This window comes from Dama dama, chromosome 15 (genome assembly GCF_033118175.1).
Source record: "Dama dama isolate Ldn47 chromosome 15, ASM3311817v1, whole genome shotgun sequence".
In the NCBI taxonomy this organism is placed as follows: Eukaryota; Metazoa; Chordata; class Mammalia; order Artiodactyla; family Cervidae; genus Dama; species Dama dama.
In genome coordinates, this window is record NC_083695.1 from 22,651,625 (window position 1) to 23,228,340 (window position 576,716).

The following is a 576,716-nucleotide window of genomic DNA, read 5'->3' on the forward strand; positions in this document are numbered from 1 at the left end:
AAGTTTTAAAAAAATTTAAATCTTCAAGAAGCAGATTAATCAACTTACCCTCTGTTCCATACCATAGTGTAGCGTTAGTCACTTCGTCGTGTCCAACTCTTTGTGACCCCATGGACTGTAGCCCGCCAGGCTCCTCTGTCCATGGAATTCTCCAGGCAAGAATACTGGAGTGGGTTGCCATTTCCTTCTCCCATTCCATACCATGCTCAGTTTTAAAACTACAGGTCGTTTCCACTTAAAGGCAGTTTTCCCCCTTTGCTTATGACACAGTTGGAAATGGGGGAATGATTTGACAGTTCCTTTTATATCAAGGAATGACAAAGCAAGAAGATGAGTCCTTATACCTAATTAGTACAGGAAAGAGTGTTATCCACTTATGTGCTAACTGTGCCAGCAAACTGCCTTTCTCTGAAGTTTAGCCATTGTTTTTATTACTTAACTTTTATCTTATGTGTAGGAAAAGAGATTGGTTCTTCAGAGTTAGACATATTTTTATACTTTCTCACTACTCTTGTATAAACAGAGCAGGACCCTGTTTATACAGGACCCTGTTTGTACCTACTGGGTACAGATCCTTTCCATGTTTCTTGTTTGCAGGAAATAGGTTCATTCAGCCTCCTCAACCTTCCCTGGGTTCCAAAGGGCACATTCTAACAGGCCGATAAACAGGAAAGGGAGGGAATGTAGGAAAAAAGGAGAAGTCAAGAAACAATAGAGCAGTCCTGGGGCAGGCTCCTGGTTCCAGCCAAAAATGACTTCTCTCGTGTCTAAGAAAGTGAAGCCTGGTTCACTTTCTCCTGGGACCACCCCTGCCCCTGCAAGCCACATGGCATGGCCAGAAAAACAAAAATAAAAACAAGAAAGCTCTGCCTGTGGATTTTACCACCTTGTAGGGGTCTTAATGGGCTTCCTAGGTGGTGCTAGTGGTAAAAAAAAAAAAAAAAAAAAAACAAACCACCTGCCAATGCAAGAGACACAAGAGACACAGGTTCAATCTGTGGGTCTGGAAGATCTCCTGGAGGAGGGAACTGGCAACCCACTTGAGTGTTCTTGCCTAGAGAATCCCATGTATAGAGGAGCTTGGCAGGCTATGGTCCACAGGGTTGCAAAGAGTTGGACATGACTGAAGTGACTTAGCAAGCATTCAGGGGTCTTAATAGTTTTCCTGGCCTTATAATAAATTACCACAAACTTAGTGGCTTAAAGCAACACACATTTATTACCTCACAAATTCCATGGATCAGGAATTCAGAAATGCTTTGATGGGTCCTCTGCTCAAGATCTCACAAGGCTGCGTTCAACCTATAGGCCAAGGTGGTGTCCTCCCCCAAGCTCACAAGGTTTTTGTGTTTTTTTTTTTTTTTTTTTTTTGCCATGGGGTTGTAGGATCTTAGCTACCAGACCAGGGACAGAACCTGTGCCCTCCACAGTGAAAGCCTGGAGTCCTAACTACTGGACCACCAGGTTAATTCCCAAGCTCAGAAGGCTTTTGAAAGGGTTTAAGTGGCAGAATTCATGGTGCCTCTATCACAACAGTTTCCTTTACAGCATAAATCACATTTTTTAAACCAGTGAATTCCTGAACAGAAAGAACTCACTGTGGTGGTCTGACACATAATTGTTGAATGAATGGTATATGGTTATGGTATATATGGTATAGGGTTACTTGAGACCCATATTATTTTCTTATTGATTTGTTAGCAACTTGAGGGCACAACCCTGAATCGTTTGTCTTCCTCCAACAGAGGCTAAGCCAGTGCGTGCTCTGGTGATTAAGTGGCTAAGTCGTGTCCGACTCTTTGCGACCCCATGGACTGCATGTACCCCACGAGGCTCCTCTGTCCATGGGACTATCCAGGCAGGAATACTGCGGTGGGTTGCTGTGCCTTCCTGCAGGAGATCTTCACGACCCAGGGAGCAAAGCCGTGTTTGTCCCTGGTCTGGTGGCTCCTGCCATGCAGGCAAATACTTTACCGCTGAGCCACCATTGCTCAAATCTCATTTCTGCGGGGGGGAAAAAAAATCAGGTGCAACAACAAAGCCCGGAGCCTGAGAGCAAGGGAGGATCTGGCAATACTGAGTGAATTTGTGAGAAGTTACGCTGGAAGGACGTAGGAGAGAGCGATAGCAGAAGTCGGCCACTTAAAATCCTACACAGCTATACCTCTGCAGGCGACGTATGAGTCTTCAAGCCGAAGCTAAGCTTCTCGCGAGAGGAAAGACGGACTGCGAGAAAGTCTGTCCATGCCCCGCCTTCCTTGAGCCCCACCCACTCCCTGTCCTCACTCCCACCTTGAACCAGCTGCGTGTGACGTCGTGACGCGTGCGTGGCCGTGGCGTAGGAGGCGGGCCCGCGACGCGGCGCCGGAGGAGGAAGTGGTGGGGTTGTTTCTCCTCCTGCGCCCGCTGCTGGCTCTGGGGGCGCGGAGTGGGGCCACAGTCGCCGCCGCTGCGTTCGCGCTCTCCAGCTGTTCCCCTCCATGTGCCCGGGCTCCGTCGCTCCCCTTCCTCAGGCCGCCGCTTACCCCGGGGTCTATGGAAGTAATGGAAGGACCCCTCAACCTGGTGAGTGGCCCACAGAGGGTTGCGTCGGCTCTCGGGCACCTTTGCCTCAGGACCCCGTCTCGGCGTGCAGCTGACTGGAGGCCGGGAAGCTGGTTTGGCGCGGGGGATCCTAAAATCTGGGGGGTGCAGACAGGCTCGGCCCTACAGAGGCTGCAGCCAAGCAACCGTAGATGGCCCCTCGGGGATCCCTGGGAAGCTCCTGCCTCCTGTTCCCGCCGCCTTCACGCGCCCCCTGCCCCAGGGCTCTGGGCGAGGGGCTCCCACCAACGGGGGCTGCTACCTCTCCAGACCGGAGGAAATGCCTCCAAGCGCCACGTAACCACCTCTTTGCAGCCTGGAGAGACACTAAGCCAGCTGGGGCAGAAATGGTGTGTAATACTGGTTCTAACTTCTGACACAGGGTCTGAAGTCTGAGCGTCCCCACTGTCGAGAAATCATAACCTCTCACCTCCGTTTCCCTTCACCCATTCCTCATCTGTGTTCACATGCGTAAACTGAGACTTTCCTTTCTCAACTAAATTAGAGAAAGTTGGGGGGAAAGACAGGGCTGTGGCTGTTTTTAGCTCAGTTTCATCTCTAGGTATCATGAAAATATGGTAGATGTTTACCTTTCTCAGAAAAAGCATTGATAACTCATAATTGTTTTTAGGCACCTCAGGTGTAGCGATTTTAAAACAAGAAACACGAGTTCTTTTCTGCCTGGCCACTGTATCTTTTGGTTTTCCAGAGAGGTTGTCTATTTTGGATACAAAAGTGGGATTACTTAAAGTTGTAGACAGACAAGGTAACTTTTCAGTTCAACTATGATAGTGGGTTTGGGAAAAAGAACGTATGGAAAATTATTTGTTTCTCACGTTGGAACCCTGAGAACACGTGTGGGAGAGCTCTGGGCTGGAATCAAACCATTCTGTAGAGAAGCAGTACAGCCTTGTGGATTAAGAGTATAGATTCTGGACCTAAACTGCTTGGATTTGAATTCTGACTTTGTCGCTTAATAACTATATGACCTTGGGCAAATTAGTTGATCTCACTCTTTGTGGTTTGTTATCAGGATTAAGAGAGTAAATAGACGTGAGGAGCCTAGAACAGTACCTGGTATGTAATGAAGTGTAAGAGTGAGTTATTACAATAATCAGACCAAAACTCTTAATTTAGAAGTCTCACTTGGACTTGGTGAGCTTAAAAAGTTTAAGATTCTAGGACCTAAAGCTATGGTTACCAGATGGCTGGTGCCAGGTTAACTGCTATGAGAAGTGCTTTCCAGTTTTATTGTTGAGCCCTGCCCCCATTGGTAAGAGTTGTTTACACTTAAAAAGAACCAGACTAGATTTATGATTTTTTTTTTTTTTCTTAAAACCAGGGAAATGTCTTGCACTTTTCTTGGTTTTAAGGTGACATATACTTGGCAGTGAAATATAATGGATGGCTCAGTACTGAAACTTGACAGGAACATTATTAGAAATAACCAGCAGTTCACAAAGTGCTTCAGAGTTCAAGTGTCCTTGCAAAATGACCATTGGTTCAGTTCCAGTTAACTTCACTTTATTTGACTGCTTGCTTCAGCATAACCCCAGCCAGCTGCCCCACTAGTGTGTGGTAGCTTATGAAAAGACTGGAACTGGGTGACAGTTTAGATGGAGCAGCAGAATCACCAGTTAGGAAAAATTAGTTGACTTGGTAGTGGTATTACCTGTTTATAGAAGAGAATTTTGAATAGTCTTACTAAGGAGTCTAGCATAAATCCATAATCCAGCCATACAATTTATGTGGACAAGTATCAGAAATTTGGCATCTTGAATTCTTAAGCCATTTGAGATTTGAAAGATTTAAGTTTTAGATCTAGTGTTTAATGGAAGAGAACAATAGAACAGAAATTAACATTTACTTGAATCATTTTAACTGTGCTAAGTATCAGTGTCTGGCTTCTGAATTTGTTGTCACTCAATTTTAAAAGACACTTTTTTCACTTTCTGTTGTACTATATCCTTGTAGCTTATATGTTTTATGTGTAGTTTGTACCCCTTAGTTCCCTATCCTGTCTTGCCCTATCCTCCTTCCTTCTCCCTACAGGTAAGCACTAGTTTGTTTTCTGTATCCAAGTCTGGTTTTTTTTTTTTTTTGTTACTGAATATATTCATACATTCATTTTTTTCCTTTAGATTTCACATGTAAGTGATGTCTTACAGTATTTGTCTTTCTCTACCTGACTTATTTCATTTATATCCTCCAAGTCCATCCATGTTGTTGCAAATGGCAACATCTCATTCTTTTTTATGGCGGAGTAGTGTTCCATTATTTGTGTGTGTGGTGTGTATGTGTTGCTATACATATCTGTATATACATATATGTCACACCCTTTTCTGTTCATCTGTTGATGGCTATGTTGGTGGCTTCTGTATCTCGGCATCTGTAAATAATGCTGCTGTGAACATTGGGTTGAATGTATCTTTTCAAATTAGTATTTTCATTAGGAGACTGAATTTTTTTAAAGACAGTCACATTCTTTTATGCCAGCCAATATTCATTCTAGTATCCAGCAGACTCAACATGAGAAATACTTCTCAATGCTATAATTTTGAGTGCCTTTGAGCATCCCATTAGTCTATACAGGCTTTTTCAAATGACATCATAGTATATTCCAAGTTGATTGGATAAGGACTTATTACAGTACCTAGGTTTATAATTATGTGTCCTCAGAGTATCCTTGAAATTAAGTAAGAATTGCTTCCCAAGCTTTACAGATAAATAAGCCTAGACAAATTAAGTAGGTTAGTGACTCAAATACATTATGGAGCTACCTTATGTTGATATCATGACTTCTTTCTAGTAATTATTCTGTCTTAATGTACTTAAAATATTCATTTTAATATGGTCCTTATCTATATTGAATTACAGATTCTTTATCAGTATTGAGTGGCTTTGCTCTAGTGCATGGTGCTAAGTCGCTTTAGTCGTGTCCGACGCTATGGACCACTGAGCTCCCCTGTCCCTGGGATTCTCTAGGCAGGAAGAATACTGGAGTAGGTTGCCATGCCCTTCTCTGTGGGAATTTCCCAACTCAGGGATCAGTCCCACATCTTCATGTCTCCTGCATTGGCAAGCAGGTTCTTTACCACTGGCGCCACCTGGTAAGCCCTCCTCTGCTCTAGTATTTCTTTTATGTTAGATTTGCAGTATGAGTTTATAGGCGTGTTTCCTCACAGTGATTTCTAAGATATGGAAGAGACCAGCTTGAAATAGTCATTTTAATATATAGTATGAATACTGTGTTCTAATTTTCTGGTTTTTGAAGTTGGTCAAAAGGAAAATAGGATGAATTGTATTTACCTTGTTGGGGGGAATAACTAGTCTTTGGGCTCTGAATAAGTTTTTTTTTTTTTTTTCTTTCATCAGTTTTCAGTATGGAAAATTGTAACTTATAAAATTACTTAGTGTATATTTAGGCATTTCTTTCCTTACATTTAATTTTGGTGGTGATGCAAGTGCTGGTAGCAAATGTCAAAACTTATGTGAGATAATTTCTAGTTCTTTGATTTGTTTGCGGTCTATTTGGGAATGATGTCAGACTTTAATTTACATATGGCTGTGTTGCTCATGCTTTGCTTACCTACTCTGCAAACTCTAAGGACAGCGTCCATGTGACTGTGTGACCACAATTGTATTCTTTGTGTTTTGCCCTTTTAAGAGTGCTGAGAATATGTTTGTTGAAAAGCTGAACTGCTCTTTAGAGTGCTCACTAAATAAAGGTATCAGGTATGGTCCAAAGGATGGCCTTGTATGTATGGGGTCTTTGTAACTACTCCGTGTTAATTATATTGACAATAAAAATAAAATCTTGCCCTGAAAAATATCAAGGAAAATTTCATCTTGTCACAGGCTAGGCTAAGCTTAGTGGAAGCGCTCTGAAGGATGCAGTAGAGCACTAAGACTTACCCAGTAATTACAGAGGCCTGGGGTTGGCAGCAGGCACTTACAAATATTATTATTTTGTTTTCTCAGTAGCTGTTTGAGATATTTCCCATTTTACAGATGAAATCTTGGAACTGCAGAGTAAGTGGTGATAGTTGGATTTGAAAGCAAGATTCTAAATAAGGTATCTCATCTTTGTATTAGATCATGTTTGCCCATTTGTTTTAACTGTGATCCGCAATAAGAAATTTTTACTTAATGACAGTACACACATACCTAAGTGTATATTACTTCGGAGCTTGGTTCCTTATGGATGTGTCTCTTGGAATTGTGCAAAATGCAGGGACATTCATATATTTAACCCAAAATAAGACAAAAATGTAAAAAACTGAAACATAGAATGCTGTGTGTGTGTATATAGTATTGTATATGATACGCTCTTGCGCTAGTCTCAGTTGTGTCCGACTCTGCAACCCCATGGACTGTAGCCCTCCAGGCTCCTCTGTCAGTGGCAAGAGTACTGGAGTGGGTTGCCATGCCCTCCTTCAGGGGATCCTCCTAGCCCAGGGATCGAACCCAGGTCTTCTGCATTGCAGGTGGATTCTTTTATTGTCTGAGCTACCAGGGAAGTCCAAGAATACTGAAGTGGGTAGCCTATCCCCTTTTCCAGGGAATCTTCCTGACCCAGGAATTGAACTGAGGTCTCCTGTGTTGCAGGCGGATTCTTTACCAGCTGAGTTTGTATAGTGTTACATACGATGCAGTCTAATATTTACTATTAGAGTTTTTAAAATGCTGGTTGAGACCCACAGATTGATTTCAGGACCCACTGTTGGCTTTCATCCTGTAATTTGTCTTCACAGCAGATGATGGCAGTTCTTAAAAGGGGGGTGGGTGTGGGGGGGCAAGGTAAACTGAAATCTTGAGGAAGGAAAGAGGTGCGGCAGACTGCCTGTGGGAGAAATTGACTTAAAATCAAAAAGGTCTTCCTGGACCTCTCTAACAGTTGAGCAGTTATCCTAAGTACAGTTCATTGTAGTAGTTACACAGTCGGTGTAGTACTTAGGGGATGCTACTTGCCTTTAGAAGACTCATAGTAAGTTGATTTGGAAATGGAGAGTGAATGACTTTTCTCCTCTGCTCTCCATTCAGGACACTACCGCAAGGTTCAAGAGTACATTAGATTTTTCTCTGCCAGTTTATTGTGTTTGGCAATGATATTCCTTTTCATCTTTACATACAGCTTTCCCCAAGGACACAAATAAATAAATGGAAGTTTAATAGAAAGTGATACTTTTTTTTTCCTTTGGGAAAGAACACTGTATGAACCTGTAGTTTTGAGGCAGTTAGCATGTAGTTCTTGGTGAGGGCGGTCACTTGGTAATCTAGCTGTAGTTAGGATTTTTGTTGGTCACAGGTGATAAAAATCCATTTCAAATTAGCTTAAATCAAAAGGGATAATTTATTGAAATCAAAAGGTAGGTGTAAAGCACTTTCCTGGAGGTCCAGGTGTTAAGACTCTGAGCTTCCACTGTACAGTGCACGGATTCAGTACCTGGTTGGGGAACTAAAATCCTGCATGCCATACAGCATGCCTCCCCTCTCCCCTTCCAAAAAAAAAGAAACCTGCAAAAGAAAGGTGCAGGAAGGGCAAGACTACAATGTAGGTGAGTCTAAGAACTTATGGGACCAGGGACTCTTAAGATAATCAGGTTTTCCTACTCTGCCTCATCAGACTTTATTGCTTTTCTTCTCTCTCCAGATTCTAAATCTACATTTTCCACCTGGCTAGTTATAACCAATTAAAACTTTCTTGACATACCCTCTGGTCCTAAGTTTGAAAATATGCTGGAACGGTTTCTTTAGATGTCTAGGGGACAAGGTAATTTATAAATACAGCAAGTTCCATGGGGATCATATTGATTGTATACGAAGAACAGTTCACAGGGTGGGGGTCATGTAGAAAGTGTTGGCTGTTTCTGAGGAGAGTTCAGCAAGGGAGGAATTTGTACAGGGCGGATGGAATAAGGGGGCTTCCCAGGTGGCTCAGTGGTACAGAACCTGCCTGCCAGTGCAGGAGCTGTCGGAGATGTGAGTTTGATCCCTGAGTTGGGAAGATCCCCTGGAGCAGGAAATAGCAACCCACTCTAATATTCTTGTCGGGATAATCCCATGGACAGAGGAACCTGGTGGGCTAGAGTCCATGGGGTCGCAAAAGCATTGGACACGACCAAGTACACATGCATGTAGTAGGATGTTACTACATCTAAAGCTGTTTTACTTTTTATAAAGGCTTTAGAACATTTTGTAGTATTGTGCTTTCATTTTTACTCAGAAGCGAGTAGGAAACTGCTGGTTAAAATGTCCTCAAGATTGGATAGATGAAATAGTGAATGAAGTAAATGTACCACTGACTGGTTTTCTAGTGCTCAATATAGGTGTATATACATATGTATAGTTATTTATTTTAGATTTTGATGCAAAGTTTTATTTTAGTAATTTTCTGTGAAATATATTAATGCTTGCTTGGCATTTCAGAATCTTTGATTTTGTCACCAATCCTCAACATAACCTCTCTCGTCCTTCCATCTGACTAACTGTTCATTGACCGATCAAACATATGAGCAGTCACTGTCTTACCAGGTAATCTGGACATCAAAGATTTGACAAAGTCCCTGTTCTCACAGAACTTTTATCCCATTCTGTAGTTTTCATCTGTTATGTTCTCTTTCTCTGTTTTCTTTAGCATCTTAAGCATAGTTAGAGTTCCTTCCTATTCCAATACCTGGGTAATCTCTGGTTCTGTTTCTCTTCTGTCTTTTGTTAGTGCCATTTTCCTGCTTGATGCACTGCTAACTTTATTGTATATTACACATTATGGATGATGTGTTATGGAGATTCTGAATTTGTTATTTTCCTCCAAGGAATGTTGTTAATAGCTTGTTCTTCTGGCTGACAATTAAAATGCTAGTGGATCATCTTGATTCAGTCCAGGCTTGATTTTAGGCTAAACATGGTGGGTCTGTTTCAGTTTTACCCATGATGCCTAGAGTGTAGTCCTTACTGACAGGGCTGGACTTTTGAGGTCTCAACGCAGAGTCCCAAGTGTTCACCAAAGGTAATACTTTCTCTAGACCCAAACTGCAACCTGGCTCCCCAACACCATTTGGCTTCTGAATTCTTTGCTAAGAATTTCTGCTCAGCTTCCTGAAATTATGTCCTGTTCATGTACAGCTTAGATGTTAGCCAAGAATCTGAGAGAATATTTGATGCATACTTTTAGGGTGTCTTCATTGCACTTACTTCTAATCCTGGACTCCTCAAAATCTAGCTTTTCCTTCCGGTTTCCATCTCCTTAATCCTTCAAGCTTGGCTTCAACAGTAGTTGAACTGAGAACTTACAGATGTGCAAGCTAGGTTTAGAAAAGGCAGAGGAACCAGAAATCAAATTGCCAACATTGGTTGGATCACAGAAAAAGCAAGGGAATCCCAGAAAACATCTACTTCTGCTTCATTGATTATTCTAAAGCCTTTGACTATGTGGGTCACAATGAATTGTGGAAAAGATGGGAATACCAGACCACCTTACCTGTCTCCTGAGAAATCTGTATGCAGGTCAAGAAGAAACAGTTAGAACTGGACCCGGAACAACCAACTGGTTCCAAATTGGGAAGGGAGTACGTCAAGGCTGTATATTGTCACCCCGCTTATTTGAATTATATGCAGAGTACATCATGAGAAATGCTGGGCTGGTTGAAGCACAAGCTGGAATCAAGATTGCTGGGAGAAATATCAATAACCTCAGATTTGCAGTGACACCACCCTTATGGCAGAAAGCAAAGAGGAACTAAAGAGCCTGTTGATGAAGGTGAAAGAGTGAAAAAGCTGGCTTAAAACTCAACATTCAAAAAACGAAGATCATGGCATCCGGTCCCATCACTTGATGGCAAATAGATGGGGAAAAGTGGAAACAGTGTCGGATTTCATTTTCTTGGGCTCCAAAATCACTGCAGATGGTGACTGCAGCCATGAAATTAAAAGACTTTTAATCTTTTCCTTGGAAGAAAAGCTGTGAAAAATCTAGACAGCATATTAAAAAGCAGAGATATCACTTTGCCAACAAAGGTCCGGATAGTCAAAGCTATGGTTTTACCAATAGTCACGTATGGATGTGAGACCATATTATAGAAGGCTGAGTACCAAGGAATTGATGGCTTCAAATTGTGGTGCTTGAGAAAACTCTTGAGAGTCCCTTGGACAGCAAGGAGATCAAAATCCTAAAGGAAATCAACCCTGAATATTCACTGGAAGGACTGGTGCTGAGGCTGAAGCTCCACTACTTTGGCCACCCGATGTGAAGAGCCTACTCATTGGAAAAGACCCTGATGCTGGGAGAGATCAAGGGCAACAAAGGAGGAGATGGTTGGATGGTATCACCGACTCAATGGACATGAGTTTGAGCAAACTCGTGGAGATAGTGAAGGACAGGGAAGCCTGGCATGCTGCTCTTCAAGGGGTCACACAGAGTTGGACACAGCTGGGCGACTGAACTTTGGCCAGTGAGATACTGCCTTCTTGGGCTTTATTTTCCTGTACTCTGTTTTGGAAAATGCACTCAGCATGCCAAGGGGAATGCAGGTTTCACCTTGTGCATTTCCCATTTCTTGAAAATGTATCCTTCTGTTACCTTTTTTCCTCCCCCATCTGTAAACTGTTGTTTCTTTATACTTCACCCAATTTTGTAGTTGCTTACAGTTGGAGGGTAAACCAATGCCAGCTATGCCATCATATCTGGATCAGAGGTACAGATTTCCATGAGAATTTCCACAGGATTCTCAAAATTAAATCAGTGTGTTGTAAACCCTGAGTGCCAGAAAGTACTTTAATATGAGATTGTGGTATCACAAAAGCTAATACTCCCAATATTCAGTGACAGGATATCACATCTATTTCCAAATAAAGTTTGAGGCAGCTTACAAAAGACAGATACCATACTATTAAAATATTAGTTACCTTAAGTGAATACTTAAGTGAAAGTCGCTGTTGTTTCCGAGTCTGTGACCCCATGGACTGTAGAGTCCATGGAATTCTCCAGGACTCTGGAGTGGGTAGCCTTTCCCTTCTCCGGGAGATCTTCCCAACCCAGGGATTGAACCCACATCTCCTGCATTGCAGGCGGATTCTTTACCAGTTGAGCCACAGTTACCTACTGAGATAAGTTATCCTGAAATTTAGCAGCTTAAAACAACACAGATTTGTTTCCCCACAGTTTCTGTGTGTCGGGGATAAAGGCATGACTTAGCTGGGTTCTTTGCTTCAGGGTCTTTTAAAAGGCTAGAGTCAAAGTGAGGGTCAGCTAGGGGTGCAGTACCGTTTGAGGGCTCTCCTGAGGCAGGAGCCGCTTCCAACTTCACTCACAGGGTTGATGTCAAGATTTCATTCCTTGAGGGGTTTGGGGTTGAAGACTTCAGCTCCTTGCTGGCTGTTGGCAGGCGACCTCATACTCTGCCATGTGAGTGTTTCCTTAGGGCAGCTTGGCTGTGTTAAAGTAAGCAAGGGAGAGAGAGTGCTACCAAGATGCAAGTGACAGTCTTTTGTTATCTAACCATGGAAGTGACCCTCCATCACCTTGGTTGTATTCTATTTCTTAGTTGTAAATCTCTAGGTCCAACCCACATTTGAGGAGGAAAGATTATATAAGGTTGTGAATTCCAGGAGGGAGGAGTCATTGGGAGCCATATAAGCTGCTTACCACAATTGCTGATAGAAAAGCAAAGAAAATAAGAACTGAAGCAACAGAGAGTATCAAGAAAGTATAATCCTTTGGGGCTACATCAAACTAAAAAACCTATGCACAGCAGCAAAATGAAAAGGCAACCTACCAAATGGGAGAAAATATTTTCAAATTATGTATGATAAGGAGTTAGTATCCAAAATAGAAAAAAAAAAATCTGATTAAACAACAGGCAAATATGAATAGACATTTTTCCAAAGAAGACATGCAGATGGCCAACAGGTACACGAAAAGATGCTCAGCATCACTAATGAGGGAAACGCAAGTAAACCAAAGCCGCAACGAGATATAGTCTCTCACCTGCTAGAATGATCGTGGTTTAGTTGCCAAGTTGTGTCTTGACTCTTGCTACCCCATGGACTACCAGGCTTCTCTGTCCAGGGAATTCTCTAGGCCAGAATACTGGAGTAGGTAGCCGTTCCCTTCTCCAGTGGAGCTTCCCAAACCAGGGATTGAACCCAGGTCTTACGCATTGCAAGATTTTTTACTCTCTGAGCCATAGGGGACATCCTCCCTGTTAGAATGGCGACTCTTTAAAAGATATGAAGTAACAAGTGTTGGCCAGAATTGGAGAAAAGGGAACCCGTGTGCACTGTTGGTGGGAATGTATTCATACATTGGTGCAGCTACTGTGGGAAAAGGTCCCTTGAAAAATTATAAGTAGAATTACCATACTATCTTGCAGTTCCACTTCTGGGTATTTTTCTGGGAAAAAAAAAAAAAGAAAACAAAAAATGTCTAATGAGATTCTCTGCGTGTGGTTTCAGTTCAGTCGCTCAGTCGTGTCTGACTCTTTGCGACCCCATGGACTGCAGCACGCCAGGCTTCCCTGTCCATCACCAACTCCCAGAGCTTGCTCAAACTCATGTGCATTGAGTCGGTGATGCCATCCAACCATCTTATCCTTTGTCATCCCCTTCTCCCACCTTCAATCTTTCCCAGCATCAGGGGCTTACCAAGGGGTCAGTTCTTCGCATTAGTGGCCAAAGTATTGGAGTTTCAGCTTCAGCGACAGTCCTTCCAGTGAATATTTAAGATGGACTGGTTGGAGTTCCTTGCAGTCCAAGGGCCTCTCAAGAGTCTTCTCCAACACCACAGTTCAAAAGCGTCAATTCTTTGGCCCTCAGCTTTCTTTGTAGTCCAACTCTCACATCCATACATGACTACTGGAAAAACCATACCTTTGACTAGACGGACCTTTGTTGGCAAAGTAATGTGTCTACTTTTTAATATGTTGTCTAGGTTGGTCATAGCTTTTCTTCCAAAGAGCAGGGGTCTTTTAATTTCATGTCTGCAGTCACCATCTGCAGTGATTTTGGAGCCCCCAAAATAAAGTCTGTCACTGTTTTCCCCATCTATTTGCCATGAATTGATGGGACCAGATGCCATGATCTTACTTTTCCAAATGTGGAGTTTTAAGCCAACTTTTTCACTCTCCTCTTTCACTTTCATCAAGAGGCTCTAGTTCTTCTTTGCTTTCTGCCATAAGGGTGGTGTCATTTGCATATCTGCAGTTATTGATATTTCTCCCAGCAATCTTGATTCCTGCTTGTGCTTTATCTAGCCAGGCATTTCTCATGATGTACTCTGCATATAAGTTAAATAAACAGGGTGACAATATACAGCCTTGATGTACTCCTTTCTCAATTTGGAACCAGTCTGTTCCATGGTCCAGTTCTAACTGCTGCTTCTTGACCTGCATACAGATTTCTCAGGAGGCCAGTCAGGTGGTCTGGTATTCCCATCTCTTTCAGAATTTTCCACAGTTTATTGTGATCCACACAGTCAAAGGCTTTGGCATAGTCAATAAAACAGAAGTAGATGTTTTTCTGGAATTCTCTTGCTTTTCCGATGATCCAGTGGATGTTGGCAGTTTGATCTCTGGTTACTATGCCTTTTCTAAATCCACCTTGAACATCTGAAAGTTCACAGTTCACGTACTGTTGAAGCCTGGCTTGGAGAATTTTGAGCATTACTTTGCTAGCGTATGAGATGAGTGCAATTGTGTGGTAGTTTGAGCATTCTTTGGCACTGCCTTTCTTTGGGATTGGAATGAAAACTGACCTTTTCCAGTCCTGTGGCCACTGCTGAGTTTTCCAAATTTGCTGGCATTTTTGAGTGCAGCACTCTAACAGCATCATCTTTTAGGATTTGAAATAGCTCAACTGGAATTCCATCACCTCCACTAGATTTGTTCATACTGATGCTTCCTAAGGCCCACTTGCCTTCAAATTCTAGGATGTCTGGCTCTAGGTGAGTGATCACACCCTTGTGGATATCTGGGTCATTATGATCTTTTTTGTGTATTTCTTCTGTGTATTCTTGCCACCTCTTCTTAATATTTTCTGCTTTTGTTAGGTCCATACCATTTCTGTCCTTTGTTGTGCCCATCTTTGCATGAAATGTTCCCTTGGTATCTCTGATTTTCTTGAAGAGAAAATTGCTGTGGTTTAATCAGATTTTTTGCTTTTTATTTTTATATTGTATGAATTCTTTGTTATTTTGGATACTAACCCCTCATCAGATATATGAGTTGCAAATATTTCCTCCCATTTGGTAGGTTGCCTTTTCATTTTGATTTCCTCTACCATGCATCAGCTTTTTAGTTTGATGTAGTCCCACTCTTGGCTTTTGTTGCTTTTGCTGTCAGTTAATAAAGAATTATGTCAGAGAGCTTTCTGCCTATTTTTTCTTTGAGGAGTTTTATGGTTTCAGGTCTTATGTTCTTTAATCCATTTCGAGTTAACTTTTGTGTGTTGTGTAAGGTAGTGGTCCAGTTGCATTCTTTAGCACATGGCTATCCTGTTTTCCCAACATCATTTATTGAAGAAACTGTCCTTTCCCTGTTGTATATTCTTGGCTCGTTTGACATTTGTTAATTGAACATTTATTCATTGATTTATTTCTAGGCCATCCTGTTCCACTGATCTTTGTGTCTTTTTATACTATCATACTGTTTTGACTAATATAGCTTTGTAGGGCTTCCCTGCTGGCTCAGACGGTAAAGAATCTGCCCTTAATGTGGGAGACCTGGGTTCAATCCCTGGATTGGGAAGATCCCCTGGAGGAGGGCATGGCAACCCACTCCAGTGTTCTTGCCTGGAGAATCCCCATGGACAGAGGAATCTGGTGGGCTACAGCCCATGAGGTTGCAAACAGTTGGACACAACTGAGTACACACATAGCTTTGTAAGATAGTTTGAAATCAAAGAGCCTGATTCCTTCAGCTTTGTTCTTTGTATTGCTTTGGGTATTTGGGAGTTTTTGTATTTCTGTGCAACTGTTAGGATTGTTCGATTTCTGTGAAAAGAACCATTGGAATTTTGACAGGTTGCACTGAATCTGTGTATTGTAGCATGGACACTTTAACTATTCTTTAAATCCATTTCATCAGTGGCCTAATAGTTTTTGTGTACAGGTCTTTACCTCTTTGGTTAAATTTACTACTAAGTACTTATCACTTTTGATGCAGTTGTAAATGGGATTGTTTTCTTAATTTCTCTTATAATTTTTTAGTGTATAGAAATGCAACAGAATTATGTGTATTGGTTTTGTAAAATATTTGACTGTGCCGGGTCTTAGTTGTGGTACTTGAGATTTTGGATCTTCAGTTAGGGCATGCAGGATCTTTTAGTTGTGGCATGCGGAATCTTAGTTGCTGCATGAGAACTCTTAGTCATGGCATGTGGGATCTGGTTCCCTGACCAGGGCTCCATCCTGGGCCCCCTGCATTGGGAGTGTGGAGTGTGGAGTTAGCCACTGGACCACCAGGGAAGTTCCTGTATATTGATTTTTTATCTTACAACTTTGTACTACATTCATTGATTCTAAGTTTTTGGGTGGAATCTTTGGAGTTTTCAGTATATAATATCTTGTTATCTGTAAATAGTGAACAGTTTTACTTCTTTCTTCCTGATTTGGATGTCTTTCTCTCATCTAATTGCTGTGGCTAGGAGGGACTTCCAATACTATGCTGACTAAAAGCAGCTAGAGTGGACATCTTTGTCTTGTTCCTGACCATAGAGGAAAAGCTTTGAGCTTTTCAGTGTTGAGTATTATGTTAGCTGTGGGCCTGTCATATATGGTTTTTATAATGTTGAGATATATTTCCTCTATATTCATTTTGTTAAGAGTTTTTATCGTGAGTGGGTATTGATTTTTGTCAGATGCTTTTTATCTTGTTGAAATGCTCATATCATGTTTAGTCTTCCTTTTATTAAGGTGTCATCACATTGATTTTGGGGTAAATTTGATTTGTTGAACTGTCCTTGTATCCCTGGAATAAATCCCACTTGATTTGCTAGTATTTTGCCAAGGATTTTTGTATCTGTTCATCAGGGATATTGACCTCTGGCTTTTTTTTTTTTTTTTTTTTCTTATAGTGTCCGTGTCTGTTTTGGTATCAGGGTAATGCTGGCCTTGTAAGATCAGTATGGAAGTATTCCTTACTCTTCTATTTTTCTGGAAGAGGTTGAGAAGGATTGGTATTAATTCTTGTTTGAATTTTTGGTAGAATTCACCAGTGAGGGCATCTGGTCCTGGAGTTTTTTTGTGTGAGGTTTGTGGTTACCTCATTTTACTGTGCTTCACTTTATTGCGCTTGCAGATGTTGCTGATTTTTTTTTTTTTTTTAAATAAGTTGAAGGTTTGTGGCTACCCTGTGTCTTACTGGCATTGTTATTCCAAATGTATTATATTTAAATTAAGGAAATCTACATTTTTTTTTAAGACATAATGCTATCGCACAGGTAGTGTAAACATAACTTTCACATGCATTGGGAAACTAAAGAGTTTGTGTGACTTGTTTTACTCCGGCATTCACTTTATTGCAGTAGCCTGGAACTGAACTTGAAATATCTTAGAGGTATGCCTGTTATTGGTCTGTTCAGGTTTTCTGTTTTTTTCAAAGTTTTTGTTCTAGGGATTCATTCATTTTTTCTAGGTTGCCCAGTTTGTTGGCATATATTGATAATTGTTCATAATAGTCTCTTATGATCCTTTGTATTTCTGTGGGGGTGGGGGAGTTGGCCACATTATATGGCTTGTGGGATCTTAGTTCCCCAACTAGGAATTGAATCCAGGCCGCAACAGTGAAAGCGGTGAGTCCTAACCACTGGACCACCAGGAAATTCCCTCATTTTAAAATTTTATTTGAATCTTCTCTTTTTTTCTTTGTAGAGAATTGTTGTTCAGGCGTGGCCAACTCTTTGTGACCCCATGGACAGCAGCACGCCAGGTTTCCCTGTCCTCCACCATCTCCCAGAGTTTGCTCAAACTCATGTCCATTGAGTCAGTGATGCCATCCAACCATCTCATCCTCTGTCGTCCCCCTCTCCTGCCTTCAGTCTTTCCCAGCATCAGGGCCTTTTCCAATGAGTCGGCTCTTCACATCAGTATACTTGTTGAGTATAGCTATAGATTTGTCAATTTTGTTAATCTTTTCAAAGAACTAGCTCTTGGTTTTACTGATCCTGTCTGTTGCTTTTTTAAAAATCTCTGTTTTGTGTATTTCTGCTCTAATCTTTGTTATTTCCTTTCTTCTACTAACCTTGGGCATCATTTTTTTTTCTAGTTCCTTGAGGTGTAAAGTTAGATTATTGGAGACTTTTCTGGTTCTGCAAGGTAGGCTTTTATCCATATGAACTTCCCTCTTAGAATTGCTTTTGCTGCATCTCATAAGTTTTGGTATATTTTATTTCCATTTTCATTTGTTTCAAAATATTTTTTATTTCTCTTTTGATTTCTCCTTTGACCTATTCGTTGTTCAGTGGCATGCTGTTTAATCTCCGCATAGTTACAATTTTTCCAGTTTTCTTCTTATAATTTATTTCTTCTTGTAATTAGTTTCCGTGGTGGCTAGAAAAGATGCCTTGATATGATTTCAGTCTTTTTAGGTTTATTAAGACTTATTTTGTGGTCTAACACTATTATCTATCCTGGAGGATGTTCTTTGAGTACTTGAAGAATGTATTTTGTTGCTTTCGGATAGAATCTTCTGTATATAATGAAACAGATATAAATAAATGACCATATAATCTTTGCTTTAAGAAGGATCTTTAAAGATTGTTTTAAAAATAAGAACTACAGAAAGTAAGTTTTGTACAGTATCTTTAGTTGAAAGAGAATGCAGTTTAGTCTCTTCCACCACGTTATACATTTTATGGTGGTAGATAGCTCTGATGCTTTTAAATTCTTTTTAAAGATAATATTTATTCGACTGTGTTGGGTCTTAGTTGTGGCACACAGGCTCTTCGTCGGCATGCATGGACTCTTTGTGGCAGCATGCCGGCTTCTCTCTAGCTGTAGCATGTGGGCTTGGGGCCTGCAGTGTGGGCTCCCTAGTTGTGATGTGTAGGCTCTAGAGTGTAGGGTCAGTAGTTGCAGTGGGTGGGCTTAGTTACCCCACCACATGTGGAATCTTGGTTCCCTGACCAGGGATGGAACTGATGTCCCCTGCATTGGAAGGCAGGTTTTAAACCACTGGACCACCAGGCAAGTCCCTGTTACTGTCTTTTAACTTGTTTAATTTTCACAACATTCTCATCCTTTTTTTTTTTTTAAAATTAATTAATTAATTTTACTTTACAACACTGTATTGGTTTTGCCATACATTGACTTGAATCCGCCATGGATGTACATGTGTTCCCCATCCTGAACCCCCCTCCCACCTCCCTCCCCATCCCATCCCTCTGGGTCATCCCAGTGCATCAGCCCCGAGCACCCTGTCTCATGCATTGAACCTGGACTGGTGATTCGTTTCACATATGATAATTTACATGTTTCAGTGTCATTCTTCCATATCATCTTGCCCTCACCGTCTCCCACAGAGTCCAAAAGACTGTTCAGTACATCCATGTCTCTCTTGCTGTCTCTCATACAGGGTTGTCATTACCATCTTTCTAAGTTCCATATATATGTGTTAGTATACTATATTGGTGTTTTTCTTTCTGACTTACTTCACTCTGTATAATAGGCTCCAGTTTTATCCACCTCATTAGAACTGATTCAAATGTATTCTTTTTAATGGCTGGGTAATATTCCATTGTGTATATGTACCACAGCTTTCTTATCCATTTGTCTGCTGATGGACATCTAGGTTGCTTCCATGTCCTGGCTGTTATAAACAAACAGTGCTGCGATGAACATTGGGGTACACGTGTCTCTTTCAGTTCTGGTTTCCTCAGTGTGTAAGCCCAGCAGCGGGATTGCTGGGTCATATGGCAGTTCTATTTCCAGTTTTTTAAGGAATCTCCGCACTGTTCTCCATAGTGGCTCTACTAGTTTGCATTCCCACCAACAGTGTAAGAGGGTTCCCCTTTCTCCACACCCTCTCCAGCATTTATTGCATGTAGACTCTTGGATAGCAGCCATTCTGACTGGCGTGAAGTGGTACCTCATTGTGGTTTTGATTTGCATTTCTCTGATAATGAGTGATGTTGGGCATCTTTTCATGTGTTTGTTAGTCATCTGTATGTCTTCTTTGGAGAAATGTCTGTTTAGTTCTTTGGCCCACTTTTTGATTGGGTCATTTATTTTCCTGGAATTGAGCTGCAGGAGTTGCTTGTATATATTTGAGAGTAATTCTTTGTCTGTTTCTTCATTTGCTATTATTTTCTCCCATTCTGAAGGCTGTCTTTTCACCTTGCTTATAGTTTCCTTTGTTGTGCAGAAGCTTTTAATTTTAATTAGGTCCCATTTGTTTATTTTTGCTTTTATTTCCAATATTCTGGGAGGTGGGTTGTAGAGGATCCTGCTGTGATTTATGTGGGAGAGTGTTTTGCTTATGTTTTCCTCTAGGAGTTTAATAGTTTCTGGTCTTAGGTTTAGATCTTTAATCCATTTTGAGTTTATTTTTGTGTGTGGTGTTAGAAAGTGTTCTAGTTTCATTCTTTTACAAGTGGTTGATCAGTTTTCCCAGCACCATTTGTTAAAGAGATTGTCTTTTTTCCATTGTATATTCTTGCCTTCTTTGTCAAAGATAAGATGTCCATAGGTGCGTGGATTTATCTCTGGGCTTTCTATTTTGTTCCATTGATCTATATTTCTGTCTTTGTGCCAGTACTATACTGTCTTGATGACTGTGGCTTTGTAGTAGAGCCTGAAGTCAGGCAGGTTGATTCCTCCAGTTCCAGTCTTCTTTCTCAAGATTACTTTGGCTATTTGAGGTTTTTTGTATTTCCATACAAATTGTGAAATTATTTGTTCTAGTTCTGTGAAAAATACCGTTGGTAGCTTGATAGGGATTGCATTGAATCTATAGATTGCTTTTGGTAGTATACTCATTTTCACTGTACTGATTCTTCCAATCCATGAATGTGGTATATTTCTCCATCTATTTGTGTCCTCTTTGATTTCTTTCATCAGTGTTTTATAGTTTTCTATATATAGGTCTTTTGTTTCTTTAGGTAGATTTATTCCTAAGTATTTTATTCTTTTTGTTGCAATGGCGAATGGAATTGTTTCCTTAATTTCTCTTTCTGTTTTCTCATTTTAGTGTATAGGAATGCAAGGGATTTCTGTGTGTTAATTTTATATCCTGCAACTTTACTATATTCACTGATTAGCTCTAGTAATTTTCTGGTGGAGTCTTTAGGGTTTTATATGTAGAGGATCATGTCATCTGCAAACAGTGAGCGTTTTACTTCTTCTTTTATTTCTTTTTCTGCTCTGTTGTGGCCAAAACTTCCAAAACTATATTGAATAGTAGTGGTGAGAGTGGGCACCCTTGTCTTGTTCCTGATTTCAGGGAAAATGCTTTCAATTTTTCATGACTGAGGATAATGTCTGCTGAGGGTTTGTCATATACAGCTTTTATTATGTTGAGGTATGTTCCTTCTATTCCTGCTTTCTGGAGGGTTTTTATCATAAATGGATGTTGAATTTTGTCAAAGGCTTTCTCTGCATCTATTGAGATAATCATATGGTTTTTATTTTTCAATTTGTTAATGTGATGTATTATGATTTGTGAATATTGAAGAATCCTTGCATCCCTGGGATAAAGCCCACTTGGTCATTATGTATGATCTTTTTTTTTTTTTTTTTTATTAGTTGGAGGCTAATTACTTCACAGTATGATCTTTTTAATATGTTGTTGGATTCTGTTTGCTAGAATTTTGTTAAGGATTTTTGTATCTATGTTCATCAGTGATATTGGCCTATAGTTTTCTTTTTTTGTGGCATCTTTGTCAGGTTTTGGTATTAAGGTGAAAAACATTCTCATCTTAAAGATCAGAAAACTTGGGCAGGAAGTTAAGAAAGCCAAGTTCCGGTATCTAATAAGTGCTCAAGCTGAGATTTGAAAACTTCAACAGTCAGCATTTGCTGGGTGTCTAACAAGACTTGGTGTAGGACCTGTATTTTAATAGGGAATTTGATTGCTCATGTGCCAGATAACGAGAGCAGGTATGTGTTTTAAAATGAGATGTAACTCCTGAATTGGCAGAGTGATCAGAGATTGGATTTTACATGGAGACATTTTAGGGGAGTTGGAAGAGCCATGAGGTCCTGGTCTCACCACTTGGAAACTCTTGGTTTCTTTGATTTTGAAATGAAAAAAAAAAAAAAAGTTTATTTCATAACATAGACAGAAATAAACTCAAAATGGCTTAAAGACTTAACATGACAACATTAAACTCCTAGAAAAGAACATTGGCAAAACATTCTCTGACATAAATCATGGCAGTGTTTTCCTAGGGTAGTCTCCCAAGGCAATAGAAATAAAAGCAGAAATAAACAAATGGGACCTAATCAAACTGACAAGCTTTTGCATTGCAAAAGAAGCCATAAACAAAAAATCAGTCTACAGAATGGGAGAAAATATTTGCAAGCTATGTGACTGACAAGGGCTTAATTTTCAAAATATTCTAACAGCTCATGACAAAAAAACAAACAACTCAATTAAAAATGGGCAGAACACCCAAATAGACATTTCTTTAAAGAAGATATACAGATGGCCAGTAGGCACATGAAAAGATGTTCAACATCACTAATAGAGAAATTCAAATCAAAGCTACAGTGAGATACCACCTCACATCAGTCAGAGTGACCATCATTTAAAAAAATTCTAGAAATTAAAGATGCTGGAGAGAAACAAGGGAAACAAGGGAATTCTACACTGTTGGTGGGAATGTAAGTTGGTACAGCTGCTGTGAAGAACAGTGTTGGGGGTTCCTTAAAATAAAAATAGCTATACATATGATCCAGCAGTCTCACTCCTGTGCATATATCCAGACTCAACTCCAATTTAAAAAGATACATTCACATCTATTTTCATAGCAGCACTATTACAATACCCCACACATGGTTCATGGACAGGTGAATGGATATAGGTGTTGTGTCATATGTACACATGGAATATTACTCAGCCACAAAAAATGAAATAATGCCATTTGAGGCAACATGGATGGGCCTGGAGGTTATCATAACAAGTAATAAGTCAGAGAAAGACAAATATGAGGTCACTTATATGTGGTATTTAAAATATGACACAAATGAACTTTTCTGTGAAACATAAACAGTCTCACAGAAAACTTATGGTTAGCAAAGGGGAAATGGGGTGGGGCAGCTTGGAATTAGCAGACATAGACTATAGTATATAAAGAAGATAACCAACAAGGACCAACTGTATAACACAGGGAACTATATCCAATATCCTGTAATAAACCATAATGAAAAAGGGTATGAGAAAGAAAAAATATTCTCTTATTGTGAAACTTATAGTAGTTTAACTAGGGAGCTTGATAAATATGGTCCAAGGTAGAAAGGGATTGATGTCATTGGACAGAAACTAAAGACACAGCGTTAGAATGAGGTAACCCCAGAGAGCATCTCATCCCTGCTTCTCAAGTGTGTCTGGGAACCTGTGGGTCTAGCTTTACCAGTGGAATCTGAGGTCCTACTGAAGAAGAGTCTACATGTATTCTGCAGGGGATTCAGATTCAGTTAAAACTTGAGAAGCACAGATGTGGTCTAACTCCATCATTTTACAAGTGAGGAAGCAGACCCTGAAGGCCCAGGTAATTTGGCTGGTTTAGTGGGAGAGTGAGGACTTGTGCCCGTGCCCCAGGTTCTTTGTGGGCTTTGCCGACACTGTGCCATCCTAGTTAGAAGGTACTTTTGGATTTCAGAGAACTCTGTCTCTTCTGGAGGACTTCTTTCACAGCCTAGAGAGGTATAGGAATGTGCTGATTCTTTCATTTCTCCCCTCTACCTAGAACCTGAGTGTCACTTGCTTCAGCTGTACTCAGAATACACTTCTTGGGGAAATCATGTTGGTCGTAACTTTGTTTTCTTTCCACAGATCTCTCATTTCTGGACACTATCTAATATTCCTGTGTTCAGAACATGTTTGTTTCCTTCAGGCCAAGACTCCATGGTTGAAACTACTTTCAGCCCATAGTCATTTCCTGTTACCCACCCACCCACCCACCTTTTTTAGGAATGAATTGAAACTTAGAGAAAAAGTTTGTTTACTGTTTGAAGAGTAAGAAGCCTCTGAAACAATTGGAAGAATAATCTTGTTTCTAAGAGTGTTACTTCTTCCTTACTAAAATAGAAACAGGAGAAATGTGAACAGCATGCCTTTGCTAGAAGTGCATATGTAAATAGCATGCGTGCATTGCTAGAAGTGTACTGTTCCCTGCTTTTGTCTTCACCTGTTTTCCACTGAGCATGATTTGTAAGCATGCTCAGAACATTTCTGATCTCAGCTACAAGAGTGATCCTCTGACATGGTTTTATGAGGCATCAGTGGCACATTTTTTGAAAAGCATTCAAGACGAATCATTTTATACCTGACACAGATTTGATTTTTGCTGTTAAACACACTAAGGTAAAGTACAGAGAACATACAGTTTTCCACCTCTGATTTTTTTAATTAAAAAAGTTTTTGACCACACCATGTGGCTTATGGGATCTCAGTTCCCTGACCAGGGATTGAACCTGGGCCATGGCAGTGAAAGCACTGATTCCTAACCATTAGACCATCGGGGATCTCCCAAATTTGCCGTCTATAATTTTTAAATGTACAGTTCAGTAGTGTTAAGAATATTCACATTTTTGTGCAGCAGATGTCCAGAACTTTTTCATCTTGTGAAAATGAAACTCTACACCCACTGAATGAGAATGTCCCATCTTTCTCTCCCCTGGTTTCTGGCAACCACCATTCTACTTTCAGGTTTTATGAATTTGACTACTTTAGATATGTCTTTGGGCTTCCCAGATACCTCAGTGGTAAAGAATCAGCCTGCCGACACAGGAGATGAGGGTTCAATCCCTGGGCTGGAGGATCCCTGGAGAAGGGAATGGCAACCCACTTCAGTATTCTTGCCTGGAGAATTCCATGGACAGAGGAGTCTGGTGGGCTGCAGTCTATGGGGTCACAGAGAGTCACGACATGACTGAAAGACTGAGCGCAGATACCTCATGAGTGGGGTCATACAGTATTTTTTTTTTTTTTTAAGTGGCTCATTTTATATTTCATTACTAGCTTAAAGTCCTTAAAGTTCATCCATGTTACAGCATGTGTCGGTTTTCTCTGTCTTCAGGCTAATTTTACACTGTACATATATACCATGTTTTGTTCATTTTTCTATTGATGCTTAGGTTACTTCCTCTTTTTGACTACTGTGAATAATGCTGTTATGAACATAAGTGTATAGTGCTTTTTTCACTTTGAGGAGCTTTGTTAAATTATCTGTGAGTTTGTTAGTGAGGAAAACATTAGCCTAGTTGGAAGACTTCCATTTCTTTTTCCTTGCCTGCTAATTATATAAGATATGTGACCACTGTGAGTCTAGGGAGCTCCTTTTGTAAGAGATGAAACACATTTCACAGAATTGTAATAATTCTTAAATGTAACACAGATGTAAGGAGACAAATGACTACTTAGTTAGTCCATGTGCATTTAGTACTTCTGCGTTAGTTGTTCAGGTGAGTTGTACCTGAAAAAATATCCACCATAACATTAAATATTGGTATAATTAATTCCTCAACTATATAATGAATTTTTTATCTTTAAAATGTAAATAGTAACTTTAATGTTGAAAAGGAAGAATGAGTTAAAAAACAAGAAAGTATACAATTTGAGTAACAATCTGATTTTAACTCTTGGTTAATCTCTGACGAATGTGAGCACCTTGAAGGAGTTAGTGCCTGGTATTAACCTTGATAGTTTATTAGTAGAGTTGAAAGAAGTTACCAGTCCTTTCAGATACTACACATTAGATTTCCCCAGTTTCAGATAGAGTTGTAATGGTTTGGCATATGTGGCAACAAACAGCATTACTGTCTTAAAAGTTTTCGTTTTTTTTTTTTTTTTTTCAAGTAAAGAACTCAGGAATGTTTGTCTTCTAGGCCCATCAACAGAGCAGACGAGCAGATCGTTTGTTAGCTGCAGGGAAATACGAAGAGGCTATTTCTTGTCACAAAAAGGCTGCAGGTGAGTATTCTTTTTAAGTAGTACTGAGTCTGAAACTGCTGGGCAGTTTCTTTTTTCCAGTATCTCTCAACACAGTATTTAGAATGAAAGTCACAAGAGTAATGATGTGTTATTGCCCTGCGTATATACCACACTGACACTGCTGACCCACTAGAACACAGCTTAGAATATTTTTCAAGTGAGTGTGTTAGATTTTCCAGCTCCTCTTAGCCTGGTCTCTCTAAATCATGGAAATTGGATATGCCTTATTGGTAAAGGATTCCTAGACACAACTTTCTGAGCCGGAAGATCCCCAGAGACAGAAGTGATTGCCATTAAGTGTCTGTCGGTTCCTGTTAGTTGTTATAGAGGAGTTTGGATTTCAAATATTTAGCCATTTTGGGTTCTGGAATTAATAACTAATTTAATTCCAGCCAATTAATTTTCACTGAGTTTCTGTTTCCTAAGGTGCTGATAATGGAAAACCCATTGAAACCCTTTCCTGTGGTCTTTCTTTAGCTTCCCTTCTGAAAGTTTCATCTATACATTCATGCCTATAGTATCATGCCGCTGATGACATTTAGAATTACTGGATTCCTTTCAAACACCTTATTTTATCCCAGTCATAAAAGTTAGTGGTGTATGTTGAACTCAGAAATAGCTCTCTAGGGTCTGTTTTGTACAGACTGGTTTCTGTTGGCTGAGTAACAAACCTAAAAGCTTAGGAGTGGGATTGGTACATCCAAAATCGGTGTGGCCACCATTCTTTGAGCAGGCCCTACAGTCTTCCTGCTAGAGAAAGGCACTTCCTTTCCCTGAGGCCAGTACCGTAGTCAGCGTCCTTCTTTTTCCTGGCAGAATCTTCTTCTCCTCTGTTGCCTTACTGCTGAAATATAGATAGCACAGTGGAGACTGGCTTAGAAAAGTCCTTCTGTGTCAGTGATTTTTGCCTACAAGTCAGTAATTTTAAGAGAAAATTTCAAGTCTTACTGTTGAAGAGTTAGTTTTGCCACTGAAGTCTACCCTTCAGCTGTAGGGCTGAGCACATTATATGTATCCCATAAATCTTTGTGGTTTTTAATTTATTATTATCACTACTTGGCCATGCCTCACAGCATGGATTGTGTGTTGATTGGTAAAATATTCTCTTTTTTTTCCCCCAGAGAAGGAAGGATTTATTACTTGCAGCAAGAAAGGAGAACACTTGCTTTCCCAAAGCAGTGTCTCTGAGTGGTAGGATATTCTGAGTATATAAAAGGTATAAAAGTTGTTTTTTTTTAAAGATTTATTTATTAATTTTATTTTTGGCTGTGCTAGGTCTTTGTTGCAGTGCCCCAGCTTCTCGTGGTGGTGGCTTCTCCTGCCGCGGAGCGCAGGGTCGAGGGCACATGGGCGTCAGTAGTTGCATGCACAGCCTGGGCTCAGTCCTTGTGGCCTGCAGGCTTAGGTGCTCAGCAGCATGTGGGATCTTCCCTTCCTGCTTGGGAGGGAAGTTTCTTTCATTCCTAGTCTATATTCCTGTCTTCATTGGAAGACTTAAAATTAATGTTGGGCTTTAAACACCTCTCCCCCTTTCTCTTTATCTAAATTCTGTGACTTTCTCAGGGGTAGAAAAGATAAAGGCAGTCTGTTGGATTCCATTAGCTCTAACTTCGGAGGTACAACTTGAAGTGTGATTACTTAATCCCACCCAGCCGATTTGATTTGGAGTTTAGACTTGTTTGAAAATAGCCTTGTGTTGTGTTTCAGAGTAGAGTTGTGAATGTAATGCTAGTTTGAGAGTTAATGTGGATGGAATGAACTCTGTTTTCTAAATTGCCTTTAACATCTAGGCTTGAACAGAGCTGTTTTGGGAGGTGTGGATGTAAATATATCCTGAGAGTAAGCAACTTAGTGTTTAGAAATCATGTTAGAGACACAACAGGGGAAGGGGAATGTTGGGAACAAAAGCCTGAAGTGAGAGAATTCACCAGCAGAAGAACGGGCCTCAGCTGAAGAGAGGAGGGAGACCCTGAGACTCCAGTGCCAAGGACTCACATCCTCTGTGCTTGGTAGTTCTGATAGTGCTTTGTGAATGTGTAGAAATACAGAGGTTGCTTGATCAGCTGAGATACCAAACTCAGAAAGAAAAAGCCATCTAAATCTGACAGGGGGTAGGGAGGAGGAGGGAAGGAGGTGTACTTATTTTTACCACCCTATATTGAAAAAAAAAAGTTAAGGAAGCTATAAACTACCAAGAATTCCCCACTGTTAGAGGACTCTTGCTTTAGATCCTTGATTGGCAGCTGTAACTGGGTTGCTGTAATTCTCCCTTGGCAGTCTTATGCAGTCCAGTCTCTAAGTGGATTTCTTCTCTTTTACAGACAGCAAAAAGGGCAAAAGCTTAAATGGGAAGTTAGTAACAGCCATTAACAATGTTTAGAACTCAAAGTGTACTTTTCGGAAGGTGAACAGACTTGAGGATGTGTGTTTATATGTACTTGAAAATAGATCTTGACCTGAACCTTCTCTGAGACTGTGGTGTCACAGAAATGATTCGGAGCACATCAGTCTTTGTTGTTCAGAGTCAGTGCTGTGCTGTGTGTGCAGAGTCAGTGCTGTGTGTGCAGAGTCAGTGCTGTGTGTGTGCACAGTCAGTGTTGTGTGTGTGCAGAGTCAGTGCTGTGTGTGCAGAGTCAGTGCTGTGTGTGTGCACAGTCAGTGCTGTGTGTGCACAGTCAGTGCTGTGTGTGTGCACAGTCAGTGCTGTGTGTGCAGAGTCAGTGCTGTGTGTGTGCACAGTCAGTGCTGTGTGTGCAGAGTCAGTGCTGTGTGTGCACAGTCAGTGCTGTGTGTGTGCACAGTCAGTGCTGTGTGTGTGCACAGTCAGTGTTGTGTGTGCAGAGTCAGTGTTGTGTGTGCAGAGTCAGTGCTGTGTGTGCAGAGTCAGTGCTCTGTGTGTGCACAGTCAGTGCTGTGTGTGCACAGTCAGTGCTGTGTGTGTGCAGTCAGTGTTGTGTGTGCAGAGTCAGTGCTGTGTGTGTGCACAGTCAGTGCTGTGTGTGTGCACAGTCAGTGTTGTGTGTGCACATTCAGTGCTGTGTGTGTGCACAGTCAGTGCTGTGTGTGTGCACAGTCAGTGCTGTGTGTGCACAGTCAGTGCTGTGTGTGTGCACAGTCAGTGCTGTGTGTGTGCACAGTCAGTGTTGTGTGTGCAGAGTCAGTGTGTGTGTGCAGAGTCAGTGCTGTGTGTGTGCACAGTCAGTGCTGTGTGTGCACAGTCAGTGCTGTGTGTGTGCACAGTCAGTGCTGTGTGTGTGCACAGTCAGTTTGTGTGCACAGTCAGTGTTGTGTGTGCAGAGTCAGTGCTGTGTGTGTAGAGTCAGTGCTGTGTGTGTTCACAGTCAGTGCTGTGTGTGCAGAGTCAGTGCTGTGTGTGTGCAGAGTCAGTGCTGTGTGTGTGCAGAGTCAGTGTTGTGTGTGCAGAGTCAGTGCTGTGTGTGCAGAGTCAGTGCTGTGTGTGTGCACAGTCAGTGCTGTGTGTGCACAGTCAGTGCTGTGTGTGTGCACAGTCAGTGCTGTGTGTGCAGAGTCAGTGCTGTGTGTGTGCAGAGTCAGTGCTGTGTGTGTGCAGAGTCAGTGCTGTGTGTGCGCACAGTCAGTGCTGTGTGTGCACACAGTCAGTGCTGTGTGTGCAGAGTCAGTGCTGTGTGTGTGCACAGTCAGTGCTATGTGTGCACAGTCAGTGCTGTGTGTGCAGAGTCAGTGTTGTGTGTGTGCACAGTCAGTGCTGTGTGTGCAGAGTCAGTGCTGTGTGTGTGCACAGTCAGTGTTGTGTGTGCAGAGTCAGTGTTGTGTGCACAGTCAGTGCTGTGTGTGCACAGTCAGTGCTGTGTGTGTGCACAGTCAGTGCTGTGTGTGCACAGTGTTGTGTGTGTGCACAGTCAGTGTTGTGTGTGCAGAGTCAGTGCTGTGTGTGTGCAGATAGGCTTTACAATCTGCTGTGCGGATAGGCTGTGGCAGCTCAACAGATCCGTGATAGAATAGTAGTAGATGTTATTAAAAAGGAATAGATTCTTCAGATATTCTTAATTCCTTTTCCTCATCATTTGCTTAGTATTTAGTTTAAATGTTAGCCTCGTATCATGATTGAAGGAAGGAGTTTAACCACATTGTTAGATTTTCTGAGACAAGTATTCTCTACTGACATTTCTGTCATGTTGGCACTTGTTCCTCTTGTGGCTGTGGAGCAAATTCATTACCATGTAACAGGTTAAACACCACCACCACAATGTTGTCATTATTCTCCAATTAAATTAATTTTTTAAATAAATTTTTTTTCTTTTAAAGTAACTTTTAAAGGCTCAGATTTTAAAATGACATTGGGTAAATCTTTTAAATGACAGTGGACTCTTGTTGAGTTCTCTGCTTTTTGGGAACTCAGTGTCCTTGGGTGTCTTCTGTCATGTTATAGTTTCAGGATTCTACAAAGGGAGGTATTCCATTTGGGTTAAGCATAGTTTTGTGAAACTTGCATTTGTTAAGAAACTGAATGTAAAGCAAACCATAGTTCATACAGGGAGACAGATGTATGCAGAGGGAATGGGAGGGATGGCTAAGGAAATTCATCCACACCATCACAGTAAGAAATAGAATGTCTCAACAGACTTAAACATGAAGAAAAGGAAAAGAAATGGTCTGTATGCAGTTATACAGACTTAATATAGGAGTAAAAGAAAGTTGACGAAAAAAAATTTAATATGGGTGGAGCAAAGGCTGTATAACCAACTCTGTTTTCTGATGGAGAGGGAGCACCCAGTTAGTCTGTCTGAAAGACTGTGATAGAACCTGGCAGACAACAGTTCCAAGTCACGAACTTAGAAAATCATTAAAATATTTGGATTAAGAGCAGACAGAAAGCAGTGCCTGTAGTGTCAGCAAAAAGGCAAGAAGGAGCTTAATGTCTGAGAGATGCCAAAAAGTTTATAGTGAGGAAGAGATAAAAAATGAGGATTAATTGGACACAACCTGTAACTAATACTAATTGTTATTTTTACTGTTGCTAATAACACTTGTTATTTATACCCCATCTTGTTCCAGACAAGCTATAAAAGGGCTTACAGAGGAATACAACAAAATATAAAATCCATAGAAAGATAAAATGGGAAAGGGCTGGGAGTATAGTTCACAAATGCATCACGAGTTCTTGAAGGGAAACATGGCTCCGTGCTTTCCAGCAGTTAGCTCATTTTCATAAATTTCATAATACTGCCTGCAACTGCTTATTATAAATGTCAGTGAGTTCTTCAGACTTTTAACTACCAAATTCATAGTAGGCTGATGATATAACTTAGAAACAATTCAATAAAATGGTTTTGTAGGAGGCCAAAATGATAAGTCTAGGTATTCATGTGTGTAAAAAGTAATTGATAGTCACTATCTTGATATTTCTGTGAGCATAATAGGATTTTGATAGGTTTTTGTATAATTTTAATCTTCCCTAATTCTGTTTTTCTGATTATGTCATGTTTACTTCCTTTACTGTGAAATCTACAGTGATTTAAAAGAGCCAGCTCCTCCAGGTGAAGTATGGGATATCTCCATTTGATTACTACTGATCCCCTTTTTGGGGAAGTTAAGAATCCTTTTTTAAAAAATCCTTTTCAGGAATAGGATAACTGTGTAGCCGAATTGCTTCTAAGACCAGTTCTCTTTGTCATAGGAAGAGTATATCTTACTTTAATCTTTTAATAACAAAATGATGACATATATTAATGTGCCTTTTTTTTTTTTTTAAATCAGCATATCTTTCTGAAGCCATGAAGCTAACACAGTCTGAGCAGGTAAGACACTTTTAATATTTCCAACAAGGGTTAGAAAGGTTTTCTTGTGGAGACTTGAATCATGTATAAAATAAAGTTCTTGAAGGGAAATGAGTTCTTGAAGGGAAAAATGGCTCCTCCCAAAACACTGCAGTCAAAAATACATAAAATGGGGAAGAGATTAGTTTTTCAAAAAGGAAATTAAAACTAAATGAATTGACATACACATACTACTATGTATAAAATAGATAATCAGCAAAGACCTACTTCACAGCACAGGGACCTTTATGCAACACTCTATAATGACCTGTATGGGAAAAGAATCTAGAAGAGTAGATATATGTGTATCTGTAACTGATTCACTTTACTGTACACCCAAGACTAGTACAACTTTGTAAATCAACTATACTCCAATATAAAATAAAGATTAAAACTGAACTGCTGCTGATGGCATGCAGAAACTGCCTGTCCTTTTCTTCCTAGGGTTTTCTCATAGACCATAGATTGCCATGTGTGTCCTTTAGAGACCCCTCCTAATGCCTTTTCTGCTATTTAGCTCACAGTAAGCAAGCCAGCCTGGCCAAGGGGAAACCAGTTGGCCTTTCCTTTGCTTGTCAAAGATAATTTAAATCCAAACCTGTCTTTTCCTGAACTCCTAAGCGGTTCTGGCACTTTTATTTCATCAGTGGCTTTACATTGTCTTCTGTGTTTGGGGGGGGCCTGTGTAGGGTTTTAAAATGCCTTTATACAAAGCTAAATCTTCAACCAAAGGTGATTTCCTGATAATAAAAGTGGCAGATATGTAGGAGTTATTTGGTAAATCTTTAATTGACTTGAGAAGATCTGAGGGGATCTCAGTGACAGGGGAAAAAAATGCCAATTCTGTAGAAGTTGTGTTCCATTCTGTGTACTTCCTTTTGACTGTCCAGAACTGCTTGTGTAATATAGACGTGCATCGAACCCTTGCTGATAGAAAGACTTTAGCTAGTTGTAGAATAGAAGTCCAAACAGGAAATTTTCTGATTTTAAGCTGAGTACAAATAGCATTGCAGAGGGCTAAGGCACATTCAAAAAAGGTACGATTCAGTGTGTTGATTTGGAGTTGGAATAGGACTTACTCTGACTCCTTGAACAGTGTTTTGTTTATGAATAAAGATGGTAGCTTACCTAGAAAGACTGTTTATTATTTTGGAAAATGTTTGGCGTTCTATGGAGTTGCAAACATAGTATAAATTTAAAAGATTCAAGTGATACGGGCTTATTCAGAAAGGAAGATGCTAGAATAGCGTTTACTGGATATTACTAAAGAGACTAAGAAAATGTTAAATTGTCCCTTTCTTTCTGCGTAATAGGCTCACTTATCACTGGAACTACAAAGGGATAGCCACATGAAACAGCTCCTCCTCATCCAGGAGAGATGGAAGAGGGCAAAGCGGGAGGAGAGACTGAAAGCCCAGCAGGGCACAGACAAGGATGCGGCTGCCCAGCTTCAGGCGTCTCACAGACCCTCCGCTGAGGATGCAGACAGCCAGAGCCCCCTGCTCTCTCAGAAGTACAGCCCTTCCACAGAGAAACACTTGCCTGAAATTCACGGGGTCTTCGACAGGGATCCAGACACACTACTATTTTTACTTCAGCAAAAGCGGGAGCCAACAGAGCCGTGCATTGGAAGCAAAGCCCCAAAAGATGATAAAACAATTATAGAGGAGCAGGCCACCAAAATTGCAGATTTGAAGAGGCATGTGGAATTCCTTGTGGCTGAGAATGAAAGATTACGGAGAGAGAACAAACAGCTAAAGGCTGAAAAGGCCAGACTTCTAAAAGGCCCAGTAGAAAAGGAGCTTGATGTAGATGCGGATTTTGTGGAAAAGTCAGAGTTATGGAGCTTGCCACCACATTCAGAAACTGCAACAGCCTCTTCAACCTGGCAGAAGTTTGCCTCAAACACTGGGAAAGCCAAGGATATTCCAATACCCAATCTTCCTCCCTTGGATTTCCCATCTCCAGAACTTCCCCTCATGGAGTTCTCCGAGGATATTCTGAAAGGATTTATGAATAATTAAAATGGAAGGCCATAGAAGAGGTAAAGAGAGGAAATAATATGGTAATACAGATAATCCAGCAAAAATAAAAAAGGGAAAACCACGTGCAAGGGTAGTCCCGGAGATGCTGCACCTGGCATACTGCAGAGAAGAGGCATTGACAGGACTTGGCAACAGTCACTGTGAAACATGTCGCGTGTCTGATTTACTGACTCAAGTTAATGATTCCAGACTTGGCAGATACTAAACTGTTGGAGGTTCACTTTCTCCTGATACAAACCAAATGGCTACCTGGAATAATTTTTTTCAAGCAACAATTATTTTTCTTATCTTCAGGGTTAAAATGTACAAAAGTATGTTATGTGTAATTAATCTATAATGCCATAAATGATAATGCAAAACCTAAATAATATGGTTGCCTGAGGGGCTGCCTTGTATTTGAAACATGCTTTCTATCATGCGTTGACTGTATGCATCTTGTTATGCACATTTCCTTTGTCTAATAAGGTGTGTAAAGCACACCTTTCTAGAAGAAACTGTGCCACACTTTGCACTACTCGTAACATAATGATAACCTCAAGACTATCAGGAGAAATATTTAAATTTCCATTTATGAAGAAAGGAACCAAATTATTAGTTATGCTTTTTTTTTAAATTACCAGTTTACATAATTAATCAGGGTGCATTTTAAGTTCTAACGTTGTTTATTGTGTAATGCGTCATTTGAAAATATCAAGGAAATATCCTTTTGTTTTTAATGATGCACGAGTGGAAGTAATGCTAGTCGGCAGTATTTGATTGTAATAAATCAATAAAGTAATTGTATTTTATACCTTTGTTAAAAGCAGGTTTTGTTCAGCTTCTGTGTTGGAAATTTTGAACATGAATTTGAAGACATTCTGTCAAAACAATTACTTCGATACATTAGAGATTTTCTTCATGTTTTGTAGTCAGCTACCTCTACAGCTACGGTGGAAGAGAACAAGGAAGTCGCTGAGGCCTCTATGTACCCAGCCTTCGTGGGCTGGCACACAGGGACAGTGTTCAGGCTGGAGGCAGCCGTGCCCCAGTTCAGAGCAAGGGTAGCGAAGCACTGCTTGGATCCTCTCCTCTCTGCAGAGTCCAGTGATGTTCCAGGAGTGGGAAGAAGAGGAAGGTGTAAGTGAAACATGAAGGTATAAGCCACTGGGTGTGTTTAAAGCATACACTTGGTTTATCTTGGGGGAGAGGCAAAAATATGGATGAACAGCCTCTCCTGAGGGGATGGGGACCACTGGGCTGAGGGGATACGGTTGGGTTCACATGTCTAGTGATGAAACCAGCAGAAGGACGATGAGATGAAGTAACCATGCAGAAGTTCCTTTTCTCCCGTGTCTCATCTTGGTGCAGATGAAACCAAAAATAAACTTAGCTTCTTAAAATAGGATAAGAGTTCTATTCTCTGTTGATTGTCCATCTCAGTGTTGTAGTATCCTAGACTCACAATACTTTGCTTGCCTAACCTTTCTCATAAAAGTTGAGATTTAAAAGATTGTGCCAATAATGACACTGCTATTAGCCTGTCTATTCACTTTTAAAATGAAATGTTCTGACATGAACACTTCTTAAGACACCCTCCCTTTCTTCCCCTACCATCTCCCTCCTCTACCCCCGCCCCATTACTTTCAGCAGTTTGACTTATTCCACAGGACCCTGTTCTGTGCATTTCCACTAACATACATGTTAAATGGACTAACTTTACTTTTCCATTGTCTTTGAAGCATTTATTCACACTTTTTAGTACTCCTGTTTCATCTTGTTTTTAGGTTTTGTATTTGAGTCTATCAGTAGAGTGTATTGGGTTGGCCAAAAGGTTTATTTGGTTTTTTCCATCAGCTGGTTCTGGTAGCACTTACTTGTCGTTAACATCACTCAGAACAGTTTTATTAGATTGTATTGTGACAACTGTACATCAGTGTGCATTTAAAAAAAGTTATCAAAATTGGTGAATTTTGTGTAGCATTTTTAATATTGAGAATGGAAGAAACTATTTTTGACATGTTATGCTTTATTATTTCAAGAGAGGTAAAAATGCAACTGAAATGCAAAAAAAGATTTGTGCAGTGTATGGAGGTGTTCTGACTGATGGAATGTGTCAAAAGAGGTTTGTGAAGTTAGCAATTCTCACTGAACGATGTTCCACAGTCGGGTAGACCAGTTGGAAGTTGATAGCGATCAAATTGACACATTGAGAACAATCACCATTATACCATACAAGAGAGAGCCAACATATTTCAAAATAGCCAACTCAACTATGAAAATCAGTTGCACCAGTTTGATTATGTTATTCCCTTTGATGTTTCAGTTCTACATAAGTTAAGCAAAAAAAAAAACCTTGACCGTACTTCTGCACATGATTCTCTACTTAAATGTAATGAAAACACTCATTTTTAGAACAGAAATGGGCAATGTGACAGGCGATGAAAAGTGGATGCTGTACCATGAGGTAGAACAGAAGAGATCATGGGGCAAGCGAAATGAACCACCACCAACCACACTTAATTCAGGCCAGTCTTCATCTAAAGAAGGTGGTGATGTAGATATGGTGGGATTGGAAGGGAGTCCTCTATTATGAGCTCTGGAAAACCAAACAATTCCAACAAGCATACTGCTCCCAGTTAGACCAAGGGAAAGTAGCACTCAACAAATAGTGTCTGGAATTAGTCAACAGACAGTGCATCATCTGCCATCAGGATAGTGCAAGATCACGTTTCTTTGATGATCAGGCAAAACTTGACTGGGAAGTTCTGATTTATCCACTGTACTCACCAGACATTGCACCTTCGGATTTCCATGTATTTGTGTCTTTACAGAATTCTCTTAATGGAAAAAAAATGTCAATTCCTTGGAAGACTGTTAAGGTACCTGGAATTTACTTTGCTTAAAAGGATAAAGTTTTGGGAAGATGGGATTATGAAGTTGCCTGAAAATTGGCAGAACATAGTGGAACAAAATGGTGATTAACATTGTTCAATAAAGTTCTTGGTGAAAACAAGAAATGTGTCTTTTATTTTTACTTAAAAACCAAAGGAATTTTTTGGCCAACCCAGTATGTGCCTTTTGACCAGATGACTTGGTACGTTTGCAGCAACCTAACAGTGTCTCCATGGAGTGAGTGAAAGTTGCTCAGTGGTGTCGACTCTTTGCTACCCCATGGACTATAGAGTCCATGGAATTCTCCAGGCCAGAATACTGGAGTGGGTAGCCTTTCCCTTCGCCAGGGGATCTTCCTGACTCAGGAATCGAACCAGGGTCTCGTGCATTGCAGGCAGATTCTTTACCAACTGACCTATCAGAGTGGATGCTTAAAACACTATTCCCCAGGCACATGGCCAATCTCCTAGCCGGGGTTTGTAGGTGCTCTCTTCTCTCTGTGCAGCTTAAGGCCCTGAAAGGGATTTAAGGAAAGCTTCCTTCCACTAAATGAAACTGAATTATGCACGTACTGGAAGTGGAGTAGACTCTTGTCCTTCCTTACTCAGTGGTGGCCTCTTGCTTTTGAACCCAGATAACTATCTGGGCATTAGAAGGCAGTCCTATGTTCTTACTCTCAGCTTTTCACAGAATGTCAACAAAAACATTTCTTTCAGAAGGTTAGTATATAGTTACAGTCTTAGTATAATGTCATGGTAACCACAGGTAAGTCCATACTGAATTCAGAAACCATGCTAACGAGGAAGTAAGATACTTTCAAAATCATTCTTGAAGCCATTGTCTATCCCTGGTGTTTTAACACAAGGTAATTGAAATAATGAAAATATTTTATCTCTAGATAAGTTAATTCAAAACATTAAAACACTATCTTTCTGCTTTTAACACTGTATAGGTACTTTTTAAAGAACTGTAGTTTTTTTTTTTTTTTTTCATTTATTTTTATTAGTTGGGGGCTAATTACTTTACAATACTGTAGTGGTTTTTGCCATACGTTGACATGAATCAGCCATGGATTTACGTATGTTCCCCATCCTGAACCCCCCCCCACTTCCCTCCCCATTTTACAGTATTAGTTTCAGATGAACATACAGTGATTTGTTATTTTTATAAATTTTACTCCATTTAAAATTAAAATATCAGCTGTATTCCCTGTTCAGTATATCCTTGCAGCTTATTTATTTTATTCATAGTACTTTGTACCTCTTAACCCCTTATCCCAGTCTTGGCCTTCCCCCCTTATGTGTCCCCAGTGGTAACCCAGTAAGTTATTTGTTTTCTATTATCTGTGTGTTTTTGTTATATTTAATCATCTTTTAAGGTGATAACATACAGGATTTGTCTTTTTGATGTATTTCACTAAGCATAATACCCTACTGGTCCATCCGTGTTAATGCAAATGGCAGAATTTTTATTCTTTCTTATGGCCAAGTAATATTACATTTTACAGCCACACTGACAGGTGTGAGGTCATATCTCATTGTGGTTTTGATTTGCATTTGTCTGACTAGCAATGTTGAGCATCTTTTCATGTGTCTGTTGGCCATCTGTCTTCTTTGGAAAAATGTCTTTAAATTTACTATCCACATTTAATTAATGAGCTGTTTATATAGTTCAGATACTAACCTATATTAGTCATAACACAAGTATTTTCTCCTATTCAGTAGGTTGTCTTTTTGTGTCAGTGGTTTCCTTTGTTGGATGAGAACTTTTAAATCTGATCTCCCTTAAGAGCTTGTCTTTTCTCCATTGTGTATTCTCCTTTATTGTAGATTAGTTGGCCGTATATGTGTGAGTTGGTTTCTGGGCTATTTTGTTGCATTGATCTTTGTTTTTGTGCAGTATTCTATCTCAATTACTGTAGTTTTGTAGTGTAGTTCAGAAGTCAGGGAGCATGATACCTTTGGCTTTGTTCTTTATTCCTAAGATTGCTTTGTCTGGAACCTTTTTATTTTTTTATGTGATGTTAAAATTTTTAGGATCTTTAAGACCTATTTTCTAAAAGAAATTGAGGCCCTGAAGGTAGGAGTTATGTAAACTTGTCTACCAGATTGGCAGCAGAGCCAAGAGAGGCCTAGACTAGCAGTCCTGGGCTACTTCCGCTGGGCCACGCTCGGGTTGTCTAATTTTCTTACCATGGCCCAGCGGCCTGGTCTTTCAGGTTCCTCTCAGGTGCGTCCTCTCCCACTCACCCCAGCTACCGTTTTCCCAGCTACTTTTCCCCAAGAAGTTGGAGACCACCCGTTGAAAGCTGAGCTTGTCCTTAAAATCACTTGTAGAAATCGTAATGTCCATTTTCTGTGGTTTTTATCTTTGAGGAGCTGTGATTGAAGTTTTGTTGTTTTAAAAGATGCACACACACCAGAGTGAGGCAGTCTGCCACAGGGTGTATTTGCAACCTCTTTGAAAAGACGTGACCTGTGATGACAGTAACAGCTATTATTATTTACCGAATCATTCTAGACAGGGATCTTTACCGTATTTTGTCATAATCCTAGTGTAGCCTAATTGAAGATCTCTGCCAGAACGAGTGGCAAGACTGTTTCAGGATTTGTCTATCTTGTCCCAGCTGGAAGCCTGTCCTAAGTCACCGCTGCCCAACGGTGCCATCTAGTGGATGGTGAGAAACCCTTGGAGTTCGTGGTGGGTTGCAGATGAAATCATTAGTTGGTGTCTAGTAAATCATTCTGTCAAGAGTGGTTTTGTATTTATGAATAAGCACAAAAAGTTACAGGGGTGCAATATGAATACAGGCACCAGATATTTAATGAATACCACCGTCCACTAGTACTATAAAATTATTTATATTGCCTTCATCAAAGTAGTGATGTGGTCAGAAGATGGGGAAATGGCTTCCTAGGTAAAGAACAAAGGCATGCAGTGAGAAATGAGGAGGAGGAACTGAGTAATCTTGGTCAGAATGAGGTCATAGCAAGACACGTGAGAAAATACTGGGCAGCTCATATGGATTGTCCTTGCCCATTTCCTAGGAGTGAGGGGGCCAGGCTTCCTGGTCTTGAGGAATGGAAAATACTTGGGTTGGTTATGTTTTCAAGGCTAGGATTTGCTCAGTAGCCAAAAGGGTCCTGGTAAGCTGGGGCCAGTTTGTATGGTCCTTTGTGTGGTAGACGTTAAACTGGGGGGAGAAAAGGGGTAGTGTCTTCTCAGTATGGCAGAAGGTTGAGAGGTGGAGGACTCAAGATACAAATGAGATTGTCTTTAAGGTTAACAAGTCCAGGGAGAAAAAGGATACAGTAAAGTTTAGATACGTAGTGACCTCATCAGGGGTTTCCAGAAGTAAATGACAGTTTTGAGAAAGAGGTTAGGAAAGGGAGGCTATAGAGGTTTGAGGAGCCAGATGACTTTCAGGCCTATCTTCCTGGAAGTTGCTTCTCCAAATAAGTCTTGGTACTGAGAGTATTACAAAGTCCCAGGACCTCTGTTGCTACCAGCAGGTTTTTTATTGGCTTCAGATCATATTATTTCCCTGTTCTTATGAGAAAATGCCTGTGTTCAGGGAAGGGCCCAGGTATTTGAATGCTAATCACTGAGCTTCAGGGTGAATAAAAACTAAAAGCTGTGTGGAGGCAGTAACAGGGTCACAGACCAACTTTATTTAAATAACCAATACTCTGAGTCTTGTAAATTCTAGAAGGACATTTGCTTTGGTCTTTCAGGTTGAATAATAGTACTTGAATTTTTAAAAATTTTAAAGCGTTAAGACTCATTTGGTGCAAAACTGGCAAAAGAATGAATAGGATCACAGTTCAAGACAGGGAATTAGACTTTGGTGTAATTTTTCAGCCCAGCTGAAAAAATAGCATTGCCTTTCCATGGTTGTATTCAGTTGCATCTGACTCTTTGCTACCCTTTGGACTACAGCCCACCAGGCTCCTCTGTCCATGGGGATTCTCCAGGCAAGAAAACTGGAGTGGGTTCCATGCTCTGCAGGGGATTTTCCAGACCTAGGAATTGAACCAGTCTCCTGCATTGCAGGTAGACTCTCTGCCCACTGAGCCATCAGGGAACATAGCTCAGTAATAATAAACAGTAAATCTATTTGTGGGATTATAAAGCTACTAGAAATATTTAGGATTACATACTGGTTTTTCCCAACTAACACAATACCAGTTTTTATAGAACACATAATCTATGCTCTGTTAAAGCAGAATAATACAAACAAAAAAGACTTGTGGCAAATAAACCAATAGTGGTCATCCCCTGTTACCCTCAATCCTTTATACTGGTTGGTACTCGAGTATCTTGATAAATCAGGAAAACACAGATGATGCAACTTTGAACTCCTGTGGTTTTCAAAAGTAATTTCAGGATGACTTCGTGTTCATCCCTGTCTTACCTTTTTTTTTGCTATCCAAAGCCTATATTTTTTTTTTATTAGTTGGAGGCTAATTACCTCACAACATTTCAGTGGGTTTTGTCATACATTGATATGAATCAGCCATAGATTTACATGTATTCCCCATTCCGATCCCCCCTCCCACCTCCCTCTCCACCCGATTCCTCTGGGTCTTCCCAGTGCACCAGGCCCGAGCACTTGTCTCATGCATCCCACCTGGGCTGGTGATCTGTTTCACCATAGATAGTATACATGCTGTTCTTTCAAAACATCCCACCCTCACCTTCTCCCACAGAGTTCAAAAGTCTGTTCTGTATTTCTCTTTTTCTGTTTTGCATATAGGGTTATTGTTACCATCTTTCTAAATTCCATATATATGTGTTAGTATGCTGTAATGTTCTTTATCTTTCTGGCTTACTTAAGCCAGAAGTCAGTCATCCCTGTCTTACCTTTTAATAAACCCTTTTCCCCAGAGTTTAGACAGTAATGGAACTGCTACTTGGTTGAAAAGATGTGATTGGAACACGGAGACCAAAATGTGGACTCCCCCACTTAAGTGCCATACGTGAAAGTGGGGTATGGTGGGTCCTGTGTAGTGCCTCAGAGATCCACTAACCAGGAGGGATCCCCAACTCTACACTGTGATTTCTGGAGCTTGTACTTTTTTTTTAGAACACATAACCATATGTCACCAGGCTCAATTTAAGTGGGCTTACCATTGCAACTTTAATTTCTCCTCAGGGAGGGTGTGTGACAGGGTGACTAAGTTACATGATAACCAATTAACTAATTTTAAATTAACCAATTAACTAATTTTAAATTAACTAGTTAATTTTAAATTAACTAATTTTAAAATATTAGTCCTATAATTTGTTTCTAAAATTCTATGGCTTCACTGGATTTTGAAAGCTTTGATTCAAATAATCTTTTGTACAGTCACTTCAGCTGCTTCAAAAATGTAGATTTACCCAAGCATGATTAATATATAGGGAACAATTTGAACATAATGTTTGCTTCAGTGGGAATTCTGACTGCAGGAAAAACCATCCTGAAGTGTGGCACCTGAACTATCACTGTGGTCTTGAGCCACACCCATCTACATTTGGCGCTAAAACGTTTCCTCTAGTTCTGATGCCCACTTCCAAAGCAAGCCTCCGGTCTTCAAGGTAAAGTGCCATACTTGCAGTGTTAATCTATTTCGTAAACATTTAACACACGTAAAACCAGTACTGCCTGTTAAAAATGTAGTTCTGATAAATGTTGTGAATGTTATGCCCACATTCTATTTCCCCCCCCTTTAAGTCCCATAGTTTTTATCCAACTTTTTGCACAGTGCTATGATTTTTAGGAATTGGTTATAATGGGATTCTTTCTGTCTCCTTTAGTAAAAGGTTATAAGGTGGAAAGGCTGTAGGCTGGATTTTTCCCTTTCTATCTGGAAAAAGTTTGCTAACAAAGTTTTGTTCAACATTTGTTTCTTAAATGTTACATTTATTAGAAAATTTTGGTGAAAAATTCCCATATATGCCATATACGGTTACTAATTTCCAAAGGAACTGCTGGACATCTTAGGCTGGCTAAAGTTTCAGCTGATTAAGAAAAGCACCTCAAGTGATCAGTGTCTCCAGGTGTTTGACAGGAAAATAATTTGCTCTGAACCACAGAATAGGGCAGAAGAGACTGCACTCCCTTGCCTGTGATACACCCTGGAAGGTGTCTATTGAACTCTGTCCTCCATGGGGATTTGTGATATTCACCTCTTTAAACGGTACTCCTAGAAGCAGCTCCAGCCCTCTGCTCCTTTAGATGAGTTTACTGATTCTATAAGTCATTGTTCAAAGTATGTTCGACATCTCAGCTAACATGCCTAGGGAAAGGGGCTAGAAGGCAAGTTAGTATGTCCCTTAAACAATTAGTATGCTTCACTGCCAGGCTTGATCAGGTTCAGCTTTTGCGTAGGGGTGTGTAGTAGTGGCTCGAGCAACAGCAAGAGAAGCAAAAACCTTTTGGAAGAAACTCACCAAAGACTGGGCTCCTGGCTGCCTTTAGGGGGCCAGCAGGGTAGTCTACTCCAGAATTACTATCTTGGGCTTGAAATTAACATCTAAATTAAATCTGATGGAATGTATGAAAATATTAAGCAAAAGATACCATTTAAGGTGTTGAGGCACTTTTTGAAAAATGGTGTTAAAATATAATAAACTTACAAAAGCTGTCGTCATCAGCTCCTTGATTCCCACCTTTAAACCCCTGGCCCCGCAGTCACCATCCACACCATTAACCGTGTAACTGCTCACACCCTGGCTGAGACTCCACTGGGGCAGAGGGTGACACGGCCTAAATGGTGGGCATGAGCAACAGAAGAAAAACGAGCAACTCATCTCGAGGTCATAACTTAGGCTACTGTTTTTCTGTTTGAAATGATGTGCTTCCAGCGGAGAAAAGGTCATGCCTTCAACGTCCTGCAGGTGTCAGTGGAGGGCTGCATTTGTTCAGTAAAACTCAAAAGGTTGGGCTGATGAGCTTCAAGCAACCAACTAATAGTCGTCAGCTATTAAAGCCAAGACTCCAAATTAATGCAGCTACCAAGGCCGCATAACAAGTAACAGAACTCATGTTTAATCCAGGTTGAGCGACTTCAGGCTCTTCCCTGCCTGCGTCCTTGTCTCCTCACACCCTAACTCTGTATTAGCAAGTATCTCTGCAGTGAAAAACACTTGAAATTGTATGATCACAAAATCGCATAATTATGACTTATAAAATGTATGAGTTCCTCTGTGAAATAAAATTTGTTCACAAATAACATGTTGGGAATTTTCTGTATTCATCAGCTGGGCCACAGGACAAGAAACTCAAGGCACTTACCTGTGGTGGCCTAAAAAAAGCTTACAAGAGGGCAGTGTTCCGGGAGAGGACACTGTACAAGAAAATGCTGGTGAGTCACCTTGATGATGATGAAGCCCCCAGAACACACATAGCAAGAGGAAGAACGCTTACACAAGCCCATTTTTGATAAAGTCCTTTTAATGGAAAATGTAAAACCCCTCTCAACTTTACAAAGCCATATGTAACACTTGCACTTTAACAAATAAAAGCAAGCCAATGTTTTAAAAAAATACATCATTAAATGTATATATGTATATATTTACATAGCATATTAAGTTTAATATTTAGCTTTAAAAGTTCACATAAATTTTACCAAAATGAGACAATTTTAAATAAATTACACCTTTTGAAAATGTTTAATTGTACAGTCAATAGCTTCAACAAAATATTGAAGTGTCTGTAGTATCTACTTTATATACTTTATATTTTACAAATTTTACAATTATTTGGCAGTAATTTTCTGATTATGACATGTATGCTGTGCGATTCAGCAATTTCCCAAATGCAGGCAATAGCTGGTGTTTGTGTCCTATCCTCACAGTAACTGTCTCAATGTAGTGAAAAATATCAGTTATTTTAGTAAACTGTACAAGGTCACATTTACACTTGATCAACAATATAGCATAGAATTTTGTATTTTTTTTCCAAAAATAAATACATCATTTTAAATCTGGCATTTTCACAAACATCATATACACTATAATACAAAAACAGCTATGAACTGCTGCTTTTAAAATTTAGCTTGTTTTAATATTGAATCACAGGAGCTGTGACTTACGCTATACTGCTGTGGTGTCAGTAACAAGTCATTACTACATAGAGAATTTCTTGGCACTGATGGTTTTATGAAACTTAAGTCAGTGTACATACATACTAAGAGTAAGTAATTCCAGTTCAATGGTCTAAAAACATTAAACTGGACCACATCTAATTTTCTTCCATAGCCTCTACTTCATCTTCATGTATCTTCAAAGCTCTCACCATTTCCTTGACTGCATGATACAAGATATTTTTAACCTGAAAGAGATGTTGTATTTCTGATCACTTCAGCAGGAGATAAATTAACAAATGAAAACTGTGTCAGGAGTTTTAAAACAAACTTAAGCCAAAGTTAAAATGAGTCACACAATTAAATACTGGTTTGGTTGGTACCGTACTGTGACAAACCAGGCAATGACAGCCTAAGCTGTTATGCATGTATCATAATTCTGAATATAAAAAGCCTGCAGAACAGGAAGTAGTTAGAAAACTCATCTCTTACCTGTAGTTTATCATCATAATTGATTTCTTCCTTCAAAAGTCTCAGTTCTTGTGTTAAATGAAATGACTGTACGAGATGTTCTGGAGACACAAAGTCTTCAGTTACCTGAATACAGCTGTGAAAATTCTGTACCTATTCCCCAAATAGAATAAAACAGAAGTTTTAGGAGGTGGGAATAAAGAGATGCAAAGCGGTTGTCTTAACAAGAGACAATTCACCAAAGAACTTATTTTCTCCAAAACATCAAATGCATTTCAAAGTGAACACCACACTTTATGAGAAAGTTTATCACTGAAAAGTTTCATGTAATGTGACTTCATGTAAATGGAATATTTTTAAATGATGCAAGAAAAAGAACTTTTCCAGGAATCCTTCAGAGAGGCTGATAATTGGATCCTAATTATCAATTTTGTCCAGGTAGATTTTCGGGTGTTAATTAAGAACAACAAAAACAAACCACTGTATGGAAGGTATGTTTTCCCCCATCAGTGCAGTCAATCTGATGTCTGATTGACTTTCAGCATTTGGTCGTTTCACTGTTAAGTTTCATTTCCTTTAATCTACTCTCTAGTGTAAAACTTAAGTTTGATTATTTGTGAGGAACTGTGATGAAAACTAGTTCCAGAAAGATCTTCTGACTACACAGTTTCAGAAGTCTCCTAGGATTTTTTTTGTGCCTTTCTTTCAAATCAACCAATTAAAGATATCCTTCAGTTTCTTGTGTTATCAATACAACCGTTTTTCCACTAGTTCTTTTTCTCTTGACTAAATGGTTTCACAAGAAGCCAGTCAATATCATCTGTTATTTGTTCAGCATGTACAAACTGATTCTGCACTTTACAATTTCTTTAGAACTGCTTTCTATCAATACTCAGGATAATGACAGAGAAAGGATCAAGCCTATCCAATCTGGATTATTTCTATGCTATAACTCCAGTGATGTTAAAAGATATCATAAAATTCCTGGGAAAGGAGAAATAACTGAAAAACTAAGCATTTACATTTATTCTCATTTTTAAAAATATGAAAATAAATTTAATTGAGAGAACTGTGAAGGGGGAGATGGTAAGTGGGAAATAGAGACTGTGGAAAAAATCTGATGATAAGAGTGATGAAATTCCGAAGGGCATAATGACCAGCTGAACAGCTGCAGATGTCTGTATTCTTTAACTCAAGCACTGTGCCTCTACTGATATAGCACATATATATTAAACATTTTCTTCATGTAATCATTAGGTTGTTGGCCCCTCTGGAGGATGCACATAGTGGGTGCCTCACATTGTAGCATCGCTGTACAGTCCCAGTGGGTCTTCATTATGTGTCTGTAGAACAGATGCTCTATTTCACAGAGCACGGAACTATGGACAAGAGATTCAGCGCCTGTTCCAAGATAAATCAGCCAATAAATGGCAAGTCAATAGGAACCCAGTTCCCGTGATCTCTTGTGTAGCAGAGATGCTTTACAATCCTGCATTAACTCAGTCATGCCAACATACACAGTCTCCAAATGCCCTGTCCCACCTTACATTCAGCTGAACAAGCTGTGGGGAGTATAGTCAGTCTTTCTGAAGTTCCAGCCTTTAACTTTTAGCATGTGCATCTTTTTTTAAAAAAATAACTTTCTCTTCATCAATATTCTAATTTTGTTCATACATCATTTGCCACCCCCACCCCCTTCCACCTTTTTCATAGTCCTTTAGCCCTTTGAGCATATTTAAGATACCTGACTTGAAGTCTATGTCAAGTAAGTCTGATGTTGGGCCTTCCTCAGAACAGTTTCTGTGGAGGTATTTTTCCCCTGTGAAGGGGCCATCCTTTACTGTTTCTGTGTATCCTCTGTGACTTCTGGTTGAAAACTGGGTATCTAACATTATAATGCAGTAGCTACAATCAGATTCTATCCCCTCCGGAGAGTGCTGCTATTGACTGACGTGGGTTGTAGTCATCCATTTGTTTTGTGATCTTTCCAAACTACTTTTGCAAAGACTGTTGTTTTTGGGTCTGATCATTGATGTCTGTGTTAGGTTATCTAAGGTGTTAGAGATTTCCTTAAAGACCAGAAACCAGAAACCCTTTTCTTCATTAAGCAGGCCCCTGGCCAATGTTAAGTGTTTTGTTTTTTTTCAATGTTAAGTTTTGAATTAGATTCTAGAACTCTGAAAAAATTGATTCTGTCGGTCTTCGCCAATTTATGGTTGTTTGAAAAGCACTCTTAGATGATGACTGTTTCCTGATGACCTCAAATTGATATATAGATTGCTTAAAGACTTTAGGGTTAGTTCGAAGAGGCAAGGTTTAGTTTTAAAGCAGAACATATTTAGGGCTTCCCTTGTGGCTCAGCTGGTAAAACAGAACATATTTGAACTTCCCATTCCACTTACCCCTGTCTGGGCCATCCTGTGAGTCATTTTACATTTCACTTCCTTGGTAGATTGTCTTAATTCATACTTGCCTTCAAGGATCAGTTGTAATCATAAGTAGGTAATGTTTAGAAAATGTAACTTGTTTTCATGGTAGGAAGGTTATCTTAACACTGATTTTTGCCTAAGTCCTTTTAGTCATAAGAAGGCAGATAATTTACAAATTAAGAATATTATTAACTTACTGTGAATGACCAAACACAAATCAATTAAGCAAGTAAGGAAAACATTACCAGTAAAGATTCTGTGTTAATTTAGAAAACAAAAACAAAAAAAAACTGTTGTTGTTTAGAACTAAAAGCTACGCTAAACCTCAGGATACTAGAGCTGAGACAAAGTAAATCCTGGCGGTCATGATCCATCTGCTTTGTCCAAGGATATACAAACACAGGGTTTCACAGACTCAGCCATGTTTGCCAACAGAAGATCTTTAAGCCTGCAATTCTAGAGTAGTTCTTAGAATATAAGGAGGGCTGCTATGACACTTTCCCTCAGCTTGCCAAGATATACATCTGAATGCCCCTGCTGAGTCACCTGCGTCCCTCCCTCCCCTAGCCCCATGTCTTGCGAAGTGTTCACTGCTGACAAAGACAAGTGCATTGATTCTTCCCTAGCACTGCTGGACTGTCAATTCATGTGCTCTCATTTGGTTTAAAGTTTTCTGATAGATGCCTTGGGTTTGCCAAGTCTTTCTATTTGTGCGGTTCTTAAAGCATGGTTCCCGGACAGTAACATCAGAGTCACCTGGGAACTTGTTAGAAATGTAGAATTTCAGGTGCTTCCTCAGACCCACTCTGGGCTTAAGGTCTAGCGTTACGTGTTACAGCAAGCGCTCCAGAATTCTGGTGTATGCTTAGTGTGAGAAGCATGGACTTAAGCTCTGGGATTATTTTTAAGGGCTATCTGTGGTTTGGTGGAAGTGTTGAAGCCATCAGTGAAAAGTTTTCATGACTTAGTTCTAAGGACTAAGTAAGTTGTAAATAATTATGCATCTTAAGTCCAGGTTGCACTGTGAATGGAGTTTGTACTTCCTTTTAGTTCTCTGTAAAAACCACATTACCACCACTTGTGAGTCACGGCCAACACCCTTTCAACAGAGTGCAAATAACTGCACTGTCATTATCACACCATGGAAAGGAAGGAAGGTAGAAATGCTTGCAATTTTATGCCAAAATATGCAGTAGATAAGTTTTTATTTTGGAACACTCAACAATTTAGTGGCAGAGCTCAAAATAGAATTTGCCAGTTTAGGTCACAGATGCTGCTTCAGTCTATTTAAGCACAGCATCTTAAGTAGGAGTGTGTGTGTATATACAGATCAGATACAAGTATGCAGAGATGCTAAAGCACAGTGACTTCTGAACTTTAAACAGTTTGCCCACTATTTTGAGGGAAAAAAAGACTATTCTCTTCCCTCTCTCCCCCTCAAGAAAGTACAAGCAGTAGAGAGATATTCACACCCCTGGACTCTTGGTGGTCCTCCGCTAACAGTGAACGCCTCAGGGTAGGGGAACCGAGGGGAGAGGTGAAAAAAGACTTATTTTCACCGTCAACCCTTGTGTACTGTCTGAATTTTTAAAAATCGGATGGATGTATTACATTTTCAAAAGAAAAAAGATTTAAAAATAGCTGGGCTTCCCCAGCTCAGTTGGTAAAGAATCCACCTGTGATGCAGGAGACCCCAGTTCGATTCCTGGGTTGGGAAGATCCGCTGGAGAAGGGATAGGCTACCCACTCCAGTATTCTTGGGCTTCCCTGTGGCTCAGCTGGTAAACAATCTGCCTGCAATGTGGGAGACCTGGGTTTGAAAGATCCCCGGGAGAAGGGAAAGGCTACTCACTCCAGTATTCTGGTCTGGAGAATTCCATGGACTAAGTCCATGGGGTTGCAAAGAGTTGGACACGGCTGAGCAACTTTCACTTTTTCCTAAACAGCACTGAACTGAACCTCCATGTGAAAAAACAACCTCAGTTCACAAGCACTATGTACAAATAGTAACTAAAACGTAGATAACAGACCTAAATGTAAGACTAACAACTATAAAACTTCTAGAAGAAAATTTAAGAGAAAGTTTTTTTTGATCTTGACCTAGCCAAAAATTCTGCAGATACAATAAAAGTATAAATAAAGAAAAAAGGTGATCAATTGAACTTCATCAAATTTTAAGAACTTTTGCTCTTTGGAAGACACTATTAAGAAAATGGAAGGATAAGCAAGCCACAGATTGGGAGAAGATATGTAAAAAATAAAAAGCACGTATCAGATATAGGATTCTTAAGTAGAATAGGTAGATACCCCCGACACAGTAAGGAAAAAGAACCCAATTACAAAAATGTATATATAAATGCACTGCAAACACTTCTACTCTTTCGATTACATTTTCACTCTCTTAATAGTGCTTTTTAATGAACAGAAACTCTTAATTTTAATATATTCCAGTTTATGCATTTTGAAAAAAACTGGACAAATATCTAAACACACATTTACCAAAACAGATTTACAGATGGCAAGTAAGCACATAAAAAGATGTTCAACTTATTTAGATATTAAGAAAATGTTGTAAAGCCATAATGAGATAACAATGCATACATTCAGATGCTTAAAAACAAAACTGCCGGTAAATAGAGGAAATGGAACTCACATGTACTGCTTTGGGGAATGGGAAATGGTATAACCACCAGATTTGCAGTATCTTATCAAGTAAATCGTACACTTATCCTGTGACCAGGTTGGTATTTACCCAACTGAAACGAAAATCTATGTTCATACAAAAACCCTCATGTGAATGTGGCTTACAGTGCCTCTGTTACTAGTCCAAACTGAAAATAACACAAATGTTTAATTGGTGAACAGATTACAAAACCAAGTGACACATTTAAGCAATGAAAAACCACCCAGTAATAAAAAGAAGCAACTATTATACAACAACATGGATGAAACTCCAATGCATTATATTGACTAAGAAAAGTCACACTTAAAGGCTACATATTATGATTCCAATCATATGACATTCTTATAAAGGCAGGGCTACAGGGAAAGAAAATAGCTAAGTGGTTACAGGAATGTCAAGTAGGAGAAGAGTGACTAAAAGTCGGGGAGAGATAAGTGGAACATGATAGAAAGTCCAGAGATAAACCCACACACCTATGGTCACCTAATCTATGACAAAGGCAAGAATACATAATGGAGAAAAGACAGTCTCTTCAATGAGTGGTACTGGGAAAACTGGACAGTTATATGAATATAACTGGACAGTTAAACGAATGAAACCATAACCCTCCCTAACACCACACACAAAAATAAACACAAAATGGATTAAAGACCTAAATGTAAGGCTGGATACTATAAAACTCTTAGAGGAAAACACAGGCAGACCACTCTCTGACATAAATCACAGCAAGATCTTCTATTTACCTCCTACAGTGATGAAAATAAAAATAAATGGGATCTCATTAAACTTAAAAGGAAATTATCAACAAAAAGAGAACCCTGAGGACTGGAGAAGATATTTGCAAACAAAGCGACTGACAAGGGACTGATTTCCAAAGTACAACAGCTCATGCGGCTCAATAACGAAAAAAAAAAAAAAAAACATCCAGTCGCAAAATGGGGACATGACCTAAACAGACATTTCTCCAGAGACATACAGATGGCCAAAAGGCATATGAAAAAATGCTCAACATCACTAATCACTAGAGAAATGCAATCAAAACTACAATGAGGTACCACCTCACACTGGTCAGGATGGCCACCATCAAAAAATCTACAAGCAAAGGCTGGAGAGGATGTGGAGAAAAGGAACACTCCTATACGGCTGATGGGAATGTAAACTGGGGCAGTATGGACGTTTCCTAAAAAACTGAAAATAGAACTATGATGTGACCCAGCAATCCCACTCCTGTGCACATATCCGAAGAAAACCGTGATTTGAAAAGACACATGCACCCCAGTGTTCAGCGCAGCACAATTTACAACAGCCAGGACGCGGAGACAGCCTACATGTCCACTGACAGAGGAGTGGGTAAAGACGCAGCACACGGGTAAAGCCATAAAAAGAACAAAATCATATGCAGTGACACGGGTGGGCCTAGACATTATCACACTGGGTGAAGTTAAGAGAAACACAAACATTGTTGTCACTTATATGTGGAATCTAAGAAAATGGTACAAATAAACTTATATACAAAAAAGAAATAGAGTCGCAGAAGTAGAAAACTTATGGTTACCAGGGCGAAAGAGAGGGGGTAAACTGGGAAACTATATATACACACTACTACATATGAAACAAGACAGAAGCATCTATTGTACAGCATAGGAAACTCTACTCAATACTCCATAATGACCCCCATGAGAAAAGAATGTAAAAAAGAGTGGCTCTATGTATAACTGATTCACTTTGCTGTTTACCCGAAACTAACATTATAAATCAACCACATTCCAATAAAAAACTTTTAAAAAGTTGGGGAGGACGTAGGAGGAGGGATTTTTTGAAGCGATGGCAATGTTCTTTATTACCTAATTACACATTTGTGAAAATTCACAGAACTGTATAGTAAAAAAGAGTACATATACTATAAATAAATTATACCTTTAAAAAATGCACTGTCCAGTTGGACTTTGAAGAAAATGAATTTTGGATAAACTGAGTATGTGAATAAGGATTTTCAAGGGAACCTGTTTTGTGTTATCAAATAATTACTTGTAGTTGCAAAAATATAGACTGTACTATTCTCTTAAACAGACTGCTCCTTTCCTGAAAGGAACATTTTACATTTGGATAAAGACTAGCTATTTTCTGGGCTTCCCTGATGGCTCAGATGGTAAATAATCCACCTGCAATGCAACAGATGTGGGTTCAATCCCTGAGTTGGGAACATCTCCTAGAGAAAGGAAATGGCTACCCACTCCAGTATTCTGGCCTGGAGAATTCCACTGACAGAGGAGCTTGGCAGGCTACAGTCCATGGGGTCACAAAAAGTTAGACATGACTGAGAGACTTTCACTTTACTATTTTCTGGTAAGACGTTAGAAGGCCAAGAATGATATGTGGGGTGCATCCCAATTAAACATGAATCATAAATGACACATCTTTGAAATTATTGTATTAAGTCCACGGGAAAATAAAACAATTTAACATCCTAGAGAAAAAACGTATAAGTGTAATTTTTTCTCTAGGATGTCATTATAGAGAAAAAGATATAATGACGACTATATTTTACGACCATAAATGCTATTCGAGATTTAAGAATGATAAATCTAACCCTAAACTTGACATCTTAAAATCTTATCACTTAAGGAGTATTTGTGGCTATTATAACAGTGTCATAAATATTATGCAGGCAGTCATTGTGTATTGGTATATAAAATGTAGGAAGCTTTCCTTGGTCAAAAGACACACATCAGATACATCTCAATACATGGTAGGAAACCAACTCTGAGACAAGCCAGCCTTCTGCTCCCGGGCTGCCTCTGCACTCGTGTTACCATGAGGCTGAACTGCTCTCTGGGAGCTTCAGTCTAGTTATAGAAACTCAGTGTATGCTTTTAATACAAACCTTTCACGTCACTGTCTATTCTATGCCATTCTTCCGGGTGCCACACGGTCAAGCCCCAGAAACAAAAATTAGGTGTTTAAAGTTTTGTGAAATCAATAGCTATAAAAATTATGTACCCTCTTTCTTTGGACATGCTACTGTTATGATAACAAACTAAAGGAAGGAAGCCATGTTAGCAAAAAATAGGAAGGAAGCATAGTGAAAGCCTGAATTATGGAATGGTCTATCCAATAATTCATTCTATTCATATTTGGTGCCTTAGAAAATGTATCATCTCTAAGACCTGATATTCTCCCCTTCTGCTGTTAACTATTGAGAACTGAATATATATAGTAACTCTCCCTTTTTCCCTAAAAAGTCTTTAAAATTAGACTTCAGTCCACTAAATCAGAAACAACACAACAATGGAAATCTGGTTCATATTAGTACAATTTACAGTCTCAGAGCATTTAATTATATCAGATCTCACCAAGCACTGAAACGCTGTTTTCTTAACAAAGGCATACTAGTGCAGGTCATTCTTCTTGTGTCTTCTCTGATTTACATTTAACTCAGGACAACTTCTGGTTCAGTAACAGTGTGCTACAAGTAGCTTTACGTACCTGATGAAGTGCTCCTGCTGGTAGGACAATGGCATCACCAAGGAACTGAACAAGAGTGCAGGTTTTGACCCCATACTCCTCAAGCAGTCTTTGGCGAAGCTTTCTGTTTACATACCAGCTCTGGTCACGTATTGGATCATGTTCTGGTAGAACTTCGAGGCCTTGTTCTTTTGAAATCTGAAATATGGATTAAAATTAAAATATACACCCCAATTAAGTAAAGGAAACGGTAAATCCTATTCAGCTAAGCTTCAGTTTTCTTTACCGTAAGTCTTTTGTTCTCAGAATCTTCTGGAATGACAATTAAGCTTAAGTTAAAGAAAATCATGTTCTACAACTGGAAAAGCAAAAGGATATGAAACTGTTGAGGAGTGATGTAATGTTAAAAAAGTAAATTATACTGAAGTTTTCTCTTCTTTTAAAATAGTAATAATGATCATTTTTTCCCAGTTTTTTTGGCTACACCACAAAGTTTGCAGGGATCTTAGTTCTCTGACCAGGGGAACTGGACTCATGCCCCCTGCAGTGGAAGCACAGAGTCCTAACCACTGAACCGGCAGGGACTTCATTGACAATGAGGTTTTCATCCATTTGGTTCCTTCCAGTAATTTTAAGAGTATAGCACAAAGATGGGGGAAGGTTAGTTTTGTAGCTTTCTTCCAAAAGCCAAGCCATTTGTATATATGAACTTCACAGATATTTTTTGATGCTATTCTTTTTTTAAGGTAGGTACAAAGATAAATACCTTATATTGCTAACCTTCTAACCCGTGAGAAATCAATTTCAAGGAACCTTTTGACTAACAAGTGAAATCTTCTGCTTTAAAAAGCATAATTTATAATAAATTAAAAGACTGGTAGGTGGTTCTGGGATAAGATAATAGTTACAGGGCCATAGCTCCTTCACTTTTACACGGACCAAAGACAAACCTTAAGTTCATTCAGAAAGAATACGAAAAACAGCCATTATAGTCCCTTAAAAGAAATCCTTATCATTACAAAATTCAGAAAATATTGAGACAATGGTTTGAACTAATTTCAGATCAACATGTCACTTTTTAACAAGTAAATTAAATTTACAGTTACTCAAAATGTCAACCTATTCAAATATCACAGAGCAACCAGATATGACAGAGTAGAATTACTCCTTAGGTCAACAGCCAAAAATATCAATAACATTAAAAAAAAATCTTTCTTCACATGTTTCTATGACATATTAAATTTTATATTCTATAATTCCAATCACTACTTTTCACCAAGGGTAACATGTGACTCATTAACAGGTTCTTTACGGGGATAAAGAATACTAGTAACTGAGAAGAAACTGCCATTCTAATTCCTCAAGAGAAAGGAGCTTTTGATTTTCAATAACAAAAAATTCCATCCTCCTAAGTAAAAATTAATCATCTTATACTGCTGAATGCCAATGAGGTTACATTAAAAATTAAGTCTTTGTTCAAGGTGAAGAGATAAAACTATGTATAGAACCTAAAATTATACCTTCTGAAGAAATTCCCGTATCTTGTCAACATCTTTCCCAGCATAAATATGCCACAGAGCACCAGGTATTTCACTTGAGTCCTTCAACCGTTTTCTTAAAATGTCATCCAAATCTTCTTCCTCAAATTTCTTGAGTATTCCTAAAACGCAGAATATTTTCATACTGGTAAATAAAGACTACAGAGAAGCATACTGCCTGACTAGACCAGACTCTTAAAGAGGAGATAAACCCAGTTAAACGTGAAAACTGTGATAACTACAAGAGCAGAGAACACTGACCTGGGTACCTGGGGACAGTAACTTTCCCCAGTTCATTTCTTTTCTGTAAACCAAGGAACAGGAGATAAAAACTCAAGGACCTTTACTCAAACTTAACCAACTTTTTTCTTCTTGTCCCAAACTATGGTCATAACAATGTTTTATACTCATAGCATTTCATAACTTTCAAAGGACTTTCCTGACCACTCTTAGGCAAGGATCATAATCTCTATTTTACAGCTGAGCAAAAAGGTTCAGTGAGGAGAAGGGATTTGTTCATTACCATGACTAATGAATGGCAGAGCAAATTTACTATTTACTATTTACTCATTTACTATTATTGATTAATCTATTATCAAATGCTAATACTTCAGGTGCTATGATTGAGGAGGGATGAGACCATTCTGCTAATATGTTGACAAATTAAAAACTGTTCATATATATATATATAAAATGTATAAACAAATGTTAGCTGAAGTTATCTGTAAGTATAGAAATGTCATCATTTTCAAACCGCTGATTTCACTACGATAAACATTTTAAAGAAATGTTTTAACAGAAAAGGAAATCTATTGCTTAACACAAAGAATATATCAAATGTTTACTAATTTATGATAGTGAAATATTTTTTAAAGTTGGCTGCAAAGATTTTTTGAAGTCAAACATTAGATGTTTACAATATACCAAACACTGCCCTAGAATGTTGGGGATTAGTTAAGACTTCCTGGAATAAAAGAGGCTATTAATAAGTGTAGGTAAACAAGAATATCACAAGTGCAATCATACAAGTTAAAAGGATGCACAAAGACTAGTTCAGTCCTCAAATTTTTTTTCTTAGTTTTTATTTTTGGCCTCACTGTATAGCAGACACGTGAGACCTTAGTTCCCCAACTAGAAAGCAAACCAATGTCCCCTGCATTTGAAGCATGAAGTCTTAACCACTGGACCACCAGGGAAGTCCCCTATCAATTGTTATCTTTAAACGAAAAAGAAAAAGAAAATTGTTACTGCTCTGTGAATTTTTAAAGGCTATACTACAAAGAATACATCACGTTTCCTACTTTATGAGAGTGAAATCACAAGGACAAAGATGACTGTTGGGAGCAAAGAAGGTTTACACTTTGATGAAGACCTCGATCTGATCTACGTTTTGAGGAATTTGAATGAATAAAGGAATTTGCTAGGGAGACAAGGAAGTTGGGGATCCATCGTAGGTGGAGGAGAAAGCATGTGCTTTAAGTAGGTACCAAAACATTCCTTTTTATGGTGACCAACTACAAAAACCGGCAAATTTTAAAAAAAAGTCCAAAAATTATGAACTTTTCTCAAAAGATCAAATATTATGATATGAAAAAGAGGGATGGGAGATGAATTAGGAAGAAAGATGAAAAAATTCTAGCATTTAAGGACATGAAAGAAAAGCAGGGGAGAAAAGCAGATTGTATAACCTACAATAACCTCTGTATCGCAGACTAAGTGCTACAGGGGATAATTTGAACGAAGTACAATGAGGTGCAAATGATTTACCTTAGTATCTTCAAAGGACTGGTCCCAGGACCCTCCACCCCCACCCATGGCAGATACCAAGTTCCACAGATGTTCAAATTGGTTAAGTGTTTTTACCCTCCCTCACCCTGTGTACTTTTAGACCATGTATAATACCTAATATAGTATAAATGCTATGTAAATAATTATAAATACAATATGAAAAACATGCAAACAGTTGCTGGACACAGCAAATTCCTTTTTCATTTTTTGGGTGGCAGAAGTAGCAACTTTTGGAGTACACCATATTTTTATTTTTTAATTGGGGTACATTGTTGTGTTAGCCAAATTCAAGTCTTGCTTTTTGAAACTTACTAGAATTTTCTCTTTCCTCAATTATTTTCTATCCTTGGTTGGCTGAATCCACACATGTGGAACCCGCAGATTCAAGGGGTAACTCTAACTCTATGGCACTACAGGCTTTGAGAAGGTGCGTAACCTGGTACCAAAGGACACACGTTTCTGTGCTGGAGCTCAGACTGCAACTCGAGCGTGCTCGACTTTCAAACCCTTGGGAGTGGGGGAGGCAGTTTTTACTGATTGTACCAGTTACATTAGCTGAGAAACTATGAGTTTCTATAGTTTTGGAGGGACTTAGCTTGTGTATTATGCATGTGTGTACTCAGTTGCTAAGTTGTGTCCCACTCTTTTTAACTCCATGGACTGTGGCCCATCAGGCTCCTCTCTCCATGGGATTCTCCAGGCAACAATACTAGAGTGGGTTGCCATTTCTTTCTCCAGGGGATCTTCCCGACCCAGGGACTGAACCCGAGTCTTCTGCACTGGCACGCAGATTCTTTCTGCTGAGCCACCTCGTGTATTACAGAAGCTATTAAATATACATGATCAGAGTGAACACTGTAATAAACCTCCGGGTCCTGGGCACCTAGCCACTAAGCTGCAGATACATTCCGGGTTCCAGAAAAAATTGTTGAACTAAGTAGCGGCTGGAAATCACGTATAGAATTTCACAGGAAGTGCACATAAACCAAAATGAGAATAAAGTCTATAATTCTAGGAAGGTCTGTGATTCCATTATACTAAGAATGAAAGGTGTAGTGTTACTGAAGCCACAGTCAGTATTTGAAGAAGAGACAGTGATTAACAGTATCATTTATTACAGATGGTTTAAATAATAAAAAGACCAGAAAGAAACCACTGTACTGAATGATGACTGTCAGTGAGGGCCATAGCAACAGTAATCTCAGCAGGGCGGCAGCAGGTAGGGGCCAACCTGAGCTGAAACATGAAAGGGAGGTGATAGACACAGCGAAGAATGCATCATGAGGGCAGGGGGGATAGGACAGTGGCCGAGAAGACAAGGTTCGAAGAAAGTTTTGTGAGAAAGGTGGAAAAGTCTAAAGTTTGCTCCTACTTTCAGAAAAGAAGCCAGTGTAAAAAGAAAAGTTTAAGGACCAATGTCTATAATGAAGGGGATAATAGATGGGTAGATGGAACAAGGTTTCAAAAAGACACCCAGAGGGCAGGATCTAAAATCTATACACTGGATAGAAAATTATTTCTACTTAGGAAAAAGGCCCTTTCTCTTTGGTACCAGAAGGGAAAAAAGCATGCTTGAGATACAAGCATGTCTTCATCATCTTCAGAACAAAGACCTAGTTTCATTTCTTTACTAAATGTTTTTAAGTGAGCTTACCATTTTATTTTCATACACTCAATAATAATATGAAAGGAGTAAATAAAAAATATTCACTTTTAAGACTTCCCTGGTGGTCCGGTGGTTGAGAGCCCACCTCAATGCAGGGGGCCACAGGTTTGAGCCCTGCCCCAGGAAGATTCCATCTGCTACAGGGCAGCTAAGCCCACGCACAACTCCCGAGCCTGAGCTTAGAGTGTGCTTCACAAGAGACGCGTCATCACGAGAAGCCTGTGCGCCACGACTACAGAACAGCCTGACAGCAGCAAAGACCCAGCACAGCCAAAAATAAATCAAATTCTTTTTTTGGTGGTGGTGGTACAGTCGCTGAGTCATATCCGACTCTTGCGACTCCATGGACTGTAGCCTGACAGTCTCCTCTGCCCAGGGGATTTTCCAGGCAAGAGTACTGGAGTAGGTTGCCATTTCCTTCTCCAGAGGATCTTCCTAATCTAGGGATCAAACCCACGTCTCCAGCATTGCAGGCAGATTCTTTACCAACTAACTGAGCCACCAGGGAAGTTCTAAAAGTGAATTTAACTCGCTTTTAAAACTGAAAATCCTTTGTGTAAAAGAAAAAAAAAAAAGCCAGGTAAATTAATCATACCTCAAAATGAGTATTAAATATCCCTAAATACACTGCAATTTTGGGGGGAATCTTTGATGTTAACTCAGAGGCTGACATTCTGGATAGTACTACTGGGTCTGGTTATTCAACTGTTTTTCCAAAACACCACTATTCTTAAAGTTTCTTTACCTGCTTTTGAGAGAATGCCATTTCCTTTTGCTATGCCAACATAGACTAGAATATTTACAACATCAGAAACTTCAACATGTAGATTCGTTGTTCCTATATCATGATCTTTAGCAGCAGCTACACCTGTGTATAAAATAAAATTTTATTCAACATAATACTTTATATACCCTAGATATTCCTTCCAAAATCAACTCTATGAGGAGAGTCTGTTATAATTTGAGTTTTAGTCTCCTTATTCTAACACCTACCCACAAAATATCAAATATCCATGAAGTATACCATAAGAGTCAAGTTAACAGAAAATGTAACTATATTTTTACACTATTGGCTATTAATACCTAATATACCACCGGTCTGCTTCAAAAAATATTTCAAGAATTATTAACGGAACAGATTTAGTAGAATCTAAAAATGATTAGACAATTTATCTTTGGTCAGAAATTATTTAAAATTCCACATACTCCAAGCTGATAGAAATGCAAATATATACTTACCATAAGCACTGCACAACCTGGGTCCTAGATCAGGGCGTACAAAAAATCCCGGTAAATGAGAGGCCAGGTTGAATCGTCCTTCTGGATTACAATATTCTGGCAATGGCAGGCTTTTTAAAAGATCTTCATATCTGAATAACAACATTGACTTCTTTTGAATAAAGATTTACATTCTTAAGTATTTTCAAATATATAATGTTCAAGTTGTTAAACTTTCCATAAGGCCTCTAACAGTTAAAACTTTTCTTGGCTTCATTCAAAGTTTAAACGAATGCATGATATACAGATAAGCAAAGAACAGAAGTGATACTGACTAAAACTGCAATTCTGCTTCCCTAAACACAGCCAACTGAGAGCACCGAGAGAAGGGAGGTCCCAAGCAGGGCCTCCTGTCCTTTGACAGAGCACTCTCTTCTCCTCTGCACTAGCAAAGACATTCACAGTCCCCTGCTGAGACCACAGAGATTCAGTTCTGTAATTTTTTTTCTTACTTCCTTTTAATTGAGGAAGATACTATTTAAATCTCACATTTGTAGTTTATTATCTCACTCCTTGGATAACCTCAGCTCAACCTCAAAAGTCAAGAGTCAAAATAGCCAAGTATAAAAAAATATACCTTGCTGGCATCATAGTCTTGAAGTCTTCTCCTGAAGGGCAATCTTTCAGTTTTAAAACAACTGTTTCTCCACTTTTTGTTTTTTGCCGTTCTATAAGAATGCAATTGATTATTAAAAAGATAATTTTTGTCTTTCTATTCTTATTAATGTTTGAAGAGGAAAGAAAAAACATAAAATGAATGAATACCTCTATTGTCATACAGTAGGTACTTAAAAGAATGCTTTTATTTATGTATTCATATAGTGTAAAGATGTTTATTCCTTATGTAGATATTTGCAACATCACTAAAAAATTCTTTAAAAAAGTATCTCTTTAAAACTGTTACTAGGGTTAAAATTATAATCTTACATTTTTAATTTTTCAAAATGTTTTACACAAGGTATTTAATCCAAGTTTCAAAAGTTTTTGGGGTTGGTTGCCAAAAATATTCCCCAGGAATATTAATATACTGAATATGACATAAACAGAATGACTTTTTTCAGTGGGGGCAGTCACTGTACCCCCTGATTTGTGTAATCTTAGTTCACCCACCAGGGACTGAACCTGGGCCATAGCAGTGAAAGCCTGAGTCCTAACCACTGGCTCACCAGGCTATCTCTAAATGACTTCTTTATCATCAAAGGAAATGAGGGGCAGAGACAGGAAGAGCACCCAGTCTCTTGATTCCAAGTACTTGTTTCCTTTTACTAGAAAACAAAGTAATACAAATGTTTCAAAGATTTAAACGATGTTAAGTCATATTTCCAATTTATCATTTTGGGAAGATAGGTTTAAGAAAACAGTAAAACAAACAACAACAAAAAACCCAACATACTTGAAACTTCCTCAAAACCATCCCAGAATTCCTTAACATTGGCATTTGAAATAATGCTGTCTTTGCAGTTGAGGAGATCAGCTTGGTGGTCTCCAAAATCAAGACTAATTGAATCCGCCTTCCACAAGCTAATGTTCATTTTCTTATGCACGCCAGAAACCACTGCAGGCTTATAAACGATAGATAAATAAAAGTTAAAAGATATACATGGACACTTCTAAAATTTGATTTTATACACAACATATAGAAAACAGTTAACATGTTGAATTTATGGACTAATTAATGACAAATTGTGAGAATTAAAGCAGCTTTTAAAAATAGTTCCTGACCTGGAAAGATGTTCACAATACATTTTCAAAGAGAAAACGTGATAAGAGAATGCCATGTACTGGCCGAGTACATTGTCATTTTTGAAAACAATAATTGTAGTATGTAGTATTTTTCAGGAAAGAGTCTGAAAGGCTACATTAAAATTTTCATTTTTAAGCTAAATGTTTTAATGTTTTCTTTACAGATTCATTTCTATAGACAAAACACAACCTTGTACATATGTAATATATGTAGTAAGATTTCTAAATAAAATATATAGTCTTTGGATTAAAACAAATTATATCCATTCTGATTTTATATCACTTAGAACACACACATATTCTTTACCTCTACAGAGATCATGACAAATAAAAATATTAACAACCAAGTACAACAATAAATTTAAAATCTATGACTGATTCCCTGAAAGTCAATTGGTTCTTTGAAATCACATGAATTCCAATTTCCTCCACTCTCTCTAACCCAAACACCAACTATTGAAGATTTGAGGTTTTAAAACTCCAATGCCAATGTCAAAAAAAGACCTCTAAGGCAATCTGATGCATTATTCTTAGGTTTCTTCTTTTTAAATCCCCACCCGCCCCCCCCAAAAAAAGAAAACAGAAAGTTGTGACTTAAGGAGTCTCTTGTAAAAGATACTGTTTTACATGCTCTTAAAACACATAAAATAAGTCTGAGGAGCCATAAGTGCAGAATAACCTCAAGCTAGGGTTGTTACCACAAAAGATATGTCAAAAACATAAAACAAACACTACACTAAGAAGTTAACAAAAAAAAAAAGAAGTTAACAACTTGGGGAACTGCAACATTAAAATTCCTTTCAATGGCTAATAATATATCCAACTATTAAAACAGGTCGGCTATTAGATAATTAACTATGGCTGATAATTCACATATTAATTTCCAGACCTTAGTATGTCTATTCAGTAATACTTCTATCCAGCCTTGTAACATTCCTTATTACAGTAACCAGCAGGCTTGGGAAAAGTAAAATTTTAAAAATACATTAGAATATTCTCAAGCAGAATTCTTAGGCTACTATCATCATCATCTTCCTGAAATACTGAAAGCCTTTGTAATTTGACCCCTTGCCTCTAGTCTTATTCCCTTTCAGTTCAACTTCTAATCTGCTTTGCTGTGTTATTTTATGTTGATCTGTACTACACATGAAATACAGCCAATATTTTATAACAATCACAAATGGAGTATAACCTTTAAAAAAATGTGAATCACTGTATTGTATACCTATGACATATAATATCAACTATACTCCAATTTTTAAAAAGTCAACCCGATTACTTTGATTCTTCAATTAAAACTGTCATCTATAGGATAAAGTTCAACTCTTTAGCATGATATAAAGGTCCCTCATAATTATAACTAAACACCTCATTTCCGCATCATTACCCCACAAGACTCTTTTGTCAGGTAATCAAAGCTACTGAACAGTTCCTCTAACATCTGATCCTTTTTATTTCTAACCTCCCATCCATCTAGAAAATCCCTGAGACAACATCAATCTAGACTACCAGCCCTTCTGAATTAGTACTCTAGCTTAGCCATTCACTCGTTTAGGTTTCCATAGTGCCTGAAACAAAATTCTTAGCACATTTAACATATTTATAAAAGTATTTATTTATGAGGCTGTTTAAGCCTACACAAGCTTAAGTTGTCTAAATTGCAACCTAGCAATGGCATAAGGGATTCAAGGCAGAGCCAACCAAAAAAATATGTATTAAATACTGCTTATAGGTAATGCATGGGTGTGTATTTTTTCTGGGGTGAGCGACCAAGCTATCATCAGATTTTGCAAAGGACTAGTGACCTAAAAAGATTAAGAATCATTGTACTAAAATGGTTCTTACTCATTTTTACATAACTTATTCATTTTTATATTCTTATTGGCCAGCACAAAGACTATATTTTACTAGGTGGCCAATAACTATCTACTGAATGAAAAAAATGAAGTAAAATAGCAATGATGTGTTCCAGAATGCAAGGAAAAAACTGAACATGACACTAAGTCATACAAATTCCTAATTTATGCACTAATGTAGCAAATTACCACCCCAAATGGGTATCAAACATTATTATGTCAAAACCGGTCAAACAATCATTTTTATCTGAGCAGAATTAAATAATGGAGTTTCTCATTTAAGATTTGATGAACTAACTTAAAAATAAATGTCCTACGGTCAAAGGCAAAAACATCTACACTTATCAGTTCAAGAAAAATGCTCTCAGTATGAACACTGTAATAGCAGATATGAATCTGTTAAGTGGACTAAAATACAAATGTAAAGAAAGGAAGGCGATACCAAACTTTGTAAATATGTGACTTTATTAGAAGTCTGCTCACTAGCAGACTGAAACTGTAACATCAAATATTCAGCACTTCCCTATTAATTCATAAAAATCTGGCCAAAAAATAAAAATTCAGAAATAATCATTCTGATAACATTTTTGATATCTTCCAACCCAAATGTGTCAAGATTATCTTTCCCTTTTCTCTTTAGTCCTAAGGAGAAAACCATTTTCCTATTCAACCAGCTTCAGTTCCACTCAGAGAATACTAAATCAGCTTAAAATACTCACTTGTCCATATTTCCAACACTCTTTGAAAAGCTTCCAATTATTAATATTTTTATAATCCTTAAGCCACAGAATATGCTTCTCACAGATCCAAGAATGTGGTATGTCACTGTACGATCTATTGTTTGCATCCGTGGCAGATTTTCTGCTTTCTTTGGGCTCTTCTTTGAACTCTGATTTTACATTTATCTTAGAGGCTTTATTTGGTGGAATTTTGTTTTCAACAACTGAAGCAATTATGTCATCAAGAATGTTTGGCATAGTCCTTCCACTTTTACCACTCTAATAAGAAAAAAATAAATATTTTAAGCAGAAACGATTACATTTGGAAACCTCTGCTTTAATTTTCCATTAACATGGCAAACACCACCACAAACAATATATCTGGCTTCAAGAATCCAGTCAGTGGGTTTGGATCTCTAGTGCCTACACTGCTCCTGACAATGGGAAGCAGAAGTTGGGTGGTCTCCATGTGAAAAACTGTGGGATCTGCAGAAACCTGAAGTATGGTCTTTCTTGCTTTTACGTTTTAGGATCAGGGTAGAGGGAATAGAGATTAGGAAGACTCGCCCAACTTTTAAAAGCTGCTAAAAATTTGTCTCTACCTGTGCAATTATTCTGTTTGTATTTTCTTTCTGGTGAAAAAGCAAAAATTGATGTCTATATATTTTAAGTAAGAAAACTTGCATTCACATCCATCCCTCCCCCTCACCTCCAACTAGACACATGGTTTCCAAATTTTGAAGGAGTATCTTAGGGCGGTTTTGGAATCAAAATGTCCCTCCCTCAACTCTTTTCACCTGGAAAAGAAAATCTCTGGATTTTAAGTTATCAGAATTATAATGCAAATAGGAACATGCACAGCAATTTGGTATATTTGATTCCATCTGCATCTATTTATTGTGTAGTTCACAGCAAAGACCCCGAATCTAAATTTAAGGCCCATATGAAATACAAAAATCTAGCTTCTCACTCACAGGGGTTCCCATTGAATAAACTGGTGCAAAGGCAATGCCAGCATCTGTAGAACCCACACGTAGCTTGCCAGCAGTTGTGGTCAGCAAATCTCGTAATGTTGAACCTTGTTCATTATTCTGGGATACAGGAGGTGATGTTCTGCTATTTGGAGAATCAGGGTCATCTTGTTCTCTCTCTTCTTTAATTTGCTTTTCAAGGGCAAATTCTTTGTTTTCTAAAATGAAACATTTAAAAAAATGCAAATAAAATTAAACATGCTATTGAAGTACAGACAAAGGGATTCTACATTTTACAGCAAGAGATGAAACACTAGTGATTTAAGCACCTGGGCACACACCAGAGGATGGGTTAGATCCTTTAGGAGTCAAATAGTTTGAATATGAGAAGGCCTTCCTCAATATTTTAGACATGAAAGTGAGTTTGCACCTGTCACAAATGAAAAATGCTATAGCTAAGACAGGGACAAAGTGTAGATAAGTTACAAATCTATTGCCCTGGTGGCTTTATTAATGTGCTCATCTACAGATGATTCTGTACCTAGCTTTGATATGATCATGGAAGTTGAGTTCCTAGTAAGAAAAATGTTTTACTGACCCTAAGCCACAATGCAAGCAAAAGGCAAAACTAAAGTGTTCTAAGTGGACAGTAGTACATTAATGTATAATAGTACACCATTGATCACAAATCTTCTATCAGATGATAAATTAGATTTACCTTTTTTTTCCTCTCTGGCCTTCTGCTCTGCAAGATCTGCTAACCAGTGCAGGGGTGACTGGGATTCTGGAGGAGCTAACTTGCTGTCTGTGCTCACATCACTCCCCGGACTGCTGCTGCCATTACTTTCAGGCTTCTGAGGGGCACTTTGCTGCTGAGACTCAGGCATGCACAGAGAAATTTTATTACTGTGATTAAGAACATTCTGTAAAACCTACAAAGGTAGAACAGTTGAATTTTAAAAATACTATCTCTTCAATTATTCAGAGTTAAAAGTAGAGGTTACATTTATACAGTAACATGGGAAACATAATTTATAAAACGTTAAGTTCTAAAGTGGATTTCAAATATCAAAGTTGATTCTTTTAACCATGCAGTTTACTTGAATAGAGAATTTTCACTCACTTGAGACACACCATTCATAGGAGAAAAATTTCCAACTTGTATATTCTGTTTGTTAGTACAATGACAATGGGATTTAATACCATATTTTTCTCTAAGAGTGTGCATCGCATCCAAAAGATCTGTCAAAACTACAAAATATAATGGTTAATTAAAAGGTTATCATTAGTTGTTAAGATTATAAAAATTTTTTGTTTTTCTTGTGTCTTTTCACATTTCTTCCATTTTTCCTTCATCCCTTCTATCTATTTCAGGTTAGATCATTCAACCAAATTCATGTTCTCTGTTCTTTCCTCCTTTACCTCTATAATCAAATATCAGTATGCTCAAAAAAAAAAAAAAAAAAAAAAAAAGGCAGAATAACCTGTAATAAATAAATCTCATATACTCTTTTTCATTACATTCTAGTTCCCCTCAACCCCACTTTCTCAGCCAAGCTGCACAGCTTGCAAGATCTTAGTTCCCCACCTAGGGATCAAACTCGAGCTCCCATGCAATGGAAGCATGGAGCCCTAACCACTGGACAACCAGAGAACTCCTAGTTTTCTCCATCTAAAATAGTTCCTCTATGGCTTTCTGCATCACTGGGTTTGGGCTTATCCTCCTAACTATTACACAGAGGATTCTAAGAACAGAAAAAGAACATTCAAGATTAGATAAACCTTATTTCTTCATTCTACTACTACTACCTACTTCTAAGTAATCTGGAACAATGAAAAGCTGTTACACTAAGTCACTAATGTATATTTATACTTACCAGAACCAGGTATAATTTGAGTTGGCATCAAATGTTTGTGATCATGAGGCTGTCCCTTCACACACTTCATCCAAGCATACAATTCTTTATCTGTAAGATTATAACATGTGTACTTTTATATCAACCATGGTTTTATAATTATAAAATTGATGGTATATATAAAGAGCTTAACAATTATATAAAATGTCAATGGTAAGCTTCATACATTTGCTTCTTAAAAGAAAAAAAAAATCAAACAAACATTTCCACTATTCTGAGAATTCTATAGAAACAAGATACAAAACATATGAAATGTTACTAGCCTTTTCTAAAATGACTGTTCTTTAGTCTCATTAATGTATTAGTCACCTCAATCTTTCCTGTAGCTAATTTTTTACTCTTAGCTATTTGTGGCAAACAGGCTTTAGGCCTGATCTTGGTACCTTAGACTTCTGAGTTTGAAGCTACTGCCAACTCATTTTTTTTAATGCGTCAAAGACATAAACTGTCAGAAGACATGTAAAAAGCTTCAACTTGATAGACAGTATTTAATAGCTATTACTGCAACAAGGCTCTGTACCTGGAGTAGTCAGTGTTATTCACACATAGCATGAGGCATATCATACACAGGAAAAAGTTTAGTACCTTGATCTCAAGATCTTCTTCTATAAAACTAATGATATAGATAACTACTCATGATATGGCTGTAAGGGCTTCAATAAATGTTAAAAAGCTCATTAAATTCAACATAAAAAAATCTAGAACTATTTCACAAAAAGTTTTAGAAGAAATAAAAATTCAAATCCAGACAAAAACTGATTTTAAAAGTGTTGACTTTCCTACAAAACCTATGTAGTGACTTGTAAATGTTCCCTACTTATGTTTTAGATACTTAGGTTAGTTACCACTATATAGCTATAACCTAGTCAGTGTGAGCTTACTGCAATATTTATCAGTGAAATAAGGAGATATATAAATAAAACAAATATATATTCATATATTTATAAGACATAATAAAACTCAAGGCATATAGATTACACTTTAAAAATCTATGGTTGACTGACAGACTATACTTTCAAAATTAATAGTACTATGGTATCTGACAGCAACACAACTTAGGTTTATTATATATATACACACCTTATCTCGTTTAAGAAAGGAGTCATGCTTACATATGCATACAATATAAAAAATACATTAATTTCTTCTTAATTTGGCAAAGGGACAATGAAAGTAACATGGGACCAGTAAAAAGGAATGGAGTTTTATAACGCTGCAGCTAGTTCTTCTCTCAACTGAAAATATCCAAATAGACTCTTAAGGTTCTGAAGATACTTAACTGCCTAAAATGCATTCCTTATTATAGCTATACATAAGCATAAGATACATATCACAGAAACAACTAGCTGGGGAGCTCTCCCACTTGCTCAGGGTGCTTTGGTAAGTGCTGGGTATATAAGAAAAAGGCTTTAGTAGTCCTATCACTGGAAAAGCCACTAATGGCTAAATCGCAGTTCATCTATCTGACACACCACTTTGAAAAAGAGCTGCCTGCAATGAAAATGACATTCACCGCTTTTAGACACTGAATAGTCTACCACGAAATGTGATTTTACTTCTAATACTTGCACAATTTGAATCCTCTCATTAAGACTAGACCCCCAAAACCTTCAGGTTACTAATATTTAAGTAGCTACTTCCTTAATTGCCTTGGATACACTTTTTCTAAAACACTTCTACAGCAGGAGAAAAAGGTAAAGTTAGTTACTTTCTTTTCAAACTTTCTAATATCTTCCAGCAGGAAGAACACTGATTTTGTGCCATTTTGTTTTTCTAGAATTTTTAAAAAATAATTTAACATATAATACTTTTTCATTTTCTAACTAGGGATAAACAGTGCTAGTGGCAGCATATTCTTAAACATTATGATTTAAGCTTTATGGACCAATTTTTGGAAAAATCAATTCACTCTAGCAAGTATTCAATTGTGACTTCGTTGCTTGACTATGTAATTAATAGGTCTTCTAAGGGAGTTCAGGCTCTGAAACAGTGGACTCTGAAGGCAACAAAGCCTAACCTAATTTGGGCTACATTAAGAAAACCTCTACCTCAGAGAGTGGATCTACTAATCAGACTAAAAAGGTGTAGATAGTTTTATTTTAGAAAATCTGGCTGTTACAAGCTGTGGTTAACTTTTTTTAAAAAATAAACTTCACAAAATTTCCTATTATATTCTTAATTAAGGAAGGCAGGGAAAAAAGCCTCTAATACATCTAATTTTCCAGATCAGTGGTCCTAAAGAAAACTATCTTAATAAAAAAATTTCAATTTAGATGAAGCTATAACTAACTAACCTCTAGAACTCTTTCTTTCCTTTGCCTTGTAACAATCTAAGCAGACCACAAATCCACATTTTTGGCAGACCCAGTGAATGTTAAACAATGTTGCTTCACATGCATCACACATCTCCCGGACTCCTCTCACTGCTCTTTTCCAGGCAATTTTGGCTGAAATACAGAGAAATAAAAGTTTAAAGGCAAACATGCTCTTTTCCATACAATTTTCACTGAAATGCACAAGACTTTAAACCTAGGATTTCAAAGGATTTATTAATGGTCAGGAGCAGATTTCTTGATGTAATTAGTAATTCTCTTCAGAAGACTTACATCTAATGGAGGGTTTCTCAATCTTGGCACCCTTGACATTTGCATGAATAATTCTCTTTTGTGGGGGACTAAGAGATCTTCCCTGGGCTTCCCTCGTGGCTCAGAGGTTAAAGCATCTGCCTGAAATGCAGGAGACCCAGGTTCAATCCCTGGGTCGGGAAGATCCCCTGGAGAAGGAAATGGCAAGCCACTCCAGTATTCTTGCCTGGAGAATCCCATGGACGGAGGAGCCTGGTGGGCCACCGTCCACGGGGTCGCAAAGAGTCGGACATGACTGAGCTACTTAACTTTCACTTTCAAGAGATCTCTTCAAGGCTATGGTTTTTCCAGTAGTCATTCATGGATGTGAGAGTTGGGACTATAAAGAAAGCTGAGCACCAAAGAACTGATGTTTCTGAACTGTGGTGTTGGAGAAGACTATTGAGAGTCCCTTGGACTGCAAGGAGAGCCAACCAATCCATCCTAAAGGAGATCAGTCCTGGGTGTTCATTGGAAGGACTGATGTTGAAGCTGAAGCTCCAATACTTTGGCCACCTGATGCGAAGAGCTGAGTCATTGGAAAAGACCCTGATGCTGGGAAAGATTGATGGCAGGAGAAAGGGACGACAGAGGATGATGAGATGGTTGGATGGTATCATCAACTCAATGGACATGGGTTTGGGTGGACTCTGGGAGTTGGTGATGGACAGGGAGGCCTGGTGTGCTGTGGTTCATGGGGTCGCAAAGAGTCGGACATGACTGAGCGACTGAACTGAACTGAACCTGTGCAGAGTAGGATGTTGAGTAGCATCTATGGCTTCCATCTATTAAGATGCTAATTCTCTACACCCCCAACACCTTTCAGTTAGCAAGGAAAGGCACCTTTTATTTCATTCAGTTTGGCACCTTTCAGATGCCAAATGTCCCTGGGGGACGAACTGCTGACTTGAGGGACGCGAAAGAAAAGAAGCTGATGTTTAGGGCACCTAGTATGTTGGATGCTTTCCTTAGTAAATATTACTTCATAAACAAATCTATGAGGCAGTTATCATTCCCATTTCACATTCATACAGTTAAACAAGGAAGAAAGTTGAGATCCAAAAATAAATTTTTCTAACTGCAAAATCTGTGATGAATAAAAAGCTTAAATAACTGGGATGGAGTATGTCTTTATATGGCAAATGCTGAAATTTCCCTGGCAAATGCTGAAATTTCCCAATCTCACATTCAAAGAGTCTTTATCGTGCTAAATTATTACCAAAATGTTATTGTAATTTCACAAGCTGCTAATCATTCAATTCAACCTCAATGGAAAATACATTAACTGAATACATTTAGGTGTATTTACACATACAAAAGTGTCATTATCAAAATAAAAGTAAACAAGCATAGGCAAGGTAAGATTAAGGGCTTCTCCCATAGGTAAAACATACCCTGAAGAGACATTCTTTAAAAGAAATGTGCATAGTTGCATGTTCTAAGTATTTAACTTTCTTACCATCCTTTTTCACCCAGGACAAAGCTGTTTTTTCAGATGTTACCAACTGACAGAACTTATCACCTATTATATCCAAGATATATTTTGACGTTTCTATGTCTAGTTCATCATCTTCATAATTTTCATGTGTCCATAAACTCATAGCTTCATCATCATACTGGTCAGGAGAAGAGAAACCATCTATTCTAACCACTCCGTTTTTACTAAATGACAATCTGAAACATTAAAACATAAAAGCATTATCTAACAAGACACAAGTCTATGCTTAAAAAGTTATACAGTTTAATTTACAATTAAAAATCATGAAAATAGTGTGGTTCTTTACATACACAAACTTTATTAACAAAATTTAACCAACTTCTGACTCCCATAGTGCTATACAAATGGCAGTAAGTGGTATCAATTTCAGGTTGTTTCAAGAAATAATAAGATCTTCCCTATCACTTAAGTTAACTAGTTAACTCTAATCAAATGAAACTATCCAAGTGGTTCATGATGACAAGACTTAAAATGCTGGCCAAAAGCTGCCTTGAGCAATGCAGTTACTTTATACATAATCTAAAGCAGCAACCTCTATAGTTCAAAGTGCTCTAAATCACCTTAGGACTGAGATTTTCTTAAATGCTAAATTAAAAAGTACATTTTCTTCATTAATTAAAATGACACTTCATTAAAGTGATTTGGAGGAACAAGACTGAAACAGTGTGACAGGAAACCCACGGGTGTGCTTACTTCCTTCTCTGAGCTTCTGCCCTCCAATCTCTGTAACCCACTCAGTTCGGGTCCCGTTTAGGGTAAACAGAAGGCAAAACTGCCATTTTCCTACAGGCTGATGGTTATTTTTCAGTTATTTTTGTTCTCACTCAACTCTCAAAGAGAGGATATCAGTAGTACATTACAAATCATTCTGTATTTTTCAAATGGACAATACCAGCAACATTCCTTTAACACTTTTTCTTATCCTTTTATTACCTTTCCCTCTCTTTCTTAAAAAAGTAACTTTCTCCTTTCATTACAATTCATATTATTTCAGCTTGTGTTATGTTTATCTTTCCTTAAAACTTTCCCAAAGGTTTTTTTTTGGCCATTTATTTATTTTTGGCTGTGCTGGGTGCTCCATGCTGCAAGGACTTCTCTCTAGTTGTGACAAGTGGGGGCTACTCTTTATTTGTGGTGCGTGGGCTTCTTACTGTGGTGGCTTCTCTCGTTGTGAAGCATGGGCTCTGGGACTCCTGGGCTCCACAGCACAGGTTCGACAGCTGTGGTGAACCAGCTTAGTTGCTCTGTGGCATGTGGGATCTTCCCAGGTTGGGGATCACACCAGTGTCTCCTGTGCTGGCAGGGAGATTCTTTACCACTGAGCCACCAGGTTCAGCGGTGCCCTCTGTACCCTTTACAAAGGTTTTCTTATCTCTTCAAACCCACTCTCCTGATTTCTTTTCCATCCTCTCTGAACTTCCATGTGGACTACCTTCTATAACAATTCTTTGAAGTTGTTTGTCCTTTGGGGACTGCTGTCTAGAAAAACCAAGAAGAAATATTCTCTTCACACCAACACATATTTTTGGGATCTCCACTGGGCCACAGTACCTCTGTTTGCCAGAGCAAAGTGCTTCTTAACTTCTTAGGAAGATGATGATGATGATTTGGAAAAATAATAGCACATAACATCAGAGGAGCACTTCATACAAGCTAGGGACTATGCTAAGGACTTTGTGTACTTTATCTCATTCCACTTTCATGAAATCTCTGAGGCAGGTGCCACTATCATTCTTATCATGCAGATGAGACAGGCTTAGCTATAATCCCACTACAGTTAATAAAGTCATATAGGAACTAAGGGATGAAGCTGGAACTGAAATCCAGGAATGACTGATTCTGGAATCTGAGACATCAACTAGTCTCTACTGGCGGGATTATCCAGCTGTTCATTAAACTCTTACAAATTTATAAACTTTTGGTATTAAAGTGTTATTCAGTAATACTAGTATTACAGTAGAATATAAGTTAGAAACTACTAAGTTGTTTTTATATTTACTGCAACCTGTGAAATGCGACATGCTACTAACAAATCTTTCTAGTCATTTTATAATGCTTATAGTACACAGATTTATAGACTATGTTATTGTGGCTAATGCAAATATACATGTGACATTATTTTGTTTTATACAAATAAACTGCTGTTTCCTATCATTTAGAAAAAAAATACTAACATTTTCTCCTTAAGGAAGAATAAATCTCTCAGAAGAGGAAGGCCCTATGAACACTAGCAGTAAGAATATGAGTTTAGTCTAACATTTAACTATTCTTAAATTGGCACACAAGACTAAATTTAGTAACTTTTTACAATGCTTTTATAATGCTTCAGAAACACAGGCTCAAAGCCTCATTCCCATCTCCAAAAGACCCTCAGAATGATAGTATAACTTCCAATATCTATTAACATATTTCCCCCCCATCATGAATTTTCAACTTACCTTCTAAAGTAGTAAAATCTACAGAATACTGGTGAGTGAGTTGGCTCTTCTCCCTTCTTACTCCGAATCAGTCTACATTCTCGGCACTTTTGCAAATTAGGCCCTATCTCACAGCAGGAGTCATCCTGTAAAAAGGATTCCCCAGTTTGCTTCAGCTTCTTGACTTTCCGCCAATCTTTCAACACTGAACGAGGGATGCCAGCTGTAAGACCAGTAGGAGAGTATCAGCAAGGCTGCACCTTTTTACAGAGGTCAGCTCCTTAAGGTGATATTCAAGTCAGTTAAAAAGATCACTTGCAATGAAGGCAAAAAAAAAAAAATCACATCAATTATACAATTATGACCATATATTAAGACTGTAGAAAAGAGATTACAGTTCTGGGTACTCATTACAACTAAAAAATCCATAGCAGCATTTTTATTATTCTACTAATCGAATGAACTCTTAACGTCAGTATGATTGAAATGCAGAGCTAAGTGAAATTTCCAACCGATTGAAATCTTCCTAGGTTCAATATTTGTATCCATTTAGTAGGAAATATGAGAATCGTTAATTTTCAATGGTAACCTAGAGCTAAAAATATAGTTCTACACATAAATTTGGTGTATGTAGGAAGAGTCTCTTTCAAGATGCACATGAAGAACCTAAAGACCAAAAAGTTAATACTTCTTAGAAACTATAGGATAGTTTCAATATATTTATATAGTTTTGAAATACTTAATCTGATTCTGCAAGGTAAGTGTGAACCAAGACAAATGTTGATTTTATCACAATATATTTGTGGGAAGAGGGCTAAGACTCTTCTACTAATATCTCTCCCTTATTATAATGCCCTCCATTTGATATCAATATATTGATAGAAGCAGTATCTTTTAGAAAAACAAAAGGGTTTGAAGGATGTGAAAGAAAAAAACCAGTATTAAACTGGCTTATTTAAAAAAAAAAACTGTTTTTATTGATGGTATAAAGAAAAGAAGTCATCAAAGAAGTCTAAAGAAAAACAAAACTCAAATGCACTATACCGTGTAATATTTAGAGGGAAAAAACTATTTACTGTACTCTGCATCATTGCTCGATCACATTTATTAACTTGAACTTAACGGTTGTTGTAACACTGGCTCAAGTAATCAGTCATCTATAGAGCAGCAAGAACTCATAACATCAGATCTAAATTAAATGCAGCCTATTCAATTTTTAAAAATATATTCACTTAAAAGCTTTACGTTCTGGGACAAGCAAATATTTGTTGACTCCTATAAGCACACTCATACTACCCATATTAATCCAGTTATATGCTAGACTTGAGATTTACAGTTTGTCACTTCTGTCATGGTGAAAGAATAAACTGTACTTCCTACTATCGTGTTTACTACTCATGCCCACTTTGTGGATCAGAGGCAGTTCAAGTGTTCTCCTGAGGTAATATACTTTTTGCAGAAGCATATATAGCACAACTGTTGTCCTGAGTGCTCACTACCACCTGTTGATAGCATGCACAGTATAATTACAGCAAGATCACATACATCTTAACATAGCAAGTGCGGGGTTTAAACTCCAGGGTGGCCCATTTCAAACAGGCTCCAGTATCAAGCCCTTTTATGGCTGCTCCTGGTTCTTTACAATTACACGTTCTGTCACTAACAAAAGGCAAGGAGCCATTTGGCTTAATCCACTAGAGAAACACCCATGTGGGCACACACATACCACTTATGGAATAAAAAATGTTTCCAGAAGCCTTGTGTAAAAGGCTTGTTATTTCTTCCACTGTGTATAAGACAGATTTCTTTGATGAACTATATAAAAAAATTTAGAGCTTCTAGAAGTCAGAATGAACAACAGAATAGTACACTGCTGATACTTTTTATTTGTTACACTACTTACAATCATTTCTTTACTGCTGCTAAGTCGCTTCAGTCGTGTCTGACTCTGTGCGACCCCATAGACGGCAGCCCACCAGGCTCCCCCGTCCCTGGGATTCTCTGGGCAAGAACGCTGGAGTGGGTTGCCATTTCCTTCTCCAACGCATGCATGCATGCTAAGTCGGCTCAGTTGTGTCCCACTCTGTGCGACCCTATGGACAAGAGCCCACCTGGCTCCTCTGTCCATGGGATTCTCTAGGCAAGAATACTGGAGAGGGTTGCCATTTCCTTCTCTGCACTTATTTATACTTTCTTATATCAGAATAAACTAAGTGAAATCTTTCTACTTAAACTGAAAAAGGACTATTAACCAATATACTTTTACATTCCAGACAATGGAACAGTTCGAAGTATGGATAACCATACTACTGTGAACAATTTTAAATATAGTATTGTAAGAAAGAGGGAGACATTCATTTCAAAGCAACTCTCAATTCTGTGACAGAAGTGAACACTTAAACCATTTTTTAAAGTAAATGAGTAAATTATTAAGATAGGAAGTCCCAGGTCAGATAGAGGCTGTTTTTGATATTATATATTTTGCTTCTAGCCTAGGCCAAATGTGACTGTGCTGAAATCCGTTTATATATTTTACTGTAATATTATTTGAATAGTAAATAAAATAAAACTCCATTTTCAATTCTATGTATATAATTTATTGGTGCCATCTAAAATCTAAAAGTTTGAGACTGAGACACTTGGTCAACAACAAAAAAATCTAACTCAATGGATATTTATTCTTCCTTTATACCAGATTCAACCTTAGTTTTCTGATTTTCAGCAAATCCTTAAAGCAACTGCTCTAGCAACAGAAAACTAAGGGGGAAGAAAATAAGAAAAATACACACTAACCTTTAATCTGTGATACCTGCCATTATCCACAAAATATTTTTTGAGGTATAGAAATGAACTCGGGTAACAGTTAAACCACTGTTTTTGTGTATCACAGGACTTAACTTACATTTAAATTTGACAGGTAATTTCAGTACACAAAATAAAATTATGTAAAAAATTAGTCAAGGAAAAGCAGACAACTTAATTATCAGAAACAAAAGGCAGCAAATATGAAGATACTTCAAAATAGCAGATAAAGCTAATTCTATTCTACCTGGCTTTAGAATGTACTAAAAAAAAACCACATTATGATATGTTTCTTTGTGTAATGATTATATATGTATAATAATCCATGCAATCATATTACACTCTCTATGTACAGACCTCACTCTTTTTTCAGTCGACTATGATTGATGACAACCCCAATGAACACCAAAAGGACAAAGACTTAATCCATGAGGGAGATAACTGACTCAGGTTTAGAATTTATAAGCTCCCAATTTAAAGAACTTTTCTAGAAAGCCCTGAACAAAATCAAATCAACTCTGCCCATAATTAACAGTCACTTAATATTATTAATTAATAGTCACTTAATATTATTTTGGACTTGGGAATAAATGGGACTTAAAGTATTCTGTGTTATGCTAAATGTTATTTACTATGTAGGGGAGATTTAACTAAGCCTTACAACTTGGAGGGGGAAGTGCTGATTCCAGTCTGTCTTAAAACTTACTTGGAAACATGTATAGTCACTGTTTTCAAATGAAAACAGAATATATACTTCATTAAAAGTTAATTTTATAAATTTAAGTTTATAACAATATTGTAAGCATTAAAAGCTGGAAGATTCCCATCTCTGTTTTCTGAAAGTTTAACTACAGTATTTGAATACTCAACACCAAAAGAAATGTTTTGTGAAACAAAAGAGAAATCACACCTATTGACCACACTAAGCCTCTTGAATTCATTAGGGAAGTAAGGAGAACACAGTAGACAGAAAAAGCAACAGGGTAAACATTCCAATTCTCAAATAAATGGCATGTATCCTGTGCCCTTTTTGTCAATCTCCCTCTCTTTCTTTCTTCTTCTATTGGCATTTCAGTCTGTCAGCCTTTTGTCTCCAGTTGATTTCCTTCATTCTTTCACTTCTGACTGTCCTTTTCTATGATTCCATCCTCCTGCTTTTCTCTCCTTTACTTTGCCTCTGGTTTCCACATAGGCATGTGGGAAAGACCTCATTCAGAGAAAAGGCCCAAGTAAGAGCCTTTAAGCATCCAAATGTTTTATGAAAGTACTTCTGGAATGTCCACATTGTCACAGATATTTCATATACTGCATGTGGATGAATACACAGATAGTGGAACTATGAACCTCTTTCTGCATTGTGCAACATACCTAAAAAAATAAGCAAACTGAGAAAAACTACTTCTAGAGTTAAAAACATATAGACATTTTATAGTGGCAAGTATGATTTATTCTCTCTTGTAGCCACAAACACATTTTGAAACTTTTACTAATTATGGAAATTCTTCTTGAATACAGAAATGAACACACAAAACCACAAAACCCCTGCTTTTTCTTTAACTTTTACCCATTGTTACGGACTACCTGAATGAGTAACATTAGTAGTTAAATGGAAGGTAATTTTCATTAGGTTTTCAATTTTGTCTCCAGATGACAGAAGGGTGAGATATGGGTCATAGCCACACTATTCTGTAATTCTCTTCTAAAAGTGAGACTTTTTTTTTTTCATTTATTTTTATTAGTTGGAGGCTAATTACTTTACAATATTGTAGTGGTTTTTGTCACTGACATGAATCAGCCATAGATTTAAAGGAAGTTTCTGTGAAAAGGAATACTTTTTTCAACTATTATCTTGTTATAGGCAAATATCTAATACAGTCCTATCTTAGAGATGGTGTGGGTTCAGTTTCAGGCCACCACCAAAAAGTACACAAATTTTCCTCTTTCCCAGTGCATATAAAAGTTACATTTACACTATAATGCAGTCTAGAGTGTGCAACAGCATTATGTCTAAAAAATAATACACATACCTTAATTTAAAAATAGTTTACTGCTTAAAAAAAAAAAAGGCCAACCATCACCTCAGCCTTCAGTGATTTATAATCTTTTTACAATAGTAACTTCAAAGACCACTTTTTCAGATCACTAAAACAAGTATAATAACAATGGAAAAGTGTGAGTTACCAAAATATGACAGACATGAAGTGAGCAAATATTGGGAAAATGGTGCCAACACCCTCCTGACACAGAGTTACCACAAACCTTCAAGTTGTTTAAAAAAAAAAAAAAAAGGCAGTATCTGCAAAGCAGAGTAAAAACAAGGTATGCGTGTATTACAAATCCAGTTTTAGTGCATAGAAATGGTCAAAATTCTGAACAACTACTAAAGTACACAATGGGTTTTGCCAACACGAGTGCTACGTAAAAACATATTTCTACAAGCCTCTTGAGAAAAGAAATAGACCTCCTCTCATTTCCTCTTACCAGTACTTCTGAAATGTAGAAATGAAGTCCGTGAGCACATTACACTAGGGCAAGTGAATGAAATCGAAGATGCCTTTAAGCTCTCTAATTCTTAGAGAACAGTGCAAGAACATGTAGCCCATTTTACTTGAGATAAAAAGTAATTAATTTACTTACCACTATTATTGTTGCTTTGCAACTTCAATTTACTTTTTTCTTTGGCACTCCTGCTGAGAATCCCATTGGGTTTTAAATCTTCTTCCATTTCACCTTTTCTCTTTTGAAGATCATTTTGCTTTTTTTTGTAAGTTGGTTTAGGTTGCCTTTTAGTCCTTTGCTCTGATTTGCTTTCACTTTCATCTGAGTCTCCACTTTCTGAGCCAGATTCATAAGTTCGTTTGGCTTTTCTTCTATTTACTTTATCATCTTTTACATATTTATCAACTATGATCTTACTATCTACACTATTTTGTAGATCATTAGATGTAGAGGCTATTAAATTGACAGAACATGGCTTAATAATTTCTGATACAGAACTCCCTGAATTTTCCATTTTATTAGTATTTTTATCTTCTTCTGAATGTCTCGTAAGCCAGGCTTTTTTCAGTTTAGTATGGTAGTTTGGTTGACTTGTCTGGGACGCTTGCCCATTTCCTACAGAGTCTGCTTTGTTTATTGTACTACAGACTACAGTGCTATCTAAGAGATGGGAGGCTGAAGATGTCTGATTTTTCGCAGCATTAGGCTCAGTCTCACTGACATTACTACTTTTATACTGAGCTGCAGCCAACGCTGCCTTGTGCTTCTTTAAATGAATAAAATCAGTTGTGCCTGAAAACCCGGAGCTGGACTGCACAGCACTTCCTGTCTTACTGCTGGCTGGTGTAACTGGAGCTGCGATGCTGACCGTGCATTCTTGTGTGTGAGCCACTGAATGACTGATGCTTTTTGAAGAGGTACATTCTAAGGATTTAGAGGCCAAAATGGTATTTGATAATGAGTAAATTATTTCTGACCCACCCCAGCTGGAAACACTGGGGGCAGTGGCGGCAGATGTGAACGCATCCGTTTTGGTATTACACACTGTATTCACAGCAGACATGACTGAACTGGGCACAGTGCCCTGTGAGACAGCCTGAAAGTTTTTTTCGGATTTTATGTGAGCACTGTCTGAATTCACACTTGGCAGAATGATTCTTCCACTCTCTCCAGCTTCTGCTGGTTTGAGGCAATCTGTCTGATTTGCCCCAAGTGAAGATCTTTCACTAACTCGATCTTTGGAAGCTAACTGCATTGCTGGCACACTATCAAGTTTCGTACTAGAAGGTGGACGTACAATGACAGATGCCATAGCAGCCTGTGACTTTCCGCTGCTTTTCTCTACATGCCATTCAGCTTTCTCTTTGCTGAGGTTATTATTAGATTTCCACATTTCTGTCAAACTCTGTTCAGTAGAACTCTTAAAACTTGCCTGAGTATCTTTTGGCTCAGGAATCAGTGTTGGAGGCTTTTGTGATTCTTGAACTTTCCCACCAGCATTTACAGGCATCACTGGAGTTAACGTTGGAGGGGAAAGGCTACTATAGCTGCTTTCCTTTCTTTCCAGGCTATGATGGATCGGTGGGTGAAATACCGGTGCTCTATGTAAAGCAGGCATACTCCGGAGTGTATTTGTAGACGAAACTGTCAAATGAGTAGGACTCCTACAGTCATTTCTGAAAGTTGTTACTGAGTGAGAAGCAATTTGATGGGAAAGATGTTCTGGTACCTTGCCTACTAAACCTTCACTTTCTGGCTGATGTTTTATCAAAGGTGGAGGCTTTGAAAGAGATGATATAAATGAAGTCAGAGTTTGAGGATTAGCTGCTGTTGCAAGGGTATTACTCTGTTTTTCAGTGTAAATATTTGAAATCTCTTTGGATGGGTATGACCTTGGTGGTTCATTGACTACACTATTAGACAATGTAGTGAAATAGTTACTTTGAGGCAAACTCTGAGGCACTGAGTGCTTCATTTTATAAAGATCTGATTCTATATCCTTGTCTTGTTTGATGACATGGCTCTTAGGGCTAGCAGATGACGATGCTACCCTGGAATAGTTATCTCTATCACACTCAAGACCCTTGATTTTAGTCGTAAAGGGAGCAACATCAATACTTTCTTGAAGAATGCGACGGTGTTCCTCCTTATATTTGTTTAATCTCTCTCCAGTTTCCTGCGGTGGTCTCTGTAATTGATTCAATACAGGATCCACAAAATGCCTATGCAAGTGACCATCTTTTCCAGTCTGTGACCTATTTAGATCCAGGTCATTTTTGGCTGATGTGGATGCAACAGAACGCAATGGTTCAATAAAAGCTTTCCTCTCCAATTCTCTGTAAAGAAAATACACGAAGGTTTCTGTAAACACTTTTTCTTGTATGATACAAATATAGCTTCTATGCATTACTATTGTATCGTAAGAGTGAAACATGACTTTGCAAGTGCTGTAATATTAAGAAAATTAGAAGGGATATCAAACCAGAATAATAATAATAATTAAGCCTAGTTTTAAGACATTTGTTAAAAACACCTATTTATAAACAATTAAGAAAAACTATAAAAGATATGTTTTAAGCACTGGCGAACTTACTCTTTATGGTGATCTACTAAACATTTTGTCAATGGTGGACTGGAATGTGCTGTGATTTTAAGAGGCCGATGAGGTTCTGCACTGGAAGGTCTGACAGGAATGTGACTAAGTAATCCAATACCATCTGCTGAGGTCACAGGGGTAGGTTGATGTAACCAAGGACTGGGAGAATTCTATTAAAAAAAAAAAAGAAAATCCTTCAGTTACTAGAAAAAGCTAAACACAATATCAAAGTAGGACTTTATATTTATGAAGTATGTGACTTTCAGTAAATATATTTTATGAGAAATATTGAGACAACTACCATAGTTATATGGATTTTTCCATATGATGAAGAAAGTTAATCAGCATGAAAACAGTTTTGTCTAGGGGATTCCCTGGTGGTCCAGTGGTTATCTGTGCTTCCACTGCAGGGGGGAATGGGTCTGATTCTTGGTTGGGGAACTAATATCTCACATGCCAGGAGGTGCCGGCAAAAAAATTTATTTCCAGAAATTTGTTATTATTTACTGATTGCAGATCTTGAAGCCACTGCCTTTACCTTACAAATGACGTACGGAAAACCTAGCTTTTATGATTTCCTAATGTTATAACACCAAAAGACTATATTGCTACTAGTAGAAAAAGAAAACATGTTGCTGAAATACATTTCACCAGATTTCATCAGGTTTATTTGCCAATTTTTACTGTCAAAAGTAGTTTTTCCAATGTCATAATTCATTTAGATTGGGCACAAAAATTATATTTTCAAGGCCCATTTATACTCCATTTCACTTTAAGCATGAAACCTGGAGGTGTGGAGGTACAATACAACAAAGTTCATTTTTAATAGTAACATGCTGCCTTTCTCATAGTGAGTATCTGGTGACACTGATGTCTATGTTGAGACTTACAACTATCTAATCACATGCTTCAAGACTGTTTCTAACTATGACTCACTAAAACTCTTCCAGAACATGCTTTGTTGAGTTATACTGTATTGAATCTGATATCGGGAAAATATAATCCTTTGGCTTTAACAAAGTGAATAAATTTGACATCTCAAAATGAGAATGTGAAAACAATATATCACACCAAAGATATGCTGCTATAAAATTTCTTAGACTAAAAATATACACCATAAACCTCACATAAGAAGAAAAAAAAAGTAAATATATATATATACACACACACACACACACACACACACAGACATTGCTGCTGCTGCTGAGTCGCTTCAGTTGTGTCTGACTCTGTGCGACCCCATAGACGGCAGCCCTCCAGGCTCCCCCGTCCCTGGGATTCTCCAGGCAAGAACACTGGATGGGTTGCCATTTCCTTCTCCAATGCATGAAAGTGAAAAGTGAAAGTGAAGTCGCTCAGTTGTGTCTGACTCTCTGCGACCCCATGGACTGCAGCCTACCAGGCTCCTCCATCCATGGGATTTCCCAGGCAAGAGTACCGGAGTGGGGTGCCATTGCCTTCTCTGATATACACATTAAGATCATTCAAATATATGTGTAAAAGGTTTCAATTTTACAAGATCCAGAAATCTGAAGTTATACAGATTACAAGAGTTATTGGTATATACCTATATATACATAAAACAGAATACTGCACAGCTTAAAAAAGGAAATCCTATTACATGCTACAAGGATGAACTCTGACAACACTATGCTACAGGAAATACTGTATGAGTTCACTACATGAAGTATATAAAACAGACAATCATAGAAACAGAAAGTAGAGGTGGGTGTTAAGAACTAGGGGGAAAGGGAATTAATGTTTCATGGGCAGAATTTCAGTTTCGCAAGATGAAAAAGTTCCAGAGATCTATTGTATAGCAATGGGAATATACTTAACACTACTAAACCGTACACTTTAAAATGGTTAAATAAATTTAATGTGTGGCTTTTATCACAATAAAAATAACTTTAAAAAAATGTGTTTTAGAAGATTTTAGAGGATACTTAAAGTGCATCCTGGTCCACGTAAAGGATTAAATTGTCTCCTGGAGTTGAGCAGTGATCCCCAATCTCCCATTTTTTAGAATGTCGTTGGTAATGCCCTCAACAACCATTTCTTAGCATGAAAATTAATTTGGTTACCAAAACCACACAGCCCATGAAGGAATAAAAGCCCTGCACCACCATCTTCAGGAATACTCTGTCAGGCAGAGAGAATATCAGTCCCATCTTCACTCCCAAATATCAGGAATCTCCAACATTAGTGGCCTTAAGAGAACAAGGGGCTTAGGCATAGCTTGTAGTATACATCAGTGACATATCAGCTGGGAAATATAACAATTTTTCTTTTAAGAATTACTTGGTTATACATAGCAAAAGTGTTATAATTTTATATAAATTTTATATCCAGAAGTTTCACTTCGAGGAATTTACCTGAGCAAAAATACCTATGGGTATATACCATAATTAATTATGAAGACACTCATTTTTCATAATAGGAATTTTAGAAACAACTTAAGTTTACTTCTTTCAATTGGCTTAAAAAAAAAAAAAAAAAAAAAACAGGATTTTCTGAGATTTCAGCTTTACAGTTCCAAAGTTACTAAACATCAAAACTTCCATAACCATTACAAAAATAATTGTTTAAAAAATTCTAGCATGGGTTTCTCTGATGACTCAGTGGTAAAGAATTCACCTGCCAATGCAGGAGACAGGGGTTTGATCCCTGGTCCAGGAAGACCCCACCTGCTAAGGAGCAATTAAGCCCATGCACAACTACTGGGCTTCCCTGGTGGCTCAGCTGGTAAAGAATCAGCCTGCAATGTGGGAGACCTGGGTTCAATCTCTAGGTGGGGAAGATCCCCTGGAGAAGGGAAAGGCTACCCACTCCAGTATTCTGGCCTGGCGAATTCCATGGACTGAATAGTTGGACAAGACTGAGTGACTTTTATTTTCACCACAACTATTGAGCCTGTGCTGTAAAGTCTGGGAGCCACAACTCCTGAAGCCTGAGCACCCTTAAAGCCTGTGCTTCACAACAAGAGAAGCCACTGGAATGAGAAGCCTGCACACCACAACTACGAAGTAGCCCCTGCTCTCCACAAAAGTCCACGAAGCAACGAAGAGCCAGCACAGCCATAAATAAATAAGTATATGTATATAAAATTCTAGCACATTTTTGTAGTAAGAAATCTAAAAACAATTAATGGGATACTGAAAAAAGCACCTGTATATCTGTTGATTAATAAAAATGAGACATATGGTAAACCACAGCTTAACTTACCCTCCTTAAAGAAGGTTCAGCATTAACCGCATTTTCTGGGTGAACCCACTTAGAATGCAGACCAAGTCCTGAGTATGCATGTGTTCCATTTGGATATTGCCAAATAATTGGATAAAGTCCAAGCTGATTATATGAAGCAGATGGATGGGCTTGTCCAAGAAGATGAGGTGACTGGTGCTGTAACAGCTGCTGCTGTTGCTGGTGTGCTAATGCTAAGTGGCTCAAGCTGCTGGCATGAGCAGTCTCTAGTCGTGGGTGGCCACCAAGTAAGGAGGCAGTAGGCACTCCGGGTAACACAGTAGGAAGTAAGTGAGGGTGATGAACAGAATGGTGTGGACCACTAGTCAGAGGATGAGTATTAATGGTAGGTAATGGAGTTTGACTGGATGATCCAGCCAGTAAGTGGGGTGCAGGAGTTAAGGCAGGATGATGGGTACCCGGATTTAAACATGTTCTATGGGACGAAGAATGAAGAGGAAAAGGATGCTGGCCTAAGAAAGGTGAAATGTGGTTAGCTCCTGTATCTGACCCAATAAGTGCAGGATCTCTGTAAACTGTAAAATGTTCATTTTTATCAATGATTAGAGGGCTTTTTGTAGTTTCTAATGTACTGCCTCTAGTAGGAACCGGGTGAAAACTGCATCTTGATAACTCATGTTCTATCTTATTTGCTGGTCTTCTTTCACCAGCAGCTTGGCTGTTTGCATAAGTGGCTTTAGACTTTACAGAATCAGGGGAATGGTTGACTTTAGGCTTAACAACTTCAGGTGAGGGATTGGATTTTGTCTTGTGAGCATCTACGGAAATATTAAGTTTAGATTTTATAGTTTCTGGGGGTGGACTTCGCTTGTGCAGCTTATCTTCCGTGACAGAAACGGCACTTAGAGAAGGTAAGTAAGAGACATACTGATTTTTCTCTTTTTCCATACTCATGTTTTCATTTCCTGAAGCATTCCTTACATTTGATTGGGTTAAATCTACTTTAACTACATCACTGACCCAGTTCTGGTCAGAATCTTGGTTTCCTGTTTCCAAGTATTTTGTATTTGCCACTGAATGTTTTGAATCACTAACATTAGGATCCGTTTTCTGAAGTGTCTGAAGGCCAAAGGTACTACTTGAGGTCTCCTGAGCCACCTTTTCTGTGGTAGTGTCATTTGTAATATCAATAACACATTTTGGAGTGGGCGGTCTGGATACAAACTTCTCCTTTGGTAATAATTCCACTGTGTGTGTCTTCTCTGTATTATGTTCCTGAAGAAGTAAATCACTAGAATTATGATCACAAAGTGTGGCCTGTTCTGATGAATGGATAATCATCTTTTCTTGACGCTGAAAGTCAACAGACTTCTGTTTCTCTGTTTCTTCATGTTTTTTATCTTCCTGTATTTGATCCCAGGGATGCTGGCTATCTATTAGTGTCTCTTCTCCTGCCTTCTCATTATTCTGAGATTTTCCTTCTTCTCCGTTTATCTTTGAAGTGTTTTTATTTTTCAACTCATTCTCTGGCTTCTGCTCTGAGGAATTATTTATTATTCTCTTATTTGAATTTTCTGAGTCACTACTCTCAGAAAAGTCTGAAACATTATCGGTTCGCAGTCTTTTCATATTTAGTTTCTTTTCATCCTCCTCAGCTTTCCTTCTTTTGTTCATCACCTGTTTTTTACCTTTAGGATTTTCTAGGAGATTAAAAAAAAAAAGAACAGTTTTACCTTTCATGTCAATATTAAATAAGCATATTTTAAATGAATTTTTGTTTTATCTTTTCCCATGCCCTTAAAAGTTGGTGGGTCCTACCTCCTCGTGCTATATAATCATATTTTTCCTCCTTCATCTTCTCTTCATCTGGTATACTGCTATCTGAGCCCTTCCTCTTATTTGGACGAATATTTCTTTGTTGCTGGTGTGAATTCTGTTTTGGTACAGCAGTTTGGGAGTTCATTGCTGGTCTGGGACTATTTGCTTGGGCACGTGTATAATGACCCTAAAAATAATTGATAATGACTATTTACTACCTGTTCCTAAGTAATTTAAGGGAAAATATTTTACAATTATCCATCACTAACAACATACATACGTGAACAGTGTTGCTATTTTGACTGGCACGAGACCTTCGCCGTGATGTAATGCCAATATTTTCACCTTTTAACAAAGAGTGAACAACATCATCTAGAAAGGTCATTTGAACCATAGAAGGATCGACATTCTGTGGTTCTAGTACCTAATTCATGACACAAAACAAGAACAAAATTAAATCCAATCAGCTAGCCAATATAATGATAGGTACAGTTTCTTTACTGAGTAAAGATGTTTAGAAATCAGTTTGAGATACCTAATTTGTAAGACACAGTCAGACTACAATAAATCATCTTTAATCATTAAAGATAAAATTATCTCCCAAATGTTATGAAGGTAACTGCTTCATGTTCTAACCAAAACTTAAAAAGCAAACACATCTATTGCAGGTATACCTAGAAAAACAAGGATTAGAGTTATTCAAGAATATATTGCCAAGTCATAATATGTATTTCAAAAATAAAAAGTAATTTTCAGAAAACAGCTGTAAAATAAAACAGGAAGGTAAAGCATGATGGGAATTCCCTGGTACGTCAATGGTTAGGACTCCTTGCTTTTACTGCTAGCCTAGGTTCAACCCCTGGTCGGAGAACTAGATCCTGCAAGCTGCACAGAGTGGCCAAAAGAGAAAATAGAGCATGGGAAGCAGAAAAGGACAAAAACTGTATAAATGAATAGTAATCTTGAAAAATCAGGTTAAAGAAAGAACTATTTTAAAAACTGAAGGCAATTTTGTGCTTCAGTGAGGTCAAACTTTGTTAGCTTTTAAGGAAATAAATTATACAATTTATTTAGCATTGTGATGAAAATTTTAACCAAAGCATCTGCGTTGTTTAGAGGGAGTTATTATTTATTCAGATACCCTCCACAACCCATTCAAGCAGGAATATGCAAATATCTATTTTCTGGGGGGTAAATATAGTACAGCTTTAAAAGACTTGAAATTAAGAATTTAATTTCAGACTGTTGCTTAAAACTCCTATGAAATTCATATCCATAACATTCTCCACATTCACTATAAAACTTAAGAGGAGTAAAACAACTCTGAAATTGAATGTAAAAAGAACTTTAGAGTACATTTAAGTTTTCATTTGTGAAAAGAAACCATTTGGGAAATATCTTTTATTACTGGAGAGACAGAAAAGCTAAGACTTTAAGAAAGTTTTACCTGACTTAAGGATAAACCAAAAAATAGACTGAACAATTAAGAGAGTCTGATGCCTCCATTTCAGGGACTGATTTTCTCAGTGCTGAAATAAGTTTGGCATCACTATCTTGTTGTAACTTCAAGTGAACTCTATGTAACATCATATAAATGTGAACTTCTTAGGATTATATGACTGCAAAAAACCTAGAGATGGAAAATAGTATCAATCTGTTGATCCACCGGCGTGGGGGGGGAATGGAGTATGTGAATTGCAAACAGTTTCTTTTCCAAAACTGGACTATTTACCTGATCATTCATAACGATCATGGTGCGAGTGAAGAGATCATGATGAGTAATTATGCCAGTAAACCACTGGGTGGCAGAGTCTTGTCTATATACTCTCACTCTGTATCCATTCAAGGAATAAGGACCTTAAAAAAAAAACAAAAAACCACACATACATCATACACGACTTCATGGATGAAATGAAAAGGTAATGTGGAACTTGATGTATGAACCTTTTAGTTGCTAAAACTTTTACCATAAGCAATTACAAATTTTGATTCCTGCAACAGTTTGGAAAACCTGCCAAAGTCTTAAAACATGCAGAAACTGTTAACTGAATTTATAAATATGACAGTAAAATGCCATAATGGTGTACTTCTGGATTAAATTCACGTTGTAAGACAACAATATCTATATGTATATATAAGTATCTTTCAGAAAATAGGCAATGATTACATAATAAAAGAAATATGCATATATCTGTATATATTTAAATATGTCAACAGAATGGAGGTAAAAAAATGTCTTCAATTCACAGGTATTAAAATGATATCAAATATTTGAAAGTTTAAAAAGAATTGTGAGGGATGGAAACTAGTACATTTTATTAATGATAGTATTATACATTAACAATTTGCAAAATGCTTTCACAATTTACAAATGCTCATTTAATCTTCTCCAACTCTGAGGTATTTTCCTGTTTATAAACATTAAGAAAGTGAGGTTGATAGGTTAAATAAATTTTTAAGTGAAAGAGCTAGGATTGAATTTATTTTTCCGATTCCTAGGTTGATGCCTTTTCTTCTAGAGTTAAGACATTTAGCACATCAATGAATGGTTTAATGTTTTCCAGTTTTTAAAAAACTATGCCAGCAACAGTCTAAATATATCAAATTAACAGATCTGTAGAAAGTATTCCATATTACTTGTAAATTAAACATATTCATACCTATAATCAGTTATACAAACTATAGCCTTAGAATTTCTAACTATGGAAGAAATAGACTCCAAATTAATTTTTCTGAATGGAACATTGTAAAAGCTTACAGAAAAACTCCAAATACACCAATTTTCAACTCCCATCCATCAGGACACTACCTTAACGGTCTTGTTCTACCACCAAATGCAATCTAGAGTCAGCCTCAAATAATTCTGTTTAGGATGGAATGGACTACTGCCTGAATCATTTCATCTCTAAGAATATGACAAGGAAAAAGGGTTACTTAAAAAAATAGTAGCCTGGTGTCTTCAATAAAGTGCAAAGAAAGAAAGGAAGAAAAATAAAGAGGTCATATCAACCAGTCAATTTGTGGACATTTTTTGGGTCCCAGATTAAAAATAAGTAAAAAGTAAAAATCAAGTCTGTGAAAAATCAATGAAGACATTTATGAGGCAAATGAAAACTTGAACCCGAGCAATCATTATTTGAGGAACTATTAATTTTCAGCATAATAATAGTATGGTGTCTGTTTAAAAACAGAAGACAGTAATGTCTTAAAATTGATGGTAATAAATAACAGATGGGGCAGAATCTATCAAGATTTCATTTTACAGTCGTTGGGGCTGAGAGAATATTTCAGTGAACTTTTATGTGCCTATTTCTATATATGTTTCACATCCTCCATATTAAAATTTTTAAAAATATTTAGCCTAACAAGAATGTAGTTAAGTAGATGATTTGCTATTAACAAAAACATTCAAAGAAAGGAAGCCACAACTTTTGAGATTATTAGTGCTTAAATTAAATGGCATGGAAGCTGAGGCTGAGATAAACATGGGAATTTAACAAGATTACCTTTTAAAAACATTCAACCAAATACTGATACTGCATGTCGCACTGGTCCAGTTTCAGTTCAATTTCACAAAAAGCTTATGTTTTTAATACATGGTTTTACTGACAGGAAAAGAAATCATTTAGAATCATAAAATCTCAACTGAAGACAAGCTTATATCTTACTAAAAAAAGGAAACAAAACTAAGACTGGTATTGTGGTCATTGCTGAGGAAGGCAAACTGAAATAAGCCACTTTTATCAGGTATCAACAGCATTCTTCAAAGGAAATCAACTGTGGCTTTGGGCAACCCTCCACAGAAAACAATGCTTCCTTCTCCAGGAAGGACACACCTAAAGCATTCTGTAATATGGAAATTTTCCTATCAACAAAACACCTGTGTGGTCGTAATTTTATTACAGGCATTTAGCTCAAATTAGTAAACTAGTGAAGTTATCAAGTTCCTATTGAAATTATTCTGATTTTGCTATTACTTTGTGGCCTGTATATAATTGAAAATATTAGACTGGGTCTTCTATTTATACTGTATGTAACTAAACAACCAAAAGCAAACGAGAAATTGCCCAGTTCAAAAAACAAAAATATTAACGCATAACTCAAAACAGTTACCTTGCATAAAAATCTCCTGAACCTTTTGTTCCTTTACCCAGACTTTCACTTCTTCCTGAAGTTGCGGGTTGTCCCTGAGAACTGGGTTTAGGCTGTCTATGTCGTCCTAGAATTACAGATTAAGAGAAAGGTCCATGGTTACGCTGTCCTAACATTAATGTTACCAACCTTCCCTCCTGTATGTTCTAAGGACTGAAGAAAATTCCTTTATCTAAATGTATGCAAAAATGCAAATTCATAAGTTATAGTTCATTAGCAATAACATAACAACAGAGCCTAAGAAATAAATCCATGGTAAGATTTGATCTTTGACAAGAACGTATTAAGGAAAAACCTGAAATCTACTGATGTGTTCTCTAACTGCAAGCCTTATATAAGTCACCTTTTTAAGGGTTTCACTGTTAGAAGCAATATACAAACCAAATAGCTTCAGGTCATGTAACGTTGGTAGCAAACAAATCAAGTTGAATATTTGGGGAGCAATACATACATACATAGATGAGCTGTCCTCTCCCCACTATACCTAAAACATTAGTTTTAAACAAGTCATTGTTTGACAAGACAAGCCACTGTCTTGATTTAAACACCATCAAATTCAGTTCTACTCAAACTCATTTGACCAGTAACTTCACTGATAAAAGTTTTATTTTTTCAAGCCTAAAACATTAGTTTTAAACAAGTCATTATTTGACAAGACAAGCCACTGTCCTGATCTAAACACCATCAAAGTCAGTTCTACTCAAACTCATCTGACCAGTAATTTCACTGATAAAAGTTTTATTTTTTCAAGCCAGTGTCAAAGCATCCAGGCAATTTAAATTACGTTATTGATGATATTATCCTCATAACAGGGTGGATCTAGACACAGAAACAACCGGTTCTCTCTCCTTGGAGATGTGAATCACACAGTCACATGGTTTCCCACAATCTGTTGGTCCCCCGATGGACTCTTTGACATTCTGTTCTCTCTCAAAGCACCTCTGCTGCTCCTGCATTTGAGATCAGCGGCAGGAGCCCTAGAGTAGAGCTGGGAAGAACAACAAAGCAGCACTGTCAATTTGGCGGCCCTTTTAAAAGTGGACTAGCAGATCATGGAAACCAGCGAACAGAAAGGAGCTACAAGAAGAAACTTTTATCTGGTGAATAAAAATAATTTGGCAAGTTGGAAATGCCAAAAAAGGGCTGAAGAGTACAAAGAATCCCTAATCAAGCAGGTCATATTTCATTCTTTAAAGTTTATCCAAATAAAGCAATTTTCTTCTTACTTCATCACTGCTTTAAGGACCACTCTGCATTTCTGGAATAATATTGTGGTAAACACTGATATTTTGTTTATACCTAGTGAACACCAACAAACAAAACTAATAGACTTTTAAACTTATCACCTATGCTCTCCTTGGAAAATATACAAAAATGTTGCTTCACAGCAGAAGCAAATACTGGAGTGGAAAGATGTTACACAAAAAAGTAGGTAAAATCTGTCATAGGAGCAACTGGGGAAGCCCAGACCATGACCTGTCTTCCTTTCTGTAAAGAAACTTCCTAACACTCCCTTTTCTCCATTCCACTTTAATAATACACTGCACATTGAGTGAATCTCATTACTTGAGTAACAGAAAATACCATGGGGAGTTTAGACTCTAACCCTCTTGATGCACCCGAGGTGACAGTGAAGTCCATGACAGACAAAAGACAGGAAACTTTCTGTTTCCCAAGGAAAACAATTACCATTTCCAGACAGTTCCGACAGATACCAAGTTATTTCTCACTTTATCTTCCATACACAGATCCAAACTTAACTCCTTGGAGTCAAACACAAGCCTAATCATTTTCCTACATGATGGTCCTTCAGACGTTGAGTTATGGTTTTATGTTTCCAGAGCTTGAAGTCTGCTCTAGTTTCAACACCTATCTTTATCATGATTGTTCTTCTTACTCTTATTCTAGACACTTAACTAGCATGAAGACGATGAGCACATAGAAAATTCACACAATTACATGGGTATCACAGCTGACTTATATGAAATTTACTTTTAGTGTACTGCTGCCAAGCCTTTATATTTTGGGGAGGGGAATAGTATAAACTGCTATTAAAGCAGCACTGCCAATACTTTGTGGACAAGTACAGGCAGGATTTATAAAATCAGTTTCCTATACAGAAATTTTTATAATTAAAACTACTGACATCTAAGTTTTGCTCAATATTTATTTATGTTTTATTTATTCAACAGGTTAGGCTTCCCTGGTGGCTCAGCTGTAAAGAATCCACCTGACAATGCAGAAAACTCAGGTTGGATCCCCTGGAAAAGGAAATAGCAACTCACTGCAGTATTCTTGCCTGGCAAATCCCTTGTACAGAGGAGCCTGGTGGGCTACAGTCCATGGGGTTGCAAAAGCATCGGACACAACTTAGTGACTAAACCTTTTTTTCCCCCCAATTCAACAGACTGAAAAAAAGAGCTATGTTTCCAAAATCATTAGACAGCAGTTATCATCTTAATAATGACCCATTCATTTCTAGGGAAAACAAAGTGTACTATTAAAAGTTGATAGTAAAAAAAAAAAAAAAATTGATAGTATCAGTCTACTTACTCTAATAACCTTATATAAGTTCAAATTTCTATGTATCAATTTCATCGTTTTAAGTGGGGTTACTAATATCTCTTTTCATATTAACGAGTATGTTTTTATAATAATTTAAAAAATTTTCAGAAAACAGTCTTAACACATTCATTCTAATTTAACCAGGTACTGACATGCCATTTACATATTTATGAGTTAATTATGAAATTAAAACCCATGAAAATTACCCCAATACAGCGCCTGACTATGACAGTCATATTGTTGCTGAAATCTTGCTCTACATATAGTGCTTTATAAGTTAGAGACATTTTTATTGTTCTTAAAATTCTTATAAGCCTGGTTTCAGTTTTGATCCTCAGATGCACATGATTACCTTTTTTTTAGCCTTCTGTCTTGTCACCAACCATTCCCACTTGATGGGAATGTATCTGGAGAAAAGGCCACATGATCTTTCTGAGTCCATTCAATGCCTAAGGACACCCTGCTTCCTTTACTTGCATCCCACAGACTATTTCCCTTCTCCTATTCACTGCAGCAACTCTCTCCGGAGTTGATGAGACGTTTATCTCCCTACGTACCCTACCTATCCTGAATGGTCTGTCATTGTCTTTGCCTTTGAAATCCTTTCCCTTCCTCTCTTTAAATAATAATGGGGCTAGATTATACCCAAAGCTCACCACCTGATGTGAAGAACTCACTCACTGGAAAACACCCCGTGCTGGGAAAGATTGAAGGCAGGAGGAGAAGGGGACAAGAGAGGATGCGATGGTTGGATGGCATCACCAACTCGACAGGAGTCTGAGCAAGGTCCAGGAGCTGGTGATGGACAGGGAAGCCTGGCGTGCTGCAGCCCATGGGGCAAAGAGTTGGACACGACTGAGTGACTGGACTGAACTGAATGTAAGCTCCTTCCGAGCAGGGACAGTGTTTCCTGTATGTTCTCTCTTGTGCTTGGTGCACTGTAAATGCTCAATAAATAATGACGATGGAAGGCAGTCAGTCTTGATGCCAAGAGTGAGAAACTGAAATCTTCCCCCACCCCAGAAAGAGGTATTTCTGTAGAACTGTAATCATCATTACCATTTTAAAGAGGCTCACAAAAGAATAAAAGATCAAATCTTGTTAAGTTTTAGCAGGTTGCCAAATGAAGTTTCTCCCCCCATTTATTGACGTAATGTTGTGAAAGTGTAAAAAGAAAAAATGAGATACAAGGCGATAATGCAGACTCACAGAGAAGGGCATCATAATCATAAATTACTAATAAATATTCACTATCTTTGACAGAATGCAACTAACAAATTCAGCTGTGCCTTGAGCTTTTCATTAACTGCAATTACCCCCCTCAACAATTTCATATTATATAACTACAATAATATTCATTAATCTCCTCTCCCCAGACAGTGAAGGAATAGCACTCTCTGTGAATATTCTCCATAAACTCCATCCAATGTATTAATTACACAAGTTACAACCTCCAGCAAATGACTAATGGGAAAAAAGAAAATCAGTGCAGCAAGATCTGCTGTACTAGAAATTTATATAGGAAATATGGGAAAGTTCTAAACAATGCCTTAAGTGAAGTTCTGGACTATATTGCTCAGTTGTGTGCTGTTACTTTCCTCCTTTTGAAAAGACAGAGGTTAGCTTTAATCGAGTATTAGTGACATCTTAACATAATTAATAAAAAAGAAAAATAGCTAACAAGATTGTGCATTTACTATGGCAGATACTATGGATGCTTTCCAAACCTATGAATTTTTGTAGAGCTGAGATTATTATACCCCTTTACGTGTTATACACAGAGAGGTCCATGGTTATAGTCAGGATGTAACGGAGAGAGCTAGCACTTGAATGTAGTTCTGACTCTAAACCCCAGCCTCTTCACTTATTCTCTTTTCTCATGAACTAGTGTTAACGAAAAGGCAAAACTAATCATCTATTTACTGTCACTGCCATTCAAAATCTGACACATTTCTTTCATTTTATGGAAGAGGTGAAAGATAATATCTTAAGTCAGATGGGTCAAAAGCAAAGAATTCAACATTAGGTGGAAGTTATCTTTCTATACAACCTTATATTGGCCATGTGAATTTCTGCATATAGAAACAGTCTAACACTCATCAAACAGAAAAGACTTAGGATGTTAAATTCATGCCATCTTATAACAAAAAAGGATAAAAGAAAGAGAAGACAATCATTTTGGCAATGTGACATAATCATGATCTACAAATTCTCAAATGCTGTATTTTTGGGTAAACATTACCCTCAATTACTATGAGATGATCGAAACACAGATGTATTCCTCATGAATACAGAAGAATATGATGAAATTAAAAAGCACCATTCCTCAAAATATAAAAGCTAAAATCAGGTTGGAATCTGTACTCTGACAGTAAGACTACTGCATTAAACTAATTTTTGTGCAATTCTCTACTTCATCCCAGTTCAAAGGGAAACAATAAAAATTTTACTAATGTGAAAACTAAGATCATAGCACTAAAATATTCATATATGCCTGACTAGGTTTAAAAACAGCAATAACATGACAGTGCTTAAAGTATATATAACACATTTTCTAAGATAATAAAGAAATAGTCTGTCATACCATAACAGTGCTCCTTACTATTTCAACAAATATTTTCTTTAATGTTACACATCCTCTAGATTTAAATACTGACCAAAGAGCCAGCAGAGGCATGAAATAGGTAACAGTATACCAGTTGTTAGTTTCTATCAATATGACTGAGTTGACTGGCTTAACAATTTTAAGAGATTTGCTCTAAAGTCTTAACTGATGACTTTCACTTTAGGATACAAGAAATATAGGGACAAATTCTCAGAAAAGTATAGTCTCCCAAGACTGAACCCGGAAGAAACAGAAAATATAAACACACCAATCACAAGCACTGAAATTGAAACTGTGATTAAAAATCTCCCAATAAACAAAAGTCCTCCCAAGAAACAAAAGTCCAGGACCTGATAGCTTCACTAGCAAATTTTTATCTAACATTTAGAGAAGAGTTAACACCTATCCTTCTGAAACTCTTCCAAAAAATTGCAGAGGAAGGAAAACTTCCTCATTTTATGAGGCTCCCATTGCCCTGATACCAAAACCAGAGAAAGATACCACACAAAAAAGAAAACTACAGGCCAATATCACTGATGAACATAGATGCAAAAATCCTCAACAAAATACTGGCAAATTGTATCCAACAATACATTAAAAAGCTCATACACCATTGATCTACTGGGATTCATCCCAGGGATGCAAGGACTTCTCAATATCTGCAAATCAATCACTGTGATACACCATATCTACAAACTGAAAAATAAGAAATATAAAACTGGACCAACTTCTCTCCCTTTGGACAATTTTCGATGGAGAATGACCTAAGGCCTGCTTTCAAACTTATACTGAGTGTTCCTTAGTAACAGAATTTTTTTCCTCCTGCAATAAAGTCCTTGACCTTTGTGATGACATCTTAAATCCAATTATATTACATAAATTCCCCTATAAAAATCATACTTGACTGTATTTTATAAGAGTAATCATAAAAGAAACTGTATCTTGAATGTCAGATTGGGTGATTGAACATGCTTTGCAACATCACTTTGCCACAGTCATAATTTAAATTCATGCTTCAGCAAAACTACAAATGCCTGTCCTTAGATCCCTGAGGTTGCTAGCCAACAGTGAATAACATGAATGATAGGTTCATATAGGTCAAGAGTGACATCAACTGCTATTATTGCCAGTTCCTGTATAACTTATAAAAGAACCCAATTTGTTAATAAGGCTCTACTCAAATTGGAAACCTATTAAGTCTGAGAGTTACTACAGAGGTCTTCAAAAAGCACAACTGTCTAACCATCTGCAATTTAATTAAATGCAGCTACCACTGAGGGCTTCCATATATTTTCCTGATCTAAACAAAGAGTTGGCGAACTTTTCCCCTAAAGGGCCAAGAGTAAATACATTACACTTTGCAGATTATACCATCCCTGTCTCAATGACTCAACTCTGCTACTATAGGGCCCAAAGCAGCCAAAGAATACCATAAACAATATATAACTGAATGGGCATGGCTGCATTTCAACAAGGTTTATTTACTGGCATTATATGAAATCAGAATTTCACAGATTGATCAGTGTTGTGACATTCTTTTGAGTATTTTTTCCAACTATTTAAAAATGTGAAAGGCCTTATAAAAAACAGGAAGGAGGTTTGATTTGACCTGCGGTCACTTTGCCTACCCATGATTTAAAAGAACACATAAACCAAAATTAAAAACTTCTCATCAAGGCAATGCAGTTCAATGGCAAATAGACTGCAAGCTGTTTCCATAAATGTCTGCATATTCATATGCATAGAAAAACAAATACCAAAATCTTTTCATTATTAAAGAAAGAATATTTTAAGATAAGTCATTTTTTAAAGGCTTTCACAAGTAAAACAATTTCCTGGGTACATTCCTGCACCATGTTTAGCTCTCTGAAAATAATAATGTACTTGATTTCAGTGTAGAAATGTTAACCGTTTTGAAAGATAAGATTCAATTCTTTGGGTCAATGAGAATTATATACAGAGGTCAGTACTATGCACTTCTCTGGACTCCAGAGTAGGGTAAAAATAGGAACATATATTGAAAAAGAAGAAATTTTCCAAAATTTACCCTATGGTTCATATATCTTAAGACTGAAAAATGAGTGTTTTCTCCATAAGATAATTTAATATAATCTCATTTATACTGTCTCCTAAGGAAAACAGATATTCATTCAAAACAAACAAACAAACAAACAAAAAACAGGGGAGAGGAAGATCCAAACAGGGAGACAAAGAAATCTTAATTTCTTTGCTTCTCTACTTCCTCCAAGGGCTGACCATGTGACAACTCTGAGAAGAAAGCGATTAGGGTTAAGAGGAAGAAAACATATCACCACACCCTGTCACAAAATTGTCTCAAAATACTACTGGGAGAAATGACCAACATATTTCAAATACTTTACACCTGATATTTTCTATTACATAAGGTGAGTGATATGTTGTTTCTAAAATGCCTGACTCTTCGCGACCCCATGGACGCTACATACACAGTCCATGGAGTTCTCTAAGCCACAATACTGGAGTGGGTAGCCTCTCCCTCTGCAGGGGATCTTCCCAACCCAGGAAATAAATCCAGGTCTCACACATTGCAGGTGGATTCTTTACCAGCTGAACCACAAGGGAAGCCCAAAATCTTTCTAACATAATTCTAAGTCTTATATTGCCAATTTTGGTGACTTCTTCACAACATATTATATGATAAAATCTAAAAATTTCCAGATTCTTAATCACTGTTAAAAAGTTTAAGTTTTAGGCAAAATTTAAATTGTTAATAGTTTATTTAGGATCTATCTGATTCCCTGCATATAAATCACACATCAATATTTTAGAGTCAAGAGTACTGGGCACATTACTTATACACACTATACAAAACCTCTGGAAGAAAAAAAAGTTCTCTCACCATCATTCAAGAATTACCAAATTTAAATGTATTCCAGTTTTTCTGTCAATCAGATTAGAAAATGTAAAAAATTTATGACACCATTCATGGGAGAGAAAACGTTTTCTGAAAAGCAGTTGGACTACACATCCTATCTGAAATAATGAATGTTTCTGCAATTCATTTCAGCTCACAAGAATTTGCGGGAAAATAGGTTAATGAAGTCAATATAACAAAGAAGTAATGTTCATTCCTTGAGTTGAGCTATTTCAAATCCTAAAAGATGATGCTGTGGAAGTGCTGCACTCAATATGCCAGCAAATTTGGAAAACTCAGCAGTAGCCACAGGACTGGAAAAGGTCAGTTTTCATTCCAATCCCAAAGAGAGGCAATCCCAAAGAATGCTCAAACTACCGCACAATTGCACTCATCTCACACGCTAGCAAAGTAATGCTCAAAATTCTCCAAGCCAGGCTTCAACAGTACATGAACTATGAACTTCCAGATGTTCAAGCTGAATTTAGAAAAGGCAGAGGAACCAGATATCAAATTGCCAACATCCTCCGGATCATCGAAAAAGCAAAAGAGTTCCAGAAAAATATTTACTTCTGCTTTATTGACTACGCCAAAGCCCTCGACGGTGTGGATCACCACAAACTGTGGAAAATTCTTAAAGAGATGGGAATACCAGATCACCTGACCTGCTTCCCGAGAAATCTGTAGCAGGTTAGGAAGCAACAGTTAGAAGTGGACATGAAACAACAGACTGGTTCCAAATCGGGAAAGGAGTACGTCAAGGCTATATGTTGTCACCCTGCTTATTTAACTTATATGTAGAGTACATCATGCAAAATGCCAGGCTGGAGGAAGCACAAGCTGGAATCAAGATTGCTGGGAGAAATATCAATAACCTCAGATATGGAGATGACACCACCTTTATGGCAGAAAGCGAAAAAGAACTAAAGGGGCTCTTGATGAAAGTGAAAGAGGAGAGGGAAAAATTTGGCTTAAAACGCAACATTCAGAAAACTAAGATCATAGCATCTGGTCCCATCACTTCATGGCAAATAGATGGGACAACAATGGAAACAGTGACAGATTTTATTTTTTTGGGCTCCCAAATCACTGCAGATGGTGACTGTGGCCATGAAATTAAAAGACGCTTACTCCTTGGGAGAAAAGCTATACCAACCTAGACAGCATATTTAAAAGCAGAGATATTACTTTGCCAACAAACCATAGTCAAAGCTATGGTTTTTCCAGTAGTCATGTATGGATGTGAGAGTTGGACTGTAAAGAAAGCTGAGTGCTGAAGAATTGATGCTTTTGAACTGTGTGGTGTTGGAGAAGACTCTTGAGAGTCCCTTGGACTGCAAGGAGATCTAACCAGTCTACCCAAAAGGACATCAGTCCTGAATTTTCATTTCAAGGACTGATGCTGAAACTCCAATACTTTGGCCACCTGATGCGAAGAACTGACTCACTGGAAAAGACCCTGATGCTGGGAAAGATTGAAGGCGGGAGGAGAAAGGGATGATAGAGAATGAGATGGTTGGATGGCATCAGAGACTCCATGGACATAAGTCTGAGCAAGCTCTAGGTGATGTTGGTGATGGACAGGGAAGCCTAGAGTGCTGCAGTCCATTGGGTCATGAAGAGTCGGACACAACTGAGTAACTGAACTGAACTGTATCTTCTTTTATTCTGCTTTCGACTCCATAATCCAGCAATCTCAAGTCTTCCTTACACATTCTTAATATCAAGCAAACTTCCTCTCACCCTTAAAGTACTGTATATGCCTAACTTTATTAGAAATTTGTCATTTTAAAGTCTACTATTTTTACATGATTATTATTTTATGTGCTAGTACTCTCAAAAAATTTGCGTAAGCTTTGAACAATCTACTCCCATGCTATTTCTCAAAATTTTCATCACTGTACAACATAAGGTTCTCCATAGTTTTAGTATCTTCAACTACATACTCTTCTACCCAACATTTAACTTTTGAGTACTCTAAGGAAATAAATGAATAACAAATCAAATTAATGCATGTATATGGAGGGTCTATGTGTTTTAAAACAGAAAAAAGGTTTTTGTTTTTCAGTTGATCATATAACTCATATAAGAGAATAAAACAGCCAGTAAAATGATTATAAACTCAAACTGAGTGACACAGAAGGAAGCTAATGACAGAAAAAAAAGATTAAAAACTTCACCACATAATATTTAAAGACAATCATATTATAACTTTGTATATAATTAAAACAATAGATAATTAAGTCCTGTCTATATATAATTTCATAATCCCCGGTTGATTTTGGTTAATTTAGATGAGTGGTGTCCTCTAGTTTCAATATAGCATAAATATATCTTAGATTAGGAGGAGGAAATGGCAACCCACTCCAGTATTCTTGCCTAGAGAATCCATGGACAGAGGAGCCTGGTGGGCTCTTGTCCATAGGGTTGCACAGAGTTGGACACGACGGAAGTGACTTAGCATGCTTGCATGCATTGGAGAAGGAAATGGCAACCCACTCTAGTATTCCTGCCTGGAGAATCCCAGGGACGGAGGAGCCTGGTGGGCTGCCGTCTATGGAGTCACACAGAGTTGGATATGACTGAAGCGACTTAGCAGCAGTAGCAGCATATCCTAAATTGACTATATATGATTAATGTGATGAATTTTTTCTCAGCCTTTAAAAAGTATCTATTTAATAAGCATATTCACTTAACAGTATAAACAATTTTTAAAAAATCTTAAATTTTGACTGACAGATGAGATTAATACTTCACAAATATTAACATTATTTAATCCTAACAAATTCCTTGCTTGTCTGATATTATTCTCTCCATTTTACAGATGAAACAAATTCAAGTATTAAGTAATGTACCCCAAATCACATGGCTGGAAGGCACATCAGCAAGAGTCTGCATAATGTCAAAGCCCTTTCCACAAATCCATTGTCCAAACCATGAACTGGCAGAATAAAGAATCTGAATACTCTCTGCTCGGTTTTCAATATCTTCCTTATGATATTAGTGTCATGATGACAGAAGTAAAAAGAAGTCCAATTAAGCAAATTATTTTGTTATATACAGAAAATGATGTGTGCTAAAGTCAGTTCATGGGAATACAGTATTCCAAAATTTGGAATAGTTATCAAAAACAATAAACTCTCATTTATCAGGTATAAGTAACTTATCAGATCTCAGATGGGATTTTGGAATAGGATATACTATATTAATATACATGTCCTATTACATCAATTCTTAGGGGTTTTTGTTTTTGTTTAAAATATATTTATTTGGCTGTGCTGGGTCTTAGTTGCAGCATTTGATATCTAGGTCCCTGTCTAGGGATCAAACCTGGGTCCCCTCCATTGGGAGTCTGGAGTCTTAGCCACTGGACCATCAGGGAAGTCCCCTATTGCATCAATTCTTAACAAAGCACTTACTTGCTTTATTTTTATTTGTTCAGTTATATCAAAGAAAAAGCTAACTAGATTATAGTAAATTAACATAATTAATAATAAAATAATTATATATTTTATTATTGTAATTAATTTAAAACAACTACTATTTGGGTTTCTCTGCTAATCTCCAAACTGAATGAAGCTGACTTTTACAAAGTATTCTCTTGAGTAAACTTTATTAAGACTTATAATATTTCTGCATTTTCAACTACAACTTGCTAAGTGTCCTCTCCTCTCAGAATTACCACAGAGCAAAAATCAGAACAATTAAGTAAAACTTTTAAAACCACTTGAAGGAAAATGTGTTTCCTTCTAAACCACATGTTAATATTCTTTGTGGTACCTTTTATAATAGTTTTGAACTTTTTATGGCAGTTCAAAAGTCTGGAAGGCAATTTTTCTTTCAAGTTATTTATCAGCATGGTTTTTACACAGTTGAGTCATCCTGAGTTCAACCTATTGAGTCACCTGCTTACAGCATCTGCCAACCACAATTTACTAACTGCAGTTTCCTCAAACTTACAACTGAACAAACTCAGGAAGGCCTGGGAACTGTTTTAATGTTTTCCAAAATAGTAACTGAAAATATTCTTTCAGAACAGGCTAAGTTTAAGAAAATAAAACAAAAAAAAGCAACTCTCTTCCTCTTGATGAGTCCTCCACCGATGGCAGTCTCACTCTATCTTGTGAAGAGGGAGAGAGGGAGCTCAATGTAAGGAGGAAATAAACTTATATGCTTGTATAATTTTTTGGAAAGTAATCCACTAAAAGTAATTCCTAGTCAATGACTATTCTGATCATACAGAGGGAACACTTATTTTTAAAATATAAAACGCGGGGCTTCTCTGGTGGCTCAGTGATAAAAGAATTCACCTGCCAGTGCAGGAGACATGGACTGGATCCCTGGTCTGGGAACATCCCACATGCCTTGGAGCAACTAAGCCTGCGCACCACCACCAAGGAGACTGCTCCATGGAGCCTGGGAACCGCAACGAATGAACTCCCGTGCAGCAACTTCTCAAGCCTGTGCGCTTCAACAAGAGAAGCCACCGCACCACAACTAGAGTAGCTCCCACTTCCACAGTAGAGAAAAGCTAGGAAAGATTTAATTTCAAAATTAACACCATACCACACATGTTCCAGGGCTGATTTTCACTATTTCCAATATACTGCTATGGAAATGACAAACATATAAATTTAAGATTATATAATAATTCTCTTAGATAAGATGAATATAACAGTATATCTAGTCCAAAATGAAATACTCAACAAGTCCTGTAACTTGACAGTCTTGTTGGATCTGCCAAGTGACTTAATTAGACTTTTATCATATGACCCCAAGTTAAGTATGTTTCCTCATTAAGTCTATGCAAATTGCAAATACAAATACATGACAAATGTGTCAAGTTATTCAGAAAAAAGGAGGGAGTTAAAATTACAACTCCAAAGTCTCATAATAAAAGAACATCTTAATTACCTAGGACTGCTAAGCAAGGTAGTATGCATAACTGTACTTTATCACAATTACCAGGTCACTGGTTTTGCTATTCTGAAAGGGTAAGTTTAATGTACTTAGAAAATCTTATCAGGAAAAAAGAGAACATAAAATGAGTGAGGCATGTTAAATGATTATAAAAAGAAGGGCACTTTTTAAACATTACAGAATTAAGAAAATTTATCAAAATCCCACTCATTCTGAAAATATTTCTAAAGTTCCTTCATTTAATAACATACTAAATAAAATTTTAGCTTTTCAATAATGTAATTATCATGATTGATTACTGTTATGATATAGTCTAACATCGACTGATATAAAGTACTGTTGCTTCTACACCGAACTGTCCTAGAAAGACAAAATTTGAGTTGTAACTACGTTTTAGTTTCTCCTGTAACCTTTTGTGCTATCAAGCTCCCAATCTACCATCATACTTTTTAAAACTTTGTTTTTGATATTTCATATGCTATGGTAGAGGAAATCAGATTAGATAATTTGTTTGAATTATGTTTGAAACACTAAGTGCTGGAGAGTGAGTAAAACATATTAGAAATAATTTCATTCAACAAGGTTTCTGAATACCAAATTTCTGCCCCTGTGAATCTTACAGCCTCTAGAATGATATTACAGACTGCAGGAACAGAGACTAATAGACACATCACTGCAAAACAGATTAAACGGTTTTACATATAACACAGAGCTGGGACAAAGATGGTGGGGAAAGACAGTCCTGTTAGGTACATATCAGGAAAGATACCACAGAAAAGGAGGCATTTGAGTTGGGACTTGAGAAAAGCATGAATATCTAGATTCTTGAGTTGAAACTTCAAAAACACAATGGCACCTATCAGGATATGGTAGAGCAGAAAAGAAGAGCTCTTAGGACATGTGAAAGGCATGTGCAGACACAGACACAGATGCAGCAGTATGGCCCACATGGAGAAAGTACAATGAGATGGATTGAATGAGAATAACGTAAGCGAGCAGGAAGACTGAAGGATCCTATTTCGAGAGCTCCATAAAAGTCCAGCCAAATGAGGATGGATGCTTTACAATAGAGATGAGGAGGATGTTGTGGACAAATAAAATGTTAAAGCAGAATCAGCAATTTTTGGAGCCAATAAGTAAGGGCGAGAGAGGAACCTAAAACATTCTCAGATGTTGATTTGAGTGACAAAATGGAGTAGACACTGTTACGCCATTAGCCAGGATACAAAATGATTAGGAAAGACAAGGTTTGAGTGCTGAAACTCTAACACTGTAGTAAGGCAGCAGCAAATGCAGGTTTCACCTTCTCAATGGCATCCACCGTGACCACAATACTCCAGCCTGCCTCCCCGTTCTCCATTCTCAATAGCTCTTAACTTTGCTTTACTTCTTTTATTGTGGTAATAATTAAGCTATCACACTGTACTACTTAACTTATTATTATTTTCTACTGTGCCCTTTCTAGAATTTAAGCTCCAAAGGGACAGGAACTTATGTTTAAACAATGCTGGACACTTAGAAGAACCTAAAAAAATAAATGTTAAATGACTGACAGTGTAGCAAGGAGGTCTGGACTAGAGGTACAGACTCAGAAGATAAGAGTTTTTAAACGATAGTGAAAGAAACTGGAAATACGACACTGCTGAGATTAAGTAGTGAAAGGAGAAGTCACCAAAAAGCAAGACTGTGGAAAATGACCCAACATTAAAACTACAGAAATCTTTAAAGCAGTTAATAAAAGTATATACAAGACAGTGATTCACAGTGCTAAATGCAAAGGTCCAGTAGGAGAGGAATGAGGACTGAAATAAACTATTTTTTATTAAGAGATTATTAGCGATCTTAACAGCAACATTAGTTTTGTGGAAATGGAACTAGAAGTCAGGCTGCAATAACTGGAGATGCTACTGGGAGGTTAGAAAATATAAGATTTTAAATATAAGAAGATTTTTAAGTCCAGCTATGTAGCTATAGGAGTTAAGAATGGGTGTGATCAGAGAACCTTTATATTAGGATGCAGATAACTGAATTTATTTATATAATGAGAAGAAAAAGAGGAATAGGTTTAAGATAAGGTAAATGAACACAATGTATATGTGAAGATGGATTTCAGAGCACAAGGACAGGGATATATGCCTTTTAAAACACAAGGCATAGAGAGGAAAAATTTCAAGACAATAATACACAGGGAAAATTAAGTAAGTATATCCCTAGTGGAATGGATCCTAAAGATAAAAAGAACTGCAACAAAAAATTTAGACTGCTTTCAGTAATTATACTGTTGGTAATGTCAGTACTTTGAAGGTGGTAAGCCGCACAATGTACAACAAAGCAAATGAATAAACATGTGACATTCTATCATTTCTAATGTAGTTGAGAACTTGCAACTTTTTAGAATATAACTAATATAAATACTTAGAATTAATTACATAGACACTTTTAAATTTATTTATGTACAGACACACATAAAGAGAAACATTTGGTGATGAATACTAATACACGGGATTATACATAAGGAGCAGTAACACAAACGATGCGCTGGCCATGAATTAGTAACTGTTACACCTGGAAGACAGGTACATGGGAATCCACCTTACTATTCTACTTTTGTGTTCTAAACAAAAATCTTCTCAAGGTTTCTACTCCAATTTTAATCAGAACAAAAAATAAAGTCTTTATAAAAGCACCCCCAAAGCCCCACTTAAATCTACTTTTATTATCTTTCTTACTTCATCCTCTGGTAGTGGTGGTTTACTCACTAAGTGGTGTCTGACTCTTGCAACCCCGTGGACTGCAGCCCACCAGGCTCCTCTGTCCATGGGATTTTCCAGGCAAGAATACTGGAGTGGGTTGCCATTTCCTTCTTCAGGGGATCTTCTGGACTCAGGAATAGAACCCTGGTCTCCTCCACTGCAGGCAAATTCCTGCATTGTAGATGGATTCTTTACTGACTGAGCAAGAGGGAAGATCACATTCTCTACTAACCTCCAGATAGTTGTTTCTTGACGTTCTTGGAATGCTTTCATTTTAGGGCCTTTTTATTTTTGCTGTTCCAGCTAACACTTCTTACCAGGTTTTATATTTCTCCATAGCATTTATGTCTTCTAATATACTCAAATAGTTACTTTGTTTGCTGTCTGTCTGCTGACTAGGTTAAGCTCCCTGAAGGAAGGGAAATTATTTTTAGTTTTTGTTCACGGCTATACCTTAGAAAAGAAAGTAGAAAATGAGGTCGCTCAGTTGTATCAGACTCTTTGTGGCCCCATGGACTGTAGCCCACCAGGCTCCTCCGTCCATGAATTTTCCAGGCAAGAGTACTGGAGTGGGTTGCCATTTCCTTTTCCGGCTATACCTTAAGTACCTGGAAATGTGCCTACGACATAGCAGATGCCCCCAAAGTATTTGTAAACTTGAATTAGTCATGGAACAAAGGGACACATCTCTTGAGATAAGAGAAAAGGAGGTAAGCAAAGGTACATAAATAGGTATAAGGACAGGAAGTTAAGGGGGTTCCTGCTTATAACCTCAAATTCCTCTGTGCCGCAGGAGCACGGTCATCTTCTAAGGGAAAAATGAAGTTGACTAGAGTAGTGACACCTTGGAATAACTGCATTAGGAAACGAAGCTCAAAGGGGGCATAGAAAAGGCTGCCAATTGGTACCAGAAGCTCAGCTGAGGCTGGAGACAACACAATGACACCAGAATACATTGGTATAATTTTCTCCTTTCATGTTAAACATTCATGGAAAGGCTTTCGAGAAGAAATTTCTGCACTGATATAAATGTTATATACCTGCACTGTCCTCCATGTGGCGATCTGAACACTTGAAATGTGGCTAGCATGACGGAGGAAATGAGTATTAAATTTACTTTTGCTTGACATTTCCCTAGCAGTCCAGTGGTTAAGACTTCATGCTCCCAATGCTGAGGCCATGGGTGCGATCCCTGGTCAGGGAACTAAGAGTCCACATGGAGCAGCCAATAAATAAATAAATTAAAATTTTAAAAATAAATAAATTTACATTTGCTTCATTTAATTTAAATAGCCACATGTGACCAGTGGCTACCGATAATGGACAGCACATTTTCGTTGGAATAAAAGTGGAGAAAATAAAACTACTACTCCAAAATAAGAAATTTTTAAAAGGTAGATGTGACAGAAAGACAAAGGCATAAGGCAGCTACGGTGGTTAAGTATGACTGAAATAATATATCACATGAGAGAGATTTTGGCTGGAAATAAAGAGAAAACTTGGAGAATGTAGGAAATTCACCAATTAGGTTGACCACTGCCAATTATGTGACCACTGGAAAGGTTGTAAGGTGTGTGAATGACATCTATTTTGTGCTCAGGGTTTAAAAAATAATTACTTTGAATGGGCTTCTTAAAGGTAAATGTTATGCATCATGAACCAAGATTTACCCAACCAGACCTATTTATTTTCTGAACTACCATATTTACTTTGTCACAAAAATTTTTATAGGGTACAAACTTTTATCTTATATGTATCTTACAGACAATAACAATACTATGATGAAACAGGTACTATACAGCTAATTCTAAAGATGAAAAATGAAAGACTGTTAAGTGGTTACACACTTTGCCTAATATTTCAGACATTAAACAGCAGAGTTGGGATCTCAGTCAAAGTTGGCCTTGTTCTACCACCACATTCTGATATTTTAATAGACGGAAACTTTTGTTTCCATAGGAAGAGCCAAAATTCCCTAAAATTATAAATTTTATATATGTATACTTAGATGTATTACTCAATTCAGTTCGGTCACTCTTTGCGACTTGTGGCGATCCCATTGATTGCAGCATGCCAAGTTTCCCTGTCTATCACCAACTCCGGAGTTTAAGCAAACTCATGTCCATTGAGTCGGTGACACCATCAACCATCTATCCTCTGCCGTCCCCTTCTCCTCCCGCCTTCAATCTTTCCCAGCATCAGGGTCTTTTCAAATAAGTCAGTTCTTCACACCAGGTGGTCAAAGTATTGGAGCATCAGCTTCACCATCAGTCCCTCCAATGAATATTCAGGACTGATTTTCTTTAGGATGCACTGGTTGGATCTCCTTGCAGTCCAAGAGACTCTCAAGAGTTTTCTCCAACACCACAGTTCAAAAGCATCAATTCTTCAGCGCTCAGCTTTCTTTACAGTTCAGCTCTCACATACATACATGACCACTGGAAAAACCATAGCCTTGACTAGACAGACCTTTGTTGGCAAGTAACGTGTCTGCTTTTTAATATGCTGTCTAGGTTGGTCATAGCTTTTCTTCCAGGAGTAAGTGTCTTTTAATTTCATGGCTGCAGTCACCATCTGCAGTGATTTTGGAGCCCCAAAAAATAAAGTCTGCCACTGTTTCCACCCTTGCCCCAGCTATTTGCCATGAAGTGACGGGACCGGATGCCATGATCTTAGTTTTCTGAATGTTGAGCTTTAAGCCAACTTTTTCACTCTCCTCTTTCACGTTCATCAAGAGGCTCTCTGGTTCTTCTTTGCTTTCTGCCCTAAGGGTGGTGTCATCTGCATATCTGAGGTTATTGATATTTCTCCCAGCAATCTTGATTCCAGCTTGTGCTTCTTCCAGCCCAGCGTTTCTCATGATGTACTCTGCATAGAAGTTAAATAAGCAGGTGACAATATACAGCCTTGCCGTACTCCTTTTCCTATTTGGAACCAGTCTGCTGTTCCATGGTCAGTTCTAACTGTTGCTTCCTGAAATGCATCCACGTTTCTCAGGAGGGAGGTCAGGTGGTCTGGTATTTCCATCTCTTTAAGTATTTTTCCACAGTTTGTGGTGATCCACACAGTCAAAGGCTTTTGCGTAGTCAATAAAGCAGAAGTAGATGTTTTTCTGGAACTCTCTTGCTTTTTCGATGATCCAGAGGATGTTGGCAATTTGATCTCTGCCTTTTCTAAAACCAGCTTGAACATCTGGAAGTTCACGTTTCACGTACTGTTGAAGCCTGGCTGGGAGAATTTTGAGAATTACTTTGCTAGCGTGTGAGATGAGTGCAATTGTGCCGTAGTTTGAGCATTCTTTGGCATTGCCTTTCTTTGGGACTGGAATGAAAACCGACCTTTTTCAGTCCTGTGGCCACTGCTGAGTTTTCCAAATTTGCTGGCATATTGAGTGCAGACTTCCACAGCATCATTTTTTAGGATTTGAAATTCCATCACCTCCACTAGCTTTGTTCGTAGGGATGCTTCCCAAGGCCCACTGGACTTCATATTCCAGGATGTCTGGCTCTAGCTAAGTGATCACACCATCGTGACTATCTGGGTCGTGAAGATCTTTTTTGTACAGTTCTTCTTTGTATTCTTGCCACCTCTTCCTAATATCTTCTGCTTCTGTTAGGTCCATACCATTTCTGTCCCTTGTTGAGCCCATCTTTGCACGAAATGTACCCTTGGTATTTCTAATTTTCTTGAAGAGATCTCTAGTCTTTCTCATTCTATTGTTTTCCTCTATTTGTTTGCACTGATCACTTAGGAAGGCTTTCTTATCTCTCCTTGGTATTCTTTGGAACTCTGCATTCAAATGGATGGATCTTTCTTTTTCTCCTTTGCTTTTCTTATTTTCCCAGCTATCTGTATATATTACTGGATATATGTTTGTATATATTACTAGATATATTATTAGATATCCTAAAATAGAACCTCAATAAATTTAGTAATTTATTCTTTAAACTGTTTTGTGCTGATTTTTACTCTTCTTTATATATATTTTCACTTGATTAACCTGTCAATTATTTTTGATTTTTAATAATATTTGCACTAAATCAGACACTCTTAAATCCTCAAAGAGTTTGGAGCAAAAGGTAGAGCTACCAAGTTGTGTCATCATTCAAACTGAACTCATAAAAAATTTAAGTACAAATGTGTATTTATATCTATCATGGAACAAGACAGAGTGGAGAAGAGATGCCTTGGACTGATCAAGACAAATAAAAACTAAGCAGTAGTTCAGCCTGCTCCTTTACCGTGGTGGTAGGGGATCATCATTAAGCAATGAACTACATACCATAGTCAGAGAAGAGCTTCACAATCCTTTGCAATTTTAAAAACATGCCAGTCAGACGCTTCCAATTGATAAGTGTGCCTAACTGATCTATATGTACTGTATCATATGTAGATCATGATAATATATGATCTATATATCTATATGTATATGATATATATGTATCTAACTTGTAAGAAAATTTCTCAACAATGGGTTTTGCTAAGCATTGGAAGGAACTGTTATTATACAATGGAACTTAATTCCTTGAAAATAAGAGTGAATGTGGAAGGAACAACATTAAGCCTCATCCTGAAATATTTCAGGTATTGCATTCTGGAATGCCTATAACATCTTAATGGCCTTCAAGCTTGAAGATTCTACATGAGGAAGTCGTATATATCCAGGCCTTACTTATACACAGAATTTAACATTTCCAAAAATGTCTACTTTATACATGGCAGAGGGGAGACAGGTTATAAATGGAAAACAATAACATGTTATTTCTATGTAGAATACCCGACTTCCAGCAAAGAACTTCTAGAGAATCATTGGATATATGCATTATTTTACACACTGACAAATCTGTGATATATAGGTATCCCCATTTAAGTACAAATGTGATAGGAAGATATTAACCATTTATAATTAATAACACTTATGAAATTATTAGGAGAGATCTAGAGATCTTAAGAGAATGTGAGAGTGATATAAGAATTTGGTCTGGCATGAGACTGAATTGGTATGGGATTTGAATATCCAGGGCAAAATGACACAGTATTGAAACTCAAGAGGAAGCAAACATTGAGAAAGAAATGATACTTTCTTATTATTAGGGTGCTTAGAGAATATGGCAGGCCAATGTTTGCTAAGCATTTCTAAGTGCCTTGACAAGAGTACTTTGAAGGCCTCTACTTTTCTAGTTGTCTTAATTTACACTGCAATAGCTCTAAATGAAGTGGGGAAGAGCACTGGAAATGTGTAGGGATAGTCTTTTTTCTATTAACATAGTAAGCAGAAAGACATTTAACTGTTGAAAAGCCAGGGATACCTACCATCCTAAAATTCACTGTAAAACAAAGAACCAAGTATCAATAGTACCGGTGACTGTTAATTATACATATCAACTTGGGTAGACTATGTCTAGATGTTGCTATGAAGGTATTTTTCAATCAGAAGACTGAGTAAAGCAGACTAACCCCCATAATATGCAATGGGTTCTTTCTATTAGTCGAAGGCCTTAAGAATAAAGAATGAGGTCCTCCAAAGAGGAAAAAGCCTGTGCCTTCAAACTGCCTTTAGAATCAGCACCAACTCCTGCTAGAATTTCCACTGTTGGCATGTCCTGTGTATTTCAGAGTTCCCACTCCAACAAGAAGGTGAGTCAATTTCCTTAAAATTTCTTCTATTCCTTTTCTCTCTATACACACTTGTATACACCCCCACACCCTATGGTATTGTTTCCCTGGAGTATCTTAAAAACATACCCCTGTACAGTCAAAGCTATGGTTTTTCCAGTAGCCATGTATTGATGTGAGAGTTGGACCATAAGAAGGCTGAGCACCAAAGAGCTGATGCTTTCAAACTGTGGTGTTGGAGAAGACTCTTGAGAGTCCCTGAACTGCAAGGAGATCCAACCAGTCCATCTTAAAGGAGATCAACCCTGAATATTCATTGGAAGGACTGATGCTGAAGCTGAAGGTACAAATACCTTAGACACCTGTTGCAAAGAGCTAACTCATTGGAAAAGACCCTAATGCTGGGAAAGATCGAGGGCAGGAAGAGAAGGTGGCGCCAGAAGATGAGATGGCTGATGATGTCAACTCAACGGACATGAGTTTGAGCAAACTCTGGGAGATAGTGAAGGAAGGAAAGCCTGGCATGCTGCAGTCCATGGGGTCCCAAAGAGTCAGGCATGATTTACTGACTGAACAACAGTAACAACAACTATGAAACACTATTAGCTTTCCTTATCTCTTTCCCATCTTCTAAACCCCTGCTGTCTGAGAAAAAGTAAAACCACAAAGAAGAGAAACAGGCAAATAACTGATATTACTACATCAGGTGATTCTACAGTACAGAACACTATAAATATACCTCTACTTTAGAACTTATAGCACATTTCTGTAATTATATTTAAGTCTCTCCTCCTGGCCTGAAAGAGAACCAGGTATTTTATCTGTCTTTAAATCTCAGTAGCTAGCAAAGAAACTGGCACAAAGCAATAAATGAGTGACTGATTGTTACAATTCAACAATCACTGGATCTTTTCCCCTTGCATCTTAAAAACATCGCTTCTCTAAAAGGCATGTCTATGCCTAATAATTTAATGATAGGAATCATACTCCTAACACTGACAGATGCTTCAGAAAATGTCAATAGTTACAACACAAAACAGTATACTTTAAAATAATTTATCTTTAGGGTTAACAATCATTTGGACAAATTACGCAGTTGCAGAAAAGTAGGGGAAAAGATTGTCTCAAGTAATCAATACAGACATATATAACAAAGTGACAGAATAGAGCCCAGAAATAAATTTTAGAATAAATGGTCAACAGATTTCCAATAAGGGTGACAAGACTATTCAATGGGAAAAGGACAAATTAACCTTGGAAATTTGGGTATCCACAAGAACTAATTTGGATTTTTCCCTTATAAATTTATTTAATTCCCTCTAAAAATTTATTTAAAAATGAATCGATGACTTATATGTAAGAGCTAAAACTACAAAACTCTTAAAGGCCATTTTTCATGATGCTGGCGTTGGTAACAATTTCTCAAATACGATACTGAAAGCACAGGCATTGAATAGCTATTATTTAGAAAATGAAAAATAACAAGTGTTCTCACAGAGAAATTGGATCCCTGTTGGTGAGAATGTAAAATACTGCAGAGCCTGTGGAAAACTCTTGAACTGTGGTGTTGTAGAAGAGTCCTGAGAGTCCCTTGGACTGCAAGGAGATCCAACCAGTCCATCCTAAAGGAGATCAGTCCTGAGGGTTCATTGGAAGGGCTGATGTTGAAGCTGAAACTCCAATACTTTGGCCACCTGATGCGAAGAGCTAACTCATTTGAAAAGACCCTAATGCTGGGAAAGATTGAGGGCAGGAGGAGAAGAGGACGACAGAGGATGAGACGGTTGGATGGCATCACCGACTCAATGAACATGAGTTTGGGTAGACTCCGGGAGTTGGTAATGGACAGGGAGGCCTGGCGTGCTGCGGCCCATGGGGTTGTAAAGAGTCGGACTCGACTGAGCGACTGAACTGAACTGTGGAAAACAGCTGGGCTGTTTCTCAAAAAGTAAAACATAAACTTTCATATGCTCTAGTAATCCCATTCTTAGGTATATACCCACAAGAAGTGAAAGGTGGAACTCAAACAAATATCTGTACACAAATGTTCACAGCAGCATTACTCATAACAGTAAAAAGGTACAAACAACCCACAAGCCCATCAGCATACAAATGGATAGCATGCTATGGAATATTATTCATCCATAAAAAGCAATGAAATGCTGACACATGATACACAGGTGAATTCTGAAGACATTACATTAAATGAAATAAGCCAGTCACAAAAAGGACAAACTGTATGAATACACTTATATGAGATAGCTAGGAGAGGCAAAAATAATTAATTAATTAATTAAATAATAATAATAATAACATAGACCAAGAAAAGAGAACCAAGAGGTAACCAGGGGCTGGGAAGAGCAGGCTACTGGGAAATAGGGAGTTATTGTTTAATGAATGAAGAGTTTCTATTTAGGATGATGATCCAGTTCAGAATGTCCATAGTGGTGATGGTTGTATAATACTGCGAATACATTCAATTCCACTGAACTGCACACTTAAATGTTTAAAATGCTAAGTTTTACTGTTACCCTTTTTAAAACAAATGCCTGTTATCCGTCTACTCCAAAAGGACAACGAGGTTGTAGCCAATCAGGTGGCTGACCCAACTAAAAAATGGTTAAAAAATTTCTGTCTAGTCAACCATTCCACCTTCATGGGAAAGGTATGATTAGAGCTAATGCAAGTGGACTATCCAACAGACATTATGCTTATTCACTATATTTCAAGCATTTAATCAGACCTGTTGTCTTAGTGACTTTGCTAATTTAAATTCATCCTGAGACAACTCAGGGAGTCACCTAATCCAAGAATAGGGGTATCCTCTCTTTTTTCTCCCACAACCAGGGTAGATTCCTTATACCTCTCTGGTGTCTGCTACTTTTTCTGTATTTTGCCTATATTTACATTTGTATTTTTCTATGCACTTCCACCATTAGATTATAAGATGTACGAAGGCAGTGTATTTGTATTCTTGAATACAACACAGAAGGTCCTCAAACATATGAATAAAAAGCCCCCAATCATTATTTATTGACTAAGGGCTAGTATTGTTTTGCCTTGAGTCTGAAGCCTAGAAAGACTTGTATTTTTAGAGATAATCCTTTTAACAAAAGGCTAAAAGGGCTTTGTTTTAAAGTATTGCTTTTTAATTTTAACTCTGAACAAATCTTTGAGCAAAACAGAGAAAACTAGGCAGCTGAGAAAACGGAGAGGGCAAAACATCTTAATCTGTTTGGATTCTTGCCTAGGGAACAAGGGAACCTGAAAACAACGCACAGATTTGGGGTACAGCTTGATGCCAGTATTTGAAAAGTCTAAGGAGACTGTGCAGGCAATACAATTAAGGAAAATTTTAATCTTATATATATAGGAAAGATGGCCATCCTAAGAAAAATAGCAAAGTGCCAAACAAAAGAATGATGCACAAATAAGAGATGTTTCCCATGTGATGGCTCACGAAGGCAGGGTGGCACAGTAGAAATAACATCTTGGAATCGGAAGTTTTTGGTTCAAGTTCTGTTTAGGCTACCACTAGCTATGTGAACCTAGATGCCAAATCACAACTTCCCTAAACCTCAGTTTCTTCGCCTATAAAAACTGCTATCCTATATTCTCTCCCTTCCTCATCTTTCTTCCTTTTGCTCTCTTCAGCAGTTTATTCTCCTACACTCCTACCCTCAATTTTACCAAGAAATACAAATATTAGATTTTAAAAGTCCTGCAAAGGAGGGGGTGTGGGAGAATCGACACTCACACACAAATGTCATGTGGAAACTAGTATTATGAGAAGCAGAACCTATGATTTAGCAGAAGAAACCTGTCTGCAGAAAGAAGACTGAGGCATGGGGGAAGAAGGAATATGTGACTTGAGTTTCTGACCTTCTAGTTCCTAATTCCATTCCAAATAAGGTTCAGCTGTACTTTTCTGCAATGGATATCCAAGACATTTCCTATTGTATCTTTTTAATAGCCCCATCCCTTTAAAAATAAAACTCGTTTATATGGTTTTCCGTTTCTGCTGCCTGTTCACTGTAAGTTAATAGGTACGTCTCAAAGAGTTATGTGGATTAAATTAATATATGTACCCTGAAAGCATAATATATAATAAAATAATACAATCTGTTTTCCTCATAAGGTAAACATAAGAATTAAATAAAACAATGCACATGTAAATATTTTGGAAAATGTTGAACCTTATAAATATATTAACAGCACACTGAGAAATTAAATTTTAATTGATATTTTAAATAAAGTGGCTGTGCTTTAGCAAGAATCTGGGGGTGGGCAAAAGGAATAAACAAACAGTATCTACCTATTTTGACTGGCAGAAATCCTTCTCAATGATAACTAACTGATTGATGGCTTAGAATCTTTGGAATCTGATGTCTACAAGCATAATTTCACATACTTTAAATTCATAACAGCAGTCACAAAAAATTAAAAAGAGACTGGCAGATTTTTCAGCATATGATCATAGCAGATTTGGGACCAGGAGAGAACTTTTGCAGACCGTGACTTATAAATGTTTTTAATCTGAACATTGCAGAACAGCTCATACGCGGGCCAAATTTCAGTCAAAATAACATGTTCCTGAACTTCATGAATACATTTTCAACACACCAAGTTTTGCAACTAATTTTTAAAAATGAAGAACTCCTTTTTAATAGCAGCAGACAATACATATTGGCATACCTGATTCATGGGACCTAATGTTTCACAATTATGGCAATATAAAATCAGGCAAGTGGGAGATAAAAGCAGCACTTATACAGAATGAAGAGCAAAATTACTGAATATTAAAACATGATGTACCAATTTAAAAATTTTAAAAACCTTGCTTAAAAAGGAAGTACAATGATTCTGTTTTAGCTTCTGGTTCCGCTTTTGTTACTGTCCATTCTACTTTCTAGGCTTCAGCTTGGCTCTCCTATTGCAAGCTGTCACTTTTGACTAGAAATGGAATAAAGCCAAGTAGCACACAATAGCAGCTTCCTGCTCTGGTCTCATCTCCCAGACCACCCCCAGGCCAACGCCTGCCCACAGACGCTGCTTCTACCAAGCCGTATCACACCCGCAGTCGGTTCAGAGCTGTGGCTGTGACCCTGTACTGTTTACAGTCTCGGCACTCTGTATATCCTACAATCTCAGCTCTCATTTCACTGACATTGTGGCAACAAGGCACTTCTCAATCTCAACCAAATGATAATATGAAGGCAAAGTAAAATGGACAAGGGAAATGCACACACAAACTTATGGACTAACAGAGAACGTGCTCAACTCTGTCAAAATATAATTCAGAAACTGATATAGAAAAATAAAGACTAGAAAGCTCTCAGAATAAGTGCAACTATAACCCAAACAATCCTGTTGTTTCAATTTTGTATAATTTTGATTTGCATCTGGTATTGCCTGGTTTACTAGTTTTCTCTCTTTTGAGATAAACCTAGATTTAGGTTGAATGCTTCTTATCCCTGAGACTAAAATCCATTAGCCAGAGATTAGTTTGATTAGGTCAACGTTGGTCACAAATGTTTGTTCACAGTCAAGCAAAGAAAAAGAATTAACTTTCTGAATATCACTTCGTATTTTTGGAGATAAAATATCTATCAGCAGCAAGTAGAACTTACGGTCATCCCTAGGGAAAAAATGTAAGGATGTGTTGTGGGGAGTAATACCACAATTTCTGCATCTTTTCTAATATCATTTTCTTAAAATAGGAGTTTAAGCAGTCACTGAGGAATCTTACCTAAATATACTTTTAAAATAGAGAGAAGGAAAAAGAAACACTACTACAAAGACGTGTTCTGTTATGCAGTGACCATGGCTTGTACCTACACCAAAAGAGTTTATCTAACACCAGCTGCAGAAAGAATGGTTGAGAGTTCCAGAGAAGACAAAGAAAGCAGACTGTTACAAGAAAGAGGTGCAGATGGTGGCAGAGAAATGTCCAATGGTTGCATATGGTAAGAAGAGAAAGGAGTTTCAAATATCTACCACAAAGGTTTAAGACACCATCTACAAAAAGGGAAATTTAGGGCATGTCTAAATAGCAGCGACCTTCTACTGAGCGGTTTCTATATAGTAATAAGCTCGTAACTGTCATTCATTTAATCTGAGGTGGATAGTATATTACAGATGAGGAAACCAAGTATATAGCATGCTTTAGGCTTTTCCAATGTCACGTGCTAGCAAATGGCAAAGCTAGGACTTGACACAATATCTGCATGAATTGACTTCAAAATTCATAGCTGGGCTGATCTCTAAAACAAAAAATCCAATCAATTAGCTCCTTCTGATGTAATTGTTAATACTTAATTTGACAAAATATAACATTTGGCTGTAGAAAATTTGGTTTTGTTATTCTCTTGCTTCAAAGCTTCCAATGATTCATAGGGCCTACAAGATAAAAGTCAATTAGTAACTGTACTTAGCAATCCTTTTCCTTTTTCATCTGACCCCACAATACTTATTTCTCTGGTATGATGTCTATATTTAAAACCAAACTCTCTTTAGCTAGACTGATATTCTACTGACCTCTAAACCTACCTCATCATTGATCATGCAATCCTTTCTGCCAAATGTCTGCCTCACTCTCCCAAGCTTTCACTTCCCTCTCCATTCAAATAAATACTCAAGTTTCACCCTCTTCATGAGATTTCTTTATACCATTTTAATCTCCGCTGACTTCTCCTTTTTTCTGTATTCCTGAAGTCTTCACTGTGTATTTTTTTGGCTCCTCTGATTTGAATAAATCAAATCTATTTCAAGGAAATTTTTTAAAATCTAAGTTCTCATCATGGCTTATAAAAGTCTTGAAAAAAATAAGGACTATAACTTACACTTTTATTAACTTTTTCTTTTTGGCCACACTGTGTGGCATGCGGCATCTTAGTTCCCTAACCAGGGACTGAACCTGTGCCTCCTGCAGTGGAAGCAATAAAAGCTTTAATCACTGGATTGCCAAAGAAGTCCCTTTAGCAACTTCTAAAAACCATCAAGCACCAAAGCAGGATGCTGTGAATAGGGAAACCACATAATTTAAATAACTACTGAATGAATGAAGTCAGTTGGGATATTTCTAAGGCTAGACATTAAAATTTTTTAAGGGTAAGTCAAAGGGAAGTAGAGTCTGAGCATAAAACTGCCATTTAAAGACTCCTTTCTGGGAAAAACAACACAAAAAACATCAAGTGAGCTACCAGTAAGTAGGACACAAGAGCTCCAGGCCCCCTCTCTCCTGCTCTGGGCCTCTTTCTGCCCATCTCAACTCCAGGGCAGAGGCCCTCATTCTTGAAGGTGGGGATGTGAGTGCCCTCCACTCCCTTATCCTAATAGGTGTTTCTTATGAATATCTCTTTCTCAAAATAAAAAGTTCAGTTATCACTAAAAAAACAGTAACAAAACTCCCACTAATTTCTATGATAAAAATAAAACAATAGTTTGCTAGGCAGTTTCTGAAAGTCTGTTTTTTTTTCTTTTAGTAAAATTATGAGGGAGCAGTAATTTGACACCAGAAAGAACAAATCTGAGAGGAATTCTGGGACTAGGAATAAATCCTGTACTAGGTCAAATTCTCATTTCCTCTATAGGAATGTTAGTTTAAAAATGCTCTGAAGTAATATATTTATACTACAAATTGAAATGAGAGTAAAGGAAAGTGTGAAAAAGTTAAGTCTTTTCTTCACCCACCAAATCAATATTAACAATAAAGTTCTGTTTACTTCCTTTTCTAAACTATTAGCAGTATCATCACCGTACCCTGAGGAATAAATCTGCATATAAGTCAAATTACCACCACCAAGACTTCCAAACTTGTCAGTGGCTCACTTATGTCAAACTTAACAAAATATAATATCTGGTTGGTGACACCGAGGAACTAGCTACCTGTTCACCTGGGCTGTCTGCAGGCTAAGCTTCACCGCCCTCAAACTCATCTCCATTCCAAATAACAAAAATGTAACAAGGAAAAATACATGTGTCTGGTACACTCCACTCTTTAAACTACTGGTAACTTATCCTGGGCAATCTTTCAAGCTATTTTTAGTAAACCAGATGTGCTGAGCAGCAACTAGCTTAGGGATATTCTGAAACTGTGGACAATGAATTTATATAATAATGGAAAAACTGTGGTTCAAAACAGACTGCAGTGATGACAATGATAAACAGAGCTGACACAGTTCAGACACTTTCATTAACAAAATATTTGAAGACTTTGCTCAAGTCTTTAATCAGTCTTTAGTCTAAGAATGAAGGTTTGCTCCATGCATTCCCTTCAACGAGCAATTCACAGCTCAACAGTACCATATCAAATACTTTAAATAAAGTGTGCAATGCCTGTGTTTTGTGATGATAGAAAATAAAGTATTAGTAGTCTTATCTCTGAACTTTTAGCAGATTAGAATGACCAAGAATTTCAAATAGGATTATTCCTTTAGGTCTAGGATGATTCTATTTTATTCCAGGGAAAATACCTCATTACTACAAAGAATTTTAATATATAAAGATAGACATAGGGAGTAACTAAAAGCAAGCACATTCTGCTTCAAATCTTGAATGGTTTTCACTAGTGCCCTTTGTATTATTATTCCTTTATTGCAGGTGTGTGCATGGCCAGAAGCCAAAATCCAGGACAAGATGATTTCAAACTCATGCTAAAAGTTCAATGTTCATATTTCATTATTTTAGTGGCAAGTTTTAAAAACTTCTCTACTCATCCTCCAAAGGCAATCATACATAGAAATCATGGCAATTAAAAAAAAAACCACCCAAAACTATAAAAACAAATATTTTTTCCCTCCTCCTTCCCAGCCAGCTGAAAGACACAGTAGGTTCTGAAGAGTTTCCTCCTACTTCCTCTCTTTTTCCCTTCCCCGTTTACTTCAAAGAAAGTTAACTGCAGCAAGCCTGATCAGGAAGTCTGAAAGGAGGAAGCAGAAACTCATTTGTGTGCAAAAGGAAGGAAAAAACAGAATTAACAATACCATGGTACACTGCTTCAACAATGTATTAACATGCCTTCATTATAATGTCTATAAGACGTTGATTTGATTTCTCTCCTCATTCAGTGTTCTTTCCAAAATATTGAAAACTACGATCAATGATGGTTGCATCCTGTAACCAACCACAAGTCACTTAAAAAAATGACCAACTCAACTAAGTTAATACATGCCATCTGATACTCAATACACTGGAATTATTCAGAGAGATAAATGTAGGATTCAAACTAATAACCTAAAAGTGAGTCATCTGAAAAGATCTGTATTAATTCTGAGTCACCAGTTTTCTAATCATTATCTTACAATATATATTATTGTGATATATTAAATAGGGCTGTACAACTAAAAGCTAACTTACAGGAGCATTCTGCTATAGAATAAAATGCTGAGATGAGAACTCAAGGACAAAGACGGTGAATGGGAATTCCCACTATAAAACCATATAAACAGACACAGTTTAGCATCATTTGGAATTTTTCAAACAAAACTTAAGCATACTCATCACCTAGTACAGAAAAGCCATTTCCAAAGACTTTTTTTTACCTACCCAGATTCAGAAGAAACTGCCTCTTGAGTTAAGTGAGAAAAAACACGGAGACCATTTTTAAAACTTAATTTTCCCCTAACTCCCTTTGACTTATATAAGGTTACTCTAAGGTTAAGATATGTCAAGGCACTATTTACAAAATCTATGCTGGGAACAGCTGCCATGTTTAACATGCCAAGGAATTTAATGTACTGTTTGGACAACTGGTTAGAGAAAAGCATTCTGGGATAAAGCCACTCTAATTACACGAACTCTAAAAGTCTTTCCTTATGTGGACTATACCTATATTTTATAAACTCATTTAAATAAATAACTTTGAAAACCTAGACTGAGCCATCTTCAGTCTCTGGAGTAAATTTTCATTCAAAATATTACAGTAGGTGCCTATAATTTACATATTGGAGTATGTATTTTTCTATTTTAAACCTGTTTTAAAAACATGAAATACAGAAATTAAAATGCTACAATAAGCTTTATTGTGTATCATTTATTCCTTCAAAAACACTTAAACACTAAAACTAAGGTATGCTGGATCGTAAATCAAGTGCTCTTACTGTAATTCCTTAAAACTAAAATTCACATTATTTATGAAACACAAACGGTTAAAATGTGAAGTGAATAACATCGCCTTTGGAAGACAGTATATCCTTCTAGGCCAGAGAGCAACTTACCTCTACTAGCAAGCGGAATATACATAGCTAACAAAGATAATCATACAAATCACCAAATCAAATAAGATATTACACAGGGTTTTTTGTACACATTTTAAAACTGTTTTAGATTCTGACAATTTTATTATTTAAAAGTTATTAGAAAATTATTATTTAGAAATAATAAAATTGTCAAAATCTAAAACAGTGTACGAAAAACCCTGTGTAATATGTTAGTGCATTCTTTTAATCATTACAATTTTAATAAACATGTTGTAGAGTTTTAGGCCACCTGGCAAGAGTTTATTTTTAAAAGTAATTTCTACATAATGATTTCAGTTCTCTAAATCAAACCCTAGCTGTAACTTCTATAGTGCTAATCAGAAACCACAGAATTAAAATGCTAAGTTGGAAGGTTCCTTTGATTTCACCTAGTCTAATTCCCACCAAAAGACTGTTAGAAATGAGACAAATTATAGTAAGGCTATAAGCAAGCAAAATGGCAATCACAACTAAAACCAAAACAAAATAAAAACCAAGGGAAAAGCTCTAACACCTCCAGTATTAAACTATAACTTGTTATAAATTTTTAGCTGTAAATACCAAATCAAAGAGCAAAAGCTAACAGTACAAAAATGAGGCCATTTAATGAACTATGAAAAATAATGTGTAAAGACAAAAGCACATCCATGAAGAATGAAGACTTCAAAGACAGAAATAACATTTAACTAAGGGAACTATCATCTACTTTTGGTAGATCTAATAAAAGAAGAACCTAACTACTAATTCCCTAAGTATTATAACCTCACATACAACAAACCACTGCTCATTAACTCAAGCTCTTGTTCTTTCCATGCAAACAATGCCTCTGTATTTTACTTCTGAAATCAGTAACTATTCTGAAATGAAACAGGAATATGGACTTTCAGCTTCATTTTAAAAAACAAGTCAAACTAGTCCAGTTATACTTTCTTTCAATGTATTTACTATGTTATCTTAAACATTTAAGGAAAAGAAACCTATAAAATACTGATATAATTCAATCTAAAATTCAAATATGAAAAGAAAACAAACTGCTGTGCATTTTAACTTTTACCTTTAAAAAATCAACTGATAAAACATAACTAGAGATTTTAAAAAACATTTAGCTTACTACTTTTGATATGAGTTTCTTTACATGATTTAAATCTAAAAACCAGCTACAAAATGTTTTTCCAATTAAGTTTTGTATTTAAATTGCAACAACTGGGAATTAAAATCTAGAAACTGAACAATTCAACTTATGACAATCTAAAGGAAAATTACCACTTAAAAAGAAAATGAACTACTATTATGCTAAACTGATATGCATGTATATAGTAAATACCAATCTCATTTAATTACATGAATTGACCCAAATCTTAACCTTTAGAGCTGGAGACAAAGATAATTTATACTAATATCTAACCAGTTATTATCTAACAATGAACATCATTTGAATGGCAGGGACTTTTATTTTGCTCACTTGTGCATGCACAGCCACAAGATGCTTCCTGGCTCATAGTTAAGCTCTCTGTGTATACTGATTGGAAAAATGAATCATTTATCCTATAATCAAACTTTATCAAATGCATTAAGTTTCTTGATGTTAGCCAGAAAGCTAGACTTAAATATTCAAAAGAATATCTGAATATCAATGAAGCTTAGTGAATAGGTAATTTTTTAAAGTGATCTGAAATTTCTTACCTGGTAGGGCTGAAAGGCACTATCTTCAGTTAAAAAATCCAGTTGTTTATCTACAAGGAATTCTACTGCAGTGATTGAACTGGGTACACTTTTTTCAACCAGGGGTTTGAAAGTCTGGTAAGAGAAAAAAAAAATTCTAATGGTTATTTTCTGGGTTTTATCCTCAAAATGTGAAGGGGTATATAGAAACACAATGTATTAAAGTCATTATAATGATTTTAGGCTACCAATTAATATCAGTTTTCATAATCTAAAGTAATGCTTTTATATGGAATATTTTCTATTATTAAAAAGAAATTAAGTTGATTTTAAGAAATGATTTAAAAAAATCCCAGTCTATTAATAAATCCCAGTTGTTTAAAAGGATGTAATCAAATATACATATGTATTAAAAATTCCTAATATAAAAACAGAGAAATTGTTTCCAAAAAAGCAAACTGGGTAGGAGAGGTTATTATCCCAACTCTTTTAAAATATTGTTAAGCATTATTCTTTATAAAACAGAGTAGTTATGATTTACATGTGTAGTTTATTTCCTAGCTCACTCACATCAAGGATTTTAAATGATCAGGATGCATCTGGTCTTTTAACTCCACCCCGTGTACTACTTACCCCCGCCCCTGCCCCAAGCACAAATCAAAATCCAGCTGCTTCAGTTAAGAGCAGCACTGGGGGAAGGGCGCAGGAAAAGAAGAGGGAGGTAAAAGTATTACACAAAACTCCCAATCACCTTCCAGTAAACTCTCTCCAGATTTCCACTTTTATAAAAAACAAAACAAGGGGGCATGCGGTGGTGGTGGTGGGGGCATGAATTGAGCAAATCCATAGTCATTTGAAGACAACTTTTACATAAATGAATTTATTCCTATCTTGGGTAGGAGGTGGGAGTGAGGGAGGCAAGAGAGGAAGAGGAAGGAAGGAAATAAAGGTACTAGATATGCACTTTTTATGACTATCCTAATTATTTTCAAAGTAGAAGTAATTTGAATAAAAGCCAAAGATATTATATCCATGATAGTGTTTTAAAACTTATAAATGAAAACAATATTCCACTGTTTTAAAAACATAGTGACTTTACTATTAAAGAATCTAAGTTTGGAAAATGAAATTAAAAAGCAACTCAGTTTCTAAAGTACCTGCATCACAAAGGGAAATCTTTCTTGCTACAAGTAACTTGTGCGACCATTTGGATGTAAACCAAAGGTTTCTGCAGACAGTAAAAATCTCCAGGAGATACAAAGCCGTTGTAATTCCCTCTTCTCTTATTTATGTCTTCAAGAAATCTAACATCTTGCTAATCACAACTAAACGCTCTGCTGAAAAACCTTTCAAGATTTTTAAATCAGAATGGCTCTTAAGCAGTTAATGTCTCTATTTAAGAAATTATCTTTAAAGCTTTCATCAGGAGTCTATGTTTTGAAAAAGCTGAAAACACAAAGAATAAATAAGCATTTTAAACATGCTTTATTCCTATACTATTCACTTCATGAACTAATAAATGATACATTCTTTCATAAATGAACATAAAAAATATCTTACATTTCCAATTTATTTTCAGTATTTATGATTAGAAAACCTAATCACAGTAATATCCTCCTTCCCATGTTCTAGGGCTAACCTTTTATGTATCAAAAGTATTTTTTTTGTGTGTGAGAAGTTACATTTTCAAAACAGGTATTTCCCCATTATTTAGCTATCTCCTGCTTCTGTGGCCATCTGACACTTTCCATTTACCATAACTAAATTCTTTACGTGAAATATGTAACATTCTCAAATCAAATGTTTAATTTTTAGCAAAAAAATGAGAGAACACTGGCAGCTTCTCAAGAGAACTTTAAATCCCTGAACTTTATCAAATGCTCTTATTTCTTTCTAAACAGTACCAAATCAGGTCAACTTGGGAAGGTTAAAAAAAGGCCCACAAAAGGTACTACCTAAATGCCTAAAGATATTGTACCGATTCAATTAAGGAGGACTGGAGAAAAAAAGTAAACTTCTCCACTCCGAGTGCCTCTTTCTTACGCAAATAATACAGGTGGTTTGCATTTCCTAAGAGACCTAGTCATTTTATAATATGAAAAACATTCTTGTGAAGAGAACCTCTCAGAACTCTGCTTTTTAAGGTAAGTCAGAGATCTAAGGGTAAATTTCAATAGGCCCATTTATCATAATTTAAATTACTGAGAAAAAAAAAATTAGTTTCCAGGCTAAAATAAAAAAGAATTTCTCATTTTAGGGTATCTAACTGAAAGCCACTGGTAGAATCTAGCTATCAGAAATGTTAAAAGACTAGTTTATAATGGTCTATTTCTGATGCATGAGTATTTATAATAACCATGTACAAATGGAAGTCAAAAGTACACCATGCTTCTTAAATAGCAAATAGGACAAAGACTTGCAAATTTTAAAACATGCAATTACTCTTAAACTACAAATATGTTCCCAAGTGCCGATAAATACTTTTATAGTACTTGTTAAAGAAATGTTTCAGTATGTATTAAACAAGCAACCCTAAAAATGTGCGACTGTGTCTACTGTACTGAAAAATTAAAGACAAACAACATATAAAACTAAGAGTTAAAATAAATCCTAAGTCCCTAAAGTGGCAAATAAATGTAACCGTTAATAATTTTTGTATCCAAATCAAAAACATCCACTTTAAGGACATTAGCTTAAAAATAAAAACAAATATTTAAATAAAAGTGAATGAATCCTACAGATTTTGGATGAATCTGTAGTATTTCATGGGTCTAGGTGCACTGGAATGCAAAGAAACTAGAACTCATGCATAGCTAAGTAATTCAAGACTCTAAAGATATACCATTCTATGAGGAACTTCCACAGCCTAAGGGGAAGCTACAAGCTACCATCAGATGAAAGTCACAGCAGAATGTGACCCTAATCACAAAATGACTTCATTCTAAAGCTGAAAAAAGTCTTTGAAAATCCAAATTAAAACTGCCAATTAAACAAAACACTTTTTCAATTTCATTAATCGACTGAGAGTTCGTTTAAGGTCCTTTGTCTTTGTTAACTGCACTTTAAAAATAGTATAAAGTCAAATAAGTACTTAGTAGAGAGCCTGCATTTCTACTAGGGCCTACCATGCTATAGGAAGAATGCTTAGAACAACTGTATCCTGTTTGGGGCTCCATGCTGCACCACATTCCATTCACATGAGGAAGAGGCGAACAGATGAGCCCTCCTCGAAAAACATTTTTAAAATAAATCAGCTACAGTTCTCAAACATAACTCAGCTGCTCAAACAAACCATGTTAAAGCTCACCAACTAACATCTGACTGGAAATTCACAAGGTTTATGTCTACAGTCCAAGTTTCTAACAATCTCCAGTTAACATTTAACAATTCCTTTCCCAAGTGAAAAAAATTAGGCTCATAAACTACAAAAATCTGATATAAATCTCACTAAAGAAATACTAAGGCAGAAAACAATCTAAGATACATTTCAGAAGTCAAGGTTTAGTCTTAAAAAAAAAAAAGACTGGAGTGACTCGAAAGAACAAAGTCCAAATTCCCACCCAAGCAGGTCTATTGAAAAACACGATACTGTTAGAAAACAAGTTGGGGGTGGGGACAAGCATACACCAGACAGAAAAAACCCTCACAAAACAAATACCCCTACTTCCCTTAAAACATTATATTCTTAAAACCCTAGTCCAAAACATTTCTGCTATAATACTTTAAACAACTGAGCTTGTTTTTTTATCATACAGTGTTATGAAATTACTACCGACACAATAAATCACTCTCTAAACAAATGAAATCATTAAAAATTTTAAAAAACTAAGACCACGAAAGCTGGATCTGAAAAAGACAGTGACCTTAATTCCTAAAATCGAGAAGCAAAACCAAATGTAAATTAAGACAAAAGAAAAAGGAAGCAGAAAAATACAAACCGTACTTTGTTCTTGAGAATTTTAAAGTATCTTTAAATCTCCGACATCCACGACAAGGCTTTAAAGGTCAAGAAGTATAGCTGACATTTCCATTTTGTTCTTGAGCAGTATTGTTTTTTAAATCTAGCCTCAATAATTCTTAAGTCTTCAAAAATCACAGGCAAATGGCTCTCAAACCAGGCATTTCTGAGCTCACTGGCAGCGTCGTCATTGTATGGTAAGAAAAGCCAAGACGACAGAACGAAGCCGAGGCTGTAACCTAACAAGTCTCCGGCGAGCAAAGGACGGTCTTCGGTCTGCTCTGGCTCAGTCCTGCCAGTGATGAGGATTACAACTCGCTCTTTGTCATCAGCACTGTGGTGTTAACGACCAAGAAATCCTGCAGCTGAAGCACTACTGCATCCTCCGATCTGGGTCAGGATAATTTCTCCCGAGGTCGCTTACATAACCAGTAAGATACTCCAAATAGAGAGAACAGCCATCCATCAGCTAGAGAAAGCCTTTTCCCACTGTACTCTGTCTGTGTGGAAACACACTGCAGTAGCTTCCAACAGCGCAGACACCCAAATGAGAACGACTACTTGGCTTAGGGCAGACTGAGAGAAGGGAAGAGGCGGTGCTCTGTAAACTGTAACTAATCCTCCGTCACAGGTGCTGATGGAGTCACTTCCAGCACGAGTCACATTACTGGTGATTACTCATTTGGCTGCGCCATAGAGACTGGCTCATAATTTTAACAACAGACAAAGACAGACTAGTGGCGAGACTGAGAGCTCAAGTTTACTGTCTCCTTCACAAGGCAAATGCAAATACAAAGTTTTTGCCTTACAGATTTACCAAGGTGAGAAAGTGCAGAAAACAAGTAATATGTAAATCTCTCTCAAGTGGGCAAAAATAAAACGTAACTTTAAACCTATTAAGAACACTTTCAAGTGTGTTTTCAAGTAAAGAGTTTACTTTTAGTTCACTCATTTCTCATTGGAAATATACTGGTATTTTTAAAAACACAGGGGGAAAAACAGTTTAAAACATTTCTGGGGTAATAATCTAAGTGAAATCAAATGACACAACCAACACCACACCAACACTACTCAAAGGAAAAACTAACTGGTAATATTTATTTTGGCAGATTAAAAAATATTCCTGAAACATTTTTATTATTTGTAAGAATAATTTAAATAGTTCATAGCTATAAAAACCTTTAATAGCTACAGATGGCTATTCAGCACCTGACATGTGATTAGTCTGAACTGAGATCTGTGCTGTATGTATAATAAACACACTGAATATGAAGAAAGAATGTCAGATATCTGCATGTACAAGAAAACATTCACCTATTTTTAATGATGTGTGTGAATGGCCTTTTATTTTAAATTTGTCCCAATGTTAGGTATTGCAATTTCAATAAATCTAAAAATTTACACTGATTTTAATACCAACAAACAATTTATCAAATCATGTTGAGAAAAACTTCCATTCCCAGCCAATGCCCTGTCCCTTTAAACCTATTCCAGATGTATCAGCTTCATTTCATAAAAAACATTCGATTAACTACTAGAAAAAAAGATATTTTTAATTTAGTCTATTATGCATTGTACTTACGAAAATCTCAATCCTTTTTTATTTTAAAGATGACAGAGAGGAATAGTGATTATTCTAAGAATATTAGTAAAGTTCAGTTTTAGAACAGTGATAGAAATGAAATGTACTTTTTAATAATGAGTCAAGTGAATATTAAATCACATATAGAATACCAGTATTTCATTTCATAATTACTTAAGATGTGATCATAAAACATGTACGGAATTAAAAGAATTCAGTGGAATGTAAGTTACCAAAAAAAAAACAAAAAGAAAACCAACTGGAGTAATATGGCAGCCTTATTCTGAGCCTGAAACAAACAGCAAATGCTTGATTCAGGTTATTACATTATATTATAAACTATCAAATTTTAAATACATGTCATACTACTTTTCTACAGTTTACTGTATATTAGAGAATGAGTTAAGTATTTCACAAGATGCATCTTACAATCTCACATAAAATCAGATTTATTATTAACTTAAAAACATGTTTGTTCCTCAAGTACTATGTCCCCTACAAAATCAAGTAGCTTTAAGAACTATACTCAACTAACAACTGCCACAGTATTTATATATTGCTAGTGATACACAATTAAATAATTTTATAAAATTAAAATAATTAACGTCAGTACTGAAAAACCACTCATTTTTATTTCATACTGCATCACATTACATTAAAGTTAGATATTTTTCCATTACCATAAATACTACATTTTTGTTGTTTAGTTGCTAAGTCCTGTCTGACTCTTTGCGACAGTCGACTTTTAATGGAAACAAATAAAGGTTACAAGTGCAACTAGCTGAAAACCCTAAGTATCTTCTTAATGTTTAAACTGGGCTTGATAAATATTTTTATAGGGCTTCGTTGGTGGCTCAGATGATTAAGAATCCGCCTGTAATGCAAGAGACCAGGGTTCAATCCCTGGGTCAGGAAGATCCCCTGGAGAAGGGAACTGCAACCAACTACAGCATTCTTGCTTCAGAAATCTCATGGGCAGAGGAGTCTAGTAGGCTACAGTCCATAGGGTCGCAAGGAGTCGGACACGGCTGAGCAACTAACACAAATATTTTTATAAATATATAAATATATGTTTGGTCTGGTACACTGACAAATTTCTAACAAATAAAAATATCAAAGTAACAACACGGAGAAAGCATTTGGAAGCAAGGTAAGTTGCTTAGCTTTTACAACATGTCTTCTTAAATTCTCTCTTGTTCTTACAACTGTATGGGATGCTATTAAATATCACCTTTCAGATGGCAAAAAGCACAAATTTGAGGAGAGCAGCATTGTAATCCTTTAGATTGGTTCTTCTTACTGCTTATACCTTCCTCAATGAAGGTATAATGAATTAAGGAAGGAAGTTGAAGAGTTAAATTTTTTTTTTCTTTTTTTTTTTTCGGCTGGGTAAAAGGTCTTTTCTGGCAGCTAAACCAGGCTAGAGGAAGAGGAAACTACTCCAGTTACTGCCCAGAAATACACATCTCTGACTTCCTTCCTTTTTAGCTGGTTTCTAGGCTACAAGCTGAATAAATCAACAGAGGTGAGAAAGTAAACAGAGGCTACAAGGAAGGCAATACTGTATGGCTATCTGAAGAAAATCTGTTCCTTCCAATAACTGTAGAACTTTTATACATATAATTAAGAGTTAAACTAACATTTTGGTCCCATTTATTTTGGACCATGAAAGAAACTCCTCATCTTTACAAATACGGAAATCTAAACAAACAAGTGGATTTCTCCAAGTAAACAGACTGTACAAAACACCAAAAACCTCTAAGGTTCAGTGCTTTAGCATTTTAAGTACTTTATCAGACACAAGGATAGGAAAATAAGAGAAACAATAGTAATTTAAAAATGATTTGAACTTGATATGGCCTTATCTGAAGCTGATTAGATTGAGGAAAATACTTTTCAGTAAGTCCTATTGATCTATGAAAACCTGTAATCAAATGTGTAACTCTTGCATCATGGTATTACCCTAATGATTAAAATCTTCACATTAATATATCTATGTAGATATTCCAGGCACTGCAAGGGTGATGTAGCATGGTACACAGCAACAGACCATGAAGTTCCAGGATTTCCAGATGATACAGACCTAACACTGATTTTTAAACTCTCTTTTCTCCCCTAAGCATGCAGGATGTTCAATCAACCAATATGTGTGTGATGCCTTAAATGATTGCACTGCTCCCTCCTTTCTTCACTATATCCTGGGTAACTGCCCCAGTCATAAGAGGAAAGTTACGCAACAACAGAATGTGTTCATTTTTTAACTTTGTAAATATTTATCATAATTTTTATGACATATAGTTGACTAAGAAAAATCACTGCTGAGAACACAAAAGCACCATGCAAACAGTCTCTGTGTTTCAATAAGCATTACGGCTGAATCCAGTGCCCTTTTATCTTTTTCTTCTAGTCCTTCTGAGTACTAATAGAGCACGCACTCTAACTGGAGTAGTTCTATCAGTTTGTCGTTATCTATGGCTTCTCTCTAAGACTCTCCCTGATCAATCTTTTTTCTTCCCAATATTATGAGGTTTCACTTACAATCATTCCTCTGTAATGGCAAGGCACTGGTTTCAGGGTCTAGGAGGATATCAAAATCTTTCAAGGCTCAAGTTCCTTACATGAAATAGAATAGTATTTGCATATAACCCTCCCATATACTTTAAGTCATCTCTAGATTACTTATAATACCTAATATAATGTAAATACTATGTAAATAGTTGACAGCTTTAGTGTCCAGCTCTTTGCGACCAAATGGACTGTAAGCCTGCCAACCTCCTCTGTCCAGGTAGTTCTCCAGGCAAAAATACTGGAGTGGGCTGCCATTCCTTTCTCCAGGGGATCTTCCCAACCTAGGGATTGAACCTGGGCTCTCCTATATTGCAGGCAGATTCTTTACTGTCTGAACTACCAGAAAAGTCCCCAAAATTAATAGGCACAAGGAAAATTCAAGTTTTGCTTTTGAGAATCTTTTGGTATTTTTTCTTCTGAAATTTTTCATCCATGGTTGATTGACTCCTCATATGCAGAACACACAAGTAGGGAGGTTTGACTGTCCTTTTCCTCCTCTATAGCTTTATGGGTATATGCCATTAAGATAACTAATTTTTCTTTCCATTAATAATTCCAGGACTTCCCTGAGGGTCAAATGGTCAAGAATCGACCTGTCAAATGCAGGTGACATGGACTCAATGCCCGGTCTGGGAAGATTCCACAAGCCATGGGACAACTAAGCCCATGGCCCACAACTACTGAGCACTGCAACTACTGAAGCCCAAGCACCTTAGACCAAGAGAAGCCACCCGCAATGAGAAGCATGTGGCACATCACCGTTAGGGTAGCTGACACTTACCACAACTAGAGAAAGCCCGTGTGAAGCAGTGAAGACCAAGTGCAGCCAAAAGTAAATTTAAAAGTTATAGCAATAGATTTTTAGACCTGAATTTTCATCTTATTCTAACCTGTATTTTATAGCTTTACTACTGGAGGACACAGATATACCCTGTAACCACATAAAACCAAAAATAACTAGAATTAAATGCTAAATTTTCACGCTTCTTTCAAAACCACTATAAATATTCTCACTACAATTTCAGAAATAGTTACCTCAAAATTCATTAATACAGTGATGTCTGATGACTTACTTTGGTTCCCTTGCTCATATTATAATATTCTGAATATCTGATATTTTTCCTTTAAACCTCTGTCAATTGAAAAAAAAACTATTCCATAATTTTAGTATGACTGATAAAAATATCAAGAACATTTTGAAAGTAAACACATCAAATTTACGGAAAATATAATCACACAAGTTCTAGAAAGAAAGAAAAAAAAATAAATACAAATCAATGATATGAAACTAACCATAAAAGATACAACATATTTTTAATGCTTTAATTAATACAACAAGGGGAAACTGGAACACAACACACATAAATAATAATCAATGGATTGTTTAAAAAGTCCTAAAATAGTTTCAGGTAAGTATGGGAATTTAGTGTAAAATAAAGGTGGATTTTCAAGTCAGAGGGGATAAAATGAAAATGAGGAAATTTAATACAAGAAAAACAGCTGTTAAAACAGAAATGGAACTTTAGTGATTAAGATTCTCATTTTTACAGATGAAGAAATGGACATTCAGGGAGATTAAGTGACTTTTGTCAAAATACTAGTAGAAACCATGCGACTAGAAACAAGAGTTCTTAATTCATATTTGAAGGAATGAATTTTACTATGTAATATGGTGTGAAAGAACCATGTTTTCTTCATGCTTGTTGACATGAGGTAGCAGAGAGCAAAGTGTCTTGCTATCTGCTGAACGTAAAATGGAGGAAACCGAAGATACTTATTTCACCTATCAAAAAGAACAAACACCTATCAAAAAGAACTAGGTAAACAATTCAACATGAAGGAAATTTTAAAGATAACTTCTGAAAAACAGCATTTCAGATAATGATATTAATAGTTTTTCAGTTTAATTCTTATTTTGTCACTAGTATTTCTGTCAAGAAAAAAATATTTAAATGTAGAAAGTGTAAACTAGGCATTAAAAATAAACTAAACCATAAAAAACACATTGGATCCTGTTTCTAGAAAAAATTAGATTTCCGTATAAATAACATAATTATTTTCAGATCAGTTCAGTCGCTCAGTTGTGTCCGACTCTTTGTGACCCCACTGACTGCAACACCGCAGTCATCCCTGTCCATTACCAACTCCCGGAGCTTGCTGAAACTTACGTCCATCGAGTCAGTGATGCCATCCACCTATCTCAACCTCTATCGTCACCTTCTCCTTCTGGCTTCAATCTTTCCCAGCATCAGGGTCTTTTCCAATGAGTTAGTTCTTCACATCATGTGGCCAAAGTATTGGAGCATCAGCTTCAGCATCAGTCCTTCCAATGAATATGCAGCGTTGATTTCCTTTAGGATCGACTGGTTGGATCTCCTTGCAGTCCAAGGGACTCTCAAGAGTCATCTCCAACAACACAGTTCAAAAGCATCAAATTCTTCGGTGCTCAGCTTTCTTTATAGTCCAACTCTCTTATCCACACATGACTACTAAAAAAATCATAGCTTAGACTAGACGAACCTTTGTCAGCAAAGTAATGTCTCGGCTTTTTAATATGCTGTTTAGACTGATCATAGCTTTTCTTCCAAGGAGCAAGCATCTTTTTAATTTCATGGCTGCAACCATCTGCAGTGATTTTGGAGCCCAAGAAAATAAAGTCTGTCACTGTTTCCATTGTTTCCCCATCTATTTGCCATGAGGTGATGGGATCTGATGCCATCATCTTAGTTTTCTGAATGTTGACTTTTAAGCCAGCTTTTTCATTGTCCTCTTTCACTTCCTCTTTCACTTTCATCAAAAGGTTCTTCAGTTCCTCCTCACTTTCTGCCATAAGGGTGGTGTCATCTGCACATCTGAAGTTATTGATATTTCTCCCGGCAGTCTTGATTTCAGCTTGTGCTTCATCCAACCTGGCATCTGGCATGATGTACTCTACATATAAGCTAAATAAGCAGGGTGACAATATACAGCCTTGACGTACTCCTTTCCAGATTTGGAACCAGTCTGTTGTTCCATGTCCAGTTCTAATTGTTGCTTCTTGACCTGCACAGTTTTCTCAGGAGGCAGGTCAGGTGATCTGGTATTCCCATCTCTTTCAGAATTTTCCCCAGTTTGTTGAGATTAGAGAATAATTGGAAAACAAAAGAACTGAGTGTAGAAAAGGGTCTCATAGTTCTAAGCATGAACGCAGTCAGTGAAACATGTGCCCTTTTGGCCTTTCTTTCACAAGTATGTATATTTGTTACCAAGTTTTAAGGAACATATGCTTTATAAGTTGCTCATTTCACTTAGTACTCTTTTTCCCTTTCTTTTTTGGTCCACCACACAACTTTTGGGATGACAGTTCCCCAACCAACGACTGAACCAGGCCCCTGCAGTGAAAGCACAGGGAGCCCTAACCACTGGACTGCCAGGCAACTTTCCACTGAGCACTCTTCCCATGCTATTACATTGCCATCATTTAAAATATCTACCTGATAAATACTTAAGGAAATGAACATCAAGTTTTTATTACACCTTTTCTCAGTATTTAGGCCTTCTTCACTTCTCCACTATTACAAAAATCAGAAGAAAATCATCCTTCTTTTGCTAAGCAACCAAAATTCCAAGTTTATATGGGTTCAAATAAATTACATGTTAGAATATTAAATTGACAGATACAAACACAGAGCCATTACTGGCAATCTTTGGAGAAAAAAATAACATTATCAAGATACTAGAGATAAGTAATCTATTTATATTTATTAATATTTGTAAATAAGGGAGCTATTCAGAAAAAAAAATACATGCTAGCAAATGAACTTCAGCAAAACTCCAAGATGGACAATTAGAACCATGGAATAGGAAAAAAAAAAAAAAAAAAATCGACACATTGATTACTAAGAGCCAAATATATTCACTGAGAGTAATGTCTTTTAGTAAAAACAAAGGTTACTTTTGTGAAGAAACTCTGCAATAGGTAAATCAATGAAATATGGGCTACATGACGGTTCTTGGTACATTTACATCTAGTTAAAGAGTACTGAATAATAGCATTACTTTTAACATATAACATACAATCTCTTCATCTTTCATCTTACACACTATCACTTGAAGTGTGATAGTATTATACTTTTTTTTTAGTATATAAATATAAAGTATATATATATATATACTAAATATATATATTTAGTATAAAGTATATAAATAAATACCTTTATTTACAAATTAATATATGACAGAATTATTCCAAAATAAATCTTACAAAAAATGCAATTAAGACCTAGATTTTAAAATGATCAAGAAAAGTGGAATAAGGATTATTCCCAAATTTAATAGTCAAAAAGTTAGGTTCTATTTTTAAGTTGTTAAAGAAATCAACTATACAGGTAGAATGTAAGAGAGATGCAGATTGCTAGAAATTCACGTGAAAGAGTCCTGGAGGATTTCAAGACACTAAGCCAATAGAAGTTATGTATTTTTTTAAAACAAAGGACAGAATGGGGGTAAATCAAATTTTGACACAAAGCACCCAGACCAAGGCAGGTACTGGTCCCCTTAGACTTTACATTGGTTATGCTATGTTAGAATATCTTGTTCAATTTGGGACATAAAAGAGGAACAATTACAAACTAAGACACGTTTGACACGTTAAAATCATGGATTATTAGAATCATTTGAAAGAATGAACAAACAACATCTAATTACATACAATTATTTAAAGGGTCGGGTAATTTGAAAACAAAGAAGCTTATAAGCAAAATTTCCAGGAAGCCAATTCTAGCTCAACACAAAGAATGCACAGATTTTTAATAATTAAACACTATCAAACCAACACAGACTTACTTATGAAGTAGTGAACTTCCAATAACTAGAAGCAATCAAGAATCTGGATGAAAACTAACCTGACAAGCTTGTCACTGAAGGATCCCATTTCTGGTTTTGGCAAAGGGTTGTTCATGAAATATCAGACATTTTCCAGTTCTAAGATTCTAATACTGTATTCTTTAAGCAGCTTAATGTTTAAGAGCAAACTGAAGATAAAAACCAAACTTTTCATAAACATGCTACTGCTACTTTTGCATATAAAGAAGCATCAGAAGAGTACTGCTGAGTGCTCACGTCCACCCTATTGACGCGAGGCGGCAGAAGGAGAAGTGAAAAGTAACGTCTCCATTTCAGATTCAATTAACCAAGACTTGCTCTGCTTGGTAGAAATAAAACTATGTGGGAGACTTTCACGACACAGAAATTTCTGTAGTCCACAGATCCTTTTATCTCTTATCATGAAAAAATAAATGTAATTTTGTGAGAATAAAAAATATTACAAAATTAGGTCAACTCAACCATAAATGCAAAACATGTGTTAAAATGTTAATAACCAGAAAATCACAGAAGAAATTCAAAGTTAAGCTAAAGAAAACATTTAAAAATATTCTTTCTGATTTTTCTTAATCATTTCACTGCTTGTACTCTTGGAAGCTTTAACATGATATCTACTTGGTTTTGATAACTTCTGTATGGCAAACATCTGTTACTTGTGCAGCACAAGTCCTCTACAATTATTTCTCCATTATATCCTTGTTTGTTAAAAACCCTGATGATGTTAGCAACAATCTGGAAGCTGAATTTTTCAACTAACAAGGGGAATTCACAATCTCCATTAAGTATAATACGTTAACTATTTTGGTTATTTTAAAAATTAATACATTTTAGGTGATAATTATCATATATGCTAAACAGTATTTAGATTCAAAATACAGTAATATCAAAGTTATCAAAATTTCAAGCATATTTCATTAAGTATTGATAACTTATGCCAACATTTTGACAGCCCTGAAATAAGAAAATACCAGCTACAATACCAAGTAAAAAGAATACAACAGAACAGAGAACTTAAAAGACTCTGGCATTTAAGTATTTTCTTTGAATTACTATCAAATTATGAGTCATTCAAAATGAACTTCCCTTCCCTTCTAATATATTACAGGACAACTGAAAGTTATATTGCAAAAAACCCCACAAAAACAAAACAAAAAACCCCCCAGAGGAAAGGAATACCCATTATTTAATTTCAGGTTAATATATAAAGTAATTTTGCTATACCTCCTTTAAACAAAGTCCTCCCCTCTAAAGCTCTGTTTTCTTAATTTAGGTCAATTCCTATTCCATTGAGGACATCTCCATCTGAGAGGATGAGGCAACCAAAGTCCCAAGGCTAAGTGGGAAGGGAAAAAGGTAAGACCCATTAGTGATACACAAAAGCTTTTTGCTTAAGTTTATCTCTATACAGAGAGGAAATTATCACAATTAGACTCTTCATAGATAATAAAGATTCCTTACAGGATCTTCGTTTCCTTCAAAGTTTCAGCAGCCTGTAAGCAGTCTGGGCAAATAAACTTCTTTGGGAGTCCCATGGATTTAGTAGTGTTTTACCGCTTTCAAAACTCCCTGAAGAACTGGCTTCTCCTCAGGGATAGCTTCTCTGCATTGACTACTTACCACCTGCTTTTAGAATTTTTTAAAGTGGAACAAGTTTTCCTAATTTCAGGAATCATCTTTCCTATTTCCCAGCACATTTACATCAAACTATATTTTATATTTTAACTTTGACTATATTCTACCTTGGCCTTGGATAACATGAGCACACTTAGAAAGTTACATTATTTAGTTAAAAAAAAAATCAAACCATTTAAATGGTCATGTATCTATGAATTTTTCTACTCTAATGGTAAGAAACACTACATAAGGAAGCAAGTGCTAAAATAACAACAAACTAGTGAATATAATGGAGAAGGATGGCAAGCCACTCCAGTAGTCTTGCCTGGAGAATCCCAGGGACAGAGGAGCCTGGCAGGCTGCAGTCCACGGGGTGGACAGTCAGACACAACTGAAGCAATTTAGCAGAATGAATAGAATTTAAAAAAAAGCAGACCCACATTATGGAGAAAAAACTAATGGTTACTGCTTGGGAGACGAAAGCGGGGAGGGGATTGACCAGCTTATTTTATACTGTAATATATAAAGCAATATATATGTCAATCCTAAAGGAAATCAGTCCTGAATATTCACTCGAAGGACTGATGCTGAAGCTGAAACTCCCAATACTTTGGCCATCTGATGTGAAGAACTGACTCATTGGAAAAGACCCTGATGCTGGGGAAAAACTGAAAGCAGGAGGAGAAGGGGATGGCAGACGATGAGATGGTTGGATGGCATCACTGACTCGGTGGATGTGAGTTTGAGTAAGCTCTGGGAGTTGGTGATGGACAAGGAAAGCCTGGTGTGCCACGAGGCTCACAAGGTCCACGAGGTCACAAACACCACTGAGCAACTGAACTGAACTGACTGATATAAAGCAAATCTCTTAAAAGAGATGGGAATACCAGACCATCCTTATCTGTCTCCTAAGAAACCTGTATGGGGGTCAAGAAGCAACAGTTAGAACCCTGTATGGAAGAACTGATTGGTTCTAGATAGAGAAAGGAGTATGACAGGGCTGTCTGCTGTCACCCTGTTTGCTTAACCTACATGCTGAGCACATCTTGAGAAATGCCAGGGGGCTGGATGAGTTACAAGCCAGAATCAAGATGGAGGGAGAAATAACCACCACCTCAGATATGCAGATGATACCAGAAAGTGAAGAAGAACTAAAGAGCTTCTGATGAGGATGAAGGAGGAGACTGAAAGAGCTGGCTTGAAGACTAAATATTAAGGCTCCAAAATCACTGTGGACGGTGACTGCAGCCAAGAAATCAGAAGATGATTGCTTCTCGGCAGCAAAGTGATGAGAAACCTAGACAGCTGTTGAAAAGCAGAGACATTACTCTGCAGACAAAGGTCCCTATAGTAAAGGCTATGGTCTTCCAAGTGGTCATGTACAGTTTTAAGAGCTGGACTGTAAAGAAGGCAGAAGGCCAAAGAATTGATTCCTTTGAACTGTGGTGCTGGAGAAGACTCCTGAAAGTCCCTTGGACAGCAACGATATCAAACCAGTCAGTCTTAAGGGAGATCAACTCTGAATATTCACTGGAAGGACTGATGCTGAAGCTCCAGTATTTTGGTCATACGATGCAAGCAGACGACTCATTGGAAAACTCTGATGCTGGGAAAAATCGAGGGCAGAAGGAGAAGAGGGCGTCAGAGATTGAGATGGCTGGATGGCACCACCTATGCAATGAAGATGAACTTCGGCAAACTCCGGGAGATGGTGAGGGACAGGGCGGTCTGGTGAGCTCCAGTCTACGGGGTCGCAGAGTCGGACACAACTGGGTGACTGAACAACTAAAAACACCTACGTACTCTCCACTGCCACTTGCTGTGTCAGAAAGGAGGGAGTTTTCTTTACCATTCTTGTATAATAGTGAGCTAAACTGAGCTTTAGTATGATTCATTAAGTTTCTTACTATATTAATTGGTGAAGAATCCTGAAGAATATATTTTACTTCCAGAGCTTAATGCTGAAGGCACAGAGTGGTGTTAGCCAAGTCCTAAAACAGTGGTTCTCAAAGGACAGCCCTCCACCATCTAGCTACATGAACAATATCAAGGAACTAGTTTAAAATGAAAATTCTCAGGCTCCACCACTACCAGGATCAGAATTCCTGGCAGAAGAGCCTAGCAACCTGTTTTTAACAAGTGCTTGGGTAATTCTGGAGTACCTTAGAGTCTGAGGACCACTGGATCAAGGAAGTGCTCTTAATTTAACCTCTTTGGGGTCCGTGTACTCTCTGATTCTGATGAAAGCTATAGGTCCAAAGAAACACGGCAACATAGAATTTTGCATCATAATTTCAGGGATGTCCAAGATCATCTGAGACTCTTCTAAGAAAAAACATTTGTAAGCTTTAACCCTGATCATATACTCAATTAAAAACTCTGAGGATGTGGCACTTTATTGTAAATATTTTAAAAACTTCATTTTTAAAACTTTTCCCCTACTGCCTCAACATACCCACAAACAGGCTGTAAGCACCCTGCCCAGGTGAGCAGGCGTACCTGGATTTTAAGGTTGGCTTCTGCCACAATTTCCCTTTCCTGCCTTCCTCTGACCATGACCTAGTGACATTCAAAGGCACCAGTGAAATCTTCTTGGCTCTTCCACTTGGGTAATCCAACCTGGCCTCCCCCCACATCCCCAAGAAGGACACTAGCCTACAGGCCCCTGTGCTCTCTTTTGGCGCCCCATCTGCTGCTTGAGCTTTGTCCCTTGTGGCACACACTGACTTCCTCTCTCCAGGACCTCTGAGTAAGACAGACTTTGTTTTCATGTGCCTCTCCTGTGTCTCCTCTTGTGGCTATACCTCAAATAAAAGAACACAGAACAGGCCTACGAATCCTCAGTTTTAAAATGCTATTTGAGCTAAATCTGAGGTTCAGTCAGCTTTGAGAACCATTGCTTCACGGATCAATGAATGTTGGTTGAGAACACCTAGCCTAGAGTGATCATATCTCAGGATAAAGTGACCCAGTTCAGGGCTTAGAAAGTCTCTTGACAGACCAGTCTTATTATCACTTCAATAACTCAACCTTCTACTCTCTCAGAAAGCACAGGGTCTTTAAATAGCTTGTCAATAGCTTTACATTGGAAAGCTGTTCATTATCAGTGTGGTGATAGGAGAATCATGTAGAGATCAATTTCACACACCAGGTTCTCAAATTCAAATCAACTAGAAGGAAATGGCAGTCCACTCCAGTATTCTTGCCTGGAGAAACCCATGCACAGAGGAGCCTGGCAGGCTACAGTCCATGGGGTCCCAAGAGTCAAACACAACTTAGCAACTAAAGAGAGAAACAGAGGGCTAGTGGAGGATAAGCTCTTTTGTATTATGCAGAGATACCTGTTTAAAGATGCCTTGGATTCTTAAAGATACCACAGCAGTCAAAGAAGCAGGCTCAGAAAGTGGCAATGCTACATCCCTAGATTAAACAAAAAGAAACGACAGAGCCCAAACAGTAAACAATGTAACCACAATAGTGGCTTTTTCTTGATGCTTAAAAAATACCAGTAATCTAATCATTGCTGTTCCTTACTTTCTACTCAATAGGAGAAACAGAGGAAGTTCAAGGGCAGATACAAAGAGCCAAAAGTACAGTTAATCATTCAACAAAAAAGATTTCCAAGCTGATTAAAACTGCCTGAGAAGGAGCAAAATAATTTCCCAGGTCACATGAACTATGAACCAGGAATTAGTTGGCTTAAGATTGTGACCCAAGGAGGTGTGAAATGAAATGTATTTTTTTCAGTCCACAGAGGTGATGGCCCCAATTTACCTCACAATCTTCTATCATGTTTGATCAATTATAGCGATTTGGGGGATGGGGGGAGATGGGGCACATTAAGGTTAAGTGTTTTATCCCGACATCTAGAAAATACACATGAAGTTACAATTTAAGGTACTCTTCTTTAGAATGATAACAGTTATATGTGGAACCTAAATACGACACAAATGAACCTATCTACAAAACAGATTCACAGACACAGAGAAAAGACCTGTGGCGTAAACAAAATGAATGGACAACAAGGTCCTACTGTATAGCACAGGTAACTATACTCACTGCCTTGTGATGAACCATAATGGAGAAGAACATAGAAAAGACTGCATATGTATGGCTAAATCACTTTGCTGTGCAGCAGAAACTAACACAACATTGTAAATCAATCATACTTCAATCAGAAAAAAAAAGCACTTAGGAATAGTGAATCAAGCTCTCAAATTACATGCTTTAGTTATTATTAATATAAATGCATGACCATTAATTATTCAGTTACCAAACGTGTGTATAGCCGCCCCTATAACGTGCTACACATCTACTACGCACATATATACAGAAAGAATTATCATTTTTTGTTTGTTTTCCTTGACCTCTTATCTAGATAATAAAGGAGCTAACTGCTCTTGTACAACGAAATTTAACAAGAGTAAACGTTAAATCCACAGTTTAGGTTACAAAAAGCTACTACTTAAGTATGATGCAACACGAACTCCCATCCCACCTCTCACAGGCATACATTACTATACTATGCAGTAAAACTTGTTTGGCCGCTTTTGATGCAAAAAAGGATTAGAAGTTTTATTCATTCCACAAATAGTCACTGGAATATCAACAATGCGTTAAGCACTGTCTCAGAGATTTGTGGATGATGCAAAGGTGAAGCTAAACAGAAACTCTGTATAAGGCAAGAATGTACTGTGATGTGAATGCTAAAATTGCTATTACAGTGTTCTAAACGTATGAATTACAATTCCAGTGATTGAGATCATTTCAAATGAAGATTAAAGTCATCCCATTTAGAAAGATACAGATATTAAAATAAAGATAAAAGTAGGTGACATGGATAGAAAAGGTCTGTCTAAAATCAAGGTATGTTAGGACTGGTTAAAGGAACTGGAAATGTTTAGCCTAAGGTCTTTATTATGCTTTAACATACAAGAAAAAAGTGACATTATCTTGTTCTATAGCTGAGGATCTAAACCTGTTTGTTTTTTTTTTTTTAAATTTTAACCCTTCAAAGGTCCCCCAAATCCTTGAAATTGTTAAAAATTTATGAATGTGAGAAAAATTCCCCCCCTGGGAAAAGAGTTCTTGATACAATCTATCAGATTTTCAAAGGAGTCCCTGACCCAAAAGACTTTAAGCAACAGCTCCCAGAAAATAAAGTAGGTTCAATATATGGAAGTTATGTCTAGCTGGTTCAATGTGAGGAAAAGCTTTACAACAATTTTAGCTGAGCAGAATAGGATGAGCTACCTTATGAAGTAGTAATGTCTCAGAAACAAAGCACTCCTCCATGTGGAGGGTATTCATTGATATAGGCCACTACCATGTGAAAGGTTGTGGACACACTTCAAAATATGAAAGAGCTCTGATTCTGAGAGATATTTAAAAATTTTAAATATCAAAGAAGAGCAAGAGTTTTCAGTGTTTATCAAAAGAGTATCACCTGTTAAAATCATTGTTACTTAAGAATTTAATTTATGGGTAGGATGTATATGGCATACTAAATCGCTATAAACGTGTGTATGTTGTATTTTTCTGTATAATATCTAATTCTCTTCTAGACAACAGGAAAAAATGGGATGTATGAGTTCCTAAGATACAATTACTACAGGGTGCAATAATTGTGCGTGGCATATTGGACACTGGGCGAACATAAAGGGGATACAGAGAGACTGAAGACAAGGCAACACCAAGGAATCTAATTATTCACTGAGCGCAGATCATCTCACCACATATCTATAGCTCTGTCACCTGTGAAATGCACATTCACTGGTAGTAACTATCACGATCTCATGTGTCTCCCGCCAAAAATGTGAAAGATAAAAAAAAAGACCACCACCACAAGAGAAGATTCTACACATGGACATCACCAGATGTTCAATACTGAAATCTGATTGATTACAGTCTTTGCAGCCAAAGATGGAGAAGCTCTAAACAGTCGGCAAAAACAAGACCAGGAGCTGACTGTGGCTCAGATCATGAAATCCTTATTGCCAAATTCAGACTTAAATTGAAGAAGGTAGGGAAAAACCACTAGTCCATTCATGTGTGACCTAAATCAAATACTTTACAATTATGCAGTGGAAGTGACAAATAGATTCAAGGGATTAGATCTCATAGAGTGCCTGAAGAACTATGGACAGAGGTTCCTGACATTGTATAGAAGGCAGAGATGAAGACCATCCCCCAAAAAAAGAAATGCAAAAAAGCAAAATGGTTGTCAGAGGAGACCATACAAATAGCTGAGAAAGGAAAAGATACAAAAGGCAAAGGAGAAAAGGAAAGATATATCCATTTGAATGCAGAGTTCCAAAGAATAGCAAGGAGAGATAAGAAAGCCTTCTTCAGTGATCAATGCAAAGAAACAGAGGAAAACAATAGAATGGGAAAGACGAGATCTCTTCAAGAAAATTAGAGATACCAAGGGAACATTTCATGCCAAGATGGGCTCAATAAAGGACAGAAATGGTATGGACCTAACAGAAGCAGAAGATATTAAGAAGAGGTGGCAAGAATACACAGAAGAACTGTACAAAAAAGATCTTCATGACCCAGATAACCATGATGGTGTCATCACTTACCTAGAGCCAGACATCCTGGAATGTGAAGTCAAGTGGGCCTCAGGAGGCATCTTATGAACAGAGCTAGTGGATGTGATGGAATTCCAGTTGAGCTATTTCAAATCCTGAAAGATGATGCTGTGGAAGTCTGCACTCAAAATGCCAGCAAATGTGGAAAACTCAGCAGTGGCCACAGGACTGTAAAAGATCTGTTTTCATTCCAATCCCAAAGGAAGGCAAAGCCAAAGAATGCTCAAACTACCGCACAATTGCACTTATCTCACATGCTAGCAAAGTAATGTTCAAAATTCTCCAAGTGAGTCTTCAACAGTATGTGAACTGTGAACTTCTGGATGTTCAAGCTGGATTTAGAAAAGGCAGAGTAACCAGAGATCAAATTGCCAACATCCACTGGATCATCAAAAAAGCAAGAGAGTTCCAAAAAAACATCTACTTCTGCTTTACTGACTACGCCAAAGCCTTTGACTGTGTGGATCACAACCAACGATGGAAAATTCTTCAAGATATGGGAATACCAGACCACCTGACATGCCTCCTAAGAAATCTGTATGCAAGTCAAGAAGCAACGGTTAGAACTGGACATGGAACAGACTGGTTTCAAATTGGGAAAGGAGTACATCAAGGTTGTATATCATCACCCTGTTTATTTAACTTATATGTGGAGTACATCATGAGAAATGCTGGAGTGGATGAAGCACAAGCTGGAATCAAGATTGCCAGGAGAAATATGAATAACCTCAGATACGCAGATGATACCACCTTTATGGCAGAAAGGGAAGAGGAACTAAAGAGCCTCTTGACGAAAGTGAAAGAGCAGAGTGAAAAAGTTGGCTTAAAACTCAGCATTCAAAAAACTAAGATCATGGCATCTGGCCCCATCACTTCATGGCAAATAAATGGGAAGACAATGACAAACTTTATTTTTGGGGGGCTCCAAAATCACTGCAGATGGTGACTGTAACCATGAAATTAAAAGACGCTTGCTCCTTGGAAGAAAAGCTATGACCAACCTAGACAGCAGATTAAAAAGTAGACTTTACTTTGCCAACAAAGGTCCATCTAGTCAAAGCTATGGTTTTTCCAGTAGTCATGTATGAATATGAGAGCTGGACTATAAAGAAAGCTGAGTGCTGAAGAATTGATGCTTTTGAACTGTGGTGTTGGAGAAGACTCTTGAGAGTCCCTTGGACTGCAAGGAGATCCAACCAGTCCATCCTAAAGGAGATCAGTCCTGAACATTCATTGGAAGGACTGACACTGAAGATGAAACTCCAATACTTTGGCCACCTGATATGAAGAACTGACTCATTGGAAAAGACCCTGATGCTGGGAAAGATTGAAGGCGGGAGCAAAAGGGGACGGCAGAGGATGAGATGGTTGGATGGCACACAGACTCTATGGAACCCCCTGAGTTTGAGTAAGCTCTGGGAGTCGGTGACGGACAGGAAAGCCTGGTGTGCTGCAGTCCATGGGGTTGCAAAGAGTCAACATGACGGAGCAACTGAATGGAACTGAAGAACAACAACTGCTCAGCAAGTCTATGGTGAATTATACTTGCGGCCAGGCTTCGGTACTTCTACACAACTAAGCAAGTATTGATTCTACCTGGTCCCTTCTCTCCACTAAGTTCCCAGGCTCTTCTCCATCTCTGGTTCTTACAACTATGTTATCAGCAGAGAAAGTTGTGTGGCATAAATAGACAAAGAAACTTGGAACGACTCAGAAGTGAGCGCCATGGTCTTTTTACTTCAACTGCACCCTATCCTGAGATATTAGCCAACTTCATATCTTTCCCCTTCTTTATTTTTAAATAGACTTTATTTCTTAAAGTTGTTGTAGTTCACCGCAAAACTAAGTGAAACATTCATAGTTTCCATACAGCTCCTACTCCCATACATGCACAACTTCCCTATTATGAATATTATGAATCAGAAGGATACATTTGTCATTAATACAATCAATAAACCATAACTGACATCATCATCACCGAAGTCTAAGGTTTACATTAGGGTTCACCTTAGTATTGTATGTTCTATGGGTTTGGATAAATGTATGCCTTGTAACCATCATTACAGTATCACACAGAAAAGTTTTGCTGCCCGAATAATTCTTTGTGCTCTGCATATTCATCCCTCTCCTCCACCCCTGACACTACCAATCTTTTTGCTGTTTGTATAGTCTTGCCAACTCTGGAATGTCATATGGGCTTCCCTGGTAGCTCAGCTGTTAAAGAATACACCTGCAATCAGGATATCTCAGTTGGATTTCTGGGTCAGGAAGATCCACTGGAGAAGGGACAGGCTACCCACTCCAGTATTCTTGGGCTTCCCTGGTGGCTCAGCTGGTAAAGAATCTGCCTACAATGTGGGAGACCTGGGTTCATTCCCTGGGTTGGGAAGATCCCCTGGAGAAGGGAAAGGCTACCCACTCCAGTATTCCGCCTGGAGAATTCCATGGAATATCATATAGCTGGAATCATATAGTATATGGCTTTTTCAGATTGGCTTCTTTCACTCAGTAATATGTGTTGAAAATTCCCTCCATGTTTTTTCATCTCTTCAAAGCTTTTTCATTTCTTTTTTTAGTGATAAATAACATTCCATTGTATGGATGTGCCAGTTTATCCATTCTCCTTTGAAGGACCTCTAGGTTGTTTCCACGCTTTTTATAAACATCTATATACAGGTTTTTGTATGAATCAAAGTTTTTAACTCACTTATAAAATTTCAAGGATTATGACTGCTGGATCGTATTATAACAGTATGTTCAGTTTTTAAGAAACTGCTAAACAGTATTCCAAAGTGGCTGTGTCATTGTGCATTCTCACCAGCAATAAAGAAAAGCTCCTGCTGCTCCATATCCTTGCCAGCATTTGGTGTTATTAGCATTTTGGATTTTTTTCCATTCTAGTAGACATGTAGTGGTATCTCTTGCTTAAATTTGCTATTCTCTAATGACCTCTGATGTTCAACATATTTTCACATGTATATTTGCTAACTGTAAATCTTCTTTGATGAGCTTCTTTTACTCATTTCTTAAGCAGTTTTCTGATTGTTGAGTTTCAGGAGTTCTTTGTATATTTTGGACAGAAGTTGAAACCGTGTACCCCTAAAACCGAATTCCCCTGCAGAGCTCATGATCAACCTCTCTATCCAAAACTTCACTGCCTTTCTTGCCCCACAACTGTTCCCCTCAGGACTGAATAGTATCAAATTAAGAGGGTGGTATTGAAACCTAGCAGGACCCTGTGAGGCCCTTCTGGGTATAAAAGCCTTTCTGGGTTCTCGCTTTTTGTTTGCAGAGTAAGTCTTAAGTCTCCTAGACCTTTCTGAGTTCTGAAGAACAGATTAAAGCAGTTAATAATTAGGGAAGTGAGAGAATGTAGAAACAAACAAAAAAAGCATTCAAGAAACAATGGTTCAGCAATAAAGGAGTCCTAGTTTCTCCTCAAGGGATATACCTAACAATCTGATGCATATCTTTAAGTAGTTCTGGAGGATCTAAGATCCCCGCCCAGGTGGAGGATGTGACTACAAGTTGACAGCAATCATGTAGACCCCAGACTGGTTAAAAGAAGAAGGCTGATGACTAAGATCCCTGAAACACCACCCTGTTACCTTACCAGCAATCAGTCAAAAATAGTCATGCACCCTGGAGCCCTCAGTCCAAATGCTGTCTTTAAAAACTCTTCTCTGAAAGCCACAGGCGAGTTCATCTGGTCCTTCTGAGCATGAACAACTTGTTCTCCTTGTTTTGCCCTGCAATAAATCTTCCTCTGCTCCAAACTCTGACATTTTGGTTTGTTTGGCCTCACTGTGCATAGGACATATGAACTTTGCTTCAACAACACAGTCTTTTGTCACAATTGTCTTTTGCAAATACCTTTCTCCTAGTCTATGGTCTGTCTCCTCATTCTTTTAATCTCTTTAGTTTTGCTATGTATATTTAAACTGATTTAATACCTTTGTTATCTCTATATTTTAATATAATCTGTGGGTCTTTCTGTTGCACAGACTCTGGGAAACTTTAGTCTTCCAATTAGTGCAAAAGAAGGTACAACTTTATCAGGGTAATTTCTCATATAGCACCAGTAAACTTCAGCTCACCTATCAAAAATTCAGAACTAGTGAAGTTTAAATCACTGTACTTCTCCTTAGTAAACTGAAGCCCAAATTTTTTGGTAGTTATATAAAAAGGTTTTCCCATGATTTATTCCTGTAAGAATTTTCTAAGAGAAACTGAAATTTTTCTGTCTTGGAAAACTGGTAATTTAATTTACAATTATTCATTTTACTAGGCACATGATAAAAATGATTTAAGATCTGAAGTAAAGAAAAAAAGCATGAATGTAAATACATGACTGGAAATATTAATTAAAATAGAAAAAATGTGTGTGTGTATCCATGTACGCATGCTCACTTAGTCCTGTCCGACTCTGTGATCACATGGAGTATAACCCACCAGGTTCCTCTATAAATGGGATTTTCCAGGCAAGAATACTGGAGTGGTTTGTGATTCCCTTCTTCAGGGATCAAACCCGAGTCTTCTGCATTGGAAGGCGGATTCTTTACCTCTGAGTCACCTGGGAAGCCCCTCACAAAGGACTGATTGATAGTAAAAAGCATTGGGAATATTTCTTTTCTCTTTTTTGCAATTGCAGCAGTAATCCGCAGTCTTAAGCAATGAGCAGTGACCTGTTTTCATGAAGTGACTAGTACTATTTGACGGATGGTATTAACATATTTATAGTTTACTTGTGTATATTTTAAGTTAAATTCCATTGTAATTAAGCTCCAAGGGACAGCATAAATTCCTTTCTAAGTATTAAGGCAGTCAATATTGAAGTCAGCGGGTTACTGGTGGACTCTTTAAAAAAAAAAAATTCATTTTTAAAAACAAAGCTTTCACTACAACTGTATTTATTATAATAAGGTATTGTATGTATATAAATGCAGATATTACAGATATTTTTAAATTATGATATTTTTAGAAAGTTAATTCATTATTCAAAAACCTGATTATAGAACAAAAATTCTAAGACGACTTTTACTTACAAAATTTAAAGAATTTAATAAATTATTAAAATCACAGAAAAATACCTAAAAGATTACCCCCTCAAAAAAAAAGCTCCAATATGTACAATGGAGCCTTTTTCAAATAAAGAGATGATAAACAGGATAACACTTTGAAAATACATAAATTACACATGAATGTTCTAGAAAAGTGAAAGCAACTTCTGGCCAAAAATAGGAAAATATCCTTAAAGAAAGGTCTAAAGGCACAAATTTGACAGCTGGGGAACTTGGAAATACACAAAATTTCTGAAACTGCTAAAAACACTGGAAAACAAGTAAAATGGGTTGAGAAAAAGCTCCTGGGGTAATAGTATAGGGCAAGACCAATAGGATTTGTCCATCTTTAATGTTTATGATTCCTCAGAGAGACTTAAGGAAAAAGATTAACATATGCAATGTTACAAAATGCTGGCAATTTTACTCTTAATAGAAAATATTTATATTGAAATTCATTTTGCAATAAAAAGACAAAAATGAATAAATGAAGCGGTTAAAGGAATTTAATTCATGAACTCATGAAAATAGTTTTGACAAGGTAAGAGAATCAATGCGAAGTTTTCTTTTTGGGGGTAGATAACTAATCTTGAGAAAAAATACTACATATGTTAGTTATTAATCTGTGGGACCATTTGCAAATGCTGTTAGTTACTCAGTAAGAAAAACCTGATCAGTACAGTACTTTTGCTACCCTTTTCTCTATAAAAAAAAAAAGCCCACTTAAAAGACTAATCTTTTAACCTAACATTTCTGTTTCTTTTCTCTATTTTTGTGGGGGAGGGAGAGTGGGATAGAAGAGAGATATATACAGACATAAAATATTTATATTTCCATTCTATATTTTAATTCCATTCCCACAAGCTTGTTTTTAAAAATTTGTTTTAAAGTCATTCTAGTGGTCATTCCCACAGACTAAATGACCACTAGGATCTATTTAAGTCTATGGGAGTAATTAAGACAGGACAAATGTCATTAGATCATACTAATGTTCTATAAACATTCTAATGCCAAATCCACTTCATAGCCCATCATTACTAACATGATATGAGACCACCTACTATTCTTAATCTCTTCTTCAGGGCCATAACCCACCTCCAATCTAGCCAACTATTTTTTCTAGTATGATTACACAATCCAATCCTCCTAACCAAGAATAATCAATTCAGCTATTGTTATTTCAGAACCAACCCCAAAGAAGAGAAGGACACCCTTGACCTTTTACTGAAATGCTCTCCTTGCCATCAAACCTTAACTAAAATAAAACTTGGCCACTCTATTATATTCATCCACCTAGCCATCAAATCAACCAACAAGTACCTGGAGAATAAGCACTGTGTAGAATCAAAGATCTACTCTCACAGAATTTTCAGCCGAGTGGGGTGGATAAACAATAATCATTACTTTTCTAGCCATATTCTCAAGTGAAGACCTCTCCTGTTTTGTTATCACTGATGGCCACTGTTACCACTACTCTCTTGGGTGCTACAACACAGATGACAATAGTTACCATATATTTGTCCTGCTTTTGGAAAACATTTTACAATATCAATGCACTCCCTTGTCATTAAAATAGGGCCTCAGTATAAAATTTTCAAGTCATCCCAGTTTTACAATCCAACATAATCTCTTGCAAATGATCCTAAAACAAATTTGACTGAATCATTCCCTTATTCAAATCACTTGGTATTACTTGCAGAAAGGTGTCCAATCTTCTTCATCATGCAGATGAGCTTCCCTTTTTGCCTCATTTTCCACTAGTGCCTTTCCCTAGTTATGCATATCTTATATCCTGAAACATTCTCTGTTCTTTCTCATTTATTTGCCTCTATTGGCTTAAGATATTTTTCCACATCCACATTAAAAATCACTCAATCCTTTCCAGGCACAGTTCAAACACAGATTTTTCTATGACCTTTCAGATATTGCCAGTCAAAATTAATGTTTTCCTACCTCATAATCATTGATGTTTATTTAGACTTCTACTGTAACACAATAAAACAGCTTTAATTGCTTATTTACTTATTGGCTGCACTGCCTGGTATGTGGTATCTTTGTTCTCTGACCAGGGATCGAACCTGTGTCCCTTACAGCAGAAGCACAGAATCCTAACCAAGGGACTGCCAGTAAAGTCCCTAATCGATAATGTATTTATGCGTGTATTTATCTCCACAAAACTTTGAGCCCTAGGTCAAAGATCTCTTCATATTCACCTCTGTATTTTCCATAGTATCTAACAAAGAATTTGTGCAACAAATACCATCATGAAATATCTGTAAAGAACATTTAAAAATCGAAAGTCCTTAGGGAAAACACTTTCCAACAGATCTTAGAAAATTAATTTTTAAAAGGTGCTATTGAAAATGCAGAACTAAATTGTTAAAGCCAGTATGCAGTTTTTTTATGAAGTTACTATACAAGACAGTGTAACAAACCATCTTGAGGTCACCAAGTTGAAAAGGGAAATTCACTTTAGGGATTCTCCCTTGAAGAGGAAGAAATCTTTCAAAAGTGTAGTATTTATTCAGAAAAATTCTGAAAGAAGCTATAAATATTATAAATTGAAAACATGAATAAGAATTTAAGTGCTTCAAGCTCATGAGTTCTTTCCTCATGGGTTCCTTTCTTGCTTGGATTCCATATAGGTTCACTAGTTAGCCTTCTGATCAAGAAAGAGGTAGCTTTCATAAATTATAAACTTAATTTTGAAAATTTCACAAGAGCTTCTTTACATGCAAAAATACCTACAATTTACTTCCAATGTGTCAGAGGACAAGTTTTTAAATATTTCAGTCAATAAATACAGTTGTAAATAGAGTTGTTATTTTCAGTAGTTATGTTCTATACGGTCTCTGCAAATGACAAAATACTGAGTCAGAGCCCCTAATGGAAATACAGAGGTAGATTCCTGGAGTCTCTGGTAACAACATTTTCATCAACCTATCAATGTATAACCTTCTTTTATGTGTGCTTCTTCTTAAAGACACTTTATCTAAATATACTGTTGATTCATTAACATTGAAATCAAAGCCAAGAGCACCGTAACTCATGCCTGAATGAAGCTTACCCAACTGTCTCATTTCTCAAAGATTGGCTCTGATACAAAAATTTAAGTATCACTGCGTTTTTAAGTCATTCCTGAATGTAGAGGGAAAAAGTTTGGTTAATTAGAACTTTAGCTATGAATATGGCACGAAGTTATCCTCTCAGTAAAGTTAAAGCCATATTAGTAATTTGGAGGAAAAAAAAAAAACCCCGTATATATTATGTGAAAAAGGTACACTTTAACATACAAAAAGTAACGTCAACTTTTAAGGCACCTTCATTCACATTTTGATTTTCCAAAGCCCACTGGAAAGATGGATAGGAAAACTCAACCAGATTGTTTCAGAGAATGAGAGCATTCTAAAAGGAAGTGATGAGGGACTTCCCCAGCGGTTCAGTGCTAAGACTCTGCACTCCCAATGCAGGGGGTATGGGTTCAACCCCTAGTTGGGTAACTAAGATCCCATGTGCTACACAGTGTGGCTAAAAAATTTAAAAACAAACAAAAATGCTTCCAAATTAAAAAAAAAAAAAAAAAGTTTGGGCTTCCCTGGTGACTCAGTGGTAAAGAATCAGCCTGGCAACGCAGGAGACACAAGTTGGAGATTCTGGATTTGGGAAGATCTGACAAGCCTCAGAGAAATTAAGCTCCGGCACCAAAGGAAAAAAGCTGACTCTCAGATGCCCCTGGTGGTAGAGTGGTTAAGAATCTGCCTGCCAATGCAGGGGGCACGGGTTCTGTCCTTGGTCTGGGAAGACTCCACGTGCCATGGGGCAGCTAACTCGTGTGCCACAACTACTGAGCACAAGCCCTCTAGAGCCTGTGAGCCACAGCTACTAAGCCAGCGCTCTGCAACGAGAAGCCCGCACACCGCAGTGAGGAGCAGCCCTCACTGTAACTAGAGAAGGCCCGTGCAGACCCAGGGCACCACACAACCAAGACCCAGGGCAGCCAAAATTAATTACCGAATATTAAATAAAAAATAAATAAAGTCATTTTAAAAAGGGAAGAGATGAGACAGTTAAAATTTTCTATCTGCAAAGCAGAAAGGTTGGAGAAGATGATTTTTTTTTTAATTTATTTTTAATTGAAGGATAACTGCTTTTCAATGTTGTGTTGGTTTCTGGAGTACAGCAATGTGAATCATATGTATACATATACTCCCTCCCTCTTTAACCTCTCTCATGGATGCCCCCCACCACAGACAGGATGACTTTTTAAAGTCCATTGTATTTCTCTAAAACTACAGCTGTTTCCCCCAGCCCCCAAGGACCATTAGGGATCATGATGACAAGTTCAGCTATATCTTTGGTGCATAATTCAGTGTTTCATCATGCCCACATAGTACAGACTTGGCATTGTGAAGAATAAAGGGTTCATTTTATACACTTGATAGGTAAGCCTAAATGAAAGGACTTCTACAGCCTTGGCTAGAGAAAAGAATGAGACTGTAGGAAGCAATAGACAAAGGAAAAACATAAAGGATGTTTATGATCAGGAAAAGGTGAGAAAAGAAAAGGTTAAAAGTAAGACTAATTAGAATGTGATATAAATTACAAAAACATAAACTAAAAAAAAAAAAAAAATTAACTTCTGTTTTATACATTTCCCTAAAGCTGCTGTAATGAAGTGGCTTAAAGAAATAGAAGATTGCTGTTTCATAGTTCTGGAAATGAGAAGTTGGAAAAGAAGTTGTTTACGGGTCATATTATCTCTGAAAACTCTAACGGAGTTTTTCCCTGCCTCCTCCTAGCTTCTGGTGGTTTTCTGGCAATTTTTGTGCATCACTCCAATTGGTCTCCATCATCTCCTAATCTGTGTCCATTTCTCTCTTTTTACAATAACACTAGTCTTACCGGATTATAGCCTGCTATCTACTAACCTCATCTTAATCTGACTGTATCTACAAAGATGCTGTGTTCAACTAGGTCACATTCACAGGTGTGAAGAGGTCAGGGCTTCAAAATATCTTTTGGGAGAACACATTTCAACCCAAAGTATATTATTTCCAAACATTTATATATTTGAAGTGTACTTACCACAGCACTTAAAAGAGAGAATTATCATAATGTCTTAAAATTATTAATAGTTTATATACTGAATAAACATTATAAAGTTCATAGCGCTAAGAACAATTTGAGAAATTATGTACTATGAAAACATTTAGAAATCAAGATGATATTTGAATTATTACATATTTAAATACTAAAACTGGATTTCATACTATAGCATATTGGAAAGTCCATTTTACAATGGATATTTTTCAAGAGAAAAAAGTTCACCTGTTTCAAATGCCCTATAAACAAATATCCACTGTATTATTGCTGCCCATAGTTCTTGTACAATAACATTAATTTATAATCTTACCTTCAGCAAAATCATAATCATAAAACAATTGCAGATAACCAAATTTTATCAACTCATATGAATTCTAAGAAGCTCTACACGAATGCCCTTATCCTATTTTCTTTTTTCAGTTATGCTGTGCAGCTTGCAGGATCTTAGAGTTCCCCAACCAGGAACTGAACATCCTGGTCCTCAGCAGTTAAAGCGCAGAGTTCTAACCAGGGAATTCCTCCTTGTCCTATTTTCAAATTTCAAGACTGAAAGCAAAAGTCATCTCTACAAGAAACAAAGAGACAGCTTCTCACAGAACCCAGTCTTTTTGAATTTTCTGTTTTCAGTAGATGATTAAGTTTTCAAATTATTTCATTTATAGTAACAATGATGATCCTTTAAGTTATTCCTAACAAATACATGTGGACTGTTAAATACTTAGAAGTGGAATGTCTGAGTTAATGGGTATATTTAATTAAAACTGCTGATAATCTGCATTTTCTAAAGAAACGCAGTAGTATAATACATTTAAAACAAATGTATTACTTAAATGGCTATTCCACTAGGTAATTATCACACTTCAGTGAATATAACATACAACCAAGTATCTAAGGTAGCGTGTTAATTCATAATTCAGTCTGGTCAGAGAGCTCTGTTAATTATAGTTCTCACGAAGCCAAGGTTAGGAACTCTATCTCACACATAGCATTACATGTTTGGTTTCAGGGCCACAAACTACCCTCTAAAATAATAAGTCGGCATAGTTATCAGAAGAACAATAAAACTACCAATGATGTATTAGTACCAAAGGGAAAGGAAGGCTATATGTGTCTAGATATAAAAAAATTTTTTGCCCATCTTTCAAATTTGCTACTTCAGGGAATATTACCATTTGGAGAAGCTAAAAAAAAAAAAAAAAAAAAAAAAAAAAAAAAAATCTGTCAAAGAAAGGATAGTTTTATAAAACCATCATTTTTACATGAATAAATATCTTTGGTGACTACTTCCTCCTCTGAATCTTAAAGGGAGATCATCTAAAAGAAATTATCATTGCTTTCAGGGTGAAAGTTGAGACCCAAAAGAAAAATCATTAAGAAAACTGTAATAAACACTTTATATTCAATTTAAAGGCTTCAGCAGATTTCCTCAATACCTACTAAAGTATAAACTATAGGAAAGGCAATAAGAGAAAATGCTTGAGAATCACTGTCTCTCAGAAACACAAAGTACAAAATTAAAATATATGCAGGGAAACACCAGCTACCATTTTATCCCAGTAAGCACATCTGATTTCTTAGCCCAGAGGCAGTAAGTTTTAACAAATTCTTATTTTTTTTCCAGAAATAATGTATGCATATTTAAGCATGCATGTATGTACACATAATATATAGGCCATGGACGAAACAAATTTTTTTCCAAAATTCTATACATTGTTCTTCATTTAAAAAAAAAAAAAAACAACTTTGCTCTATTCTGAAATGAATCCACTTCCTGTCCCTATATACAGAGCTATATCATTCTTTTTAATGGCTGGCTACATCCTACTCTATTGGATGGATGTATCATACTTGACTTAGTAGCTATTTATGCTGTCTCCATGCTATTACACACAAGAATAAGCCTTGTAGTTAAAGTCATTTCCCAAAAATGCATGTAGACTGTAGGATAAATTTCTAAAAGAAAAATATCTGAGTTGGTATATAATTAGAACTCTAGGCCTTCAAGTTTATACCAAAATATACTGTCAATGAAAGACTGGCAGCTTCCCCACAATCTTTTAAAAAAAAATGTTATCAACAATATTGATCTTTGTTAACTGGGTATTTGAAAAATGATGTCCCATTAGAGCTTTCTCTTGCAGGAGAACCTTTTTAAAGAGCCAGTAAGTTGTACGTTATCTTCATAGACAGCTAAGATTGGAGAAAAAGTGAAAAGCAATCTACACAACATATTATAACTACATGTTTACTATTTCTTCATGATTGAGCACAGCAGAAAACAGTGCTGTGTCCAAATAAAGCTGTCAACAAGAACCTGTTATCTGACTTTATCGAGCCAAAAATTACAAAGATCCTATTTATTATTAGATTATAAAGTACTCTAATTTCTTACTGAGACTTTTTCTGATATCAACCAAACACTTTCAGAGGGAAGAGTTAGCATATCCCTGAGCAGCCACTTTCTCTTATAACTGATAAAAGAAACAATACATTCTTATGGCATCAATCTTACTCTACCTTGAATTACAGTAATTATCATGCTTGTCGGGTTTCCCTTGTGGCTCAGCTGGTAAAGAATCCACCTGCAATGTGGGAGACCTGGGTTCGATCCCAGGGTTAGAAGATCCCCTGGGGAAGGGAAAGACTACCCACTCCAGTGTTCTGGCCTGGAGAATTCCATGGACCGTACAGTCCACGGGGTCGCAAAGAGTCGGACACGACTGAGGTACTTTCCCTTTCTTTCAGTGTGCTTGTCAGAGCAAGAAACTTGCCTTACTCATCTTTGTATCCCTAGCAGAATCTGTTAGAATATCCTTCATATGAAAGTGAAAGTCACTCAGTTGTGTCTGACTCTTTGCGACCCCACGACTGTCTAGTCCATGGAATTCTCCAGGCCAGAATACTGGAGTGGGTAGCCATTCCCCTTCTCCAGGGGATCTTCCCGACCTAGGAACCAAACCGGGGTTTCCTGCACTGCAGATTCTTTACCAGCTGAGTTACCAGGGAATCCCATCCTTCATATGGGTGGTATAAATGAAATCTCTTTAACTGTTATGAACTCAAAAGGGACAAAAAGGCCAAATTGATGAAAATTTCAAATCATCAGATATGAATGATAGTTAGCTACTTCTTTTGTCATTATCAGGAATGCGATCAAAATAACTCATATTGGGTATCAGAAGGAGTTCATAACAGAAGTTTGGGCATAAGGCTGTCTCTTTTCAGACACAGGCATGCCCAGATTGCTGGGCTACCTCTGAGGGAATGAGGACTTAGGATTCAGAGCCAGGAATTTAAAACACAAAAACAACCACCCAGCTGCCTGTTAAACTTCAAAATGGAAAAGTACTCAAGTATAAATAAAAGTATCACGCTTTACGCGAACATCCATATTAACAAGTAACTCTTATTTTTTAGGTTGGCAGGAATAATTCTAAGATTCTTTTGTCTACACTGCAAAAGCAACATTTATTATTGGTAGCATCTGCCATAAGAATACCCACTATGATAAAATCTGTATAGTAAAAACACTGAGCCCTAGACTGGGTTAATTTAAATTAGAAAAACTCAGATCACAGACATCAGTTGCTTTTATTCACTTTTCATCTGTACAAAAGGTCTATTGGCAGAGGCTCTTCAGACTTGACAGAGTACTCCATTGTGAAATAGATATAATATATATAATTGGTAAATAGAAATAACATATTTTATTTTCAAATTGATGTCTTTTAAGACTTAAAAAAAATTTGCCTTTTGGTTGCACCACAGGGCACATGGCATCTTAATTCCCAGACCAGGGATGGAACCCTATTCCCTATATTGGAGGCACAGTATCTTAATCACTGGACCACCAGGGAAGTCCCCCTTTTAAGACATTTTTATATTGACCTAGCTATTCACTTAAAACAGGGAAAAACAAAGAACGTTTTAAAAAGTTAAACTACAACCAAAGTTAAGATTCAAATACATTAAGAAAATTCTATCCAAATTCTGAAATAATAGCTTTTGCTATACTCCAATTAATAAATTGACATTAGCTGCTTAGCACACCTAACTAAAGAATGACTAGGGTTACCTACAGACAAAGGGATACAGGTAAACTTAAGTGGAGGTGATGCAGTGGTAAAAGAACCTGCCTGTCAATGCAGGAAACACAAGAGATACAGGTTTAATACCTGGGTCAAGAAGATCCCCTGGAGTAGGAAATGGCAACTCGCTCCAGTATTCCTGCCTGGAGAATTCCACGGACCAAGGAGCCTGACGGGCTACAATCCACGGGGTTGCAAAGAGTCAAACACGACTGAGCACACTAAGCATAAACATCATCTATTTAAGCATTTGTTAAGTGAAATCTATTTTATGTTTTAGGGTTTGTATAACAAAAATGTGAACCTCAATCTGCCTCTAACTGGATGATTAGTTAGCTCTTCTTGAACTAGTGCCGAGACTTCATTACTCCTTCCTTTTCAAAGTTATGTTTCTGATAATAGGAAACAAAGTTCTCACTGTTTATAAGTACACATTTTAATAAATGATTTCGTATCTTGGGCAGATAAATCCCCTACTTTAAAAAAGACAAATTTTTGTAATAGCATGTGTTGTGGACTGAACTGTATCCCATCTAAAATGTTCTTATGTTTAAGTCCTAATTCCCAGTACTTCTGAATGTGACCATATTTGGAGAAAGGATTTTTACAGAGGTAATTAAGTTAAAAAAATGAAGTCATTAGGGTGGGACATGATCCAGTATGACTGGTGATCATTAAGAGTACATGGATTAAGAGGGGAGGTAATATAAAGACTCAGGAACAAGGCAGCTATCTATAAGGCAAGGAGACTACGGACAGGTCCTTCTCCCATAGGCCTCAGAAGAAACCAACTCTGCTGACACCTTATCTTTGATTTCTAGCCTACAGAACCATGGAAAAATTAATTTCTATTGCTTAAGTCACTCAGTCTCTGGTACTTGGTTATGGCAGCTGTAGCAAACTAATACAGTAGGTGTTTCATCATTTAACATACTTCACAAAAAAAGTTCCACAGAAACTGCAGGGAACCTGTATTTAAAAAAAAAAAAGTGAGCAAAGCATATGCTATCACCACAGAATTTTGTCTTCTGAGCAAAATTTCAGATTGAGTCATCACATCCTGAGTAAAATTCACACTAAACACTTCTTGCCTCCACTCAAATAGGGCTTTAGGGGTAAAAAGCTACGTGATTCAAAGAAAAAAGGACTTGGTCAGACAATAATTTGCTTTTTATTGGCCTTTATTTTTCTGAAAGAAGACTAAGGCTATCTGAGTGGTTGAATTTTAATATGCAAAGCAACACATTTTCAGGTGATGGATACTACATATAAGTTTAAATCAAGAGATAATAACAATGAATAAGAATCATAAATAAAAACTGCTAGATATCTCTTAACAGTAAATAGTAAAATACATACTTAAAAGAAATACATTGACGCATTAATGACTAATTTCTGCCTTGACTTTCAGAATATTTCTTTGGATCTTTTTCAGCATTTTAAATCCCCAAACTTTGAAAGGACTAGCAGTATGTGAGAGGAAACTAGAATACTCTTTTAAATAAAAAAGTATACCCTGACTTACTTATTCTATGATTTTTTTTAAATCTTCAGAATCCAAAATATTTAGAAAGTATGTATTCAAATGCAGTGACTTGAAGTACTACCACCATTAAGCTGTAGAAGAATTTTAACCATCTATAACCTAATAGTAACACCAGATTTATCATCAAGATCAAAGAAAGACTTTTTTGTTTTCCAAACATGCAAGTAAACACCACAGTAAATAGGTAAATTTTGTGGGTGCTTTTACCACCATAAGAAACACAACTACTTTCCAAAATATTTTTTCAGATTCCTAGTTCAGTCTGGTCAATCATTTTCTTCTTCTTCTTTTTGGCTTACATATCCCTGAGTTAACTAAACTTATACTTTAAAGTCTTTCTCAAAGGCATACTGCTATACTTTTATTCAAACCTTACACGACTGTAAGCAATTTGATTAAAATAGACTTTCCGGATGCTTCTTAGTGTTTATATCTGAAAAGAAGGTATTAAGCACAAAATTTCTTTATTTCAATATTTTATAGTGGTTGCCACCACAGTAAATAATTTGGCAAATTCATTTGAATTTTCCTTATATCCCCTTTCTTTTCACCTAGTTCCTTTACTTTAAAAAAGACCTATGAATGTTGACATTCACAAAAATAGTTAATACTTTTTACTCAATGATTTATTTAAAAAAGCATGCAGGGAACACCTAGATATCACATATTTCAGGATATTTCAATGTTGCATCATAAATAACATACATGTAAAAATAAGTAGGACCATTAAAAAGCAGGTTAAGATTTCTTGGGTTAAGTTGGCAAATTATATACAAGCATTTTAGTCCACCCTGAAATCCTACTAAAAAATAAATCAGAGAAATTCTTTTGAATGAAATACTTCAGAAGGCTAGGAGTAAAACGTGAAGAAGGTTTCATCACCATATACAAATGAAAATTGAAAAATTAAGTGACTACATATATATACATATATACACACACACACACACACACACACACACACACACATATATGTATATACATAAACACACACACTAATAACCTAAAGGCAGAGACTTCAGCCTCTTCTGGGTTTGGTACCCAGAATCCTTACAGACACATACCTGACAGGTAGGAGACTCATGTCTTTCCTGGGGAAAGTAACCAATTTGAGAAATTACAAGTCAAAATCCTACTACTGCATCTGACCCACAATTACTTTTCCAGATCATCATTCAGCAAAGTTCAAAACAGACAAATCCCATCCATGGACTTGGAACTTCCAGTCAACACCTGACAATAATTTACTCCTCTACCATGAGCAGTCCGCCAGCAATTACTTGGTATCTGTAGAAAGCCTCTAACTTAAAAGATAGACTCTATAAATAAATAGACAAATAGAAAAGAGTTATCTGTAGGAAACAGAGACTATGAAGAGCTAACAAAACGTTAACGATGAAAACTTACATTCTCAGAATAAGGTATTTCATCCATGGAACCCAAACAAGATGCTATTAAAAAAAAAATCAGTAAAAACCTTAAAAGCAAAGTTGAGGCAATTTACTTTCTAGAAAATCAGAAACTGATAATAGAACAAAATACACAGAGAAATAGAAAACAGGACAGAAAATTAGAGAACCAGAAGAAAAATGAAGAACCAGCATCCATTTTAGGAGAGAACAGAAGAAATGGAGGAAAAGTTTTAATCAAAGGGGGAAAAACAAAAATAAATAAAACTAAGAGAATCTTTGGGCTGAGGAAGTAAACTGTCAGATTAAAAGGCCCTTAAACCCAAAGGATGAAAACAGACTCAAATACAGAAACCTCACAATAAAATTTCAGAAACTTTGGGGATAAGGTGAAGATTCCACAAGGTTCCAGGAAAAAAAATGGTGACATACAAATGGATCCAGGAAACAGTTGGTCCTCAAGGCTTCTCAACAACTACCTTGAAAGCTTTTAAATGTAATGCTGCATCTTCAAAATAGTGGGGAGAAAAAAATTTCTAAGCTAGAATTAAATGTCTAAACTATTACCAAGGAACCAAAAAAACATATCTTTCAAGCACTCTATCTCAAAGAGGTATTCAATGATGTCAATGATGTACTCCACCAAAATGACAGAGTGAAGAAAGACAAGGATATAAGAAACAAATGAGCCAACACATAACAGGGAAGAAAGTACCCTCTATAAATACAGTAAAGGTATAGAGTCCAAGGTTACAGCTGTGTAACAGACCTGGCTTCCCAGGTGGTGCCAGTGGTAAACAATCAGTCTGCCAATGCAAGAGACACAAGAGAGCAGGGTTTGATCCTTGGTTTGGGAAGAGTCCCTGGAGTGGGAAATGCAACCCACTCCAGTATTCTTGCCTGGAAAATTCCATGGACAGAGGAGCATGGCAGGCTATAGTCCAGTTTTAGTTCAGTCGCTCAGTTGTGTCTGACTCTTTGCAACGCTATGGACTGCAGCAAGCCAGGCCTCCCTGTCCATCAACAACTCCCGGAGTTTACCCAAACTCATGTCCAATGAGTCAGTGATGCCATCCAACCATCTCATTCTCTGTCATCCCCTTCTCCTCCTGCTTTAATCTTTCTTAGCATCAGGGTCTTTTCCAATGAGTCAGTTCTTCATATCAGGTGGCCAAAGTACTGGAGTTTCAGCTTCAGCATCAGTCTTTCCAATGAATATTCAGGACTGATTTCCTTTAGGATGGACTGGTTGGATCTCCTTGCAGTTCAAGGGAGACTCTCAAGAGTCTTCTCCAACATGACAGTTCAAAAGCATCAATTCTTCAGCACTCAGCTTCCTTTATAGTTCAACTCTCACATCCATACATGACTACTGGAAAAACCATAGCCTTGACTAGACGGATCTTTGCTGGCAAAGCAATGTCTCTGCTTTTTAATATGCTGTCTAGGTTGGTCGTAACTTTTCTTTCAACTTTTCTTCCAAGGCTATAGTCCATGTGGTCGCAAAGAGTCAGATGCGACTGAGCACACACACACAATAGACCTAAATGGTAACCAATCTAGAATGTGACACTGTGATTCAAAAAATAGGTATACTGAAGTTTATTATCAATAAGCTCTTTGCTTCTATAACTTCTTTTGTAGCTTGAGGACTGAATCCGAGTTGAAGTCTATATATATAATGGCTGGCTTTGACCACGTGATAATGAAGCTAATGCTCTCTGCTGTGCTTCATATACATTAACTGAGAACATGCATTTCATGTTTCGCCTTACTCCTGAGACTTAGAGGTAAACCACAGTGAATTCAGAATTATGAAGGAGACAGTAGCCCATTCTCTCTGACTATACTCTACTGAGGCATCTTGTAACTAGTGTATAATAAAGGTCTGCTACATGCCTTAATGGCAGTAGAGAGGATTCATCATGACTCATCACTATTCAATTTATGAGTGAGTCTTTATGACCTTCCCCAGAAGAAACTCTGAAGCCTCACAGTAACCTAGAAACTGTTCTATATTTTCTACTGGAAGCCTTCATCAAACAGTGGCAATAACACATTCTCCATACAGAGTTAAGTCTGTTTTTGTTACTCAGTTTTTGAAAGTAAACAGTAATTGTTTATGGATACATACTTTGGTTATAAAACTATAAATAAAAGCAAAGCAATGATAAAAGTCATCACACTAGTTAAATGTTTCAGGATAGAGGAGGAGGAAAGATAACTGGGAAGGGGAACACTGATGAACACTGATAATGTTCCACTTTTTAACTTGAATGGCAGCTGAAGAATAAGTCCTTTTATTACATAAACTCACACAAAATAAAATTTTATGTAAACACATTTTATATATGACTTTTATAGTATATTTCATAATTTTAAAAACAGATTTATATTTCCTGAACTAGCAACAATATGTCAGATTAAAAAAATTTTTTTCTGTTAAATTCGTCTAGACTTTTCTCCAAGACTTCCAAGACTGTTTTATGAACATAATTCACCATATTAACATATTATAGAGTAAAAAAGGACATATTATAAGAGAAAAAAATGTAAGTATCTCATGAGATGCAGAAATAGCATTTGATGAAATTCAATAATCATTTATGAACAAGAAAGAACATTCTTTAAGCAATATAAAAATCAAGAAATACCTTAACTAATAAATGGTATCTATGCAAAATTCAGAGCTAATATCACTTATAAGTAAAACACTAGAGCAGAGATTTTCAATTACAATGCCTCTAACAAGTAGAAGGGTAGTAAACTTGTTCATGATTTAAATGGCTTCTGGGACAGGTGAGCAAGACGTAAGGTGATAGGAACCCTAAATATAAATTGCATTATTTAACTTCAAAATGCTTGACTGCTCTAAACTATAATAATTTTACTCATTATGAATTGAAAAAATGTGAAAAAATGAGCTGCTGAAGATGACACATGTAATATTTTTAAAATGAGCTGCTGAAGATGATATATGTAATATAAAACCACTAAAGGATTAGTATCTAGAAATACAAAGAAATCCTACAAAGCAATCTTTTAAAAGAAACAATCGTCTATTGAAAAACAGACTTTAGAGTCATGTCCAACTCTTTGTGACCCCATAGACTGCAGCTCGCCAGGCTCCTCAGTCCATGGAATTCTCCAGGAAATAAAACTGGAGTGGGTAGCCATTCCCTTCTCCAGGAGGTCTTCCCAACCCAGGGATTAAACCTGGGTTTCCCGCACTGCAGGGAGGTTCTTTCTACCATCTGAGCCATGAGGTGGGAAACAGTGCACATCCTGAAACAAGTGACTGAAAAAGGAAAAAAGCTAAAGGGTCAACAAATATATGAAAAGATGTGGGTTATCAAAGAACAAATGAAAACAACAGTGAGATACTACTTTATACCATTAGCTGCAATTACAAAGACACATACTAAATATTGATGAAGATGTGAAAAAAACAAAAGGCTGATGGGAAAATACAATGGTCCTGGAGAGCAACTGGGTAATAACTAATAAATTAAGTAAGTGTGTCCTAAACGCAGTATTTCTAGTTCCAAAAATACACCTTCAAAAGGTGTATCTCTAGTTCCAAAAATACACCTTCAAAAAGGTGTCACTGTACACCATGGACATATGTACAAAAACATTACTATAGCACTGTTTCTGACTTCCCTGACAGTCGAGTGGTAAAGACCCCATGCTTCCAATACAGGGCGAGTGGGTTCAATCCCTGGCTGGGGGAACTAGGATTCCCATATTTTGCATGGTTAAAAACAACAAAAAAAGAAACAACCTAAAAGTTATTAATAGAAGTATGGATAAATATATTTGACAAAAATATAACTGAATACTATACCTAAGTTAAAATAAATGAACTAAAACTGCTAAACCACAAAAAAATTAAAATGAAAAAAGCATACTACACTCATTTAACAAAAACAAATCACATTCATTTAATAAAGTTAAAAAAAGCAGATTATATATACAGTGTATCAAGTTTAAAACATGCAGAACAAAACCACATATTGGTAACGGATGACTATATGTAAAATAACAATACAGTAACACACAGGAGAATAAGAAACGACAAATTTAGGGAGCTACTGCCTAGGGAGAGCGAGAAAAGCCATGTAAGGAGAGGTATATGAGGGCTTCCCTGGCGGCACAGATGGTAAAGAATTCACCTGCAATGCGGGAAACCTGGGTTCGATCCCTGGGTTGGGAAGATCCCCTGGAGAAGGGAACAGCTACCCAATCCAGTATTCTGACCTGGAGAATTCCATGCACAGAGGAGCCTGGCAAGCTACAGTCCATGGGGTCGAAAAGAGTCCGACACAACTGAGCAACTTTCACTGTCAACTTTTTATATGAGGAGGACTTTACTTTCAAACATAAAAGGCCTGCAAAGTGTGAAGATAATGCTGCACAATATGAACATGGGAGAACATCGGGTTATTCTCATTTACTTTGCTTTTAATACATCATTTTTCTATTTTAAAAAATGTAACTATTAAGCCATACATCTATTAAAAACCATGTTAAGTTTAATTCTTAGCAAGATAAAAAGCAAGCACAACTGCTCATAATATTTCCAATCTCTCACTGATTTACTCCAGGTAATCTAAACATTAAACTATTTATTTATTTCTGTGTCTGATAATATCAAAACTGTAAGAAGTGTGAATAGAGTTAATCTAATCTGAACCAAAGGATTCCTTAAAGAAAAAAACTGAAAATAGCTAAATAAAAATATCTTCTATTAACTGAAATAGGTACATAAGTATAAGATTTTAAAAAGAAGAAAAAACATCCCAAAGTTTATGAGATATATATTTTAAAAGTTGTAAGAAGTGGAAATGTAAGGTAGAAAATTTACCATTAAGAGTTTTATAAATGCCTTGTATGATATGTCATAATATTCTCAATTCCTGGATTTTCTCTTCTCTCACCCTCCTTAGAGTTAATTCTTCTGCTATAAATAGTCACTTCCTTTAAAAAATCCTCCCCCCAAACTAAAATCCAGGACAAGAGGGGTTCTCTGGTGAATTCTACCAAACATTTAAAGGAAATTAACACTAATCCTTCTCAAACTCTTCCATAAAACAGAAGAGAGGAGAACTCTTCCAAACCCATTATAGAGGGCCAGCATTACCTTGATACTGAAAACAGACAGGGATCTCCTTCACACACACACACACACACACACACACACACACACACACACACATACACACAGTTACACACCAATAACCCAGATGACCATAGATGCAAAAATCCTCAACAAAATATTAACGAAATCCAATAATACATTAAAAGGATCATACCTCACTATCAAGTGGAATTTATTCAAGGGATGTAAGGATATTAAATATCTACAAATCTTCCAATGTGGCACACCATGTTAAAAATTAAGGACAGAAACTATATGATTATCTCAAGATGCAATAAAAGCATTTGATGAAATTCAACATATATCATATATTTATGATTAAAAACTCTCAACTAAGCAGGTAGAAAGGGAATATATGTCAACACAATAAACACCACATGTGACAAGTTGATAGCCAACATAATAGTCAAGGGATAAAATCTGTGAAAGCTTTTCTTCAAAGATTAGGAATAAGACAAAGATGCCAATGCATGCCAATTTTACTCAACATAGTATTAGTGGTCCTAGCTAGAGCAATTAGGCAAGAAAAAGAAAAGTCATCCAAATTGGAAAAGAGGAAGTAAAACTATGACAACTTGCACATGACACGGTATTATATAATTTTTACCTAAGGCCTCCATCAGAAAATTATTAGGACTAATAAATGAATTCAGTAAAGTTGGAAGATACAAGATCAAGACACAAAATTCTGTTGTGTTCCTTTACACTAATAATGAACTGTGAGAAGACAAATTAAACAATCTTATTTACAACTGAATCAAAAAGAATACAATACCTAAGAATAAATTTAAGCAAGTGTAAAATCTACACTGTAAACTACAAAATATAAACAAAAGAAACTGAAAAACACACAAACATAACAAGATATTCTGTGCTCCTGGGTTGTAAGAATTAACACTGTTAAAAATGTACACATTACCTAAAGCAATATACACATTCAATTCCTATCAGAATTCTAATCCTATTTTTCACAAAATAGATCAAGTAATCCTAAAATTTCTATGGAATCAGAAAAGACCCTGAATACCCAAAGCAACCTGGAAGAACAAAGTTGCAACAATTAAAACAGTATGATATTGGTATTAAAAAGCAGACAAAGGCATCAGTGGGATATAATAAAAAGCCAAGAAATAAAACTCCTATGTACATGGTCAATTAATTTATAACAAAGTGGTCAAAATATAAAGAGAAAAGGGAAGTCTCTTCAATAAATAGAGTTGGGAAAAGTGGGCAGGCACATGCAAAAAATGATAGAAACTGGAACTCTAACTTTTACCATTAAAAAACAAAACACCTCGCAATGGATTAAAAAGACCTGAATGTAAGATGTGAAACCATAAAACTCCTGGAAAAAAACATAGGTGGCAGTAACCTCCTTAATGCAGGTCCTGGTGATGATTTTCTAAATTTGATACAAAAAATAACAAAAGCAAAATTAAACAAGTGGGACTACATCAAACTAAAAAGCTTCTTCACATGGGGTAGAAGGTTCAAGAGGGAGGAGACATAGGTATATCTATGGCTGATTCATGTTGATTTATGGCAGAAAATAACACAACATTGTAAAGCAATTATCCTCCAATTCAAAATAAATATATTTTTTATAAAAGCTTTTTCACAGCAAAGGAAACTGTCAATAAAATGAAAAAAGCAAACTAGTGAATGGAAGAAAATAACTGCGTTATATATGTGATAAAGGGCTGGTATCCAAAGTATATAAAGAACTCACAGAACTTGGTAGCAAAAAACAAAAAAAAAAACAAAAACTAAAAACCCCAAAGATAAACGAGCAGAGGATCTAAGTAAACATTCTCCCAAAGATGACATGCAGATGCCCAAAAGGTCCATGAAATAACAAGTAATGGTGAGAATGTGGAAAAAGGGATCCCTTCTGCACTGTTGGGGAATGTAATTAGTGCAGCTACTATGGAAAAAAGTATGGACGGTCCTCAAAAAATTAACTACTACCATATAAATTAAAAACTACCATATAATCCAGCAATTTCACATCTGGGGATTTAACTGACGAAAATGAAAACACTAATTTGAAAAGATATGTACTACCCTATGTTCACTGCATAGATACAGAGAACAGAAAGGTAAAATATTTTTGCTTTTATCTTTTAGTTTAAATAAATTGAGTAATTTTTGTAAAAACCACAAAAATAAAAAATAGAGCACCAAACCAAATTTAGGATTCTAAGGGTATCTGCCAATTGTTAATTCCTTTCCTGAAGCTATCTAATGAACAAATTAAATAAAAACAACACAAATTCCACTTGACACATTAGTTTCCTTTCTTTTCCTTTTGTCCATGGCACTCTAGACAATTTGACAAGTTGTATATCTATCAGTATGCTGGTTATCTGCCTCTCTGTGAGGATGAAAGCTTTTGTTTTTCTTTCACACTGAATCCTCAAAATATAGAACAATGCCTTACTCCTAAGTAGCAGTATTGAATGAGTATCTGTTGAATGAATGAAAACACTCAGAACAATACTTGGAATACCTGACGTTACCTGTCATTGTCATCAATATCACTGTCATCATCATCTTTATTATTAATCTCACATGAATTGCAATATTCTCTGAATTGGCTGTGGAATGTTTATAGTCCCCAAATTTCTTGATTCAATTGCAACTGACAATAGTTCTTTATAGTGTCTCTGGGGACTATAGTCATTCCTTAACTATTGTTATCAAGGCAGCTAGACTTTACATGGCTTTTGTCCTAAAGTGTACTTTGTCATGTCAATGATGTTTTTAAAAAAATCTTAAGGCAACACTTTTTGCATACCAACTTTTCTACCTCATAACATTTCAGAATGACTTAAAAAATCAAAACCGAAGAAAATCAAGACTTCAGAAAGGGAAGCCAAGAATACTTTCTACTAAATTGAGTATAAAGAAGATGATGTTTTCTAATTGCTTTTAAATCCATCTCTCTCATCCTGTTAGCATAAGTATACTCTTAGTTTGGAAGCCAAAATGAGTACAAATAAACTTCTGGTATTAAAACTGACATGGTGTTTGAACTGCCAATTTTACTACTTGTTGAGTACATGGCAAAGAAAAAAGGTATTTAAGGCCTCTGAGCACAATGCATTTACAAAAGAAACATAACAATGTTAAAGAGATTAAAGAAAAAACGAATATAAAATTCTTCAGAAAGACTGTCCTGATGGTCCAGTGGTTAAGAACCCGTCTTCCAATGCAGGGAATGTGGATTTGATCCGTTCTCAGGGATCTAAGATTCAATACACCACAGGGCAACTAAGCTTGCACACTGCAACTACGCCTGCATACTGCAACTACTGAGCCCTCACACTCTAGCAAACACGCAACACCAGTAAAGAAGCTGTGTACCAGAAGCACTGAGCCACACCCTGGAGCCTGCCTGCCACACTAGAGGGAAATCCGTGCACCATGAGGAAGAGCCTGCTTTCCGCACAAAAGACCCTGCATGCTGCAATAAAGATCCTGTATGTCTCACTAAGGCCCTACACAGCCAAATGAATGAATGAATCAATGAATGAAATATATTTTTAAAAATTCTCTAGGGCCATAAGGTTGGGGAGTGTGTGTGGGATTAGGTTTGCTTCTGGAAATGAGCTTTTTTGACAACTATTGTTGTACAGTTGCTCAGTCGTGTCTGATTCTTTGCCACTCCATGGACTATGGCACACAAGGCTTCCCTGTCTTTCACCATCTCTCGGAGCTTGCTCAAACTCTTGTCCATTGAGTCAGTGATGCCATCCAACCACTACGTCCTTTGTTATCCTCTTCTCCTCCTGCCTTCTATTTTTCCCAGCATCAGGGTCTTTTCCAATGAACTGGCTCTTCACATCAGGTGGCCAAAGTACTGAAGCTTCAGCTTCACCATCAGTCCTTCCAAAGAATATTCATGGTTGATTTCCTTTAGGATTGACTTGTTTGATCTCCACGCAGTCCAAGGGACTCTCAAGACTCTTCTCCACCACCACAACTGAAAGTATCAATTCTTCAGCACTTAGCCTTATTTATGGTCCAACTCTCACCATCAAAATATGACTACTGGAAAGACCACAGCTTTGACTATATGGAACTCTATCAGCAAAGTAATGTCTCTGCTTTTTAATAAACTGTCTAGGTTTCTCATAACTTTTCTTCTAGAGAACAAGAGTCTTTTCATTTCATGGCTGCAGTCTAAGCACAAAAATCACATGTGCCTTCTCTCTGGCACATAAAGCTAAACTATAACCTTTATTGTTATTTTATCTATTTTTTGGCTATGGTGGGCCTTCTTCGTTGCTGTGTGCAGGCTTTCTATAGTTGTGGCTCTCAGACTTCTCACTGCAGCAGCTTCTCCTGCTGCTAACCACGGGTTCTAGGCACAAAGGCTTCAGCAGCTACAGTCCCTGCACTCAAGAGCACCAGCTCAGTAATTGTGGGGCACGGGCTTAGTTGTTCCACAGTGAACAGGATATTCCTGGACCAGGGATTGAACAGGTGTCCCTTGACCACTGGACCACCAGCAAAGCCCATGTTATTTTACTTTTAATGTAATAAACACAAGGACTGATTCACAAAAGCTATATGGGTAACTTTAGAATACCAAGCAATTTTATCAAATTATCCCATCATTCTACATACCCACCAGGAAAGTTAGATATCCCAACTATGTGGACTCTTCCAAACACCTGCTATTGTCATATTTAAAATATTTCTGGGACTTTCCTGGTGGTCCAGTGGTTTAACATGTCCTGCAATGCAGGGGACATGGGTTCAATTCCTGGTCAGAGAACTAAAACACTACTGCTATCGGGCAATTAAGCCCACACTCCACAAGTAAGAGAGAAGCACACAGACTGCAATGAAGATCTGTATGCCAGAATAGAGACTCAACGCAGCCAAATGATAAATAAAGAATAAAAAAGTAAAATTACATCTTCCTTATCACTTAAGATGATGTGATTATTGCTGTTGCTTTTCAGTCGCTCAGGCATGTCTGACTCTTTGCAAACCCATGGAACTGCACCACACCAGGCTTCCCTATCCTTCACCATTGCCCGGACCTTGCTCACACTCATGTCCATTAAGCCAATGATGCCATCCAACCTTTCTTCTGCTGTCATCCCTTCTTCCTCCTGACTTCTAACTTTTGCAGCATCAGTCTTTTCTAATGGGTCTGCTCTTTTCGCATCAGGTGGCCAAAGTATTGGAGCTTCAGCTTCTGCATCAGTCCTTCCAATAAATATTCAAGACTGATTCCCTTTAGGACTGACTGATTTGATCTCCTTGCACCAAGGGACTCTCAAGAGTCTTCTCCAACTCAGTTCAAAAGCATCAATTCTTCAGTGCTCAGCCTTCTTTATGGTTCAACTCTCACATCAATATATGATTACTGGAAAAACCATACCTTTGACTACATGGACCTTTGTCAGCAAAGTAATGTCTCAGCTTTTTAATATGCTGTCTAGGTTTGTCATAGCTTTTCGTCCAAGGAGCAAGCACCTTTTAATTTTATCGCTGCAATTGTGATTGGCAGTGATTTTGGAGCCTAAGAAAATAAAGTCTATCACTGTTTCCATTGTTTCCCCATCTATTTGAGATGAAGTAACGGGACTGGATGCCATGATCTGAGTTTTCTGAATGCTGAGTTTTAAAGCAAGCTTTTTCACTCTCCTTTTTCACTTTCATCAAGAGGCTCTTTAGTTCCTCTTCACTTTTTGCCATAAGGGTGGTGTCATCTGCATATCTGAGGTTACTGATATTTCTCCCAGCAATCTTGATTCCAGCTTGTGCTTCATCAAGCCTGGCATTTCACACAATGTACTCTGCATATAAGTTAAATAAGCAGGGTAACAATATACAGCCTTGATGTTCTCCTTTCCCAATTTGGAACTAGTCTGCTGTTCTACGCCTAGTTCTAACTGTTGCTTCTTGAACTGCATACAGGTTTCTCAGGAGGCAGGTCAGGTGGTCTGGTGTTCCCACCTCTTGAAGAATTTTCTAGAGTTTGTTGTGATCCACATAACCAAAGGTTTTAGCATAGTCAATGAAGCAGATGTTTTTCTGGAATTCTCGTCTTTTCTATGATTCAACGGATGGTAGCAATTTGATCTCTGGTTCCTCTGCCTTTTCTAAATCCAGCTTGAACATCTGCAAGTTCTCAGTTCATGTACTATTGAAGCCTGGCTTGGAGAATTTTGAGCTTTTCTTTGCTGGCATTTGAAATGAGTGCAATTGTGCGGTAGTCTGAATATTTCTTTGGCATTGCTCTTCTTTGGGACTGCAAAGAAAACTGGTATTTTCCAGTCCTGTGGTTATTAATTATGCAGTATTTCCATTTCCATGTCAGTCAGTTCAGTTCAGTTGCTCAGTCATGTCCAACTCTCTATGACCCCATGGACTGCAGCACACCAGGCTTCTCTGTCCATCACCAACTCCTGGAGCTTACTCAAACTTATGTCCATTGAGTCAGTGACACCATCCAACCATCTCATCCTCTGCTGTCCCCATCTCCTCCTGCCTTCAATCTTACCCAGCATCAGGGTCTTTTCCAATGAGTCAGTTCTTTGCATCAGGTGACTAAAGTATTGGAGCTTCAGCTTCAGCATCAGTTGTTCCAATGAATATTCAGGACTGCTTTCCTTTAAGAAATCATTTCTTTGTAATGTCTGTTAATTTATCTGCCCTCTTTCCTCATCCCCCATTCACGTTCTTGTGTGCTATTAATTTATAGAAATTACTTAATATACTCAATTACCTGATTTTTTGAAACTGAAAAGTGTACTCGTCAGGTCCTTGTGAACCCATTCAATGGCTCTGTGTGTGTGTATACATATTTGGGAAAGATTCGATTTCATCTTTTTCCATAGGGTATCATTTTTCCAGCTGTATATATAGTAAAGTCCCCCCTTTTCTGATGCTTTATCTCTGTCACAAATCAAAATTTCAAAACATTCTCAGTTCTGTTTGCAGGCAGATATTTTACTGCATTGGTCAACTTGTCTATTCCAATGTCAAATGTCACACTGTTTTAATTGCTGAAGCTTCACAGACATTCTCTTAATTCATAGAAAAAAATGACCACCTATACCCGGTTCTTCTTTCAAAAAGTACGCTATTTTTAAGTCTTCATTTTTCCAAATAAAATTTACTTTATCAACTTCAAAAAAACTCCACTATGTTTACGACCAAATTTGAATTATATCTGTAAATGAATATAACACAGAACTGACATCATTTTATTAAGTTATGTGTAGGTCTGGTATTATTTCTTCTTTGAATATGTGTGACAGAATTCACCAGTGAGATTGATTAGTGAAAACAGTTTACTTTTTGGAAAAGTACCTCACTATAAATTAATTTTTTTTAATACACGGAGAGCTAATTCAAGTAATCCCTTTCTTTCTGAGTAGGCTTTGGAGTTTGTGTCTCAAGGAATTTGCTCATTTCAAGAATATAATCACATTTTTAAATATAAAGTTTTCCATTATGCTTGCTTTATCCTTCTAATGATGTAGATCTGTAGTGATAATCTCTTTCCATTTCTTACACATAGTAATGTATATATTCTACCTTCTTGATCAGGCTTGAGGCTTATCAATTTTATTAATCTTTTCAGAGAACCAGCTCATGATTACATTGATACTGTTTTATTTCACTAATTTCTCTGTCTTTATTTCCTTTCTTACCGTGAATTTAATTTTCTCTTCTTTTTCAGATTCTCAAGTTCTAGTTTCGTCAATCACTGATTTTGATCCTTTCTTCCTTGCTCATATAAGGATTTCAAGGTATAAATTTTCTGTTAAGTACAACATTTTAGCTGCATCTCACAAATGTTATTGTTTTCATTTTTATTCAGCTGAAAATATTTTCTTAATTTCCTTGTGACTTTGCTTTTTGACTCACCTAGTAGTGCATTAAATCTCCATATATCGCCACATTTTCCAGGTAACTGTTACTGACCCCTAATTTCTAGCTAGAAAAATTTTAAGTTTATAGTCTACCTATTCCTTGTTCTCAAGTACAATTTATCTGATATTAACATAGCCAGTTCACTTCTGTTTTAACTGCTGCTTGAAGAGCCTTTTCATCTCCATACTTTTACTTCTTAATATATAAGTGTCTTTTATTTTATATTTAATGTGCTTTACTCCTAGATGGCTTATAGCTGGGATTTGCTTTAGCTCCCATTTAATAGTCTTTGCCATTTACTTGGGGTGCTTGGGTAATTTACAGTTCTTTTAAATACTGATTTGTCTAGTTTAGAATCTACCATCTGGCAATTTGATTTGTATTTGTCCCTTTATTGTCTTTTCCCCCTCTTGGGATTATTTTAGTTTATGCTTTTATTTTTACTAATGACTTATTTACTCTCTCTCTTTACTGTTTCCAATGACTGCTCTGGGGTTTACAATAAGTTATCATTAACTTATTATAGTCTACCTTCAAATAATGTATCATTTATTTATAAAGCAAAATTCTTTCAACAGTAGTTTTATTCCTCCCTCCTGTTCTTTATACTAACGTCATGATACTAATGTCTTTACACTTAATTTTACCTGTTAGCAAACTGACAGATTTTTGCTTTAATCAGTCAGTGGCTGGACCAATTACATATATAGCACAGGGAACCCGGCTCAATATACTCTAATAACCTAGTTGTTGTTGTTCAGTCACCCACTTGTGTCTGACTGTTTGCAACCCCATGGAGTGCAACACACTGTCCCTGTCCCTCATCATCTCCCCAAGGTTGCCCAAGTTCATGTCTGTTGCATCAGTGATGCCATCCAGCCATCTCATCCTATGACAGCCTCTTCTCTTGCTGCCCTCAATCTTTCTCAGCATCAGGGACTTTTCCAAAGGGTCAGCTGGTCACATCAGGTGGCCAGAGTATTGGCGCTTCAGCATCAGACCTGCCAACGAATATTCAGGGTTGATTTCCCTTAAGACTGACTGGTTTGATCTCCTTGCTGTCCAAAGGACTCTCCAGAGTCTTCTCCAGCACCAGAGATTGAAGGTGTCAATTCTTTGGCCTTCTGCCCTCTTTACGGTCCAGCTCTCACAACCGGATGACCTTTGTCGGCAGAGTAGTGTCTTTGCTTCCCAAGACATCGTCTAGGTTTGTCATTGCTTTCCTGCCAAGAAGCAATCGTCTTCTGATTTTATGGCTGCAATCACCATCCATAGTGATTTTCGAGCCCAAGAAGAAGCAATCTGTCTCTGCGTTCACCTTTTCCCCTTCTATCTGCCACGACGTAATGAGGCCAGATGCCACGATCTTAGTTTTTTCTTTTTAATATTGAGGTTTAAGCTGGCTTTTTCACTCTCCTCCTTCACCCTCAACAAGAGGCTCTTTAGTTCCTCTTCACTTTCTGCCATTAGAGTGGATCATCCCTGTACCTGAGGTTGCTGATGTTATTCCTGCCTATCTTGAGTCCAACTTGTAACTCATCCAGTCCAGTCTTTCTCATGGTGCGCTCAGCCTATAGATGAAACAAACAGGGTGACAGCAGATAGCCCTGTTGTATTCCTTTCTCAATACTGAACCAATCAGTTATTCCATACAAGGTTCTGTTGCTTCCTAACACACATATAGGTTTCTTAGAAGACAGGTAAGATGGTCTGGTATTTGCATCTCTTTAAGAACTTTCCACAGCTTGTTACAATCCACAGAGTCAAAGGCTTTAGCATAGTCGATGAAACATAAGTAGATGTTTTTTTGGAATTCCTTTGTTTTCTCTATGATCCAGGGAATGTTGGCAATTGATCTTTGGTTCCTCTTCCTTTTCTAAGTCCAGCTTAGACATCTAATAACCTAAATGGGAATAATCCATATATTCCTGGCATCTATTCAGAGAAGTGTAAAGAATGCAATGCTTTGTAAGAAATGTTTTATGATTTTTAAACTAAATTTAGTGAACAAATAAGTCAATGGTCATTTAAGGAAACTAAAAAACTCTCCAAAATACCCAAAATCCACACACATGAAAAGCTTAAAAAAAAAAAAATCTGTGTTTTCAAACAAATTAATAATTCATTTCAGGCTTCAGTCCTCTTATGTAGATTCAAGTTTTCATGCGGTTTCACTGTCTTCTGCAGATTCAAGTTTTCATGCCATATCATTGCTCTTCTGCCAAAAGGCCCTTAACACTTCTTGATCTTCATGTCTGCTAGTAACAAATTTACTTAGTGTCTGTTTGATAAATCTTTTCATTTCTCTTTATTCAGAAGTTTTTGCTTTCTGCACCAATAATTGTAGGTTTAGTGCCTTCTTTCAGCACTTTAAAGATGCCATTCCACTACTCTGTGGACTGAAAACTGTCTGGCAAGAAGTCTATTTGTTCACCTGACGGAACCTGTCTTTATTCACCTGTAGTGCTGTGCTTACTTGCTCAGTCAGGTCCAACTCCTCGCAATCCCATGGACTGTAGCTGCCAGTCTCCTCTGTTCATGGGGATTCTCCAGGCAAAGTTACCATGTCCTCCTCCAGAGGATCTTCCCTACCCAGGGATCGAACCCACGTCTCCTGCACTGCAGGTGGACTCTTTACCATCTCAGCCACAGGGGAAGCCCAAGAATACTGGATTGAGTAGCCTATCCCTTCTCCCGGGGATCTTCCCGACCCAGGAATTGAACTGGGGTCTCATGCATTGCAGGCGGATTCTTTACCAGCTGTGTTACCAGGGAAGCCCTACATTCACTTGCTACTTTAAGCATTTTCCCTTTCTCAGGGATTTGATTATGACATACCTTGGTATGTAACTGTTTTCCTTTTTGGTGTGTTTGTTTTGTTTATGTTACTCTGAGCTTCTTGAGTCTGCCAATTTATAATGTTCTTCCCAGCACTAAAAGTTTTTGGACATCATTTCATCAAGTATTTTTGTTAGCTGCCTCTTTGCTGGACCGATAATCATGGATGTGTTAGAATGTCTGATATAATCCAATAGGCCACCAAGACTTTACTGGGTCCTTACCCTCCAGTTTTCTCTGTGCCTTATTTGGAATAGTTATTATTATTACCTTAAGATCACGGATCTTTTCTTTTGCTGCATCTAATATCCTGTTAAGCCCATCCAGGCAATTTTTCATTTCAGTAACTGGACTTTCATCACTAAATATTCACTTGGGCTTTTATATTTTATATTTCTGCCACATTCATGTTTTGCATAAATCCTTGTATACACTGAGTGTATTAAAGTAGATTTTCAAGTCTTTTCTGCAATTCTCCTTCCTATCAACAGTTTGTCTTTTGGAAGTATTGATTTCTTGTCTACAAAGTACAGGAGACGAAAATACATATGTAAACATTCTTATACCAGTGTGACTTTGCTAGGATATCAATGTTTATGATTTTTTAAAATGTATGAAAGTTAGGTCTGAAAAGCTAAAAATTAAAACACTGAAAGTTCCTTCAACACAGTTTGAAAAGTACTGATATAGACTTTTAATTCTGAATCAGTCTTTTCTCTATTCTTTGATCTTAGCTAGATTTGTTTAGGGGAAAAAAAAAAGTAACTGAAGTATTTTATTACCTTTACTTCATGTATCGCTTTCAGTTTTTAAATTTTTGTCTGTTCATTTCAATGCTTCATCTAAATCTATTTTCATTTTTTTTTTAAAAATTACTCATTTATCTATCTTCGGCTGTGCTGGGTCTTCGTTGCTTCAAGGATTTTTCTTGAAGTTAGAGAGCAAGGGCTATCTTTGTTGCAGTGCGCAGGCTTCTCATTGAGGTGACTTCTCTTGTCACAGAGCATTGGCTCTACAGTGTGCAGACCTCAGCAGCTGTGGCATCTGGACTCAACAGTTGCAGTTCCTGGAGTCTGGAGCACAGGCTCAATGGTTGAGGTCCCTCGGCTTTGCTGCCCCACGAAATGTGAGATTTTCCCGTATCAGAGATCGAACCTGTGTCTCCTACAACGCCAGGCAGACTCTTTACCACTGAGCCATCAGGGAAGCCCTACAGCTATGTTTAAAGTGAAAATTTATATAGCAGACCTTTGAAGACTAACATGCATACTAACATTTTTTATTTTGCTTTTATATTTGAATGACAGCTTGACTAGATGAAAAATTTCAAGTTATTTTCAAACTTTTGTAAATATGAAGGCATTTCCTATTCATATTCAGAACTGCTGTTAAAATGTGATGTTATCTAATTTCTAATTTTTCATTTAATGGGACTTGTCTCCCATCTTTTGAGAAGTTTTAGATATTTCTTTCTGTTTGACAGTTTCACATTTAATCTTGTGTTGTGGGTTTTTACTAATCTCTCCTTTGACTCTTCCATGAAACTTTTTTAATCTAAAAATATTCATCCCACCTTCCCTCCCTCTCTCTAATTCTGGAAAGCCCATCCTCTTTATTCCTTCAAATATATTCTCCTCTACTTTTTTCTCCTTTCCTGAGATTCCTTTCATTGGAAAATTAGTACCCTTATTTTTGTTTTCAATATCTCTCAATCCATCCTTACATATTCTATATTCATAACCTTTCCTGCTTTTTTTCTGTGAGATCATCTCACTGTAATCTTCCAATTAATGATTTCATTCTTCTAACAGATTCATTCTATTATTTATCTTATTTTTGTATTCAATTTTAGCTGTTTAAACTGAATTATTTTCTTTTGAATTTCTTGTTTTGCACTGTTAATCTTTCTTGAAATTTTTAAGCATGTGTACATATGTTTCATAATAATTCCATAGTCTCTGTTTGCCTATTTTTGTATTTCTGTTACAAATGAAATCTGTAATCAGTACATTATTTTTCTTTTCTGTGCAATGTCTTACTGTTTTGGCCCGTGTCCTCATTTTCTTCTAGGAAAACTCACTCAAGGAAAGCATATGGAAGAATGCCAGACCATAGTCTCTGTCAACCCTACTAGGCTTAGAACACTGAGGCTGAAAATATCTAAGGTAGAAAGTTCCAGGCACCAGAAGAAAACTACACCTGATGTATGTTCTCTATAGTAATACAATTCTACCTTAAAAAACAAAAAAAAATCTCAAAACAATAACCTAACCTTATTCCTAGAGCAATTAAAAAGAGAACAAAAAACTCCCAATGTTACCAGAAGGAAAGAAATCATAAAGATCAGAGCAGAACTAAAGGAAAAAGAACTAAAACAATGGCAAAGATCAATAAAACTAAAACCTGGTTCTTTGAAAAGATAAACAGATAAACCAATAACCAGACTCATCAACAAAAAAAGATAGAAGACTCATATAGAAATGAAAAGGAGAAGTTGCAACCGACACCACAGAAATATAAATCATCATGAGAGAGTACTACAAGCAACTATATGACAATAAAATGAACAACCTGGAAGAAATGGACAAATTCTCAGAACAGTACAACTTTCCATGACTGACCCATGAAGAAACAAAAGATATGAACAGACCAATCACAAGCACTTAAATTGAAACTATGATTAAAAATTTTCCAAAAAACAAGAGCCCAGGGACTGACTGCTTCACAAGCAAATTCATTAAAGTGAAAGAGGAGACTGAAAAAGCTGGCTTAAAATTCAATATTCAAAAAACAAAAGATCATGGCATCTGGCCCCATCACTTCATGGCAAATAGATGGGGAAACAATGGAAACAGTGACAGAATTTATTTTCTTGGATTCCAAAATCACCGTGGATGGTGACTGCAGCCATGAAATTAAAAGACGCTTGCTCCTTGGAAGAAAAGCTATGACCAACCTAGACAGCATATTAAAAAGCAGACACATTACTTTGCAGACAAAGGTCCATCTAGTCAAAGCTATGGTTTTTCCAGCAGTCATGTATGGATGTGAGAGTTGGACTATTAAGAAAGCTGAGTGCTGAAGAATTGATGCTTTTGAACTATGGTGTTGGAGAAGCCTCCTGAGAGTCCCCTGGAAAGCAAGGAGATCCAACCAGTCCATCCTAAAGGAAATCAGTCCTGAATATTCATCGGAAGGATTGATGCTGAAGCTGAAGCTTCAGTACTTTGGCCATCTGATACAAAGAACTAACTCATTGGAAAAGACCCTAATGCTGGGCAAGATTGAAGGCAGGAGAAAGGGGGATGACAGAGGATGAAATGGTTGGATGGCATCACCGACTCAATGGACATGAATTTTAGCAAGCTCTGGGAGTCGGCAATGGACAGAGAAGCCTGGCGTGCTGCAGTCCACGGGGTTGTAAAGAGTCAGACACGCTCAGTCAGACACTGAGCGACTGAACTGAACTGAACACCTATTCTTCTCAAACTCTTCCAAAAAACTGCAGAGGGAGGAACACTCCCAAACTCAAGGCCACCATCACCCTGATACTAAAACCAGGCAAGATAGCATAAGAAAATAAAATTAACACCAGTATCACTGATGAGCACAGTCATAAAAATCCTCAAAGTATTATTAGTAAGCAATCAAATAACACATTAAAAGGATCACACACTATAATCAAGTGGGACTGATCCCAGGGATGAAAGCATTCCTCAATACATACCAATCAATCAGTATGATATACCATATTAACAAACTGAAGGATAAAAACCATATGACAATAATCTCAATAGATGCAGAAAAAACATTCAACAAAATTAAATATCCCTTTATGATAAAAACTTTCCAGAAAGTGGGCATAAAGGAAACTTACCTCAACGTGGGGGCTTCCCTGGTGGCTCAGACAGTCAAGAGACTGCCTGCAATGTGGGAGACCTGAGTTTGACTCCTGTGTCAGAAAGATCCCTTCGAGAAAGGAATGGCTAGTCACTCCAGTCTTCCTGCCTGCAGAATTCCATGGACAGAGGAACCTGGCAGGCTACAGTCCATGGGGTCACAAAGAGTTGGACATGACTGAGTGACTAACATGCACAGCTCAACAGAACAAAGCCCATGTATGACAAACCAACAGCAGACATTATTCTCAATGGTGAAAAAAAATGAAAGCATTTTGTTTAAGATCAGAAAGAAGACACGGGTGCTCACTCTTGTCACTATTAATTCAATATAGTTTTGGAAGTCCTAGTCATGGCAATCAAGAACAAAAAGAAATAAAAGGAATCTGAATTGGAAAAGAAGAAGTAAAACTGTCAGTGTTTGCAGATGACATGACACTACACACAGAAAATCCTAAATATACCACCAAAAAACTAGCTAATCAATTAATTCAGCAAAGTTTCAGGACACAAAATTAATACACAGAAATCTCTTGTATTCCTATCCACTAACAACAAAAAAATGGCAACCCACTCCAGTATTCTTGCTTGGAGAATCCCAGGGACAGAGGAGCCTGGTGGGCTGCCATCTATGGGGTCGCACAGAGTCAGATACGACTGACGTGACTTAGCAGCAGCAGCCACAACAAAAAATGAGAAAGAAAAATTAAGGAAATAACTCCACTTACCACTACAACAAAAAGAATAAAATACATAGGAATTAACAACCCACCTAAGGAGAAAACAACCTGTATGCAGAAAACTATAAGATACTGATGAAAGAGGACACAAACAGATGGAGAGATATATCATGTTCCTAGATTGGGAGGATCAATAATGTGAAAATGACTGTACTGCAGAAAGCAATCCACAGATTCAATGCAATGCCTATCAAATTACCAAGGCCATTTTTCACATAGCTAGAACAAAAAATTTTACAATTTGTATGGAAACACAATGTACCTTGCATAGCCAAAGCAATCTTGAGGGAAAAAAACGGAGATGGAGGAATCAGGCTTCCTGACTACAGACTATACTACAAAGCTACACTAATGAAAACAGTAGCATTCTAGCACAAAAAAGAAACACAGATCAATGGAATAGAAAGCCTAGAGAGAAACCCGTAGACCTATGGTCACTGTGTCTTTGACAAAGGAGGCAAGAATATGCAATGAAGAAAAGACAGCCTCTTCAGTAAGTGGTGATGGGAAAGCTGGACAGCTACATGTAAAAGAGTGAAATCAGAACACTTCCTAACACCATACACAAAAGTAAACTCAAAATGAATTAAAGCTCTAAATGTAAGGCTAGACAGACAAGTCTCATAATGGGAGAAAATATCTGCAAATGAAGCAAATGGCACAGGATAACTTTCCAAAATATACAAGCAGCTCATGCAGCTCAGTATCAAATAACAAACAACGCAATCAGAAAATGGGCAAACCGACAATTATCCACAGAAGACATACAGATGGCCAACACAACATGATGACACATGAAAAGATGCTCAAACTTACTTATTATTAGAGAACTGCAAATAAAAACTATGATGAGGTATCACCTAACACAGGTCAGAATGACCATCATCAAAAAAGGCCTACAAACAATAAATGTCACAGAGGGTATGGAGAAAAGGAAATCCGCTTGCACTATTGGTAGATACGCAAATTGATACAACCACTATGCACAACAGTATGGAGGTTCCTTAAAAAACTAAAACTACCCATATGACCCAACAATCTCACTCCTGGGCATATATCCAGGAAACCCATAGTTGAAAAAGACACATGTACCCCAATGTTCACTGCAGCACTATTTACAATAGCCAGGACATGGATGCAACCTAAATGGCCATCAACAGATAAAGAAGATGTAGTACATATATACAAGGGAATGTTACTCAGTCATAAAAAGGAATCAAAGTGGGTCATTTGTAGTGATATGGATAAACCTAAGAGTCTGATACACCGAGTGAAGTAAGTGAGAAAGAGAAAAGCAAATATTGTATATTAACACATATATATGGAATCTAGGAAAATGGTACTGATAAATCTATTCACGGGGCAGCAGTAGAGATGTAAACGTAGAGAATGGACTTGTGGAAATGGTAGGAAGGAGAGGCTGTGTTGAATTTAGAGAGCAGCACTGACATATATACACCAGCTATCTGTTGTATATATGTACATATACACAGTATATACACTATCTGTTTAAAACAGATAGCTAGTTGGAAGATGCTATTTAGCACAGGGAGCTCAGCTTGGTGCTCTGTAATGACCCAGAGGGTTGGGAAGGGAGGTTGGGTGGGAGAGTCTCAAGAGGGAGGGGATATATGTGTATATATATATATATATATATATATGTATATATATATATATATATATATAACTGATTCACGTAGGGCTTCCCTGATAGCTCAGTTGGTAAAGAATCCGCTTGCAATGCAGGACAGCCCAGTTCAATTCCTGGGTCAGAAAGATCTGCTCAAGAAGGGATAGGCTACCCACTCTAGTACTCTTGGATTTCTCACTGTGGCTCAGCTGGCAAAGAATCCACCTGCAATGCAGGAGACCTGGGTTCGATCCCTATGATGGGATGATCCCCTGGAGAAGGGAAAGGCTACCACTCCAGTATTCTGGCCTGGAGAATTCCATGGACTGTATAGCCCATGGGGTCACAAAGAGTCACACACAACTGAGCAACTTTCACTTTCTTTTTTACTTTCATAACTGATTCACACACTCAACACTGTAAAACAATTATATTCCAACTTTTTAAAAAACCAATGTATGAAAAATTAACATATAAACGAAAATTAGACACTACTGGGCAAAGAATAGAGAGGAGAGCATAGGACAGAAATGGTTACTTAGCCAAAAGCCAAGCAGGGCCGGGCTGAGACATTAAGTAAGAGAGAAAGTCAAGAAATGTTTCATTCAGAGTCATGAAAGAAGTGCCTAGTCAACAATACAGGGAAAGCTTAATGGGTACAACAAACTAATTGAGCCTAGAGATAATACTAGTGTGTCTGGAAGTGCAAGTTGGTAAATAATGGCTATTCATTCAGAAAACAGGAATTACACTGAGTGCAAGAAAGGTAACAGGAAACTAAGAATCAACTCTCATATATTCTTAGTATACTTAAATGTGATATAAAATGAGATGACAGGTACAAGAGACCTGGCTTTTTTCTTCTTGAAAATGATTGTAAATAACAATAAAACAAATAAAAAATAATCAATACTTCCATCATCTAAACAATGACAATGGCTAAATTTTATTAAGCTTATTACATATCACAGACCATGTTATGCATTCTCTCAATTTTTAAATAATTTATCTTGGATGTACTCAACACTGCCTAGTTTATCCTTATAACAAACACCATTTTTATATGTAATAGCTTGAGAAATCAAGGTTAAGAAAAATAATCAAATTTCACAAAACTAAGTAAATGTCTGAGCCCATAACTCAAACTCACGTCCTATCTCAATGAGGAGCATGCTAAGACTCTTTAAGGGAGGTAGTAGCCCAAAATATGGCCCACAATCCAAGGAGCTTCCAGTAGTGATGGAGACCAGATTAATACACATGAAACACCATAAAATTATTTTATATTGACTACAAGATATAAACATAAAAAGAATGTTCTTATTTAGATACACTCATTCATTCAACAAATGCTTCCGGAGACCCTGATATGTGCCAGGCACCAGTAGTAGCAAAGCAGATACATCAGTATAGCAACAAAATTCCTGCCTATGGAGATCACAGTCCTAACATGTATGTGCATGACTGGTAAGGAAATGGCAAGAAACAACAAGTCAGATGGTGGGTAAGTGCATTTTAGAAAGAAGAGAGAGATTTTCAGTGTTTTAAACTTTCTTTGATTAAATTTATATGCAGTGATTACTCAATAATCAGAGAAAGTTTAAAATGCTGAAACACTAACCAACAGAATGACCTGGTAATATTGGGGAAAGATTGGCAGTACACTTGATAACTCTTGAATTTGTGTATATTTGAAATTTTCATGATAAAAGAACAAAATATTCCAAGAATTCCCTGGTGGTCCAGTGGTTAGGATCTGTGCTTTCATTGCCAAGGGCCCAGGCTCAATCCCTGGTAGGGAAACTAAGATCCCACAAGCTGCTCAGGATGCCCCCACTCCCAAAAAAAACAAAAGATTTTCAGGAAGGATTCTAGCTCCCCCAAATTATTATAAATAGACAGATATTTTCATAAATAACTTAAAATAATATTATATTTGTGGACATGTGTGAAGTGTTGGGCTTATTTCCAAAGTTGTACCAGTGAGGGCTTACTGTCATAGCTGATTTATATATGATTTTGTTAACAAAATTGAAAGTCAACATATATATATATATAAATGCACAAATGTGGGAATAATTTTTATTTAAAACTAAGTGTTTTTCTTCCCAGACAGTGTATTTCTCGAGAACACTGATAAATAACTTTGCATCTTTCTATTCCAAGTACATAACATGTGCTAGCATCTAACATAATCTTAATGTCTAATAGATAGTCATATCAAAAAGTTTAATATAGTTTATGTATTTTAACTCTGCTAAAAGGAAGACTCTAATCTACTCAATCTGAGGCACTGGTTTTGCTTATATTTAAGAAATTTAAATAGGCAATTATGTAGAAAACATTATATTTTAATACTATTTCACAAGATTTAGGATTCTTAGCATATTCTATCTATAGATTATGAAAACTATTAACTTTAAAAGGTAAGATACTAATTTCTTTTAAATGAGACAGATTATTTAAATGTAAGACACAACATGCATACTCCCTTCCTTGCATATGAGGAAGGTAAAATACTGCTACTAGAAATTTCTCCCAAAGAAAAAATTTGAATAAAGATGCTACTACCATCATGACTGCCCTGCAAAATTTTCCCACCTATTTCAATAGTTACAATCCACTGGGAATTATGAGGCAGAAACCTAAAAGCAATAACCACACAGTTATCCTGCTACAAAAATAAGGAAATGCCTTTTAACAATCTCTTCATATGAACACTTGCTATTTTGTCTTAAGACTTTTTCAGCGCTTGCAAATTGAACTACAAGGCTCACTTCACCTTGATCTCATTTCTCAGTTAAATTTTGGATATTTAAACACTTATGACTTTTTCCAACAAAATTTACTTCTAAGTATAAACATATTTCCTTAAGCCAAATGCCAAAATGAAATCACTAGGTTGTTTCTTAGGACAACAAGAAATAAAATGTACTAAAATCCGAGATTATTCTGAGTGCGACTAAAAAGCAAAGAAGGAACTTGAATGATACATGGCACCCTTAAATAACCTTCAAAGACTGTACTGACTAAACTCTGGGGCAGGGGGTGGAAACTACCGTCACAGAATACATTAAATGCTAACTCAAAGGAGGTAACAGACATATTCTATTATCCTTTGGCATGTAACACTTTTTAGCACTATTAAATCTGATTTATTGGCATAAAAAGTTTTGATTAACAAAGACGAAACACAACATGGTCTTTGCTATTCTTCCCTAATATAAATTGTGTTGAAACAAGTTTGTAGTTTTTTTTTTTTTTTGAGACTTCTTTTTAGTTTAGGAAAATACATCTAACTTGGCCTTTACTTTAATACATCAATAATCAAATTTTATCAATTCCATGTTCTTTGAATTAAAATAGTAATGAACACAAGTTAATATAATCTATAATTACATGTCCTATGAGTACATTCAGGCAATTTTGTTTTAAATTGTGATTTCTTTTGTTTTTTGTTTCCTAGCTAGGAAGTTCTAGTCCTTCACAGAAAGAACTGACCTAGAAAAATGGAGACACTACCTCACAGAGGATAAGGTCAGACAGCACAGTCTGACAAAATGCCTCTGGATACTGCTATCAGAAACTGTCGTTCTAAGTAGCTTCGACCTTGATAATAAAATCTGTAACAACGAACCTGGATCAAGAATCCAAAACTGGTGTTTATCTAGGAGTGAGAACAATGCAAGAAAAATCTTTGTACTGTATGAAACATCTTCAGTTCAGTTCAGTCGCTCAGTCGTGTCTGCCTTTGCAACCCCATGAACTGCAGCACGCCAGGCCTCCCTGTCCATCACCAACTCCCGGAGTTCGCTCAAACTCATGTCCATCAAGTCGGTGATGCCATCCAACCATCTCATCCTCTGTTGTGCCCTTCTCCTCCTGCCCCCAATTGCTCCCAGCATCAGGGTATTTTCCAATGAGTCAACTCTTCACATGAGGTGGCCAAAGTATTGAAGTTTCAGCTTCAGCATCAGTCCTTCCAATGAACACCCAGGACTGATCTCCTTTAGGATGGACTGGCTGGATCTCCTTGCTGTCCAAGGGACTCTCAAGAGTCTTCTCCAACACCACAGTTCCAAAGCATCAATTCTTCGGCGCTCAGCTTTCTTCACAGTCTAACTCTCACATCCATACATGACCACTGAAAAAACCATAGCCTTGACTAGACGGACCTTTGTTGGCAAAGTAATGTCTCTGCTTTTCAATATGCTATCTAGGTTGGTCAAAACTTTCTTTCCAAGGAGAAAGCGTCTTTTAATTTCATGGCTGTAATCACCATCTGCAGTGATTTTGGAGCCCAGAAAAATAAAGTCAGCCACTGTTTCCTCATCTATTTCCCATGAAGTGATGGGACCAGATGCCATGATCTTGGTTTTCTGAACATTGAGCTTTAAGCCAACTTTTTCACTCTCCTCTTTCACTTTCATCAAGAGGCTTTTAGGTTCTTCTTCACTTTCTGCCTTAAGGGTGGTGTCATCTGCATATCTGAGGTTATTGATATTTCTCCAGGCAATCTTGATTCAAGCTTGTCCTTCCTCGAGCCCAGCATTTCTCATGATGTACTCTGCATATAAGTTAAATAAGCAGGGTGACAATATACAGCCTTGACGTACTCCTTTTCCTATTTGGAACCAGTCTGTTGTTCCATGTCCAGTTCTAACTGTTGCTTCCTGACCTGCATACAGGTTTCTCAAGGGGCAGGTCAGGTGGACTGGTATTCCCTTCTCTTTCAGAATTTTCCACAGTTTACTGTGACCCACACAGTCAAAGGCTTTGGCATAGTCAATAAAGCACAAAGAGATGTTTTTCTGGAACTCTCTTGCTTTTTCGATGATCCAGCTTAGTACTATATAAAAAACTTTATGTTTTTCAACATAGTGCAAAAGTGGAGAAGAATATGATCATCAGATGCCGTATTCCATAAAATTTGGTATCTATTCATGATAAAAAGAATCAGACAAAATACGAAAACTTCCTCAACCAGCAGAGACAAACATAATATGGATAAATCTTAAGTGTGAAATCACATCTATTTACCACTTCAGTGACAGTCCAATGAATAAAGACAAAAAACTTTTTTCTAAATTTAAAAATCACTGAAACACATCAAAAAATACATAAATACATGCAGAAAACAGTACAGAATGAAATGTGAATAAATATGTTAGTACTTCCTAAATTGATGTAATTGCAATAAAAAATATCCACAGTGATTATTGTGCAATTTGACCAGTTAATTTGCTACTAACTGTGGTATTTCAGTTTTACAATGTCCTCTTGATTCACTTTCATTTTTAATTTTCTTGAATGTGTCTTTATTTTACAGTTTGAGTCTTCATTATACCATTATGTGGATATTCTGTTCATCTGTTTCTACTGTACACTGGTTTATTTGGTTTTTCATCCCTGTATCCTTTTAGGCTGGACAGAGATCTTCTAATTGGTTTTGTCAGATACTATATACGAGAAAGAAAAGAGATAATTTGAAGCTTTTGGTAATATTATCTTTCCAGGGATAGAATAACATTTGTTTTTAACAGGCAGCTTAAAGCAAAGGATACTAGTAAAGCTTGGATCATTGTAAACCAGTGATGGAGATGACTGAACACTGGGCTTTAATTCCTATAAAGCCTGGTCTATTTCAGTATACTATTTAGTGTTTCTTAAAAGGGGGTGACTTTGTTGACCGGAGAACATTTGGCAATATATGGAAACATTTTCCATCATCACAATGAAAATACAAGTAGGGGCTGGTACAGGTGTCTACTCAATAGAAAGAGGAATGTAGCTAAACGTCTTTCAATGTACAAGACAGTTTCCCACAACAAAGAATTACTCATCCCCAGTGTCAACAGTGCTGAAATTGAGAAACACTGATTATCGTTTCCTCAGGTTTTCACATAAAATCTAAGAGATTTAAGCAAACAGTTTTCTTCTGAGAGGTCATGAACTCAAACTTTTTATCTTCCTAGTCCAGTAAGTGTGACAAGATAGCTACTTAGCTTCTCAGCCTCTTGGTGGTCTTCTCTAGAATCTGCACACCATAGGGGATAAAAGAAAGCCCAAATGCCAGTCTCAATATATTAGCCTTCTTTTCCCCCCAGAGCTTTAACCCTGTAATTTTTCACAACTTTTTTTTCACACACTCTATATGACGTCCTAAAGATTATTTAATTTTTATTCAACTTCTCCAGTGGCTCTCAATAGTAGAGCTGATTCAAATTATCTTCTCTACCTGACAAGATTCTAAAGATATATGGGAGAACAAAAGGACAAGAAGCAGCACTATACTCCTGAAGAACAATAAAATGGTTGGCTTGGCTTGCCCCACCAGATTTCAAGCCATTCTGACAAACATACAAGAAAAAAACATTTTTTTAATTTAAAAAACGAGACCAAAAACCCGAAGAACAACAACAACAAAAAATCCTCAAATAAATAAAGAAATACTAATTACACTATGTGCTACTAGAATATGAATATGGAGTGGGGGAGGATAGAAAAGATAAATCCTCCAAATAAGCTAAACATACATGGAAACAAATGACAAAAGCAGGCATTAAAGACAGACAGAAAAAGGACCGAGTCTTTCCTGAGGCAACTGATAACACAAATAAAATAAGAAAGTGAACATTTAACAACTACCTCACAGCATATACAGTCATTTCTAGGTGGAATAAACAGGAAGGAAAAAAAAAAAATGTGTATGGCAGCTAAAAACAAAATGAATGAAAAAACTACCAAACATAATCAAACTGTAAAATGGACAACAGTCATGGTCAGATTTTTAAAATTTTTTTTTATGGTCAGATATTTAACTGAAGAGGAAATACAGATGGCAAATAAGCACATGAAATCAACATCATTAGCCATTAGAGAATTACAGACTAAAACTACAGCATGGTATTATTTCACAAATAACTGAATGACTAACATAAAATAATAGTGATGACACCAAATGCTGGCAAGAACACAAAGAAACTGGACCATTCATGTATTACTGACGAAAATGTAAAATGTTATGCTCACTACAGAAAAGAAAATGGCAGTTTCTTACAAACCAAACATGTACTTGCCACATGACCCAGTAAAATAAACTTTCAGGTGGCATTTATCCCAGAAAGAAAAAAAAACAAAACTAATGTCAAAACAGAAAACTGTTGATGAATGTTCATAGCACCTTTATTCATAATAGCAAAAAACTGGAAATAATGCTAATGTCCTTCAACAGGTGAAGATGAAACAAACTGGTACATCTATACCTTGGAAATGTTACTCAGCAACAAAAGAAACTTACTGATTCACACACAAACTTAAGGAAATTGTGCTTAGTGAAAAATTCCATCCCTTTTCAGATGGATACAGTATGATTCCACTGAGACAGTATTGTTGAAATTACAGAAAAAGCTTAGTGGTTTTCAGGGACTGGGAACTACAAAAGGGTATCTCCTGAGGGATCCACATGATGGAAATATTCCGTATCTTGACTGTGGTGGTAGTCACATAAGTCTAAACAGTGATCGAACTGTATACAACACATACAATCACAAAGTACATTAAAAAAACTGGTGAAATCTGAATACACAACTGTATTTCCTCACTGTTCGGCAATAATTCAGCACTATTCAGCAATAATACTGAATTATACTATTGCTGAATAAGATATCATACTATTAGGAGAAACTAGGTTTCTTTCTGTGTTTCCCCGGGTAAGTCTCTTTCCCTCTCTGAGCCTCAGGTCCTGTCTGTAGGTGGATTCTAATTCTACCAGTTTCTTCTAGCCTAGCAAGTATAAAGAAACTCATCCTTAGACTGCAGGTGTACTATACGGACGCCACTGAAAAGAAAGGCAGAAATGCAACAAATTCAGGACAGCCAGTCTCTGTGCCCAAATGAATGCCAGACAGCTCAGAGAAAGAGGAGCAATCCTGTGGCCCCAGAAACCATTTATTCATGAGAAGGGTGACAATAAACAGCCTTGAAGTACTCCTTTCCAAATTCTGAACCAGTCAGTTGTTTCATGTCTGGTTCCAATTTTTGCTTCTTGACCTGCATACAGGTTTCTCAGGAGGCAGGCAGAGTAGTCTGGTATTCTCATCTCTTGAAGAATTTTACACAGTTTGTTGTGACCGAAACAGTTAAAGGTTTTGACATAGTCAATGAAGCAGAGTAGATGTTCTTCTTACATTCCCTTGCTTTTTCTATGATCCAACAGATGTTGGCAATTTGATCTCTGGTTCATCTGCCTTTTCTAAATCCAGCTTGTACATCTGGAAGTTTCCGGTTCATGTACTGCTGAAGCCTAGGTTGAAGGATTTTGAGCACTACCTTGCTAGCATGTGAAATGAGTGCAACTGTGCGGTAGTTTGAGCATTCTTTGGCATTGCTGTTCTCTGGGATTGGAATGAAAACTGACCTTCTCCAGTCCTATGGCCACTGCTGAATTTTCCAAATTTGCTGACATACTGAGTGCAGCACACTAACAGCATTATCTTTCAGGATTTGAAATAGTTCAGCTGGAATTTCAACACCTCCACTAGCTTTGTTTGTAGTAATGCTTCCTATGGCCCACTTAACTTCACACTCCAGGATGTCGGGCTCTAGGTGAATGATCACACTGTCGTGGTCATTTGGGTCATTATGACTTTTTCTGTACAATTCTGTATATTCTTGCCACCTCTTCTTAATCTCTTGTGCTTCTGTTAGGTCCTTGCTGTTTCCGTCCTTTATTGAGCCCATCTTTGCATGAAATGTTCCCTTGGTATCTCCAATTTTCTAGTAGAAATCTCTAGTCTTCCCCATTCTATTCTTTTCCTCTATTTCTTTGCTTTGTTCACTTAAGAAGGCATTTTTTATCTCGCCTTTCTATCCTCTGGAATTCTGCATTCAGTTGCGTATAATTTTCCCTTTCTGCCTTGCCTTTCACTTCTCATTTCAGCTATTTGTAAATTCTTCTCAGACAACCATTTTGTCTTTCTGCATTTCTTTTTCTTTGGGATGGTTATCATAAGTTTGTTTTCTAAGTCTGTGAGTTTGTTTCTCCTTTGTAAGTAAATTCATTTGTATCATTTTTTTGGATTTCAATTATAAGTGATATCATACGATATTGTCTCTGTCTGACTTACTGGACTTATTATGATAATCTCTAGGTCCATCCATGTTGCTGAATATAGCATTGCTTTATTTTTAAATTTAACTGCTGTTTTATACTGAAGTACAGTTGATTTGCATATTTTTTATGGCTGAATAATATTCCATTATGTGTGTGTGTATATATATATATACACCCACACACATATATACACCACATCTTCTTTATCCATTCCTCTGTCAGTGGACATTTTGGTTGCTTCCATTTTTGGCTATTTTAAGTAGTGCTGCAATGAACATTGACATGCATGTATCTTTTCAAATTATGGTTTTCTCTGGACATATCCAGAGAAAATGCCCAGGAGTGGGACTGCTGGATCATATGGCAGTTCTATTTTTACTTTTTTTACGGAATCTCCACACATTCTCCGTAGTAGCTGTATCAATTTACATTCCTACCAGCAGTACAGGCTGGGTCAGGAAGATCACCTGGAGTAGGAAATGGCAACCCACCCAAGTATTCTTGCCTGGAAAATTCCATGGACAGAGGAGCCTGGCATGTTATAATCCACGGGGTTGCAAACAGTCAGACATGACTGAGCACTCATGTGCAGCAATGCTGGAGGGCTCCTTTTTCTTCACACCCTCTCCAGCATGTATTGTTTGTAGACTTTTTGATGATGGCCATTCTGACTAGGCAGGATGTAGTTAATATGGAGAGTAAAAGGTGATTAGACAGAAATGAATTAGGCCTGTGAGGCGATAATGGAACAAAAAAGGAAATGTGGTAAGCCAGTATATGTAAGATTTTTTAATAAAACAAAGAGTTCATACTATTGCTTCCAATCAAGACATTTACTATTAATGAAATAGAACTAGAAGTCAAAAATAAAGCAACACATATATCAAGCGATTTTCAATAGAGATGCCAAAGCAATTCAATGGAAAAACAAGTCTTTTCAACAAATGGTGTTGGTACAATTGGATATTCATTTCCCAAGAACAAAAGAATTTCTACCTTTCCCTTGTACCATGAACAAAAACCACTTTCTATGGTAGACCTAAATATAAAATTAAAAAGCATAAATTTTTTAAAAGAAAACCTCTATGATCTAGATCTGGGCAGAAGTGCCTTAGTTTATTCAGTATGATATAACAGACATACCATATCTTGGGAGCATAAAAAAAAAAATTATTTCTCACAGTTTAGGAGGTTGGGGAATCCACGGTCAAGGTCTGAGCAAATGTCTGGTGAGGGCCTGCTTTCCGGCTCATAGATGTATCTTTTCACTATGTCCTTAAGTAGTAAAAGGGAAAAGGAGCTTTCTAGGGCTGCTTTTATAAGGGCACTAATCCCATTCATGAGGGCAGAGTTTAGCCTCATCACCTCCCAGAGGCTTCACCTCCTATCATCACTCTGCAGGTATTACAAAATATGAACTTGGGGAGACGCTAGCGTTCAGTCCACAGCACAGTGAAATGGTCACTAACTAAAGCAAACTAGAGAAACTTGACAACCAAATGCAATGTGGTAGCTTGGACTGATCCTAAAACACAAAGAGGACATTGATGTAAAACAATGATGAACTCTAAATAAGGTCTCAACGGTAATGTCACTTCTCGGTTTTGACAATTATATCATGGTCATGCAAATTTTTAACAATGAGGAAAACTGGATGACAAGTATAAGGTAAAACTCTACTTTGTACTAACATGCAGCTTTGTCCACTCTAAATTATCAAAAAATAAGTTTTTAATATTTTAAAATATTTTTTAAAAAATGGGCAAAGAGTTGATCAAAAATTACATACACTGTGCCAGACTCACAGGACAATAAAGATGATGTCTCATTTGCATACAACAGTGAAATCAGGGGGGAAACAAAGTTAATATATGATGATTCTCCAGTAACTGACCTCTATACCTTTCTTGCCTCCTTCCTAACAATTTGGGACTCATCAACTTCTCAGTCTTTCCTTGACCACCTATATAAAGGATAGGATGATTTTTAGTGAAAAAGGCAGAGTAAATATAAAGGAAAAGAAGAGAATACATGAGGACTGGAGGCTGAAAGATGTGAAGACTGTACTAGGGATTAGGTTGGGACTGTTTTCAAAAGATAAAATTTTTATAAGTAAGGGCTGGGCACAGAAAGCAAATCTACAAGTATAAAAGTTGGGAAAAAAAGGTTTTGTTTTAGAAAAAAGCCTGCTGTGCATTACACATACAACCTAGTTATGGTTATTTTTTGAAGCTACAGAAAAAATAAAAATAATTTCCATACCCTTAGATAACTGCAATATTAAAGAGATTAATACTGAGTGCCACTGAGGTACTAAGTAAGGAGACCTGACTTAACCTGGATAGGAGATAAGTTTGAGTCTTTAAAAAATGGGCTCTCATAAAATTTGTTCAATTCTCCTTGATTTTATAAACTTAAAAGATTGTAATCAGGCACCTTCATTTTGAAGTACTGTGACTTTCTGTGTATTTGATTCAGATGTCCTAAGAACCAGTTTGTTTCTTCAGGCTAGTCACTTGGGAAATGGGAATGTGTCTATGTAGTAGAAATGCTTATAAAATCACAAATTTTGAAATGTAAACAACAAAGAGTACTTCTCATCACAAATAGCAGAAAAATAACTTGAGGATAAAATAATTATAAGATTACACAGACATCTCAGAATCCAAAAAGGAACAAAAGATGAGGGTCTCACAGATTATATCTATACCTAGGAAGTTGTTAAGAACCATAACGGTCCTCTTCATCTCTCACTGTTGCTTCTTTTTTGAAGTTTGAAGCTTCATACTAGAGAAAAACTAAAACTTGTATGTGTACCTATTCAAAGAGGGCCACTCACATTATTCCAAGTTTAGCAATATACAGGCTAGGTGTCCATCCTTGATCTGATCATCAAAGACTAGGAGAAAGAAGGATGCTGCAATACAAAAGAGAGCCATTCAGGTTTTCTGATACTGAAGGGAAAAAGGCAGTTTTCAGAAAAACTGTTATCTTCAACAAAGAAGGTGATTTTCAGCACAGTTAAAAAATAATATAAATATATGTAACATTTGGGGGCCTCTCATATATCTTACAGGCAGATTATCAAATCTAATTCGTGTTTTCGTATCTTAAATCTTTAAAAGAAAAACACTACATTTTTTTTTGTTTGTATTACATGCGATATCAACTAAATAGTTCAAGAATCCAGTATTTTCTGAGCTACCAGATATTTTTCTATGACCTTATATTTAAGGTAACTACCATGTCTGAAATCAATTTTTGCACTGGTCTGATAAGTAACCTAGAACAGGGATGGTCTGATTCAGCTGCTGCTGCTAAGTCACTTCAGTCATGTCTGACTCTTTGTGACCCCATGGACTGTAGCCCACCAGGCTTTTCTGTTCATAGGGATTCTCCAGGCAGGAATACTGGAGTGAGCCGCCAAGCCCCTCTCCAGGGGAACTTCCCAACCCAGGGATCGAACCCAGGTCTCCCACAGTTCAGGCGGACTCTACCATCTAAGATACCATGGAAACCCATATTTCCTCCTATTTTGCTCCTATTTCAAATTACCTTAGAAAATCAGTGTCACAGTAAACTACCCCTTCTCTTTCACATCATAATTTAGTTCTATTAAAATATTATTTTAAAAACTAGTTCAAAATTCATTGGCTAATGAGAACTTCAGTTTTGGGGAAAACAAAGTTTAAAATTTCTGGATTTAGGTGCTCCTACATGATATGGCACTCCAACTGTATTTTCACCAAAAGTAAGGTTGGCCCCTGAAGGGTGACATTTTCAATAAACTTTTATGACTCCGCAGTATGGAAAAAGGTAAGAAATGAAAAACAAATTTTTATACAATGTGTGTGTATGTATGTATATACATATATATAATCTAATCTCTGATTCAAGGGTTTTTTTCCCCCCCATATACGAACATTCAATCAGAAACAAAGGAAATGAGCTTCCTTAACTTCAGTTACAAAAAGGCACAGAGGTCAATGAGTAAACAGATGACTGGGAAAAAAAATTAATAGACCATATATTTCAATGGTTCTCAAAATACATAAGACAATATGCAGAGGAAATTCCATTCCTTTGCCCCTCATTCCTATATCTATATATCTATTCTTCAAACAAACAGACCCATTTGAAACATACAATATCATGAAGGTAACCAGTATTACTGATTTCTTATGCACCCTTGTGGAGTTCCTCTAAGAGTATTTAAGTACACACAAAAATGTATTAACTTCTCTCCCGTATCTTATACTTACTTTGAAAAAAATAATATAAGGCTATATGTCAAACAGTACAACTTGCTTTCACTTAACGAGATAATATGAAGTTATTTTTAATTATCATTATATTTAAACTACTAATGATAAAGACAAATATGAGGCTAAATAAAAGGCCCACATTTAAATGTTAAACACACACTCACAGATTTAGGTTTCAAGGCTGTCAGCAGTACTGATGTAAAACCATATTAGGAAAATGTTAATGATTTATATGACTGTAAATGAGAAATGAGATTTCCTGGGAGTTAGCTGAGGTTGCTTACCTGTCTTCAGTAAAACATTAACCTCAGTGAGATCTCAAATGGCCTCTGTAAAAAGTATGGCAACTCCAAGGCTTAAGCTTAAACTTGACCACAACTAATATGTGAATAAACAAGTTACCTAATTAAAATCAAGAACCTCCATTTTCAGCCCAGTAGCTATTTAGGTGAAGTGGCTAAAAACATAGAACTGAATAAAGAAAATATATGCCATAAATGGACAATACTGTAACAATTGCTCACTTCCTCCTGGTATAAAGCAGCATTAAAGTTGCAGGAACATTTAAAACCCAGAAATTGTGCCATGCAACTTTTTTCTGCTTCCAAATTCAAAGAGGGGATAGAAACAGAAAACATTTTATTCTCTAAGCTAAAATGTAGCCTGGATTCTTGTTACCTTCAAATGTATATCTTTCTTGTGCAGAAAAAAATTTTTCATAAGAAAACTATATGTTAATATGAGCCCAAAGCATTTATCATGAAATCACCATAGTAAAAACAAATATTAAGAAGTTTATAAAAAAGAAAATTAAGACATAATACTAAGTATTATCAATTTTTAAAGCAAAGCAACCCAAAGTATTGCTAACCAATGATAATGTTAAGAAAACATTCAAGTGTCATCAAAGTACCAAAAAAAGTGTTGGTATTTCCACCAAGAGACAAACTAAAGCAGGTGTCAGTGGGTCAGCAATGAGAATTTATGTCATCATCTCACACCACGAAGACTATGGAGATGTACTAGTTATTTAAACTAAGACTAGTCCAGAGTTCACAACATGACTAATAAGATGCTTTATATAATCCATAAGTATGATTCATTCCTACAAATAGTTTACTAGGTAAAAGTATAAGGACCTTGAGTGTGGATAGGCTATGCTTTAGTCCCGTGTCTGTCAATCACAAGCTGCAGATCCCCAGACAAGTTGCTTTCAACTATACCTTCAGTTATCTCATCTGCAAAATGTAGATGATAAAAAGCTGCAAAGATTTAATTAGATGATACTTTTAAAAGTACCTGGTATGAAGTAGAAGGGGTTCCTCGGTGGTTCAGATGGTAAAGAATCTGCCTGCAATGCAGGAGACCTGGGTTGAATCCCCGGGTAAAGAAGATCCCCTGGAGAAGAGAATGGCAACCCACTCCAGTATTCCTGCCTGGAGAATTCCATGGACAGAGGAGCCTGGGAGGCTACAGTCCATGGGGTTGCAAAGAGTCAAACACTATTGAGCAACTAACACACACGTACAAAGTAAAAAGTTATCAATAATGCTGTGTTGTCACATACTATATGTCATTGATATTCAAGATACTATCTTCTGGTAGCTTGGAGATAGAGATACCTCTAAGGGAATCTCTTGGGAAAAGAGAAATTAAAAATACAAACAAAACATCTTTAACTATCATCCTCAAAATGCTGATAGAAAAATATGGAAAGCAAGCATATACAGAAATAATTAGACTGCAAGGACTTAACAAAAATATTGAATATTCTTATAAAAGACTTCTATGTATTTACAAAGAAGAGTCTCTAATTACAATCAATGGAATTCTTGAAATGATGGACGAATACGAATCACTCTGAATTTGTAGGAATTTAATGAGCGCCAAAAAATTGATGCTTCTGAACTATGGTGTTAGAGAAGACTCTTGAGAGTCCCTTGGACTGCAAGGAGATCCAACCAGTTCATCCTAAAGAAGATCAGTCCTGGGTGTTCAGTGGAAGGACTGATGCTGAAGTTGAAACTCCAATACTTTGGCCACCTCATGCAAAGAGTTGACTCATTGGAAAAGACCCTGATGCTGGGAGGGACTGAGGGCAGGAGGAGAAGGGGACGACAGGGGATGAGATGGCTGGATGGCATCACCGACTCGATGGGCATGAGTTTTGAGTAAACTCCCGGAGTTGGTGATGGACAGGGAGGCCTAGCATGCTGTGATTCATGGGGTCGCAAAGAGTAGGACACAACTGAGCGACTGAACTGAACTGAATGAGCAGAAATAGATAAAAAGTGCTTACAGGTGAGGAAAAAGCATGAACAAAAGAACAGAGATGTTGAACTGTATACTATTTTTCGGAAGTGCTAAGCATAAACAGGTATAGACAGAATGTAGTATTGTGGGAGGTAGGAGGGAAAGGTAATAAATTTAGTAAGACCCTAAATGCACTAGAATCATAACAGATTTCAAGCAATAAGAACTGATGGTAGGCAAAGAGTTTCTAAATAAACATACTATTTAAAGCTTTAGGGTTTTAAAAATCTTTAACATTATAAGCAATCTAGCTTGTAACTAAAAAGGAAAGTACTTATTACTTCAGTATCATAAGCATCTGGTAACATCATAAAAATCTGTACCTATAAAATTATGCAAAAGGAATAAAAATATTTTTAACTATTTATCTGAAAAGAACTCCCCACATATTTGAAAGTTACTTCACAAATGCACACTTCAATCTTTCCTGTTACTTTGAAAAGTACATTACTAAATGCTTTCTTATGTTTCTTTTTCATGTATTTTAAAACCTTACTATTAACTTGAAAATCATTCTACCATGTTACTCGCAATTAATATGTCAACAATTGTTTAAAACAACTGTTTTTCATTCTCAATGTCATACTAAGTTCAGTATAGCAGCAACACCAACATATGACATGAATTGAAGAGATCTATATGAGGAAAAGGCTGTAAAGCTCACAATCAATCACAATCTACATATGAATAATTTGAAAGTATAGATTAAATCAGTAAAAATCTAATTTTAGGTTTGCATTTCCTAAGAAATACTAATTTCAGCTGCTTCCAAATCCACATATTTAAAAAAGGACATGCATATAGACTTACTCTGAGGGCACTAGCTGAATGGGGGCAACTTCAGCTGAAGTTTATAGAGATTCTGGAGAAGTAATAACAACGCAAAAGCCACAGTCTGATCAAAAATAGAAGGCTAGCAAGAGACTTACCGGCACAAACCTGGAACCACAAAGCAGGCTAACAAACCAAACCCTGAAGTAAGAGTAAAACTACCCTACTCTTTCTACCTTCCTGGGTCTACAAAGAAAGCTGCGTTGGTAGTGAGCAAACAGAACTTAAAAAAAATTTCTCTGAAGTTGTAACCATGAATCAGCCCTCACATGGACTCATTCACATTAACTTAGTAATACAAAAAAAAAAAATTTTAAGCTTAGAATTTTTTTTTTTTTCCAACGTGCTGGACCTCAGTTTCGATGAGGAGACGGTAGTGAGTTCTCACTCATTTTGTTCAGATTTTCCAAGGAATGCATGAGAGGCTAAGCTTAGAATTTAAAGTGATCTAAGACCATCAGACCAGTTCAGTTCAGTTGCTCAGTCATGTCCGACTCTTTGCAAGCCTATGGACTGCAACACTCCAGGCTTCCCTGTCCATCACCAACACCCGGCGCTGACTCAAAACTCATGTCCATCAAGTCAGTGATGCCATCCAACCATCTCATCCTGCCATCCCCTTCTCCTCCTGCCTTTAATCTTGCCCAGGATCAGGGTCTTTTCAAATCAGTCAGTTCTTCACATCAGGTGACCAAAGAATTGCAGTGTCAGCTTCAGCATGTCTTTCCAATATTCAGGACTTCATTTCCTTTAGGATGGACTGGTTGGATCTCCATGCAGTCCAAGGGACTCTCAACAATTTTCTCCAACACCACAGTTCAAAAGCATCAATTCTTCGGCCCTCACCTTTCTTTACAGTCCAACTCTCACATCCATACATGACTACTGGAAAAAACAAAATTTTGACTAGACGGACCTTTATTGACAAAGCAATGTGTCTGCTTTTAAGTATGCTGTCTAAGTAGGTCATAACTTTTCTTTCAAGGAGAAAGCATCTTTTAATTTCATAGCTGAAGTCAGCATCTGCAGTGATTTTGGAGCCGCCCCCCCCCCAAAATAAAAGTCTGGCACTGCTTCCACTGTTTCCCCATCTATTTGCCATGATGTCATGGGACCAGATGCCATGATCTTATTTTTCTGAATGTTGAGTTTTAAGCCAACTTTTTCACTCTCCTTTTTCACTATCATCAAGAGGCTCTTTAGTTCTTTACTATCTGCCGTAGTATGGTGTCATGTGCATACCTGAGGTTATTGATATTTCTCACGGTAATCTTGATTCCAGCTTGTGCTTCCTCCAGTCCTTTCTCATGAAGAACTCTGCATATACATTAAATAAGCAGGGTAACAATATACAGCCTTGACGTACTGCTTTCCAATTTGGAAACAGTCTGTTGTTCCACGTCAAGTTCTAACTGTTGTTTCTTGACCTGCATACAGATTTCTCAGGAGGCAGGTCAGGTATTCCCATCTCTTGAAGAATTTTACACAGTTTGTTGTGATCCACACAAAGGCTTTGGCATAGTCAATAAAGCAGAAGCAGATGTTTTCCTGGAAATCTCTTGCTTTTTTGATGATCCAACAGATGCTGGCAATTTGATTTTTGGTTCCTCTGCCTTTTCTAATCCAGCTTGAACATCTGGAAGTTCACAGTTCACGTACTATTGAAGCCTGGCTTGGAGAATTTTGAGCATTACTTTCTTAGCATATGAGATGAGTGCAAATTGTGCAGTCGTTTGACCATTATTTGGCATTACCTTTCTTTGGGACTGGAATGAAAACTGACCTTTTCCAGTCTTGTGGCCATTGCTGTTTTCCACATTTGCTGGCATACTGAGTGAAGCACTTTCACAGCATCAGCTTTTAGTATTTGAAATAGCTCAGCTGGAATTCCATCATCTCCACTAGCTTTGTTCATGGGGATGCTGCCTAAGGCCCAGTTGACTTCACATTCCAGGATGTCTGGCTCTAGGTGAGTGACCACACCATCATGATCATCTGGGTCGTGAAGATCTTGTTTGTATAGTTCCTCCGTGTATTCCTGCCGCATCTTCTTAATATCTTCTGCTTCTGTTACGCCCATACCGTTTCTGTCCTTTATTGTGACCATCTTTGCATGAAATGCTCCCTTGGTATCTCTAATTTTATTGAAGAGATCTCTAGTCTTTTCCATTCTACTGTTTTCCTCTATTTCTTTGCACTGATCACTGAGGAAGGTTTTCTTATCTTCCTGTTATTCTTTAGAACTCTGCATTGACATGGGTACAGCTTTCCTTTTCTCCTTTGCCTTTCCATTCTCTTCTTCCTCAGACACCATTTTGCCTTTTTGCATTTCTTTTTCTTGGGGATGGTCTTGTTCACTGCCTCCTGTACAATGTCACGAACCTCCATCCATCATTCTTCAGGCACTCTTATCAGATCTAATCCCTTGAATCTATTTGTCACTTCCACTGTATAATCATAAGGGATTTGATTTAGGTCATACCTGAATGGTCTAGTGGTTTTCCCTACTTTCTTGTATTTAAGTCTGAATTTGGCAATCAGCAGTTCATGATCTGAGCCACAGTCAGCTCCCGGTCTTGTTTTTGCTGACTGTATAGAGCTTCTCCACCTTTGGCTGCAAAGAATATAATAAATCTGATTTCGGTACTGACCATCTGGCGATGTCATGTGTAGAGTCTTCTCGTGTTGTTGGAAGAGGGTGTTTGCTATGACCAGTGCATTCTGTTGGCAAAACTCTATTAGCCTTTGCCGTGCTTCATTCTGTACTCCAAGGCCAAATTTGCCTGTTACTCCAGGTATTTGAGTCCCTACTTTTGCATTCCAGTCCACTATCATGGAAAGGACATCTTTTGGGGGTGTTAGTTCTAGAAGGTCTTGTTGATCTTCATAGAACCGTTCAACTTCAGCTTCTTCAGCATTACTGGTCAGGGCACAGACCTGGATTACCGTGATACTGAGGTATGCCTTGGAAACGAACAGAGATCATTCTGTCGTTTTTGAGACAGCATCCAAGTACTGCATATCGGACTCTTTTGTTGACCATGATGGCTACTCCATTTCTTCTAAGGGATTCTAGCCCAGAGTAATAGATACAATGGTTATCTGCGTTAAATTCAGCCATCCAGTCCATTTTAGTTTGCTGATTCCTAAAATGTCAATGTTCACTCTTGCCATCTCCTGTTTCAGTTCAGTTCAATCGCTCAGTCATGTCCGATCTTTGCAACCCCATAAACTGCAGCACGCCAAGCCTCTCTGTCCATCACCAACTCCCGGAGTCCACCCAAACCCATGTCTATTTAGTCGACGATGCCATCCAACCGTCTCATCCTCTGTCGTCCCCCTCTCCTCCTGCCCTCAATCTTTCCCAGCATCAGGGTCTTTTCCAATGAGTCAGTTCTTCGCATAAGGTGACCAAAGTATTGGAGTTTCTGCTTCAACATCAGTCCTACCAATGAACACCCAGAACTGATCTCCTTTAGGATGGACTGGTTGGATCTCCTTGCAGTCCAAGGGACTCTGAAGAGTCTTCTCCAACACCACCGTTCAAAAGCATCAATTCTTCGGTGCTCAGCTTTCTTTATAGTCCAACTCTCACATCCATACATGATCACTGGAAAAACCACAGTCTTGACTAGACGGACCTTTGTTGACAAAGTAATGCATCTGCTTTTTAGTATGCTGTCTAGGTTGGTCATAACTTTCCTTCCAAGGAGTAAGCGTCTTTTAATTTCATGGCTGCAATCCCATCTGCAGTGATTCTGGACCACTTCCAATTTTCCTTGATTCATGCACCTAACATTCCAGGTTCCTATGCAATATTGCTCTTTATAGCATTGAACTTTACTTCCATCACCAGTCACATCCACAACTGGGTGTTGTTTTTGCTTTGGCTCTGTCTCTTCTTTCTTTCTGGAGCTATTTCTCCACTGATCTCCAGTAGCATATTGGGCACCTACTGACCTGGGGAGTTCATCTTTCAGTGTCCTATCATTTTGCCTTCTCATACTGTTCATGGGGTTCTCAAGGAAAAAATACTGAAGTGGTTTGCCATTCCCTTCTCCAGTGGACCACATTTTGTCAGAACTCTCCAACATGACCTGCCATATTTAAAGTGATTGAAGACCATCACGATGGTGCTACTCCAGATATGTGGCAGACTCAACAGCAAATCCTCTCTACCTTTATTCTAGGCCTCACAATATTCTCACAAAATCCCCCAACCATGTTAGCTTGGAAAGGGGGTGTGGAGAGTCAATAATTAACTAAGCAAAACGTATCATGGACAGCAAACAGTAAAAACTTTAAGACATGAGAATTAACAGATAGTTTAACACAGAATAATTACAAGTTGTGAATGTTTAAAAATATGAAAGCTTGAAATGTGTAAAAAACAGAATTTTTTTTTTTACCATTTACAAGAAACACAAGCAGAATTAGAATCAGTTAGAACTTCTAGGTACAAGAAACAGACAAGTTGAAAACAATTTTTTTAATTATTTATTTTTTGGCTGCACTATAAGGCATGTGGGATCTCAGTTCCCCAAACAGGGTTTGAACCCACATTACCCTGCATCCCTGCATTGGAAGCAGGGAATCGTAACCACTGGACTACCAAGAAGTCCCCTTAGTTGAAAATTTTTGATAAGAGCAATGGATGGTTAAAAGCTTATTAAATATCACTGAAAAGAGTAAGCGAACTATAAGACACATCAGAGGAAATACAGCACAAAGACAAATCAATAAAACAGTAAAAAACAAATGAAAAGGAGAGTGTGATCAATTGTACTTTAAGTCTAATTCACTGTTTCACTAACAAAGGAGAGGGATGGCAAAGTTGAACAAGAACAAGCATAGCCCTGCCCCCATGAGTTAAAAATTCTAGCAGGAGACTGACATTCATCACATAATCACATAAAATATATAAAATTAAAATGTAAAAATTGTAACTGTGATTGATAAAAGACATTACAAAAACTTACTAAGTACTTTTCTTAATTTAGACCATGAGTATACAGCCCTTCCATGAAGAAATGAAGTAATATCTGAGGTATAAATCAAGTTATTTGGGAAAGTGTTCTAATGCTGAGATAAGACAATGTGCCAAGGCAGGAGAAAATATGCTGTTTCTTAGGAATTCAAAGAAAAGTACATGGATGGGCTATGAGGAACATGGGGCAACAGAGGATGGAGATGTGTGATGAGAAGGGCAAGATCATGCAAAATCTTGCATGTTTGCTAAATGGATGTTTGCTCTTTTTTTAAGATTAGAAGACACTTAAGACTTCTAAGGAAAGCAGGTAAAAACTAGATTTTCATTTGGAAAATATATTTGTAACTGACTTTTCTTGAGAACCAAGGAATGCTGGGAATTCTTTCTAAAATCATTATCAAAATTACATTTTTATAGTAATCACATACTTAACTGTAAACATTAAGTACAAGTTAATCACAAATACAATAAATGATGTAAAGAAGGTCATTATGAATTCACTGTCCCAGCAGTGAACTTCCCTCTTTTACTGAGAGAAAAGAGAAAGGCTGTCACCAGATATCTTTGATTTTTTAGACCTCTGAAATTAATAATGTTATGCTTTTATTTTATGTATTACAACTGAGATGAGCATGATGGACAGGGACTTTTATATAAACTCATATAATTCCACTCTCCTCTATTTCTAAAAATAAGTTTACTATTTTAGTTAACTTTTACATTTACTTTCTACTACCTTTATTGTTCAGAGTATATTCTATTTGAATTTTCAATTTCTTTAGTTTATTCTACAATTTTTATCACTTCCTAATCTTTCAGCAATTTGTGTTAGTATTTTTATATTAATTTTCAAAAATTTGATCTACTTTAATTAAAAAAACAAATGCCTTATAGAACTTTGCTGAGAAGGGAAATTTTGTTTAAAAAAATAAAAAGCATGAAAGTGTTTCTCAAATTTCTCTCACATGTGTTGTGACCTACTTTTTTCTTTTGATTTTGAAATAATTATAGCTTCATAGGAAACTGCCTAAAACAAAAGTCATCTACTTTCTTCTAAGAGTAACATCTGATAGAACTATAACATAATGTCAAAACCAGGAAAACTGATATTGGTACAAACTACAAATCCTATTTCACCAGATTTACATGTACTCGTATCTGTGTGTGTGCACATGCATGCAATCTATTCAATTTTATCCTATGTCCAGATTCATGCATTCTATTCAATTTTATCCTATGTTCAGATTCATGTAATCACCACCGCAACCAATATACAGAATTGTTCCATTACCAAAAAGATCCCTAATGCTTTCAAACCATTTATAAAAACCTTGAAACAGCGAAAGGGTATAAAGCTCCTTTTGGAAGAAGAAGATTCAGGCAGTCTGTGGATGAAGAAAGGTCAAAGGTTGAGCAGCATGCAAAATATTTTTGAGGGACAGTTGTATGAGAGTAGCTCTTGGTTTAAGACAAAGACGGAAAGATTTTGTTGAAGCTTTGTTCTGTTTTGTGATTTCTTCTATAGCTACTTATTCAAAAAAGATAGTGTATTGCTCATGTGCATTAACTTTTGATAATATGTAATAATGAGAGGGATGCCAAGTTACTGGGCTTCCTGGTGTGGTGGCTCAGATGGTAAAGAATCTGCCTGCAATGCAGGAGACCCAGGTTCAACCCCTGGGTTGGGAAGATCCCCTGGAGAAGGAAATGGCAACCCATTCCATATACTCGCGTGGAGAAGTCCATGGACAGAGGACCCTGGCCGGCTACAGTCTATGGTGTCACAAAGACACTGAGTGAATTACATACCAAGTTAGGAGTAGAGCAGGCCCAACTTTATTTGTACCACACAGTGATGAAATTTTAAAGCAAGCTGACTTAAAGCCCAGTAACACCATAATTCAGCTGAAATAGGAGACTATATGCATCACTGCTTTTCTAAAACAAAATTCATCTGGTGTTCCAAAATTAATGTTCTTCAGATATGCTATATTTAAATGGACTCCAAATACAAATTATAGTATTATTAGGGCTACACTATGTATCTGTACATAACAGTGCTGCATCACAGTAAGAAAAGGACTGCAAAAGATTTTATCCAAACCCATATATACCATTACTACATATATATTACTGACTCTACCTCAGAGATTATAAAAGATAAGATTTGTCTGCACACATACAATATGCCATAATACCAGGTGGAGGAGAGTATACCAGAGAATTCCAGGCATTACTAAATCAAACGTAGGAGACGTACATTCAAAATGACAAAAAAAATTCTAAATCTATAACTATTTCTTCACCCAAAAAAGTCAGCCCCCCTTTTTTTCACTGTGAAAGTGAATTCTTTTGCTATACCTTACCTTCAAATTCTCCTGAAAATTAAAAAAGACCTTAGAAATCATCTTATGTTCTTTGAAATCCACAGGGAAGCCCCAAGATTATCACAACTATCTTTCGGCTTACCCAGTTTAGAAGTCACAATGGCTTGCCAATCTTTCATGGTTCACATTAACTATTTCAACTTAATGACCTTAAGATATCAAAATCACACTTAATTTATAAGGCACTACATGCACTGTAAGTTACCTATTTAATTTGGAAACAAGACTTTTGGAGCCCATTTACCAAGAAGGGAGGAAGAAAAGTAGGAAATACTAAAAGGACAATCTGTTAACTAGAGATACCTATGGGAAATATATGAAAGTGAATGAGAAAAGATTATCACTTCTACATAATTATTTGAACTTTTCAGTAGACAGTTACTTCTTTCCTCAGTTAACCATACCATGTCTCAAGTTTACCTATCTATAAAATAGGGATAATAAACATATCTACCTCAAAAGGATAATGTAAAAACATTGACAAAATTCCTGGAAATTTCTAAGAACTCAAAATTCAAACAATGTTATTATTACTTATACTATTACATGTAAAAAAGTAACTAAAACTTAAATCATATTTTTTCAAACAGTAAGTAAAAATAAATATACTTTAAAACACTATCAAGAGAAATCTGCATTTTTCATACAACTCTTCACAGGTGCATTTAAATAATTATGTGTTGGACAGCAAGGAACAAACTTGTTGGATTTACAGTACTTACATAATGCTTAGCATGTAGCAAACTTTAAAATATATATTGAATGAATGAAGTTATCATGTAACATATATATAATGCTGCTGCATTTTAAGTTACTTGCAACCATTTATAAACTAAAAAAATATACAGTGACAGGGAAGCTACTTTTGTAAAGAGGCAAACATCTAAAACTCAACACCAAAGTAGAGTTTTTCCATTCAAGAGCTGAATATAATTTCTCAATGAGAACAGATGGTAAACAAACAATCATATTTCTGGACAAGAAGAATATATAATCAACAATATCTATATTTTATATGGCTACTTGCTTTCGGCTGCTTTCAATTATATAGCAATAAAGTAAAAATCCCAAGCAATTCCAACTGTAACAAAAAAAGACAGATATGGGTGAATACTTTTATTGGGAAGGTCAAACCATCAAGAAAACGATTCCAAAATAATTTTAAGATATAAAGGTTTTTAATAAATTATTAAACATTCAATATCACAGTAATCTAAATCTATGCATCAATCACTGATGCTGAAGAAACTGATGCTGACTGGTTCTGTGAAGATCTACAACACCTTCCAGAACGAACACCAAAAAAAAAAAACCAGATGTCCTTTTCATCACAGGAGACTTGAATACAAAAGCAGGAAGTCAAGAGATACCTAAATTAATAGGAAAGTTTGGTTTTGGAGTACAAAATGAAGCAGGGCAAAGGCTAACAGAGTTTTGCCAGAGAATGCACTGGTCATACCAAACACCCTCTTCCAGCAATACAAGAGACAACTCAACATATGGACATCACTAGATGGTCAACACTTAAGTCAGACTGATTATATTATTTGCAGAAGAAGATACAGAAGCTCTATACAGTCAGCAAAAAACAAGACGTGGAAGTGGCTGTGGCTCAGATCATGAACTCCTTATTGCAAAATTCAGGGTCAAACTGAAGAAAACAGGAAAAACCACCAGACCATAAAGGTACGCTGCTGCTGCTGCTAAGTCGCTTCAGTCGTGTCAAACTCTGTGTGACCCCACAGACAGCAGCCCACCAGGCTCTGCCGTCCATGGGATTTTCCAGGCAAGAGTACTGGAGTGGGTTGCCGTTGCCTTCTCTGATAAAGGTATGACCTAAATCAAATCCCTTCTGATTATACAGGGGAGGTGATTAATAGATTCACGGGATTAGATGTGATAGTCAAGAGTACCTGAAGAACTATGGATGGAGATTCATATCACTGTACAGGCGGTGGTGACCAAAACCATCTGCAAGAAAAAGAAGTGCAAGAAGGCAAAGTGGTTGTCTGAGGAGGTCTTACAAATAGCTTAGAAAAGAAGAGAAGTGAAAGGCAAAAGAAAAAGGGGAAGACACACTCAACTGAATGCAGAGAGTCCCTTGGACAGTAAGGAGACCAAAACAGTCAATCCTACAAGAAATCAACCTTGATTATTAACTGGAAGGACTAATGCTGAAAGCTCCTCCAATACTCTGGCCACCTGATGTGAGAACTGACTCACTGGAAAAGACCCTGATGCTGGGGAAGATTAAGAGCAGGAGGAGAAGGGGGCAACAGAGGATGAGATGGTTGGATGGCATCATGGACTCAATGGATGTGTTTGAGCAAACTCAGGGAGACAGTGAAGAATAGGGAAGCCTGGCGTGCTACAGATCATGGAGTGGCAGAGTTGGACATAATTGAGCAAGTGAAAAATGAATTTTATCCAGAGAATAACTCACTATGACCTATGATGGGACTCTGAGCCACACATTATCAGTTGTGACCTCCAAAGGAAGTGATAATTAAAAGGTATTAGTCTGTCCCTCTGGGAGGGGCTACAGACTAAGTCAGCCATGTGAACAGTTTGTTATCAAGTCCCAGTAAAAACAATCAAAACCAAGGGCTTGACTCAGCTTTTCCTGCAAATTTTTAAACACTGTGGTCAAGAAGAGAGAATGCTATTCATGATTCCACAGAGGGGTGATCAGGAGCTCCATGGGACTCTGTACCTTTGACAGATTTTCATTTACACCTTTTCTCTGCAACAAACTACAGGCTGGTGCGTAACAGTTTTCAGTAAGTTCTGAGTCCCCCCCACCCCCCAGCAAATTACTGAACCTGATGATACTTTTCAAAAACCCTTGAATTTGCAGTGGTGTCAGAAGTAAGAGCAGTCTTGTAAAGACTGTTCAAAGCTGTGCAGTTAACTGAGCTTGGTGCAGCTGATGTCTGAAGTGGGGTTTGCATGACAAGTGCTAACTACCTCAACCATGTAGTCTGGGGAGAAAAAGAATGAGAGGGTAGGGGAGGATAAACCTTCTGATTCATGGTGCCAAAGGACCATTCACGGTATACAACTGTAGCCAGACAACGACCAGGTAGCAGAGCTGGAAGTTAGCAGTGGAATTTAGGAGGACGAATCTAACTCAGAGATCTGGCACAATGAATACATACATGCACAAGTTTTTAAATGAGTTAACTACACAACTCCTTGACTAGTAGTAACCGTAACAGCAAAAAAGAAAGAAAAAGCAACATTAGGCCGACACCTGGTCAAGCTTGGGAAGAAAAAATTCACTAACTAGAATAAGCAGATTAGAGGGTCTCTCTTCTACGAGGAAGGCCAGAGATGGCAACCAGCCTATAAAAATGAGCTTTTAATGAAATGGGTCAGGCAGACTCAACAAATGATGCCAGCTAGGCACCAGGAGTGGGAAAGAACTTGTACTCTGACTCAAAAGGGCCGTCTGACAGGATGAAGTCAAAGTAGACTTGGGAAAATGGCCCTCCATCTTAACTGCTAAGGTTTCAACAGCACACCCATGGGCTTCCTATAGACCTCTACACCTACTAAAGTTCTTCTGGGGCACTTGCAATTTGTACCAAGACACTATGACTGCCCTTGCCCTGTGACTGATCACAATAAGACATGTCTTAAAATATAGTTCTAATATTAATGTAATTAATATAATTCTCATTACTCCTTGTGTACTGCCTGTAAGAGAGAAGTGAACCTTACTACTGATAATATCCAACCCCACACAATAATAAACAGTCTTAGTACAAGCTTGTGAACTGAGTGACACAGAGTGACTGTTTCAAACTGACTTAAGAATTCCAATAAAATGAGTCAGGGCCAGTTATAACTAAGTCTGTTCATAATAGGATCTGATATATTGCGCAAAAGTCAATTCTGTTAGCGGCATAGCAAATTCCTCTGCAATACAGACTGGTCAAAGAGTCGGACGCTGCTGATCAACTAACACTTTCATATATAAATATGTGTCTGTGCGTATACATATGTGTGTCTGTATAAAATTCTTCTCTATTACACCTTACCACAGTGTAAAGTGTAAGGTAAACATAATTCCATGTGCTATAAAGTAGGACCTTATTGCTCTGAGGTTTGTATCTATAAATCTTGTTGCTTAACCTTTACAACTCTACACAGTAAGTACTATTATTATGAAGGTAGTGAGACATAGGGAGAATAAATTATTGAAGTTCATTCAGATACTAAGAGTAAAGGGTACAACAGAGGTTTGAAACAGGAAATGCAACACGAAGGCTTATGTTCTTTAATACACTGCCTTCCTAGATGGCTGCTAGGCTTTTGCTGTCTTTTTCAGCCAACTGCATTCTCGAAATCTATTTTAGAAGATCTCCAAGGTCACATCATGCCATGTAAAATTCTGGGCAAACAGTAATTTAGACAGAATTAAAACAAAATCTTAAATAATACTTATTATATTTTACTTGGTCAATGTTTCAATTGTCAATTTTATCAGAAAGTCTTAATTCTTTCAACTTTTAAACACAGACTTTTAAAATGCTGCATTAATATAAAAAGCAGATATCAAAATATATCAACAGAAACTTAAAACAAACTAATAAACTAACTCATGTGAAGAAAACTATTTCCAAAATAAAACTGCCAGATAAACTGATTACATTAGAATTTCTACTTTCTTGGAAAACAACAGTTGTTTTTATTAAAAAGAAATTATCACTAGGCATTAACCTTCCATTTTGAAGGATGATTTTGATTACTATATAATACTTTCTAATTATGTTGATAATTTTAACACCACTATAATCAAGATATTTCTACTTAAATTTTATTTGTTCATGTTTCTCTAAAGTATTCATAACTATAATCTAAAAACTGCATAATCTCTCAGATTATCTTGCAATACCAAAGAAGGATAATGCCAAAGAATGTTCAAACGACTACACAATTGCACTAATCTTACACACTAGAAAAGTTAATTCTCAAAATTCTCTAAGCCAGGCTTCAACAGTGTGCGAACCGTGAACTTCCAGATGTTTAGAAAAGGCAGAGGAATCAGAGATCAAATTGCCAACATTCGTTGGATCATTGAAAAAGCAAGAATTCCAGAAAAACATCTACTTCTGCTTTATGGTTTACACCAAAGTCTTTGACTGTGTAGATCACAAGCTGTGGAAAATTCTTCAAGAGATGGGAATACCAGACTACCTGACCTGCCTCCTGAGAAACCTGGATGCAGGTCAGGAAGCAACAGTTAGAACTGGACATGGAACAACAGACTGGTTCCAAACTGGGAAAGGAGTACGTCAAGGCTGTATATTGTCACCCTGCTTATTTAATTTACATGCAGAGTACATCATGAGACACGCTGGGCTGGATGAAGCACAAGCTGGAATCAAGATTGCTGGGAGAAATATCAATAACCTCAGATACGCAGATGACATCACACTTATGGCAGAAAGCAGAGAAGAACTAAAGAACCTCTTGATGAAAGTGAAAAAGTAGAGTGAAAAAGTTGGCTTAAAGCTCAACATTCAGAAAAGTAAGATCACGGCATCCGGTCCCGTCACTTCACGGCAAACAGATGGGGAAACAATGGAAACAGTGACAGACTTTATTTTTGGGGGGCTCCAAAATCACTGAGGATGGTGACTGCAGCCATGAAGTTAAAACACACATGCTCCTTGGAAGGAAAGCTTCCACACTAGACAGCATATTAAAAATCAGACACATTACTTTGCAGACAAAGGTCCGTCTAGTCAAGGCTATGGTTTTTCCAGTAGTCATGTATGGATGTGAGAGCTGGACTATAAAGAAAGCTGAGCGCTGAAGAATTGATGCTTTTGAACTGTGGTGTTGGAGAAGACTCTTGAGAGTCCCTTGGACTGCAAGGAGATCCAACCAGTCCATCCTAAAGGAGATCAGTCCTGGGTGTTCATTGGAAGGACTGATGCTGAAGCTGAAACTCCAATACTTTGGCCACCTGATGCGAAGAGCTGACTCATTGGAAAAGACCCTGTAGTTGGGAAAGACTGAAGGCCAGAGGAGAAGGTAATGACAGAGGATGAGATGGTCAGATGGCATCACCAACTTGATGGACATGAGTTTGAGCAAGCTCTGGGAGTTGGTGACGGACAGGGAAGCCTGGCGTGCTGCAAGCCATGGGGTTGCAAAGGGCTGGACACGACTGAGTGACTGAACTAACTAATCTCTCAGAATATTAATTCAACACCACTCACAAATTCTCAGATATTTGTTTCCTTTTTTCTTCTTTAATAGGACTTAATGAACAACTCCCTGCACATAACATTATGCGTTTAATTTTTCTATCTGCATGACTATCTGACTCATCCTAGGTATCTGATAAATAGTGGATGAACTAAAATAATTTTTACTTATTAAAAAATTTTTACTTTTTAATAATTATTTTATAAGGATAATTTCCTGAGAAGAATTAATTAATCAAAGAGTAGAAACTTCTTTATGGTTCTTGCAACTTAATACTTTCCTCCCAAATTATGTCATTTGATGACACACAAGAAATGAAAGACATGCTTATTCATTGGAATCCTTCTTAGTATTAGACTTTTTCATTTAAAAAGTTTAATCCTTTACTATATATAATTTAATCTCATAAAATGCTTTATCTTCCTGAGAAATAATAATCCTAAAGGTATATTATTTCATTATTTACCAAGTACAAAGAACTATAAAACTAAGAATTCTAATTCTGAAAATGCAACAATCAATATGTAAAAACTCTCTAAACGAATTTATGTCAAAGCTCAATTCCCAGAATATGGCAATCTTCACATTTCAGTAAAATTTGGTTAAAGTCATAATCTAACCAAGTCTGGCAACAAAAGAGCTGGACATAAATGCCAAGTGTATCCCAAAGACAGGTGAGTTCTATTCTACCTTGAGAGGGTTTCTTTCAAAATAGAAAAAAGCATCTTCTAGGCAAAAAGTAAAAAGCATTTTCATTAGGCAAAATAACCAAAAGGAAATATACTGATGAAGGCTTACATGCTTATGATCTGATCACAATTCCGGGTCAAACCAATCCAGAATAACTTATTTAGTGAAGGAAGAGTTGCACTGGGAAAAAAGAGAAGTCAGAGCTTCTTAAAACTCATTCCAAAAATTCAGATCATCATTGTAGATAGGAAATTTTAGTTGACAGTGAAGATATTTCATTTCCCCCTATGAAAACTTAAGGAATCACATTCGCATTTGATTAGAACAAGGGTATTTATTCTAAACATTCTTGCTGTTTATTTATAACTACTTGCCATGTTTAACACTTGTAACTGACATTACTACAACTGGCTGATGATGCTCTCTTATACTCTGATCTTAGCATAAAGTAACAGGCAGGAAATCTGCTGTAACTCCTAGTAGGGTTCTTTTTCACAAGTTGGGATAGAGTAAATTCATCACTTTAAGCATTCACTCACTGTCTTAACATGGGTAAGGCACTCTGCTAGAGTCCTAGGATGATACAAAGATGACCATGACATGATCCTGTCCTCAAAGAACTTACAATCTATTAGAGGAAGACAGACATGTAAACAAATAGGTATAATACAAAGTAGAATGTGCCAGTTGTTAAAACAGAGTTACAAAAACCATGTTTTAAAAGAGCACAAGATAGTGAAATTAATTCTGGATGGGGTGGTCTGGAAGGCTGGGCCAGCAGAAAAGTAGCAGAAAACTCAGCCCCTTAGAAAATGCAGCAGTGTTACAGCCCAGCTAGGTTAGGGTCAAAGCCCCACTCCCCACAGAAGGTTTTCCTAAAGGAGATGGAGCCAGGGCCCTAACCCAGTTAGGTAGGCAACTCGTTGATTTCAATTATGAATGCAACACTTTCTTTCCCTGGTGCAGATAAATGGGATTTCATGAATATTTTATTTCATTAAAAAATAAAATAAATTTAACAACATATTAAGTAACTTACATTTTTATGTAAGTTACCCTGGCCTCTATCATCGGAATGGCCTCAGGTGGTACCCTGATTGAACAGGACCAAGTAGAAAGAAAGACACCACTTCAGTATGTTATACATGCGGTGCTTCAATACATGCTATGCTACTGAGATCTTGGGGAGAAAGATGAAAGAGACAAGAGACACTTTCAGAGAAGTAACCTAGGTATTACTTTACTATCCCACATTTTTTTTTGACATTTTACTTTAAAAATTTTAATGTAAACTTTAGAATAGGTTAATGAGATAACAGGATTTTCTTTTAAGTCATGATTCCAAAAACCAGCAGGTATATTTGCTGGTTTCTATTGATTTCTCAGAATAAGGAGTAAATTAGATAATACAACCAATATGTAATATTTAACAGGTACCACACGAGGTGTGAAAACAACTGGAAAGAAGATAACACAAACATGTTTAGGTACAGAAGAACAAGAAAGCAGTGATATTGTGCAATCACAAACATTAAATCTGTAGAGAATAAGAAATAAGACTAACTCTCCACTATGTTTCATCCTATTGCCACTTCATGTTTCCCTAAAATAACTCCAATTTGTATGTACAATATTTTATTCTGCTATATGAATTTTAAAACTCTGAAATTCATAACTACTGGCTGTAGATTTCCTTAAGTAAATTTCATTTTAGTGAACAAATAAATAACAGAATCTCAGTCACCTACATTACACACAAATGAATGTTTGCAAAGTCTTAAGAAAGTTAAAATGATTATTTTCTAGGCTATACCATCCATTCTGATTTTTATTATTTGTTCTATTAATTTTTACAGTTCCCTGGAACAAACAAAGGAAACAGAAAGGAAGACACATCCTACCTGAATTCAGTATGACATTACATTAGACAGACTTTCTTTAAATATAATAAACATGCAATTCAAAAAACTTTCTCTCCTAAAACGAGCTGAGCAAATCACAAGACAAATATATCTGTAATAATATTTTAAATGTCATATTAAAAAAACACAAAACATATTAGAAAAACACAAAACTCTAATACGTAATTGAAAATAGTTCACAAAAGTACAAGCTGCTGATAAATATGATAAAAAATATTCATCCCATTAAAGAAATGCAAATTAGAATAAAATCATATTTTAAAATACCAAATTAGAAGATACAAAAAAGCAACACAATTTGTTCTTGAATTGTAAAAATTCCCCTTTTTAAGATGTTTGTTTGGGTTTTAAAACAAGATGTTCTGAAAGTAAGTAATCAATGCTCATAGGGAAGGAGCTGGAGGCTTAAGAGTCAGGGAGGGATGAGAACACTCAGTTACTGGGGACCACAGAAGTGAAGGGTAACTTTCCAATAATGTGTGTAGAGTATCAGGATATTTTAGATTTTGTTGTTTTCAGGTTCATACCCTTTAGATTCTGTTACTGTGACTCTAAATTTTAAAAATAATCAGATTCAGACAAATATTTATATATTTATAACAATGATACTGATCACACTTTTTTTCTATTAACAAAAATTTAGAAAAAACTAAATCACCAAACTAACTACCAAATAGATGTGAAAAGAAAAAGAAGCGAAAAGCAACGGAGAAAAGGAAAGACAAGCATCTGAATGCAGAGTTCCAAAGAATAGCAAGGAGAGATAAGAAAGCCTTCCTCAGCAATCAATGCAAAGAAATAGAGGAAAACAATAGAATGTGAAAGACTCAGAGATCTCTTCAAGAAAATTAGAGATACCAAGGGAACATTTCACGCAAAGACGGGCTCAATAAAGGACAGAAATGGTACAGACCTAACAGAAGCAGAAGATATTAAGAAGAGGTGGAAAGAATACACAGAAGAACGGTACAAAAAAGATCTTCACGATCCAGATAATCACAACGGGGTGATCACTCACTTAGATCCAGACATTCTGGAATGTGAAGTCAAGTGGACCTTAGGAAGAATCCCTAAGAACAAAGCTAGTGGGGGTGATGGAATTCCAGTTGAACTATTTCAAATCCAAGAAGATGATGCTGTGAAAGTGCTGCACTCAATATGTTAGCAAATGTGGGAAAGCTCAGCAGTGGCCACAGGACTGGAAGAGGTCAGTTTTCATTCCAATCCCCAAAAAAGGCAATGTCAAAGGATGCGCAAACGTCCACACAACTGCACTCATCTCACACGCTAGGAAAGTAATGTTCAAACTTCTCCAAGTCAGGCTTCAGCAATACGTGAACCGTGAACTTCCAGATGTTCAAGCTGATTTTTTAAAAAGCAGAGGAACCAGAGATCAAATTGCCAACATCCTTTGGATCATCGAAAAAGCAAGAGAGTTGCAGAAAAACATCTATTTCTGCTTTATTGACTATGCCAAAGCCTTTGACTGTGTAGATCACAATAAACTGTGGAAAATTCTTAAAGAGAAGGGAATACCAGACCACATGACCTGCCGCCTGAGAAACCTGGATGCAGGTCAGGAAGCAACAGTTAGAACTGGACATGGAACAACAGACTGGTTGCAAATTGGGAAAGGAGTACCTCAAGGCTGTATATTGTCACCCTGCTTATTTAACTTATATGCAGAGTACATCATGAGAAATGCTGGGCTGGAAGAAGCACAAGCTTGAATCAAGACTGCCGGGAGAAATATCAATAACCTCAGATATGCAGATGACACCACCCTTATGGCAGAAAGTGAAGAACTAAAGAGCCTCTTGATGAAAATGAAAGAGGAGTGAAAAAGTTGGCTTAAAGCTCAATATCCAGAAAAATAATATCATGGCATCCGGTCCCACCACATCATGGCAAATAGATGGGGAAACAATGGAAACAGTGACAGACTTTATTTTTTGGGGCTCCAAAATCACTGAGGATGGTGACTGCAGCCATGAAGTTAAAACACACTTGCTCCTTGGAAGAAAAGCTTTGACCAGATTAGACAGCATATTAAAAAGCAGACACACTACTTCACAGACAAAGGTCCGTCTAGTCAAGGCTATGGTTTTTCCAGTAGTCATGTATGGATGTGAGAGCTGGACTATAAAGAAAGCTGAGTGCTGAAGAATTGATGCTTTTGAACTGTGGTGTTGGAGAAGACTCTTGAGAGGTCCCTTGGACAGCAAGGAGAGCCAACCAGTCCATCCTAAAGGAAATCAGTCCTGAGTGTTCATTGGAAGGACTGATGCTGAAGCTGAAACCAATACTTTGGCCACATGATGTGAAGAACTGACTCATTTGAAAAGACCCTCATGCTGGGAAAGATTGAAGGCAGGAGAAGAAGGGGATGACAGAGGATGAGATGGTTGGATGGCATCACCGACTCAATGGACATGAGTTTGGGTGCACTCCAGGGTTGGTGATGGACAGGGAGGCCTGGTGTGCTGTGGTTCATGGGGTCTCAAAGAGTCGGACAGGACTGAGCGACTGAACTGAACTGAAATTACCAAACACTAGGGAGATGGATCATCATAGGATACAATATCATGCAGCCATTAAAAACTGAGGAGAAATAAACAGAATGAAACATTACCTAATAGAAAACCCAGGACCTACTTTTTTTTTTTCCAGGATCTACAATTTTAATGAAGCCTTAGCTAAAACTAATGATTAAAGGAAAGACTCTATTTTGTATCCTGCTCCTCTGCTGAGTTCATTAGTTTTTTCTTTAAGTTTTGATGTGGACCATTTTTCAAGTCTTTATTGAATTTGTTACAATATTGCTTTTGCATTTTGGTTTTATTTATTTATTTATTTTTGGCCTTAGGCAAGCAGGATCTTATCTCCCTGACCAGGAATTTAACCTACACCCTTTGTACTAGAAGGGGAAGAGTTAACCACTGGACAGTGCGGGAAGTCCCTCATTTATTAGCTTTCACATTTGTATGTGGTATGACCACACAAAGTCATACCACTGGCAAACAAAACTTTTACTACTTATTTTCCAAACTTAGATGTCTTTTCTCCCTGTTGTCTAAGTATCATCCTTGTCTTGCTCTGAAAAAGCTTCCAGGTTTTCACAATTAATCTGTTAACTAAGCAGAAAGATATAAAATCGGCACATGAAAGTCAACTACATTTCTATACTCTAGTAATGAAAAATATGAAAATAACATTAACAAAACAATTCCATTTACAATAGCATTGAAAAAGCTGAATTACATCGGAACTAACCACAGAGGGAAAACACTGGTACACTGAAAAATACAAAACACTGCAGTGTGTCAGTTGCTCAGTCGTGTCTGACTCTTTGCAACCCTATGGACTGTAGCCCACCAGGCTCCTTTGTCCATGGAATTCTCCAGGCAAGAATACTGCAGTGGGTGGCCATTTCCTTCTCCAGGGGATTTTATGGACCCAGGGACAGAGCCCACATCTCCTAGGTCTCCTCATTGCAGGCAGATTATTTACCATCTAAACTACCAGGGAAGCCCATAAAACACTGCTAACAGAATTAAAAAGACATATAAAATAAATGGAAAGATACATGTTCATGGACTGGAAGGCTCATTAAGAGGTCAATACTGTCCAAAGTGATCCACACATTCAATGCAATTCCCATGAAAATCCCCACAGTTCTTGCAGAAATAGACCCATCCTGAATCTGAAATGGAATCCCCAGGGACACCAAACAGCCAAAACAATCTTCAAAATAAACAAAGTTGAGGGACTTACACTTCCTGATTTCAAAACTTTCTATAAACTAACAGAAATCAAAGCAGTGTGGTACTGGCATAAAGACAGATATACATAAGAAAAAAACTAAATAGAGACCAGAAATAAAATCTTATATATATGGCAAAAAAAGTTTTGATAATAGCGTCCAGAATATTCAGTGGAGAAAGGACAATGTTTTAACAAACAGTGGCAGAAAACGGAATAGTCACTAACAGAGGAATGGTGCTAAGCCTTATCTAATGCACGTACAAAAATTAACTAAGATGTATCAACAGACTACACATAAGACCTAAAACATTCAAATTCTTAGAAAACATAGGACAAAAACTTCATGACAAGGAAATTGGCAGTGATTTCTTGGCTATAACACCAAAGGCTAAGATAAGAAAAAGTGGGCAAATTTTAAAATTTTGTGCATGGAAAGACACTATCACCCATGTAAAAAGGCAACCCACAGAATGGTAGAAAATGTGTTGCAGATCAAATCTAATAAGAAATCAAAATCCAGAATACTACAGAGAACCCCTAAAATTCAGTAACACAGAAACAAACAATCCAATTCAAAAATGGGCAAAAAATGTGAAGAATCATTTCTCAGAAGATATACAAATGCCCAATAAGCACATGAAAAGATGTTCAACATCACTAATCATTAGGGAAATGCAAATCAAAACAACAAGGAGATTATCACCTCAAACTCATTAGGATGACTATTATCAAAAACTGGGGGGGGGTGGGTAGCAAGAGTTGGCTAGAATGTAAAGTAATATGGCTGCTCTGACAGTAGCTGCAAAATAAAAGACAGAATTACCATATAATCCAGCAATTACACTTCTGAACATTTACCCCAAAGAAGTGAAAGCATGGTCTCCAAGAGATATACATACCCCTAAGACCACAGCAGCATTCTTCACAATAGCCAAGCAGTGGAAGCAATACAAGCAATACGAGTATACACTAATAGACAAATCACCAAACATGATATAGTATACACATACAATGGAATACCATTCAGCCTTCTAACACAAAGGAAGGAAATTCTAACACAGGTCACAACACAGATGAACACTGCAGATATTATGCTAAGTGAACTCAGTCAGTCACAAAAACACAACTGCTGTAAGATTCCACTTATGTAAGGTATAGCATAGTCAAAATCATGAAGACACAAAGTAAAATGATGGTAACTAGGGTCTGAGAAAAGGAGGGAATGGGGGTTAATGTTTAATGGGTATAGAGTTTCAGTTTTGCAAGATGGAATAATTTCTGTACACTGAAATACAGTGAGAATGTACTTAATATCACTGAACTTTACACTTAAAAATAAGTAAAATGGAAAATTCTATGTTAAGCACATTATACCACAATTCCAAAAAACTATTTAATTCTATGCTTGAAAAAAAAGAAAGCAGAGACATATACTTTTTAAGAAAACATGTCAAAGAATTAAGTTAGAAACATTCCTTGGAGGCAGAAGTAGAATGATTATGATTTTCTAGTTTACACTATTTAGCACTTTCCAAGTTTTTTACAATGTGTGAAAGTGAAAGTGTTAGTCACTCTGTTGTGTCTGACTCTTTGTGACCATGGACTGAAGCCCATCAGGTTCCTCTGTCCATGGGATTCTCCAGTGGGTTGCCATATCCTTCTCCAGTACTTTTTTTAATTTAAAAAATTAGTTGAAGTTTTAAAAGTTTGGTGTTCATTTAAGCAGTTTTGTGGGGTTAAAAGATTTAACAGAAACAAATTTGTAGACTATGATAAAAATTATTATTAAATAGTATTTCCTAATAGAAACTTTCTCCAAAATGAATAATTTATAAATATACATTAGGAATTCACCTTAATTTTAACTGTCTCTAAGAAAAGGCAAAGATTTTTCTAAAGTTCTGTCTATTCTTTAACTATGTTACTGGGAATACTTTTTGGTATTATTAATATTACTACTTTTGAAACTTTTCATTCAAAATTCACATACATGTGAAAATTACAGATTTCATCCAATTTTTGAGTTGTTTATAAAATTAGAAAGCATAATAGTGATGGTTTAAAAAACTTCATATTAACAATCCAAAAGAGAGGATGAGACAGCTGGATAACATCATCAACTCAATGGACATGAGTCTGAGCAAACTCTAAGGGACAGTGAGGGACAGGGAAGCCTGGTGCACTGCAGTCCACGGGGCTGCAAAGAGTCAGTCATGACTTAGCGACTAAACAATAAAATACTCATTCAACAAATATTTTTTAAAAACCTATCTTGAATAATATTATCTTCTTTATTTTCCTAGAATATTCAAACTATCCTATCAAAACTATAGCTCATAAATATTACCTTTCACCTTTCCATATTATATTCTCTTTTTAAAATGCCTTTAATTCATTTTGTCCTTTCTCTCTTTCCCTATCTTTGCTTTTTACCCACTTACCTCCTTATACTTTGAAAGGGTTAACTAAAAAAGAAAATTTTATTTTATTATTTTTATTGAGGTATAATTGACATATAACATTATACTATTCAGATGTACAACATAATTCAGTATTTGTTTGTATTACAAAATGATCACCACTAGTTAGTATCTATCACCATACTTAGTTATAATTTTTTTTCTTGTGATGAGAACTTATAAAATCATCTCTGAGCAAATTTTTAAAATTTTTTTTCTTACTGATTTTATTTATTTAATTTCCATTTATTTTTATTAGTTGGAGGCTAATTACTTTACAATATTGTAGTGGTTTTTGCCATACATTGACATGAATCAGCCATGGATTTACATGTGTTTCCCATCCCAATCCCCCTCCCACCTCCCTCCCCATCCCATCCCTCTGCGTCTTCCCAGTACACCAGTCCTGAGCCCTTAAAAAAGAAAATTTAAAGCACTACAATTACCAGCAAATTAAACTATCCTTCCATGTAGTTAATTTATGTTGAAAATTTTCTAAAACTACCTACCTTGATAATATATATACACCAAACACCTAAAGTAATGTTTCAATGCCTTTAACGTTTTTCTTTGATATTAATATAAGAAAATTATTTCATTCAAACTGAATAATTAGTAAATGCTGAATACGCTGCCAGAAAACAGGGATAATAATGGTTAAAGAGATGTGACTTTTTCCCCACAGAATTAATGATGAGAATTCACTGCAATCTATTCTTTTCTTGAATGGAATATCTCCTGATATGAAGTAAATTTTACTATCTTAACATTCACAACTGACCCTTAAACAACATGGGGGTTACAACTCAACCCACAAAGCAGTTTAAAGTGTGTGTATTTAACTCTTCGGTTCATTCTCCATGCCTGCGGTCCCCCATTTGTCAAGTCAACCAACTGCAAATAGTGTAGCATAGGAGTACATTTTTATTAGAAAAAATCCACGTACACGTTGACTCACACAGTTTAAATCCACGTTGTTCAAGGGTCAAATGTAATTCTTCCATAAATATCAAATATTATCAACAATGATTCACTCAATTGTGACAAAATTTAACAAACTAAGAAAACCATATGCTACTTAATGATTTATAAAAAGTATCCCACCAAGTGTCATTCAGCAAAATTCTTTCACATTGCATACGAATCAGTCAACTACCCCTTAGCAGTCACCAATTCAATTTATGTTTCCCCTAATTGAACAGAAAGAACTATCTGTGGATGAAATATGCTGAAAGAGTACTAACAAAAAGACATAAAATGTTTGAGAAAATGGAAGTAGTATTTTGAAATATCTGCCAGCTGCTTCAGAGCTTTGTTGTTTTTGTCTAGTGGCTAAGCTCTATCCAACTTTTTGTGATGTCATGGACTGCAGCCTGCCAGGCTCTTCTGTCCATGGGATTTTCCAGGCAAGAATATTGGAGTGGGTTGGCATTTCCTTCTCCAGGGCATCTTCTCAACCTAGGGATCGAACCCATGTCTTCTGCATTGGTGAGGGAGAAGCCACTACTCAGAAATATTCATCTATAATCACTAAGAAAACTCTAAATGTATATTTAGCTCTTAATTCTTTTAAAACAACTGAAAATGACTAATGAAATAACGAATACAGATCTTACCAATGCAGGCCACTGAATCTGTTTGCTCTTTGATCCCTGAGTCTGGCTAGGGTTGTTCCTTCTGGCCCAGATTAAGTGGTATTCCACCAAGAAGGTTGAAAAATCTTCATAAACTTTAACCCACTCTCGTTTATCCCACTCAAGATCATCAAATTCCACATACACCTAGGAAAAGAAAACAAAACTCATAAGCAATAGAGTGTGATATTTTAAAATTTAAGCCATGAAGTTAAATTACAAAAGCCTTTAACAAATCCATTATTCAAATTAACAGTTCTCTTAAAAGTGATTATTTAACTCTCTTTAAACAAATTATAACACTTACTTATTGTATAAAGGAAGATAAACAGTAAGTTTACCAAGAAAAGCAATTTACATAATATTGGTCAGTACAGATTGGTGAGTATCTACTAATGAACTATGTCGATACTGATGATTCTAGAAGCAGAAGTCAGGAAATGCTAAGGACCAAACAGTAATTATTTTAGGCTTTGCAAACCATATGATGTCTGTCTCAACTACGTATCTCTGACTTTCTAGTATCAAAATAGCCATAGACAGAATGTAAACTAATGAGTTTGGCTTTTTTACAATAAAACTTTTCAGTTCAAAGACAGGAGGCAGTGTAAGGATGGTCAACATATGAAAAATCCATTAATGTAATATACCAGATTAACAGAATGAAGAGAACGACATGATCATTTTAACTGACAAAGAAAAAGCACTTGACAAACTGATCACTCCGTCATTACAAAAATAGTCAAAGAGAACTAGAGGGAAACTATCTCAACTTAATGAAAATGAAAACTTCACAGCTGAATCATATTCAATGCTGAAAGACTGGAAAGCTTTTCCACCAAAACAGGAACAAGACAAGAATGTTATATTTGGAAAATCAAAGCTATTTTATTCTAAGTCATGCAGTCATTCACCTCTTCTTTTCCCACCCTCATTCTTTTTCATTCATACATCTGTTTCATAGAGCTGTCTTCCCTATAAGATTATTAGTTACGCTGGAGGCAGTCTTGTTCTTGTGTTTTTCTTCTAGCCATCTTTTGCTCCCTTACACCTGAAGTGTTTGTTTCCACTTACTTAAATTCTGTTTGTTCTTCTGGCCTTGCTCAACTTCTTGGAGGATGTTTATAACCCCCACCTCTATTCAAACTTAAAACTGTATGAAAAATAACTGCTTGTATATGTTCACATTTATCAGTAGATAATCAAATAATGGGTACAAACTCATTGAGGGTAGAACTGTTTCAGGGTCCACATCAGTGCTGCATACACACAAAGTGCTTAACAAATATTACAAATCTCATACTCTTGCAATCATGGAATTTTAAACATGGAGGTAAACTGGTAAAACATATGTTTGACCCGAGATATCTCTGCCCCTGCCCATTACTAAACTAGTTAGCTATGTTTATGTATTAGAATTGGGAGAGAGAGAAATACCTTGTTTAAGGATATACTCTCTGTTCATGGTTACCTGCACAAACTCATAGCAGAAGCTCTGCTGTCTTCTCCTAAAAATGTATCCTTAGAGGTTACGCCGAGGCCATATGATGTTATGCAAATATTTCAAATGATATTACTTTCTCCACTACTTTAAATCTTTCAAGAGTCTCAGTTACTCAATTGTGCATAAAAGGGTTTTGGGAAACACCAGGAAACTGAAGTTGAGACAAGGTTCGGGAAAACCTTAGCACTATTTTTGCCTTCCCCTCATCAACAATACATACACACAAACAGATAAAAATATGGTCTTGCTAACAAAATATTTCAGTCAAGAACCTAAAGAACGATGGTGTATTTTTAATCTGAAAGGACATATACTCAACGTAAATTCTGCCAAATGCAAAGTCCTTGATGTAAAATTAAAAGTTTCATCTAGAAGTGAACTTTCTAAACTCATATTGCATAGACAGTGTTATGGGCTGTTTTAGGAATCTGCTAGTACCTGGGGACAAAAGGAAACAAACCAGACATTCTGCTTCTTTGCTGTAAAGCCAATTTACCTCCATATTATCAACAACAGTGAAGGATTTGAGAGTTTACTGTAGAAAATAGGTAGACAGGTGTAGGGGTGTGTGTGTGTGTGTGTGCATGCTAAGAAGGGGTGTGTGTGTGTGTGTGTGTGTGTGTGTGCATGCTAAGAAGCTAGCCTACTACTGTTTCATGGGTTCTAGCAAAGGACACAAGACCCCTAAGCTAGGTAGGTAAATAGGTCGACAGGTGTAGGTGTGTAGGTGTGTGTGTGTGCGCAAGCTAAGAAGCTAGCCTACTACTGTTTCATGGATTCTAGCAAAGGACACAAGACCCCTAAGACTTCACTGCTTAGAGCAAAAGCTACTTATTACTTAAAACAGAGTATAAGCATGCTACTTATGTTGGTTCCTCCTGCCTCCCAACTCCCATGGGAAGGAAGTGAAGGGCCCAGGATGAACACCTGTATACACAGAAAGAAGAACAATGACCACGGAATAGACTTCCACTTTTATTTTAAGCAGAAGCAAGCATGCTCTTTGTTTCGGAAAGTCTTTGCCTCATCCCTCCTTGCCACTCACTGCAAATACAACCCTGAGAAAGGGCCCAGATAAAGAGCAGTCAGGGTTTTGCTTTCTTGGTATACATAGCAAGAGATACACAATGCCAATGTTAGATTACCTATACCACCAACACAGATAAGATTTTGTACCTTGCTGACTCAATCAGTAACAAACTTACTAACCTTACAAAACATGGGTATGTAAATGGGAAGAGGCTTAGAGAGGCATAATTTCTTTCAATCTGTAAACCTATCTAAAACACTGTAAATTACTACTTTTGTTTAATTAACACATTGTGATGTGCTTAGTAAATACTTTTGTTTAATTATCACATTACTTTGTATTAACTCCCTCCTCATTCATCTCTATTAGATCCTTCTATCCACTTAGTTCCCTGTCTTACTAGTTAAAATACAAGATCTTTCAGGGCAAAGATTAATATACCTTCATCTTTTTTTGCATCTCTAGTGCCTAGCAAAGTAAGGTCCTTGTTAAATTTTTTGAATATCCACCACTGTGCAAAACGTATCATAAACAAAAATAAATGATAAATTTGGGGAAAAAAACACTACAACGCTAAAGAAAAAAGGTACTAAAGGCAACATGAATACAGTTGATCTATTTACTGATTAGTCACTGGTTTCATAATTATGTGGATAAAAGGATGAAGAGTTCACACAGTAAATACCAGATTTCATATTAGAGCCAATCAAGAACAACACTGGAACTTCAGAAATTAGAGATATACATCAAGAGTTAACAGTCATGCATACACAGCAACAATTTACCATGCAGTGAATATAATGAGAGAAAAAGGTTAAACAAATAATTAACGAAAATAATCACTACATGATAGTAAATATGTGGAAAATACCTTATTCCCCCTCTTGTATGATAAGGGGCTTGCGAAACTCAATGGAGCTATGAGCCATGTCATGCAAGGCCACCCAAGAAGGAATGGTCTTAGTGAAGAGTTCTGACAAAACATGATCCACTGGAGTTGGAAACGGGAATCCACTCCAGTATTCTTGCCACAAGAACCCCGTTAAGAGTATATAAAAAGGCAAAAAGATGTGACACTAGAAGATAAGCCCCTCCCACCCGACCCAGGTTGGAAGATGTCCAAAATGCTACCTGGGGAAGAGTGGGGGGCAATTACTAATAGCTCCAGAAAGAATGAAGCAGCTGGGCCAAAGGGGAAATAACAGTTGTGTACGTGTCTGGGAGTGAAAGTAAAGTTCAGTGTCATAAAGAATAGTATTGCATAGGAACCTGAAACATTAGGTCCATGAACCAAGGTAAATTGGATGTGGTCAAGCAGAAGATGGCAACAGTAAACACGGACATCTTAGGAATCAGTGAACTAATATGTATGGGAATGGGCAAATTTAACTCAGAAGACAATTGTATCTACGACTATCAGCAAGAATCTCTTAGAAGAAATGGAGTAGCCCTCATAATCAACAAAAAAGTCCAAAATGCAGTATTTGGGGGCAACCTCAAAAAAGACAGAAAGATCTCAGTTTGTTTATGAGGCAAACCATTTATCATCACAGTAGTCCAAGACTATGCCCCAACCACTGACGCCAGTTGGATGTGGTAGCGAATGAACAGCAACAAATATTTTATTAGCTCAAGATAGTATAACAGTGAACTCTAAGAACTGCTCACTGGATAGTTAAAAAACTGTAGTGTTTTTCTTTTAATATGTGCTTTCTACAACAGATATCAATATGCAAAAATTCTCAGTTTTACGTATGTTTAATAGGAAATCCCCGAAAGAAAAGCTGTCACACTGTTAAAGCAATCATTGGCAAGAAAAAAAAAACCCATAAATTGCAATCATGCCATTCAGTTCCTGCTACTTTGCCCATTAAAATTAACCTAACCTTTGAACTCTTCAAACACAGTTACTGTTTATGTACAGAATGTCTCTTTTCTACTACATGGTTTGATTGCTTCAAAGTAGCAAGTGGATTCTGCTCACTTGATTTCAAGACATGTATTCAGCTTACATGAATCTCTAATTTTTCTACAACCACAAAATAAAACAATGACCATAAACTGAGAAAAGCCCCATTCTTTAACAATATACTCTATTTAATGACATTTATAAAGAAAACCACAACGGTTCTTCGGCAAAATCAAATGATACAAGACAAATTTAGTTACTTTTACCATGGTTTCAGTAAGTTGCTATCACATGAATTTAGTGCAATTATCAGTTCAGTTTAGTCGCTCAGTCATGTCTGACTCTTTGTGAACCCGTGAAATGCAGCACGCCAGGCTTCCCTGTCCATCACCAATTCCTGGAGCTTGCTCAAACTCATGTCCATCGAGTCGGTGATATCATCCAACCATATCATCCTCTGTCATCCTCTTCTCCTCATGTCTACAATCTTTCCCAGCATCAGGGTCTTTTCCAATGAGTCAGTTCTTCACATCAGGTGGCCAAAATATTGGGAGTTTCAGCTTCAGTCCTTCCAATGAATATTCAGGGTCGATTCCGTTTAGGACTGACTGATTTGATCTCCTTGCAGTCCAAGGGACTCTCAAGAGTCTTCTCCAACACCACAGTTCAAAAGCATCAATTCTTTGGCGCTCAGCCTTCTTTATGGTCCAACTTTCACATCAATATGTGACTACTGGAGAAACCATAGCTTTAACTATCCAGACCTTTGCTGGCAAAGTAATGTGTCTGCTTTTTAATATGCTGTCTAGGTTGTTCATAGGTTTTCATCCAAGGAGCAAGCATTTTTAAATTCATGGCTGAAGTCATGATATGCAGTGATTTTGGAGCCCAGGAAAATAGTCTGTCACTGTGTCCACTGTTTCCCCTTCTATCTGTCATGAAGTGACAGGACCGGAAGCCATGATCTTAAGTTTTTCTGAATGTTGAGTTTTAAGCCAGCTTTTTCACTCTCGCCTTTCACTTTCATCAAGAGGTTCTTTAGTTCCTCTTTGCTTTCTGCCTTGAGGGTGGTGTCATCTACATATCTGAGGTTATTGATATTTCTCCTGGCAATTCTGATTGCAGCTTCTCCATCATCAAGCTCAGCACTTCACAAATTAGTGCAATATAGCATCATCTTTTTATTTACTCCAAACGAAGGGTGAGGATTTACATAAGTTCATGTAAGAACTAAGAGTTCCCAGACTTGATTCTGCCAAAACTAACCAGCAACACAGGCTAAAACTACTTACACTCTAAGAAACTTTAACTTTAAAAATAAAAGCACAGACTATACCAAGAATCATTTCTTTGTATATATTAACAATAAGCATTAGAGAAGCCAAGTAAGTCATGCACAAAGTTCATTAACTAATAAGGTAAAGTAACACAGGTCTAATTTTACCACAGGTCTTCAAGGCTTTTAACATGCTAGTATTCACTTTACATTATTAATGGGAGAGTTTATACTGAGAGATTTCCCCAATTTCTTTGTCCATAACATCTTCTCTCATGGGATACCTAGCAGATATTTTTCTATAAACTAGCAGTAGGGGGTAAACAGACTAGTTTTTTCCACAAGATTTACCTATTTACAAAGCTATATAAATATTCTGGTAATAAGAAATCAATGTGTAAGAAAGGAGAGAGTTTAGCAGATGCAAACTATTATACATAGAACAGATAACAACAAGGCCCTACAGTATAGCACAGGGAACTATACTGAATATCCTGTGATAAACCATAAATGGTTTTATATATACATTTTACATATAGGCTTCATATATACACTTTATATATAAGTAAGTAATCAAATAGAAGAATTTGATAAATGTTTTTATTACTGCTGGTATAGAGTTGTATTTAAAATAAGTTTTCTAGATTACTGGAAGAAATTGTGAAAACAAAAGTACAATCATTTGGGAAATTTCATTTATTACGACAAAAATATATTAAAGAAAATAATTACATATAAATTACATAAAATAAGGAAATTAGGTCTCTTTTAAATTTCACTTCATAAAAAAGTAAACAATGTAACTGTAATTTTAGGTTCCTTCCAAAGTTATTAACACTAGGGTCAAAATCAACAGGCATTCACATGAACTAGCCCAAGCTTAAACAAACAGAATATGTTGAGGAATAATCAACACATATGAGAATTATTTAAAAGAAACAGGTTGATCTTAAAAAATAATTAACTGAACTTGGAATTAGAGCTGAAAAATAGTCTGGCATAATCCAAGGAATAACTGGCTTGAAATAACGTAAAAGGTTTCTGCTATTTTCTCTTTCATTACAGTCATCATTTTGAAGTGAAATAAAGTGAAGTTGCTCAGTCATGTCCAACTCTTTGCAACCCCACGGACTGTAGCCTACCAGGCTTCTCCATCCATGGGATTTTCCAGGCAAGAGTACTGGAGTGGGTTGCCATTTCCTTCTCCAGGGGATCTTCCTGACCCAGGGATTGAACCGGGGTCTACCCACATTACAGGCAGACGCTTTACCATCTGAGCCACCCAACTTTTTAACAAACAAGTATTATATTCTGTGTAGTTACATTAAATTTGCTAAGGTGAACTAAAATTAAAATCGTAAGGACAATTCCATAGAGGAGTAGAATACAAATTCACACCAAAATAGTATCTTCCTAGAATGATAATCATAGTAAGTAAAATTAAAATATGCATTGTGATATATGAATCTAGGTTCTGAAAATTCTGAAACAGTCTGGGGATCACAGATAATCATTCATCTCCAAAGGGGTATTCAAATGTCTATCACAGTTAACAAGTATTATTGATAATGGAAAGAAAGGCAATACCAGTAACAACAACAGGAGCCAGCACTTGAACAGGGCCTGCTGTGTGCATATATTAGGGGGCTCCGCAGGTGGTTCAGTGGTAAAGAATCCACCTGCAAAGCAGGAGACAGGGGTTCAATCCCTGGGTCAGAATGATGCCCTGGAGAAGGAAATGGCAACCCACTCCAGTATTTTTGCCTGGGAAGTCCCATGGAAAGAGGGGCCTGGCGGGCTACAGTCCATGGGGTCCCAAAGAGTCAGACAAGGCCCACCAACTAAACAGCAGCAGCAAGTGCATCTATTAAGCCATTTGACCACCACATATGCCCTCTAAGTAGGCACTACTGTGACCAACTTTCTCAAAAGTGGGAACAGATCCAGAGCAATTAGTTGCCTAACGTCAAGCAGTTAGTTAATGAACACAGTAAAGTATCTTATACGAGGCTGAAGTCTTCTAGCAGCACAGGCATAGTCCCTACAAGCTGATACACACAGCATGTGATAAAATCATTGACTAGAGAGGGCCGAACCGGTAGCTGACTCCTTTGTGGCCTGAAAGTGGAAGAACCAAACACTTCAAATGGCCTTAAGATTTTCCACATTAAGTCTACAAGTTAGAGCCCTACAGTGCAAAATAAGAAAAAGGGTCAAAAAAGATAGCAAACAGTAAAATAGAGACCAAGTTTGCTTTCAGTATCTATACTATTTAATAAAGTGAGACTAAGCTTGCTTTCAATATTTATATTGCTTATTCCTTTATGAATTAAGTTAACTAAATAATCTTACTACTTGGTGAACAAAATGCATCAAGAATTGCAAACTATTCAAAGATGCTTAAGTTTCAATTACTTTTCTCTACATCCAATAAAAAAGAACTATATTCCTATCATGTCATTTAAGTTCCTTATTATAAAATTTGGTACGTATACTACATGGCTTCTCAGGTGATTCTAGCGGTAAAGAACCTGCCTGCCAATGCAGGAGACATAAATACTACTATCTTTTGGAAAGACTGAAGTGAAGTGAAGTGAAAGTCGCTCTGTCATGTCTGACTCTTTGAGATCCCAAGGACTATACAGTCCCTGGAATTCTCCAGGCAAGAATGCTGGAGTGGGTAGTCTTTCCCTTCTCCATGGGATCTTCCCAACTCAGAGATCGAACCCAGGTCTCCCACATTGTGGGCGGATTCTTTACCAGCTGAGCCACCAAGGAAGGCCAAGAATACTGGAGTGGGTAGCCTATCCCTTTTCCAGGGGATCTTCCTGACCCAGGAATTGAACCGGCGTCTCCTGCATTGCAAGCAGATTCTTTACCAACTGAACTATCAGGGTAGGGGGGTGGGCTGGAAAGATTAGGTATAGTATTTAATACAGTATCACTGATGATGATGATGATGATGATCTTAATCTGCATGTGCTGCCTCAACAAAATAACAAAAACAACAGAAACTTGTTTTCTCACAGTTTCAAAGGCTAGAAGACTGAATACAGCAAGGTTTACTTAAGAGAAGGACCCTCCCCTTGATTGCAGACAGGCTGCTTTCTCAGTGTGTGCTCACATGACCTCTTCTTTGCAGGAGCACAGACAGTCTCTCCTTAGGAGACAACTAATCCAATCATGAGCGTCCCATCCTCATGACTTCACCTAGCCCCAATTATCTCCCTCTCCCGAAGACCATCATCTCCAAATTCCTTCACACTGAGGGTTAGGACATATGAATTTGGGGAGGACAGAAAACTGAATCCATAACATTAGTAATGATGACAGCAGCTAAAATCTGAGTGCTTACCATGCACTGGGTAAGGTTTTACAGAAAAGAAAACAGAGAACTTAAGCAACTTACAGCTTCTGGACAATTATTCAAATGATACACAACTGAACATGGCTAAGCTTAGAGCTCTCTTTTGAAGTACTGAATGGCTAAAAAGAAGGAAAACCATCAGAGCAGTTCTTTTTTAGCATACGGAGGCATTCTAGAGACCACAGTAAATTCTAGACAATACAAAAGATGAGTAAGAGCAGGAGCTTTACTAAACAAGGGGTGGGGAAGCTTTCCAGGAACACAAACTCTGAGATTGCTTTTAAAGCACGGGAATGAATTAATGTAGACAGCTCTTAGATGGGTTAAGAGAAAAGGAATTTCTGGGAGTAGTTTACAAAACTGAATGCATGAGTATGTAACCCAAGAGTTTCAAGGAGAAGTATAGCAACTAAAAATATAACGAATAAAAATCCAAGTTAAATGCAAAGTCCTGAATACTACACAAAGGCATATTAATAAATTCCCAACATAATTTGTTTAGAAAAAGACTCAAATTCTGGTTTTAGTTTTTTGGGATATGATTATAAATTATATTAAATATAATGTTTTATAGAAAAGAAGCCAAATATATGCAGAAGCTCCCAAACCACTCCAATTCTAGGAGTACCTTTTAAAGTAGGTTGGAAATCTTTATGAGATAACACAAATATCAATCATTTCTAAGTATGACAGCTTTTGATTTTTTTTCCTTGGTATTTGATTATTAGCCTCTTAAACTCAATCCGAGAGCTCCACAAAACTCCTAGAGATTTATCTTTTGAAAATTTATGCTGGCAGTTTTCTACTTTCTATCACCTAACTGGCAAGCCATTCTCAAAATTTTTCTGTCACTACTGAGCGCCGAAGAATTGATGGTTTTGAACTGTGGTGTTTGAGAAGACTCTTGAGAATCCCTTGGACTGCAAGGAGATCCAATCAGTCCATCCTAAAGGAAATCAGTCCTGAGTGTTCATTGGAAGGATTGATGTTGAAGCTGAAACTCCAATACTTTGGCCACCTGATGCGAAGAGCTGACTCATTTGAAAAGACCCTGATACTGGGAAAGAGTGAAGGCAGGAGGAGAAGGGGACAACAGAGGATGAGATGGTTGGATGGCATCACCGACTCAATGGACATGAGTTTGGATAAACTCCAAGAGTTGGACAGGGAGGCCTGGCGTGCTGCGGTCCATGGGGTCACAAAGAGTCGGACACAACTGAGCAACTGAACTGAACTGATTATTGCTACCAACTCCAAATCCAGTGACTCCTTTCAGAGTTTTCTGTTCCACCTGAAAGATGGTTTGTTCCTTCTTCTTGTAATTTAATAAAAAAACTGGGTCTTTCCTCCTAGTCTATAACAGAGACTATACTATGTTCCTGTCTATAACCATGTGGTCTTTCATTAACTAGGCCCCAGAAAACAATGTAATAGGCAATTAGTCCATCAGATTGCTGAGGTAACTCAAAATCATCACTAATATTCTTTCTAACAGATCTGTCTTTCCAGGTAAGTAGCTTCTCAAAGAGTTAGCCAGAGGTAAAATATATCTCGTTAACACTCTGAATTAAAAAACCCAAGTCCTTCTATTCCTTCTTTTGACAGTACTGAAAGCCACCTCTGCTTTCACTTTTTTGGTATCGTTAGTTTCCTCCAATTACCTTCTGAAACAGATTTTTAAGAAAGCTACTATAAAAATATAGACTTGTTATAACAATGTAAGGTAGTGATGAATGTCCTTTTTTACACTATTTATAAAGAACTCAGCACTGGGGCATTGGTAACAGTTTGTAAAATTAAAATATGCTTCTGTTTCTCAATCTAACTGTTCACGTTTGTTAATAAAATATTTAACTAACTATGATAAAGAAACATGCCACTTACTTGATCAATGAAGAAAACTAAAAGAAAAGAGTGTGTCTTCAAAGGCAGAAACAAATATATTTGAGTGAAAATGAACAGTGTCCTAAATATAGTATTTTCCTGTAGGGCAGTAGTATTGCTATCCATCTGAGATACAAAAGAACTAAAAAATGAGCTAAAAGGCTCATACAGAGCGAAGAAAGATGTTACAAATTCCATTCCCTAAAAGTAAATGCACTTTACCCAAAGGTAAACTCTCTCATCTTAGGTCAAAGCTTACTGACAATAGTATACAGATAATAATAAACTACATTATCTAGTTTCCAAGTCCAAAACAGATTATAAAGGCAAACAAGCAGAGTCCTTGAAGACATGCTTTCATAGCATTCTAAAAACCGTAAAAAGTTTCATAGAGACTTTAGAAAATCTATACGTGGACTCAAAATTAGTCAAAAAATAGTATTACTGTATTACAATTCATTATTAAATAGACATTTAATTGAAAAATACATGCAAAGCACTTAAAAAATTTGTATCATTTACTGTATACTTTGTGTACCGTGTGACACAAATCAAATATGTATATTTAACGCTTGTCCCCTCTACTACTAGTTTGTAATATCTATTTAACGAGCGACACAGGGAATGTCTAAATTTATATTCAGAATTGTCTAAGATCATGCAAAAATACATTTCAGAAAACTCTCATGAAAATAGCTAATGCATTTAACACTTAAATTCTATAACATTTGTGTACCAACTTTATTCATAATTGCCAAAATTTCAAAGTAACCAACCAAACTGTCTTTCAATAGGTGAACAGATAAATAAGTAGTGGTGCATTCATACCAAAAAATAATAATAATAATAATAATAAAATGATCGATCATCAGAATGAAAAATTGCTTTCAATCACTGTTAGAATTCACTACTAGTGTATTACTAAACATTATTCAGTCCTTCTTTAATACTTCTATACTTCCAGTCAACCAACACAGTATTCAGTATCAGAATTTTTAAATGAATAATTATACAAGGCTCTTCCTATCAACCTAAGGTCTGAAGACAGTGCCAATGTAGAGTGATCTGAAGAGCACTGGAGAAAGAAATTTCAGCCACCTAGCTTTTGAGACATCAATGGCACGTAAGTAGTTAAGTCATCAAAAATTATAATTAAAACTAACAGAACTTTTAAATAATGGTACCAGAATATTCACTATCAGAATAAGTACACTCATACTAAAATTGTGCACTCATTTTCAGGTAGACATTTATTTTTTCTACTGCAGAAAGAAAACTATAAGATTCCAAGTCTTTTTATTTTTCTAACTGAAAGCTAGAGCCTACTCTCCTTGTAAGGCATTTTAGATAAAAGAATTACTCTAGCCTAGGAGAATGACCTAGTTATGTTTCACCCCTATCACTGGCTGATACCTCTGCAAAAGCACAGCAAGTGTCACTACAAAGGGTCACTGCGAAACCATTACTAGGCTGTCTCGCCTGTAGACGCCACACACCAAGACAATGACCACCGCAGATTCCTGACACTGAGGTTACGGAGATCATTTGGACTTCCTTAGGCCTCAGTTCCTTTGATATTAAATTGATTCTGAAACCATTTAAATGTCCTGGGCTGTCAAATGTGTTTTTGAGAATAGAGCTATGTGTGATATTTCTGTAAAAATAAAGAAGATAACCTACCAAGCAAGGATCAAAATATGGACCATACCTTTGCTTATTTCCAGGGATCTAGAACATCTATTTGGAGAAGATGGCACCCTACTTCAGTACTCTTGCCTGGAAAATCCCATGGATGGAGGAGCCTGGTAGGCTGCAGTCCATGGGGTCACAAAGAGTTGGGTATGACTGAGCGACTTCACTTTCACTTTCATGCATTAGAGAAGGAAATGGCAACCCACTCCAGTGTTCTTGCCTGGAGAGTCCCAGGGACGGGGAGCCTGGTGGGCTGCCGCCTATGGGGTCACACAGAGTCGGACACGACTGAAGCGACTCAGCAGCAGCAGAACATCTATTAGGACATCTACCTAATAGGACTAGAAAATCTACTAGTGGATATTGTGCAAAGAGTTGGACACAACTGAGCAGCTGTGTGCGCACAGGTGAGTGCACACACACACACACACACACAAACATGTAAAGCCAATTTGTTGTACATTTGGAACTTCCCACAACTAATTTTTTTGCAAAAAATTTATAATTGTAATTTTCTTTTCCCCTCAAGGATACTGTGGCTATCAATATGTTTCACTATGAATTTACTGAGTCACATCTAAAACACACAATTACCATTAAGATTTGACCTTAATTCAGTTATAAAGGATAGTTCCATCTGGCAGATAAAAGTATGAATTATAAAATTTATGAGAAAAAATACATGAGGAACCCTCTTCTCACAAAACAAGCAATCTGCACCTTTGAGACTGCATGTGCATTCTGATTAAAAATACCTATATCCCTGACAGAAAAGTGTTAGTCGATCAGTCGTGTCCAATTCTTTGCGACCCCTAGAACGTAGCCCGCCAGGCTTCTCTGTCCATGGAATTCTCCAGACAAAAGTACTAGAGTGGGTTGCCATTTCCTTCTCCAGGTGATCATCTTGACCCACGGATCAGACCCAGGTCTCCTGCATTGTGAGCAGATTCTTTACTGTCTGAGCCATGAGGGAAGTCCTATTCACAAAACTATTCACTGAATTATTCAAACTTCATAATAACCCAAAGAGCTACGGCTCCCATTTCAGTTCAGTTCAGTCATTCAGTCATGTCCGACTCTTTGCAACTCCATGGACTGCAGTACGCCAGCCTTCCTTGTCGATCACCAATTCCTGGAGCCTATTCAAACTCATGTCCATCGAGTCGGTGATACCATCCAACCATCTCATCCTCTATCATCCCCTTCTCCTCCCACCTTCCTTTCCCAGCAACACAGTCTTTTCAAATGAGTCAGTTCTTCACATCAGATGGCTAAAGTATTGGAGTTTCAGCTTAAGCATCAATCCTTCCAATTAATATTCAGGATTGATTTCCTTTAGGATGGACTGGTTGGATCTCCTTGCTGTCCAAGGGACTCTGAAGAATCTTCTCCAACACCACAATTCAAAAGCATCAATTCTACAGCGCTCAGCTTTCTTTTACAGTGCAACTCTCATATCCACACATAACTACTGGAAAAACCATAGATTTGACTAGACAGACCTTTGTTGGCAAATAATGTCTCTGCTTTTCAATATGCTGTCTAGGTTGGTCATAACTTTTCTTCTAAGGAGTAAGCATCTTTTAATTTAATGGCTGCAGTTACCATCTGAAATGATTTCGGAGGCCCCCAAAAATAATATCTGTCACTGTTTCCACTGTTTCCCAATCTATTTGCCATGAAGTGATGGGACTGAATGCCATGATCTTAGTTTTCTGAATGTTGAGCTTTAAGCCAACTTTTTCACTCTCCTCTTTCACATTCATCAAGAGGCTCTTTAGTTATTCTTCATTTTCTGCCATAAGTGTGGTATCATCTGCATATCTGAGGTTACTGATATTTCTCCCGGCAATCTTGCTTCCAGCTTGTGCTTCATCCAGTCCAGCGTTTCTCATGATGTACTTTGCATATCAGTTAAATAAGCAGGGTGACAATATCTAGCCTTGACGTACTCCTTTCCCAGTTTGGAACCAGTCTGTTTTTCCATGTCCAGTTCTAACTGTTGCTTCCTGAAACCTGCATACAGGTTTCTCAGGAGGCAGGTCAGGTGGTCTGGTATTCCCCTCTCTTTAAGAATTCTTCACAGTTTGCTGTGATCCACACAGTCAAAGGCTTTGGTATAGTCAATAAAGCAGAAGTAGATGTTTTTCTGGAACTCTCTTGCTTTTTTCGATAATCCAACAGATGTTGGCAATTTGATCTTTGGTTCCTCTGCCTTTTCTAAAACCAGCTTGAACATCTGGAAGTTCACAGTTCACGTACTGTTGAAGCCTGGCTTGGAGAATTTTGAGCATTACTTTCTCAGCGTATGAGATGAGTGCAATTGTGTGGTCATTTGAGAACTCTTTGGCATTGCCTTTCTTTGGGATTCAAATGAAAACTGATCTTTTCCAGTCCTGTGGCCACTGTTGAGTTTTCCACATTTGCTGGCATATTGAGTGCAGCACTTTCACAGCATCATCTTTTAGGATTTGAAATAGCTCAACTGGAATTCCATCACCTCCACTAGCTCTCTTCATAGTGATGCTTCTTAAGGCCCATTTGACTTCACATTCCAGGATGTCTGGCTCTAGTTCTAGTTGACTGATCACACCATCATGATTATCTGGGGGGGGGGGGGGGGGGGGGGGGGTTATCAGGAATTTTGCAGACTCTTATGTTTATATGAGAGGCAAAAGATGTAGAACAGATGAAACAATTTCTAGAAAGAAAAAGCTGTATGACTCACACTGCTTGGTTTTAAGACTCACTATATAAAGCTATAGTAAACAAGACAGTGTGGTATTGTCAAAGACATATACACAAGTCAATGTAAGAAAATAAAGTCCAGAAACAGATCCATACAGAACTGACAACTGATTTTTGAATAAATGTACAAACACAATCAAGGGAGATAAGTCTTTTTAACAAACTATGCTGGGGTAACTGGTCACACACATGCAAACAAAACAAATCAACCCCTCCTCAAAAACCCTTCAATCCATATCCCACAGTACATATAAAACTTAAGCCAAAACAGGCTACAAATATAAACCTAAAACTTTCTGGAAAAGAAGAAAAAACAAACTCTTTGTGGCAAAGACTTGAACCGACACTTCACAAAAGACAATACACAAATGGCAAATAAGCTAAATGAAAAGATACTCAAAATCATCAATCACTGGAGAAACCAAATAAAAAATGCAATGAGATACCATTACATACCTAACAGTAGAACTAAAATTTCAGTCTTGTGGAATAAAACTTGTACTTCCACAAAAACCTATATATAAATGTTTAGAGCAGTTTGATTTTTAATAGACAAAAGCTAAACAACACAAATAGGGAATGAAAAACCAAACCTGCAAAAATATGGATAAAATCTCAAATGCATTAGGATAACTGAAAGAAGACTGACTCAAAAGGCTACATCTTATGCGGTTCTATTCACAGAACATGGGGGCAGCGAGACACAAAACAAGGACAGAGAATTGATTATTAGTTGTCCAGGGTTAAAGAAGGTGGAGGATTTGAAGATTTAACTACAAAGGAGTGGTAACAAAAGGAAATTCTGTGGGACAGTAATTACACTGTTCAACAGTTACCCTACTACATCTTGTCCTAATTCAAAGAACTGTTTCACCAAAAAACGTAAACTTAAAAAAAAAAAAGTAAGAGGAAAATTCAGCTAAAAAGGTAAAGAAGGAAAGCGCAAGATGGATGACTATGTCAGTCTCTTCTCCCAAAGTGAAAGTAAAAGTGTTAGTCCCTTAGTTGCGTCCCACTTTTTTGGAACTCATGGACTGCAGCCCACCAGGCTCCTCTGTCCATGGAATTCTCCAGGCAAGAATACTGGAGCGGGTTGCCATTTCCTTCTTCAGGGGAATCTTCCCTACTAAGGGATCAAACCTGGGTCTCCTGCATTGCAGGCAGATTCCTTACCATTTGAATCAACAGGGAAGGCCACCTTCTCCCAAAGGAATGATGTTATAGAACTATCCTGACTGGTATTATATTACAAAGCTTCATGTGCCTTCTGGGGTAAAGAACAGAAGAATGAGATGGCAATCAAATATCCTAATGGGCCAGAAATACCTGCAATTATACATTATCATGGTACAAGTTGACCCCAGGATGCTTTTTCCTTGAGAAAGAGAAAAAAAGAATGTAAGTCCTCTGACATACCCACCTCCACCATTCCCATTTTTTTTTGCTTTGAAAAAGCAAAAGTGGAAATGGGGGTAGGGGGAGGGAGAGGGAAATGAAAGAGCTATGGAAATACTTAACAAACTTAAATTAAACACATGTAACTAGTAATATAAATGCCATAAAGCTGGTAATGTAACAACTTGCACAGAAAGACAAGAGCATGCCCTGAAATTAAAAAGGACATAAATTTCAGGTCCCAGAAAGTTTAAGATAGGCAAACATATTTATAAACTTGCAAATGTTTTGTTTCCAGGAGCTCTTAGAAAAGGTTACCCCAAATTTTTTGGAAAACAAGTGGCAGCTCTTCATCCCAGGCACAAGGGGGCACCGGAGCACAGAGCACTCGGTATGCCTTGAGCTACACCTAAGGATTTCCCTGCGTTCCGCCAAAAAGAGGAACCCAACAGGCGGCATACTTACTGCATGTCCATTTTTTTCAGCTGAAAAATTTCACAAAACTGGATTTCAATGTCTGCAATTTTCAACAAACTCATGGAATGAATTTCTCTTCCCATCAAATCCTATTAACAAAAATTGTTTTCGTCTCTTATTTATTTATTTTTGCCTGCGCTGGGTCTTCATTACCGCACACAGGCTTTCTCTGGTTAGAAGGAGGCTACTCTAGTTGCAGTGCTCGAACTTCTCACTGTGATGGCTTCTTGGTGCAGAGCATGGACTCTAGGGCACTAGGGCTTTAGTAACTGGGACACATGGGCTTAGCTGCCCTGTGGCATGTAGGATATTCTAGGACCAGGGATAGAACCTGTGTCCCCTGGTCAGAGTACTAGATCCCACATGCTGCAACCACTGTTGTTTGTTTCTGTTGTTTAGTTGGTAGGTCCTGTCCAGCTCTTTGTGAACCCATGGACTGTAGCCTGCCAGGCTCCTCTATCCATGGGATTTCCCAGGCAAGACTACTGGAGTGGACTGTCAATTCCTTCTCCAGGGAATCTTCCTGACCCAAGGATCGAATCCCAGTCTCTGCACAGCAGGCGTTTTCCTCAGCGCTTAGCCACTAGGGAAGAGTTCTCATGTCACAACTAAAAGATCCCAGGTGCCACAAGTTAAGACCTGGGGCAGTAAAACAGTTAATTAAAAAATATAAAATGGCACTATTTTATATATTTGCATATACTTTTATATGCAAATAAAAGTATTTGCATATAAGCTATGCACCCCCATTAACTTTAAATCATCTCTAAATTATGTATAAAATCTAATACATTATAAATGTTATGCAAATAGTTGTAAATACAATGTAAGTGCTACGTAAAGTTATCAGTGATAGGCAATTCAAGATTCATTTTTGGAGCTTTCTAAAATTCCCCTCATTCCCCACCCCAAGTTTTTTCAATTCTTCGTTGGATGAATCCAAAGATATAGAACTCTCAGACATGGAAGGTCATGGAAAACAGACTGTAATGATTCAGTAGCCTAATCCCCATAATGGTTAAGTGAGAGTTTGTTTTTTTTTGAGGGGAGGAATCATCATTTAAAACTCTTGGATTTAAATCAATGTAGTAATGCTTTCAATCACTACAGCTATTACTTCTATTGCTTTCAAATTTGTCATCTTTGGCCAGTGAGAGCCTCTTCAATTAGTTTCTGAATCTTCTAGATATAACCACAGTAGTCTTGGATAGTTTCCTTGATTCTACACCAGGGCATTAATCTGTCCAACTCCTACCTCAGACCTGAAATCAGTTATATACCCAAGGAACCCTAAAACTTCAGCAGAAAATGGCATTCAGAGACAACAGTCTGGATTCTAGGAGTTCTCATTACTCCCGAACTGGTCAAGTATACTAGTCAGACTTAGTATATCTTTATATTGATATTTCTATATATGATTCTACATGTTTTTGTAAATGGCATGACTCTTATTCCTAACTCATTTCTCCCATATTGAAGATCCTGTTATACAAAAACATCAACATAAATTTATTTGCTTGGCTGCATGATACATATATAATAGTCTAGGGATAATACAAAAACTGCTTAATAAAAACATCTGTTTCATTTTGTTTTCATTTTTAGGATCTTTCTTTTTTTAATGATTCAAACTTGTTTTAAAATAATGTAAAACATTTACATAGTTTCAAAGTTATATCTAAAAAACAAACGTGCACAGAACTCTATATTCCTTCTGTCCTTGTTCCCTATGATTACACAGTTTCTGGTTAATTCCTAAGTTAAAAAACTAAAAGCAGAAATGCACATAAACTATGAATGCAGGTAGATAAGTAACAACACATTATAAATTTTTCTATATCTTATTTTTATTTCAAAATAAGTATACTGGCCCTATAATGAAAAGGACATCTTTTTGGGGTGTTAGTTCTAGAAGGTCTTGTAGGTCTTCATAGAACCGTTCTACTTCAGCTTCTTCAGCATTACTGATCAAGGCACAGGCTTGGGTTACTGTGATACTGAATGGTTTGCCTTGGAAACGAACAGAAATCATTCTGTCATTTTTGAGATTGCATCCAAGTACTGCATTTTGGACTCTTTTGTTGACCATGATGGCTACTCCATTTCTTCTAAGGGATTTTTGCCCACAGTGGTAAATATAATGGTCATCTGAGTTAAATTCACCCATTCCAGTCCATTTTAGTTCACTGATTCCTAAAATGTCGATGTTCACTCTTGCCATCTCCTGTTTGACACTTTCAATTTGCCTTGATTCATGGACTATGCCAAAGCCTTTGACTGTGTGGATCACAACAAACTGTGGAAAATTCTTCGAGAGGGGAATACCTGACCACATGACCTGACTCTTGAGAAATCTGTATGCAGGTCAGGAAGCAACAATTAGAACTGGACATGGAACAACAGACTGGTTCCAAATAAAGAAAGGAGTAAGTCAAGGCTGCACACTGTCACCCTGCTTATTTAACTTATATGCAAACTATATCATCACAAACACTGGGCTGGACGAAGCACAAGCTGGAATCAAGACTACCGAGAGAAATATCAATAACCTCAGATACGTAGATGACACCACCCTTGTGGCAGAAGTGAAGAACTAAAGAGCCTCTTGATGAAAGTGAAAGAGGAGAGTGAAAAAGTTAGCTTAAAACTCAACATTCAGAAAACTAAGATCATGGCATCCGGTCCCATCACTTCATGGCAAATAGATGTGGAAACAGTGACAGACTTTATTTTTTGGGGCTCCAAAATCACAGCAGATGGTGATTGCAGCCATGAAATTAAAAGATGCTTACTCCTTGGAAGGAAAGTCATGATGAACCTAGACAGCATATTAAAAAGCAGAGACATGACTCTGTCAACAAAGATCCATCTAGTCAAGGCTATGGTTTTTCCAGTGGTCATGTATGGATGTGAGAGCTGGACTATAAAGAGAGCTGAGCATTGAAGAATTGATGCTTTTGAACTGTGGTGTTGGAGAAGACTCTTCAGAGTCCCTTGGACTGCAAGGAGATCTAACCAGTCCATCCTAAAGGAGATCAGTACTGGGTGTTCACTGGAAGAACTGACGTTGAAGCTGAAACTCCAATACTTTGGCCACCTGATGTGAAGATCCAACTCATCTGAAAGGACCCTGGTGCTGGGAAAGATTGAAGGTGGGAGGAAAAGGGGACGACAGAGGATGAGATGGTTGGATGGCATCACCGACTCGATGGGCATGAGCTTGAGTAAACTCCGGGAGTTGGTGATGTACAGGGAGGCCTGGCGTGTTGCAGTCCATGGGGTCACAAAGAGTCAGACACGACTTGAGCGACTGAACTGAACTGATACTAGCCAACATGACACAGAAGATCCTGTTTATTTGCTTGTATAAGTGAAAGCAAAAGTGACAGTTGCTCAGTCCTCTCCAACTCTTTGCAACCCCATGAACTATACAGTCCATGGAATTCTCCAGGCCAGAATACTGGAGTGGGTAGCCTTTCCCTTCTCCAGGGGATCTTCCGAACTCAGAGATCGAACCCAGGTCTCCTGCATTGCAGGTGGATTTTTTACCAGCTGAGCCACCCTGGAAGACCAGAATACTGGAGTGGGTAGCCTATCACTTCTCCAGCGGATCTTTCCGACCCAGGAATTGGGGTCTCCTGCATTACACGTGGATTCTTTACCAGCTGAGCTATTAGGGAAGATTTAAAGAAAAAAAGGTCAGTGTCAAAGAGGTGGAAATAAAAGTGTCACTACGAAACCCAAAAGACTGGCCCAGGGTAAAACAAGTTTTACCTACTACTCCCAAATCCCTATTTCCTATCCAAGTTGCATGAACCTTTTAAAACCTTAGAAATATACAACCACAATACATTCTAGGTAAGCATAATTTAGCAAGATCAACAATGGAAAAAGGGAGATCTTAAATTCAGATGATGAAGTTACAGAAGTGATTTCATGGAAGATATGGAGTGATGTTCAATGTTCTGCATCATTACTTTCCAGGTCACGTATTACAGTGTATACAGAATATTCTTTGGAATAAAGAACACTGAGACTTCGGCAAAAATTGATTGAGCCTCAGTTTTCAAATTAGCAAGATAGAAGTAATAATAGATACTATAGAGGGTTGTGGTAAAGATTAAACATGATGTGGCAAGAAAAGAATTCAAAGTAACTGACACATGTTGGCTTCTCGTTTTGTCCTTGAAGCATGATGTACTTCATAAAGACTAAAAAGAAAATGTTTGGCTAGAGCTTTATCACCATGATCAAGGCTGCACTGCACTGAAATGTTAGACATGATCCATAAAATAGTTATTCAGGAAAATTAAAATGAATTTAATATTAAAAGAACCATCAGAGAAATAGGCCAGTTTCACTTTAAAGTAAGAGTGGGAAAGGGGAGGGGAGAAGACACACACCCACTAATATTTTTAATGTTTTTTTAATAATCCAATGGTTAAATCACATTAATACTTAACCTGTATTTAGTATTTTAACATAAAAAGTAAAATTCTCTTCATATATAAAAGGGAATTTGTTATCAGAATACAGCAACATGTCTTTATCTTTCAAAAACAGGCAAAGGAGGAGGATTACTGAGTAGCAGAGATGCAAGACATCCAGAAATCCACAAACCTAAGGGTGACATCTTTCCTTTCCCAGCATCAGGGTCTTTTCCAATGAGTCAGTTCTTCGCATCAGGTGGTCAAAGTATTGGAGGCGGGAAAGAATGAGGGCAGGAGGAGAAGGGGACGACAGAGGATGAGATGGTTGGATGGCATCACCAACTCGATGGACATGAATTTGAGCAAGCTCTGGGAGTCGGTGATGGATAGGGAAGTCTGATGTCCATGGAGTCACAAAGTCGAACATGACTGAGTGACTGAACTGAACTCAAGGGTGACATTATGGAAATTTGGGAAGGAGCACAATCAGACGCAATAATATTTACAAGTATATAATGGAAATTGGCCATACGGAGAATTTTTGTTAAAACATATGGGTACTAATTATTATCAACAATGAAACTGGTGAAAAGAAATAATCAACAAATTTAGGCAATTCAATTTGAAATTGTAAGTCACTGCTATTTACCATCTGCAACAGGTAAAAGTCTATACAACATAATTCTTGCTCTCAAGGAGATTCACAATCGTATTTCAAAAGGGCTGCAGTGACTATTTAGATGGCAATCCTTATTAAAAACACCATTATAAAGCACTTCAAATTTAAGTCCATATAATACATGTACATACATTTCTCAATTCTTTTTAACATCTAAATTCTCTCAATTCAACTCTATAAAGTAGATATTAAGTACATTTTATAAATGAGAACTTTAAGACAGAAAAGTTATAGGAGTTATCCAACATTACACAGTCAACATTTGATAGAGCCAGAACTCAAACATAAACACTACTATTATAATAGTACACAGAGTTCCAAAACAAAATACTATTCACAGTGTGAATGAGAGACCGAAGAGCAAAAGTTAGTTTTTAATTATACAGATGTGGATAATTCTAATGAGAAATGGAAGACGATATTCCCTACGAAAATATGAACTCTACTAAGAAAAGTATTATCTTACCAATATTTTATTTCCCAGGGCCTGATACACTTTAGGAACTTAAATAATTTTAGTGGATTGAATTAATGAAGGTGATGAGTGAGTGAAATAGTATGACTACATATAATTTTCAAATACCAGATTTTAAAAGGACATATATAAATAATGGAAGGAGGGAAATGTATCTAAAAATGTTTATAAAATTAACACAAACTTCCTAAGAATAGTAAATCAGAATAAGCTAAATTTTATAAATGATACAAAGGAAAACCAAACGGGTCCACTGGCTGCATAAGAGATGAACTAGGAAGAAACAAGAATACTGCATGGAAAAGATGATGTAATGTTAACAGATGCAGAGAGAATAAAGAACTACTCACACCTTCTCTTTTGCATCCATCTTCTCCACCAAGGAGAATTGAGTAGAAAACTGGAAAAGGTAGAAGAAACATAGTTAAAAAGTAAATGAAGTTGAAATGAGTAAAGAAGACAGTGAGAGAATACCTATCTACTTTTTAAATTATGTTTTCTCTACAGAACCTGAATTAGGCTGCACCTCTAACGTGTATAACCTGTAAAACAATATAAGAAAACAATTTCTAAAACACTAATTTTGAAAAGAAAAAAATTTTTAAGAAAATTATGTTAAAAAAATATATATACCCTTTGAGTTTAAAAGATTATTGACAATCCATTAATGATCTGTATCTGAAATACAAAAACTTTTGTTTGAAGATGGCTTATGAGCACTAAAAAAATTAAAAGGCTGTCCCTGGAGCATATTTCTTTTCCACCACAAATTATCCTAAACTTATTTATCAGTATATTTTTTCTTTTCAGGTAGACTAACTAGGGTAACACTAGATGTTTTTAATTAAAATATTGTAGGGAAAGGTTCTGAAAGTCTTTAGGAATAAAATTTTAAAATATAAGATCATTAACAGTAAGTACAACCAGGTACTCATAACTGTATAAACAAACATAATTTACAATATTAACCAAGAACTAAAGTAAAACTGAATGTCTTCAAAAGTAATCCACGAGGCTCTATCTTCATACTTTAATCAAGATACTCAGATGACTCCACAGGATTCAAATTTAAGAAAAATAACATGTTGGATGATAATTTTAAGAAAAAAACTCGATTGGAAAATAGAATCAACTAATACTAAAATAACAGCAATAGCCATAGTAGCAGATTTCATGAAAAGAAAGATTAAGCTAAAGTAAGAATTTGGGAAAGCTGATAAACACTCCAGCTTACAGCAGAGAAGACCCCAAAGGGTCAAAAATTTGTTGAGGGTAAAGTAGGTCTAATCGAAAGAATTAGTCTATTTAAGCAACAGCCAGACCCACTGATCTCTCCCTGGCACTAGCCTAGCAACTGCCTCCTCTCCCACTTTGGCAGAAAGAGAGTTTTTCCCCCTAGAAACAGATTATCAGAGAGTCTCTCAATCAGAGCTGAAATCACTATTGAAATAGGATGACAAAGTGAAAGCATACAAAATGAGATGTTGAGAACCAATCCCTTCCCTCCAACACTCAGTCTTTTTACCCAAAAGGGTTCAACTTTTGAGAGCCAGGGCAAACACTAATTTGTTTCTCTGGGAAACCTGACCAGTTTAAGATAAAAGACATTCAAATATACAGACATCAGGTGCTCCCCAAGGACATGATCTGATCTCCAAGCAGGTGAGACTACAGTCAACAAATCCTGCCCACATGCTAAAAGCTCCCACAGTGCTTTCTAAGATTAAGTATGAGGAGTCAAAAAGAAACATCAAACATTTTATGTGGAGAAAACATGAAATATAAAACCCAGAGACTGGATTACACAGAGAAAAAAGCAAAAAAATAAGACTCTGAAGGGAGAAGAAAACAAGCAAAAAACACACAAAAGCTAATATTAATAGTCTCAATAATATAATAGAAACAACATAAAAAACACAAAGAGGATTATAAAAATTTTTTTAAATAACCATTCAGGGAACAAAAAAGTTTAAGGAAATGAAAAACATATAGAAAGTTAGAATATATATAGTTGAAAACTTTTCCTACTAACTGGAACAAAAAGAGAATAGTAAAGAAAAGATATGGTAAGAAGAGGACCAGTATGGTCCCATATCCCAGTACAAAATTTCCAGAAAAGAGAAAAAGAATTCAGAAAAGACAGAATTAAAGCAACAATTCAAGAAAATTTCCTGGAATTGAAACTCCAAGATCCCATGTTGAAAAGCAACTCCTGGAGAGCCAAGCACACAGATGAAAAGAGATGTACATCTAGAAATGTTATGGTGAAATTTCTAAGCACCAACAAAAAAGACTCCACATGCTTCTATCTTATAAAAGAATCAAAAAGCAGAATGATATGACTTTTCAAAGCAACATCAGAATCTGGAAGATATATCAGTGCCTTCAAAACTCTAAGGAAAAATGTCCCATCTTTAATTCAGAATTTTATATCCAGTCAGACATGAGTCAAGTTTGAGGGTAGAATACAGATACTTTCAGAAGAACTAGCCATTAAAATATGTCCAAACAAGCAGCCCTTTTTAGAGAAATTACTGGAGGATACAGTCCACCAATACCAAAGAATAAGCCAAGACAGAATTTAGGAACATAATCTGAGAAAAAGAGGGGCAAAGGAAATGCAGTGCTTCACATATAGTAAGCTTTATATAATGTCTATTTCATAACTGTTTTTACTGAGCAAGAGCCTGTGGGGCCCTCCTAGATACAAATCCCTTCCATGTCTTTGTTTCTAGTTTGTAGGAAATAGTTTCATTCAGACTCCTTGACTTTCCCTGAGTTTCAAAGGGCAGATTCAAACAACTGCTCATCAGGGAAGGGATTGTGAAAAGTTGCTCAGTCGTGTCCAACTCTTTGTGACCCCATGGACCCCCTATACAGTCCATGGAATTCTCCAGGCCAGAATACTGGAGTGGGTAATCGTTCCCTTCTCCGGGGGATCTTCCCAACCCAGGGATTGAACCCAGGTCTCCTGCATTGCAGGCAGATTCTTTACCAGCTGAGCCACAAGGCAAGTCCAAGAATATGGGAGTGGATGGCCTATCCCTTCTCCAGCGGATCTTCCCACCCAGGAATCGAACTGGGGTCTCCTGCATTGGAGGTGGATTCTTTATCAACTGAGCTATGAGGGAAGCCCAGAAACAAAGGAGGAGCAATCAAGAAGCAAGTGCAGCAGTAAAGCAGGGTCCTGATTCCTCAAGGAATACACATCATAATGCCTTACCCAGGTGGAGAATAGTAACTTCAAACTGAGCACAAGATGCCAAGAACACCATCTTGTCACCACACTACCAATCAAGCAGTGGAAGATAACTGAGACTCTGATTCCACCTCCCGCCCTCCCATCCCAGTAACTCCTGCTTTAAAAACTTGCATTGTTGAGAACTTTCAGAGCAGGTTTTTGGACTAGAGTCTGCCATCTCCCTAGGTTTCTGACCTCCTGGATAAAGTGCTTTCATTTGCAACCAAGGCCTGTCTCTGAGCAGTTAGCAACTGAACCTGAGCTCAGTAATACCTCCAGTCACAATTTCTTTCCAGCTCATCTAATACCACCAGATTATCTTTCTTAGAACAGTTCCTTTCATCATCTCACTTTAATGTAAAATATACATGACTACATTCTGAATCAAGATCAAGCTTCTACATCTCATATTTATAGCTCTCCATTACATCTTCCAAGGGTCAGCAAACAGGTCCTACAAACCAGTTACCTACTTTCGTACGTAAATTTTTATTGAAACACAGCTACTCTCACTAATGTATGCACTGTCCACAGATGCTTTCTCACGCTGGTATCAGAGTTGGTTGGGACATAGTCCATAAGACCCACAAAACATAAAATGTTTAATATTTGGTCCTTTAAAGGAAGTATTTGCCAATCCCTGACTAGTTCAATTTCTTATCTGTATCAATTGCACATACATACTTAGCATGTCTAAAATGGAACTCACTTTTCATTTCAGAGACTGGCTCTTCTCAACTTCATTACTTTATGAATATTTAATAAAAACCTATTGCGACTTTGTTACATGCCAAACACTCTTTTAGTAAGTTGGTATGCAGGGGACAAAAAGAAAGCCCTAACTCTTACAGAACATAATTTGTTTCAGAGGGCAATAAACCAAAAATAACCTATACATGTAAGTATATGTCAGTTGGTGGTAAGTGCTATGAAGAAAAACAGATATTTAGGGTAATTAAATGACAAAAGACTGGGGTGATATTTTAGATATAATCTTTCTAATGAACAGAATCTTGAATTAGAACGTAAAGCACAGGAATGCTTTGGGGGGAAATCAATCCAGCAGCAGAGGGGAACTCAACCCCAAGAGAGGTGCTTCTTTAAATTTGGAATGAGTACCTGCCTTGCCTCACTCTAGTCCCAAATTCTGTTGTTAACCACATATATACAGAATACATAAAGGAACCTCCTACCAATAAAAAAGAATAAGCAAGCAATCCAATTACATAGGGACCTCAAGAAAGATATACATCCAAACAGCCAATAAGCATATGAAAAAGTACTCAACAAATTATTCAATGAAATGTAAATTAAAATTAAAGAAAAATATGATTACACATATCTGAAAATAGGCAAAATTTCCAAGTGAATACAATTTTATTCAAAAGCCAAAAAATCTGGAAACAACCCAGCTACCTGCAATTTGGAAAAGAGCTCAATTTTATGCCAATAAAAAGAATAAATTTCTGGTAGATCCAATAACATTAATGAATTTATCAGTTCCCTAGGGCTACATTAATACAGCATCAAAACACTATCTATTATAACAAATCACATTAATGAAACAGAAAAACCAATAAAACTGGGAGTGAAACCATACAGGACCCTGTGGGGCTCCTGAGCATAGAAGTTCTGTTTCTCCCATGTCACATTTGTAGAGACTAGGTTTCAACCTCCATGATCCTTCCTGAGTTCCAAAGAGCAGCTTCAAATAGTTGCAAAAGATGCAGAGACAAGGGACAAACAGTCAAGAAACAATAGTGCAGTCTGGGGGCAGGGTCCTGGTTCCACCTCAAGGTATACACATAATAGGATCTTTGAGCTCTTCTGTAGACTGTACATGCGTGCTGAGTCACTCCAATCATGTCCGACTCTGCAACCCCAGGGATTGGAGCCCACCAGGCTCCTCTGTTCATGGGATTCTCCAGGCAAGAATTCTACAGTGGTTGCCATGCACTCCTCCAGGGGACCTTCCTAATTCAGGGGAAGAACTTGAGTCTCTTAACTCTAACCTGCATTGGAGATGCGTTCTTTACCACTAGTGTCACTTGTAGAAGTTGTTGTTCAGTCACCAAGTGGTGTCCAATTCTTCACCACTCCATGACAGGCTTCCCTGTCCCTCACCACCTCCTGGAGTTTGCCCAATTTCATGTTCATTGCATCAGTGATGCCATCCAACCATCTCATCCTCTGTCACCCTTTTCTCCTGCCTTCAATCTTTCCCAGCATCAAGGTCTTTTCCAATGACTTGGTTATTCGCATCAGGTGACCAAAGCATTGGCCTGTAGAACTAGAACTTGCCAGAACTGGAGGAGAATGAAGCATTTTTCATTCCAGAGAGAAGGTGACAATGTGATAACCTTGAGAGGCATAAAAATTCATTAGGAGACCAACTGAGGCTAGATAAAAGGAATGAATGCCCTTCACATATCTTTATCCTTATCAGCCCTTGAGCCACTGGTAAAAAACTCCTCACCAAACCCGCCCCCCCCCTCCCCAGGTTGGAACACACAGTTTTGAGGGCATTAGCAACCACTACGACACTCCCTTAGTCTGGCAAAACAATAAAGCTCTTCTTTTCCATTTCACCTAAAAGCCTTTCTCTGAGATTCAATTTAGCATTGGCATCGGCAAGGGGTACATTGTATTTTGAGCTTGATAGTAGTTACATGAATAGATAAAAAAATGTATTTTTCTTTAAAGATCAAAGAATAACACTGAGTCATCAAAAAACTGAGTTACCCTGCTGAGTTTGTGATTAACCTCTCTACCCAAAACTTTATTTCCTTTTTTCTCCTGTCTCTGCGCCCTCACAATTCAGTTCAGTTCAGTTGCTCAGTCCTGTCCAACTCTTTGTGACCCCAGGGACTGCAGTATGCCAGGGTTCCCTGTCCATCACCAACTCCTGGAGCTTGCTCAAACTCCTGTCCATCAAGTTGGTGCTGCCATCCAACCATCTCATCCTCTGTCGCCCTCTTCTCTTCCTGCCATCAATCTTTCCCAGCATAAGGGTCTTTTCTAAAGAGTCCATTCTTTGCCATCAGGTGGCCAAAGTATTAGAGCTTCAGCATCAGTCCTTTCAATGAATATTCAGGATTGATTTCCTTTAGGATGGACTGATTTGATCTCCTTGCAGTCCATGGGACTCTCAAGAGTCTTCTCCAACACCACAATTCAAAAGCATCAATTCTTTGGTGCCGAGCTTTCTTTATGGTCCAACTCTCACCATGACTACTGGAAAACCATAGATTTGACTATCCAGACCTTTGTTGGCAAAGTAATGTCTCTGCTTTTTAATATGCTATCTAGGTTGGTCATAACTTTTCTTCCAAGGAGCAAGCATCTTTTAATTTCATGGCTGCAGTCACCATCTGCAGTGAATTTTGGAGACCAAAAAAAAAATAATAATAATAAAATCTGTCACTGTTTCCATTGTTTCCCCATCTATTTGCCATGAAGTGACAGGACAGGATACCATGATATTAGTTTTTTGAATGTTGAGTTCTAAGCCATCTTTTCACTCTCCTCTTTCACTTTCATCAAGAGGTTCTTTAATTCCTCTTCGCTTCTGCCATAAGGGTGGTGCCATCTGCGTATCTGAGGTGATTGATATTTCTCCCGGCAATCTTGATTCCAGCTTGTGCTTCATTCAGTCTGGCATTTCTCACGATGTACTCTGTATATAAGTTAAATAAGCATGGTGACAATATACAGCCTTGACGCACTCCTTTCCCAATTTGGAACCAGTCCGTTGTTCCATGTCCGGTTCTAACTGTTGCTTCTTGACTTGCATACAGATTTCTCAGAAGGCAAGTAAGGTGGTCTGGTATTCCCATCTCTTTTAAGAATTTTCCACAGTTTGCTGTGATCTACACAGTCAAAGGTTTTAACATAGTCAATGAAAGACAAGTAGATGTTTTTCTGGAATTCTCTTGCTTTTTCTATGACCAAAGGGATGTTGGCAATTTGATCTCTGATTCCTCTGCCTTTTCTAAATCCAGCTTGAACATCTGGAAGTTCACGGTTCATGTACTGTTGAAGACTCACTTGGAGAATTTTGAGCATTACTTTGCTAGCATGTGAGATGAGTCCAATTGTGCAGTAGTCTGAACATTGTTTGACATTGCCTTCCTTTGGGACTGGAATGAAAACTGACCTTTTCCAGTCCTGTGGCCACTGCTGAGTTTTCCAAATTAGCCAGAGGTGTAACTGAGCACACACAAATGTTGATTACCTAATGGCATTCACAGTTGTCAGAGAGACTAGGGCTGTCTAGGAGCCAAAGCAAAAGATAATGAGTTAAATAAGCCAGTATCTTACTATGTAAGATAAAAATATGTCAACAATTGCACTGATACAATAAATACAGCCATTTAATATGAAGTCCTACGAGTGGCATGTATACACATACTTCAGAATCACTTTCTGTAACAGGCTAAGACAATGAAGTACAAATATTTAATCTGTGATTTCATCTGAAGGTAAGTTTAGAGCTGTGCTAACTACCCATCAGCCACAAATGCTGAGCCCGCAGACTCCAGAGAATACATGACCGAACTAAAGAGCCCATGCACTGCAACTTCTGAAAGGCCACAGACACTGGAGCCTGTGTGACACAATTAGAGAGCCCATGTGCCACAACTACTGAGCCTGTGCACTCCAGACTCGACAGGCCACAGCTAGTGGGCCTGCGTGCTGCAACCACTGAAGCCAGCATGCTCTGGTGCCTATGTGCCACAATTACTGAGCCTGCACACCACACTGAGAGAGTCCACGCACTGCAAATGATCCTGCATAATGCAACAAGGATCCCACATGTGGCAACTAAGACCCAATACAGCCAAAAAAAATAATTAAAAAAAAAACAAAACCTTACTTGAAAACCACTGGCAAGTTCAGGTCTTTTGCACATAAGCTGCTCGTTTCTCCTTGCTTGGTGCCCTGAAATAAACACTAAATTTTCCTTTACCATGACCCAGTGTCACTACACTGGCATGCTGAGCAGTGGTGAAAAGACCCAAATTGGGTTCAGTAAGAAGAACAGAATATATTCTTTGACTATGATATGGTTTAAATAAAAGAAGTAATGATAAGACCACAATACAGCATATACATCCAAACAATCATAAAATAGTTGCTAAATAAAATATCATTGAAAAATGACTAGTTCAGAGCTATCTAAAAACCTAAGTCATTTAATCAGACTAAAAGAAATATCATTTTCAAACAGTTAATATCATTTTTCAATATATGGCTTTATCTTCAAAAGATAATGAGAAAATAGGTCAAAGACAAGCACTCTTCAATAGCTGATTCACAGATAGCTCAGTTGGTAAAGAATACACCTGCAATGCAGGAGACCCCAGTTTGATTCCTGGGTCGGGGAGATCCCCTGGAGAATGGATAGGCTACCCACTCCAGTATTCTTGGGCTTCCCTTGTGGCTCAGCCGGTGAAGAATCCACCTGCAATGTGGGAGACCTGGGTTCGATCTCTGAGTTGGGAAGATCCCCTGGAGAAGTGAAAGGCTACCCACTCCAGTATTCTGGCCTGGAGAATTCCATGGACTGTATAGTCCATGGGGTCACAAAGAGTTGGACATGACTCAGTGACTTTCACTTTCACATACAATTATTTGGCCTTTAACAAGTCTGGAGCTAAATACCAAAATAGATTATTTACTTGTGTTTTGCCTTTTATATATATGAGTGATGAAATAAACTTACTTCTGCCTATATTAACAATAACATCTTAAAAATATGACATTCTATATTAATATATATAGATTTATAAGAATGGTATCCTGAGAGTAGCAAAATAGACACAATTTCACACTGTAGGAAAATTTTATGAAATAGTGGCAACTACAGGAAAGGAGGAAATCTTAGATTAATTTAGTAAAACAGTTGGTTAAACTCCTTTCTGGTGGGAAAAATGCCCTTCACAGCTGCCTTACGTTGAAAAAAATTTTCTCCCTTTTGATAGGAGATAAAGAAATCAGGAGGTAAGATAATGGCAGAGGCTCTGCATATGTGTTATATGTGTGTGCACCCATGCAAGAGAGTGATAAATGCTAAGACATCTAAATAAATTCTTTTAACTTTTGCCAAGTAATTAAACTTCTCTCCTTCTAGTCAGATTAAAGGCTGAATGCAAGAAAGTCACAAATAATTTGTGATGAGAATTAGCGAATTTAAAAATGACATCTTGGGCTTCCGTGGTGGCTCAGCTGGTAAAGAATTCGACATGTAATGTGGGGTCAATCCCTGGGTTGAGAAGGAAAAGAAAAAAAACAGGACAAACACTGATAAATCCCAGGTCAATAGGAAAAAAATTAAAGATTGATTCTAACCAAATGAATGGAGAGAGGACCGGAGTAAACAGCAAACAATAAATACTGAAAAGACTGAAAGCTTCACACTTCTACAAAGGAATTTAGACTTCTTACAATGTGAGCTGAATACTCTATGTTCTTCTAAAATAATTGATTATTGAGAAAACCTTATCTAAACTTTCTTATTGGGTTTTGTTTTAAGAAGCACATGACTCTATGTGATGTATTTTCTGATTTACAAATTCCAATTTAAAGATCAAATTTAACCAGATCACAAAAGCGCAGGTGCTCAAACCATTCTCACAGTTTCTTCATGGCTCTTATAAGCACCCGCACCAAAAGAAGATTGTGATGCTAGTAATCTGAGGTAAAAGAAAGACAGAAATGCAGAAAAACACTTTATCAAATAAAAAAGAATTATTCTGACACTGAAAGAAAGCAAGCAAGCTATGTTGGATAAACTGAAGAACAACAGCTTAGTTTTCCCCAAAACGCTTTAGGAGTAAATTCGATTAGATGCCTTTTCTCCTACTGCTGCCCACACTACAATCTAATCCCCTCTTTTTAAGATCCATTTTACTGGTTTTGAAAATGAGTAGAGCTTCCCTGGTGGCTCAGTGGTAAAGAATCCGCCTGCCAATGCAGGAGACACGGGTTCAATCCCTGATCCAGGAAGAACCCACATGCCACAGAGCAACTCAGCCCATGTGCTGCAACTGCTGAACCTGTGCTCTCGAGCCCGTGCTCTGCAACGAGAAAACCACCACAACGGGAAGCTCGTGCTCCACAGCCCAACCAAGACCCAGCAGTCAAAAATAAAGAAATTCTAAACAAAGAAAGAAAATGAGTAAATGTAGCAGCATGGGCATGAGTAATAAAAATATGGTTATTTACTTAAGAAGGTAATTTTTCTACATATGAAGTTACCTCACTAAACCTTTAGTATATGTAATATCACAGGCACAGTGAAGATAAACTTCATTAGAATTTTACTTATAACTGTTTAACTTTTGCAGCAGCAGCACAGAAAAGTTTATTGCAAGGAGATGGGTGGCTCATGGCCTGAAAAGCTGAGAGCTTCAAATTTTACCTATAAATTTTAGTGTCCTATCCATATACATATTTTTAAAAAGTCCCAGCTTATTAATAACTTTTTCAACCTAAAAAATTTCATATGTGACTTGTACCAGGAGACACTAATATAAAAAGTTCCTGTAATTTGATAACATTACTGAAGAAATAATTACCCATATTGCTTTCTTTAAAGTTTTTATGTACAAATGTATAAAATTGGCTTTTCCTGCAGTGTAATTGATACTGGCCATTAAGTTTGGTTCATATGGATTCAACAAAACTATAGCATAGATGTTAGACTTTTTAAAGTTTTAGTTTAATGTAGTTATTCTTAGACCACCTGATAACTCTAAAAAACCTTTTAATTTTTTTAAGGTGAAAATAAGCTATACCAACTCATTATCAACTGTAATCCTTTAAAGAACTAGCTCAATATATAATCTTAAGGCATACATAGTTGTTACAAAACCAAAAGTAGAACTAAATATAACATTATATTTCTTAAATGTTCCTTAAAATAAAATTTTTTACCCACATCTGACACAATGAAAAGCAATACGATATTCCATGGAATAGAAACACCTGCAAGGAAAAGATCTAGTCTGGCAACTGGTAGTACTATAAAATTAACACCTGATTCTCAAACATTATGATACTCCTTTTCCTCCTTCCTATACATTCAAAGGATGTGACTAAAGGAAACAGAGCTTACAGTTCATGCTGAACACCCTCACCTGCACAGCTGAATCTCTTACATCCTCTAAAAAGAGACTGTCCTTCAGAAAACAATCTTTAACATACATTTATGCAGCATCCTGCTCCTAGTTATGAGTTCCAGATATGGTAAGCGTTCAGTGATACATTAATCTCTATGTAAAAATTCTATACTTTTGAACGGTATCTACAACCAAATAAGAACACTAAAATAAGAGAAATGTGCAATGTTTACACTGCACAAGAAAAAAAAGACCAAGGCAATAAAAAACACGCTTTAATCCTGAATGACAATTTCATAAGCAAGTTTTTCAATTAAGTAAAACACTCAACATACAGAATTTTCTTGTTTTGTTGTTGTTTTCTAAAATTACATTTTAAAACTACCTTAACTGTAATCCTTGACTTGGGAAAAATGACATATCTCATTTTATCAATATCTTCCAAAGTGCTTTTAATATTTTAGAAAGATTTTGGTATTACAGAAAAAAAAGTTTAAATTTCTTTGGTATGTTACTAAACCACTAAAGGCCTGTCAAGTAACAAGGGGAAACTGTCTAGTTGGCTGATGCTGTCTGTGCTGGCAATTTCTCAAACATCTGTTAAAGGTCAGATTTCCAATGCATGGAACCAATCAATAAACTACACAATTCTCCTAGCACTATAAGAAGCTAAACAAAGAACACTATTTTACATAAGAAGAGAAACAGAACCTTAGCTTTGTAATTAATAACTTATAGCAAAGTCTATCCCTTTCTCATCACAGAAGTCATACATTTAAAATCATAAGTTTTGAACATAAAACTCTACAATTTAGTCAAGAATTTGTAACTGACTTTTTAATTTCACACTCCACAGAAGGGCTGAATGTCCAAATGAAATTTTAGGAATAATTTTAACATAACAAAAATATTTATAGCAATGATTTTTTATGAGTATGAAAATTTTAATAGTAGCAACTTAATTGAGTGATTCATTTTGCAACTAATTCACATTAGGGGATGCCTGAGTTTACAAGAAGATATACCATTAAAACCAAATCTGTCACAGAAACATTCAGATTTTTATATGATAATAAAGAGTGATGTCAACTACTTTGAAAAAATTTTTGACCCAAGTCATCTTGAACACATTCTTTACTCTATGACTTGATCAATTTAAACAAGTAACAAAGCACCACAGGTTACCAAAGAATAACAGGTAGTATCACAAGAAGCATTCTCAGTATACATATATAGATAAGGCTACTTCTCCAAGGTCCAAAAAAATAATCTACCAGATACATTTAAAATTTTAAAAGAATTTTGTATCAGGCAAAATGATACAACAGATGAACATGTTCCAGGCAAAGGATAAAGAAAAGCCCCAGAAGAATTAAGTTCAAGAGAGTGACCATAAAAATGAACAAAGAACTCAAGTGAAGATTGCACAGAGCAAGAAGCTAGAAAATTTTAACAAAGGGATAGAAAATGTACAGGACAACCAAAGATGAAGAATACAATAACTGAAATGAGAAATATACTAGACTCCAGGGGTCATCAACCTTGACACACTAAAAGGATCATACACCATCAAGTGGGATTTATCCCAGGGATGCAAGGATTTTTTAATATCCACAAATCAATGCAATCTATCACATAAATAAAGAAAAACTATCATCTGATCATCTCGATAGATGCAGAAAAAACTTTGGTCAAAATTCAACACCCATTTATGAGAAAGAAGGCACAGAGGGAACAAACCTCAACAGGGAAAAGCTGAAAGCATCTCCTTTAAGTTCCAGAATGAGACAAGGATACCTATTCTCAAACTTTTATTTAATATAGTATTAAAGTCATAGCAATAGCAATAAAAAAGAAATAAAAGGAGCGCAAACTATTAAGAACTGTTCACAAATAACAAGATACTACACACAGAAAATCCTAAAGACATTGCCAGAAAACTATTAGGTACGTCAAAGAATTCATCAAGTTGCAGGATACAAGGTTAATATGCAGAAATATGTTGCATTTCTATGAAAAACAATGAATAATTATAACAACAATAAACAATTAGAGATAAATCATAGAAATAATCCCATTTACCAATGCATCAAAAAGGATGTGTAGGAATAAACCTATCAAAGGATGCAAAAGACCTATACTAGAAAAACTATAACACACTGATAAAAGAAATTAAAGATGACACAAAAAGATGTGAAAATATACTGTGTTCTTGGAATAGAATTGTTAAAATGACCACATTAGGCAAGGAAACCTACAAATTCAACTCAGTCCCCATCAGAGTAATAACAGCATTTTTTTCACAGAGCTACATCAAATATTAAAATCTGTATGGAAATACGAAGACTCTGAATAGCCAAAACAATCTTGAGAAAGAAGACCGTGGGTGGGGGAATCGTGCAGCCAGACTTCAGACTGTACTACAAAGACTCAGTAATCAACACAGTGCAACACCAGCACAAAAGCAGACACACGCACCAATGTCAGAAAACAGAGAGCCCAGAAATAAACTCACACGCTTACAATCAGTTAGAGTCAACAAAGGAGGCAAGCACATGCCATGAACACAATCTCTTCAATAAGTGGTGCCAGGAAAACTGGACAGCTATCTTTAGAACATTTTCTCACATCGTACACAAAAATTAACTCAAAATGAATTAAAAGATCTAAATATAAGACCAGAAACCATAAAACTCCTAGAAGAAAATAAGTAAAACACTCTTTGACATGAACTGTAGCAATTTTTTTTCAATCAGTCTCAAGCAAAGAAAATAAAAGCAAAAATAAACAAATGAGATCTAATCAGACTTAAAAACTTTCACACAGCAAAGCAAACTATGGACAAAACTAAGAGATAATCTACCGGATGGGAGAAAATATTTGTTAGTTGTATGACTGGTAAGGGTTTCTACTGAAAATATATATTAAAAGCTCATAAACTCAAAATCAAAAAATAAACAACCTGATTAAAAATTGGGCAGAAGACCTGAATAAATATTTTTACAAAGAAGACAAACACAGGAACAACAGGCATATATAAGATGTTCAACTTTGTTTTTTTAAGATGTTCAACTTTGTTAAACACCATAGAAGTGCAAATTTAAACCACAATGAGATTTTACCTCACACCTTCCAGATTGGCTATAATCAAAAGACCACAAGTAACAAATCCGGTGAGGACGTGGAGAAAAAGGAACCTTATACAGTGCTGGTGGGAATGCAAATTAGTGTAGCCACTGTGGAAATCAGAATGGAGGTTTCTCTAAAAACTTAATGGAACTACCAAATGACCCAGCAATTCCCCTCTTGGATATATATATAATATTTGAAAAAAATACCAATGCTCACAGCAGAATTACTCACAATTGCCAAGATATAGAAGTAATCAAAAGGGTCCATCAACAGATAAATGCATAGTTTATAGGTATCTACACACACACACTGGAAAACTACTCAGTCAATAAAAAGAATGAAAATTTTGCTGTTTGTAACATGTACAGCCTTGGGAGGGTATTATGCTAAGTGCAATAAGACAGAAATAGAAATACTAGATGTTATCACTTCTATGTGAAATTTAAAGAATGAAACAAACTGGTGAATATTTAAAAAAAAAAAAAAAAAAGACTCATGGATATGGAGAAGAAATTAATGGTTACCAGCAGACAAAGGGAAAGGAGTAGTGAGAATGTTTTATATGTTTTACATGTAGCTGTAACTGTGATTTAAATGATTATAAAACTCTAGTAGAGTAACAGACGTTTTATTCCCTAAGTTAATGTGCATCAAAACTCACTAAAAGAATAAAATAGATAAATCTTATAAATGATTTTAAATAGATTGAAGAAGATCATTTCATTACGAAGAATTCACCACACACTGAAAACTAGGAACAGTGTGTCATAAATCAAAAAAGAAAAAAGAAAAAAAACAACTGAATATTTTTAAAGCTCTAGTGTTTAAAATTTACTCCATAATGAAGAACCAAATTTTTCCTATACAAAGGCAAGGTTTGGGAATAGACAAGAAATTTTGCCTTGACTGTAAGCAAAGATATGTGTTGGAATAAAACTATTCTCTAAGGTTACAAATGATCATAGTTGTTGTAGTTGTCCTTGTTGTTTTCTTAAAAATACTCACCTCACCAGATACTCTGGAAACAAAACATGAAAGGAAACTGAGAACAATGCAAAAAAAGAAAAGGAAACAGTAAGGTTAAGAAACTAAAACTCAAAAAAAACAATTGGTGACTAAAACACACTAAAACTTTTTCTTATCCTGGGCTTTTATTTTAGTAAAGTACTAAAGTACTTTAGAACTTAAAATTATTATAACATAATTATTAATGTAAACCTCAAAGTCTAAAAAGGAAAACAATAGTCTTTGTCAGAATAGGCTAGGTGATAGAACTGTAACAAAGACCCACAAAACCTCTGCAGCTTAAAATAAAATTTATTTCTTTTTCATGCTCTTTGTCCATTATTGTTGACAGGAGGGTGTTGTTCATCTTTCTTACTCAGAGACCAAAACCTATGGAAAAAACAGCATCTCAAAATTCTACCAGTCATGATCCAAAGGATGACGAAGAACAAAAAGGACAGCTTTAAAGAATTTCAAACTTAAATACAGCAGCATTATACTCGAAAGGATATGGAGAAAAGGGACCCAAGTACACTGCTGACGGTACTGGAAACTGGTGCAGTCACTGTAGAAAACACCATGGAGCTGTCTTACAAACTAAAAATAGAGCTACTTTTGTGATCCAACAATTCCACCCCCGGGTATACACCCAGAAAAAAGTGAAAAGGCTAATTCAAAAAGATACATGCACCCCAGTGTTTATAAGCAGCACAATTAACAACAGCCAAAACATGGAAACCTGCCAAGTTTCAATCAAGACCCGATTAACTTAAAAACATGTGAAATATATATGTGTGTGTATGTATGCGTACACACACATAGACACATATGCACAATGAACTATTATTCAGCAATAAAAGGAAATGAAATATTGCCATATGCAGCAACAAGCATGAACATGGAGACTATTATGCCTTTTTAAATTAAAAAAGAAAAACAAACATTAATAGTATGTGATACCACTTACATGTAGAATCTAAAAAATAATGCAAAGAAATCCATATACAAAAGAGAATCACAGAAGAGAAAACTACCAAAGGGGAGAGATAATGGGGAGGAACAAATTAGCAGTAAGGGATTAACAGATATAAATCACTACAGATAAAAGAGATAAGCAACAAGGATTTACTATAGCACAGAACATAATACCCAATATCTTAATAACCTATAATGCAATATAATCTGCAATAAGAAAAGAAAACCAATATATTGTACACCTTAAACTACCATAATAAATTAACTATATTTCAATAAAAAATCAGCATCATAGAATTAGAAAAGAATACACTTGTTTTCTTTCATACATCATTTTTTCTAACAACCCATTTATTGGTCAGAATTAGTCACACAGCCCCAAGTAATACAAGGGGACAAGGAAAAGCAATCTTGTTCTGTGCCTTGTAGTACAAAATATATCTGGTGAGTAGTATTAACAAGCAAAAACAAAGGCATTTCATTTGAAGACAAAGCTCAAAGTTGTCTGCCAGGAACTCATTATGAGCCAGAGCCTACCCTGTTCTAGAATGTCCACCAGTTGAGAAAACAGGACCCTGGTATTTCAAATTAATATGATGATGCAATATAATCACAAATAAAAACACACACACAAAAACAGTGTGTGTGTTTCATCACTGGGCCTCTTAATTATTACAGTATTGAATTTGTAAAATTAAGAGTAATATCTATGACTCTAATACTCCAGCTGTGACTTCCTCAACAGTATATAAATTCACCCATTCTCAATTTCTTCACAGTGAGGTCATTTACACGTTCAACAAACATACTCAGATTTCCATTAGGAGCTACTTACTAGTCTTTGAACAGATAAATATTACCTCATCTCAGGATTAAAAACTCAACCCCACTTCTAAATATCCAGAGTCAACACTAAGAATAAAAATGTTTCTTCATGAATAACTACTTACAAAGTAGTTTTGAAAAAAGTTGGAGTACCAGAACAATTTAACTGGGGAATAAATAGTTCAACAACACAGAGTGGGGAAAATGGATTTCCAAATAGAAAAAGAATAAAGTTAGATTCTTACACCTCACACTACATACAAAAGTTCACTGAAAATAATTTAGAGGTTTAAACGTAAGATATAAAACTATAAAATTCTTAAGAGAAAAATCTTCGTGACCCTGGATTAGGCAATGGTTTCTGAGATGAAACACAAAAAGCACAGTAACAACAATAAAAATAGGTGAGAGTCACCAAAACTAAAAGAACTTTCTGCTTCAGAGGACATTATCAACAAACGGAAAAGCACCAGAAGAGAAGAATGCATTTATAATCATTCTTTGATAAGGAACTTGTACTATTAAAATGCGAAAAAATGTCAAACTCTTGAAAATATTCTGCTAAATGAAAGATAACATATGCAAAAGGCCACATATCATTTGCTTTGGCTTATATGAAATGTTGGAACAGATACTCATACAGACAATAAGTACATGACTGGTTACAACAGACTGGAGGTTCAGGAGGAGATAGGAGGTAATGAGAAGTGGCTGCTAAATGGGTCTAGAGTTTCCTTTGGAGGTGATAAAAATAGCTTGTGTTCACTGTTGCCCAAACTTGAGACACTAAAATACCAATGAATTATATACTTTAAAGGAGTCAATTTTATGGCATGTGTTGTTGTTTTTGTTTAGCAGCTAAGTTGTGTGCAACTCTGCAACGCCATAGACTACAGCGCAAAAGGACTCCCTGTCCTTCACTATCTCCTGGAGATTGCTCAAACTAAGGTCCATTGAGTCGGTGACGCTATCCAACCTTCTCATCCTCTGTCCCTCCCTTCTCCTGTCCTCAATCTTTCCCACCTTCAGGGTCTTTTCCAGTGAGTCGGCTCTTCCCTTCAAGGGGACAAAGTACTAGAGTCTCAGCATCAGTAACTCTAATGAATATTCAGGCTTGATTTCCTTTAGGATTGACTGGTTTGAACTCCGGGTAATCCAAGGGACTCCCAAGTTTTCTCCTGTACCACAGTTCAAAAGACTGGGATGACTGTGGCTCACATCTTGAACTCCTTATTGCCAAATTCAGACTTAAATCAAAGAAAGTAGGGAAAACCACTAGACCATTCGGGTATCACCTAAATCAAATCTCTTACGATTATACAGTGGAAGTGACAAATAGATTCAAGGGATTAGATCTGATAGACAGAGTGCCTGAAGAACTATGGATGGAGGTTCATGACATTGTACAGGAGGAAGTGATCAAGACTATCCCCAAGAAAAAGAAATGCAGAAAGGCAAAATGGTTGTCTGAGGCGGCCTTACAAATAGTTGAGAAAAGACAAGACTGGAAAGACAAAAGAGAAGGAAAATATACCCATTTGAAGGCAGAGTTCCAAAGAACAGCATGGAGACATAAGAAAACCTTCCTCATTCATCAATGCAAACACATAGAGGGAAACAACAGAATGGGAAAGACTAGAGATCTCTTCAAGAAAATAAGAGATACAATAATAAGGGAACATCTCATGCCAAGATTGCCACAATAAAGGACAGAAATGGTATAGATGTAAAAGAAGCAGAAGATACTAAGAACAGGTGGCAAAAATACATAGAAGAATTAAACAAAAAAGATCTTCATGACCTAGATAACGCTGATGGTGTGATCACTCACCTAGAGCCAGACATTCCGGAATGCAAAATCAAGTGGGCCTTAGGAAGCCTCACTACGAACAAAGCTAGTGGAGGTGATGGAAGAACAAAGCTAGTGGAGGTGATGAAATTCCAGTTGACCTATTTCAAATCCTAAAAGATGATGCTGTGAAAGTGTCGCACTCAAATACGTCAGCAAATTTAGAAAACTCAGCAGTGGCCACAGGACTGGAAAAGGTCAGTTTTCATTCCAATCCCTAAGAAAGGCAACGCCAGAGAATGTTCAAACCACCACACAATTGCACTCATCTCACACGCTAGGAAAGTAATGTTCAAAATTCTCCAAGCCAGGCTTCAACAGTACGTGAACCGGGAACTTTCAGATGTTCAAGCTGGATTTGAAAAAGGCAGAGGAATCAGAAATCAAACTGCCAACATCCACTAGATCATCGAAAAAGCAAGCGAGTTTCAGAAAAACATCTACTTCTGCTTTATCGACTATGCCAAAGCCTTTGACTCTGTGTATCATAACAAACTGTGGAAAATTCTTAAAGAGAGGGGAATACCAGACCACCTGACCTGCCTCCTGAGAAATCTGTATGCAGGTCAAGAAGCAACAGTTAGAACCGGACATGGAACAACAGACTGGTTCCAAATCGGGAAAGGAGTATGTCAAGGCTGTATATTATCATCCTGCTTATTTAACTTATATGCAGGCTGCTGCTGCTAAGTCACTTCAGTCGTGTCCGACTCTGCGCGACCCCTTAGACGGCAGCCCACCAGGCTCCGCCGTCCCTGGGATTCTCCAGGCAAGAATACTGGAGTGGGCTGCCATTTCCTTCTCCAAGGCATGGAAGTGAAAAGTGAAAGTGAAGTTGCTTAGTCGTGTCCGACTCTTTGCGACCCCATGGACCGCAGCCCATCAGGCTCCTCTGCCCACGGGATTTTCCAGGCACGAGTACTGGAGTGGGAGGCCATTGCCTTCTCCTCATATATGCAGGCTACAACATGAGAAATGCTGGACTGAATGAAGCAGGGGCTGGAATCAAGATTGCCAAGGTAAGTATCAATAACCTCAGATATGCAGACACCCACCACCCTTATGGCAGAAAGCGAAGAAGAACTAAAGAGCCCCTTGATGAAAATGAAAGAGGAGAGTGAAAAAGTTGGCTAAAGACTCAACACTCAGAAAACTAAGATCATGGCATCCAGTCCCATCACTTCATGGCAAAGAGATGGGGAAACAATGGAAACAGTGACAGACTTTATTTTGGAGGGCTCCAAAATCACTGCAGCCATGGTGACTGCAGCCATGAAATTAAAAGGCACTTGCTCTTTGGGAAAAAAGTTATTGACAAACCTAGATAGCATATTAAAAATCAGAGACATTACTTTGCCAACAAAGTCTAGCCAAAGCTATGGTTTTTCCAGTAGTCATGTATGGATGTGAGAGTTGGACTATAAAGAAAGCTGAGCAGCGAAGAATTGATGCTTTTGAACTGTGGTGTTGGAGAAGGCTCTTGAGAGTCCCTTGCGACCGCAAGGAAATCCAACCAGTTCATCCTAAAGGAAATCAGGCCTTAATATCCATTGGCAGGACTGATGCTGAAGCTGAAACTGCAATACTTCAGCCACCTCATGCAAAGAACTGATTCACTGGAAAAGACCCTGATGCTGCAAAAAGATTGAAAGCTGGAAGAGAAGGGGACAACTGAGAATGAGATGGTTGGATGGCATCACCGACTTGATGTACATTAATGAGTTCAAGTAAGCTCTGGGACTTGGTGATGGACAGGGCAGCCTGGGGTGCTGCAGTCCATGAGGTCGCAAACAGCTGGACACGACTGAGCGACTGAACTGAACAATTCAAAAGCATCAGTTCGTCAGCAATCAGTCTCCTTTATGGTCCAACTCTCACATAGATACATGATTATTGGAAAAATCATAGCTTTGACTATATGGACCTTCATCGGCAAAGTGATGTCTCTGCTTTTCAATGTGCTGTCTAGGTTTGTCATAGTTTTCTTTCCAATAGCAAGTGCCTTTTAAATTCATAGCTGCAGTCACCATCCCGTCATCTTGGAGCTCAAGAAAATACAATCTGTCGCTGTGTCCACTTTTTCCCCTTATATTTGCCATTAAGGGATGGGACTGGTTGCTATGATCTTACTTTATTGAGTGATGAATTTTAAGCCAGCCTTTTTACCTCCTCTTTCATCTTCATCAAGAGGCTCTTAGTTCCTCTTCGCTTTCTGCCATAAGGGTGGTGTCATCTGCATATCTGAGGTTGCTGAGGTTTCTCCTGCAATCTTAATTAATTTCAGCTTATTATTCATCCAGTCCAAATTTTGCATGATGTACTCTGCATATAAGTTAAACAAGCAGGAGCTAATATACAGCCTTGTCGTACTCCTTTCCCAATAGGGAACTGAGTAGTTCTATGCTAATTCTGTTGCTTCCTGACCAGCATACAGGTTTCTCAACAGACAGGTAAGGGGGTCTGGTATTTCCATCTCTTTAAGGATTTTCCAGAGTTTGTCATGATCCACACAATCAAAGGCTTTAGTGTAGTCAATGAAGCAGAAGTAGATGTTTCTCTGAAATTCCCTTGCTTTCTCTATGATCCAACAGATGCTGGCAATTTGGTTTCCAGTTCTGCTTTTTCTAAAACCAGTTTATATCTGGAAGTTCTCAGTTCATGTACTGCTGAAGCCTAGCTTGAAGGATTTTGAGCATTAGCTTGCTAGCATGTGAAATGAGTGCAACTGTGGGGTAGTTTGAACATTCACTGGCATTGCCCTTCTTTGGGACTGGGATGAAAACTGACCTTTTCCTGTCTTGTTGCCACTGCCCAGTTTCCCAAATTTGTTGACATACTGAGTGCAGCCCATTAACAGCATCATATTTCAGGATTTGAAATAGCTCAGCTGGAATTCCATCACCTCCACTAGTTCTGTGAAAGCAATGCTTCCTAACGCCCACTTGACTTCACACTCCAGGATGTCTGACTCTAGGTGAGTGATCACAGCATCAGGGTTATCTGGGTCATTAAGGCCTTTTTTATATAGTTTTTCTGTGTATTCTTGCCACTGCTTCTTAATCTCTTCTGCATCTGTTAGGTCCTTATAATTTCTCTCCTTTATCCTATCCATCCTTATATGAAACATTCCCTTGATATCTCCAATTTTCTTGTAGAAATCTCTAGTCTTCCCCATTCTATTGCTTTCCTCTATTTCTTTGCACTGTTCACTTAAGAAGGCATTTTTATCTCACCTTAGTATTCTCTGGAACTCTGAATCAGTTGGAAATATCTTCCTCTTTCTCCCTTGCTTTTAGCTTCTCTTTTCTCAGTCATTTGTAAAGCCTTGTCAGACAACCATGTGCCTTGCATTTCTTTTTCTTTAGGATGGTTTCAGCCATCGCCTCCTGCACAATGTTACGAACTTCTGTCCATAGTTCTTCAGGCACTCTGTGTACCAGATCCAATCCCTTGAATCTATTTGTCACCTCCACTGTATAAACCTAAGGGATTTGATTTAGGTCATACCTGAATGCCCTAGTGGTTTTCCCTATTTTTCAATTTAAGCCTGAATTTTGCAATAAGGAGCTCAAGATCTGAGCCACAGTCAGCTCCAGGTCTTGTTTGTGCTGACTGTACAGAGCTTCTCCATCTACAGCTGTAAAGAATATAATCAGTCTGGGATTTCATTATTGACCATCTGGTGATGTCCATGTGTAGAGTCGACTCTTGTGCTCTTGGAAGAGGGTATTTGCTATGACCAATGCGTTCTTCCGGCAAAACTGTTAGCCTTTGCCCTGCTTCATTTTGTACTCCAAGGCCAAACTTGCCTGTTACTCCAGGTATCTCTTGACTTCCTGCTTTTGCATTCCAGTCCCCCATGATGAAAAGGACATCTTTTTTTGATGTTAGTTCTAGAAGGTCTCACAGGTCTTCACAGAACCATTCAACTTCAGCTCCTTCAGCATAATGGTTGGGGCAAAGACTTGGATTATCATGATGTTAAATGGTTTGCCTCAGAAGTAAACTGAGATCGTTCTGTCATTTTTGAGATTGCACCCAAATACTGCATTTCGGACTCTTTTGTTAACTATGACTTTTGTTGACTGGAGGAGGGAATGGCAAACCAATCCAGTATTCTTACTTCGAGAGCTCCACAAAGAGTATGAAAAGGCAAAAAGATATGACACCAGAAGATGAGCCCCCTATGTTCGAAGGTGTCCAGTATGCAACTGGGGAATAGCAGAGAAATAGCTCCAGAAAAAATGAAGAGGCTGGGCCAAAGCAAAAACGATGCTCAGTTGTGGATATGTCTGGTGCTGAAAGAAAAGTCCGATACTATAAAGAACAAAATTGCATAGGAACCTGGAATGGTAGGTCCACGAATCAAGGTAAATTGGAAGTGATCAAGCAGGAATGAAAAGACATTAATATCTTAGGAATCAGTGAACTAAAATGGACAAGAATGGGAGAGAATTTATTTCAAATGACCACTGTATCTACTACTGTGGGCAAGAATCCCTTAGAAGAAATGTTATTTGCAATACATCAAAACAAAGCCATTAATGTTTTTAAAATAGGTATACCCTTATTTTGAAATGCCATAAAGCCTATAGTAATCAAATGACAACAAAACTAATGTGGATAGTAACAAACAGCAAACAAATTCAGGAACTATGCTTTAAAATCAAATATACCTATTAGCTTCATAACAGAACATGAATGAAAAAACTATTTTAGTTAGATAAATTATATATTGATTGACAAACATCAATCACTTCTCAACCCTTCCACAAAGCATTTCAAAAGGATTATCACTGTACCTCAGTTTAAAAGGTCAAATATTAATTGAGGAAGTTAAGAATAAAAAACAGGGATTAAGAATAAAAGTAGGATTAATGCACTAAACACCTGTGAATGACATATTGTAGTATATGACTTTAGAATTAGCACCGCTGGCTTCGCTGGTGGATCAGAGGAAAAGAATCTACCTGAAATGCAGAAGATCCAGGCACAATCCCTGGATCAAGAAGATCCCTTGGGGAAGGGAATGGCAATCCACTCCAGTATTCTTGCTGGAGAATTCCATGGACAGAGAAGCCTTGTAGGCTACATTCCATGGGACAGCAAAGAGTCGGACATGACTGAGTGACTGACTCTTTCACTTCTTATAAAAATGGCCCACTCTATAGTTGTAAGAGGTTCCCGAAATATGGTGGTTTCTGAGGCATGAACTTTAAATTGTATATCCAATATCTATCTGACCCTGTTTTCTTAAAATAAGAACACTACCTTTGTTAAGGAAAGCAACAGCCTTTCCTAAATTCCTAAATTCCCCATCCTTCTTGGTGATACAATGTTACAGGGGCTTCCCACCTTCAATGCAGGAGACCCAGGGTTGATCTCTGGGTGGGGAAGATCCCCTATAGAAAGAAATGACAAGCTGCTCCAGTTTTCGTGCCTGGAAAATACCATGGACTGAGGAGCCTAGTGGGCTACCGTCCATGGGGCCACAAAGAGTCAGACACAACTTAGTGACTCATTGCAGATGTATTCTTTACCAACTGAGCCACTAGGGGCTTGACGGTAACAGATGGTATTTACTAATAATTCAGTTATATCATTCATAAAAATCACAATAATAATTATCATTTTCTAGCTTCATAGCAATGATGAAGATAATTGAAACATATCTCAGAAGGCAAGGCACATGATGTAATTTAAGTGAATTTCGAAAGAGGATAAAAGTGATGCCAAGCAGGGTCCTGTGGGGAAGGCTTTCTGTACCTCATTCCTTGTAGGCAAGACTCCACCCTTGATGACTTCTAATTTCCAAAGAGCAGAATAATTACTAATCAGAAGAAGAGCAGCTAGGAAACCATCTAAGTCAAGATTAAAGTGACCATAGATGCTCATCAAAATTAGGAGACTGGACAACAAACCTAAGACTCACTGGAAAAGACCCTGATGCCAGGAAAGATTGAAAGCAAAAGGAGAAGGTGGCAGGGAGAAGATGAAATAGTTAGATAGCACCATGGACTCAATGGACATGCATTTGAGCAAATTCCAGGAGATAGCTGAGGACAGACAGCCTGGCATGCTGCAGTTAATGGGGTCACAAAGAGTAGGACACAACTTAGCAACTGAACAACAACAAATGATAGTAGAAAGACAGTGAAAAATCAATGAAACCAAAAGGTGGTTTTTCAAAAAGATCAACAAAACTTACAAACCTTCAGCTAGAAATAGTAAGAAAAAGAGAAGACTCACATTACTAAAATGAGAAATGGAAACAGGACACCACTGCCAAGTCTTCAGAGACAGAAGGATGATGAGAGGATTCGACAAAACAACTGCAATTCAACAAGTTAAATTAGATACCCTAAATAAAATGGACAAGTTTCTTGAAACACAAAACCTACCAAAACTAAACCAAAAGGGGGAAAAAAAGAAAATGCAAACACACCTCTAAGTAAGGAGGATTGAATGAACAGTCAAAAATCTCTCAACAAAAAGTTCTGGACCTGATGGCTTCACTGGTGAATTCTAAGTAAGACTAAAATGAATCCTTCTCAAACTTTTCCCAAAAACTGAAGAGAAAGGACAATCTCTGAGCTTATTTCAACCAGGCCAGCATTACTCAGATATTAAAGCCAAATCAAGACACTATAAGAAAACTATAGACCAATATCCCTTATGAATGAGGATAGAAAAAATCTTCAACAAACAACTAGCAAACTGAATTCAACAGTACATTAAAGGATCATACATGAAGTGAGATTTATTTAAAGAATGCAAGGATGGTTCAACATACAAAAATTGGTTGAATCCAGCACTACCACATTAATAGAATGGAAGGAAAAGGTCCCACAGGATCACCTTGATTGATGCAGGCGATTGTTGCAGTATCTGAAAACTTCAACATCCTTTCACAATAAAAATAATAAAACAGGAATAGATACAAAATACCTCAGCATAATAAAAGCCATATATGAAAAACTCAGTGAATAGCATATTCAGTGATGAAAGGCTAAAAGCTTGTTCTGAAAGATCAGAAATAGGCACTTCAAAGGAGGTATTTCATTTGCAACAGCAAAAAAAAAAAAAAAAAGAGTACCTAGGAATTAATGTAACCAAAAGGAGACAGACTTTCAAAATAAAAACTATAAAACAATGTTGAAAGAAATTGAAGAAAATATCAATAAGAGGAAATACAGCTGATGTTCACAGTTAGAAAACTTAATATTGTAAAGATATAAATACCATCCAAAGTGCAGATTCAATGCAATCTCTATTCAAAAAATCTCAAATACACTCTCTTGCAGAAATAGAAAAAAAGCAATCCTAAAAATTCAGAGAACCTCAAGGGATCCTCAGAAGCCAAACTAATCTTGAAAGAGAAAGCTGTAAGACTTAAACTTCCTAATTTCAAAACACACAACAAAGCTACAGTAATCAAAATGGTGTGATACTGACATAAAGAAAGACATAAAAGACTAATGGAATAGAGGTCCCAGAAGTAAAACCTTGCATATATGGTAAAAGAAGTTTTAAAATGGCATCAATCACATTGAAGGGAGAAAGGATGGTCTTTTTTTTTTTTTAAACAAATGATGCTTGAGAAACTGGATAGTCACATGCAAAAGAATATACTTGACCCTTACATATTTTACAATTCAAAATGGATCAAGGATTCACATGCAAGATCTAAGAACAATAAACTCTTCGAAGAAAACATAAGACAAAAGCTTCATGACATCAGATGGGATGATTTCTTGGATGTGATTACTAAGGCAAAAGTAAGAAAAATAAAATACAGGCAAATTGGACTTAGTAAAAATTATAAAATTTTGCACATCAAAAGAGACTATTGATAGAGTAAAAATGTAAACCACCAAATGAAAGAAAATGTTCGTATATCACATATCTGATAAGGGGTTAATTTCTAGAATATACAGTAAACTCCTAAAACTCAACATTATAAAATCAACATGGCTTCCCTGGTGGTTCAGTAGTTAAGAAACCACTTGACAATGCAGGGGATATAGGTTGGATCCCAGGTCTGGAAAGATCCCGTATGTTGTGGCGCAAGTAAGCCCATGCACAACTACTGAGCCCGCACACCTAGAGCTGGTGCTCTGCAACAAGAGAAGCAATTACAATCAGAAGGCTGCTGCACACAGCAACCAAGAATAGCCCCCACTTGCCACAATTAAAGAGAGCTTCTGCACAGCAATGAAGAGCCATAGCAGCAGCAAACAAACCACCGAATTCAAAACTGAGCAATGGGGCTTCTCTGGTGGCTCAGTGTTAAGGAATCCACCTACCAATGCAGGAGACACAGGTTTGATCCCTAATCCAGGAAGCTACCATATATCGTGGAGCAACAAGCCCGTGCATCATACAGTTACTCTGCCTATGCTCTAGAGCCCAGAAGCTGCAACTACTGAGCCCGCGTGCCACAACTACTGAAGCTCTCATGCCTAGAGCCAATGCCCCGCATCAAGAAAAGCCACCACAATGAGAAGCCCGCATACCGCAACAAGAGAATAGCCTCTGCTCATTGCAACTAGAGAAAAGCCTGTATAGCAATGAAGAACCAGCACAGCCAAAAACAAATACATAAACTTATTAAAAAAAAAAAAAAAGTGCAATGGACTAAGTAGACACTTTATCCAAAAAAAATGTACAAATGGCCAATAAACACATGAAAAGATGCTCAATATCACTATTCGTTAAGGAAACACAAATCAACATCATAAGGACATACTACTTCACACCCATTAGGATGACTAATATCCAAAAAACAGCAAACAATCATTGGTGAGAACGTGGAAAAATTAGGAACCTTGCACAGTTAGGCACGTAAAACAGTAAAGCCATGTTTACAGTGTTAAATATTTTGGCAATTCCTCAAAACAGTAAAAACAGAATTCTGTGATCCACAATTTGGGGTATATACCCCAAAGAATAGAAATCATGGTCTCAAAAAGAGATATATACACCCATATTCATAGCAGCATTATTCACAGTAGCTGAAACATGGAAGCAACCCTAGTGCCCACTGACAGAATAATGAATAGCAAAATGTGATATATACATGTAACGTTTGATGGTTTTCAGGGGGTTGAAGAGAAAGGAAGTATGAGGAGTTACTCTTTAACAATCAAAGAACCTCAGTTTTACAAAATGAAGAGTTATGCAGATGGATGATCATTATGGCGGTACACAAGATAAATGTTAAATATTTAATGGCACTAAACTGTACACTTAAAAATAGTGACTGACAAATTTTATGCTATGTGTAATTCACTACCAGAAAAAAATTTTTAAATAACATCACAATGATGTACCTCAAAGCAACCAATAAGGATGTCTAAAATTTTAAAAAGCTCTGTCCAATGTTGGTGAGTCTACAGAACAACTAGAATTCTTATGCATTGCTGGTACCAATTGTGTTGGTACGTTCAGAAGTCTGGTATTGTCTTAAACACATTAAATACCATATGACACAGACACTCTAATGCTAGGTGTTTTTTTCCCCCAAGAGAAATGAAATAATATTTCCACAGTAACTTTAAATGAACTATTGATCCATGTTAACAATATAGATATATCACAAAATAATTATGCTGAGCAAAAGAAGCCAGACAAAAAAGAAAATTTACTTTACGATTATATTCGAGCAAAATTCCAGAAAATGCAAACCTGTCTATAGTGAGAAAAAGCAGTGAATAGCTCCTAGTATTAGGGGGTGAGTGTAGGGATTTACAAAGAGATTCCAAAGCAATTTTAGGGATTATGAGGTGTTTACTTTCTTTTTTCTTAACTGAAGTATATAGTTAACATACAACATTATAATCGTTCTCTGTGTGCAGCATACTGATTCAATATTTTTACAGATTATACTCCATTAAAAGTTATTACAAGATAATGGCTATAACTCCCTGTGCTATACACATACAGTATATCCTTGTTATTGATCAATTTTAAATACACAAGTTTGTATCTTTAAATTCCATAAGCATATCGTGTGTCTGCCATCTCTTTCCCTACTTTTAATCCAGTCTGTCCTCTGTATCTGTGAGTCTTTTTTTGTTGTGCTATATATCCCTTTGTTTTAGCTTTTAGATTTCACATATAATGATATATAGTATAACTATTTCACTGACATATTTCACTAAGCATAATATTCTCTAGGTCCATCCACATTGCTGTAAACGGCAAAATTTCATTTGCTTTTTTATGGCTGAATAATATTCTGTGTGTGTGCACAAATGTATATAAAACACAAGAAGGTATGTTTATTTTCTTGATTATGTTAGTTTTATCTTGGAATCATGTATCTTTATATGTGCCATTAAAATATTTACAGTTTACTCAGTTACAGCTCAGCAGAGCTGTTAAGCATTCTTAGATTTTAAAAATCACAAACAAAAAAATTTCCATTTTTTTTCCACTGAATAAAATTTCTTAATTGTCTCTTAAAGAGGATTATTAATAGTAGGAAAAGAGATGTAAAAGGTAAATCTAAAGTATTGAAAAACAAATGCTCAGCCAGTTCAAATGCAGCTAAGACAACACACAACAAAAATATGTGTATACATATTTTCATTCATACTAAGAAAAGATGGGGGAAATCAGCATATGAAACATTTGCATGTCTAAGAATTGAACAATGTAAGGGGAAATATGTATTATTAACTAAAGTACAGATTTTGCTTAAATTTCACAAAATTTTATGCTAGTGTCCATTATTTGTTTCCATATCTTATTCAAGACTCCACATTGTATTGAATTGCATTGAGCAGACTCAGCTGCATTCAACAAATTTGAAAAATTCTTTTCATTTTTAATCTATTACAATTATTTTCTAAATTTCCTTGTTATGGCTTCTTAGATGCATCCATCATTTAAATGTGGATATTTAATTTCCAAATACATGGGATTTCTTAAGTATCTTTTATATTACTAATAATTTATCATTTTGATACTGATTTCTCAATTTAAATGCTTTCTTCTCTACAGTCACCCCCTGTGCTTTTTCAGGCTTCCAACTTTACTGAGGCTTTCAGCGGCTAAGTCAAAGATCTCCCTTAGAAAATGCCACATTGCACTTGAAAATATGTGAGTTATTTTCAAGTATCTTTTGATATTCATCTCTCATGTAATTCCACGGTGATGAGAGAAAAGAATAAATAGGAAAGAAAAAACCACAACAGGAAAGACAAATGTATATTAAGGTTTGGACATCAGTTAAACAAGGCAGTACATAGCCTATCAGTTTAAAGTAGATATAGTTATGGGTCATTATACGTGAAGCCCAAGGGAACCACAAATCAAATACAATAGATTCACAGAAACCAAAAAGAAAGGGATTTAAACACACTACAAAAGAATATCAAACCAAAGAAAAAGGAAAAGAACTACCTCAAAAAAACTGTAAAATAATAACAATGTCGATAAATGCAAACCTATCAATAATTACTTTAAATGTCAATGGACAAATCACAAAGATGGTTCAACATGGCAAATCAAGGTAATACAGCAAATTAATATATGACAAAAAATAATCATCCATAAAAATCAAACAAACAAAAAAAGGCATTTGACGGAATTCAACATCCATTCATGATAAAAAAAACTCTCAACTAAGTCCACAGGACTGCAAAAAGTCGGACACAACTGAGTGACTTTTATTTCACTTCAAGTGGTGTAGGGGGAAGACACTTCAACATAATAAAAGCCATTTATGACAAGGATGCCCACTCTCACCACTTCTATTTAACATAGAATTGGTATATTATGATTCACAGCAATCAGATAAGGAAAAGAAATAAAAGGTATCCAAATTGGGATTGAAGAGGTAAAGCTGTCACTATTTGCAAATGACATGATCCTCTACACTGAAGACCCTAGTGTCTCTGCACAAAAAATATCAGCACAAATAATTTTAGCAAGATATCAAAATACAAGATTAATATATAGAAACTACTGCATTTCTACACACTAGTAATGAAATGTTAGATACAAACAGTAAAAAACAACAGCAACACCAACAAAAAATCAAGGTTAAAATCACATCAGGGAATGCCCTGGTGGTCCAGTGGTTGTAACTCCATGCTTCCACTGCACGAAGGCATGGGTTCAATCTCTAGCCAGAGAACTAAGATACCAGCGTAGTCAAAAATAATAATAAAAAATAAAATTACATTTAAAAAGCTAGGAATAAACTTAACCAAGATGAAAGACATGTACTCTAAAAACAATAAAACACTGATAAAGGAAACTAAAGATGATTCAAAGAAATGGAAAGATATCCTAAGCTCTTGACTGCAAGAATATTGTTTAAATGGTCATACTACCCAAAGCAATCTAAAGATTTAATGCAATCCCAATCAAACTACTCCAGACACTTCTCACAAAACTACAACCAGTCTTCATAAGTTTTATATGGAACCACAAAAAGACCCAAAATTGTGAGAGCAATTTTGAGAAAAAAGAACAAAGCTAGAGGGAAAACCCTTCCAGACTCTGGATTACACTAAAAAGTTATAGTAATCAAAATAGCATGGTTATCAGTACAAAAAGCAGACACATATCAATGAAACAGAACAGAGCACCCAGAAACAAACCTGCACACCTACAGACAATTTTTGACAAAGGAGGCAAGAATACACAATGGTGAAAAGACAGTCTCTTCAACAAGATATTGAAAAGGCTGGACAGCTACATGTTAAGACAGTGAAATTAAGAGTATTCCCTCATACCATACACAAAAATAAAATGGTTTAAAGATCTAAATCTAAGACATGACACCAAAAACTCCTATGAAAAAACACACATGAAACATTCTGTGACATAAATCATAGCATTATTTTCTTACATCAATCTTCAAAGGAAAGAAATAAAAGCAAAAATAAACAAATGGGACCCATCAAACTTAAAAGCTTTTGCATAGCAAAGGAGGCCATCAACAAAATGAAAAAAAAAAAAAGAAAAAGAAAAACCCACAGAATAGGAGAAAATATTTGCTCACAATGTGACGGACAAAGTGTTAATATCCAAAATACAGAAAAAGGCTCATACGGCTCAGTATCAAAAGAAAATAGACAATAAAAAAAAAAAAAAAAAGTGGCCAAAAGACCTAAACAGACATTTTTTCAAAGACACACAAGTGGCTAACAAGCACATGAAAAGATGTTATACTCTTGGTGAGAATGTAAATTGGTGAGGTCACTATAGCAAGCAGTATGGAAGTCCCTCAAAACACTAAAAATACAATTAACATATGGCCCAGCAATTCCACTCCTGGGCGGGTGTGTGTGGTGTGTGTGGTGTGTGTGGTGTGTGTGTGTGTGTGTGTGTGTGGTGTGTGTGGGGTGTGTGTGTGTGTGTGTGTGTAAAATGAAAACTGTAATTCACAAAGATACATGCACTACAATTTTCACAGCAGCACTGTGTACAACAACTAAGACATGGAAACAAGCCAACTGCCCATCCAAATGACTGGCCTAAGAAGATCTGGTACGTACGCGTGTGTGTAACACACTCACACACACAGAACAGAACATTACTCAGCTTTTAAAAAAAAAAGCAATATTGGCACTTTAGCAACATGGATGGACCTAGAGAATATTAAGTTTAGTGCAATGTCACACAAAGATAAATACTGCATGATATCACTTACATATAGAATCTAAAAATAATAAAAATGAGCCTATATACAAAACAGAAACAGATTCACAGAAAGGGAAAATAAAATTATGGCTACCAAAGAGGAGAGGAAGGGAGTGAGGGGAGTAAGGACTAAATTAGGATTATGGGATAAACAGATACAAACTGCTACACATAGAGTAGATAAGCAAGAAGGACTTACTGAATAGCACAGAGAATTATACCCAACAGATTGCAATAACCTATAATGGAATATAATCTTAAAACTAACAAACTGTAAATCAACAATACTTCAATATGAAAAAAGATAATAGGAAGCAACCTCAATATACAACTGAAATTTCAGGCTTTCAGAGATAAAATGGAGGAGAAGTGTTTAAAAGCATTAAAAATACTTGATACTTTAAAAGTAGCCAAATTAAAAATAAATAATTTTATTTTTTACAAACCACAAGGCTGATGGTACTATTTCCATCTACACATAAGCAAAGGAAGGGAATAAAATGCAGTGATTTCACAGTGAAATATGAAAGCAATATTAACCAACACAGTACAGACAAAGAGAAATGTGGACAGATTAGAAAGAAAGAATCAATTTATTGATGAAATCTTAAAGGTATCTACAGGTAATTACGGCAGTGTTATTTAAAACAGTAAGAAAGTATAAGCAGACAATTACAAATAATCATCCAAGAATTCACATTTGCCTTTGTAATACCTCATATGATTCGACTTACATTTTTTTGCAGAGGTTTCTACTTTATTATTAAAATGCATTTTCTAAGTACCCTCCAAGTAATAGTAGATGCAGCTTTCACACAGTTTGTACAGACTACCATTTAGAAACCCAGTGAACAACTAACTCTCAGAAAGAAAAGTACCACTAAATTTTTACCACTCTATTCCTGGATCTTTTAATTCCAGGTATCTTTCTTAAATTATCATCGTTTATTACACTGTTTACAGAAGTCTCCTGAACAGTTACTTGAACAATCAGATTTATTAAGTGGAGATAAAAGGCACTAAGATAAGTGCTTTATATAACTTAATTCTTCTAACACTTGAGTAAAATATTTCTTACATATCTCAGAAAGCCAAGAAAAAAGATCATTTTTCACAGACACACACACACAAGTAGCAATTATGAGTAAGATCTTCCCCAAGTCACCTAACTCATCCAGGGAGGAGGAAAAGTGGCCGTGGTCGAGAAGTATCTCCTTGGAGGAATCATGACTAAGAAGCAGAATAACACAAAAAAAGTGAATTCTGCAGTCACAGAACCTGGGTTCAAACACAGTCATCACTTACAACACATAAGACTTTAAGCAATTTCCTAAGACTATGTATTTCTGAGTTGCCACATTTGTTAAATGGTAATAACAGCAGTGACTAATTCGAAAAGTTTTTATGAGGATGAAATACTTCAACACTTGTAAACTGTTTAGCATTAAGATAATGCCTGCTGGAATTTTCCCTCGTGGTCCAGTGGTTAGGACTCTGCACTTCCACTGCAGGGGGCGCAGGTTCAATCCCTGGTCAGGAACCAAGATCCCACATGCCATGCACAAAGATAATGCCTGGTACAGAGCAAGCACTGTGTAAGTAGAACTATCCCCACTATAAGCCAATCATTCTTCCCTTCCTATTGCCTTAGATAATTTTAGGTCCCCTCAATCTTCTTGTTTTGCATTCTCTTCTCTCTCTATTCTTCTATTTCACTTAAAAGCTCTCTTTTCAGCTTTCCTTTTCCAAGCATCACCTAATTTTTCAATAAAATCACATAGCAGCCAGCTGGTGACTCAAAAAGTTAATTCCAATATATGGTGATAGTGGAGAAAAATCAAACTTTTGCTCCTTTTGTATTACTACACTCAACTTTACTCTCAGTATTTAATCTCTTCAAGTTCTGTGGCCTCAGTTATTTTATGGATTTAGTCACCTTCAATAAACATTTCCATTGTTTTGTTTCTCTCATTTCTCTTCTCACTGATACACTGCTGGTGTCCTTGAAACATGGAGAGGTAAGGACATAAATATTACCAATATTTTATACATTTAAGAACATGTATGTAGCACCAATTATTTGTTAATAAGCACTATTCTGAGGCCACAGATAACTAAGAGGATACACATACACAATAATAACTGATGAGATCAACAAGAAACAGTCATACTCAGTAAAACAAAAAATATTACCCAAAGATTCAGGGAGGCTAATCTAGTACAAAGCTAAGTTTTCCCATTATTTGTTAAAAATCTTAATACATGAGTTCAGAAGCAGAGTCCTGGGAGGAAAAAAGTAAATAATGTTTGGACCTACCATGGAGTTCTTCTTAATTCTATCCTCATATTGGCCATGTAACAATTGGATACGCCACTCTTAACAAACCTAGGATGCCAATTAACTTGTAACATAGTTAATTACATTAATGCACATGCAAAATACAGAGAGTTGTGCCTGTGTGTGGGGGTGGGTGTATTTTCCATACATATTTGCTCTTTTGAACTATTAAATCTAAAAATTTCTTTAAAAAGAGAGGCTTGGTTCACTATACTCCCTGAAACTTCTCCAGCTCAGAATGTTAGGTCTATGTTAGTGTGCATAAAACAGATGCACCATAGCTTAAAATATAACCGACTAGAAAACGAAAGGAAGACTTTAAAGAAAAAATGGAATAAAACTGAGTGAAGTATTTCCATGCCAAACTTACTCTTATTTCCAAGGTAATATTCATATTATTTCCCTCTCTGGAATGTAGTCTCTTCATTCAATGACTAGCCTTTATAATCGAGCTCCTCTATGAAGCCTTCCTATCATAAAAAGTGTAATAGCACACCCTCATAATGCCCCAGCTCTTAATTTCCGTAACACTTAACACCATCACATAATTAATCCTTAATTGTCAAATGGCCCTTTCCCTCCTGACATCAATTAGGCGGTATATCTCTAAAATGGCTTCTCCAACAATCCAACACCAAGTGGGTACGCTAGAATTGGGGCTTCCCTACTGGCTCAGTGGTAAGGAATCCACCTGCCAATGCAAGAGATGCAGATTCGATCCCTGGGCTGAGAAGATCCCCTGGAGAAGTAAATGGCAATCCACTCCAGTATTCTGGCTTGGAAAACCCCATGAACAGAGGAGCCTAGCGGGTTACCATCCACAGGGTTACAAAATAGTTGGACATGGCTACTAAACAACAAATCCTACAATTCAATTCGATTCTGACACTAACTACAGGGAGTCAGAATCAAACTCCACAGGTTGAAGGGCTCAGTTCCACAAGACAGTCATTACTTCAGTCATCAGTCAAATATATGAGGTACCAAAATACTTCTGACTGACCAACTAAATATTGGCGATTACCCTGACCCCCTTTCTCGGGTTCACTTATTTCCTAGAACTACTCACAAAAGTCAGGAAAGCACTTGACTCAGCACTACAACTGGTTTATTAAAAAAAAGAATATAACTGACCAAAAGCCAGATGCAAGAGAAGAATACGGCAAGATGAACGGGAGCTCGAGCTTTCGTACTTTTCCTGGGTGTATCACTCACCCAACATCTTGATATATTCACCAACTCAGAAGCTCTCCAAACTTCAGCTTAGGAGTTTTTAATGAAGATCTCAATATAAGAGCATGATTGTGACCACTGGTGATTAACTCAAACTTCAACCCCTCTCACCTCCCCAAAAGCTGGGGGTTGAAACTTCCAATCTTCTAATCAAGGCTTACTCTTTTCAGGGACCAGCTTCCAACCTAAACCTACCTAGGGACTCCAGAGGAGTCATCTCATTAGAACAACAGATGCTCTCAACATCTTTTGTTGCTGTTTAGTCACTAAGTCGTGTCCAACTCTTTTGTGACACCATGAACTGTAGCCCACCAAGCTCCTTTGCCCATGGGATTTCCCAGGCAAGAATACTGGAGTGGGTTTGCTATTTCTTTCTCCAGGTGATCTTCCTGACCCAGGGGTCAAACCAGCATCTCCTGCATTGGCAGGCAGATTCCCCCCCCCCCCCCCCCACAGTGAGCCACCAGGGAAGTCTCCTCATCACCTTTATCACTCAGGATAGTCCAAAGACTTTAGAAGCTCTGTGCCAGGAAGCAATGACATAAACCAGGTATTTATTAAACCACAACTGTACACTATAGCATAAATTAACAGTTGAATGTTAGTCATCCCCCTCCAATAAGAATATGAATTCTTTTTTTTTTTGAAATCTGAATTCTTGAGAGTGGGTTTACTTCTTAAATTTTGAATTAGCCTACAATGCTAACCACATACTAGGTATTTGGTGTTTCTTAATTCAATAAATTTACTGAGAGGTAGTACCTAACAAAAATTGACCAAAGAATATTCTGATTTTGTATTTGCATATTGGAAAGTTCTCTTCTACTGACTTTATTAGGTTTTTCATTATGAAGTATTGTACCTTCAAGAATTAGAGCTTCATTTCAGAAACTTGTAGGACATTTCATTGTATTTTAACTAAAAAGAAAAAATTATTAAGCACCCATTAGCTGCTAAACGATGTTCTAGGTGATAAGAAAACAGCCGTTACCAAGATAGCAAAAAGCCATTTCATGAAGCTTAATTCTAACACATAAAAATAAAAAAAAGGTTTAGTCCAAATAGAATTACAGTTAAGGCAACTAGAGCAAGACAGGAAATAGAAACTGTTGAGGAAGGCAGGCACTTTTAGATAAGGTGGCCAGAGGAGACCAAAATCAGCAAGCATACTAACATTTCAACAGACCTAGCTGGGGAAAACGAGTCAGGGATACCTGTGGGAGGAGCATTCTAGGCAGAGAAACAAGTGCACAGGCCACAAGGAAGGAAAACACCCAAGATGTTCAAGGAACAGCAAAGAGGCCAATGATGTGGCTGGAAAAGAACACGTAAATCAGAGAGTAACAGATGATGAGCTCAAACTGAACTGATGGGGAATAACATATAATGTAGAGCTTTCAGGCCACTTAGGGCTGTCAATTCTTAACTCTAAACCAGTGTGAATGCCTCTGGAAGCATCTGATTACGGGAGTGACATAATCTGATTATCTGCTGTAGGTACTTACATGGGTAAGAAGATATAGAAGGCTAGTTAGGTATCTACCTATTGCTAGTAACTAGTTAGCCAGCTACTGTAACTAGTTACAAACTACTGGAAAATCTAGGCAGATGATGATGATGGCCTGGACCTAGAGTGACAATAATGGAAGAGGTGAGATGTACTGGAATTTTGGATGTATTCTAAAGGCAATACCAAAAATATTCTGCTCATACTTTGGTTATGGGATGTGAGAGAAGGTTGTCAAGGATGACTTCCAAGGAACTGAATTAAAAAGATGGAGTTGTCATTCACTGCATGGTGAAAACTCAAAGCAATGCAGGTGTAAGGGGCTAGAAAGAGGAGCTCAACTGTGGACGTGTTACTTAGATGACACCCATTAGATACTGAAGGTAAACAATGAAGGGGGTGTTTAAATGTGAGTCTGGGGTTTGGAGGAAAGGTCCAAACTAGGATATGAATGTGGGAATCATCAGCATGCAGATGGTCTATCTCCCAAGGACAAAAGTTTAGGTAGAAAAGAGGTCCAAGAACTGACTGCAGTAGAAACAAGGAAAATTAGCACAAGAGACCTCAAAGGAGAGGCAATTGAAGAGAAAAATCAGATGAGTATAGTATCCTAAAAACAAAGTGAACAAAATATAATGGAAAAGAGGATGATTAGTCATGTTAAATACCACAAATAGGTCAAGAGGAGGCATGAAAAATGACATTTGATTTAGAAAAGAGCAAGTCACTGGTGACTTTGATCATAGCAGTTTCCCTGGAATAATGAGGTTAAAGACCTGCTACAGTGGATTCAAGAGATAGTACCACTGAGGATATTATCCTCAAACTAAGGATAGTATCAAAAGCCTTATAAGTCATGGGGTAAAAGATACAAAACAGACTATTTTGCAAAGCAGGGATTCCAATTTCCTTCTAATTACCAATAAATTTCTTCATTTGTGACACAGTTTCTCTGTTGTTGTTAACATTTTAGTTATTTGTATGGAATTGGTATTACTTCTCTGGTAGTTCAGATGGTAAAGAAATCTGTGAAATGCAGGAGACCCTGCATGTTCAATCCCTGGTCAGAAAGGTCTCTTGGAGAAGGGAATGGCTACCCACTCCAGTATTCTTGCCTGGAGAATTCCATGGACAGAGGAGCCTGGCAGGCTATATAGTCCATGGGGTTGCAAAGAGTCAGACACACTGAGCAAGTAGTTTCTTTTACTTTAAGGTACAAAATGTAACCGTTTTATAAAAGGAGAAACACAAGACACATCAACTTTCAAACAAAAATCTTCAATAGACTCAACAAAAGCAGGGTACATGAAGTGTTAATAAGACACATTCTTCAGAAGCAAGTTTCTCAAGCCTGACCTTTTTCAGAGCCTCCCACAGAGCATAGCACATCACAAAAGCACTCAAAGGTTTATAGCTTCCCCGACCTCAACTCAGTTCTTCCTCAGGTTTCCTTATTATTTCTGCAGAGCTTCTCAGAAACCCCTTTTCCAACAGAAAACAGCTTAAGGTATATATAGAAAACTATACAACAGAGGAAGAAAAAATAAGTTTTAAAGGGTAAAAAACAGTACTGCATTTAGATTAGATCGCCCCTTTTGTCCTGTAGTCAAAATCAACATATTTCCAAACTCTTTCATTTCCTTTGCACTAAGTGAGCAGTCAAACTTCATTGAGCCTGTACATTTTCCTTCTAACGTAAAAGGGCACTCTAACATGAATCATAACATTCCACAGTATTTAAAAAGACAAAAGTAAAAAAGGTAATAGCTTATGCTCTGAAGAGATTAAATCTTTCTTTCTATAACTGTGACATTAATATTATAACTAAAAAGAATCAGCAGTGTTAAGTACTCTGTCCATAATTCTGAAGTATGGGAGAAGGTGGAAAGGAAAAACACTAATCTAAAGAAACTTGGGATTAATGTTTTATTACAATAGAAAAAAAGATCATTTTCATTTAGAAGATACTAAGATAAAAGATGTCAGGCTCCAAAATCACTGCAGACAGTGACTGCAGCCATGAAATTAAGACACTTGGCTCCTTGGAAGGAAAGCTTTGACAAACCTAGATACCATATTAAAAAGCAGAGAGATTACTTTGCCAAAAAAGGTCTGTATAGTCAAAGCTATGGTTTTTCCAGTAGTCAGGTACGGATGCGAGAGTTGGACCATAAAGAAGGCTGAGTGCCAAAAAAGATGCTTTTGTACTGTGGGGCTGGAAAAGACTCCAGAGTCCCTTGGACAGCAAGGAGATCAAACCAGTCAATCCTAAAGGAAATCAACCCTGAATATTCACTGGAAGGACTGACGCTGAAGCTCCAATACTTTGGCCACCTGATGTAAACGACCAACTCACTGGAAAAGACTGATGCTGGAATGGCTGAAGGCAAGCAGAGAATGCAATGGTTAAATAGCATCACCGACTCAACGGACATGAATCTGAGCAAATTTCAGGACAGTGGAGGATAGAAGAGTCTGGCATGCTACAGTCCATGGGGTCGCAAAGAATCAGACACAACTTAGTGACTGAACAACAACAACAAGTTCAGAATTTTTAAACTGATTGTCCACTGATTGTTCATTTTACCAGTCAAAACTGCTTTAAAAAAAAGACAAAAAGTCCCTCAGAACAAAGTTTAGCCAAAATCTGGATTATTTTCTATGTAAAACACAGCAACAAAAAAGACTAGGCAAAAAATTAGTACCTAATGTAACTACCATCACTTGAACTCTGCATTTTTGGAATTAATAATGCTGGGCATTTTTCTCATACATTTTTTAATTTCGCAGGTAATTGCCCAAGTCAAGAACATAGAAAAGTGCAGCCATTTGTTGTTTAAAATGGAAATTTTGATCTACTACTTCCTAAACCCTACCAAGGTTCAAAACATCAAAAAGTTGGGAAAACACACATTAAAAAATTATAGTGTACATAAAGTCAGTTTCCTATTCTCCAAGTTTCAATCTTCACTATAGTAGTATTAAGAAGTAAAAATAGGACAGTTCTCTAAAATGTAACATAGGTGAGAAATCAATTAAGAATGGAGTCTACTGCAGAAGACTTTTATTTTATTAAAGATTTTTATTTTATTAAAAATAAAACCACTAGAGAATGTGTGCATGTGTGAGTATATGTATACACATATACATACACATTAGTAGACTGTAATCTTATGTCATAAATATAGCATTTTGAAAAAGAATAGTATTAAAAAGGATTGATAAACTTAGGAAATAACTTAAATACACCTTAACATTAAAAACTCTGATATGTACCTCTTTGAAAATAAACTGCTACATATATAACCTAAAAGTAAAGCTCTATAAAATAAAATTTAATTTCCACTGATTACAATTATAAAATGAAAAACATATTAAGGAAACAAAACAGTCAACAGACTATATTGAAAATTTAAGCAAAAGATTTAACATGCTTAGTAACATTATCAATTCACTTTTTCTTTATGAGAGTTTTCTTATAGATAAGCTTTACTATAACTTTGTTAAGCCCATTAATGAAAAGAACTAAAAAGTAATTACATGAGCTAAAAATATACGCAGGGGAAAAGAAAGGGAACATTATTTTTAATATAAAAATCATTTCGGGGAAGACAAATCAGTGACTTATAAAGGTATGCATTAATGTTTCAGGTATACCCACATGCATTTAAAATCAAAATACAAGTGTCTAAAAATGAACCTAAAAAAAGCTCAAGACCTACATAGAAGAAAATTACTGCAGAAATTAAAAAAAAAACAAAAGTAACAACTGGATACCGCATGCTATTTGAAATTCAGACCCAATAATGGAAAGATACTCTTTCCTCCTGAATTTGTCTACAAAGCTGTAACAATCTCAACCAAAATTATACTAGAATATTTGTGAGAGGAGAGAAAATTGAAAGAAGTGACAAAATTAACTTTTAATTAAATACACAAAGTATTATATATATAACAAAGTGGGATTTACTCCTGGAATGCAAAGATGGTTCAATATACAAAGAAAAAAAATCAATGCAATATATCACATTATAAAAATAAAAGGAGTAAAAATGATCATCTCTGTTGATAGAGAAAACGCATTTGACAAAATACAATACCCTTTCATGATAAAAAGTACACAACAAACTAGGAATAAAATGAAACTACCTCAACGTAATAAAGGCCATACATGAAAATTCCACAGTCGAAGTCATACTCAACAGTAAAAAAAAACCTACTAAAGTTTAAGACAAATATGCTTGCTCTTATCACGTCTATTAAATATGGTGTTGAAAGTTCTAAACAGAAAATTAGACAAGAAATTAAAAAGACATTCAAACTGGAGAGAAGAAATATTATGTTTGCAGATGACATGACATTATACGGAGAAAACCATAAAAATTTCAGAAACACAGGAGAAAATAATTGTTAGGGGAAAAAAAAGTCAGCAGTGGCAGAATACAAAATCAACACGTACAAATCAGTTATACTTCCATACACTAACAATAAGCAATCTGAAAAGGAAATTAAGAAAATTCCATTCACCATATATATATGTGTGTGTGTGTGTGTGTGTTTACTAATTACAAAAATAATACAATACCTAAGCAATTAACGTCACCAAGGAGGCAAAAACTTGTACACTAAAAAATACAAAATGCTGCTGGAAAAAACTGAAGATACAAATGAAAGAAATACTGTGCTCACAGACTGGAAAACTTAATATTGTTAGGATAGCAATTCTACTTAGACAGACTTACAGATTCAATATAATCTTTCATGGTATGTACATGCAAGAGAATGTTATTTGGTCAGAAAAGTGAAGTTCTGATTCTTGCCACAAGATGGATGAATCTTAAAAAACACTATAGTAACTTAAATAAGACAGAATAAAATTCACTAATTGTATGACTCTACTTATATGAAATCAAGCAAATTCAGAGACAAACAACAGATTACAGGTAATGAGGAGCTAGCGTAGGAGGGAACTGAGTTATTAATGAATACCGAATTTCTTTTGGGGAAGACCTATTATGACAGTGGACAGTGGTGACTGCACAAGAATGTGAATCAACTTTATACCATTAAACTGTATACTCAAAAATGGTTTAAATCGTAAGTTTTCTGCCAGGCATATTTTATCACAATAAAAAAAAAGAAAAAAATTTACATGCAAGAATTCCCAATATATTTTTGAAAGTTAAAGAAGTCTGCCTTCCCTATTGTTAAGATTCTATAAAACAGCAATTATTAAAATACTCTAATCCTGCACTACAAAAAAAGATAAATGGAATATAGAAAATGGTCCATAAAGATTCCTAAATATCAAAATACAGCAAAGAGAAAGGAGACATTTCATATCAGTGTGGAGTGGGGGGGAGTTAATGTTTTAAAATATAATCTGGGGTTAGAGTACTTTTTAAGACACAGTATTATGAAGTCAATAAAAAAACTTATTCATCCTATAAATGATAAGCAAAACCAGAGGAGAAACACATTAAAAATGTTTAAAAATAACAAGCAATTAGGAAAAAAAATTACAGCACATGTAAAAAAGGAACATATACTTTAAACATAAACAGAGTACCTATAAATCAGAAAAACAAATCACAAAAGGGGCCAAAATATAACCAAGCTATTTACAATTTTTTTTAAATAAGGTCAATAAATACATGAAACTCAAAAACACATAAATGGGAATTAAAGTAAGGTACCATTCTTTGGGCAAATTAGGCAAAAATTATGACTAACAGTAGTCAATAGTGATGAGTGTGAGAAAACCAGTGTTCCCATAAACTGCAGCTGTCAACAGGTACAACCTGTATGGAAATCAGTATGCTTTTTCAGCTATCAAAATTAAAGGCTCTTCAATCTATCTTCAAAATATAGTTATGGCCCTAACATGTTCAGATATGAAGGGCCAAATGATTTATGCCATTTTAAGAAAAGGCCTTGAGCACCCTTGGATTTTGTTATCTGAAAGCGCCCTAGAACCAAGCCCCCAAGATACTTAGGGAAATGGCACAAGTACTACAATATTCATTTCAGCCAACCACCAACCAATCTCTAGGCACAGCACAAATCTCTTAGTCTGCTATTACAATTTGGCCCTAATTTTCAAATTATGCTTATTATTGTTATTTCGATATGAACCCTCTCTGAAGCCAAGTCCTTTGCTTTTCCTCATATCACTCGTATCTTGGGGGCAAAGGGGTCATGCCATGGGGCATGCAGGATCTTGGTGCACCTACCAGGGATCCACCCCATGACCCCTGTAGGGGAAGAGCAAGGTCTTAACCACTAGACTGCCAGGAAAGTTCCTCCTCATGCCATTCTTTCTACCAAAATCATTTTATACCTATTCTACTATATTATGCCAGTCACTCTTCAGGGACCAAAATATCTTGTTTCCTCAATAAATGCATCCTTCAAATCTGTATCACTTCTATGGATCCAACCAGATAAAATCTGCCTATAATTTATTAAGCACTTAAAATTGGCAACCGTGCCCGACAACATTTACATGTGATTAAGGCTCTATACTTTACAAAACACATGTCTTAAAAACACTACCTGTCATTAGAAGGTGCTCAAGTATTTTTTGAATAAAAATATTTCAGTACATATTCATATTAAATATTTGCTCATATTAAATGAGTGTATTTATTGAATATGCTATTTCATTCACACAATGACCTTGTGAAATGGTCAAAGCAAGTAATTATTACTTTAAATCTTCTATTTATTACTGACATTTTACTGCTAGTTCTATCAGCTATTTAATTTCCCACTACGATTATAAATTTGTCTATTTTCTCTAACAGTTCTATCTATTTCAGCTTTATGTACTTGAAGTCATGTCACAGGTACTTAGAAAACTTGTATCTTCTTGCTGAATAAAACTCTTGTCATGGTAAAGAAAGCCTCTTCATCCCAAATAATGCTTCTTTTCTTAAACACTGTCATTAAATCATGCATGCACACTAAGTCACTTCAGTTGAGTCTGACTCTTTGTGACCCTAAGGACTGTAGCCCACCAGGCTCCTCTGTCCATGGGATTCTCCAGGCAAGAATGCTGGAGTGGGTTGCCATTTCCGTCTCCAGGGGATCTTCAGTACCAGGGATGAACCTGTGTCTCTAACATCTCCTGCACTGGCAGGAGAGTTCTTTACTACTAGCCCCACCTGGGAAGCCACATCACCTATCTTTAATTAGCATCTGCATGGAAGCTTTCCCCCATCTTTTTACAGCCACCTTTAGGTATGCTTTGGCTTCCCTGATAGCTCAGTTGGTAAAGAATCCACATGCAATGCAGGAAACCCTGGTTCGATTCCTGGGTCGGTTGGGAAGATCCTCTGGAGAGGTGATATGCTACCCATTTCAGTATTCTGAGGCTTCCCTTGTGGCTCAGATAGTCAAGAATCCACCTGCAATGCAGGAGACCTGGGTTTGATCCCTGGGTTGGAAAGATTTCCTGGAGAAGGGAAAGGCTACCCACTCCAGTATTCTGGCCTGGAGAATTCCATGGACTGTATAGTCCATGGGGTCACAAAGAGTCGGACACAACTGAAAGATTTTCGCCTAAGTATTCTTATGCTTTAGATGGATGTTTTTATAAACAGCAAATAAGTGTGTTTTGTGGGTTCTCACCTCCAGGTTTGATAACCTGCCTTTTAATAGAAATGTTCAATTATACTTAATGTAATTACTGATATATCTGGGTTTACATTAAACCTCGTATTTTGTGCTTTGTCTTGCCTTTCTTCTGTTTGTCTCTCTTACTGCCTTTTATTTTTATCATTCCAACTTTTTCTCTTCTACTAGGCTGAATAATAAGTTCTCTGTTCTTTTAATGCTTACTCTAGAATAGTGTAGCCAATAGATCTTTCTGCAATGATGGGAATTTTCTTAGTTGCTTATAAGGTAAATAAGCAGGGTGACAGTATACTGCTTTGACATACTCCTTTCCCAATTTTGAACCCGTCCATTGATGAGGAGAAAGAGGACAGGGAAAGAGGAGTGGGAAAAAGCTGGTTTAAAACTCAACATTCAAAAAACGAAGATCATGGCATCCAGTCCCATCATTGATGGCAAAGAGATGGGGAATAAGTGGAAACAGTGTCAGATTTCATCTTCTTGGGCTTCAAAATCATTTCAGATCATGACTGTAGCCATGAAATTACGACTCTTGCTCCTTGGAAGAAAAGCTATGACAAACCTAGACAGTGTATTAAAAAGCAGAGACATCACTTTGCCAATAAAGGTTCATATAGTCAAAGCTATGGTTTTTCCAGGAGTCATGTATGGATGTGAGAGCTGGACCAGAAAGACTGAGCGCCAAAATATGGACACTTTTGAACTATGGTGTTGGAGAAGACTCTTGAGAGTCCCCTAGACAGCGAGAAGATCAAACCAGTCAATCCTAAAGGAAATCAGTCTTGAATATTCATTGGAAGGTCTGGTGCTGAAGCTGAAGCTCCAATACTTGGGCCACCTGATGTGAAGAGCTGACTCACTGGAAAAGACCCTGATGCTGGGAAGACTGAGAGCAAAAGAAGGGGGTGACAGAGGATGAGATGGCTGGCTGGCAACACTGACTCAATGGACATGAGTGTGAGCAAACTAAGGGAGACAGTGGGACAGGGAAGCCTGGCGTGCTGCAGTCCATGGGGCCGCAAAGATTTGGACTAAGGGATTGAACAACAACAAGTGATAGTCATTTTCACACCTCTCCTAGCCTTGAAAAATTCTAAACTCTATTCTACAAATGCTGACTCAGTTTCTACTTCATGTTCTACTGTTTCTACCTTCTCTGGCATGAGACAGGAAATCTTCTAAATTTACAATGCATTTTTTAAATATAGCAATAAAAAAATACTAGAAGACATCTGAAATGAAGATGCTAAATTAAACTTAAAATTCAAATATCTGCCATGTCAAAGTCGCTCAGTCATGTCCAATAAACAGTCCATCGAATTCTCTAGGCCAAAATACTGGAGTGGGTAGCTGTTCCCTTCTCCTGGGGATCTTCCCAACCCAGGTCTCCTGCATTGCAGGCAGATTCTTTACCAGCTGAGCCACAAGGGAAGCCTAACAATACTGTAGTGGGTAGCCTATCCCTTCTCCAGCAGATCTTCCCAACCCAGAAATCAAACCAGGGTCTCCTGCATTGCAGGCAGATTCTTTACCAACTGAGCGATACCAATATAAATAATTCCATATAAATAATAAAGGGATTAAGATTTGAACCACAAAAATAAACAGGAAGCAAAGGACTGACTTTCTAATGCTAAATTAAGAAGATGGGAAGAACTAAAATAACTAAAGTCACTAAGTGACTAAAAAAAAAAAAAGCTCCAAAAAGGATTTGAAGCTTGGGACTGCAAAAATCAAGAAAGCAAACGTTCAGGGAGGCTATTTATCATAGAACTGGAAGGGCGCTTTTTCCTTTTTAAGCGTTGAAAGTGTGAAGTACTATGTTCATTTTAATCAATTTGAACTACAGGATATCTTCACCAAGAATTAAATGTAGCTGATCAAAACATCCAAGTACATGAAGAAATATACTAAATTATTTTAAGTTCCAATACTGTAGCCTTTAGATATTTCTTTATTCTATTTCAATTTATTTGAGCATAAAAATCCAAATCCTATGACTTCATTTTTGATTATCCAGAAGAAACACTGCACAGAAATTACATTATTTACATAGAATTGTGGTCTCTGTAATAAGGTAACACAATAGATATGTTATTATGAAATGTTTCACTAACTCGTAAATAAAGCTATTGGGACAGACCTGAAATTCATTTTTGCTTAATAGACACTTTATTCCAAGACAGTCCAGGTTTTAAAAAGAAACTATCAACATCACAACTCTAGAATTACAGAATAGGAAAAACTCTGAACTCTAGACCACTTTCATTCACTAAATGGAATAAATGAGAAAACCAAGGCCCAAACTATAAATTAAGCGCTTAAACATTTTAAGCAATCTTTCTTTGTCATCAGTTATGTATTATTATGTATACTTATATATTTAGTTCCTATTTATTCAAATGAATTTCAAAATATGTTCTACTAAGATCTGTTTTGTTTGGCTGACTTGAACAGATACAGATGAAATACTAAACGTGAAATCCGCAATTTATTAAGAAATATGTAATCCAAACTTATTAATTCCAAAGAAGCCTACTAGCCAATAAACCCCAAAAGGCCAAAATATCTGTACTCACACTTTTTATTCAAAGATCTAAGCACTTATCTACCCTCCTCAAATTCTACATGGCTCACAGTTTCAACTGGCTGCATCCAGGAAACAGGTCTAGACCATGTTGCAACCTTAGAATTTTAGCACCAAGTCCAACCAAACAGTAAATGAACAATAAACTGTTTTCTCTTAATTAACCAAGTATCCTATAATCAAATCAATAGGTTCTATATAATAAAAGAAAAAAAACATTTTGAGTTTACTAATGTAATTTCATAAAATAGCTAAAATACAAAACTACAAAATTCTACATGAAAAGATTCTACCCAATTAGATAATTTCAGAGACTGTTTCAACATCTTAAGCATTTCAATATTTAGTAAGCAATAATCTTAAATAAAATATACAATCCATACCAATTTGTCAGATTAATAATTTTACATCAAACAAAACACATTTATTAAAAATCCACATTGAAAAGAATGTTTATTGGAGTATTAGGCAGAAATTAATTACTGTCAAATCTTGAAAGAAATCAGCAGTGTTTGGTACCAGCAAACTGCCACCATTAAAAACTTGGCTAACAATGACAGAGTAGAAAAATACAACATTTATGGTATATATTTTAATTTCTAAAATATTACTGCTACCTCTTTGCTTTCTCTTTAATAATGGCACACTTTCTGACATAAAATTTCAGGTATTTCTTATTTTAAATTACTAAGAAAACTAGGTATTTATCTTTAATATAAATCAAATTTTTAAAGCTCTGGAATACATCTGGACACAACAGAGTAGAACATATCACCCTTCTTGAAAATAACAACTGAAGTTATTCAAAGTCATATAACAAAAATCTAATGTCTCAACCTTAAATAACACATGAGTGTGAAAAAAAAGGCTATATTTCAAATGCTTTCAAAACAAAATAAAAGAGGCAAAGAAATATTACCATGTGTATCAGTTATGGTGCTTTCAGTACCAAAGAAAACAAACACCAACAAAAACAGCAATAAAGTCATTCTTCATAATGAAAAATTTTCCAAGTAAACTCAATAATGATATTTAGGTTTCAGAAAAACAATGTGATCAGTCTTATTTTTTAGGTGCCTTTTCAATACTGTTAGCCTCTACATTTCAACTTTGTCCTCAAATTGGTGTATCTTAAAATAGGAAAACAGCTGTGGCAATTCCAGCCTAACACCTACACAGTACTCCTTGGTTTCATTCTGATTGGACTTATTTAAGGCTTATACCCATCAATGTAATCAAAGGAGTTAATTCCCTGACTGGTTTAGGACTACCATCGCCCACTCTTTAGTCAAACCACAGGATAATGAATAGGGGAAGTAACCACTTAGGTACACAGTTTCACACAATAAAAAAGGAGATTCAAAATTAAGAGGAAATGGTAATTGACAATTGAGATTGTTGGTAAGAACAAGAAATTTATGATAATTAATTTGCCATTCAGTAGAAAATTTACTAAACACTTCTACTGTACTGTAAAGTAGAAAGAAAATATGGGTTTCAAAGATGAAGATATTCTTTGCACATAACTTACAATCGTCAAAAAGTAATACATTTAACCTACAAACATTGGATAATGGCCTATATACTTTCAATTATGTTGAAAAATCTAGACATTTTTCCTTTCAAATGCAGTATCATCCCTGTATGAAGCTAAGAGAAAGACTGGAGATCTCTTCAAGAAAATTAGAGATACCAAGGGAATATTTCATGCAAAGATGGGCACAATAAAGGACAGAAATGGTATGGACCTAACAGAAGCAGAAGATAAGAAGAAGATGTGGCAAGAATACACAGAATAACTAAACAAAAAAGATCTTCATGATCACTCACCTAGAGCCAGACATTCTGGAGTCCGAAGTCAAGTGGGCCTTAGGAAGCATCACTACAAACAAAGCTAGTGGAGGTGATGGACTTCCAGCTAAGCTACAAGTCCTAAAAGATGATGCTGTTAAAGTGCTGCACTCAATACACCAGCAAGTCTGGAAAACTCAGCAGTGGCCACAGGACTGGAAAAGGTCAGTTTTCATTTCAATTCCAAAGAAAGGCAATGCTAAAGAATGCTCAAACTACCAGAAAGATGCACTCATCTCATACGCTAGCAAAGTAATGTTCAATATTCTCCAAACAAGACTTCAACAGTACATGAACTGAGAACTTTCAAATGTTCAAGCTGGATTTAGAAAAGGCACAGGAACCAGAGATCAAATTGCCAACATCCCTTGGGTCATAGAAAAAGCAAGAGAGTTCCAGAAAAATATCTGCTTTATTGACTATGCCAAAGCCTTCGACTGTGTGAATCACAACGGACTGTGGAAAATTCTTAAAGAGATGGGAATACGAGACCACCTGACCTGCCTCCTGAGAAATATGTATGTAGATCAAGAAGAAAGAGTTAGAACAGGACACAGAACAGGCTGGTTCCAAATTGGCAGAGGAGTACGTCAACGCTGTACCTTGTCACCCTGCTTATTTAAATTGTATACAGAGTACATCATAAGAAATGCTAGTCTGGATGAAGCACAAGCTAGAATCAAGACTGCCAGGAAAAATATCAATAACCTCAGATATGCAGACCACCCTTACGGCAAAAAGTGAAGAAGAACTAAAGAGCCTCCTGATGAAAGTGAAAGAGGAGAGTGAAAAGCTGGCTCAAAACTCAACATTCCCAAAACTAAGACCATGGCATCCAGTCGGTCCCATCACTTCATGGCAAATAGATGGGGAAACAATGGAAACAGTGACAAGACTTTATTTTCTTGGGCTCCAAAATCACTGCATATCAAGAATGAAGCCATGAAATTAAAAGACACTTACTCCTTGGAAGAAAAGCTATGACCAACCTAGACAGCACATTGAAAACCTGAGACATTACTTTGCACAACAAAGGTCCATCTAGACAAAGCTATGGTTTTTCCAGTAGTCATGTACACACTCGAGAGTTGGGCTATAAAGACAGCTGAGTACCAATGAATTGATGCTTTTGAACTGTGGTGTTGGAGAACTCTTGAAAGCCCCTTGGACTACAAGGAGATCCAACCAGTCCATCTTAAAGGAAATCAGTCCTGAATATTCACTGGAAGGACAGATGTTGAAGCTGAAACTCCAATACTTTGACCACCTGAAGCGAAGAACTGAGTCATCAGAAAAGACCCTGACGCTGGGAAAGATTGAAGGCAGAAGGAGAAGGGGACAACAGAGTACAAAATGGTTGGATGGCATGACTGACTTGATGGATATGAGTTTTAGCAAGCTCCGGGAGCTGGTGAAGGACAGGGAAGCCTGGTGTGCTACACCCCAATGGGTTGCAAAGAGTTGGAAACGACTGAGCGAGTGAACTGAATGACAACATTCTGTTTTAAATTAATGGCATCAAAATATGTGCCAGAATGTATCTATCACAGGTGAAAATGGGGGGAAACAAAAGTTTCTTTAATTTTACACAGAAACATACAATTCACACCATTTGTTGTTTTTTTAGTCACTGTTGTGTCCCACTCTTTTACGATCCCACGGACTGTAGCCCACCAGGCTCCTCTCTCCATGGGATTTCCGAGGCAAGAATACTGCATGGGTTGCCATTTCCTTCTCCAGCGGATCTTCTCCACCCATGAACTGAACCCATGTCTCATGCATTGACAGGCAGATTCTTCACCACTGGGCCATGTGGGAAGCCCAGTACACAGTTTAGAATATTCAAAATCAATGTTTCATGGTTACCTACTACATGGTCACTAAGTGACCATGAGACAATTCCCGTATGTACAAACTTAAATGTTTGGTCTGCAAAACACAATGCTATGATTTTTGGTTCCTTTTGGGTACTGGAAAAAACCTGATATATTTGGCAGTTATAAATGTTCAACATGTATAACAAAGCAAGAAACTTTCTAAACAATGGAGCTAAAAAAAAACATGCTGAGGGCTCAAAATCTATTTTACTTCATCAATAACTTGGACCTCCTGAATAAAAAGAGTTCAGATAAAGTCTTTTGTTGGTTAATATAATTCCAAAATAGCCCAGATTTTTCAAGCCATTTCTTAAACATAACCAACAAAGTATGTGAAATTATCCAAGCACAGCTGTGTAAAACTTCTACAAATCTACTCATTTACTTAAGAGATCAGATAGTGATATCATTAAAACTTGCAGCATAAACATTTTAGCCTCAATTGATTTGTATCAAATCATATGTTCATAATGTAAGGTTTTTTTTGCTGCCATGGTGTGTTGGGCAGAATGCCACCCCCAAAATATTCATGTCCTAATACACGAAACCTGTAACTATGTTAAACTTCCACGGCAAAAGAGACTAGAAATGGAATTAAGGTTGTTAATCAGCAGATGTGGAGATTATCCTGGATTATCTGGGTAGGCCCAATATGATCACAAGGACACTGACAAGTATTTAAAGGGAAACAGGAGAGTCAAGAGGCTGATGTAACTGGAGAAAAACAGAAAGATAAATTGCTGGCTTTAAAAGAGGAAGAGGACCATGAACCAAGGAATGTGGGCTGCTTCTAAAAACTAGAAAAGGAAAAGAGATCATCTCCCCTAAAGCCTCCAGAAAAGAGCAAGCTCTAATCACACCTTGATTTCCACCTACGGAAACCCACAGGTTAGACTTATCATCTCCAGAACCACTAAAATATAATTCATTTGTATTTCTTAAATCAGGCAGAGGTCCCAACCCTGTTAAGGAGCCAGGTGGCATAGCAGGCTGGCCAGCAGGAAGCTTCATCTGCATTTACAGCTGCTCCCCATCACTAGCAATAACATCTGAGTTCCACCTCCTGTCAGATCAGCAGCAGCATTAGATTCTCATAGGAGCACAGACCTTAACCCTAAAGTCAACACAGAATATCCTGAGATTGCCGCAAAATAGAAATGAAGTGCACAATAAGTGCAATGTGCTTGAATCATCCCAAAACCACCCCCACCCCACTCCCATGGAAAAATTTCTCCAAAACCAGTCTCTGGTGCCAAAAAAGGCTGAAGACTAGTGGTTTAAATCATCCAGGTTGTGATAACTAGTTAACAGTAGTACACGAAATTAAAGTGAAAGTTGCTCAGCAGCCTCTGACTCTGTAATCCTGTGGACTATACAGTTCATGGAATTCCCCAGACCAAAATACTGGAGTGGGTAGCCGTTTCCTTCTCCAGGGGATCTTCCCAAACCAGGGATCGAACCCAGGTCTCCCGCACTGCAGGCGGACTCTTTACCATCTGAGTCACAGGGAAAGCTCCACAGGAAACTAATGCACATGGAAATTCTTCATATATAAGACCAAAAATAAGAGAAAGGAACTAACTCATGAGACATAGTATCCCCTAAACTTCCGTGGTGGTCCAGTGGCTAAAATTCTGTGCTCCCAAGGCAGGAGGCCTGGATTTGACCCCTGGTCAGCGAACCAGATCCTACATGCTGAAACTAAAGAACTTACATGCCCTAACAAAGATCAAAGTACTTGAGTGCCACAACTAAGACCCAGTGCAGCCAATATTTATTGGGTTTTTCTTATGGCTCAGCTGGTAAAGAACCTGCCTGCAATGCAGGAGACCTGGCTTCGATTCCTGGGTCAGGAAGATCTCCTGGAGAAGGAAATGGTAACCCACTCCAGTATTCTTGCCTGGTTAATCCCACAGACAGAGGAGGCCTGGGGGACTACAGTCCATGGAGTCGGAAGAGTTGGGCACAACTTAGTGACGAAATCATCATCATCCCCTAAACTAATTATCCTCCCAAATCATGTGCCATAAACACATGCACAGCTAAGATTACAAACGAACCTGTTACGTTTTAAATTACATATACATGCAATAACAAAAAAAACCAAAATGACCTATTTGATAGTATTTTTCATATAACTGATCAAGCTCCTTTGGCTTTGCTTCATTCTGCAGCCACAAAAATATACTATCCAAATTACATTTTCGTGATGCTAAATTGTCTCGTTTCATTTAACTTAGGTAACACGAATGTAAAGAGATATAAATATAATAAAGTTTGAAAATAACTCTAAATCCATAGGTTCCAGGCTAAAATCTCAGATTATTCTGTAAATTTTTTTAAGACAGTTAAAGGAAAACTGTAAAAGGTTCACAGTTATAGTATAGTTCAAAACACATTTCTGAGGTAAAATTTGCACAAATGAAATGCAGTTACTAAGTGCACAATTCAATGAGTTTTAATATATGTATGCACACATGTAATCAACAATCAAGATGCAAAACATTTCCATCATCTGAGTAAAACTCCTTCCTGCTCTTTCCAGCCCATTTCCTCCATCCGCATATACTTTTCATTTTTAAGTATCTAATCTATTACCTTGCCTTTTCAAACACAGTATTTGAAAACTCCCCTCTCTTTATATCATTTAAATTTTCACATAAGTTTTTAATATATTTAACTTTGATAAATTGACTGTCACCAGTGATACTCATAATTTAAAACTATATCTCCCAATTTTCATCTACTAAAAATTTGTGGAAAACAAAATATCATTCCATGTTTGTTTTGAAACCATTTAAAAATGCTAACCCATAATCTATCTTCCACATAAAGTCAAGACAATTACATATCAGAGTAAAAGGAAGAAAAATAAAATCAACACACGCTTTTTACGCAAATTCACTGAACCGCCAGTCTGTAGCAGTTAAGAAATGTTTAGGTTGTTTTTTTTTTAAAGCTGATTCTGTTTTTTTCAATGAGAATAACCAACCAGAATCTCCAAAATTACCTCTATTCTGTAAACATGCTTTGCAATATTAAGCCGACATTAATACAGGCAGCAAGAAACCATATCACTGACTACATTCGTGAAACTGGGCTTAAGGAAAACAGACTCAAAACCTCCAACAAAAATATTAGGTATGTACACGTATAGATACTAAAGAAATTTCAGAATTGTAAACCTGCACATAAAAAGATAAAAGTTGCCAAATTTTAAACATTCAGTGAAAAATACCCCAGTATATTACCAATAAACTTCATGGATTATGTATTCATAAATCAACCTTTCAAAAGCTATCAATGCCCTGCCTCTATTTGGCTCCTTAACTCCAATCTGTCCCCTAGTGAAAATGTTACTGGAACACTAACAGCGTATCCCGTCTCAGAATCTTGCATATTCCTACACTACTGAAAGAAACTATTGGCAGTGTCACATGTAAGGAAAAGCAAGCAAAGAAAAAGCCACTTGAAGGTTTCGCGGGGGTATTAAACGTTTTAATTTACAATACCTCGTTTCACTTAAAGTCATATAAAACCCAGGAACGGGTGATTTTAAAGAACTATTCCCTTCTTACAACAACAAAAACTATGGGGCAAAAAAAATCCGAAGGAAAGAAGGGAGGGAGGGAGAGAGAGATTAATTTCCACGATCCTCCAAACCTCAATTTTCCACTTGCTTCGTTTCCGGTTAGAAAACCAAGCATATACTGTATAAAAAAAGGTTTACTCAGGACACCTGCCGTTGTTGCCAAGGCCTTTGCCTCGAAAATACAAACGAATCTCAAGACAGGCTGGAAAACCAAAGACCTCTTTTCTTTCCTACCCCCCTACTTCAGCAACCTTAAGGGTAAGTTTTAAATCTCCCCCTCTGCACTGTTAAAGAGTTTTGCAAACACGCTGGTGAAGCCGGCCCCTCACCGCCACGCGCGGCCCGCCCCCACCCCCACCTGCACGCGCGGCGCCGGGCTCGCAGCCCCGCCTTTCCGTAAGGTCTCCGCGGCCGCCGGGGCACCGCAGGGGAAGCCGCGGCCGAACCCCACCCGGACAGTGGCCGAACGGCCCTGGCGGGCGCCAGGGGGTCCCATCGGATCACCGCCTCCACAGGAGAAGCTACTCGTGGGGGAGGTGGAGACCCCGGCAGGGAATGTGGGCAAAGCCGCCCAAGAGCGCAGGAGAGGGGCGTGACCGCCAGTTGGCCCGGCTGAGCCAGGTGCCAGAGGTAACCCCAGACGGTGCGGCGGCGGGACCACGCGTGGGGGTGCGGCCGCGGGCTGGAGACTGAGGGGTGTCCGCGCTCTTACCGCCAGGTCGGGATTGCTGCTGTCCCTGTGTGACACCGCTCGGATAACCCCCGCTCGCCAGCCCCGCCAGCAGCGTCCGCTCCCCCCGCGCTCCGGCCGCGCCTCTTCGCCGAGCGCCAGGCACAGGAACCGCTTCCCCACAAGCTCCGGCCGCGTCTCCACCGCCATGGCCGTCACTGCCAAAGCAGCCGCCGCCGCCTCGGCTGCCAGGGATCAACGAAACCCCGCTCCTACCGGCTGTCCATGCTGAAGACAGCGGACCCGGGGAAGGCGGCGGCCCCACGAGCGAGCGCAGACTCGGGGGCGCACCGGCCGCTCTGCCCAGAAGGGCACAGCGACCTCAGTCACTCGGTCCTCAACACTGCCCTGTACTCTCCGACCTGCAGCCGCTAGCTACAGCTCCACGAATGAAAGAAAGAAATTGACAAATTTCCACACGCCGTCTGAGACCCCGACGCAGCTCCGGCCGCTGCCGCCACCGCGCCGCGGCCAGTACTACTCCGCCTCCCCATCCACTAGCGCGGCTGCAAGCGCGCCGCGCGTCTCCTTCCGCCGGCGCGGGCTGGGGGAGGGAGCCGCGGGAGAGGGTCGGCGCAACCACCGCGGACGGAAAGTAGTGCCCGACGCGGCGGCTGCGGGACCGGGCTGGATTTGAAAAAAGAAAAGTAGGGGCGGGAGAGGGGACTGTAGTCCTTGAGAAACGTGGTGTTTGGGGCCCACTTCTCTACTCGTCGCTTCCTGAGACGTGGGGGGTTGGGGTGGGGGGTTGAGTGAGGTGAAAGTGAAGTGTGCTGGTTCCGCTCTGCGTCGCAAAACAAACTCCAGATTAACAGCCGCATCTCCAGAGTGATTCCCGCCCCGCCCCCCCCGCCCCCCCCGCCCCGAACAAATGGCGCCCTGCAGTCTGAGTTAGCCCGAATTCTTCCTGAATTAACAGTCCCGCAGTCCCAGCAGCAACGCAGAGCAACATTTCCAACTGAAAACTAAGCCCACAGAACTCAGTCAGTGCAGAAACAGAGTACACGTCTTTAAATGAAAATGAAGAAAATACTGTCATCCTTTCATATTTCCTGTTTGGGGCGACACTCACTACACGCTCAATGGTGTCCGACTCTTTGCGACCCTATGGGCTATACAGTGGAATTCTCCAGGCCAGAATTTAGAGAGGGTAGCCTTTCCCTTCTCCAGGGGATCTTCCCAACCCAAGGATCGAACCCACGTTTCCCATATTGCAGGCGGATTCCTTACTAACTGAGCCACAAGCAAAGCCCTAACACTCACTACGGGTTTGAGCTATTCAGAGATTTACACCTCGCTACTGCTTTAAAAAAGACTAACAGCCGGTTGAGGACTTTTGTCAACATTCTTAAAATTCACGAACAGTTTCTCCGTGCATTTGAGTACTTTTAATGGTAGTACATACCCCAAACTCGTTGGTCTGACAATAAAAACGGTTTGAAAAGGCTCCGGATTCAGTTGTTAGAAAAATATCGTAGAAAGAAAAGGGTTTTAGCCAATCATAGTTCAGGAGAATAATGTTTACTTCCCGTCCAATCACAACAGGAGGTTGTAACCCATCCTGCACACATCTCCAACTTGGAACAATTACTCCTTTGATCTCACCGTTGAATTCTAAATCAAGCATCCATACTGATGTCAGTGAGAAATCTTCTGACATACTTTTATTAAAGATAATTTTTAAAATCCCAGTTGTGGGTTTTATTTCCAGGGCCACTAATGATTACAGCAGCTCCCAAAATTCTTCTAGCACAATAAAAATCTATTCTAAATTTCAGTTTCTTAAAGACTTTTCTAAACCTCCACGAAAAGTTACCTTTTTAAAGGAATTTAGAAATCTGAATATTTTAAATAGACATAAGGCTTTTGTGCACTTTCTTACAACACCTAAGCTGTTTTTGAAATGGAAACTACATGGCCACTTCTAATAGGTTAAAAACCTAAATTACAAGGAAGAGTTCTTTGCAGATTTTAATCATCATGGTCTAATTCTGCTAATCTAAAGGCAATGGCACCCCACTCCAGTACTCTTGCCTGGAAAATCCCAGGGACGGAGGAGGCTGGTAGGCTGCAGTCCATGGGGTCACGAAGAGTCAGACATGACTGAGCAACTTCACTTTCACCTTTCACTTTTATGCATTGGAGAAGGAAATGGCAACCCACTCCAGTGTTCTTGCCTGGAGAATCCCAGGGATGGGGTCACACAGAGTCGGACACGACTGAAGTGACTTAGCAGTAGCAGTAAAGGCCAAATGTAGAACTGTAATAAAGGAAAACCATGTCTAGAAATGCAAACTGGCAAGTTGAGAGAAAAACCTAGTTTTATCCTGCAATCTTTAACTTCCAAGTCCACTCTTTCAGTACTTACTGTATAATACTTAGCAAATCACCTTACAGGCTAAGATTTCTAAAATCTCAACTTGGATTAAGGAACCAGTAAAATAACCTGGTGAAAATAATCTAATATGTGGAAAGAGGGGAAAAAATAAGAAGACTGACCTTCAGATACCAAATTATCAATGACCTGCTTTGTGATCTTTGGCATGACACAGATGCTTAACTGAAACTGCCTGCTTCCTAAACTCAGTGATATTCTAGGAGCAAGTGAGAAAATATAAATAAAGTTGTTTGAGAAAAGCTGCAAATAACACTATTATCACATAAATATCATTCACTTTTAGGAGAGATTGTCAGGTTGCCTTACATAAAGGTGCCAGCTGACTTTAATTTTGTAGGCAAACTCCTGTAAATGGACCCCTAGGAACCCCCAGACATGTAGAATGCTGTCCTTTTGAGTGTCCTGAAAAGCATGCAAATCAAAGTAAAAACGTTTCAAATGTAGAATGAAAATTTTTCAGATGGTCGTATAATATATCTTCATTAACATTTTCAATCCAAACATCTTATGTACTTACAACTATATTCCAGATAGTAGTCTATGAATCCTTTGACTACAATTAGTACCTAGGGTTTAACAAAAACAAAAATCACTAATTTGTGGATATTTTGCTTACGGAAAAACTTGAAATTCATTTTTTTTTACTGTAAAATAAAAAGGCCTTAATGGATTTTTGTTGTTTGCTGGCATCCTTTGCTTTCTTTCAGGCAGTGCAGCTGACCCTTGAACAAAATGAAACTGAACTGTGGAGTCACTTACACACAGGTTTTTTCAATAAGTACTACAGTACTACAATATCCAGTTGAATCCACAAATGCAGAACCTCTGACACCAAGGGCCAAATGCTAAGTATTCCGGATCTACTGTACTGAGGGTCAGCATCCCTAACCCCCAAGTTGTTAAAAAAAAATTCAACTGTATTTACATTATTTTTGCCAGCAAATCATAAATGTAAACATAATCAAATGTGTAAAGTATAACACGGACATAAATAAATGTAAAGTCAAATCTGAAACCTTAAAATATTTGTTCCACTGAATTCCCTTACATCCTTTACTTTCATAAAGATAGTCAGAAACTGTCAATATTGGTAAATGGAAAGAGTTCTACTAACAGTACTAAAATTATAAGTTGTAGTACTTCATTCTATCAGTCCTTGGAAGGACGGATGTTGAAGCTGAAACTCCAATACTTTGGCCACCTGATACAAAGAGCTGACTCATTTGAAAAGACCCTGATGCTGGGAAAGATTGAGGGCAGGAGGAGAAGGGAATGACAGAGGATGAGATGGTTGGATGGCATCACCCACTCAATGGACATGGGTTTGGGTGGACTCCGGGAGTTGGTGATGGACAGGGAGGCCTGGCATGCTGCGGTTCATGGGGTCACAAAGAGTCAGACACAACTGAGCAACTGAACTTAACTTCATTATACAGGCAAAGACAGTAACAGAGAAGTGTTTAAAATAAGTTTACAGAAGCTGAAAATTGAGATATATAGACTACAGCTTCTACTCTTTCCATTCCCAAATCCAAATATGTTTATAAATATATCCACACACATGTATGTTATCAATTCAGGCAAATTTCCTACATCCAAATGCATTGTAGGACTATTTGGTTTTTAAAAAGCCACAAAAATTTATTGGTTTATTATATAAAAAAACTGACTTACAAAGAAAGGTAACAGATTCATTACAATATGGGCCACAGTTACCCACATATAAATAATTAATAGTTCATCAAGGTTGGTTTCAAAACACCCAACTAGTTATTAACTTCTTTCTTTTTGACTCAGCTTAATTATAGAAAGGGCCAATTAGCTGCTCTAACATATGCCAGTATCCTGGGTCACTACATGTGTCTGTTTTAAACATCAGAGATAAAACGAATAAAAAAGTTCAGTGCATACACAGATGGTCCCCAACTCAAGAATGGTTTGACTGAGGATTTTTTGACTTTAGGACAGTGTGAAAACAATATGTGTTCAGTTAAAAACCTTATTTTGAATTCTGAATTTTAATCTTTTCCCAGGCTAAGAGCAGTACAATACTCCCTCCTGATGCTGGGCCTTGGCAGGAAGCTGCAGCTTCTAGTCAAGCCAGGCAACAAACACAAAGGTTAACAGGTGATGTACACTTAAAACCTTTCTATACTCATACAACCATTCTGCTTTCCACTTTCAGTACAGGCTTCAATAAATTACATGAGATACGCAATACCTTATTAGAAAATATGCTATGCATTAGATGACTCTGCCCAGGCTTATGAAAGTATTCTTGTTGAATTGAATGTAGGTAAACTTAAGCTAGGATGTTCAGTAGATCAGGTGTTTTAAATGCATCTTCAACTTAGGATATTTTCAACTTCTGATGGGTTCATCTAGAAGTTACCCCATTGTAAGAGGAAGAAGATCTGTACCTTGTAACAATACTAGCCACCATTTTTGGAACAGTTATGATATGTTAGACACCATGCTAAGCACTTTATATAAGTAATCTCATTTTACTTTATTCAGCTCACTTTTTTTTAGCCTCGCCTCAAGGCATATGGGATATTACTTCCCCAGCCACCAGTGGTGAAAGTGCGGAATCTTAGCCATTGGACCACTAGGGAAGTCCCATGATTTTAAGATAAAGAAGATGTGGTTTACAGAAGTTTACTTGCCTAAGATTACACATTAAGGAACTGGTATTCAAAACCAGACTTTGTTAAGTCCAAGCCCCTGTATTAGGCTAAAAAGGAAGTTAAAAGAAACAGTAAAGTCAGATACCAAGCTGTTTCATCCTTATTTAACACAGATTATCCACAACAGATTTGCTTATTTTACATTTATTATGTGTCTCACATCCTGCAAGGTTCTGGAGATAGGGCCTCTATCCTTTAAGAAGTTCAGTCTAAGAAGAATGTACAATAGAAATGCCTTGATTGGTTTAATAGTTAAGGAAGTATTACTGGAATGGCATACAAGGCAAATTTAGTGCATTTAAAAAAAATTTCAAATCCATTATAACTTGCAAGTTTTTATTTATTGTCAAATGTAAAGCTTGGATTGGGTTATAAAGTCTTAGACTCATACAAGTATATCCAAGAACTGTGGAAGCCAATATTAAAATGAAGAAAGTCAACAATTTCAAGTGAATTCTGCAAGTGGAATACCAAGAACAGAATGGAACATAAATTTATGTAAAAAAAAAAAATTTGTTACCATGTTTATTATTAAATCTTAAATAATTTTTTTTTTTTTTTTTTTTTTGGCCACATCATGCAACATGCTGGAGCTTACTTCCCTGACCAGGGATGGAAACCCATGCCTTCTGCAGTGTAAGCAGAGTCATAACTACTGAACCACCAAAAAAGTCCCAAACCGCTTATTTCAGTATTTCCTTAAGCACTTATTTAAACTGAACTCTTCAATCACATTTACAATAATATAAAGTAACTCAAATATCACTTCCTCAAGGAAGCCACCTGATCCCAAGATTATCAAACCACCAAATATGGATTTTCAAAACTTTTCCCATTTGTCTTAGCACTCATCACAACTGTATATATAACATTTATTATGTAAATGATTGTTTTATATTTGTCTCCCCTGGCAAACTGTAAGTTCCATAAAAGCAAGGACAGTTTATCTTGTTCATAACAATACTCCCAGCATCCAAGACTTGTGCATATTAAATACTCAGTACATGTTACTGAATTAACGAACAGCAAAATATATATATACTATATACCTTTTTCTATTAATAAATCCAACCCATCTAAGAGAACTTACAGTCTCTAAATTGAGAGCCATAATCATAAATAAGAGTTCATGTTCTTTCTATAGGGTTATTCATCACCTTTATAACAATGTCTTACATACATTATCTCATTTCATCATGGAGGTACAATGCAAAGCCTTCATAAAACTTGAGCTTCACCAGAAAAGCAATGTGGTTCCTGGGGATAATTTCTAAAGAAGAGACACAGAGAAAGAGTTACAATCCACCAGAAGAGCTCACATTGTTACTAAAGTACCAATTTAATGCAAATCCCAAAATGATCCTATAAGTAATATATATGCAAAACACCAGCCTATTCTTAGTATTCCAAAGAGAACAGTCTCAAATAATGTCTTTGACAGAGCCAACATATCAATATAACTTTGTCTTCTTGATGCTAAGTACATACCAATATAACTTTGTCTTCTTGATGCTATGTGGAAGGAGCAAGAGGGAGAGAGAAGAAATGAAGGTAAGAAGATAGAAAAGGAGGGGAAAACAAGAAATCTCTACTGGGCCTCCACATTTGTTACCTAGTTTCTAGTTTATATTCTGGATGCACAGGATCTATCTTCTTTTCAATATTTTTCTATTAAAAATAAGACTAAATCTGATTTTTAATGATAGTTTTTTTTTTAATTTAGAAAGAATGAGCATAATAGCACTGAAAATATCCAAATCCACTGAATGAGGAACTGTAAGAAAAAAAATAAATGAAAAGCTGCCACTGAGCATACAGCAAGTCTTCCCAGAGTGTTCCAGAGCACTCTGTTGTGTGTTCATCACCCCTCTCAGAAATGCATCCACTATTAACTTTCATTAAAATATGCTAGACGGCAGTTTGCACTCTGCGTCTTCAACTTAACACTAGCTTCTTCACTTAACAGGTTACATTCCTAAAGGGTTGTATATCTGTTCTCACAAGCCTTCACTATGCTACAAGTAAGCAGTGGCAAAACTGAAAGTCCCAAAGAATGGCTGTTTACATCCATCAAACTGAGTTAAGTAAAACAGTATCTACACTTGTATTTGAAGCTATAAATGAGGAAAACTCAAAGTAAAACCTAAGTTAAAAAGTAATGACTCAAAAGCTCAGCATGCTAACTATATTCTACTGATGTTCCTTTCCAGATGAAAGTTTATGATCAAGAACACACAGTTTTGAGGCACATTTCTTAAATTAATGGCATTTGGCTTCAAAGAAACAAAATGAAAACAAACAAGGCCTAGCAGTGAAATATGAGAAATTTGTAGTCATTTCTTTTTTTGGCATATTCTAGAAAAAGCCACATGATTACATAGAATGGATTTACATGTAGTGCTACATAACATAAACATGCAATAAAAATAAATTACTCTACACAGAGGGAAGCATTGTCTTCTCCCCCCATGTGTGCTTCACTATTACAGGTAATTTATTTATTCAATTAAAGAGTGTATAAAATAGTGCTCCAATTCTAAGGCCGATGTTCACAGAAGCTCAGTATTTGGGGACCCCCAGATTATTTTCTTTATAAATCACAATTGACACACATAAAAAAGAGACCCCAAAAAAAACTTTAACTACCAACTTAAAATTCAAATCAACATCCCCAAAACATTCTGCTACTCCATGGCACATTTTGATATTACCTATGATTAAATGGCCAAAAGAAATATTCAGAAAGCTAACCAACTTCTCTTTTCACAAAGTATGCAAACACTAAGGTTAAAATGGTCAATCCCCATGCCACAGAGCCATTTACAAACTGATATTTTATACATCAAATGTACAAATATGAAATTAGTGGTCACACACGTGTGTGCTCAGTTGTATCAGACTCTTGGTGACACCACGGACTGTAACCCAGGCTCCTCTGGCCATGGAATTTTCCAGACAAGAATACTGGAGTGGGTTGCCATTTCCTACTCCAGGGGATTTTCTCGACCCAGGGATTGAATCCACGTCTCCTGCATCTCCTCCGTTGGCAGGTGGACTCGTTGCCACTGAGCCACCAGGGAAGCAGTCACATATGTAGTGTAATGAAGGAGCAAATGCCCAGGAAGTCTATGTTACTACTATTACTAACTACTGTACACTTTGGGCAAACCTCTCTGCTTTTCTAGGAATGCACAGAAAAAGTATAGGCTAACATCATCAACTAAGTTTCTAAGAATTTGCTTCTAAGGCTTCTGAATAATCCAGCAAGCAGCCAAGTACACTCTCCTGATACATGGTAGGTTCAAACCTGAAAAATATTAAAGGACCAATGTGCTAAGCTGCTTCAGTCATGTTTCACTCTTTTCAACCCTATGGACTGTAGCCTGCCAGGCTCCTCTGTCCATGTGATTCTCCAGGCAAGAATACTGGAGTGGGTTGCCATTTTCTTCTCCAGGCGATCTTTCCAACCCAGGGATTGAACCTGCGTCTCTTTTGTTTTCTGCATTGGCAGATGGGTTCTTTACCACTAGTGCAATCTGGGAAGCCCTTCAAAGATTGATAGAATGTAATAATCTTGCTTAGGAAAACAATGTTTTTAGCCTGAAAGTTTCTCTCTCAAAGATCTCACAGAAGACACACATACTAATCATTAACACATGCAAACTAATAATACAGACCAAAGAATTTCCCAATCAAACAGTTTTAAACCCTTGTAGAAATGCTTCTTTCCTCTTCTCTCCAAATTTGCCCTTAAAACTATCATATTAAAATAATCTAGCAGAACCAACTTCAAATGGAGAAATTTTTAAGAGACATTCTGCATTACAAATAACCTTTATATTAGAAACCTTTACTTTGCATACCTTTATATTCTTGTTCGTAATAGCTAAAAATCCATTTTTCAATTATTCTAATTACAAAAATTATGCAAAAATCATTTACTTTACTTTTACAGCTAAATGTGCATGGATGTTTCTTTCCCCACTTGCACTTTTTGATATTCACTAGTTTAAAATTTTGACACAGATAAGCCAAAATCTTCATTTCAACCTTAAGCCATCCTTGGAAAATACGTAAGTATTCTTCCATACTTTCTTCTGGTGGTTTTATGTTTCAAACTTTTATAATTCCCTCAAATTAGAAGGTCGTATCTACCTCCGAGGGAAGGAATGGAAGTCATCCTGGCCCCAAACAACAGAGGTCAACCATTAACAGGGGAAAAGCAGGATTACTGAGAAGAGAAAAACACAGAGCCTGTCTGAAACTAACACTGGTCTAGGATGAAAAATAAGGTCTGCTGCCCACCACCACAAGGCTAAATAGTTCCCAGGGCCTCGAGCCTACCACAAGGCAAACAAGCTCCCGGTAACACGCATTACCACTCTACTAAAAGAGAAGGAACAAGAGTACAGAGAGAACCTCTCTGACTCTCAGATGTACAAGTAAGGCTTAAGGATAAAGGTGGAGTAAAAACATTGAGTTAAACTTTTCAGCAAATCAACTCTCACCTTAAGGATGAAGTGATGACAGAAGTACTTAGAGTTGACAATACACTGAAGGTAACCAAAGCAACAAAAAAAAAAAAACCCATAAATCATCAACTTCAGAAAAGCCTGATTCAACTCCCCACACTAACAATTTAACAGAACAAGAGTCATGCCTACTCCTTGGCATAAATACTATATACTTCAGTCTCTATCAGCATGCAAATGACAGCTGGCATTTGATCGAAAAGTATAGGCCTCACCATGGGGGTGGTTTCCTTGGTCACCAAGGTAATGCATGCATGCTGGGTTATCATTACCTTTTTTATAATTTATACAAATACATCCATCCAAGTTCTTTGATTTGTACTATTCCTTCAAATAAAGTAATTTCCTACCCTCCTTCCAAAAAAATTCTACATTACACAAAATCTGAAGAGTAAGCAAATCATGTAAGTCATATGTTGGAACTATCAGCCAAGAAATTAAAAATAATTATGAATAATGATGAACGCTCAAATGGAGCAGAAAAACAATATGCATAATAGATGGCAAGTCAGAGACAGAAAGTACAAGGGTTGAACAGAAATGCTAAAAGAGTCAAACTGAAATGCTCAAAACAAGAACTGCACTAAAAATAATTTTTAAAGGCTTTGGTAGGTTCAGACTTAACAGAGCTGAGAAAAGAATAAATAATTAGAACAATTAGACGTTCATACATTAAAAAAAAAAAAACTTCATCCATCACACCATATACTAAAAATAATAAAATTAATTCAAAATGAACTATAAACCTAAAGTATGTGAAAAGCTAAACATCTTTAAGAATAAAACAGATAATTTTCACACTGATTGAGGCTAAGATTTCTTAAAATCCATAAGATTCAAAATTATACACTAGTGAAGTTAAAAATTCCAAAGGTCATATACTAGGAGAAATTATCTACAAGCCACACATCTGATAAATGATTGGTATCCAGAAAATTTAGAGAACTCTCAAAATTAATTAAAAAGCAAAGCAAAATTACTGAGCAAAAAATTTGAAGAGATATTTTATCAAGTAAGAAATACAAATGGCAAATAAGTACATGAAGATACTCAATATCACTGGTTATTAGGGAAATGTAAAGAAAAACTATAATGATATACTATTACACATCTATTAAGATGGTTAAAATTAAAAGAAAACGAAAACTGGCAATACCAAATATTGAGGAAGATGAGGAGCAATTAGAACTTTCATCCAGTAGTAGCTGGGAGGAATACAAAATGGTACAACCACTTTCCAAACTTGTTTGATGGGTTCTTATAAAGTTAAACTGTTCAGATAATTCAGCTATCACTTGGGTATTTGTGAAATAAAAATCTATGTTCACATAAAAATCTGTTCTCAGATGTTCACAGCAGTTTTATGTGTAATTGCCAAAAGCTAGAAACTACCAGCTCAGCTGGAGAATGAAGAAACTTTGGAAAGCCACTTAGCAGTATATATGAAATAATATGAATGAATCTCTGCAGTTCAGGGTCCCCAAGGCATCTACAGGTTCAATGATTAACTAGACTTATGGGAACTTGGAATGTTAGGTCCATGAATCAAGAAGGCAAATTGGAAGTGGTCAAACAGGAGATGGTAAGAGTGAATGTCAACATTCTAGGAATCAGTGAACTAAAATGGACTGGACTGGAATGGGTGAATTTAACTCAGATGACCATTACATCTACTACTGTGGGCAAGAATCCCTTATAAGAAAAGGAGTAGTCATCATAGTCAACAAAGAATACAAAATGTAGTTGTTGGATGCAATCTTTAAAACAACAAAATGACCTCTGTTTGTTTCCAAGGCAAACCATTCAATATCACAGTAATACAAGTCTATGATCCGACCAGTGATGCTGAAGAAACTGATGTTGAACGGTTCTATGAAGACCTACAAGACTTTCAGAACTAACACCCAAAAAGATGTTCTTTTCACTACAGGGGACTGGAATGCAAAAGTAGGAAGTCAAGAAATACCTGGAGTAACATGAAAATTTGGCCTTGGACTACAGAACGAAGCAGGGCAAAGGTTAACAGAGTTTTCCCAAAATAAGAAAGCTTTCCGCAGGAATAGAAGGAACATACCTCAACATTAAAAAAGGTATATATGACAAACCCACAGCAAACATTATCCTCAATGGCGAAAAATTGAAAGCATTTCCCTTAAAGTCAGGAACAAGACAAGGGTGCCCTCTCTCACCACTACCATTCAACATAGTTTTGGAAGTGTTGGCCACAGCAATCAGAGCAGAAAAAGAAATAAAAGGAATCCAGATAGGAAAATAAGAAGTAAAACGCTCACTGTTTGCAGATGACATGATCCTCTACATAGAAAACCCTAAAGACTCTACCAGAAAATCATTAGAGCTAATCAATGAGTACAGTAATGTTGCAGGATATTAAATTAACACACAGAAATCCCTTGCTTTCCTATACACTAACAATGAGAAAACAGAAAGAGAAATTAAGGAAACAATACCATTCACCATTGCAACAAAAAGAATAAAATACTTAGGAGTATATCTACCTAAGGAAATGAAAGACCTATATATAGAAAACTATAAAACACTGATGAAAGAAATCAAAGAGGACACAAATAGATGGAGAAATATACCATGTTCATGGATTGGAAGAATCAATATTGTGAAAATGACTATACCACCCAAAGCAATCTATATATTCAATGCAATCCCTATCAAGCTACCAACGGTATTTTTCACAGAACTAGAACAAATAATTTCACAATTTGTATGGGAAAAACAAAAAACCTTGAATAGCCAAAGCAATCTTGAGAAAGAAGAATGGACCTGGAGGAATCAACCTGCCTGACTTCAGGCTGTACTGCAAAGCCACAGTCATCAAGACAGTATGGTACTGGCACAAAGACAGAAATATAGATCAATGGAACAGAATAGAAAGCCCAGAGATAAATCCACGAACCTATGGACACCTTATCTTTGACAAAGGAGGCAAGAATATACAATGGAAAAAAGCACCACTCTTTAACAAGTGCAACTGGGAGAACTGGGCAACCACTTGTGAAAGAATGAAACTAGAACACTTTCTAACACTGTACACAAAAATAAACTCAAAATGGATTAAAGATCTAAATGTAAGACCAGAAACTATAAAACTCCTAGAGGAGAATATAGGCAAAATACTCTCCAACATAAATCACAGCAGGATCCTCTATGACCCACCTCCCAGAATATTGGAAATAAAAGCAAAAATAAACAAATGGGACCTAATGAAACTTAAAAGCTTTTGCACAACAAAGGAAACTATAAGCAAGGTGAAAAGACAGCCTTCAGAATGGGAGAAAATAATAGCAAATGAAGCAACAGACAAAGGATTAATCTCAAAAATATAAAAGCAACTCCTGCAGCTCAATTCCAGGAAAATAAATGACCCAATCAAAAAATGGGCCAAAGAACTAAACAGACATTTCTCCAAAGAAGACATACAGATGGCTAACAAACACATGAAAAGATGCTCAACATCACTCATTATCACAGAAATGCAAATCAAAACCACAATGAGGTACCATTACACGCCAGTCAGGATGGCTGCTATCCAAAAGTCTACAAGCAATAAATGCTGGAGAGGGTGTAGAGAAAAGGGAACCCTCTTACACTGTTGGTGGGAATGCAAACTATGTATGGAGAAGAGTGTGGAGATTCCTTAAAAAACTGGAAATAGAACTGCCATATGACCCAGCAATCCCACTCCTGGGCATACACACCAAGGAAACCAGATCTGAAAGAGACACGTGCACCCCAATGTTCATCGCAGCACTGTTTATAATTGCCAGGACACGGAAGCAACCTAGATGCCCATCAGCAGACGAATGGATAAGAAAGCTGTGGTACATATACATCATGGAATATTACTCAGCCATTAAAAAGAATTTATTTGAATCAGTTCTAATGAGATGGATGAAACTGGAGCCCACTATACAGAGTGAAGTAAGCCAGAAAGATAAAGACCAATACAGTATACTAACGCATATATATGGAATTTAAAAAGATGGTAACGATAACCCTATATGCAAAACAGAAAAAGAGACACAGATGTACAGAACAGACTTTGGGACTCTGTGGGAGAAGGCGAGGGTGGGATGTTCTGAGAGAACAGCATTGAAACAAGTATACTATCAAGGGTGAAACAGATCACCAGCCCAGGTTGGATGCATGAGACAAGTGCTCAGGGCTGGTGCACTGGGATGACCCAGAGGGATGGGATGGGGAGGGAGGCGGGAGGGGGTATCGGGATGGGGAACACATGTAAATCCATGGCTGATTCATGTCAATGTATGGGAAAAACCACTACAGTATTGTAAAGTAATTAGCCTCCAACTAATAAAAATAAATGGAAAAAAAAAGAAAGCTTTCCTCAGTGATCAGTACAAAGAAATCGAGGAAAACAATAGAATGGGAAACAACAGAATGGTCATAGCAAACACTCTCTTCCAACAACACAAGAGAAGACTCTGCCTTCAGCTTGCAGGAGGCCAAGGTGCAACTTTCTTCAGTTGTCCCGAATCTGGGTTCACCCAACACCAGCCACCTCCACCATGCCGCCTAAGTTCTACCCTAACGAGATCAAAGTCATGTACCTGACATGCACCGGTGGGGAAGTCAGTGCCATGTCTGCCCTGGCCCCCAAGATCGGCCCCCTGGGTCTGTCTCTAAAAAAGGTCAGTGATGACATTGCCAAGGCAACTGGTGATTGGCAGGGTCTGAGGATTACAGTGAAAGTGACCACTCAGAACAGACAGGCCCAGACTGGGGTGGTACCTTCTGCCTCTGCTCTGATCATCAGAGCCCTCAAAGAACCACCAAGAGACAGAAAGAAGCAGAAAAACATTAAGCGCAGTGGAAACATCACTTTTGATAAGATTGTCAACACTGCCCGGCAGATGCGGCATCCGTCTCTAGCTAGAGAACTTTCTGGAACCATTAAAGAGATCCTGGGGACCTCCCCGTCTGTGGGCTGCAATGTTGATGGCCACCACCCTCATGACATCATAGACGACATCAACAGTGGTGCAGTGGAGTGCCCAGCTAGTTAAGAATGGCGAAGGAAAAAGAAAAATAAAAGGATTATTTGATAACGAAAAGAAACAACAAAGAAGACTCTACACATGGACGTCACCAGATGGTCAATACTGAAATCAGATCGATTATATTCTTTGCAGCCAAAGATGGAGACGCTCAAGACAGTCAGCAAAAACAAGACCAGGAGTTGACTGTGGCTCAGATCATGAATTCCTTACTGCCAAATTCAGACTTAAATTGAAGAAAGCAGGGAAAACCACTAGACCATTCAGGTATGACCTAAATCAAATCCCTTATGACTATTCAGTGGAAATGACAAAACAAATTCAAGGGATTAGATCTGATAGACAGAGTGCGTGAAAAACTATGGACAGAGGTTCATGACATTACACAGGAGGCAGTTATCAAGACCATCCCCAAAAAAAGAAACACAAAAAAGCAAAATGGTTGTCTGAGGAGGCCTTACAAACAGCTATGAAAAGAAGAGAAGGGAAAGGCAAAGGAGAAAAGGAAAGATATACCCAACTGAATGCAGAGTTCCAAAGAATAGCAAGGAGAGGTAAGAAAGCTTTCCTCAGTGATCACTGCAAAGAAATAGAAGAAAACAATAGAATGGGAAAGACTAGAGATCTCTTCAAGAAAAATAGATACCAAGGGAACTTTTCATGCAAAGCTGGGCACAATAAAGGACAGAAATGGTAAGGACCTAACAGAAGCAGAAAATATTAAGAAGAAGTGGCAAGAATACACAGAAGAACTATACAAAAAAGATCTTCATGACCCAGATAATAATGATGCCGTGACCACTCACATAGAGCCAGACACCCTGGAATGCGAAATCAAGTGAGCCTTAGGAAGTATCACTACGAACAAAGCTACTGGAGGTGATGGAATTCCAGCTGAGCTATTTCAAATCCTAAAAGATGATGCTGTGAAAGTGCTGCACTCAATATGCCAGCAAATCTGGAAAACTCAGCAGTGGCCACAGGACAGAAAAAGGTCAGTTTTCATTCTAATCCCAAAGAAAGGCAATGCCAAAGAATGCTCAAACTACTGCACAATTGCACTCATCTCATACGTTAGCAAAGTAATGCTCAAAATTCTCCAAGCCAGGCTTCAACAGTATGTGAACCATGAACTTCGATGCAAGCTGGATTTAGAAAAGGCAGAAGAACCAAAGATCAAACTGCCAACATCCTTTGGATCATCGAAAAAGCAAGAGAGTTCGAGAAAAACATCTACTTCTGCTTTATTGACTACGCCAAAGCCTTTGACTCTGTGGATCACAACAAACCATGGAAAATTCTTAAAGAGATGGGAATACCAGACCACCTGACCTGCCTCCTGAGAAATTTGTACGTAGGTCAAGAAACAAGTTAGAACTGGACATGGAAAAAAAAAAAGAACTGGACATGAAACAACAGACTGGTTCCAAATCAGGAAAGGAGTACATCAAGGCTGTATATTGTCACCCTGCTTACTTAACTTATGTGGAGTACATCAAGAGAAATGCCGGACTGGATGAAGCACAAGCTGGAATCAAGATTGCCGGGAGAGATATGAATAATCTCAGATATGCAGATGACACCACCCTTACGGAAGAAAGCGAAGAACTAAAGAGCCTCTTGATGAAAGTGAAAGAGGAGAGTGAAAAAGTTGGCTTAAAACTCAACATTCAGAAAACTAAGATCATGGCATCTGGTCCCATCACTTCATGGCAAATAGATGGGGAAACAGTGGAAATAGTGACAGACTTTATTTTGGGGGGGCTCCAAAATCACTGCATATCAAAACTGCAGCCATGAAATTAAAAGACGCTTGCTCCTTGGAAGAAAAGTTATGACCAATGTAGACGGCATATTAAAAAACAGAGACATTACTTTGCCAACAAAAGTCTGTCTGGTCAAAGGTACGGCTTTTCCAGTAGTCATGAATGGATGTGAGAGTTGGACTATAAAAAAAGCTAAATACTGAAGAATTGATGCTTTTGAACTGTGGTGTTGGAGAAGACTCTTGAGAGTCCCTTGGACTGCAAGGAGGTCCAACCAGTCCGTCATAAAGGAAATCAGTCCTGAATATTCATTGGAAGGACTGATGCTAAAGCTGAAACTCCAATACTTTGGCCACCTGATGCGAAGAACTGACTCACTGGAAAAGACCCTGATGCTTGGCAAGACTGAAGTGGGAGGAGAAGGGGACGACAGAGGATGTGATGTTAGGATGGCATCACCGACTCAATGGACACGAGTTTTAGTAAACTCTGCGAGTTGGTGATGGACAGGGAGGCCTTGCATGCTATATAGTCCATGGGGTCACAAAGAGTTGGATGTGACTGAGCGACTGATCTGAACTGAACTGAGAGTTGTAAAACTCAAACAAGACCTTTTCTCAGGTCATAGTTTAATACAGCAAAAAGATACAAATTAAACTCATTAAAGCAAAGAGGGGCTTAACGCAGGGTCCAGGAGACACCAAGCTTTCAGCTGTCCCCACCCAGTGGAGTTGGTGTCACAGCACTTGTTTCTCCCAAGAGCTTATGATAATATGTATGAATACAAGCAATCAGGTAAGTTCACCTGAGGTTCAATGTCCAGCATTTTTATCTGAGGTCTGAAACATAGGTAGGGCTAACTATGTGCATGGCTAACTTTAGTCTCCAGCTCCTCTACAGGCCAAACTGATACCACACACAGCCACACTGTCAGGAAAAGCAACCTATGGTGGTCAAAGGCCCCCAAGTAAACAAAGACACCCTTATTAAGCAGGACATTCCAGGGCTTACAGGTTACCTCCCAGGAGCTGGACAAGGTCAACCCCTAGGCAGCTTTGGGTACAACTGAGCTATTTTTACTCAAAATACTTCTGACATCAAATCTGTGAGGTTTTTTCCTCACACCAACTAATTCTCCAGCTCCCCAGACACCAATTAGGTGTCCTAGAATTCATTTCAATTCTGACATTAACTACTCAAGTCAGCATTAGACTCCCCCAGGCTTTGCAGCTCAGTCTCACAAGACAGCCCTCACTTCAAATGCCAGTTCCAAGTATTGGGTCCCCAGGTTACCCATATTTCTGTTCAGCTTGGCTACAAGGTCACAGGGGTGCCCACAAACTCCACCCCCATTCAGGTGCATTAAATTATTAGAATGGTTCACAAAATCGCAGAGAAAGCAATACTTACTTACTAGTTTATTATAAAGGATACAAGCAATGAGTCAGATAAAAAGGATCAGAGGGTGAGGTGCAGCGGGTCCTGAGCACAGGAACTTCTGTCTCCACAGAGTCTGAGTGTGCCACCCTATTAGCAAGTGAACATGTTTCTCAAATCTGATGCCCTCTGAGCCCCACAGTTTAAAGGCCTTTATGCAGGCTCTACTATTAATTAGTAGAAGTGATTAATTAAATCATGGGCCACTGATAACTGAACTCAATCTCCAAACCCTCTCCCTCCTTGGAGGTCCAGGGATGGAACTGAAAGTTCTAACCTCTAATCACCTTGTTGGTTCCTCTGACAACCAGCCCCTAACCTGAAGCTATCAAGGGCCCAAGAGTGCATAAAGTCAAGCATGGTTAAAAAAAGCTTATTATGAGTATGTTCCTTTCAAGAGTTTTTACGAATCCTAGACCAGGAACCAGGGACAAAGACAAAACATGTATTTTTACTATGCCTCAGGAATGCTATTCCTCTACTACACAACCTCAGATGCCTTGTACTAACTGAAAACAACCAAACCCAAAAGGCTCTGAAGTGCAGGATACCATTTATACAGTATTCTTGAAAACGCAAAACTACAGTGACAGAAAACAGACCAGTAATTGTCAAGGTCTAGGATGTGGGGGGAAGGCTAGTCTCATCAATGGCACAAGGTAATATTTTACATCTTTACTGTGACGGTGGTTACACATATACATGTGCTTACCAAAATTCACAGAACTATACACAGAGAACAATGATTTTTACTGTTTGTGAATTGTACCTTGATTAACCTAAGACAATCAGTACTACAGTCACCTAAGACAATTTCATTCTTTAAAAGTGACAGATAATAAATATCATGCAAATAATAAAATAAATGTTTTTTCTAAATGGAAAGCAATAGGAAATTATTTCTCTGCTCTATAAGTTCCTTATAAAATTAATGTCTGCACACAGCCAAAGGGAAACATTTTGATTCATCAGCTGGCAGGATTATGGGTGACTATACTGTTGTGCTTTAAGCTCCGTTAATATTGTCTGCATAATGGTAAATAAGCTTTTTAAATTTTTTATAGTAGGTGACAGTGTAGTATTGGTAGGCAAAATTCTACCACGACCCTCAATGACTCATGTTCTTGTACAATCATCTCTCCCCTGACTGTGGGTAGGACTCACAACTTATTTCTAACCAATGAAATATAGCAAAGGTAATGGAATATCACTCCCACAATTATGTTGTTGTAAATGGCAAAGGTGAAAATACTTTGCAGATGTAATTAAGGTCCCTAATTGGTGGTTTTAAATTAATCAAAAGGGAGATTTTTCCCAGGTTGGTCTACCTGATAAGGTAAGCCCTTTAAAAGAAAGTCCAGACATCAAAGACTTTCTTACTGGCCGTGAAAATGCAAGTTGACCTGTGTTCTACAGGTAGAAGGAAATGAATTCAGCCAATGAACACGTGGACTTGGAAGAACATCCAGAGCCTCAATGATACCTTAGCCCTAGTCAACCCTTCTGATTTGCAGCTTCGTCAGTCCCTGAGCAGAGGACTCGGCTTAAACTTTACCCAGACTCCTGATCATGGAAACTGATGATAATGTATCTGTTATTTTAAGCTGCTAACTGTGGCAATTTATTATACAGCAATAGAAAAGTGGGCTTCTCTGGAGACCAAGGTTCAATCCCTGGTTCTGGAAGATCCCCTGGAGAAGGGAATAGCTACCCACTCCAGTATTCTTGCCTGGAGAATTCCATGGACAGAGTCCAAAAGGCTACAGTCCATGGAGTTAAGAGAGTTAGACACGACTGAGAAAGCAACACACACTAACAGAAAAGCAATCCAGTAATTAAAATTCTTTTCTGAAGAATCTTGGCTTTAACCATGGCTCATCTTGAATTAGAGGAAATGTCCTATTCTTGTTAGGCATCAATTTTCATCAAAGAATGTGAATCTTAACATAAGCTTCACTAAACAACAGTTCAGATTCAATCCATAACACAGAGGATCTGTATTTCAGTGAGTTGCCAGCAAATAAAATCTCAATTCACTGCTGCTCAATACTTGGGGAAACCTTCACACAAAGCAGTGTTTTTATGGAGAACTATCTGCAGATGCTTCATATAATCCATTAGTTACTGTAAAACTTGGGAGAGGGGGGTTATTATCAAAATCTCTAAGGAAATAGATGACTATGGTATTTTAAACATTTAAGACATTTTGACATTTTAAGAAATACTTATTTTGGAAACAAACCATAGAAAACAAAACTGAATCAAATTCTTTTGGCCAACAGTAACAGCTATAAGGAAATTTCTCTTTTATCTGTTATACTAACTAATCTGCAACAGAGGGTTAGAGGAAGAAGACATTACAGAAATGGAGGAGAGGAAGGATCAAGATGGGAAGATCTCTAATGAATTCTACTGGGAAGTGGGGTTTTATCATTTATCATCTTGGCTCCCCATAAAGCTGATTTCACTGGAATTAATCATGGATGGGATTCCACTGGCAATTTTTGTGGAATGCTACAAAAAACTGATTTCATTTCTTGAAGCAATGTGGTTTAAAATGTTTTTCACACTACATTACACAGTGTCCTCAAGAACACTGTCAAGGAGAACTTTGTGTTCTTAATAAACATTAGGAAGAGTCCTGCTTTTTCCCAGCAGTCGCTTTGTTTTTACCATATGGCGGCAGTGTGTACTGTATGGTGGTGGTCACTAAGTCCTGTCTGACTCTTTATGACCTCATGGACAGATGCCTGCCAGGCTGCCTTGTCCATGGGATTTCCCAGGCAAGAATTCTGGAGTGGGTTGCCATTTCCTTTTCCAGGAGATCTTCCTGACTGAGGGATTGAACCTGAGTCTCCTACACTGCAGGCAGATTCTTTAACAACTGAGCCACCAGGGAAGCCCATTTTACTGTATGGTTTAGTTGCTAAGTTGTGTCAGATTCTTGCGACCCTGAGGACTGTAGCCTGCCAGGCTCCTCTGTCCATGGGATTCTCCAGGCAAGAGTACTGGAGTGCGTTGCCATGTCCTCCTCCAGGGGGTCTTCCCAACCCAAGGGATCAAACCTGCATCTCTTATATCTCCTACACTGGCAGGTGGGTTCTTTACCACTAGGGCCACCTGGATATCAATATAAATACTGCCAAAGCCCATCCATACTAGAAAGGCTTCCCTCCCTCCCCTCCCCCAGCTTTTTTCTTTTTAAACTGGGTCTGAAAATTTGATTTGGAGTACACAATTTAAATTTATGCCTTGGATTGCTGTATTTCACACTATCATCACAGAATCTTTCATGGCTGTTTTCGACAGCAGCTTAGAGCTACAATCCTCCTCGGTGGAAAAAACAGGTTTGGGCTCCAGACTCTTTCCAGACAAATAAGGCAACTTTCAGAGAGCTTTCTAAGCAGCTGAATCAGAGAGCTGCCACAACACTCCCTTTGAGAGTCCCCAGAGGAAGTTTTCTTGCCAACTTCAGAAACAGCTATGTGTCACCACAAAAGAGAATTCATTCTAAACTAAAAAAGAAAAAAAAAAAAAAATCCAACTTAGCAGAAATTCCTTGCCCTAATAGAGATTTTATTTTTAAATAATACATAAAGTAATCATTACTTTTTCTTTGAGAGGCAAGCTTAATTTCCAAATAAAAAAGTTGCTTCTAATACCAAGTCTGAATGACGTTAATCAAAAAGGAAGGTTTTCATCTACAATAACAAGTTAAAAGATCATTTTTAACACTAATTAGTAAATAAAAATAAGCATTTAAAATGTAAAAAAAAGCACAACAAATTACATTTTTATACACCAAGCTCAAAGTGGTTAAGTCCAAAATCCGGTGGTGGGAGGATCTAAACAATTAAAAATAACTCAGACAAGTAACTCACCACAGTACTGCCTGAATAACCCCAATATTAAAGTCTTCTTTGTTTTAAAACTGTGTGATTCTAACTAAAATATAAGTCTAGAAAACAGCTTCATCTTCGAGAGCAGTGTCAGATAAAAGTATTAGCTTTCTTATTTAAAGGAGGAAAAAAGGACCATGACTTAAAATTGTATGGATTTCTCTCCCTTCATTTCTTTACTTATTCTTTTCCTTATCTTCTTTTTTCAACACCATTGATAATTTTAGAAAGTTCTCTGGGTATGGTAACCTGATAAAATTATACATTTATAACAGGAAAATTTAAATAATATTAAAATCTAGATTGACATCTATGTAGGACTCACAGATTATTTTTAAGTAGAAGGGAATAAAACATAATTTCAGAAAGTACAAATTATTTAAATTAAAATAATACAGTCAACAGTACCTAAAAGGAAAAAGCATAAATGTTCTGCTTTCACACATAAATTGATTTGTGGTTTATCTATCAATACTTTGGCAACCTGATGCGAAGAGGTGACCCATTGGAAAAGACCATGATGCTGAGAAAGACTGAAGGCAAAAGGAGAAGAGGGTGGCAGAGGATGAGATGGTTAGATAGCATACTGACTCAATGGACATGAATTTGAGCAAACTCTGTAACCAGTCCACCCTAAAGGAGATCAGTACTGGGTGTTCACTGGAAGGACTGATGTTGAAGCTGAAACTCCAATACTTGGCCACCTGATGTGAAGAGCTGACTCATTGGAAAAGACCCTGATGCTGGAAAAGATTGAGGACAGGAGGAGAAGGGGATGACAGAGGATGAGATGGTTGGATGGCATCACCGACTCGATGGACATGAGTCTGGGTAAACTCCGGGAGTTGGTGATGGACAGGAAGGCCTGGCATGCTGCGGTTCATGGGGTCGCAAAGAGTCGGACACGACTGAGTGACTGAACTGAACTGAACTGGGAGACAGTGAAGGACAGGGAAGCCTGAGGTGCTGCAGTCTATGGGGTCTGAAGGACTGAACAATAACATTTTCATGGATCACACAAGTGGCCACCATAAATAGAGGTAATAATGTTAAACAAGAGTACAAAAGTCTGATAGAATTAGAAGTCTCCCAAACTACTTTAGAAATGTTCTTTTTCTAACCCGTATCTCCAAATCACATTTCAAAAAAAGAAAAGAGAGAAATGTGACATCAGGAAGTTTTTTCTTCCTGCAAGTGATCAGAAGCAGGGTATATGATTTCTTGGTAGTCTGACTTTCAACTACTTTTCAAAATACAGATGATTATTGATTCATAGTAAAGAACTACAAAGCTCCATTATAAAATAAATTTCTGGGTTCCAAAAGTGAAAATATATTAAATTTTAAATGTCACATTTTAACTCCATACTTTCAAGAGGTAAACATATTTAGATTAACTTCCTGATATTCTGGGCAAGACTCAACACAATATGATACTAAAATAAAATAATTTAGTTTTAAAAGACACTATTGTGGGCGTGAAGAAATCGTCACTAGCCTCCCATTGGTAAAAGCTGTGAATTGCTATCAACTTTTCTGATGACAATTTGGCAGCACCTACAACAACGTTTAACATATATCTACTCTTAAACACTGGGCTTCCCTGGTGGCTCAGATGGTAAAGAATGTGCCGGCAATGCAGGAGATCCAGGTTTGATCCCTGAGTCAGAAAGATCCCCTGGAGAGGGAATGGCAACCCACTCCAGTATTTCTTGCCTGGAAAACTCCACGGACACAGGAGCCTGGTGAGCTACAGTCCGTGAGTCTGCAGATGAGTCGGACATGACTGAGAGACTAACATACACACATTCTTAAACATGGCCATTTCCCTTCTAGGAATTTTGTCCTATTAAAATACATGGTCAAATGAACAAGAGTAAACACACAGTAATGCTTCCTGTAGTAATATTATTGACAGAGAAAATCTTAAGAAGCAAAATATATACTGATGTGTTATAAATTTATAGATGAAGAAACAGAGTCTCATACTGGTGTAAAGATTAAGGCATACCACATATATATTCTAAACAGTTTCCAAAAGTATAATACCTTCACTTCACTTTATTCCTCAAAGCTGAGATCAAATGTCATTGCCTTGAGGAAGACTTCCTAAAGACCCATCTTTCTTCTATGTGAAGTGACCTCCTATGAACTTTTATACCAAAAGCCCAACATATTTTAGTACTTATAACATCCTAAAGGAAATCAGTCCTGAATATTCATTGGAAGGACTGATGTTGAAGCTGAAACGCCAGTCCTTTGGTCACTTGATGAGAAGAACCGACCCACTGGAAAAGACCCTGATGCTGGGAAAGATTGAAGGCATGAGGAGAAGGGGACAACAGAGGATGAGATGGTTGGATGGCATCACCGACTCAATGGACATGAGTTTGAGTAAACTCTGGGAGTTGGTGATGGACAGGGAGGCCTGGTGTCCTGCAGTCCATGGGGTTGCAAAGAGTCGGACACAACTGAGCGACTGAACTGAACACCATGCTTTAATTATTCACAAAGCAGGGACTATGTTTTATATCTGTTTATCTAAATACCAAGCACAGTGCCTAGGTATTAAAGAACAAAAACAGAAACTCATTTCCTGGAACTGTTCGCTAAAAAACCAAGTAGCAGTGAGTACCAAGCACTCAGACTATAGTCTCTAAACACCAAGTTTCTTCGAACAAATGCCTGATTCCAGGTCTGGATCAGGACATTTACATGATTCTGGAGTGTCTTATCATTCCAAAAAGCAAAGAAGCAATCAAGGGCAACTAAGGTCATGTTAGGAAAACGTAAGAGCTAACTTGAAGAGTCTTTCACTAGCCAATCTGAGTGTCTGTTAGATAACAATGGGCTAAAACATTAAATATTTGTAAATCCACAAATTCATCAAAGTATACTAAAATTAACTTACCATCATCGAAGGATCCTAAGGAACCAACTCGTTAGCTTGAAAACTGATAAACAAGGGGAAAAAAATTGAACATTTATCCTTCCTTTTTTATTAAACTTCATTTTGGGGTAACAAATAGTTGACAAGGAAAATTTCTCTACTCAAAAATATTTTAATAATTAAATATGAGAAAGATTTAATTAAAAAAAGAGTATCACCATTTTGCAATTCCTAATGAATTAACAGATCTATACAATAACCATCAATGGCCACCAATAGACATGTGCCCCTTAATGGAAATATGCAACACAATTTATGAGGTAGCTGAGCTAAAGAATTCAAACCTCTAAATCTAACCACCAATCTGTAGGAAATGCAGGGGCACAGGAACAAGTTAAATGATATCACAGGTATGCAATTAGTCAAATCAAGACTGAGGAACCTCTACAGGATAAACAACCTAATTTCTTCAACAAACTTGGACCTTTATAAGGTGCTGTCATGAGGGGATGGGACTGGCCAAAAGACTACATAGAAGAGTCTTTTGTTACCTTCTAGGAATTTATTCTGTAACACTCATGATGGGATCTCTGCTTCAACCCTACTCTCATCCACTTGCAAGGGTCTCTGGCCCACTTTTATATACTATTGCTTGAAGCTGGCTATCCCGACCTCAGTGCTAAAACTTCCCTTTATTTGTGAAGTCCTGAGATATTCCCTTAAATTCAAAAGACATGGAGCTTCACCTCCATTTTTCTCATCTCTCCTCCATAAGTTTTATTATTTCCTTCTGAGTTGTGACGACCTGAATTTCTGTTTCAAATTATCCATGCCTCCTTCCATGCAAGATGGCTTTTTATCCCCACCCAATGCCGTATGACTTGCACTGCCTACAACAGTTGGGTTAATACTTCCCTGATTGATTTTCACGTTTGCCATACGACTCGCCTAAGCCAATATAACGTTGAGTGGAAATGAAATGTATGCCAGGTCTGAGCAAATGCTTTCACTGCATGTTTCTACCAGTTCTGTTTAGTCAGAAGAAAAGCATGTCCCAAATAAAAGAGTTTATTCCTTCAGCCTGAATCCTGGAAATGAGAAGATGACTGAAGAAGATCCCCAGCCAGGTGCAACTGACATAACCTGAGCAAGAAACAAGGCGGGAGGGGGGATCGGGATGGGGAACACATGTAAATCCATGGCTGACTCATGTCAATGTGTGACAAAAACCACTGCAATACTGTAAAGTAATCAGCCTCCAACTAATAAAAATAAATGAAAAAAAAAAAGAAACAAACCCACACTGCTGTAAACTACTGAGATTTTAAAGTTAGTTGTTAGCGCGGCAAACCGAGCAAAATCTAGTACGTGGTAACAAAAGAGAGAGACAGGATTTTTAAATAGCTACAAAAGGTTTTTCTTAAAGTAGTCCACAGCTTCTTTTCCTTTAGAACTTAGTTAATTAAAAAAAAAAAACTCAAGAAAAATGAAAACATATTTCCACACAAAAACTTGTACATGCATGTTTATAGAAGCATTATTCATAATGTCCCAAAAGCAAAAACAATCCAAATGTCCACTGATTGATGCATGGATTAAATAAAATGCTGTCTATCCATATAATAGAATTTTATTCAGCAATAAAGATGAATTAAGTTCGGATGCAGGCTACAAATGGTTGAACTTGGAAAACATTTTGCTAAGTCAAAACAGTCAAAAAGACCACGTATTATACGATTTCATTTATGTATATGTATGAAGTTTCTTTGGGGAATAATTAGGGTGATTTAAAACTAATTGTAAAAGGTGGATAACTGTACATATGCTAAAAACAACACAATTGTACACTTTAAAATAAGGGTAAGTTACATGCAATGTGAATTATAAGACTGTTATTTTTAAAAGTCTATAAGTGGATGTTTTTAAAAAGTTATACCACTATAAATGAAATAAGCCAATTTTCTGCTCTAAAGCTGTACAAGTTTACTTTGCAAACTAGGAGAACATACTGGTGCAACAACCTGAGTAAAAAGCCCTAAGTACCTAGAAAAGAGTACATAAATAGTATACTTCAGAAAATATTCAGGATACAAGCTTGGCGTAAAAAAGATTTTTAATTGATTCTAAGTGTAACTTTCGGATGATATGGATTCAAAAAACAAGCCTTCAGAAAACAAAGTAACCCAGAAACCTTTGTTCAAGGTCAAAGCAACCAATTACTATGAGCTGTTCTCTACATAGGTACAGTCAAGTTGTTCTTCACTTTGGAAAAATATAAATCAGTCAATAGTCACTGAGCACAGTGGGCCGTTAAGATACATAAAGGTTATCTCTCAGTCATTTGCAAATCCTCAAATTCGTAAATAAAATGGTGGCACCTAATTTTGCCTATTCAATGAAGTAAAGTAACCATAACAAAGTTAGGCAATTGTTGGGAAGAAAAACAGAAAGTCATCACATATTCTGAGTAAAGTGGTCATATCCAAGAGGTGAGTGATTCACTCCTACACATAAGGCTCCTAATTTTGTGCCTGAATATAATTATAAAAATTACTAGCTCCTGGGCCTTCAAGGTCTCAAACAACTGAAACACATAATACAAGAATGACATCTCTGCATACAAAGTATGAGGATAGGAAGAGTGACAGAGACACACACCAAACAACCACATCTTCTTCCTTTTCTCAAGAACTTTACAAAACTAGCCCAGGAAACTAGACAATCAAGTAATGGTGCTGTCACGGAGTCTGACAATAATTTAAAAACAAAAACATAACCATTTTGTGCCAGACCCATACTAAGCATATTACACAAACACTAGCTAATTTAATTTCTGACAAGGCCATAGGAGAGAGCTTGTCTAGACCGCAAAGCATCTGACCAAAGATCACACACACAGTCAAGCTGATGAGGTCAGAATCCAAGCCGCATCATTCAGCATAAAATCCTCACTTTTAATCATTAAGCTACATTGCTTAATGACCTTTAAAAATACATTATCAAAAAATAAAAAAATAAAAATACATTATCAACACTGGGATTAGAAGGCACACAGTGGGGACTTCTCTGGTGGGCCAGTGGCTAAGACTCTGGGCTCCCTCTACAGGGGGCCTGGGTTCAATCCCGGGTCAAGGAACTATATTCCGAATGCCCTGAGAGCCAGAATAGCCAAGTAAATAAATGTTTTTTAAAACATAATATACATCCTCAAAAAAAGAAAGCACAATGTGAGGAGAGAGAGACAGAAATCTAAGAGTGATACGGTCTTCATGATGAAACATCACAAGCAATACGACAGACGCAGTGGGATTCAGAAGAGTCCGATTCTGGCAGGCATACCGCAAGTAAGTAAATGAAATGACTCTGAAAATGTACCGAGTCACTAATCTAATAAAAATAGAAAGAAAGGAGACTGAGAGCAGTAGTTTGCAAATGGGGCCAACCACGTCTGTGTAAGAGACGGCTTATCAGCATCACAGCCATGGCCTTTAATCTCTCATCCACAAGAAGCAGGGGGCTTCAGAGAGCTTCAAGTATCTGAAACAATCCCCTTATCTGATAAAAGCATTGAAATTAGTTTTATTTCCAAGACACCTGCTTACAAAATATTTAACATTTTTCAGCCCCCCTAAAGAATGTAAATTTTAATTTCGCCTTTCCTTAATTAGTGAAGGTCATCACCATAAATGCAGGGCCACATCCTGGGGCATTACTGAAGTTAGAAGTGTGGGGCTGCCTGGCTCAACAAACAAACCGCCATGCTTATTTGAACACCTTGTCTGTGCCCCACAATTTTCACATCCTCCCTGGCTAAAAATTTTAAATTATTATAAACAAGGACACTTCAATTCTTTGATTAATTAATAATGCCTTATAACAAAATAGACATTTTATATAAAGAAGGTGAGACACTGATTAAAATAAAGATTAAGCATATCAAAGAGAATCTCTAGTTAATAATGTAGAAATAGTTAACTTCAAATCATTCATTAGAGATCCTAAGAAGCAAGAAATGTATCATATATTGACAATTATACAAAACCTATAATTGTTTTAGTTCAAAAATGAAGCATTAGCACAATATGATTTCTTAATAGGACTCACATTATTTTAAAGTATTAAGTGCATGTAACTATGAGCAATAAAGTGATAAACATACAAAAAAACCCACACAACAACACACTCCTAGAAAAGGAGTTACCAACCTATTACCCAATACCTGAAAAAAACAGATAAAGAGACACAGTATTATTCAAATTCTTTAAAAGTCTTAAGTTATTAATTTTTAAGCTTTAATCCACAAAAATCAGGTAACAGAACTTTTCTAAAATTTATAGGCAAAACTGACTGAAGACCGATGCTAACTGTGCTTTGATTTTTAAGTTAAAAAACCAGATGTCACATTCAGTTCTTTCTCCTTATACTTACTCTTAAAAGGTACTAAATCTAAGATTCTTTTCACGGTTAAAAAAAAAAAGTATCACAATTTTAGTATTTAAAATCTAGCCAAATTGGCCATTAAATAATTTTTTTAATATGAGTAAGTAAAACTAAAATACAACTTCTAAGGAAATGTTTTTCTTCCCATGTTAAAATAACATGCCAATGGCTACCAAGGAAATATACTTTAAGAACATTCATTTGCACAGATTCCAATTATGAAATGTGTTGCAATAACATGGAATGCATGGAAAACACTTAAGGTGAGAATCATTTTTACAAGTTTTGCCAATTTGGGAGTATTATGCCTTCTATCTCCTTTCTTTGACATAAAATGACCTCTAAAACATCACCAGCAGCTCATTATCCACTTACTACTGAAGCTGAAGCTTGTTTCCCCTCACTCTGTACTCAGTGAATATTCAACAGCTGTTTTTATGAATAGGCTAGAGGTTAAAAAAAAAAAAAGCTAGGTCTTTAATCTCCCTCCACCCACAACTGCCAATATAATAAATTGTTTTCTCAATTCATCTTTCCTGCTGTTAAAGGAGAGAGAATCAATACCTGGGGATAAGAAGATCGAACTCTGAAATCTACAATACAATATTCCAGGAATATGAGCTGCATAGCTCTAAGCAGCAATAGCAATTATAAAAGTAGAATAATAGCTAATAACTATTGAAGTTTTCTGTACAACGTATCAAGTAAAGTGAGTGTGTGTTAGTCTCTCAGTCGTATCTGACTCTCTGCGATCCCATGGACTGTAGCTCACCAGGCTCCTCTGTCCAAGGAATTCTCCGGGCAAGAATACTGGAATGGGTTGCCATTTCCTTCTCTACGGCATCTTCCCGACCCAGGGATCGAACCCAAGTCTCCCGCTTTGAGGGCAAATTCTTTACCTTCTGAGCCACCAGGGAAGTTCATCTGTCTAAATACTTTAACATAATCAACTCATTCCAGCCTTACTTTCCTTTTTCTAAAGTCATATAATTAACATCATCCACCTTTGTTTCATTTTTTTAAAGCACTTCCACATTTTTCTTTAACTCACATCTGTAGGGTCTTGAAATATGGAAACAAAAACAAACTATCCTAACTGCCTAAATTTCAACTGGCTGCTTTGTTGTCGTTCAGTCACTTAAGTCACTCCCTGCGACCCCAAGGACTGCAGCACGTTAGGCTTCACTGTCCTTCACTCTCTCAGAGTTCGTTCAGTCACGTCCATAAAGCGGTGATGCCATCCAACCATCTCACCCTCTGTCGCCCCCTTCTCCTCTTGCCCTCAATCACTCCTTTGCAAAGAAAATGGGAAAAGAGACTACTTCAGCAGAGTTGCATCCTGCAATTTAGCAAACGGTAACAGCCTAAGATGACAGTGCCAAACGTGGAACAGGTCTTCCCATCTCCACCTTGGCCTCCCTACCCTCGCTCTCCTCTCCCAACTCTCAGGGTCTCTGGAGACCAGAGCCCACCACCTTCCTGCTGCAGCCCAAGCCCTCCAGGCCTCGACTTTTCCACTTGACCTTAAGGCTCAAGACCGAGTGTGTGGACAAAAGAATAAGGTGCTGAAAGGCATCAGTCACTCTTCAAATTCCCAACTCGCTGGGGAGGTTAAAAAAAAAGAAACCCGAGGTAACAGGAGGTTCTGCTTCTAAGAAGTGGCAGGGACGAGGCCGGCAGGGTTGGGATAAAGTAGAAGACAACAAATCTACAAGAGGCGAAATAAGGGGTAAAGAGTGACACAGCGGAGGTCCCAAGGAAGTCCCAAGAGTCACAGCAAGAAGCTGCCCGCTTGGTTAAAAATGAGGGGAGGGGGGCAGCAAATCATTAGTAATCAAATACTTGAGAAAAAATATTTTTATAATATGGGATTCATAATGGAAAAACAATTTAAGAGATCTCTTGTGTGAAAATTTGGGGAGACAAATGGACTAAATGACCTCAACGATCTGCGGTGGATCTAACATCTGATTCTTTGCCTAACCAATGCTTCTACCCCAGAAATATGTCACTGCACCCTCGCTCCAGTGTCTTCCTCCTTTCAAATCGCACACTCACAACCTACCACCTACTTTTCATTACCACTGGAATTAAAAGAAACCAACTGTATTAAAATATAGTTATCAAAACAGTACAAGAAAATGTGATTTGATAACACTGTATGTGCTTTTTAAATCAACTCAGTAAACAATAAGTGAAAACAGTGGATACAGTGACAGACTTTATTCTTGGAGGCTCCAAAAATCACTGCAGGTGGTGACTACAGCCATGAAATTAAAATACGCTTGCTCCCTGGAAGAAGGTGATGACCAACCTAGACAGCATATTAAAAAGCAGAGAAATTACTTTGTCAACAAAGGTTCATCTAGTCAAAAGTTATAGTTTTTCCAGTAGTCATGTATAGATGTGAGAGTTGGACTATAAAGAAAGCTGAGCACTAAAGAATTGATACTTTTGAACTGTGCTGTTGGAGAAGACTTGAGAGTCCCTTGGCCTGCAAGGAGATCAACCGGTCCATCCTAAAGGAGATCAGTCCTGGGTATTCACTGGAAGGACTGATGCCGAAGCAGAAACTCCAAGAGATGGTTGGATGGCATCAGCGACTCAATGGACATGAGTTTGAGTAAACTCTGGGAGCTGGTAACGGACAAGGAGGCCTGGCGTGCTGCAGTCCACAGGGTCACAAAGAGTTGGACACGACTGAGAGACTGAACTGGACTGAACATAGCAGACCTACCACAGTTTCAAAGTAATGATGTGTGGTATAAGTAACATTTCAAGACACCTGCAAAAAATTTAATGTGATATGAAAATACCTGTGATTTCTATCCATGAAAAGTTAAAACTGGTACAAATAATACTGTAGTTTGTTTCATATCAGTACATTCATAGCTGAAGTTTATGCTAACTTTCAGGAAAACATTAGTAGAGAAGAAGTTATTTTTCACCTTCTAAGTTCATTGCCTCCTGAACTCTATTCAGAAACCTAATTTGTGAATCCCAAATTAAGAGGCTTTGGTTAAATCCCTGATCATTTTCTCTCCAGGTTAATATAACAGCCTTGGGACGGAGCGCCCTGCCTCCAATATTTCGTCAAATCTATCCTTCACCCTGATAAAGGATCACAAAGGTTCATCTTCAAACAGTACTCCCCTGCTTAAGATCCCTGGACGGGTCCCTCACGGCCTGTAGGACTGTACGGCATTGACAGATGCACTCTCCTGACTCTGTTTCTCTAAGACAGTACTTCGACTAGTTTCCCAGCATTACACTGAACTTCCAAAACTTTCTGCCATGTTCTCTTTTCTACTTGTACACGACTCTACTGAAGTGTGTGTGTGTGACAGTCGCTCAGTTGTGGCCAACTCTTTGTGACCCCATGGACTATACAGTCCATGGAATTCTCCAGGCCAGAATACTAGAGTGGGTAGCCTTTCCCTTCTCCAGAGGAATCTTCCCAACCCAGGGATCAAACCCAGGTCTCGCACATTGCAGGTGGATTCTTTACCAGCTGAGCCACAAAGGAAGCCTATCATCCTCCAAAGCAACAGTGTCCTTTCCCGCAAACAGACCAATCTCTTCCTTGCCTATGAACTTCAAAACCAGTAAAGATTTTTGCCTGGCATATTATCCTGGGCTGTGGTTATCTGCACATATCCTTTCCCCCATACAGGACAGTTTATTTTTCCCCAAATTCAGTGTTCCCCCTGCTGCAAAAAGTGGTCTTGAGTATTTCTGAACTTTTCTAAACCAAAAATAATATCTCATATCCTGATTATAGAGTTCAGTTTACAAAGGGATTTCTTACGTGTCCTTGTTTAAGTCTTATGAAGACAAGCAGTCTAAAGGATTACCTTAATAAGCCTATAAAAATAAGCAGTCTAAAGCTTTACCTTTGTTTTGTAGATGAGGAAACAGAAGTCCAGGGAGATAAATGATAAGACCTGAGCAAGTCAGTTTAACAAGCTGCTGCTGCTGCTACTAAGTCACTTCAGTCGTGTCCGACTCTGTGCGACCCCATCCCTGAGTTGGGATTATAAAATGCAAGCTCAAAAAAAAAATAAAATGCAGGCTCCTTGGTGCAACACTTATTGTGAACGTACCAGGCCCAGGACAGGTACATAAAAAGCATGAGAGTGCTTCTTTTTCAAGAAACTATTCAACATGGTACCAATATGACCCTGTGAGCAACAGCTTTTTTTTTTTTTTTAAATACAGTAGTACAAGTCCTTTGCCGTACACCTGAAACTATCACAACATTGTTAACCAACTATGCTCCAATATAAAATAAAAAATTTTTAAGTATAAGTCCTGTAATAAAATTATAACATAAAGCTAAACATTCCCTAATGTTTAAAAATACAACCAGTTTTCTCTTTTAAAGTTTGTAACTACATTATTCCTACTATTCTAGACCTCTGAAATAAAAGTTTCTTGTAAATACTAGTTAAATATTACACAACTAACAAGGGGTTATTACTTCCATCTCTAGAAAGAGAAACTAAAGTAATAGCTTAACATTTTAAGAACGTTCCAATTTAAAACTGTCAGGTAAGAATTCGTGACATTTATTACCCTGCTAATTCATATTTATTTTGATCAAGCTGTTGAAATTTTTCAACTCAATTTTCACATGTTATAACATGGCCAAGTATTTTGGTTCCCAATAGTTCTCTCTTTTGAAATTTGAGGCTTATAGAACATTGAGCTTTCAAGAGGGTGCTGCATGAACAGTACAGAACAGAATTCAATTCAATGAAGCAAACATTTATTCTTACATGCAAGGCTGGTAATGCAGGATGTGATGTGGAAGACCTAATTCCTGCTTTCGAGAAGCTTACTAGGAGGGATGACAACCATAAAAATATCTATAATTTTTAAAATATGATGCTTATTATGCTTTAAATGTGATGCTTTACATATTACATACCTTAGGTAAACCTTCACGTAAGCAATTGGAGTAAAAAAAAATTTTTTAAACATCCAAAATATCCTTATTTGGAATGAAAAATATACTGTATATACTACACAGGATGGATATTACATAGTGGTGGAAATCCATGAACTATAGTCACAAGTAACAATAGGTAAGTCTCAAAAACAGGATACAAGTAAAGGAGAAAAGTATTAGGGAAGGAGAGAAGGAAGAACGTAGAGGGTCCGGAAGGAAAGGAAAGATGAGGAGTTTCTTCAAGTGATTTTTAGCAAGAGTACATGCTTTCTTAGAACCAGGAATAATTTTTTTTTTTAAAGGATGGTGGTAATTACATAAAGGAATTTCAAGGTAAGGGAAGGAGAGGAAAGGAGGCAAGCCCTGGTGGAAGGCTAGAGCTAGCTTGGTGCTGCTGGGTATTTCCCTTCCCCTGTTAGGTTAGGTTCCGGTGAAATAGTTTCTCCTGAGGGCATAACTTGTTAAAAAGAGCATTTCAAAGAGTATTTGGTGTATTTCAAAATGGTTTCTTTTTCCTTCCCCTGCTGGCTTCCAGCAGGGAGGAACTTTTCTCCCACATTAAGATCTGATTCTCCTGCAGCTTTTAACTCTGAGTTGTCCACCCTGGGTTGGTTGATTGATGGCTCAGGCTTTCCTATCCTAGCAATGATCCTTGCAGAGGTTTCCACTCTGGTGAGTGGTAATTCTCTGTACTGCCTGCCTCTCTCTCCAATTTGGGAGAACATTCATGACCTCATTTCTCTGAAGCATCTAAAAAGAGCTGTTAATTTTTTTAGTTTGTCCAGCTTTCTACTTGTTGTTAGAATAGAGTGGCAACTCCTAAGCTCCTTCTTACATGCCAGACTGGAAACCAGATATTCTTGAGTTTTGCGATAAGTTTTTAATTAATGGTTTTTTAACAAGTGCTTTGTATATTAAGAATATTAACCTTTGGTTTTACGAATGTTTTCCCCCAATTTATCATTTGTCTTGAAATTTTGTTTATGTTGTTTCTGACGACATAGGAGTTTTTAAAGTCTTATGCAATCAAATCTTATGAAATTTGCCCTTTTGGTTTCTGATTTTACAGCACGCATTGACAGGCCTTTTCATTATCAAGATTACATTGCCTTTACATGTGTTCTCTTTTTATACTTTCGCAGTACTTTTAGTTTTTACATTTACAGTTCTCTCCATCAAGAATTACTTTTTCTTCAGATTTTATTAAATGGCTAGCTGGCTGTCACAAAATCATTTACTAAATTTTACATCATGTCCCAACTGATGTAAAATTCTACTTTTATCTTAAATACCTATAAACAACTGAGTCTCATTCAAGACTTGACTCTCAGCAGACAAAAACAAAAACCCAGCAATAGAGATAGGCCTCGTAAGGCAGTGGATAGCTGGAGACAAGTGATAAAAGAAGACTAACTTTACACTGTTCACCCTTTCGAATTTTATTCCACGTGCTTTGAACTACCACTCAAAACAATCAACAAAAATTGTTTAAAGTTCTGCTTAGTGGACATAATAGAATTACCAAATATTTCAGTCCTCTGTAAATTACATCATAACAACCCAATGTGTACCTGAGCAATACCTGAAATCATAGATCTACCTTGATTTCAAGTAGGTCAAGAACTATGATTTAAATGAACAGCTAAAGTACCTGAAATATGTCTAAATCCTTCATCACTGCAACCAAAGCTACTACCTCATACGTGTAACAGCCTCAGATACGTGCATTCCCTAGACCCAGCCACCGGCAGATGCATTTTGCTTTCTTCATTGAATGTTGGCTAGTAACTATCAAAAACTTAATTCAGAATCTAATCTTTCTATTCTAATACAATCCAATTATGATATTTTCAATACTATTTCTTTATAATTTGATTCAGATGCCAAAACTGGCCTGTTATAACCATAATACCATAAAACAAACTGGCTAACACGTAAAAAACATTCATCTAGCCACAGATGGAAAAACAAAAGATTTTGTCTTTTAAGTTATTCTCTTTAAGATCCTCATGTCATTTTCTAAACAACTATTAAAGGTAGACTATACTTTTAATAAACTATAAAAGTTAGTCATTTTAGCCTTTCTATACACAAAAATATTTTCAAGCACTTGAAAATACTCCTCCAACAGAAATGGGAAGGTGACCTAGATTCAGTTTCATTAGTATACTCATTAATTATATAGATTAGATACTATCTCTGTACTCTGTAATTCTCTTACTACCTGCTCTCCGAGGTACCTTCCCACTCTTTTTTTCCTAATAAATCAGCTCCTTTAACATGTAGGAGACACATATTCCACGTATCTCCCAGGAACTCTAAAAGTGAAAACGCAGAAGAAAAATCAATTCTTTTTAATAGTCTAATTACCCTTACTCTTTAAAACCCCTTGCATTTGATTATCATAATATTATCATCCTCACTTAACAGGAAACATAGATACACTTGCCAAACATCACATGAATGGCAATTAGAAATAGGTTTCCTGATAGAATGTCCTTTGCCCTAAATATACTGCATCCCACCATGATTAAACACAACACCCAAAGAAAAGAATCTATGCAGAACACAGTGAAGGAACCACTCAAATGAATATTAGCAATATGCTTTTTCAAAAGCAATTAAGTTTAGTATTTAAAGAAACAATTTTCCATCTTCTAAACAAGAAATGGTCTCAAGTATGCCAAAAGAGAACACCCTTTAAAAGGCAGCAGGTCATGTATTTCCTTTCTCTCATGTCTCTGAGCCTTGCCTTACACGATGAAGCACTAACCTAATGGCCATCTACTACCAGATCTCAACTATCAAGACACAGCCCAGTACACCCACTACTAAAATCTGGGTTCTTCTCACGTAAGGCAACTCCTCAGATGAAATTAAAATCTGTTTAGACTAAGAATTCTCAACCAAATCAGGCTTGATGTTCCCCTTTCATAAAATATTTGCCAGCTTCTGCTTTATCACCCAGAAATGAAATTAAAAACAATCTCCCTACAGACTTCAAACAAACCCATGTATCTATCCTAAATAAAATATAGATGGAAAAGTGAAATAAAAATCATTTAAAATAAGGCATGTATTTCAGCATGTTAATCTTGAAACAAAACTGAACTAGAAAACATACAAGAGTAATTACCAGCTAACCATGACAGCTATGAATGCAAAGTACTTTGTGACACAATTTTCCAAAACTGTAAACAACTCCTGATCAAATTGTGAACAAAACAAATCTTTCTTTCACAAGTTGCATATAGAAATAGACACTGGAAAATTCATTAGCGGTTAAAACCATGCTTTATACATAAAACAGAGGTTCTAGGTTCAGATAAGTACAAATATTACACAAATGTCAGGCAGTGTGTTCTTAAATCTTGCAAAACATGGGAACATTCTTTGTCAGGACAGCCTGTGCACCTACAAAGAGTATATAGCAGCCCATCAAATGCTAGTGGTTAGCCTCAATCATTCCAACAACCCCCAAAGAACACCTCCCAACCTCCCCCTAGAGGGAACCTCCATCTGGACCCACTGCCTTAAACACAATCCGACTACCACAGTATAATGTAAAGAACACTTGGGAAACATGCTTTCGAGTTCCAGTTCTATCACCTATAAGTTACGTGGTCACTGGCAGTGAATTCCCTAAACCTCAGTTTCCAGTGTACTAAACAGGAAGAAACACTACCTGGGCTCTGAGTTGTAAAAGTTTTAAAAAACATTATTTGAACTTTTACTGGGCAATTACTCTATCCTAGACAATAGGAAAACACAAATAACTAATATACCATACCTGTCCTTAAACATTTTACCATTCAGTAGGTCAGACCTAGGTAAAACATAACTACAATATAAAGCAGAATGACAGGCATTAAATAGAAATTCAAGTAATTGATTATGGGGGCCTGGAGAAAATGAATAACTATGAAAATCAGGACATCTTCATGGCATAGGACACTGAAAGACTCTTGACAGGCAGAGAACAGGACACAAATTATTAAAGAAAAAATGAAGTACAGGCATAGGCACGGAACATGAAAATATAGCTTGGTTCAGAGAAGAAAGGTAAGGGAAAAAATACATTAGAGACTGGAAGGGCAGGAAAAATTAACGCTGTAAAAACATTTCAGGATCAGTTCATGGAGGAATCTGAATGCCATTCAAATACTTTGAGTTTTATTGGGCAAGAGAACTTTTTAGAAAACTGGTGTTTATGTGGCACACCTGATTTTCAAATAATGCTGAATAATGGCCAAAAATGATTCCAGACAAATGCAAATTTTCATTAATGATCCCTGAAATATATATGTCTTAAAATGCATAAATAAGCAAAAAGAGCCTCAGTTCAGTTCAGTCACTCAGTCATGTCCAATTCTTTGCGACCCAAGAGTAAAAAGCCTACCCAAGAGTAAAAAGGAGTTTCCGATTTCATTCCTTGCATAACAAAAACATTACTAATGTACATGGTACCTTAAAAGAACTTAAAAGACCTTAAAAGAACTTAAAAGAACTCAAGATAATCTCCTATTCGTTTTTTATTTTCTCTCAAACAAGTGGCAGAATTTTATAAAATGTAAATACTTCATGTCAACCCTGGAAGACAAGAGGTAAACTGCAGTATTACTGACCTCTTTTTACTACAGGGAAACCGAGGAACAAAAAGAATAAATTACAGTATGGTCACAAAATAAACCATTATATTTCCTAGAACTTTTAATGAAAGGCTTAAGCCCACGTTTCATCCTTTATTCTTCGTACCATCTGAATACTAGAATTATCTTTTATTACCGTCTTAACAGGAAAAAAAAAAAAAAGATGCGAATTAAATTTCAACATCACTTCCTCGATTCGGTATTGCCACCAAAAATATCAGAGTTTAAATTCTGCCTCCTGAAATTAAGATACCTGCGAGACCTGCAAGGTTCGACCAGTAACCCAACTTCCCCAAAAACAAACAGCTATAAATAGCAAGTCAGGTCAGGAATCCTAAACCCAACTTTTACTCTGAATATCTGGCAGGTCAGAGGTGTGTTTGTAATACAGGCTTTGCGGATGTGGTGATAGGAAGATGTCGTAAGAGGCCCAGAACAGTGGTCTCTACACACTCACGACTGCAAACTTGAAATCCAAGGCTTTCCTCCTCTGCCCCTCCCTGCATTGCATCACAAACCAGGAGACTCCTGACAGGCCTGAGCAACGATTCTCCGACCTCTGCCTGAAAATGCGGTGCTTTGATGATGTCCAGGGCCTCAGTGAACAGTGAGAACACCGATGTAGCTAAACACATCTCAAAATTTCTCCTCTCCGGAATCTGGGGCCTGGTCCAAAAGGACTCTGTCAGACACAGTTTCCACGACTACTATTTTGTTTTTCACACAGATATTAACAACCCCCAAGTCTCGGCCTCTCACCACCCTCTCCCCTCTACGCCTGGTGGACGTTCTGGACGAAAGGAGCCAGAACCGGGAGGTCAGAGCCAAGGATCCAGGCCGCAAGGCCGTCCGGCGCGGGCAGGGGTCCCGGCAGCCCAGCCCCCGGAGCCGGGCAGCCCAGACTTGGCCTCGGCCAAGGCGCCGCCGCCGCCTATCAGCGGAGCGTAGGGGCGGGGCTGGCTGGCTCCGTGGCGGCTCCGCCGGCGGGCGGGGAAGGGTGGGGGGGACCGACCGCCGCGCAGCTCCGGCCGCCGCGCGCAGACACCGGGCCCGGCTCCCGAGGGCGCCAGCGCGGCCCCGGGGAGTGCCAGGAGCCGGAGGGCGCGCGGCCTGCCGTTGGCCGCCTGGTCCGCCACCCTCCGCACCCACCCGCCCCCGAGGTGGGGTCCAAGCCCCCGGGAAGATGGTGTCCTGGATCATCTCCAGAGCCGTGGTGTAAGTGCCGCTCACGGCGCCCCTCCGCCCCCACGCGAGGCCCGGGAGGCCGGGGGTGGCGGCAGGGCCCGGGAGGGGAAGGGAAGGCCCGGGCCTGGGCGGGGTGGGCCGGCCCGGCCTCGGGCCTGCCCGGGGTCTGGGAGCCCTCGGCCTCCTCACCCTAGTCCACGTCGCTGCGGGGCTCCCTGCGTCGGCCGAGGGCCCGGCTGCTGCGGTGCGGCCGGACTGCGTGCGGCTCGCCGGCCCTGCTCCCGCGGCGCTGGGTGGGCAGGCGCGCAGGGCAGGCGGCGCGCGCTCCCTGCTCGCTCTCCCCGCGCTGCGCGGCACCGCCCTGCGGGCCCGGGAGCGGCGCGCCTCGCGGCGGCGCCCTGCGCAGGCTCCGCAGAAACTAAGCGCGGGAGGCTCGGCGATCCTCCTGAGGATGCCGTGGCAGCGCCGAGCCTTTGTATCGTGCGTTGCGGGTCTCCCAGGGCGGCTGATTGCCTCTCGGTCACGTGTGGTAGGAGGAGAGATTTGTCTAAAAATCCGAGACCGCTCCCAGCTCAGATCCCTAGGAAGGGCCTCAGTTGCCCCGAGATTTACAGCTTATCGAGAAAGGAGCTCATTATTGAATGGCGACACTCGCCTGCTCGAACGGATCCCAGAATTTGGCCCTGTCGTGGTGGAAATATTTGCAAAGGGATTGAGAGGTTGCAGGTGCCTGTGGCCTTTGTTCGGATTATCCATTCATTTCATTGTGCTTTTACCACTGTTACAGGCCCATAAGAAAAAAATTAGTTGAGTTGTGGGGTTTACTCTGTAAAGATTGGACTGCAATTTAAACTGATTTTCTCCAGTCCTTCTTGATTTAACCCCCACGAAAGTCACGAAGTAAACAACAGTGACGTAGATATAGCCAGGGGCCCATGGATTCATTAATCATGATCTCCGTAGGAGTATTCTCTCTGTACCTTTCTGAAATGTTTTCAGGTGGCAGGCTTCTCCGATTAACTTTATAATGTGGAAAAAAAGAACATTGCCAGATTGCTCATTTATTTCTCAGTCAGAATTAGCTAATTTTTCTGTTGTTTGGTGTTTTGATTTGTTTTGTTTTGGGTTTGTTTTGTTTTTTCTTTGAGAGTGAATCAATCGCTTGGTAGCCCTGTTTAACTTGATTTGCAGTAGCATTCAAGATGTGTCATTTGATTGTCTGAATGCAGTTTTTATCTTCCTCCGTATAGTTTTTAGATTTAAAGCTTCAGAGGGGCCCATGTTCATTTGTACAAATCTAAAAATCAAGAAATAATACCACAGATGTCTTAAGATTTTGTTTTTTAGTTTAGGTTTTTTTTTTTTTTTGCCTTTTGGGGCCTTCTTTTAAGTCTATGTTTTCATAACACAGACATAACTTTCCTGACCTGGTAGATATCTACCAACTGTTGTGTCAGTGCTTGGAAAATCAAGTATCCAATTAAGACATTGTCGTGTTGTTTTGTTTATATTTTTTTTATTCTCGGGGTTCCTTTAACCAGTTCTTTAACTGACAGAGAATTGTGAAGCAAATTTGCATTCATCAAAGCAGATTTTTGTTTTTGATCATTAACTATGAGTATGAATGTTTTCTATGTGCTATCTAGAACACAAGGGTTAATCATATATGACCAATCTTAATGGAACTGACAGTTGCAATACCAGATACCTGCAGTACAGGGTGAAGTCTTCTAAGAGTTACACGCAGAGCTATAGGGTTTAGACAAGGAAGGGATTGTATCTGGTTGGAGAATAAGAAAAAGCAAGGGCGATTACATTTGAGATGGGCCTTCAAAGATGGACTGACTTTAGACAGCCGAAGATGAAAAAGGAGCGGATTCCAGATAAACGGGTCACTGTGAGCCAAAGAACAGAGAAGGGAAAGCCCAGATTAGTTACGGAGGACTTAGAGACTGGAGAGAGAGAGCTGGAAAGGTAGGCGGGGGCCTGTTTTCAAGGAATAGTCACGGAGAAGTGATAGCTATTATTAGGCAGCCGTGTATTTGCTTTAGAGGATTCTGTGCCTTAGGTGAGATGGTTGTGAATGGTGAGACTCTGAAGATGGGAGACCCCTTAAGGAGTTCCCTAACTGGAGAGAGGATTAAAGCCTGCAGTGCTAGAATTTACAGAATTAAAAGTGCAAGGCAAAGGAAAGGGAGATAATAGTGAGGGAGAAAAGGTCATGAGAGTGTATTTATCAAGTGTCAGGAAGTTTATCTCTTGAGCCCTTGAACTATTAGCATATTAAAAAGCACACTTGCCAAGGAATATAAGCATCTACTCCTCAGTTTCTGTAAGCACTGGGCATTTTCTACTCCCTTGATCACACATAAGAGTAAGAACATGAAGGATGGACCCCAGGGTTTATACAAACTTGGAAACCTTTTCACACTCACAAATAGCATTTACTACATTGTTTCTAATTCTCTGGAACAGCCAGCTGATCCTGAGCCTAAAGAAAGATCAGACAGTTCTCTCCATGTGAACCTTGGGCGATATGAACAAGGAACAAAAGGACCCTCTTTAACCTGAGCTCCCTGAGTGCGTGAGCACTTTCTCCCTCGCCCAGTGGCAGACCCTTACTAGGAAGAGCACTGACTTGGTAATCAGCCCTGGATGCCAGTTAATGGACCCGGGCAACGTACTAAATCTGTGTTTCATCGTCTTAAAAATGATTATAATATTTACTACTTAAAACTGTTGTCAATATTTAGTTTAACTAAAACACACCAAATGTGCCTGACAGTTGTTATGCACTTAAAACTTACTATATAGATAGGGTTTTTGTTTTTATGAGGGAGAGAAGTTAGATGGTGTAGCAAGAAATATCACTGGACTGTCATCATCATTAATGTTATCCTTGGAAACCTGGAATTTAGAACTAGCTTTGGTTGTATTAACCAGATGCATGACCTTTAGCCAGTTCTCACTGATTATAGACCTCTGTTTCTTACTCTGTAGAGGTAGAAGGGTCTGGTAATCCCCAAACTATTTTGTCAGCTGTAGCATTCTGCGATGCTGTAAGGATTTTCATTTTTCTTCCAGTCTGTTTAAAATTGGCTTGCTTTATTTTTACAGGCAAAATTGAAAGGTTAGTTAGCAATTATTAAGTGATAGTAATCTGAGGCTACCAAATGATATTATATGTAATATAATACATGATACCCATAACCTTCTAAAACATGATTCTTAGAGGTTGAGGGAAATCCCATTTTTCTGATTTGTGTCTACACCATAGCTGGTCATTATGATTAGGACTGAACGCAAATTGTCTGAATTCAAATATCAGCTGTGCCATTTAGTATTGGCTGCTGCCTACCCCATTGGATTAAATGTGTTCATATACATAATGTTCATTCTCCTCCATCAGGTAGATAGTAAGTATTCAGTAATGTTAGTAGTTATTATCAGAACAAGGAAGAACATATTCACCTACAGTCTCAGTGTACTGAACATGTAAACTATTTTCAGTTTACATTTTTCTTTGTCTTTCTGTGTAGGTTACATAGTGGTAATTAACAGCATAGTAAAAGTAATTTTTACACTGCGATTTATGATATATATATGATAAGCATCTCCTACATTGCTCTGAAACCTTATTTTATATCTTCCATTTGCCCAGGCCACTATTCATAATTTTCATAGACATTCTTTGATCTTTTGATTTTCCTTTTAGATCATTTCTAGTATCTCATTATCATAGGTAATGCTATAATGTAATTATAATACTGAATTGGATATCATTTATATATACTTTTAAAGTGTTTCCTTAGGATAAATATCCAAGAGGAATATTTCTGAATCAAAGGTTATGAATATTTTTGTGACCTTTAATGTCAATGTCCAAATTGCTATCCAAAAAATAATTAATATTTTACACTACCACCAGCGAGGTATGAGTACTGTCTTTATCACAGTGTAGCCAGATTGGGAAGGTTAAATTTTTTTTAATGTTTTCCTAATGAATATAACATTGTTTTCTTTTGTATTTTTCATATTAGCATTAATATTTGTCCTAATATTTATTATGTCATATACAAATAATCTATGCACTTTACCCATTAATCTCTTGCCTACTTAATAATTTACTTGTTTATCTGAACTCCTTACCTAATAAATCAACCTTAAGTCCTATTTGATGCAAGTGTGTTTCTACATCTAACTATACTTCTCTTTAGTTATTTTAAGTTATCCAGAGAGTTTATAGTTTTAATGCAGTTTATAGTTCAACTTGTTCATTTTTTATTTTGTGATTTTTTTTCACTTCTAAATATAAAATATTTACTCCAAATACTTAATTAGAACTATTTTCTCATATAGAATTTTTAGATAAATTTAGAGACCTCCCTTTAAATTCCATAAATCTGCATTTCCCTTTTTACATCTTAACACATTTTAATTTTCCTCTTACTGTAATTTTATTATCTGGCAGTAGTAGTAAAACCTCAGTTCTCTTTCTTTAATTGGTCCTCTTCCATTGTATTTAGTGAGTATCTTTAGAGTCTAAATTACATACCTTAAAAACCACACTCCAGCAGTTATTTCCAACATCATCCGTTTTCCCTCTCCACTTTATCTTTCTTGTCGGCATGCAAACATGCTATTATTGCTCCCATCTTAAAAAACAAAAAAACAAAAAAACACCTCTCTCTTAGTGTGCTCTACTTTCCATCTCATTTACCTATTTCTCTTCCTCTCATTAAAGCAAAAGACTCCTCAAAAGAACAGTCTACATACACCTTCACCACTCATCCTTTGGGTCACTCTTGAACCCATACCAATTAGGCTCTACCATCAACTCCTCCACTAAAATTACCCTTCCATAGGTTGGCAGTAGCCTCCACATGGCCAAAAGGGTTGGTCCTCTTCTGACTTATCAGCAGCTTTTGATACAATTGCTCTTTCTCTCCTTGAAATACTTCCTTCACTTGGATTTCCAGAAACCTTGCTTGCATTGTTTTTTTCTTAAACTCGCTGGCCACTCCCTACTTAGTCTCCCTGGCCACATTCCTCCACATGCCCTGAATTATTAAAATTGATGTGTCCAGAGGCTCAGCCTTTTTCTTTTCTATCCATACCCCTATGAGGGCTCTCGTTAATTTACATCTTCAACCCAGACGTCTGCTGAACTCATGATCATATGTATTTTTAACTGCTTGAGTCTGCATGGAAACATCTGTCAGGTTGGCCAAAAAGTTCATTCTGTAAAACATTACAGAAAAACCCAAACAAACTTTTTGGCCAACCCAATAGAAGTCATCTTGAACTCAAGCTATCCAAAACTGAACCCCTGAATTGCCTTTTTGACCTGACTTTGGCAGCCTGCCCCAGCTCAATTATTGACAACTCAGGGCTTCATTCTGTTCAGTTCAGTTCAGTTCAGTCGCTCAGTCGTGTCCGACTCTGCCACCCCATGAATCGCAGCAAAACTTGGCATCATCCTTGATTCTTCTTTTTCTGTTGTTCTCTACATTGAATACTATGGTAAATCTCATTGACTCCATCTTCAAGATCTATCCAGATTCACCCAGTTCTCATCACCTTTACTTAACATTACTCTAGTGCAAGCCTGTTTCATTCCTGAAATGTATTATTATAAAAGCAACCTGCTTCTACCCTTTGTGTGTATATTTGTTAAGATTATAACAGGATTAATGGAAAACATCTTGAGTAATTTTTAAATCATTGGGAACTTTGAGGGCAGTCACAATTTACTAGTGATTTTTCTTCCTTTTGGTAAAATCTCAATAATAGCTAAAATGACTGTTGTTGTTTAGTTGCTAAGTCATGTCCAACTCTTTTGTGACCCCATGGACCATAGCCCGCCAGGCTCCTCTGTCCATGGGATTTCCCAGGCAAGAATACTGGCGTAGGTTGCCATCTCCTTCTCTAGGGGATCTTCCTGACCCACGTGTCCTGCATTACAGGCAGCTTCTTTACCACTGAGCTCCCAGGGAATTCCGATGGCTAAAATAATTTCTTTCAATTAAGTTAAGGTAGATTTTAATAATAACTTTATTTACCAGTTTTGATGAGCTCATCATGTAGATAGCTTAAATGTTCCTGAGTGATTCTAAGAATAGGATACTTACTGCTTTTAGGTAATGAGAAATAAGGAAAAATAGGAGCAATGATATTTTCAAAGAAATTGGAAAAGTTAAAAATCTTAAACATGGAATTTTCTGTGCATGTCCTGCAACAGGTCATTTTTGCTGTTTTCCTTAATTAAGAAAGAAAACACATCCTAAACCTTTGGGTCTTGTTTTCATCACACAGGCCAAAACTTCCAACAAGATTCCTTTGTCAGCCTTCATTTCAGAAACAATTTGCTTTTGTCCACTTTTTGTCACTGCTGCTATATTAGCTATCTCTTTTTCCACTGGATTTTTTTTTTTTTTTTAAGTTGTCCCTGCCATGTGGCATTTAGGATCTTAGTTCCCCAACCAGGGATCAAATCTGTGCCCCCTGCATTGGAAACATGGTGTCTTAACCACTGGACCTCCACTGGATTTTTTAAAATAATTTTAGCACAGAGATTTTTATATTCTCTTTTTTCAGTATAGATTTAAATGTTTAAGTAAACAGTATGTGTGCTTAGTCGTTCAGTCATGTCCGACTCTTTGTGACCTCATGAACTATAGCCTGCCAAGGCTCCTCCATCTGTGGGGATTCTCCAGGCAAGAATACTGGAATGGGTTGCCATGCCCTCTTCCAGAGGATCTTCCCAACCCTGGGATTAAACCCAGGTCTCCCACATTGCAGGCAGATTTTTTTTTTTTTTTGCAGGCAGATTCTTTACCATCTGAGCCACTAGGGAAGCACAAACAAACAGTATATTACAATAATAATAGTATAAATGGGTAACTTAAATATCTTAAATATGATATTACTGTTTGGTCATCACATGGAGAAGATTACTGCTGAGTCTCTGTTACAGGAAAATGAGCTGATTTCTGTCCTTGGTCATGCATTTGCCTTAAACCGCCACTTTTGTTGAAGATAAATGACAAGTTAAAGATAAAAATTGTTATAAGTGTCTTTATGTTTACAAAACTGTCTGTTAATAGTTTAAGCATAGTTATCCCTATTACTGAAGCAAATTTACCAGCTTCAGGCATATTGGAATTAACAAAAGCCACTATAACTAAAATTCATGTGAAATGTCCTACTAAGATACTATGGTCAGAGACAATGGTTGCAATTGGAATGGAATTATTTAACAATGGCTAGAGATTATTTTAAGTATAACTCAGACTAGCTAATGTTAAAATATTATACAGTTCTTCATATTGATATTCAAAGTATTTTTTGTTTCATTGGAAAGTGAAAGTGAAGTCGCTCAGTCGTGTCCCACTCTTTGTGACCCCGTGGACTGTAGCCTACCAGGCTTCTCCATCCATGGGATTCTCCAGCCAAGAAAACTGGAGTGGGTTGCCATTTCCTTCTCCATATTTCATTGGAAGATCCTTTAAATATGTCAGAGTTTCTTAAGCTAGCACTACTGAAATTCTGGACTGGATAGTTCTTTCTTGTAGGGGGCTGTACTGTGCATTGTAGAAAGTTTAGCAGCATCCCTGGCCTCTATTCAGAGGATGCCAGTAGCACCTCCAAAAGGTACAACAGCCAAAAATATCTCCATATGTTGCCTGGTTCTGTTGGAGTGATACTCTACAAGATACAATGCCCTCAGCGTCCCCATCTGAAAATGGCTTTGTTGTTTACTATTTCCTGCTTCTGTGGGAGAAATTATAAGCCATAATGATATGGAAAGTCATAAAGCATCTTGGGATATCTTTTAAGAATTTTCTAGATAAAATATTGTTGCTGATCATTCTCATATTTTTAAGACTATTTCAAAATTAATTTCTATTTCAGAATGTACAGAGAATTTCCCAAAATTGATGACAATTGTTGGTGCAGCACACTTTGAAAATAATTTTTGTAATCTCTTATTCTGCATACTAACTCTCATAGTCCTTATTTTCTAAATTTATAAATGAAATGTGGTTTACAAATTCCAGTTTTCCTGGCCTCGAAGTTGTTAGCATATTAGGATTTGAATGCAGAGACAAGGGTTACCAGCATGTTGCTTTCTTTGCTATTAACAGTCTCATCAACTCTACAAAAGCAGAGCTACATAAAAAAATCATGAAAACAAAAGTCATAAGAAAAATCTAAACCCAATAGACTTGTGCTGGCCAGTAATTCAGAATTTAATTTCAGAATGTATTCAAATATTTCATTGCAGAGAGCATTAATATTTTCAAGTAATAATATGCCCATTTTACTGTTTTTTGAAAGAATTATTCTCACCCATATATAAACCCAAGCATTAGGCTGTGGAAAATTTCCTTAACCTTTATGTCACATTTCTGAGTAATGTATTATATACAGTTTGCTAGGACTTTTACAGCAAAGTACCACCAAACTGGATAGCTTAAACCACAGAAAATCATTGTGTCAACAGGTTCTTCCTTCTGCGGGCTGAGAGAGAATTTGTTGCACGTCTTTCTCCTAGCTTCCACCCTGATCTCTGCTTTCATCTTCACCTGGCATTCTCCTTTTGTGCCTGTTTCTGTGTCCAGATTTCCCATTTTTATAAGGATACAAGTCATATAGGATTAGAGTCCACCCCAATTACCTCATTTTAACTAGATTACCTCTGCAAAGACCCTGTCTTCAGATAAAGTCACCATATCTTTTAAAGGGGACACAATTCAACCCATAACAATCTCTTTTATAAAAACAGGAAAACTAGTATATGGCAAGGAATAATTTGAGGGATTGGATTAGAAAAGTAGGGGGAAAAAATCTAACAAAATAGCTGTCTACACATAATTTGAGCTGTCACATGAGAGAAGGAATACTAATTTTTCTATTTTAACTGTGAAATGCAAGGCTAGAGCAATAGGTCAATGTTATAGGGAAGATAATTTTATTCATGTAAGGGAAAACTTTGACACCTGGTATTGTTCAACTTTGAGACTGACAGTCTCAAGAAAACAGTGTGTTGTTCTCCATCACTGGAAGCATGGAAGGAAGAGTAGAAAGCTAGTTACGGATCTTGATTATATTACTTATATGCTTCCTACAGAGAAGCATAGATAAATTACTGTGAAGCATTTCGTATTTAATAAAACTACTTAGATATTTAAATGAACACATTAACCTTGTATTGGACTTCCCTGGTGGCTCAGCTGGTAAAGAATCCGCCTGCAATGCAGGAGACCTGGGTTCGATCCCTGGGTTGGGAAGATCCCCTGGTGGAGGGAAAGGCTATCCACTCCAGCATTCTGGCCTAGAAAATTCCATGGACTGTAGTCCATGGGGTCACAAAGAGTCAGACACGACTGAGCAACTAAGCATACACACACATTAACCTTGTATTACAACAATATAAAGAATAATTAATAAGCAGCATTGTTTGGCATTTACAAAACAGCGTGATTATATACAGCACTGAATAAGTTACATGCTAAAGCTTCTGCTAACATCACACTTTTTCATTATCAAACTATAATCACCAATCTTAAGGGCTCCTAGCCAAAACTATAAAGTGGATAAACTGACTTTAATCTATAGAGACACCATCATGCTGGTACCAAAACCAAAGAACACCAAAAAGAAAAAAGAAAATTACAAACCAATATGCTTGATGAATATAGATTCAAAAGCTCTCAGCAAAATATTAGGAAACTGAATCCAACAATACTTTAAAAAGATCATACACTATGACCAAATGGGATTCATCCCAAATTCTTAAGGACAGTTCAGTATATGCAAATCCGTGTAATACACCACATTAACAGCAGTCAAAAACCACAGGATCATCTCAGTAGATGCAGAAAAAGTATTTGACAAAAATTCAACATCCATTCATGATAAAAAAAAAAGAACAAAAAACAAAAAACTCTTACCAAAGTGGGTAAAGAGGGAACATATCTCAACATAATAAAAGCCATTTATGACAAACCCAAAGTCAATGTAATGTTCAGTGGTGAAAAGATGAATGCCTTCCCACTAAAATCCCACAAGGATGCCCACTCTTATCACTTCTATTCAACAAATTATTGGTAGTCCTAGCCACAGCAATTAGACAAAAGACACTGAAAGATTTCCAGATTGGAAGGAATGAAGTAAAATGGTCACTATATGCAGATGACATAATACTATATATTGAAGGATTCCACACAAAACCTACTAGGTAAATGCATTCAGCAAAACAGCAGGATACAGGATTAACATTCAGAAGTTGGTTTGCTTTTCTTTACACTAACAATGAAATATCGGAAAGGGAATGTTTAAAAAAAAAAACAAAACCTTTAAAATTGCACCGAAAAAATAAAATACCTAGGAATAAACCTGACCAAGGACGTGAAAGACTTATACACTGAGAACTATAAAATATTGATAAGTGGATAAACTGATTTTTTTTCTTTAATATTTGGGAGGCCCACAGCAACAATGAACAGTAGGTTTCCTTAAGTGTTGACTTAAAGAATATGGGAGTAGAAGAGAACTTAGGGATATTTGACTAATGGTTATCATTGCAGCTGAGATCAGTTCTTCCACTGCTTTATGCCTTGGTCTTTGCTTTCTATGGGAACACTGACCCACCTCACTATTGCTGAACAAACTTTCCAGTTCATTTGATGTTTGTTTATTTACACTGTATTTTTTAATCATTAATTTTCATCACCCTTAGTTTCTGTTTCTGATTTTCTGAAATATGGGCCTTTCCGTTTTTACTTTGTATACCTAGGCTAATTTTGCCAGTATAAATGATAATGGTTTTTTTTTTTTCTTTTTTTTTTTTATGTTTTTTTTTTTTTTTTTATGATAATGGTTTTAAGGTGTTTAATAGATCGTAAAAGTATAGGACAACCTTTTCTCTAAAGATATACCTCTTGGTCCATATAGAAGAACTTTGCTAGTGGATAAATCTTAAACAATCTAAAATTAGTAAAATGTTAAATAAAACTATGAGAAAAGTAGTCTGAAAGCTCTGTGTAAAGATATTCTGACAGTCTATCTGGTCTTTTCCTTCTCTAAGTAAAAGTTTCAGATGTACAAATTAGAAATAAACTTTTTCTCCCCTGTAAAGTTTATGCATTATCATTATGATTAAATATTTTTAGGTACTTACAAATTCCACCTCTTGTATTGTTTTATATGGTAAATAAATATGATACAAATTATACTTTATTTCAGTTGATCTCCTGAGTTTAAAAAATGTACTGTCTAGGCGTAGGGGATTAAGAGATACAGACTATTAAATTCCAAGAATATATTGTACAGCACAGAGAATATAATCAACATTTTATAATAACTATAAATGTAGTATAGCCATTAAAAACTGTGAATCATTATGTTGTACACCTGAAACTTGCATAATATATTCCATCAACTATATCTCAAAAATAAGTAATTTTTTTAAAGAAATGAAATGTACTGACTTCTAGTAACTCTATATCAATTACCTTAAATGTTTGCTGGTGACAAATCTTACTGTGCTTTAACTGAAATAACTCATCTGAAACAAAGATCACTTAAACATAGGTGGTAAGCCATTCTAAGAGTAATAGTTATAGTAAAAAGAGACCTTGCTTACCTTGAATGACTGAGACGTGCAAAGAAAACGCTGAACATGATATAACCTATAAGCTAAAATTGACACTGCCTGTTTAAATATGTGAAGGAGAAGAGGGCGGCAGAGGCTGAGATGGTTGAATAGCATCACTGACTCAATGGACGTGAATTTGAGCAAGCTCTGGGGGATAGTGGAGGACAGAGGACCTGGTATGCTACAGTCCACGGGGTGACAAAGAGTTGGACACGACTTAGTGACTGAACAACAACAAATCTAAACTATGGTGAGAGGAGGAAAGGTATGAGGAAGGACAGCATTCAGTTTGGCTCCCCAGCTTCAAAGTCTGTCATCACTTCTCTTGTCCTCACTTCTGTGTTTTTCTCACCTTTTTGTCTGGTTTTAATCCTCTTCCCTTCTCTCTCCATAGCGGGAAGGAGAAAATGGAATGGTCTCTGTCATATGCAGAGATAGAGTAATTTAAAAGGCTGTAAATATTTATAGTCTCCAAACCAACAGAGGAAAAAGGAGGCTAGAGGATTATAAAAGACCAAAATAAAGAGGACAGGGGGTGAGAGACACATGGACAAAAAAAGATAGTAGAAATGGGTTCAAATATTTAGATAAAAATAATAAATGTAAAAAGATTCTATTCTTCTGTTAAAAGAGACTGTAACAATGGAAAAAACCTATGAAGTTATAAAATGTGGTTGAAAGATAAAGGATCTAAATAAATGGATAGCTCTTATTAATGAATCAATATTAGTTGATGGTTATTAATTCTTCCAAAATAGAATTCCCTGGAATTCCAGGAAGAATGTGTTGTTTTTGCTTTCATGGAACTTGATAGACTAATCCGTAGTTCATGGGGAAGAACAAAGGTTAAGGAATCAGTAAAACAGCAACAAAAAACAAGGAAGGAAAACTTGTTTTATTACATTTCAAGATTTATTATAATGTAGTAATTGGGACACTGTAGTATTGGTTCATTGCTTGACAGTACACTTAAGGAAACACAAGCAAGAATCCAGAAACTAACCTAGGCATATAAGGAAATCTGATATGACAGAGTAGTATTCAAAATCAGTGGGCAAGGAAGGATAATTAGTGTTGTGACAACTTGGTTATCTCAGGAAAAAGGAGAATGGGACTACAGCCTTCAGTTCAGTCGCTCAGTTGTGTCCAACTCTTTGTGACCCCATGGACTGCAGCACACCAGGCCTCCCTGTCCATCACCAACTCCCGGAGCTTACTGAAACTGATGTCCATTGAGTCGGTGATACCACCCAACCATCTCATCCTGTGTAGTCCCCTTCTCCTCCCGCCTTCAATCTTTCCCAGCATCAGGGTCTTTTCAAATGAGTCAGTTCTTCGCCATCAGATGGCCAAAGTATTGGAGTTTCAGCTTCAGAATCAGTCCTTTCAATGAATATTCAGGACTTATTTCCTTCAGGATGGACTGATTGGATCTCCTTGCTGTCCAAGGGACTCTCAAGAGTCTTCTCCAACACCACAGTTCAAAAGCATCACTTCTTCGATGCTCAGCTTTCTTTATAGTCCAACTCTCACATCATACATGACTACTGGAAAAACCATAGCTTTGACTATTCAGACCTTTTTTGCAAAGTAATATGTCTGCTTTTTAATATCCTGTCGAGGTTCATCATAACTTTTCTTCCAAGGACCAAGAGTTTTTTAATTTCATGGCTGCAGTGATTTTGGAGCCCAAGAAAATAAAGTCTGTTACAGTTTCCGTTGTTTCCCCATCTATTTGCCATGAAGTGATGGAATCAGATGCCATGATCTTAGTTTTCTGAAAGTTGAGTTTTAAGCCAGCTTTTTCACTGTCCTCTTTCATCAAGAGGCTCTTAAGTTCCTCTTCACTTTCTGCCGTAAGTGTGGTGTCATCTGCATATCTGAGGTTATTGATATTTCTCCCAGAAATCTTGATTCCAGCTTGTGCTTCATCCAGCCCGGCATTTTGCATATAACTTAAATAAGCAGGGTGACAACATACAGCCTTGATGTACTCCTTTCCCAATCTGGAACCAGTCTATTGTTCCATGTTCCATGTCTGGTTCTAACTGTTGCTTCTTAACCTGCATACAGATTTCTCAAGAGGCAGATCAGGTGGTCTGGTATTCCCATCTCTTTAAGAATTTTCCATGGTTGGTTGTGATCTGCAGAGTCACTTTGGCATAGTCAATAGGCAGAAGTAGATGTTTTTCTCGAACTCTGTTGGTTTTTTGATGATCCAACGAATGTTGGCAATTTGATCTCTGGTTCCTCTTCCTTGTGTAAACCCAGCTTGAACATCTGGAAGTTCACGGTTCAGGTACTGTTGAAGCCTGGTTTGGAGAATTTTGAGCATTATTTTGCTAGCGTATGAGATGGGTGCAGTTTTGCGGTACTTTGAGCATTCTTTGGCATTGCCTTTCTTTGGGATTGGAATGAAAACTGATCTTTTCCAGTCCTGTGGCCACTGCTGAGTTTTCCAAATTTGCTGGCATATTGAGTGCAGCACCTTCACAGCATCATCTTTTAGGATTTGAAAAGCTCAACTGGAATTTCATCACCTCCGCTAGCTTTGTTCTTAGTGATGCTTCTTAAGGCCCACTTGACTTCACATTCTAGCATGTCTGGCTCTAGGTGAGTGATCACACCATCATGTTATCCGGATCATGAAGATCTTTTGTGTATAGTTCCTCTGTGTATTCTTGCCATATCTGCTGCTTTTGTTAGGTCCATACTGTTTCTGTCCTTTATTGTGCCCATCTTTGCATGAAATGTTCCCTTGGTATCTCTAATTTTCTTGAAGAGATTTCTAGTCTCTCCCATTCTACTGTTTTCCTCTATTTCTTTGCATTGATCACTGAGGAAGGCTTTCTTATCTCTCCTTGCTATTCTTTGGAACTCTGCATTCAGATGGGTATATCTTTCCTTTTCTCCTTTGCCTTTAGCTTCTCTTCTTTTCTCAGCTATTTGTAAGGCCTCCTCAGACAACCATTTTGCCTTTTTACATTTCTTTTTCTTGGGGATGGTCTTGATCCCTGTCTCCTGTACAAGTAAGATTAGAGCCTTACATCACAGCAAACTCAAAAGTAAATTTTCAGTGGATTACTTGCTGAGATGTGAAAAGTAAAACATTTATGACATAACAATATAGGTGCTGCTGTTATCCTCATTTTGCCTTTAAGAAATGTGAGGGTTAAGGACGTGAAATAACTTGCCCAAGGTGATAACATACTGAGAGGCAAAGCTAATTGGCAGTCTTGCTCTAAAACCAGACCTTAACCAACATGCTATCCCACCTCCCTGAAATATAATGTCCATCTGTTATTTTTTAAATTTCACATCCGCATAATTGGGATAGGATTTACATATAATAATTTCAGTGACTTTTGTCAAATAATTTACTCTTGCATCACCACCCTTACATTCTTGCATCACCTCCCCTACCGCCAGTATAAACACTGATTTTACATTCTCAGCAATGGGAGCTGAATTTTCACTGCATTGGCAATAAATTTGTCTTTGCCAATCTATGTGGAATAAAACCCACCTAATTATATTAAATATACCTCTCAGGATATAGAATTTTAAAAACTCAGTTTAGAAACTAATATTGCTATTTTTTTAATTTCTCAGTAGCTTGAGGCCAGGGAAGGAAGGTGTGATGGAAGAAGCCAGTATTAGAGTTATGGCCCAACATGGGCAAAAATGCAGACAGTTTCATAATATATATAACTCACAAAGTATGATATTGGGATGGTATAGGAATTCTTTAAAATCAATAAGAAAATAATCTAAAAGAAAGATGTACAATTGAACCAATAGCAACAAGACAGGGAAAACAACATACAAAATTCATTAGTTTTCAAAGAAATGTAAATTAAGACCACATTGAAATTCCATTTCATGCTTTCTAGCTTGCAAAAATTAAGAAGTCTGAAAGTACCAGGTGTTGGCAAGGATGGGTAGAGCAACAGGATCTTTTATTTGCGATGCCAGTAAGAAAGTAAGATGCTTCAACTGTTTTGGAAAACACTTTGGCCCTAATTCATAGTATTAATCATACTATATAACCAGAAATTCCACAACTAGGTAATATTTGGCACAGAAACCAGGAGATATTTGCAAGGATATTTATAGGAAAGTTCTTAAAGCAAAAAGCTACCAAAGGGACTTCCCTGGTGGTCCAGTGGCCAAGACTCCACACTCCCGATGCAGGGGACCCAGGTTTCATTCCTGGTCTGAAAACTTGTTTCCAAATGCCACAACTAAGAGTTTGTGTGCCACAACTGAAAAATCTTGTGTTAATCATGTCACAGCTAAGACCCGGTGAACGAAATAAATACAGTTTTTAAAAAACCTACCAAGAATACTAACTTACATGGACATGAGAATGGGTAAATAAATCTTGGTCTGTTTACATAATGGAATATTACTCAGCAGTAAAACTGAATGAGATACTGCTTATAAGCATCAGTCTGGATGACTATTTGGAAAACTCAAGTGTGTCTTGGGGGCGGTGGGGAAGCCAGTATGCTTGCTTTTAGTGTGACAGCATTTTAAAGTGTCTAACATGTGCTCTGCTCTGTAACTTCAGTCATGTCTGACTCTTTGCGACCATATGGCCTGTAGCCCGCCAGGCTCCTTCTTGCCAGATCATGGGGATTCTCCAGGCAGGAATGCTGGAGTGAGTGGCCATGCCTTCCTCCAGGCAATCTTCCCAGCCCAGCGATCTAACTGGGGTCTCTGCATTGGCAGGCGGGTTCTTTACCACTAGCGCCACCTGGGAAGCCCAAAACTAAACAGTATATAGAGATATATACATGTATGGCAAATCTATTTTTCAAAAAAGAGAATAATAAGCACAAATTTTAGGACAGGGGTTAACTCAGTAATCTGAGAGAAAGGGACTCTGGGACAATTGTGTTGGTGGTATTCTACTTTGAAGCTGGATGACTGATGCACTTCATTATGCTCCTAACTTAGAACTATACATCATATATTTTCTTTATAACTATTATATTTTTTAAAATGCTTAAGGGAATTCCCTGGTGGTCCAATGGTTAGGACTCCACCCTTTCACTGCCAAGGACATATGTTCGGTTCCTGGTCCAGGAACTAAGATCCCACAAGCTGCATGGCACAGCGCCCCACCCCCACCCCCCCAAAAAAATAGCATAATACTTACAGTGAGTCAGGATTAAGGTATCTACAGTAACTACAGAGACAAGCTAAAGACCACGCAGAGCAGACACCAACAGAAAGGAGACACTGCCCCTGTCCCAGCCTGTATGTTTCTGGCTGGTGTTGAGGCCAGTTTTAGTGCTAAGCCAGGCCCCAGAGGGAGGGAGGGAGGGAGCTGCACCTGTCATGAAGAATATGTGAAAAAAGGCCAGAACCTCTGTGCAATCGCCAGGCAGGCTGTCTCTAGTCCTTCTCCCCCCTCCCGCCCCCGCTCAAAACTGGTATGAGTCCAATGAAGATGTCAAGTTCCTTATATATTCGAAGGATATTTGAGCTTCTAAAAGTAGGTGCATAGATGGCCACTTAAGAGCCCCCCCCCCCTCGGCCACTATTTTCAGATAACAGTATTTTTCTTGTCTGTCCACTTGGTATATGGTATGTGACTATAAAAGTAATTTGGTGTCTAAAAAAAAAGTGCCAATCAACATGGCTTCACATAACTACTTCCAGATTAAGATAGACCTAAGAGTATTGATGTCAAAATGTAGAATAATTTTCTTAACAGCTGCTGCTTTGTGTTCTTAATGATGTTACTTCTCTGTTTTGATAGTTTATCTGGTCAAAAAATGTTGCATTGCTTGAAGTTCCCTAATCCCTACATGAGAATAATACAGCTTTTGGTTACATGTTTTAGAGTCATTCTCCACTATTACAAAGCAGAGACAATAGTCCTAGAATCTGGAGTGGGTTTGAACTTATCTATGGGAGCTAACGTGTAATATTAACATTTTTTATCATTGTGTAGCTCTGATTCCTTATGCATCCTGAGCATCATTTATAGAAGAGGGGGGAAATGGAAAATATTAGAGTCGTCTGTGTTCCGTGTGGTCAGCGGCGCTGTGTGGTGACCTGGCTGAGACGTCCCTTGCCCGCGGATGGCCAGGATTCACTGGCTTACTGGGCTGTCCCCTCGATCCTTTATCACTCCATGCGCTGTGCTCATTGGACGATAGAGGAGGACGTTCAGAGCCTCACGGCACCTCAGGAACATAGTTATACGACATTAGCTTGTAGGTATGCAGATTATGTGGTGATTTCTAGTTTGAAAATGCAAAGTAAATAAATCTAGATTTAACTGTAGAAATTATCCATATTCTTGCACTACCCAGTAGTCACCCAGAAACATCAATAGGATTGCCAGCTAGTTTAACACTTTTTTTAAATGTGAAGAATGTTAGCCTCTTTGAGGAATCTTGGAGGATTTCATAAGAATGGTTTAAGAAGGGGAAATTAGAAAATGAATCGTCAGTCAGCTTGTACAAGAAAAGGAGTACTGCCCAAAGCCCAAGTGCATACTGGTGGAATAAAGGAAGTGGGTAATTTTGGAATGTTTCTTATTAAAGATGACTGGAAAGCAACAAGGTTCTGCTCTATAGCACAGGGAACTGTATTCAGTATCCTGTGATAAACCCTAATGGAAGAGAATATGAAAAAGAATTACATGTTTAAGTGAATCACTTTGCTGTACAGTAGAATTTAACAAATTACAAATCAATTACACTTCAATAAAATAATTCATTTTTAAAAGACTGGAAATTCATGAGATAAAATGGAACTTCTAATATAAACAAGAAAAGGTTTGGAAACTGAGATTTTTTTAAAAAAGCATGTTAGTCTGCAAATGGGCTCTTAAGTAAGTGACCATTCATTCATTTTACTCCTAACCAGACTCTTGTTCATTATTGTTTTGTCAGTCAGTCTTATGTTTTGCTAGCATTTACTCCTCAATAAAGGGACAAAATTTCCTAACATTACTCACTCTTTAAAAAGGAGTTCTGTATGATGGGATATTTTAAAATTACAGCTTTGAACCAGAAAGCAACTCAACAGATTTACAAATGTTGAAAATTGATGACATCATTTAATTTGAGAAACATAGTTGATAGTGATAACTCACCTCTTAAAATCTTAATAAAATGATTTTCACTAATATACGCACACTACTATATGTAAGACAGATAACCAACAAAGACATACAACAAAGGGAACCTTACCCAATATTCTGTGATATGATAGGAGATGTGATGTAATAAGATATGAGAAAAGAACCTATTGATAGAAAAGATGAATGTATTTATGTGCATAACTGAGTCACTTTGCTGTACCCCTGAAACTAACAACTTAAATCAACTGTACTCCAATAAAATTAAAATACTTAAAAATTTATTTTTGCTGTAACTGAACACAGGATAAATTGAGTATCTGTTTTCACATAGATGATGTAGATTCTTCAGTTAAAATAAGAGCTCACCAAGCACTATAGTAGTTTTAAAACACCTTTCCCAGAGCCCAGTCACAAAGATTGTAATAATGGATCTGGGGTGGGGCTGGATATCCTTATTTTCTTAAAGCTCCCCAAGTGATTAGAATGTGCAACCAGCTTCAAAAACCATTATAGTAGAGGTTATGAGATAGAAAACCTAATGGTGATTTTTTTGAGAAATAGTGTCAGGAAACACAGAATTGAGCTGCTGGAATACCATTGCCGTTTTAGAACAAGCAAACAAAAATTGTAAAATATCCTTAGTTTAGTTTTCAATGATTCGATGATTTTGACAAAAAATTTTAGGAAAATCTGAGTAAAATATCTTACTCACAAAAAAAAATTTCACTCACAAAAAATCTCAGTAAAAAATCTGCAGAAAATATCTGCAGCTAAGCAGTAAGCAACATTAGTGGCCTATAAAGAAGTAATCTTTCCAAAGCTGGTCTTTTCAGATTGAGTTACAGAAGTATTAGAGGAAAGGAATGCAGTGGCAGGAATATCTGGATTTTATTACAGCATTGTCTGTCATGCTTCAAGAAATTCAACTTGGAAATGCATTTCATATGTCCAGTTTGTATGTGAATGAAGTCTAGCAAACAGCAAAATATCACATTTGTCAGCTTGACTGAATTGCACATTTGCCTCAGCATGCACATCTATGGTGCCTTAAAAAGATCATTTGTAAGATCTGTCAGTATGGAGCTTTGTTTATTTTTAGAGAAACATATCAAAATCATTCCATGCCTTTAAAAGTTTCCACAGCATTAATACCATATATTAGAATATGGTATACATCTTGGTTTTTAAAAAAAAGGTATGCATGCTCAGTCATGTCCTACTCTTCATGACCCAATGGACTGTTTTTTTAAAAAAGAAAAATAGGTAATGAAAATCTGGAGAGGGTGAGAAAGAAGCATCCGGGCAGATTTAATCTTTCATAGCAACCTTTCATAGGGTTGAAATGCTAGCCTTTCCTAATCCTGTTCCTAGAGGATTAGTGTAGGCCCCAGCATTTCTAAGTTAAAATTTCATTTGTTCCTTCAGTTTTATTGTCTGTTAAATTTAAGCAAAATGTAATTTAGGGTGTTTACATTAAATTTCACGTATTTTAAGATTTCATTTTTGTATACTTTTTCTGTCACTCTCTACTAATACTACAGAAAGATGTTTAGATTATCAGACATTATCCCTAGTTATTTCTGGTCAGTGGATCTGGGGCTGAGTTTTAGATTTCTACTTTGTTCTTTTTAGTAGTGTTTGGGTAATAAATATAAATCATTTCTACTAAAAACAGTGTTTTAATTGACGTAGCGGTGCTTTACGACCTTTCATGTTTCATGTTTCCATCATTATATTTCTTCTTCTCTCTATACTACAACCTGCTCACCACCAGAAATCTAATTTCCATCATATGGTTGACCTGTTTTAGCCATTTCACCCTCCCCTTTCTTCGCCTCTGGTAACCTCTGCACTGTGCTCTGTATCTACATTTTTTTTTTTTTTTTAATTTCGTTTGTTTATTTTGGTTTTTTGTTTTTTAATATTTGACATGAGTGAAATCATATGGTGTTTGTCTTTGTCGTCACTTAGTATAATGCCTTCAAGGTCCATCTATGTTGTCACATATGGCAAGATTTAATCTTTTGTTATGGCTCATAAACATTTATTCTGTGTCTTGGCTGCTATAAATAATGCTGTCCACCAACTCGTGGACCTAAAGTACGGTCACTTTAACAGTTTGATCCCTGAGTCTAACAGATTACTAACCCTAACCCATCTCCTTTGGGTAAGACCTCGGCTCCTCACTTTCATCTCTCTGGGCATATTCAAGGGCACAGGATGCTACACATATAGTCAGAGCCACTAACTGCAACCCTGCAATCCTCTTGCTCCAACTGATGTTGCCTTCCTCTGTGCCTTATTATGCCCACCAGTGCCCCCCAGCCATGCGCCAGGCAGAAATGAGCCTCCCTTGACTTCCAGTCTGTGCTCACTGCTACCAAGGCCACCTGGAGTTGCTTGCTGCTTCCAGTTATCTATTGCTGCATAACAAACCAACCCCAAACCTTAGTGGCTTTAACTTTATCTCTCAATTCTGTTCTACACAAGAAAGAACATAGGCTTTCCTTAATCTTTCTAAAGTTAAGATGACATGGCAAGCTTCTTTTATTTGCAACAATGTTTTAAGCTGTTTCATGCATTAGAAGCTTTTTGGTACATTGCAGTTTTTTTTTCCAGTACTAGTAGACCTAAGGTCTTAAATGTAGTGGTGGAATAAAAAAGTTTGCAGGTGTCATCTTTAAGTATTTAACTGACAGCTTTTTTCCTTGTATGCAAATCATACTTTATTTTTCTCCTTTTCTCTTAAACTGACTCAAGTTCTAGTATGATTTGATTAAGTTGACTCAATTTGGTCAGTAAGAAAGTAAAATTGATTCTAAGTTAAGAGGAGAATAGGCTATTTGTCAGATCATGACTCATACTAGTAAAAGTAGCTAACTTTCAGTTTACTGAAAAGGTTGTCTTGATTGTTAAGGATTAAATTTCTCAGTAAACAATTTTACTTAATCAAGTTTAAACATTTGGGTGGAGAAGAGAATGGGTTTTCTAGAAGTGATTTTCTCTGAGTGACAAATTTGGGCACACAATTTGTTGTGATGCTGTCTATATCTAGCATACAATATTTGGAAGCGTTTCATTTTGTGAATCTTGTTTTTCTGTGGCTGATATGTATGTGTTTCTTAAAAAAATACTGGAATTTGTCCAACTCCTCTTTTGTGCCTCTTCCCTGAGGAAAACCCAATGGTATTTAAAGTACAGTTCAGTATGTTGCTCTGAAATCTAAAAAAATAAAAATAGAGGAAAAACATAAAAGGTAAATCTTTGGCAATCAACTAATAAGAAAACCATTCCATGAAAAGCAAAATTTAATGAAACAAATACACTTTAAATATATTGCGAGAAGATGCTCTCCACAAAACTGAGATGAAGCAAACATGAGGAAAACCACCACCAATCCAAATGAACATGACTTTGGGAAATGTGGCCATTTTTGCATGTATTTTTGACATTAAGACTTCCGCTACTAAAGGAAGACTTGTTACTGCTTTTTTGACTTTATGATTTAATAAACTGATTAAAAGATAACTTTGTGTGTCAAATGGAGAATTTAAATTGCTGATGAATATGTTTAACTCAGTGATGATGACGTTCAACGTACCAAAAGAAAATGCTACTGCTGGTATAATTTTCTAATCCTAAATGGCCACTGCAGTTTTTTAAGGCCATGGAAGTAAATCATAGAACGATCGGACTATTTTTTTAGTACTTGGTAAATTTCAATTTCTTTAGTATTTAGCCACTGTCTCATTTTCTGGCCTCAGCCCAGGCCATAGTCATATATTAGATTATGCATATAAACAGTTCAGTCCTGCTTTGCTGGGTACACTAAAGGAAAAAGTTTATTAATTTCTGTAAATATATCTTGAACACCTATTATGTTTCACCGGATATTCTAGACTTTGAAGAACAGCGCGAAACTTTGCATGGATTTTGTCATAACTGAACAACCAACATAAATATAGCAAGTGGAAAGTCAGTGAACATATTATTGGGCAGTAATAGTAGCTGATATTTGTGGACTATGTACCATGTGCCTAGCATTGTTACATGGCCTAGCTCATTTAATGCTCACAAGGTAGTCCCTATTACTAGTGCATTATAGAAAAGTAAAAAGACATGTGAAGGTCAATGACTTGCCCAAAGTCACACTGTTGGTAGTGTCACATCAGGTATATGTACAAGATGCCCTGAGAACAGAGGGGAAGGGTTCATACTAAGAGAAAGCAAGGAAATCTTAAGAGAAAAATGGCCTTTCAACTCCCTCTTTGAAGTTATCCTCCTTGAGAAGAGGCCCCAATCAGAGGGAAGAAATATGCCAACACATAGAAACAAAATAATGTGACTCTCAGGGGAAAGCAAGTAGTTCAGTATCATTGGAGCCATCAAGATGGAAAAGATGAGATTAGAGAGGTCAGAAGAGTTAGATCAATTAGTATTGCACAGCCTGGTGAATTGTTTTCTTATTGAGAATGTAAGGAAAACGTTGGAAAGCTTTTAAGTACAGTTTACCCTTGAACAACATGAGTTTGAATTGCATGGGTCCACTTACAAATGGAGTTTTCTTAGCAGTGAATGGTACAGCACCATGTGATCCAGGGTTGGTTGTGTCCAGGGATATGGAAAATGCAGATGTGGAGGAACTGGGTAGTAAGTATATGGTGGGCAACTAAGTTATATGAGGAATTTTTGATTGCCCAGAAAGTGAACACACCTAACCTTATTATTCAAGGATCAAGTGCAGCGATTATTATTAATAATAGGGGGCCTGAGGGAAGTGGTGAGGGCAGATAGTTCCTATGAAAAATAAGAAGGGTCAGAATTCAGGTTGAGTAAGTGGTGAGGATGTGGGGACAGACATGACTGTCTGTGAGAGAGATCCAAGGATCATTTGGACAGAACTTGGTGACTGGATGTGAGGAGGACAAAGGAGTTTCATAGTATTATAGTAAATTTCAAAAGTAACATTTGGTGAAACTAAGGGGAAAAGTACCTTTGTTGTTTGTTTGGTTTTGGGTGGCAGTGCAAAACTTGCAGGATTAGTTCTTGGATCTGGGGCCTTCACAGTGAAAGCGTGGGGTCCTAACCACTGGACCACCAGGGGTTTCCCCTTTAAGATTTTGAGGAAACTTCCCGATTCTTCTTGTATGTGTATGCATATCAGGGTTCAGTTCAATGCCACTAAAGCAAAGGTTATCTGATTTCCCTCCTCCTTTCTCCACACGTTAGTTAAAAATAAACAATAATTGAGATCAACAGCCAGCAGAAGAGGCTGTCGCCTGCCATGCTGTGGTCGTTATCATGGTAGATTAATCTCAAGGGCTGCCTTATTAACAAATATAATGAAGACAGAATTGGCCATGTGAAAAAAATGAAACTTTGCTTTTTAAATTGAACAGTATTTATGGGTCCTACTTTATCTTATTATGTTTGCAATAGAATTTTTATCTAGTCTTACGGGTGACTTACAGTTTGAAATGTGGGTAGTTAGAGAAGGCCTCTGTGAGAAGTTGGCATTTGAGCAAGGACTTGAAGGAGGTGAAGGTATTAGCCCCGCAGAAACTGGGGAAGAGCTTCCCAGGAAGGGAGGTGACCAGATGCAAGCTCCAGACGGGGGCTCTGCCCAGCACTGGGAGGTCCGTGTGGCTGGGCCAGAGCAACAGTGTGACCAGTTATGTAGACCATTGTCAACAAAACCAGAATTTACTCTTGAATGAGATGAGTTTTGACCAGAGGAACAAGATTTTATTTTAAAAGACCTCTCTATCATGGAGCATCTACTTGAGGGGCAAAAATGGAAGCTTGGAGACCAGTTTGGAGGCTCTTAATAAACCTGTGAAGGATGGGTGGTGCCTGGGACCAAGTTGGTAATAATCATCAGATTCTGGGTTTATTTTGAAGATTGTTAAATGCAGAGGTTTGTTTGACAGATTGTGGATATTCAAACTGATGAAACTGGATGAGTTTACCTAGGGATTGAGTATATCTAGAGAAGAGAAGAAAGTTGACAGGTCATTCCTAAAATGTATGTGAAAATGCAAAGGGCTAGACAGTCCTGAAATAGAAGAGCAAAGAATAGAAGAACCAAGTGGAATGACACATTTAGTCAGATATTAATAGTAGGATGAGTTGAAGAGATAAAGTTTATAAAGGTATAGCAATTAAGACAAGGTGGTATTAGAGCAAGGATGGACACATAGGCCAGTGAAAGAGGTTAGGGTCTAAAAAAAGTCCCATACATCTATTATGGATACTTGTTTTATGACAAAAGATAGTACTTACACAGCAGTGAGGAAAGATTGTTATCTACAATACTGTGGTGTTCCCATGCCAACGGGATATCCATAGATCCATACAAGCATAGCCCCTAACTCAGACCATCACAAAAATATTAATTCCAACCTGATTACAGAAAAAGTAAAACAGTAAGATTTCTAGAACATAGTATAGAAAAATATCTTTGTGACTTTGTAATAAGGAAACTCAGTCTTAAACAGAGCACAAAAAGTGTTAGTCATAAAGATATCTAATAATGATAAACTGAAACAGACTAAAATTAAATACTTTTTTTCGTCAAAAGACATCATTAAGAGTAAAAATGAAGGCAAAGTGGGAGAAAAACATTCATCACATATGAAAGTGAACATTGGCTCATATTCAGAATGTACAAAGTAAAATGGACAAGAGATTTTACACCAAAGACAGGGAGGGAGACACATGCAAACAGCCAGGAAACCTAGGAAAAGCTCTGACTTCTCTTTCTGGAATGGTGGCAACGTGATGTGATGCAGAACCACTATTTCTGTCCCCTATGTGTATCTTTGTGAAAAGAACTAGAGCTTCCTGGATCTTTATTTGTACTACTTTTGTACCAGTAGATCTTTAAGATTGAATAGAAATTAAGATTGTTCAAACTTTAATCTAAAATTTGATTGGCTATATGTCTAAGAAAAATATGAACAAATTCCTGAACGTAAGATTACTATTACTATTTTGAGGAACGCTCTCCTACCATAAGTATCCATAAGCATGAGTAACATCAGGCAGACTCATGCATAATCTCTTTTTTTAAGAAGTAGATACAAAAAAAAAAAAAAAAAGAAGTAGATGCTTCAGCCTTCCTGCTAGAACTTACAGGTATAAGAGGGGGCAGTCAGAAAAATGCAGACAAGGACACTAACCTATCTTGAAAGAAACACGATTACTGGGGAAGAAAATGCACACAAAAAGCATATTTTAATGTTTCAAGTTGTGTGTGTGTGTTTTTTTAAAGATATAACCTAAAGGTAGAGGCTACCCTGTGTGGCAGTTATGGGTTGTCATAAGAGGAAGGTTCTCATCAGATGGCACTGGGATCGAAGGTAACCAGCATGTGTTTAGCAGGGACTGGAAGTGATAAGGATAGAAAAGCATCTGTGTTTAGAATGCTCCAATGAGCAATCAGCACTCTCCTGAGATGACCCTTTCCTGTTGCTAGGCACTCATTTCTGTTTCTGGAGTGGGTGGCAACATTATGTAACGCTGAACCACATTTCCATCCTCTTTATATATATATATTTATCTTTGGGGAGAAGAGTTAAAGCTTCCTAGTATTTTATTTTATACTATTAAATTTTTAAGATTGAATAGAAATTGGCGTCATTCAAATTTGGCCTAAAATTTGAATGGCTGTACATTTCAAGGGGAAAAACCTATTTCTGAATATAAGATTAATTTTAAGAAAAGCTCTTTTACCATAAGCATCAAATAATGTTAGGAAATACTCTCATGTATAATCGGTAGTTTAGGTGGCTGATTTACATAACTCATATCACATATAGGCAACTCCCATATCTCAACTTATGTCCTCTGGCCCCAGAAATGCCTCCTAAGAGACTGATTTCCTTCCTTCTTATAGACTGTTCTGACTGTCCATTTTAAAACAAAGCCTCTGAAAATTTGAAGAGCAATTTAGAGTTTCATTTTCAGTGGTCTGGTAGACAAAAATATAACTGTGATGGGCACTCCCACTGAGAACATAAAAAATGCTAGATAAAATATTTAATAACATTTCAAAATATACTATTGATGAAAGCTACGAGGACCCTGAATATTCTTATAAATAAAATGAAAATAAAACACAGGTTGGCAACATAATCTAAAACTTCGTAACCATTCAGTATTATGTAAGGAAAATATTATTGTTGTATGTAATGGCTGGGAAATGCAATGTTTGATAGTGATCTGCTCTAAAAATCAAAATAAATGCCTTCTGTTTTTTAAAAAATACACCACCAAACTGACTAGGAAGTACGTTATTCAGAGGCCAAAAGCCCAGCAAGGTAAAGGGAACACTGAAGCTACCTTTCACTCACAGGCATTTCCTGAAACCGGATGACCTTGTTTTGGTTTTCCTGTTCTCATGGGGCATGTTGGGACAGCAAACACCACCAAGGATTTATCCAATATGAGTAGTATAATAGCATAAAACTAGAAACCAAAGAACTGAAAAGAACTGGGCCACATTCATTCCAAAGAAGAAAAAAAAAATGGCACAGGTAGGACAAATATAAAGTACAGAATAAAATTTAAACCTAAATGCATCAGAATTACAATAAACATAAATGGACTAGCAGTTCTAATTAAAGACAGATTATAGGTAGCATAACAGAACAAATCTAGTTACATATTTTCAAAGGGATGTATTTAAGCAAAAACATACATACTTCATCATTTGAGGAAAAAAATACTTAATGAAAATACTGTTAATATGGCTTTCATTCTTTCTTACCTTCTTTTGTAGATGTATTTCAATTTTTCATTGAATAATGTTAACACTACAGAAAATTTAAGAATATAATAAACATCTATCTATAATACCCTTGACCTAGACTCACCTGTTGTTGACAGTTTGTAATGGTTGATTTATATATACACACACACACACACACACACACACATATATACGTATATTATGCAATAGTAATAGCTTTCTGTTATCCTTGGTTTTACTGAACCTTTTAAAAGTAAGTTGCTTCAACAAATGGTACTAAACAATTAGATGCCCTTGTGCAAAAATAAATAAAACCAGGGGTGGGGGCGGGAAGATAAACAAAGACTATATCTTTCAACTAGAATGACCTCAAAATGGATCACAGACCTAAACGTAAAATACAAAACCACTGGACCACGGGAAAGTCCCAAACTTAAAAAACTGGAAATAGAACTGCCATATGACCCAGCAATCCCACTTCTGGGCATACACACTGAGGAAACCAGATCTGAAAGAGACACGTGCACCCCAATGTTCATCGCAGCACTGTTTATAATAGCCAGGACATGGAAGCAACCTAGATGCCCATCAGCAGATGAATGGATAAGGAAGCTGTGGTACATATACACCATGGAATATTACTCAGCCATTAAAAAGAATTCATTTGAACCAGTCCTAATGAGATGGATGAAGCTGGAGCCCCTTATACAGAGTGAAGTAAGCCAGAAAGATAAAGAACATTACAGCATACTGACACATGTATATGGAATTTAGAAAGGTGATAACGATAACCAAAGTTATAGAGATTTTAAATGGCAATGGTTGCCAGGGTTTGGGGGTGTTAAATAGGCAAATCACAAGGGTTTTTGTAGGGTAATAGAACTATTCCTTATGACTCTATAATGGTGGATTTATGACATTAGGCTTCCCTGGTGGCTTTCACGGTAAAAAATGTGCCTGCAATGCTGGAGACACGGGTTCGATCCTTGGGGTAGGGAAGATCCCCTGGAGAAGGGAATGGCTACCCACTCCAGTATTCTGGCCTGGAGAATTCCATGGACAGAGGAGCCTGGTGAGTTGCATTGTCAAAACCCATACAACTTTATAGTACCAAGAGTGAATCTTAATATATGCAAAATTTTAAAAAGCATTTTGGAGGTTGAGGGATACAGGATGGAGTGCAGAATATGACAGAACTATGTTACAAATACATTAAACAACTTTGTTGAAGGGAGTGAGGGAAAAGGGTGAGGATTTAAGTAACTTTGGAAATTACTAGGAGCTATAAGGCTAAAGTAAAAAAGAACTGCATTTACCACTCTACTTGATTAAGTTGTATCCCATGACGGTGTGGGTTAACAGTTCTGAAATCACTATACATGTATACTGGAATCAAACACTAAAGTAAATTTTTCTCACTGTTGGAACAGCAGCTACAGATAAGCAAGGTGAGAAAGCTACATGATCCATGTAGCAAAGAAGAAAGATGAGGGAGGGAGGGAGGCATTGCAGGCAAGAAGCAGACACTCCAGGACGAGTAGAAATACAAGAGGCATGTTGAGGACACCATGTTGAAACAGATGGTTTATATAAGGCTGCTGCTGCTGCTAAGTCACTTCAGTCATGTCCGACTCTGTGCGACCCCATAGACGGCAGCCCACCAGGCTGCCCCGTCCCTAGGATTCTCCAGGCAAGAACACTGGAGTGGGTTGCCATTTCCTTCTCCAATGCATGAAAGTGAAAAGTGAAAGTGAAGTCACTCAGTCGTGTCTGACTCTTAGCGACCCCATGAACTGCAGCCTACCAGGCTCCTCCATCCATGGGATTTTCCAGGCAAGAGTACCGGAGTGGGGTGCCATTGCCTTCGTTATATAAGACAGTGGTTTTCAAATTATGCTCTCTTGAACTCCCACATGGGCTGGTTCACAAGAGGGCAAGGTGGCCAGCTATTCAAGTCTTTAAGCAAGTCAGTACAGTGAGTGTAGGAAGTACAGTTAGGAAATACAATTAGGAAGACTGATCTGATAGTGCAGCCAGAGGCTGTGTTGGGAAACCATTCAGTAGATAGGTTGAGATGACATGAACATAAATGTATCTTCAGCCACTGGTTTGAAAATAAAAGCAGAGGATGAATATGTGGATGCTCACCAAGGAAAAACCAACATTATAATTTATGAATAAAATGGGTTACAAATTGGGTAGATGTTGTAGGAGGGGAAAGAGGAGTCAAAGATCCATACACTGATAGTAACGGGTAAGGAGGGTCGAAAGGTACAGAACTTACAGTTATAAGTAAATCATAGGATGTAATGCATAGCATGGTGATATAGTTTATAATACTGTATTGCATATTTGAAAATTGTTAAGAGAGTAGGTTTTAAATGTTCTCACAGAAAGTTCTTGTAACCATGTATGGTGATGGATGTTAACTAGACTTATTGTAGTGACCATTTTCCAGTGTATGCAAATATCGTCATGTTGTACATTTGAAATTACTATGTTAGATGTCATTTATGTTGTTGTTGTTCAGTCATCAAGTCATGTCCGACTCTTCATGACCCCATGGACTGAATATTATTTATTCATCAGTTAAAAATAGAAATAAAGGAAAAGAATTAAGTTTTTAAAAAAAAGGACAAAAGAAATACTGTCTTGCTGCCACATATGGACAGATGAAGAGAGGTGAGCCAGTCCAGACTGGCAACATAACAGGACTTCTTTATGGCAACTCAGTATGAAAGGTCTTGTAGAGTCTTCAGTTTTACAAAAGATCTTCATCATAATTATAATTTATGAATAAAATGGGTATTTTTTAAGTATTTTATTTATTCATTTATTTGGCATGCACGATCTTAGTTCCCTGACCAGGGATTGAACCCACACCCCTTGCAGTGGAAGCACAGTCTTAACTGCTGGACTGCCGGGAAAGTCCCAAAACAGGTACTTTTAAAGCATTAAAAAAAGAACCTTATATTGAATTTAAATCCAGTGGTACTAGATTATATGGGAATATGGAAAATATGTTGAGTCCACATTCTAGAGGGAAATACAAAGTGGATTGAAGCGATTAACTTGAATCTGTAAACCTTTATCTGCGGTGGCTGACGGTGGGATCACACCTCAGGTTGCCAGTGAGGATGAACACACAGCAGACCTGAGAGTTGTCTTCTCATTCACACCTCAGGTGCTAAGGTCAGCTGGTTTCTTAGAAACCACTAAGCAGGAAAGCCTCTGTGCCTTGTAGGATGCCTGTGTTAAATTGAAAAACCCTAGGCTCTGTGGCACGGCTAAAAATCCCATAGCCAGAGTCTGGGGATTGGCTTCTGGTGAAGTAGCTTTCTCAGGGTATAGTATTGTTAGGTAAGGCAGAGACTGTTAACCATGTGGCTTCCCAGTGGTGAAGATAAAATCCCCAGCAGAAGACCTGTTATTCCTCTGACCTGGTGACATGAGTCCCAAACCAATGGTTCAGCTTTGTGAAGAGTAAGAAAGTCACCAGAGATTTACAGCCCATCCCCCCCCACACACACTGCCAATAAAATAAACTCCATATGAACTAAACATAGAGAGAGATACAAATATTTACCTGCTCTCAGCATAAGAAAGGCTTATCTAATATAAATGCAGAAATTTAATACAAAGGTTCACAAATATGTAACATATTCATATTAGCAAAATTCATCAACAAAATCAGTATTAGTTATGATATAAAATAGACCCAAAAAAAGGCCTAGAACCAACAATACTCCAGTTGTAATGAGCACACCCAGCACCTATATCTTGGTTTCAGATACATTTCTCTAGTAAAAGAAATGTATTCTTGGAGAAATAGCTAATTGGAGCACTCCTTGGAGAAACAGCTAATTCTAGTAATGGGACAAGAAATATACAAGATGAACCTTGACCATCTTTTAGTATCACGCAATAACAAAGTGCTCAAAAAAGATAAAAATAAAAACAATGATGGGGGTATATCAAAAGGACACAAACGTCAACTAAAAGAGATCTCAGTGACCAAATCTAGAACAATTTGAGCAACAAAATAAAGTACTATTGTGTTAGAGCCCAAAATGTATAATAAATATCCATGAGTTAAATAAATATCCATCATTTATATCCATACTGATATAAATGATGGTTTAATCAATGAATAGAAGAGAATAGAAAAATTTCCCATGCAGAAGAGTCACAAATAATTTATGTAAATACTCTGCCTTCATAGAGATGGAGCATAATTCTCCACTCCTTAAGTATAGGCTGTATATAGTCATTTCCTTCCAAAAGGTATGGTATGGGACGTGGGGCAGTGTTTTGGCGGGAAGTATTTAGTAACTTTACCTGATAATTTCTTCTACAGCCGCATGATCCAGGTTGTCATCAGTGATAAGGGTTGATCATATGTACCCTTGATATGTCGTGAAAATGACACATTATCTTATGTGGTGTTCCTCCCCAAAACACCTACCCTGGTACAACCTTGACAAAAACATAAGACAAATACCAATTGAGGGACATTACAAAATTACTTGACCAGCAATCTTCAGAACTATCAAGTCATAAAAAATAAGGTTTAGGAAACTTTTAGTGTTGCTTGGGGTGACATGGTGATTAAATGTAATGTCACAAATGGAGTTGGATTCCAAATGGTATCCTAAAATTTGTTGTTTAGTTGCTAAGTCATGTCTGACTCTTTGCGATCTCATGGACTGTTGCCCATCAGGCTCCTCTGTCCATAGGATTTCAAAAACTAGGCAAATCTGAGTAAAATATGAACTTTAATTAAGAATAATGTATTGTTAATAGTTCATTAACTGTGCAAATGTACCATACTACTCTAAGATTTTAATAAGAGGGGAAACTGGGTGTATGGTACATGAGAACTGTCTGTTCTATCATTATAATTTTTTGTAAATCTATCCTAAAATTAAATTTTTGTTTTAAAAATGTAAATTGAAGACATTATGACATTTTAGTCCTGATTACTGTGTCTCCTAAACAAGCGCATTCTTTTGTATAGCCACAAGATTAATATCACCTAAAAAAATAACAATGATAAGATATTAACACCTAAAGTACAGTTTGTATCCAAATTGCCCAAGTTGTTCTAATAATACCTTATGTAGCTGCATTGTTGTTTTACAAAGAACAACCAGAACAAAAATAACAACAGATTTCAATCAGGGATAACACACTGCATTTAACTGGCATTTTTTTTCTCTGTCTCCTTAACATGAAACAGTTCTCTCATGACAAGGAATTTTCACAACACTTTCTTTTCAATGGACATATCAGCTGTCCTTTATTTAATCACTTTTGTATTTTTTTTTTTTTAGGGAGCAAAAAGCCATAAAGTCAGAATTGGTGGATTCTACCATTTCTCAAGAGTGGGAATAGGATCATCTAAAACTGCTGTTCTGAAACAGTGATATTTCCTAAGAGCCAGAGAGCTTGTTAGTGCCCAACTGTCAGGCTGGTTTCCTGCTGTAATAAGTGATGTCAGAATTAAATGAGGTGGTGGTATAGTTCTTCTAGCACATGTTTGCTTTCTTTTTTCTGTTGATGAGTTGCCCAGGATAGTATAAAGTTCCCTCCTCTCTGATTTGCTTGTACAAAGAAGGTACTTAGACATCCTCTTATCAGCTGACCACCTCCAAGAGAACACAGAGATTATCTTTAGATGCTTTCACAATGTTTAATTTTTATGTTCTGGTGGTTTGATTTTTATAATTTCTGTTATTGATTATTTCTTAAACAAAATAAGGAGACCAAACCTTCTTTAAACATCGTTACTCAAAGAGTAACATGCAGGGTGCCTATGAAAAGAGGGAGAGTTCTCAATATAAATAGAAAGATTGTTCTAGCTCTAAGGAGTGACATGAGAAAAAAATTATTGAACTGGAAATAACAGACCTATTAGAAAGATGTGAACAAGTGAAATGAAGGAAGTGGTTTAAGAAGTATGAAAATAGACTGTTTTGATTCCCAAATCATCACAAGCTTATTTTTAATTAAAAAGCAATGGGGATTCACAGTGATGTCCTTCCTTCTAGAATATACAGTGCCTGTCACAAGTGTGCTATCACTGCTATCTGTTTTTGTGTAATGGAGAGAAATTAACAGATTATTTGAAAGCAAAATATTCAGTTCACTTTAGACCAGTTGGAGCCCAGTAAAGAGTTGTTATGCTTGTTTGTGAGGGGACTATAGATGACTACAGTATGGATTGCACAGTAGATATGAATGCACAGTGGGAGGACTTGGCAGCAATTTTAAATCTGAGTTCAATTCAGGGAAGTTCACTTGGAGGTCAGGATAGAACCCATGTTTATGGCTTTTCTTACTCATCTCCTTTTTATTTGTGTAGAGGCGTGTACTTCAAGAGAGGAAGTTTTCTCAACATATTCAGAAGTGGTTTATGTGTGATTTTTCTTCACCAGAAGCTTTTTTTAAACTTTAGATTACAGCCGAACTCTCCTTATCTTTAATGTTGATGGGGCTAATGCTGAGTTTGGGTTTTAACAGATCCTGTGTTTAAGGGGCTAAATAAAGAAATAGTTTCTCTGAGTTGAGAGTTATTCAAGAGTCAGGGGTTGGTCAGATGATGTGAGTAATTCTTAACTCCATCAAGTATAGCCACTTAACCAGTTTGATAGGAATGTAGCGTATGTGAATGTTGATTAAACAGTATTCTTTAGGTACTGTATACCCAGCCAAAAAATGGGTTTCATTTCTCCAAAGAAGACATACAGATGCCCAACAGGAACATGAAAAGATGCTCAACGTCGCTAAATATTAGAGAAATGCAAATCAAAACTACCCTGAGGTATCACCTCACACTGGTCAGAATGGCCATCATTAAAATATCTACAAATAACAAATGCTGGCGAGAGGGTGTGGAGAAAAGGGAACCCTCCTACACGGTTGGTTGGAATGTAAATTCATGCAGTTACTATTTGTGGAGAACAGTGTGAAGATTCCTTAGAAAACTAGAAATAGAATTACCATATGATCTGGCAGTCTCACTCCTGGGCATGTATCCAGAAAAAACTATAATCCAAAAGGATACATGCACCCCTTTGTTCATGACAGCAGTATTTACACTAGCCAAGATGTGGAAGCAGCCTGAATGACCACTGACAGATGAATGGATAAAGAAGATGTGGTACACATACAATGGAATACTACTCGGCCATAAAAAAGAATGAAGTAATGCCATTTGCAGCAACATGGATGAACCAACAGATTATCATACTGAGCGAAGTAAGACAGTTAAAGACAAGTATTATATCACTTACATGTGAAATCTAAAATATGACACAGATGAACTTATTTACAAAACAGAAACAGGCACACAGACCTATGGTTACCAAAGGGAAAGGGGAGGAGGGATAAACTCGGAATTTGGGATTAGCAAATACAAACGACTGTTTATAAAATATAATATATAAACAAGGTCCTACTATATAGAACAGGGAACTAACTATATTCACTATCTTACAATAAACCATAATGGAAAATAATATGAAGAAGAATTATATACATGTATGTATGGATATAAAAAACTGAGTCACTTTGCTGTACAACAGAAACTAGCACACTGTAAATCAACTCTACTTTAATAAAAATGTTAGAAAATGGATCTCAGATATCTTTTTATATGCGACAGTAATACATTAGTGGGTCACAATTCACAATTACTTAGATAACTTGTGAACATTGATTTCATTCAACTACTAATGTTGAAGATATTTGCTATGAGTTACACATTGTATGAATTAACAGAGTTTTTTGAAATAGAGCAAAGAACACAGGTTTTAAAATTGGAAGTTCTATATTTTGTTTTGGCTTCGATACTTGGTGGATACTTTATTCATAATATCAGTTAGTTTCTGAGTCTTATCATCTATAGAGATAGAACAATAATACCTATCCTATGTGTGAGTTTCTTATTTGTAGTGACAATTAGAATGGAAAAATTAGACCTGGTAAACTGGGGAATGCTGTCGATTTTAGGAAACGTCTTTTAGTTATGTATGGCATTCTACACAGCACTGTCCACAGGAAGCCGAGTTCCTTGAGGGCCTCAAAAGCTGGTGATTCTATAGGATATTCTGTATTGAGTTCAGCATTATTTTTAAATATTTTTCTTTAGTATGGGTCTACCACACAGTAGGCCTGGTAGTTGGAGGGTGAGGTGATGGCCAGGGGAGAGAGTAAGAGGATGATGAAATACTAGTCTGATTTGCTGTGGATTGATTTCTTCCCTTTAGTGTTATCTTTAGGTTTCCTTTTAGAGTAGAAATTAGAGCTCTGAAGTAAAGTTAGAAGTTTAGTTCTGACGACATGAAAATTCCAAGCTTCATAGCTCTTGATGACTATAATTAAAACATGTATAAAGTCTTACAAAGGAATTTTTTTTTTTTTACTGTTTTTTTTTTCTCCTTGGCAGTTTTAAACTTGTATCACTGGTTAAAGAATTCAGGGTTTGGGCTTTTCTCATGGGTTTTTTATTCCTAATTGTAATTTTCATACTTTCTTTAAGACCACACGTTTTACTAAATGGGAATTCTCTACTAGAAAACTCTTAGCAACAGATCTTTTCTTGAAATTTGTATAAGACAAAGTTACATATTATTTTGCAGTAATCATGCATGAACTTCTGCTACCTGATGGCTGCTTAAACAGTAGCATAATGACTCATTTAGCATGGATATACACAGATACATGGATCATCACTGGACCCTGTACCAGCTGTAATCATTTGGCCATAAACAGGCACAAATTTATTATTTTCAAGGATTTACTAATTTTTTCCACTTTATATAATTCTTTTTCCTTATAATCTCTTAACATTTATTTTAGTGCTTAAGTAAGGACACAGTTTGGCAAAAGTCAAGATAGCCTATAGTCATTTTCACATTACTTTTAAAAATACACTTTGACCTTCTCATATGGACTGCATATTGCTTAATCATAATCAGCTTTAATCCAAAACTAAAGTAACCTAATGTCATCACACCTTAGTTTCTTGAAGACGCAGAATTCAGAAATTCAGATTCTTCAGCCCCACTTCCAAAGATTCTCATTCCCAGTTGATCCTTGTATCTGGACAGATTTGGGAGCTTCTAAACCATTTATAGAGAGCTTTTCAAATAGTTCAAGGGTTTAGGATTCCTCAGAGGATTCTACAATCAGTGAAACTAAATTAAATTCTCTAGGACAACTTAACGCATTTGTCTCATTTATTTGCATTCATCTCTTATTTTTTGATGATCCCAAGAAAGATTTCCTCTGAAGGGAAAAATACTACTTTGAAACAATTCAGAAAACTACTGTTATAAAATAGATTGTTTCTAAAATTCCCTCGTGTTTAAGATTCTGATTTTATTTTAAAAACTCAGAGTCTGTGTTAATGTTAGAGACCCAATCTTCAAACAGAATTGATCTATTCGAACACAGAATTAACTATGATAAAGGGCAAAATACATTTGCCCTCTTTATCTTACATGAAGCCTTTTATAAATATAAACTTGGTTGCCAGAATAGCCTGCCTTTTTGTTTTCATTAAATCCTGTGAATTCTTTCTATGTATAGTATTTCATTGTCCTCCTGATAGAAGCACACTATAGTTTCACTTGGCTAAAAGACATATAGGCAGTGGAGTGCTGGGAATGCTTAACAACTGGAGCAAAGGGACTGATTCATATCATTTACCAGTTTCCATGATGTAAATACTCCCAACAATAATAGCCTGTTTCACGCTGCCAGTGTGATGTCACCGAATGTGGAGCTGGGAGGAGACACCCACCGAACTTAGTATTTCCACTATACACATAGAATAGGCAGAAATAACTGCAAGAGCTTAGCAAAATAGAATAAGGTAATTAGGAAGTGAGGAGTTTGAGTATTTACCGTTTGACTATTCATGTGTTTTCTATATTCAAATTAGTTAACCATAAGCTATTCTAGAAATTACATGCTTCTTTGGTGAAATAGAGTGTTTCAAAATGGGAGATTTTTACTTTACATTTTCTACTTTGTTTTTCAGATTACCTATACATTTTAAACAACAAAAACAGTATTTAAAAAGAAGCCCTCCAAAATATTTTAACATGTGGCTAAGTTGGGAAACTACCCATGGTTCCCAAACTCGGCTCCCCAAACTAAAAAATGCCTTTCTTGGTTCTCTGGTACCATAGAGCTGAATTCTGTGCTTAGCTGTCGTGACCAGTACATTTTGACTATTTATTTATGCTCTGTTGTGTTTTTTCAAATTATCTGAGAAATCATTTGCCAAATGTATGTTAGAAAATAAAGAAAAATTAGAGAATTAAGAATAGGAAAAAATAGCAATCAAAGTAGAAAATAAAAACCTGTGAATACAAGAACTGTATAAATATGCCAATCTTAAGGCCTGTGATGGTTGAACAGCAAATTTTGCCTATCAGCTTCCTGGCAACTAGTCGGGAGGGAAAAAAGGAGCAATATAATTCTTATCAGATAGAAGGTAGGGCATCATTTTCTCAAAGAAAGCTAAGTACTGAATTCCAAGTTAAATCTCACATATTAGATTTAATATACAGAAATACCGATATAATACACAGTGCTCTTAATACTATTCCCCTGTTATTTATAGTCATGGGTTTCATATGGCAGTTTCTTATACTGTACTTCAAGAAGAAACAAGAATGTATTATTAAAAAATAATAATTCCGTTAAAGTGACTTTCCCTCAAAGAAGATACGTGTGATGTTTAAGAACATAACCTGGTAGTTGAGCCTGATCCCAATTTAGGATGACACCACCTAGAGAAATAAAGGTTTAGAACAAGGATGGCCAAAAACAAACAAAAAAAAAAGGCAAGTTAAATCCACTTAGCGTCTGTCCTTTGTTGTGAACTCATGTTGGTGCTGTGTTGACAAGTTTCCGAGACAGGGTCGGCAGAAAAGAGTGCAGTGAATGAGTAGCAGTTCCTCTCTTGGTCACAGGAATGAGCAGCTGAGAGACCTCTGCATGTTTACTATCCTTAGGTCATGTTATTTTATGTGCACTTCACTGGTCTCAGTCTTTAGTGTAAAGTGAATTACAGACAGATGGGGTTTGTTTATACTCTGTGATGAGGGCCCGGAATGTTTTATTTTGCATTGCTCTTTAAGAGTGTACATGGTATCTTGTTAATTATGACAGACTCGCCGTAACGAGCCTGGTACATCTGTCTTTCATCATTCTGATTTTTGATCCTATGTTCTGTTTCTTTAATATTAGCTATTCCATTTCAGTTAATCTCTCTTCTCATTGAGTTTGTCCTGTAATGTAATAGAACACTGTAACATTTTTTGTTTGTTTGGGAGCATGATTCTGAACGCAGTGCAATAAGGAGAATTTGCCAACCGAGCAACCCCAGGTGCCAATGAGTATGGTCATATTACGTATTGGTGTTTTATGGTTTATTATCAGCAATAAGCTATTTGTTATGCTTACTTTTAGCAAACTACAGTCACAATTCTAATATTAGAGCAGTAACCTGTAATACAAAGACAATTCAGGGGAAATTAAGATCTGAAATTAAATGTTAGCATCATTGTAATATTTGGGGATGTTTTCCTCTTTTAAGTATCAATTTATGCACCACGTGATTGTTCTAATCCATATATTATCTACAAAACACAGTTCATCCACTGGAAAAAATGCCCACTGACTCTCCTACTGTATTTTACTTGTTTGACTTCTGTGTTATTACATAGTCCTTAAAGGGGTATTTTATACATTCCTTATAAGAATATAATATTACTTTTCCAAAGAGCAATTTGGCAATATATATCAAAGATCTTCAAAATCTCAGCCCCTTTGACTTAGCTATTCCAGTTCTACGATATGTCATTAGGAAATAAACAGTGATTTTTAAGTGTGGATTTTGCAGTAGAGTGCCTGACTTTGAATGTAGCCAATAAACTTACAAGATATTTAACACTGGATTTTTTTTAAGCTTCTGTAAGGCTCAGTTTTTGCATTTGTAAAATAGGTATGAAAATATCACCTATCTCTAGGTGTTAGTATGAGAACTTAAGTTGAAATGATATATCAAAAGTGTTTAATATCCTGCCTAATATGAAATGTTGATAAATAATTGCTATTATTAGTAATTATAGAGACTTATAAGGATAAAAGTCTATGTGCTCTAAGATGTCAATTGATTATGTTTAAATTATGATATTTTATAACATAATATAGAACTTTTTTAATATTGGTCTTTAAAATGTTAAGATAATGTTGTAAAAGATTGTAGAAAAACTAGAAAAGATAATGCCAAAATGTTAAAGCTGGATCACTGTTAATTTTTAAAACTACATGATACATTCTCTGACATAAATCATACCAATGTTTTCTTAGGTCAGTCTCCTAAGGCACTAGAAATAAAAACAAAAATAAACAAATGAGACCTAATCAAGCTTACAAACTTTTGCACAGCAAAGGAAACCATAAACAAAATGAAAAGACAACCTATAGACAGAGAAAATATTTGCAAACAGTGCAACAGACAAGGGCTTAATCTCCAAAATATAAAAACAGCTCATGTAACTCAACAAAAAAAACAAACAACCCAATCAAAAAAATGGGCAGAAGACCTAAATAAACATTCCTCCAAAGAAGACATACGGATGGCCAATAGGCACATGAAAAGATGCTCAACATCACTAATTATTAGAGAAATGAAAATCAAAATTACACACCTGTCAGAATGGCCATCATTAAAAAGTCTACAAATAAGTGCTGGAAAGGGTGTGGAGAAAAGGGACCCGTCCTCCTACAATGCTGGTGGCGGTATAAGTTGGTGAGCCATAATGGAAGACAGTATGGAGGTTCCTCAGAAAACTAAAAACAGAATTATCATATGATCCACTCCTGGGCATATACCCAGACAGAACTATAATTCAAAAAGATACATACACCCCTATGTTCATAGCAGCAGTATTCACAATAGCCAAGACATGGAAACAACCTACATGTCCAGCAAGACGAATGGATAAAGATGTAGTGCGTATATACAGTGGAATACTACTCAACCATAGCAAAGAACAAAATAGCATCATTTGCAACAACATGGATGCAACTGGAGATTATCATACTAAGTGAAGTAAGTCAGAAAGAGAAAGACAAATACTATATGATATCACTTATATGTGGAATTTAAAACATGACAAAATGAACCCATCCAGAAAACAGAAACAGACTCACAGAGAACAAACTTGTGGCTGCCAGGAGGTAGGGGTGGAGGAAGGATGGACTGGGAGTTATAGGTTAGTAGATGCCAGCTTTTATAGATATAATGGATAAACAAGATCCTGCTTTATAGCACAGTAAACTGTATTCAGTATCCTTGGATAAACCATAATGAAAAAGGATACATGTGTCTGTATAACTGAGTCATTTTGCGATACTACAGCAATTACAACAGTGTAAATCAACTACAGTTAAAAAAACTTGCTGATAGAGGGATTTGCTTTATTAACACTATTCTATTTGTGTGTGACTTTATTTTTCATTTTTTTAATTATTTACTTTTGGCTGTGCTGGTTCTTTGTTTCTAGGTCTTTTCTCTAGTTGCGGCAGGCAGGGGCTCCTCTTCATTGCAGCGCCCGGGCTTCTCACTGTGCTGGCTTCTCTTGGTGCGGAGCCTGGACTCTAGGGCATGCAGGCTTCAGCAGTTCTGACACGTGGTTCCTGGGCTCGAGAGCACAGGCTTAGTCGTTGTGGCACACGAGCTTAGTTGCTCTGCGGCATGTGGAATCTTCCTGGATTCAGGGATCAAACCCGTGTCTGCTGCATTGGCAGGCGGATTCTTTACCACTGAGCCACCAAGGAAGCCCTTTCAGTGTTTTTAAAAGAATGACAAGAGTAATAAAAAGGAAGTTTAAATCCTTGGAATTAGAGCTTTGTAATTTGTTTAAATGTTAATTAAATTGATCAGTTTGTTATTAAAATATTATTGATGCATTTTTTAAAGTTTGAAAGACTTTGATATATCAGGCTTGTGAAAAGTTTAGTAAAAATCGTAACAAATACATTTATAAAAGAAAGATGGTTTATTCAGTCATGGAATTGCTTGGTGATTTTTATTGTCTTTTTTATGCTTTTGTATATCTTCCAAAAATTCTGCAATAAGCTCTTTTTTAGAATCTTAATCAGAAAAGTATTTAATCAATTTTTTATGAATTGATGCTTAACTTTTATGCTTTGATGACATTAATTCTAGTCTTGAGTGCACCCTTATTCATTGCTTCTTAGATTGCCCTTTGAACATGTAATTTTCAAACAATTTTGGTGGAAGATGGATTGTGTCTTAACATCTGTCCAGAAGATAGCTATTTCAAGTATTTTTCATATATGAAAAATGATACAAGAACTGTCTTCACTACTGCATTCCCATAAATTTTATTTCCTTTTTTAAACAGTGTTTTTCAGCATAGCCAGTGTTCATATAGGCAACTTTACCTTAATGGGAGGGAAAGGTATTATGAGTATTTTGGCAAAGTTTTCACCTCTTTAGGCAAAAATAAGATTAAGAGGAAATGAGCAACTATTTCTTCCTGCCTCTGTAACTGAAATGATATTCATATTTATAGGTCAAGTTTATTTGTAGTAAATACTCTCTTTATAAACTGTAAATTTATCTTGTAGGTGGCCTTCTAAAATAAACTTTATTTGATTTTGTACACTATGTGCTCATGCTTTGGCTTTATGCCTGACCTCCCAGGTTGCAAACATCTACAGTAGAGCCCAATATTAAAGAAAATGAACCCAAAAATTAACTGAGAAAATATTACAATGTTAGTAATAAATTATCCAGTAATATTCTCATTGGAGCAATAATAAATTATAATATGAACAGTGGTGGTCTTTAAAAATTGTCCCACTATTCACTAAGACATTTAATCTTTCCCATGTTCCAAATGAAATACATTATTGGTTTCTACTCTTTACAACATTTAGGTGTTAGGGACATAATATTTGTTCATTTGACTGGTTCTATTCAATACAGAGGTTAAAAAATAAAGGCAAAACACCCGTATGCATAGCACCAACTGGCACCAAATCTTACTATATGTAAGAAAATTATTTTCGAAGTGAGTTATATATACATTAAGAATTCAAACAATCTAAAATAGAGTATGCTAAAGGAAAAATGACTAATGCTAACAAATTCTAAAATTCACAATAAAAGAAATTTAGAAGTCTATGGAAGAGGGTGGGATCTTGATGGGGAAAAGTTAATTTAGCCAGGAAAAAAAAAAAAAAGAAAAAGGAGAGGGAGGGAGGGGAGGATAAGGAGGAAAGGAGACTTTGCAGGCAGGGAGCACACACTCCAGGACTGAAGCAGAAATACAAGAGGCATGTTGAGGAAACCCTGTTGGAACCGATGGTTTATATAAGGCAGTGGTTTTCCAAATGACGTTCTGATATGAGTCCCCACATGGGCCGGTTGGCAAGCAGGTGAAGAGGCCAGCTACTAAAGTCTTTGGGCAAGGCGGTACAGCAGGTGTGTTAGGAAGATGGATCTGACCATGAAGCCAGAGCTGTGCTGGGAAAACCATTGAGTAAGTCAGATGAGACGGCACACGCCCAAATGTATCACTGGCCACTGGTATATCAATAAAAGACGATGGAGGCATGGGTGCCCCCCAAGGAGAAACCCGAGTTACAGATTGAATGTGTGATATAGCAGGGGAAGGAGAAGTAAAAGATTCACACACTGATAGTGATGGAAAAGTTCATGTTGAATTTAAATCCAGCTACTAGTACTAGGTTGTATGAGAATATGGAAGATAACATGTTGATTGTGTCCCGGTTGTAAAAGGAAATACAAAGTAGACAGAAATGATTAACTTGAATATGTAAACCTTTATCTGCAGTGGCTGACGCTGGGATTACACCTTAGGTTGGCAGTGAGGATGAATACATAGCAGACCTGAGAGTTGTGTTCTCGTTTACACCTCAGGTGCTAAGTCAACTGACTTCTTAGAAACCACTAAGCTGGAAAGCCTCTGTGCCTCTTGAAAGGTTAGACTGAAAAGCCCGAGGCTCTGTGGCACAGCTCACAATCTCATAGCCAGAGTCTGGGAAGTGGCTTCTGGTGAGGTGGCATTCACAGGGTAGTATTATTAGATAACGGAGAGTGTTAATAATGTGACTTTCAGTTGGCGAGGATAAAATCCTGAGCAGGAGAAGACTTGTTGTTCCTCAGGCCTGGTGATGTGAGCCCCAAATGCATGGTTCAGCTTTCTGAAGGATGTCACCAGGGATTTATAGCCCATCCCCCCTCCCTCAGATAAACTATAAATGAACTAAAAACCTCTCTTTCTCTATATCTCTCATATAAAGATATAAATATTCACTTGCTCTCAGTCTAAGAATGCATATTTAAATGGAAACACTTATTTGAAAGTCCTTAAATTAGTATGTGTTATGGGCTGAATTGTGTCCCTCTCCCAAAACTTGTATGTTGAAGTCTTAACCTGCAGTATATCTCAGAATGTGACTGTATTTGGAGATAAGATCTTTAAAGAGGCAAGTAAGCTAAAATGAGGTATTCAGAGTGGGCCATAATCCAATATGACTGGTATTCTTACAAGAAGAAGAGATTAGGACACACACACAGACCAAGGTATGACCACACGAGGACACAGTGAGAACCTGACCATCTACAATCCAAAGAGAAAGACCTCAGGAAAAAACTAAACTAGCCCACACCTTGACCTTGGACTTCCAGCCATCAGAACTATGAGACGATAAACATCTATTGTTTTAACCATCCAGTCTGTGGTATTTGGTTATGGCAGCCCTGGCAAATGTAATACATTATGTATTTGAGCAAACTTCATAAACAAAATCAAAAGATAATAACCTAGAAAGATATTGTCTAACATACAAAACACACAAAGGGCCTTGAGTCACCTACATTCCAGTAACAGTGAGCACACTTAGCACTCAGATTTTAAATACCAGACAGGCTTAAATACCGCTGTCCGATAAAAGAAACCAAGACTCCATGGAGAAGTGGCTGATTCTAGGGATGCAACAGGAATTATTACATGGTATGAGCCAGGTCCTTTTTTTTTTTTTTTTTGAGCCAGGTCCATTTTATAGTGCCAGAAAGTAATTAGTAATTGCTTAAAAAAAAAAGTCCCTCCCAATTATAGAGGTAAATCGAAGGGACACAGGAATTAACTGAAAGATCTCCCAACGTTCAAAGCTTTTGAGTAACATATAGATTAAAACCTAAAAAGTGTAAAATAAACATACAAGTCCATATTGATGTAAATAAATTATTGAATAAATGGCTGGGAATAATAGATAAATCTCCATGCAGAAGAATTCCAAATAATTTATATAGCTACTCCACCCTCAAGGAGATAGAGGTCAGCTCCTCACTCAAGCATGGCCTGTGCGTAGTGACTTCCTTCTCAAGACCGCAGCATGGAAAGCAGGCTGGGGCCGGGGAGTAACCTTACAATGGCAGGTCGAACAGACACCACTTCAGCCTGGTGTTCAGGCTTGACATCAACAGTGGCAAGCCGTGCTAATAGTATGTGCCCTTGATATAATATGATGTGATGGAACTGTGCTTCTGTGATTTTGCTCACCAAAACTCATACCGTATCTAATCATAAGAAAAACATCAGACAGATGCCAGTAGAGCAGTTTCCTATAGTGTTCGGTTCAGTTCAGTCACTCAGTCGTGTCCAACTCTTTGCGACCCCATGGACTGCAGCACGCCAGGCCTCCCTGTCCATCACCAACTCCCGGAGTTTACTCAAACTCATGTCCATCGAGTCGGTGATGCCATCCAGCCATCTCATCCTCTGTCATCCCCTTCTCCTCTCGCCCTCAATCTTTCCCAGCATCAGGGTCTTTTCAAATGAGTCAGCTCTTCACATCAGGTGGCCAAAGTATTGGAGTTTCAGCTTCAACATCAGTCCTTCCAATGAACACTGAGGACTGATATCCTTTAGGAAGGACCGGTTGGATCTCCATGCAGTCGAAGGGACTCTCAAGAGTCTCCTCCAACACCACAGTTCAAAAGCATCAATTCTTCGGTGCTCAGCTTTCTTCACAGTCCAACTCTCACATCCATACACGACTATTGGAAAAACCATAGCCTTGACTAGACGGACCTTTGTTGGCAAAGTAATGTCTCTGCTTTTTAATATGCTGTCTAGGTTCATCATAACTTTCCTTCCAAGAAGTAAGCGTCTTTTTAATTTCATGGCTGCAGTCACCATCTGCAGTGGTATTAGAGCCCCAAAAAAGTCTGCCACTGTTTCCCCAATCTATCTGCCATGAAGTGATGGGACCGGATGCCATGATCTTAGTTTTCTGAATGTTGAGCTTTAAGCCAACTTTTTCACTCTTCTCTTTCACTTTCATCAAGAAGCTCTTTAGTTCTTCTTCACTTTCTGCCATAAGGGTGGTGTCATCTGCATATCTGAGGTTATTGATATTTCTCCCGGCAGTCTTGATTCCAGCTTGTGCTTCATCTAGCCCAGCGTTTCTCATGATGTACTCTGAGATATATATAAGTTAAATAAGCAGGGTGACAATATACAGCCTTGATGTACTCCTTTTCCTATTTGGAACCAGTCTGTTCTGTGTCCAGTTCTAACTGTTGCTTTCTGACCTGCATACAGATTTCTGAAGAGGCAGGTCAGGTGGTCTGGTATTCCTACAGTGTAGTTGATCTATATTCCTCAAAACTGTCCAGATCATTTCCCAAGGAGTCTGAGAAACTGTTGCAGCCAAGAGTCCTAAGGAGGGACGACAACAACTGTAAATATGCTATCTTTAATGGGATCCTGGGACAGAAAAAGGATGCTAAGTAAAAACTGTAAGAAATCTGAATAAAGTATGGATTTTGTGAAAGTCACTCAGCCATGTCTGACTCTTTGCAACACAGTGGACTGTAGCCTATGGACAAGCTCCTCTGTCCATGAAATTCTCCAGGCAAGAGTACTGGAGTGGGTTGCCATGCCTTTCTCCAGGGGATCTTCCCAACCCAGGGGTTAAACCCAGGTCTCCCACATTGCAGGCAGATTCTTTACCATCTGAACCACCAAGGAAGCCTGGACTTTAGTTAATAATATAGTTTAAATGATTTATTAATTATGACAGATATACCATACTCATACAAGGTAGTGTTAATAGGACTTAGTGGGAACTATCTATACTATCTTCCCTACTTTTCTGTAAAAATAAAACTATTCTAGAACTCCTTTTAAAAATAAACCAAAACAGGAAAGTAGACAACAGAATATCATACACTTCATGTATCGGAAAAACAGTAAACACTTGAAAAAAAAACTCGAACTACTAACACATATGAGATGATTATTTTTCTCTTATTTAGCTGGCAAACTTTTTAAAAAAAATCATGATACCCATGATTGGCAATGTATAGGAATGTAAAGTAGAACTCCTTCTCTGCAGGGCGTATTTGGTAACAGGCAAAAATGTCTATACTCTATGAAGCAGCAACATCACAATTAAGAAGTGAATATCAGTGTGCACAGAAATTTTTTTTGTATTATGTGCAATAGTGCGAAGACATCTGGTACAAACTGCTCAAGCTAATATGGGACGCACTTCCTCTAAGTTTCCACACCCCACCTGGGAACTTCTTGGAAAAAAAATTTTTTAATGACTGGTCAACCTATAGCTGTGATCCAAGTATAAGAAAAATGGCCTAAAAATACTAGCTCTTTATTGGCATAGGATAGGAAAGTGGACTGAAGTTCCCTTATGTCCAAGACTTTCTCCTATCATCAACATCCTGGGGCTGATCAAACTAAGACCCCTACTTCCCCAGAGGGACAATCCCTGCTGGGACCAATCTGCCCTTGTTATCAGGGCCAATTTGAGCACTATCTGGTCTAAATTTTGGCTATGAAACTATGACCGTGGAAAAATACGATTTTTGACAGTGTGGTCACAGTATTCTTTAGATTCCAGAGAAAGTTTGAAGAAAATTCCGTTTTAGAATTCTTGCCCTGAGGAAATAACTCCTCCTGTGCCTCAAGAGAGGCTTCCCAGATGGCACTAGTGGTAATGAACTTGCCTGGCAATGCAGGAGACATTGGAGACGCTGGTTCGGTCCCTAGGTTGGGAAGATTCCCTGGAGGAGGGCATGGCAACCCACTCCAGTAGTCTTGCCTGGAGAATCCCCAGGGACAGAGGAGCCTGGCAGGCTACAGTCCATGGGGTCACAAAGAGTCGGACATGACTGAGTGACTAAGTACAGCACAATAGTAGAAATCTGGAAATTAACCAAAAGCCTATAAATACAGGACTGTTTTAAACCATGCGGATATCATTGTGGAATGTAGTGAAGGTATCAATACTGTAGACTAATATCTGAAGAGAAAAATTCCATGATGTATTATGTGAAAATGCCAATGTGTACTGTGTCATATCATTTCTGTGTCTATATATATATGTATATACACACACACATTCCTTGGATCTGGGATTTGGTGAAATAATTTAATGCTATCTGTTAGAACTAAATCCTGTTAGTAATTGTCATTTTATAAATGCTTTGTGTTATTTTAATATATAATAAATATATCAAGTATTGTTTCATAGCACTGTCATAATTAGAAATCAGAGTGAAGGACCACCTTTTCCATTATCACAAATTGTGTGTGTGTATGCAAACATTATGTCTGTTTTAGTTTTGCATCCCATGGATAAAAAATGGGATTTGCATACACTAAAGTGTTGCCTGTGGTAATTTCTGACTCATAGTCTGAGGACAATTGTTATTTTACTTTCTGCAATTTTGGACATTTTCCAAAATGTTCAGGGATCCACAGAATATTTTTTTGTGGAATAAAAGATTTTAAATGGCCATTTTTAAAATAAATCTTTTGTTCCTATAAACCTGTGTAAAATATTGAAACTGTCCTTTTGTTTTCAAAAAATATTTTTTTACTTTGCTTTTCTGAGTGGATTTAGTTTATACACCAAGTTTTTGTACATTCACACTGTCATGTGTTTTTCATGTACTAGCTACTTTTCTATTAGGTGAAATTTTCATGAGCTATTAAAACCATTGTTATGTTTGATTTGTCCTCTTGCACTTTTTGCTTTTAGGTTGGTGTTTGGAATGCTTTATCCTGCATATTATTCATACAAAGCTGTGAAAACGAAAAACGTGAAGGAATATGTAAGTATAGTTTTGTGAGTGATCAATTCTAGTTGAATGTTTCCACTGTATACAATACGAGAAAAACATTATTTTAGAAACAGCTGGAATAATGTTTTGGGGTAAAAATGTTATATAAATGTAATGAAGTTCATCTTTTTTTAAAATTAATTTTGAATATAATTCCAAAGTGGAATTTCAAAAATAATTTGCTGTCAGTTGGCATTTAAACAAGTATGATTCCCAAATGAGTCATTGGATCTCTATTCAACCTCCAGTAAAATAAGAGGTTGGGAAATTGTCTGTTTTTCAGTCTTATAAATGTATAGGTTTACCTGGAATAGCTCTATAGTCCCAAAATCTTTTCCTTCCTTCACAGGCATTTTGTCACCTTCTAATTGATTAAATATATAGATACCTTACGACTACTGACAATTACATTCTTTTTTTCTTCTTGAATCATACTATGTTGTAATGATTTCCTCTTCAGTCATCAGTCTTTCTTTTCTCTTTCACTTTCCTCTTCCTCATCTCTTAGCTGTTGGTTTTTTTTTTTTTTTTTTTACTTTCACTAATTTTTAAATGTTTATTATAATAAATTCTTCAAATATTGTTTTATGGTACTGGCATACTTTAGTTTTTAGATACAAGCACTTTTCTTCAGTTAACAGTGCTTCTCAAGCTACTTGTGATACAGGACCTCTTTGGGTTTTGTTTTTTTTTTTAATAATTTCCATTGTGTCATAGACCAATACTTTTTAAAATAAATTTTAAAAGTAATCACTATAAAAATGAAGTCAAACTCCGAAAACATACAAAATACTGCCCAAACTTTTATTATTAGACGTAGTAGATCTGAAATTATTGTCAATTTTATATTTAAAGCAAAACAGTAACATTCCACAACCTTGCACTAGTCCACAGACAACGCTTTGCCTTGTGGTGTCATATTTTAATTGGAATTCTGTTTTGAAAGATAAAAATAAGACTTGCTCTTCATTTCTAAACACCACAAAAGTATAAGCTGGGAGTATACAACTTGCTGCTAATTAATTGTACTGGCCAATACAATCCTCATTTGAAAAGTTTATGATAGTGTTACTAAATGAGATTTTTTTTTTTTTCTGAATCTACTTAATTGTATATTTGAAGTACACAGGGTGATACGTTCCTCAACTCTGGGTCCATCTTACCTATGAAGTGTTATAAACCAAGGATAAACAATAACTGGTATATCTGAGTGTCTCTGTGTACCTATCTGTGCTTGAAGTATTCTCACTCCCAAATGTACAATGTTTTTGTTGGAAAAAAATTACAAATTGAAAATGAAGTTCTAGTAATATGAGGATCTTGTCAGCAGCCACACAAATGCCATCCCCTAAATAAAAGATAAAATTTTGGAAAAGGAAATATAAAAGTATGTATGTGTTAGTCGCTCAGTTGTGTCTAACTCTTTGCAACCCCATGGACTGTAGCCCTCCAGACTCCTCTGTTCATGGAATTCTCCAGGCAAAAATACTGGAGTGAGTTGCCACTTCCTTCTCCAGGGGATGTTCTCAACCCAGAGATTGAACCCAGGTCACCTGCATTGCAAGCAGATTCTTTACTATCTGAGCTACTAGGGAAACCCATAAAAGTATAACAAATTACAATAAAAGGAGGCCCTTCATGTGTAAATTAATGATAGAAGGGCAGAAAAAACAGTATTATTCAAGGATTGACCTAAGAACCATTATGACAGTATTATTACATTTCTTACTATGTATCAATTTAATTTTGTTAATGTTTTTAAGGACTTAAAAACATAGATTTGTGTTTTATTCCCTTAGTACAACACTCAAAATTTTACTACTGCATTATTCTATAAATTTGGTGTTAGTCAAGAATGGTCTAATCCTCAAAGTTTAGTTCTGCTTCATAAGTTAAAGTAATTTAACCGATGGAAGAGAATCCATTAACATTCTTATTCAAACCATTGGAAAAACTTTAAGACTTGACATGTGCTTATATGTTTATATATACACACATACCTACGTACATACATATTTAGCTGTACGCATATTGCCTTGCACATCTTTTTAGAAATTAACTCATAAAACAAAGAAAGAATTATCTGTACATAATTTTGCTACAGTATTAGGACTCTGAAACAAGTTCTTTAACCATCCCTTTGGGAATATCAGAATCATGAGTAATTGAAGGGAAACTGGGGAAGCAAAAAGGCAGGTGGCTGGAGTTGTTTTGATAATTACATGGTAATCAAATCTACTTCACAAATTACGCAAGAGCTAGAGTGAAACGGAAAAACAGTCAGGCACTGAAGGAGAAAGGCAGGAATCTGCTTTTTTTTTTTTTTTTTTTAAATGCATGATCTTAGTTGTTTTTTTTTTTTTATTAGTTGGAGGCTAATTACTTCACAACATTTCAGTGGGTTTTGTCATACATTGATATGAATCAGCCATGGATTTACACGTATTCCCCATCCCGATCCCCCCTCCCACCTCCCTCTCCACCCGATTCCTCTGGGTCTTCCCAGTGCACCAGGCCCGAGCACTTGTCTCATGCATCCCACCTGGGCTGGTGATCTGTTTCACCATAGATAGTATACATGCTGTTCTTTTGAAATATCCCACCCTCACATTCTCCCACAGAGTTCAAAAGTCTGTTCTGTATCTCTGTGTCTCTTTTTCTGTTTTGCATATAGGGTTATCGTTACCATCTTTCTAAATTCCATATACATGTGTCAGTATGCTGTAATGTTCTTTATCTTTCTGGCTTACTTCACTCTGTATAAGGGGCTCCAGCTTCATCCATCTCATTAGGACTGGTTCAAATGTATTCTTTTTAATGGCTGAGTAATATTCCATGGTGTATATGTACCACAGCTTCCTTATCCATTCATCTGCTGATGGGCATCTAGGTTGCTTCCATGTCCTGGCTATTATAAACAGTGCTGCGATGAACATTGGGGTGCACGTGTCTCTTTCAGATCTGGTTTCCTCAGTGTGTATGCCCAGAAGTGGGATTGCTGGGTCATATGGCAGTTCTATTTCCAGTTTTTTAAGAAATCTCCACACTGTTTTCCATAGCGGCTGTACTAGTTTGCATTCCCACCAACAGTGTAAGAGGGTTCCCTTTTCTCCACACCCTCTCCAGCATTTATTGCTTGTAGACTTTTGGATAGCAGCCATCCTGACTGGCGTGTAATGGTACCTCGTTGAGGTTTTGATTTGCATTTCTCTGATAATGAGTGATGTTGAGCATCTAGGAATCTGCTTTTGACACAGAAGTATGATACTACCCTAAGACCTCCTGGGGACCAAACTGTCTGCCATCAAGTCTGCTGAAGAGACTAAGCAGAGATATCATACTAGAAAAATAACATCTTAACATTTATGTAATTTCTACCAATTTCAAAATACTTTTATGTATTATTATTTCCAGTTGCTACTATAATAGTTGCCACACATTTACTGGCTTAAACCAAAGCAAATGTATTCTCTTCCAGTCTCAGAAGTCAGAAATCTGAGATGGAGCCACAGGCCTCATTCCTTTGGGAAACTCTAGGGGAAAATCAGTTTCCTTACCTTTGCTAGCTTCTACAGGCAGCCCACACTCCTTGGCTTACAGCTGTATTCCTCCAGCTTCAAAGCCAGGAACATTAGACTGAGACCTCCTCAAGCTGCTGTCTCTCTGGTTCTCCTGAGATAAAAGAAGGTTCCGAAGTCCTCTTCCCCTAATAAAGACTCTAGTGGCTACACTGGACTCACTTGAGTAATCCAGCCTCCTCGCCCCATCTGAGGGTCAGCTGATTAGCCACCTGAATTCCATGTGCAGCCTGATTTCTCCTCTAACACGCAACCTGACATACTCACAGGTTCCAGGGATTGAGACAGGGCCATCTTTGGAGGAGGGAGACGTTATTCTTCTGCCTAATACAATATCTCAGTAGCCCTCACTCCAATTCCATAAAGTAGTAAGGAATATTGGAATATTACAGGCTCTGTGAAGTGAACTAACTTGCCCAGGGTCACATGAATCATTAAGGCAAGAAAGGTATCAGATTAGAAAATAAAGGAGGATTTTTCTCACTTGAAAAGCAAAAAAGTTGAAACAGCTTTCACCACCAACCAGCGAATATGCCTGTGATTAACTCCAAGGTGAATCTTCCGAGACCCCAGTTATACGGATATTTTCCAAGAAGAGCTGTGAAACAGCTTAACCAGTATGAGGGCAGGACCCATAAGCATCTAAACCAACTATAATCAAAATGGTTAAAGATAAAATGAGAAGTTTTTGAAAGTTCTGTATGGTCTTGGCAGTTCTTTAAATATTTCCAGCCTAAATTTACTTGTGACAAAAATGTTGAGTATCGTTTTCTTAGTGAGCCTCACCTAAACTTACGTCATCTGATTTTACCTCTGATTTATAGCAATTTTATCAAAACTCTGTTCTCACAAAGTTTTCTTGTGATCCCATCCAAATTTGTTTTCTATCTGGTAGTTTCTTAATAAGAGTAACTTTCTTAAAATTTCCCTGTTATATTCTTAATAACCTTTTATACTATCTGTATTGTATTTTGTGTGTGTGTGTGTTTGTTTTTCCCACCAGATAAGCTCCAAAGAGAGTTTTGTTGTTTTGTTAGTTGCTATATTCCTATACCTAGAACAGTACATGTTACATAGTAGGTACTCAATATTTTTTTAATGAATAAAGAAGGAAGAAGAGTTGACTTCTAAGTATATAACAAATATTAAATAGTATTTACAAGAACATGTCCCTTTCTTCAGTGGATGGGTCTAGTTTCTCAGCTTTGATTCTGCTCCTTAAGGAGTACACAGACCAGTCTGACTTATCCCTAAGTCCAGTTATCCTGTGATGTTTGGTTAATACCTAAATTCTACTGATATCTTCTACTTCATAATTATTCTCAGAAAGCAAACATTTTTGGTTAATTTACTTCTTCCCACCCTAACTGCTACCATTACCTTTAAGGCTGAAAATATTGTAGATTGCACCTGATAAAACAGATGCTGTATTCAAATCAAAACAAATGAAAAGTGCTATGTATTTTGGCAACCTTCCTTTCTTCCTTTGCCTATTTTTAAAACGGAGCTTTCCTAGGATATAATTTCCTGTATAGTGTGGCAGCTATGGCCTACTTAAAGTCTTTCAGTCTTGCAGTAATTGAAATGTAAACTTACTGAAGAACTAGTATGGTTTTGCAATTTTTTTCAAGCCTAGACCGTCTCACGACTTGAAAATAGAGTGTTTACTTCCAAGTTGTGTATAATTGCTGTAGCTTTTCTAGGAAACCAGTGTTCTTATTCTAAGAATGTTGGGGAAAGTGGCAATGAAAAGACTGGGTCACAGTACTTAGAGATCACAGACATTTGGTCCTGAGATTTACTGTGAGCAAGAACAAAGAACAGGGAAAACTCTGGGAGGTGACTTTCTGAAAGGCCCTCTAAACCCTGTTGACTTAGTGTTTGAAAGTGACCTAATTTTTGACTGAATATTTGGGTGATATGAAGGTGAACAAATATGCCACATGCTTGTCATTTGGTAAAATCTTAAGTTGCCTACTACTAGTTCTGTCTGTCAGAAATTTGTCTACCAGTTATAAAGGGGAAAAACGTAGTAAAGAAACTTTATTGTCAAATGTGTTCCCCAGGCATCTTTTCATATTTTGATTGAAGGGTTTTCATAATTTGAGAAGTATGAAAATTTAACGAATTAAAGGGATTTTTTAAAATTTTATCTATTTTTAATTGAAGGATAATTGTTTTAAAATATTGTGTTGGTTTCTGCAATACATCAAAAACAGGGATTTTTTTTTTTTAATTTTTTGAAAATTAGTTTTGTCAGGCTGCATTCCTATTTATTTTTTATTCTGATCTACTTTTAATTTACTTTTTGAAAAAAAATTTTACTTTGGGTTTTTATCAAAGCTTTACTTATTTATAATTTTAAAATCAAACAGTTGTTCAAAGCTTATTATGTAAAACAACAGTTCCCCACTTTCCTCCTCCCTGTTTCTAACTTTCGAGGAAACTACTTTCAATTCTTTTATCCGAATCCATTAGTATTTATCTATACATCTAAATACATGCCTGTATTGCTGTTTCTTAATTTTTCAGATGTATCTCATCAGTTGACTTCCTTCTGTTAAAGATGATTTGTTAGTTACCCAATGTCATTATATACTTGCATAATTTCCCTATAGCCTTCCACTGTCATTAGAATGTAGACTTCCCTTGTGGCTCAGACAGTAAAGCGTCTGCCTACAATGTGGGAGACCCGGGTTCGATCCCTGGGTCGGGAAGATCCCCTGGAGAAGGAAATGGCAACCCACTCCTGTACTTTTGCCTGGAAAAGGCCATGGACAAAGGAGCCTGGTAGGCTACAGTCCATAGGGTCGCAAAGAGTCGGACACAACTGAGCGACTTCACTTTCACTTATCATTAGAATGTAATTTGAGTTGGATCAGTATTCAGTATTTATGTTATTGAGGCTAAATTAGAAAAAAGCAATAGAGTCTAGAGATAAAGAACAAGGCTGCTTGGCTTATCATCTTGGCCTTACGAGCTGTATCGTTGAACAGGTTATTTTTTGGCCTCACTTTCCTTATCTGGAAAAAAAGTACAGTAGTGGTACTTGCCTCCTCTGGTGGTTGTGAGGATTATATGAGTTAATACAACAAAGCATTTAAATCAGTACCTATTATATAAGGTTTTTCACCATAGAAACACCATTTGCATCTGATGTCTACATGACCATTCTTTTTCTTCACAGTAATTTGTTATTCGTTATCTTGTTTTTCTGTTTTGTTTTGTTCACTTATTTGGCATTTTCTGTTCTCTTTGCTTATTTAGACCCACACTCTGACAGATGTGTGAATTTCCTCCCGGTGTATTCTCATCCGTTAGATGGTCCAGACTGACTCTTAGATCCTCAGATTTTTTAATCTCCTGTTTTCCTCTTTCTTCTTTTATGTCCTCATTTTGATGCATGCCTTTCTTCCTGAGAAGGCTTTTTGAGAGGTTTTTCTTTTTTTTGAGAGGGTAGGCTGAAAGTATTTTCCTTCAGAATTTTGTCTTTTAACTTCTTGTGTTGCTGTGCAGCCATCTGACACATTTGGCATTTGGCATCTTACCTGCTTGTGGGAATCTTCTGTGTCCCCATTGTTTCAAATTTTCAAGATGACGTGCCTTGGTGTAAGCCAGTTACAATCAATTTTGCGAAACCTTCAGTCATCCCTTTTAATCCAAGAATGCTTTGTCCTTCAACTCTGGAAATTTGTTTAAAATTATTTCTTTAAGGATTTTCTCTACTTCATTTTCACTAATTGTTTTATCTGCTACTGCTACTGCTAAGTCATTTTAGTCGTGTCCGACTCTGTGCAACCCCATCCCTGGGATTCTCCAGGCAAGAACACTGGAGTGGGTTGCTGTTTCCTTCTCCAATGCATAAAAGTGAAAAGTGAAAGTGAAGTCGCTCAGCCATGTACGATTCTCCTCGACCCCATGGACTGCAGCCTACCAGGCTCCTCTGTCCATGGGATTTTCCAGGCAAGAGTACTGGATTGGGGTGCCATTGTTTTATCTGAGGTTCCTTTTATTCAGTTAGAAAGCCACTTGGACTGATTCTCTAATTTTCTGATCTTTTTTCTTCTCTTTCCCAACTCTTTTTTTGTGTGTGTGCTATATTTTATGGTAGAGTTCCTCAATCTTGTCTTCTCTTCTGTGTTTAATTTCCGATGGTTTCTTTTATTCTCTGAATGTTCCTTTTTCAATAGCGTCCTATTCTGACTTTGTTTAAAATAGCTTCCCTTTTGTCTGAGGATATGAATGATAGCTCTTTAGACATGTTCTTTCTACATTTCGGTCTCTGTTTTTCATGTATGATTTTTTCAAAAGTTAGGTGATCCTCAGTTCTCTACTCATATTTGAATATTATAATGAAAAGCTGATTCAAAGTCCTGAACCCATGAAGAGGCTTGCTGAATGTAATCTTCACTACAAGGTGATTTAACTAGGCAATTTTATTTGTTCCTAGGACTGCCATAAGGAAGTGCCACAAACTGAGTGTCTTAAAACAATAGCATTTTATTGCCTTGCTGTTCTGGGGCCAAGATGTGGGCAGGGCCACTTTCCCTCTGAAACCTGTTGACGAGAACCCTTTCTTGCCTGTTTCTAGCTTCCAGTGGTTGGCTAGAAGCAGTCCTTAGCGATTCTTACCTTTCAGGGGCAGCACTTCAGTCTCTGCCTCTGTTATCCCATGATGCTTTCCCTCTTGTGTCTTTGTCTCTGAGTCTCTTTTTTTTTCTCCTTTTAAAGACACCAGTCACATTGGATTAAGGGCTCACCATACCCCAAGATGACCTCATCCCAACTAATTATATCTTCAGTGACCCTGTTTCCAAGTGGGGTCACATTCTGAGGGTTAGAACTTTGTAGTAGTCTTGCCTGGCTACTGGAACAAAATGCCAAACAATGAACTGCTCAGGCCACATAAAGTTTTTTTCTCACAGTTCTGTAGGCTGCAAGTTCAAGATGAAGGTGCCATTAGGGTTGGTTTTGAGGGAGACATCCTTGTAGCTTATAGACATTCTATCTGTGTCCTCGTATGACCTTTTCTCTCTGCATGCAGGGAGAGAGATTTCTCTAGGATCTCTTACTCTTCTTATGAAGTGGGGACCCATCCACTTATTGAAGTGGAGCCCCATCCTTTGAAGTGGGGCCTCATCCTTATGACCTTTTTAATCTTCATCACCTCCTTAAAGTTTCTATCTCCAAATACCATTACTCTGGGGTTTAGTTAGCGTTTCAGCTTGCAAATTTTAGGGGAACACAGTCTATAACAGACTTCAGCATATCTTTCTGGGGGACACATCTCAACCCATCCCAGTCGTTTCCTCAGAAAATTATCAGTGTCTATATCTTCAGGTGTTTTCTTTTGTGCCAGGCAGATTCTTCACAGAGAAGATTCTTCCAGTCTGAAAGGCACTTGGTTGCTGGCATTCTGGTGGGAAAATAAGGATTGGGGCCCTCAAATACTCAGTTTATAATCTGCTACTTAATCCCTGTTGGCCTTACTCAACTGCACCAGAGATTTGCAAATCCAACAATCACTCTTTCCAGAGAATAAGCCTCAGGGGGAGGGAGGGGAGTCACCAGAACGCTAGAGTGGGAGGTCATCCAAGGATCTACCTGCCCCTCACAGTGTCCTTGCAGCCATCCTTCGTTTGCCCTGCTCCTCACAGTATCCCTACAGTGATCCTCCATTTGTCATTTTTTGGCCAAGAATTGTGTTACCAATTTTTTAACCTTTTGGAAGCTCTTCAATGTAAACTTGGGTTGCTTCTCACCTTTTCCCACTGTCCACTCCTCAGTTTTCTCAGCTCTTCAGGTTCAGTTACTACCCATCCATTTCTTTCCTGGGTCCAAAAATGTTGATGCTCTCTTCTGTATTCTTCCTGACTTAAGTCTTTCTGAAAAATCACTTTACTGTTACTTTAATGACATTTGTAAAGGGGATACAATTAAATGTGTACATTCTGGGATCGCAAAGAGTTGGACACAACTGAGCGACTAAGCGCGCGCACACACATTCATTCTACTATGTTTACCCATATTTCCAAATTGACTTTAGGAGTGGGATACTTGTGGTTGATTTATATTGTCATGTCAAATAATACTTGTTTTACCATTAACATTGGTTTCTTAAATGTGTTCACATAGGAGATAGGTTTGAAATAGTAATACATATTATTTTTTTCAATCCTTAACAATTTTAAAATGTAATTTTAGCTGACATGCAATGAATACACATGTATCTTGTCTTGAGATAGTTGTTCACAAATCAAGTTGTGATAAAATCAGTTTCTGTTTGGGACAGTTAAAAAGAATCACTTGGGATAGTTCATTATTTTTTTAATATTTATTTACATTTTTTATTTCAGCTGTTTGGATATGCATTTTAATATTCTACCATTTACCTTTTTAATGTAAATTAATTTTTTTAATTGGAGGATAATTGCTTTACAATATTGTGTTGGTCATTCTTCTTTAATGAAGTAAATCTACCTTTATTTACTTAAAGTAGGTGGTGAGTATGCTTTGTAATCTTAATTTTTTGTGTTGGGATTACTTATTTTATATATAATGCATGTTAGTATGTAATTTCACTGCCTGAAGTAATTGATCCTGTTGTAATCATCAAGTGACATACTCTTTCTTATGTCTTCTGAAAATAATTTCTTCAGGATCATTACAGTGTATCCTCTTTAGGAAACAGGTGTTAAATTTAAATTAAGATTTATATTATCGGGGTTAAATAAAAGCCTAACACAATTCCTTCTAAACTTTAAAAATGTAGATAATTCCTGATGGTCCAGTGGTTAGGACTCTGGGCTTCCATTGCAGGGGGCATGGGCATGATCTTAGGCCAAAAAAAAAGAAAAGGCAGCTAAAATATAATAATGTGAATTAGAGTACTCCTTGACCTTTACAAAGTAAAATGAAAGCATTCCCACAATTTTCACGCTAAGATGGAGCTAGCAACCACAGCTGTCCTATGCAAATGCTTCATAAAACATACATAAAGAAAAAAATTCTCCCAGTAACATTTAAACCTAAGAGGCTAAGTCAGGCTTTTGCTAATATCTAGGAAGAATTTTACCAACTGTAGTGCCAATGGAAATAGATTTTAAAAATCAGGGACAGAAACTGTTGTTTCCATTAAAGGAAATGTTGTTAAATAATAAATTGGAGGGAGGCCTAGCCACCTCCACCCTAATCCCTAGTGATGGAACAGCTTAAAATCATAAAAGCTACAGCAACCAAAAAACACCAAAAAACTCAGCTGCCAGCAGCCTCCCTGCTGCAGGAAAACCATGTTCAGAAGCAGCCAGTTCTGCCTCCCCCATATCTGTTCACAAACCATAGCCTCACTACTAGAAAACCCCTCAATAAGTTCCAAAAGGGAGAAGTAATAATTGAGTACACGAGAAATTCAAAAGTACAGTACTAGGCAAATTCAAAAGTAAAAATGACAGTAATATATTTATTACAATTTATATTCTTGAATATTAACAGTCTCGAATGCAATAGTGTAAACACTTTTATTTTGAACAAGCAGGAAGAAAAATGAAGCGTTTGATTCAGAGTAACAAAAATATCAGAATTAAAGCAATCTGTAAAGAAAGTAGGATAAATAAAGCAATAAAAATGCAGAAGTAAAATAAAAACAAAATCAAGAGAATTACAATATTTCTAAGAGTTGTTTCCTTGAGTAAATCTAACAAAAGGTGAAGAGGAGAGTAGAAAAAGAATTGACAAAATAAATAGGACAGGGTTTAAGTGACAGAAAATTAAAGAATGGGGGGCTTTAAATGAATGCCTAACATAGTTCTTCCTATAATTTTAGAGTAAATTTTTTTTATTTAAAGATGGAATGTTTTCTAATAATGTAAGACATACCTGAAAAAGTGGAAAAAAGTGTTAATAGCTCAGTCGTGTCCAACTCTTTGCAACCCCATGGAGTGTAGCCTGCCAGGCTCCTCTGTCCATGGAATTCTCCAGGCAAGAATAGTAGAGTGGGTTGCCACTCCCTACTCCAAGGGGATCTTCCCAACCCAGGGATCAAACCCATATCTCCTGCATTACAAGCAGATGATTTACCACTGAGCCACCAGGGAAGCCCTAATCTTTCCTTTTCCTTCTTAGCTAGAGTTTATATTATTTAAGCAGAGAGGTTTCCTCTTTCACAGAATACCAGGATCTACCTTTGGAGTGTTCACATATGTACATCATCTTTCCATTATGTAACTTCAGTAATATAGTGCTTCACCAGCTACAGCTATAATCATCATATTGTCAGCCAGATTGCCATCACGCTGTGAAAGGTCCTCCTAAAAATATAAAAGCTAGAGCTGTTCCTGAAGACTTTAGCTAAGTAAGAAAAATAAAATCTGTCAGAAAACCTCATGTAATTTTAAAAGCTCACAAGTGGTATGTTACTTCAGAAATATAATAGATTGTAAAAAGATTGAAGATTTTTTAATAACTATCAAAATTTAAGATATATAGAATTATATAGACTGATCACTCTTCTTTTTTTTTTTTTTTTTTGTTTTTGAAGAATATCTTTTATTTCTTTTCTATAACACATGATTATAGCACATGCCCCATAGTTAGAATTGTCGGAGTGTGATCACTCTTCTTAAACCACAGATTCAAACTCTGCAGGTAAAATTAAAAAATTCATCAAAAGGTCTTGAAAAGTCACAGAAATAGATGGAGTTAAGTAATTTTATTTGAAAATTATTATATTAACTTTCAAAGGTTTCCAACAGCATCTTTTAAATGAAGGTTTAACACTTCAGTCTTATTGCATTATATTCTTCTTTAAAAGATTGTCAGAATAAATTATTAGAGTGAACTGGGGACGTTTTTGCCAATGACGTGATGTTTGAATATAATTTCAACCTGCCCATCAATGTTCTTACTTTCTCTGTAGGAAGCAGGTTTAGACATACTCTTAGGGAGAAAAATCTAAGGGCACTTCCACCTTGGGCAGGGAGAGGGTTTCCATCCAGTGGTCTGTGTCCAGATAGCTCTGGACTCTAGAATGGGACATCCTGCATGGGACTTCTGGGCAGAAGAGCCTATAGGCTGCCCTACCCTGGGTAGTTTACTCAAAGCTTTTGTCTTTTCAACTGATAGCCAGAAACAGTGCCTCTGAGAAGTGGGCTAACGGCTCAGTTCCTTATATTTTTTGAGGTTCTTTTTTTAAAAAATGATGATGTGTCTAAACAGTGTTATGAAAACAAGGGTGTATTTTAATTGTTTATAGTGAACAAATTCTCAAACTGAGTTCATCTTGCTTCCAAACCCAAGGCTGTTTTTACATTTTCTTCATGAATGATACCACCTCCTTCTAACTGGTATTTTCAGAAAAAACACAGGGCACCTCCCACCGCAGTCCTTGTCACACTTTGAGGAACACTGGAATCTCCCTGGGATCTTGTTTACAATGCAGATTCTAATCAAGTAGTTCTGGCCTGGGCTTGAGATTCTGCGTTTCCAGCAGGCGCCCAGATGCTGCCAGTGCTGCTGGTCTGCACACCACAGTTCAGGTAGCAAGAATTTTGTGCATGTTCTCAGCTCTGCTTATACGTTACAAATTCACAGAGCTTGCCTTCTAAACACCCTGCTGCCCTCTCTCTTCCCTGAGATGATGGAGCCTCGGAATCTGCATAATTGCTTTTAATCCCCAAGTAATTCTTATCCACAGCCAAACTGGAAAGCATTGACTAAGAGAGGTATCTTACTGTATTCTGAAAAGTGAATAATTACCACATTGTGCTTTTTTTAGTATAAGTTTATTTTAGGCAGAGGGGCACAACATAACAAATAGATTACCTTAAAAACATCTGTATGTAAATGGACTAACAACTTGGAATATATTATTAAAAAAATTAGAACAAAATTTCTGGTCACACTGTGTGGCACATGGGATCTTAGTTCGACTAGGGAGCAAATCTGCACCCCCAGCAGTGGAAGCTCAGAGTCTTAACCACTGGACCACTTAACCACTGGAAAGTCCCCAAGAATAATGTTTTAATGAAGTTAAGCATATACTATCGGGGGGTAAGGGTGTTCTCCTAGTTTCCGTACATGACATTTCTACATCAAGGAAGTTTCTCTTTGGAATCATCCGCCCTTCTTCCTGTACCTTCCCTCCCACCTTTTTGTTCCCCTCACTGTGTTTACTCACAGTGGTCATCCTGTCCTGCCCACTGTACACATCCATCCGCCCCATCCCCCAAGTATCCCAGGCCCTGTAACTTGCCTCTGTCTCTTCACTCAAATGTGAACCTCAGTTCTCTATGTGAGGCTGACTGCACATGCTTTTGAAGGAAAATAGTTTGATAGCACAGACTCACTGTCAGTCATGACAGATGTATTCTTCCTAGAGGTTTTTTTTTTTTTGTTCTTCCAGTCTTTGCTTCTCGAGAAGATGCTGTTTTCCCATGTGGTATTTAGGCAGCTTCTTACTGTTTGAATGATTATTGTATGTTTGACATATGCTATTGAGCCTATAAAGCTACAGCTTGTATAAAGAAAGTGGTATCTTTTACTTGAAGAAGGAAAGTTTTCTTCTACTGTGTTAGTCATAATCTTGCCGGTCATCTGGAAAAAAAGAGTATACCTTTCAGTGGCTATATTAGTTCACGTGTGGAAATAGCAAGGTGTAATTGATCGTGTAAAGATTCATGAGAAGCTAGGGGACCTAGGTGCCTAAGAAGTGGTGCTAGCTGTTGGGAATGCCTCAAGTTAGAAATGCAGTGGCCCAGGACTTTGAGAACACTAAAGGAATAAGGACGGGAAGATGGCAATTTAGTGTGGAAGCATGACAATTAGGATGGCCATTTAACCCAGTTTACTCCTTTCTATCTGCATAGGCTCTGTCCCATGCTAAAATCCATGAGAAATTCTGTGCGGTTCTATTAAAAGTGAATTGTGTCTCTAACAAATATTTATTATTCCAAATGAATCAATAGGACTTCAAATAATAGAAAAAGTGAAGTGCGAATTATCAGCCAGTGTGGATGCAAAGAGTTATTTTGTACTGAGAGGTCATTCCTTCTTAAATTCTGCTCCTGGGAGCAATTCCCATAGCAGTTCCTGCTTTTTTATCTTCTTTTCAACACTCCTTTTAAATTAATTATCATCTAGCTTTTAAACATTTTTGTGTTTTTTCCTTCTCTCAAGTTCCTCAAACTTACTTGGGATCAGGGATGAGATACATGGGGCTTCTGTGACTCAAGAGCATTGAGGAAAAGCCAAGGTAATCTTGTGAAAGAGTATCCATTTCTAGTTGCAGTCTGCCCCATTTTAATTCATTTTAACACCAAATACATCTGTATAATATGAGACTTTCCTCCTCAAAACAACAGGATATTCTGTGAGGTCTTTGGCAGTGATGTTTGGAAACTGCAGGTAAACCATGATGCAAGTTCAGCATCTGAAAGTATTAATATAACTGACTCCCAAACATCCTAGTTCCTGGCAAGCTATAGAAAGTTAAGACAGTGGGGCCGTGAGGGAGGAAGCACCCCAAAGCCAGGGAAACGCAAATCAACCCTAGTCTACCATACTTACCCCCAAACACATGCCCCCTCTTTTTTAAGAAAAAAGTATTTTCAACCAATGTCTCTATTCACTGTGGATTGAACTTCAACTAGCTTATTTTCAAGCATGCTTCTAACTTGGCACAGCTCTGGGAAAAATCCCATAATTGAGCCATCTGGGTTGGATAAAAAAGGGCGTTTTTCTATTTGATTTCTCACATTTTGTTCCTCTTTGTTTTTAATGGGGAAAAATCATTATGAAATAACCAAATTATTGCATAATGTCACTGAAACAAGAGAAACCTTTTCAACTCGATCCTGTTTCTAAAGAAATCTCTATTAGAAGTTCTCTCTGTTGTCTCTGAAAGTGATGTAGAATGAATCTTTTGGATGAGCTGACTTGAGGGAATAACTAATGGTCAGAAAATAAAGTTCTCTTTGGGTGGTCTGAAATTCAGCAGTGTTTATTTCTTTTCAGACTCAGCGAGGATATTTTTTTTTTCCAGTGAAGCATATTTTAGCATTTTATGCTCTGGATTTACTTAGTGTGGTTATAATTGAAATCATTAGGCATATGTAATTTTTCATTTTTTCTGAAAAACTGGCATTAATTGCCTATGATTCAAATAATCTGAAATTAAGAGACACTGAAAAGTTTGTTAATAATACCTGATAACTTTGATAACAACTTTGATAAAATAGACTATGTTATATGTTATGAATTCCTTTTTGCAGTCTAGAGTTATTTGTTTGACTTGTTCATCAATTCAGACCTTAACATTAAGAAACTGTCAGTAAAAGCCTTCCTGTGTGTTTGGTTTATTAGGTACAGGGATGGCTAGGTCCTAGTAACATGACGATGAACAAGACAGTTTCAGTCCCCATTGGTTGTTAAGAAGACTCTTGAGAGTCCCTTGGACTGCAAGGAGATCAAAGCAATCAACCTTAAAGGAAATCAGTCCTGAATATTCATTGGAAGGTCACATGCTGAAGCTGAAGCTCCAATACTTTGGCTGCCTGATGTGACAAGCCAACTCTTTGGAAAAGACCCTGAAGCTGGGAATGATTGAAGGCTGGAGGAGAAGGGGGGCAACAGAGGATGAGATAGTTGGATAGCATCGTCGACTCAATCGACACAAATCTGAGCCACCTCTGGGAGATAAAGGAGGACAGGGGAGCCTGGCATGCTGCAGTCCCTGGGGTGGCAAAGAATCGGACACAACTTAGCAACTGAACGGCAACATTGGTTGTAATAGTCAAAAGGCAGAGGCAGATGTTATATAAACCTTTACACAGATACACTGCAAGGGAAAGTAGATTATGTATGCACAAAGATTATATATGACCTTTGGAGGGGGTGGAGGCTTTCCTTTTCCTTTAGGAAGACTTTCCTTTGGAAATGAAAAAATGTCATTCATAGAATGACAAGGCAAATGAATAATACATAGTATATTAAAATATTACTAGTTGTATGTTGGATTAAACGTTGTGCTGGTAATCACTTATTATCCATTTATATGTCTTCTTTTACTCATCCCTCCCATGAAAACTTCATCTGCATAGGAATGCCTTGGCATCCAGGTTTGTGACTATATCATGTCAAAGCATTTTGTTTGTAATAGGCCCTGAGTAATATGTGTCAAGTTAACATATCTTTTGTGTTGTTGTGCATGTACAATTTAGTTGTACTTGCACAAGTACAACTAAACCACAAGGCTGCTTATTGTAACCCTGTTTATTTAACTAATATGCTGAGCACATCGTGAGAAATGCCAGTCTGGATGAATCACAAGCTGGAATCAAGATTGGTGGGAGAAACATCAGCTACTTCAGATATGCGGATGATACCACTCTAATGGCAGAAAGTGAAGAGGAACTAGAGGAATTAAAGAACCTCTTGATGAGGGTGAAGGAGAGTGAAAAGGCTGGCTTAAAACTCAGTATTAAAAAAACTAAGATCATAGCATCCATCCCCATCAGTTCATGGCAAATAGAAGGGAAAAGGTAGAAGCAGTGACAGATTTCTGCTGCTTGGGCTTTAAAACCATTGCAGATGGTGACTGCAGTCATGAGATTAGAAGACGATTGCTTCTTGGCAGGAAAGCTCTGACAAACCTAGACAGGGTGTTAAAAAGCAAAGACATCACTTGCTGGCAAAGTGCAGCAAAGGTCCTGTGCAGCCAAGCTTTGATCTTCCCAGTGGTCACCTGTGGTTGTGAGAACCTGACCTTAAAGAGGGCGTAGCACATAGCACCAGAGAATTGATGCTTTTGAACTGTGGTGCAAGGAGATCAAACCAGTCAATCTCGAAGGAAATCAACCCTGAATACTCATTGGAAGGACTGATGCTGAAACTGGGGCTCCAATAATTTGGCCACCTGATGGCAACGGCTGACTCATTGGAAAAGACCTGATGCTGAGAAAGATTGAAGGCAGAGGAGAGGATGAGATGGCTGGATGGTATCACCGAAGCAATGGACATGAACTTGGGCAGGCTCCAGGAGATGGCAAGGGACAGGGAGGCCTGACCTGCTGTAGTCCATGGGGGTCTCGGAGTCGGACATGACCAGGCAACTGAACAACAAATATCATTTAACATACATTATTGTCAATGTCGTTATTATCATAATACCACAGTGCTCATAGCATAGCAAGAATAAGTTATGTAAAGATACAATTTGAGAAAGATGGCTTTGAATTAACATGCCCTCACCACAATTCTCCATAACTCTTGTGAATGTACAGCAATGTGCCTCACATGAGAACATGATATTCCCCAATATAAATATACCAGTGCATTACTCTCAACTTCTGTGATGGAAATCAGGAGGATTATTTTACAGTTATAGTTCACTTTTTGTTTGCTTTATTTGTTTGTCCTGGGATCTAAATCAATTGCGTTGCAAATTCTGTCTCAGAATATTGAATCATAAAAACTTGTTTTGTTGAAAAATGTTTAAAAACCATGAAATGAGGCCTACTTTTCTTTTGGCATCAGGAATAGGTAAATGCATACCTATTAAATGGAGCATGGTCTTTTGATAGTAAATTTAGCCTATGAGTACATTCATTTTACAGTATTCACTCAGGCTTAAAATATCCTAATTCCTTTGGGAGAGTAAAGCAAGAACGCTATCACATGACTGTCTGGGTTTGTGAAACGCTAAGTCTTACAAAAGCCTTCTGGATTGTGAGTAATAAAGCAAGTACTGGCTTGTTAAGTAGGATAATCTAATCCATGCACTGTATAAACCAGAATGTAATTTTAGATACTGTGGTTTTATATCACAGATAACTCCGTTTTAGAAAGAACTTGCCTAACTATAAGAGTATATTTTCTTAGAAAATAAATTTATTTTGATATTTAAATGATTTTAACATTTCATTTGGGTAATTTTTATTTGCAAATATTTTATTTTTAAAAAACATCCATCACATTTCTCTAGTTATGAAAAATATGGTGAAGAAAGTGTGTCCCAATATTGATAAATGATTGCCACTTTATTGTGACCACTTCCAAAGAACTTTATTACAAAATAATTAGGAAAAAGAAGGAAATTATATTATTGTTCATAAGTTAGCCCAGGTCACTAATAATTTAATAAATATTTCTTAACATTTATTTTGTGCCTGGTACTGTAATAGTCATTAGGTATACTCTTGGGAAAACAAAACCAAAGTCAGCAAAATAGGCCATGGAACAACTGTTTTTCATGTCGTCTTCCCACTGACTTTTATGCATTTTACTCTGAATATTTTGGCTTACCACTCAGAATATAATTATTTTAAGCTTTATGCGTATCTCTAATGAGCGTCTGTATCTGATTTCTTGGCCAACTGAAAGTACCAAGGGATTTCTGTAAGTCACATGTACTGACATTACAGACAATAACAAATTTATACAGGTAGAGGCCACACTAGCCAAAGGATAATGAAAATAATTTAAAATAGTATTTCTCTGGCTTTGCCCCCGTCTGCTGCATGAGAGCGTCAGCCTTGCCTATCTTCCAGTTTCTTCTTTTTTGGCTGCCCCAGGTCTTAACTGAAGTATGTGGGGTCTAGTTCTTCATGCAGGGATCGAACCCGAGCCCCCTGCATTAGGAGCTCAGAGTCTTAGCCACTGGACCACCAGGAGAATTCCCCCCAATGTTTCTGAGAGTCCCCTGGGGACAGAGTTTCTTAAAATGATGCTCCTCTCCTCCATTTCCAGGTCATTGTGGTGGCAGCATCCAGCAGTGCCAACCGTGTCACAGGTGGCAGCCAACAGCCCTGTGACTGATGTCCACCTAATTCTGGAACCATGGTTCTTTCAGTTCCCACAGAGGTTAGATGATAACCTTTTACATTAGGGTAGGCTAAACTGCTGTAATTATAAGTAAGCAGGTAAGTTGCTCACTCAATCATGTCTGACTCTTTGCAACCCTTGGACTGTAGCCCGCCAGGCTCCTCTGTCCGTGGAATTTCCCAAGCCAGAATACTAAAGTGGGTTGCCATTTCCTACTCCAGGGGATCTTCCCAACCCAAGGATCGAACCTACATCTCTTGCATCTCCTGCATTGGATGCAGATTCTTAAGCTGAAACAAAAATGCAGTGGTGGGGGGAATATAAAAACATTTGTCTTTAGCATAACAGTCCAGGTTAGTGTTGACTTCATCAAGAAATGTTTCTCAAACAACCGTGTAAGAAGAAATGGGGCTCTGCCCATCTGTAATATGTAGATTCCAAGGTTGCTCTGCTCCCTGCCCTCCCAGCCACAGGACGAGAGAAGAGCCTGTGGGGAGATACACTCAAAAGCCTCAGCTAATATTCTGCTGGCGGGAAGTGGACACATGGCCCTACCTCTTTCAGAAATAGACCGAGAAGCACCAGCTCCGGCTGGGCAACTCCCCAGCCAGCCTCTGTTATTTGCCTTTTTGTGAACAGCAAGCTGTCACCTCCACCCCTGTCCTGTTTCACCATCCTACACCTTTCATTGTAGCCGCCTCTCTCTGACACCCAGAGAAGCCGAGGGCATCATTGGTCACAGATTCTATTCCATCTCTACCCTAGGCAGATCCCTATTCCATCCATATAAACAAATTTCATAAACCTTCACTACTCTTTTGAAATCCACTCTCCTTCCCACCATCCCCAGCGTTAAAGATGACCTGCCCTCCTACTGCAGAGTAAAGACAGAGGTCCTCACCTATGAACCACTCCAGCCTCTTCCCAACATGGCCCCTCTCCTTTCGATTCTATCTCAGAGGAAGATGCACCCCAGCTTCTTTCTTGATCTCACTCTTCTTTCTCATCTTATTCTTGTCTATCTCATACAGGATCATGTTCCCATTAAGTATTCCTGCTTCCTCATAATTTGAATCTCATTATCTCTCCAGTAAAATGTTCAATCCTTGAGGCTATAAGCGTGCTTTCATTTAGCCTCATGCTATTTTTTATTCTCCCCATTTTTCTTTTTAAACCAGGCCTCAAAAGACTCCTTTATATTCAACTGTCATGTCTTTCCTTCTTGTCTAAGCGTTTTGCAGTCTTTACAAAAAGGAGCACACTAAGCTCTGTGTAGTTTCGTATTCATTCAACAATTCATACATTTATTGAGCTCCTTCTCTGCAGACACAGAGGGTTGAGCAGAACAAAATAAAAGCTTTGTTCTCTTGGAATTTACATTTTAGTAAGGAAAGGCAAGGAAAACATTTTAGTATTTGTTAGATGTGTCTGTGATATGTGCTAAAGAGAAAAATAAGTCATGATAAGGGAGTTAGAAGGACATTGTTATTTTAAACGGGATAGTGAAGAAAGGGCTCTCAGATAAATATTTGAGCAGAGACCTGAGGGAAGTGAGAAAGCTATCCACATGGATAACTGAGGGAAGAGCATTTCAGACAATGAAGCAGCAAGTACTAAGGCCCTGAGGCAGGAACATATCTGCACCCAGGAAGGATAGTAAAAGGGCCTGATGTGACTGGAGCAGAACAGGGGAAGGAGGGACGGAGCAGATGAGGCCAGAGAGGCAGCTGGAGCCAGAACCACAGGGCCTGGTAGGCCAAGGTAAGAATTCTGATGGGGGCCAACAGAGGAGTTTCAGCAGAGGAATGACCATGTAGTCCAGTAGTCATGTCTGGATGTGAGAGTTGGGCCATGAAGAAGGCTGAGCACCTAAGAACTGATGCTTTTGAACTGTGGTGTTGGAGAAGACTCTTGAGAGTCCCTTGGACAGCTAGGAGATCAAATCAGTCCATCCTAAAGGAAATCAGTCCTGAATATTCATGGGAAGGATGGATGCTGAAGCTGAAGCTCCAATATTTTGGCCGCCTGATGTAACGAGCCAGCTCATTAGAAAAGACCCTGAAGCTGGGGAAGATTGAACAGGAGGAGAAGGGGGTGACAGAGGATGAAATGGTTGGATGGGCATCATCGACTCAATGGACATGAATTTGAGCAAACTCCAGGAGGTGGTAAAGGACAGGGAAGCCTGGCATGCTGCAGGTCATGGGTTCACAAAGAGTTGAACACGACTTAGTGACTGAACAATAACAATGACCTGCTCTTTAAGGAGAAACTCTGAGTGATGTACGCAAAAAGAGCCAGAAAAGCAGAATGATCACTTAAGACACTGTGAGAATAATCTGGACAGGGCTGATCATCATCTGGATTGGTGAGGTGTCTGTGAAAGTGGCAAGGAATAATTTTGATTGCTGGTATATTTCTAAGAGTTGACAGGCTGTATAGTGCTGGGACCTACCACCTGCCCCTCCAGCGGAGTTTCTCCTCCACGTTCCACCTTTCTTTGCCTTGCTTTAGGGCCCGGGAGGCTGATCCATACAGGTTGCATCATTTCTGACTTCCCTTTGGGTTTGGCTCATGAGAGACTCCTGCGGAAAATCCGAAGTCTGGGTGAGCATGAGGTCAGAGTACGGTTTTCCCGGCTTCCTCCCTGCCACCAGGGGTTGCTGTGAGTGTCCACCTGCGACCACACCTTGATGGTTACCCTGTGTGGATGCCAGTAAACCTGTCCCTGTCCACCCGTCTTCACACCAGGCGAGTAATGCCGGTTCCTGCAGTCGCCAGCTCAAGGGTGAACCACTATTCTTTATTGGTTTTCTTGAACTTTGCCCACAACTATATAAATAGTCCCTTTAATAAGCTTTCCTCAAACTCTTGTGCTCTTGATTCATACTGGGAACTAGGGCGTCTAATGCAGTAAAAAAAACAGCAGAACATTTTGTTTATCACTGTTATTTACTTGTTTTTCTCTCCAGTAAAATGTTAAATCCTTGAGGACAGAAGCTGTTATATTCCTGTTTCTAGTCCCAAGATATGAAGTAGGTAGAGCTTATTACAGCTGTATCAGTGAGTTTTCTATGTAATGATCACAACTGAGTCCTTAGGAATTGTCTACATTATGTTTTATTTGAAAGATGAATCAAAAGTAGGATATGTGTGTGTGTGTGTGTATCCATCTTAGTGCTCATAAGCTCCACCTTGTTGGATAATTCAATTCCCTGGGGTCAAAAAGACTTTTAAGAAAAAGTTGAGTAAAGCTTTTTGAGTTGAGTAAAGAAAAAGCTTTCTTCTTCTTCTTTTTTTTTTTTTCTATACAGTATGCCCTTGTTGGTTATCCATTTTAAATATAGCAATGTGTACATGACCTTCCCAAACTCCCTAATTATCCCTTCCCCCCCCCCCAGCCCCGGCAACCCTAAGTTTGTCTTCTAACTCTGTGAGTCTCTTTCTATATTATAATTAAGTTCATTTGTATCATTTCTTTCTAGAGTCCACATATAAGGGATGTCATACGGCATTTCTCCTCCTCTGTCTGACTGACTCACTCAGGGTGACACTCTCTAGGTCCCTCCATGTTACGGCAGATGGCATTGTCTCATTCTTTGTAATGGCTGAGTATGTTTGTACTGCATCTTTATCCATTCCTCTGTCAATGGACATTTCATTTGCTCCTGCGTCTTCGCTATTGTAAACAGTGCAGCAATGAACATTGGGGTGCAAGTATCCTTTTGGATCATATTTTTCTCTGGATATATGCCAGGAGTGGGATTGCGGGGTCATATGGTAGTTCTATTTTTAGTTTTTTAAGGAACCTCCATACTGTTCTCCATAGTGGCTGTACCAATTTACATTCCCACCAACAGTGTAGGAGGGTTCCCTTCTCACCACACTCTCTCCACCATTTTTTGAGTAGCTTTCTTATTCATTGTTCTCATGAAGATATCTAAACATTGGTATGTTGGTTTTACCAATTGTTTCTGAACTGAAAAGAAAGTGGGAACTGAATTTGTTCCCACTTTCTTAAGGACATAAATTTTTTTTCCTGTAACTTTAAAGGTGGATTATGATATATTACAGCTGCCTGTTAAGTTACTGACTTTTATTTGCATAACATTTTAATAGCATTTATTTCTATTAGATTTGGTTATATACAATCATGAGATTATCAGTTTGCATTGTTTTCTTGCAAGTTTTTTTATTTTAGTACTACATTTTCTTATTGATGTTTTCTGTCCATCTAAAGAATATTTTACCTTAACATATTTTTAATTAGCATTTTGTGTCTTGCTCTTTTCTTTCTTCCCTTCCTTTTGACCTTGACTTCATTCTGTTATTTTCTTTTGGCTAGACCTTAAAAGAGTAGGCTGAACAGCCTTGAGGTATAGTTTTAATAAAAGGTTTGCTGAGTAATCATTTGGTGTAAAATCCCAACCAAATCCATTAATAGGGAAAAGAAAGCAATAGCTTTTCAAGGTTAACTTTCTTCATACTTGCTCACATGAATAACACACACTCACTGCACTCATTTAATTATTACCTCAATTCAACTATAAGTAAGGTCCATATTTCTAATAAGGAAAACAAAAAAAATACATAAATTTATGAGAGCAGATTGTCAAAGAATATAGTTGTTAAAGACAAATTAGAACCATGGAGTTTTGCTTATATAAAATTGAGCCAATACCTCAGGAAAATGACTAGGAATACACTATTAATTGTATAGTTTGTTATTGTTTTCTAACTAAAAAAACAGAGCCTTCTTTCTCTTCTTTTCTCCTTTTTAAATTTTTGGCATCATTTAACATTCTCACAACCTAAATAAATAGTCTTTTTTTTAAGAGATAAACATTATATATGTGAAAAACATATATCTGGTGGGTTTTAAAATGAATTTGAGGAACTTCTCTGATGATCCAGTGGCTAAGACTCTGTGCTGTCAATGCAGGGGGCACAGGTTCTATCCTGGTCAAGGAACTAGATCCCACACGCTGCAGCTAAGAGATCACACGGCAGAGCTAATACCCAGCGCAGCCAAAAATTAACAAATGAAAATAAATAAAATGAATTTGAAAACTGAATGAGTACTTGACTTCACTGAAGTCAGGGTGCTTTTGGAATGTATGGGACTCTAGCAGCTCAAGTCTATTTGAGAACTAGTATCTCAGGGAGTATCACCACGCATTAACTACCCGTACAGTTCCTTTCACCTCTATTCAACTCTGTCAGGTAAATTATGACTATTTGTGGAGTGTTGTTTTTCATTCTTATCCATTGCGAAGATCACAGCCATAATGAGGGCTGTGAAACAGTAAAATGGTGAAAATATGAAATAATGAAAAAATAACAAGCATTGACTTAAATCATTTATTTTTCTGAAAGTTTCCTAAACTTCCTATGAGAGGCCAGTTAACTTAAACTGCCACTTTCCCAGGAAAGAAGGTGGTAAGGTTTACACTGAAATCCTCGTGCTGAGTGCAAAAGGGAGAGGGAGGGAAATGAAAAGATTGATCTGACAGCAACCTCTTGTTTGAAAATCTGCCTTTTCTGGCTTCATTGTAGACTATGGCCCTGTGCCCATTTCCCAGCTCAGCCTCTTGCACAACTTACTTATTTTGGCCCTCAGTAAAAGGAGAGGAGTTTGCTGTGTTATTTATTTTTGAACTCTGCCCCATGGAGCACTGGGATTTCTTAGAGTCTCCTCAAGAGTCCTACAGTGAGTAGAGTGGAAGGACCAACAAGAGCAGGGTGTGTGTTTTTTTGTAATTGTTTTACAGTTGTTTTCAATAAAGACTTGTTTAGTTCAAAAAAACTTGATCACCTCCAGGGTCCCTGCTAGCCCTATAAAAGTACACTGTTTTGTTTCCAGGTTTTTCGCTTTCATTTCTCTTTGAGAGGATAACCTTGTGAATACAGTTGAAAGGTAAAAGTACTAAATTAATATTTGATTTGGAAAGGCTAAATGAATGAACTTGTGTGAGAGCTTCACTTTGCTTTTAAAAGAAGGGGGCAGCAAGAGAAAACACATAGGATTTTAACCCTGGATAAAAATCTCCATACTGGGACAAAAAGCTTGGAACTGGCAGCAGTGAGGGAGTAAAGTAACTCATGAAAAGTGAAAAACTGAAGAGAATATTTAGTCTAACTTTTTTTTAAAATTTGAGATGATAATCATAAATTGGTTTCATTGTATTTTAAATGTAGATAATGTGCTATTTTGGAGAAGGAAATGGCAACCCACTCCCATGTTCTTGCCTGGAGAATCCCAGGGACGGGGGAGCCTGGTGGGCTGCCGTCTCTGGGGTCGCACAGAGTCGGACACGACTAAAGTGACATAGCAGCAGCAATGTGCTATTTGCTTTGGGCAGTTTATTAAGCTCTTAAGTGAAGTAAATTGGGCTTCCCAGGTGGCTCCATGGTTAAGTGTCTGCCTGCAGCGCAAGAGACACGGGTTCAACCCCTGGGTTGGGAAGATCCCCCTAAAGAAGGAAATGGGAACCCACTCCAGTATTCTTGCCTGGGAAATCCCATGGACAGAGGAGCCTGGCAGGCTACAGTCTGTGGGGTCACAACAAATCAGACACGACTGAGCAAGTACACACACACACACACACACATACACACAAGGTAAATTACTCTTCATATGTCACAACACATTGTTTCAGAAGTTATTCATGGCTGTTATTAATTGATTTGTCCAAACAGAAAACTGTTAAAGCTACCTGAGTTATAGTTTCATATTTATAAAATACCCAAAGAAGCATCTGTATTAAAACTAAATAGGTCAGTTTTTTAACTAATTATAGAGACCTAATTTTTTTTTTTGTCAACTTATTGTGATGAGAATAGGGAAGTAGTGGTTATTCTTGGACCTCACATTCAGCAATTCCTCACATTCCTTTCTGTACATGGTAAAATTGGATAACAGCACCAATTCGAGAGCCAGGCAGCCTGGATTCAAATTCTAGCTAAATGAACTTGAATAAGTCATTTTACCTCTCTGTGCCACCAGTTCCTGATAGTCATATACTTATGTATAAATATTGTGGGGGATAAGTGAATTAATATATGTGATGCTCTTAGCACAGTCTCTGGCCTATAGTCGGCATGATTTTTTGTGTTAGCTATAATTATATTATTGAGAAAGCAGAGATTTTAACCCTTAATGAAAATCCAACCTATGTGAGTGATAAAAGAGTCTGTGTACTTAGGGAGGTGGAAAGGTATAAATTTGTGAGAATGAGTTCAAGAAAAATGAATATGGCACCATTCTGTGAGAAGGATTGCTACAGAGACACAGAGTCTCAGGGACCTTATAGGATGCTCTAGTCCAGACAAGAGGTAAAAATATCCGGAATTACTCTCTTAGTCCATTCAGACTGCTATAACATAGACAGACTAGTTTATAAACAACAGAAATTTATTCTGACAGTTCAGGAGGCTAAGATGTCTAAGATCAAAATGCGGGTAGATTCTGCGTTTGATGCAGGCCCTCTTCCTGGTTGATAGATGGCCGTCTTTTTGCTGTGTCACCAATCACATTCGTGAGGACTCATGATCTAATAACCTCCACATTTGGGGTTAGGATTTCAAAATACGAATTTTGAGGGAACACAAATATTTGGTCTGTTGCATCGACTCTTACAGTATTAGAGTAGAAGAAGGAAAAGGATATGTAAAAGATTACAGGCTTACATTTAGGGAAGGAGGAAGAAGATACTAACCTTAGACTTTCAAAGTGGGTGACTAGCATTATGGATGTAACAAATCCAGGATCAGTCTTTGGTTTCCAAAGACTGATATATTGAGAAATAAGGAATGCAAGATTTAAAAGACTAATAAAGATTAAATGTGGTCATATCATACTATATGGTTTCTATAATAATTAAACAGTTAATAGTCTTCATAAGGAAGCATGTAATAAGATCTTTTAAAGAATTTTCCTCTAGTTAAGAAAAATATGTCCTATTTTTTCATTTAGGTTCCTGCATTATACTGTATTAAGCCTAGAGGTTTGTTATCCTTCATTTCTTGTATCCCAGGACAACTGATGTGGTGATATGAGGAAGTCAGGCGTAAAACCTGTTGGGAATTAAACCATCGCCTTCTTCATTTAATCCAGCATACTATGTATGATATATATGACTATTCAGAGTCACAAATAATGTTGGTCTATTATTTCATAAGTATTTTTATTATTTGCAGGTTCGATGGATGATGTACTGGATTGTCTTTGCCCTGTATACTGTAATTGAAACAGTAGCAGATCAAACAGTAGCTTGGTAAGTTCTAGCATTGAGAAATGTCCATAATGTAGACTCTTATCTGGTGTCCTGAGTTCTTATCCTGCTCTTGCTGTTAACTAAGAGAATTTTTTTAATAAATTTTTTAAAATTTTATTTGTTTGGCTATGTCGTGTCTTAGTTGCAGCATGTGAGATCTTCGTTGCATCGCGGGGCATCTTTCCTTGTGACGCTCAGACTTCGTTGTTCTGTGACATGTGGGTGGGATCTTAGTTCCCCAAACAGAGATCAAACTCATGCCCCTGCAGTGCAAGGAGGATTCTTAACCACTGGACCACCAAGGAAGTCCATTCCTAACTAAATGAATTTCATCAGTCTACCCGATTATCCCTTGTATCATTTCCTTTACCTGGTTTCCCCAGAAGGACATTATCTTCCTTATGGAATCCCCCAGGTAAAGGCAGTTCATCCTCCCGCCCACATGCCACTTCCTCCCACCCTTCTCCCCCACACCCCACAGGATCTCAGAACAGAGAAAACTTGATTGTCATCTTTTTTCCACACTGATGACATCAGACTATTTTTTCTTTATTAATATTTCCTAAGCAAACCCATTTTGCTTCTGGTTTTAGCACTTCCCTCCCATCCTTAAAATTGTCATCCACAAACATTCAAACTGGATGACATCAAGTCCACACAGCCACCACCCGCTCCCAACACAGCTCCTTGACTGCCCTATTCCAAACAGCATGAAGCAGGATTGAAACATGTTTCTAACCTCAAGGATCGAACATTTTACTGAGAAGTCATACCTAGTGGAACAACCTCAATCTCCTTGAGCCATATTTCAGTAGAGTATTTCCAGCTGTACCTTGCCATCACTTGGAGAAGTCGTTTTTTCAAACTCTAAACTTTTACTACCTCGCCACTATCTTCAACCACCCTTACTGCACAAACCCCCAACTTAAAACAGCCCAACAACACTCCTCTTTTCTTCTTTACCCAGGCTACCAACTGAGCTGAAAAGAAATCACTCAATTGCTCTTATAGGTATCAATTTGAAAGTCACCATTCCTTTTACTTGCTTTTGGTCAGTGGCTACTTCCATTCCCTCCTGTTTCTGTTTCAGATCTTTACTGTTCTCTGCTTTAACTGTCTTTCTGACTTTTTAAGTCTCATCATATTCTCATAGCACAGTAGGTCACATTGGATGGCTCAGAAAAAAATAGAAGTCATGAGACTTAAATGTTCTTCACAACCAACCCTTATGTATCAACTTCTCTGTATCTGCATCCATCTTTCTCTTCCTCCTTCTGTCCCACAGTTCATTTTTCTGTTATGTTTTGGTAAAGGGGTTTGGGAAGGTTTTTTTGTTTGTTTGTTTGTTTGTTTTTAAGTGACAGAACAGGTTCTAAACCATGCTAGGCATGCTAGGGCTCTTAAGTTTCCATGTTCTCTCTTTAAATGCATCTCTTTTTTTCTGGTTGAAAATACACATGTATACAGTATTAAAAAGTAAACAAAGTAGAAAAAACTTGTCATGAGCAACGAAAGTCCAGAGACTCCCCTGTAACTGCACTGTGTGGAAACCCTTCATCATCTATACAGTAGTCGGTCCTCACTGCCCCCTGCCCACCTGTCTCATCAGAAGAGCCCAGATTTTTTATCATGTATCTTAGCAGTGCATAGGCCACAGGATGCTTGTTCCCTTGTGCTGTATTACTTAACTTTTGCTATGGCTACAAACAACCCTAAAAGCACAGTGGGTTAAAAAACAAACATTCATTTCTTGCTCAGGGTACATGAAGACAAATAGTCAGCTGCCAGCCTTGCTGGGCTCAGCTCAGTTTAAGTATCTTCTTGTACATGGACCAAGGCTGAAGAAGCAGATATTCTCATGACAGGAAGCAGAAGTTGAAAGGAAGAGGTTGGGGGGTGCTGAAGTGAGGGAGTCAAAGGACATTTAAAGCTTTTCTCTGCATTTAGCATATGTTGCACTCACATTCTGTTGCGCAGAGCAGGTCACATGACTAAGCCCACAGTCCTTGCTTGAGGAAGTGTAGTCAGCCTATGGGAGAAGATGCTGAAAAACCCAAGTGGGAAGGGGCACGGGTGTATAACCCTAATTTCAGGTTACCACAATGGAAATTCCATTTTCCTTCCAAGTGAACAACTTAGGTCTGTCAAGTGCTGCAATTCTGGCCAAATGAAATTGGAGGGGGACGTTTTCTGGGAGCTCTAAGAGAAGGAGATGTGCATATGGGGTAACATTGCACACTTGAAGCTTATAAATGCTTAAAAACACACCTAACACTTGGGAGGTATGTCCTGCTAATGCCATGGCAGCTAGGCTCTGCAGACAGGATGGGTGCACCTTACTGTCCTGGTTAAATGCTTTTAATGACCTCTGCCAACAAAGGTCCATCTAGTCAAGGCTGTGGTTTTTCCAATAGTCATGTATGGATGTGAGAGTTGAACTCTAAAGAAAGCTGAGCACCGAAGAATTGATGCTTTTGAACTGTGGTGTTGGAGAAGACTCTTGGACTGCAAGGAGATCCAACCAGTCCATCCTAAAGGAAATCGGTCCTAAATATTCATTGGAAGGACTAATGCTGAAGCTGAAACTCCAATACTTTGGCCACCTGATGCAAAGAACTGACTCATTGGAAAAGACCCTGATGCTGGGAAAGATTGAAGGCCGGAGGAGAAGGGGACAACAGAGGAAGAGATGGTTGGATGGCATCACTGACTCAATGGGCATGAGTTTGAGTAAACTCTGGGATTTGGTGATGGACAGGGAGGCCTGGCGTGCTGCAGTCCACGGGGTTGCAAAGAGTCGGACACGACTGAGCGACTGAACTGAACTGAACCTGAACTGAATGACCTCTCTGAACTGCTCCAGTTAGTTTGGCAGCTTGTCTGTCTTTGCCTATAGAGAGCAATCTTGGAGCTTCCTTGGCTGTCCAGTGGTTAAGATGCTCCCTTCCAATGCAAGGGGTGCAGGTTTGATTCCTGGTCTCAGATCCAACATCCATGGAGGTGCAGCCCAAAAGTAAACAGTTTTTTTTTTTAAATGTACATGAATGGAACAACTTTGAACTAGAAGTTGTGAATCGCTGCAAGGGGACAGGCTGCTCTGATCTATATAATTAGTGAGATTAATTTGTCAGTTCAAACTTAGTTGTTTTCCTGATCACAACTTCTTACCTGTGAAAGCGTAACACAGTGACTGAACTTTAAAAAAAATTTTGTGTGTGATTTCCTCATTGTCTGTAGTTTATTTTCACCAGCATTCTTTTCAAATTTTTTCTTGTCAGGTTCCCCCTCTACTATGAGCTTAAGATTGCTTTTGTCATATGGCTACTCTCTCCTTATACCAGAGGAGCAAGTTTAATATATAGAAAATTCCTTCATCCACTACTTTCTTCAAAGGAAAGGGTAAGATGTATAAATTATTTCCACAAATCATTTGTTAGAAATGTGTTTCATCATCACATGTTGCATGCTATAAAATGAGTGAAACTATTATATTAGGGGGGAAAGTCCTAGTTTTCAGCTTCTTGACATTCTTTTTAAATAAATTAATATCTATGGGCTTGATTTTTTTTTTTCCAGGAAATTGATGATTATATTGTCCAAGCTAAAGAACGAGGCTATGAAACTATGGTAAACTTTGGGCGGCAAGGTTTAAATTTAGCAGCTACTGCTGCCGTCACTGCAGCAGTGAAGGTAATTTTTTATTTACCTTTTTTTTAATCCAGTGTCACATTGCCAGTGAACAAAGTAGGGTGGCTTTTTATTTCAGATCATTATAAATTTTGGCACAAATTTACCTTCTGTTTATTTTTATAATATTAGAAAACAACAAATAGACTATTTTAAAGATATTTTAACATGTCTCTATAATTGTTGGGTATTTTGAACTCTTAATTGATGACAGAATGAGAGATGGTAATAAAACATACTGGAAAAATGTCATCTTGTCATAATCTTCCTACTTTGTAACCTTGAAATAGTTTTGAGTAAATAACCTTTAGTAAAGATGACCATTCTTTCTTTCTCTGTCTTTGGTGTTTTTTTCCCTCTCTCTCTCCATGGCAATATCTTGGTAGGATTTCTGGCTTACATCTGCACCCACACTTCAACCAATTTGAGGTAACTGATTATTCAAAATAAGGCATGAAAAATTTCTGTTCTTAAAACTTAAGATTTTACTTAGCCAATTACTAATGTCATGCGTTGTGTTTTGCAAGCCAAATTATCAAAGGAATGCCTTCTGTGAAAATCCGCATTATGGCTTTTGGATTTCTTTGCATGTAGTAATTAGTGTGGTTGATTTTAAATCCCATGGCATTATTGGTTTTGGTGTGTAGTATGTGGAAAGAAAATAGGTTTCAGCTTCAGAAAGTTCTGAGTGTGACTTTCCAAATAACCATCAGCCTTTTACTTAACTTCTGCTTTGGGAGGATGGCAGGGAGGAGAAAATGAGGCAGAGGAGAACTAAAGTCCTTGTCTGCTATATAAAAAAGTAGAGATTTTAAAGTGGTTGTCCAGGGGGATGGAGAGAGGGGACCAAAGGTTTATTGCTTTCTTTGTTATAAAATTTAGCATTATTTAACATCACAAATCAAGTACATGTTATTTATTTACACCCCCAAGAAGATGCTTTCTGAATTTTCCGTATTTAAAAGCAACATTCAACCTGACTCTGTGGTGAAAAACTAAAAACTAAATTTCAACATCAAAAATTGTTTAGGAATATAGACATTATAGAGCACTGTTTTAGGAAACAGATGCACACAAATCTCATTTGCCCTCTTCACTTCAACGCTTAAATATGGTTTATAATCCTACCTACTCTGTGAGACTCGTATTGTAACTGTTTTGTGGGATATTTATTTTATTTTGACTTACTACTTCCAACCTCTGCATGAGGAACCAGAAACCCCAACTGTATTATCTTTCCTCATTCCTTCGTTTATTTTTATTTTATGCATACTTTGCTTGCTGCCATCAGTATTTAACATCCTATATGTTTATTTAACAGATATTTAATGTATTGACCATCTAGGTATATATTTAATGCCTACTATATGGTAGGTGCTTGGGATGTAGCAATGAACAAACAGATACAGTCCTTACCCTTTCAGGCCACTACTGTCAAGCTGAATGTCTGTATCCACTAGCTGAAAATTTTACCTCATCTTTGGTTGCTTAGAGCCTACCCCTTGCCCTTCACTATTAAAAAAAAGCATTATCTAGTAATTCGCTGGTGGTCCAGTGGTGAGGATTCCATACTTTCACTGCAAGGGCCAGGGTTCAATCCCTGGTCAGGGAACTAAGATCCCACAAGCCTCGGGGTGCAGACCAAAAAAATAAATAAAAAATAAAATAAGCATTATCTTACTGAAACACCTTTTTGTAGAAAGACTATAAAAATGATCCCATACCTATATTTCTCTAGCTTCTTTGTGATCTATTGCTTGTCTTTATTTATACATTTAACAAATTAAAATCACCTCCCCACTTCAAAGGCAGGAAACAGTATAAAAATTATCCAAGTTACCACTGCAAAACAAACCCACTGTAACTTGAATTCACTTTGGAACTCTCTCTTTTCGCTTGTGATCTTGTGATCCTTTTTTTGTCAAGTTCACTGAGTATAGTGAGCTTGATATGATGAGGCAACCCTCATCATTCTCCTGATGAGCAGAGGAATGTTGGCATCAACCATACTGGATTGTATTCATGAGAAATGATCATTAAATATGCTGAACACAGCATAATGTTAACACTATTTGCCTCAAGTTTTACTGTGCCTGTTTTAAAGTAGGGGAAATTAGTTTTATCTCTGGAGATGTCAAGGAAAGGCAGCAACTGTGATGGAATAATCACTGAACCAGACATTTCCTACTAAAGAATAAATTGAAACTGAAATAGGAAATAGGTCAAGTTTAAGGAGAAACTGCAGGAAAGCTAACAGTAAGACTTGAGAATTGTTAAACTTTTTTTTTTTTTTTTACAATATATGGTTTGTTAAAAATATCTTTCAGACTAAAAATACTGAACTCTCAGTGTGACCTTTAAAGACTGGCAATACCCCTGGCTAGGTTTCCCAAGTTGAATCGCCTGAGCATGTTAAAGATGAAACTAGGAAATCTAATCAGAACATTTATTACCCCGTAAAGCAATTTTCTGAAAATGTTACTCAGTTCTGTGACCTCATTACCCGGCATCTGTTCACAAGGTCAGTGTCCAAGTTTATTTTGGCTGAGCAAAGCAAAAACATATGAAGGAGCTTCAAGGATTTTGCTGAGGATGTTCAACGTCCCGTAGCTTTCACATGAGAAATGCCAGCGGCGTTTGTACAGACGAGCAACACTTCTGCTGAATGAAGGACAGACGAAGAAGAGAACTGTTAGTCGTATTAAGCACCTCTTAGGATTTTCTCTAGCAGCCTTTTCTTGGTGAATTCTTTAGCAGATATTATTTTTTAAAGAAATCAATTATCACAGAAATGAGTGCCTTCAGTTAAAATTTCTGAAATCTTATTGACTGTAAATAATGACAGTTATGTCAGAAATCCTGACATCTTGCTGTCTGTTTTTATGGCTTTCTATTTGTGAAAGAATTTGAGGAGATTCAGCTGCTTAATATCATCTGTTTAAAAAAGAGAGCACTTCTTCAGACAATGGAGAAGATCATATTTTTTTTTTCTCTGCAATCTAGGTAAGCACAATGTTATAATGAAAGTTGAATTTTGTAGCAGTTGAGTTGTCAGCATTTTTTAGCCCTGATTCTGTCCCTAATTAGCCATGAGATTTAGGGCAGTCATCTGCACTGATCTCTCCAAGTATCCATGTTCTTACATGTAAAATGAAGGGGTAAAAACTGACTTCTAAAACTCCTACTCGAAAATGATGGTTCTCAACTGGGGGCAATTTTGGTAATGTCTGGAGAGATTTTGGGTTGTCACAACTGAGGCAGAGGTGCTGCTACTGGCATCTTAGGGAGAGGACAAGTATGCTGCTTCCAGAATGGCTTCTCAACACACAAAAAATTATCTAGACCAAAACAGTACTAGTGCTGAGGTCGAGAAACCCTGCTCTGAAAGTATAGTAAGTCAGAAAAGGCTTAAAGGATATGTAAATATGTACAGGTAATTTGGATGATGGGTTATGATTGCTTTCATCTTAAAACCACGAAAATATAGTACTCACTTAATGCAAATGCAGTCAGTTCCATTCTCGGCTTGATCAGATTGTGTTAAATATCTATAAGGACAAGGCATTCCCCTAAAAACTGCAGACTATCCTTATTCTCAGTTATAATGTAGTATGTCAAGGATCAACAAGAAATAGAGCTTAATGACTACTCATTATTGATCAGTGTCCTAAAAATTATTCCATAAAGAATTGTTTGTATGTTTATAAGATTACAAAGCATTGCTGATTATATTTTTTAATTCTTAGTTTAAAAATTCTATGAGGATAAGTTGAAGATTTTATACAAAGGTGATGATAAGCACAGTAAATTCCTCTTATTTAACACAAAATATGGGGCTTCCCTGGTGGCTCAGCGGTAAAGAATCCACCTGCAGTACTGGAGATGCAGGTTCAATCCCTGGGTCAGGAAGATCCCCTGGAGTAGGAAATGACAACCTACTCTAGTATTCTTGCTTGGGAAATCCCATGGACAGAGGGGCCTAGCAGGCTATAGTCCATAGGGTTGCAAAAGTCCATGGACACAACTGAATGACTAAACAACACCACAGTAATTTTAATATAATATTTAACCAGGAAACAAAATACTTAAACAAAGCAGAATGGTTGGGTATAAAGAGGTTAGAATTAGTCATACATCATGGTCCGTTTTTACAGATGCCATACATAGACTTGGATACTTGAGTAGACATGCAAATTTTCAGCCATCAGTGAGCTTCTGTGTGGGGCCAGCTTGGGAAGCTGCTTGTCGGCTAGAGCATTCTTTCCAGAGCTTGGACCCCGCCCTCCCACCCAGCCTACCTCATTCTTAGTTTCTTAAATAGATGTTTTGGGCTCATCTAAATTCAAACTCTGAGACCTCTGAGCTCCCTGAAGACAGGAATACTTGGTCTAATGATGTAAAATGTTCTACAGAATACTTTTAAATGACTTTTGTTTTCTCATTATAACCTTTCTGTTACTTTTCTCTTTGATTTTTAGGACTAAGTTTAACAGACACAGTGTATATACAATTCTGTAGAGAATAGGATCTAAATGCCGTGATATAGAATTACCTTGTGGATAGTAAGTCCCTTCTGACTTACTAAGACTGCTGTTTCCACACATATTTTCCTCCTCAGACTACCACCTGTCTTCATTTTTCTTATACTTTTTAGCTTAATAGTGTATAAACCAAATGCAAGGAAATAAATCAAGCATTATTAATTTAAACAAAATATAAATACCTTTTAGTATTGTTTTGATAAGTGGCTATAATTTCCTGCTTGTGCCCTCAAAATGTAGAAACAGTTTTTCTTTTAATGATGGGAGTAAGGGATTTAGATACTGGAAAGATGGTGAAGAAATAGGTCAGAAATTCTTATAGTGTATTATGTTAACAATTAAAACTTCATTACACCCTCTGTGATGACTTCTGGGATGGGGGGTGGTGGGAGGGAGGTTCAAGATGAAGGGGATATATGTATACTTATAGCTGAAATCAACACACTGTAAAGCAATTATCCTCCAATTAAGAAAAAACCTTCACTATTCCATCTATGACTGATTTTGTAATATAAAGAAGTTTTTGAAAAAATTGGAAATCACTCATCTGCCTACACATTATACTGTTTTCATTTTTTAAATATTTATTCCTGTCTAACTGTAACCGTACTGCGCACTTGCACCTATCTTTTGCATGATTTAGAATTCTGAGGTGGAGGGGAGGCATTTCCTCCTAACATTTTATTGCAAACATGATTCCCTTATTAATGGACTTTTTGTGTGGAATATATAAAAACTAGAGGGAATAGCTCTGCCTTTAAATGCAGTTATTTTATAATGACACCTCTCCTTTAAAGTGGTCACATTGGATACTTATAATTTATGTAGTATTTTTGAAGTTTGCAGTTGTGTAATAGTTCCCCCCACCCTGCCCCCCGCCATGTTATTTCTATTCTGGGCTCATTAGAAAACATACAGTGAAAAGAAATTATTTTTCAAAGTGATAATGGCTGCCGAAGTGCTGTGAGTCCTCAAAGAGGGTACACAGCCTCTTTTTGCTTTTCCCTATATGGTACCTGGCCTTTTTTTTTTTTTGAGGATTAATAATACCAGGGCTAGAGGGTTGATTACTTAAGAGCTGCATTAAAATCCTGACTGTATATAGATCACACGCATCTCGGTGTTGGTCCTTGCTCACCTTTCATGGAAACCTGAAGCAACCTTCTAGTGAATGGTGTAATCTACCCCTGTAGATACCCATGACCATACTTGTGGTTTGGTGCTGAACCTATCCATATAAACTCAATATGTTTACATTCAAACATGCTGCTATCTATAGAGAACTCTGTAGCAGTCATGAGTAATGAAAAAAAAAAGCTTAAAAAGAATAGTTTACTTATTACATATTCAGTATCAGCCCCATACCAGCTACACTCAGAGAACAGAGGAAGCCTAAGATTTGTCCCTCTCTTCTAGTTTCTTAAAGTCTTGCCCCGAAGGCAAAATATATAAAGCACAGTCACAGAACTAACATTAATGTGTGAGTTCATTTGTGAGATACACCCTAAGTAATTAGTTGATGATAATCATTAAAGATACTGAAGTCTGTGGATGATTAAAGCTAGACTGATTCAACAGCACTTTGACTTATATGCATGCTGAGATGTACTTTCTTTCTTGAGTGGGAGGGTTTGGGGGTTAAGAATATAGGATATTATGGATGTGTATTACCATCTATTTGGCGATGGCAAAAAAAGTCAAGAATTGCTGAGAGGACACAGAACTACAAAGATCAGAACACAGAAAATGACAGTTCTGCGAAAACAAAGCATCTGTTTCAGACGAGCACTGGTCACTTCCTTTTAGTGTGTGTCTGAAGTCTTTTGTCATCCTCTATTTAATAAATAAATGATGTCTGATAAAAAAGTATAATAAATTAAACCTTGTCAAGAATGTTTAAGGATATGTGGAATCCAACTAATTTTATTGAGAATATAGATCCTTTTAGTGGCTCAGACAGTAAAGAATCCATCTGCAATCAGGAGACCTGGGTTCGATCCCTGGGTCGGGAAGATCCCCTGGAGAAAGGAATGGCAACCCACTCCAGTATTCTTGCCTGATGAATTCCATGGACAGAGGAGGCTGGCAGGCTACAGTCTATGGTCGCAAAGAGTCAGACACGACTGAGTGACTAACACTTTCACTTTTCACTAGACCCTTTAATTATGCTTTTTCATAAATCAAAGACTGTGGTAGAAATTACAAAGCTTAAGTGGGCTATGGAAATGGTGTTCAGGTTTGACAAAATAGGATATCACTAAGAGTAGCTAATCCAGGACTCATGAATCAAGACATTTTTCTTCAATGTAAAATACACATTAGCAGTAACATTGAGATGTTTGTAATGCCTTAGGCTTTGAAATTTAAAGATGAACCATTATGGATGAGTTTCTACAGTACCGTTATAAGTAGAGGCAATCATAAATTCACATGTGTGGGAAGAAGAAATAATAAGTGTAAAAAAACCTTTAGAAGAATATTTTTAATCCATCTATAAATAAGAAATGAGTCATCTGTATGCTATGCAAATTTTCAAAGTGGGTAAATTTAGAAATTATTTTTTTCTCTTTACAAAGCTTTATACTTTGAGAGGAAATGTAGTTATGTCTGAAAAGTTCAGAAATGTTCCTTTCAAAGCTGTGCAATGATGAAAAGCATTGACCATTCTGCAGTGATGGAGATACTCTCTACCTGCACAGTCACTAGCCACATGTGGCTATTGAGCATTTGAAATGTAGCTTGTGCAATTAAGGAGCTGAATTTCTTCTTTCTCTCAATTTTAGTTAACTTTAAATACCCACTTGTGCCCAGTGTCTACCATATTGTTAAGGCTTTAAGTCAAATTGTGTAGTAGTAGATATGCTTTGCCAGATGATGAATTCATTAACTGAATATCGTTTCATACTCAAGATTCTTTGGCTCTTAAATTTTTTTGTGTGGTGTTCTAGGTAGAGCCATTACCATTCCTAACTTGACTTAGCTTTGAAATAGCATCTCTTTTACTTTAAAAAAGTTCTTGTGAATCATAAATATAAGCCTCAAAGTGCTAATTCTAGGAGAGAGCAATATTATGGATGATGTTTATAGTCAGGATAAGTTCATGATACTTTTTTTTTTTTTTTTTACATTTTCAAGTTAAATTTAAAACAGAAATGTTTGGGAGTGAAATGTACTGATGTCTGCAACTTGCTTTGAAATGCATTAAAAATTGATTGGTGGTTGGATAGATGGTAAATTAGTGATAAACCAGATACAGCAAAATATAAATGATATATGGGTATCCACTGTAGAAGTCTTTCAACATCTCTGAAAGTTTCATTATGAAATGAATCAGCTTCATGATAAAATGTTGGGGGAAAGTTAAATGCAAACATATTAAGTATTTTAAAATGCACCTTTTTTCTTGGATCTATCGCTTCTCTATTAAACAGAGCCAAGGAGCAATAACTGAACGTTTGCGAAGTTTCAGTATGCATGACCTAACAGCTATTCAAGGTGATGAGCCTGTGGGACAAAGACCGTACCAACCTCTCCCAGAAACAAAAAAGAAAAGTAAACCAGGCTCCGGTGAAGCAGCAGGTGTGCTTGTTTTGTTTTCACGTATTGTTCTGTCATAATTGGGATCTTGAGTCAAGATGGGTACCAGCTGTCTGAATCTGGGTAAACTAAATTTATCTTTAGTTTGGCATCACCGACTCAATGGACATGAGTTTGATTAAGCTCCGGGAGTTGGTGATGGACAGGGAAGCCTGGTGTGCTGCAGTCCATGGAGTCGCAAAGAGTCAGACACGACCGAGCGACTGAACCGAACTAAAACTTATCTTTAAGCTTTTGTTTTTGTTCTCTAAATAAGGCTAGTGCTTGCCTTTTGTTGACTCTGGAGAGAATCCCACTAAGAAAGTAGCAATAGCCCCATGTGCTGCCATGAATTTCTAGACGCAGTGGATGTGGTCGTCTATGACCACCAGCACCAGTCCTGACCTGTGCTCTCCGCTCTTGTTACTCAAGCTGTGTAGCAACATCTAAAGAGTTTAAACCCTCTTTACTGTAAGTGCTGTGAACAAATAAGGATATTGAACCATAAGATGAAAAGTTTTAAGCAGTGACAAAAGAGCAGTTTGATAATAAGATTACTCCAATGTCTTGAAATTATGAATTGTAGACCAAAAACCCACTTGTTCTAATATAAATTGTAAGCATGTCATGGTTGATATGTTATAAAACTTTAATAAATTGTGATCTTAGAAACATGCACACAAACAAAAAGACATGGTTCTTGTAGTCTTGTTTTTTTTTTCACATGTAAGAAAATTATAGTTCAAGGCTCAACTGAGAACTAAGATCTTCAGGACATTTCTTATTAGTGTCTTATTAGGTCCATAAAGTACAGGGCTACTGGATCTTTTTTTTTTTCCCCAAGTAGAAGTTTTCTTTTGAAGTACACTGAAAATCATTCTTTATAATTAAAACCAACTTGAAAAGAATAGTTGCTTCTTATAAAGAATAAATAATGAAATTTCTTCTAAGTTCTCCGTAGAATAATTAAAAAAAATTGGTGGCTATTATCTAAAAAGTAATAATTAAGTACTGGCCATTGAGTAAGGTACTAATGCCTTTAAGAATGAGTAAACTTTGAACCTTGAATCATCATCCTTAATACTTTAATAATGTAAAAGTAGCTCCTAATATAAGGCATTTTCTTAACAGGCATTTAAAAAATTAGGTGTCCTGACATTGAATATGGGATCTGCTATATATATTTTGCTGATTTGGACCAGTAATCTGAATCCTTTATCAGTAGTTGATTCATAATTATACCTTAAAATTGGTTAAGAACTATATTCCAATTATTTAAATGAAAACAGGATTATAAATTTGAAAATCCATGACACCATTTTTACGGGATCCGTCTATTAAATTTAAAATGCTAAAAAAAAAATAAAATGCTGTGACTAAAATATTTTAAGGTAGCAAGGTGCTCATTAGTTCTTCTGTTAAATTTTAAACTGTGAATTAAAATAACAAGAAAGATGGGAAACAAACACTCTCATACACTTTTTATGAATGTTTAATGTATAACAATCTTTTTGGATGACAGTCTAGTAACAATTATCAAAATGTATTCTCTAACTCAGCAAGAAACTTCTAGGAATAGTCATAAAGAAATAATCAGGCAAGTGTGTTCATTTTATTGATGTTTATAGTAACAAAATATTGGAACAAACCAAACTCCTAAGAGAATAGTTAAGCAAAAGGGCGGCTATTAGCAGTGAAAAATAATAATGTCAGTTTATATTGATGCTTACTGACATGAAAACATATCCAGATTGAGAGGGAAAAACAATAGTAATGAAACAGTGTGTGTGTTATGATCCTGTACCATAGAGGCACAATAGACAGATGGATGAAATGAATTAATATGTGTAAATTTATTTTTAAGATTTATGTATGTAGAAGACAGTCTGAAAAGGTATTATGAAAATGTTAACAGCATTTAGCTCTGAGTTGTGGGCTTCTATTGATTTTTTTTAAATTAACCCATTACTCTTAAAATCAGAAATAAAACAACTCTTCTTCTTTTATTAAGGTATTCATTTTCTTATATCTTGAATTTTTTTCTATTTTATTTACTTCTAAAATTTCTCAAGAAAGAAAGCAAGTTGGTAAGTTTTTCAGTATGGGAATTATATTTACATTGCAAAGTCTGTTTATTAGTTCATGTAATCAATACATTTATCTCAGAACACAAGCAAATTCAACTGTTTGAGAAAGTAGTTCCCTCTTAAAAGCTAAATGGCTTGCTCTGAGCAGTTTGAGGTTGGCTGATCAAGAGAAGTCTTGCTTTGATGAAGTTATTCTAGTTCACATGTTGTCACTATGGGAAAAAGAGCTACCTCCAAATGCTTTTTTGTAAGAAAATAGACACCTTGAACATGATGTTCACTTCCTTAGAAAGAACACCACATTCTCATAAGTGGAAATATTTTTTCTGCAAAGAAGCTGCTGCTCTCATATTAGTTAAAAGTGCTTCAGTATTCATTTTCAACATACCAGCAGATAAAGGGAGTTGTTTTGTCCTGTTTTCAATGCTTTATATATTTATTTAACCCTGAAGATGACTATGCAGGTTAAATATGTTTATCCTATTTTGTAGATGAATAAACTGAGACCTAAGGAGATTAAATTACTTGTCAAAGACCACATGCTAAGTGACAGAAATGAAGTATCCAAGGTTCTTCATCTAATCCTCTCTCTTTTTACTTTATGAAGAGACTACACTTAGTGAGACACTTGGGCTGGAACAAGGACTGCAAACAATTTAGCAGGAGGGGCCCTTAGAAATGCTTTTAGTCAAAGAAGGCCAGTAAATGACATCCCTTCGTGCCCAGGGCAGACATTGCTAATGGATTGCAGCACTTCCCATCTGGCTCAGAATCGCCTCAACATAGCACCCCAGACAGCTCTACTGGCTCAGGGTTGGCATTCCTGCATTAATAGTAACCTGTTCATCTCCCACTGCCTCAACACCTTACCAGATAAGAAAACTGAGGCCCAGAGAGGCAAGACTCACTCAAGTTCTTACAGTAATTGTAGCAAGATGCTCACTCGTTTCTCCTCTCATGGATCCAGGGCTTCTTCCAGCATGATAGCTAAGGCTTCCTCCTCCCAAGTCAGACCTTCCATGATTCTGCATTTACATTAATACGTGAAACTGCTTCAAACATGCCTGGTCTTTGCTAAGTGCTGGATCAGTATTGGCTATTATTATTATAAAGGGGTGGGAGGGAGGAGAGACTTAAAATATACCAATTCTAAGATGTGCAAGCTATGAATAAAACCTGGTCAGTCTGCATAAGCGTTTGCTCGTTTCTTAAAATGGTAACAGAGCACTGGGTTGAAGCTGGCCAAACAGCTGCAGCCTCAGGCCTCAGGGCCCCTGGCAACACAGACTTCTCATTCTTGGGTTCTCAGTCACTGCCCCTGAGGAATGTGCATGGACAGCACCATTCTGAGGACCTTGTCCAGTCTAGATTGATGATGGAAAAACGGCTGACCGTAGCATCACCTTTGTTCGCCAGCAGCACCCCACTAGCTTCACCTTGCCTGGACTTGGCAGACCTGCTCAGTCAGCTTGCTGGGTTCCTGTTCAGATAGGGCATCTAGATTTGGGCTTTTCTCATAATCTCGGGTCTTCTCCTCTACCAAAGACTTTAAAATTATTGGACAACTCTGATTAATACTATTTCCACCATGCACATCAGAATTTTCATAATGCTTATTTTCAGGCTTTTAAGTGGAATAGAAAATGCATGTTTTAGTGAAGATATTTGATTTGACTCCTTTCTTTTTGAGGCAGTTTAATCTTAATAACTTGCTAAATTAAGCTGGTCAACTTCACCTCCTAACAAAGCCCAAGCTTGGCTACTTTCTGCTCAATCCTTGGACTCCATCATTGCCGACTTGTACTGCAGTAACCTCCCTGCTTCCAGTCTTACCACTTATGATTCATTCTCTAAAGTACAAGAAGACTCTTACAAAGAACCAAAACCTAATCATGTCACTCTCCTGCTTAAAATGCTTCAATGCCCTCTCCCCTTTGTTCTGTGATGAAGTCCAAACTCAGCAGCATGTGGTATATTAGCTCCCCAGCCTTGGCATCCCACTGCTTCCGGTGCTGGGTGTATAGAATCACGAGCCTTTCAGAATTCAGCTTGGCCACCACCTCCTACAAGAAGTCTCCTCTCACAACTCACTTCCCTTAATTTCTCTTTGTAGCATTCATTACAGATGACTCTGTCTCCTCTACTGGACTGTGTATTTCTCAGGGTAGAAAAGGACAGTTACGTCTTTTTAACATTGTATCCCCCATAACTTAGTGTACTGCCTCACACATAGTAGTATTTCAGAAATACTTGTGAGGACTTCCCTGGTGGTCCGTCAGCTAAGAATCTGCCTTCCACTGCAGGGGACACGGGTTTGATCCTTGCTGTGGGAAGATTCCACAAGCCGTGGGTCAGCTAAGCCCGTGTGCCACAAGAAGAGAAGCCACTGCAATGAGGAGCCCATGCACCACAACTAGGGATTAGCCCCTGCTCTATTGTAATCAGAGAAAGCAGTGAAGACCCAGCACAGCCAAAAATAAATAAGCAAATTTAAATTTAAAAATTATTTTAAAAACTTGTGCAATAATGAATCAATCTATCACTTTTCCTGAAACAATAATTAGAAAACTAAGATATTTTTAGTTGAAATTAGGAAACAATAAGATGTATATATACATATATATATATAATATAACTATCATTTTGAGTGAAATTCCAAGTCCTAGTCATATAAAATGAGAGGTAATTAAAATCGCAAGGGCCATGTTTGCCTCATCTTTTACCTTAGAGAACTTTTTGATCACAGTCGTTTCCTTTCTGATTCTTTCCTTGATTCCTTATTCTGTGTTTTACCTTAGTTTTATTATATTGGGATTGGGAATATTATATAAGCAGCAGCAATAGAGAAAAATCTAGAAGTGGCAATCTAAAATAATTTTTTTCTGGTTTATACAGAAGTAACAATATTTTTTAAATAAAAACTTGGCAATTTTTTTAAGAAAGAAAAAGTGAAGAAATTTAAAATCACTTAAAAGCCCGCTTTCAACAGATATTATGGTTTCATTTTTGTCTTTCCTTCCTTTGTTTCTACATTTGCATTTTTTCCACTTAATACTGTACCAGGGGGTTTTTCCCAGGACTGCTGACCCTACTTCCTCTCCTAGCCACACTGGCCTCCTCACAGCTCTTCCACAAAGTTGTGCTTCCCCGTGACCCAGGGCCTTTGCATGTGCTGTCACTTCTGCCTAGCACACACTTCCTCCAGCTGCTGCAGGAAAGCAAAGGATCTTGGCCTATGTAATGACTGATTCTGCTTCCAAATCCTTCCTGATTTCTAGACCAGAAGTCTGGCAGCATAAAATTGGACTTCCTTAATATATAATTATGGAGAAGGAAATGGCAGCCCATTCCAGTATTCTTGCCTGGAGAATCCCAGGGACAGAGCTGGGCTCTGTCCAGCCTGGTGGGCTGCTCTTAATATATAATTAAAGATGTTTATCTTATTATGAGACCCGGAAGCTTAATCACAACTCTTCATGGTTTGCTTAGTAATGCTCAAGTTATTCATGTCCTGTGAGAGCAGATGAATAAACAACTTATTAAGTGTACTTTTCTTCACATGCAAGAAGTCCATCTTTGCCCCCTCCTGAGCCTGATACCATCCAAAGAAGGTAGCTATGCTCCTTACCTTTATTAAAGTAGAATTTGAAACGTAATGGGGCCTTGTAAACTCACCCCTGTCCTTTTTTTTCTTTTCTTTTGACCTCATGGGATCTTAGTTCTCTGACCAGGGATGGAACCTGGGCCCTTGGCACTGAAAGCCCAGAATCCTAACCATTGGACCACTAAGGAATTTCCTCACCCCAGTCTTTATAATCTACTTACTATTCCCCAGTTGCCTTACATTTAGGCCCCTCTCTTGCTCCATCCAAGCAGTGGTTCTCAAAGTGTAGGCCCCAAACTAGTACCAAAGCATCACCTGGGAACTTGTTAGAAACGTAATTTCTCAGCCCAATCCCAGCCCAGCAATGTGTGTGTCAGTGGGTTCTCCAGGTGACTCGAATACATTCTAGGAAGTTTGTGCGTTTGCACAAGTTTATTGAAATTCTAATAAGCTTTGAGAACCACTGCTTCAGGAATGGGAGGGAGTATTCTTCTCCCCAAATCCCACTCTCAGGGTGCTCTCAGAGTTCCTGACAATAACCAGCCTGGCTGCCTGGTTATTTGCCTGCTGGTCAATGTTAAGTCCTCGCTGCTGCACATAGCATCCTGTTAGCACACCCACATGATCTCTTACTGACCTTCCTAGTGCTGGCTGTTTTCTTTGAACTAACATCAGTCATCATAGCCTGTGGTGTTTCTCATTACTGTAGCCTGTCTGGCTGGATTTTATCTTAGCAGCTGCAACAGTGTTGGTTTAACTTCTCTATCACCTACCCCAAGTGAGTTTATCTTGCCCAAAGTTCTATTCCCTTTGGGTCTTATATGACTCCTTAAGTGCACTCTACCTTGTCTGGTCTTGACAAAAGGACCGGAAGTTCCTAATTAAAGTCAAAGGTACAAATGACAGACCAAAACACATTATTGCTTAGGTAGTTTAGAATTCGCAAAAAGGAGAAAGGGCAGGAAGAGACTTTTCACTATGTATCTATTTATATTCTTTGATTTTTGAGCAAGATAGCTGTTAACCTACTCAAAAATATTTCTAATTATTCTGCAAAATGCATAGTAAGAATAGGAATTGCCAGGGGAAACTTCCTGGAAGAAATGAGCCTCATCTAGACTAGTGCAAGGGGTGAAGAAACAAGGGGTGAAGATCAACAGCGAAGGGCAGGGAACCCATTCCAAATGAAAAAAGGGAAAGGAGTAAGCAGACAAACGCAGACTGTGCAGAGAACTGTGGACAGACGGGGTGAAGAGGCGGTGCTGACTGGTATCCTTTTACTAAAACATGCTGATTTTCACAACTCATCTAGGTTACGGAATTCCACTGAGAGACGGAGATGAGAAAACAGATGAAGAAGCAGAGGGACCATATTCAGATGATGAGATGTTAACACACAAAGGGCTCCGAAGATCGCAAAGCATGAAATCTGTGAAAACCGTGAAAGGCCGAAAAGAGGTGAGTCAAGTGTAGAGCTGTTTTCCTAATGATTAGTATTAAGAGATTTCCCTGCTGCATGCTCATTTAGGATATTAATGATCCCTAAATGAAATGAAATTTCATTGAAATGATACAGCACGGGTTATATTTAAAATTATTTATTCCGGTCAGATGGATTAAGATCTCTGGCAATTTAGAAAATGATAATAAATTCCTAGTCTTTCACTATAAGTGGAAAACAGTATTCTCACGTAGCAAAATCAGACAATTGATGGGAGTACCCAGTACCAGCCCTCACATATATATAAAGAAAGCAGCTAACAGTATCAAGCACATAGTTTTGTTTTAAACCGACTCTATATCGGGTTTAAATAGTAAAAGTTTATTCGTCATAATATATTGTCTTTGTGCCCAGAAAGCAGTGGAGGATTTCAGTGAAGGCCTCAGGTCTTTATGGGCAGTGTTCATGGACATGTACCAAACAAAGTGTAAATAATAACAGTTTATGTTTTTATTTATCACTAGTGCTAATAATCTGTGCATATATGTAACACAATACCGACTACACTTTGGAATATATAGATAGTGCTGTCTTTTGAGTGCACACTTAGAGGACAATTGATTCTTTATGTCAGGAAAGTTTAAAAATTATTACTGTGATGATGATTATGAAGTCCTATCTAATTTCAAAATCTGATTCATAATGATAACACATTTCTCTCTTCAGGTGCGGTATGGGTCACTAAAATACAAAGTAAAGAAGAGACCACAAGTGTATTTTTAGCCATGTACACATCAAGTATCCCAAGACAAATTATACTAATACATCAACTTGTTTTTCTAACATCATATATTCAGGATGTATCCATTAAAACCGTTCTTTAAATTGTGGTGGTGATAGGGTTTACTTTCAATTTAAATAGTTTTTATTTCTTTAACAACTACTTCCAAATCTTGACTACTAAAGGTAGTTATGCAAAAATAGATAGATAGATAGATCAGAAATAAAAGAAAATTGTGTTATCTGTTGTCAGATTCTTCAAAACATTAAGTGCCTGAGATATAAGGTGAAACACAGATTCACAGTATACTTGAAAGATGGTTCAAGCGACATCAGCCTTTGTGATCTTGTATTGTGTTTACCTCCATTTCTGTTGTAACTATCATATGAGGATAGTAATTAAATAGGCTTCTGATCTAGCAGTGATAGAACAAGGGTATAATATAAGATAAAATATGTTTTATATACTTTTCAAAGTTTTACTTTGTTAATACTTTCTAGTTTTCCCACCATCCACTGAAAGTTTTCAAGACAACTATTTGAAAACCAGGTATCTACATAGCACTTTCATTCCTGACTAGTTTTGCACACTTGAAAATTGTTTACGTTATTTTACAACTATACATTTAAGTTTTATTAACACTGTCTTTACTGTTATTTGTCATATTCTGACTTGTCAAATTTATGCCTTGAATTATATCATCTCTTTTCCTGTGAGTTTCATTAGTTATATTCATTTAATTTTAATGATAAAAAATAGAGCTCATAGTTCATTTTCAACTATTTCTACATATCTTTCATACAGATAAGTTCTTTAAAATTTACCAGCTTCCCATATTTAGTTCTACATTGTAGCTGAATTTAGCATGTTTTTGTTAACACTGGTTTCATTTTCAGCTTTTAAAAATGGTAGCTTTTGTGAAATGGAATCAGAGACCAGTATAGCAGGTAGATATCTTCTAATTCATGAAATTAACCAACAACCAATCTATTCACAAGCTTGGCACTGACACGGGCTGCTGATTTATAAATCTGGCATTGACTCTACCCACTTGAATCATTTCACTTCTGGCTGAGATAATTTCCTGAAGATCCATGCCAATGCAAAATACAAATGTTGTTAATCTTACATATTAGAAGTTATTAGAATAGATTTTAGAAAAATACCGTGTTTTTAATCCAAGAGATTTTGAGTTACCAAACTTTGAAGCTTTTTAAGTGGCATAGATAACTATGCATTATGAACCCCAAGTCAGTATATTTCTGATGATGGTTTTAGTAACCAGTAATCAAAATTGTATCATTATACAAATCTGTATGATTATACTCTTTCATATAATTTACTTGATTATTCTATTTACCCAAAAGAAAAAAAACAATGAGAGAGATTTGTGAGATCTTTGACCTTTCTGCCTTTCAAGAAATGAAGCCAGCTGGGAGTGTATATTCAGGACCCACTCTGAGTGTTGGTAAAGAACAGAATGTTTACTCAGGAGTACCTTACTATAATTCATACATTTCTCTTCATGCAAGTCTTAAAATGTCTTCCAGATTATCTCATGTCTTCCAGATTATCTCACATTCTCAATAAGTAATACCATGTAAAAACTTCATTAAATTTATTTTCCCCCAAAGTTTAATTCTATGAGTATCTTCATCTATTTTATCTTGACTAATTCAAAATTCCTATGAATTCTGGTTATAAACTCTGGAAGAGAGTTTAACGTAGATTGCCTAGAACACTTGACTTCCCAATATAAATGCTGCATGTGCCATGCTTACCTTTCCTACACAAGGGTAGTGTCATCTCAAATTGCCTAACAAGGTCATGTAAGTGACTTTGTATCAAAAACATTACTTTTAGGGGCTGATTTGCACCACTTTATTTTATTTAAGTCTAATTTCAGTATTAAGCCTATGCTTTAATTATCATAAACTCACAAATACTGTCCTAAATTGGAGGAATTATTTATCCCTCTACACGGCTAGAGTCAAAATGTTTAACCAAGAGCAATACTAGTTTCAAAGAGATAATGCAAATCCTTCTATGTAATCATATCTCAAGGCTTCCTCTGATATATTTGTTATAACCTTCTGTACAGTCAATGTCACTTCGCTGTTCTATCATTTCCGTTCTGTCCTTTCATTTCTTACATTTTGCTTCTTTTCTGTGTGTTTTAGCATGCTTTCATTTGAATTTTGTATAATAAACTTGTACGTCTTTGTTTCTTTTAAGGTGGAACAGGTCATTTTTTGTTTCTCTGCTTTTAAGTCTAATTCTTATAAAAAGAGGTGTGTTTATCCCTAGACCACAGTGCCTTGCATCCCACCACCACCATTTGGTGAATGGGCATTAGATGCTGCACAAGCCTTTAGAATACTATTTTGGTAGCTATTAAAGTTTATCCAGAAACTGTACCTGGTGTCTCAGTTTATTGTCACTCAACTTGTTCCTGAATATTAACTATTTCCAGGGTTTGTTCAGAAGGAAGAATTGATCTGTTCTTTAGTTTACTGTATTTTTTTTCTGGTGTAAAAATGAGCCAGAAATAAGCCTTATGGCTAAGTAATTATTTAAACCCACATAATCCCTGCATAAGATTCCCTCCACACACTTCACTATATGTATGTGAATTTGGATAGAAAATAATGTTGCCAGCATTACCAGTTTTAAATACTTGACTATACAGATTGATGGAATAAAATTATTAAAATGTTTTCAGGGAACTTAATCCATATGTCACCACCAAAGATTTCTACAGTGTTATGAGGTGTGTAAATATTCCAAATTTCTGTAAACATTGGTTAGATAAGAGTTGTTTTTTTTTTTTTTTTGGAATAACACAGTTTGTACTCTGGAATGCTTAAACTTTTGTGTTATTAAAAATAATACAACACTATCTTAAATATTAGTAATTTGTATTTTTAATTGGAATAGGCTAAATTTTTATTTTGATTTTTTTTATCAGGAAAAATAAGTTAATATGTACTGAAGAGCAATTTCCTATGTTTTCTTCTGTGTAAGTTGATTCATTTAAAAGCAATTGGGTAAATTTTGAAAAGATTATTGTGGTATGTAGTGTGTGTTTCTTAGTAAACATCACTTCAATATAAAGCTTTCTGAAAGGAAAGTACAACTTTTACTCTATTAAGTTTTTAAGATTTAATCTTTTGGTAGTTTCCTACAGATTTAATGTATATTAACCCTTGAAACATTGACCATGAATTAACATTTTCTCTTATAACACCTTTTAAATCTATGTACTTTAGTAGTTAAGAGAAAGCAGTTTTGCAAGTTTTAATCTCTTTGTAAAAGCTATCTTTAGGCCCAGTATGAGGATCATTTTACAAATGTGTTTTTTGAAAACTTTAATATAAAATAAACTCATTTTACTAGTGATAACTTGTATTTTTTTTTTCTGTGTCAGAGTGTTTATGTTAGGTTCCATGAAATGATATTATTTATGACTGTGTGTCTTGATTTAAGTAATAAACAATATATACACACACTTAAGATTACAAATCATAGAGCAAATTATACAAATCATATACATTCTTTGAAATATTGCCATTTGCAACAATATGGATGGATCTAGAGAATATCATACTAGGTCAGGGAAAGCTGAATATTGTATATGATATGCTTATAGGCGGAATCCAAAAAATAATACAGATGAGTCTATATTCAAAACAGAAATAGACTCACAGACATAGAAAACAAATTTATGGTTCCCAAAGGGGAAAGGGGGGGACATAAATTAGGAATATGGGATTAACAAATACAAACTACCACGCATAAAATAGATAAGCAAAAGAACTTACTGTATGGTACAGGGAGCTATATTCAATATCTTGTAATAACTTACAGTAGAAAATAATCTAAAACTATATATGTATGTGTGTCTAACTGAAAAAAATCATACATTCTGGAATGTTCATCCATAGAATTACAAAAGAAATAACTAAAATTTGGATGTTAGAAAAAGAATATGGGAAAAAACGACTAGTACAGAAACCCTAGTCATCGATTTATATTGTTAACTGTCTCAGACACAAAATATAACACAAAATTCAATTTTATGTATCCTGGAAATGTTCTAGGGTTCCATCTGTTTTAAAATCAGATATCTGTCTGCCTCACATTTAAGCTTTAGAGAGAAAGCCTGTGTTTTAAAAAGTTTCTTTGTGTTACTTCATTATGATATATGATGTGTTAAAGTATTGCCAAATGGAGTTATATTTTCATTTTTATTAGAATATATCCCCTTGTGATGATCCAAAGAAGTCAGAAATTTAAATAAAAATTCAAAGAACACAATGACTATATAAATTGCAGCATTTTTGTCAGTGTTTTATTTTCCTTTTTAGTAGTTCACTGTTCTTGAGAAAGAGATTCATGGAACAAAAATCATGTCAGACTGATTCATTGTTCTCTGAAAAACAGTCTGCCCTTTTACCTACCCATCAATATTTAATCCTTGAAACACTCTCCTTATGGTCTCTTTTTGGTAGCATTTTCTAAATTGCTTTTTATAAGATGATGCTTTGAATTGAAATTTTAAAGCACAAGATTGATAACTGTCCATAAGTGTAGGATAGATACTGTGTTCAAAAAAGCCTGAAAAGTATCCTATTTACTCTTACTTTACCTGACAATCCCAGTTAAGGACAAGGGGGAAGAATAAAAATACATGTATATGGTATTTTGGCACTATGTGTAAATCAAATTAGCATAATTTTTTTTCATTCATAAATATTCCTTGAGGGTCTGTTGTGAATGGTAGCTCTATTATGTTTCTGCACAATGCCTATATCCAAGTAGGATAGCATAACAGTTAATTTACGGACAATAATTCTTGCTTTAAAAATAACAAATTCACTGTTACCAAATGTTTGGATTGAGTATTATTCATGCTTTAATTTATCTTAGGCTATTGAGTACTTTGGTTTCTCTCAAAGCAGGTTTTGGTGTTTGGTTTTTGTTTTTTAAATTCTTGGTTCTCTTCTTTCCCTTACCTCTTACATCTGATACATTAGTAAGTTATTCTGACTCCAAAATATATATTGAATGTGACCATTAAACTCACCTCCCCTTCATTTTCCCTAGTTTAAGTCATCATCATCTCTCACCTGGAGTACTCAGGGCATAACTTTTATTTAAGGCAGCATTTCTTGAAACTTTACTACATTTTTTATAGCCTTGCAAATTTTTCAAGGTGACTTTTAACCTTGAGTTTCATAGAACTGTCACTGTTTCTTATCTTTTCAACTATATCATTGAGAATTACAGAGAAGTTTGTGAAGAGAGAAGGAAGGTAAAGAGCAGGAGCAGATAGTTTTGCACATCAGCCTTGGAAGAGAAGTTTTTCTCTTCTAAACATTGTTTAATGCTGAAATTTAGAAAAGGTTAGAGTATCTGACTGATTTATAATGCATTTGACAGTGCTATCTCAATGTATTGTGGAAGATTTTGGAATAAATATGGAGATTTTTTTCTTCCTCAGAATGTTTGACTTAACTTGTTACTTGAAATTTGAGTGCTGTAACAGATCATGGTGGTGCCCGGAGTCAACGGCTGGTATCTACTGATCAGAGTTCTCCAGAGGAATGAAACCAGTGGTGAACCCGAGCAGGAGCCTGTGGTCCTTGCACCCTCACCACATCCTCTGCCTGTCTTGTGTCTGTGGAAAACTTTAGTCAAAGAGTAAGTTTAATCAGAGAAGTGAGAAATGTGGACACAAAGGAAAACAGTCAAAGGAGACTAAACAGCAAGAATGTAGTCACTAGGCATGGCCAAGGACCTTTAGTTATTTCTCAAGGGCCCTAGATAATATTCTGAGCCATATCCTGTGAGCTGTCTTAGAGACACTGAAACCCCAGATGGGAGAAGTTAACTACATAATGACCAGACTGCACCCAGGACATGAACTGCCACAATTCTAAGAACTGGCCACAAAGAAATGGGAACAAACAGACCCTGGAACTGAAGATTAACTGAACCTAAAACAAGCAAGATGATGCTGGTCAGACCAATGATGACCAATCTGAAGATAACCTTAGAGAAGACTGTGCTGTTTCTGCATGTAGCTCTCCCCATCCACCCACCACCACCACCCCACTACCACCCCCCTCTATAAGAGCTCTCATCCCCTGCTTGTCAGGGAGGGGTTGGGGGCAAAAGTGGGCCTTTGGACAGATGTCCACCACCCACCTGGCTGCCACATCTGAAATAAAGCGAACTTTCCTTTCCACCGGCCTGGGCTGTTTCCTGGCTTTCAGGCAGCAAGCAACCAGACCCGACAAACTCTTTCAGTAACAGTAATATGTGTGTGCATATCTATATGTATTGGGCTGGCCAAAAAGTTCCTTTGGGTTTGTTTTCCTGTAAGATCTTATGGAAAAACCCAAATTAATTTTTTGGCCAACCCCCCAAAAATATATATATACAGAAAGATTTTAAGGAATTGGTTCATGTAATTGTGGAGGCTAGCAAGTTCAAAATCTGCAGGGCAGAATGGCTGACTAGAAACCAAGGAAAGAGCTGATGTTGCAACTCCACTCCAAAGGCATTCTGCAGGTAGAATTCTCTCTGAAGGCCTTCAGCTAGCTGGATGAGGGCCACCCACACTATGAAGTGAAGGATAATATGCGCTACTTGAGGTCTACTAATTTAAGTGTTAATCTCATCTAAAAAATACCTTCACAGTATCATCTAGATCAATGCTTGAGCAAATATTCGAGTGCAGTGATGTAGCCCTTGACACATAAAATTAACCAACATAGTATCCTTAAAATTAAGTTCCAAAGGAAACTCTATTTACCCGAAAATATAAAGTTGTTTGTCTGATTCAACATATAAAACTCCCAAATCTTGCATTTTGTTAGTGTATCTTACAAAGAAAGGGAATGTTGCAGCACATGCTTTATTTGAAAGAGGGAAATTATGCCTCATGAGGCTTGTGATGCCCTGTGTGTTAGATTGTGATAAATAAGATTTATATATCATTTGTTTCCATACTTTGGGAAGTATGTCTGTTTTACAGATAGGGAAACCAAGACTCAACAGTGATCAAACCCAAGCACAATAATTGTAGCTTCAGATTCTTGTGTTGTTAATTCTGTTATACTTGGTTATCCTGGCTATCACAGAATACTTAAACAGCTAAGGTAGAAATGGTTCTTACCATTTCTGCAGTAGATAAAAATTTCAGATTATCAGAAGATTAAAATGGATTGAAGCTTTTTAGTAACATGTAGTTAGTAGTAGATTGGGCTCTTAGGGTAACTTGGCAGGGAGAGAAAGGATGCTTTTGAATTGAATAGGAAAAAGACCACATTTACTAGCAATTATTGGCTGAGACAAACAGGAAGAGATCTGAAGAGAGGATGTCACTCAGCCGGGTGGAGTATCCACTCAGGAAGTGCTTTCCTTCCTCACCTTCCCACCAGCATTTGCTCCACCACTTTCTCTCTTCAAACCACACCTTGTAAAGCCTTTTATGTGCTCTGTTCACAACAAGAATTTTCGTGTTGTTCCATACTAGGTTTTAACTAATAAAACAGAAAAGGGCCAAATGACTTTTTACATAGGCGATGAACTTCGGTCTTTTCAGTAGAAAGCAAGTACAGTGGGATATAGAGCAGGCAACAGTTTCCCTATGTTCTAGGAAAGTGGAACTGTATTATTTTTAGTTTACAACACGTTGTATAACATTAAAGCTTGCAGGGCGCTCCCAGGGAGGGAAATTAGACAAAGAAAGGAAGATTCGGGGAGCTCTTTATTTTGCTATATTCTGAGAAGGGGTCGCGAAGAGTTGGACAGGACTGAGCGACTGAACTCAAAATATAACCCATTTAAAAAACCAAAATTTTTAAAGTATAATTTAATATTAAGCAACGTAAAGAAGAGGCTGTGGTTGTTTACCTTAGAATAACAAATCCTAAAATTAGAAAAGACTGTTGAAGAGGGGGGAACCTTAATTTTGTAAACTTATTAGAAAAAAGGGGGAGGGTCAGAAAAGCAAGCATACATAACTGTCTTTAAAAGGATATATATCTTCCGAAGTGCAAAGTAAAGTTATATAAGATCTGGTTGATATTTGACCTGATGGTCTCAAAGCACATCAAGACTGCAGCAAGTAATAATTGCTTCCTCATTTAGATTAGACAATGAGTTCTCTCTGCAAGCTGCTCTCCTTTAAATAGATTGTCGAGAGTAATTGAAACAAGTTATACTGGGAAGTGGAGTGACCGATTCCTCAAAGTGTGAGAGCAGAGCTATGGTAACCTCTTAAGCCTGGCCTTCATCCTGTTCCTATTTAGGGAATCCGCAGGGCAGCCCGCGAGAGAGTGCAGTCTGCAGCTCGCCAGCTTTATTGTTTAGACTTGAAGGGAAGGTCATATGCCCTCTTTGACAGAGAGGTTTATGGTCTCTCTCTAATTAGCAGCACCCTCCACCAGACAGACTGTTGGCCACATTCCAAGAGCGGGGTTTGGTAGCAGCCACTGATGAAGGAGAAAACAAGGTTATTTACCCTGTGACTGTAATTCTTGGCACAAGTCCTCTCTTTAAACTCAGACACGTTTTCTTTTGTTCCAACTTGCCTTTGGAATTCTGAGTAGGACGTGAAGGGAGGAAAATGCGACTCTATATCAATATTTAGTAGTGTAAGCAACCCGTATGTTGGCCTCGAATACTTTTTACTATTCTAGGGCTGCACGGTTCAACATCAATTACCATCCCTCCCCCCCAAAAAAGGCAACATATTCAGAGCGCTGCTAGTAAACGTAAATGCTTGAGCACATGCCCACACACAACCTCAGAAAAGGAAGTTCATTTGCAACACCTATAAAATAACGACAGTTTTACATTAGGACACTTAAGAAATCCCAGAGGTAAAGTGTGATTGGGTTTTGCTCTCACTGGAGTGTTAAAAAAGAGTCCCGGGATTATATCTGGCTCGTTCTGTTCTGCCGGTTCCGACGGACGGTGGGTTAAGCTGATAGAAATGCTTTTTGGTTGATTTAAACCAGATGCTCCTACTATTTTTGTCCGGTTTGCAGGCGTTGCAGCACTGCAGAAGGCAACACTGCCCCCCTCGGCCGTCCGCCAACTGAGGGCGCAGGAGCCTAGTCTCCACCAGCTTTACCCGCGGCCGTAAAAACCTTTTAAGTCCCCCTTATTATTCCAGGCACATTCCAAGGGGGTTGAGTCACAGGGTTCACTTGGCTTTTCTCCTGCTCTCAACTGCTTGTACCAGGTGGAATACGACATCCAACTTCGGGAAAAAAATCCATAACCGGTCAAAGAGCGCTTTAGGGCAACCCCCAAATGCAAGCCTACTGTAACTTCTTCCGCACCTGGCGTCCCGTGGCCAGACCAGGATCGCGTGGTCAATACATCAGGGTTTTTCTTTGGGGAATCCCATGCTGCTGCTGCTAAGTCGCTTCAGTCGTGTCCGACTCTGTGTGACCCCATAGACGGCAGCCCACCAGGCTCCTCTGTCCCGGATTCTCCGGGCAAGAACACTGGAGTGGGCTGCCATTTCCTTCTCCAATGCACGCATGCATACTAAGTCGCTTCGGTCGTGTCGGACTCTGTGCGACCCTATAGACAGCAGCCCAACAGGCTCCCCTGTCCACGGGGGGAATCCCATAGAGCTGCTCTATTTTCCCTGCGGGTTTGAGTAGCTCCGAAGGCCGCGCGGCCCAGGGGCAGGGGCTGGGTTGTAAACTTTTCCTTTTGGCAGTACCTTTTGGGAGAGTTTGGAGGCCTAGGCGGGGAGCCCAGGGGGCTGAGGTTCCGCCGGCTTCTAAGTCAGCTCCGAGGGAAAACTCCCAGCCCCTCCCACGCGTCCGCCCAGACTCGCCGGCCGCCAGGCCCGCGCGGCCCGCCCGCGGTGGGCGAGTGCGCACGTCTGGCCGCCCAGAAGCCACATCTGGAACGTTAACTCTCGCAGCCAGATGTTCAAGGAGCTGGGGTAGTCCAAAAGCCCAAAGGGCGGGGCCACCGCGGCTGCAGCTCCTCCCCGTAGCCCAGACAACTGGGGTCCAGACTCGGGAGACGCCCCCGGCGGGGGAGAGCGGGCCGGGGCCGCGGAGGTGGGGTTTGGTGGGGCGGCCACGGCCGCAGGCTGGGCTCACGCTCCTGGAGCCACGCGGAGGGGCCGGGGGAGGGGCGCTGGTCTGATGGAGGCAGGTGGGAGCTGGGACGCGGAGAACGGCCAGTGCGCGGGGAGGCGGGGGGAGAATTGCTGGGGCCGCGCCAGTGCCTCGCCCCGCCCCGTCACGGAGTCCGCCCCTCTGCGTGGGATTTTACAACCCGAGTCCCCGGGAGGCGGCGGAGGAGGGAGGGGCCGGCGGGCGCGTTTCCTGGGGGGAGGGGCGCGCTGACTCTGCCGGGGACTGAGGGCGGGGTTCCCCCTCCTCCTTGCCTCGGGTCCAACGCTAAGACACAGGCGTTTCCTCCTGCGGAGCGACTAGCCTCTACCTCCCCTGCACCGTCCCGGGACGGAGAGAGGCGTCCCCGCCCAAGAGGCTAGCCAGGGAGATTGCTCCTCTTCCCCTTCCCCCTCGCCCACCCCTCACTCGTCCCTCTATAGAGTTTTTCCAAAAGCAGAGCTTGGGACTAGGCCGCTGCGTGCCGGCGGCTGAGCCCCTCTTGCGTTTGTTTGCGCGCAGGAGTTTTGACGTCTCGCTAAGCAACGGCGTTTGCCAAGGAGTCCGGGCTGTTTCAGAGAGCTTGCGTGAACAAATCGTTTCCATTCGATTTATTTAACCAAGGCGAGGGCAGGCTGTTCTTTTTTTTTTTCAATTGTCCTTCATCCAGGTTGTCCTTACATTTTGATCTAAGGGTGTCATAACACCCTAGGCCGTTGCGTAAATGTTTTGTGACAATTTTTAAAACCAGAGGAGGAAATATCCTAAAGGGGGGAGGGGGGAAAATCACGACCTACAGGAAAATGATGTTTAAAAATGTTGGTCCTTTTCCATCTGTCATCCTCAGTCATCACATAGTCTCTGCCAAAATAATATGTCCATTCGCAGCCTTCAACCTGAGGCGAATCTCCCCCAACTTGGAGCAAAGAACGAAAACAGGCCTACTGGTCACCAGCTGAAACTGAGTCAGCTCTAGCGTTTCCTTTCCCAAGAATTGCTGACTGAAAATAAACAAAAGCATACAAAATATTAAGTGCTCAGGGTACAGTGCTCTCCCATGGCTTTGTGGCAAGTTACTCTACCTCAGGGGCTTCCCTGATGGCTCAGCCGGTAACGAATCATGTAACACAGGAGACAGGGGTTCAATCCTTGTGTGGGGAAGAGAGGAGGAAATGGCAACCCACTCCAATATTCCTACTTGAAGAATCCAGGCTACAGTCCATAGGGTCGCAAAGAGTCGGACACAACCAAAGTGACTTAACACCCATGCACACTACCTCTTGGTGCCTGGTGCCTCAGTTTCCCCATTCCTAAAATGTCACCTGTACGTATAGTATAGAGGTGGTGTAAAAGATTTAGGGTTAATGAGATAGTGCAAATCAAGTGCTTAAAGCGCAATGCATGGGAAAAAACTCGATCGTAACGGTCATCAGTGTTAATGAAAACAGGCTCTGTTTATCAGTAAAGTAAGAGTTAGGCAATGGCAGTTGGATCGCTCCTTTAGTTAGTTTTTCCACAACCTGCAAAAAAGGCAGATTTTTCTTTCTCTGACCGTGACTGACCTGACTTTTCAGCAGAGGACGGAACTGGAACGGAAGGTGACCATGATTCTGACTGGATGAGAGAAGTGTGCCCCCTTGTGGGCCTCCTGTTATGTTACCAGGGACGTCCCCCAAGAGAGGAGGAGGATGGTGGCCCTTGTGGTCAGGGCTGTAATCCCACTTTCCCTCAAAATGTCTCCCATGCAGTTTTCTGTCATCAACTTCCTTGAGAAATATTTTCCGAATAATAATGCAGCTCTCCTCCCTTCTCGCCCTAGATTCCTCTCCCTCACACTCCACATCCGTCTTTCAGCCACTCCTGTCAGCCCTAATGTATAGATGTGGATACATCACAAACCCCATACCTTCTTACTACCTCCTACACTAGCAACAGTCCAGATATTATTTCTTGGCAAACCTACTGCAATAAGCTCCTAATTACTCTCCCCACTTCCACTGCTTCACTCTACATTTCATTTTTCACACAGGAGCCAATCCTTTTAAAGTAAAAATGAAATATGCTCACTCTCTTCCTGCTCAAAATCTTCTAATTGTCTCTCATCACACTTGGAATAAAACCACACACCTAGCAATGGCCCATATGATTTGGCTCTTATCTGATTCTCTTACCTCATCCTCTGTCACTTTCTTTTTGTTCATTCCCTCTCCAGTCACATCAGTCTTCTCACCGTTCCTCAAAAAATGTCAAACTAGCTTCTGCCTCAAGATCTTTGCATTTACTGTTTCCACTGTCTTCAACCCCAGTTCTTAGCATGGCTTTGCTCCTTACCTCAATCAGGTGTCTGCTCAAATGTCTCCTAAGAAAAGACCTTCTGATTATCCCATGTAGTATAGATGCAACATAGTCATAATTCTTCTCTAACCAGTTACCCTAGTTTATTTTCCTTCATATCTCTTACTAAATCTCATAAATGTTTGCCTGTTTACTTGATTATTGTCTGTGTTATCTTTAGAGTGTATGATGCATGCAGATAGGGACTTGGTTGATGCTGTTCCTAATACAGTCAGATAATCTCCAATCTAAAACAGTATGTCTTATAAAAGGCACCTAATAAAACACTTGTTAAATGGATGAGTAAAGAGTCTCATACCTGGGACAGCAGGGAGGCAATCAAGTGTCCCTCAATTAGTAGAAGCCTAAAAAAGTTTCACGCTTCTCTACCTTCATGGCTTTATTCCTCACTGGCTCCTGATCCAGGATGAAACCTAACTAAGTAAACTTTAAACCTATATGCATATAAATATGTGAATCAAACTATACTCACCCAGCAGAGGAGGGATGGAGAGAGAGAAAAAAAACCAATGTAAGTATTGTGGTTAATTCTGTTTACCATTGAACTCAGCAAGTGCATTTACTGAAATAAACATGAGATGGAAGACATGAATCTGTACTCTCAGGTCCTCTGTGCTCTTCATCATATGATCAGTGTGCTGTGCTAGATATTTAAGAGCTTCCCTGATAGCTCAGTTGGTAAAGAATCCACCTGTAATGCAGGAGACCCCTGTTCGATTCCTGGATCCAGAAGATTCACTGGAGAAGGGATAGGCTACCCACTCCAGTATTCTTGGGCTTCCCCTATGGCTCAGCTGGTAAAGAATCCGCCTGTAATACAGGAGACCTGGGTTCAATCCCTGGGTTGGGAAGATCCTCTGGAGAAGGGAAAGGCTATTCACTCCAGTATTCTGGCCTGGAGAATTCCATGGACTGTACAGTCCATGTCGCAAAGAGTTGGAGACTACTGAACCACTTTCACTTTTTAGATATTTAAAGATAAGCTGATTGTCTGAACTGCATGGCCCTCAAATGCAAGCCAGTTGGGAAAAAGAGTTTGAATTTACCACAGTAGTGTATGGCCTTGGGCAAATCACTCACCCTTTTGGTGCCTCAGTTTTCTCATCTGTGAAAAGGGCCAGTGATATTGCCTCCTGAATAGGATTGTAATAGGAATTAAATAAATAATATTTGTAAATTCTTAGAGCAGTGCTTGGATTATAGTTAGCTGTATAAGAATATTTTTTTAAGCAAACATGTCAAATGTTTGTATTTGATTTTCTCATTTCTCAATAACTTTATAATATAAGATATCACTCTACTCTGATTAGTACTAGAATTTTCATTATGGTTTTAGGCCAGTAATTTTCATTTTAGCACCAAGCTAAATGAAGCTAAATTTTACAGCCATTTCTACTCTAGCATTTATGCTTAGCTATAAATTCCAATTAGGCCTAAATATCCCAAACTTTGCAAAAAAAAAAAAAATTGTACCTTCAGGGGGTCACTCATTCTATTATAGTTGAATAAAAGATGTTCCTTACTTTTTAGTTTTTTAAGCTTTTCTTGTCCAGCTTTTCTATAACATAATATTGTTATTTGGGAATTGATTGTCAGTCAATTCTACGGAAGAACAAATACCAGTGCTTTTCCTAAATGTGTGTGCCAAGTCATCCTTGAACCAGAGAAACTGGGCCAGATAATCTCTAGAAGGCTTTTTAGCTCTATTTTTCTGTGGTTTTCATGAAAATATCTCAGAAATGAGAGGCTTAGGACTTAGCACTATGTTAACTGTGCCTGGTTGCTTTGTGAATCATGGACAACAGAGATGGTTTAAACTCTATTATTTGGAACAGACTAGATTCATATTCAGATTCAACAAGAACAAAATCTGTTTGAATTGAAGACAGTACGTCAGTATCTTTTCAGGCTCAACACTTACCAGTGTTTCCAAGGCCTCATTCACACATATCTGCATCAAGGCCTCTTAAGAAAGAACTGGGGACTTCCCTGGTGGTCCAGTGGCTAAGACTCAACACTCCCAATGCAGGGGGCCCAGGTTTCATCCCTCATCAGGAAACTTTATCCTACATGCTGCAACTAAAGTTCGAATGCTACAAGTAAAAAAAAAATTACATATATATATAATATATAGTTACACATATATGAATATATCCTGCATGTTGCAAGGAAGACCAAAGATCATGAGTATCATAACTAAGACCAGGAACAGCCAAACAAATAAGTAAATATTATTTTTTAAAAGGATGGACTGGAAACCCCTCCTGCCAATGTTTGTTAAAATCTCCTTGAGATTACATATGATAAACTTGCCTCCTATAATCTGTACCTTAGTTATAGTGAAGTGAAGTGAAGTCGCTCATTCGTGTACGACTCTTTGCGACCCCATGGACTATAGCCTACCAGCCTCCTCGGTTCATGGGATTTCCAGGCAAGGGTACTGGAGTGGGTTGCCATTTCATTCATATATTCATTCCTTCAATAAATAGTGAGTGAAGGCTTAATATATATTAGGAATTGTGCTAGGGCTGGCCACTTGATTATCCAAGTTAGAAATCTAGGAGTTAACTTTAATACACTCCTGACCCTTGCTCCCAACATATTAGATCAGCCACCAAACTTGTGTCAATACTACCCTCTAAATATCTCTTGAATTTTTGTTCACCTCTCCACTCACTCCCCTTGTCATGATGTTAGTAAAGCCCGGCTAAGCCCAGCTACTGTAGAAAGCAGAGCATGAGGTATTTTAGCGAGGAGGGACCAGCCCTGCATGGAGGAGTGAGGGGGAAGAAGGGCCGAGGCAAGGGAAGTTGTGACTTGGTGAGATGCACTGTATTACCACACTGGTTACTGTTGTATAATGACACCACCAAAAATAACTCAGCAGGCATGGGACTTCTCCATGAGAGAGAGAGAGAGAGAGAGGAGGGGAGTGTACCTGCTGCCATGTCTCCTGGCTCCATTTGCCCTTAGTGAATGTTTACTTCTCAGAGAACTAACTGCCCCCCAATTTCTGGGCTGTATCATCTGACCACGTGGTGACTTGTAGGAGGGCAGATCCCACGCCCAAGTTGTGATACTTCATCCAGTTTCAAAAGTAGAGCAGCAGCTTGGCACAGATGAGGCTGTTATCAGACAGAGAGAAGAGGCAAAGGATTTGAGAAGAAACACAAGGTTTAAGTCTTAATATAAGCGAAGACTTCAGCATTTTTACTTTAAATTCTTGTAACTGCCCACTGAATAGACTTTGCACCTGTCACTTCTTCCCTTCTAATTCATTCTTCATGCAGTACCTAGACTCATCTTCCAGATTCAAATCTTTCATCAGCTCTCCCAAGTTTATACCATGGCATGTCAGATTCCACTGTATCCCCTGGCCTGTTTATCGGTCTTCTTATTAATAAGACAATTTTACCAAAAGAATCAGTCAGTCCTCTCAAGCTTTCATTAGCATTTATTGGTTTTTTTTTTTTTCTGACTCAAAAATTAAAACGCTGATTTTGGAAAATAATAAGAGTCTTAAAAAAGGAAATAAAAATCAATTACCTTTAAGGAGAAAACTTCTGTTAACATTTTGGAGTGCTGTCTGGCCATGTTTTATCTTTGCAGATATATGCATTTTTTAAATTCTCAGGCATATATTAAATAAAGTTATACTTCACAAAATACTACATTGAAGTTTATATTCAACCAAAAATATATGTCAAGACCTCTCAAATTGTTCAACTTTACTGCAATTTTTCATTTCTTTGTATTATTGTCCTGTTACTTAAGTACTACTTTGGCCACCTCTTGTGAAGAGTTGACTCATCGGAAAAGGCCCTAATGCTGGGAAGGATTGGGGGCAGGAGGAGAAGGGGACGACAGAGGATGAGATGGCTGGATGGCATCACCGACTCGATGGACATGAGTTTGAGTAAACTCTGGGAGTTGGTGATGGACAGGGTGCCCTGGCGTGCTGCGATTCATGGGGTCACAAAGAGTTGGACATGACTGAGCAACTGAACTGAATTGAACTACTTAAATATGCTTTGAAAATGTATGTTTACATTTCAGAAATAGAGCACATTAAAAAAAGCTCTCTGGGTGAAATAAACTCTCTGTAAACATACCATCTTTTCAATATATTTTCCTGCTTTGTTTTGAATAAAATAGCTTAATAAGTAATAAATAATCTAAAACTCATAATGTAACTAAATATTAACATTTGTTCTGCTACACTGGGAAAGATAATTTAAGGCAATTATAATATGCTGCTTTCCACATCATGGCCTAAAACTTTATACAAAATTTGTCCTATATTAAGGACTTAACATCATGAGAAACACTGGGCTGGAAGAAGCACAAGCTGGAATCAAGATTGCTGGGAGATATATCAATAACCTCAGATATGCAGATGACACCACCCTTATGGCAGAAAGTGAAGAGGAACTAAAAAGCCTCTTGATGAAAGTGAAAGAGGAGAGTGAAAAAGTTGGCTTAAAGCTCAACATTCAGAAAACTAAGATCATGGCATCTCGTCCCATCACTTCATGGGAAATAGATGGGGAGACAGTGGAAACTGTCAGACTTTATTTTTTTGGGCTCCAAAATCACTGCAGATGGTGATTGCAGCCATGAAATTAAAAGATGCTTACTCCTTGAAATTAAAAGACGCTTACTCCTTGGAAGGAAAGTTATGACCAACCTAGATAGCATATTAAAAAGCAGAAACATTACTTTGCCAACAAAGGTCCATCTAGTCAAGGCTATGGTTTTTCCAGTGGTCATGTATGGATGTGAGAGTTGGACTGTGAAGAAAGCTGAGCCCCGAAGAATTGATGCTTTTGAACAGTGGTGTTGGACAAGACTCTTGAGAGTCCCTTGGACTGCAAGGAGATCCAACCAGTCCATCCTAAAGGAGATTGGTCCTGGATGTTCATTGGAAGGACTGATGCTGAAGCTGAAACTCCAGTATTTTGGCCACCTCATGCGAAGAGTTGACTCATTAGAAAAGACCCTGATGCTAGGAGGGATTGGGGGCAGGAGGAGAAGGGGACGACAGAGAATGAGATGGCTGGATGGTATCACCGACTCAATGGACATGGGTTTGAGTAAACTCTGGGAGTTGGTGATGGACTGAGAGGCCTGGCGTGCTGCGATTCATGGGTTCACAAAGAGTCGGACACGACTGAGCCCTGAACTGAACTGAACTGAACTGAAGGACTTAACAAAAAATTATTTTATAATTCTGTTATGTGTGCTCATTCTCTCAGTCATGTCTAGCACTTTGCGATCCCATGGACTATAGCCCACCAGGCTCCTCTGTCCATGGGATTTTTCAGATAAGAATACTGGAACAGGTTGTCATTCCCACCTCCAGGGGATCTTCATGACCCAGGGATTGAACCTCTGTCCCCTGCTTGGCAGGTGAATTCTTTACCACTGAGTCACCTGTGAAGCCTTTTATGATTCTATAAATGCCAATATAACATTTTAACTTTTTTATCAATAAATTGGTATATTAGTATCACAAATTACTGTTTTTTCCTAACCTGTCAATTATGGACTGTCCATAGCAGTTGATGAAAGTGCTGTGTATTTTTTTAAAAAATCACTGTCAAGCCTAGATTTTGAAAACAATAGCAGAGAAAGTTAATCTTTAGAAATCATTAAGCTTTATTAAAACTGCATCAGCATATCCACACACACAAAAAGCTACTAAATAGTGAATGCTTGTGAATTTAAGTTTTAAAAGTCTAAAGTTTAAGAAACTATGAAATCAAATTGAATCCATATTAGTATGAAAACCCTTGTATGAGGTCTATTAGAGCAACAGAAACAACACCACCCTAACTTTTCTAAAACTTATTTTAAGCCATCACTTCAACTAGATAAAGCTTTTAGAATGCAAGTAACATCACACAAAAATGATCTTAGAAAAGTGCAGTTATAATTTTGAGTACTGGGACATTTAACTATTTAGTCTTTAATAACTGAAGTCTTTGTTCATTGAGAACATATTAATATATTTATAAATGAAAGACATCTCTTGTCTAATGATTTGCTAGAGAACCACTCATGGTTCATTAGATAGCATTAGATTATTTTACTTCATTCAATTAGAAAAAAAAATCTGTATGTTGGCCATGTTTCAATTCACACATGATATTATTTTCTTAAGCCTTCAATATAAGGGTATAAATTATAGAAAGCAAAGCATAACATTGTCAACTAATATTCCAATTATATTCAAATGACTCAAACTATAAGTAATCGTTTTTAAAATCTAAGTTTTCAAAAGTATATTGAATAAAACATAATCTGATTCACATTAACTACCAGCTCATTTGTACTTAAGAATCAAGTTTTTTTAGTTACAAAAGCAGATTAAAATTTTTCCCCTGCTCTTAGAAACAGAGTTATGATGTACATAATGAATCTAAGTCAGCATTCACAAAGGCTACCGGAAATTCTATCATTCAGCCCAATGTCAGGTTAACCATAATTATGCAGAAACAATTCAAAATTAGAGTTTACAATGGAAATGTCAACAAGTCATAACTTAGATATCACCAATGTTGGGTTCTATCACACTGTTTCCCATCAAATACAACAGATGGCAATATACAACAGACAGAGTTTCCAGAAAACTAAAGCTATCAGAGCTATAAATAAGCAATGCATTATATACTGGAACACAGCAAGGCCAAAGCATTAATGCTATTAAAAAGGGAATAGGATGTGAGACAAACGTCTCTAAAATATAAAACATAAGCAGATCACAAACCAAAACATGTCACTTTGCATTTATTTATAAATCTATGTTTTGATAATTATTTTTATAAAGAAAACATTTATTTCTACACTGTGTCAGGCAGTGATTTTTTTTTTTCTGCCTCCCTGAATACGGTGCACTCTTCAAACTCTTTTCCTGGCTGGCATTATCACATCAAGATTTCTCCTTGCTGCCGCCTCCTTCTGCGGCTCCTGGCGAGGCTTGGTGCTGGTTCCCGGCGGACCTGGTACCGCCTTTGTGGAGCGGCTGCTGAGGAGACTCCAGCGCTCGCCGTGGCGGATGAAAAGGGAGTCAAGCCTGAGAACAACGATCGTATTAATTTGAAGGTGGTGGGACAGGATGGTTCTGTGGTGCAGTTTAAGATTAAGAGGCATACACCTCTCAGTAAACTAATAAAGGCCTATTCTGAAAGACAGGGTTTGTCAATGAGGCAGATCAGATTCCGATTTGTTGGGCAGCCAATCAATGAGATAGACACACCTGCACAGTTGGAGGAGGAAGGTGAAGATACAATTGATGTATTCCAGCAGCAGACAGGAGGTGTCTTGTAAAAAGGGAACCTGCTACTTTACTCCAGAACTCTGTTCCTCCAGACCAAGAAGACATTCTCAAATAGAAAACTACAATTTGGTTCCACCACATACTGACTACTACAGTATAGTTTCTCTATTCTTTCATTTTCCCCTTCCCCATTCCTTTATTGTACATAAAGTAACTGGTGTATGTGCACAAGCATATTGCATTTTTTAAAAAACTAAATTGCCAGTGGTATGTTTTGATCTACATCAAATGGAGAGGGGATGGGGAAAGTTACTGATTTTGTGAAAATACCCTCTTTTCTCCATTAGTGGCATGCTCATCAGCTCTTATTTTTATATTCCAGTAAGTTATTTTGCTCTCACTGTTTAACAAAAAAAAAAAAAAAAAAGAACAACATAAAAATTCTTGCATACCTTGTTCAATTGGTGAATTTTAATGTTTTTTATTTATCATTGTAAAACCAAGGACAATTTTATATCTTTTTTGTATGTAGCTGTTCCTTTTTGTACTTTTTGTATATGTAGGCTGTTACATGTAGGCTGATCTATCTTTAACTAGGGATAAATGGCTTCCCTTGTGACTAGGCTGTTAAAGAATCCACCAGCAATGTGGGAGACCTGGGTTCAATTCCTGGGTTGGGAAGATCCCCTGGAGAAGGGAAAGGCTACCCTCTCCAGTATGCTGGCCTGGAGAATTCCATCAACTGTATAGTCCCTGAGGTTGCAAAGAGTTGGACACAGCCTGAGCAACTTTCACTTAAATTACTCTAAAAGAAATGAATCCTAGATAATTTTCCATTCAAGTCAAGTGTCTTGTTGTTTAAATAAGCTTCTTGTTTAAAATGAAGAAAACAAAAAAGATTTCTCCTTAAGAAACATTTAGCAGGCTCTTGAGTTCCTTCTTCCTCTGCCCAACTCAGGGCTTCTGCTAGCCTCTTTCTATCTCAGGGGCCTGTCCTCCTACGAATGAAGCCGTGGGGGAGTCGGGCCCGGGGTGGGGGGGGTGGGGAGGTGGCATGCTTGAGCTTCTGTGTTGCCTGTTTACCACCAGCCACAGGCAGGCCTTGAGGGATGGGGCTCTTAATGCTAATGCTTCTAAGCCATACAAAACTAATGGAGTTCCACCTTAGTTTTCTCTTAGTGTAAGGGAAGTCTTACACTTCTCGCTGCCTATTCCCAGAGGAGGCAGCCACAAACCCCACTGTTCTCAGTCTAGCCTGAATCTATCTGGATGTTTCTATCACCTCCTCACACAGACTCCACCCCAAAAGGGGTAGAGTGTGGGCACCTGCATCCAACTTCCTTCTCCTAATCCCTCCTTTCATCTCCCCTCCCTAAACTGAAGCTTTCCCTAAACTTCCCTTTTGAACTGGAAGGCTCTGCTCTTACATCATGTCTTACTTCTGTGCAAGGTGACCTTTGCCCTTTCTCTTCCCTGGGGCCACAGTGGTGGACTGGCTGTGAAGGAGCACAATTTATGGGAGGAATAAAAAAAAAAAAATACACATCAATTCAGCATGTTCTAGATAATCCTCATTATGCTATGCTAAATGTTATCCAACATTGCTGATAACTATACAATTTTCAAAGCACTTTCTTATCTGTTATCTCATTACTGTCATGTTACAACAGATAGTTGGGTTCCCAGAAAACAGACTCTGAGATAGAAATTTACATGCAGGAAGTTTCTGGGGGCGAGGGCTCTCAGGAATAGCATCTGCAGGGGATTGAAGGAAACAAAACTGGGCAGATGAAGAGGCTGGACTGTGATGCGTGGAACAGAGGGCTTGGCCAGTCTCACACAGAGCTCTGGAGTTGGGATAGCACTTCATATTTTTACCAAATTGAGGCAAGAGGGCCTGTCCTTTACAGTTCTGAAATTACAGTCATTGCATATGAGCTGCTTCCTGGGAAGAGGATGTGACCTTGGGTAGGGCAGCTGCTTTTAGCTACAAGCAATTCTCTAGAGGAACTAAGATGAGAACTGTTAGCCAACGAGCCCCAGGCGGCTGGAGAATGAGTGCTGCAGCCCTGAAGCGGGGCTTGGGGAATCATCAGGGCATCCACTGTATTTTACCAAAAGTGAACCTGCTTCCTGCCCTTTCTCCACAATTTATGCATGGGAACCTGGGACACTGGGAGCATAACAAGATCAAGTTCTCAGAGCCAGTGAGTAACTTGCTGTGTTAGTGGCTCAGTCTTGTCCAAGTTTTTGTGACACCGTGGACTATAGCCCACCAGGCTCTGCTGTCCATGGAATTCTCCATGGATACTGAGTGAGCTGAATTCCAGTATCTTGCTGGTTGAGTTCCAGCAAGAATACTGGAGTGGGTTGCCATTTCCTTATCCAGGGTATCTTCCTGACTCAGAAATCAAACCCCTGTCTCCTGTATTATAGGCAGATTCTTTACCATCTGAGCCACAAAGAAAGCCCAGTCAGTAACTGACATATTTTATTTGGCCTGCAAAATAATTATATCATGTATATCTTGTTAACCTCCCTTTTGCTGGCTCTCTGTGCACCAATGCTGAACAGAAATATGGAGACAGAGTTATGGAGAAGAAGGAAAGACTGACTTTATTTCTTTGCCAGGCAAAGGGGGAACACAGTAGGCTAGAGCCTCAGGAACTATGCCCCCTGCCCCACCCCTGAGTGTGTGTGTGTGTGGGGGGGGGGGGGTGTGCATGCACGCACTTGCACACCCACACACACACTCAGTTGCATCTGACTCTTTGCGACCCCATGGACTCTAGCTCATGAGGGTCCTCTGTCCATGGGATTCTCCAGGCAAGAATACTGGAGTGGGCTGCCATTTCCTCTTCCAGGGGCTCTTCCCAACCCAGGGATCAAGTCTCTGTCTCCTGCATTGCAGATGATGTCTTTACTACTGGGCCACCTGGGAAGCTCACCCCTGAGGAATAGGGAAAGGATATGTAGTCAGGCCTTCTTATACTGTTCATAAGGTTCCAGATGAACCAAGAACTTCCAGATATACAAGCTGGATTTAGAAAAGACAGGGGAACCGGAGATCAAATTGCCAATATTCATTGGATCATAGAGAAAGCAAGAGAATTCCAGAAAAACATCTACTTCTGCTTCACTGACTACGCTAAAGCCTTTGACTCTGTGGATCACAAAAACTGGAAAATTCTTAGTGATGGGAATACCAAACCACCTTACCTGCCTCCTGAGAATCTGTATGCAGGTCAAGAGGCAACAGTTAGAACCAGATATGGAGCAAAGGACTAGTTCCAAATTGGAAAAGGAGTACAACAAGGCTGTATACTGTCACCGTGTTTATTTAGCTTCCGTGAAGAGTACATTATGTGAAATGCTGGGCTGGATGAAGCAGAAGCTGGAATCAAGATTGCTGGGAGAAATATCAACAACCTCAGATATGCCACTCTAATGGCAGGAAGTGAAGAAGAACTAAAGAGCTTCTTGATGAGGGTGATAGAGGAGAATGAAAAACCTGGCTTAAAACTCAACATTCAAAAAACTAAAGTCATGACATCCGGTTCCATCACTTCATGGCAAATAGAGGGGGATAAAGTGGAAACAGTGACAGATTTTATTTTCTTGGGCTCCAAAATTTGTGTAGACAGTAACTGCACCCAGGAAATTAAAAGAAATTTGTTCCTTGGAAGAAAAGCTATGATCAACCTAGACAGTCTATTAAAAAGCAGAGATATTACTTTGCCAACAAAGATCCATGTAGTCAAAGCTACGGTTTTTCCAGTAGTCATGTATGGGTATGAGAGTTGGACCATAAGGAAAGCTGAACACCGAAAAATTGATGCTTTCGAACTGCAGGTTAGAGAAGACTCTTGAGAGTCCCTTGGACTGCAAGAAGATTAAACCAGTCAATCCTAAAGGAAATCAGTCCTAAATATTCCTTGGAAGGACTGATGCTGAAGCTGAAATTCCAATATTTTGGCCACCTGAAGTGAAGGACTGACTCATTGGAAAAGACCCTGGTGCTAGGAAGGATTAAAGCCAGGAGGAGAAGGGGATGACAGGGGATGAGATGGTTGGATAGCATCACCGACTCAATGGACATGAGTTTGAGCAAACTCTGGGAGGTTGTGAAGGACAAGAAGGCCTGGTGTGCTGCAGTCCATTGGATCTCAAAGAGTGGGACACAACTCAGTGACTGAACAACAACAAATGGTTTTTCCAGTAGTCATGTACAGATGGACCATAAAGAGGATTGAGTACTGAAGAATTGATGCTTTAGAACTGCGGTGCTGGAGAAGACTCCTGAAAGTACTTGGGTCTGCAAGGAGATCAAACAAGTCAATCCTAAAGGAAATAATTGAATATTGGAAGGACGGATGCTGAAGCTGAAGCTCCTATATTATAGCCACCTGATGCAAACAACTGACTCAGGGAAAAGTCCCTGATGCAGAAAGATTGCAGGCAAAAGGAGAAGGCTGCAGAAGATGAGATGGTTCGATAGCATCACTGTCTCAATGGACATGAATTTGAGTAAGTTGCTGGAGATAGTGAAGGACAGGGAAGCCTGGTGTGCTGCAGTCCATGGGTTGCAGAGTCGGACACCACTCAGTGACTGAACAACAACAGCAATGTGTAGTCAGGCAGGCTATGTGATAAGGATCAAGGCAGTAACAGTCCTACATTCTTCTTTCTTGGCAATTTCAAAAGGGTGGGGTTGCTGACAAGATTAGGTGTGTTCAGGGTCTCAGGTGGTCTGTCTCCTAATCTTTTTTCTTCTTTATTATTTATTTATTTGGCTGCATCAGGTCTTAGTTGTGGGCATATGGGATATTTAGCTGTGCAATGTGGGATCTAGTTCCCTGACCAGGGATCAAGCCTGGCCCTCCATGAATTGAGAGCGGAGTCTTAGCTGCTGGATCACCAGGAAGTCGCCAGCCTCCTAATTTTGATCAGCGTCTCTGGTCCCTTTGGTCTTCTCTCAGGCTGTTCTAACCTTGATCAGCAGCTGTTCCGATCTGCTCTTTGGAACTCAGGGAAGATCATGGAGGCCAGAGTCTTGCCTATAAGAAATGGCAGACAAAAGATGCCACCATGCCCGGGGCCCCCACAAGGCCCCACTCAGCATCATGCTTATGTACAAGGCCACTGAAATTCAGAAAGTTTAAATGATTCCTTCAAGTATTCAAGGCCAGCAAATCATGGAACAAAAATCCAGATGATCTAACTCCATGTCTGTGCTTTCTGTATCTCACATACTCACTTGGTCATGCCAAAGTTGCTGGGGATAAAGTAATTTTAGAACTGGAAGAGACTTCAGAAAGTAGCCTGACCCACTCATTTCTCAGAGAGCTAAAGTAATTCAAGGAAATGAGCTAGTAAATAACCTTTCTGGGCCTCAGTTTTCTTATCTGTTAAATGCAATAAGCTGCCCACTTAAAACTGAGTGGTTTTAAGATTCAAATAAGATAATGGATGAAAAAGAAACTAGAAACTGATTGAAATGATACAGGAGTGTCAGTGTTTAGCCATTTAAACACTATGTTGTGGGTAAGAAGGGACACCCAGCTATTAACAGCAGAGCCAGGGCAGTACAGCAGAGTGTAACATTTTAACTTTGGGGTATGTTTGCACAGAAAATGAGTTTGTGATTTAATAAATTCTGCTAGTTCAGATTCCTGTTAAAGTTGGACAAATCTCCAGAAAAAAAAAAAAAAAAAGCAAAACCACTTTCTGGCAGGTTTTAATTAGAAAGGACATCCTAGGAGGTATTTGCTGTGAATAATTCTGATCAATATTCAGAATTCAAAATTGCATAACTTCCTATTCTCAGATAAATAAAATAACACAGCTTAGTTTGCTTTGGTGTAAAGGAAACAGCAAAGTTCCTTCCTCTTAACTTTGGAACTGTTTGTGACATAAAAACAAAGGAGTCAAAATATTTCTGTGCTTTGTTGTGTTATGCAGGTTGAGTTCCTAACTCACCGCAATTAAACAAATTTAGGTTATTCTTTATCCGTGAACAATCACAACTTCTGTTGTATTGGATCTTAGTGTGGAGCTTGGAATTTAGGAGTTTGTGAGTTGATTGTTTTTTTCTCTTCTGGAAAAGTTACAGGTGAATTAATTTTCCATGTTCATAACATCACAAAATAGGAAGTTCTAGTCGTAAGAGTGCTCATAACAACAATAACAACTCTATCTTTTTAAAGGACAAAATTGATGTTATCTATTACTGCATAACAAGTCACTCCGAAACTTAAAACAATAGTTGTGTATCTTCTTTCACAGTTTCTCTAGGTCAGGGATTCTTAAACGGATTGGACGGGTGGTTCTGGCCTGCCGTATCTCTCAAGAGGTTGTGGTGGGATGTCAGCTGAAGTCTTGAGAAGGCTTGACTGAGGATGCAGGACCCACTTCCAAATGGCTGGTAAGGTGCTTGTTGTTGGTGGGAGACCTCATTTCCTTTCCCAGTAAACTCTCCAGGGTCACTTAAGTGTTCTCAGAATATGACAACTGGCTCCCCCAGAGTGAGCAACCCAAGAGAACAAGGTGGAAGCTCCAATGCCATCATGACCTTGCTTTAGAAATCACTCATCTTTGCCTACTGGTAACGTGGGTCAGCCCTCAGCCCTGATTCAGTGTGGGAAGAAACTACCCAAAGACATAATTTCAAGGAGGTGAGGCTCATTAGAGACAATCTTGGAGAAGCTGCTAGCTGATGTGTGAATTCCAGTCATTTACATTGTCATAAATCAAACATGGGCAGTGAGAGAGGTCTGACAGTTCTCTTTACCTTTCTCCAGAGGAAGAGAAATGCCATGATAGTTCAAAGAGATTTGACATGGAAAATCCAAATCCTCCAAGACTGTTTACACTGAGAGTTTCAATCAGAGAGAGCTGAATGATCCATCAGGGGCTTCCCAGAAGGCCAAGGTAGGAGACGCAAGAGACGAGGGTTCGATTCCTGAGTAGGAAATGGCAACCAACTCCAGTATTCTTGCCTGAAAAATTCCATGGACAGAGGAGACTGGTGGGCTATAGTCCAGGGGGGTCACAACAGAGTTTGAGTGGCTGAGCACACACCCCATGCACACACAAATGACTCATCTGGTTGCCTTCTCCACCCTCTGAAATGGAGCTGATCCACCCTCAGAATTCCAAGCCAAGTGTTAAAATGGTTGTATGATTTAAAGGCATGTAGGCTCAGCCAGCAAAGGGAAATATCAACCGTGGTGTCTATAGTCAAGCACTCATGTATGAGAAAATGTTCTCCCCTATCTGATAGCTCAACTCTGCTAGAGCCATCTTACCACTGGTACCTCTTATGTCAAAAGCATTGAGTGGGTGCTGAGAGGACTACATGCTCAGAATATCTGACTCCCCAGACCCAAATTCCAACTCTAATCTCCAGTTGGAAGGCAAATAGGAATCTTGAATACGTCATGTCTGAAACAAAGCTCATAATTTCCACCCCTCTAATACTCAAAGCTTATTATTCTCCTCTTAATAAATGCTACCCACCATCACCATCCACTCAGTAGGTCAGGCAAATAACCTGAACAATGTCCTTGAATCCTCCTTTTCCTCAATCCCTAAATCCAACTCTTCAGTACATTTTATTAGTTCTTTTCCAAAATCTATCTCAAATTCTTCCACTCTTTTCCATCTCCACCACCATCATCACCATGAGCACTACAACTCTAAACAAAGTCATTTCTACTGGAATGAAACATGAGTATTCTAACTGGGGACCTCATTCTCACTCTTGGAGTTTTCTTCTTTCCATTTTCCACTCACCCAATGGTGTGGTATGCTAGGAAGCCACCAGTCAGCACCATGTCACTGAGCACCTGATGTCTGAGATCAGAGAGAGCCTGCCTCCTTCCCAGTTTTAACCATAGAACTCTGAAAAATGTACCACCAATGTCTAGATCATCTTTTTCCTTGTACTCTCACTTAGACTTGGAAATGAGCATATAGTCTCATTCTGTTTAGTTAGGATCACTGTAAGGAAAACCAGTGATCTTGGAGCACTGAAGTAAGGTTTAATTATAGTTTACACATTTCAATATTCATCTTAGTTTTTTATTGTGGGGTTTGGTGAGAAGTCATGTATGGATATGTTTTGCAGGGCATTAACCTTTTAAACGTCAAGTCTGTATATTGTCACCCTGCTTATTTAACTTATATGCAGACTACATTATGAGAAATGCTGGGCTGGAAGAAGCACAAGCTGGAATCAAGATTGCCGGGAGAAATATCAATAACCTCAGATATGCAGATGACACCACCCTTATGGCAGAAAGTGAAGAGGAACTAAAAAGCCTCTTGATGAAAGTGAGACAGGAGAGTGAAAAAGTTGGCTTAAAGCTTAACATTCAGAAAACTAAGATCATGGCATCTGGTCCCCATCACATCATGGGAAATAGATGGGGAAACAGTGGAAGCAGTGTCAGATTTTATTTTTGGGGGCTCCAAAATCACTGCAGATGGTGATTGCAGCCATGAAATTAAAAGACGCTTACTGCTTAGAAGGAAAGTTATGACCAACCTAGATAGCATATTAAAAAGCAGAGACATTACTTTTTGCCAACAAAGGTCCGTCTGGTCAAGGCTATGGTTTTTCCAGTGGTCATGTATGGATGTGAGGGTTGGACTGTAAAGAAAGCTGAGCGCCGAAAAATTGATGCTTTTGAACTGTGGTGTTGGAGAAGACCCTTGAGAGTCCCTTGGACTGCAAGGAGATCCAACCAGTCCATCCTGAAGGAGATCGGTCCTGGATGTTCATTGGAAGGACTGATGTTGAAGCTGAAACTCCAATACTTTGGCCACCTGATGCAAAGAACTGACTCATTGGAAAAGACCCTGATGCTGGGAGGGATTGGGGCAGGAGGACAAGGGGATGACAGAGGATGAGATGGCTGGATGGCATCACTGACTCGATGGACATGAGTTTGATTAAACTCCAGAAGTTAGTGATGGACAGGGAGGCCTGGCGTGCTGAGATTCATGGGGTCACAAAGAGTCAGACACGACTGAGTGACTGAACTGAACTGAACTGAATCTTTTAAACAAACTAAGCTTTAATCCCCAGGGGATAGAAACCACTGACAGAATGAGGGGTGTGAGTCGGGGTGGGAGTCAATCTGTAACATTTTAAGTAAAAAAAAGAAAGACAGCTCTGAGTGTGTATGACAAATAAAAAAACCACATGAAAATGATGGTCAATCTAGACCTTACATCAAACATAAACATGTGTTCTTTAAAGAAAAAGATTTAAGGGCAAATGACTTTATGCTTATTGTTTTGGGGGCTGCAGGGTCAGAAGGTCATCTTGACCAAGAAGACAGTCATATGAGTCATGGAAAATTCAACAAGTATGTCCACATTACAGAGAAAATGACGTGTATAGTAACTGAACTGCTCCTGCTGCTGCTGCTGCTAAGTCACTTCAGTCATGTCCAACTCTGTGGGACCCGATGAACTGCAGCCCACCAGGCTCTTCTGTCCTTGGAATTCTCCAGGCAAGAATACTGGAGTGGGTTGCCATGCCCTCCTCCAGGGGATCTTCCCAACTCAGGGATCAAACCTGTGTTTCTGATGTCTCCTATATTGGCAGGAGGGTTCTTTACCACTAGCTTCTTTACCACTAGGTTCTTTACCACTATGAGCCTGGGAAGCCTCATAGTAACTGAGAGAGGAACCTAAAAGCTTCTGGTGAAATATGAATTTCTCAGGCCTTTCTTATCTCACTCTTTATTTGAAGTTCAAAGAAGATATTGATGGTTGAATTATCTCTCCATGGATTGTATATACAATTAGAGGTTATAGTTTTCTTATAACTAAAAATATGAGGAAGGTTATTTATAAAACAGAAAAAGCCTGAAGCTAGGACCAGCTCTTTTGACCATATTAATAATGAAACTTGGGTGGAATAAATGTAAACCAAACTTATACTAAATGAGTCATTGGAATGCTCTTACATTTTTCCTTCCAAATTTTGAATTTTCCTGTGTGAGTGTTAAGAAAGGCCATTAGAGTTGTTACCAAAGACTTATCCAAATCAGAGTATGATTCAGGCTTGCTGAAAATAATTTTTTTTTCTATTTGTGGTCCTTATTTATCCACTGATCTAAGTAAGATGTATAGTATAGTTTACTTTTAAACTCTCCTTTAAATTCAGTGTGTATTCTGCTATTAAAATGAAGGGATGATTATTTACCATAAATCCATAATGATGCCATGCTTCAATGATGCCAGCCCCCAAAGCTAAATCAACATCGGAGATCTTCCATCCTAGTTCAAAACACTGTGAATATTATCTAGAACTACTTCCAGATATATTTTAAAATTCTAAAACAACAAAAAAAGACTTTTCAAGTAATTCAACTCTACTTTAATCTTGGAGCTCTTTAACACACTTAAAAAATTTTTTTTTGGTTGCGCTGGATCTTCATTGCTACGTGTGGGCTTTCTTTAGTTGCTTTGAGTGGGAGCTATTCTTTAGCTGCGGTGCACAGACTTCTCATTGCGGTGGCTTCTCTTGTTGCAGCATGTGAGCTCTAGAGGGAGAGGGCTTCAATAGTTGTGGCACATGACCTTAGATGCCCCATGCATGTGGGATCTTAGTTCCTGGACCAGGAATTGAACCCATGTTCCCTGCATTGGCAGGCAGATTCTTAACCACTGGACCACCAGGGAAGTCCCAAGAGAGTATTTACTCAAGTAAATATTATAATAACACTATTTGAACTTGTAAAAAAATTTGGGCATCACAGAGCCATGAGGTGAAAGGGCAGGAGCCCTGTTTATTGCTTTTTGGCCTTGGTTGATTCAACTGGGAGATTTAAAGGAAGGCCCAAAGACTCAAAAGACTACGTTTTTGCCAGCCCTAGACAAGTTTCTGCTGCTTTCCTACTGCGTGCCTTATATATATATTACAACACACTGACCGCCTCTGAGTTTCATTTTGTCTTTTCAAAGCGGAAATGATACCACCAACCTCCCACAGTTGCTCTGAGACTTAAGCAAACTAATGAATGTGAAAGCACACCGTAATGTGCAAATATAAGCCATCATTAAACTCTTCATGTGAGGATGAGTATTTTGGGGTAGGTGCTGCCTGTTAAATAAAATGTATCACTGTATTTAAAAAACAAATACATACTCAAAAATGTTTTTCCAGTCTTTAAATTTTAGGTTGAGTGTTTAGATAGGTGACCTATTTTTGAAGAATTATAAAAGGAAAATGGGGGCGGGGGGTGTCCTGGAGGGTGGACACATATGTGTACATATAGCTGATTCACTTCATTATACAGCAGAAACTAACACAAAATTGTAAAGCAATTATACTCAAACCAAAAAATGAAAAAAAAGGAAAGCATAATCAAAAAATTCAAGGAAAAGAAGCATCTTAGGACAGATTAACTTGTTAGAGAATATAAAGAATCTTGAGTCTCAAAATGGAAATCAAGAAGTGTCTGAGCATTACGTGAATTGGTACATCTTGAAATGTCTTATTAGATGAAAGGAAAAGTGAAAACCATATCTGATTTTTAGGAGCTTTGACATTATGCTTATATTTTGATTATTTAGTACTTATGATTTAGGTAGGACAGTCTGAACTCTGTCAATGCTTTCCTCAGTAATGCAGGCAACAAATCACCTTGACGTAATATATGTAAAAAGGGAGCTCTACCCCAGGACTGGGCGGCCACTCTTCCAGATGTTTTTTGCTCTACCTCATCCAACACAATACCTCTCTTAGGAGTGAGCCATGTCATTGCAGACTAATCCAAGCCAGTTTTTTATTTCTCCCCTTCAATGTACTTTCCTCTCATTCCAGCACTGTTTCATATGTGTATGATGTGTTATTATAGGTGTGGATTATGCTGACAGACAACATATACTGATAAAGATCATCAAAGGATCCATGTCCCCAGCCTTGCATTTGCTCAGAAGATTGGTTGATGAATGTCAATGCATATGTTTTAAGTTAAAATAAAATGCTTAATGTATGTATCTTTTCAAAACTTGACCTCTTGCTTCAAATGACTTTTTTTTATTGATTTTTTTGGTCATGCTGAACCATGTTGAATCTTAGTTCCCTAACTAGGGATTGACACTGAATCCAGTCTTAACCACTGGACCACCAGGGAAGTCCCCAAATGATTTTTTTTGTTGTTAACTATGCAACTACCAGTCCCAATTGTGTCAAAAAAAGAAGACTGCTGTGTGTTTCCCCAGGGGCCAAATCTAGGACTGATAATCTCAATCATAGAGACATAGATGCTGATTCCATACAGATAAGGAATTTCTAATGGTCAAAACTGTCTAAAAATGCTTTGTTGGTTGATAATCCTAAAATTGAAACGTTTTCATCAGAGACTGATACAATGTTTCTTAATACATGTTCATAATCCTCTCACCTATTCATTGACCTATTCATCAAAAAACATATTAAGCACCCGCTACATGCTCAATATCTGTTTGATACAGTGGGGTATTCCCTGATGAGATCCTCAAGGAGATATAGCTTAACTTAGAGGACTCCAGGTTGGACAATAAAGGACAATAAAGCTGAACACAATAACTTGATTTTCTACTCAGAATGTAAAGGTCCATTTGAGGGCTTATTGGAAATGCAAACTTTCCTGCCCCACTGTAATAAAAATCTTCATTTTAACAAGATCTCAGGGTGACCTTTGTTTGAAGAACACTGTTCTAGGTTTCTTTCTAACTCTGAGATAATACGTTTCTGTGACTCTACAGCCTTCTATGCCAGTAATGAAAGATCTTTGGAAGAGTGACTTCATAAGGTTTGGAGCCTTGGCCTGGCTTTCCGATATGGCAACATGCTTTAATGATGTCACCTCAGTCTAATTTCCAGGGCAGTCTGGAAAAGACCTAGGTCCACATGCCTTTTTCCTAGATCGGTCTAGTGGAAGCATCTGTGCTACATCTCTGTTCTTCTCCAGTAGCACAGCATCTGCCTGACTTTGGGATTCCACATGTTGTTAAGGATTAAATCAAGTGAAGAAAGAAATCTTATTTACATGGGATTCATACTAATGTTGATAATGCTCTGATATTTTACACTTATTGTAGGAAACCTAGATTTTTCTTAATAAAAGATGGAATCAGTAGGACTTTCCTGGTGGTCCATTGGCTAAGACTCTGAGTTCCCAATGCAGGGGGCCTGGGTTTGATCCCTGGTCAGGGAACAAGATCCCTCATGCTGCAACTGAGACTAGGCACAGTCAAAAATATAAACTTTTTTTTCTTAAAAAGTATGAAATCAAGTATATGAATGCACACAATAAACATACCTCAGAAAGTGTCATCTTCTGCTAAACACCTCTCATCTGTCATCAGAAAAAAAATTCACATGCCTCCCACGGCCAACAGCTCTAAAAGTGACATACCTCAACCATTCCTCAATTATCACACCATTGTCACCCTTATGTCTTCATGCTATTCATCTGCCCTCTGTCAGTTACTAGAGCTTTATTCTGCATTAGGATCTTTGCATGTGCAGTTCTCTCTGCATAAATCTTTTCCTGGGTTTCAATGAGACTTGATGTTCATCCCTTGGGTTTCAGTTCAGGTATTACATTTTCAAAAGGTACTTCCCCAGTTCTGCCCACCCCCCCCCACAGCAGAAGGTCCCTCCATTATTCCCTCTCACAGTTCATAAGTACTTTCTTTGCTGTACTTCATTAATAATCTCTGTTTTTATTAGGTCTTTGACTTGTTTATTGTCCCTTCCCCCTACTGGATTGGGAGGTCTGTGAGGGCAGACACCCTATATTATTCTTCATAGCATAGTGCAGTTCATAGTAGGCTTGCAATCAATATTTGTTAAATGAATTAATGAACACAGTAAAGTTACTGTGTTTTTTTTTTTCTGTGTTGGGTCATCCATGTGGCATTCAGGCTTCTCTATTTTGTGGCGCTGCATGGCCTGTGGGATCCTAGTTCCCTGACCAGGGATCGAACCTTTGCCTCCTGCATTGGAAGGCCTGCATTGGAAGGCATTCTTAATCTCCAGACCACCAGGGAAGTCCCCAAAAGTCACTGTTTTATTTTAAAGTTTCATCTGCCTCAAATAAAGTTGTAGGCAATTATAATCACTTGCAGAAAAATGTCACAAACACGAAATAGAATAGCTTCAAACTTTGATCACAAAAGTAAGGTAATTATGAAAGATTAATATGATGAATTTTCTTTTTTAGGTTGGAATATCTCTTTGTCATCTGTAACCTTGATATTACTCCAGCTATGTTATAGTGTAATTTTTTCTATAAGTAGATGACATCATTTTAATCCAATTTTTAAAATTCTTTAAATCTCTGACAGTGCTATTAATCAAACACAAAGCCTATAAAATAAGCCTGGTGTTGTTTTGTCCTTTGCTGATTTCATGATTGTAATGCTCACCCTTGGCCCATGAGCACATTCATTTGGCAGAAAATCAGTTTATTTGATGGGTAAGAGCATCAAAATATTTCTTTTTCTTGGTTAAACAATTCCCCTTCTGCAGAGATACAGTATAAATGGAGCTGATATGTCAAATAAACCTGTAGATACTATTTCTCTGAATTCTTCAAATGCTGTCTAGTTCATCTCTGAAAAATAGAGTGGATAACATGGAGGAGACAAATGTCAAATACAAATTCAATGAGTTGATCAGCCTGGTACATCCCTTGGCTGGCAGGACTCGTCTTTCCCTTCCTCTTCACTAAGTTATACATTTTTTGAGGCTTAAGATGTTGTCCTCTTCCATGGCAATGTTGCACACATACATGCTGACTGCCTGATTGATTTATAATATTAATAATTATGTGGCCTTCCCTGGTGATCCAGTGGTTAAGACTCCGAGCTTCCACTGCATGGGGCATGGGCTCCATCCTTGGTCAGAGAACTAAGATTCCACATGCTGCATGGCCAATATATATATATATTACCCGTTATACACATGAAGTGGTTTGGACTCCATGGAAGAATGTTCCACATAGTACAAACTATTTAGGATCCAAACACAATTTACAATTCCTCTCCAAGCAAAAAACTTCCATTCAATCAGCTTCACTGAGCAACGTTAAGTAATGTATAATCATTGCAACTAATACTCTATGTTGAGTGCATAACATATGCTAGGCATTGCTCCATATGATTCACATACTTTATCTTATATAATACACTTATAGCATGCTAGTCATTGAAATGCATGTGAAAGATCAAATGTAGAGAATGGGCCATTATACAGAACTTTGTTGTTTGTTTTTTCCCTAGTCTTATTGAAATATAATTGACCTATAACATTGTGTTAGCCTAAAGTGATGAGTTGATACACATATATATGGGGAAATGTTTATCACAGTAAGGTTAGTTAACCCATCCTTTACCTCACAAACATTTTGCTGTTGTTATAGTGAGAACTATAGTTCTATAAGTGAGAACTATATAGAACTATAGAACTATGGTGAGAACATCAAAGTTCTACTGTCAAAGCAATTTTCAAATATATGGTACATACTTTTAACCGACTCATCATTCTATACATTGGATCCCTGGAAATTGTTCAAACATGAAGTTTCACCCTTTGACGAACATTCTCCTGTTTTCCCCAACCATCAGCCTCGGGCAACCACCATTCTACTCTGTTTTTGAGTTCGAGGCTTTGAATCCACATATAAGTGAGATCATACAGTACTTGTCTTTCTCTGACTTGTTTCAGGTTGTATAGTACCCTCAAGGTTCATCTGTGTTGTCGCAAATGGCAGAATTGTCTTCTTTTTTATAGCTGAATAATATTTCATTGGAGAAGGAAATGGCAGCCCACTCCAGTTTTCTTGCCTGGAGAATCCCCACGGACAGCGGAGTTAGAGAGCCACAGTCCATGGGGTCACAAAGAGGTCACATGACTGAGTGACTAAGCACAATATCCCATTGTCTATACAAATCACATTTTCTTTATCCATTCGTCCATCACATAGGTTGTTTTCATGTCTTGGTTGTTGTAAATACTGTTGCAATTAACACATGAGCATAGATATCTCTTTGAGATAATAATTTCATCTTATTTGGACATACACCCAAAAGAAAGATTGTTGAATCAAATGGTATTTCTATTTTTAATTTTTTTAGGAACTTTCATGCTGTTTTCCATAGTGGCTGCACCAGTTTGCATTCCTGCATGCACCAGGGTTTCCTTTTCTCCACAGTCTCTTCAGTATCCGTTCTCTTTGTCTTTTTGACAATAGGCATTCTGACAGATGTGAGGTGATATTTCATTATGGTTTTAATTTTCATTTCCCTCATGATCAGTGAAGCTGAGCACTTTTTCATGTACCTGTTGGTCATTTGCATGTCTTATCTTAAAAAGTGTCCACTCAGGTCCTATGCCCATTTTTTAACTGGATTTTCTTTTGCCATTATATAAATTCCATATATATCATTAGATATGTATATGGTTTGACTTTTGTTAACACATTTAACAAAAAAGTATGGATTTACCCTCATTTCCTTAGGTCTTAGTGTTGGAAAACAACCAATGCCATGTGAGCAGGAGAGAAATTTGCCTTTGCTCATTTTCTACCTCATGCTATTATATTATAATGTCTATAATTTCCTGATGAAGAAGTTGAGGTTCAGAAATGTTTAGGTCTCTTGGCTGGTGAATGTTAAAGTCAGGTTTGGGCTGTGGTTTATCTGATTTGGGAGTCCACAGTCTTTACAACCAGTCCATCCTAAAGATCAGTCCTGGGTGTTCATTGGAAGGGCTGATGCTGAAGCTGAAACTCCAATACTTTGGCCACCTCATGCGAAGAGTTGACTCATTGGAAAAGACCCTGATGCTGGGAGGGATTGGGGGCAGGAGGAGAAGGGGATGACAGAGGATGAGATGGCTGGATGGCATCACCGACTCAATGGACATAGGTTTGGGTGGACTCCAGGAGTTTGTGATGGACAGGGAGGCCTGGCGTGCTGCGATTCATGGGGTCACAAAGAGTTGAACACGACTGAGCGGCTGAACTGAACTGAGTCTTCACAAATATTCTATAAACTCCCTCTAATGTTTATTTACATTTCTGGTAATTAGTTGTGGTTTCTTTTATTATTCCCCAAAAGTAATGTTTACTTCCTAAAAAATAAAATCTAGGAAATATCTGAAAGAACATTAGGATGAGAATCTAGGGACATGTGTTGTAACCAGCACTATCCTAAATGGACAAATGGGCTACAGTCCATGGGGTTGCAAAGAGTTGGATACGACTGAGCGACTAAGCACACACACATATCCTAAATGGGATGAGCCTTGAAAAGTCACCTAACTTTGATTCTTAATGAGGTATCTGGATAGAAAAACTCTATTTCATTCCAAGGCATTTACAAACACCTTCAGTGACAAATAAAAAGGTCAGCTTGTGGTTCCATTATATCTCATCCATACAAATACCTATATTTCTTACTTGTTGTAAACACTATGTAGATATTATTTTACCTTTGCTAAGTAATTGTAATTTTCTAAGCCAATAATTTCAGAGAATAGTAATTTAGAATAAATTATCATAAAGGAAATATTTTACAAATATCCCTGTCATACTTTACTGCTCATATCAATTACAAACAATAGTGCAGTATCATACAGCTAGACAAGTAACCTAGATCAGGAGTTTTTAACCTGATTGCATATTAGAAATACCTGGATATGGAATGAGGGGTAGGAATACTTTTGAAAAAAACATGATCTTAGAGCCTCAATAGACCAATTATATAAGAATCTCTTGGGTAGGGCCTCGCTGTCAGTATTTTTTAAATGCCCCCTTCTCCATGATTTTAATGTATAGCTGGAATTTACAACTGCTGATCTAGAATAAATCATTGTTTGCTGCACTACAGTATCTGATCATTGCTCAACTGCTTTGTCAAGAACCAATTCGGTAATACAATGGTTTAATAGACCATCAATTGTTAACTCAAAAATGATATTTCCTTATTCTAATAGTATCATTTGAACTCACAGAAGTTTTTCATCAGCAATCTTAATTTAATTGTTATAGTTTTTTATGGCTATATTCATCTTTGAATCCTTAATAATTATAGAAGTAGAACGGCTCCCTATCTAAGTACTTGATATATTATAAGGTGAAAGGAAGATGAGCATCTGGCCGTATGAAAAAAAAGAGTTGTGGATTTGGGATTTGAGTTTTGAAGCTCCCTTTTGAATTCTAATAAGCTGTCTTATTTTGAAATCTCTATTTTAAAACTAAAACAATAATATAACTTTATATTTTTCTCCCAAATTCTTCAACAATTCTTAAATGTCAGCGTTTATTTCCACAGTGAAATAAATGGGACTCAGAGGTTTTCGTTAACTTCTCTCCAGAAAATTCAGTAATAAAACTTAAATTTATATTCACTGATACTGAAAATCTCTTATCACCAAAGGACTCTGAAAGTCATGATGAAAGATAGCTAGTTCTAGATCAGGACACAAAGGAGACTCAACTCTTTGGATGGCTGATTAAAGGAATTATCTCAAATTCTACAGTCATAACATTGGAACAGTTTTGGTTGTAATTTATTTATTTACATAGCCATCTGGTCTCAGGCACTGGAGGAAAGAAGGTTACTATATAATGCACAGATGAATCTGCAGTTCTTTGCACCAGTACATTTGAAAGGCTTATTTAGGTCCTACCTTGCTGCCCAAGTTGACCCACTCTCTGTGTGCAGAGCCACTGGCCCTGGGCCATTGGTAGAGGCCAATCTCAGAACCATCCACTGAGTCCTCTTTTTTTCCTAAGGAGCAGGAAACAAGGAAAAGACTTCTCTAACCCTCCTTCAACCGTGAGCTGCTTGCCAGAACACATAGAGAACCCTCTCAGCGGGAGCCACAGCACATGTGGCAGTATCCATTATATCCATTATATCCACCCTGTAAAATTCAAGGTCAGGAAGGAGTCTTAGGAAGGAAAGGAAAAGACAGGTGTAACCAGTGTTGCCTAAGTCCTGCTGCTGCTTTTCATCCTTGACCTCTTATTTGCAACCCTACTGTGGATTACAGAATTAAATGTAAATCAAAACATCCCCTCCAAGGACTTCACTGGTGGTCCAGTGGTTAAGAATATACCTGCCAATAAAAGGGATGCAGGTTCGATCCCTGCTCTGGGAAGATTCCACATGCCAAGGGGCAACTAAGCCTGTGTGCCACAACTACTGAGGCTGCAGGCTGCAGCTACTGAAGCCTGCAAGCCTAGAGCCCACACACTGCAACAAAGAGTAGCTCCCACTCACTGCAACTAGAGAAAGCCCATATCCAGCAACGAAGACCCAGCACAGTTGAAAATGAAATGAATTAATAATTCATTAACGAAAATCTTAAAAACAAAATCCCCTTCTTAAAGAAGGAGGTGATGCCATCCAGTTCTGACTCTTCCTGTATTGATGTGCTGGGCTGCGCTTAGTCGCTCAGTTGCGTTCGACTCTTTGAGACTCCATGGTTCCTCAGTCAGTGGAATTCTCCAGGCGAGAAGACTGGAGTGGGTTGCCATGCCCTTCTCCATATATTATGTATGTATGTGTGTGTATATAAGTAATATATATATATATAGGCTCTGTGCTGCCCATCGTTTCATTCTTATCTGCCTGTATTGAGACATGATTCCTGGATTTCAAAGTGTTCCCATGAGGGGCAGCAAAAAGATTTCTTCTGCAGTTTAGGGTGCTGCTGGGGCAGAGCACTCCTGTAATCCAATGGTCTTTTTCATGGTCAGTTTTTTTCTCCACTTGAATCTGAAGTAAGCTCTGATTAGAAAGCTGATCAAAATCAGGATGGTGAAAAACCACTTCTGGAACTACAAGGGTACTTTTGTTAAATGTGAAAAGTCTTCATTGAAGGTCAGTGGAAGGGGAAAAAAGGCTGAGGAGGCAGTCTCCTCATTGAAAGTTGTGATGACGACAGCCACTGCTGATTTTGTTTGACTACTAATAAGGAATTTGCTTATTATAATACTTCACAGACGCTGTATTGAATTCATATACATGTATTAGCCTGCTTGTGGCAGTTGAGATAATGTGATTATCTTTTCTATATTCAGGGGAACTGAACCTGATCTTTTAATGAATAGATACAAGAATCTTGTGCTGTATTTCTATTCAAAGGAAATCTAAGTATATTGACTCAGAGAATTGTTTTTGTTTCACGCATCAGATGTATTTTATATTTATTTTTTAACAACATATATTTTTCTTGGTTTTTAGAATCATGCACAAGGATTCTCTGTATAATTTTAAAGGGGTAACAAAGGCCAATATATTTAAATTCTTATTTAATCTGATTTCTTAGTGATTCTGAAGAACTTGCTTTTTAAACATGCTTTTATAAATTTGCATACTTTCTTCTTGGCAGTCATATCCTTCAAAGCAAGGACTATGTCCTGAATGTCTTTTTTACTCTAGTAGTACTTTGGCACAATGGCATACACATGATAAGTTCACAATTAATATTTATTGGTTGGTTAATTTTATGTTACATATAAGACACAATTTATTATAATAATGTGTTTTCATGCTTCCAGACCCTAGCAAACTTTTTGAAAAGAGTAGTTTTCTTTCTGTCTCAATTTTCCCACCTGTTATTCACTCTACATCCACTGAAAGGTAGTTCCTATCCTCACCAATCCACTGAAACAGACTCTGATAAGATCCCTAGTGACTACCTAGTTGAAAATCCCAGTGGCTACTTTTTAAAAAATGTATTTATTTATTTTAATTGGAGGATAATTACTTTACAATATTGTGATGGTTTTTGCCATATGTCAACATGAATTGGCCACAGGTATACATGTGTAAGCAAGGTGAAAAGACAGCCCTCAGAACGGGAGAAAATAATAGCAAATGAAACACCACCACAGAATTATTCTTCAATATACACAAGCAGCTAATGCAGCTCAACACCAGAAAAGTGAACAACCCATTCAAAAAATGGGCAAAAGACCTGAACAGATATTTCTCCAAAGAAGACACACAGATGACTAATAAACACATGAAAAGATGCTCAGCAACACTCATTATTAGACAAATGCAAATCAAAACCACAATGAGGTATCATCTCACACCGGTCAGAATGAGCATCATCAAAAAGTCTACAAACAATACATGTTGGAGCAGGTGTGGAGAAAAGGGAACCCTCTTACACTGTTGGTGGAAATGCAAACTGATACAGCTACTATGGAGAACAGTATGAAGATTCCTAAAGAAACTGGGAATAAAAAAAAAAAAAAAAGAAAGAAACTGGGAATAGAATTGCCATATGACCCAGCAATCCCATAGCTGGGCATACACCACAAGGAAACCAGAATTGAAAGAGATGCATGTACCCCCAATATTCATTGCAGCACTATTTACAGTAGCTAGGACATGGAGTAACCTAGATGCCCATTGGCAGATGAATGGATAAGGAATTTGTGGTACATATCCACAATGGAATATTACTCAGCTATAAAAAAAAGAATGCATTTGAGTCAGTTCTAATGAGATGGATGAAACTGGAGCCTATTATACAGAGTGCAGTAAGTTAGAAAGAGAAATACAAATACTGTATACTTATGCATACATATGGAATTAATAAAGACAGTACCTAAGATCCTATGAGCAGGGCAGCAAAGGAGACACAGATGTAAAGAACAGATTTTCAAACTCAGTGGGAGAAGGCAAGGGTGGAATGATTTGAGAGAATAGCACTGACACACATACATTACCATATATGAAATAGATGACCAGTGCAAGTTCAGTGCATGAAGCAGGGCCCCCAACGCTGGTGCTCTGGGACAACTTGGAGGTGGGGCTTGAGGGGGTTGGATATTTTTTAGTTAATACTTGCCTAGACTCCTCTGTGTGTTCAGCAACTCTCTCATCAGTTGGTTCCATGTTATTTCATACTTCTCTGATCCTCCTCAGTGTCCCTTGTAGAGTTCACTTCCTTTGCAGGAATACTGTGGTAGGTTCATCTTAGCCCCTCTTCTCTTCTTATTCTACCCTTCTTCAGTTACCTCATCCCACTAGCAGGACTTCAGTGTTATATGCTGGTGAATCTTGAATTTACCTATCCAAACCAACAAGGTATTTCCAAGCTCTTAAGTCTCCTGCATTAGCAGGCAGGTTCTTTACCACTAGCACCACCTGGCAAGCCCCTATAACAACTAATACTAGCAACCAATTCATTATTTTAAAAACTAGTAATAGAAAGAAAGAATTAAGCATTTGTCCTGCCTCTGCTTTATGAACTGTATTTCTAGGAATCTATATAGTAAATGCGGGAAATTTTTTTATTCTGGCTAATAAATGAAGTACCAATAGAATTATAATATCATCATTATGCAATCCTTAATGATTTAGTGAATCTACATATTGATCACCAATATCTACTTGCATGATAAAACAAGAGGTAAACAGACATTACTGTCTCCTAATGGACACACATCCCATTCATCAAAACCCCTTGTGGAAGGGAATCTAATCTGAATAATTTTAAACCTGTTAGACTCAACCATCAATTTATAAACAGAGAATGGAAGAACATGTTAAACAATACCATAGGGTTACAATAAACAAAATTCAACCTATGTCTACAGGACAAATGACTTGGTTTCTTCACCAAATAAACTATAAACCAAAGGGAGAAAAAAGAGATAGAGGGAAAGCCTAGAAAAAAAATTTAAAAGACCTAAGAAACATGTAGTGAATCATAATAAGTGAAATCTATTTGGATCTTGACTCAAACAAACTATTGAAAATTATTATGAGGCAGTTGGAATGTTGAACACTGTATATTTGATAGTATTAAATAATTATTATCAAATGTTCCAGGTATTAGAGAAGGAAATGGCAACCTACTCCAGTATTCTTGCCTGGAGAATCCCAAGGACAGAGGAGCTTGGTGGGCTACCGTCCATAGGGTCGCAAAAAATCGGACATGACTGAGTGAGCATGCATGCATGCATTAGGTGTGATAATGTTATTTCAGTTATGTTTTTTTAAAAGACACATCTTTTAGAAATACTGAAATATTTATAGATGAAATGGTATGATGTCTGGAATTTGCTTCAAAATTATATGAAAGGAAGGAATTCAGTGGGATGTAGTTGAAATAAGATTGATTATGATTTAAAGATTCTTGAAGCTGAATGATTGGGTAAAAGGATTAATATAAATGTCCCATTATATAAAGTTTTCCTTTTTTGAGAGTCTTGAGTCTCTGACTCTAGTACAGAGCTCTTTCCACTACTCCATTACATTGATCATGGAAAAATCAAGAACAATTCCAGAATTCTCTACATTTCTTTTTTAATTCAAAAGAGGTTTCCAAAACAAGAAGTAAAGACAGTGGTTAAAAATGTCAGCCCTTGGAGTTCATGAACCCTGTTTTCTCATCTGACTTTGCCAAGAAATTCTTATGTGGTCTTTGGTAAGATTAGATTTTCTGTCTTGATTTGGTCACCCTCCAAAAGTGGTCAGATGTCAAGGTCCGCATTATGACTTGTCGGCAGCCCTTCCAGCCTAGGAAGGCTCTGCCACTGCATAAAGATGATGCATAAAGGGAGCCTATTTTAGGAGAAAATTTTGATTTAAAATAATTATTAATACAATGGGTTAGATGAAAATGTAAAATGAAAAACCAGAGGGAAAGAAAAGATGCTTTATATGAAAGACTGTTATGCTATATGAAAGACTGTTACAGCTTTATAATTAGCAACTGGTTTTCACTGTAATATAAGATCTTATGATTGGGGTCCTCCATAACCATTTTTTTTTTACATGTAGTTGTTCTGTCTGCTTGTTATTTGAAATATAGCAACATGAATGCATTCTACAGTGTTTCTAATCTGTGGTTAACATTAATTTTGTGTGTAAAGGCTGCTCGTACTTAGATTTTTAGATGTTTTCAATGCCAATATCCACAGACAGCTTTGCAAACAAATGAAAATGATGTTCATTTGATGCTGATCCTTTTTTTTTTTTTTTGGTCTCTCTTGCCTCCTGCCCTAAATAAATGAGGTGGTAAAATAAATGAAATCAACTTTCTCTTTCACCCACCTGGCATCAATTGTTTCCAGTTCCAATCATCTAGTCAGGGATAATTTGTCAGTCAAAGAGGTTGAAGGTCATCCCAGAATTCTCAGTTGCTTATGTAACAACCAGACAAAACCCTTCTGTATAGCTGTTCTTTCTTCATACCAATCTCTCCCATACATTTGGGCAGACATGCTTTCTCAACCACAAACATGCATCCTCTAATTTTCTTTCTCATATCTGTAAGTTATTTTGTCCAAGATATACTTATTCATCTGTTTCATATTTAGATTGCCTCCCATAATATAATCTTTAAAATGCTGTCATAACTATCGGAAAATATTTTTTAATAAAGAGAAAATTACATGCTGGGTAATTATATAACAGGGCTGTTACATAGTCTACAGGAGGGAGGAGAAAAAGGGAGGGAGAGATTTGAAAACAAAATGGATTTACCAGGAAGTTTTGAAACATTCACAACTCACAAAAATTAATGGTGAATCTTGGGTTGAAAGTTCTTTCTCTGGAATATTTATAGGAAATGTTGGCAGCTAAACAAGATGCAAATGATTCTTGGGTTGAAAATTAGAATGTGAAGAAAAAGCACAATCAGAATGTATGTGGAGGGGATACCTCAGAAATGTTCAAAACCAGCTGTTAATAGATTTTCTACTGGGTCTGCCATAAATGTGCAGAGACAAACAGTATTAGAATGGACCTGAGATTATAAATGTAGTGCCAGAAGTTCATAAATAATATTTGGAATTTAAAGCCCAAATATTCTTCATACTGTTCTCTATCATATAGCTTTTTCAAAAATAGACTCACACAAGTCATATCATAAGAATGAGGGCTTAGCTACCCTCCAAACTCTAGGGTCAAATGGTTAACTTAGCCAACCTGAACTTCGAGTATTTATTTTTTAATTCACACACTACCAGAGAGCCCTGCATTTCAAAAAGTTTTACTGAGAATCTTAGCTATTCCAATAAGAACATTCAAACATTTACCGCAGTTTTAAATAAAATATCTTAGGAACTACACTGTAAGACATGCTTTAAAAACTTTAGGAAGTTGTATGAAAAAAAGAAAACTTTAGGAAGTTGTATGATTTTAATTAAGATAGAGGCAGATTCTGGATTAGTAGTCATCGAGTGGCAGAAATTGGCTGGATGCTCACCAACCTCTTTTCCCCTTCCTGGATAAATAAGAAGGCTCATGTCCCAGTTCTGCTTGCAGTTGAGTTGGTTTTATTTGACTAGGTCCTGGCCGATGGACAGTGAAGGGAAGTAAACATACAGTTCTTCCAGGCTTATCTTTAGAACATCCTGGTTGACTCTCTGCTTTCTCTCTTCACTTAATGGTTGAGTAGATGGTCCAGCAGAATAGGAAATAGCAGAGCCAAAATGCAGAAGTATCCTAGGTTTTGAGTCCCTGTCTGGAAGACAGCCTCCAAGGAGAGCTGCCCAATCTGTATTGTACTGGGCAGGGATGTAAGAAAGAAATTTTTTAACTATTATAGATTGTGGTAATCCTTTCACATTGTGAAGGATTATGTATCCAATCACCATGACGTCCGCTTTAAATATCTTACAATTTTGTCAATTGTACTTCAATCAAAGTATATTCCCTTCTGGGGGCACTTGAGGACTGAGCCCTGAACCAGTAAGATCTGACACTATCTTCAGGTAGATAGTATTAGAATTGAAAAAAATAGAAATTTTTATTATTAAGCCACAGAGACTTGGGAGGGGTGCATATCGTTAGCTTCTAATATTGATTACCTTGAGGAACATCGTATGTTGGCATTTGGTACACCATTCTCTTATTTACCAAGAGCCCCTGTGCTCTTCGATGCTAGAATTTCCTCTCAGCATTTCAGAGAAGTGAATTTTAACCCCATGATTTAGCATTAATTTTAGGTTGTGGAAGTTTTGAAGCTTTCCAGTGTGTTCATTTTGCTTGCACTTATCCCTCTCATGAAGTGTGTAAGTAGCTCTATTTTATAATTACCAGGTGTGGATTTTTCTCTTTAGGGAGTTTCTGTGTTAGGAAAAACCCAGTCCTCCTGTGCTTCTCGTTTACTCACACTGCTAACCATACTCACACCACTTCTGACACCAGATGTGCGGGGTTTTCTCCCCCAACACCAGACAACTCTGTTAACACAAAGCACCAAATCAGCTAGGCGTCCTACAGTTGAACTCAATTTTTACACCATCTACATGAAGATAGTGTCAGATCCTACTGGTTCAGGGTTCAGTCCTTAGTTGCCCCTGGAAGGGAATGGCAACCCACTCCAGTACTCTTATCTGGAAACTCCCATGGACTGAGGAGCCTGGTGGGCTACAGTCCATGGCGTCACAAAGAGTTGGACACCACTGAGCAACTAACACTTTCTCTACACCTGAAATGCCAATTTGTTTTGGTTGTTACCTGTGCTTCTAACAAATTGGTTCTAAACTGGAGATTCCCACAACCTCTTCGTTGGGTTCAACTGATTTGCTACAGAGGCTCATAGAATTCAGGAAAACCGTTAAACCAATTTATTAGATAAGGATCTGCTAAAGGATACAGATGAACACCCAGAAGTAAGAAATGCATAGGGCAAGGTGAGCGGTAAGTGTCTCAGAGCTTTTATGCTCACTCCAGGTACACCATTCTTCCAGCATCTTCATATGTTCACCAGCCTATAAGCTGTCCAAACCCTGTACTTTGGGAACTTTTATGAAGGTTTCTTCATATAGATATGATGGATCATTAACTCCATTTTCTGCCCCTCTCCCCTTTCTTGTGAATGGGGAGTTAGGTTGAAAATTCAAAGCTTCTAATCGTGGCTTGGTCTTTCTGGTGACTGGTCTCTATTCAGGAGCCTGCCAAGAGTCGCCTTTTTAGAACAAAAGACACTGCTGTCGACTAGGAAATTTCAAGGGATGTAGGAACATTGTGTCAGGAACCAGGGTCACAGGTCAAATATTTGAACAAAAGAGACTCCTAGTGCTTTTATCACTTAGGAAATTACAAGAGTTGTAGGTTCCTGTGTCAGTAATCAGGAGCAGAGACCTATATACATATACATTTTTTCCCCTATCATCTCACAGTTTCTAATAACTATAACAGCATCTTGCATCCATTCCTCCATTCTCAGCAAAGAGGGTTCAGGATTCATCAGCTCTCCGCTGCCTGTTCAGCAAAGACTGTTTAAAGAACAGCTCTTGTAGTGTGTGCTTGGAAATCCCAAGGCTGTCATCTGTTTCACCTACCAATACAAAACCTTAACAACAGAATCTCTGGGTTCTTCACCATTCCCACCGTTATCAATTTGTTGGCAAACCTACCTACAAATTCTTTTGTCCTTGAAACTGCTCTGTGTTGAATCAGTCTTTCTCAAACCAAATTCATTAGCAACTCAAAATCAACCTATTTTCCATGCTTCTCAATTTTCCTCACCCATGAAGGTTGTCATTTAGCTTGAATGCACAGTCTTGACCTTATCCAAAACCTTCTGATTCTAGGGCAGACTCCACCCTAGTAGAGTAATTAGAGTAAGTTTGACAAGAAGAGGCATTCTCCCAGTGCTCAAACCTAACCCAAAGCTCAGACCTACCCTGGATCCTGGCAAAAGTCTAAAACAGAGATTCCCAAAGTTTAGAATGCATTAGAATTACCTAGTGGATACTTGTTTAAAGCAAATTCCTGAACCTAATATCTTCAGAATTTTAATGCATAAGGTTTTGGGTAGGCCCTAGGAATCTATATTTCTATGACGCCCTTCAGATTTAACTGTTCCTGATGATCCAAAGGCCATACTTTGAAAAATGTAGATGGGGTGATGTTGGATATCAAGTGACATATTTAAGATACCCTGGGGAAAATGTTACTTTGTGTCAAAACAAAATCAACTAAAATAGATTTATGACATTCTCGGGATTTTGATGTTTGCCCCTTCCTTTCCTTATAGCTCTGCCTACCTTGCTGACTCTTGACCTTGGCTTAAGATCTCTGAGCCATGACTCATGCCTCTTGTTATGTGTCCTTAGCTTTGCCTTTCAATGTAATTTCGGTCCTTACACTGTGCAAGGAAATCACCCAAAGTTCAGATCATTGAGGTGTGGGATAAAAATTACTCTTTCTCTCCCAGACACAACTGACACAGCATTTCTCAAGTTCCTTGTGGATGGAAGGAGCCATGGGATTAATTCTGGCTAACACAATAGGAGCAGAAGTGTTAATAACATATGTGGGATTCTTCAGTCTCTCCCACTTCTTCCACCACTTCTTTCTGGCCACGTTTCAGATAGTGCAGCTATAAGCTGGTGGAGTTTTCATCTGCTCAAGTCCTTCAGGGCCTATGTGGAGCAGAGTCTTTGATTCATATGGAACATGAGGTATGAGCAAGAAATAAACTTGTGTTGGGTTAATCCACTGAGATTTGGGGTGGTTTGTTATCACAGAGAAAACAAATCTGTTCTGACTAATTCTGACTAATTCGAAGCTATGTTGTACTGGAACAGAGTTTGCCCAAGGCCACCTCTGTGCTTTGCTTACTTAGTTGACAGCTGCTGACTGCATTAGAGAATTAAACACATACTGAGGCTGGTGATGTAATAAGTTGTCTTTATTTTGTGATAATGGTTCGATGAGCCCCTAATAAATATGGTTAAGTAAATAAATCTTTAATTTGAGATAGAAATATTCAGGGGAATTTCCTCAGCTCTTCGAATCTCACTGGTACAGAGCTGATGAATTATTGAGCATTTATCTTTTTTTTTTTTTTAGGCCATACAGCTTGGAGAACCTCACATCCCCTACCAAGAATCAAACCTGGGCCCAGGGCAGTAAAAGTGCTGACTCCTACCCCTAACCCCTGGACCAAGAGGGAATCCCCAGGCATTTTATCTTTTTTTGTAGCATTTATTTTTTATTCTATTTCAAGCATTCAAATATGAAGCTCATTTGCACTGACTTTAATCTGAACAGAATTTTCTACATTTCTTCTGGGTCTTTGCTATTATGTAGATACATAACCTTAATGTATTTTATTAGTTCAGAAAAACATTACAATTTGTCCCAATAAAATACATTAAACTGACTGAGTCACATATTTTAAAATTTAACTCCACTGAAGGTAGCATGAAATACAGGGGTAGTCACAGTTCTGAAGAGGCATGTAAATTTGTGCAGTGGATTTATATTCTATGTGTCCTCTATTAAAAACTTTCATTGTCCATGTAAGGCAAGTTATGTTGTCTAGAGAGTCCTTGTTTTACCTTTGCAAACACTTAAGTTGTGCACTTAAAAGAATGGCCTCTACATAGATTCTGCTGTAGTGATTCTGATTCTTGGCCCCAGTTCAGTTCAGTTCAGTTGCTCAGTTGTGTCTGACTCTTTGAGACCCCATGGACTGCAGCACGCCAGGCTTCCCTGTCCATCACCAACTCCTCGAGCCTACTCAAACTCATGTCCATCACATCGGTGATGCCATCCAACCATCTCATCCTCTGTCTTCCCCTTTTCTTCCCACCTTCAATCTTTCCCTGCATCAGGGTCTTGTCAAATGAGTCGATTCTTTGCATCAGGTGGCCAAAGTATTAGAGATTTCGCTTCAGCATCAGTCCTTCCAATGAACATTCAGGACTGATTTCCTTTAGGATGGACTGGTTAGATCTCCTTGCAATCTTGGCCCCAGAGCAGGATGCAAAAACTGGCCATTTTCTTTTGTTTTCTCTAGCCCTTCCCTATTCCAAATGGTTAGTTGCTTTTAAAGGTTTTGTTTGGTTTTGTTTTTTGGTTTTTTTGTTTGTTTGTTTTTGGCCTAGTTGTATGCACTCCTAGTCTGGCTGACATTCTGGGCTCTGATCCAGTTGAGTTTAACATTGTTTACTGTCAGAGTATTCTTGGGAGATTGGTATTTTAATTAACAACATATTGATTTTAGATACTAGAAAATGTCATTTGACCCAAAATGTTTCTCCATTCTAAACCTTCTCAGCAGACTTCTTACTAAATCCTAGTCTCTCCCTAAAAATGATGCTGATATATTTTGGGCATATTTACATGTTGAATGTAGTTTTTCTTATACCACTCAATCAACATATTTAGTTCATCTTGGCTAAAATATTCCCCTTACCACAGTTTGCTAGTTTTTTTCCTTTTCCTATGTTTTAATTCACTTATATCACCAAGAAAATCTTTAGCTCCATATAGAGACAGGATAATTGCTTTGAACATAATAGTTATTATTAATAACCTGTAATGCTTTAAACCTTAACATGTTTATTAAGATAATCTAGTGGTAACTGTAATTATTTATTGAGCTCCTGCTTTGTGATCTCTCAGGGTTGCCCTTTGTAAATATCCCCTCCTTCTTAATATTTAGAATAGACAATTCTAACTCCAATATCAAAATGGGGAAAATGCATGGATGATCAGATCATTGACTAAATTAGAGAAGAAAAGGCTCCTATTGTCTAGGTTGGGTTCCCCAGCCCAGAAGAAGACCCTGAGATGAAGATTCAAGTTCAAGCAGTTAATTCAGGAGATGATCCTAGATAACACTGAGAGGAAGAGGAGAAGTGAGACTGGAAATGGAAAGAAGCCAACAAAATGTGAGTTATGAATGCATTTCTTCTGTGGGTAACTGAGGCTCCTTCCCACTGGGGAACTCTGTGAAGGAATGGGGAACATTCTCCTGAGTTCTCCTACCTAAGAAATGCAACTGAGGTGTTTGCCCCTCAAGTTGGTTGAGGTTGCTCCTGGGGGTATTAATTCTCTGGCACTTTCCACTTGCCCTGCATAGCTTTCCACTGCTATGCAACCAAAGCAACACTCTCAGTGGCGGAGGAAGCAACCAGAGGCTGTAGAAGTGGATCCTGAGAGATGTGGGGGGGCCTCAGTGTAAGAAACTGCTACTTGTGAGAAAAGGAGATCAGTTTCACTAATAATCAAATACATGCAAGTTAAAATAACAATGGAACATTATTTTGACATACTTTTGATATATTAGAATAAAAAGATTTTTTATTTTCCTCAAAGCAGAGGATATTAGAAAGCTGGCACTCACAGGCTACTGGTGAGGGTAAAAGTTACCGTCATATTACTGTGAAGGTCATTTGGGATATGGATCAAAAGCCTTAAAAATGTGCTTCTCTTTGATCCCGGGAACTCTGCTTCTAAGAATATATTCTGAAAGGATAATTGCATCAGTATGCAGTCTTCACTGAATCATTGGTTATAAAAGTGAAATAACCAGAGAAATCTAAATGTCTAATAGTAAGTTATTGGTTGATCCTTAATTCACCCATCTAATCCATCCATCAAATGGAATACAGTGGAGTTCTGTGAAGTGATGAAGTAGAAATGATTACCTGGAAATAATTTCACAATATACTTATAAGTGTTTAAATAAAATTCTTCTATTTGCTAAAATATGTATGAGTGTGTTGTGTTCACATAAACATTCTGGTGCATATAAAAGCACCTATTGCTGATTAGTAGGAATATAGGTTTTAATTTTTTTCCTTTTTTAAATGTAGTTTTTGTAATTTCAGAGTTACTTATAATGGTATGATAATATAACAAAACTAAAATTATTTTTAAAAAGTGGACACATATGCAGTAGTTTTATGAAATTATTGTACAATGCCCCTTGGGTTGTAATAAGTAATACATAAAAAAATGCCAGCTGCATAAAATAGATGTAGAACAGTAATTTATAAGAGAAAGCTACTTCTGTGACCTAAAAAACATAAGGTATATATCAGTCTAATTTTAGAGAAAGTTTTTTTTTTTTTGTAAAATTGCAATCACCTGATTCTTTCCTAGAAAAATTCCACAGTACTATCTCTTTTCTTTATACAAAAATATGGGTCATAGTAATTTTGTTTTGAGTAGAGTGGTAGCTGATGCAATTTCATAACTTGGAGGAAAAACATATCATAGAAGAAACCAAAATTACCAGTAGCCTATATTTAAAAGTTCATGTATATCCTGTAGCTAGAAATGTGGAATATCAACAGAGAATATCTTTCCTCATAAGATCAAAAGGCTGTAGAAACTAATGCTGAGCAAATGTCATGACTCTTACTTCCTAAAATGAGGGTTCTAGATATTATCTAATTTATTTCTCACCAAAATCTCTTTGAGATTAGTACATTATTATTATTATTATTACTGCTGTATCACAGATGAAGTCCCTGAAAACTTAAGAAGTTTTAACCAATTTTTTTCTGTCTCACCTAAAAAAGCATTCATTTTAGGAATCAGAGATTTTTCTGCTTCTTAGGTTGATTTATTTTCTTCTAACACTGCACAAATGACTCAGAGATACAAGCTTCTTGTTCCAGGCTCCACTAATTGAGTTATGCTTGAGCCCATGTTCCCTCATTGATTAAATAAGCATAAGGAATATGTATAGATTAGGGCAGTTTTTCCCAAACTGTAGTGCATCAGAATCACTTGGAGGACTCACTTTTTGTTTTTTTAATAGAGATGTAATTGACATATAATGTGCAAGTTTAAGGCATACAATGTGTTGATTTGATAATCGGAGGGCTTATTAAAGCACAGATTGCTGGGTTCTAGCCCACAAATATTTGAATCAGTAGGTCTGGGGTGAAGTCTGTGAATGTGCATTTCTGGCAAGTTCTCAGGTAATGGTGATGCTGCTGGTCCAGTGACCATTCTTTGAGAACCACTGGCTTAGGCTTCATTAACTATTACTATTACTAGAGTTGGTTTTGTCTATCTGTCTATGGCTTTTTAACCACAATTTAGATTATGAATTTTTATATATGTGTATATATATATATATATGCATGTATATATATTTGTGTCTACACATAATAAATATTTGAGCTCTTTTCTGTGGGTGTAGATCTGTTTTTTATGTTATTTTAAACTGTCTCAGGTTTTCCCCAAATTATTTAAGTCTTTCTAATATTGTACCATTGGGTTGACATTACAAATAGTATCTCTAATATGAAAATTATTTGGGGTAATTATTTCGGGTAAGAGTGGTTTTTATAGTTAGCATTTTTGATTAAATAACATAAACTAATGACCAACTTTCATTGTCTTCAGAAATTAAGAAAATAATGTTTGATGTGCCACTCGAAATTGCACGTTGCATCCTGCTGTTTTCTAGGTTCTCTATATCATAAAGAGTGAGAGGTCAAATACTGTTGTTATGGAAACAGAAAACAAATACAGCAGAAGTGCCTGAAATATGTGCTACTTACTTGTTCCTCTCCTTTCCTCCAGATATCCTTGGAACTTGAAAGTAATTGCACAATCTCCCTATGCTAGAAGAAATCTTAGTATCTGGATCACAGACTACAGACTCTTTAAGTGAGAAGGAGGCCTAGTGAGGGCTATTTAAGATTCCCTGGTAGCCCAGCTGGTAAAGAATCCACCTGCAATGCAGGAGACCAGGTACAATCCCTGGGTTGGGAAGATCCCCTCGAGAAGGGCATGGCAACCCACTCTGGTATTCTGGCCTGGAGAATTCCATGGACTATTCCTTGGGGTCAAAAGAGTCGGACATGACTGATCGACTTTCATTTTCACTTTTCAAGGTTTATTAAGCACCTTCCTTGTGCCTGAACACTGTGCCAAGTTGCTAGGGACACAATAGTGATTAAGACCAAGCCCTCAAGAAACTGATAATTTTGACAAGCAATCAAAAAATTTTATTTGTGTGGTAAGAGGTATGGTACTTTCTGCCTGTGAATCCAATGGATCAAAGCAGAAATCCTCTTTGTTTGCACTGAGTGCACATTGCCCATTTCGACAAGAGAATGTCTTATCCTATCAAGTTAAGGACAAAGTTAATTTTATCCATACCATTCATTAACTTTTGTGTCATTTTGGCATTTACTTCTTTCAGACTAAAGGTTCTGAATCTTCTAATATTAAAAATATAAACATAAACACTAGCCACTGCTGATACTCCTAAAATGAGCTAAGTGGGTTTTCACTGACTAGATATGAAATCTAAAGATTGATGTTGTTGCCTTTGGAGGCAGTTGTCCTCAGTGAGAGAAGATGAAAGTGCTGTTGAGATTCAGTGGTTCGAGTGAAAATTTAAAGTGTTAGTCCCATCTGTCTCTTTTGTAACCCCATGGACTATAGTCCACCAGGCTCCTCTGTCCATGGAATTCTCCAGGCAAGATTACTGCAGTGGGTAGCCATTCCCTTTTCCTACATTGCAGGTAGATTCTTCAGAGTCTGAGACACAAGCGAAGGCTTCCAGCCGTTAAAGTGATAGTCGTGTCTGACTCTTTGCGACCCCAGGGACTATACAGTCCATGGAATTCTCCAGGCCAGAATACTGGGGTGGGTAGCCTTTCCCTTCTCTAGGGGATCTTCCCAATCCAGAGATCGAACCCAGGTCTCCCACATTGCAGGCAGATTCTTTACCGGCCGAGCCACAAGGGAAGCCCAAGAATACTGGATCCGCTTCTTCAGCGGATTTTCCTGACCCAGGGATTGAACCGGGGTCTCCTGCATTGCAGGCAGATTCTTTACCAACTGAGCTATCAGGGAAATTCAGGGTAAATATCTGCAGGACCAGAACCCAGGGATCTTCAGATTCAGATCAAGGATCAGAAACTTCTGATGCTTAGCCTTTAACTTTGGAAAAGAATCAGGGGAGAACATCTGACAATTGGGGAGAGCTATATGCTCTTTCTCAGCAATGGGTTCCTCTTCCTTTATTTCTAGTTGCCTTCTTTATTTCTAATTGTGGAGACCATTTGGCTATTTGAGCTTTCTGTTACTTCATTTTTCTAATGACACATGTTCTTTGTTTAGCTTCATTCTCTCTCATAGAGCTTTGGCTTGAAATAGCTCAGGAAGGGGATTTCATGTCTTGCAGTTATCTCATTTTAGAATAGCCCTTTCATTTCTCACCGTAATTTTTAGCATAATACGTTAGTCAAAGTTGTCTCATTTGTTTCCACTTATTTCTGCATTTTCACATGGCTTTTTTTCTTTTTTGCTTATCTCTTGCATAGCACCAAATAAAAGTCCCCCCAAAACCATATAATCTCAACAAATTAAAATCATAAAAATGTTAGGACAATATGGTACTTATTTCTAGGCTTTCTCCCCTAAAATATTAATACCTTAGGTTTATGTTTCAATTCAAGGCACTGTTGCAGATATTTATCTTCCTATTATTCTTAGGAAGGAGAAACATTTATTATAATCCCAGTCTTGCATGTGGTGAATGAATGCTTTGTCCAGACAAAGTTAGTGACAAAGTTAAACACAAAGGCTCTGGATTTTTTGGTTCTTAACCTAATATCCTTTGTAGTAGATGCTATTGCTGTAAAAACATGCTTTTATAACATAAAAATAGATATTTAAAAGAAGCATTGTTTATAACACTATTTATAGATTATGTTTTATTCTTGGCCAAAATTTATATAGGTTTTCTCTAAAAGTTTCAAATGAATTTTGGTTTTATTTTTTGAAAAACTGCAGTGAGATGAATTCTATACAATGTTAAGTTTTGGCAGCATGACGGGCCCACCTTGGCAGATGTGTAAAATACTTCTGAAGGTTTGGCCTTCACAGCTGTTTGCAGGTTATTAAAATATTCACATGAAGTAAACCAAAGTTTGTATCTTCCCTGAGGTTGATCTTTGTTTTCTAAAAACAAGGAGCTACATGGAAAATTTGAACATGGCATATTGCTCAGTCTATCCGACTCTTTGCAACCCTATGGACTATACAGTTCATGGAATTCTCCAGGCCAGAATACTGGAGTGGGTAGCCTTTTCTTTCTCCAGGGGATCTTCCCAACCCAGTTGAATCCAGGTCTCCCAGATTGCAGGTGGATTCTTTACCAGCTGAGCCACAAGGGAAACCCGTATCATGGGGCAGCCATGTTATATTTGAAACATGGAAAAAGATGACTGAAGTCAATAACTTTCCTACCCATCATCTTGCTCTACCACTGGGCCTGTGAACTTCAATCTACTCCTTTGAGATAAAATATCTATTATTACCATTAAAAGAAAACCAAACCAAATGTTATCCAGTTAGGGATGATGGATAAATATATTAGACAGGTAAGGTTTTTGAATTAATCTATCCCATTTAATTTTATCTTCTGTGTGGGCTTTGTGGTTAAGGGGGTTAGTTATAAATGAGGTCTAGTCAAGAGGCTAGAAGCAGCATGAATTCACTGAGCATCTGGGAGTTGAGAAGGCTAAGGAAAACTAATAAGCCACTGACAAACACTCCTACTTTAGACCATCCTGCATTATTCACAGAAGGTCAAACGATTTGTAAAATGAGCCCAGCAAAAGTTGGCATGAAAAATTAAAGCAGAATATTTTTACCTAACAGAAACTTATCCAAAGAATATGAAAACACTGAATTCAAAAAGATACATGCATCCTTATGTTCATCATAGCATTATTCACAATAGCTAAGATATGAAAACAACCTGTCCATCAATAGGGAAATGGCTAAAGATGTAATAAATACATACTGCACTGTATATATACAGTGAGTAATATTGCAATACTACTTAGTGTAATACTTCTCAGCCATAAAAAGATATTAAGAAAATCTTGCCAATTGTGAAAACATGGATGGACCTTGAGGGTATTCAGTTCAGTTCAGTTACTCAGTTATGTCCGACTCTTTGAGACCCCATGAACCGCAGCATGCTAGGCCTCCCTGTCCATCACCAACTCCCAGAGTTCACCCAAACCCGTCTACTGAGTCGATGATGCCATCCAACCATCTCATCCTCTCTTGTCCCCTTCTCCTCAAGCCCTCAATCTTTCCCAACATCAGGGTCTTTTCAAATGAGTCAGCTCTTTGCATCAAGTGGCCAAAGTATTGGAGTTTCAGCTTCAGCATCAGTCCTTCCAATGAACACTCAGGACTGATCTCCTTTAGGATGGACTGGTTGGCTCTACTTGCAGTCCAAGGGACTCTCAAGAATTGAGGGTATTATGCTAAGTGAAACAAGTAAGATGGAGAAATATAAACACTGTAGGATTCCACTCATGTGTGAAATATTTTAAGAAACAAAGCAAAACAAACACATATGTACAAAGAAGAGATTAGTGGTCACCAGAGGTGACGGTGGAAGTGGGAAGGCAAAATAGGTAAAAGGGATCAACTGTATGGTGACAGATAAACTAAACTTTTGATGATGAGCAAGCTATGTCTACAGAAGTCAAATTTTAATGTTGTACACACGAAACTTATATAATGTGGTAAACCAGTGTTGTGTTCAGTTGCTAAGTCGTGTCCAACTCTTCCCGGCTCCAGGGACTGTAGCCCAGCAAGCTCCTCTGTCCATGGAATTTCCAAGCAAGAATACTGGAGTGGGTGCCATTTCCTACTGCAGGGGATCGTCCCAACCCAGGGATTGAATCTGCATTTCTTGTATCTCCTGCATTGGCAGGCAGATTCTTTACCAATAGCACCGCCTGGGAAGCCCAAACCAGTGTTGTTATTGTTTAGTCACCCAGTTGTGTCTGACCCTTTGCAACCCCACAGACTGCAGCACGCCAGGCCTCCCTATCCCTCACCATCTCCCAGAGTTTGCAAAAGTTCATGTTCATTGCATCAGTGATGCCAGCCAGCCATCTCATCCTCTGATGACCTCATCTCTTTCTGCCCTTGATCTTTCCCAGCATCAGGGACTTTTCCAGTGAGTCATCTGTTCACATCAGATGACCAAAATACTGGAACTTCAGTTTCAGCATCAGTCCTTCCAGTGAATATTCAGGGCTGATCTCGCTTAAGATCTTCCCAACCCTGGGATTGAACCTGCATCTCTTGTGTCTCCTGCATTGGCAGACAGGTTCTTTACCAATAGCGTCACCTGGGAAGCCCAAACCAGTGTTACCTCAGTAAAAAGCAAAACAGAAAAGAACAGAAGCTGATAGATTGTAACTGACTTTATTTTCAAGCAAATATAGTCTATTAGCCTGTGTTGTCATGGTGTGTAAGGACTTTAAATAGTTGATGAAACGAGGGACAGTGCAACACATAGAAAATGAAGAGTTTATCAGAATGGATAATTATAAATAAATTTTGGTAAAATAGAACCCCATCCTTCCCACAATCAACGCAATTTCTTCTACTCCATCTAAAATTTGGTCACAGTTACTTCAATACAATTCATTTCAATTCAAAGAGTTTGGGGCTATCCACTCTATGATGGAGCACCAGGGCTTCAGAGACAGAAGGCAACAGCTATTGCCCACACCTAGAAGAAAAGCCCTGCACCTCACAAAGCAGGTTACAGCTGAAGAAATCATGTGCAGCCTGTTCCAGAGAGAGACACAAAGTGCAGGAGTAACATTCCTTCTGATTTCTTTAATTTGTAAAGAAAATATTACTGGTGTTTGCTACCTCTGCACTCTACTTAAAAAAAAAAAAAGAACAGATATATGTTTGGCCAATAAGCATGAAAAAGATGCCCAGTGCTATTATTATTATTAGTCATCAGGAAACTGTAAACAAAATATCACTACTCACCCAGTAGAATGGCTAAAATGAAAAAGATGTAATACCAAGTGTTGGTAAGGCTTTGGAGCAACTGAAACACTCAAATACTCATCATACAACCCAGGAAATTCCAGTCCAGGACTTACACATGAATGTCCCTACCAGCTTTATTCATGATGGCCCAAATATAAACATCCAGATGTTTATCAGTAGGTAAATGGATGGAACATTTTTGTATATTGTCATTCAGTGGAATCTATAAAAAGGAATTAACTACTGATACATACCAAGAAAACAGATGGATCTCAAAAACATGCCAAACTAGTAAGACACAAAAGAGTACATAGTGTGTGATTCCATTTGTAAATAACAATTACCATCAAAACTAATCTATAATGGTAAAAAGCAGATCAATGGTTTCTTGAGGCTGACTTGTGGGGGTTCTGGGGGGAGTTGACTGCAAAAGGGTAGAAGAAGATTTTTCTTTTTTCTTTTTAAAATAATTTTATTTATTTTTGACTGCCCTGGGTTTTTGTTGCTGCACGTGGGCTCTCTCTAGTTGTGGCGAGAGCGGTGCTACTCTTTTTTATGGTGCGTGGGCTCTAGGGCGTGTGGGCTTCAGTAGTTGCGGCACATGGGGTCATTAGTTGTGGCTCCTGGGGGTTCTAGAGCAAGGCTCAATAGCTGTGGTGCACGGGCTTAAGTTGCTCCTTGGCATGTGGGATCTTCCTGACTCAGGAATGGAATCTGTGTCCCCTGCATTGGCAGGCAGATTCTTACCCATTGTGCCACCAGGGAAGCCCAGGGAATTTCTTGAGATAATGGAAATACTGTACAGTTTCACTGGGGCGAGTATACATGGGTACATACTTTTGTTGAAAATCATCAGCCAATGCATAGAACATGGTACATATTATTGCATAAAAATTAATACATCAATCAAGTGGATTGAAAAGAAAAATACTCAAAAAAGAAAAATACTCATATCTTTATGATTTATACACTAAAGTTACTTTTCACAAGATAACTTTTACATAGAGGATCCAGATTAGCCTCAGCATGGCGCCCAGCAGTAAAACAGTGGAAACTTCTATAGTTTAATGAAAAGTAGGCCACTGATGGCTTCCCCCATGGTTCAGCAGTAAGGAATCTGCCTGCAATGCCAGAGACACAGGAGATGCAGGTTTTATCCCTGGGTCAGGAAGATCCCCTGAAAGAGGGCATGGCAACCCACTCCAGTATTCTTGCCTGGAGAATCCCATGGACCGAGGAGCCTGGCACGCTACAGTCCATAGAGTCCGCACAGTTGGACACAACTGAACAACTGAGCATGCACACATGCATGCAGGCAGGCCGCTGATACTGGGGGAATCTTCACTAGCAATTACTACCGAGGTGACTCCTTCCCTGTCAAACACAGTGTAAGTGTGATGACTCAGGAGTTAAGCTGCAAGGATTTGATTCTAGCTCAATATCTGCGGACTGAGTGACCTTGGGAGAGTTAATTTCTCAAAGCATCAATTTTTTTTCATGAATAAAATAGGGATAACAATGATCTCCATGTTGTAGTGTGTGCAAAGATTAAACAAGACAGCGTATGTAAAGAGCCCAGGATATACAAAATACTTCATAATGATTAGCTATTATTTCTGGCTTAACCCCCTATAAGAATATGGAGATCCAGAGGAGAAAAACCACAGGCCAGGAGCCACTCTGTGTAGATACACATGTATTTTTTCCCCCTGGTTTTTGTTTTTCCTCCAAATGTACATAAGGCTCTCATGAAAGGAATATTGTTCTCCATTCCCAGGAGAAAGATGGAGGCTGGGGATATTGGGTTGAGCCTGAGAGACTGAACTAACAGAAGGCACAAGGCTGAATCCTCAGCTGTTTCTAATGGTTTTCCAAAACAGATAAATTTAATGGCAAGCAGCTGCCTGCTTTCCAACCATTTATCCTCCTCTCTTCACTGCAGCAGGAATGTTCTGGACCACAGCAGGCACAGGTAAAAAAAAAAAGCCCCCACCAAATATTATCTCATGCTCACATTTAAAATCACAAATCAAGGATCTGTGAATCATTTTGTATTCTGGTTTCAGATTCTAGTGTTTAAATTCAAACTTTCCAATATTTAAGATCCCATCAACACAATCAATAGAGAATAGTGTATGTTTGCAGACAGTGTTACTGCTAAGTTTTAAAATGCCTACCCTATTTCCTTTTTACTTGTACGTTTACAAATTCTGCTTAGATTCTTGAAGTGAAAGTAAGTGGATTTTTAAATTTTTCTGTGGAAAAAAAGGATAATAATCTGGAAGATTCATTTATTTGGAAATACTTTCCCAGTAACTCAGCATTTACTAGGCATTTTGAATAGAATTTATTGGCAGAATTTTATTTTTTTTTAATTTATTTGGCTGCATGGAATCTCAGTTGCAGCATGCTGGATCTTCCTTGCCACGTGGAGGATCTAGTTCTCTGACCAGTGATTGAACCCAAGCCCTCTACATTGGGAATGCAGAGTCTTAACCATTGGACTACCAGGAAAGTCCATAATAGGTAGAATTTTAAAACTCTGGGATATAAAAATTGATTTTATTTTTTGATTTGAAAAATCTGGATGAGTTCTCAATTCTTGATGTGTTACAATGAGCGTGTGGTTACTTTATACGCTATTGTGCACACAAGTTTGCAAAAGAAAAAGACAGGGAAGTAACACTGCTTAAATGGAATGAACTTCCACAATTGAATCCCTTTTGGGGTGTGGGCTTCCTGAATGCTTAAGATGGTGTGTTCCTATGGTGATGTGAAAAAACAGAGAAGATATTGAAACATCACCCGTGAGAATGTTAAGTCTGAGCATAAAATTGCCGACACCTGTAGGAACAGTGAAAACGTGTGGCACCAGTAGCCCAAACCAGGTGAAAAACTCAGGCTTTTCTTGGCAAACTGTATCTGATAGACGTATCTCATTAGTTAAGTGATAGCATGAAAGAGAAGGCCTGAGCTAGCCTGAATGAACCAACCATGAAAAACTAAGATTTTCCCATTTTGTGACTTATTTAAGAACAGATTTTTTTTTTTAACATAAAAATATCTGGTTGATTGTTTTAAGCAATGTGTAAGTTTAGATCCTCTTGATTATGATGTGACTGGAGGAAGCTGTAAGAAATTGAAATGATTTGAATGTTATCCATAGGAAAAATACTAAAGAGAATGACTGCATGTTTAGGGAAATAAGCCCCCTCCCCATTTACAGGGAAGCCATCCACATACTCAGAACTCCCACTCAGAACTTTCCGATGGGTGGCTCCGATGGTAAGGAGTCTGTCTTCAATGTAGGAGACCCGGGTTTGATCCCTGGGTCAGGAAGATCCCCCAGAGAAGAGATAACTACTCACTCCAGTATTAATCAAATGCCATGGCAAGACATTTTCAGACTCAAAGCATTTATCTCCCCAAATAATTTCTTAGGAAGTTGTGGGATCTTATGTTGCACCAAAACAAATGAGGAAAAAGAGGAAGATACAGTACATGCAACTCAGGGGAATGGTGAAGGGGCTCCCCAGGGTGATGGTGAAGGGAGTTCCCAGGATGACAACTGTATGTCAAGCTTAAAGTCCATACTAGAGTTGTGTGACTCAAGGGCATATCTGTCATTATTTACTCAACTTAAACATGACTGGTGAAAAAAAAAATGACTGGTGAGCCTGGTCCTGTGCTTATCTGTACTTGGCTTTCTTGGGTCACATATAGAGGAAATGCCACCTCTTCTCTTCTCGCTTGGGTCAACTGGGGACATTTGTTTCCCCATATATAGGACCACGTGGACCTGTTCCTATGAGCTGAAGTTTAGCCAGAGTAAGATTAGAAGCAGCATATTCCCACCTGAGGTCCAGTACCTGGCCCATACTATGCCCTGCCAAATATCCCAATGGTGGTGAGCCCAGTATTTCTCAGGACTCAAGGTCTGACCTCCTGTCTACCCAAAGGGCTTTGATAACATCTCAGTGACGATAAATCCAGACTATGGACCCAGAATCATACTATAAGCATCCTTCTGTAAATTCCCCTTTCCATTCAACATTGTCTTTGTGAAATTCATTTATGTTGATACACGTTGCTCTAGTTCATTTGTTTTCACAGTCATATAGTAGTCTACTGCTTTATTGTACTTTAACTTATTTATTTGGTATTTTGTCTGGACTTTTCACCTGTTTACTTTTTTGTTGTTACAAACAATGCTTCTATGATAATTTTTTTCATGTCTCCCTATAAACGTGTAAAAGAGTTTCTCTTTGGTATTTGCTTAGAGAAAGATTGCTAGATTATAGTGTTTGTGCATAACTTGAATATTTCAAAAGTTTCCTAAGTAATTTTCACCAATTTTTACTACTGCCAGCAATATATAAGTTTCTGGTACTCTACATTCTCACTAATACTTGGTTCTAGCAGACTTATTAAAGTTTATTATTAATAATTAAATATAGTAAAATGATTTCTAATTACTATCTTCATTTGCATTTGCATGTAACTGCTGAAGCTGAACATTCTCGCATGTCCATTCAAAATTCCTACTCTATGACTTGCCTGGCCATGCTTTTTGCACATTTTTCTATTTGCTTATTCATCTTTTCTTTTGGATTTGAGGAAGTAACTTATGTATTCTGAATAATAATCCTTTGACTACAAGTATTGAAAATATCTTTGCCCACAGTATAGCCTTCCTCTTCTCTTTTACTATAGTGTTCTTTTTTGGTAAATTTAAAAATATTAAATTATAATAGACACAAAGTGCACAAATCTTAAAGATATACTTCACTATATTTTTACAAACATAAATATATGGGCTTCCCAGGTGGCACTAGTAGTAAAGAGCCTGCTGGCCAATGAATGAGCCATAAGAGATGCAGGTTTGATTCCTGGGTGGGGAAGATCCCCTGGAGGGGGAGATGGCAACCCACTCCAGCATCCTTTCATGGAGAATCCCATGGATAGAGAAGCCGGGCAGGCTACAGTCCATGGGATAGCAAAGAGTGGGACACAACTGAAGTGACTTAGCATGCACGTACATATAAATATATTATGCATTTTGATATATTTTTAAATGTCAAATTAATACATCTTTTCCTTTATGGCTTGTGATTTAAGAAATCCTTCTCTAACCCAATGTCATAACCCATTCTTTTATTTTTCTTCTAAACATTTTAAAGTTTTATTTTTGTTTACATTTCATGGACATGTTTTCTGTATGTGTCTATGTTTGTGTACATAGTTTAAAGTAGTTTGTAAATCAACTATACTTCAATTTTTAAAATTGCTCAATTCTAAACAAAAAATACTTATAAAAAAGAAGTAGTGATCAGTATTTTTTCCATATGGATAACCATTTGTTTGAGCACTATTAAAGGCCATTGTTACCCTCTAAACCACAGATCTACCACTTTCATGCATGAAGATTCTATATATCAATGGGTTTAATTCTAGACACCCCAATGTGTCCCACAGGTCTCTGTCTAATTTTACCCCAATACCTACTCTCTTAATTACTGTAACTTTATCATAAAAATTAATACTGGGGAGAGCAAACACTGCTTTATGCTTTGTACCAAAAGCTTCTAATTGGGTATTGAAGCATGAAAGCACTCAAGGGATTCTGCATTCTCAGGTTTGCAAGGGAGAAACCGTGCAAGATTTGTGGTCACAGCGTCTGGCCTGTTTTGCCTTATCTGGGTATGTGGCTTTGGGTAGGTCACACTCTGTCTGGGCCTCAACTTTTTCATCTTAAAATATGTAAATTTGACTCGCTCCCTAAGGTTCCAACCAACTCAGGAACTCCTGACTTTATCATACCTGTCTTGCCATATTTGCAACAACCTACCCCTTGTGCCCAATAAACAGCAGTGTGTTATGGAGTTTACCACTGGAAAAGAATGTCTCCAACCTATTATTTTTTGTGTCCTTGTGTTTGAGGACTGGCTTATAGTTTTTTTCCCTTTAAAGTCTTTCATAGCTTGTCAATTATCTGAGCTCAGAAGAGAAACAACCCTCATTGATTTCTCATAAATGTCACATCTATTTTGTTCATACTTTTTAAAACAACTTGGTTTACATGGAGATTTTAGTTGGCCTCACTGAGACTGTAAAAATGCCTCTTCCTCTTTCAGAATGGGTTATTTCGAGTAGCAATATAAATGAAGATTGGCATGTAATTTGATCTTGGTCAGTTTGAACTAGAGCCAGCAGAAGAAAGTTTCCTGCCCTTATAAAGCAACTTAATTTTATGGTGATATGCTATAACTAGTGTGCTTTATTTTAAGGGCTTTATTCATTCATTTACATTTACAAAATAAATACTTAGTGGGTGGATATAATTATTCACAGTACTAAAGACTTGCTTAAAAATGAGGATTCGCTATGGACTTCCTTTAAAATATTATTTATTGGAAAATACCATTGAATGTATAGTAAGACAAGTATGAAGTCAGGATTTTCTAGGTTGGAAGCAATTTTTGGAACCAGTTAAATCTCTATGTTTTAAGACAAGAAAGCCAAGTCTAGACAAAATAGCAACATGCCCAAAGACTGAACTCAGGGGATCCCTTCTGCTCCAGAAAACTTTTTTATGTGAATTGAGATTTATCTACTTACTTTTCTCATATTTTTAAATTGCAATGTTCTACATATATTCAAGAACAAATCCAGGTTTTGTGGAGTCTAAAGTAATTCAATTGGGAGTGAGCACTTTTAGACAAGGACACAGAATATAAAATTAAGTATAAAATTAGTTATGAATATAAAATTGCATGTTCAGAATAGAAAATATATCACAATAACTTACTGAGGACTTAGAGATTCCAACCCCTTTCTCTTAAGATCTCTTTAGGCAATTTACCAGAAATACACATGGTAATTTCCAAGCACTCTGCCTTTCCTCCCCTACTTGAACACGCCACAACCTCTAACATTGGTAGCTTTGTCAGCTTCATGGTAAAGCGTCTTCTGCACAATACCATGCACGTTACTACACTAATTTTAAGAGTGATCAACAAAGTAAGAAGCAGTACAGCACAGACAATAAAGGCATCTATATTTCACTTTTATGTCATAACAAAAGACTGAAAGCTCATTTGTTATCATGTGTAGTGGAATGCATGGACTTCAGCTAAAAATAGGATAAAGAAAAATGATACCTTTTATTCATTGTCTGTTTCATGCCAGACTCTGCTTTGTTTTTAGATGAGGAAACAGAGGCTTATCGGGAGATGTAGCTATCTGCATTCTATCACCCCAATGTTTCACCAATGATTCCAAAAATAAGTCTGTTCAAATGCTCTGTAGGGGTGCTGGTGCATAAAATACAAAATGAGAAATGAGGCCACTTCTGGATGATGGAGCTCAGAAGCACAGAACATTTCCCCAAAGATACTAGACTCACATCTTTTTGGAAGTTTTCTTAACAAAAATAACAAACCATACAACTGGTCAGAGGTAGAGTTTGGGTTATTTCTCAACACTGTAGTCTGAAATACATTATATAACTATAGCCTGTGATGTACCAGTGAGTGCCAATGTCGATATATTTCTTATCTTATGATTTTATTCTGTCAGTAGAATATATTAACATATTCACAACTTAATGGTTTCTAGGATATAATACTACATGTTTAACAATAAGCCACTTCAACACCCATTTTCAATACCTGTGGGATGAAAGATATTTAATTTTAAAAGAGTGTATCTTATACATCTGGTAAATACAGTGAAAAGTGAGGTGAGGTGTTAGTCACTCAGTCGTGTCCATGTCCGACTATTTGCAACCCCACCAGGCTCCTCCGTCCGTGGGATTCTCCAGGCAAGAATACTGGAGTGGGAAGCCAGACTTCAGCTTGGACTTCAGCCAAGGGATTTTCCTGATTTAGGGATTGAACCCAGATCTCCTACATTGCAGGCAGATTTTTTACCATTTGAGCCACAAGTGTAAATATTATAGTCCTCCTTTATTTACCACTTTGCTTTCCACGGTTTTAGTCACCCCCATCAACAGTGGTCAGAAAATATTAAATGGAAAATTTCAAAAATAAACAATGCAGAGTTTTGAGTTGTATGCTATACTGAGTAGTGTGATGAAATCTCCTATGGTCTTGCTTTGTACAGCCTGGGATCTTCATTCTTTGGTTCTGATATCCAGCTATTGGCATAATTGTGGCCCGAAGATCCAGGATCACCAGAAGCAGATGATTCTCCTGCTGTAGCATCAGAAGGTCAGTAGTAGCCTAATGCTATGTCACAATGCCTACGTCATTAACTTTACTGCATCTCATCACAGAGGTGTTTTATCATCTCACATGATTACAGGAAGGGTGAGTATAGTATGATATTTTGAGAGACCACATTCACAGAACTTTTATTGTAGTATGTTGATATAATTGTTCTATTTTATTATTTGTTCGTGTTGTTAATCTCTTACTGTGCCTAATTTTTAAAGTAAACTTTGTCATAGGTATGTATATACTATGTAAGAAAAAAATACGGTGTATCTAGAATTTGGTACTACCTGCAGTTTCAGGCGTTCACCGGGGATCTTGGAATACATCCCCATAGGATGTGGGGGACAGCAGTGTGTTAAGTGTACCAGAGCATGCTGTCTGAGAGTTAAACTAGTCTTGTTACTGCCCTTGTGACCAACTACTTTTCTGTAACTTGAATTCTCTCCTTTGGATACAGGCTATGACATTCTTAGCCTCTTTCAATGTAGTGTTCTTGGCTACGAAATGAAAATGTTAGAACTCTGAAACAGTCGGATTTTTTTTTTAAACAGAGGACTGATACATGAGAATGTTTATTTCAGCATTATTCATAGGGTGGGGAGGAATTGGAAGTAACTTGGGGAAACATATCGGGAGAATGAATAAGTAATTTGTGTTGCATAATTACCATGGGATGGTACTATTATAAGCACCAAACTAGATGTATATATTGCAATGCAGATAGATCTGAAAATATAGTATAGAGTGAAAAAAATATAGGAATGATCAGTTCTGTAGAATTATACCATTTATGGAAATTAAAAACATGTATTTTTAACACATAATAACAGTAAGTTTTTGACAAAGATAAGTGGATATTCAAATATGCACATTAAATACATGAAGCTGCTGCAGTGAGGGCTGGAACTGGGCATGGAGATCAAGGAAGAAAGAGTGCGGTGGTGGTTTAAAGAAGGGTCTTAAAAAAAAAAAGAAGGGTCTTGCATGGACCAATGGTTCTAGGGTACCATGAAATAAAAGATAGAATTAACCCCATCCTGTGCACTTGGGATTAAAATTTCAAAGTTGTGGAACAGTCACTTTCTCAAGAAATGAGAAGTATTCAAGAAATACTATGAGCTTATACAAGTAAACACTAAAAATACTGAAAATAGTATGAAATATAAATTTAATCTAACAAATACAGGAAGTATAAACCTTTTCATGTAAATTAAAAATGATTGACAAAGGAGAGGTGAACTTAAGGAAACAATCAGGACTTTTATAATCAGGTCCTCAACTGACATATGTGAATGTAGGTTGAGTTTGAGTCTTGAAGAATTTACAGGAAATCCACATGGAATGATTGTGAAAGGTTAGATGTTCTCAGCATGGGACACTCCTCCAGCTTCATTGTGTCTCTCCTCTTTCCTTCTTTCAGCCAGAGCTATTTTTGGCTCTCCTTTCTCTGGCTTGCTTCTATAGCCAGTACTGGTCTTCCTCTTCCTTGGCTGCCGTCTTGGCATGCACATTATTGATATTTCTTCTAAAGAAGTAAATAGTTCTTGCTTTGACCACACGCAATGTAAGCTCACTCTCTCTGTCTGTCTGTCTCTCTCTCTTTCTCTCTCTCTCTCACACACACACACACAGACACAGACACAGTGACTAAAGCCAACCCTACAGTTAGTGGCTTAGGAGTGAAATTTAATGCAAGGGTAAAAGAGGTGGTAAACATGACGAGGTGAACAAAAATGTTCCAGAGACTTCCAATAAGTTATTTGTTCCATAAAGAAAGGGGTGACTAGGACCAAAACTTTTTCTTATTCTGTATCTTATCTCTATTCTCACAGCCTAAATTTAAGTATTTAAGTTAATTCTTGTAGCTCAGCTGGCAAAGAATCCACCTGCAATGTGGGAGACCTAGGTTCGATCCCTGGCTTGGGAAGATCCCCTGGAGAAAGGAAAGGCTACCCACTCCAGTATTCTGGCCTGGAGAATTCCATGAATTATATAGTCCAGGGGATCACAAAGACTTGGACACGACTAAGCGACTTTGACTCACTTACTTTCACTATATATTATATGCTTAATATTTTATCTAGAAAAAAACTCCTAATGATCATAAACCCCATTACCAGGTAGAGACTGAACTTTAAGCTCCCAGCAACTTTTTCTGTAACTGCAACTTAGTATCTTTCTTTTGGCTGTAGGTTTTTGTCTTTATGTTTAGAGGCTTCCTAGGGTAAGCCAATTTTACTACATAGAAGTTCAAGATCATGTTTGTTGCTTAAATGTAAAGAATTTGAAATATAACATTGCTATTTTACTTTTCTGGCATTAACAGGGAATGAAGACATTCAGATTAATGGACTTTGCAGATATCTCAAGGTTTTATTTTTAAAGGGCAATAATATTATTTAAGTTTTATGTTTAGTAGTTTTGGTATATTACTTTGGAAGAAAATATTTTACACTGAATTTTTCACTTTTTGGCTTTACTTTAGAGGGTATGTTAATTATCTATTCTACTTTCATTGATGGTGGGTGTCATGAATAGTGAATAGTAATGAAGTGTTTGGTGGTGGCAGGTGTGGCAGTGTGGTGTGGGTTAGCAGCTAAACTGCCTGGGTTGAATCTTGGTTCTGCCAGTAACAAATTGTGTGGCCTTGGGCAAGTTATTTTACTTCTTTGTACTCTATTGGTTTACTATAATGATTAGATGAGGTAATACGTATAGAACACTTATGACAGTGCCTGTCATGTAGTAAGCAATACTTCCGTGTTTGTTTGGCAAAAATATACACCAGAAAGTGTGATTGAGTGTATGTAAATCACCCTGGACTGCTGTGGTTCTCCCTTTAAATTATGTTGGTGTTTCATGGTTTCTCTGCCTTCTCTCTTTCTGTTGGCTGCCAGTTGAGTTCATTTCTACTACCTCCCTCCCTTATTAAGTGAATGTTTCTATTTTGTGGTGGCCTGAGAAATGAGGATGTCAACTTATTAGCATTACATCTAAAACTAAGTTGGATGTTTTGAAGATCTTTCTTATGAATCATGCATGTGATCATTAGTTCTTGGATGAAGAAACATCCATCTAACTTGCTCAGAAATGGTCCCTTTCCCTCCTTTTCCAATCAATTATGTCCTGAATAGTTGCTAAGTGTTCTCTAGTTAATAGAATTTATCATAACATCTTTCATTCTGTAAATATATTTTGCACTGAGTATCACAGTTCTTTACTCTTCCCTCTGCATTTATATGAATGCATATATGAAATAGCAATCATTCAGGGAGAGCATAGAATTTGTGGGGCAAAGGGGAAGAGGAATGGATATCATGGCAAATGATGGCTGGACTGTTTCCTCTGCACGCCACTATCTATTACTAATTATGGAGAACTTGCATAACTTTCTGCTAGCTTCTGAACCAACATGGTTCCTTAAAGGTTTTTTTAACCTAACCTGTCTTTCCTATGTGAAAGTAGGTACATAATTCAAATTCCAATTATGTTGTGTGAATTAAGGCAGAGCTATTGAAACTCATGTAAATCATCACTAGATTGACTCTCCTCCACTGGCTTACACTCTCTGCCTTAAAAATACCCCAAACCAAAGAACAAATAAACCATTTTTGGGGAGTGATTCTTCTTGGCCTTGTAGTGAATGGAAAAAGTGAACCTCAAAGCAGCCTTGAAGGTAGCCAAGAAGACCTTAATTTAAGACATGGTCATAAAATTTTAGAATTGGAAGGTGAAAGATGATTTGGTTTAATTTCTTGATTTTTAAATGAAAAAACAGGCCAGGAAAAATTAAGTGACCTGGTAAAACTCACAAAGCTGGAACTTGACATTTTAAATGCTGAAGAGGCTACATTTTTCTTTTTTCCATGATACCTACTTTGCACCATGAGATATATTGTAATTGCACCAGTATGATTTAATCTCAGTTGTAAGTGATTTAAACAAAACAACAACAGAAAAACCAAGCCTTAACTAATTTAAGATAACAGGAAACATTATTGGTTCATATAATTAAGAAGTAGGGGGGAGGTTTGATTTTAGGCATGGCATAATCTAGCAGCTCAAGTAATGTCAACAGAACCCATTTTCTCTATTATGGATCTGCTTCACTGTTAGTCTCAAACAGAGGCTTCCTTTAAATTTGAACAACGGTGGCAGCAGCTCCAGACTCTATATCTGCTCAGATTCAAGTTCAATAGGAAAGAACCAGGAATCCCAGAAATGGACTCATAACCTACTGGCTGATAGGGACTGTGTGCCATGTAGAAATCACAGAGGCCGAGAGAAATGTGATACATGTGTTGGCTTAGCTCACACACAGTGAGAATCAGTATACAGATGATCTGAAAAAAGTTGATGTAAACATGCCCCTATTGTTTTCTAACAATTACACAGCATTTACTCTGCCAAGCTGTTCCCAGAACATTACAAACATTAACCCATTTAATCATCTTAACAACCCAATGAGATAATTACTGTCCTCGTTTTAGAAATGAGAGCACCAAGTCGCAGAGAGGTTAAGTCATGTGTCCCAGGTTTATAACCTGTAGAATAGACACAACTCCAACCAAGGCAGTGTCACTCCTAAATACCTGCTTCTCTGCTGTGTGCACTGAGTGATTTAAATCTTTCTCTTTATCTAGTACAACCATCTTCTTAACTACAACAGTTTACTAAGCTGGGACTATGATTTTTCTTCCTTCTGCTAATGAGGAGGCTGCATAACAGAAACCAGTGCTTTACGGAAGGTGGACTGGCAGGCCCTGAGGTTAGGGGCCGGTCTGCTCAGCATAGGTAACACCTAGTTCTCAGTGTCCTGGGCTTCCTTTTTTCAAGTCTTTTGGGCTCTTGTAGATTGTGTTCACATGCACATTACATTTGCTAATTCTGGGAACTGAGAAGATTTGCCAATAAGCTTCTTGGAGATGGATGACTTCTTAAATGTCAAACGCAACATTGAGCCATTAAATTGTGCTGTTTAAAATGTCAGGAAAAACCATTATTTTTGCAGACGGAGCTTCAGTGCAGTCTGATTTCAAGTCTGTGAAATGACTCCTCTCTTTGATAAGAATACTTCTTTTCTTATTTTAAAGTGTTGCTGTTGTTTTGTCCAGAGAAGTGTGGTCTAAAAGGCAGCTCTGGCCTCTAAGCCCAGTCTAACACAAGGAAATAGTTTAATTCCTCCAAGGCGCTTTAATTCCCATACTTGCCTAGTCTTTCCAGAAACTCCATTGACAGCTAGCCACTGTCCTGCCCTCCTTTCTCTTTCTCCATCCTCCTTCTTTAATAGCAGAGCTCCAAGTGAGGTTTCCTCCAGAATCCATTCCAGTTACATTGTTTTAATTTTTTTTTCTTTTGGCCACCCCATGCAGCATGTGAGATCTTAGTTCCTTGATCAGGGATCGAACCTGTGTCTCCTGCATTGGAAGAGTCTGTGCTTCCCACTACGGAAGTCTTCCGGTTATATGGTTTTAAATCATTTTTCTGCAAAGCACAGTGGAGACTAGCAGAGTGGCACTTATTCCTCAGGAGGATAGTATAGCTGAGAGATTGAGAGAGGAGCAGTCTGCAAGTAGGTTCCAAATAATGATCAGTCCTAGTGGAGAGTTAGAACCTTGAAGGTTTGGATCTATTTCTCCACCCCTATCATTTTCATCCAGGTACTGTCCCGTGGTTAGGAGCCTGAGTTAAATCAACAAAAACTAACCTGAAGTTTAGTATGTGTGGAAGTGGGTCTCCCAGCTGCCTTTGTGGTAGCGGGGATGGGAGGGGAAGGACTAATGTTCTCCCCATGGTCTGTGAACCTCCAGCCTCATAAAGTACTATTTTAGTACAGTCAGCTCCTCCTCCGCTTGCTTCCTCTCTCATCATGACCCAGCTTGATCATCTCAAAATTGCTAGGTTGTAGAGGATGACTCCCAATCCGTCTTTGTATACAAAATTATATGGTAAGGCCTACCACATAATTTATAAGACACACAATTAATTTGGGGAACAGGGAGTAAGTCTGTTTTGACATTGTAGGAGATTGCCATCTTGTGTCCTAACAAGACTCATGATGAGTAGATCATTTCACATGTTCTATCTTCACATTTATAAAGCACTTGGAACTATTATAGCATGGAGCCCAAAGCACTGAATTGCATGTCAAAAGGTTGTTTTTAGCCTAAACTCTAGAACTATCTAGCTGAGTGATGCTGAACAAATCAAATCAAATTTCTGATCCTTTTTTTTTTCTCTTATGAAATGGGGAGATAAACAGATAGTTTTAAAGATCTGCTTCCTGCTTGGACAATCAAATATAGATCTATGAAAAAAATGTTTTTAAAAAAATTAACAGTTATTTTTTTATCTTCACAGTCTCAGAAACTTAAATGAATATTTGCCCCTATGTAGCAGATAAGAAAACTAAGACACAGAGAGATTTATAGTCCATCCAACATCAAACAGGATCTTCAGAGAGATCCTATTCCCTTGCTCGATGCTTTGTCAGTGAGTCACTGACCTACATCACACAGGCCATGCTGGCTCTTCCACTCTGGGAGCAGCACGGTAAAGCCAGTGGGTATGAATAGCTTGGTTCCCAGATCGCTCAGCTGGGAGATGATATTTGGAATGATGGCTTCAAAACAATTCTGACCAAGCAAAGCATTAGTCAGCTTGGGAAAAACTTTATGACTTGGGAGGAACTTCTCAGGGAGGAGAGGTAACAGTATATTCTATTCATCCCAGGAGGACCATTTGCCATAAGTCAGTCAGGGAAGAATTTGTTTTGGACCCACACAAAGAAAAGGGAAGCAGTGAGGAAAAGCAGACCAGACTGCAAGTTAGGAGACTTCACGTCTAGTCTAGCTCTGCCAAAAACTTAGTACAGGGCAGCAGATAGACACTTTCTGCCCTTAACTTCTATGTCTATGAAATGGGAGGCTAGAAATAGATGGTCTCCAAATTTCTCTAAGTTCTGACATTTATTTTTCCTCTGTCACAACAGTGATTGGGAGCCTTCTCCTTAATTGCTGAAAAAATCCTAAATGACCAGAATGATCTTTCTCTCCATGGTTTGCCTCTCCCCTGGTTCTGTGCTCTCTTTAACTTATAAACATCGTCCTATAAAGAACCTAATCTGGGCTTGATTTGTATTATTGTATTTGTATGATGTTCTCCCTCCTCTCTTCTGTGGTGGACTCTTCGCAAACAGATTCCAAGTCATTCATTTTAGGGTCTCCTATAGCACATAGCAAATGCTGCCTTGTCTTTTTATTTCTTTCAGTATTTATTTGGCTGCATTGGGTCTTAGTTGAGGCATGTGGGATCTAGTTCCCTGACCAGGGATTGAACCCAGGGTCCCTGGGTTGGGAGGGTGGAGTCTTAGCCACTGGACCACTAGGGAAATCCTATACTGCCTGGTCTTTCGTTTAGTAGAATTACATATCCAGGAAGCTTCAAGTCTATGACTGCTCAATATTCTAAGTATTATTCCTCTCAAAATTTGAATGCTAATTATGTAATAATTTCTTGTATAACTTTCATGATAAGCTACTGATATGCAAGTACAGAATTCCTTCACGAAAGTGTACAATTATTGGTTGACTAGCCTATACTGTTTTTTTTTTCATTAAAGAATAGCAACTTATGTGTGCATATGATTTTATATATACATATATATTTTCTCCTGTGCCAGTATATATATTTTATTGGATTAAAGAGGGGAACAATTCTTTTATTTATTTAAAATTTTTATGCTGTAGCTCTGATTGCAACTGTCTCCTAGTTTTTCCTACTATTTATTTATTTTGAAACCGTTATCAGAACTGTAAAGATAAAAGGTCCCTTAAGGTCATCTGTGATCCAACCCCTTATTGTACAGTTGTGAAAACTGAGGCCCAGGCCTTCTTCCAACAGAGAGGTTAAGGTGTCCCTGCTGGTCATAGACAAGAGAGAGCTAGAGCAGGTGGGTCTCGCTTCTCAGCCCAAGACTTGTTTCCCTGCTATAGCACAGTAATATTTACAGACATTTAACATTACACACATACATGTTTATATAAAAAGAAATATTTGTGTTTTGCTTACATTCTGTTACAGAAAGGTAGAGAAATTCAAGTATAAATTTCCCTCTTGAATGTCTCTGAAACGTGTATCTTTATGAATATTCTTCATTGGTTGAAGAAAATATTGCTAGGGAAGTACAAGATGTATCCTGTTTCTTTAGAAGCCTTGTTCACGCTGTGCCAAGCAGATAGAGTACAAGTGCTGGTTAATAATTTATAGTATGCATTCATCTCTATTTCTCTTTGACTAAAATATTAATTCTCCATTGATCCTCATTATTTCCTTTTTGCCCGGGCAATATACAATGTGCAGAGAGTTTGATGAAAGGGTTATTTCCTAGGCTCATTGTGGCCCCCTGTGCTCTGCCAGTAATTTACTGACTTTATTTACTTGTGGTGATGAGCGCACCATATAGGAGATGCCAGCTGCTCAGACTGTCTTGGGTGCCTTTTTTCTAGGGCAAGACAATGTAAAAAGCACAGCTGTTTTTCTAATTTAGTATGTGCAGCATGTGCCTGCATTTTTATTACATTTTTAATGGAACAATGCAGGTGAATATGGAATATAAAGAATCTCAGCCCGATTTCTATTAATAAATTGAATTTGTTTAAAAATATCTTTGTTTGGAGGGTTTGTGTGTGTGAATTCTGAAAAACAACAGGCTCTGGAAGATGGAACATAAAAGATTTGATTACTTAGATATTGTATAGTTGAATAATTTGTATAATTTTTGTACCTATAGATATACTTAATACCTGCATAATTATGTATTTGCATAATTTGTATAATTTTTCATGTTATCATCTTAAGAGATAGAAGAAATTTAGTATGTAAACCATCCTTTATATATTAAAGGAGAGAACCTACTTACATTTTGATTTATAAAAAGGACGTCAAACAGTGACTCATTTTTATTTTCTATCAAATACAGTTTTGAATTTTTATTTGTCTGAGGATATCTTTTTTCAAAATGTGAGCATATTGCCTATACTGTGAAGCCAGGAGGGTGACCTGATTAAGGAGGAACAATCACTTTTCCTGCTTCCTCATTTGGTCACTTTTTCATTTCTTTTCTGTCCCTTTGTTCCATGAAGGGGACTGAGTGCTTCAGACCACAAGACCCCACCAGCTAGCTCCTTTCATCCCTCCTCTTTCTGACTTTCATCTATATCTTCCTCTTTTTTTAAGAAAAAAATAGAAACATTTCTGCTTTTATCTTTTCTCACTACCTCTTTAAATCTTCTGTTAGTTTAAATGAACTCGAGAATTGCAAGAACTCTTGGCAAAGCCAAGTTTGTGGGCTGAACGGCTCGCCCATTACATGCCCTTAGTTTCTCATGGATGATGAGCCAATGGACTGTGGAGTACTCGGAGCTCATAATGTACTGTAAGGGTGATGGATTCATACTAAATTGTTCCTACTCATCTGGTGGCCCAGTTTTTCCTGAAAGTCAGTGAGATAGACCTTCTCTTTGAACAGTCAGTCATTTATGCAATTCCTACATATTGGGGAGGGGGCAGGGAAGTCTTAGTAACTGTTCTACTCTTGAAAACTGTAGCTATATTTCTCCGCAAGTTACCACTTTAATGTATCAATCCTTTACTTATATAAGCATCCATCAGGATCTAGCAAAGAAATCAGAAACCACTTTTAAGTATTTATAAGAGAAGAAATTCAGTACAGAAATTGTTTACATGGAAGAAACTTGGAGCAAAACAGGTTTATTAACGAGACAAAAGTGAAGGAGGCTGAATTACAGATAAGCCTGAGAAACCAGGGTCACCTAGCAGAGACTGGAACCATGACAGCCCTGTCCAGCAAGAGCTGAAGCCATAGAGGAGACCCATCAGTCACTTGAGAAGTTGTCCAAGTTAGGGGAGCTGTGGCCTCGGGTTTCCCCTACTCCCCATCTCCTCCATGATCTCATGCCAGTACCTCCCACTAGCCAGTCACTAAGGGCAGCCAGTAACACTGGAGCTCAGGGAAAGCAAACTGGAGATAAACCCCTCTTTGCTTGCAATGCAGATCAGAGTGGGATAGAGGCTGGTAACACAAGGAAGGGAGAGGAGAAAGCACCATATAGTGAATAATCTCAGGACATCCTCTTGAAGGTCACCACCTGACCCTCACTGAGCTCTCTTGAACCTCAATAGTGGGAAAAAAAATCTTCATGAAGGTTTACGAATCCAAGGGGGCAGGGATCATAGAATCTGGAAGTTATCTCGAGCCTGCCTGTGGTTCTTGGAGAACCTACTTAAGCTCCCTTCTCTTGGGACTTTCTATTTATCTTTCTCTTCCCTCCCACACCCACCACTACTTCCTTGCTTAAACTTTCCCTGTGGTCACTAGTCAGAATTATATAGGTTTTCTGGGGAAAACCTCAACTCTTCTTCAGCTGGCTGACAGCTTTGGTTTGGGGTTAGAATAATTGAGTCAAGGAGAGTGTCTGCAGAAGAGTTGCTCAAGTTTCAGAGGTGGGATCAGGCCTTTGAACATCTGCACAGGAAGTGATCCCTGACTGTTATGGTGGGTTTTTGTTCCATGTGTCACCACATGTTGCCAAATATTTGAATTATTTGGTTCATGTCTTTGCAAATCTAAATATAGATTTCTTTCTTTCTTTTTGCCTGTACCATGTGACTTGTGGGCTCTTATTTCCCCAGTCAGAGATCAAACCTGGTACCCGGCAGTGAGAGCGCAGAGTCCCAACCCCTGGACCTCCAGGGAATTCCCTAGATTTCTTGAGGACAAAAACTTTGTCCTATAGAATTTTACATCTCATAACATGGTGCTACTCAAATATTAGGTTTTGCAATGTTTTTGATTGAAAGGTGAAGGTCCCTAGATGGGGAAAGATAAGCTCTACTGTCTGCTATTTTGGTTAAGTTACATAATCTCTAAGCCTCATGTTAAGGCTTTTAAAGATAAAAGTTTAAGTATAAAGTGCATGCTTCTATAACCTGTCCAATTACATCACAAGCAATTTGAGGGCAGGGCCAATATCTTGCACTTTTATGTATAGCGTCTAGCACATTGTCTTGCAGAAATAAGATGCTCAATACATGTTTAATAAAGAAAGATCTGATTGAAAAATCCAAGATAAGATCGGCCAGTCTGCAATGTGAATAAGCTTTTAATGTTTACATTATTTAGAGTTTTCTATTTCTTTGTATTAAGTTTAGTTGTAAGAAAAAAAGTTAGAAATCTAGTTATCAAGGATTGAAAACTCAAATGCCTACCAAGGATCAAGCAAGTAATGAGAATTGAACCTGTTTAAGAAAAATATGTGTCAAAAAAAAAAAAAAAAAGGAATAGTGGGGATTGTGGAGAACTGGTGATTACTTTTTAGTATTTATTTATTTGGCTATGCCAGGTCTTAGTTGCAGCATGTGGGATCTAGTTCCCTGACCAGGGACTGAACCCATGTTTCCTGCTTTGGGAGCTCAGAGTTTTATCCACTGGAAACACCGAGAGGTGGTGATTCCTGGAGATTTTTAAGTGTCTACTCCAGTGTGGGCAGCTGATGTTCTGTCCTGGCCAGTTGTCAGATGGAAGAGTGGCAGCATTATTGTCAGAACTTCTGAATATGTATATAGAATTTCTGTAGTCATGTTTGTGGTAATATTAGCCAGTTAGAGGATTCTGCTAAAAACAATACATACATAAAAAAAAGAGCTCATTGTAGACTTCCAGGTGTTCATAAGGTACCTTTTTAAGATTGCTTTGGCAATTGTCTCATGACTTTGGAGCTCTACCTGCCTCTGGCTTCCTTTCCAATTTTAACTGGAATACTTTATCGATGCAACTTTCTGTTGTATTCAGTTGAGTTGCAGAGGTAACTACAGAACAGAAAAGAGTGCTGCTAGTTATTGCTGAACTTTGACTTTCTAGATTATTTTCTACAGCAAACCTTTAAAAAAATATATGAGCAATGACAGATTTTCAACCAACCAACAGAGGATACAAAACATGTCCACAAAGTTTAGAGCCCACAAAGGTTATGTTCAGATGTGGTCAGCTCGGAGAAGGGCAGCACCCTGTTGATGAGGCTAGGCTTATGAGTCCTTGTGGCCAAACAACCAGTTCGTTTCATACACAAACCCCCTCTATGTACCAGCAGAGAGCAGTGGTTCAAACAGGGCCACTTGAGTTTCATAAGATCAACTCCAATTTGCAGTTGATTTGATGTTGAGGGGAGCTAATAAAGGTAATAAATGAGTCATTTTCCAACATGATATAACTAGAATTGGTTCTTGGCCCAGAAAGATGTGAGTCAGTTTAGTCCTGATTCAGTTCCCAGTCTGATGCACAGTGACTCACTTCCCTATGTGATGTCATGTTTGTTCCTTGTAAGATTTGACCTCCTCTTTGTTTTGTTGTATTAGGGTTAGCTTTTTTTTTTTTAATAGAAGAAAATGAAAATACTGTAGAATAAGATGAAATACTCCAAGGAATACAGAATCAGACAAATAAAGAAAAGCTTGATTTTCTCACGATGAGCCTGAAGGAGTAATTAAGCTTTAAATGTCTATATTGTTGTTTCCATCTATTAGGATTATTAATTTCCAAACAGCCTAGCTATTAGCCAACATTTGATTAAAAACATTTTGCATGCAAAAGAAGGAAAATTGGTATAACATCACTTCAATTATTTGGTGGATGTATTTATACAAGGCAGCTGCGTCTGAAAAAAGTTAACAGTAGATGGTCAGATGACAGAGGACAATGGATTGATCTTTCCAGAAACATATGTTAATTTATATACAGAAGGTAAATCAAAAATGGCACATTTGTTGTAAAATTCACGAGCATTTCCAGAATGTGTAGAATTTTAAAAAATACTGTAAAAAAGGGCTTTTTATGCTTATATCAACTGTGAATGAAATTTAGTATTTATATCTTATGTTGGGAGTCAATTTTGAAAGTGAAAGAGAAAAGCAACTGATGCATCTCAGATACCATAGAGTGAAATGAACCGACTTTGGTCTTTTCCTCAAGGCAGACCAAAAGCTCACCCTTGGCAGATAGCTATACTAATAAAGTCAAAGCAGTATAAGTTAAAGTTGTTTCAATGAGAAGCAAGAGAAATCCCTTTTGGCTAACTTAAGCTAAAAAAGGGGAAATTCTAGGTGATGGCTGAATCAAAGGAGTTGCCGTATAACTAAGACTCACAGCACTTTGGGGGTCCTCAGGCAAGTTACTTCTGGTTGTGCTAGGGCTCTGTCAGCTTGCAATTCTGCTCCAACAGCCTTCTGTACCCTGTTCTCATTGTTCATGTTTGACATGCCCAAAAGAATAATCCATCAATTGGCCCACCTTGGCAGGTGTATCTCCCCCTGGATGAGTCACCTCTGACAGAGGAGCTAGCTGCATAATTCTCATTGGGAGAATTGTTATGAGCTGGCAGTCATCCCAACTTGTGTCTGCTACAGAGACCATTTGGTTTTTTCTCCTACTTCTTTCCCCTACAGCCCCAATCATAACAATGTTTTTTTTTTTTTTTTTTAAGTCTGTCCTGTAGATGAGTGCTTCTCAAAGTTTTATGCTCATGTGATCACCTGGGAGTGTAGTTAAAGCACAGATTCTGATGCAACAGAACTGGGGTACTACCTGAGATTCTGCATTTAGAGTCAGCTCCCAGGTGATTCTGGTCCATGGACCACACTTGCAGTAGCAAGGGTATTTTAGCCACCTAAGTAATACCCATTCTCTCCTCTCATCTTCCTAGTAGCTCAGAGGTCTTTATCCAAGTATTCAGGTCCACCCGTATCCTGTGCATGTGCTGTAGGGAAAATAGGACATACTGTTAGCTCTAATGGTGGGTACCAATTGACTTAAGTCAATCAATTATTCAACATTATTTCCATGTCCTAGAATCTAGAAGAGTAGCAAGTAAGTAGTAGGTGCTCAACATTTATTAAATGAATAATGCGTTGATATGAGCATAGAATATGACATGAGTTTACCCAGTTAAGATGAATTTCAGGACACTGAGTTGGAATGCTCATCTGCAAGCCCCTCTCACCACTGGATGTGAATGCTCATGGGTTGATAGTGACTGGCAGGCTTCCTACAACTGTTAGGGAGTCAGTCTTGCAATGAGGCTGACACTGGAGAAGGCAGAGCAGAGACAGACAGAAACAGGCCACGGATAACACATTGAAACACTGGGTTAACTACTGTGTTCACTAACAGTCATTTGAATCAAAAATCCCGTTAACTTTTAAAGCCAATTTCAGTTAGATTTTCTGCTACCACTTGAGTCCTAACTGACAATGAATGGGGAGATGTCTTATTCCATTCCTAGGAAGTCCCATTTTGATGTAATGTGGATGCCTTTATGGGTCACCATGGTCAGAAAGTATTTCATAACATCCTGTGGTGTGATTTAGAAAGACTTTCTTGTGGAGGTTTGCTGAGGAAGTGTCCACAGGATGAGCAGAAGTCTGTGATCTCAGCCTCTCATCCATCAGCTGGGATGTGGAAGGTTTATGTTCTCAACCCAGGGCCCTACTTCCAGGTTGCTTTCCAGATAGAGAGAGTGAGAGAATGATTTGTCAGTGGGGGTACAAACAGGTTCAGGGGCACTAAGCAGCCTGAGCTAGGTGTGGGATATTTTCAGTTGCCCAGGAAAGCCAATTTTGCAGCTCTGGAGCTTTGAGGCCTGCATGGAGACCTGTAGCTTACCTGCCTAGGGATGGTAAGTCCTATGAGTTTGGGGCAGTCCATCCCCTGGGAGAAGGAGGAGGCCCCTGCTGTAGTTGGTCTGTCTAGACTGCTTCAAGTAACCTCCCAGAGTTATTTCTAGACAATTTTGCTTGTCACACATGCTAACCTTAACTCCTGACCTGGCCCGTCATTTAAAATCCCTCACATCCTTCACCAGTCAGTTCAGGGTAAAGTCAATGAGTTTGTTTTCCAAGACAGTCACCATCTGGCCTAACCTAACTCTTCAGTCTTTTTTTAAATTTATTTTTGGCTATGCTGGGTCTCTGTTGCTGCTCAGGCCTTCTCTAGCTGCGGTGCATGGGCCTCTCATCGCCTAGGCACATGGTCTCAGTAGTCATGGCGCCTGGCCTTAGTTGCCCTGTGGCACATGGGATCGTCCTGTACTGGGTATGGAACCCATGTCCCCAGAATTGGCAGGCAGACTCTTAACAACTGGACCACCAAAGAAGTCCCTCAGTCCTTCTTTTGTCACTTTTACATTATATCATAAACTCCAAGTGTACCAGACGACCTTCTTCACTCCTAACATTTCCTGTATCATCACTTTTCTGTGCCGGGAAGACTTGTGCACTCTGCCTCTTCCTGGAATGCATATTGCGGTGCAGTCTGCCTACTAAATTTCCTCCTCATCAAAGCTTGCTCATCCTTTAAAGTTTCAGCTCAACTATTCCTCTCTCTGGGAAACATTCCCAGATCTTTAATCCACATACCCAGCATAATTAATCATCGCTGCCTTTGCGTTCCCACAGCACTCAGCGCACACTGCAGCTTATCACCTTGTTAAGCAACATAGCAGTGGCTTCCCCTAGATTATGAGTTTCCTGAGCACCAAGAGTTTGTTCTTATTTGTTCTTATAGCTTAAGCCCCACTGGGCTGCTGTCCATGGGATGGATCCTGCTGGCCCCACTGTGGGATGCTGCCTTTCATTCTCCTTTTATTCTCATTAGGGAGCTGTCTTACGGCCAAAGTTTACTGAGTTGTACAGGCCTCTCCCTGGTGATAAGAGAATCTAAAGATGGACGAGGTGCAGCCTGTTAAAATGTTGGAATTTGTAACCAAGACTGAAGAGGGCAGAACAAGTTTGGAAGGGGACAAAATTAGGAAGAGGTGAAGCTTAATCTTCTGGAAAAACTTCCCACATGGTCAGTGGGACCTTGTAGAATAGCCATTGACACAGAAGATGATAAGATGATCTAGTGTAGAAATGGAACACTATAATAATTTTTTTTAAGTAATTATCCCTTTGACTGCACTGGGTCTTTAGTTGCAACACAAGGGATCTTTAGTTGCAGCAGGTGGGATCTAGTTCCCTGACCAGGCATCAAACCCAGGTCCCCTGCATCCAGAGCGAGAGCCTTAGCCACTGGACCACCAAGGATGTCCCCAGGAACAGCACAATACTTTTTAAAATAAAGATTTCCCTTTCTCTGACCTTTTCTTGATATGATTGTGTTGATGTTAACTTTATTACTGAAGCTTAATCCCAAGGTATCAGGACGTACTCCAAACAGCTGTGAATGCGGCCATTCACTGATTTGCCCCCACCACTTGGACATAGGGGTAAGGCTTTCTGTTTCCACAGTCATGGAGCCTGGGTTGTTCCAGTTAAAGTACTAATGACAGGCACTTAAATTAGACCACACAGAGTTAAGGAAAATCATTGGCCCTTTCATTTTCATCAGGTCAACACACTTTAGAGGTTTGTAGTTATACACTTCGACTTCTATGGGTTTCTAGAACAACGATGTACTGTCCAGAACGATAAGACCCAGCAGGTGATGTGGCTTTTCTGAAAGTTTATTCAGTCACCTCAGGACACACCTAAAGGTAGGCTGATGCCAAAGTACACAAGTCACTGGGTGTGAGCCTGCGGGAGCAGAGAGTGGGAGGACTAATGGAGCCGTTGGCATGGTGACAGACTGCAGGCCCGGTCTGGCCTGCATGGCAGCTGCTCGTGTTCCCAGGATCAGAGCCAGCTGGTGGCTCACGGCAGTGGTTTCTGGGTCCTGGCTCCATCCCAAGACCAGCCCAAGCTCCTTAGCCCTGACCTGGCTGTGGCTTTGTGCTGTCTCCAAACTGTGGTTCTGCCCCCTGAGCCAGAAGGTGAAGGCAGGCCTTTGCACCCTAAACTATGCCCTTCTCCCAGCCTGACATACAGCCTGCTCTGGGTGGGCCTAGGGGCCAGAGGACAGGGCCAGGCCTTTGAGGTTATGGTCAGTCTAAGAACTTATATTTAGTGGTTTCGCTCTCTCTGAAGTGGACTCAGTGGTACATTTTTCTGTTGCTGCCTGTGCATTGGGCCCCAGGAGGGGGTAGAGATTATAAGGGAAGGAGGAAACACCTGGCAGCATATTACCCTGACCTTGGAATATTCAGAAGGCAGCTCACAAATGGAACTTCACAACTGACCTTCTTTCTACAAGAAGTGTCATTTCAGCTCAGGGTCCCCTAAAGTGAAGTCAGGAATATCACAACATTCTCAAAATAAGATGGATTTTAATCTCTATGAGAACATTTCACAAACACTCCAAAGAAAAACCTCCACGATTTCAGTCTTTTGCCAAGTGTATCTAAATCATCTCTAGAATGTGTCCCTGTCTTTAGTGATCAGAATGGGCGGTCTTGCTATGCAAATCAGCTGCTGGTCCTCCTCAGCCCACTGCCATCCGAAGATCCTAAGCTCCTCCCCTCCCGTGTGGAGCTCTGAAATATGCTGTTAGAACAGAGTCTTTATTTGCCTGTCCCCCCCTCGGTTTCTGTCTAATTCTCCCAGATTGTGAGAGACACAATAAAGGGGAAAATTTTTTTTTGTTTTCAGTGCTTCCCTTTTACAAACCCTTTTTTTAGAAACCACAACCTCGGATCCCAGCAGAGGTTCCTGGGGGTTTTAAGAACATCAATCAGTTTCGCAGCTGGAGGCCGAGGCTTTCCTCAGGGAAGACTTTTTACATAAAACAGATTGTACTTTGTCCTTGCCAGGGCAGACAAAGGTTTAAATTAAATATGCAGTAAGCTGCATTTGGCTGCTCGCCACAGCCTGGGGGAGGGGGAAGGGAGATCTTGTCCCTACTCTCCCCTTCTCTGTATGGTAGTTGTTTAATTTTTTTTTCCCCACAGTGAAAGGAGCCTGGAGTTAAGAGATGCTGGCTCAGGGTTAGGGTTTTCTGCAAGTTCACTGCATGACAAGTCACCTAGCTTCCTGGGACCTCAGTTTCCTCTTCTGTATAATGAAGATTTGGAGATGATCTGGAAAGGTCTTCTTCATACTGAACCTTCTAAGTTATCTCCAATTCTGCTGCCTGGATTTCCAACAAATGCCCCAAACCTCAACTATGAGTAATGCATCTTCACTGGTCCTTGGGTGACTCAGGTGACCAGGCACCTTTTTCCTCGGATCCAGGGACCAGGAATGTCATGTTATAAGAGAAAGGCCCAATAAAACCTGATGAATGGCAACTGACTCTGTCTCTCAGTTTTAGGGGGTAATAGAGAGTGGTGGGGGTTGTCATGAATTGAAGAGAAAGACCCTTCAAAGAGGACTGAAAAGAGAAAGTGTTAATCGTTCAGTTGTGTCTCTATGAGACCCCATGGGCTATAGCCCATGAATGAATGCAGGGCAAAAACTAATAGAGTTTTGCCAAGAGAACACAGTGGTCATAGCAAACACCCTCTTCCAACAACACAAGAGAAGACTCTACACATGGACATCACCAGATGGTCAATACCGAAATCAGATTGATTATATTCTTTGCAGCCAAAGATGGAGAAGCTCTATAGTCAGCAAAAACAAGACTGGGAGCTGACTGTGGCTCAGATCATGAACTCGTTATTGCAAAATTCAGACTTATTTAAGTGGGGAGAAGAAAGAAAGTGGGGAAAACCACTAGACCATTCAGGAAGGACCTAAATCAAATCCCTTACGATTATACAGTGGAAGTGAGAAATAGATTCAAGGGATTAGACCTGACAGAGTACCTGAAGAACTATGGACGGAGGTTTGTGACATTGTACAGGAGACTGGGATCAAGACCATCCCCAAGAAAAAGAAATGCAACAAAGCAAAATGGCTGTCTGGGGAGGCCTTACAAGTAACTGTGAAAAGAACAGAAGTGAAAAGTAAAGGGGAAAAGGCAAGATATACCCATGTGAATGCAGAGTTCCAAAGAATAACAAGGAGAGATAAGAAAGCCTTCCTCAGTGATCGATGCAGAGAAATAGAGGAAAACAATAGAATGGGAAAGACTGGAGATCTCTTCAAGAAAGTTACAAATACCAAGGGAACATTTCATGCAAAGATGGGCTCAATAAAGGACAGAAAGTGTATGGACCTAACAGAAGCAGAAGATATTAAGAAGAGGTGACAACAGTACACAGAACTATACAAAAAAGATTTTCATGACACAGATAATCACGGTGGTATGATCACTCATCTAGAGACAGACATCCTGGAATGAGAAGTCAAGTGGGCCTTAGGAAGCATCACTACAAATAAAGCTAGCAGAGGTGATGGAATTCCAGTTGAGCTATTTAAATTCCTAAAAGATGATGCTGTGAAAGTGCTGCACTCAATATGCCAAAAAATTTGGAAAACTCACCAATGGTCACAGGACTGGAAAAAGTCAGTTTTCATTCCAATCCCAAAGAAAGGCAAAGCCAAAGAATGGTCAAACTACCGCATGATTGCTCTCATCTCACATGCTAGTAAAGTAATGCTCAAAATTCTCCAAGCCAGGCTTCAACAGTACATGAACTGTGAACTTCCAGATGTTCAAGCTGGATTTAGAAAAGGCAGAGGAACCAGAGATCAAATTGCCAAGATCCATTGGATCATCGAAAAAGCAAGAGAGTTCCAGAAAAACATCTACTTCTGCTTTATTGACTATGCCAAACCCTTTGACTGCGTGGATCACAATAAACTGTGGAAAATTCTTAAAGAAATAGGAATACCAGACCACCTGACCTGCCTCTTGAGAAATCTGTATGCAGGTCAAGAAGCAACAGTTAGAACAACACACTGGTTCCAAATTGGGAAAGGAGTACATCAAGGCTGTATATTGTCACCCTGCTTATTTAAGTTATATGCAGAGTACATCATGAGAAACACTGGGCTGGATGAAGCACAAGCTGGAATCAAGATTGCTGGGAGAAATATCAATAACCTTGGGTATGCAGATGACACCACTCTTATGGCAGAAAGCGAAGAACTACTAAAGAACTTCTTGATGAAAGTGAAAGAGGAGAGTGAAAAAGTTGGCTTAAAACTCAACATTCAGAAAACTAAGATCATGGCATCCAGTCCTATCACTTCATGGCAAATAGATGGGGAAACAGTGGAAACAGTGACAGACTTTATTTTTTGGGGCTCCCAAATCACTGCAGATGGTAACTGCAGCCATGAAATTAAAAGATGCTTACTCCTTGGAAGAAAAGTTATGACCAACCTAGACAGCGTATTAAAAAGCAGAGACATTACTTTGCCAACAAGGGTCTATCTAGTCAAAGCTATAGTTTTTCCAGTAGACATGTATGGATGTGAGAGTTGGACTATAAAGAAAGCTGAGTGCTGAAGAATTGATGCTTTTGAACTGTGGTGTTGAAGAATACTTGAGAATCCCTTGGACTGCAAGGAGATCCAACTAGTTCATCCTAAAGGAGATCAGTCCTGAATGTTCATTGCAAGGACTGATGTTGAAGCTGAAACTCCAATATTTTGGCCATCTGATGTGAAGAACTGACTCATTTGAAAAGACCCTGATGTTGGGAAAGATTGAAGGCAGGAGGAGAAGGGGATGACATAGGATGAGATGGTTGGATGGTATCAGTGACTCAATGGACATGAGTTTGAGTAAACTCTGGGAGTTGGTGATGGACAGGGAAGCCTGGTCTTCTGCAGTCCATAGGGGTCACAAAGAGTTGGACATGAGTGAGTGACTGAACTGAACTGGGCTGTAGCCCACCAGGCTCCTCTGTCCATGGAATTTTCCAGGTAAGAATATGGGAGTGGTTTGTCATTCCATTCTCCGGGGATCTTCTCAGCCCAGGAACTGAACCCATGTCTGCTGCATTGGCCTCATCCTAACTCACCTCAAGCCAATGATTGCCACTTGGGATGTGAGCCACTCCAGCTGCCACTTCTTTATTTTGATATGAAACTTCTAAACTTTTAAATATTGGCAACTAATTAAAAAAAAATCTTGTGGGTCTCACAAAATAGACTAATAGGACTGTGGAGTAAATTCAGCTTGAAGAGGGCCAGTTTGCCAGGTTCATGGACTTTGAGAAGATAAGAATTTCTGTAGTCTCTATGTCACAAGCTGTTCAAGAATCTGTGCATTTAAAGTGTGTTGTAAACTGCAGAAAATACTATAGATCTGAATGGTAGAACTTTAGGTTGTTCAATCATATTTTTCAACATAGAAAAGTTACACTGGAGGATAAGATTCAGGAAAATAACTTTACCCATATTCAGGCTGCCAATCAATTTTTGGCCTGGGAGTTAATGGGGTTTTTTTTGTTGTTGTTGTTGTTAAAAATAATTTCTAATGTCTACTTCCAAGTTAAAAAAAAATTGACTTCATGTTTTTGGGGAAAACATTCTGTGTAATGGAAGACATATTCAAGCTTCAGAATTGTAATTTGCCTTCTGTAATAACGGTAGACTTGTGTGTTGTTATTATTAGCATATTATTAATAAATGAGCATATTATTTTAGTATATAATTGAGTATGTTAAGATTTGTATTGTAAAGGTAATATGCATTTTAGTTTTCTGTCATTTGGATACCTGTGTGTTCCATAAAACTAACAGTTGCAATAATAAGTCTGCTAAAGAGAAGTAAATGAGAGAAGTTTTGTTCTCTTCATGTTAAACTTAGGCATAGTCTTTTTTATCTTGAGAGAGAGAGAATCAAATGCAAATGGGATTTAATCCCTTAGAACATTCATTTAAGTGGCTAGATTAACTTTTGCTATTTTCATTGTATAAGAAATGCAAATTTGAATTTGAAGAATGTATTTGAAATGCACTCAATTATTCAACTACTATGCAAGTAACATTTGAACAAAGTAATTTATTGGGAAACAAGACAAAATGATTTTTCTTGAAATGCCATAACCTTACTAAGTAAAATAACTGAAGTGGCACCTAAATATAAAGGCATTTCCTTATTCATGGATAGATAATAATTCTTTCTTTTCAATTTTTTTCCTTGATCTTAGTAACCTATTAACATAAGGACTTCATGTTTTTCTCATCTAGAGTTTGTGCCATTTTCTTACCTTGTATCTAAGCTTTTTATCTTTTTGTCTAATGTATACAGTAGGTCTCTGGGATTTGATCCATTAATTTATAGCTTCTAACATAATTTACAAATATATTTTGTAGTTTGAAGCTTTCACTTTTAGTATAAATTGAAGGACACAAGTAAATAGAGTTTCTCTATAAGCAGAGCAACATGTGAAATATTTACCAAATGAGATGGCGCAAGTGTAATCAGAATGAACTCTGCCATGCTTAGGAGAAACACCAGCTGTAAACAACTGTTCCAGACTTACTGGTTCTTTTTAACAAGTTGCAACTGTGTAATTATTATTGCTAGAGTAATTATAGTATAGGGAAGCACTGTAACATTTGGCAGCTGTGCTAGTCTGGATAACTAACCACTAGCTGCCACAATAGACCAACTCTGAAGTCTCAGGGGCTTTACACAACAAAAAATGTCTTTCTTGTAAACACGAAATGAGGTAGTCAGCAGGGATTTCCTTCCACCCAGAGGCCCCAGGCCCATCATCTTGTGGTGCTGCTATATTAACGTGTGGCTTCCAAAGTCGCTGCAAAGAGATGGAAAAACGGGAGGGATCCTCCTTGGTCTTACCGATTAATCTTGACCTGGAAGTGATACCTGATACTTCTGCTCACCTTTCACTGGCCAGAACTAGACACATGGCTCCAACCTAACTATAAGGAAGGGTAGAAAATGTAGGGGGAGCACATTAATTGTTTTGTGAATCTGCAGCTCAAGTACTGATGGTAATCTCTATTTTATATCACACATCTATTTACCTGGTGGTGCCTTGAGACCTTTGCTGCTGGCTCGTAACCTGACTGTGACTTCTTTGCTTCTCTAACTAGATCTATCATACTCTCTCCAGTCTATTTATGGCTCAGATACACAAAAGGAATGATCTGACTGGCTTATTTATCATCATTGTCTGTGGGGGCAGAGCTTTTGTTTAAAGTCATATGAAACGCACTGGCCAGTCTACAGATGACTACTCTTGATTATGTGTCGATGCCTGTTTTATCCATCTGTGGAAAGGAGTTTGGAAATAAATTGCATAAAATTTTGGAGGCAAAATGAATCAATAAATTTAATACAATTATTTTGAATAGTGAAAATTTAAAAACATATGTAACAATGTTTTCATTGTTATTGTTATAATACCACAATAACTGCAAAATCAAAAGTTCTCAAGGTTTTGTAAAGAACTACAGCTTTACATTTTCCAAGCATATTCAAGTAGCTGCTATGTCAGTCCATAAACTAAAATGTATAGAAAATTAACTTTGTTTTTTTCAATAGCTGAATTTAATTTCTGTTTCATGTCTCTATTCCATCAAGTGGGAGCAACTAAATTTTGTTAAATTTCAGGCCTCCCTTACCTGCCCAGGGTTGCATCTAAGACTCAAGAGGTTTATGTAGCATCATGGCATTGGAAGGTACATAATCTTGCCCTCTGTATAAATCCCCCCTAGCTTTCATGAGCTACTAACCATGATAGAGACCACCACTTATCTACAGAATTGATGTTTTTAAGCTGTGGTGTTGGAGAAGACTCTTGAGAGTCCCTTGGACTGCAAGGAGATCCAACCAGTCCATCCTAAAGGAGATCAGTCCTGGGTGTTCATTGGAGGGACTGATGTTGAAGCTGAAACTCCAATACTTTGGCCACCTCATGCGAAGAGCTGACTCATTGGGAAAGATCCTGATGCTGGGAAAGATTGAGGGCAGGAGGAGAAGGGGACGACAGAGGATGAGATGGTTGAATGGCATCACCGACACAATGGACATGGGTTTGGGTGGACTCCGGGAGTTGGTGATTGACAGGGAGGCCTGGCGTGCTGTGGTTCATGGGGTTACAAAGAGTTGGACACGACTGAGAGACTGAACTGAACCTGGCTCATGTAGCTCTCTGTGTGCCCCTAACATGCTGATGCTTCCTCACCCACTACATCATGAGAAGCTCTGTTTCTCGGCTTGTCTTGCATTTATGCATCATTCTACTGCCTCAACACCACTTTGTGGCTTTGGGAACTCAGCGGGACTCGGAGGGGGCCATGAGCTAAGACACAGCGTGCAGGTTTTCCACCTACTCCTATACGTGCCGAACACAGGAATGTATAGACGCCTACAGCTCTCAGATTTCATCTGCAGAAGGGGCAGAGTCTTCTGCTCTAGAACTCTTAAGCAAAGCTAGGCATTTTATTTTTCCTCCTTCTGACCTCAAGCAGAGGGCTCAGATTAGGATGGGAGTAGATCAAACTTGGGCTTCCCAGGTGGTGCTAGTGGTAAAGAACCCCCCTGCCAATGCGGGAAACATGAGACAGGTTTGATCCCTAGTTTGGGAAGATCCTCTGGAGGAGGGCATGGCAACCCACTGCAGTATGCTTGCCTGGGAAATCCCAGAGACAGAAGCCTGGTGGGCTATAGTCCACAGGGTTGCAAAAAATTAGACACCATTGAAGCTACGTGGCACACAGGCAGGATCAGATGCAGGGGCTCATCTCAGGGGCACACTAGTGTCTTGGTTTTTCTTTCAAATCTCCATACTCTTCCCCATCAGACAAATCTTTTTGAGAACTGGCAACACAGGAGGCTCTGTCCTAACATGTCAGGTTTCTTTCTAAACCTTTTTGCTTTAATGCTTGGCCTAAGCTTATAAAATTTTCTGGATTCTGCTGTGTCATTCTCTGAGACAATTAAGGCAGAACATCTCATGTAATGGAGAATGGTGATAACTACAACAGTGTAGATGGATGAAAGTATCTGTTAATATTTCAGAATTTCATTTGTCATTTAGCTGGCAGCCAATATTGCCAAATACTTGTCTTTTAGGAGTTTCTTCAGTCCATAAATAAGAGTTATTTGTCATTGTGCTGTGAGAAGTTCATTGGCTCAAGATTTAGAACATTTATGTTCTAAGTCCTAGTTTTTTCCATTTCTTTGGAAGCATAACTTCTATGTCAGTAGTAAGTGCAATTCCAAATGTCTGTCTAGTTTATCTGTGGACTTTGATTCTCTGATTGTGTAGCATTGGGAAATTGACCTAGACTTCATGTTCCAGTTTTTACTATATATTCCCACAGCACTTTGTACTTCAGATACAGGAACTTATGTGGTTTAATAATAATAGTTAATATTTAAGTAGCATTTCTAATTGCCAAGTATTATTTCTAGTGCTTTGCATGTACTAGTTCATTTGTTATTTATTTATGAGATAGATACTGAGATACAATCCAAAATAGAGATAAATTTAAACGTACAGTCTGGTTCCAAGGTCAGTGCTCTTAATTACTGTGCTACACAGTCTCTTAAAATAGAGAATACTTTGAAGGAAAGAAATGGAAAATGTATTATTGTGTTAATTACTGGAGTGCTTTCCTAGTTTAATTTGTAAGTACCAGTCTTTCAAAGGTAAACTATGATTCCATTCTGCTTAAATTCTGCATAAATTATCCCAAATTTCACATATGCTGAGGAAGAGCTGAATAAATGCTAATATTACCATTATTAGTATTATTAAGCCATTATTTTTCTAAAGTGAATAATACATACATTTATTTAAACTCCTTTCAAAAACGGGTTTAGGCCAGAAATCAACACAAGTTACTCTTTTAACTCCCACTTGGAAATAATAATTCAAAAATAGAACTAACTGGATAATAATTAAGAAATAATTTCCCTTTTATTGAGTTCTGCACATTAAAGGTTTACCCTGGTTAAACAGTGCAATTGAAATATAACTGCGTGATAAAACTTTATTGCCATCTAGTGTCAGGAAGGAACACGGCAGCAGGGTTGCCTTTTCGTTCCTCTTCTGTTGGCAGCTTCCTTTATTGATGTACCTAGATCAATATTAACCTGTACTCCCAGGTGGCACTGTTTGATTGATGGTAAAGACCATCAGCCATTGATTCTGTGGCCTATTTTAATAATTTGATTTCAGAGTAACTCATTTCATGACATTTCTCACTTCCAAAGCATGGTTTATTTTATGAGGATGCCCTCGGGGGACCGTTAAGAATTGTCATCCAAGTTAGAAACAGTGTCTAAATAGTTTGAATGTGCTCAGCCCTAAAAGATTTCTTTACTTTAGCTTCAAGATGCTAAACATGGGAAAAATCTTCATGACTTATATTTAAATTGTTATGAAATGTTTCTGACACTCAGAAGAACATAAAGAATAAAAATTTATAAACCCACTGTATTAAAGATCTATTGCTATGTAACAAGTTGCCTCAAAATGCAGCAGCTTAAACAGCAAGGAAATGGCAACCCACTCCAGTAGTCTTGCCTGGAGAATCCCATGGACAGAGAAGCCTGGCGGGCTACAGTCCATGGGCTCGCAAAGAGTCGGATACGACTGAGCGACTAATACACAACACAAACCAGCAAATATCTGTTTTCTTACGGAGTTTATGTGGGTCAGGAGTCAGGGAGTGGCTTAACTGGATGGTTCAGCCTCAGGGTCTGTTAGACGTACAGGTAAACTGTATGCTGGGGTTGCAGTAATCTCAACCCACTTGAGATTTCCAGGCCCACTTGGGGCTGGAAAATCTGCTTCAAGATCACTCTCTCATGTTGGCAGGTTTCTGTTTCTGGCTGGCTGTTTGCTAGAGCCTCAGTTCTACAACTAGAACTTTTTTTTTTTTTTATTGCCCATGGACTTAGCTGCCCTGAGACATATGGGATCTTCCCGGACCAGAGATCAAACCCGTGTCCCCTGGATTAGTAGGCAGATTCTTTACCACTGAGCCACCAGGGAAGCCCTACAAGTAGAACCCTCAAAGGACTTGCTTCTCCCGGACTCAGAAGTGGGGTGGGGGTCGGGGGGGAGGGGATGGGAGGGTGGATGTGAGGAAGAGTGAGGGAAGCCACAGTCTTTTTCTTTGAACCTAATCTCAGAAGTAACTTTAACTTCTACCAGATGTTACTAGCCACACAAACCAGCCTCAGTTCCAGGTGGCAGAGGACTACAAGAAGGTGTGAATAATGGGAGGTAGTCACCATTGATCACTGGGGTCATCTTGATTGATGGCTGCTTACTAGACCATCATCAAGCTTTTTTAGTTTTTCTAATTAGAGTATCATTGCTTTCCATTATTGTGTTAGTTTCTGCTGTACAACAAAGTCAATCACTTATATGTATATATATATCTCCTTCCTCTTGAACCACCCCCCCCCAACCCCACCCCTTTAGATCATCACAGAGCACCAGAGTTGAGCTCTGCCTACCTAAATGGTAATCATCATTCTGAATTTTATGTTTTTCAACACCATAAGTGTTTAATACTTGTCTTAGTCCATTCAGGATACTATTAATATAACAAAATACTACAGACTGTGTGACTTTTTAAAACAAAAATTTGTTACTGGAAGCTGGAAGACTGAGATCAAAGTGCCAAGTATGGTCAAGTGAAGGCCGGCTTCAGGATCGCAGACTTCTTATCTTCATATAGCAGAAAGGGAAAAAGGAGCTCTCTTGTCCCCTTTTACAAGGCTAAGCTCATTCATGAGGGCTCCGCCTTCATGATTGAATCACCTCTCAAAGGTCCCACCTCCTGATATCATTGCATTGACCATTAAGATTTCAATGTATGAATCTGAGACAGACACAAACTTTTAGATCATAGCAATACTATTATCATATATGTATGAATCCATAAAGGATATACAGTAGATATTTTTTCAAGCTTTGTAGAAGTGGCATTTTAACATAAACATCATTCTATCACACTGCTCAACATGTTTTCTGAGATTTATCCATGTTGATACCTGAAATTCTAATTTTCCCTTTAACCCATTTACAATATTTCTTGTATGCATATAATATATTTTATTTTAAAATTTCCTCTACTGGACATTTAAGTGATTTTCTTTCCTTTTGTTATTCCTGCAATTATAATCTTTCTACTTGTCTCATATACTATAATTATTTAGTCACAGAGTCATGTCCTACTCTTTTGTGACCCCATGGACTGTAGCCCTCCAGGCTCCTCTCTCCATGGAAGGACAAGACTACTGGAGTGAGCTGTCATTTGCTTCTGCAGGGGATCTTCCTGACCTGGGGATTGACCCTGTTTCTCCTGCTTGGCAGGAGATCCATTACCACTGAGCCACCTGGGAAGCCCATATACTATAGTATTTATACCTAAAAGTACTATACAGGTATTCCCAGCTTGAAGGATGTGCATCATTTACCTAGTTACTGGATGCTCTCAGATTTCTCACTCCTGGTTTTTTCTTTTGCTTCTCTTAAATTATCTCCAATTTTTCCTAGTGAAGATTGTATCTTATATATGTCCAAGTCCTTCAGTTCATCTCTCATTGCTCTTAACTAAATAAAGTTCATAATTTTAATGTCTCTGTCTCTCTGTGCTGCATTCTGGATAAGTTTTTCACTGGTATCTTCCAATTCACTAATTGTTTAGCGTGTCTGGACTAGTATTTTCCTGATTATTGCATTTTTAATTTCAGTGATTCTATTTTTGCTTCTGAGATTTTAAATGGACTCTGTCTTTCTTTCTCTTTGCTTTTTCTTTTTTGGTTTTTGCCTTACAAATTCCTGCTTCATAAGATGAAATGTATTCCATACTGAATTACTGAATATACTTATTCTCAAATTTTGTGAGACTCAAATATTAATTTGTTTTGGATTCCATTTACATTTGGATTACAGAAATTTTGGCTATCTTTCTTTGCATATTTTTCATGGCTTTGGAACTTTGGGTTGTGGACACATTTTGAGGCACGGGTATTCTGAATAAAACATCTACTCTCTTTCTACTCTCATGAGGATGAGATGGGATCTGTGATTTATAGAAAGTAATGCTTACTTTGTAAGCTAACTATAAAGCTTTAATTAAGCTCCATGGAGAATTCCATTTTTTCACCCTTTTGTCATTAGTAAAATTTTGTTCCAGTGGGCCAGGCTTGTTGATGCTCACGAAAGTGATATGCATCCCTGTTTGGGCTAAAGTGTTTAAGCAGTAGCGCAGGACAGGATGGTAGTAACTGCAATAATTACTGAGAGATATCGAAGGGGAGAGGACTTTCCTGGTGGCTTAGTGGTACAGTATCCTCCTGCCAATTCAGAAGACACGGGTTTGATCCCTGATCCAGGAAGATCCCCTGGAGAAGGAAATGGCAACCTACTCCAGAATTCTTGCCTGGGAAATCCCATGGACAGAGGAGCCTGGTGGGCTACAGTCCTTGGGGTCACAAAGAGTCAGACATGACGTAGAAACTGAAGGACAACTCCAAGGGGAAGGTGAATCTTGGGAAACCAGTGTTGTCTTTCTTAACCTTTTATAATTTTAGCTCCATCAGATAAGAAGATTTGGTTGATCTTTATTTTCTGTTGTTTCTATTATGAAAACAGATTGTGTGTTCTCCCACACTGCCCTCCCCTGCCTAATATAATATTACACTATGATATGAAATAAACTTTCAAATTACATTCACCAGTCTGGAGATTCAGACACATTTTTGCTCCTTCTTACTTGAGAATGACTGTCTGGGAACACAATCTAACTGTTTCTTCCCACACAGAGGGTCTCTTTCTATGGCCAGTGTTGGGGGATCCAAGTTCTATTTTATTAAGGAAAGTAACAATTTTCCTTTTAGAGGTTGGAAACAACACACAATTCCTATCTCAAATTTTCAGACTTACTTTTTTAGAAAACGAACATGTATTATGTGTAATGTATGTTATTACATAGTCACTGAAGGAATTTTAGAAAGTCTGGGAAAGTAGAAGATGAAATGTATCTAGAAATCTATGTTTTACAATTAACTATTAATATTTTGATATATTATTTATATAGAAATCATTTTAAAGTAATATAATATCTACTGTTTTGACCTAGCAGTAAGTTGTGAATATTTCATATATCAACAAAGTATTTTTATAAAACATATTTTTAAATGCAAATTTTAATATCTATAGATTTAAAAATATCTTAGCAGCATTTTTTCAGTTGCACTGAAGACTGATGGAGAGGATTGATCTATGCATTATTCATATACTGATTCATTTCTTCAGTGCACATTTTAAGTTGCCAGTTTGTTCTAAGAACATTGCTAGAATCTGGGTGTACAGAGCTGAGTCAGATGTTTTCAGTTTCATTTTCATTTTCACAGGCTTAGAGGCTAGTGGTTGGGGCAGGTATGTTAGCAGGTCGGTAATGTGATGCACACAGTGTAAGGCAGCACTGGATAAAATGGAGAACAGAGTAAATGCCCTGTTTTATTACCAGCGACTCCCCTCTCTTGTGAGAGGCACTGATTTATGTACTCTCAAGAAAGAGAAAAAACCCAAGATGGAGAATCTCTAAGGGAAGGAGTTCAGCCTCTTCAGCAGCAAAAGTCAGAAAGTCCAAAAGGCTACATCCTCATGGAAAAGGGCTTCCTAGGTGGCTCAGTGATACAGGATCTGCCTGCCAAGGCAGGAGACAAAGGAGACATGGATTTGATCCCTGGGTTGGAAAGATCCCCTGGAGAAGGGTATGGCAACCCACTCCAGTATTCTTGCCCGGGGAAATTCCATGGACAGAGGTGGGTTATAGTCCATGGAGTCACAGAGAGTCGGACACGATGGAGTGACTGAGCACGCAGGCATGCAAGAAGAGATCAGGCAGAAACCTTAGACATTTAAACCTGGTGCTGGGTGGAAGGAGGAAAACCAAATTTCCCCTGAAAATGGAAACCACAAACAGGTTCTCATTTTGATTTATGGTCTAAATTTGCTCTACCAATATGGGTCAAAAATTTCAAGGAGAGAATTTAAAGTGGTCTCAGTTTGGTATCGACTCATATGACTAGCAAAGACGAAGTCAAATTCTTTCGGAAAAACTTGACTTCCATCCAAACTGACATTAATTGATAAGACTCCATCAACAATAACTATATCTCAATTTCAGTGATGATATAATATGAAAAATAAACATCATAGAAAACAATGAAACACAATTACTATTTGGGGAAGAACAGATCAACGTGTCTTAGAATTCAGCCTGTAGGCTTCTAAAACTATCTCAGAAAAAAATAAAGCGACAACACTGATTGGAAGCAAATTATGGAAGTGAGTCCTCCATCTACTCTCTTTTTAAAAAATTGTTTACTCATTTATTTATGTGGCTGCTCAGGGTTGTAGCTGTGGCGTGTAGGATCTTTGATCTTTAGTTGTGGCATGTGGGATCTTTAGTTGTGGCATGTGGGATCTAGCTCCCTGACCAGGGATTAACCTGGGCCCCTGCACTGGGAGTGGGGAGTATTAGCCACTGGACCACCAGGGAAGTCCCCCTTCATCTGTTCTTTTGTTGACACTAGAAGTCCAAGACACACTGTTCCAAATGTTGCTACTTTTACATGTCCCAGTGGCATCATGGCCAACCTAAGCTTCTCGAAGCTAGGAGCGTAATTCTCACCGTGAATATCCCAGTTCTTAGTCTACTGCTTGGTGCAAAGCATGCGTTTGCTTCGGTGGCCCTAACAGGATACCATAGACCGGATGACTTAAACAAAAGAAATTTATTTTCTTATAGTTTTGGAAGCTAGAAGTCCAAGATCAAGGGGCCAGCAAGGTTTGTTTCTGGTGAAGCCTCTTTTGCTAGCTTGTAGATGGCTGCCTTTTGCTGTGTCCTCACATGTGTTTTCCTTTGTGTGTGTATGGAGAGACAGCTCAAGTGTCTCTTTCTTATAAGGACATCAAATCCTACTGGATTCTGACCTTATTTATCCCTTATTGCCTTTTTTCCCCCCCAGCTGGGCCAGGCAGCATGTGGGATCTTAGTTCCCTGACCAGGGATTGAGTCTGTTGTGCATGCCCAGGGAGCATGGAGGCTTAACTAGTGGACCACCAGGGAAGTCCCCCAGTTGCCTTCTTTAAAGGTCCTATCTCTAAATAATCACACTGGGGGCTTGGGCTTCAGCACATACATTTTGGTGGGGTGAGGTGGGGGACACAATTTAGTCCCTAACAGCATGTCTTCAATAAGTATTTGTTAAATTAACATCACTTATTTCTATAGGTGTCCCTATTTCTGATGGTTATATTCCCTTAATGTAACTTAGAACTGATCTTTTAGGTTTTTGTATGCCTGACTGAATTTGATATTTTCCTTCCCCTTGTGGATCCTGAAGAAATTGATATCTCTACTCTTTCAGGTATTCACCAATATTTCATAATTGTGAGTATATACAACACAATTTCTAGAATGGCCAAAATGAAAAGACAGAAATAATCAAATGTTGGCAAGGATATGGCGCAGCAGGAATGCTCACACATTGGTAGGGGGAGTGCAAATTGGCAAACTCTTTGGCAACATATTAAAGCTAAACACATGCACACACAAAGAATAAAAAAAAAGGAAAAAAAATAAACCAAACACATGCATACCTATGACCCCAGAAAATTTACTCCTCAGTATTTATGCAACAGAAATAATACATCCATATGTTCATCAGAAGATCCAGATGAAAATGTTCAGAGCAGTACTTCATAGTAGCCCCAGACTAGAAATTACCTAAATGCCCATCAAAAATAGATGAATAAGCAAATTCTTGGTATAGTCCCTCAATGATGTCTTATACAGGGATGAAAATGAATGATCTGCACCTATGGGCAGCTGCACAGATGAGTCCTATAAATATAATGGTAAGTGGAACACTACTTACTGTGTTTGTAAGTGTCCTGGCACAAGTGGGTGGTGGAAGCGGATCACCCCAGGTATAGGGAAATAAGGATGTGCACTGTGTGTAGAGAATTTAAAAACAATAATAAAACTGACTAAAAGTCAGTTTTTCTTTTTTATTATCAACATGTGCTGTTATTCAAAGCATTGTAAATTATCAGACACTCCTTCCTGTTGAGGTAGACCGTTTCTTTCCTCACCTTCACCCACAGTTGCCCCATCACTGGAGTGAAAGAAGTCCATCATAAGAAAGTATATACTATATACAAAAAACAGGCAAAACTGGTCTATGCTGATAGCAGTCAGGATTATTTTTTATCTCTTTGGGGGCAGTGCCTGAAATGGTGCAGAAAGGGATTCTAAGGGCTGGAAATATCCAGAGTATTGGTTACAAGGATGTGTTCAATTTCTGAAAATTTGTAGAGCTGTTCTTTTATTATCTGTGTACTTCTCTGTATATTAGACTCCAACAAGTTTTTCTTTTAAACTACAACTTATTAGGTGTACTTAAGAGTGATCATTTTGCCCAGGAATGTATTTCCGGCTTGATTTTGGGAGGAAATCTTTCTGTCTGCTTTGATGGGAATTTCCATCAGGATCACTCTGTAGCCTGTGGCATATACGTTTAGAATAGACTCCTAAAAATTCAGCACAGACATTTCTTGAGTGCTTGTGACACCGAATAGGTATGAGCTCCCTGTTCTAATGATAAAATAGAGGCAAGAAGAGAAACTGTCTTACAAGGCACAAAACTAGACATTTACCTTGAAACACAGATAGCAGAAAACCTATAATATCTCTCCTTTGCTGGTTCTGTGGAATGTGAATTCTTTTTGAGGTCATTGCCTTTGCAGAAGAGGGACGGTGTTGGAGCTGGAAGAATGAGAGTGAGTGGGTGGAGTCGATAGATGCCAAAAGAAGCTAAGGAAGAGCAAGAAAGAGGAGAGAAGACTTTGCTTCTTCTATCCCCATTAACCAGGGTAGATAAAGAGATTAAACAGAACCAAACCATCATTCATTGTCACTGAATAACAGAAAACACATCACTCCAACAAAAAAAGTAGGAAGGATGTCACCTCAGGATAAAGGGTTCTTAAAATTGAGTAAGTTTTACTTTGTGAAAAATCTACTTCATTGCACTTATTTTTTATATTATCCTACAAACTAGTAGAACTTCTGGTATTTGAGAATGACCTCTGCTCTAGCCTATGGGTCAGCCAATTTTTTTACAGAATGCGTGATAAAATAAACATCTTTGGCTTTGGGGACACATTCTCTGTCGCACCTACTCAACACTACCATTGTAGCACTAAGCAGTAATGAACAATACATAAATGAATGGGTGTGGCTATGTGTCATAAAACTTTTGGACACTAAAATTTTTGGACACAAATATTTTGAATTTTATATGATTCCTTGGGCCACAAATATTATTCTTGTTTTGATCCTCCCCCTCTTCTAACCACTTAAATTTAAGGCAAAAGCCATTTAATTTGTAAAACTAAGCTGCAAAACAACAACAACAACAACAACAACAGATGGTGGGCTGGATTTGTCCTGCAGGTCATTGATCAGATTCTGGAGCTTTATTCTGACATCTGCACCTTCATTCAAACTGTTTCCACTGCATGTCTTGTCCTCCTGCCTTTCTTTCACCCTTTGACCCTTTTCAACAGCTCTTCTACTGAGTTCTGCCCGAGCCTTTTGGTGGATCTCCTTCACATGCTGACTTCTAGCGGCTCTGCCTTTTGCCAGCTGGAGGACCTTGGGCAAATTATTTAACATCTCGTCTTAGATTTCTCACCTGTTAGATGGAGATAATACTAGTATCTGCCTCATGGTATTGTGTGTTCCTGTGTGCATTCAATGAGATAGAGCATATATGAGGCTTTTCAGGTGGTGCTGGTGGTAAAGATCCCGCCTGCCAATGCGGGAGACATGAGAGATGCTGGTTCGATCCCTGGGTCAGGAAGATCCCCTGGAGGAGGGCATGGCAACCTGCTCCAGTACTCTTGCCTGGAGAATCCCATGGACAGAGGAGCCTGGCGGGCTACAGTCTAACGGGTCGCAAAGAGTCAGACATGACTGAAGCGAGTTGGCACAGCACACACAGTGCACACAAAGCACTCAGCACACTATCAGATGTGCTAAACGCTCATAAGTGTTATTTAAGTTATTTAGTGTTACTTAAGTTAAGCACTTATGCTATTTGTGTTTTGTATGTAATAGTTTTGTTCCTTCATTGAAAGCTTCCTAGTCTCTAATGTTTCTCTTGTGTTCTTGAAATAATAGCCTAGGGTGGTTTAAGGCAGGTGCCATAGATATTGAAAGTTAAATACTAAACTTAAGAAAGTTAAAAATTTCTAGAAACAGTAATATGGAAGGTAGGAGTCATAGTAGCAGCCCAGGCCATAACTACTCCTGGAAACGAGGGCAAGCTTGTATGGCATTCTCAGGCTCTCAGTTTGGTGGCTCTTCAAATTCCCTTTCCTTAATAAGTGTTTGTTCAGTTGTGGAAAGGTTAAGGGCTCCTTGTGGGGAAGGCAGAGCTAGCCCCCTCAGCTCTTGCTCCTTATTAAGAATAGTTCCCCTCTAGCTCCAAACTTGCTTACTTCCCCCAACAAGTCTAACTCACAGACCACCCCACGCAACATTACTGGGTATTTAACAGCCACCTTTACACACTCCTATGGGATCTTACTATTCCAAGTGACGTTTGAATGTATTCCTCTCAACCACATGTCACATTCTTCACAGAAGGAATTTTGATAAATACAGCATTCTCTGTCTGGTTCATTTCCTATGATAACTTAGTGCTTCCCTGCCTCCTAACCCAACTCATTGACCAACTGTTATCAGTTTTTGGTTAAAAACCTTTGCTCTGTAGGGAGGCAAACTGCAGTATCTATCTTGGATTGAGTCCTCTGGTTCAGCAGAGAGAGAGAAGGATCATGGGCAGAGATGAAGGTGTTTCAGAAGATTTTCTGTGAGATATTGAGGTGAACTGCTATTTGGATGTTTCAGAGGGACACTGGATTGGGTGAAAGAGGCAGTCTCTGCATTTCAGGATGGTTCTATCGTGTCTGAGAGCTTCCAGGGTGGGTACAAGTGTGCGACTCTGTCTGATGGGAGGGGACTGACAATGGGCTTCAGAGGGGATGAAAAGGTGCCCTCAAGCAAGTTTTCTCACGGAGAAGGCCTTGTCCACTGGGAATGAAACCTGGGAGGGGAGAAACAATTGATGTGGAAAATGTATGGGGACTAGGAACATGGACTTTGGTGTTAAATGTTCTACCACTTACTAATAATTATGGGCTACTTCTATGTCTAGAAATAGAGATGATACTCTATAGGGCTGTTGAAAAGATTAAGGTTAATACATGTAAAACTTGTGGCAAGAGATGTTAAAATATCAGAAAGAGACATGGTCAGTAACATATGAGATATTTCTGGTAATGTGACCCCATTTGAATCTATAAAGAGTAGTCTGGCATTTAGACACATGACTCACATATGTTTCCATGTGCCTTGGGTGGCCATGAAATTAACTCCCTCCCCCTCTTTTATAAACCACATCCCTTTAATAGAAAACTGCAGCAAATCCATGCAATATGTGAAAAGGACCACTTATTTATTATCACTACATGTCAAAAACCATCTGGACCATTTTCTTGTAGCAGATGTTTGCCAAATTAACTTTGGAAACAGAGAATTCATGTAGGGTATTTCTGTTAGCACAATGAATGCAACTAGGACACATACAGATACATTTTTCAAAACAATATTAAGCCATATTATAGTTAGGTAAAAAACCATGGTGGATGCACACATTTTTAGAATTTGTAGTATGCTCAGGAAACATCAATAACCTATCCTTGAACTTAAAAGAAATTCATGTAGAAATGATCTGAAATTCACAGCAGCTTAAAACATTTGACCTTGAAGATTTAAAAAACATTTATCTTGTCTGTGGGAATGGTAATTATTAAGTGTAAGAAATGGAATATTTCCTGCTGTATCAGTAAACAGAGGATGTCACAGTCATCAGCGATTGCAGACCTCCAGTGTGAGCCAGTGAGCACTGAGGAAACTCAGGATGTGAAACACAGGATACTGGCCCCAGAGAACTGAGGTGCATATCAAAGGAATGATTTCAGTGAGCCCAGAATCTTGCATCTTCCCATAATAGAAAAGTGCTAAATTGCTTAACTGGAGCTATCTGGTTTTCATTTAATTCACAATAATCTTGTGACATTCAGACTACCTGCCTATTGTTGCAAAACTTCTATATAACCTGGCTTCACCCCACCATAGTAAAGAATCTGCCTTCAATGCAGGAGACCCCAGTTCGATTCCTGGGCCAGGAAGGTCCACTGGAGAAGGAATAGGCTACCCACTCCAGTATTCTTGGCCTTCCCTTGTGGCTCAGCTAGTAAAGAATCCACCTGCAATGTGGGAGACCTGGGTTCGATCTCTGGGTTGGGAAGATTCCCTGAGAAGGGAAAGGCTACCCACTCCAGTATTCTGGCCTGGAGAATTCCATGGACTGTATAGTCCATGGGGTTGCAAAGAGTTGGACACAACTGAGCGACTTTCACTTTCCCTTTCCAGCTCTCCTTGTCTTCTCTGAGCAGTTCTCTAAGAGTCACTTGAGATGCTGCCTCCCAGGGTTGAAGTCCGAAAAATTCAAGCTGAATAAAATATAATTCTCAACTTCTAGGCTGTGAATATATTTAACTGTATGTCCAAGGTAAGAGAAACCCAAGTAAGACGGTAGGCACTGAGAGAGGGCATCAGAGGGCAGACAGACTGAAACCACAATCACAGACAACTAGACAATCTGATCACAGGACCACAGCTTGTCTAACTCAATGAAATTAAGCCATGCCGTGTGGGGCCACTCAAGACGGACAGATCATGGTGGAGAGGTCTGACAGAACGTGGTCCACTGGAGAAGGGAATGGCAAACCACTTCAGTATTCTTGCCTTGAGAATCCCATGAACAGTATGAAAAGGCAAAAAGATAGGACACTGAAGATGAACTCCCCAGGTCGGTAGGTGCCCAATATGCTACTGGAGATCAGTGAGGAAATAACTCCAGAAAGAATGAAGGGATGGAACCAAAGCAAAAAAAACACCCAGTTGTGGATGTGACTGGTGAAGGTTACAGTAAGGTCCAATGCTGTAAAGAGCAGTATTTCATAGGAACCTGGAATGTTGGGTCCATGAATCAAGGCAAATTGGAAGTGGTCAAACAGGAGATGGCAAGAGTGAAAATCAACATTCTAGAAATCAGTGAACTAAAATGGACTGGAATGGGTGAATTTAACTCAGATGACCATTATATCTACTACTGTGTGCAGGAATCCCTTAGAAGAAATGGAGTAACCATCATAGTCAACAAGAGTCTGAAAAGCAGTACTTGGATGCAATCTCAAAAACGACAGAATATTCTTTGTTCGTTTCCAAGGCAAACCATTCAATATCACAGTAATCCAAGTCTGTGCCCCAACCAGTAACACTGAAGAAGCTGAAGTTGAATGGTTCTATGAAGACCTACAAGACCTTTTAGAACTAAAACCCAAAAAAGATATCCTTTTCATTATAGGGGACTGGAATGCAACAGTAGGAAGTCAAGAAACACCTGGAGTAACAGGCAAATTTGGCCTTGGAGTACACAGTGAAGCAGGACAATGGCTAATAGAATTTTGCCAAGTGAATGCACTGGTCATAGCAAACACCCTCTTCCAACAACACAAGAGAAGACTCTACACATGGACATCACCAGATGGCCAACACCAAAATCAGATTGATTATAATTTTTGCAGCCAAAGATGGAGAAGCTCTACACAGTCAGCAAAAACAAGCCCAGAAGCTGACTGTGGCTCAGATCATGAACTGCTTATTGCCAAATTCAGACGTAAATTGAAGAAAGTGGGGAAAACCACTAGACCATTCTGTTCAGTTCAGTTCAGTTGCTCAGTCACGTGCGACTTGTTGTGACCCCATGAACCTCAGCACAACAGGCCTCCATGTCCATCACCAACTCCTGGAGTCTACCCAAACACATGTCCATTGAGTCGGTGATGCCACCCAGCCATCTCATCCTCTGTTGTCCCCTTCTCCTCCTGCCCTCGATCCCTCTCAGCATCAGGGTCTTTTCCAATGAGTCAACTCTTCGCATCAGGTGGCCAAAGTATTGGAGTTTCAGCTTCAACATCAGTCCTTCCAATGAACACCCAGGACTGACCTCCTTCAGGATGGACTGGTTGGACCTCCTTGCAGTCCAAGGGACTCTCAAGAGTCTTCTCCAACACCACAGTTCAAAACCATCAATTCTTCAGTGCTCAGCTTTCTTTATAGCCCAACTCTCACATCCATACATGACCACTGGAAAAACCATAGCCTTGACTAGACAGACCTTTGCTGGCAAAGTAATGTCTCTGCTTTTTAATATGCTGTCTAGGTTGGTCATAATTTTCCTTCCAAGGAGTAAGCATCTTTTAATTTCATGGCTGCAGTCACCATCTGCAGTGATTTTGGAGCCCAGAAAAATAAGGTCAGCCACTGTTTCCACTGTTTCTCCATCTATTTGCCATGAAGTGATGGGATGCCATGATCTTAGTTTTCTGAATGCTGAGCTTTGAGCCAACTTTTTCACTCTCCTCTTTCACTTTCATCAAGAGGCTCTTTAGTTCTTCTTCACTTTCTGCCTGGTGGTGTCATCTGCATATTTGAGGTTATTGATATTTCTCCTGGCAACCTTGATTCCAGCTTGTGCTTCATCCAGCCCAGCATTTCTCATGATGTACTCTGCATAAAAGTTAAATAAGTAAGGTGATAATATACAGCCTTGACGTACTCCTTTTCCTATTTGGAACCAATCTGTTGTTCTATGTCCAGCTCTAACTGTTGCTTCCTGACCTGCATATAGGTTTCTCAAGAGGCAGGTCAAGTGGTCTGGTATTCCCATCTCTTTCAGAGTTTTCTACAGTTTATTGTGATCCACATAGTCAAAGGCTTCGGCATAGTCAATAAAGCAGAAGTAGATCTTTTTCTGGAACTCTCTTGCTTTTTCGATGATCCAATGGATCTTGGCAATTTGATCTCTGGTTCCTCTGCCTTTTCTAAATCCAGCTTGAACATCTGGAAATTCACAGTTCATGTACAGTTGAAGCCTGGCTTGGAGAATTTTGAGCATTACTTTACTAGTGTGTGAGATGAGTGCAATTGTGCAGTAGTTTGAGCATTCTTGGCATTGCCTTTCTTAGGGATTGGAATGAAAACTGACCTTTTCCAGTCCTGTGGCCACTGCTGAGTTTCCCAAATATGCTGGCATATTGAGTGCAGCACTTTCACAGCATCATCTTTCAGGATCTGAAATAGCTCAACTGGAATTCCATCACATCCACTAGCTTTGTTTATAGTGATGCTTCCTAAGGCCCACTTGACTTCACATTCCAGGATGTCTGGCTTTGGGTGAGTGATCACATCATCATGATGACCTAAATCAAATCCCTTACAATTATACAGTGGAAGTGGGAAACAGATTTAAGGGACTAGATCTGATAGATAGAGTGCCTGATGAACTATGGAGGTTCATGACATTGTACAGGAGACAGGGATCAAGACCATCCCCAAGAAAAAGAAATGCAAAAAAGCAAAATGGCTGTCTTAGGACACCTTACAAATAGCTGTGAAAAGAAAAGAAGTGAAAAGCAAAGGAGAAAAGGTAAGATATGTCCATGTGAATGCAGAGTTCCAAAGAATAGCAAGGAGAGATAAGAAAGACTTCCTCAGCAATCAATGCAAAGAAATAGAGGAAAACAATAGAATGGGAAAGACTAGAGATCTCTTCAAGAAAATTAGAGATACCAAGGGAACACTTCATGCCAAGATGGGCTCAATAAAGGACAGAAATGGTATGGACCTAACAGAAGCAGGAGACATTAAGAAGAGGTGGCAAGAATACACAGAAGAACTGTACAAAAAAGATCTTCATGACCCAGATAATCACGATGGTGTGATCACTCACCTAGAGCCAGACATCCTGGAATGAGAAGTCAAGTGGGCCTTAGGAAGCATCACTATAAACAAAGCTAGTGGAGGTGATGGAATTCCAGTTGAGCTATTTCAAATCCTAAAAGATGATGCCGTGAAAGTGCTTCACTCCATATGCCAGCATATTTGGAAAACTCATCAGTGGTCACAGTACTGGAAAAGGTCAGTTTTCATTCCAATCCCCAAGAAAGGCAATGTGAAAGAATGTTCAAACTACTGCACCACCACTCATCTCACACACTAGGAAAGTAAGGCTCAAAATTCCCCAAGACAAGCTTCAACAGTACCTGAACCATGAACTTCCAGATGTTCAAGGTGGATTTAGAAAAGGCAGAGGAACCAGAGATCAAATTGCCAAAATCCGTTGGACCATCAAAAAAGCAAGAGAGTTACAGAAAACATCTACTTCTGCTTTATTGACTATGCCAAAGCCTTTGACTGTGTGGATCATGACAAACTGTGTAAAATTCTTAAAGTGATGGGCATATCAGACCACCTTACCTGCCTCCTGAGAAATCCATATGCAGGTCAAGAAGTAACAGTTAGAACTGGACATGGAACAATGGACTGGTTCAAAATTGGGAAAGGAGTATGTCAAGGCTGTATGTTGTCACCCTGCTTATTTAACTCATAGACATGGACATGAATTTGAGCAAGCTCTGGGAGTTGGTGATGGACAGGGAAGCCTGGCGTGCTGCAGTCTGTTGGGTCGCAAAATGTCGGACACGACTTTCTCCTGGGAGGAGAAAGGGTCTGGAGATTGAGTTCAGTCATCAATTGTCAATGACTTAATCAATCATGCAGATGTAATGAAGCCACCAAAATTCCCCAAAAGAATGGAGTTTGGCGTGCTTTTGAGTTGGTGAACATGGGGAGCTTTAGGGAGAACCATGTGCTTGGTTGGAGAGGGCATGGAAACTCTGTGTCCTTCCCATGTCCCTTGCCCCATCTATGTATCTCTTCCATCTGGCTAAAACCACCCCCTTTATGATAAATTGGTAATCTAGTAAGTAAAACATTTCTCTGAATTCTGTGAGCTGTTCTAGCAAATTAACTGAACCCAGAGAGGGGGTTACTGGAATATCCAGACTATAGCCAGTTGGTCAGAAGCACAGGTGACAATCTGAACTTGCATCTAAGGTGGTGGTGGTAGCAGTGTTGTAGGATTGAGCACTTAATCTGAGGAATCTGATGTTATCTCCCAGTAGATTGTGTTAGGATTGAGTTACACTGTAGGACACCCAGCTGGTGTTGGGGAACTGCTTGGTGTGGGGAAAAAATCCACACTGAAATTGGGTGCCAAGTCTTATTAAGAAACAGAGTTACCTTCTGTTGATTCATAATGAGTGTCTAATTCCTTTTCATTTACAAACAAGCTGTGCTAATACCTGGGAATAAAAAGTCTATTAAGAATTACTCTCTGTATAAATTGTAGTACTATTTTTTTTTGGATCTGTCTCTTAAGGCAAAGGAAACAAAAGCAAAAAGTAACAAATGGGGTCTAATTAAACTTAATAGCCTTTGCACAGCAAAGGAAACCATCATCAAAATGAGAAGGCAACCTACTGAATGCAAGAAAATATTTGCCAGTGATACGACCAATAAGTGGTTAATCTTCAAAATATATAAACCACTCATACAACTCAACATCAAAAAACAAACAACCCAACTAAGAAATGGGCAGAAGACCTGAATATACATTTTTCTAAAGACATACAGATGGCTAACGGGCACATGAAAAGATGCTCAAAATTGCTAAATGCAAATCAAAACGAAAATGAGGTATCACCTCACACTTATCAGAATGGCTATCATCAAAAAGAACACAAAATAACAAATGCTGGAGAGGATGTGGAGAAATGGAAATTCTTGTACACAGTTGGTGGGAATGTAAATTGGTGCAGCCACTGTGAAGACAGTATGGCAGTTTCTCAAAAAACTAAAAATAGAACTACTGTGTGTGCTTGTGTGCATGCTGTCGTGTCTGACTCTTTTGCAACTCTATGGACTGTAGCTCTTCAGGCGCTTCTATCCAGGGTATTTTCCCAGCAAGAATACTGGAATGGCTTGCCATTTCCTCCTCCAGGTGATCTTTCCCACCCAGGGACTGAACTTGAGTCTCTGGTGTCTCCTGCAGTGGGAGGTAGATTCTTTACCACTGAGCAAGTTGGGGAGCCCAGAACTACCATATGATCTAGCAATTCCATCCCTGGTTGTATATCTGAAGAAAACAAAAACATTAATTTGAAATGATATACGCTTCCTAATGTTCATAGAAGCATTATTTACAATAGCCAAGATAGGTAGCAACCTAAATTTCCATCAACAGATGAATGGATAAGGAAGATGTGACACGTATATACAGTGGAATACTAGTTAGCTATAAGAAGAATGAAATTTTGCCATCTGCAACAAAATAGATGGACTTGGAGGGTAATTTGCTTGGTGAAATAAGTTGGACAGTGAAAGACAAATAACTGTATAATATCACTTATGTGTGGAGTCTAAAAAATAAAACAGATTCCCAGACAAGGACAAGTTCGGGGTAGAGGATTAAGAGTTACAAACTATCAGGATATATGGTACAGCACAGAGAATATAGCCAATATTTTCCCATAACTATATATGGATTATAACCTTTAAAAATAGTGAATTATTAAAACTATACCTGAAATGTATACTATACATCAATTAAAAAAGACAGGGGAAAAAAAATAGAACTAGCCTCTGCCCTCAAGGATCTTTTAGTTTAATTGGGAATCAGATAAAGTAACACATTGAGTGTGCTAAAGGGCTAAGCTTCAGATGTGCCTCCTGTTTTGTGGAAGTCCAGACCAAGGGACCAGGGAGTGGGACTTGAAAGATGAAGGAAAGTTTGCAAAGCAAAAAACAGGCTGGGGGTAGGATGGAACATCATCAGCAGTTTGTCTGTGTTTTTGTCATCAACACAGACAAGACAATAGGATAATCATGACTATAAAATCTAATAGCTTTAAAAATGTTAATCTCTCATGTTTTCAACAGGCTTGTGTTAGCTTGAGACTTAATGCACCTTAAAATCCAGTATTTGCCTACCATAAAGTCACAGGATGCTAGAACGTGAAAGCATATTAAACATCTTAAGTTCCTTTCCAAAATTAAAAACCTCTTTTAAAATATGAAAATGGGACTTCCTTGGTGGTCCAGTGGCTAAGACTCTGTGCAGGGGGCTGGAGTTCAATTACTGGTCAGGGAACTAGATCCCACCAGCTACAACTAAGACCCCTCGCAGCCAAAAATAAATATTTAAAAAAACCCAAAGTAATTCATGTTTTTATAGAACATGTGGATCAGAAAAAGCTGAGAAAAAAATCATCTTTAATCCTGCTTCTGAACTGTCAGGACTATTTCATAGCTAAATACTTGTAAATGCCTGAGATTATTCTCTTGAGGTAAATGAGGAGTCACTCCAAGATAGGAATTCAGACTTAAAGAAAATGCCCATTTCAAGGCTTTTCACTCAAACTGACAAATACAAGACAGCATTTACTTCTGGAAGCCTGAGTTCTGGAGTCCCAAGTTTTCTTCAGAGTCCACCATTACAAACTCTGAGACATGGCATGCTTCCAACCTTCCTAAGCTTTGGCTTTTTTGGCCAACGGGCAATTGCCCACAGAGCCGGGTGATCAACGGACTTCATTTGGCGGCAGCTGTGAAGACCGACCCGGGCCGCTGGAGGCGTGAAGAGCTCGCTTCCGGGAGGCGGTGGGCATCCTGAGGCGCTAACATGGTGCCCGGCTGAGGCGAGGCGGAGAGCAGGTACAGAGATCTGGCCACCAGTCTCCCCTTGCAGAGAGCACTCCAGTAAGACCCCGAATGTGTGTCAAATCAGAGGCCTGCCCCTCAGGCCGAAGTTCGGGACAAGCAGAGGAGCCTCCTCCACACAAAGTCTGGGTGCCCGGCGGCTGCTCTGCGCTGGGCCCAGGGTCAGGCAAACCCGGGTTTGCTCAGGTCCCTGCAGCCTTCTGGGTCTTTGGCATGTGCGCCCCAGCTGATTTTCAAAGCTAGACATTTTGGGCGCTCACCTCTCAGGTACAGCTCTTAAAGGTTGGGGTACCTTGTGTGGGGTTCAAATCCTTTGCTCCTCAGAGGTGTTCTGGGTGCTGTTTCCTTCTGACTGAGGGTCTCCTGCGAATGCTGGCTGCGGGAGGGGAGTGGGGCCTGTGTCCCAGCCTTTCCACCTGCTTCCTGTGGACTTCTGCTTTGCCCCATGTGTAGAAGTTGCTCAGTTTTAAGGTTTTTTCCAGCGGAAGTTCTTCCATTTGTATCAGTGTGTGTGTTGTCATCTTGAAACTGATTTTTAAAAGGAAGTAGTTAGTCACATATATATTTTTTAACAATGTCTAAAGTAAATTAATATTTCTGTCTTCCTCCTGAATAAGATTAATAATTTTAGAAAGTCTGCTTTGAGTAGCTTTTTCATCTTCTGTGCTATTTTTATCTAGTATTTTAATTCCATTTTGTTTTTCGTACAAAAGGTTATCATCATGTATTTATTTTTTAAAAAGTAAACTTTTTTTAAAAGCAGTTTTAGGTTCATGGCAAAACTGAGTGGAAAGTACTTGGAGTTCTCATATACCTTGTGCCCCCATCCTCATTATTTTTATAGTCAATTAATTCTTGCTTAAATTTACCCCAATGGGTTTTCTGTTTTTTGGTGTCCATGCATCCCATACCTTCCTTCTGCATTTATTTTCACTAATGTGAAGTGAACCTCAATTCTAATTTCTAGAAATGCAAAATAAATGTATACATACTTTTTCAGGGGTGAAAACTGTTTGTTGGGTCTGTGGACTGACTTGGTCATTAGAGTTCCTGTCCACCCCCCCCCCCCCCCCCTATTCTTGGTGAGTGAGGTCATCTTCATGGACATTGTTTCTTTTGAGAGTTCCATGCATGCCTGGGGTTCCAGACATCCCAGGAGACATGTTTTCAGTTTGCCTCTGTTCACGTTCATTGGTACTCATGAGTCCCCAGTTATTTTTGTTGTAAATAGTTTTGGACTTAAAGAAGAGTTGCAAAGATAGTACAGGAAGCTCCCATACACCCTTCACCCAACTTCTATTACTGCAGCCCTTAGTGAGCATTTGTTTGGCCTTCAGTAATTTGTTAAACATTTCTGACTAAATTCTTAATGGCTTCTGTGGTGTCAGGTGTTAGTCCCAGTTAAGCAAAGGCCTGGGTCCTGTTTCTTCCTTGTGGATGCCTGTCTTTCCTCAGATTCTGTGTTGGTTATTGGCTCTGTGACCTCAGTTTTCTGATTTCATAAAAAATTGTTAATTTGCAGTTTCTTTAGCTTGTTCCTTGTTTAAGTGTAGATGTGATGCTTTCCAACACTATGTCTTCAAGTGGAACCAGTTTTGGGGTTAGTTTTTTCTTCCAGATTTCTGTACTTCTCAGGTGATGGGAATTTGGGAACTACACAGGCAGTCAGCATAGTTTTAGTGCTGCTGGTACAGTTGGCTATCGGTTGGTTTCCTGGCACCTCAGACAGTAAAGATTCTCCCTGCAGTGCAGGAGACCCAGGTTCGATCCCTGGGTGGGAAAGATCTTCTGGAGAAGGGCATGGCAACCCACTCTAGTATTCTTGCCTGGGAAATCCCGTGGACGGAGGAGCCTGGTGGGCTGTAGTCCATTGGGTTACAAAAAGCCGAACACGACTGAGCAACTAACATTTTCACTTTTCACTGGTTGCAATCCTAGGTTAGTAAGCAGAGATTCTTTAGTTTCTGTTTATGGACAGGTAGGTGGGTTTTATTTGTTTTTTTTTTTTTTTTTAAATTTTAGTTTTGGTAGCCTTTGTAGAAAATAGTGATTACTAGTGACTCCATGGGGAGGTTCCCATGAAGATAGAAATTTCTTAGTGTTTTCTGTTTTGTAACTTATATGGACTGCCTATGCACCTCTATGGCACTTTCCATATAGTCTGTCCTACATGTGATTTTCTTCTATTTTATTCTGCTTCTGTTTGTTTTGTGTATTTTAGATTGGATGCACTTTGAATAAAGAGGACATAATTTCTACTTTTCTACACCATGTTATTGCAGAGGATATTTTTTCATTCAGCAAGTATTTTCTGATTCCCTTCTGGGTGCCAAGATCTAATCTAGGATCTGGGTGTACAGTAGGGAGCAAGCAGAGAAGTTCCTAACTTTTTAGTATTGTGAGGAGTCAGAGACAGAATAAATATGTGTAATTACCAACTATGGTAAAGAAAAGTACAGGGTGCTCTGAGGCCTAATTTTTGGTGGGAGCTTAGAAGGACTTCTCTGAGGGAAGGAACTTGTTTGATTTTTGGCCACACCATGCAGCTTTCGGGATCTTAGTTCCCTGACCAGGGATTGAACTTGGGCCCTGTGCAGTGAAAGTGTAGAATCCTAGCCACTGGACTGCCAAGGAATTCCCAGGAGAAACTTTTAAATTGAGACTTTATGGTGAAGAAGGGTTAGGTAAAGAGTGGGAGGGAATAGCATCACAGACAGAAAAGTATATGCTAAAATATTTTGGTGGCAAAGAGTGTGGAGCATTCACAGAACGGAGCAGTCAGTGAGGCTGGATGGAGTGAGGTGGAGAGTCGCATGAAATGAGCTAAAGGAGTGGTCAGAAGCTGGAAGGTACAGGGTCTTGGAGGAGTTGATATTTCATTGTAGTCTTGGCAGCCATAGAAGGGTTTTGATTTAGTTTACATGAGTAGAGGACTGATTATAAGGGACAAAGAATGGGAATGAGCAGATGATCTGGGTGGTCCAGGCAAGAGAGAAGACAGTGGCCAAGACAAGGGTAGTAGTAACAGGAATCAAGGAAAGAAGTACAGTCTGGATGTGGGAGGGGCAGGATGATGCTGTGTTTGGGGAGGGATGAGCGGGAGGGGGATGAAAGTACCAACAAATCTTTTCCAGTTGATTTATTCATTTCCTCCTAAACGAGGGAAGAAAATGGTGATGTGAGTCTGTTTTTTTTTTTTTTTTTGGTGGAGGGGGCATTTTCATTGAGCAGACACCTGCTCTACACTACATAAGTCTGGTTTTTTCCAGCTGCTGTGTTCCATCCTACATTCTGTCTTGGTCTAGTGAGATTTTCCTTCTCAACGGGATTGTTATTTGATTGGGGGTGTGTTGAGGATAGGGGAAGGACTAGGTTGCTTCTGTCTCCTCTGTCCATGGGATTCTCCAGGCAAGAATACTGGAGTGGGTTACCATTCCCTTTTCAAGGGGATCTTCCCAACCTTGGGATCAAACCTACGTCTTTTATGTCTCCTGCACTGGCAGGCGGATTCCTTACCACTAGCACCACCTGGAAAGCCCACATAAAACTTAACACAGTCCTTGGCTTGATGCCAAAAGTCATTTTTGAAATACATTTCTTTTGAGCACTTTGTTTCTTTAGTTGGACAAGAGAGATTTTACTTTCATTTGGGCTTAACCCATCTTTCAGTTTTTAGTCCGTTGGTAAACTGTGGTGCACTTGGCATGTTGACGATCAGTTTTTCCTCTGCTCTTTAATTTTAGTCTGCAATAGAATCAAATTGCTGGACCAGCACACCGCCAAGCACTTTATCCAAGCCTGGTATTTGTGAGGTGAGCTACTGAGGAGCACACTGAAGCATTTTGCAGGTGTGTTTTTTTCCTTTTGCCTCTGTGGTAAGACATTTTCCTAGCTGTGCTTCGAATTTTTCCCATTCCAGTTTTGAAATTTCCACATGGGGTTTAGCCACTGGGTGAAGTGCTCTCAGATTCTGTGCTCACCATCATGCTGGCTTCAGCTGTGAGACCTTTGATATCTTTCTGTTTTTCTGAGCTTGGGTTTACTGCCCCACTGGCTGGCCTCTGCCTTTATTCTTTCCCAGTATTTTATGGTTGTAATGTATGGGCTTTCCCTTCAACAGTTCTCTGTCCTCAGGGAAGCACTCTGTCTTGTCTGTTCCGTGGTTTTTGATTTTGACTCTGTTGCTTCCCAGCTGTGATTATTGCAGTTTGAATCACAGTGCCCCAGAGCATGGACCATTTTTCTTCACTTTTGCCTGTTTCTCTCTTCTCTGCTCTGACATTGTTTCAGACATAGTTTTTAATTCAGTAGAATTTTTCTCATTATTCTATTTCTTAGTTGCTGATTCCAGTCTGTCTCTTTAAAATAAAGTCGATTTTGTCAATTTCTTTCTTTCTTTCTTTTTTTCCATTTGGCAATGTGGAGATTGCCATTGCTCTTGACAGCTGCTTTCCAATATGTCATTACTCAGCCTGGGAAGTAATTTTAGAATGTTGTGTGCCCCTGACTGTGGAACACTGCGTTACCAATGTCCCGAGGGTGGTGCATCTGAAGGTGGGGATGACCTGGAGGAGAATCTGTGATATTTACACAGTGCCTTGCAGTTCACAAGGGACCTTTAAATCTGTGATTTTGTTTGGTATTCACAGTAAGCCTAAGAGGGTGGCAGGGCATTATAATTTCCTGTTTTAAAGTCAAGGAACTTGAAGATCACAAAGTGAAGTGTTTTGCCAATGTTGCCTAGCTAGAAGGTGCTCTTTAGACTATAGGATCTTGTCTTTTCAATATCATTTATTATTATTATTTTTAATATTTGTCTATTTATTTATTTGGCTGCCTTGGGTCCCATTTGTGGCATGTGGGATAGTTGGTGCACCATGTGAGATCTTGCGCTGGGGAAAGCAGACTCTCCAGTGTGGCTCATGGGCCCAGTTGCTCCTCAAACATGGGCTCTCCATTCCCAAAGTAGAGACTGAACTCACATCCCCTGCATTACAAGACAGATTCCTAACCACAGGACCACCAGGAGACTCCCTTCAATATCATTTAAATTTCAGACTGGAATGGACAGGGTAGATTTCAGGCACAATTGGATATAGGAACTCAAAACAACATTATCAGGAGCGAGTCTTTCCCTCTCTTGGCTCTGCCTTCCTCTGAGTTGATTTTCTCTTTATCCAGGTTCTTCCCTTGGGGGGCCATGTTGCTTCCAGTAGCTCCAGGCTAATATCTTCCAACATAAGGGGAAGGAGAACATGCCTCTCCTGCAGAAAAACAGCAGTTTGCTTTGCATTGTCCTTAAATGAGTTCTATTTCTGAGCCAGTTACCATGGTTAGAGGGGTGTGGTGCTGACTAGGCAGGCCTGAGTCACAGGACCTCCCCTGCTGGTAGAGATGCTATCAAATGGGCTTAAATCATGTGACAGGAGAATGGGAGGGAAGGGGTTCCCCAGAAGAAAACTGAGGTGCTGTTACCAGAATAAAAGCAAATGCATGGGACTTCTCTGGTGGTTCAGTGGTTAAAAGTCTGCCTTGCAATGCAGAGGGTTTGATTCCTGGTGGGGGAGCTAGAATCCCACATGCCTTGGAGCAACTAAGCCCCTTCGTGCTACAACTGGAGAGTCTGTGCCCTGCAATGAAAGATGCCACGTGAGGCAATGAAGATCTCTTGTGCCACAACCAAGACTCAATGAAGCCAAATAAATACCTAAATATTTTTTATTTATTTATTTTTTCTTTCTTTCTTTTTTTTTTTTTTATTAGTTGGAGGCTAATTACTTCACAACATTTCAGTGGGTTTTGTCATACATTAAAAAAAGTGTATACATGCTGAGTGGTCTTCTCTGATAGCTCAGATGGTAGAGTCCACCTACAATGCAGGAGACCCAGGTTTCATCCCTGGGTCAGGAAGTTGCCCTGGAGAAGGGGATGGCTACGCACTCTGGTATTCTTGCCTGGAAGATTCCATGGACAGAGGAGCCTGGAGGGCTACAGCCCATGGGGTTGCAAAGAATCAGACACAACTGAGCTACTAACACACACACACACACACACACACACAAATGCTGAGTGGACATGACATGAGATGTCCTGTGATATTTTCCATTTGCTCCTCAGATCTTCTCACTGCTCTGCTGTGTGTCCCAAGGGTTTGACCTTGTATGAAGTGCACTGATGGACTTCCTTTTCCTCAAGTTTCCAATTATGTTTGGCCAATGGAACGCTCTGGCAGGAGATCAGAGTCAAGGAGAAGAGGTAGGGAAGAGTTTTTATTTCACCAACTCATTCCTGTGAGGCTACCATCTGAAGCTGAAGGTCACAGGTCCTGCCAGGCAATCCTCTTTACTTTGCTTGCTCTGTACCCAGGTTCTGCTAGCTGTTTTCCTTGTTTCTTCAATACCCTGGGATATCGTACAATCCCTTTTACTTTCCCTACCCTCTGCTCCCACTTTTGTAAATGGTCCTTTCATTATTCTGTCCACACGTTACTAAATTTGGGTGTGCCATATCTTTCCTGCCAGGGCCTGGTTGACCTCTACAGGCAGGAAAGTAAAAACTTCATCCATGGCACATGAAAAATGATTTGGACCATCTGTGGTATTGGGTTAGAAGTTGAGAAGGTATAGTGGGCTATGAAAACTATGATCAATGTAGGTGTGAAGGATGACCACAGAAAAGAGGGAGGAGTAGTTTTTTTTGTGATTTTATTCAAATCAGAGTTGTTAGAAGTTGCTAATAAATTGTGCTGTTTAAAAATGAAGTGAGCTGTCTTACAGGTAATGAGTTCACCATCATTGATGGTACTCAAATGGACAGCTCTAGTGAAACCCAACTTTCAGAATTTTTTTTCAGAAGGGGATTCCTTCCTCAGATAGTCAGTGGACTAAATGGTCTTAAACTGACTTATTGGAAAAGACCCTGATGCTGGGAAAGATTGAGGGCAGAAGGAGAAGGGGGCGACAGAGGACTAGATGGTTGGATGGCGTCACCATCTCAATGGACATGAGTTTGAGCAAACTCTGGGAGATAGCGAAGGACAGGGAAGCCTGGCATGATGCAGTCCATGGAGTTGCAAAGAGTCAGACATGACTTAGCAACTGAACAACAACAACAAAATGATTTTCAGAGTCCTTCTACAGTTCAGTTCATGAGGAACTGACTTTCCAGAGGAAATTTTCATTTTTTCTGTCCTTTGGATACCCACTGCTTTCTCACTGCCTGGCAGACTTTTTGGTATTGAGACCAGAGTCTATGGGTACCCCTGCCTTGATCAGTCTGCACTGATCTCCTGGGTCATCCTAGTTCCTAGCATCCCCCAACACCCTCTGGTGTGAATGTCAGGAATCAGACGTGGTGAGTAGTGCTTTGTTATCTTGTCAGTTACAAGTTAAAGACAATGAAAATCCTCACCCAAAATTTTATCATCACAAACTGGCAAATGTCCCCAAGTGGACACTTTGGGGAGGTAACTGCTGAGGCTCAATACTAAAGGTACCAAGTTGTCACAAAGAAATCAACTACTACTCCTAGAGAAGTAAGATTACATGGGCATCAGGAATTCACTATACGATGACTATTGGTACTAACTTAAAATCTGACATGATGATCATAATCTCCTTGTATGTTTCTGCATTCAAAAACTGAAATAAAAATATCTTCTAAGGTTTTATAGGTTCAATCAAGACCTTTCTCCTCTAGTTCTGTTTTTTTTAGAAGGAATATGATTCCTTAGAGACAAATTCTCTTACCCTGCAGGTTTTTATGAACTGATTATATCAGCTGGGACTGGTTACAAGTGACCCACTGATCTGGTCAACTTGGTTTAAAGTGGAGCTTACATCTGAAGAACCAGGCTTGGGAAGGACTATTTGCAGAGCAGCAGGAATCAGGAATCTTGGAAGGACACTGCTGCAGGTACAAATCAGTTCTCACTAAATTTCTGGCCATGAGTTGTGATATTCCAGGTGTGAAATTCTGGGAAAGGAGTCCTAATGGGCCATTTGGGTCTCAAGCCTGTCTTTGGTTAGAGGACGGCAGGGCACCTTGATTGAAAGTCCTGCCAAAACTGTACACGGTGGACGAGGCAACCTGCCTGGAAGTTGGAAAAATGGAAACTGCTATCCGCAAAGCTACTCTTACAGCAATTTGAGAAATTATCACATGAAACAGAGATTGAAACAGGTCTTACAATAGTTCTGTGATTGTATAGCCAATCTTAGAAAAGTGGATTATGGTTAATGTGGAAAAAGTCCCAACACATAGACATGTATTTAAGAAATATCCACTGAGAGAAATACTATTTCAAAACATTGTGATTTCATTGTTCCTCTCAGTCGTGGTTTTAGGATTATCTATAGGACAATGAGCTATTGCCAGTATAGTATGGGTCTAGAGCAGGGTTGACAAACTTTTTTTTTTGTAGTGGGCTACCTTGTAAATGCTTTAGATTTTGGAGACCATACAGTCTCTATTCAACTTTGCCATTGCAGTGTGAAAACAGCCATAATATGAAAGTAAATGGGCATGGCTATGTTCCAAAAAATCTACGTTTACAAAAACAAGCAGTGGTGAAATTTGGCCCACAGGTTACACTTTGCAGAGCCCTGGTCTAGAGGGATATTTTTATTGACTATGGTAGCTTGGTGGAGCCCAGTCAAAGTCAATGACTGCAGGCTCAATGTGAGTGACTAGTTTGTGTTACAGCTGAGCCCTTAAGCATGTTATGATGAGCTGTGGAAGACATGTCTGGTGTGGAGGAAAACACAAGGGACTTTACATCAGGTGGCCTGGGTTCATATCCTTGCTTAACCACTCTGTAATTGAGGGCAAGCTGCTAGATCTTCCTGAGTCTCCAGCAATGTAATTAGAACCCAACTTGAAGTGAAAGTGAAAATTGCTCAGTTGTGTCTGACTCTTTGCGACCCCATGGGTATAGTGCATGGAATTCTCTAGGCCAGAATACTGGAGTAGGTAGCCTTTCCCTTCTCCAGGGGATCTTCCCAACCCAGGGATCAAACCCAGGTCTCCCACATTGTGGACAGATTCTTTACCAGCTGAGCCACAAGGGAAGCCCAGAACCTAACTTATTTATTTATGCTTTCCATATGACTTTAGGAAGGGAGGAGAAAGGAAACAGAGTGTCCAGTGAATATTATATGTCAAACTCCATGCTGAATATTTTTCATACATTATTTCATTGCTTATTTCATTGGTAGAAGGATAAAGAAGACCTGTTCCCCTTGCTTTCTTTATAATCCTCTCCAGCCTGGCTGCCTTAGAGCTGGGCAGACTCCCTTCCAGAAACTGGGTGGTTCTGAAGTGTATTGACAAGCAGGAGTTCCTATGGAGGGGCTGTTAGTCAGGCCCTGGGATAACACTTTAGGAACATGGGGATTTTCAGAAACATGATGATTTTACGTGTTTGAAGGACTAAGCACCTTCTGCTGCATGGACCCAGAGGACAGAAGTAGAAACAGTAAGCAGCCAAAAAAGGCATGAACTGCCTGGCGAAGAGGGGAGTTTCCTATTGCTAGAGGTATACAAGCAGAGGGTTTCTGGCATGTTGGAGAGGGAATAAGATCTGGAGAGGGCTGTAGATCAGGCCCTCCAACTCAGGAATCCTTTCGGAGCCTGTGGAAGTTCAGAATAGACAGGTTCATGCACCAGTCCCCAGCTTTTTGGGCACCAGAGACCAGTTTTGTGGAAGACAATTTTTCCATGGCCGGGGGAGGGAGGATGGTTTCTGGAATGATTTAAATGTATTACATTTACTGTGCACTTTATTTCTAGTATTACTATATCAGCTCCACCTCAGATTATCAGGTATTAGATCACAGGTTGGGGACTCCTGGATTCTTCTTTGAGCTGTTCCTGAAGATATGTTGCCCCTAAATATTAGCAATAGTCTACCCCTAGCTGTGGACAGGCTCTTCTCCTTGATTGAAGAGTAATTAACATGCCTTCTCTGGGCAAGGATATTAGTAGATAATATTTACTGAGCACTTAGAATGTGCCAGGTGCTCATAGATGCAGTGCAAATATTCTGTCTTCTCAAAGTTGCTTTAAGAGGTAGATGCTCATTGTTATGTCATTTTAGAGATGAACCAACTGAGGTCAAAGGAGATTGTATACAGTTACCTAAGACCACACGGATAACTCCAGAGCCCACTCTTAATCCCAAAATAAAATCCCACTTGTATTCAAAATTAAATAATTAGGGGAGAGAGGCCTTTCTGGCATGACATTGGGCTGTATTAGTGCTCCTAATGGCACTGACATAAATTCGCATTTGACAAGAAAATTGTATTTCAGGAGCTGAATGTTTGAATATTTAATGAAGACAAATGGCCACTGTTAGCAGAATTAAATAGTAATGTTTGAGCTGCTGGTATCCAGTTTGGGATTGCCCTCTCAGGGTAGGGAGCTTTCAAGTTTAGTCCCGGCTTTGACCGTTCCTTATCTGCATTATAACCTTGAGTTGAAATATATGTAGGGTGTTCACTGCAGACTCTGCTTTTGTGGAGGCCGTTAAGGAAGTGTCTCATCCTGGTAACTGGTGTAGGAAGGGGAGGAAGGGAATACATCAGCAAGTTCGAAAGAAGTCCTAAGACATGCATGCAGTTCAGTTAAAAAAAAATGCAAGAATTTATTTAGACAGCTGGGCTTGGGAGAGAATGGTCTTTGTTTGGGGAAACTGCTTAATCAGCCCTCTAGTGTAGAAGGCGAGGGCTGGAAGAATGATCTGCATGGCAGCATCTGGGAGAGGAGTTCAGGCCCTTTGGACTGATTCTCAAAAGCTGTGTTGACCATAGCTGACAGGTAGGTGGCATGTACATACAGTCTCTTAACCCCCGCTTCCCCTTCCTGGGAATAAGGCCACAGTGCGCTGGCTTGCTCTGCTGACATCTGACACATGCTGGGCTGAATGTTTGGGGCTTTACCATGTAAGGCTGTGCTAGAGATGTTAATTTTAACCTGATTTTCCTTGGATGTGAATGCTGAAAAGCTGAGGAAGGGGTGGCTGACAGTGATTTGCTACAGGCCTGGAAACATTTTAGATATGTGATTCAAGAGAAAAAAATAAAACTACAGAGAACACAGTTGGAGCTTCTATCCTGGAAAGCACAGTCCCCAAACAAGCCCAGGCTGCTGCTAGCTCCAGCTCTGTGGTATGACCTTGGGCAAGGCATGTAGGTGGTCTCTCTGAGTCTTTTTTTTCCCATTTGTAAAATAAGGGCAGTTGGACTGAATGATCTCTCAGGTCAACCCCTCATGCTGAAAATTATGTGAGTCCTCAATATTTCTTTCTCGGTACTGAAGTGTTTATTCATTTTTAAAATTCTCTACTAATTTTAGAAGATATTGCAATTCAAGGAGAAGAGTATGTGACATGATCCTGGAAAAAAAATCAGTGTATTTTCAGAATTAAAAAAAAAAAATGTAAATTCTATATGTCTGTGTGTTTCTTGCTCCCTCTTCTGTCCAAACTCTAGTTTACTCTGGGTATTTTCACATTTTGAAGACCATTGTATAAACTTATTTCCTTACTGTTTGAAATCTGTGCTATTATTATAATTGTTGATATTTTCTGTCTCCTTTTAAAATTGAGGTGAAATTCAAATAACATAAAATTAATCATTTTCAGCTGTATAGTTCAGTGGCATTTAGCACATTCATAATGTTTTGCAAACAACACCTTTATCTAGTTCCAAAACATTTTCCTTGCCCTCAAAAAAACCCTACATCCATGAAGTAGTTACTGCCTGTTCCTTCCTCCCCTTAGTCCCTGGAAGCCATCAGTCTGCTGTCTATCTCTGTGGGTTCACATTTTATGGATGTTTCATATAAATGGAATCATACATGTAACCTGTTGTGATGGACTTCTCTCACTTGGCAAAATGTTTTTGAAGTTCATCAGCATCATAGCATGTATCAATACTGCGTTCCTTTTTATGGCTGAATACTGTTCCTTTTCATTGTATGTATATACAATGATTTGTCTATCAATTCATTAGTTGATAGACACTTGTTTTGTTTCTATCTTTTAGCTATTATGAACAGTGCTACTGTGAACACATGTGTACAAGTATTTGAATACCTGTTTTCAATCTTTTTGGGTGTATATCTAGGAGTGGAATTGCTATGGTAATTCTGTGTTTAACTTTTTGAGAAACTGCCTATTTACTGCCACTGCACCATTTTACATGCCCACCAGCAATGTATGAGGGTTCCAGTTTCTCTACATTATCATCATGCTTGTTACTTTTTATTTTTTTGAGTATAACCATCTTAGTAGATATGAAGTGGTATCTCATTGTGGTTTTGATTCTTACTTTGAGGAGATCACAAGATCCCACCACTGCAACCCAGTACAGGAATGAACAGATACCAGGCAAATCCTTTGGTAAAATTAATTTGAATCACCAATCTGTGCTGTATCCCTGGCCACTTAGTTTCATGCCTGTCTCAATCTTGTTCCTAGGGTATAACTCTGTGCCTTTCTGTGAAAATGTCTTTTACTGACCGTTTCTTTGTCCTTAACAGAAAATAGTTTAAAAATCATATGCAGAAGAGGGTATGAAAGCCAAGAGTCAAGGAGGGAAATGATTTGGATTTGGTGAACATTCACTGAAATATACTGAATTCTTTTCTCTGGGTACACTCTAGGTGAGATGTTTAATTACCCCTGGTTCTATGTGGAGTTGAGAGTTGAGAGCATCTTCCTGGACAGACGTCTTCTGGAGATCCAACTGTTTCAAACACTTGGTCTCTTACAGGGATCCTTGAAGCTGTTTTCTTTTTCAAATAATTAAAAAAATTCATGTTTTTATTTGTTTTTGTCTATGCTGGATATTCACTGCTTTGTGGGCTCTTTTCTAGTTGTGTTGAGACGGGGCTACCTTCTAGTTGTGGTGCTTGGACCTCTTATTGTGGTGGGCTCTTTTGTTTTTTTTTCCTTAATTTTAATTCTGTTTAACATTAAAAGCATTTTGTTTTGTAGTATAGCCGATTAACAATGTAGTGGTAGTTTCAGGTGAACAGTGAAGGATCTCAACCGCACATATGCATGTATCCATTCTCCCCCCAAACTCCCTTCCATACAGGCTGGCACATAATATTGAGCAGAGTTCCATGGGCTATACAGTAGGTCTTTGTTGGTTATCCATTTTAAATATAGCAGTGTGTACATGGAAAAGACTAGAGATCTCTTCAAGAAAATTAGAGATACCAAGGGAACATTTCATGCAAAGATGGGCACAATAAAGGACAGAAATGAAACGGACCTAACAGAAGCAGAAGATATTAAGAAGAGGTGGCAAGAATACACAGAAGAACTGTACAAAAAAGATCTTCATGACCCAGATAACCATGATGGTGTGATCACTCACCTAGAGCCAGACATCCTGGAATGTGAAGTCAAATGGGCCTTAGGAAGCATCACTATGAACAAAGCTAGCAGAGGTAATGGAATTCCAGCTGAGCTACTTTAAATCCTAAAAGATTTGAAAGTGCTGCACTCCATATACCAGCAAATTTGGAAAACTCATCAGTGGCCACAAGACTGGAAATTGTCAGTTTTCATTCCAATCCCAAAGAAAGACAATGCCAAAGAATGTTCAGACTACGGTACAATTTCACTCATCTTACACACTAGCAAAGTAATGCTCAAAATTCTCCGAGCCAGGCTTCAACAGTATCTGAACTGTGAACTTCCAGATGTTCAAGCTGGATTTAGAAAAGCCAGAGAAACCAGAGATCAAATTGCCAACATCTGCTGGATCATCAAAAAAGCAAGAGAGTTCCAGAAAAACATCTGCTTTATTGACTATGCCAAAGCCTTTGACTGTGTAGATCACAATAAACTGGAAAATTCTGAAAGAGATGGGAATACCAGACCACCCGACCTGCCTCCTGAGAAATCCGTATGCAGGTCAAGAAGCAACAGTTAGAACTGGACATGGAAGAACAGACTGGTTCCAAGTTGGGAAAGGAGTACGTCAAGGCTGTGTATTGTCATCCTGTTTATTTAACATATATGCAGAGTATATCATGCGAAATGCTAGGCTGGATGAAGCACAAGCTGGAATCAAGATTGCTGGGAGAAATATCTATAGTCTCAGACATGCATAGGACAAAACCTTTATGGCAGAAAGTGAAGAAGAACTAAAGAGCCTCTTGATGAAAGTGAAAGAGGAGAGAAACAGTTGGCTTAAAACTCAACATTCAGAAAACTAAGATCATGGCATTTGGTCCATTACTACATGGCACATAGATGGGGAAACAATGGAAACAGTGACGGACTTTATTTATGGGGGCTCCAAAATCACTGCAGATGGTGACTGCAGCCATCAAATTAAAAGATGCTTGCTCCTTGGAAGAAAAGCTGTGACCAACCTAGACAGCATATTAAAAAACAGAGACATTACTTTGCCAACAAAGATCCATCTAGTCACAGCTATAGTTTTTCCAGTAGTCATGTATAGATGTGAGAATTGGACTATAAAGAAAGCTGAGTGCTGAAGAATTGATGCTTTTGAACTGCGGTGTTGGAAAAGACTCTTGAGAGTTCCTTGGACTGTAAGGAAATCTCACCAGTCAATCCTAAAGGAAATCAGTCCTGAATATTCATTGGTGACTGACGCTGAAACTCCAATACTTTGGCCACCTGACTCGAACAACTGACTGATTGGAAAAGACCCTGATGCTGGGAAAGATTGAAGATGAGAGGAGAAGGAGATGACAGAGGATGAGGTGGTTGGATGGCATCACCGACTCAATGGACGTGATGAGTTTGAATAAGTCCTGGGGATTGGTGATGGACAGGGAAGCCTGGCGTTCTGCAGTCCATGGGGTTGCAAAGAGTCGGACATGGCTGAGCAACTGAACTGAACTGTGTGCATAGCCTTCCAAAAATCCCTAACTATTTCTTCCCTCTGGCAAACACAGGTCATTTTCTAAGTCTGTGAGTCTCCTTCTGCTTTGTAAGTAGGTTTGTTTGTATCATTTCTTTTCAGATTCCACATGTAAGGGATGCTATATGATATTTGTCCTTCTCTGTCTGACTTACTTCACTCAGTATGTTGTTCTCTAGGTCCCGCTATGTTGCTGCAAATGGCATTATTTCATTTTTTTAATGGCTGGGTAACAGGCCATTGTATATATGTACATCTTCCTTATCCATTCCTCTGTCAATGAACATTTAGGTTGTTTTCATGTCTTGGCTCTTGTAAACAGTGTGGCAGTGAACATTGGGATGCGTGTATCTTTTTGTACCATGTTTTTCTCCGGATACATGCCCAGGAGTGGGATTGCAGGGTCATATGGTAGCTCTATTCTTAGTTTTTTAAGGAACCTCCATTCTGTTCTCCAGAGTGGCTGTACCGGTTTACATTTGTGTGGTGGCCTCTCTTGTTTTGGAGCATGGGCTCTCGGGCTTCAGTAGTTGTGGTGTGTGGGCTCAGCAGTTGTGGCCCGCAGGCTCCAGAGCACAGGCTCAATAGTTTTGGTGCCTGGGCTTTGTTCCTTCACTGCATGTGGGATCTTCCCAGATCAGGGATCCGACATGTTTCTTCTACACTGGCAGGCAATTCTTTACCGCTGAGCCACTAGTGAAGCCCTGAAGCTACTTTTGGTACTACTCTATGCTCATCAACCCAAGAAGTGCTGCTTCGGCAGAGGATGCCTGTGAATTTCTAACTTAGTAGTTCCATCTTAAGGGGACTGTACTCAGCGGTTCCTCAGCCCAGAGAGAACGGTAAACACCTTCCCCTTCTGAGTTCCAGACTTATATGTGGCATGATCAGTGAGGTCTGGCAGGCTGGCAGATGGCTAAGGTTAGTAGGGATTAGTTCTTCCCCACTGCCATCTGAGTGACCTTTCATATCAGGAATTTCTTCTCTTTCCTTACACATCATTTCTCTTGCCAGTCAGTCAAGGCCAAGGTCAATATTTTTTTATGGACAGTTCACTTTGAAAAAATTGATGAGAGGAGGCTTCTCTAGTTTCTGTGGTAAATGAGATTTACCTACTCTCTACTACAAAATGAAGCATTGAGGAGTTAAAACTTACTTGAAAATTGGAAATAAGACAAAAATATGGATAATATGTTCTTTTAACATCATCTAGGGACATAGTTTAGCAGATCCACTCAAGAAGTATTTAGGCAGAAAAATATACTCTGTTCATCCCAACCATTATTATTCATTGAAGTCTCATGCTAACATATAGATTTGGCAAATAATTTCTGTCCAATAGAAAAGATAGCCACAAAGATTATTGCTTTTTGCTCTTCTAGGTCATTAGCCAGTTTTGTATTTAACCTAGTGATCTTGTTCTAATGTTCCAAATACTTATGAAAATCTAGATCCTGAAAATGCTCTTTCAGTGAGCTTTACCATCTTAATGGTTCCCTAGTTAATTAACAAATTGAATAACCTCTTTGACACATGTTCATCTGATATTTGGATGAGAATCATGTTTTTAGCTTTTTGAAAATTATGTTTTGACAAGTGTTTCAGATGATTTTACTGAAAACTCAGGGGAGGATGGAACTGGGTCAAAGCTAGCATCAGTAGGGACTTCCCTGGTGGTTCAGTGGTTAAGACTCCTCGCTTCCAGTGGAGGGGATGTAAGTTTGATTCCTGGTCAGGGAACTAAGATCCCATATGTCACGTGGCAAAGTCAAAAAAGCTAGCATCAGTAAAGTGATTATGTTCCGTGAAGACTGCCATTATGGCTTTCCCAGACAAGATGATCGCAGATCCATTTGCTGTGTCTAGCTGAGCAATGCAGATTTTGGGGGTGGGGGGAGGCATCTGACTCTTTTCACTTTAAGGCTATGTCTTAGGGTATCTCAGAGCCTTACCTTCCATTGTGTAGGTGCATTTCTGTGTGCTAAATCATGTCCAACTCTTTGTGACCCCATAGATTGTGGCTTGTCAAGTTCCTCTCTGTCCATAGGATTTTTCAAGCAAGAATACTGGAGTGGGTTGCCATTTCCTCTTCCAGGGGATCTTCCCAACCCAGGGATCAAACCTGTGTCTGCTTTATCTCCTGCATTAGCAGGCAAATTCTTTACTGCTGAACCACCTGGAAAGCCCGTGCCTTCCATTGCCAATGTTAATTCTGCCCAACATTGAGACTTCTGCTCCTGGTCTCTCTGTGCTCTTCTAGCACTTCAGGATTCTTTCTTTTCCCAACCTAGATAGACAATTGGCAAGCCCTTTCTCTCCCAACTTCTTTTAATCTTTCTCTCTTGAGTGTGAGACTTCTATACTTAGGGGTTCTAAAAGCTGGAATTTCAAGCCACTCAGTCCTTGTTGACACTCCTTTCTCCTCCTGTGTCTGTGAGGCACACATGTGATCTGGCTGGAGAAGAAACGCTAGGGAAGAATTTCTTTTTACAAGAGCAGCTTGTGAGTTCTAAAGTAAAACCTTAGCTTCTAAAGAAAAACTTGAGTTTTTTCTCATCTTTGGGAATGAATGATCCCGTGTGCTCAATGATATCACTGTTGCACTTGCTGTCATCAGTTCCTTAGGCTATTTAATCTCTTGGTCACTCGTTAGCAACTTGGGCTGTTCTGTTTTTCCTTTGATGTGTATATCTTCCCACAGGTCATACCAGGATTTTCTGGGCTGAAGGCTCATTTTGATATTCCTCCCTCTTTTCCCACCCCTGAGAGTCTTACTCCTCTTTCTTTTAGTTCAGAGTTAATTTGTGTTTCATCTTCTCTGTGCTTTTTGGGTGGAATGAGCTCTTGAGAGCCAGATTATCCTGTCTTGATTTAGTCTGAGGAAAGATACATTTCATTTGGAGGCCTTCTTTCTTGCCTTTCTATTCTTCTCTATTCTCGTAATGTCTTTCCTGAGGCATCTCATTTCTCTCAGCATCTGGGATTCCAGGGGAGGCCAGGGCTGAACAGCTTTATACCCAGAGTTTCTGTCTGTCCCAGGTCAGCTCGGCTTTCCCCTCCAGCCATGTAACCACATTGACGGCACTCTGGGAGAACACCAAAGACCTCAGTTGTCCATCTTGGGGTCAGAGGTGTCAGAAGGTCTGCTCTGCCCAGGCTTGTTAGAGTCTGAAGGAAGCGGTGACCTCACCTCTAATTCTCAGGTTATCAGAATTTTTGTAATGGGCTTCTCAGCCTCAGATGGTAAAGAATCTGCCTGCAATGCAGGAGACCTGAGTTTAGTCCTTGGGTTAGGAAAATCTCTTGGAGAAGGGAATGGCAACCCACTCCAGTGTTCTTGCCTGGAGAATCCCATGGGCAGAGGAGTCTGGTGGGCTTCAGTCCATGGGGTCGCAAAGAGTTGGACACGACTAAATGACTAACACTTTCACTTTCTCAGGGGGAGCAGGACACTGTCTTTACGCCTCCCCAGAAGCGCTTTTTATACTCTGCCATGGGATGTGTTTCTGTAAGCTTTATAGATCCCCCACAATGCCTAGAATAGTTGCAAAAAGATGTTGCTCAATCTGTGTTTGATGAATAAATGAATGAATCAAATTAGTGGGATTTATTTTGGCACTTGAGTTCCGCTTTGGTTAGAGCCCAGATTGGTTCACGTATAGCATTTCCATAGATCTAGCTTTGCAGCCTTCATTATTGAAAATGTTATTGTAATAGTAATTTAAGAAATTTCATTAAAAATATAGATGCTGATATAAATATAAATGCCTGTATAATTAAAACCTGGGGTCTTCTGTTTTTAACATTTTGCAAAACCCAACTTCTATCTATTTTGAGAAAATGCCAGACATGGAAGGTCTGCTAGGCTCATGTCAGACCAGAACGGTACTAACAACTTAGCCACTGTTTGTGGTTGAACCGGTAGAAGGAGGTCAACTGTGGAGTTTTGATGTTGCATCCCTGACTGAAGACTAATTAATGTTATTAAATGGTTAGATTACTTAATACAAAAGAAGAATAGAATCTTCCTTACATAGACTGACTGCACACTGAAAGTCAGTTTCTTTCTGTATGCAGACTGAAGAAAAATTATTTTAATTTTTAAGATTTCTTTCTTGCCTTTCTACTCCTTATTCTGTTCTCAAGCTGTTGTTGACGGGATCTAGGTTTTCCCAAATGGGACAACTTGAAACACAAATGAACTCATGCTCAAATGAAATATATGAGAAAAGAGAACAGCTCTCAAATGTATTTTGGTGATTAGCCATCAAGCCAGGAGAGAAAGGGCAGCAGTTGGCTGGAAATCATCCGTATGAAATCTGCATTCATTTAGCATCCTTCTTTATCCATATGTCACTTTCCTGTTTTAATCAAAAAAGTAAAACAAGTAAACACTTTTAAGCATGCATGTTTTTTGAAGGGGAAAAGATTTAGTCTTAAGATTATGCACAGTATTCATACAAGAGAATTTTGAAATATTTTAGAAGCAAATGAAATTAGATATTTGCAAATCCTTTACAGACTGAAGTGATGTGTACAAATAAATAAAATGAAGAGAGATTTCTCTGGTCATCTTTGGGAGATAAAAAGAGTATATTTAGAGGGATTGAATGAGTAACGTTTTTATGAGAGGTTTATGAAACACTGCAGCTTTTAATTTGGATGCCGATGTACTTGGAAAAGAGAAAAGATGTCACCAAGAGAAAAGATGGAACAAAATATGACTCATATTATTTTTTTGTCTTTTTTTTTTAGTTTAAATAAATTGAATAAAAAACTTTATTCTGAAAAATTGTGACTCATAGTGTGCTAAAGAGCCTTCAGAGGTTATTTTGTCTGGTCTCTATTTTATACAAAGAAAATTGGTGCTTAGAGACGTTGAGTAACTTGCCCAATGTCACCCAATAACTTAATGGCACATCCCGGGGTTGAAATCTAGTCTTCTCTTAAATAAACCAATATCCCAGTAGTGTTATGACTCCCCAGCCCCCATTTACCTAATGTGGGCCAAGGTAAAGGTTTGGGAGAATCCAAAATGCTCCGACTGAAGACACAGAGAACTGCAGAATAATTTGCAATCCCCTGACCTTGCTTTGCAATTGCGGAGTGTGCAGCTCATTTTGTTTAAAATATGCTAGTCTCTAATGGATAGTTTTATAGCAGACTTATATTTAAAAATTTTTGTGTTAGACCTTTGGAAAGGAGTGAAAGTTCCCAAGGTCAATGCAGTTTCCTTGGATAGGCTTTGGCTGTAATTAAAATTTTCAGACTCTATTCTGCATTTAGATACATGTGAAACCGGGGCATTTTAACTTCATTATCTCACTATTTTGGTAGTTAAAAACTTGAACATTTACTTGATTATTCTGGCACATATCTCTGTGAACACATATCTAGTTGACAAACATTATCATATTTAGTTCTTTCTGAAAGTTTTTTAAGCTCTTAGCTTTTTTTATTTTATAAAACTTTGTTTGTGTCTCCTGAAGATTTACCAATTTTGCTGACCATTTGTTGCCTAACTTTTTTTCTTCTATCCTTTTGGCTAAATGAATAGATTTTATTCTATATAGTCCTCTGACCCTTTTCTGACCTTGCTATTTGATTTTGAATGGGCAGAGATTTTCTCTATGGCTTAATTCATTTTTAATTGTGGTAAAACAGAGGCAAAATTTAACATTTTACCTATTTTTAAGTGTGCAATTCAGTGGCATTAAGTACATTCACAGTTTATGCAATGTTGTGTAGCTTGTAATAGTTAATCATCTTCAGAACTTTTTCATCACCCCACACAGGAATTCTGTGCCCATGAAATAGCAATTTCCCATTCTTCTCTCCCCTCAGTCCTTGGTAACTTCTATTTTACTTTCTGGATCCATGAATTTGACTAGTCTTGGCACCTCATCTCAGTGGAGTCATACAATATTTGTCCTTTTGTGGTTGGCTTATTTCTCTTAACACAATTGTTTTTTCTTTTAAAATTAATTTTATTGGAGTACAGTTGCTTTACAAAGTTGTTTTAGTTTCTGCTGTACAGAAAAATGAATCAGCCATACATATACATGTATCCCCTTCATTTTGGACTTCTTTCATTCAAGTCACCATAGTGAATTAAGTAGAGTTCCCTGTGCAATACAATATGTTCTCATTGGTTGTCTATTTTATACATAGTATCAACAGTGTATATCTGTCAATCCTAATCTCCCCTTTCCTTCTTGGTGTCCATATATTTGTTCTCTACATCAGTGTCTTTATTTCTGCCAGCACAATGTCTTTTATTAATTAGTATTTATTTTTGTTAAACTATTGTTGATTTACAGTATTGTGTTTGTTTCAGGTATATAGTTTCAGATTCTTTTTCTTTTACAGGTTATTACAAAATATTGAATATAGTTCCCTGTGTGATACAGTGAATCCTTGTTCATCTATTTTATATAGTAGTTTGTATCTGTTAATCCCATACTCCTACTTTATCCTTCCCCCCCCCCCCCCGTCACTTTCCTTTTTGGTAACCATAAGTTTGTTTTATATGTCTATAAAAATATATAAACATGTCTATAAACATATATAACATATAAACATATATATGTCTATAAACATATATAAACAGAGACTCTCTGTTTAGCACAATGTTTTCAAGGTTCATATGTATTGTAGCCTATTTCAGAATTTTATCCTTTTTTTAGGGCTACTTAGTACTTTATTTTGTGTGTATGTGTATACATTTATCTGTATATCCCCAGGTGGCACCATGGTAAAGAATCCACCTGCCAATGCAGGAGATACAGGAGTAAAGGGTTTGATCCCTGGGCCGGGCAGATCCCCAGAAGTAGGAAATGGCAACCCACTCCAGTATTCTTGCCTGAAAAATTCCATGGACAGAGGAGCCTGGTAGGCTACAGTCCGTGGGGTCACAGAGAGTCGGACAAAACTGAGCAACTGAGCACACATAGGAACATTGACTACAGGTGTCTCTTTGAGTCCCAGCTTTTGATTCTTCTGTGTATATACCTAGAAGTGAAATTGTTGGGTGATATAATTCTGTTTTAACGTTCTGAGTTAAACACCCAACTGTTTTCCACTACTGCACTATTTTATATTCCTAACAGCAGTAAACAGGGATTCCAGTTTCTCCATATCCTCACCTACACTTGTTATTTTCCTTTCCTTTCTTTTTTTTTTTTTGATAATAGCCATCCTAATGGGCATGGAATGGTATCTCATTGTGGTTTTAATATGCATTTCCCTAAGACTAGTGATGTTCAAATCTTTTCATGTGTTTGTTGGCCATTTTATATCTGTTTTGGAGAAGTGTCCCCTCCAATCCTTTGCCCATTGTTCTGGATCAGGTTGCTTTTATTTTTGCTGCTGAGTTATAGGAGTTCTTCAAGCATTCTTGATAGTAATCCCTTATCAGATGTAATTATTTACAAATATTTTCTCATTCTATGGGCTGTCTTTTCACTCTCTTGATAGTGTCCTTTGTACAAAAGTTTTTAATTTTGCTGAAGTCCAGTTTATTTTTCTTTTGTTGTCTGTATGAGGCTTACAGCGTGTTGAGCATTAGGTAGGCTTGTAACTGTGTTTCAGCTGTAACGTCAGGTATGCAAGGATGGTAGTGTCTGGGTCTCCGCAGCTGCGATCATCAGCCATAGATACTCTGGGTTCCACCTTGCCCAGGGAACACCTCTTAGTGACCCTGTAGAGATGGCTGCTTAAAATCTGGCAGAGGACAAACAGGCCCTTCTCAGATCGATAACCCAACTGTACCACTGTGCAGACCAGAAGTCACATGCCATAAAGCTGACAAGAAACGTCAGTGTGGATCTGGCTGAGTGTAAGCCAGAGCTGGAGAGGCAACTGCAGCACTGTGGCTGGGACCTGCATCTTAATCCTGGCTGGGCTATTTACTATCTGTATGATTATTCAGTTCTCTGTGCCTTTTTTATTGTAGGTAATATGGGAATAGGTTTGGCAAAATTCGTGAGTTCGTACACATTAAGTGATTGGAGTAGTGCTTGAAGCACTCCTCCACATTGTCTTTCTGTGTTTATTAACTCTGCTTGCTTTCCCTTGGATTTATTCTCAGGTACATCTCCAAGTGGTGATGAGATGACTCCCCTACTCTGCCCCTGCAGCTGCTGGCAAGCATAATCCTTAAAGCCTCTCAAGAGTCTCCCCATCCCTAGTTTAATGGTGGGATACGGACTGGTCCTATTGGTTATGTGCCTACCTCTTCGACCAGTCCCCATAATGAGTGTGACAACTTGCCAGTTTTTGCATGCCCCTTCCTGTGACCCCCACATAAAGAAGGGATATATGTATACAAATGTATAGATGTCTGCACTTTTCATTCATGACTAAAAAGATGGGAGTGTTTTCCCCTAGTCTGCTTATTAATTAAAAAAAATTCATTTATTTGACTGCAAATGTCTTAGTTGCAGCTCGAGGGTGGAATCTTCAATCTTTGTGGCATGCAGACTCTTAATTGTGTCATGTGGGGTTTAGTTCCTGGACCAGGGATTGAACTCAGGCCCCCTGCATTGTGAGCATGGAATCTTAACCACTTACCCCCAGCTTATTAATTTAAAGGTTGTTTAGACTACCTTAACTTTACCCACTAGTCTTCAATTCTATTGGAGATGTTTTATATAAAATTAATAGTGGTAATTAGGCATTGTTTTAGGTGCCAGCATAGTGACATTAAGGCTTCCCAGGTGGCGCTACTGGTAAATAACCCACCTGCCAATGCAGGAGATGCAAGAGACTTGGGTTCGATTCCTGGGTCAGGAAGATCCCCTGCAGGAGGGCATGGCAATGCACTCTGGTATTCTTACCTGGAGAATCCCGTGGACAGAGAAGCCTGGTGGCCTGCAGTCCATAGTATCTCAAAGAGTCGGACTTGACTGAAACAACTTAGCATGCACACATAGTGATATTCAAATGAAGGCTGTGTATGAGCTCTACCAGTCCAGCTTCTAAATTTAAGAGCTGAGGCTAGGTCAACTTCTGGATGGCTTTCTCAGGTCACTGGGCTCACTCATTCATTGGGATCCCACTGCCCCCCATGTGTTGGGGTATAATCTGACAGAAGAGTAGTAGGTAATTTCATGAGATCTGTGTTTTGACTCTCCATTGTCATACAAAATGTGTGATTCTTATTTTGTCACAAAGCAAATATGACTATGATTGGTTTTACATTTGATGTAGCTTTTCTAGTGTATTATATTTCACATTGAATCATGTTTCGGACAGTTAGAAAAATAAAAATGGCTTTAGGAGTTTTATTCTGGCTATAAAAATGATAAAGCCTCACTGTAAACAATTCAAGAAGTATGGGAAAGTATAAAGAAGAAAGAAAAATGGCCTCCAAATCTGTCACCCAGAGATAAATACTGTTAACATTTTGACAAATATCCTTCTGGATATCCTTCTGGGCATTTCTCTGTGCATATATATTGTTACCTGTCTAAAAATGCAAGAATGAAGGCTGCATTTCCTCAAGTGCCTTCTGGAACCCTTTGAAATGCGGGTATGATATATTGAGCATTTTCTATATGGACTCCTTAAAACAATGAAAAACAGTATTTGTCTACATATTTATTCATCTGTGTATTTTTTTCCTGTAGAAGCTACTGGGCTTCTTATAGAAAGACTGACATATAATTCTGATTTTTGAGTTCCTTAATTTATCCTTTTTTCCTATTGTTAATCTTTCTTGTTTTCCTTGGGCTTTTGTTGTTCTTTTTCTAACTTCTGAGTCGTACATTATGGCAACCTAAGTTGAGTCCTGTTTTTTGACCCTCCTTTAACCACCAGAAGAAACTCAAGAGTTCACACTAAATAAACATCTCTCTGTTTTGATAACTCTTTAACTTGGAGTAGAGAGACAATGGGAGAGGCTGGTGACCTTTTCACATAGCCGGCTGTAACAGATGGGATTGCCATTTACTTGTGTTTTGGAAGCTCAAGGCAAATAACCATAGCATCTGGGATGAGATCAGTTAAATTTAAGAATGGAAGAAAAGAATTTGGGTCTTTCTACAAGATGAAGATGAAACCGTTCTCTCTAAATGTCAGCACTGAAGGAAATGTTACCCTCTGCATAAACTTAGCAGTGCCGGCTCATCCAGCAGGCTTAACAAAATTTAGTGTGGATTGTAGACTGAAGGGCCTGATGTGCTTAACAGAGTTTAGTGATTCCTATTACAACAGGAAGTTTCTGGAAATCATATTTCCTATGTTGATAGACTTAGTGTGGCTGGTCTTTTCAGCCTGAGGTCCTGAAATCTCCAGCATAAAACCTGCCCTTCAAGAGTTCAGACTGGAGTCAGGATCTGTGCTCAGTCACTATGAGCTGTGACCTTGTTAAGTCTCCTGCATCTCTGAGCCTTAGTCTCCTCTCCCAGAGTACAAGACTGATACAAGAGTTAAATTGGCTAATGCATGGAATACAGCACTGATTTTCCAACTATTG

At 37.9% G+C, this 576,716-nt stretch overlaps 5 protein-coding genes and 1 pseudogene across 14 annotated transcripts; 4 read left to right on the forward strand and 2 right to left on the reverse strand.

Annotated features, from left to right (window-relative positions):
• The first annotated feature begins 2,333 nt into the window (after positions 1-2,333).
• On the forward strand, positions 2,334-34,358 carry NRBF2 (nuclear receptor binding factor 2). The gene is made up of 4 exons (XM_061161614.1): positions 2,334-2,565; positions 25,622-25,706; positions 31,467-31,507; positions 32,839-34,358. Exons 1-4 carry the CDS (start codon positions 2,536-2,538, stop codon positions 33,547-33,549), a joined length of 867 nt encoding a protein of 288 aa, XP_061017597.1. The 5' UTR covers positions 2,334-2,535; the 3' UTR covers positions 33,550-34,358.
• Positions 34,359-43,853: 9,495 nt separating this feature from the next.
• On the reverse strand, positions 43,854-344,237 carry JMJD1C (jumonji domain containing 1C). 8 transcript variants are annotated; one of them, XM_061161622.1, is made up of 26 exons: positions 344,144-344,237; positions 225,025-225,189; positions 123,917-124,030; positions 90,605-90,710; positions 88,224-88,348; positions 86,772-86,915; positions 86,492-86,678; positions 84,695-86,373; positions 81,467-81,639; positions 79,012-81,209; positions 73,594-73,795; positions 71,117-71,331; positions 69,328-69,480; positions 66,995-67,084; positions 66,241-66,368; positions 65,836-66,049; positions 65,121-65,335; positions 64,147-64,425; positions 61,222-61,390; positions 60,406-60,496; positions 59,790-59,920; positions 59,296-59,418; positions 55,079-55,218; positions 53,580-53,756; positions 45,003-45,134; positions 43,854-44,758 (listed from the first exon to the last, which is right to left on the reverse strand). In XM_061161622.1, the coding sequence occupies exons 4-26, from the start codon at positions 90,609-90,611 to the stop codon at positions 44,669-44,671; spliced, it is 7,062 nt and encodes a 2,353-aa protein (XP_061017605.1). In that variant the 5' UTR covers positions 90,612-90,710; positions 123,917-124,030; positions 225,025-225,189; positions 344,144-344,237; the 3' UTR covers positions 43,854-44,668. The 8 variants fall into 8 exon arrangements, with proteins under 8 accessions (XP_061017605.1, XP_061017601.1, XP_061017602.1 ...); XM_061161618.1 differs by lacking the exon at positions 344,144-344,237 and adding an exon at positions 304,053-304,235; XM_061161619.1 differs by lacking the exons at positions 225,025-225,189; positions 344,144-344,237 and adding exons at positions 91,428-91,631; positions 127,839-128,441.
• LOC133070890 (small nucleolar RNA SNORD116) lies at positions 201,322-201,423 on the reverse strand (annotated as a pseudogene).
• Positions 317,913-319,990, forward strand: LOC133070615 (large ribosomal subunit protein uL11-like). The gene has a single exon (XM_061163001.1). The coding sequence runs from the start codon at positions 318,250-318,252 to the stop codon at positions 318,745-318,747; it is 498 nt and encodes a 165-aa protein (XP_061018984.1). The 5' UTR covers positions 317,913-318,249; the 3' UTR covers positions 318,748-319,990.
• On the forward strand, positions 343,807-443,491 carry REEP3 (receptor accessory protein 3). 3 transcript variants are annotated; one of them, XM_061161624.1, is made up of 8 exons: positions 343,807-343,984; positions 392,621-392,693; positions 420,296-420,372; positions 423,651-423,771; positions 423,949-424,062; positions 432,032-432,179; positions 439,180-439,325; positions 440,035-443,491. In XM_061161624.1, the coding sequence occupies exons 1-8, from the start codon at positions 343,953-343,955 to the stop codon at positions 440,089-440,091; spliced, it is 768 nt and encodes a 255-aa protein (XP_061017607.1). In that variant the 5' UTR covers positions 343,807-343,952; the 3' UTR covers positions 440,092-443,491. The 3 variants fall into 3 exon arrangements, with proteins under 3 accessions (XP_061017607.1, XP_061017608.1, XP_061017610.1); XM_061161625.1 differs by lacking the exons at positions 343,807-343,984; positions 392,621-392,693 and adding an exon at positions 412,097-412,135; XM_061161627.1 differs by lacking the exons at positions 343,807-343,984; positions 392,621-392,693 and adding an exon at positions 417,960-418,013.
• Positions 443,492-455,337: 11,846 nt separating this feature from the next.
• LOC133070588 (small ubiquitin-related modifier 2-like) lies at positions 455,338-459,930 on the forward strand. Its single transcript, XM_061162984.1, has 2 exons — positions 455,338-455,421; positions 459,538-459,930. The coding sequence occupies exons 1-2, from the start codon at positions 455,338-455,340 to the stop codon at positions 459,928-459,930; spliced, it is 477 nt and encodes a 158-aa protein (XP_061018967.1).
• The last annotated feature ends 116,786 nt before the right edge of the window (positions 459,931-576,716 follow it).

Bases quoted from the DNA above. Each gene is read 5' to 3' on its own strand.
- NRBF2 (XM_061161614.1), top strand. From the start codon at position 2,536: ATGGAAGTAATGGAAGGACCCCTCAACCTG. The intron at 25,707-31,466 runs GTGAGTATTCTT...TTTTTAAATCAG, and splicing joins TTGTCACAAAAAGGCTGCAG to CATATCTTTCTGAAGCCATG. The intron at 31,508-32,838 runs GTAAGACACTTT...TCTGCGTAATAG, and splicing joins AGCTAACACAGTCTGAGCAG to GCTCACTTATCACTGGAACT.
- JMJD1C (XM_061161618.1), bottom strand. From the start codon at position 304,220: ATGGCGGTGGAGACGCGGCCGGAGCTTGTGGGGAAGCGGTTCCTGTGC. The intron at 71,332-73,593 runs GTAAGTTGAAAA...TTAATGTTTCAG, and splicing joins AGATTTTACTACTTTAGAAG to ATTGTCATTTAGTAAAAACG. The intron at 67,085-69,327 runs GTTAGTTAGTTA...ATAATCTTACAG, and splicing joins GGAAAGAAAGAGTTCTAGAG to ATAAAGAATTGTATGCTTGG.
- LOC133070615 (XM_061163001.1), top strand. From the start codon at position 318,250: ATGCCGCCTAAGTTCTACCCTAACGAGATCAAAGTCATGTACCTGACA.
- REEP3 (XM_061161624.1), top strand. From the start codon at position 343,953: ATGGTGTCCTGGATCATCTCCAGAGCCGTGGT. The intron at 392,694-420,295 runs GTAAGTATAGTT...TATTATTTGCAG, and splicing joins CGAAAAACGTGAAGGAATAT to GTTCGATGGATGATGTACTG. The intron at 420,373-423,650 runs GTAAGTTCTAGC...TTTTCTTGTCAG, and splicing joins GCAGATCAAACAGTAGCTTG to GTTCCCCCTCTACTATGAGC.
- LOC133070588 (XM_061162984.1), top strand. From the start codon at position 455,338: ATGAGGTATTTTAGCGAGGAGGGACCAGCCCTGCATGGAGGAGTGAGG. The intron at 455,422-459,537 runs GTGAGATGCACT...TATCACATCAAG, and splicing joins GCAAGGGAAGTTGTGACTTG to ATTTCTCCTTGCTGCCGCCT.